At 39.6% G+C, this 447,306-nt stretch overlaps 2 protein-coding genes across 2 annotated transcripts; one reads left to right on the forward strand and one right to left on the reverse strand.

Moving 5' to 3' along the window:
- Window positions 1-111,875: 111,875 nt before the first annotated feature.
- On the reverse strand, window positions 111,876-130,476 carry LOC126644964 (nucleolar and coiled-body phosphoprotein 1-like). Its single transcript, XM_050324839.1, has 5 exons — window positions 130,447-130,476; window positions 129,816-130,154; window positions 120,925-121,620; window positions 115,496-115,601; window positions 111,876-112,151 (listed from the first exon to the last, which is right to left on the reverse strand). The coding sequence occupies exons 1-4, from the start codon at window positions 130,474-130,476 to the stop codon at window positions 115,557-115,559; spliced, it is 1,110 nt and encodes a 369-aa protein (XP_050180796.1). The 3' UTR covers window positions 111,876-112,151; window positions 115,496-115,556.
- On the forward strand, window positions 120,465-401,824 carry LARGE1 (LARGE xylosyl- and glucuronyltransferase 1). Its single transcript, XM_050323702.1, is given in 16 exon segments — window positions 120,465-120,984; window positions 204,204-204,390; window positions 255,789-256,090; window positions 262,285-262,367; window positions 272,467-272,590; window positions 291,152-291,323; window positions 333,786-333,890; window positions 349,826-349,938; window positions 351,456-351,581; window positions 361,333-361,488; window positions 373,034-373,197; window positions 377,627-377,905; window positions 384,918-385,005; window positions 385,007-385,065; window positions 390,170-390,365; window positions 394,780-401,824. Coding segments are annotated over 15 exon segments (2,271 nt in total). The 5' UTR covers window positions 120,465-120,984; window positions 204,204-204,284; the 3' UTR covers window positions 394,978-401,824.
- The last annotated feature ends 45,482 nt before the right edge of the window (window positions 401,825-447,306 follow it).

Here is a 447,306-nt window from a genome sequence, read left to right on the forward strand (position 1 = left end):
TGTCAGTGGGAGTCACAAGAGCTCATCAGGGGAAGAACAAACCCTTAAGGGAAAGAAACCTTTGACGAAATCCAGCCACCCCATGCTAGGACGCTGTATGAATTCTAAGAAGTTAGATCTAAAGGAAATGAGGGTATATTTGCCCAAGAACTTCTCTGAAGTACAAAAAGGTCTGTTTTACTCTGTTGTGGCTCTGAATGTGATGAAAACTTCAGATAAAGCTTGCTTTGACCAGTATGTAGCAAAATGGCAACCTTATCCAACTCTGATAAAAACTGAAGAGAATGTAAAATATACAATTGATTCCTTTCCCGAGGTTTTGTTTTATTAACAAATATAAATAATCCTTGAGCTTCTCATCTGAACCATCTCATAGTCTTACCTGTTCCTATGGTTGGTTACTCTAATAGGACCTCTGTGTTGTATACTCTATTTTCCTTCACCCAGCTAATGACTTTCCTCCACTATAACCAGAATAAGGTGTTCTAGTCCCACCCATCCAGCAAGTGATAGGAGGTGGCCTTTTCCTGCTTTGTCTCCATCATTGGAAAGAGGTCAGATCAGCGAAGACTATGAAACAAACCAGCATTGCAGTAATAAATCTGTATATACTTATACTCAAAGGACTAGTCATTGAAATTAGTAATTCATTTTGGAATGGGAAAAACCTGCTTGAAATTAATATAAACTCAGTAAGTTTAGCAATCATGCTAAGTTTAATGGGAGTGTTGATCTGCTGGAGGGTAGGAAGGCTCTGCAGGGCATTTGGACGGGCTGTATTGATGGGCAGAGGCCAATTGTACAACGTTCAACAAGGTCAAGTGCTGGGTCCTGCACTTCGATCACAACAACCCCACGCAGCGCCACAGGCTGGGGACAGAGAGGCTGGAAGGTGGCCTAGCGGAAACACACCTGGAGGTGTTGGTTGATAGCCAGTTGAACATGAGCCAGAGTGTGCCCAGGTGGACGAGAAGGGCAGTGGCATCCTGTGCTGTATCAGAAATAGTGTGGCCAGCAGGACCAGGGAAATGATTACCACCCTGTGCTCAGCACTGGTGAGACTGCACCACGAATCTTGTGTTTATTTCTGGGCCCCTCACTAAAAGAAGAACACTGAGGTGCTGAAGTGAGCCCAGAGAAGGGCAACAAAGCTGGTGAAGTGCATGAAGCAGAATTCCTATGAGGAGCGGCTGAGGGAGCTGGGATTGTTCAGCAGAAGGAGGCTTGGGGGGACCTTATCATTGTCTTCAACTACCTGAAAGGAGGTTGTAGTGGGGTAGGGGTTAGTCTCTTCTCCCATGTAATAAAGAATAGGACAAGAGAAAATTACCTCAAGTTGCATGAGAGGAGGTTTAGATTAGATATTAGGACAAATTTCTTTACCAAAAGGTTTGTCAAGCATTGAAACAAAATGCCCAGGAAAGTGGTATTCAAATAAACATGTAAATGTGGTGCTTAGGGATATGGTTTAGTGGTGGACTTGAGAGTTTAAGGCTTCTCCAACCTAAATGATAGTACAATTCTATGAATTAGCAAGCTGGTATAGGGACCCCAAGAAGCACCACTTTGTGTGCCCATTAATTACTTTGCATCACCAAAATGATGATGGAATTTGGAGTTGAGTCTTCAGAGCATGTTCTGAAGATAGGAGCTCACTCATGTCATCTGATAGTACCAAACAGGTGGCTGCAGCAGAATAGTCATACGTCAGGGGTGGTTTGAGGCAGGATAGAACTGTGTTTTTCCCCTTTCTTTCACTGAAGAAAAGGAAACAAGTTTTATAACTTCTTACACCTGCTTTATGTCTTATACCCGAAGTATTTTGTACTTAAAGAATGCTTATGTTAGCAAACATTTTGCTGAGAGGCTCCTACATGAGAAAAATGGGCCTTTCATTCTCAAAACAATGAGGAGAAATTATGCATGGAAGAAGCACTCAGACTGCAATTTTAAGAGACAGGAAAATTCTCTTTTCATTTCATTTGCCATTTCATAAAAGGAGAATTCCTGGGTTTTTTCCAAAGTCTGAGTTCTGCACTCTGATGAGCAGGTTAAACACAACAGATTTGTGTAGGCAGCAGCAGCCTAATTAATAGCCTAACTTATGTCTAACATTTACTTTTTTGATTTATCTATGTTACTAACAGAACACTGAAGTGATCCCATCTCCCTAATTACCTCTGGTTCCCAATTAACAGAAGAGTAACAACCTCTGTAAAGGTTTCTCACTCAACACCACATCAGAAAGGGGGCAATGATCCAAGCAAGGGAACCTCATTAGTTAAACCACACATTAGTCAGCATTCAGTCAGGTGTGGGGACCAAGGGGAACCAACCTCATAGCTTCTCTCCTTCCAAGAGAGAGATCAGACAGGACTTTTCCTTACTGCATCACATCTCTGCCGTCTTATGATGGAGATTGAGTAACTCCCTGGACTTCTTTGGAGTTCTTCCAGATTTACATCACACAACTTTGGATCTCAGCACTCATTTTCTGGATTAAATGGAACAACACTTCAGATATTTGTTAATTTCTCTCATTATAAGGATATCTTTGTTGTGTAATTTTCATGCCAGTAATTAGGGATTCCAAGATGATGTTCTAATTTCTCTCTCTCTCTCACACACACACACACTCTTTCAAAATGTTATCAGCAGTAATTGCATTAACGTCTTTTCTTTCCTTGTTCCCTTTGGGAGTTTATTAGACTTTCATTTAGTCTTTTTCTCATTTCACAAATATACACACATTTCCTTTGCTCCTCTGAAAATTTGTTTCAGACTTGTAAACTTAGAGCAAATTGACCTGCTCCCCATGCAAACACAGGGGAATCTTCGGTGCCATTCATTTTTTCAAACTGTTTTAGATGGAAGGTGAAAACTTTCAAGTTATACTCTTTTTTTTTTTTTTCCATGGATACTGATTCAGATAATTCTTGTGATAGCAGGATCATTCATGTAGATGTAACCAAGTCAACTGAAATGGAGTTGGATTTAGGAATGTGGACTACTATCATGAAAGTTTAAGAAAGTCTTAAAATCATGCTATGGACAGTTCATTGCTTACAGAACATTTCTTTTTTAGTGACCTCAGCTCAAGATGTAGAGGACTGTAAAATAGCCACATTTTTTTTCCAGTATAATGAAATGCATAAAACAGGATAAGTCAACAGACAGCAGAGCACGGTTCATCTTAGCTTTTATTCTTTTTCTATCTATCATTTCCTTGGACTTTTAAAATATTTTATTCTAAGATAAAAGTGTGAGCTCTATGGCTGAAAGTTACCATGCAGAGCTTAATCTGAGTTTCCAGTGAATTTAAAAACTGAAGCATAAGCCCTGGAGTTTTGTATTCGACCTTATGGCAGTAGTTCCCCAACCTTGGTGTCCGTGTAGCACCAATGCTTCAATGATTATAAGTCACGAGAAACATAGTCTTTTGCTTTCACTGTTGGTTTTAAATTTATCTTTTCCAGCTGTAACATATTCCTAGGACAATGATGTCAGGGATCCAGCTCTGGTAAATCCTTGATAGGCGTAGTTGGACACCCTCCTTTAAGAGTAGCCTCACTTTGTTTTTTGCAGTTTTAATATGTATTAACCACTTAAAAAACAGTCCTTGTTTCTAACTGAAATATTAATATTTAGTGTTGCCCTACTGCCCCTGCTTTCTGAGGGGTCAGCTGTGAAGAGTGAGGAAGAATCATGATCCAGACTTTGAATCATAAGCCTGACTCAGGTACTGACCTTGACCTGCAACTTCAGCTTGTCCCAAGTCAATTCCCCATACCTGCCTGAGCCTGAAAATAATAGCTACCCATTCATCACCACACTCTGACAGGAGTACTCATTCTTTTTTCCTATCCCTTCACTTTCTGCTGCATTTTATCTTTCATCTGCATTTATTAGCCTGTCTGTCTTTGTCTGGGGAAAACAAGTTTACTGAATTCTACGACTGTAGTGGTAAAATCAGTGTTTGGTTGCAAGCCAACTCGATGCTACTTAGATGATAAAAAGGACTGGGAAAGAAACAACTAGTTTTGTAACTCCCTTATGTGTAAAAGCTTAAAAAGGAGTAAATCTGCATTTTTTTTCCCTCTTCTGTGACTTTGAATTGAGCCTGAGAAGAAAAATGTGGTCCTTGCTTATGTTGCAGGCCAGAAAGAAGGCAGAGCTGCTGTCACTGCCAGAGCAAACCCAGGATTCTCTTTCTGGGAAATGAGATTTTGCTGTATGGCTGGAAGGACAAACTTGAGGCATCTGCAGCTTTAGATCTTTGCTGAGAATGCCTACCCTGTACAATGTGGATATAGACATATCCAAGCTATTTCAAGGATGGAAGTGGTTCAACTGTGGTAACAGAGAGCTCCAGGCAGGCTAATGTATTCTCCATGTTGTCTCTGTGCTTGAGGTAGGAAATAACTCATGCCATGGTAAACTTGTGTTACACAAATATTTATGCAAACTACTTCAAGTGCTTGGGCGGTAATAAATTGCTATAGTTTGGTCTGTTAGAGCCTGATGAACGGCCTGTTGTTTTGTCAGGCTAGATTAGCTGGTGCTGATGCAAACAAGAAAAATAAACCCAAAGCTCTCCTTGCCTGTGCTGCCCAACAGAGACAAATCCTTTCACTTCCACTGATAGGATGCAATGGGAACTACATGCTAAGCTGATATTTGATTGCTCCTTTTTCACATCTGAAGATTTCATCTTCAGGAGCTAACATTTCCTTGGGAGAGTGGAAGGACAGGACACAAAATATCAAAATATTGTCTTAACTGAGCCACACAAGGTACCTGTAACTAGAGGAGAATACCAACCATAGGTTAAGGGAAAACCCCAAAACTGATATAAAAAAGCTGGATACACCAAAGGAGCATGTAGTTTGTGGCATAGGATTAAGATATCAGTTCTGTAATTTATCTGTCATGAATTTAATGCTGGTTTTCCAGGAGTAAGGCTCTCTGTGGAGTCCAGTCAACTGAAATAAAGGCTGTATGTTGGATGGAGGTCTCCCTGCTGAAGCAAAGCTGGGGAGAGAGAGAGTCGATGATGGGAGGATATGGGATTTTCAGCCTGAATGGAAAAGGTAACCCATTGCCTTTGCAGAAGCCTTGTTTGGTTTACTTTTATGCAAATCACAATGTGCCCTCCGTTCTTCTGATTGGCATGGGAGATTTCCATGGAAACAGCAGTACTCCATTTCATTTAAACTCTGATGCCCAATTTCCCTGTCAAGCGGAAATCAATGTGTTGGTAACAGGAGAAGCGTTCAGAGTATCGCTTGGAGATGCTGCTTGTGCAAAGGTCTCTGGAGGAGTGCAGAGATCTGCCCTATCCCATCACTGTTCACCTGAGCATGATCTATCACTCCACTCTGCTTTCTTTCTTCTATTTAGTCAGCACTGTCCTCAGTTTCACTGTTCACTTTCTCTGCCTGACCTCACATGAAATTACTATCCTCCCTGTCTGGAGGGTTCTACACAGAGAGACAGAATTGGCAGTGCCTGGGTAAGTACACCAGTTCTCTACTTCCTACCAGAATCAGGAGCATTCATGTAACTGGGAAAAAAGGCTTATTTATAAACTGGAGAGGGAGGATGGGGTGGGGAGGGCACACTAAAAAGCTGAGAGGCAGCAAGAATTCTTCGAAGACACTTTTCCATGTCCAGCCAAGGTGGGGAGGAGGGGGAAGAAGTAAAAAGACCAGGAGTTCCTTGCAACAGGTCATAACCCAGATCTTTTCTTAGTTCATCTTCTCACATACCTTAAGCTAATGTGTTTTTTGTCCAACTAAAATTGGTCAAGATCTTCAGGGGTCTTTCTGTAGATCCCACTAGGTAAAGGTATCCATGGTTCCTGAGTGCTCCATCCCAGGGAATGGGCAGACTGAGAGAACATTGCTCCCACACTTCTCAGCTGTCCACCTGCCACTGAGGCACTAAAAAATGACCAGCCCTCTCCACTATTTCTACCTAACTCCAAATGTTAAGGTCAGACCCCACCCACGTTGCTCTGTCTCCTTAAGCTCCAAAACTAGAAAGGGCCAGGGAAGGAACAGAGTATGCACTATGTTGGTGTAAGAATGGGAAGGAGATGTGAGACAACTCTGGTGAACGCATTGATATTCTACAGGGTGAAAAGATTCCTTTAGAATGCTCTTTGTAAAAAGAGGTAATGTGCAGGGCATCATTGTGGGGTTGCAGGAAGACCACCACTCCAAAGTTTCTTTCCTAGAAGCATTCCCTCTGATGGTAAAAGCTAGGGACACGGACTTTTGGTGATGGTTCTTCCTCCAAGACTTTAGGTCATGTGGGTCACATGAGGGCAGAGCAGCCCCACTGGGAACTCACCTCAGTAACTCCTGCACTTGGTGTTCTCCCTGCAGCTAAATATTCCCCTGCTATCACCTCTATTCAGGCATGAACCTGACTCCTCTCCCCTTGCCTTCATAGATGCTCTTTGCCTACACACATGTAGTTGCAGAAGTAACTTAGATCTCACTGATGTGTTTTAGGGGGGCCCCTGGACTCTGCAAAGGTGCTGCCATACAAAACAGCCTCTTTTGGCCTTTAAAACCAGAGAGACCAAGACTAATCACTTAGAAGGACTTCAGGAATGATACAGGGGTTTGATATTCAGAGTATGAGCTCCTTCAGTAATGCAGTTTATCCAGACCTTGCCATCAGGGTTTTTTTTCCCCTTTTTCTGGGCACTTTCCAGGCTTTAATATATTTTTAAGTGTAGCCTTCAGAGGACGGCATAAGTAATTCAGATAATAGTGATAGAAAGAGAACTGTTTTAATGGGAAAGGGGACACAGAAGGGGGGAGATGTATTGGGAGGCTAAAGGATACACCCTAAATTAATGTAATTCAGTATAAATTAGTATAGGACCCTGGAGTCCTGGAGCCCTGGCCTTTAATCACTGCATATCCTCTTTTGTCTTAAACTTGAAGCAAATCTTAGGCTGTAGATAAAGGTTTCAAATTAATCATAAATTACTGTCGGTCCTTCCTCGTGGCTGGGATAATGGTTCAAATACACAAACACTAATCTTTCTAAAGGCTCTTTTAAAAAGATTCTTACTATTTAAAACCTTGTTCATCCTCTCTGCATGTGTATCTTGTGTTTTTCTTTGGCTGCTGGCTAGTGGAACCTCCTTTTACCTGTTTGGACTGCATACTGTGGGAAAACACAGAAGTCCTTCCTCTTGCACAGCTAAAACAATGGAGAAGCCAGATCAGTTTATCTCACAGTAGCAAAGCAAAAAAATCAGACTGTGAGTTTATTCCTGTCAACCTCACTTCAACATTACAAATTACACTTTCTGCCCAGCCTGTCAATCAGGAGCTGTAATGCATATAGGAAGGTGCTTTCTCTTGATGAAGAAATATTTCCAGGGTGGGAGGAAGCAGGAGGAACCTGACCAGCCTCACAATCAGGCTGTGAAGATTTCACCTGACAAGAAAGTCATCACCTTAAAACCCTTCAGTGCCAAGGGCAGCCAGGAACAGAATGAACTGGAGATAATGCTGAAGAAAGCTCCACAGAGACCACTGCTAGAGTCCAGCTGAGCTTTGTATTCCAGAAGGACACCATTTTTTGGTTACTGTGACCACCTGCAGCACTGCCATGGAAAGCTTAGGTGATCTTTGCATGTCCTCTGCCATCCCTCTTGCCCCATCACTGCTGTATGCAGCTCTCCCAGTCTGTTCCCAGCAGCGACATATTTTTGTGCTGGGAAATGTGCCTCTGAACATTTTTCTGCCTCCTGAGATATGTCAGTTGTATCAAGTTGTACAGAGGGGACCACCGTAGCTTTTCAGATTAATCAACTGACCCCTGTTCTGTCATGAGTCAGGTTTATCTTCTGGGGGGGAAGGAGAGGGAGATCTCTATGTCTCTTTGTAATGCAGTAGGATCCAGTGGGTTCTTGATATCACTAATGGGAACAGTAGAATATTTTTTTATTTGGAGAAGTTTTTGCCAGTAGAATCACAGAATCATTTACCCCAGGCAGCCTGTTCAGTGCAGGATCAGGAAAAGGAAAATGTAGCAGTACTTGCTTAGAAAGGCAGAAGTGGACTAGGATAGACAAATGAGATTGTGACAATGAAGCGTGAAGGCTTGGAACACTCCTTTTCCCCAGCCTGGGATTGGAATTTGGAAATCTCAGTCTTACCATTTCACAGTGCCTGCAAGTATCTGTGAAACTCAGGCAGGTCTTACTCCCCCCTAGCCCTGCAGGGCTTTCCAGGCACATAGAGAAATATTAATAATAGCAACAACAAAATTAATAACACCACCACCACCACTAAGAATTACAAGACTTCAAATTCAAACAGTCTGTCTTAGAAAGTGCCAGAAGTCACCATCATATAAAACTTAACTCCTCCCCCATTCACACATTTACTTTTTCCAGCATCTTGTGTCTTATATTAGGACATATTGCCCCTTTACCACAAACTCTGAGCTATTAATGAATTTATTATCATTGTTAAGTCTTAATACACATTTTAATCCAGTTACAGTAAGGGAACACAACTGTGTTCAGGCCTGTCTGTTCTGGAGGCTGTGCTGAGACTCAAAAACAGGTCTGTGCCTTGGGAATTTTGATTAAAAATAAAAGTTTGTACAGGGAAACTCCCATATATTAGTGGTGACAAAAGGCAATATGTGCTTTAAATTTGCTTGGATCAAAATGTAGCTGGAAACAAGCACTGAAGTGTCAAGAAGCAGTTCTGTGGGTCTCTTGAGATTACCAATTGCTGTGTGGAGTTGACAGAATTACTATCTTCAGCATCAGCATTTTGGCAGCTTTGTACTCCCAAGTAATTTTTGAACTGGGGCTTTTGTAGGTTGGAATAAGTGGCATCTCTCCATTGAGCCATAATCTGAAATATCGAAAGATCCATAACTTCTCTGTCTGATGGGATGAATTTTTGTTTCCCCTGTGATCATATGGGATTGTCTTCTACAGGGCAAGGCAAGATATACCAAGTGATGCTGGTGAATTTAGAAGCATCTAGTTTCAATTTGCCAAGAAACTGGTGAGCAGAAGTTACGAGGAAGTGGGATAAGCCAAATCATCCTTTCTGAAAAATCAACAATCTACGTTTGTTCCCTAGCCATTGAAATTGGTTCTGCCTGCTGCTCCCGTCACATAACCACCGCCCCTAAAACAGTTTGTGTTCCCTCTACCTTCCCAGGACAGATCCCAGGATTTGTGCACAAAAAGTGGAAAGATATGCCGTGATACACAGGATCATCAGACCTGGCACCTGGTTAATCTGGTCAAGAAAAGTTATCAGTGTTAAACAGGTAGTTCAAGGAAACTGCTAAGTAATTTTCTGAACAATGTGCTAGTTTTCTGAAACTCTGAGAGGAAAGTCATGGAAAATATATTGCCTAAACAAAAAAACCAAACAAACAAAAAAACCCCAAACAAACAAAAAACCAAAACCTTAGAGGGGTTGCTTTTTTGTGGGCCTTTTAGAAGGCTAACTCTAGCATCAAGAAAAGAGGACTTCTGACACTCGATGATGCATGCTCTGCGTGTGTGCCCATGTGCATGTTTGCAGATAATGCAGGGATTTTCCTATTAATGAAATCTGCATATCTAAGGCATCCCTAAGTTAAATGGTCACTTTATAGAATCATGAGTGCATAAAATTTTAGATTGGGAATGTTATGTGATTAATCCTGAAAGCATTTCTCAGTACATTTCCATCTGAATTTTGAATGTAACAAGCTGCGTCATTTTGACACGCACCAGGATGTTTTTCTTCGACCTCTCTTGGCAAAGCAGAGATACTGGCTACTGTCTGACCATCTGTAATTCGAACAGACTACCTTAATGAACACCACTATCACCTTTGATCTGGGAGTGACTGGCACCTTGCTATGTCTGGCATTCAGATGGAATAAGATGTCCCAGCTGGTGCTGATAATGCTGTGTTGTACTTATGGCTGGCAACTAACTGCTGTCCTCCAGTGTGTTAGATAAAGCTCATAAGGTTGTTGATTTATTAGGAATGGTTTAATTAAGCTGATAATTAGATTGTTTTTGTTTATATCAAAGTAAATTAAAATAAATTGGGTTAATATTTCTCTTATGTTATGCCTCCACTTAATTATTTGATTTAGCAATTAAAGTGCATAAAATTGGAAAAATGGAGGACTGGAAGATGAGTTTTTTCTCCCTCTCTGGAATTCCAGACCGGGTCTCTAAGGAGTTCTGGAGGCGGTAAGATCAAGCAATTGTGTGTCCTGATGATTACGTATACAGTGAATCATTGGTTACTCCAACACTTGTGATATCCACCTACAGAGGAAATACAGGCCAGGTTTGTAAAGATGCTTTGGTCCATAACAGTGCATAATGAAATTTAGTTTTATTTTTTAGAACTATGTACACTTGTCTGTGCCTTTAGGCACATTTGAGGTGCAACACCTTTAAAACTCCAGATCAAATAGATGCTAAGAGTACCAGACAGCCTGTGACAGAAATGGTTAGGAGAGAACAGTGTTTCCCAGTTAGAGGAGGTAAAGTTTATCACCTTTTCAATTACATTTTTAGCTTTGAAAGGAGGAAAAAAATCCTTAAACTTTCTCCAACTGAAATATTTGGCAACTCTCATGTTTTCTTTTTATTTTGTATCAGTTGCCAAATAGGCTGAATTTTCAAAGTGTTGATACTCGGGGAAAAAGCCTGTTTATATTCCCAGCCGGCTTTGATGCATCCCACTGGCACAAACATGCATGTCTGATATATTTCAGATTTGTAACTCCCCCCCTCATACTGGTAATGATTTTCTGTGTGGTGCTATATATAGATGCATATATGAATATACAGAGACTCATTTTGATATATAGGTGTGTAGGTGTAAATGTCTAAAAATACATAGGGATGCGTTCCACAACCTGCACAAGAGAGATCAAAGAAACCCCTCAGAAGTGAAGGAGGAACACTCGTTCAGCAACTCCACCATAACATCTGATAATCCTCATCCACCAATGTGTTCCCGCTCATCACCTCTCAGCTGTCAGAAATGCCTCTGTTCTCCAGGACCAGCATGACCTGAGGCACTGGAAGAGCTGATGGGATGCTACAGACAGAGTTCATGGCAGTGCTGAGGGTGGTGCTGGTTTTCTTGGCTCTGGGTTTGTCTCCTGGCATGGCTATTGCACCTTCTCAAAGCTGCAAAAATGATATTCCACAGCAAAATGAAAGAACTCTGCAAGTGGTAAATAAATGTTGTATGACCCTGCAGGTATATGCTCTGCTTGCCTTCCAGATCTGTACTGGTGATTTAGTTAGCAGAAATGTTCTGCCAGACAGCTGCAAGGGAATATCACATAATGGTTATGAAAAGTGATTTTTGAGCTCTCTGGAGACCTTTATTCCACATTTATACCTGCCCAGCAGAGGAACAGAAATACCCTCCCAACACTGAGTCGATACTTTTGTAAATCCCTCCACCATCACACATGCACAGTCAGTTCTGCAGCAGCAGCAGAAATGGCTTTGGAGAGAAACAACCTGATATTTCATCACCAGCTCTCTCCTATCCTCTTGTTTGCCTCTGAGGTGAATTAGTAACTGGTGGTATCTGGTCCTTAGGTTGCTTTTAGACAAATGAGAAGGTGAAGGAGAGGATTTGCCTGTGTGCCTGGCCAGTGATGGGGCTGCAGCTGGGAAGGAGCTGGAGCACATCAGGTGGAAGCCTGGGCATGAGTGTAGCCACGCCGAGAGCTCCAGACCAGCCAAAGGGCCCCAACCTGCATAGCCAGCAGCAGATAGACACGAGGGAGCCAGAGGATTTGGGTCTCCTGGGAGGCACCAAAGTCCTGTCTTGCAGTCTGGACTCCACGCAGCAGACACAGCACGCATCTGTCACGCGGCTTTGATTTTGAATGCTCTCGAGAGGACTGTCCAAGGATAAGTTACACATGGAATGTCACTCACTGAAAATATTCAGGGAGTAATGTATGGCTATGAGGATTGGTTCTCAAGACAGCCTGAGAACAGGGAGGAGAGGAGAAATTTTGGCAAGTGAGTTATTCATCATAAAACATATTCTCCCATCCCCCAACCACACACCAGTTTATCCTGAAGATGGCTATCGCACGTGCAAGAGAGATGGAGACTCTAAGGCCTTTCATCAATGCAGGACTGCCTTATTGAGTCATCCTGATGATGAATGCTTGAAACCTGCGCAAAAGTGCAGTGCAATTACTGCTGAGTAATGGCAGCCGGTGGAGCTTTCAGCTCCAGCTGGGATGTGAGACGCAATGGTGAAATCAATCAGTGTGGAAGAGACCTTGGTTTGGGAGGGAGGGGGACGGGGAGAATTTTTCCTTGAGTAGCCCCTGAATTTAGGGAAGAGGGAGCTTAAATTGGTTAAGAGTGCTATGGGTGACTGAAGTCAAATTTATTGTTCACTAAAGCTGCACCTGAAAGGAAATATATCTGAGCTCTGTGGAGCAAAGTGGTAACTATACCTGATTAAACAAGGAGGAGATAAAAGGTCTGACAAGGCAAAGGGAAGGCATGAGAGTTGAGCATACATGCTAGAACAACCCCAAATAATTACAGCAAGTCCAGTTTACTGATGTTTCCTAGGTCTCTGGGACTATTGGGAAGGCTGCTTTGGGTGCCATGAACTCTGTCAAGACAAGATGCCAAAGAAAGTGGAAAACTGGGCCTTCGCTTACTTTCAGTCAGGATGTAATTTGATGTTGTGAGTTGTTTTCTGCTTCTTTTATGGACAACATGCCTTTGCTGCCTAGTCTCTGAAAACACACCACTACCTACAGTAAAACAGGCTTGGGTTTCAAGGCTTGGCTGGTACTTTCATGATGAAGAATTGCCCAACTGTGGTTCACACAGATGTACCAGGGGAGAAAAGGCATAAAACCACTGTAGTTTATTGCACAAGAAGGGATCCTTACTGTATGTTTGAGCTAACCAGGAAGTTCAGCCAAGGTTGCAAGCAGCCAGAGGGGCATCTGGAGCCCACCCTGCAGAGGTCAGTGTGTTGAGACTATCCACGCTCCCTTCCCACAGTAAAGCCCCTCCTACAGAGCAGAGCAGAGCAGAGGAGGCTAGGACTAGTGGGTTGGATGACTCCTGAGATGCCCCGCTCTTCACATGCCCCACTGGAAGAAAGGCATATCTATGCTTTGCTGGTAGTTGACGTACCATGTTGGACAGGCTGGTCTGGAGACTGACAGAAAGCTTGTCAAAGTCAGATACTGGGGTAAAGAATAAAAACAAATTTTAGGAGAGAAAAGGAAAGGAGAGAGACTGTGGAAAAAGTTGATGCTGGGCATTATCAATCTTCTGCTTGAAAATGACAGGTGGTGCCTATGAAACCTGCTTAAAGTTCCTGTGTGTCATAGGGAATATTTTTTTCCAGAATCTTGAAAGAAATTGGACAATTATATATTAAAACAGATTCTATTTCTGGTCACCTGTGTTTTAGATGTCTGAGCTGTGCATGTTAGATGACATGTCAGACAGAAACAGCAGATGGATTATTTATTTTCCTGCAGGGAAAAGGCTTGACCAAAAGCAGAGACTCTTCACTGCTACAGTGCTGACTGGAAATGAGAAATAAAGTCCCACTTGTCACTTTGCTCGGTAGTGGGCTGTTTTAAGGAGTGTGGCCCTGTGCTCAAAGCACCAGTTTTGGAGCCTAGAGACCTGTGCCTTGGTCCTGAGTTATGCCACAGGCTATGAACAACTTTGGGAAAGTTGCTTCAATGCTCTGCAACACTGCTTTTCTGTATGTAAAAGAGTAGAACTCTTAACTAACTGATTCAGAAGGTTATTCCAAGGTTAGACCAGTGCTAGTGAATCATTTCAGTACCTTAAGATAGAAGTTACTATAGAAATGCTTATTATCATAACCTCAGTCTTCCTCAAAGGTTAATACTGGCAGAACATAAGGAACTTGCCATCAAGAGTCAGGATGTCCATATTTAAGCAGAGACTATTTAAAGATCAGGCTTGCATCTTGCATTAATTTTTCATGAATTTCCCTTTCTTTTTTTCTTTTATCAATAGGAAAAAGAAAATAGGAGATGAAGGAATAAAAAAAGACTCTTCTTTCTCTACAGTTCACTGTCCTCTTCACTTGGTCCCCTCTTCATTGCTGGTCTGCTATCTAAGAAAAGGTGTGCGCAGTGACCTATTTTAGAACATATATTCTTACTCTGGGGAAGATGCATAAGACAGCAAGAATACAGGAGTTCTCTAAGGTCGTTTCAAGCAAGGCCTGAAGATACTTAAACTTGTGCAACTAGTGCATGAGGAGGGAACAAGTTATTAATCACTAGTGCTTCCCCTTGTTTCTAGCATGTAGATAAGCCAGATATTCATTAACAAAGAGGTAGATGAGAGAACAAGCCAGATGGACAAACAGGAATTGGAATGGCTCACAGACACCTGGCTCTGGCTGACCAGAAAGATTCCTTAGTATTCACCCTGACTCTGAGTGAATGCAAAGGAGATTTCTTCCTAAACAAAGTGCTATAAGAAACCCTGAAGATTCATGGTAGTGACAAAATTTGAATTGAATGACTTCTCTTAAAGGAAACATAGACCTTAAATCACTGCCCTTTACCTCCAACCTCGCTGGAAGAAGAAAGTCTCATTCTGCCTGGTTGTGGTTACAGCTCTAGGCCAAGAGGTCTGCAACTGAAGAGGGAACTTGAGAGAATCGTATTCCAGAATTCATGTGACATTCCCCCTTGACTACTACTTTCCTGGGAAAAATGAGACCAAAGGCTCTGATCTTCAGTGCTCTCCTTGATGAGCAGTGAAAGGAAAAAAGAACAACAACAAAAAAGTCCTCTGCAAGTTTGTGTGTGTTTTGTTCCTATATTAATACCCATTGTGGGAATGGATACAAGAGGATTAACAGTGGCTATCCTCTCTTCAATCTAATCTCCTATTGACTAAGAAACATCACATAGGGACGTCTTGAAGGAATTAACACAAATCCTTTTAAAACTCTTCAGTGCCTTTTCCCTTTCCTTCCCACCTCCCCTCTGCCCCCACACCCCCGCCTCAGCCCCTTCTCCCTGTGCCCCCTTATGCTGAATTTGTGGCAGAGAATGTGGCCAAGGAGGACCATGGGTAATCAATTAAGATGCAGACTTTTACCATTTGAGATGCATTACCATGGTCCCACTGACATATCCTGAAACACAAACTCGATCTATCACATTGCAAATGAATTCAAAGAGGAAGATTAAAGAGGCAGAGAGGCACACAGTCTCACCATAGAATTCAATTAAAAAAAAAAAAGATGAAGAAAAAAGCATGAAAGCAGGAACAGCAGAGAGAAACCTGGCTCATCTGTAGCCAAATTTACCCTCCATCCTGTAATTCTTTCAATGGAATCAGATGGCAAGGATAGTTCGGGATAGTCTGAACCATGACTTGGGTGTAAATAAAGGGGGTTTTGTCAACTTGAGATACGATGAAAGCACTTACACACAGAGACACTTCTGTGTTTTCTCTTTAGCCTTCCCAAAAGAACTTCTCAGGACCAAATGCCTTGAAATGGATTGAATGCAGGTGTATTTGTTTGTTACCTGTGGTCATTCCAGGCCAGCAAAGCACCTCATCATCACTCAGTCTTGGGTGAGCACTAGGGATCTAACAGTAATCAGTGTACGTCACCTTCATGGTCACAGGTTTCTGAAGTATAAAATGTCTATTCTTCTCCAGGGGGCTTGGTGCTTGTCAGGACTCACTGCCCTGACTTCAGAGAAGGTAAATCCATTGCAGGCTGAAAGCAAAGCTGTAGCTCTTCTAATTCAGTTAGTTTCTCAGAATTAGAGTAGATGCTTTTTCTGCCTTACTGCTTTCATTTTCATTTCCTCCTTACCCTCTTACAAAGTTTGAGATGTAGATATTTCCCACACTGTCCAGCACACCTGAAAAAGTGCTGGCATAAAGAAGAGAAAAAATTAGAAGAAATTTTGAAATATGTAAGGCCTTTCCTTCTCCTCTCTCAATGTTTACTGCAATTTTTCTGAAGTATTTCTATTTATTATATTAATACCATAAAGGCATAAAACTTTGACATGAAAATAGAATTAATACAACTTAGAACTGCCCATCAGTATGTTCAATATGCAGCCAATCCACGAATAAGAGTCCACTGATCACATTCCCCATTTATATCCTTGTCCCTGAGCTTGCTTTTAGGGCACATCCAACTTTTGTGTGTGGGAATCAAAGTTCACATAAGATTAAAGGCAGAAAATGAAGCTAAATTCTTATTTTGGATGAGCTTTTACCTACTCCAGCAAGGTCTTTGACTTCTGCCCTGGAAAACCACTGTCTGCTAAAACCTGCCTGTCATTTCTAAGTTTCTCTATAAGAAGCATAAGGAACGGTGGTGGGTCTGCTGAGGAACTACACTAATTGCACAACTGCCAGAAACATACATGTCCTCTTTCTTTCAAATTAAATTGTTATGTAAATCCCACCATTGGCAGGCTCCATGTGTCACAGCCTAGAGTGGCTGAGGTACCAGAGGGAAAGAAGACTGCTAGATTAGCTTGCTTCCCATCTGTTTGCTCACAGAGAGCTGGTTAAGGAGCCCTTCTAGCAGAGACAGGAGACAGACGTGCATACAAGGTAACAGGACGTGCTGTGTATTCTCTATCAGCCATGGCTCGATTTGAGATTTATTTTAGTGCTTGAATTAATTTGATGTTCATGAGAGGAAAGGCTGTCAGCACTGACAAAAGGCTGCCTGACAGCCAGGTCTAGCTGCTCTGGTTTCTACCTCTCTGCTGTGCAGCCAACCCCAATCCTGATCACCACCCAGAGCAACAGGCACATCAATGCAGCACTCCTTCCCACTTCCATGCAGTGCTCTTACCCACCTCACAGTGCCAACACAGCCTATGAGCTGGGATCAGGTATAGTAGGTGCATCCTAGAGAGAGGAAGTAATTTGGAAAAGTCAAAAGCTGATCTACATTATTAACTTTTTTTCATTTCCTAACATTTCAGTAAGGGACTCGTTTAACCTTTATTGATGGGGAGGGTAGAGGAGGGAGAAAAGAAAAAAAAAAGGGAAAAGTTACGCAACCTGGAAATAGAAGGAAACAATTTTTCTAAGCTGCCAAGGAAGTTCAGCAGTCCCAGTGCCTTCATCTGGAGTCCCTGGTTTAGTGGCTGGTTGAGCCATCAGTCATTGTTGGCAGTGTAACACTGTAACCAGAAATACTCTTTTTTTTTCTGGGAATCTCACTTAAAAAGCAATGCCGACTTCTTGGGGTGATTTCTCCTGAAAGAAGGTGCTGAGAGAAAGCATCTGCATAAATGCTGTCTGAACTATGAACTGTTTTTGTTTCCTGCTTCTGCAGTAAGTAAGTATTTAGACTCTGTGCAGGGCAAAACATTTTTGTTTTGACTTTTTGTAAAAGCAAGTTCTCATGTAATTCTACTTCAGAAAGCCTAAAATGCTTTGTCAGACAGATCTAGTTTAACCATTTTAGAGTGGATTTAAAGAGCTTCCAAAGTAAACATAGTGCTCAAAATTAGCCTGAAATACTGTACTTCATGTAATCTACTTTGGAAAGCTCACTCATTACTCCAAGTAATGTCAAATTCTTGCAGCCTCTGGAGGCATATACAAAATATTAAACAATGCACATCATGTAATGACAAGCTGCCATTTACAGAGATTTCAATCCAAACATCAATCCTTATTCCTCACTAGCATCCCCTCAAGGACTGATGCCTGATTTTACAATCTTTACTTGTGGAGAAGGCAGAAAAGACTCTCCCAGTAATTACCTCCATCAGTGTGGATTGTAAGGAAAGAACAAGTGTTCTCCATTTCCAATACTCTTCTTGTCCTTCTGGTTCAGCCCCGGTAGGTTAAAAAAATGAATATATAGTGGATTTTCACTTTTTTTTTCTGAATTTCCACAAATATTTCAGAAACATGGAGGATTGTTATGCACTGTTTTTATTTAAAAACTATTGTCAAGCAAGACGTGTGTTGTTTAATAATCTCTTTGGTCAACAGAACTCATTAACAGTTAAAACACTAACTGCTTCTGTTAAGTACCTACTTACTCTGAGATCTGGGGCAGGGTGGGAAGAGAAAAAAGGGGATAATATTTCTACTCTGTCTCCACAAAGGAGCAGAGAGGAAATCCTACTGCAGAAATCCAGACATAATCCAGCTTTTCACATCTGCAGTGATGTATCTGAAAAATGAAACAAATTATTTTCTTTAAAATATGAGCAATTCACAAACTGGGCCAGATGTAGCCCAAATATGGAGGTTTCGGCTGCATAACAGTGTAATACCTCTCTTGTCTTGTGATCAGGAGCACATGTATTTCATCAGGCAGCACTAGTAGGGAAAGAGGGAGCTACATCCCTTTTTTATTCTACCCCTGTGAATTCATTCTCAGCAACACCCATGACCCTCCACAGCCCTGAAAGAACCATCATCTGCCTAACGGAGTGCAAAACATATAGGAATTAAAAAAACAAAACCCAAAACCAAACACAAACCCAAAACAAACAAACAAACAAAATTAAAACAAAAATTCTGATCTTGAAATACATCAGACTTCTACTATGCTAGCACACCTGAATCCAGAACTTTGTTTTCCTGTGTTGGAAACTGCAGAGTAAAGGAATTTGGGTTTCTGCCTGCTGTTGAGTGTGTTTCCATTTCAAAAGCTATACCCTGGTATTTTGTTTTGTTTTCTCAAGGAGGCCTTCACACACCTGAAATTCTTCAATCATCTCAGAAGTAGAAAGGGAAGAAAAAGAGTTGCAAGATAGATATTTCTGTCAGTCCATATTTCCGTGCATGCAGATTGATATTTAAATAGACACAGAACCACACAATACCTAAAGCTGAAAAGCACGTACAGAGAAGATAGTGATGTATTCCCTTACTTTCCTCCCCCTTCCTTACACATGTGTCTCCTGCTAGTCCTATATCACATTCTGATGAAAGACGTGTAGGAAGGATGTTACCCTTGTCAAAGCTTGTTGTATTATTTGGAAATTCAAAACACTGCAGTGAATCGAGGTGGGATTTTAAAGGGAAAAAATACCCAGAAGTGGGCCACTGGTTTCAGGAAGGCTGGGAATAATGCCAGCTTGCATGCTGAAAACACATGCATGTGTGTGGCAACATCATATTGAGATGTTCAGTAGTTCAGCTGTTTTGAAAAGCATGCTTCTAATTTAATTTTGAACAGAAAATACTTCAAACTAACTGATTTCTATAAAAAGTTGGAGCCACTGAGATGGGATAGTTACTTTTACTTCATAGATTTTAAACATCATGTGTCCTGCAGAGGTGACTGGAAGATTTGCTGTGAGAGGTAGGTAAATAACTGTGGTGAGATGTCCTCATTTTAATTGGTCATGGATCCTTCTGCTCTTTCTTCTGTCCCTTGGCTTCTGCCCCCTTGCCCTTTACTGTCTGACCAAAGAAGATCCTTCCTTCAGAGTCTGCTTGACCCTCACCTTGCTGGTTGGAAAAGTCAAGGTAGCCACAGTAAATTAAAAATAGCTACTAACACCCCATTTTAGATAGAAGAAAACAGTCACTTAAAAAAATAATCTAGAAGACCATCTAAAACCACAGTAGTGCCAGGCAACTTTAACACTTTTAAAGACATTTGAGTGGTTGCTTCTCAATCCCAGGATCCCTGAGATTCCTTGCTATCACGTTTTAGAAAATTTTTTTTTTTTTTGCTGACTTAGGAGTGATGGAGGGAATCTTACAAAGTCAGATGTCTCCCACTAAGCAGAGAATTTATCCATCCTATTTACATCTGGCATCGAGGATTTCTTTTTTAGGAAAAAGGATCTACCCTTTCTGATTTCCTCCTGCAAAGTTATCACCTCCCCCCACCACGTTTTTTAATGCTCCCATTACAAAATCCCGTTCCTTCCCAGCCTCAGCAGCCAGTCCAAAACATCGGAGTCTGGGGGGTTCTTGCTGTCAGGAAATGAAACATTTGGATGACTGAGGCCTTTGGACACACACGAGTTACTGCAGTGGGATGCATCCCCGTCCTGCTGCTTTAGAGGCAGAAGGAAGCCAACAGCCAGAGTTTATCTGCTGGCTGCTCCCTGGCCATTGGGCCATGAGCCAGCTCACAAGGCACTCCCTTCTCTCTTCCCTTACACTTTTTCTGGAGCCACTTTTTCCTAGTCTTCATACACATTTTTTATACAAAGGGGTCACTTCCCTTGAGTTTTCCTTAATTCCCTCTTCCTGAGCTGTTCCTTCTAACTACACAGGAGTACCCGTCCTCTCAGCACAGCCTGCCTAACAAAAAAACCTTTCAAAGTTCCTCAGCTGCTTTGCATTTTCCCGCACACTGGATGACAACGTGTGCTGGCATTTCCGGTTTGGAGATTGCAGCATTACCAAAGCTCCCTGCTTTCATGAGAAGATTTAGGGATCCTGTCAAGCAAATAATTAACTGGTTAGACAAAAATTTGGTAGATTTAACACTCAAACGGTGATAATATTTTCCGTTTTAAATGTCCAAAGGATTTAGTCAGACTAAATAGGTTTCTAATCCCTGTCTCTTTCACGATCCTAAGTTGGGTACAATGTATATTTGTAGGTGGAATTAATGACACGAAAGAACCAGCAATAGTATTCTCCTTGAAGCATAAAAGGAATAATACCCATTTAATGGGACTTATAAAGTTTCTAACAGGCATATTTTAGAAATAAAAAGAAAAGAAACAAAACACTGTTATTGAAGATCTCTACAGCAAAAAAAAAAGCCAATAATCAAAATTAAGATCAAATATATTTATAAAGAAGTAGATATTTTATTGCAAGAAAGTTATCTCCCCTTTATCCTTCTGAAAAACTATAAAAATTTCAATCTTATTATGATGCTATTATTATTGTTGTTGTTGTTATTATTTAAAAATCCTTGTTTGGGTCCAAAACCACTTTTCATTGGAAAAAGCTTCACAATGAAACTCCCCAATCCCACTTACATTTTAAAACAAGTAATGTGAACATAAATGCATTATTAGTTACAGCAGATTTCTCAGGACAAACCAGTTTTTAGGGACAAATTTAACTCTATTATGAACCATGGAATTTAATGAAGTGAACTAAAAAAAAAATGTGGATAGAGATGCAGAAAGACTGGGCGTGTTGAATTTTATCTTTACCTGTATTTTGTACTGAGGGGGCAAACACTCTATTTTTAATCATAGTTTCTCCCACACTGCTTCCTTTTTTTCCTATTTTAGAAAGGACTGACGTTTTTCAGTGCAGCCCCTCTGTCCAGGTATCTGCAGGACACTTCAGACCAAGAGTTCAAACATGCTGCAGGCTGTGCAGTGACCAGCTGAATGAACACACGCCTCCCACAGAGCCAGCACCTTTAAAAGTACACATGAATTTCTGACAGTTTAGTGCTTCAGACTGTGCAGTTTCTTCAGCATTTGCGAGGCTGAGACTGTAAAAGCTTTTTTTTCAGAGCTGACCTTTTCCTGACTATTTTCCCAGCTTCCCTGACACCGTGTGAAATAAAACATTTCCTTGTAGATTCCTGCAACTCCTGGCTCAGAGGGGGATTATTCAGCACATAGTTCCTCCCCAGACATGGACCTGCATGGGGCTGATGTGCCAACACAAGCTGTGATAACTAGTGGTTTTAGGGGCAGTGATTCCCTGGTTCAATTTGCAGTGTGCCAGCTGAGATGGCAGTTGTCATGAGAGACAGGACTTCCCCTGGTGAACCACTGATTTCAGGCAACAACAGGGACCCAGGGGCAGAGCTTTGTGATTCAGTTCCATAATGAACACAGAATAAATAGCTTTTCTGAGCAGGGATTCGGCTTCGTTCTAGCTTCACCAGAGACAGGCTCTGCACTGCCGTCTGCCTTCCCCTACCAGTGGCTGCCCACTGGTTCCTATGATTAGGTACCACTGGACCTTTGAACCTGTCAGCACAGGAGAGCAGTGTTGAAAACATAGGGTGCCTCTGTTGAATGGCAATGACTAGATACTTGCCAGCTGCAGTGCTTCCTTACAAAGTCTACTTTTTCTCATAATGTGTATCAAACAAACTAATTTTGCTTTGCTTTCCCCCTCTCATAGGAAAATGGGCCACATGAGTTATGTACCACAGAATTTTCACTGTCTTCAGAATAGGTCTTTCAAAGTGTTTAAATCAAGGACTTGGGTCCCAAGAAGAAACTTCTGTCATTGAATTGTTGACAAAACAGTTGCTTTTTCCAGGGAACATCTGCTTAATAGGGATTTGTCTCACAAATAGTAAAATAAATGATCATTTTCTAGACAGCAGGAGGATATTGGAGACCAAGATTCGTGGGTCTATCCTGGGCATGGGAGGGAAGTATGGTGTAAGACTTACAGACAAGACTGAGAACATGACACTTGATTTGGAATGCAGCAACCAACATCAGCTAAAGCAATTTTCAAGATGAAGGATCTATACTGAACCCCCAATGTAACCTGAACCGTCTTCATTTATAAAACTATTTTGCAAGAGAAAAAATCTAATAATGCCTGGCTGCTGGTTAATTTTGGAAATATAAGATTTTTTATCAACACAAAAGTCTGCAAAGGGCATGGAAATAAAAGGAGCAATCAGTGCAGGTGTTATGCCAAACACAAACCCAACACAAAACACGCTCATTACAGCATTCTGGATAGGAACTCTCCCTCTGCTGTAATTGTAAAGCACTGCCAGCCTTACTGACAAGTTCATTAGTCAGTCTGTGGTCCCCTGGGCAAAACTCAGACATATGTGAGGGGCTTTGTCATCCAGACACTTTCCTAGCAGTTACGGAGACTTATAAGATCATTTGTGCAGCTGATGTATTTCTGTGTCTGCGTAATGTGAATTCACACACGCTATGCTCACACGATTGCACTTGATTTTGATAAGTCACTTGAAGTCCAGAGTAATGGGGTGATGTCCCTTCAACTAGTCTCTTCTGCCTCCCCATCAGCTTTATTATATTTTCCATTCAAAAGCCAACAGTCTATGGCTGTACACACGTACAGCCAGGCCTCAAGCTGTTGTCCTCTGCTAACAAACATGGGCATTTGACTCCCACTGTGCCCAAGAGGATCATTTTGTGCTTTTTGAGGGAAAGAAACAATACCAATGCTCAATTCACTCCCCAGAGAAAAGCAGTAATCTCTGGAAAAGCACTGAGATATGTGGCAGGCTGGTGCTGTCTGGGCAGCGAGCCCCATCCACAGGCCATGAGGAAGCCCACTCCCATGAAGTGGATTCTTTAATTGAAAGAAAGATCCCACGACACAGTTTAGAAGTGATTTGGCAGCTCTCAATGAACAGCCACTCCCCATACTACTGTGCAAAGCCTTAGAAAAAGCGATCACAGAGAACTGAGTGCCACTTCTGGGCAATAGTCATAGGACTTTTGGGACCAGCTTCTGCCTCAAAGAGATGGTTCAGATTTATTACCTTTTTTTTTTCCCCTCCCTGGAACAATAACTTAACCAGCTTAGTTTGTTAAACTTTTCATCCTTTCAAATTACGCAGTGCTTTCAATAATACTCTTACAAAAAATATTTTAGTTACAACTTCTAAACTGTGTTCAGAACTCAATAAGCTGAATCTAGCAAAAATAACATGCATCAAAAAAACCAGGAATTTTTCTTATTCTTATTTTCTTATTTTTCTTATTTTTGAACTATTTCTATCTTTCAGGGAAAGGTAAGCTTATAGGAAAGGAAGGTCCTTTTTTATCCAAATCAATTAACATAAAGATACAGGATGACTGGACACTGATTTAGTTGAGGAATTCTAAAGAATCTGTATGTTTACTGTCAGTACTAAAGTCCTGGTTTTTCAGGCATGCAATTCTTACTCCCATTGCCATTTAGCCATGGGCTAAATTTTACTTCCAATTAGTTTTACCCATTAAGCACCACAGGCCTAAAACATATCCTTAACTATTCAACTGACAGGCAGTTTGGACTGGAAATGCACACAACCTTTCCCTTGTCTTAAGAGAATGGTTTTAAATAATCTGAAAATAATTTAATTGTTCATGGTATCCTCAGCTGAGCTCCCTACTCACAGACCATTGATCAGCAGAAAACCCCATCAGACTCTCAAAGATTTGTAATATCGAAACACAGAGAACAGAGGCACACAGTTTAGCTGGTGATAAAAGGGCAGCAAGTGAAAAGAAGGCTGCTTCAGAGATGAAGACTGAAAGCATCAGTTGTGTTTCTTCAGTATCACTGGTTTTGAGCCCTGTATAAAGGTATCTTTAGCCCCTTTCTCAAATTTTCTACTAGTAAATAATGTGTGTAACTTGTAGTCATGGGTTTTTTTCTATATGACTTTAGGAATCATCAGCCTCCTATGTTTCCCCTCTGCAAGCTGCGTCCTACACTGGTGAAAGAAACAAGCTATGTCTGGTCATAGGGTTCTTATTTGAATAGCCACACTTACCTTCTCCAGGATTTCATCCTGAGCAGCTGTGGCACCAATCACAGTCTGTCTTTCATCTGCCAACAAACAGATTTTAGGCTGCTTTCTGAAGTGAAAAAACAACCACGCTTATGCAATCACACTCTGCGTGTCAACTTGTTTATTCTCTCTATGCATCTAGCATCCCTAACTTTTGAACTCTGTGTCTGATTTCAGCTAAATTACCAGAGGAACACTCATCTGAAATATTTTGAGCTCATTTAAACTGCTGTTGATAGTCTTGAAGAGAAAGATAGTGTTAGTATCCAGAGAGGAGAGAAACACAAAGGGTATAATTTCTAGAGAGGAAAAGTCAATTGACCTTCACATCTTAGAAACCAATCCAGAAATTTTTTTCATGGGTAACCAGATTGCCTTTGATCTGCCACTCATGGCAAGACTTGCTGAAGGCAGACTCAGCTTTGCTTACCCACTGAGGTATGAGAAAGAGCCCATGAACAATTCGGTTTTTCCAGTCCCTCTCTTTGCCCCCTACATTTTCATCCTGAGTCTATTGTGTGCATACGCACAGCAGCACTTCCAAATTGCTGATTCACACAGCCAGGCTGAAGATGGGTTTCCCCATGGCAACTGCCTCACCTTCTACCTTTTCTGTCCTTGCAGGCTTTCAGGTGATGATTTCAAACTACCTGTGCATGTCTTACTGCTTTACCTTTCCTCCAAGGCTACAGGCTTGCAGAAAACCTCTCTCTTTTCTAGTTAATTTGGGCTTTTTTGAGCAGCTGTAGGCAGGAACTCTGTCTCTCTCTGAAGTTGCCGAAGGCCCTTGGCCATACTTTTCCTCTGTTTTTCCTCAGATCTAAATGTTATCAGTGTAGAACAGATTTTATTGCAGAGTTTGTTTCCCAGGGAAATGCCCTGAGTTCCCAACACATGCCAACTGTCAGTTTGCCAAAACTATACCCTAAGGGAAGAATTAAATGTAGGCAAATGAAAAGTGCCCTGAGAAATTCAGGCCAGAAACAGAGAGGACACAGCAAGTAGACAAGAAAATATTTGATGTCAGCAAGAAAACAGATCTCTAAGTGATGGAAAGTGTTTCCATTTTAATGGTAATTTGCTTTATGTGCAGATATAAATCCCAAAGAAGAGACTTACTCCTCCCTTGGTTGACATGAATATAGCCTTTCTCTCAGCAGTTCTGCCCACCTGAGTTTAAAACCCTTCCAGGATAGTTTGGTTTTACAGGAGGAAAGAAAGCAGTCTCAAGACCAATAATGATGGGGCATTTGGGATTCTTCAAGTCTAACCTATACTCAGAGCTTCTCTGTGCCCTAAAGACATCCTCACGTGTAACCATTCTGGCCTCCTGCCATTGTCAGTATGATTGTTCATACATTTATCCCTGTTATTAGATAATCACCAGCTGGAATCTCTTAACAGGAACACCACTATTTCCCAGAAACTGCAAAAAGTAGCTCTCTGACCCTGGATCCTCTTGAGATGTTTTACTTGTTTTGGTTTTTTTTTTTTTTTTTGTATTTTTAGGTGAAAACTATAGATATTCATTTTAATTTTAATATCAGAAAATGGTCACCTCTTCAGTTAAAATTTTAGAAGCATTTAATGTTTGACAACAGACTATTGTCAAAAATACAGCTACGATAAATTTTTTATCAGCTTTTGCCCATCATTTCTTGTAAAGTGGGGCAGAATTCAAATTTGTTGCAGATTTTCTGTATGACCTGAATGTTTTATCTCTGTAGTGGCTTTACCTGCTACACTTCACAAAGAAGGGTACATCTCTATTTTGTTTCATATGTGGTATTTGGAAATCCCTTGGCACCGAGACTTCGGAAAGTTCTGTCACTGTTCTGGGAAAGCTCCACGACCTGCACACCTGTTTTTGAAGCTTAATAGATCAGCGTGTCGAAACTTAAGCTTCATCTTAAACTCAAATGCATTTTTTCCTGTTAAAGTCCTTTTAAAGGCACAGTGCCCCCACCAGGGTCATCTTTTCTCCTGCTCTTGCAAGATCTATGAAGCATCCCCCATCAGTGGTGCCTTTCAGCCTTTCTCCTTTCTAGATAAAAGTCCTGGAAACAGTCATCGACTGACTTTATTCAGTTCTTCAGCTAGATCAGTGGTGTTTAAACCTTGTATCTCAGCATTTCCAGTTCCCTGAATTAAGGGCTTTCATGCTATCTTCCAAAGCAAAAAGGAGGGAAACCTAAGGTATGAGTCAGCTCTGGAGTCTAAGTAAAGGATGTTGTCTAGAGCAACTGAAGCACTTTTAGTCATGCATTTTTCTGTCCTGCTGGACTACTTCTACCTTTTTCTTTGGTCAAGTATTTATCCACAGTCTTCTTGAATCCTTTCTGGCAGTGCTAACAAATAACATATCAGGGAGTTTTTTCTTCCCCAGACTCTCATATATCCTCTCCTCAAAGCTTCTCTAGCACTCTTCACAGTTCCTGTCTTGATGTTCTTTTCTCCACGATTTCCATTCCCTAACCAACCCCACAGCCAGTAGCCAACAGGGCTGTCTCCCAAGCATAGTTTTCATTTTCCTCAGCCCATCATCACCTACTACCATCCTGTTTGTGTTCAAAGACAGGGATTTCTCTCAAAGTACGTATCTCTGGTAATTCTCTTTGTTCCCTTCACTGGACTGGATACCTAACTAAGGTAGGAATTCCCTGTAGGTGCAGCCAGGTTATGCCATTAGCTTCTGACAAGTCTTTCACTTACCACTCAGCTCCACAATTCATCTTGCTATAAGCCAGCAAGTCCTGCTCCTTTTTTCATCACTCCAAAAGTTCAAAAACACTCAATAGAGCAGGTGGATCACTGTGTTGACACCAGCGAGATGATCCTTGACCACGCTGCTACCAAAGCAACCATTCTGCCCTTATTAGCATTGAGCAGGGAGGAGGCAACCCTGGTTAAGCACTGAAAAACTAATATTGGGCTTTCAGAAACCACTCCTTAATGATCTTTCAGAACTCTCCAGAAGAATCTCATTAGCAGCAGCAGAAACCCTGGAGGTGTGCAGAATGCATCCAGCATGTGTCGAAGGAGACCATTAGTTTGTCTCCTGATGAAAGAGGCCCATGAGTCACAGTGTAGGAGTCACCTGGGGGCCAGCAGAGATTTTGAGAATAGTGAGAAAGGACATCTAAGCAATCTAAGTGGAAACCCAGCAGCAACAGGGAAGTCACAAAAGGGGTAGCTGTAGACATTCTGAACTGAGAACAAATAAACAGAGTGTCAGGTTTAATGTTTTCCAGCTTTTGAGGCAGAATGCTGGTTTAAGTTAATTTGGAGGAAATATCAGCATGCAGTACAAAATGATCTCTGCTATACGAGATCTCTTTACAGAGAAGAGTTCAGCACCTTTGGTATGAACTTGGTCAGAACATGCTAAAAGTTGTTCTCTTTCTCTTTTGCAAAAAAAGGGATTTTACTTTTCTAGTGAGCAAAGTTCAAGCAGGAATTATTCTGCCCTCATCCCCTCAGTGCAAAACTAAAACATCCAAATGAACAGATGTCAAAATGTCTTCTGGATGTTGTAAATACTTTTCAAATTCTTCTGGTTTGGACTATATCCAACTAACGTAGCTAGAGATGCTGCACCAAAATCACACTTGAAGTTTTGACCTAGGTGTCTTTTACATTAACATTCCTCGGTCACCCTTATTTTTAATGATGCTCAGAAACATTTAACAGATTCAGCTGCTTGTATCTCTCCATTCTCACCCTCTACTTCTCTGTCAGAGTCAGCCTTCATCTTTTTCAGGGAACCAATTCTTGCAAAGTGCCAGGTATGCTCAGTTGACATTTAACTGAACAGAAATAGGGGCTGCTCAGGCTCCTGAAATATCTGCTCAGATCTTTTTAGGACTTTCCAGATATACTGATCTATGATGTGGACTAATTGGAATTGAGACAAATCCTCACATTGATTTTGCTTGAGCTAAGCTGGAACAAGAACCAAATTCTTTAGAGATGATGGCTATCCTGGGGCCTCTTGCTTCTAATTCTCCTATCAGACACATTTCTCCTGGACTCTGATTATTTTATTTATTTATTTATTTTTACATAAAAGCTGCCTTGTCCTCAGTCAAAAGAGTGACATTAAGGCTGAATTTTGCACTGCCCAGTTTCAAGATTTTATGTTTCACAATTTGGTTTCTTATCATTGTAGCTAGCTTTCAAACAAGAGAAAAAACCCCAATGCTTATGAAATCTAAATGCCCAAAATGCTCCCAAAATTTGGCTGCAAGATATTTAAAGAGTGTCTAGGACTGGTGATATCAGCTGGCCTTACCTAGCTGCTTCCTTTTGGAGTCTGTCCTGTAAATTAGGAACATTCCCACGGATTCACAGAAGTCATCCTTGGTCATTTGTAAAATGGTGTTCACTTCCCAAACTTGCCTGTTTACAGATGCAGAAAGTGAAAGGAGAAGATATGCATAACAGCAGCAGAATGTTAAATAAATCACAGGTGTGTATCTCAGATAGCCCATGCCCTCTTCATCCAAAGAAGAGAGCATATGATACAAACCTGATGCACACCTTCTCCTGTTTTCATTCTGAGGAGCTTTCTGAAAGTCCAAAGAAGGGGCTTAAACCTGTCAGTGGTAATTAAATATTTTCTGATTCCATACACACTTCTGTTTATGCCTGATGAGAAATATTCCTTATTTTAGTATGACCTTTCTAGTTAAAAGGTTGTTGCAAACATTAGCAGAGCCCTCCATTTCATGGACATCGGGGCCTTGCCCTCTTTTGTTCTTCACTGTGTCAGAGAATCGTTGAAGTGCTAAGGTTGGAAAAGACCTCCAGTATCATCAGATCCCACCATTAGCCTATCACTGCTTTCTTCACCACTAAATCATGTACCCAAGTGTCGTAACTAGACATTATTTGAATGCTTCCAAGGATGGTGATTCCACCACGTCCCTGGGCAGGCTATTCTGAAGCTGGACCACTCTTTCAGTGAGGAAATTTTTCCTAGTATCCAATCTAAAACTCCTCTGGCACAACTGGAGGTCATTTCATTTTCCATGTGCTGGCAGGGGCTGCTGGGTGTAAAAATGGCACTTTGTATCAACTCTGGAAGACACTTCTGCCACACAGAATGAGTCTGTTCTTGAAATCTCCATGATCCCTGGTGCTTCCTGCATGAACTCTTTATCTCCTTGTCACCCAGCCTAGGTTTACAGGGGAAAACTGCTAGTAGGATCATTCTACTTGAATTACCACCTTGATCTGTTAAAATCCCAAATAGGGATGGAGGCAGGCTAAGGGAGAGAAAGAAAATAGCCAGCATCAGACTATGAGTCTTCATTTTTCCCTCCCACACAGCATGGGCCCGAGGGAAGGCAGAGAATAATGAGCATTGCAGCCTTATTTCAAGAGTTTGTTGCTTCACTAAACAGAAATTAGAAATTAGAAGGCAAAAGAAATCCTTGTTAAATGTTGAATGTTGTGCATCCCTCTGCATTTATGTTTCAGAACATCTGGAATGTCCTGTGAGAGCTTCTGTGGCTCCCTTGTAAGTGGGACAGAAAGGAAAAGCAAAAGAAAGCCACAGAAAAGACAATGCTCCAGGAATTAGGTGTCAACTACTCATAGAAGAACCACAGCAGCAAGACTGAGAAAAACAGGACACATTTCTTTTTCTAGATCACCTGGAAGGTACCCATCTAATCAAGCATCTCTGTCTCACCAAGTTCTGGAATTTTTCCATGCTCCATTCTCTCCTCCATGAAGTACCACAAAATCAGGTGTTTCTCTCTACACATGATATTTTGAATCAAGGACACTTTCCCAGGGGTGGTACCACTGAACTGTGAATGGAAAAGTTACAAGACCTCTTCAAAACAGAGCTTCCCATGTTGCTGCTCCTTGCCCTCTGTTCCTTGGGACACTGAGTCAGTGAAAGTATACAAACTCTGACAAACTTACTCCGTGTGGCTTCTTGGTAAATACTTGCTCTGTGCAGACAATGGACGATACATAAATGCTGACCATTTGCATAAGACCGAGGGAGAATGCAGTGAAAATACAAATGTGAGCATCTGAGCTGATGACTTCTGTGCAGTTACAGACGGTTGCCACAGGGGAGAAAAAAGCCTGGGTAGGACCAAATAACAACAATGAGGGTACTGCCGGCACAACATAATGAGACAGTTTGACACTGAGAAGAGGCGTGTTAACACAGAAGTGAAAGATAGAAAGCAAACAATTCTGCCACAAAAGGGAGAGGGTGTTCAGAGACAGAACACTACATGGCACTGCAGAGGTTTGTAGAGTCTGAGACCATCCCTGGAAGTGTTCAAAAACATGTGGATGTGGCACTTAGGGGCATGGTTTAGTGGTAGACTTGGCAGTGCTCGGTTAACAGTTGGACTAAATGACCAACTTAAACAATTCCATGACACTATGATTCTATGATTCTGTGAAGTGACAGTACCATTAAGGGAATGTCCTGTTTGTTGAAAGAAGTGGAGTCTGGGTTCATTTGCCTGACATGACATCTTCTGCTGCCTTGTAGAGTTTAGGATAGCTGCCTCCAACGCAAAACTTCAGAGTACAGAATGTTTTTTTCTTTAAATGAAAGAAGAGACTGAAAAGAAAAATAGAAAAATTGAAATTCATAGAAGTAGCATGAGGCCACCTTAGAAATATTTCATTAGATGTACATTATGTCTGTGGCACACATTTAAGCAGAAATGGGAAAAAAACAGTGTACACTAATAGCAAGGTATATGAATATATATGCAAACATCTTCCAAAAACTAGACCAGATAGGGCTGGCAGAATTAATGAACGGAAATTACAGTCAGCACCAGGGAAAAGTATTATGATCTAGGTATTACTTACATGCTGTTCTGAAAACAGCCATACCTAAATATATGCTTAAATGTTTCAGCAAAACAAGATTAAAACACTGCCATTGTCCAAAGAGACTCTGTAATTAGAACTGGACTCCCAGGATAGCACATAAGCATGAAAAATTCTCTACCTTTTCTTTTTGATCACATTTCCTAAAAGAAAAAATTGCTCAGAAGAGTTTCATTTACATGTCACAAACAACTTGATCTATATTCAGAAAGAACATTTTGTCCTCCTCGGATGTCAAAATAATTTTATCTCTTAACCTCAGTTTGGAGTCAGACATCAAGGATGCAATGCATGTGGCTCCCATTAAAGTGTTAATCTGTAACACCTGCAGTTCACAGAAGTTGCTATACTTTAAATAAACTGAAAGTTTTCTTTTCTATTCCCCTGCTATGCAGTGCTTAGTTGCAAATTGTTTTTCTAACTTGACTTCCAACTTTGAAAAAAAGAAAAAAATTGTTTAGACTTGCTACCTGAGAAGCTTAATTCAGTTTCCTGCTCCATCACAGATTTCCTGTGTGTCTTTCAGGAAGCCACAAAGGCTGGGATTTAAGAGATAGATTGGAGATTTGCTTCCCTTTGAAATATTTTGTGGTTCTGCCTTAGTCTCTATTACTATCTATAATACATATACAGTCATATAGCCATACAATACCCTTGGAAGTAGCTTGTAGTGGATTAAGATTTTTCTGCCTACTGGCTCTTCATTATAGGTCTTCTCTTGTTTTTGTAGCCAACCTGCATTATGAGGTTGTATCAGTATTTATAGTCTGCTTCAGTATAAAATCAGCTAGTTTAGCCTGAATTGTTACCAGAGGTTGTCTGGGCTATTGGCACAGCTTAGGGATCTGAGGAAGAAATAATGCCTGGAAGATGATAAATTCAATAATAAACAGTAGAAAAAAGGATGGGGCAAATAACAGCTACACATCTACTTATATACAGAGATTGCCCCTGTTTTAGACATAGTCATGATCCCCAGTACTGGGAAGGCAGAGGCAGGATGAGGGTAGACAGGTTAGGATTATGGTACACCAGAACAAAGTACAAGCAAGTTGATATTTGGTCTGGAGAAGACAAAGAAGCACTTAGACAGCGGTACCAAGAAGAGACACAGCCAGATGTTCATGTGTGTGTCAGGGAGAGGGACGGAGGAATACGGGGGCTGGCCAAGCCAAAGTACATAACAAGAAGATAGTCAAAAGCTGGAGAGATATGAGGAACAAGCATTTGCAATGATGAGAGGGCACCACAAGGACACAAAACTAACAGTACAGGCTGGGCAAACAGGTGCCGGTTAAATGGGTTCATCCAACAGGTCAGAACTTTTCCTTTGGCGAGGTTTTAGTCCCAGGCACTGGCTGCCCAACTTAATTGCTTCTGCAGGGTCCTGCAGAAGGGCAGCTCAGCATTATGGCAATCAAACCTACAAGAGCATCATGCTGGAGGAGCACTTCCTTTCACAAGAATAAAACAAATTACTAGAGAAAAAAAAATCACTTCTACCAAGACTCTGAAAAACAAGGATTATGTCTGAGAGATCCTCCTTGCATTATAAGCAGCTGACTCTCTTCCCAGGCTGCTCAGAAACATTTGGTAGGTATATTCTACAATATATCTACTGTAGAATAAAAGAATAAAGATCCCACACGTCCTTTGTGGGATTTTGTATCAACATATTAATTTTCAGTCAAAAGCAGCAACAAGTCCTCCAGAAGTGGGGTCCATGTTAGTAAAGAAAATAATAGATACTTATTCTAATGCATTCTGCCCTAAATATTTTGGATGTCAGGAATTCAATTTTGGGTGTATCTGAAATGCCTCTTACACATCACTGGCATTTTAATTTGTCCTTTCCCTCATCTCCAAAAGGTAAGGTGTGTTTGGGTCACAGATTACAAGTAAATGGCCTGTTCCTACTGACAAATCTGGTAGCAATGAACCCTCATACTAGTAAGCTGTGTTTTCTTTAATAAGGTCCTTACACTAAGCATAGAGACTGCTTATTAAAAGTGCTTTTAACGAGGTCAGTATTACCACTCAGCATTCAGTTGACCTGTGGGAAGGTAAGAAGAGTTCTAATGCTACAATATTAGCAGATTTCTTGGTACTTATCAAAAGCGCTATGAAACCTGGTGTCTTACTTTATTCTGCAGCTCCCAGAGGTTTGTGACTATCTGGAATTCTAATCTGTGTTAAAAAGAAAGCAGTTATGGTAACAGCAGAACTAATAATGACTGGTTTTCTACTTACTTACAACCTACATTAGTTCATCTTTCTGCCTGCCCCTACCACAATTATCTCAGCTACTCCTTTGCCCACCCCAAACTCCCTCCCATGTGACCTAAATTCAGGTCTATAACTGTATATTCTTCAGCTACTCTGGTTAGTTCAGCCCATGATGAAGGCTCTTGTGCTTGTGCAAAAGCTTTTGCCTCAGTGACAATATTAATTTGATGCTTGTTTTTTTTTAACAGCTGCCAAATATTGTGAAACTTGTCAGACCTTTGTAACTTCAAGATACTTGGCCCTTTTGCTGACTCTGGTAGGATCAGCAGCTTGTTCAAGACAGTGAGGCAAGCAAAGAGACTAATGGACACAGGTTTCAGTCACACTTTCTTAAAAACCCAACCCTCTAATGAGTCATTATGGCCATCAAAGAATGCTCACATGATCCCTAAAGCTTAAAAATTAAGTTGCCATAAAAGGCATCTCAAAACTGTTTCATAATATCTAATGATTCTGTGGACGTGATTCATTACATATTTCATCTGCAAATCTATATAAGCTATAAGTCTTTGTGACCTATTCTAGCCTTTGAGATAGCTAGCTTTCTGCTGGCACACATCTGTTTTGGAGAGATGTGATTGATGGCAGGAAGTCTCATTCTTGTTAATTTGTTTCAAAATTATTTTCTGAAACCTCAGGAAAGAGAAAGCACCTTTTCCTCTCCAATCCTGTAAGCTGTACAGTGCATAAAGGCTACTAGTCCCTAACTGTGCAATGAAAACTGCAATGCAATTTTACTCCTCTCAGCAGAAGGTAAAATAAAATAGGTTTTCCACTGTGAAAGTATCCTTATTCTAAGGGTTTTAATCTCCTGGGTTTAGAGATGTTCTCCATGGCTCCCTCTGTTATATTCAGCAGTGTGCATTGATGTTTAGTTTTGCTCTCCCTGTCACTTCCATTTATGCATTAGTGCTTGCATTTGAAATGAAGAAATCCCTGGGAAACTCCCCCTAGAAAGGCAGCTGACTTTTCCCACAGATACAGCTAGTGCCATGTTACTCATTGCCCTGACTGCCTCTCAACATGCTGTTGTGCATCTAAGAAGGGGGGCACAGCAGCTCATCCTGCCCCGGAGGGTATTCGAGTCGATGCCAGGGGCTATCTGAACAAGAAACAAAGAATGCAAGTGCTTTATAACCACCCCTCTGGGACAGCAAGAATGTGAGCCAAAGCACTTTGCTACCACTGGAAGAAAAATGTCCCTTAGTGCTGCATTCACGACTGCCAGCACTTCAAACCAGCTGATGGCTGTGTGAGATCAGCCCCAGGAAAACAGCAAGTCTTAGTCAGGGCTCCTCACCTGCCCAAAGAAAACAGTGAATCTGTCAGTGCAGTCTTGCCAGGTACATAACAGCCAAAACCCAGGAACACTGGATTCTCCTGTGTCTGTGAAATCAGTCAGTCTGAGTCTCATATGCAAACCCTGTCTAAATCCATCTGCCAGTCCTGGAAATCAAAATGATACGCACTAAAATGACATGATTACCTTATAAATCCTGCTTTGCTCCTTACACCTTTGGAGTTGACGTAGGTTTTGGAGTCTTTGGGGTACAATGACCTTATCTTTTCCAGCTTTTCTCCACAAAACAAAATGATGAGAAACTCTGTGTTTGCCAGTAACACTGGAGGGGCTGCCAAGGTTTCTGGTCTGGATTGGAAGAGGGGACAGCTGAGCTTCTCCTGCCATTTATAGGCACAGACCTGTTGACTAAAAGAAGAACATCAGAAGTCAGAAACAGGAAGAAGAGTCTGTGACTTTGCCAAAGTATTACTGCAAAAAGAAAAGAAAATTAAGAAGAACAATTTTGCTGAAAAGCTGATAATGGGCACATTACTCTTTGATTTACATGTTCTGCCCATATGGCTCAGCCATGGGGTTTCACAGCTAAAAACCAGAGATCGTAGAGCTGGGCTTGAGGCTTTTTAAACATAACAGATTCTTGTACAAGTCAAGTATAGTGAAGATTTAGCATCTTTCCTAGAGTTTAAAGGTCCATTAAGATTTACACATACTGAAAATGGCTTCACAGGGTATTCTGAGTTGGAAGGAACCCACACGGATCATCGAGTCCAGCTCTTAAATGAATGGCCTATGAGGGGATCAAACCCACAACCTTGGCATCATTAACACCATGCTCTAAACAATAGAGCTAATCTCAGGGCTTCTACTAAGCAGTGCCTGGCATCAGCTTTTTAACAAATGCAGTATGACCTGGTGATCTATAACAAGGTAACTTTCTGATATCTGAGGACAGAAAGATGGGAAGATGCTGCAGGAGGTTTCCACTGCCCCTTTCATGTGAGTTCTGTCTCTTTTCTACATTCAACAAAGACCTATGTGATATAGTTTCTTGTCAAGCTCACAGTTGCAGAGGTAACTAGGAAAATACTGTGCTTTTTTTTTTGCTGCCTATAAGTTTTATTTTTATTACACTACTCTGTATCATCACTTGATAGTGACACCACATCTGTCTCTGTCTTCTTTACTTCATATGCTAAGGCCAGGTCTGACAGCAACTTAACTGGAGTTAAGCAAGTACTTAACTGGTCCCTCAGGAATTATTTCTTTTAATGTTAAAGAATAATAAAAAAAAGATGAATAATAAGGATTTGAAGTTCCTCTGTTTCTCAGTGCCCTTCTGGAAATATTTAAGATAGGCTTGATTTTTTTTTTTTTTTTTTTTTTTAACTGAGAAACTTCAAACCACCAGGCATAAATTAGCACAGAAGTAAATCCTCGCAGAACTAGAATCTAAGTAGATTGCACTGTGAAGAAATATTTTGTAGTAATTTAGACATGCTTCATAGAAAGTAATTAGTGATTATCTAATATTCCAGTGTGGCTTTTCTGCAATTGTTATTAGAACCTTTTGAACACAACAGAACATGAGATAACCAGCAAAAAAATAATTCTGATTCAAAGGGCCATGAAACCTGAGCAGGCAAATGCAATCCACGTGAGACAGCAAGGCCAGATTTCTTGCTGATAATAATTCCACTTAGGAAAAACTATATGTGAAGGAAATGCAGCACTATTAGCAGAGCTATTAGCAGAAGTGCAGCTGTCTTGTGTTCAAAGCAGTCATTGGGGTGATAGCTTCCAGTAACTATCTAGGCATACTCAAAGGAAATAGAGAATGTAGACCCAAGATCAAGACTCAGCAAAGAGAGTTTCCCTGATGAAGGTCAAAAGCTGCATTACCATTACCCAGTATTTTACAGAAGAACATTTTATGTTGCAGATGATAAAAGGAATGACTGCTGCTATTGTTGTCAGAGATACTGTTGTGTACTGTGGAAATAGTCTCCTCATCCCTTGAAGTCAAGAGGAGTTTTATACTTCCTTCATTCATTCTAACAGACTCTGGGCCGGATGTTAAAGCATGCCAGAGCATGCTTGCATTCTTGTTCAGCAGATCTAGGTAGAACACACAAAAAAAATACTTTCAAACAAATAAATGGAGAATATTATTATCATCATTGTCATCATCAATGTCGTCATCAGCATGTCTGTGCCACAAATTCAAGAGTAAATTTCCAACATGCAGAATCATTTTGTATGACCAATTTAAGATGCTTCAAAAGGCCCAGTTTTCCAGATAACCAGTGCTCAACTCTTCCTCAGAAATGCTTTAGAATGTCTTACTTCTGAAAATACAATCCCAGATTCCAAGAGTTAGGCTTGTTTAGTTAGGGATTAGAAACTATTTTAAAAGCATTCCCATTTCCCAAGTCTCCATACAGAAAGTTAAAGGCCGTTTTTACATTAATATATCAACATCTTCTCAAGTTGCCTAGACTACAAATTGGCTAGTTCACAAAGTCTTCAAGTAAATGTGGGATGCTTTTTCCCCAAAATGAACCCAAGAGATCATCCTAGAAACAAGAACTTTCAGTTTCTCTGTTTGATTCACATATGACTTCAAGTGGATTTCATGGATGCAAATGAAAAGAGAGATGTTTTTTCCACTCTATAAACCTCAATGCATATATTTGTTTTGTCTCCCTTCCTCATTTCTCCTTCACTCTACTCATCTCTCCTTTCTTCCTTCCTTCCTCCCTCCCCTCCCTTTCCCTCCCTGCTCTTCCCAAGCCTTCCCAAACCTTCTTTTGCCAAACCTTCCCAAACCTTCCCTTCCTCTCTCTATCTCATTTTTCAGGATCTACTCTCAGTTGAAAAGTTGCTCTGGACTCTCTGCAATACTGATAATCTAATTTTTTTAAATGCAAAATACCAAGACCCTGAGGAATCTCTTAATGAATGAGACTTGAAACAGTATTTTGTCAGCTAATTGCATGCTGTAAAAGATTTCAGGTTAAATCTGAAAATATACGTGGCTTGAGGTTGCAGTGTTATGGATGAAACACTAAGAATGTCCTTCTTCATTATTACCTGGCTAATTTCTTTGAGCAAATCATAATAGTCTAATCATTGCCCTTGGATATGTGCTTGCAAGTCACTCTGAAGACAACAGGACTTTTGCCTGCATGTCCCAGGGCAAGGTTTTGCCCTGTATTTCCAGTGATAATGAGTATTTTAAGCCCATTTGTAATTAATAGTTCACCAAGAGTTCTTTTTTTTTTTCCTTCTTGTGGATAAACTGGTAAAAATGTCTAAGGTAATAGTGGAATATGTCACTCTGGCTGGCAGTAAGGCCAGTGTACCAAAAGTGGCAGGCTCTTGTTCCATTTCTCATTCACTACAAACATGACCCTGTATGCTGTCCATACAGCCTTAACTGTATGGCATGGGCACGGTATGGTGATATCCTGTTGGGATGTAGTTTGTACCTTGAGTGTGTAACAAAACAGAAAGATTTAAATTGCATGTAATGAATCTGTGCAACATTTTCTTGCTGGGCAGTGCAAGCTATAATTTCATAGTAATAACAGACTGGAAGTCCCTCATATCCACTGTATTACCTAGCTATGCTTGGAGTCTTTCCCATAGTGCATGTGCTGAGGTTTTTATCAGCCTAATTTTAAAATATCCCAAGTAATAGGACATTAAGACTTCCCCTCTTCCATAACTGCTGTGTAAGCAATCTCAGTGTCAGGAACTTTCTCTGGTATAAAATAATGTTGTGGGTTTTTTTAGTTTCCATCATTTAATAATGTACAGTCCTATTGCCTGTGTGGGTACTCTTCAAGTGCTTATAGGCAATAACTGTACCACAACCTACCCCCAAACACAGCTTTGTATCCCATTTGAGTTTCCACCCTTGCCCGTGGCCCACCCCCCATCCCTGGCTTATGCCCAGTGCCTGGGGCTGCCACCAGTATCCTGCTCCCTGGTTGGAGCTGTGGGATGGGTCCTGGCTCCCAGGAATTGTCCTGCCTTATGGCTGCCATCCACCAGTACTCATGTGTTCAATCCATCTCTGGATGTTCTTGTCCTGTTATTAATGCTCAGTGTAAGAGAAGGTATAATTATTATCTTGGGGATGAAGCTCTTGAAGGGTTAATTGGCTTGTTTTGATCTTCACGGGAGGAAATGAGAAGACAATATCTGTTGGACAGAGTCCTGCTGGAGGTCAGAAACGGCAGGAGAAGATCAGAAACCCTGGACTGTCAACACTATCAGAGAATGATGAAACACAGAGACAACAGGACTGTTGGGCAGAGCAGAGCTGTTCCAGGGCAGGGCTGCTCTGGGTTTCATGCAGATAATGCAGGAGCAGCTCAATTAAGAGAAGAAATCAATTAGAGAATCGCCCTGTAATTACAATTCCTGAGACAGCTGCACTCTCTTTGCATGGCTACCGACATTCCTTCAATCTCTAGGGAGACAGAAAAGACGGGTTTACTCCTCACACCATCTCCAAGGTCTTTATATCAGGTATTGAATCTATCCCACTGTGTTAATATTAAATAATAGGAAGATAGGATGACAAAGGCAAGCTGCAGTATTGCCTAGAGGAATAAAACTTTTCACTGGAAATGAGGGCAGAAATTCTGAGAAGACCTACCAAACTAGAGAAATTTGCAACACAAAACCAGATTAGATTTACTTTAGACAGGTGCAAACAACACTGGAAGGAACAATTTAAGATACTGGTATATACTGATGGATTCAGAATTAGCTGTTATTTCTTAGGGAAATAGATCGAGGCATCATTATGGATCATTCAATGAAGACATCTGCTCTGCATAAAGCAGCAGCAAATAATATGCCTGTCTGCATGAGAAAGGAGATGGTGAATAGCAAAACCAAAACTGTACAAAATGCCATTTTATACAACCTGCTCTACCAAATGTCCTTACTTTGAATACTACATTTACTTTTGGTCACTTCATCTCTAAGAGGCCATGAAAGAAAGTGAAAGGGATTTCGAGAAAGCCAAGTGAAACTTATTAGAATCACAGGAGAATATTTCAAAAAGGGACAAAACAGAAAAGAACTAGATTCATGAATTTGATTAGGAGAAAAGTGAGGTGTGGTAATGTCATGGTTTAACTCCAGCTAGTAACTGAGCCTCACACAGTCACTTGTTCACTCTTCCCCAGTGGGTGGGGGAGAGAATCAGCAGAGTAAAAGTCAGAAAACTTTTGGTCAAGATAAAGAGCTTAGTAGGTAAAGCAAAAGGTGTGCATACACACAAGGAAGGCAAAACAAGGAATTCATTCACCACTTCCCATGGGCAGGCAGATGTTCAGCTATCCCCAGGAAAGCAGGGCTCCAGCATGTGTAATGGTTACTTGGGAAGGCAAATACCATCAGCTCTGAATGTTCCCCCTTCCTTCTTCTTCCCTCAGCTTTATATGCAAAGTATGATGTCATATGGTACCAAAAATCCCTTGGGTCAGTGGGGATCAACTCTCCCAGCTCTGTCCCCTCCCAGCTTCTTGTGTACCAACAGCTTCCTGGTGGGGTGGAGAGAGAGATAGAAAAGACCACAACTCTGTGTAAGCACTGCTGAGCAGTAACTGAAACATCCCTGCACTATCACCTCTGTTTCCAGCACAAATCTAAAACAGAGCCCCATACCAGCTACTGTGAAGAAAACTAACTCTATTCCAGCCAACACCATCACAGATAGGAGAGAGCTGTCCAAAATACTATACAGTGCAGAAAGAAAGCTAAGTATGTAATAATGTCTCCATTTTTCTATAATGTATGCTCCAAATATGTTCTAAAGGAACACAATAAAGTATCATTAGATTGGGTACTAGGAAAAATTTCTTCACTGAAGAGAGGATCAAGCATTGGAACAGGCTGCCCAATGAAGTGGTGGAATCACCATCCTTGGAAGTGTTCAAAAGATGTGTAGACATGGTGCTTATGATCATGGTTTAATGGTGGACTTGGTAGTACTGGGTTAATCTTTAAAATGATCTTAAAGGTCTTTTCTGGCATTCATGATTCTATGATACTATGATCATTCATAACATAGCCTGCAATGCCCTGGGATGCAGGATGAAATTGCAGCAAGAGTATTTAGATCCTGATTATCCATTAATGACAGTGACTGTCATTTACAGGAGGGTCCCACAACCACTGTAGGAGTGCTCTGAAAGTGTCTTACTATAAATAAGTCCCTTATAAGAATAGGTGAAGAGGGAGATTGAGATAAAATTTTCTAAGTTCAGATAAAATATCAAGTTCTATAATATCTGCATGCCTCAGGGCACTTGCACTGACCCATCGCTGCTGCTAAAATGGAGAGGATGACACTATGGCACAGGATCTTAGAGTTTTGTTAATGTAAAATTTTAGTCTGCAGCACTCAGCATCAGCCCTCCCTGCTAGATCAACTCCTGGATCACAGATATCCCCCAAAAGCCCATAGCACCTCAATTCCTCTCCATGAACAGTGCTCACTAATCTCTGTGGGACATTCTTCCACTGATAATCAGCTGCATGCTCTGTACTTTAATTCACAACTGAATTTAGAAAGATCTTCCTCCTTTGCAAAAACTGGCAGTGAGGCGGAGGACAGAGGTAAATGAATGTCTGGGACTTCACAGAAACATGGAAGAAGAAATAAAGGAAGAGACACGTGCATGGAAGAGGGCCAATTTAAAGTAAAAATTCTCAAATGAATGATGGAGGGAGAAAAAGGTGAAGCATTTGAGAGACAGGAGGGTACAATGAAACAATAGAAAGGATGAAGACAAAATGGAATAGAAGGAGTCTGAAAGGAAAAAGGGGTGGAAGGAAAAAATATAGCACAGATTATTCAGAGGCCACAAAGAGAAGAGAATATGAAGGCATATAAATTTGAGGGGAAAAGAAGGTAGGCAAGTACAGAAGGAGCAGAGAAAAGAGCTAAAAGAAAAGAGATCTAAAATTAAAGAAAAAAAAACCTAAAAATATGTGAAAAGACAACTTGAAATGTGCCATGGAATAAGTAAGAAAGACTGTTTCCATAGAAATAGAAATATTAGCAATGGACGGTGAAAGTGGAGAGGCTGAAGTGAGGATGCATGTAAGATGGAATTTGAGAGAGAAGACCATGCACTACCAGTGTACTACCAATGCCTTCCAGTGCAGGACAGAGAATGAACTCTGTCCACCAGTTACCTCCAATTTAGAGTTTCTTCTGTGCAGGGTCAAAGTGTAAGATATATGAAAATACAAAACAATGAATACCTCTTAGTGGTATAGCTGTTGGACAGTTCATAATACAGTGGATCTAAGAGCAAATTCTGCTGACCCTGTTAGAAGAAATCAAATATTTTCTATATACTGTTGCTAATCCCAGAGGAAAATGTACATTCTGTACATTTTCTGTACATTCTGTACATACTTCTAGAAGTACTAGAAAGAATGGACCAGTCCATGATTTGTGTCCTTCCACAAAAATGGAAAGCTAATGACCTTGTTAAAGTAAGTCTCTGCCACCTCGGAAGTAAAATTATCAAAAATTATTTGTAGATGACTCTCAAAATTCTTTAAAAAAGCTTTTCTGTACCTAAGAATTTTTTGATTTTAGTATGTGACTGTTACTCAGAACATGGGAACAGGTTCTATAATCTCATTGGATTTCCATTCCTTCCTGATGTGATTTTACAACGCAGCTCCAAAAGTTTGTCTCATCCACCCTGGCTATTTCATACCCATAAGGGTGTGAGATCCAAGAACAAGTGAGCCTGATATCTGTTCTCCTATCCCTTGCTTCCATAGGCAAGCAGGATGGCAGGGAAACAGGTCTAAAAGTGTAGATCTTGGAATTTTAACCACATTCTTAAGAAATGTCACCAGCTTTTGTGACCATTTACACTTATCATTATCAATATTTCCTCCCTTGCCTTTTGCTTGCCCATGTAGATAGGCAACAGTTTCATGCTGGGTATTCTACAGCATACAGTACATAACACTTCAGGTCATGCTATAGGGATAATAATCTATTAAGGATAATAATCTATTGAAGGTAGTTACTGCCCTACCCTTGGCCATTCTTTGCAGTCTGCTTAGGTACTCATTGCTCTCACTGCACATCCCTGTCCTGGTCCAACAGAAGCACAAACATGAGATGTTTGTTATTTTTCTATGCATTTAATCAGAAAGAAAAAGCTTTTCTTTTCCCCCTGCCCAACCTCCTAGTAAGCATATGATGGAGATTTATACTGTAATTAAGATATAGTTAACAACTTCACATGAGTCTGCCAGCTTTTTCATTTCTTGCAAGTTCAATCACTGTCAAAACCTCACTTTCTAGAGATTATTTTTTGGTTCCTGAAGAGAATTTAGTCATCTTTATAATCTTTTTTATTTTGTTTCATTTGAATTTTGAGACTAATTTTCAGACTGGAACAATAAATAAACTTAGGCCTGAATGGGGGTGGTAAGGATTAACAGACTTCTTTATTTCTATCTGATCTCCTTTGTATCCTGATTCATTTTCAGAAGTAGCAACCCCTCTTTGAGTTTCTAGTGCAGATGAAAAGGAGAAAAAATAAAAGGCTGTAAGGGACAAAAAGATGGAAAGGAGAGTTGGTTTAAAATGCACATTAGGAATGAAGTACCATCTATAGCCTAATATTACATAGTCTTTCTGCTTACAAATTTGGAAGAGTTATCTCTTACAGGTCTTTGCCTATGATGTCAGAGTCAGGATTTTACTGATGCTTATCCATTTCTTCTGCCTTTTACTTCCCTCCTTTTTATATCCTGGACAGTAGCTCTGCTTCTCCCATTCTATCCCCACACCTTGGCAAAGCAACATTTAATGCAAATAAATGTGATAATGGGATTTACCTTCTCTACAATATTTACTTATCCATGACACCTACAGCCAGACTCATTTCCTTGGACTTACCTTCAGTCATACTTGACCATCTGGGTTAAACTCTCGTATTCCCATCCTAACAGCTCTGCACACTGTACTCAGCTTATAAAGGGGTGGATTTCTGCTTTTGCTCTCAGCAGTGCGGTATCTGATGCCCTGTGAGTCTTGAATCATCCTTACCAGTGGGATGTAAGGCCCAGATCAAAGCAAATCCTCACTGACAATAAATTCATAGCCACTGAATTTAGCAGAGCTGCATTAGTGCTTATAACTTCCTATCCTTTATCTGCACTCCACTCGCAGCATTATAACAACTGTTTTTGTGGCTCATTTCATATGTGCTTGTTTATCATTCCCAGGAACAATTTGATTTTATTCTTTGAAGACCATTTTCCTGTGGCATTTTCCCGTTCGGATTATCCATTTAGCACTTACGGCTTCGGTTCAGCAAAGCACTTAAGCTCATGCTAAAGCAAATGCATTCTAAACATGCAGAGACATATGCTGCTGATATATCATTAGGGCTTAATATTTATATGGACACAGTGCCTAGCAACACAGCCCTGTTCCAGGAGTTCTGCTGCTGCTGTGTGTTGTACTGCCACACAACAGAAAGACAAACACTGTTCTCAGAAGCTTCCAGACCTGAGCTTTTTACACTGTACGTCCCTTGAATGTATAATGAATATTAACCTGTGTAAGCATTATGCTGAGGGTTAGATGAGCTAAGGTAGCTCTCTTTTGTTGACAGGGAAAATAAAGCAGCAAAACAGCTGCCAGTGTCAGCCTTTCTGCACCAGCACTGGCAGATGTGCCTATTACCCCTCGTGGGCTTTATTAATTTTTCTGGATTTAGGTTTGGCAATTATACCGAAGCATTGCTTCCAGGCCTAGACATGGAAATCGAACATTTTGCTGATCAAGAAAAAAACACATCGATATGCTATATTGATTATATAAGCATAGAGGATTTGCAAGCTCTAAATGCGTGGAGCAACAGATAATGAAACAGTGTTACAAAGAAGACAAACCATTATATTGAAATATCAATTTGTGTAACAGCAGAATTTTGTTCTTGCATGGTTTGGTCTGTTATGGACTTCTAGTACTTTTTTTGTCAGTTAATCAGTCTCTTCTGGGTTTGACAGTCGCTCTGGAAAGTTTTGTTTTAATTCTGTCACAGATTGGGTTGAAAAGGTCATATTTCTGTTTTGTAAATCCTCACAAACTGGGCTTTAGAGATACAAAACTACCATCAGTGTGTTTTATATATGTTTCATCTTGTGCTCTACTGACCCTAAAAAGGCATAATAGAAAAAGAAATAATCTTTTAGAAAGAAATAAATTTAGATGCGAGATGTAGAGTGAGTTACTCATACTGCTCTCTTTCCCACCTTATAACTGTTAAATGGGAATGGTTCTGCATGGCCATTATTCTGGGACAATTCAGCTCCCAATTCACTATGCCCAAACTGGCTTTTACACTCCAGCATTAGATTTGTCTGCAGTTGTTTGAGTGTAGTCTAATACCAAGATATTCTGCCCACTCTGGAGACCTCCACACAACTCTCTGAAGTCGTTGTTAGAAGCAGATCAGCACATTAAAAGGCTTTGGGATTTAATCCACCATGTAAGCCCCCTTAACAAATTATGAGGATTTAATTGTGCCTAATCTCATGTGATAATCACCCCTGGTCCATCTATTGAACATCCACTAGTTGTTGCTACAGAGAAGTACTTGGACTAGCAAGGCCTTTAGTTAGTTATGGTAGGAACCCTTCTCTGGTCCAGAGACCAAGACAAATCTCCTAGACCTCCAGATGTTTTTCAACAGATCTACTGGAAACACTGCCTATATCCTTGTGTACACTGTGACACGTGTAAAGAAAACACTCATTAGGATGTGATACTGAAGAGGAAGACATGCTCCTGTGCCTAAGAGAAGGATAGTGTAGGCTCTCGGCTCCCATTTTGCTTCAGGTGGACTTTAACCCTGCCAAGACGGTGAGTGCTCCCAAATCTCTGCTGCAGAACACTCAGCACTGTTTGCAGACACCACAGCCCTTCTACACCAGTACTGCCCACAGAGTAAATCAGAAGGCTGGTTCTCATAGGCTTGCTCACATGTGACTGGCAGGCAATTAGTCCTCTGTCACCTTCCAGGGATTTCCCAGCTTCAGCTGCACCAAGCACCATGGATGGAAGCTATTGATTTTGCATTCTGCTCCTCAATCCTATCTGCTTTTGTGGATTCAGACGTTTTTTTAATCAAATGCCTAAACTTATAAGCAATCATTGGGTCTTCACAAATGTGTGACTCTGTGGTTAAAGTCAGAAGTTAAAGCAAGACAACCACTAAGTGCAAGCAGCATTTAAACTGAATATTTCTGTCATTCTAACACTGTTTTTCCATTATACTTCAGGGTATTGTTTCCTTTAAAAAAAGGCACCAAACACTTTTACATTTTTTAATACTAAGACAAATAAAAGAAACTGATGAGCTATGAAAACAGAAGCAGCAAGGAGCACTAAAAACAGAGTCTGGCCTTCAAAACAAAAGGAAATTTTGCTATAAGATGTGCAACAAGAGCATCCAATTTGCTAAAAGACTTATTCTTCCGTTTCCTTTTCACCCAGAAGCAGCCAGTAAAGGCAAAATAGTACAGAAGGTCCAGAGTAGTACACTGACCACAGCAGCCAAGAATGCCAAGGAAAGATTATTGTCATAAATAAAGATGAATTTGGTGTCTCTTATTTAGCCTTTCTTTCCAAAGCCTGAGACACAGGCATTTTTCAAATGGGTAATTATTTGTTAAACAAAAATGAAGTTTGAAAGTTAGTCAAGCTATTTGCAAATCCAGGTTGGCTTTGCAGACTGCTTAAGCCAAAATGAATAAAAGAAATATGTAAGGAAGAGGGTGGGTAAAGCTGAATTGGTTAATTCAACATGTAAAAAAAAAAAAAGAAGTTTGGTTGGGTTTTGTTTGTTTTAATCTTGAACACTGCTTTGAGATCAAATGGAACAAAATTTATATTATCTCCTTTTTTTCATTTTCACTCTTATACAAAATGATAGTCATAGAATGTTTTACCTGGGTGCAGAGGAAAACTAAGAATTCGTTTGGGCAAGAATATTTTCCTTGTTAGTTTCAAGCTATCATCTGTCATAGTTTCCTTCTTTCTTTCATTTACAGTATCAAAAATTTAGAGCACTAGAATAAATCAGAGAATGGTTTTGTGCAATCAGCAACTTTGCTTGACAGAGTCAGAGGACTAAAACAGCAAGGGGGCAGATATGTACTGACAGAGGTCTCTGGAGTACAGTTATGTCTGGCACTTGAACTTCAGGAGCTTCAGAAACAGTGAGAAACACAGGAGAGACAAAAGACTGACACGGCATAAGCAACTTAATATCAGATAGGGAACAGTATATTAAATCAGAGGCCAGCATAACAAAAGACATTCTGGCAATCAGAATTAAGGTGAACTGGCAAAGCTGAACCAGATCAGCTGGTATAAAACCCAGAGAAAATCAAAGGTAATTTCTGTGATTACAAAAATTAACAAGTAAAACCTGGAAGTACTTCTTTCAGACTTTAGCAAGAACTCTGCAGTCTTCACGTGATGCCTCTGTGTGCCACTGCCATCACCTCCTTGTTTCTCCAGCACCTTAGCAAGATTACTTACTCCCTGAAACCCATTGAGGTGTTAGTTGTTTGCCCCACAGCAACAGCCTTGCTTGTTGGCACTAAATAACCAGCTCCCATGCCATCAGCATTAGCTGTCAGTGTTATCAAACAGCAATTGAGGTCTGAGAGTTGTTTTGCAACAAGTGCTTGTGGCCTGAGAGGGAAGGTTTTGAACTCCACACTCTTTCTAATGCATCTTATGTTTTGAGTCTTGCTCTTCACCACCTTTCAGGACATGTTTCCAAAGTCTTTGTGCCCTTTTCCAGGACTTGAGGAGGAGGTGGAAATGACAGAAGTTAGAAAAGAGGAAGAGAAAGTCTGTGATACAGGAGAGATGATTGAGGCCTATATTTCCACAGTTTCCAGCCACTGGCCAGCACAGCTAGGAAAAGACTCCTTCTGTGAACACAGCCAGTAGATCATGAGTAGTACTAAGATTTCACACAGTATTGGTAATTTCAGCAGATAAATCCTTTAGTGTCACTTCATGTTCAGTGCACTTCTGGGATAACTCTAGAGATGACACATCACACACAATCTCTCTCTGTTCAGAATGCAACTGCCTGTCCCCAGTCCTGTGCCCAGATCAGCATCTCCAGGGACAGTTCTCCAGGGATAGGTGGGAAGAGCATCCTGTGAGTGAATGCACTGCATGACCCTGCTCAGGAGCCTCAAGTCCTTGTAGGTTTCCCCCATCCCCAGGGATTACTTTTCCAGATTAGGCAAAAAGAAACCTCTTACAATTAAATATTCATATGACTTGAGTGGAAAAATGTTGCTGCTCTTCACATACATTAGGCTCATCTTTTCAATTGACAATGTTCAATGTTCAAAATCTGTAAATGACTTGCCTTAATACCTTTATTCCTTAACACATGTGGAACAAAAAATTCAAAGATTCACTGGGCCTTTTTCAAAATATGTAGAGGTTGTTTCTGAATTTCTGTAAGAAGGACCACTCCAGGGAAAGTGTATAATAATGCTGGTGGGAAGTCTGTATACTTTAGAAAAAAGAAGTAAGGAAGAATCCTCACATCTTCAACTTAGCAGATTCACTTGCTTACCTCTGTGGTTGCATTTAACACTTTGATATAAAGCTTGTAATAGAACAAGTACATGTAGAAGCCCTACAGATCCTGTGTACTGTACATCCAGAGCTCACTGACTGTGGTTTTACTTTGGATTCTTGTTGTGACACTGAAGATGAAAGAGCGGGCTTTGCCTGAGAAAAAAAGAAGAGGAAAAAAGTAGAGTACAGAAAGGGAAAGAAAGGATAGAAAAACAGTAGGAATGAAAATGTTTGATGCTGCATTTGCCATATTTAATTGAAAAAAAAAAACGTAGAAAAGCTGTGCAAAATCACTTTCTGTCCTTATCCTGAGGAATAAGGGAACTGTAGATGTGATTGTAGCTGGGTAGGAGGAATACGACTTCAGCACTCTACAGGGTTCAAGGAAAAAGAAGACGTGTGCTCCACACAATCCAAACAGCTTCATATGCTGCTCAAACTACCTCTGGCAGCAGCTTCCATATGCAGTTAAGATGCTGCTGGATCCAGCATAACCTGGTGTACCATCTACATCTTTTAACGTCAGCTGCTGAGCTGGCGCTATGCTGGTCCCAGGGCCTTCTGATCCGTCCAGGGACACGACACTAAAAGCACACTAGCACACCACACTGGAACCTTTACATCCAGCTTGTGGGTTTCTCTGATTAGAAATAGAAGAAAAGGAATACCATGAGAGGGAGACAGAGTGCCATATGAAATCTGTGTAGTTCCATGGGGTTTTTACTTTTAATATGACCCCAAATCTGCCCCTGCATGTTTGCTTACTGTTATTGTTTTGACTGCCCATTGACATTAGATTGCCATAATTCTATTTCAAATTTAGCAGTGGATGTTTCCTTTGTGTTTACCTTTTGTCCTGACAAAAGCAGGTCCAAATAAACTTGTCATTGAGAAAATGGGCTCTAGTATTTCATATCTTCTGCAATTGTTTGCCTTCCTTCCCCTTATATCTCTGTCTTTCTTAGGCATCTCCAGTCTTTTTCTTTTGCTTTTTTGTTTTCCCTTATGACATATCCAGGAAGAATATAGTAGCATAAAGGCATTAAATTAATACATGATTATGGGCATGTCTGTATCTGATGTTGATCATGAGATATAGAGAAAATCATCTACATACAGCAAATCTGACAGCATTATAAGTCAGGTAAGCTTCCCCCAAATCATCCAGATCCACATTTTGCCTATCAGCATTTCCTTTCTGCAAAGGCAGTGCATCTTTTTATTTAAGGAATCACAGAATATGCCAACTTTGAGGGCACCAACAAGGATCTTCAAGTTCAACCCTTAGCCCTGCACAGGACCATCCCCAAGAGTCACACCATGTGCCTGAGAGTATCATCCAAATACTTGAACTCTGTCAGGCTTGGTGATGTGACCACTTCCCTGGGGAGCCTGTTCCAGCACCCAAACACTCTCTGGATAAAGAACCTTTTTCTAACATCCAAGCTAAACCTCCCCTGACTCAACTTTAGGCCATTCTCACAGGTCCTGTCACTGGTCGCCACAAAGAAAAGATCAGTGCCTGTCCCTCCTCTTCCCCTCATGAGGAAGTAGTAGACTGTGATGAGGTCTCCCCTCTTCTCAAAGCTGCACAGACCAAGTGATTAAGCAGGTTGAAGACTGGAATATGAGTGGCGTTTATCTACACCACTGATGTAAGTCAGTCTCAATGCTGCTTCATTCATGATGGTGAAGTGCAATTTGCACAATGTTCCCATCTGGCACGACATCTAAGGACCTCTCTGTAGTATGAGGAAGTGATTTCTATGGAGCAGTGTTCAAATAGTCACTTAGGAGACTACTTGTGGGGCAAATATAAATTCATAAGCCCAGGGAGACATGGAAGTGTTATTGCTCCCACAGGAGACAGCTGGCGCCTGCTGGATGAGTGTAGGAACAGTTTCACAGTTCAAACTAGTGTCATCCAGACCTGAGCTCTGCTTTGACTTTTTTCCTTCCCACGTGTGGTTTCCAACAGCTCACTGCCAGGCTGACATTTCTTCTCACTGCTGCTGGTGGATGATTTCCTTGCTGTTTGGAAACTCCAACAGGCGTTACGACTGAGCCATGTCAGGTGATTGACAGGTTTGTACACACAGCAGTCTGGGGCAGCCAAGAAACACTGATGACATCTCACAGACATATGAAGGCAAGGGAGAGAGTGGATTTCTGTAGGCTGAGGAGCAAGCAAAACAGGCTTCAGTCCATAAGCCTTGGGAAGGCAATGGGGCCAATCAAGAGTTTGAATTTGCTGAATGGGATTACTGAGACGCATAAAAGGGAGGCAAAGAAGGATGAACAGATGAGCAGCCATGGGAAAAGAGAGACATAAGTGGGACAATTCAAGGAAAATGAAGAAAGAAAAACCACAAAGAAATATCTTAGTCACCAAAGATTGCTATAAGCCTTGCTCTTCCTTCTTAGCCCACTCCAACTCAGGAAAGAAATTATTTTTTTCTCTCATGCTGTTAACACCAGTCTCCCCATGAGTAAGAACAGCCTTTTAAGTTCTCACATTCTTGGCTCCATCAGGAGACTCTTATCACTTTTTAGCCTTCCAAATGGAATAGCTCCTATATAGGTCTTTTATTTACTGCAGGTCTTCCTTAAAAGTACAAACATGAGGTCCTGTCCAGCGTTACAAGTGTCCACTGTCCTAACATTACCCCACCAAGTAAGTGGATAACATGATTGACCCTGGTGCTGGTAATTCAGGAGGATAGGCCAAGTCTGCCAAAAGCTGTGGACTTTCCTTTTGTTTCCATTTGCCCTCTGTAAGATGGAAAATAAGAAAACTTCTTTCTTCCTTTTTTCAATGGGACCATGTACATTAGTAGGCCCAAGAGATGCAATCACTCCTCTTCCAGCTCTGAACATATGGAACAGAAACAAGAAATTGCAAAATACCTGTCCAAGGATATCCACGAAACTAGCCCAGACAAATGCCTCCTCTCAGCGGGAGGAAATGCTGAAAGGGAAGCCCAGGAGAAAGAATTTTGGTCCATTTTATCTAGTTAGATTGTAACTGCTGGAGGAAGGGATTGGCTACCAGTATGCGTTTTAGGGAACTATGATCTCAGTTTTCTCTCTCCTTCCTCTTAACCTTTCCTCCCACTTTGTGCCCCAAGAGCTATCATTATGTATTTCAAAATATTTTCTTGACAGCTTCTTTGGTTATTTTTTTTGTTTGTTTTGGTTTTTTGTCAAGAACATCCAAAGACTCTCCAGAACTGCATATGCACCATGAAATTTCTCACAGTTTGTGCTGCCTTATGTCTGTGTTTTTAGCAAGGTCAAACTTGAGGAAGGATTGTGATTTGTCTTCTCTTGTATGCAAGCTTTGTCATCTTGCCATTTGTCTGTGCTGTTCACTGAGTTTGACTGAGAAAGTCAAGCTCTCTTCCTCTCCTTAGCAAGGAGAATGAATATGGCAAATGTACTTTCTTTTCATTGAGTTGTTTATACCTGGTTTATTTCTTTGTGTAGACCTGCTTTGCCATCAGATTCAAAAAAGCCCTTGCAAATGCAGGCATGGGTAGCATTAAATTGACTTCGAGTCAGCCCAGATAAGAACTCCCAAGATGAACCATCAAACTTTCTGTACTAACTTCTAGAGAACCTTCCATGTCAGCATGTGAGAAAATGCTGTGTTGGATCAAGTGGTCAGAGAGGGTGTCCATGGCTAGGCTGAGAATGAAGACATCACCACAATGTGATTTATGTTGGCCTGTAGTGACATGGGATTGTAAATCAGGGCAGCAGCCACAGCACTGCATTGTGCATGCATGAAATACATGTGTACCTGTGGGGAAGGAAAGTAGAAGCCACCCCTTTTTGGTTTGATCTAGCCCTGTTCTACTTTGGACACTAGCTCTTCTTCTATGATTCTTGAGCAGGGTCTTGGATCAGGCAACATCCAAGAGTATCTTCTGACCTAGGCTGTTCCCTGTCTCAGTGAGACAGGTTGTAATATGCAGAATACCATGTAGCTCTCATTTGCTCTATCACACTTTTTCACAGGGAAAATCTAGACATTTCAAAAGTCAGTGATCAAAGTTTGTCTCTCACATTCCAGTCACTATAACTAAACAAATAGATCACATAGGAGAGAACATGTGTCACTGAAGAAGTGAATCAAGGCCACTTATTTATACATTTCACTTTAAGCAACCAGTTTAAAAATCTCAGCATACTTGAATACAAGTGTTATCTGTTGACACAGCTGCTAATCTCTTGCTGTTGTCTCTCAACCTTCTTGCCACCCAATACAACACCACAACAGAGGTGAAGGTGTCACTGGCAGTAGTGTATGAGGGTTCTCAGTTCCATTCTTTCTTTCCATGCAGTCAGGACCCAGGAAACCACTGTGCACAGATTGATGATGCTGCCTGCTAAAAAACTGTGGCTTGAGAAAGAAAGGTGGGTAGATTCCCAAGGAGTATAACTTCTGTTTTGGGCTTCTTATTTAAATATATGCATGGACTGGAGGTAATTTTGATCCACACACCTGGAAGATTTACTTGCGTCCTTGGATCTCCTTTTTAAGCCATTTGGATCAAAATTCCTCCAAGTTTCACAACTGTCTAGATTTATGCAGTAAATAGTGATGGAGCAGGTGTAAGAATCTAAGACACTATGAAACGTGGAGGCAGGTTTATAGTTCCAAATAGGATGTCCTTCATGGTTTAGTATGGGATCCTTTCAGGGCTGATGAAGTTCAGATTTCTGTGCTCAAGGAGAGTCAGATACTGCCAGCAATACCCTCTGATACTGCCAGCAATACCCCTCTCCTTGCTTCCATACCCTGTGCAGCAAACCTCCATGGCAAGACAGTGTGTTGCCCAATCTGAAAACTACTGACAGATCTTTTACATTAAGAAGAGAGCACTGAGTTTGACACAGAAGGTGAGGGAAAGAGAAAGAGAAGGTGATTTCAATTTTGCAATAAAAGTAGAAACAATTATGCTTAAAAAACCAACTTTTTTTTTTAAAATTGTTTAAAAAGCATTGGAAGAAGTTTTTCTATCTACTTCTTGACATTTCCCTGCTCCTCCAGGAATTTCTATTTAGCCTAATTAGGCTCTGTTTCTCCTTCATTTGGGTTCCATAACCCATTAGCTTCCAGCTGGGCAACTCATGATTCCAGGATGTTTAATTACCTTCTTCTAGCAGATATCCTGATTGCCTCTGGTCAAAAAATGCTGATCCAGTACCCTCAGCTGATCTGAACTGATCTCAAAATGAGTCATGTCATTAGCCCCTTCTAATTTCATCCATTCTTTCTACTTAGTCCCCTTGGCCAAGATCAACATCACATGTGACCTGATGTGGCAAAGAACCAAGAATACAATACACTTGGTATCTTTAAAGGGGAATGCTCAGTAACTCTATTGGTCTACATTATTTTGATAATATCAAGAAGTTTAGTTTGAAGTTACTGAGGCACATAGATGGATAAGTATCTTCATCTATTTCAGCTAACCACAGAGGCTAGCTCTTTTCCTCTTCTTTTCAAGGGTGACATTAAATCCATTTTAATCAGGTATGAGACCCTAATTCAATTTTGACTCTTTTCTAGGACTGTCTCCAAAGTTAATTTATCACAGTCACACTCAAGTTTAGTTCAGTCAGATTCAAAGTAAAGTTATAATATTCTTTTAAATTTGGCTAAATACATTAATGTATATCCAGACTTTAGTAAGAGGTTCATTCCATTCTTTTTATGATTCAGTTTACTCAGATTTAATTGACTGATTTTCTTTAAGGACAAAATGTCTTCAATTGTAAGGACTAACTCTGATTTAACAGTCTACACAGATTGTATTTTTTGTGTATAATAAATGCCCCAGTCACAAGACATCCGCTGTAGCAGGGAAGAATTGCACAGTTCAGTTTGTTAAAACAGATCAGGATTGAAGTGTTTTGTTCATCTATTAATGACAGGTACTTAAATGCCAGTCAGCAAAATACACATTCAGCATATAATGTCAGTAATACAACAGAAAAACCATAAGACCAAACTCTTGCAAAATATTGTTGCATATCTACAAATTTCTAAACATCCTTTTACAGTTAGCCCAAACCTTCTGATCCCATAGATATACACATAGAGAGTTAATTTTCCAAGGGTGGGCTGTGTGGGTACCTCTACACTCAACTATCTGAGAGCTAGATGCTTTCAGTAGCTGGGAATACAGGGGTGAGATATCTACAAGGTGACCTCTGATATTTGTTATAAATGACATTAAATTGTGTTCTTCCTTTCCACTAGCCCCTTCCTGTCTCTCTTTCCCAAGCTTTACATAACAGTTTCACTTGGGCTGCAAAGAATTTTGAAGACACTCCATAGAATCATTTCCTTATTTCTCCTTGCTGTAGACTATTTTTCCCAGACTAAAGTCTTCAGCTAAAGTGTCCTTTTGTGAAAAAAAAAAGAGATTTAGCCTCTCCCTAGAACAAAAGTGTCTGCCTATTGTCTGTCATGAATAAAGGCTGCATTATTCTATTATATACTCACTAATTACTAATTACAAAAAAAGTTCTGTGCTGACATTCTGCCACTCACCACCAGTATGCAACACATTCTGTTACTTCAGACACCTGGAAGTGATGGACTTCGTGCTTCAGCTGTAATCAAGACAGTTCTTCTAAATCAGTGCTGAGTAGTTGGTCACTCTGAGTACTGAGCTGATATCACCACCTGTTCTAATTCAGGTACTTATGGATACAAGGGGTCAAGAAAGTGGGTTGGGTTTGCCATTACCAGGTTAGCTTTAGTATTTTAGGCAGAGCTCTGTGTTTATGTTGCACTGATATCTTCAGCATGCCAGGGACACAGCAGAGAATTCATGTCTGTAGTGTCACATGAAATACGTTTTTCAGGTGTGGGAGTTGATACCTAGAGAGGTGAGTTACTCAAGACCACACAAACTAGGTCGAATAAGAGATTAGACTCTGGAAAATATATTTAACCCAAGAGACTATGCTTTTTTTCCTGTCAGGATTCTGAGTTTCTGAACTGTGATACATTCAACAGATGAAGTTCAAATTAAAGCAGTACGACTGATGTTAATTTTTAAGAATTTCCACACTGAGGACTGTTTATTGACTTCATTTTCTCATTACTTCAACAAATATTTTGATATCCAATTGTGAAATTGAATTTCCCTTGATTTCTTAGCTTTCCCTATGAAGCGACACCTTTCAGGTCATTAAAAAGTGTGTCATAAAGACCCTGGCCATGGCATAGAAGGGAGACAGCACTGTGAGGATAAAATATTTTGCTTTTGCAGCAGCCATGTTGTCAAAAATGAGGGGTTTTTCCCTTCATAGCATTTTTGATGGAACATAATTTCTCTTTTACCTACTTACTATAATCTATTCCTTGAAGTTTTTTGTTATTAATGGAGATAGTTAACTCTCTGGCTTAGACATGTTGACCGTTTTATTGAAGTTCACATCAGTTTACCAGCTGTGCAATTTACAGTCTTTTTTGCTGACATAGATGCAATATGTTGCATCCTTCCTTAAATGAAATGAGAGATTCTGCTGTTAAAAGGATCAACTGATGCAACACATTTTATTATTTAAAAAGAATAGCAACTTCAGAAGAATAAATAACACCTCTCCAAAAAGTTACCGCTGCCTCTTTAGGTGCATGTGAATGTGCTCCCTCCCACTCCAAAACTGGGTTAGCTGATATCTTGCCCTGACGTGCCAACAATAGGATAATATGATAGATTAATCCAAGGCAGTCACAATTAATTCTTAACCAGTTTTAATTTAATTTTCCTTTTTACATAAACCCAATTTACCTCTGTGGAGGTGTGACACGTCTGATTACACACAGAGATGCTGGGAGCAGCCATGCTTGGAGAGGGAGAGGGAGGAAGAGAGAGATAGGAGTGAGCTCTGTGCACGATGTGATAAGAGATCAAAGCTAACAGAGCTCCTCAATATTTCTATTAGCAATAATTCAAAAGAACCTTCATTTCAAATGTACCTCTGTAACTGCTTTAATTGCAGAGATAATGACTGAATCCTGGTAAAGAAAAATAGTCAGGGGTCAGTTCTCTAAGCAGCAGAAATTATGAAAATTAGAAAGTCTAGTAAAGGTAAATAATCCTTGTAGCCTCCTGCTTCCTCCTGGTTTTAGAGTATTTGGTTTTCAGCTCATGTCAGAGTAGCTGAGTAGTGGATGGTGATGTACACTGGGCATCTTGCAGGAATCAGAGGCAGGTTTAAAAATGTACTTTGAGCTCTACCATGGGCTTTCTGTTTTGCCTCCCTTCCATGACCTGCTGTACCAGTTCCAAGAACAAACTTTCAAAGCTTTTTCAAATTTTCCTTTCCCTTAGTAGCACAGGCTTCGTTGAGCATGTGTATGAGTTGATGTGCATGTGTGTGTGTGCACCCCGCAAGAGCCCATTGCTTTGTAAGTGATTTCTAACTCTTTAAAAGTGTATGGGCCAGATTCCCAAAGCACAGTCTGTTTAAATCACTTCACTCAACTGGAATTAAATATTCCAGAAAATTGGGAAATTTAGCAGCAATGGTGGCTTTAAATATTTTAATATATTTGAAGACAAAACCTTTCATTGTGACGAGGTTTACCCCCTGTGAATTCTAAGCAGGTGGTACAGCTTAAAGCACGATCTGTTCCTTGGTTGCTGCGACACTCCAGAGCAAAAGTTAGAAGACAGGAGACTGACAGTGGCTTTAGCTGTCCAACACACACAGGCAGCCCAAGGGCCTGCCACGGTGGGAGACTTGTTGCCAAAAGGAGAAAAGGCTTGCACAGGAAAATAACCACAGCAGTGATACTCTGAAGGGATATGTAGTTCTACACTCAGGGCCACTGGTAAGGCTTTGAATTTGGTAACTTCCTAGCCTAAAAGCTCCACGTGATACTGGAGCTGAACTGGAACAGGTTGCCTAGAGAGGCAGATACCTCATCCCTGGAAACAATAAAGGTCAGACTGGATGGGGCTTTGGGCAACCTGATCTAGTTGAATGTGTCCCTGCTGACTGCAGAGGTTTGGAGTAGGTGCTATGATTCTGTGATTTAATTATTGTATTTCTCCTGTGTTTTTTGGCTTTAAGCAGTAACCAGGACTATATTAAGTCAGGAGCAGACCTTTGGGTCTGTTTGGCAAAGACTGATTGGAAGTTAAAGTTATTTCTCATTTCTTCTCTTTCCAGTTACCCCATCAAGATCTCTAGCCATTTTAGAGATGATTGCACTGATCCTCAACTCTTTCCATCCAGACGCTTACGAATGCAGAGTTCACACTGGCTGGAGAAATCTTTATCTCGTTGATTGGATTTCTTCTACTTGTGATCTAGCTTAGATCAATTTTAATAGAACAACTAAATTTTTTTACAGTGCTATCCAGGTGGGCTGTGGAGGAGTGTTAATTTTCCTGTTTTCTCACATATTTCACATTTTTACACACTAAGAAAAACCTACCGTAAATGCTTCTGTGCCAAGCACTTTGTGTTTTGACCGTGTGTTCATTCAGTTCCATCCTTTAAATGTGTTCTGAAAAGCTGAAGGTTGTGACATATTTAATGTAACTTTTCCTTCAAGTGGGGTATATGCACACTTTTTGAAGTCCACATGCAAGAAGAATGTCAGATTTTGCTTCACATTTGCTATTTCTACTGGTGTCTCTCTGTTCAGGGACTAGGTTACTCTGTACTGTTTCTGTGTCTACCCATTGTGTTTGACTGGCATTTATCACTCTTCTCTCTTAGCACTTTGCAGTCTTCATTTACTACTCTAATTTATGCATCTTTTCAGCAAAGGAAAAGTGGATTATCCTGAGAAAAACAGTGACAAAAACAGAGAAATTAAAATGAAACATAGAGATCTCTACCCCATCCTACCTTCTTTAGGGCCATTTTCTGGAGCCTTGCAGAGGTAGAAAAGAATCCTTCTAGTGGATGATTATGATCTGTAATCAAATAGGTATTTACCTGGCTTAGGTACCTGAATTTGCAGTGTGTACCAAGCGCTTTGGTCCCCAAAAGTCTTCTTCATGTCATCTTTCAGAATCTTTACTGACTTCATTAAAGGTTTAGAAATCAATTTGGACAGTGGAAACTGTCACCAGAAAGCAGACAACAGGCTTTGTTCAATGTTGCATTTTTATGACATGCTACCCTTCTCCTTTCATTTAGAAGGCCAGGTTTCTCTTGGATATCTTTCTAATGCACATTTAACCAATGTCAGCTTTCCAAAATTCTCCCAGTAATCCCTCCACCATAAACATATCCAGGCAAAAAATGGACTCTTAACTCATTAATCTAATGTTTGGCTTTAATTAATTCTGTGACAAAATTCTGCAATTGCATTCATGAGGAAATCCCAAGGGCTTGTTTGGTTCTGTTTAAGACCAGTTGTTATATTTATGGCTCCAACCAATAGCATATGGCATTTAGTAGAAATAAGATAAATGTAAAGTATATATACAGCATTTGCATCTAGAGTTCTGAATGGAAAATAAGAAATTTTAAGGTAATTATTTGTAGGGTTCTACACATCCTACACTTTACCAGGTTTGACTTTGTGCTCCTTTAAAGAATTTTTTGGAAAGTTTTTAGAAACAGTATTTGTGTTTGTCTCTTGCCACATAATGGGTAGAAGTTTTAGTCATCAGTCCTCACAAGGAGAGCAAAGGGGACAGTTTTTTACTGAGTACATGAGTTTACTAATAGCAAGACCATCGTGAATCTCAGACTCAGAGGCTGACCTCTAGTGAAGGTAACCAAGCTAGTGATTGGATGTTTTTAATTATAATAATTATTTCCCCATTAGGCATCAGGACCCTGCTGCCTTCAGCACTACACAGTAAGGCAGCAAGGTGACCCTTGGCTCAAAGAGCTGTCTAAGATGTGGAAAAAATGCCTGTAACACACACAATAGGGATCACAAGATCAAATCCAGGCTGTTGTGGCTGCATGACCAGGCATAAGCACAGGACCTCCACTTAGTTTGCTGGTATTGTCCAGTGCTGCATTAGCAGGCTGCCTCTGTCCCCAGCTACTGAGCATCTAGCAAGCGTGTGGAGATGGAGACTCCACTTCAGCACTGCTCAGCTCATTTATTATTGCTGATATGCACGGAGTTCCCGAGGAACACCAGAGAGAACCTGATGCGCGGTGCTGCACATTTCAAAACGCTCAGTCATCGTCTTTCCCAATCTCCATGTATTTTTGCTCCACAGCAGCTGTCACATAAGATTTTTTCCACTGGTATTGCAGCACTGCTTCCATTTCATGTTACTACAACAGACCTAAGATGGGACGTAGCAGCTGACTCTAATTTTCTAAAGCCAACAACCTTAAGGGTTTAGACAGTCCTATGGAAGGAGCAGGAAGTTCGTAGGTGAGACAAGAGCAAGACAAACATCTCTTCGAGAGTAAAAAGCAAAACATTTCCCTTAAACAGATGATACTTAATGAGTAAAAGCCTAAATGCTGCTTCTAAACACAATGTTTTTTGCTCCCTCTGCTGGCTCTGACATGGCAGCTCAGCAGCACACGCCTCTGCCAAAACAGGCTGCTGATGGGACTGGGCACAGGGCTCAGTGCAGCTGGTGTCACAGGGGATAGCTTTAGGATTGGGTGCTGATATCACTGACATTGTACCCACCCTCTCCGTCAGGGAGAAATTTTTAAAAAACCCCACAAATCAAAACAAAACAAAAAAACCCTGAAAGTACATATCTGCTAACAAAGTCAAAAAAAAATAACCAAATACAGCATTTTCCAGTGTGTATCTGGCTTGTGACTCTAATGATTTCTCACTTCAAGGCAAAATTAGTTTAAAAAAAGAAAATTAAGCTTGCTCTCAGTTCACACAGAAAATATTGTTTTGTGACATAAAAACAGACCTAAGAATCTCACATAAATAAATATTACTGCTAAAATAATTTCTTAGTTTAGGGATTAAATCTATTCAGATCTCACCATGGCCATTTCTTCACTGAGCAGTTATATCCCTGATCCAAAATAAAGATTGAGCTAATTACATTCACAGGTGAAAGAAAATCAGGAGGTGTTGCAAATCCCAATGAGAACAGAAAAGTAATGTAGATTGCATTTAATTCCATGTAGCTTCTTGTACTTGCCCCGTTACTGTCAAAGCTGAGAAAGAAATAGAGTTTGAAAATAAAACAAAATTAGATTCAGCCTGGGAAAATGCACACAGGGGAAAACTCATCTGAAACTAAATTTTTTTGAGGAAAGGGAAATACTTGAAGAGCTGACTGGTGAGAGATGGATGGTGCGAATGAATAAATGAGTTACGAGTCTGCAGTGCAATGTGCTGAAGGTAAAAGCCAATGTGATTACAAGTTCCTTCCACTTGAGGTTATGCAATCATGCAGGAAAGATTAAAAGATCTAATTTGGCCAAAATCAGGCTGTTGGTTTTGATGGAGTTCGTTTTGGCCCAAACGCGTGCCCCAGCATACAGATTTTGGTTAAGTTATGGGGAAAGCAGCATCCACCAAGCATGGCTAATTTTCCTGATCCTCTGTATCACATAACTCAAAGCTTCAGGTGGTCACAGTCAGCAGCACAGGTTCCTTGTACCTTGCAAAGGACACAGTGGGGACGCACTGAGAATGGACCACAGAGAGTGGGTGACAGGGTTGTCTCAGGGATCCTGTTGTGGCACTGAAAGACAGAAGATGAGCATGGACCAGGCTCCCAGATCAGGAATGAGAGGTAAATTTGAATTGCATGAGAGGTGCAGCTTAGCTACCCATAGCTGGTGTATCTCTAACCAAAAAATAAACAACAAAAAGAGAGGGAGAGTTGGATCTATAGGGTGTATAACTTCAAAGAAATGACAGGTAGGTGAACAAAGGATTTGAAGGACAATTCACCAAAAAAATCAAAAATGTCCTAGTAATGCTAGTAATGAGCTTTAATAGACTGCTGAATAATCCCAAGGGAAACAGTAGAAACAGTTCATATATATATAAAACTTCAGGTCAAAGTACTAACAACACAAAATAAAGGACAATCCTACAATGGCTGCAGAGAGATGACAGGACAAGCTGATATAATCTCTAACTCACATTATTCTGTATCAAAACATCACTGAGCACTCAGGAACAGGAGTGAGGCCAAATTTAGCCCTGGTAAAAGAAGATTAATCTGTTTAAAAGACAGGAGATGGTAGATTATGGTGATATGCACTAAGCTCCTGACAAACATTATCACCCAGTAATTCTTGAACCATACATACGCATTTTAGCTGCTTTTGGGTATTGACAGAGAAATTCAGAATGCAAGATGCCACTCAGTAGGTGGAAAATGTGTTATATCTCTTGATAAGCTAATTCAGCAGTTAATTATCCTGATTCTTTAAAACATGCACTTTGCTTCCAGTTTGATTTTTTTTCTCCTGTCTTCTGACTATTGGGCTTTGTCATGCCTTTGCTAAAGAGCCTTCAAACGCTTTCCTCCCTGCATAGGCAATGCAGCCTGCAAACTAATCTCCATGAAGTCAAATTAAGGCATTCAATCCCCAAGAGAGACGTGATTTAAAACTCATCCCTCCTGTTGTTTTCTCCTATTGGCTAATTTAAGTAGCTCTCTTCTCAGCATGCTGGCTCTAGTGAATTCTGTTCCTTAGCACCCAACCCTCCGAAGTGTCGTTAAATCAGGAACGAAGGGTTTGAAAGGCAGGCACTGCAATGTTCAGTGTTTGCAGTGGAAATTCTTTCATGGATCTGTGCCTCAGGCTTCGCAGCTCTAAACAGAGAAAACCCTAACTGTACATACTGATCCTGCAGTATGGATCTTGTCGTGTCCACGCCGATATTTCAGGAGTGTCATACTACCTCCGCTACTCCTCTCCTTTAAATCTGAGACCTTGCTCTATGGAACATCCCACTGCAAGTTATACAGTGACGGTATTAATGACACTATTAACAGCTGTTCTAATACAGTACTAGATAGTGAGCCGTGGACAGGAACTAATGAGTTGTGAAGAGAAGATGGTGAAGTAAATTCTGGCATCTTATGAGCGGATGCAGTGACATCAGGTTCATAGAAAGTCATTTTAAAATCAGCGACAGGTTGGGCTTTTGCATATTTTGTGGGTCTCAGTAAAGAAGTGCTGTTTTGGGAATCACCACAATGTATAGAAAGTTACCAAAAATTGAGAGGGCCTGCCATGAATCTACCAAGTGCTTCACAGGCAGACCAGCCTGTCTCCAATTCAGGCTTTGGGTTACAGACATAAAGGAGAAATGCAGGATTTTATGGATGAAGTTTTGACTAACTGTGGGACTAACCAAGCTCAAAAAGCTAGTCTGGATAAAGTTCAGAGGCACCACAGCTGGGAGACTTAGCCAACTGGCCAGATTGATAAACAGCTCCAGGGAGTGATTCAGCCCAGCTAAGGTCTGATTCACTCTCTAGAAGTGCCAAGCTTTTGATTTAGATCTTGGGAAAGACTGACTCACTCCCTGAAGGTGCCTTTGCCCAAAAGCTGTAGAGGACCCAGAGCACAGAAGGGCCTAAAGGACAAATTGAGTCTGGCCCCAACTGATTTTCATTGCAACCTGTCACAAACAGTTGAGCCTGAAGACAAGTTGTTTGCGTGATGAGAGTCTTGGAAAGGATGTGTGCAACTGCTGAGTGAGAGAATGTGGTGCTTCCCTGTAAGACAGTCATGACAAGGGAAGCTCTAGAGAAGTTATATCCCAATAGAGGGAAGAACATGATGCCAGTTAGCAGGTATCTGAACATTCCCGATAGGACCAAGATTCCAATTAGGAATGTATGAATGCCAAAATTCCTCTGTACCTTTGGCAATTTTATAGCTAATACTAAGAATATGTATTTCGGTTGACTCTGAGGAACCAACCTAGAATAGGTAATAACTTGCTAAGTCCAAAACCAATTCTTTATTTAAGGAAGAAGTATTTGGTTGATTTGAACTATTTAGGAGATGAGCATTTTTGCCTTTACATATCTTTCTCTCTTGATGCTATGTTTTTTGAAAAGCTATTAGGTTAAACATAACACTACAGTATGTGGGAAGGGGTCTTCCTACTTTGTGTTGTCCTTACTATAGTGGTGACTAGTTATTTCTCAATACTGTTGTAAAACTGGTTTTGTTACTGCTTATGAGGTGCCACAAGGCTCTTGGATGGACAACACAATGACCTTGTAAAAGTTATAGTTTTGATGATATATAAACTGTACAGATGACAGTCAAGTCCAGCGATTAAATACTGGCTTTTACCTGCTCCACGAAGAGAAGTACTACACAAAAAATATTTCCTAATTATTTCTGCAGATAAAACTCATTATGACTTTCTCGATTCTTAATCAATACTTTAGAGGCCTTCTGTTTTATAGAACAGCTCATCAATATTTTATTTATTTTAATAATTTATCCTTTATTACAGAACCAGATGGAGCCTGCGGCACACTTGTCCTCAAGAAACCAGAACAAGGAGGAGAAGGTGCCCAGAATCTTCATCACCTGGGACTGAAGACTTGCATTTTCCTCTCTCCTGTCCATATGTCTGCTAAGTCTTGGCTTCAGTCACAGGGACTAACCATAACTAGTGGCCCTGCAGTCACACTGTAACCTTGGAATGGCAGACTTGTGGAGGGAGATTGTTCTGCTCCCCCTAATACTGATTCTTAACTGTGGGATATGCCATCTGTCCCTGCTGAATGGCTCACAACTCTCAGGAGACGTTAACATCATTTGCCAGATTTCCCTGGGTGCTTTTTGGACTTGGGGGAAAGGAATAAAATGTTGTGATGAAAAGGTCCATCACATTCTTTTCTCTGGAGCTGGGAAGCATAGTGACAGTCATCTCAGCTGAAGGATCTTGTGTGTACGGTTATGTAAAATTGCCCCTCTCCCTCTTTCTGCACGTATTTGTAAATACGCATGATCCCAATCACGAAAAGAGAAATGTTTCTTTGCCTGAGATGTAGGTCTGAACTGTGGACCAGGTAAAACTGGTGAAGAATTGTGTTTTTACTGAGGAACCACCAGGGTGAAACTGAGGTAGGATTTCATGCCATAAAGGTCACTTTACTAATGCCAGTAGATGGAATACGGTTCCAGTGAGTAGCTCGAGGAAAACATTTTTCAGGATCAACATCAATCATCTTTGTTCACATCTTTTGTACCGTTCTGGGAAAATTTGAGAGTGCTTATGGATTTATGATTATTACTAGAAATCCAACTAGCAGTGGTGGGAAATCTACAGAAGCTCATTCTTTGACCCTGTGTCTGGCTAAGAAATGTAGCCTTTCCTTCTGGAAGCAGTCTTTACTTTGACAGTCTGCTCTCACTTGCTTTCCAGACCATCAGGTGATGCACTACATGCTGGGCAGCTTGTGGCATTACTTCAGCCACTTCAGTCACGCATTACACTGTTCTCCCACACATACACGTGTCTGAGGTCAACACTTAGTGGTCCTGTTTTGTAGTTGTTAGCTTCCTTTTCACCTCCAATTGCAGTTAAAGTCTTTGACTTTGTTTACAGAAGTTTTTGCATCTTGGTTTTGGCTACTTGAGGGACAATCTTGCATCCTGGCATGTACCATGGTAGATGGTGTTAGCTGATGTTATCAGTGAAAACCCCCAGATTATACAGTTCTTTACCCAAGTTTCACTTCACAGAGCATGCATTGGCCTTGAATATGGATGAAAAAGCCTATCTGTCTCCTTACTACCCTGGAAAACCATACTGATGGGAGAGGATTGCTTGACATAACTTCTGCCATTAATGAAAAGTGAATTAATCTGTAAAGGGAATGGAAATAAATACTGCTGATAATTGATACAATAATCTAGGACAACATGATGGTGAAAATGAGTACTGATTTCAGTCTTGTTGACTGAAAATCTTGTTGACCTGTTTTTCTTTTAGTTCAAGAGTAAGCCGAAGAAAAGGTATCTGGACCCCTTGGGATGTGAACATGCATGCAGGCAGGCAGTTGGGTAGGAGAAAAGATGAATGTGTAAGGAAGTAAAGGAGAGCAAGAGAGCAAAAAGAGATGATATAAGAGTGAGAAGAGGGTCTGAAGACGACTTTCCATGTTAAAAGAAACTAACCAACCAAACAAACAAACAAAAAAACCAACCAAACAAAAAAAACTCCACTGAAGGTAGAAGAGGAGGAAACAAAGATAATAGAGCCGCAAAAGAGAGCTGGAAATAGAAAATGCAGAAGATAACAAAAAACCAGCCCAAGCAGACAAGTTGCTAGAGGTAAGATGTTGAGAGAAATATGTTCAAACAATTTTGTATCACAGGGAAGTCAGATTAAATACAAAAACAGTAGAGTACAGAAGAAATAGTACAATGTATAATGGGAACAGACAAAAAGAAGGAAAAAAAGTAAGGGTAAGGAAAAGAAAGACCTAAAGCAACTGAGACAGAATAAGCACATCACTTTTGATTGTTTTACAGTGCAGAACAACTAATGCCAGTTCCTCGTAAAACAGGCAAATATGCAGACAAAAGGGTAATATTGGACCGATGATTTTCTTCCCTTCCAGGCTCAGATTCATCCCACTGGTAGTTAGGTGACTGACTGTGCTCCCTAAAACCTGGAATATTATTGCCTTAAAGTCACTCTGTAATCAATGGCTAGTACCTCCAGGAGGCAATTCAGACTATCTGTCTCTTGCTTTTGACTGAAAGGATCCAGGGTGATGAGAAGCCAGGTCTCATTCATGTGCCTACCTCTCAAGTAATCTTCCTTACTACCAGACAAGCCTTAACCTCCATGTCCCTCAGATTATTTATGTATTATGCAGCCCTAGTCTGCACAGTCACAGCCATTTCTCATCCTCAGAGCAAAGGCTGCTGAAGAGTCCTTTGCCAGGGCACAGTGGAGGTGCTCATGCTGCTATTTCCTCTGTTGAACTTTTTTTATGAAGAAAAATAACATCTCAGTAGGTGGATCTGCTGATAGATCTCAGCACAACCTATGGTGGTGCATCCTCCCTTGCCCCCCTTGGGACACACAAAGATCTCAGAAATGCTCTTTAGGCTTCAGCCTTGACCAACACTATCTGAGCTGAGCTCCTCTCGGGCTTATCAGAAGCACTGTCTGCTCCCAGGAACTTATGCTAATCTAATGAGCTCCTGTTTTTTAACTAACAGCCTTGGAAACTTATTTTTCTTGCCTGACTAACAACCCAAGTGGAACAATACTTTTGTTATTGAAATTTCAAAAATACTTACTGACCCGAATTGTAACCAGGATGGAAAATTACTATGACTAAAGCCAGGGACAGACATAAACCTATAAACAGAGGTCTTAAGTAAGACTCTTTGAGCTCTCCAGGACCACAGATTGCTGGACCACTGCAACCAGCAATCTCCATCCTAGTGGCATGGCTCTTAGAGCTAGAAAAGTCTCAAATTTACTGTACTTGGAAGGTCACTGCCAAACACTGATGACAGAGCCTGAGTTGATACCCCAACTCCTCAAGGCTCAACCCTTTGCTTTTTGAGATTTTGAGAAGATTCAAAAGCATCCAATGTGAGTACTTCACTGAATTTGAGGGGAATTTTTCACAGGTATATATATACCTTGTACATACTCCTGTGAGTCTGTGTGCATGTGAGTGTGAATATGCTACAGCAAATGTACTGTGGATGTTGCTTTCTTGGGTTCTTAAGTACATTAGATTTCTAAGTAAGTTACTCCCATAAGGGAGTTGCTGTTGGGTTTATATTAAATTCTACAGAATCTGTTATTAAATTGTTTAAATTAAGCTATTGATTAAATGTTGTTACGTTTAAGTGCTGTTAAAACCTTTTGGCCTAAAGTTTTGGTCAAGTCTAGGGCTAAGTTTGGCAAGGAGGTCCACTGTGAACCTTGTGACTCTACGAGAGGGTTTCCCTTATTCCTTTGTATCCTTACCCTCTCCCATTCTCACCTTTTTTTCCATCCCCAGCCTTCACATGAACCGGTTTTGGTTGATTTTAGTTTTAGATTGATTGATTTTAAATTTTGGTCTGATTTTTCTCTTTGTGCTTAACCATCTAGTAAATAGTAGAGGGAATCTAGCCAACAAACTTTTTCATACTTTAACTTTCATATTAAACCTGCTTTTGCCAATACCTTTGCCAGTGATTCTGTGAGCAATCTAAAACACTAATTCACCACACAACCTAAGAGACTCTCCAGTTAGACGAACTCAAGGCTTCTCTAGAGCCAGAGAAGCACACGTACACCCAACTCTGCTGTGGCAGAATTTGGACTAGGAGAAACTAAGGCTTCTGAACTTAATCAGGATTTAAGCATTTTCCAGCTGTGAAAAAAATGTAGCTGCCACCAATCCCACTAAGTTCGGGTATTGCACATCTTACATGTTTCCCCCTGAACAGCTCTATTCCTTTCAACAAAATGCTTCATTAGAGTTACTGAGCTTAGCAGAGCAGCAGAGTTATTCTTTCACTTGTCCTTTCCCTATCCACTGCCCAAGCCTCATAGCATTTTAAGTCACAACACATGAGACCAGTCAGATACTGACATGGTGTGACAAGCTCTGCTTCTGTGGCATCTCCTTTGTTTAAAACACTGTCGATTACGTTTTCTTCTAAAACACAGGATGATTTCCAACTTTACGCCCACAGAATGATTCATTTGACTTCTGAATCGTCTGAAAGCTTATGAAGATACCCTTCCAGCATCCCCTCAAAGCGAGGAGGGTGAAAAGGGGGTGAACATAGTTATTCCTTTTGGTTCCAGAAGTTAAGGACAAACTCAAGCTTGATAAAGGCTCTCCTTGTGCTTAGTGGAGGGTTTATTAAGATGGAGCAATTGAAGTCAATATACAATTTAGTCTTAATAACACAGATGTCTTTCGGTTCCCTTGAGATCTGCCATACTAGAGGCAGATGATAGCAGTGGTTTTCACAGCACCAAGGGTAAATGTATGCAAATCCCTACATCATTCAGATTAGTCCAGTGCTGAGTGGAAGCAAAATGGGTTCTTCTGGATCTTATTCTCACAAAAGCAAAGAAAAGATCCATGCAGACAAAAGCTTATTTCTTCTAATAAGAAAAGGGCCTGATGCAAAAGTGAAGATGTACAGCTAACCACCTGTTTACTCATGGGTTTACCCATTACACATAGAAAGGATTAACTTACCTTAAAGAAGAAGAAGCTCAGAGGATGGAAAAGATTCCTAGCCATGGAAAAGCTTGTAAAACAGATCTACCTATAGAATAACTGTTGTTTACAATATGTCTGGTTAAGGACAATACACAGACAGAAAGGAATTCCCTGCCCCAAAGAACCTACAGTCTAATATTGGTACTTTCATGGCTAAATATTTTTAAAAAAATCTCTATGGTAACAGAATTTCACAGCTTTAAAGAACACAGAGGAAGTGTAGTGACTAAATCTATTTATAGATGTGTGTAGGAAACACGGTTAAGGAGAGAGACAGTATATTAATGGGAATGGCTTGGCTATTGAATTTCTGGAATTCAGCACCAAAGTGAAAGAGCCTCGAGGGAGAAAATGATCAGTAATTCAATAAGGACTGAAGAGTTCAGAGGGGCATGCAAATAGTACCTTTTACTCAAAGACAGATTTCATCTGTACTGAGACTCATCCATCTGAGACATTTCCACTCCAAAATTTCCTTCCCTAACCTTACAGTTCAAAGAGCTTCTGGGCAATATCAGTCAAGTGTGGTGAATCGGTTGACCTTGAGCAATGTGCTGGTTACAAGTAGTTCAAATGGGTCTTTGGCAGGGCTGTGTGACGTGACTTACAGGGAGAGGCAGAAGGGAGAACTGTTGACTCTCTGGCTGGTGGATTTTCTGAGTGGAGCATAGAGAAGTAAAGCCAGTATCACTGGTCCGCCTGGGATCTAGCTCTCTACCCACAAAGAGATGGAGAGATGCCCTGTGAACCACCCACCTGTGAGCTGCTTTTGATGTACCCTTCTACTCCCCTCGGCCCTCTGTGAGCTGTAATGTGTGTCAGGACTTAACAAAATTCTGCAGTGCCGCTTGCAAGATCAGTGAATCTGACCCATCTCTTGTGGTCTGCTTCACAGAACAGCCTCAGACACTACCCCCTCCTGTTCCCCTGGACATAATGCTCTTTCAGATGGCAAAAGGAATGAAAACTAAGAGGATTCAAAGAGAAGGGTGAGCTGCACCAAGTAGACACCACTTCAGGAAAAAAAAAATGGGAAAAACCTGAAAAGTTAAGATAAAACAAGGATTGTGAGACTCTAAGAGAAAGAAATGGGTATCTGTGTGGTGGAAATGGAAGAATCTGCTATTGCCTGGAACTCACCCCAAACCCTCCTTGAAGTCCAGCTGTCTGGGCTTGGGGTCAACTTTGCTAAAGCCCTTCTCTGGCCTTAAAGTTATTTAAAGACTGTTTGAGCTTTTGTGGGGGCCTTCCACAACCCAGCATCATCTTCTTTGTAGCCAGAAACTTACTCACAAAGTTAGAAAAGATATTTTGCCCCTTCTTCAGTACAATGAGATATATAGTTTTATAGATTTAATGATGCAATGGCATTTTCCATTCTTATGAAAAAAATGGCCTCTAAGTCCTAGGTATGTATAGAGAAGGGTAAATTTGTCAGTGAAAAGTTTTGATGCAAAGTGCTGTTTTCACTACAGTCGAAATGTTTACCTGAAGAATCACTGTTAATCAAATTCTCTTAACAAGAAATGCAATTAAACAAGCTAATTTTTTTATATAAATTATCTTTTCCATAGAAAATTACATTTCTTTTTTTGTGAAAAACCTTTCATTTTGTGTTGCTATTAATGCATTGTTTCCAACTGATAAACTCCCCTCTGAAGCAGAAGTTCTTATGAGTCCCCAAGCACATGATGGTTTAGTTTAAGGCAGTGACTGTCATCCTGATTGTCATTCTGTTCCTGTTTCAGTCCATTTCAGTCCTCAAGGTTAGGCACTTCTCCCTGTAGCATTGCTTTCTTTTCCTGGATATTGACAATATTTCCCAACTTAGTATCATTGAGAAATTTCTCCTCTGAAGTAGAAATTCATCACTTGGGAACAATGGAGAACTACAAAGACCTGTGTGATAAATCAGTCACAAGGTAACCATGCCTAAGAAATGTGATCCTGTGATACAGCAGTTGCAGGAGAGGTTTCCAGTAAGGAGATAGAAATACTTCTGCCATTGTATGCAAATGTGGTGAGATTCCATTTATCACTTTCACTGTTTTGCAGTGAGCTGCTGAAAGAGCTTAAGAGAAAGCAGAAGAGCTCCACCATTAAATGATATAGTACTGAGTTTTCAGTACCAAAAACACCAGCACAGTAGGAAGGAGGGTCAGAATAAACAAAGGTAGCAGATAGTGAAAAGGGGTAGATAAAGAAAACAGTAAGACCTATGACAGTTTAGTATTGCATCTATTCTAGCATTTTGCCCCAAGTAAGAGTTATTTGAGAGTAGCAGGGAAGAGGCAAAATGATGCCTTAGGAGTAAAACACTTGGGGTGAGCTGGGCCTGTCAGGGAGGCTGCTGTCTGCCCCCCAAGGTAAGAAGTTTATAACTAGAAAATACCTTGTTATACTGGGAGAAGAGCAGAGATATTTTTCATTTGTACCTTCTTTTATTTTTCCCTGTTGATTCAGTTGCACTTCACTGTCTCACAAAATAACTTGAGAAAATAAACATAGAAGTAGAAAGTTGAAGCAGCGTATCGGCATTTTGCGAACCAAACCTTTTATCTCTTTTATTCAAAAATACTCTTGTTTGGAAAACTCCTTACTTGTTTTTCTAAAAAGGCGACAGGTTTAACTCCCAAACATAACATTCTGCTTGATCTGAGATAAAACTTTCATTCTTAAAAAAAAAATGTTTGCAGGTGGTTTTGGCAGCAGAGGTGAGCCAGTAATCTGCTGCTCACACCATCACAGATTCACATGCTGTGTGGATAGCAACGTGGCACCGAGCACTTGCAGGGCTGCATGTTTCCTCAGAAGCACATCTAGTGAAGAGGCACAGCAGCAGCAGGCAAGCCATCTCCTCTGTGCCAGGAATATGGTCCCTCTACATGAAAGGACAGGACAGAATCCTTAATAAACCACCCTCACCATCTAGTCCCAGTTTCCTTATTTATAACCTCTTTCCATCTCAGTGTTGTCTCAAGAGACTTGGATACTTGTCTTCCTGGAATGTTTTCTTCATGCCATCCAATTTGACAGTGTAATTTTCTGTACTTCCCTCACAAATATCCCTCTTCCGAGCCTGAAAAACTGTAGATAACTGATAAACAAGGAAATATTTTGGGTGAAGTGCTCAGAGGGGGTGAGAGGCTTGAAACCCTTTTCAGTGTTCCTTAGAAAAATTTAAGGTTGAGGGGCTGCTGGCAGGAGGAGGGGTTGTGTATTTCTCTCCCTGGTGCTTTCCTTTCCCTTGGGGTGGCAGATGCTCATTCTAGCAGACAGGTAAATTAAAAAGCTGTCAGGACACATCTAGGCAGGTTAAACAGGCTCTGAAATCCAAAGTGGCTACAAATGCAGACGTCAGGTACATCTAGGTAGAAAAAAATTTCTCCCAGGTTCCTACATTGTCTCCTATCACGTGACATTCAGAGGGCCATTGTGTCTCCCACTGAATATGCCAAGCATGCCTTCCTTCCTGGGAGGGAGGTAGGTTAAGGTATGTTGCTCTGCCACTCCAGGAATTCAGCTGTAAGGATAAGACTACATCCCATGGGGCTTTTCCGTCTTCTCCTAATCCCTGCTAGTATTACTTTCACCCCAGGCACTGAATTCCAAAGAGGGGAGACAAAATTGCATTTTATTTTCAGCCCGTGGATGATGTGATCTGTGCCAAAACCAGACTCTTCCTGCAAAGGGAATGAGCCTGAGGCAGAGGATAATGAGATGAGACAGAAAGCCATGGAAAAAGATGTTTGGTTTTTCTCTCTGGAAGGAGTTAGGAACAACGGTTTATTGCCACTAGATTAGGTTGCTTCTTCTTACTACACAAACCCTTAGACTTTTCTTTATGGCAACAGAAATGGCCAGATCAAATTTGCAGATCTCCAGACCTGCTAAAACAGAGAAACAGGCAATAGCCATTGTTTTCCGTGGCAGGAAATCACTCTGCCTTGACTCTGCCCACACCACACTCGAACAAAGATCCCTCCTATCCTCGGCCTCTTCTGTGGACTTTCCTGAGGGTCAGATATAGTGCAGTTCTGACAATAAAGGAAGACATCTGTTTTCTTCTGATCCCACTCCTGACAAGTGAGACAGTTTAATTTTTTAGGGTAGAAGAAGGAAGACAGTGTGAGGACACCCGAGAGCTCCACAGTTCTTTGCAGTATCCTGGTGCAGGTTTTGCTAGGAAGGCACAGTTTCCAATAGATTTATGAACACATTACAAAATGGGAGGCAAAACGACAAATGAACAAGAACAGCATGGGAGGGAGGAAACTACATGGAAGTGAACAGCCATGTGTGGAGTATGAGTGAATACAGAACAGAGAACTCCAACAGCTCTGTAGGAAAGGAGGTGGGAGTTATAGCAGATCACGAACTGAACATGAATCCACAGTGTCCTGCTGTGGTGGAGAAGGCAAATATCCTGCTGAGCTGTATAAACAAAAGAATAGCTTGCCAAGTCCATAAAATAATCCTTCCACTTTGCTCAGAGGTGTCTGTGAGCCAACCTCAAGAGCCACAGTTATGTGTACCACGTTAGGTGACAAATTCCAACAGTGCTTTTATAAAATCTCCAGGACCATAGATTTTGTTTAGATTTGATAACCTTCACTTAATGGCAGCTTAGAAGCAGTAATTATGTTCCTAATGCAAACAGCCTCCCCACTGACAATAAATATATTTTTGCATTATAACACTTTACACAAGCATTATGTATTTATTAGCCAAAATGAGAGTTTAATACAAGGCATCTAACAAATTTTGTTCCCTGTTCAAAAGTATCATAATCACATAACATAATATTTTCTCTTGGTTAAAGCATCTACATGCTTTAAAAACTTTGAATCTATATTTCAAGCTATATATTAGTTCTCATCTTCATACTCCACAACTTTCCTTAAATGATGATGAATATTTTTCTTTTCTTCATTAGTTATTTGACTAGAACAGGTTTAAATCTAACACATCTCTCAAACATTGTATGCAAGTATACTTCCCTAGTTATCAGACTAAAACACATTTCCTGAGCTCCAGAATTACTGGGTTTGTTGGTGACCAAGTAATGCAAACTACATTAATATCAGCTGTTCACCCCTGTCTTGACACATTGAGCATGAGTTCCCAGTGCAGAGTTCCTCACCAAAACGCTCCCCCGAGGTTTGCACACAGCTCATACTGCATTTGTCTTGTATGGAAAGAGCTGATTTGAGTCAGTTCCATTCCTTTTGACACAAGAAGTCTGATAATGATACTCATGTAACCAGACACTTCAGTCTTTAAGTCATCAAGGGTCCTCAACACTTGTGAAGAAACACTAATGAAGGGCACAAGATCCCACACTTCTGGAATCTCAGCAAAAAAAAATTAAATCCATTTTTTACCTTTTTTCCCTTTACATAAATATTAAGTCTTACAAGTTTACCCTACTTGCAAGAGTACCAAAAGTGTTGCTACCTGGTTGGGCATGCAGACCAACCAGGGGACAGAGTCTCTGAGTCTGAAGGATTGATGCTGCTTTACCTCTGCCATTGAGTCCCACTCCAGTCTGCATTTCAGTTTTCTGCAACTTTTTTTGATGGACACTGCTTTTAACCCAAGTCAGTGTAGAGGGTACCTATCCTCAACACCCATTTTAACTGATTTGTATCCATCATCTGAGGCACAGATGAGACAAAAAGTTAAATTTTTTGAAAGATATATTGAAACAATTGCTGTATTGTAAAGAAGAGAGAAATTAGTAAAAACATAGCTGTCTCCATAAATATATACATAACTGCTGCAAAGAAAGTAATCAAGTTTGTCCACGTCCATGGTGGATAAGGTCAGAAATAATGGGGAAAAACTGAAAGCAAGTTAGCATCAGATTAAGCATTAGAGAAATTTCTAGCGGTAAGGATAGCAAAGCATTGCAATAGATTTCCTCCTTCACTGCAAGTTTTCATAGAATTATTCTGTTTTCCAACAGATTTGGAGAGAACTCTACCGTAACTTAACTGAAGGGCTAAGAAAATTCATAGTTAAAATTTTTCCTTAACACCAGACTGAAGTTGGAAGATGTATCTGGTTGTATCTGATTTGGAAGTCTCTCTCTCCTTTGTGAAAGCAAGTGTCGTACTGATACATTTTATTTGAAAAGTCACGTCCTAACCCATATCAGAAAACACTCTGTGCCTTTGAAAATTTATTCCTTGGACAGATGGTCCTGAGGTCCTCAGCAGAATGAAGTGCTTAACTTGGTTCAGTATCAATGAATGTGGCCTTGAGTTTCATTCAGTGTCAAGAGACATTCATCTCTCAGTGTTCAGATTTGTTAAAGTCATTTAGGTTTTCCAACACAATTTTACACAGTCAAAATGACTGAGGCATTAAAACTTAATTACAAAACTAGTGTAGACCTAAAGTCTTAAAACTAAATAACTATGAAAGGTCACAAGACCTTTTTAGACCCACATCCTCCAAGAGGAGAGGTATTTAATCTCCAGTGTTTTCACCAGAATGAGATACTAAATGCTGACAATATTCTGTACCTAGATGTCTCTCAAAATAAGACTTTTCTTTCTAAATCACGTGTGCGCTTTCACAAAATTATCCATTGACCTTTATTTCAGTGCCTTCAAAAAAATCCTTGAAGTGCTTTATTTTTATCAGTAAGCTCTGTTAAAAACCCCAAAGCTCACTATAGCATGTGTAGTAACTCAGAACAAAACACAAGATGTTAATGTTAGCTACAGGGTTGGTTTTCTTTTTTTTTTTCTTAAGCTCTGTTTGTTCTGCAGGTTTTATGGAAATTATCAGAATTTATGTTTTTCTATGTGTAAATAAACACCCTGCTGCTATGGCAGAAGATGGTCTATAAATCAGGGGAATAAATAAACAGATTGGGCCTGATTCACCACGATGAAGGCAGCATATGAAGCTCCTGAGTGTTTTCTCTTGTTTTAGCATATCTTTAGGGAACATCACTTGAAACAGCATACTCGGTCCTTCACAGTGAGTAGAAAGGGTTATAGCTTTTTTTTTTTTTTTTTTTTTTTTTTTTCTTTTTTTTTTTTTTCCCTTGGTGTTCTGGTCTTCTCATATCTTTGGAACACACTGTTGGGATCAGTTGGAAGCACTAACATTTAGAGTGGCTTCCAAGTATCAGCCAGGACATTCCACTGTCAGCTGCTTCTCCATCTTAGTGAGTATCCCTCACCAGGGGCACGGTTGCAGGAGCAGAAGAGCAAAGGATCTCATAAGTCTGCAGTGGCCAGCACAGGGTGTCCAGTGGCATCTCCATGGAGGATGATATAAGTTACCATAGTTTCAACTTCAAAAAGGTCAGAATTGGTTTTATCCATTGCATAATTATTTTGCTGTTCATTCCTCATATTCTGTTGATTTGAGGCTTGCTGCTGTCTTTCAGCAGCCATTTGTTCCAATCTCCTGGTTGAACATCAGCATCCTTTCCAAATCAGCAAAAGTATCAGTGGATTGCACTAAAGCAGCTATGAAGTAAAAAACTTGCAGCATTCGTTTTATTTGGTTGGTTTTGTTTGTTTGTTTGTTTGTTCTTTTGTTTGGTTGGTTTTTTTGTTGTGGGTTGTGGGGTTTTTAACAAAACTGATTATTAACTCTTGTGAAGAGCAGATCTCATAACTTGAGTGTGGGAAGTGATTTACAGTTTTCATCTACTCATTACCGTGAAACGCTGACCTGCAAATTTTGCAGGCGTTCCCACAACCTCCGAAGTACTATTCCACCAGGATATAAATACAGGCATTCTTTCTGCTGTCTGCAGCATTGGACTAGCTTCTCAGCTGATCAGCAAGGGAAGCAGTGTACATGTTGGGGCACTGGGAGCCCAGAGATCTCATATCTTCAAAATTATACACACTTGCATGAAAATTACCTAGACCGAGGCTACAATTGAAGGCCTGCTTCCTTGTTGCACTTCATCTGCGTAATCCAAGGGTTTAACTGGGATTTTGCTGAGCCTGTGCTGACTCTATGCTGTAGAGAAACTTTCAGCTACTGCTGCTAGCAATGATTGTGACCCCTAGATATTGAGACTTATGCTATCCATACTGGCTCAGATAACCTGTCAGGTTCATAATGTGCTGATGTTGCATTCTCATGATGTCTCTTGAAATAATTACAGCATGCCTGAGCTAATTTGAGGAATATTTCCTTCAGCAGTAGCAGAGTTAAAGTAAAAAGAGTGGTACAGCAACTGCCTCTGATATTTCGGTTACACTAGGTTTTTTCTGCCTATATTACCATTTCTGATAAACATCTTTGCACTTTTCCCTGCATGGCACCAATAGTTTCTCATTAAAATCCACAGTTACCTTTACATTATTTTTTCTCCAAAATCGTATTAAGGCCATGAGTGCTGTGACACCCTCCAAAATCCTTGACTCCGGAACAGCAGCTGCTGTGTGTGCTCTGGACTTTGCTACTGAGCTCCTCATCGCTGTCTCACAACTCTGCATGCTCAGGGAAATAACCAGGGTTTTCTTTTGTGTTTGTACAACACAGCACAGCAGAGTGCTGGTTCAGAATGAGGTAGGATGGATAGATCCTCCCACACTACAAAAGAAACAAATAATAATGGCATTGAAAAGAAAGCAAATGTACAGCAGAAATAGCTGCATTGCCAATCGATGCAAGTCAGAAGGATGTTATTAAATTTAACCTCCTACAACATTCCAGAGTTAATTTGGGGTCTATGGGAAATTTTAAGAAGACACATGGTCTACTTTTCTGAATAATTAGACAAAAGGATTCTTACATGCATAAAGAACAAAAAAAAAATTAAAGATTAAAATTTCCCAAAATTAAAATCTTGAATAAGCATTCTGGGGAAAGGGAGAGAATCTCTGCTCCTCCTGAATTTGCATAAAACCTTGTAATTAAGGTTTTTATTTAAAGCCCCAAGGTAACTCCAAACATTTTCTTTGGGAGAATGTAAGAAGATAAATGCTGAATTTTGGCTCTGTGACCATCTTTACTGAAAATAATTCTGATTTTTATTACACAAGACAGCACACACATGCATGTGGTTGAGCACAAGGAAATCTGAAAGAGCTGGGAAAGTTTGGGACTGCCATCTCTAAGGACACTGCATCAATATACCCACCCTGCACTGGACAACAAGGCAGCCCTTTCACTCATCCTCTGTGTCTGGGCAGGCTTTTCCTGCTGCAAAGAGAAACAGTTGGGTTTACCCTGTGTCCGTTCTTTAGTTCTCTTTCCCTTTTCCCAGTGCAGGTCTGGGACAGAGAGCTTCATCTGTGAAGTCCTTGAGAGTGAAGATCCCTGACCTGGCTTTTTGGGAGCCACCCTAACTGAAACTGGTGAGTGAGACTGAAGTGAGAAGGAACTCCTCCATCTTGATGACTGGGCCCTGCTCAGTCATCAGGCACCAGTGAGCACAAAGGGGATACCAAGAGGATGCTGCTCAGACAAGACAGTACTTGCCCAAGGAGAGCTCCAAGCTTTTGCCTCTGCCTGAATGAGGTTTAGCAGAGAGGTGAGGAAGAGTAAACAATGTCACATGAGCTTATACTGTATGGCATGGGACTGATGCAATGACTCCTAAGAGGTTGTTACTTATTGTTCCTATATGTAAGTTGTTTTCATGCTTTTCAGGCTTATACTGTGTTTCGTTTTTTCTCTTTCTCACCCAAGCCTTGTGTAAAAGCTCCCTGAATCAGAAATTTATACTCCATTGCTCCTGGCTTCCACAACAGAGGGTTATCCTTTCCTGGTGAATATTTAAGTGTGTGTCCTTATTAAGAAAGGAGAGCCAGAAAAGGTTGTGAGGGAGGGTAATTCCTGAGTATCCTGTAGTCCGAGGGTAAGGGCTGGGCTGAACATCCTGAACCGAGGAGCGGGTGGAGAAGGTTCCTGAAATTAATTTCTTTTAGAAATTCCCTTCTTTTCTGAAGCACAATGGTCAGTATCACTCCATGAACCCTATTAGATCTATTCTGTTTTGTAAGAAATGTTGTCAGTAAATGGAGAGGCAGAGAGTACATTCAGTCCTAGTGGAAGGAAGACATAGCCTAGACTTATAGCTGAAATGACCTAAGATTGCATGTCTAGCTTGATAGCCAATCAAATCCGTATCACCAAAGCTTGGAACTATAGGCAGGATAAACAACGGCCTTGGGTAGCACTCCTGATAAGTCTTTGAGAGAAATACATGCTGTCATAAAGAGGTAGTTATGCAATTCCCTGTGTTTGAGGGCACAGAGCCCTGGTATCTGCCAGGTGAAGTTCTGAGATCTCTGCTACAAGAAACAGGGGTAAATAAGTGTGCTCTAGGCTCTGTTTTCTGTGGCTAGACTTTTCTGACTTACAAACTAGTTTCCCTAGTAATGGTCACTGGTACCTCTACCCAGCATCACCAGCATAGCAGCATCAGCAGTGTTATACCTTCTGTATCAATGTATCTGCAGAACTACACACTATACAAATAAAAAATTCATCTTGCTTGAAGTAGGGTTCTATGACACCCTATCTTCATTCTGCCCAAATTGCTCCCTTCTCTCACAGAGACACATGAGAGCCGTGTTCACACCAGCTCAAGCCCCTGCCACAGCATAGCCAGATGCATCCAGTACCACTCCTAAACTAAGTGGTCGGTTTCTCAGCTGTCCCCAGCTCTCTTTTGCCACTTCCAAATCTGGCACTGGCTTGGAAAATGCTTGTCCTGTGCTCCACTGATTGTGTACACAGCTATGAAAGATAAGAGAAAAAGAAGGATCTGAGCATGCAGGAAAAGAAGTTGTTTCTCAAATAAAGCTTTCACTATAGCAGAGACATCAGTAACAGCTCTCTCCTGTAGATTTGTTAACAGCTAATAAGAGAGGATGGAAGAGCCAGCACTGCTGCCTTTGTGTGGTTAAAAGAACAATCAACCTCTGAGGGGGTAACAGAGACTGGAAGCCAGGCTGTGGCTGTCTACTGCTCATAAAGCCTTTGACTTGCAGGAGAACTGCACCACACTCCAGTAGCAAAGCATCATTAAAAATGCAAGTGCTGAAACATAGCTACCATGGCTGTAAGTACATATCCAGGGCTTTAAGAGGCTCCACACCTCCAGGGATATGTTCCCTAGGTTAATCCAGGGCAGGGGTTCTTGGTTTGTCCACCAAACAACGTGGGGAAATTCCTTATAATGCTTTGCCCTGAGGTCCCAGCTGTGAGGTGGACCACTACAGGAGGCTGGATGGAGGTGGGTGAGGCAGTGCCATGGTTTTTGCCTGCAGAGCACTAAATTACTGCAGCAGCATCATCTGACAGAAATTATAGAGATGCTCTTCTGCTACAGCAGAGAGGGAGTGGATAATTGCACCATAGGGACACCTCTGGGATACAGCCATTTGTAGTTAATCAGAATTATTCATCTGTTTGGTAAACTTTTATCTCTTTTATAACAAGTGGAAAAATTGACTAAGGATGCAGCCAGGAGATACAGTAAACATACCAGCCTGGGAGGCCTGCAGATGCAAGGTAAGGAGCACGCAAAGGAATCACTTAGCATGCTTGTTTTCAGGTGGAAATGCTGAGCACAGGAAGTCTACTGCTGCTCTTAATGTTGAGACTGGTCAATGCATCCCTGAGATGGACTGTATTTTAATAGGCTTGGCTTCCATAGTGAGCAGTTTAATGCTCCACCTGACGGATGATGCTTTGCTGGAAGGCTGGCAGCTCCTGCCAGGGCAGCATCTTGCTGAGGTAGAAGTGTGGTGTCAGCAGCAGGGAAGAGTCCAGCTCAAGGTGTCCATCTCTCTTGTACACACATACATGCACACACACACAGAGCCCATCTTCTGAAAGCGTTAGCAGAAGGGAGGATGAAAGCAGCAAAGACCTACTTAACGGGCACAGGAGGCTGGAACTTTAGCCCTTCTCATCCTATTTGCTACAGCTGGAGTTTCAACTTTAATGAGTATCACAGTGGACACTGACCTCTGTCCCCACAGGCATTTTCACGGGTGGCTGAAATCAGGTCAAAGCTAAAAGCAGAAGGGGCCAAAAGCAGAGTTGCCATCTGCTCAGCAAGACATCAGAGTTGGTTCCCCAAACGAGCCCCTTCTCACTTGTAGTACTTTCTCTAATCTGATGGTGGAGTTCCCTCAGCTGCTGTATCATGCCAGGAATAGTATTTTCTCATTACCAGCCGAGAGGGCCTAACGGACCTAAGGGAATAAGCCTCTGCTGAGAAAGAAGGATTGTTGATCCAGAATGTGGCATTCATGATCTGCAGTGTGAATCACAGGTGTGAAAGATCACTGGTCACTGATCTCTCCTGCCTGCTGAGTGCACATATCCTGTTTATTTCGCCTCTCCAGAACTAAACTTCCTTGCTACAGGAGGAGGGAAATAGCATGGAAATAGCAAACAGAAGTCGAAGAGTTGCCAGGTTAACGACCTTTTGTATTCTTATGATAGACAGATTTATGAAATACTTTTAGCCATCTAAGAAGCCCAAAGCAGGCTCTTACAATGAGTGCTACTATGGGAGAAAAAATAAACTAATCTTGCTCATATAATCACAGCGACCTGCAGCCTGACTCTTGATTATTTATTTATTATCTTCATTTCTTGAGGAAACAAGCCTTATGAAATTGTTCTTCTGCCTGCTGCTTTCCCATCCCCTGAAGTCATTGTCTAATTTCAGTGAACCTTTAAGGAGGTTTCAGAGATTTGAAACACCTGTCTGTGCCTTGTAAGAATTCGATCTGGATAGAGGAAAGAGGCCCAAATCAGTGTCTCCATAGAAGGAAAGGTTTCGGAGTGAGCTTTGCAGTTATCTGCTTTGCTCAGCCTGCCCATTCAGATCTGCTGCAGAACAATCTTCCCTCCTGAATCAGGGGCATTGGAGGATGATGCCAGTCCCATGATGCAGGCAAGGCAGTGGGCAGGCTGCCTTTATGGAAAGCCCTGTAAGCAATGACATTGTATAGCTTATCACCCATTAAACTCATTTGAAGAAAACCACTGGCTTCCCCTGGGCTGTTAACCAAATCAGGCACAAGGCTGTGTATCTTGCTGTATCAAAGACCGGTAGAGTGAAGTGAGCAGTGAGGTGGCATTGTGGTAATTACCCCACACAGGCCTAAGTGGCCCTTGATCCTGTTTGCATGCCTTGAGCAGCAAAGCAAGCCCGTGCAGTTAAGTAGCATGTTGAAAGTTCCAGTAAAAATTTAGGAATGTACAGGGCAATATTATGGATAATGAGGCAATCTTATCTACTTGTCAAAAGTAACACCTGAAAATTTAAAGGACCCTATCCTATTTTGCCTGAAAGAAAAAAGGGGCTAAGAGAGATTTGATTGAGGTATTCATAATTATATGAGAAATAGTGAAAACTAATCAGTCTGTCCTTTTTATATTGTCTCATAATGCAGGAACAACGGGACTCTTAAAATGTAAATTAATAAGCAGTACATTTAGTGTTCAAATGTATTTAGTGAATCGTGTTACAATTATAGTATATATAAATAATCCACCAATTTCCATAAAACTATCTGATAAAATTCACCCATAACAATAGTTCATTTCCCAATTCACTTTTCATTATTCAAAATCCTTTAGAAGCCCAAGGGAAGCTGTTGTCTGGGGACTGTAAAAGGCTGTATATTTAGAACAAATCCTAGGAGTGGACTGACTTGTGCGGCATGTACTCCTCTTCAGAAATTCACAGTTCTAGGAAGTTAAGGACAGTAATGCAGAGGCTGGCTAAAAGGAGGAGAAAAAAGAGCCCACACTGGATAATTTTATGACCATTAGTAACATTTGTATCTATACAGGCTCAGATAATTACAATGGTAATCATATCTCATGCTTCAGAGCCTAAAGTGAGTGCCTACAGAGGCCAGGGAAGCCTTGGAGAGTTTCCATTGAAAGGAAGATTAGAAATGCTTAAGATTATTTAATTTGGTCATATTGGACATAGTAGAAAGAAGATACTTATTTGTGTCTGGTTTGCTACCCCTTGCCTCTGTGAATCACGTATTTAAGAATTATCATTAAAATCCACATTCATCACAACCTTCACTTACATCAAGAAAGATAACCAACCAAAACAAAACATAACAAAAATTCCCCACACAAAAATCAAAATAACATCACCACCACACCAAATGAAAATGGACAATTTACACAAAATCCACCCCTTGACCCTTCACCAAAATTACAACAAAAAAAATTTCCATATGATCATTTCATTGTTCAACATTATTTAGTAGTGGGTTTGCCCATTATTTCTCCTAATTAGTATCCTTATCTCAAAATCCTCATGATTCCAGATTTTGGCACCAAAAAGACTGTAGTCAGTTGACCCTGGCTGGACAACAGGGACCTGCTAACGCCTCTCTCTCACTTCCCTCTGCAACTGTACAGAGGAGAGAAAATATAACAAAGGGCTCATGAGTTAAGTACCGGGAGAGATCACTCACTGATCACTATCACAGGCAAAACAGACTCAGAGTGGGGATATTAATTAAATTTATTGCTAACAGAATCAGAGCAGGAGGAGAAGAAGTTAAAATAAATCTTAAAAACACCTTCCCTCCACCCCTCCCTCCTTCCAAGTTCTACCTCTTCACCCCACCCAGCAGCGCAGGGAGATAGGGAATGGGGGTTACACTCTGTTGTTTCTGCTTCTACTCAGGGAGAGGAGTCCTTCCCTTGCTCCCATTGGGGTCCCTTCCATGAGAGACAGCCTTTCACAAACTTCTCCAGCATGAGTCCATCCCACAGGCAACAAGTCTTCACAAACTGCTGCAACATGCGTCTCTTTTCCATGGAATGCAGTCCTTCAGGCACAGGCTGCTCCAGTGTGGGACTCCCACAGGGCCACAGGTCCTACCAGGAAAACCTCCTCTAGTGTGGCCTCCTCTCTTCATGGATCAGCAGGTCCCTGCCAGAACCCCGCTCCAACATGGGCCTCCCACGGGGTCACAGCTTCCTTTGGGCATCCACGTGCTCCGGTGTGGGTCCCCTCCACAGGCTGCAGGTGGATCTCTGCACCCTGATGGTCGTCCGTGGGCACAGCTCCTGCACCATGGGCTGCACCACGGGCTGCAGGACAACCTCAGCTCCAGCCCCTGGAGCACCTCCTCCCCCTCCTTCTTCACTGACCTTGGTGTTTTCAGAGTTGTTTATATGTTCTCACTCCACTTTTCTCTGTCTGCAATTTTCATTTGCACAACTTTTTTTCCTTCTTAAATATGTTATCCCAGAGGCATTAATGTAATCCCTGAGGGGCTCAGCCTTGGCCCGCAGCAGGTCCATCCTGGAGGTGGCTGGCATTGGCTCTGCCAGACATGGGGGAAGCTTCTGGCAGCTTCTTACAGGAGCAGCCACTGTAGCCCCCTGCACTACAGAACCTGGCCATGCAAACCCTATAAATTTCCCTTTTAAATGTTTTTCCTTTCTCCTTTCTGAATCAGCTTCTTCCCTGTTGATATGACCTGTGACTGGGTATCCCCACTGACATCTGCGCTTTTCCTTTCCCATTTGTTTTGTGCCTGGATCTTGCTGTTTTCTCCCAGACCTGTTACCCAGTGTCTCAAACCCATTTCTCTCATGTCATGTTCACTAGATACCACCCCTCCAGTGTGAAGAGGCAAGTCTTGCATCCAATGTCCTTGACCAGTCTTCATTAGCAATCCCTGCTCTGACTTTGCTGCTCCTCAAGTGGCACCAACCTGTCTCTTCTCTTTGCCTGTAAGCAGCTCCCTCCATCACAGGAACCTTTTCCAACCAAGTTCTCCAGACTGTTGGTATTTCTGTATCCCAGTCTTTCCACTAAGACCCACAGGTATCATGATACTAGCAGCAAGCAGAACAGTCTTATTTTACAGGTTATCTACTGTTTTCAAAACTGAAGAAAGTGAGTAAAGAATTGGAAATGCCTCATGTAAATTAGCCATTACAAAAGTTGCTGTGGAATTTGATCACCTGATCTTCTCCTTTCCTACCCTTCTGCCTTTTTACACCTTCATTGCAAGATGAACCCCTACAGGGCCATATGCAGAAATCTTCTCACAGAGAATTTTAGATGTCTCCACAAAATGAGGTCTCCACTGACTTCAGGAAACCTACATGTGTAGTAACATATGACAGAATGTCAAAAATCAGTCTTAGGTGAAGAAAACGTGGTTATTTTCCACATTTACAAAGAAAATATATAGGAAAGAAAGAAATGGAAACACCATTTCTTATTACTCTGTGTCATCTGCTCACAGCAACACAGTGAAGAATTATTGCCAACAAAGGGTTGCTATTTCTCTCTCCATGCAAGCAAGATGGAAGTACAGATGGATACTCTGTGGCAGGAAGTAATAAAATCTCAAAGCTTTCTGAGCCTCATGCAGAAGACACTACTGTGAGGCAATGCCTCCTTCTGGTTACTCCCTTGCTAGAAGCATCAACCAGGCTGTCAGTTTCTGAGGTTGTATCTATACAGCAAGACAAAGGAGGAGCCAAGAATGAACTGATCCCTTTGAGCCATTTGCTTTCTGCCTATGATAATAGATTTTAGCTAAGGTTTCATAGGAGCTCAAAGGATCAACTCTGTATTGATGGGCCTGGATCATACTTCATGCACATAAATCTCCCGAAGAAAAGCCTGGGCACACAGCAAGGGCTGAGCACAGTTAAGGCTTCTCCTCTGCAAACTGCGGTGTCAGCCTCTTTGTGCAGGTCTGTAGGCGTGGATGATCAGCAGTGCTGGCCTGGAAAAAGGGCAGTGGTGACAGATTAGCTGACAGCATATACGTACCCTGGGATGTTGCCAAGCTCTTGGTCTGCACCTGCATGCATCGCTCCTAAGCTGGAGTTTATGCCAAAGCTGTGACTGTGATGTAATTCAGCCTAGGACACTTCAGAAAAAGGAAGATAATAATTTGAGAAGTAAAAGCAGATACAATAAAGGTATAGATAACAAATGACAAAAGGAAGGCCAAGAATGCACTACTAGTCTGCCTTTTTGGTAATAAAAATAAATTGGTGGTCACCGAATGAAATTACAAAGCAACACATTATGAGTGGATGAAAAGTGATGTTGTTTGTAAAATGTATAATTAAACCATGATATTCACTGGTCTAGATATTGAGAAGGATCTCTCCCCATGTTCCAGTGAATCAGCATTTATATAAATAAAAAGAACATCTGCAAGGACACTAGCTAAATACAATTACAAGGGCTATCAATCCTCATGCTTCAGGGCATGGTTACCTGCTGAGGTCAGGAAGAAATTTCTTCATGGTATAGCACTAAAAAATAAAATGCATTATTGGTCATTGATGGGTATTGGATACCTTGTTAGACGGTCCTTTAATCTGCTCCACTATGCAATTCTTTTGTTCTTCCATATCATAAATCAGTGAAGGATTTAGGTGTGTGCTTAAATTCCATTTTGAAATCAATAGGACTTAAATATGCAAAAATGTAAGTGCCCCATTAAGTACTTTCCAGAATAGATATATTAAGAAATTACTTAAATTTTTAGAAGTCTTGAAGCAGTTTTTGGGTTCTGGACTGATGTTTTGGTGTCCAAATCACTGATGCAAAACCAGAAGAACTTATTGGATCTCATGTATTACCAAATGACTTTGCAGAAACTTCTTATAACAACGTGCTGTCAGTTCTAAAAAATTTCAACCTTTCAGCTCAAAAACTCACGAATTTGTGACTTTAGCTCTACAATTCATTTGTACAGATAATCCATTATGTATACAAACATAATCACAGTGGTCTAAAATTGTCTGTGTCTTCATCTTTGGGTTTTCTTCGGTGGGAATAAAACGAACTTTGTTGTCTGCTTTAGTCTCCTCCCTCCTGTTTGTGTCCTACCAGTTTGTCTTGCAGTTCTAGGTAAGATGTTAGCCAGGCATGGAAGATCTCACTGAAGATTTACATTTCCCTCTGAACTTTGAAGCCCATCCTTTTTTACCCTTCTTTCTTCTTAGAGGAGATATCATTCAATCCTGACAGTCTTTCAGGATCAGTGACAGGGCCCTGAATACAGAGGAAACACAGTTCTGATCTGATCCCTCTAAAGAGTCAGGACATATCAGATACTCCCAATGTGGAAAGGGGTTTAATCTGGAGAAAGTCATATGGAAGTATGAACAGAAGTTTGAGTGTGATTTGCAGTCCTTCTCAAATGTTGTTGACAGGTGGTCAAAGGGTTCAACAGATAAAGGAGACTGGGGCAACTGATGTGGCTGAAAGACAGATGTTACCAAACACCCAGGTTCTTGCAGCCTGTAGGTTTACTCAGCGAAAAGGCTACTTAAAATATGGCCATAACAGTGGGAGAGGTTCCTAGCCTGTGGGTCTGTCTCCAGTGTTCTCCTCAATGGACCAATTGCTCCTTTCGGGGAGGCTGTAGCAGCTCACCGGGGGTGGCTGAGGGAGCATCAGCAATGCACAGCAGGCAGTAATTCTTCCTTCCAGGGGCTGAATGTTCAGCCTGAACAGCACTCATAGGGACCTACACGCTGAGATCAAGGGAACATTTCCAATGACTTATGGAGGAGCTGGAACTAGGCCTTTATGGAATACTAAATAATTAAATCAGACCTCACGTAGAGACAAAATAGACCTCTAACACTTAAGAATCAGCACTTAATAGCACACAGAAAGGCATAATTTTCAGATCTGTGCTAATAAGGAAAACTGTAAATTGAGGGATTTTTCTTAAACAGCTCTTTTCTTACCCTGATTGTTAAACATAAAAGTAAATATGTTGTCTGCTGTAGTGAGGCATACATCTTCAATTGCTGTTTGCTTCCAGCTTCATTTAAGATAAAATTTAAACTGCTTAATTTAAATTCACAATCTTAGATACCTATAAAAGACTGACTTGCAGGAAGTGTTAAGCAGATGCTTTCTGCAAATCTTAGGTCCTACTTAGGTCCTTTCTAGTTCAGTGTTCAGTAGGTTTCCAACCTGGTGCCTGACCAACCTGACGAACTTCTATGATGGAAAAATTGGCTTGATAGATGCAGGAAGAGCTGTGGGTATTGTCTACGTGGACTTCATTACGGCTTCCAAGGCTGACTCCCATAAGATCCTCATAGACAAGCTGATGAAGTAGGAGCTGGATGAGCAGACAGTGAGGTGGACTGAAAACTGTCTGAACAGCTGAGCCCAAAGGGTGGTGATCAGTGGCACAAAGTCTACCCTGAGGTCAGTAACTAGTAATGTACCTCAGGGATCAGTACTGGGTCTGATTCTGATTATTATCTTCATTAATGATCTGGATGATGAGGCCAAGTGTACTCTCAGCAATTTTGCCAATGACACAAAACTGCAAGTTTGTGTCACAACCAGAAGGTCGTGCTCCTATCCAGAGGGACCTTGACAGGCTGGAGAAATGGGCCAGCAGAAACCTCATAAAATTCTACAAGGGAAACCAGGCACCATGACAATGCTGACAATGACCTTGCTGGAAAGCAGCATGACAGAAAAGGACCTGGCACTCCTGGTAAACATCAAGTTTAACATAAGGCAGCAGTGTGCCCTGGCAGCAAAGAGGGCTACTGATATTCTGGACTGCATTAGGAGCAATGTTGCCTGCAGGTCCAGGGGGTTGATCCTTTCCCTCTACAGCACTGGGGAAACAACATTTGGAGTTCTGGGTCCAGTTATGGGCTCCTCAATACAAGAGAGGCATGGACATGCTGGAGAGAGTCCAGTGAAGTCCACAAAGATGATGAAGGGACTGGAGCACATCACATATAAGGAAAGGCTGAGAGAGCTGGGGCAGTTTAGCGCAGAGAAGAGAAGGTTTGGAGTGGAATTTTAACAATATACATAAATAAGTGAAGGGAGGGTAAAAAGATAATGCAGATAGGCACTTTTCAGTGGTGTCCAGTGACAGAACAAGGGACATTGGGCACAAACTGAATCACAGGAGGTACCCTCTAAACATCAGAAAACACATTTTTGCTGTGAGGGTGACCGAGCACTGGAACAGGTTGCCCAAGGAGATTGTGGAGTCTCTGTCATTGGAGATATTCAATTATCGTCTGGGTATGGTCCTGAGGAAACTGCTGTAGGTGTCCCTGCTTGAACCAGGACATTGGACAAGATGACCTCCAGAGGCCACTTCTAATCTCACAAATTCTGTGATTCTGTGCTAACCAAAAGTCACAGGACCAATTGCATGTCTCAGCCTAGACTCTTCTGTTTAAGCTGACAAAGATGGGGTTAAAAGCCTTCTAAAAAAAATCCCATGTACTTGCAGATTCCCTTTATACTTTTTAAAGCTCTAGTAATAGTATGTTGGGAACTCCTTTGCACATGCAATGTTCCCTGTAATCCTAGTAATGTGTTCTGGCTCAGCATTTCCTGATACTCTAAACCATTGGCATTTCCTATAGAATAGTATGTACACTTATGATTTCCTTTTAACATGGAATTTAAAAGGACATTATCAAAACATGTACTCAGCACTTTCTACAGAGTTCATGTTTCTGCATCTCCACTCTGCTGCCATCAGACAGAGCTCTACACCCCTTCCCTCCTTAGCTCTCATTTTGTAGGAGGGCTGCAGAAGTTCAGCACTCTCTGGGCTGCCACTCAACACAAGTGAAAATCTTTATCTCACAATGTGTGGGACAAACTGGATTTGAAACAGCCACAGACTGTCATCAATTCTTTGAATGGACATAGTGTGAGTATCCCATAAACAAAAACATAGCCAGTGCGGCACAGATTGATATGGAGAAGTTATTATTAGGGAACTGAGGGTGCTTGCAAATGTATGGGTGTCATTTATCATGACTAGTCTTGTTAGCAAGGAATTTAGACAGTTTCTGATATTGCACCCTAATAAGTCATTTTATCAGCATATTTATTTCCTTGGCTGCTGATACTTTGGCAACATTCATACCTTCTTAGTGTCACATAGCAGGTAAACAACTGACAAATAAAGAGAAATCATTGGTTGTGAACTCACTGAAATTGCATATATGATCTGGGAAACTTGGATAATGCAGTTCAGTAATAAAGTAGAGTCCATTGAAGGTATACAGGTGTTTTGCTCTCTCTCTGTGTCTCATACTGTATATAGAAGGAAGAATCTGTAACTATGGGAATATGTCATTAAATCCTACCCAGCTGCCTAGCCACAGTGGAAGCTGGCAGCAGTGTTTCTGGATCCAGAACAGGCAAGGGTCCTAAGAGGGTAAATGACATCAGAGCTGGGCCTCCCTGCTATACTCCCTCTCCAGATGCTGGAAGACTTACACGGATATCTATCTTACCCTAGTTAGACCTCTTGACCTCTGCATAACCTAGGGTCTCAAACAGGTGCTTGCTCCCCTTAGAAAAATCATCTCCAAATAGGTCTTGCAGGATCAATTTTTCCTGGTGTAGCTCATCTCTGCTATTGCTGAATAATTAACCACTTATTTGGCAAGTACTTTGCATGTTTTCCTGTCCCTGCATCCCCAACCATACACACAAGAAGGGCAATTAAAAGTTCATTTACCTGTGACCCTCAGGGATTGTCACATGCTGTGAGAGTCAATATATTTTTCTTCTATCAGAGTAGTAGAGAAGCAATTTCCAAGGTTTAAGACCATCAAGGAAAAGTAACATGCAGCCAGGAAAACCAGATCTTCAATCTGGAAATTATATGGAGAAAAGTCCCAGCTTTTTTTCGATTACTGTAATGACAAAAACAGTCTTAGGAAAGGAAACCACAGCCCACAGCTGGAAGGGCTTTGTAAATCAGAGACAACTTCTCAGAATGTTTCTAATAGCTATACAAAACTGCACAAGCACAGAAAGGATTTTCCATTTCCTCTGACAACCACAACAGTTAGCAGGCAGCCACCATCAGTGGGACAGGGTCTAGTTGGGGACCTGTCACTAGTGGTGCCCTCCAGGGTTCAATAGTGGGCCCAGTATTGTTTAATTTACTCATCAATGACCTGGATGAAGGGGTAGATGCCTCCTCAGCAAGTCTGCTGATGACCCAAAGCTGGAAGGAGTGGCCGATAGCCCAGAGTGCTGTGCAGGCTTCAGAAGGACCTGGACAGGTTGGAGAGATGCGAAGACAAGAACTATCTGAAATTCAGCAAAGGCAAATGAAGGATCCTGCTCCTGGAGAGGAATAACCCCAGGCACCAGTACAGACTGGGGCCTGACCTGCTGGAAAACAGCTCTGTGGAAAAGGACTTGGGAGTCCTGGTGGACAACAATCTGTCCATGACCCAGCAGTGTGCCCTTTTGGCCAAGATGGCCAATGGTACCCAGGGATGCCTGAGGATGAGAATTGCCAGCAGGCTGAGGGAGGTGATCTTGCCCTTCTACTCCAGTGCTGGCGAGGCCACATCTGGAGTGCTGTGTCCAGTTCTGGGCTCCTCACTAAAAGAGAGACATGGAGCTCCTTGAGCGGGTCCAGTGAAGGACAACAAAGGTGATTAAGGGACAGGTACATCTCTCTGACAAGGAAAGGCTGAAGAAGCTGGGTCTGTTCTGCCTTGAGGAGAGAAAAATGAGAGGGAATCTCATCAATGTCTATCAGTATCTGAAGGGAGGGTGTCAAGAGAATGGATTTCAATGATTTCAGTAACTCTGAAGTTACTGCTGGTTTTACACCAGCAAAAGCAGAGTTGAAGGCAGTGTAAAAGAAATCAGCAATGAGAAGTGACTGCTCAATCTGCCGTTCTGTGAGCTTCTACCCACTGATGACAGTTGTGTGCAAAAGAATGCTCTAATGTAGTTAACAAAACCATTCACTACTACTCATACTGTAATGGTTATACTGTAATATTTAAGTATTCATAAATAAGCAACTAGTTCTTGCCGTACTTTGCAAAAGGCTTCTTGCTTTTCCTTCCAGGTTGAAAGTTTCTGGTCAGTTCTGGAAAGCTGACTGGTCAGAAATCCTCACTTCTCATCATTCAGCTCTACCTGATACCCTTGGTGTCATTTCAGTTTTAAGCAAAGCACCTGTGCTGAGCTACACTGCTGGAGCTACAGCATAGTCAGAGAGAAGAACAGAAAACAGCTGGACTGTATAGGTTATATCCCCCTGCCAATGTAAAAACTAACCCTGAGCCAACCTTATTTGTCTTTTCAAACCACTTCATGTCAGAGAGAAGGAGTTGTGTCAGAGCACAGGACCCCTGCGATGCACAAACAGGGGAATTAATGTTCTCTGTGAGGCAGGGATGGGAACGGGTGATATGGCATTTGTGACAGCTTCCCTCATCCCTGGGAATTCACAGCACAGTTTTAAATCAGTTCAAAGTGAAAACTAAGAACAGTAGGAGAGACAGAGCTAGAAAGAAGCCTTGGCTTTGGGTGCCCATATCTGAAGCCAGGATATTGTCGTTGCAGAATATTTACCATGTACATAATTAAACCCCTAAGTGCCAGCTGAACTGGGAATCATGCTGTGTGGTGCCTCTCCTACCATCTGAATGACTGTTAGACAGTTGGCTCTGTTTTGACACAAAAATGCAGTCCATCATAGGCCCATTCATCTGTCATCTGTTGCCTGCTTGTCTCTTTTCCCATTTAGTTGTGTACAAGATGAAATGTTTTCCTCCTGCTGCTTGTCTGTTTTTTTTACACTTCATTTTCTTTGGAGTTTTTTTTTATGTACCCGCAACAAAATAGCCACATGGAGTCACATTGCCAGTCACAGTCATGGATTAAAGTCACATTGGCTTAAGAAATAAGCAACCATCTTCATATTTTTCCTTTCTCTTTCTCTTTACAAAGCTGAAATGAACAAATTATTAGTTAGACATCAGTCTCTGCCTCCCCTCCCTCCACTTCAAATAACTTGTAGAAGAGCAGGGGGAAAGTTAGCAGGCATTGTTATACATTCATTACTGTAACATATTAAGGAGAGAGCCAAAATAATGATAGAGTAATGCAGCCAAAGAAAATTACCTATATTATATTGTCAGAGGCGATTGAGACACAGTCAGTTATATGTACACAAACGTCAGGAATTGTTTAAAAAGAAAATAGTTATGGGGCCAAGGGACAATGAGCTTAAGATAAATACTCTCATGAATTATTTACTGAAAAACTGTGGAAGATTTTTTTCCCAGAAAATAATTGCAGAAAGTAGAAACAAATCATGCTATTTGCTGAGCTGGTCTAAAGTAAGACATAAGTATGTATATGTTTCTGTGCTGAACTGTGCCAGAGCTGTCTGACCCACTCTGTCATTGGCAGAAGCTCTTGCTTTGTCTATTTTCACTCCTCAGTGATGAAATAAAAAAAATAAATGTTTTTCCAGGGATTTAACCTCTATGTGACCCTCTTGATTTACAAGGACAAATACTCCCAAACCTTGTAATATTGCCTCCTGCCCTCCTGGTGTGTTTCTACATACCACATGACAACTCCTGAAGCCCATTTCTTCCTACAAAGCTTTCTCCTTTTCAGTCAGTGAAAAAGATGAAGAAACTTTTGAGATCTAGTGTACTCATGATTCATCATGAGTCATGGTGCCTCAATTTTGGAATATCCTAAACATATAAGTTAAATTAATCTTTCATTTCATTAGTGAAATAGCTGTGAATGAATTTGCAAATATTTCTGGTCATCGGACGATTCAAGAAAATGCTTATCAGCACCTTGATGGGCACATTTTCCTCCCAGTATTCTCTGGTGGACATCATTTTGTGCCATGCTCATCATGACACGTACTCTCTTCCCTCACTTCTCTATGTGCCGGTGAAATCATACTTCTGCAAAATATCCAGAGTATCCTCTGGAAAAAAATTAAATAACTCAGTAAAAAAGAAATAATTCGGACTGGGCACAAGTAACTCCTGCATGCTCATTGTGCTATGGGCACTGATTTTCCAGAGGAAATCTGTGTATAAAGATGAAGATGCTATCTCTTAGAGATACTCTGACACAAGGTTCATCAAAGCTTGAAAAGCCACTATATTGCTAGCAAAATTTATCAGACTGCATGCCAGACTCCCACTGGCTCTCACCCAGATTCCAAGCTACCCGAGGAATTATTAGCTTAAAAGCTTCTTTAGATCTTGTCAGCTGCATCTAGCTCACCATGGATGTAGATAAGATTCACAGTTCCTGACAAAGGAGGTGGGATCTGACTCCAGGGCTCCCTGTCCTATTTCAAGAATGCAAAATCTTAATGGCTGTAATGAGGGGTGGGGGCTGTTACTATTAAATAGATTGAATTGATCATTATCTGATTTTTTTATCCTTTTTATAACAAAAGGTGCAAGTTTAAAAGAAATTTAAGAAATTTTTAGTGAATGAAAAGGGTCACATTACTAGGGCTACATAAGAGATAGGCAGTCAAAATCAAAATATTTTAAAATTATTAAAGTGAAATATTTCTCTCTTACTTGAGCTAATTTTTTTGTGTCTGGGGAGGGTTTTTTGCTATGAACATTTTCTAGAGATTAATTTCTCTATTTTGCCTAGGTTACAAATAAATCTGATATTTAAAAAAAAAATTATGGGACTTGAAGCATCTCCCACTCAACATCGTTGAAGACAAAAAAGTAGAACTGATTTACTCATTTGAGTATTTTGAGCAATATAAACTTCAGATACCTCTGCCTGCCCCAAACAGACTAACAACACGGTGATTCTATCTATTCTATTTATTATCATACAGTTAAATTTACCCAAACTGGTATTTAACACTCTGCATGGGACCTTGCTAATGGTCTTGATTAACTGTCCTCTGAGAAATGCTTGCATTCACATTGGAACTACCAGTGATTTCAGGCAGTCAAAATATGCCTTTATGAAACAGTAAGAAGATAAATCTGTGATTGGGCAAAAGAACAGCAAGCTTTTAACTTTCACAGATTATGAAAACGGGAAAAAAATAAAGAGCTCTCTAGGGTTTGTCTAACAAGCCTAATTCAACAGCTAAAACAAGTGCTCTGCAAAGGGAGCTGTGTTCATTACCGTGTTAGTTCATTAGAGGTGAGGTGGCAATGCTTCTGCCACACAGAGCTGAATCACGCCCCACAACCTCCACAGATATCAGGCAATTACTCACTCGTCTGCCTCTCCACTGATGAAGCAGACATGCTGGTATTTCACAGAATCACAGAACAGCCTGAGCTGGAAGGGACCCACAAGGGTCATCAAGCCCAACTCTTATGTGAACAACCTATATAGGATCGAATCCATGACCCTGGCATTATTAGCACCGTGCTCTATTTGAGACTCAGCATCTATTAACACAATCAGGGCAGGTCTGCTCCACTCCGGGTTGCTGCACCTCCCTGCAGGTTGTCTCCTTCTGCCATCCCACTTCTCCCCTACACAGCCCACATGCCATGTTGGGTTATCAGACTCCCATGTTTCTCTTCCCACTGTCCACATCCTCCTTGGCCCACCCATGGTACCTTGGAAGGACTGCCTGCACGATTGCACAGTTGTTGTTCTGGAACAACCTGGTGTTGTGCCGCTTCTCCTGCTCCTGACTGCTAACCTGTCACAGAGGATCTGAGCTGCTTAAGCACTATAATCCATCACAGAAGCTGGAAGCGCAGGCTCACATTCCTGTTTCTTTCCCAGTTACTGATATTTTGCAAGCAGCTATAGAAATATCACTTACCAGGGTTTCCTGATGCTTCCCTTTATAAGTTTTTATTTTCAACTTTTACTCACTTCAACTGCATTGATGTTTCCCACGTGGGATTTTTAACTCAGAATAAGTATATGCATTTTTTAAGTTTTAACAAAAATGCTTAAAAAGCTCCCTGGAATGAGACTAAGGGGAGAGACAGCACTATTTTGCCATGACAGCAAGTAGGTAAAACTTTATTTCAGAAACTGTAGTGGCCCCCTTCTTTGGAGGATGGACACAGTGCCTGGTAGAGATGGTATTTTCCCCCTTCTACTGTTGCTATGGAAAATTGCTTTTACTCGGCAAGGCTGAGCATTTGAAACATTTAATTTGGGCTCATTACAGCCTTGTTATTGCTTGACTGCTAAATGCTTGAGATGGTTATGTGGCCAGCTCTGTTCTGCAAGCATTGCCCTTGAGGAGGACCTGGGTGCACTTCCTCCAGGGCAGGAGAGGCTGAGCAGTACTCAAGCCAGATGAGCAGGAAAGCAGAGGGATGGAAACCTTGTTTTCCTGCCTTTCCCAGTATGGAAATTCCTCCAGCAAGGAGAAGGAGAGAGCAGTACTGCACAGTTTACTGGCGGAGAGGAGTTTATAGGGCTCTTAGGGGAATAAATGCACAGACAGAGCAGTCTGAAAGCCAAAATGAGAGGAGAAAGAACTGGAGAAAGAGAAAAGGAAAGGAGAAATCTCTCTGTCCCTGTTTTAGCTGCTGAGAATGCTGCTGTCCCTTCAAATTCGCTTCTCTTTAGGTTGTGGAGGAAAAGTTCCAAAATAGCATAAGGTAAGGTCAAATACTTGCTCCAGAACAACAGTAATATCAAAAAACATATGCTGTGCTGTGTTATCTAGCCAATTAGCAATTGCTTGCACTGTTACAAATGGTCTTTCAATCACCATATTTTCAGGGTAAGGAACACACAGAGAGCAATTGTGAGTTGTGTACCTCTGAAGTGTTTATTTAAATGCTTATTGTTAATAATAACAACAACAATAAGGACAATAGAAAATTCCCTAGTTTGTATGATTGTGGCTGCTCAGAACAGCTGTTTTAATGAGACATCTGCCAGTGAAACAATTTGGCCTGAGGATAATGAATAACTGTTACTTAACTGAGGCAGTATTAGCATAAACTCTGCTTAATGGGGACACATTTGGCCAGTGAATAGTGATTTCTTGGTACTTATCTAGGTGTTTAATAGTGAAAATTACAAGCTTGTGGCAAAAATAAATGAATTAATGAATAGTCATATAGTATATACTGTGATTTTTCTGGTTGCTTTAGTCTGAAATACCTTAAAGGGATCTTGTCAGAGAGTGAATTATTCAAAACTTAGAGAACCTTTGTGGTGGGTGCTTGGAAATGGTGGAACATTGACGATCGCTGACAATCTTGGTCTTCATCTTCTACTACAGAAATTATTAAATTATGAAGACATAATCATTTGCATCCCTATTTTATGGCATTATTTTCTCTCATCTAAATATTTCCATATATCCATTATGCATACACACACACACTCATATATATATATATATATATGTGCACTTATGCATGTTTCACCCACCTGACTGGATTGTTTCAAAGTTGGGTAAACCAAGCATCCAGAATGGCATATCAGGTAAGGAATTCTGTTCTGGTAGAATTCTGCTGGGCAGAAATCACAAATTTTTCTCGTTCCTATATAGATGTGCTTCAAAGTGCAGGGATAATGGGCATAAAAAGTTGATGGGCAAGAACAGGAGTATGTTGTGAACAATGTCATAGACCTGATTTTTTTAAACTACTGATTGTCCATGTAAGAAGTAAAAACCTGCTTGTAAGTGAAAATGTTATTTTTCTTTCAAGGTAGATGGACTCTGCATGCAGTGTGTGTTGACTCTTATCCTCTGGGTTTAAAAAATGCTAGCAAAGACTGTGTTCTTTATGAAATAACCTAGAAGAATGAGGTATAATGAGAGACCAGTGTGGTGTGATTCAATTTATTTGGCCAGACCTATGACTGACATGAATATGAACCATGGGACCTTTGAACACTGTGAAAAGCAATCTGCTATTTCTCTTGAGGAAACTAAACAAATCCTTTCTCTCATAAGAAAGAGAGGCTGTTGCCATATTAGTGAAAGAATTTGCCAGATTTAGAAGAATGTCAGGTAGTCCTTCCTCTCATATTTATAGCTGTCCTTTTCTGGATATAAAAAATGCATCTATTTCCATGGTGAATCTAAAGGGAAGACTTTGGTGACCTGTAAGCGACTGATGTTTGGATCTCTCCAGACAAATGCTCACCATTTGGGGGCTAATCCTAACATCTACTTTCATACCAGAAACCAGAAATCATGAAATTTCCATTTGGGTAATGTTCAGAAAAAAAAATTAGAATTATTTTAAATGCATTGAAATATCTAAGTTCATTATATTGTTTACTTAATATGTTGATATAGCAACATATATGTACTATTCCTATCATGGGTCAAGAGTTAGAACTGCCTGTGAGAACAATTTGTAATAGAGATGTATGCTTCAGCAAGGCAAGTAGACTCTCTTTTAAACAGAAATTTTAGGCTCTGATTCATTTGACCTATTTTAGACACCTACACTAAGACAAGATGAATCTGGAGAAGTGAATCATACCCATCGTGTCTATACTGCTCTGGACTCTCATTGAAACTGAAGCAGAGTTTCTGGAAGCTGCTCTAATTGCCTCAAGCTGGAACACCTCCAGGAAGGTTCTCCAACAAGTAAGAAGAATCGTAGCCACTTTTGGAGTTTCTAGCATAGCTATGTTACTTAGAAATGAGAGTCTTGCTGCTGCTGACTGTTCTGAAAACGGTCCTAAAGCTCAGTTATAAAGGTGGTTTGGTGGGACAGCGATACTGATTTTGGAAAGTAAGACAAGCCCTACAGTCAAAAGACTTCTCTCACAAGGACAAACTTTTCTTCTGCACACTTAGGGTCCATCACGATCAGTGATCTACTACTCCTTTTAGCACCTGAGGCAGGACTGAGGAAGCTTTGAAATCTACAGGATGGAGATGCTTTTGTCTGGCTGAATATGGGTGACTGCTGTTTGCTCAAGAGCTGAGATCAGCACTGCAGAGAATAGTAGCCTCACTCCATAGCACCTCACCTCTCACCATTTGTATGAGTGAGCTGAAATAACAGTTGTTGGTGACCTTGTCACCTGTACCTAAGCTCTAATGAATCAAGGCAGTCTGCTTTTAATTGCACTTTGCATCATGCTCATTGTCACGCCTGGTTTGGGAGAAAACACAGAACAGTTTAGATTGGAAAGGATCCCAGCAAGTCATCTGGTCCAACTCTCCTGCTCTAAACTGACTTAAAATTTCCATCCGGTTCCTTAAAGCCTTGTCTAGTCAAGTTTTCACTATATCTGTGGATGGAGAAGCTACAGTTCTATTCACCAGAGAGACTGCAAACCTTGCTTACTTCTGTGCAGCCACAGGCTGATTTTCGAATAAAGGTCTGCATTGTGGCCTGGTGTAAAATTACAGGTGAAATATGTCAACATACATTTATCACATTACAAAGCACTAGGAAAATGATATCCAGCTAAAAGGTCCGAGGTCAAATGGAGAGAAGGTATTGCCCTGTACACAGAAAGCACTGGGGGAACTTGTACAATACAGCAATTTGGGAAACTGGCACTGATTTGACCTCTTCCTCACTCCATCTTTACAGACTTACTCTTGGCCAGATATCTAAGCCATTTGGCTCAAAAACATTCCAGAAACAGTGACATTTTCAAAGTGAGGCAACAGGGAAATAAATTACCCTTATTATATGACAAGCAATCGGTGTGCAGCCTCTGAGAAAAAGGAATTTTGGGAGCAAGAGGCTGAATTTGTCTTGGAAAACTCAGACTCCAATAAATACATGTGATTGTGCATGACTAATTATATACACAGGCTTGCACACAAAGCTATATCCAGACCACATGAGCATTTTATTATGGCTTGAGGACTTGAACAGCTTTGAATTTCTTGCTGGAATTTAAAAACTAATGCTGTGGCTGTCTATCTCAAAGGGTAGCAAGTCAAATTTAAATTGTCAGGGTTGGTATGAAATATTTCAGCCTTAGTTATTTTAAGAACTAACTAAAAAACTTCATTTTATTGTTTCCTCTTTTGTCCAAAACACCCCCCCCCCACCCTGCCAGTCCTCTGCACCTTTCAGAAACACTGAAGAGAACTAATTTCATCCAGGATGTGTTTGTTCCTCTGTCATGGTCTAAGGTACTTGAATCAGAGGGTTCATACTAACAGCTTACACAATCCTTGCTCTTGGAAGAACATCCAACTTTTGTGTACAGCTGTGTACATGAAGACTCTGTAAGGGAAGGCTGTGTTCTCAGAACCAAGCTCCCACCCATAAACCTTTTGCTCCAGTCACAGAAAGATCACAGAGCTGGAAAAATTGCTTTAGCCCTCCCAACCTCTGGCTGATACAAGGTTCACGTACTTTGACCATGAACACTTCTGAAGTCCATTAATGGCCTGCTTTTATTACATTTTTCCCATCCACAGAAGTAGTTACTAGAGACCTGTGCTTTCTCTATGACTCTTTCCTCTTGAGGACAGTGCATATTCGTATTGAGGAATTAAGATCAATTCTTCATCCTCACACAGCATTTTCACAAGCAGTTTTAGAGATAACAGGGAGGGGCCTTCTTCATAAATTTAAGAACCCACCAAAAACCTACAACAAAAAAAAACTCCAAACACACACAAAAAACCCCAAACCACAAACAAACAAAAAACCCCAAACCAACCAACCAACCAACCAACCAAAAAAAAAAAAAAAACACAAGGAAAAACCACCCCCCCCCAAAACAAATCCTTAGGTGAGGTGTTTCTAGTTTCTTATTCTGTGTCCAGTAAAGGGATATGTTTATTTAGTGATCTTCTCTGTAAACTCAAAACAATTCTTTTTGGCCTAATAATTACTCTGTGTACTCTCCTGAAGAGCTGTAAGATCTCCTACTAGGGGGCAGTGTGGGATTATTTGTACAACTGCTAAGAAAATGGGGTTTTGATTAAGGAGTGGGGTTCTCAAGTCTGCTCATGTTAATGCAAAAAAACAAAAAGAAAAGCTATCATCTGGAAGGATTGCTGCAGGTGCCTTAAAGGAGCTCTTGTCTGACATATCTATTTATGAGTAGAGGAGCTTCCTTTTTCAGATGTATACACACAATTTGGGGAGCATTTCCTCTTGTTTTTCGGTTTGTTTTTCCTCTGATTCAAGTAACCTTTCCACCATGTGCGTAGAAGTCAACAATCATTCCTCTAATACAGGAGCTCAATTCATTGCTTAAGGAAAGAATTAAAAAGCAACACATTCTGGATCAAAAAGAACTGCAGGACTGAGCAAGACTTGCCCTTGGCATTTCCTCTTGCCCTGCTCCCACAGGCAAGCAAGGCTATAGGGGCCCTCTGTCAGTCTTATGGAAATGCATTTCATCTGAAGTAAATGTTACCCTAGTCCACAGACACCATAAAGAAAAATGTTGATCTAAAGTTTAAAGGAGTGATCTCAGTTGTGGAAAGGGCAGTGGCAAATTTGGGGAGGCTTTGCTTTGACCTCTCTTGATCTGGACTTTGCTGATAAATGCACACAAAGTGGTCCAACAAAGAATCCAATTATAAAGTGATTAAGAATGCTGAACCCAACAATCCCCATGACTGGCCAAATGTGTGTGCCCTGACTGTGTGAAACAGGAGGGCTGCTGCTCACGCTGTGTTGTGGGTGAATGCAATACAAGATTTTGGGGACTTCTGTTTCTCTTTTGGCAAACAAAAGGATTTTGTGGTCGCCATACTGCTAGTTCATAACTCAAAGGAATCCCTTTCAGGGATGAGTTTTAAACCTGTCAACAAATTACAGCAGCAATATGAATTTTTTTAACATTGCTCATTAGTTTTTCACATGCTATACGTTGTCACTACCAAGTGTTTTATGATAATAGCAAATCAGAATTGAGTGCACAGCACTCTTTCTCCAGCAAGTCAGACTCCTACTCTCTGAGCTAAAGGAAAACCTGTGTAAACTACCTGTGAAAGAGAACTTTAACATACACATGATCTGCCAACTATCCAGGAAACTTAATGAAAGTTACCTGGTTTAGCCCATTAACTCTTTATTTGCAAAAGCAAATTGCTGACAATAGTCCTCATGTTTAGGTTTACAGTTTTTTAATCCAAACCACTTTTTTTTTTTTTTTTTTTTTCATCAAAGCCATGTGCTCTGGCAAACAAGCAAATAAAATTCTCTCCTGAACCTTCTTGAGCACCTTAATCTGGACATTAGTGACACAAAATTCCTCAGGCCTGGCGTGCTGACACCTTGCAGATCTTTCTGAAAGGAGAAGAGACACATGGAGAATAAGGAGAGCTCTCCTGGCTATCTTTCCACAACTGAAACAGTGAAAAGAAAAACTTCCCAGCAAATATCTGTTGTCTTTCTTCCATTCTCCCTCCCACCAATCATCACAGTATGGGAAAGCCCTCCTATTCCATAAGCAAGTATCCCCAGAAGGCAAAATACTGCAGAAATTTCAGATTTTAGTGAACAAGACTCCAGATTACCCTGCTTTAGTCAGCAACAGTTCTGAAAACGCATAAAAGGTCACAGGGTATCTCCAAAGCTCTATGTCAGAGCAGCCAGGACACCAGTTAGGTACCAAGTACCCCAACTGCTCTGTATGGGCTAATCCTTCCCGTGCCCTCGAGCACGTGGGCTCACAGAACACTTGCCATGGATGCTTGGCGGGGGTGACTGTTGCATTCAGGTTATGAAAGGAACAGGCTTAAACTGAGCCTGGGAAAGTATATTCTGTTGATGTCCAAATCCTCAGTTATGAAACAAAAGATGCAATAAGCAAGAGATACACCCCCGGGCTTCCACTGCACAGGAAGAGAAGAGGTAGCTCTGCTTGCCTGAGATGCTTACAGAGCAATAGAGGCTTGCAGGCTTCCAAGGAGACATTTAATGTAGTATCATCATCAATATCCTGGGGCAGGAGCACAGCAGGAACTGTCAGCAAGATCTCTCCATAGGTAGAGGGATCAGTGCATAAAAACAAACTGTAGTGCTCAAGCATGTCAGATTTCATTTGAAAAGCAATTTTATTTTTTTTCCAAGATGTTATTACTATTCCAGAAAAAGGAAATAATACTCTGAATTGATAGCATCCCATGTATTAATTGATTGAGAGGAGTATCTGCCAGTGCAGAAACAACAAGCTTTTAGAGTAAAAATGAAATTACCTGCCCCTATTTCACTTTTGATGGGTAGATTTCAAAACACTTCACAAGTGGAAGCCAACTTACACAGTTAATATTTCACTCTCTTTTGATGCCTTCATACACTAGGAAAGGATTTCATAACTGAACAAAGTCTTTTGTAATGGGTAAATCACTAGTATTTAATTAAGCTAACAACAGGTGATGCTCATCAGCAGTTTTAAAACATCCCTGACTCCACACCTTTGGGAATATCACTTTTATAGTCAAATAAGAAAATTCACAAAACATAAGATTTGCTTGGGAGCTTTATTATCTCTTTTATTTCCATAATTACCACTAAAGCCATTCCTCCTGGACAAGGAAGAATAAATATCTTCAATGCAGAAAGTTCAGTGAAGTGGCAGAATTATCTAATGGCTAATTTAGGGATGCACATAACCAGAGCAAAGAGGTGATAGTTCTTTATACCAGCTGAACTTGCATTTCCTGAATTCCTCTTCAGAAGCATGATGTGTGTCTTTGATCACAGCACTTCTCTGAATCTCTGACTCTGTTGGGGCAATGATCTGTTAAAAGTCTGACATTTTCAAGAACAGAAGAAAAGCACCTTTTTGCTAGTATTCCAACTATTAGCCACACTTCAGAACATAGGCTCAGTATTTTAGGTGTCCTTGATGCTGTATAGTATGCATGTGCACTCAGAGAATTTACTGATTCTGAGGTGCAATTTCTTGTTTTTCAGAGAGTACATTTAAAAGGAATATCTGGTATCTTGAATAGGTATCTCTATTGTTGTAGGATGGCAGCAGCTTTCTCTTTCAGTTCATGCCATTCAACATTAAAAACAAACTAAACAAACCACACTGAAACTCCAAACAAATATCTACAGAAATCATCCCTGCTTTATTGTGAAATGCTCTCCTTTGACATTGCTAACGTGTAAATCTTGTAATTAAGAAACCTCCTGACATACATTTTTAAGTAAACTGTAGGTAAAAGCATGCTGAAGGTGATCCCACAAGCAGTCACGGTGTCATTCACTGTTTTGCTGAGCAGCCTTCCCAGCATAGGATCCTGTGTTTTTTTCCCTAATTCCCAGGATTAATTCAATATAATAGAGAAAAACTGGAAAAGTTTCCTTAGTTTATAGTGTTATTAAATAAAGCATTTTAAGCAATTAAAATTTAGTTTTCTCCTCTTTTGAGTGCACTATTTTGTCCACTTAGTGAGTCTGAGAGCATGATTTGTTCCACTGGATTGGTAGGATTTAATATAGACATACCCATTCTGGTTTGCACTCCACCTCTTAAGTATCAGTGACAGTACAGAACTCAGGACAGAATAAATATCTGAGCATGTGTTATCTCAGACCAGTTTCACTTTCTGCTCTAAACTTTGTGCTACTATTGTTATGCTGATACAAATTTCAGTGGCTATATATGAGCTGTAATTAGAGCTATGACAATGGTTTTGTGAACCCTCTTTTTTTTTTCCCCCTCAAAACTCATTTTCATCCAGACATTTATTTTTTATTGATCAGGTTTTTAATATTCTTTTTTTCTTGAAATTTGGAGGCAGGATCAGAGCACAAGTACACTACAAACCCATATGATGCATTTTCTATAAGACTGTGTTCTGTAATTGCTGGTGCTATCAGATCTTGGTGATTTCCTACCCAGGTAACTTAGTCATCATTGACGCTGGGGAAGAAGCTTCAGAAGAGGGTGGCAGAGTAGTAATCAGGGAGAATAGAGCAAGTGGGGCTGTTTGGGCAGTGGGGTAACTCACTCATTCCTCTACCATATCTGCTAAGCTAATGCCAGGAAATTAATTCCTTTGTCATAGGCAGTAACCTCCCACATCCCAAAAGAGCACACAGAAGCTGTTCCACAACGCCCTGTGCCTGCCAGCCCAGAGGAATGTGTGATGGGGTATGGGATCATGAGTCCAGGGTGAGAAACTGCAAGGATGTATCATTCATTTAACACCACCCACAGCCTGCCTGCAGATGTGGGACCTGAGAACAGTGCTCATGTGGAGAATGTCAGGGTGCAGAAGCGTTGGTAGGCTGTCTGTGTTGGCAAGCTCAAGATTACCTAACCCTTGGTTAGCATGCAGTGTAGGCAGGTTCTATTAGCAAAGTTCAGACCACGATGTGCTAATTAAAGAAGAGGGTGTCCTAGTTGCTAAGGAAATGAATGCTTTCTGTCTTGCTGCTTCTACCTCAACAGAGCATGTTCTCAGCTGTCCCTCTGGTTGTGTTTGTCAGATAGAGGGGTCAGGAGTTGCTGTTGTTGCTTCTGTGATTACAGTGCTCCTGGGAGCTGATTTACAGGTCAAGAGTAATAGGTGAAAAGGATGCCAGGGAAAGGTCGTTTAAAATGCTCCGTTACTGGGTACCTGTCTAGGGACAAGTTCCTCTGAAAACTATGGGTTTAGGTTACACTGTTTTGTTGTTTAAGCACAGCTCTGCTTCTTTTGGGAAGACGCAGACAAGAAGAGGAGATTTGTATGCTTTAAAATCGGTCTAACTGTCAGCTCTTCTTTAAGGCAGAGGCTGACTGAGTGTTGGAGCCAGTCCTAGAGTGAAGGAGATGTAATGGTTTGAATTTTTTATTAGTAAAGAAGCTGACTACCACCAGAAAGGCATCTTGCTTAACTTAGTCTCACGAGAAAGCATTCTCTGATTCATTATTCCTCTACCATAATACATACTGTGCATAGGCAGCTGCTGGAAACATCAACAGGACTGAAAACTGCATAATGTGAAGTTTATGCATAAGTGAAAAACTGTCTTCATGGGGTGGTCCATTGCTGGCTGCTAGTCCCACTGCAACTCTGTCATCCTTCTTTCTTCACGTAAGATTTACGTCAGTTCCAGCTTAAAACTTACATGATTGTGTACAATATCTTCAAAGCATTTTTTTTCTTTCCACTCTGCATCCTCCACAGAAACCCTGTCACCAGCACTACAAATAGTTCTCCTCTGTCACTATATGGGAAAACGGTTGTTTGGCTGTAACTTTATGAGATCCAGAGCCATGATCCTCCTGCGTCTTGGAGATGGGCACTGACAATAAAATTCTCATTAAAATTGTGCCTGTCTTTGGGAGACAATAGAGATCTACATTCATCTCTAGCTTCCAGTATGCTGGATCACTGGATTTTTTTTCTTATGCTTTTACCTCTTTAAGTAATATTCCTCCAGCTGCCTATTAGACTGGAGCACATTCCCTTCAACCTCATCTGTTCCCCTCCTACCTCAATGCAGACGTTGCAGCATTTGGCATCACCCCTCCCTACCAGCTGGTTCATTGCTGCATCCTCCAAGGAATAAGCTGCCATTTTCAAAAGTCCCTTGAAGCCATAGAATTCCACTTCCAACTTTCTGTGGACTCTACCCCCAATGAGACATTTACTTATCTTTCACTCAAAAATGCTCCCTCTGCAATTTTATCTGGTCTAATTTTTCATTGCAAACTCTGCATTGTCCTTTTGCCAATTCAAATGTTTTGCCTGCACTGCATTCTTCAAAAAGGGGCTGTGAAACCCTCAAAACACAAAAATCCTAGCTGAACCTCAAATTGTGCTTGACAAATGAGCAGAAATTTCTTGCTGCCCCAGACTCACAGCATAACGGGATCTGCCAAAATCTGAGAGAAGGAGTTCCAGCCAGCAACAGCTGAGCCTAAGTTCTTACCCTTAGTTACTTTGTTTTGGTGTTTTAGCTGTTGACGTGGTTAGGGTTTTTTTTCAAACAATCTTTCTTTTAAAGCTGGAAGCAGAAAGGATGAGATCTTGGTGCTATGATTAAAGCAGCTTTTTTTTTTTTTTTTTTTTTTGCATTTTGGTGGGGGCTTCATCACTCTACAGGGAGAGACAAAAACAGCTGTGAATATTCTCATAGTCTGCTGTGAGAAGAATTGTGAGTGCCCACATAGGAGAAATATTTGCCATAATTAGGTGTTATTAGTCTCAGTGGTCAATGTTCATCAGAAGTTTACCCTGCCTCACACAGTCTTGGGTCTGTGATGAAGCCTAGTGTATCAGTCCTTGGCAAATTAACAGGAAACCAAGATAAACAGACATCACTAAAGATTTTTGCTGCATATAAAATGTACCAACCATTGTAACATCTCTTGGAACAATCTATTTAGATAAGATGCATTTATTGGATTTAGTGACATTTAACAGGATTTTACTTTGAACATGATCCATATTGGATACTAAAAGGAACAGGAGTCCTTGAAAGATGCAAAGAACTCCTAAAAAATCAGGGATTGTTCTCCATAATATATTTATAAATCAAATACATCAGTCCTTGCTTACATTCTGAGCTCATTTTTACTCAGAGTGGATATTCACAAAATGTCCTCTCCTTTTTATAAGAGATCAGATCAGGCTCAGTCCTGGTATGTAATATTTGGAGATGGACTGACTATACTTCTTTACTGCACAAGCTCAGAGTGGGCAAGAGCCAACATGGCTGTTTTGCCATTCCCATTTAACCTCTATAGAATTATCACTATTTCAATCACTAATGTTCCACTGTTATCACATTCACTTGTCTTGCTATTCAAGTTGGTTACTGATGGGAGAGTGTAGCTCAATAGTTATTAACTTGTCAAATTAATCACTACTTCCACTTGTGAGACACATCTTTAGTGGTATAAAAAGTGTACTGCATTTCCAGGGAGGAGGTTACAAAGTTAACTAAGGGTATTTTGAATACTTCTCAGATTGGATGCGATTGTTGAGCTAGTCATTCAGCACGCTGGGAAACCTGTGAGCTGCAATTCAGAAAATGTCTTTAGTTTTCTGTACTTATTCTTTAAGATTTTCCCCCAGATTTCATATTAATTACTTCCTTCATTTCTCTGAAACATCAAAGGGTTTTTCCCTCATTTTTGCATTTATTTTTGCATAGGTCTTTGGCTCCATTGTTCACCTCTACCTTTTCTTTTACCATGATGCCATTTCTTCTTCCTGCCATACTCCTCTCTCCACTCCCTCCATTTTTCTTCCCTCATGTGTTTTTAATGCTTATTTTCATTTACTCGGTTTTGGAGATTTGCATTTGAAGACCATCTTCCCGTTCAGACATGCTCAGCCTCCTCTGAAGGCCAGGTATCTGTCACCATTCGTTAATCCTCCACCAACCTGTCCCTGCTTATGGCTGGAGCGTTGGCTTCTTGTCCTAGCTGTAGAGGAAAGAGCAATAGTGACTTTTACTATTGGCAGCCATCCTTCTTTCCCTCTCATGTGTTCCTTCTCATTTAACAATTGCCATCAGTTCTGGACAACCCATGAAAAAGTCACCAGGTTGGCAATTTTACGTTTTCCAGCATTACATTATTACCAGCGTGTTAGGAACTGAGTTTCTGAGTAAGATACCAAAGATACCAAATGTGTATTAACAGTATGTAATGTTCTCATCAGGTTGCGTCTTTTCGCTAAAGGAAAAGATCCTCTTATGGGCATTCCCTATGCTTTTTATAGAAGAGCAGTGTTAAAAAAAGGGTTGCTAAATTTCAGTGCCTACAACCGCATGAGCATTTAAATGTGTCTATTCCCAGATGAGAACCAGCATTAACAACGAGTTAGCTTTTAGACTGTAAATTCCACCAACGCAAGCCATAAAAGAAAGAAATCAAGAAATAAGCAGCAAAGTTCTCCAGTGCCTTGTCTGTGCTCCACACAATCGTTCTTTGTTCTGGCTACCTTTTACTCCCTCCCACTGCCCAGATGTTTGCACTCGCAGCCATGAGTAACTGCTTTAAAAAATGCAGGGAATCTGGAAACATGTAAAGTGCATGGATCAGAAATTTACAAAAGAGGTTCTTATAACTACAGAAGTACAGCAGTCAGGTTGATTTTTCCCCCCCCCGAAAAAAATGTGTCGAACTGGAAAATTACCTCTGTATCATATACAGATTACTACTTAAGAACTGATTTCCCAAATGTAGATTCTACCTAAGTAGTTCTTTTTTACTACTGCACCTTTTGATTCTCTCTGAAACAATTTCTTATGTGAGAATTTTTTCAGATTGTTTAATTATTTTCATCCTGACTGTTCTCTCAGTGGTGATAGCTGCAATCACAGCAGCCAACCTGGTTTTTCATGGCTCTGGAATAGACAAACCAGCCTGCTGGACCACAGCTTACTTGCTCCACACACGGTGCTGCTCTGCTGCAAAAGTTTACATAATATTGTAAATCTCTTCTTGATTTCTCAGTGAAAACTGACAATGTGCAGTGTTCAGTATGTCTGTATATGTATTCCTGAATTGTGGTCTCAGCACTCATAGCCTTTGGTGACTCACTGAGCCTAGAAATGGGATTTTCAGTCAGGTCCCAAAGAGCCTTAGACCTCCACTGAGACACAGCATTTGCAACAAACTTTGGAAAACTTCTGAGGTCCTGCAGCTTGACATCACAAAGCCATGCAAATATAAAGAATCCATTTGAGATAATTTGCAGTGACTGCTAAAATTCACTTGTAAGTTCCTCTCCGAGTTCTGTTCATTTGGACTTGTGTTACACAGCATGTTCAGAATCCTATCTAATTTCCATTTGTTCAGGGCATAGTCTTTTACCATGCATGCCAATTAAAAGCTATGTAATTTCTCTCATTAACAGCCTTAACCAGTCAAAAAGACCTTTGTGCCGACATTTCCACCAACTACATTTCACTCTGGTGTACTGTTGTGTTCATTTTACCTTAACTTTTTAAGTGCATGATGCAGCTCTTTGATTCCTTCCTCTCTCACCGCCCATTCCAAGTTCCACACTGCAGTGTTATTTCTGGTGCCTGGTTTGCTTGGAAACTGTCAAGCCACAGTCTTAAACAGCCAGTGCACTATCGTAGTTCATTAGGATGTAGTTCATTAGGAAATAATACCTAGGTCACAGGAAAGCAGTAAGTTTGAGCAGCAGTACTAGAGGTAGAGCTGGTAATAGTAATCGTAGCTACAAGAAGACGCTAAGGAATGGACTGGACATTCTACCCATCTGCAAAATGGCTTGCCCTACTACCCAGCTTAGCCTTGTCAGGCTGTCAATACTGTGCAAGGACCCCAGGCAATTGTTGTGGTTGTTTGCCCTCAAGTACTGCTGAGAGTCATTTGGCATTTTGACACTGAAGTTGTCAGTTGGGTGTTGAAGAATGGATCCTTCAGAAACATGGTAAGGTTTCATCACTGCCAGCTGACATCTGCCAGCTGAAGACCTGGTGCTCAGTACTCAGGAGACAGATAAAGTTTCAAAAGCTGAAGCTGGAAATTTTTCTTTTCTCTTACCTACTTGGAGGAGTAGGTGAGAATTTAAACTGGTGGGGACAGGATATTTTTAGTATTGTATTTTAGTAACTTCTATTGACTACTTGTCCTCCTGCATTTACTCTTCCCACTTCACCCATATCTTTCTGTCCCTAGTGAAATGACACACACCTAATGGAAGCCTGCATCCTGCTTTTAGACTCCCAGAGCCAACAGCCTGCTAAGTTTTGAGATGAGCATCTTCAGTCTCAAGAGGAAGGCTGATGACTCAGGGCCTGCAAACATTCTCTTCTGAGTTTTGAACTTTTTTTCAAAATTAAGCAAAGAAGAAGATATCAAAAAGAGAAAACTATCTACATGTTTGCATCAAAATTAACTGGCAAGTACAGAGTTGTGGAGCTACTGACTTTGTTGTGCAATCCTGTCATTCCAGGAATGTTAATCAGTCCGATATATGTTAAGATTCCAGGACAGAAAGTCTCACTTTCTCAGTAGACTTGGTGTGGATCTGTACAACTACCCTTTGGACAGGCTGGAGATTGGGTCCACTGAAATTTGCTTCAAAGGATGCCTTTGAAGTAGCATGTTAAGCATCAGTTTTATCAGAGATGTACACTATGTTGAAACTCCACTGCAGTGCACATTTGAGGCATATTTGTGAAGTCTCAAGCTCTCTGGTCAAGCCAAACATTTTGTGACAAATGGCTTCAAGCATGTCCTTCTTCTGAGGCTATTTTTTGCAGAAGAGAAAACTCAAAATTAGTTTTTTCCCAAAGGCTACCTCCTTTCCTAGCAGAAGGAAAATAGGTCTAGAAAATCAACTGGAACATAATACTAATTCAGCTGGTGTAATTCCTCCTTCAAATTAACCTTCTGATGTCTTAAGATAGTAAGCTCTGTTTGTACCTTCGCCGGATTTCATATTTTGTCACCTGAAATTAGTTATATAGAGGTTTTTCCAACCTAAGTGATTCTGTGGCTTGTGTGATATGGACATTCTGATATCAGTTACTGCAGGAAAGGTAGACCACGACTTTATTTGTTCTTAGTCTAAACCTGTTCAAGAGTAGAGAGAGAGATTATTAAATTAATCATTGTATGTACCTGATTACTAGTATATAATACAATTGATCTACTGAGGTAATGGGGCAGATGGATGATAATCAAGCAATGACAGCTATATCTTCTAGCATCCAATCTTTCATGCAGGTGTCATTTGCATCTAAGCCTTTACCACGTGAACACTGGTGAATAGGATTTTTTCCTGTTCACGCCCTGTTACATTGATGCTGTCAAAACATTATTTAAAAAAGTGTCATTTATTAGTGCCCTGGTTTCTTAAAAATGCTTAGAAGGGAGAATACCTGTTGTATTACTCCACAGAGCAAACCCCAAATCTGATGGCAAAATTCTATTCTAACTGTAGCCTAAAACAAATACAAACAGTTTGGGCTGTCATAACATTCTGAGACCTCCACTGAGACAATCCTTAAGACATCTAGGCATCTGACTCTTATTTGTGCCAATCAGTAGATTGGTTTCTCTATTTCTATGAATGCCATCACTAGAAAGAAACTATGAAAAAAAGCTTCCTGTTCATACAGGCACTTGTGAGCAATGCAGTCAGTACAAGCTTGAAGCAATAAAACTTTATTAAGACTCCATCTTCTCTATTCCTTTTGTGTAATATCCAGCCTTACACACCCAAACTAAATTAATAGGACATTGCTGGGGTTGAAAACTCAAGTATACAAAATTAGGAAATGAAAACTACTCATATGCAAACAGAATTTGTTATCTCTTTTTTTCAGGTTATAATCAAATTATTAATCACATGATCACAGAGTGATTTCTACCAGACCCTTATTTTATTTGATGTCCAAAAAGGACAGGTGCAGAATTCACAGCACTCTTTAGTATTCTCACCATCTTAGGAACATCTGATTTCTTCATCCAGATGATCCTGGTTTTCATCTTGTATCCCAACGCCCCAGCAAATCTCTTTTGTTCTTTTTCTGTCTCCTATTGAAGAAATAAACTCACCATTGTTAATTCCAGTATCCATTCCTACCTGGGTTCGATTAGAGAAGAATAATCAGTTTAGAAAAGCTCCGTTTTGTTCCTGCAGTAGTGAATAGAAGAAGAAAATATAAAAAAAAAAAAAATTCATTTGCTGTCAGGGATGAGCAGATGCCAAGTCTGGTAATGATTCCAAGGAGAGTGAGCCTTCTTAGCTGCTTGTTAGTCAAGGAAGAAGCAGAGGTCTGAGCTTACTTTATGGGTATAGATTCTTTAAGGATGCAGCTGTTCCTTTTTATCTAACCCTTTTACTAAGCACATATGGATTTTTGAAGGCTCACTTAAGTAAAATCCTTTTTATGCTCCCACAAAATGTCCCACTCCGTCAATGTTCTGTAGCAGAATTCTGAAGAGATTTATAAACCATCACTAGTTTTGAGGCTCCAATTGCTGATCACCCAGTAGTAAGTGTCCCATCACCTCTCAAACTTATCACAGATTACACTGCAGAAAGAGGACTTGCAATTAGTCCTTCCTTCCAATGAGCTAATTGATAAAAACGGGGTAAGACTCCTGAATTAAAGCTGAGTGAGTGTCATAACAAAACTCCCAGTGTATTTGGCATAAAGCCCACTCTCAAGGAGTCGTACCTTTTTCACCTTGATCTGGGAGAAAGTAAGAAAATGCAGTACCTCCTGCTGATGATCACTTGTCTTGGCTGCATCTATTTTGCATTTGGGTATGCTGAGTGGAAGAAGGTGGGAAAAAGTTTCAAAAAGCCATTGGCATCAAGTCTGGTACTGGAAAAATTTCTCAAGTTATACCCCCTCACTGGAACTGTTGTAATATCATGCTGATATAGAAACAGTGAAGTAGAACACTTGGAAATGTTTTCAAAATGGGCAAAGGGCACCACGCCAGCATAATTTCTTATTCCAGCACTGAGATCTTGTGTGTTGGTTAGAGAAGTATTTAAAATTATTTTCCCTCTGTGTAGATGGAACTCTTGCTTTAATTGGCTTAAACACAAGCTGATTTCATTATAATCTGGCCATTTTTTTTAGGTGATGCAGGAACTGTGAAGTCTGACACCATCCATGGTAGCAAAAGTTTATTTCTTTCCTCAGTACACAATATGATATAGACTGCAATTTTAGAAAAAGTAGCAATGCTAGCACCTGTGTGGCTGCCAAGCTCAGAAATACAAGTACACACACAGAGTGTAAAATATCTATTGAATTTGTTGGGCATTTTTTGTGTCTGATGCTGGATTCCTTCAATGTCACCTTCAGACTTTGAAGGTCTGTCCTTTTTCTGGCCTTGCCTGCTTGGCCTCTAGTGTGTCTGACAGCTTTAGTTTCACCTAAATAAATGGAAAACCCCCCACCATGTCAGGATACAGTCTGAATCACAGAATAGTGGAGCGTTAAAATACTACTCTGAAAAAGAGGTGTTTAATGTTGACAGGTTCATTGGCACTAGTACTGGTCTTGCCTTGTTGCTTGACCTTAGCGTCAACTTCCCTGTAACTGCTGTTGAGACTGAGGAGGATTATCCTTTTGTTACTGACAGTTTCACTGCTGAGATGGGGTGACCTTTCCTATTCTTTTGCCAGTGTAGCAAGTCCAGATCATAGCTCACAACTTCTGAAATGTCAGCAAGAACACAGAAACTTTCTTTAGCATTGACAGTCTTGGACAGAGAGCTGGATGCAGCTCATGGTCACATCTCATCCCAGTGAAAGAACATTTTAGTTTGTTCACAGTACACTTCTAAGATACGCAACCACTTGTGGCCACTAAATGAGTTCAGGTTTATATGCTCAGCTGTTCAGACTATGCTCCCTGTTTATATTCAGAAGCATCTACATATATTTCCATTGTGCTTTTGTCTGACACAGACAGGTCAATTTTGTTAAACTGCCAGAAAAGATTCATGCTGGGCATTCTTACTGTTGCAATGGCCAAAAAGCAAATAAGCCTGAGTCATTAGACAGGATCTGGAGTTTATTTTACCCTCCATTTGACAGTAGCAGCTAGAATGTATTTCTGCTTTCTAGAGAAATCCGCCTATAAAATATTTTAAAAAACAGCCCTCATTGGTAAAAATACAGAAGTTCTAGGAACTGAACAATAATTACTGTCTTTTATTTCTGGCCAAAAATTTTTCTCTTTGACTCATTAGGTAGTGGTTCTTATTTATAAGTTTGGGGTAATTTCCTTTGCCATGGTATCTATTTTTAATCCAGGAACTTTTTTATACAAATTCTAAAGGCCTGACCATTGACACAAAACTTCAAGTGTCAATATCATGCATTAACTTGCAATAGAATCTATGTTTTTATTATTCATCTATACATTTTTGTTTACATTTTATATTTACACTTTAGTCCTGTATTGGGTTTTGTTTTTGTTGTTGGGTTTTGTTTGTTTGTTTGTTTGTTTTGTTCGTTTTTGTTTTGGTTTTTTATGAGACAAGAGCTTTAATATAAAATCAGCATAAATGTGACAAAGGCCAGATGCGTTACTACTGACAATCTGGGTACCTAAGGAAGCAATCCAAGCATTCATGTGGCACCCTCCAAACACGCCTAACCCACTGAGTCAGGGACATTAGAGCTGACATACAGTACTGGTCATAAAGGACATTGCTTGAACTGCATGGAACTTGACGGACGTTTACAGAATCATTAGGCTTACTGTTGCTGATTGTCTGAAGAGGCTGTTTCACTGTGGGAATAACTCATCTGTCACAGGTATTTTCTGAGTTCATATAACTGGCAGTTATTCCTACTTTCTGGCACAAACACTCTGTCAATGATTGAATAATCCTTCCTGCTCTCTTAAAAAAAGACACCATTCCTCAAACTACTGTAAGGCCAGGTTTCTTTCTAATTAGCATCCTGGCTCTGGGGAGCACTGTATTGGTAATACTTTCAGAAGTTAATGAAGCTATTCTGGAAACAATTAAACCTTCCATGTATAAAACAGGTGCTTCTGATGGGAAAAAAAGGTCTTGTTTTGATCAGGTAGAGTTATCCATGTTTTCACCAGATAGTGAAAGGTGTCCTTGGATGAATTAAAATCTAAATGTGTAAGGCTAAGACTGGAGGAGTAATACATTGTCTGCTTTAATACTTCTAGAAAGGCTGGCAGATATTAATTATACAGGTAAGATTTCTCATATTCTCAGCATTCATACTACAGGGCAATAAATGGAGAAGTGTAACAAAAGAAACATAGTAACAAGAGAGACACTATATCCACTGTTTGCTTGGGAGAGAGACAGAGAAGTTAAATAGGAACAATTATTAAGAAGGAACATCATAAAAGTCTGAGTATATAAATGCGCATATTTGTTTTCCCAGAACACTGACTGGGACATAAAGGATAGTTCATCTTGGATACCACTGAAATCAATGCAGCTGCTCCACTGACTACGACATACCTTGATTTAGGCTTAGGAGTACTTGGGTCAGTTTCACCTTCCTTGACAGTGAAGTTTAAAATTATTTTAAAGTTTGTCCAGTGCTGTATTTCTTTCCCAGAAGATTCTGTAAAGGGAATGAAACATGTTAACACAGAATAGTTATGCCACTGTAAATTACCTAGAATTTGACTGCAAACAGCATAGGCGTGAAGATTCCTTTGTTCAACCAACCAACCAACCAACACAAACAAACAAACCAACCAAAACCGCATTTGCTACTTTCAAAAATCAATAAGTAGAAACACTAGATTGACTTGACCATGGTAGGCCCAAACTTAAAGAAGTACCATCAACCTGAAATCAGATTAACTTCATAAAATAAAGTTGCATCATATTTATTCTGCATATCTTCAATAGGTGTTATTGTCCAAACAAAAAACCAAAAAACCAAAAAAACCCCTCCCCAACTATTCTCTAAATGACTGAATCACAACAAATGAGAAGTAGTAAATGACAGCAATGAAAAAAAATACACAGAGAGTTCTGTCAGATATACAAAGTAAACAAAGAGGAAAATACCTCTTTCCTTAGTTTTCTTTGTTATAGGGCATAATACTATCTAAGACTTTAGTATGGATGTTTACCTTTTTACAGCTAGAAGTACAACTGAACTCTAGGAGAAACCAACATGACAATGAAAAAAATCAACATAGGAAATCAGTCTATTACCTGAAATCTATTTTGGTATAAAAAAGAAATAATTTCTATAATATTAACTAGCTGTCCTTGCATTCGTAAAGTTTTAGGTTTTCGTAATGTTTTCTACTTATTTAATGGCATTCAGTTTACCATCTTTATTTTGTTTCCACTTCCTATAACCCCAGGGAATCTGAATCTTGCTCTCACTTTCTTGGGTTTTGTTGATTTTTCTTTTTTCTGATACATGCACAAGAAAATCTTCATTAAATTTTAATTTACTGCCCATTGTGGACAGTATATATAACAGAGCTTCGACTTTATGCTCAAGAACTGGGAATTTATTTTTCCAGAGTAGATTAAATTTCACTTATTTCTTGTTTGAAAGCCTTTTCCTACTACAAAATATGTCAGGTGGCCTGTTCTGCAGTAGTCCTGTATTTATTGCTGAAGCAGATGATAACAAGAATCTCAAGGATTAGGACTTGCTTCAGACTTTTGGTCTTGCTCCCCATGCTATTAACAGTTGTGCAATTTAGCATCTAGAAGAGCAGCAATTCATAAACAAAGAGTCACAACTTTCTGTGGATCAGTTAACACAATCCAGCCAGCCTGCTAAATCAGATTTAAATTTCTGTTCCCCTGTTCCCCCCGTGAGAACACCGTGAATGGTTGATTTTATGAAAAGTGGCTATTTCATCAACTCCACATGAAAGAAGGCAATGGAGAACTTAGCTTTGTCCATGCATATCCCGTATCTTGAGTGTGACATGGCAGCATCTGCCTCTCAAGGTATTCAAAATGCCGATTAACCACAGGAATGTGTGTGTAGGAATGGGGACCAACCACCTTCCTCTTTTTCAGGAATGTTCTAGCTTCTATTTCAGCTGGCACATAACACACTACTAGAGAAGTGATGCACTTTTCGGTCACTCCTTAACAAAGCACTGTCTTTTTTTCTTGAAAGACCTCATAGTGGTTGAATTTAGCTAGAAAAATGAAAGAACTGTAAGAACGTAAAAAGGACTTCACTGGTGTTAAATGGGAGATGAACTTCATGCGCTTCTATAAATTTAAATACTTGTGGGCCTTACACCTCCCTTTCACATAAAATGGTTATATTAGAAGTAATTTTGTTCTTTTTATCAAAATCCAGATAAATCTGCAAGTGTTTGGGATCTTGTAAACAGACTTAATACTATTTTACTTACTGATGCTCTGGTGTAATGAAAATACCATAACCTGTTTGAAGTTGTGTACTGTTATGTCTTTATCTCTTGTTCCAGTAAGGAAAAAATGAGACCAAATATTTATGGGATAATTTTACATCAGTATAAATCTATCATTTAACAATATCTCAACACTGACATGTTTCTATTAAAAAATCAAGGGTCTGGTTTACAAAATTTTTAAATCAGACTGTTAAAACTTCAAGTTTCTTGACCTTACGAAATGATCCTTTTAAAAAAAAAACAAACCTACATGCTTCACATTACTATAGGTTTTGCTTTTTTTCTTTTCTTTAAAATGCAAATAGACACCTCACTCCAGAACCTGTGTAGTTTTCAGAGAACCTTCCTCCTGGCTGAATGAAATCCGAAGTGCAAATATTTGCATCTAATTTCTTCTACCTGTCCTTGGCATAAGTATCCTTCTGCATTTCTTGTTTATGTCCAAAGCAATTGCCACTTCAGGATTTTCAAGGACTGATAGAGCAATTTTTATTATGGATATGAAAAAGATTACTTGCTTATAAACACAATTTCTGAAAAACTCTATCTTCATAGGTAGTCACTCCTCCTGTCCTTGTTAAGTTTTATAATCTGGTGGTAATCATTCTCAGCTAGAGCCTCTGACAAACATTGCTCTGGGTTTGGACAACTGTTGTCCCTTTGAGAGCAGGTCACCAACCTGAAGGATGCAGAGCAATTTTAAGCAAGACATTTTATTTCCATATGAAGTTCCATCATTTGTCATTCATGGTGGCACATCAGGTAATCCTAATAATCCATGCTGCTCTTAAAACCTAAGACTTTTTGTGGGTGCTGAGCGTTCCCTGCTCTAACATAAGATAAGAACATTATGAACCTGAAGAAATTGTTCAATATTTTGTAGGATCAGACTCTGACAACTTATTAGTTTTCAAGATATAGCATGAGACTAAAAAATGTGGAACTGCAGAGAATTCCAGTAACAGGCAGTAGATAATCTAGTTTTATTAATAATGAAGCTATATACGCAATCCTATTTCCTCCTCCACACTTCCCCAGCAATTCGTTCATTGACTGTCACCAAAGCAGTTGCAATCCTTCAACAGTGCAAGAAAACATTATTACTTGAAGGCTGAACCTATAGCTTCACTTAGGAGAAAGGAGAGAATTAGTTTAGTATAGCTCATTTCTGACTTAGATTTGCTCATGAAAATAACAAGCACAATAGAGACCAATCTGTATGTTACTGCAGCTTCTCCAGAAAATTCTTCATATCAGAACTAAATTATGTTTACAGATATGCAGAGTTGGTTTTTTTTCTGCAAAATGCTCTCCTACTTGTCACAATATGTCAAAATTTGCAGTTAGTAACACTTACGTTATACCACTCGCATGTTCAACTTTGTGATTTACTTCAGTTCATCTGATACCACTCTTGATTAAAGCATCAGGAAGCGGATGCTGCTGGCAGCAGAATACTAAGCTTGATGGTCCAATACCTTAATCAAGTCTAGCAAATGTTACCTTGCTATGAACAATCTGTTCAAGAGTTCACAATATTTTAGTACAGTATATAAAAAAGCATAATTTCTGCCCATATTACAGCAACTTCTCCATGAGCTATAGCATTTAAGCAGCTGATGTAATGAGAGAAATTAGCATCTGTGGTATCTTCTAAAGAGCAACTCTTAAACTATTCCCTTAGCCTCCTAGAAGAAAACAGAAAATACCGATTACTACTCCTATTATTCATACTTCTGATTATTTACATTGTTACTCAAAGCACGTGTATACTTTGCTTCCTCTTCTATTCTAAGAATGGATCAGTGCCATTCTAGAGTCGGACTGTATGCACATTAGCTCATTTCTGTTCTCCTTGCACACTCCTCTTGGAATTTCACACACCCTCTCCAGCCTTACACACAGGTATCATACGGTCCTCTTAGTACGCTACGATATTGCAACAATCCGTTTTTAAACCGCTAATGAAGTGAAAGAAAAATGATTAGTAAAAATAACGAAAAAAAAAAAAGCGCGTTGATGGTTGCTTTATGCATTAAAAAAAAAAAAAAAAAGGTGCGCCTGTCACTTCACTGTCAGCAGCTGCCAGCACGCAGGGACACATCGCAGGGATACGCTCCGCCACACTTAAGCCAAAAGCCGTGATATTTACTCATATACGCGGTTTCGCCGACCGCAGTCGGGTCTTCCCCACCGGGCGCTCACGCTGAAGGCCGGGCGCCGCCTCGCCCCCTCGACGGGCACCAGCGCCCGAGGCGGGGGCCGCGCCGCGCCCGCACCGCACTTCCCCGCTCCGGGCCGGCGCTCGGGCGGGCAGGCGGGCAGCGGCGGGCGCGGCCCCCCGTGCGGGGCCGGCTGTGCCCCCGCGGCCCCCCCGCAGGACAGCGTTCTGTAAGGGCGGCAGGTCGCGGGCAGCCCGTCCCGACCCCCTCCGCCCTGCCCAGGTGTAGCGGCCCGGGGCGCCCCGCGGCGCGGGCGGGCGGTGCGCGCCGGCGGCCGCCGCTGGTTGGGCGCTCGGCGCCTGTCGCTGGGCGGCGTGTGAGCGGGATGGCCCCGCCTCGGCCCCGCGCCTCCGCCCGCACAGGCACAGACATGACACAGACACACAGCCGCTGCAGCCGCCGCTGAGCTATCCCGGGGCAGCGCGGCGGCGGCGGGCACACGGCTCCCGGCATCCGCGGAGCGGCAGCGGCGGCTGCCCCCGCGCCCGGCTCCTCCTCGGCCCCGCCGGGCGAGCAGCCGCGGCCCCGAGACCCGCAGGGGGCAGCCTGGCACCGGGCGCCGGAGGGAGCCGGCGGGAGAAGGCTGGCAGCGGGGAAGGGGCGGGAGGCAAGGAAGGAAGGAAGGGGAAGGGGGCAGCCTGGCACTCAGAGTCGGAGGCGGCCGGCAGGCACGGGCACGGAGCGAGCCCGGGCGGAGCGCGGCACCCAGCGGTCGCTGACGCCGAGCCGGCAGCAGTAGCAGCGACCGCGGCGGTGCCGGAGGGAGCCTCCGTGCTCGGCTCCACGGTGCCGGTGACCTTCCCGGAGCTGCTCGCCAGGCCGGGGCAGGGCCTCCTCTCCCCGCGGAGAGTGTGCACCAGGCCCCGGGGAGAGGACAGGAGGCTGGGCCAGAATCCCCCGTCGCTCCCGGGTCCTCCTGGCCGCCGGCGGGGCCTGTGCGCCGCGCGGTTCGCCGCCGGGGAGAGGGGCGGGGGAAGGCGAGCGGGACGGACGGACGGACAGACGGACGGGGCCGGGCTGCATCTCGGGACAGCGCGGAGCGGGAAGGCCCCGGAGAAAGCTGAGCTGGGCGGCGGAGGAGGCGGCGGCCACCTCGGCGGCGCATCCCGGGAAGAGTCGGGACCTCCCCGCCGCCCTCCTCCTCCTCCCACGATCTGCAGCTCCTCGTCCCGCGGAGAGCGGAGCCGCCAGTGCCGCCCCGGCTGGGACCCGCTGGCTGACACCTCCGGAGCGCGGGGCTGGGGGCACGGAGCTGGAGCTGCGCGCCTGGAGCGGAGGAGGGGGAAGGACCACTTGCCTGCGCGGAGCAGCGGGCGCTGAGCGCCCGTCCCGGCGGCCCGGCAGCCACCCGGGGAAGGTAAGAGCCTTCTCGTCGAGCCTGTGCTGCTTTTAGAGGCGAGGGGCGGGGGAGGGCAAGAAACAATTCAGTGAGTGTCTCCCTTCCAGCAGCCCGGGAAGGGGAGGGGCACCCAAGTCCAGAGGGCCGGGCTGGCGGCTTTATCTCCTGGTTTTTAATCCCCATCAGATCCGGAGTTGAAGAGATGCTCGGGCGGAGGCGCGCGTGTCGCTTCCCGGCACAAAGGGGCACGTCTCCCTGCCGACGGAGGTTCCCCCACCCGGCTCGGACCCCGCTCCTCTCTCCAGTCCGCTCGCTGGCCCCGCTCAGCACGCCGCTCTCCTCGGCCGGGATGTGCTCCCGCTCCGTGGGAGCCGTGGGGCGGCGGGTCCTGGCAAGGACCGCGGGCTGCGCTCTGGCGTCCGGGAGAGCCCGGGGCTGGTGTCCGCTGCCGGGCGGCTGGGAGGGATTCGCGACGTGGGGTGTGAGCGCTCTGCCCGCGGCGAGCCTACTCCGGGAGCCGGCACGGCGGAACGGGACCCGCGGGGCAGAGCCGGAGTTTGGCTGGGACGCCGAGGCGAGCAGAGTGGCTTCCCCATCCCCCGCCAGCCTCCCCAGCAAACCTTCTGCCCAGGAAGCTTCCCTTTGGGAAGGCTTCTGTCATCATCGCCTGTACAAGAACTGTGTCGTTTAGATCATTAATCCCTGCGCATCGGGGGATGGGGGGAAAATAGCAACTTGCGGCCCTGTGGAGGTGACGTGAAGTTTGACAATGCCTTATGTAACACTTTTTGGAGAGATTCCTAGCTTTTCTGCTGTGCCCAGTTTTAGTTTTAGAAAGCAAGTGATTTTTGTTCTTTGCAGAGCGTCAGACAAGCGATATTTATTTGTGTTTTCACCTGAGTACAGTGTCTTCTGCTTTGTTCAACTTGGAACAGGGGTACTGCTACACAGCAACACGCGTTTTTTTAAACTGAAAATTAGCCAGTGGAGGCATCTGAACAGTTGTTATAAGCTCTTACATTTTTCTGTGTGTATTGTACATGTTTTTTATAGGAGTCTCAAAATTACTACAGGAAATGTTTTCACAGCACTGACTGTTGTTTATGTGTTCTGGAAGGTATGGATGCCAGGATGGAAATGACAATAAAGCAAATGTCTCTTAAACATTGTTAGCTTTTTTTTACACAATATCAGTACTGGAAGGAACAGAAGGCACCAGGTTAAACAAAGTACTATGTTAACACCAGACTTGTCAATTGCCAACAGGTCAGCATATTTTATTTAATGATATCTTCTGGATATTGATTAATTTTGTTTGTACAAAGTCATTTTTTTAGCTTGTTCAGAAATAGAAACAGCGGGAAATGTGATAAATGGATTGAAAGGTTGCCTAGTTTCCCTGCAATTTTCTTAAAGTGTTATGCCTTCTACTGTGGAAAAAAAACCCCAAAATGTAGCCTCACAAAAAAAGACAGGGTAGTGATTTGCTACTTACTCTTCAGACTCCCAGCTGCGAAGGCACACTAGAAGCACTAGTGTGGGTGGGATTTTCCCCCTCATTCAGTGGTGAAAATGCACAGAGTATTCTGATAAGACCTATGAGATGAATTTTCTCCTAACCTCCTAGATCTCCATCATTATAGTATAAGCTTGGAGGAGAAATCGTATCTATAAACTCAGGTGATGAGTTAAGGGCAGGGAGACCTTCTAACAAAGTCATTCTTCTCCCTGCTGCAAATGGAGATAGGTTATCAAAGTTAGTTTACTTACAAGAATAAGACAACTTAACAAAAAACCCTTACCCCAAACGTCTGCACTGTGTGTCAGTTTTTTAAAATGGAGAAATGTGGAACAGGTATCCCTAATCTTCTTGAAAACTGCAAATTGCTGATAAGTATTCCAAGTTTGAAATGTGAAATTCTTACTGCTTAGGTGTCCTGTGACGGCCCTTGATCAGAAAGGCTGCAAGTCATGTAAAAGCCGCAGTAACTGCAGAGTCTCTGATGGATAATTGGATTGGTAGGTTTGGTTTGATTTTTTTTTTTTTTTGCTTTTAATTGCCTGCTGTGGTAGCTGGTTCCTTTTCTCTGTCCTGTTGATGTTTAATTCTCACAATTTTTGATTTATGTTGTGTGCAGCATCTTTCCTGTTCAAAGTACATCCCCCCTTGTCAGTTGCTGGTGAGGAAAGCATAGCTTGGAGGTATTTGAATGGCAGTATGTAGCAAGATACTTTTTTTTCCTTTAGTATCCAAAATATGCATGACAACTTTTTTCTTCGTTGTTTAGATGACATAAAAAGATTGTAAGTTTTCTCAGGTCTGAAGCAATATGTACTGGTTTTCTTTGAAGGAGCACTGAAAATAGTGTAACTTAGATGTTGAATTCTCTGTGCCAGCTATCCGGTCTACAGGAATTCCAAAGTACAGTCCTCAGAAAGACAAAGTGCAGAGCTGTGATGAATGACTGCATGTCTGTTGGCAACATTAAGATCTGTCAGATGTTTGATCTGAAATTTCAATGTGTAGGACTTCAGTATTAGTAAAAGTAGTATTCCTTCTGAATGAATTATTTTAGAAAACTGGTAAAACTAGGCATCTCCCATGTGCACTTAACTTGCTGAACTGAAGCAGTCTTAAAAATAATGATTTTGCAGGAACAATTCTCCAAACTCTTGTGAGACTATTTCTTGCTCAAGTATGTGGTTTTTGTTTTTACCTGGGATAAACAATCAGTTGTCAATAGACCCTTACTAGAATACTCCCATTTTATTTTCTGTCTCATTTCGTTTTTGTTTTTTATTTTGTATACATGCCCTTATAAGAGCAATCTAAAAAAACCCAAACACAAGTAAACAAAAACCATCAAAACCCAAGCCCTTTTTGTTTTTCTTTTTCCCCCTGATGTTTATAAGGGCAAATAATGGGTAAAACTCATAATCTGACTACAAAGTCTTTGCACTCTATCTACATGCAAACTCCTAACGATTTTGATGGGAGTGCTTGTCTAGATCCAGAAGAGCAAATTAATTTTTTTTTTTAATATCTGTGTCTTTATTTCCTGTCTTTTATGAAAGCCCATGTTAATGAGCTCTTGTCAGCTTTGAAGACCTTTCATCATCTGCATTACAATAAATCAACAAAATATCTGTTTTAAAGATATGAGATTTCTGGTGTATCTCTTTTTCCTGTAACCTGTCTGTGCTGATAACATTATGATTTGTGTGAGAAGAGAACATAGTGGCCAATGCAAGCTTGTCTTCATTCTCTTCAGAGTTGGCTCTATTGGTTATTCTCCTAATGCTGTGGCTAAAGAACCTTCTGAAAAGTGGTTTTGTGTAAGGAAACATACACACATGTCCATGTGCGCTATTTTTGGTCTGTTGTCTGGGTTTGGCTCATCTTCCTCTTTGTAGAAAAAAGCAACCCTTGTTCATTAATTCTGGCTTTAAAAAACAGTCATTGTACATTATCCCACACTTGGCATAATTTAAGAGCTGCAGAGTCAGAAGTACCTCAAGGAAGGTATTTTTACTTTTCCTTTTTTTTTCTTTTTCACTGGATCACTAATTTTTCTTTTCCTTTTGATATACTCACCTGAAGATAAGGGTTCAGAAATGAGCTTTGTGCCTTGTAGGGATTCATGACTCTTTTGGTGTCACTTGGCTCAGTATTTGAAGGTCTACCTTGTGTCCTGTCAAAGCTTCTTCACTGCATGGCTGTAGAAGGAGAGCAGCAGATAACAAATTCTATTTTTTACAGAAGTTGGTGGCTCAAAAATCAAGGAGAAAATTGCTAGAAAGGATTATCCTGGCCTTGGCACTGACTTTGAAGAAATCTGCCAAGGCTGGAATCCTTGTTTAAGTGCCATCTGTGTCAGAATTAGAAGCAAACTGTGTAAAATAGTTCTATTACCTGTTTTAATTTGCAGATCAGACCAGGTCTGATAATGTTTACTGTAGTGATCCACTTCACTTTCTTTCTTGGATATAGCTACTATTTCCACAACAATGGAGTTAACCAGGTAGAAGCTACACTTAAAATTGGCAAGAAGAACCCCAGCACTGTCCATCTGATACTGTAGCAGAAATCCATACGTAATCATGTAACCCTTATAGTGGAGAAAGCTGGAAGTCTCTGACCATGCAGGCAGAATGCAGTCTTCCTCACTAAGATAGCTCCACATAAGATAGCTATGCTTGAAAATAATAAAAATAGGTTGTTTTTCAAGGCTGCAGTTCCCTGTCCTTATGCCTCTGAGCTCTTCACCAGTGAGTTCTATGAGGAGATAGGTGTCATCACCACTCTACTCTTCTCCCATGCATTTTTGAGTATTGATGAGTCATTTCTATTACTCCATATCTATACCAATTTTTTATCCTCAGGGAATAGTTACACATGATGACCCGGACTATCCATGGTGCCTGAGGGGCAGCTTGTCAAGGGTCACTTCAACTAACAATGGCTTGCTTTACAGTTTTTGCAGGAATCTATGAAAATTATAGAAATCATAAAAATTACTGATCTGCTGTTGTTTGGCAAAACCACAATATCAGCTGTAACACCAGAACCACAGCTTTCTAAAATCAGAAGGATGACACCCATATCAGCTTAAACCTATTTTCTCGTTCTGGCATTGAGTTTTACAAAATACCCTATCTTCAGTCCAAAAAAAAAAAAAAGTCAAAAGTCTTTTTAAGCAGCCTCCTGATTCCTTCACAAGAAATTTTCTGCTCCTTAGAACTTCCAGGGAAGTTGTCACTTTCATTTGCACCTCTCAATATTTCCTCTAAAGTTTATCCCAGAACATAATGTTTACATGCAGAGGGACGACATTTTGGTAGTACCATTAGCTTTTAGATTTCTGTCACCTGGTAGGCATTTGACAGCTAAGACTTAGGACTAGGAGAAAACTGGAAATTATTGTTACTGGGAAATCTTCATTTAAATACAGAGAAGAATGAAGGGTTTTGTTTTAGGAGGAAACAAAGAAGAGGAAGAGGAGAAGAAGGGCTGAGAAATGAAGGGAAGGAATTGTGGTATTTTATTTATTTTATTTTTTAAACTATGAAGCACTTTGCTCGTGATTTCTAGATGGACTTGGAAATGAATTTGTCTCTTTGGAGAAAAGAATATTTCTCATTGTGGAATATAAAGTGTTACTGAGTGGTGAAATGGGACAAGCAAGAAGAATTGTGAACTATTCAAATAAGATGAAATTTTCAGTTGATATTTAGGCTTCTTAACCCAGCTGCTTTTGGCTAGGTTTCACTTTCCTCCTCTCTATGACTCCCCTACTGTGCCCCTGAACCTCAGTACTAAATTCCCTTGGTGATTGTTTTCCCTTCTGTCTTCAATTATTGCTGCTGCTAATCGATACTTCAAATGGAACTTTATGTTTAAAAATTACTGGACTTCAATATATGAATCTGCTTAATTCAATATTTTTCAGGCCGAAGGTACTAGAAGGGTGTATGCCACTGCATAGAAATAAGAAATAAAACCCAATCATTCTAGCATTATTAAATATTCAAATATATGTTCTTTAGATCATGTTGTTCTTAGGAATATTAGCTTTCATCGTTTAACAGAAAGGAGTACTAGACTTCCTGATATTATTATATAAAGTGAACTGACATTAACCCTGAGGCTTTTGAAGCAGAATTTAAGTTCTATATTTCTGTAGTCTCATCTTTTTTTCAATTCCAAGACTGTTTTTAGAGTGTGACTCAGATTTAAGCACGGAGGTTCTCATTCATGTAAGACAAATCTTCAAAGATAAAATATTGGCTGGCATGCTTGGGAATTTTTAAATAAGATAAAGATGGTTCCTACCCCTTTAAAAGGGTGCAGTTGTCTGTCTTTTTGGATTCTTCGGTGTTAAGTATACTGTACAATTAGATGCTGTTTTACTGAAGTAGAGAATTGGAACATTGAAGAATGAGGTCCCTGTACGGGTGGACATTTTCAGTTGCTATTATTGGAATACGCTATAACGTACATCCTTGATCTTGATCTTGCAGAACTCTTTAATATCAACTACATTTATGAGAAATCTGTTCCTCTTGGTGACTCTTCCAAGTAGTGGAAAATCAGTTGAAATCAGTAGGTGATGATATTGTAAACAATTTTTAGTACTAGGAGAGTTGCCTGTTGACACTTACTTCCACAAAGCAAAAATGATCAGTTTAAAGGAAGATAGAATCGTTTAGTTTGGGATGTCTTCTTTCTTCCTCATTGAGATTTATGTTGTCAAAATGGAGGATGTAAAAATGGAGAAAGAAGGGGAAAAAAACAATACTGATATTGAGTCTATTGGAACAGAGGATCTACTAGTGGCTAAGCCAAACCATCTGATGATGAGCAGGTAAGAGGGAAAGTTTTGTACTTGATGTTGTTAAATTTCAGACTACTTTCCAAAATGCAACCAAAGCAATAATTTGGTCTGTACTATTACCTCAGAAAGCAACCATAAAATGTACAAGCTGAGAAATTTGAGATGCAGCTGCCTTCAGCTCATTGTCCAGCAATCACCTTGCAGTTTTGATTACTTTGAGAAAGAAGCAATGTGTATGAGAATAAATTCACATCCTTCCATGGTTGCTCTCAGCCCTCAGGTGTGAAGAAGAGAGTACAGGCACAGTGGCCTAAGTTACTGCATTTGCTTCCAAACACTAGAGTCTGCCTCCCTTTTCTCTTGTTCTCACTACAATGCTAGTGCAGCCTAAAGTCTGCTAGATTAAAACAGCTGCTTCTAGCAAACGTCTGGGGTCATTCAGACTTGCAGCGTTCTGATTAGCAATGCAGGTCCTTCATCACTGGAACACCTCCTTTCCATATGAAGTCATTCCTCCGTGGACAAAGTCAGGGCTCTTTCAGGCTGGTTTGGACAGTGGAGAACCATGCATGTACTGCCTTGCAATATGGTTATGAATTTTGGAAGTCTCATCTCTACCGTTGCTATCCAGACTTTTGCCCCTTGCTTTTGTGTGCTCTGCTGGGGAAGTTGGACATAAAGTTTCACCCTGTTCATGCAACCAGTTGCCACTACTCTCACACCAGTGCTCGTGCCTGGCACCTGAGGGATACAGAAGTGCATGATATACTGGAAACATTTTAGTAAGCTTAGATATTGATTTATGTTACAGTTGCAATATGAGTAACTGTGCACAGTTGGTGAATGGGTTGAGAAGAAAGATGTTCCTTACATTTTTTCTGCATTAAGATGAACAAAAATAGTGATACTGTTCCACTAGTATGTAAGGAACTGAAACTGATGACAGTATTTTTCATATGCAGAATAACTTTGCTAATTTTCTAGTCTAAGGCATGTTGTGGAGATAAATTCATAGGTTCCTGAAAGCTTTACAGAGTCTCTTAGGGTGAGGAAAATAACACTGTAGAAAGATAAAACCATTCTGTGATAAGAAACCCATGGACTGCAGGTGAAGGGGTCTGAGTCAAAAAGCAAGGAGCAGAACCCTGGTTTTCTGAAAGAGTCACTATTCTGAGCCTTAAACAAATGGAAACACCACTGTCTTTAGCAAGAACTATTGCTTAATATAGTTGTGCCTTAGATGGTAAATCCAAGTCCCTGACGATACTCAGCATATAACAATTATCTTTATGTAAATATTATGTATACAGAATATATGTGCATCTAAAACCAAACAAACAAAAGTTAATTGACAGATGGATAAATGACAAAATAAACTAATTATAGTGGAATTTACAGACACTCTTTGTTGATTTAGAGGCAGTGTTGTGATCAAGGGAAGAAAGGAGTGTGTTTTACTTCTCAAAAATAGAAAATAGCACAACATTTCAAGAAGAAAATAGGAAAATACTTGAAGGAGTAAATTAATATATCTTGATATTTAAAGGTTTTAGGTTATTGTTCTTTAAATATGTGGAGTTTGTCTATGGTCAGGTGGTGCTAACAACCTGGATGGGGTAACTGGAAAAGGCCATGGCCATTTAGAAGTCACCATAAATGAACAGTAAGGAAACCGGAGTTTCCACTGAATTATTGACATGTGCTCACTGGGTTAAAAATATAGCACATTTATTGATTGCATCATTTTATATCAGTTTTGACTTATGATAAGCAGGGGCAGAGATAGCATTTTTCTGAATAGAAGGCTATTGCCATGTTACTGGGCAAATTTGTTAAGAGGTTTTTGAAGAGGTGGAGAGAATGAGCGAAACAGCACTGAGGTAAATCCCTATTCAACAGGTGTCTGAAGGTGATGCAGTGTGATACAGTACAAATTTTTCAGATGTCCTTCTTTATGTCCTAAAGCTCTTAAAATTTTTCATAGGTGAGTTTCTTCCCTTTCTGTTCCCAGTCTAAAAAATACTGTACTACACATCAGCAATAAAGATTTTTGGACCTGAAGTTAGTATCAAGAATTCTTTTAAATAATTTAGTTTTGCAGTGTATTTTATTTTATGTGTTTGGGTTTTGTTCCTCAGTTTCACCTGTCATGCAGTTGGTATATTAAGAAATGCCCGAGTTTGTTTTTTATTTCAAGTTGCCTAGGACCACATCCAGATGGCTTTTGAGTATCTCCAAGGATAAAGACTCCACAACCTCCCTAGGTGATGTGTGCCAGGGCTCAGTCATCCTTACAGTAAAAAAGTGTTGCCTGATGTTCAGAGGGAACTTCCTGTGTTTCAGTTTGTGCCCATTGCCTGTCACTGAACCCCACTGAAAAGGATCTGGCTTCACCATCTTTATACCCTCCCTTCAGATACTTATTCTTGACTTTCTTAGCTCCAGGTGGTCTCTGGCTTTCCTGACTGCATTTTTGCATGCTCAGACACTGTCTCTGTATTCCTTCCAGTCTACCTGTTCCTGCTTCTTCTTGTATGTATTCCTTTTGTATACTTTCTGTGTTTGAGTTTTGCCAGGATCTCCTTTTTCATCTCTACTGGCCTCCTGGCCTTTTTGCCTGACTCCCTGCTCTTTGGAATGGAAGGTTCTTGAGCTTGGAGGAGGTGATCCTTGAATATCATCCAGCTTTCTCTGCATGGGACTGTTTTCAAGCAGGTCCTCAGGAAGACCCAAGTCTTCTATCGTGAATGGCAGGACTGTGATCTTGTTTTCTTCCCTTCTCCCTCCTCTGGGGATCCTGAATGCCACCCTGGTCACTGCAGCTTTGAGCTTCAAATCCCCAGGAAGCCCTTTCTGGTTAATAAGTCCAGCAAAGAACGTCTCATTGTTGGTTCCTCTATCATTTGGATCAGGAATTTGTTATCATGCTCTCCAGAAATGGCTCTGGATGTTTATCCCTGGGTCTGTTGTCCTTCCTGCAGATAACCAGAGTGGTTGAAGTCCCCCAGCAGGACCAGGACCTGTGAATGTGAGGTTGCTGCTACCTGTCTGTAGAGGGCCTCATAAACTTGTTTTTGCTGGCCAGGTGGCCTACAGCAGATGCTCATGGCAGTGTCACCCATACTGGTCTCTCTTCAGTCCTTACCCATAAGCTCTCACTTAGCTCATCATCCATGCCCAGGCAAGGCTCTGTGCATTCCAACGTCCACACTCATAAAGTGTGTCTCCAGCTCCTTTGCTTGCCAGCATGTCCTTCCCAAAGAGCTTGTATCCCTTTGTTGCAGCACTCTAGTCATGCAAGCCATTGCACTGTGTCCCTGTTCATCCCAACAAGAGTATAGCCACAAAACTTCACAGGTCTCTAGTTCCTTGTGTTTATAATATTTATGTTTGTTCATGCAAAAGTGAATTCCACAAATGATGGAAGCAATTCGGATAAAAGCACTGTTTTTGCTAATATAACTGTGAGTACTGTGGCAGCTTTTGCTAGCCAAGTTACATCAATCAATAATCATTCTTCGTACTGTCAACCAGCATAGCTGGGATGTCAGAAATTCCCAATGCAAGAAACCATTACTGCCCAAATGAGCTTACAAAATACAGAAGTAAGAGTGTGCTGAAATTTTGAAAACTGATAGTTTGTACTTTCCCCCTTTTAAAATTTCTTTTTAGACCGTACTTTTATTCACAATAATTTTTTGTTTGAGTAATACATGCTTATTTATTGGTGGCTTTGTTAAAATAACTTTTGGAAAAAATAAAATCTCTATTCCTGTGTTGTGGTCTACTGGAAGGAGCAACATGGGACAGTTCTGAAAAAAATCACTGAAGTTCTGGGACACAACTGGTTTTCTCTGTTAAGTTGCCTTTTTTTTTTTTTTTTTAATTGGTGTGGTGTTTTAAGCATATTTTTATATTTGATTTGAAAGTGTAAAATAAAATCTTACAACAGTATTTAGCACCATTTTTTTGGTACTATCTAAACAAAAACCTTTAGCAGGATTGAGACAGATCCCATTGCACCTGCCATGTGATGGTAATTGATAAAGATGAAATGCATCTAACATGACAGAACCTGAGTCATTCATCACAGATAGCAAGAAATATAAGTTTCCTTGGGGTTTTGTGTCTTTTTCTTTACCTGTATTCACCGTGCATCTCTGAGTTTGTGATAAAACTTTTTTGATCATCAAGAACTTGTTCGATGTGGTCTGTTTTGAGTCAGGTACAGATACCATCTTTAGGATATAGTGTCTTTGATTAATCACAACAGACTGGAATTTCTGGTGAAGTTTTAGTGGATTGAGCACTGGTTTTCAGCAGGTCAGAGATAACACTATTAATAGTGAGAAGCATATTCAGGATCTGTTTGTAATGTTGACTTTGGTCTTTTTAGAGAGAAATAGCTCTAATTGTTCAGGTTGTCTCAACTCCATTTTTGAATCCTTATTGCTTTTAGCCAAAGAGATTGTTATATGATACCCTTGGATGTTTTCAGTTAGGTATTCCTCTCAAAAGTTGACTTGGAAGCCAAGTTCCATGCTTTTTCTGCTGGAACTTTTCTCTGAGTTGACTGAGGTAACCCTGTGCAAATCCCACTAGTAATCAAGTTTGTTAAACTAGGCTTAACAGCGGGAGGACATGAGACCTGTGCCCTTTGCTCTTAACTAACTTCTGTTCCTTTCTCAATATCAAGTTCAAGTCCCTAATTTTTCAAAGCCCTACTCAAAACTCGAGTGGGAATGTTTCTGCCAGGTTCACAGGGCTTCAAGCTGGGCCCTTAATGAGCTGAACATTAAATACCAAAGTGAAAAACTTTGCCGTTCTTGCTTTACTTTTCCTATGAAGTGTCTTGCTGAAATCAGTGCTGCTAATAGTGGAGTGAGGTGCTAACCAATACAGATGGAAATCTGCCACTCCTGCGCTTGGAGATAAGCTCACCACCCATCAGCTATCAGTGTTTTCTGTGGGGGAGTACTGGCAGGCATCTAGTGATGTTTCTGGATGGCGTGGAGTTCTGAGAAGACATCCCAACATTGAACTATGATAGTATGAATACGAATGTAGCAAAAAATGCTTTGTGGTGAATCTTTTTGCATGTCTTTCCTGTTAGCTGTGGCTAAAGAGCCTCAAATCACCCTAAAAAAAAAAAAAGATAAAGGAATTCAGAGAGCATGCAGTGGGCAAACTTAAAAAAATTACGCCATTGTATCTAGCTTCTTGACTCTGCTGGGCATATGTGCCTTTGTAAAGGCAGTAATGGGAGCTGCAAAGGAAAAACACTTTATTCTCAATAAGAATATAAAAGCTTTTCTTATGGTGGTATAGAATAAAAAAAAAAAAGATGTTGCAGTTTTAATTTAAGAAAAGCAACAGGAATTTCAGTTGGAAAAGTGTTGGTGTTGAAAGTAAAACGGTTCTACCAGGATGTCTCAATACACAGTAATGTAGTATTGCTGTTCTAGTACTGCAGAACCTGTTTTGATGCGTCACTAAGATGAAAATGAAACCACAGTGTACAAAACTGAAATATCAACCAGCCACCTGTCCATTTTACTACCAAATTCTGCTTCCTCTCGTTTCCTTTCACTGAAACAATGGTTCTTTTATATCTTGGCACGTTAATATTTGCAAAGTGTTTCTGAAAGCTGAAATACATGAGAAAGGTGCTAAGTATTCTTGCTTTCATTTAGAACTAATTTTCATTCAAGATGTTCTTGTCATGGCTTATACTTGGTGTGAAAACTGGAGGGGATACAGTGATTTTAAGAATTTTGAGCTTACAGATATAGATAGGAGAGCTTTTGCTCTAATTCTGTGGCTCAGGAGTATCTTTTTGATGCAGGCGAGGATCTGTATTCTAGAAGCTGCTTTCCTAAGGGCTGGCATAGGAGTGTATCTGAGATTGTTATATCAGAATGCGGATTGGGATGGGATAAGTGCATTTAATTCATCTCTCCAAGCACCACTGAATGTCCAAGGTGCTGTCATACTTAGTAGGGCTTTTTCTTTTCTCTCTCTGCGTGTCTGTAGCTAACGGGTAGACTGAAGTCTTGGACCCATAGATACTTGTTTCTTTAAAACCACAAAATATTCAGATAAAGGAGAGCTTCTCTAACCAGACTTGGCACAGTTAATGCAAAATTTGTTGCTGTTGTGAAACTACAGATGGGAGGAAGAAGTTCTACAAGAACCGAATTAGAACACTGACATGTCTAACTGTCTGTCCCACGTTTATATGTATATTGACCTGAAAATTGGTGAATGCTCTGGATCTATTAGGAATATCTTCCTTTGAGGTGAAGATAAGTATGGAATGTCACAATGTCAAAATTCTCATCATTAAGGTCATTAACTCCTATGAAATTATTTAGAATGAATGATGATCTGTAGACAGTTTTTAAGATTCTTCTTGATTGACTAGGCAATGCAGACTCATACATGTTATTTTTATCTGCATGTGCATCTGTAAAACATTCAGGGGTTCACAGACAGGAACCATTGATTTTAAATAAACTGATACAGGTCTGCTTTCTGTAAATACAGCTTAGGAAATTGTATTAGGCATATTGCATAGACATTGAGGCTTGCTCTGACTATGGAGGAATATCACGACATGATGGCTGTTGATTTGAATTTTGGAATGGGACTTGAATATATGATCCCTAAAAGTTCCAAGAACTATTTTCTTTGGCTCTGAGTAGTATTCATTATCTTTTAAGTTTTGACTTCAGTAGTTCTCTTTATTCGAGTGGTTTCATGGTTTGGGAATGGTATTCCCCAATTTAGTCTTTCCACTGAAAGATTCCAAACCACATGCCACTCACTCACTTCCCCCTTTCCCCTCCCCCCTGTGGCAGGATGGAGAGAAGAACTGGAGGCAGAGAAGGTAAAGATCATGGGTTGAGATAAGAACATTTTACTAGAAACAACAATGAAATAAGAAAACTGAACAATAGCAGCAACAATGGTAATGAGAGTGTACAAGAAAGAGGCGAACGATTCACCCATGATTTCTCACTATGCAGAAAACCCCTGACAATACCCCACTGCTCCATGCCCTGGAAGGGACCCTTTCCCCCATCCCTGCAAAATGAGGTGAGGTGATATAGAATAACCCCTGGGTCCTACCCATGCCCTCACGTGGCTACTGCAAAAATCAACCCCATCCTGGCCGGAACCAGGAAAAAGCATGTATTTAGTTACCATAGGAAGCAATGGTTTACTTCACAGGACAAATGAAAGGCTTAGATGGTGTTATATCTCCATGTCTTTTATGGGAAATTTCATGTCGTAAGAAGCACATTTCCCCCTGTACAAAAGTGAAATTGTGTTGTAAATGAGATCTCTTAATTACTGCTCAGCTTTACTAAGCTTTTTACTATAGTCAGCAACTGCCTTGCTGAAAAGTACCATAATTTTGAAGCAGAAATTCAGGACTGAAGATTTCAAACCAATTTCTTTCTTCCTCATCATTAAAAGAATAGTGGCTTAGCAGTCAGGAAGAAGAGCGTTCTGGTTTATAAACAGTATTCAAGTTTTCTTATATTAGTAGATTAGTACAGCATGTTCATACTTCTCCTCCACCCCCTCACTGGCTCTCTCCTGGTTTTGCTTCTAGTTTTTGGGCTCCACTTTTCACTTTAGTGCTTCATGTTTTTACTAGTCAAGTTTTGGTCCACATTTTGGATCAAATGTGTGTATACGTCTCTAGGAAGGAGGGGTTGAAAGAAAGGTTGATGGTAGGATAGGGTTTTGGGGATGTTTCTATTTATATATTCTGGGAAGAGTAGTTAGAAATTGAGAAGTGTATGTGATACCTTGGAGTTTTGATGTTTTAATTTTTTTTGTTTTTGTAGACCTTAGAAGTAGTTATGTAGTAAATGTAGATTTTAGAGTAGCAGCATATTATCCCTTTACCCTTAACACACCAGCTCAAACCCCTGTTACCCATTCCCATATCAATTCCCTAAATTCCATAGCCTGTTTAGTCTCTTTTTCAAGGTAGAATTGTAGAAGAACACCCTAACCCTACGGAACAAGATATAGCCATAGACCCAACAACCTTCAGGCCTAGAATTCTGGAAGGCCTCCAAGGACATTACGTACTCTGAGGAAGATGAAGATGAAGAAGAGGGGGTCCCAAAACGCCCCCAGACCCAATTCCCAAGAGGCATGGCGGGGGCAGAACCTGGGTGGTAACAGGACGGGGATTGGGCAAAAATCATTATAAAAACTGTGGACATCTGTATTTCGGGAGCGCGCGCTGGGGGTATTCCAGAAAGCCTGGGTGCTCATTAAAACTTTTGTATCCTTATCTTATCTCCTACCTAATTTGGCTTGGAGTCTTTTTTCCCCACAGCCATTTAGGCAACAATGTGTCTAGTGAGGTATGTAATTGCAACAGGGGTGGGGTGGCATGATGACTGGTATAACATTTGTGGACTACTTGGTGAAATCTTTTAATTGTCTGCTTAGAGTTGCACAGAGCAATGATTTATCATTGTATCTGGAGTTCAGGGTAAAATCTGAATTTGTACCCTGTATAATTTGAGCAATTTTCCTTAACTCTAGTCTTCCTTTTGATGTAGACTGTGAGAAGTTTACACACTGTAGTCTGTAATGATTATTCTGAATATTGTCAGTGAAAGTGGTGGTCTTATTTGAGAGTGATTACTCCCTTGTTGCATCCCCAAATATTTGGTGACTGCTGACTACGGTATTTGCCCCATTTACTCTTCAGCTATATTTCCCTGTTTTAGCCACTCGTTTTCCTTAATTGTACCTTTGGATTGTGTGAGCACCTTTAACAAGCATAATTTCTTCATTAAAAATTTGCACAATGCCTAGAACAACAAGAAACGTGGGTCTTTGGTGGTGCCTGGCAACCATAGTCCATAATGCTGAGCATAGTGCTCCATAATTAAAGCATTACACAGTTGGACAAGACTGGCAGGACTCATTAAAACCACATTTTTATATTAAGGTTACTGAATGTATCTTTAAAGCTTACCCTAGATTCTCTCTTAATGAGTGAGAGGGTTTTCTTGTTTGCCATTCATGACTACGGGGGACTCTAGTCTTCAGATAGCACTGGTAATAATAGCTACAATATCAAAACAAAAAAGGAGGTACTAAAAGCAAAGAGGGAAGATGCAAAAACCATTCTGTAATCCTCTGGAATAATGGTCTTAAGCCAGGTATTCTTGTGTTTTATGCACTTGCTTTTATTTGTCCTCTTGGAAAGAAAGCTTTGTCACTGAAGAGATTTGATAATAGCCTGCTCAGTATGATTGTAATCTCTTGTATTCATGTAATAAACCAAATAATTTTGGACCATCAGTGAGTTTAGTCATCCTTGCCATATGCATTTCACCTCTGATTTCACCTTAAATAGCTTAGATGGAGCTAGATAAGGAGTTTCTGCTCACTTAGTTCTGTCCCATGGTGATACTATATAGAAATGTCTTCTGTTTTTGTGCTTTGATATATCTAGTAAGATACACATGTACTGTACCTGCAGTGTGTATATCTGTAGTTGGTTTATGTGGATACTGGTTGATAAAACTTTGTGTACTTCGGACAAATATTGCAACCAGTAAAGACCTATATTGTAATCTAAAGCAGAGGAAAAAACTGAAAATGTTCCTTTAACTTTCACACTTTACTGCAGCCTCAGTTTTACAGTAGTAAATGTTGCTGTAATAGAATCTATAAAAGATGGAAGTGAGTTTCAGATCTTAGACAGCTAGCTTATTCCAACAGATGTGCACTTGAGTAGCTGAAGAGAGGGTATGTGGAAGACAGGTAACATGCTGGAGCTGGAAAGTAAGAGATTAGGCTGTTGCTGATGTGTTTTGCTGTTTCTGAGGTGGAAAATCTTACCTAAGAGGAGTTTTTCTGGACAGGAATTTATTCTGGAAAGAAATACAAATAGTGCTTTTAACTTGCTTCTTCTGTGACTGTGCATCTTCTCACCACATTAAAACGTTGCCTTTGTTTTTTATCCGTAACCTTGTAATGAAAAAGGTTGTCCTAGTGCTAGTCTTTTGTGTCTTCTAAACTGAGTTGGCTTCCCTGCTGTGACTTCAGTAATGCATCATTTCTTAAGTTCAGAGGATTTGATGTGTTTAGGGTGAATTTGTGACTTGCTGTTAGATGGTTAAAAGGAAAATAGCTATAATGGATTGGATGCAAAGCTGCTTCCCCAGCTTCTTTCCCATGCCGCCCACCAACATGCAGAAGCATCTGTCTCTCATCTCCTCTTTGCCTCGTGATATGTGCAAGTGCACTTTGACAAACATTTTATGAACAGAGATCTTTGAAAAACCTAGGAGACAAAATAACAGTGGTGAGATTGCAAGTAGTTCTGTCTTACTAGATAGATATTTGTGCAACAGAGAGTGATGCTATTGCAAATAAAAATATTTCTGTAGTAAATGCTACTACAGCAAATGAACCTGTCTTCTTTAGCTCTACTGAAATACAGCATCTCTTAATTTATAACTGTTACTTATAACTTAAAAAACAATGCAGGATATTTTGACCTATATTCTTCATAGAAGTTAGAAGATGGTTTTCTTTTCATGAAGTTTCATGAATGTCTTTTGAGTTACCTGAACGCCTTGTAGAGGAGGACGTTTCCAGTTGAAGGTTATGACCGTGTTGTGCAAATGGCTTTTTTTTTAAAATGTCACACTTTTTATCTTTGCGGGTAGAAATGATTTTCCATATCTGGAGGAAAGATAGATGGTAGGCAGAAATTCATAGTAGCTTAAGAGTAGTTTTCTAAGTGTTCAGGACACATGTATTGCTTTACTATTTGGAATACGTGTGTATGTGGTGCTTTCAACTTGGGAGGATAAGAGGTGTGTAAACCGCTACTTTATATTTTTTTATGTGAACTTGCTGCAGTGATTTTACTTGTTACTTACTCTGCTGGTGTAAGGAGTTTTTTAGGTAATATGTGGAAAGAATGAAATAGCATGTTCTGAGAACACCCCCAAATCTTCTGCAAGTAATGCTACAATTTATAGCATAGATGAGAAAAAAAGTAAGAAAACGGCAGCTGTTTAAAACCAGATACTTTTTTTTTGTTCTTCAGTGAGCGTCCCTTAGCATCAATATGCCAGAAGTATGTTAATACTCTGTATTTTGAATCAACTCTTTGCTTGCTTGTACTGTTGCACCTTGAGGTTGAGAAGAGGTGCTCTGTAAATTCAATCACACTTAAAACCAACTACACAAAAGAAGCTGATGGCAATAAAACTCATCCTTTGTCAGGTGCCTGGCAGATCTATTTATTGTGGGTACTTTGTTAACCTCTTGGAGAGGTTCTCTCTGCACCAGAACACCCCATTCAGTGTGTGTCAATCGCTACAGGCAGTAGAGCTTCCAACCACACAACTCCAACCAAAAGTGCTCCAAATAGACAGCTCATCTACTCAAAGCCCAAGAATTCGTGTGACTGGCTAGGAGATGTCACTTTCAAATTTAAAGGGATTGATTTACAAATCTGCCCAAACCCTGTAAATTAATAAAATGCCTATTCCTTGCTTCACTGACAGGCTTACAAGGTTCTTAAGGGCACAGGTGATTACTGATAAGAAACATTGTCATCCTACTGAAGCCTGAGGAGAACATTTTGTGGACTTCTCTAAAATACTGTAGTAGTGGTTTGGTTTAATTGACTTCATACTTCTATCTTAAAAAAAAAAAATTGTTTGAAGGTTTGAAGACATTAATGTGATTATTTGAGGGGAAGAGGTAGGTAGGCTTTCTCAATAATTTAGGATTGTTATTCTTTGCGAATGCACTTTACTGTTGCATTCCTGTAAGATGATTTTATTAATTTATTTTGATACAGTTTTTTTATTCAGTGTTATTTCAAACTGGTCCCTTTTTGGTTTTCTGCTTCTACAATTGTAATACTGAAATTAACTGTTGTCCAGGATCTATTTCCCTTTGTATTGTCCATCCTTCAAAAAGACAGCCTGACAGTAAATTGTGTAGTGTTTTGTCTTCCCCCTAGGGGTAGTTGCAGAGATTAGCAGGACAATGAAATAGTAGGGGAAAGCATCTGGAAGGAAAGACTTTCCAGATGGATATCCTGTTGAGATATAATAGGGGACATGCTTGGTATTTTTGTTTTGTTTTGTTTTTCAGGAGCATGGGGTATAAAAATTTTGCTCTGCGTTTTTTAGTCTTTTCATTTTTACTTTTTTCTTTCATAATGAGATGTTTGCTAATGTCAGAGGAATCAATCTGATTATCTAGCCTCGTGATTCAGACGGTAGAATTCCAACAGCTATTCCTTACTACAGGAACTAAGAGTCCATAAATAATGGTTAAGCTATATCTAATGCTGAGATTTTAATCTTTATTTTTTAGATTTTTAGTCAAAAAAAGTGAGGACATTTCATGGTTTGACCTACTGACGGTTTTATCTTGTGTTATCAGTTGTGTTTCCTGATTTCTTCCCCGGGTATTTTTGTAGGAAGCCAATTGATCGGTATGGACTAAAAGCACAGACCATTCAGAAAATCCAGTGCACAAGTGCCCAACTGACCTTGAGAAAATATTTAAAGAGCAAGAATCAAATGAAAAACTGAGGAAACTTAAAAGACTGGATGGTAGCTATACCTACACTGTGGTTAGCAGTAGCAAATATTAAATGGCACAAATGATCAGTTTTTCAAAGAAGCTTAAGAATATGGTGGCAGATTTTGTTAGTAGCTCTTTGAATAAAGTAGGTCAGTTGGAATAAGAAAAGACTTCACATTTCTCAGCAAAACAAGAGATAACTATATCCAACAGATGTCCAGAGAATAGGAACCAGCTAAAAGGTTCAGATTAACTTCTCTAACAAGATTAAACTCTATATGCTACTTGGAATTTGTCTTCCCCCCTGCACTTCTAAATTCCTTTTTGCTTTTTGTAAAGTAAGTCCCAAGACTTACTGTTTTCCCATATGATGAATTACAATTGAAGGAAGAGCACAGGTGAAGTTTCAGTAAGAGTTCTTAAAATCTTTTTATTGAGATTTTAAACTAACCTGTCCTATCTCTGGAAATAAGCAAATTCATTTTCCCTGTAAGGTTAAGCCCTTTCTTTTCTAACTGAGAAAATAGCCTGATATTCTCTGAACAAAGTAAAAATCAATAACTGCACATTAAGTTGCAACACAGGTCCTTTTCTGATTATAATAGAAGATCCTTTATCATTTCACATGAGTTTTTGGGGAGATTTTATGATAATTGGTCACTTCATCCATATGGTTGCCTGAGTGATCTTCTTTATAGGGGCATAAGATAAATGAGGGGAGGAGGAGAAAGAAGGAAGCCTGTAAGACTGGCTAAATCCCAAAGCATCTCAGACTTAAATGTTCTGTTTTTGGGGTAGGCATCTGACTAGAGCCACCCCCATTTGACATCTGGGGAGTGTGTGATCAGCTTTCAGCTATCCCTGAAATTCACTACTGAAGCACGGATCACAGTCAGCATCAATTTCAGAAGATCAGTACTACTCATCTGTCACTCTCAAGAGATTTATTAGTAGGTAAAACTGCACTGAGGCACATTTCTGTGAAATTCTCTTTAGATCCACCGATGCCATTAACTACTTCCTAGCACTGTTAAAAACTTTAAACCGTAGTGGATTAAAGACCATGCAAGTTCCTCCTTGAGATTTTCATGGAGTGGTTTGTTATGAAAGTCTTTTCCCTGTCCATCTTCTAAGTACAAGCATGTCTTTTGCTATTATTTGGAAGTCTTTTATTTTTTTTCTAGGAATGGCAATGGGTGAGACCCTCTAATGGAGACTTTTTTTTTCAAAACTGCTCTTATTCTGATCTAAATAATTGCAGTGTTCATGTTATAAAAATTTATATTTACTTTCATCTGCATGTGAATGAAAAACATTGAGCTAGTTTATGTTCTGTGTTCAAAACTTCAGAGGGCCAATGAAGGAATAAGTTCATTTCATAAATGGAATACCTCCTGGACCAAGCCAAAATTAGTCTTTGATATGTATTTTGTCTTCATATGTTGTGTGCTAGAGATATTCCATGTATCACTTGTTATGAGAGATGGTTCACTAACTTACAGAACGAGGATGGGTTTGCATCCTTCTATTAAATTTGCAGACACAAACAAGGAGGGAGATAGATTAGTTGCTTCATCCTAAAACCTTAATTTTAAAAGAAGTTTAGATCTTCAGTGGCTGTAAATATTCTATTTTTCCTTTTTTCCCCCTTCTTCTTTTCACTTGATACAGGCTTACCAAATAATTACTTAGTCCAGACTTATGAATTCAAGAACAGACTGCTACATTAGCATGTTTGGCCATGTTTTGCTTTCTCTTGCCAAGAATTGTTTTTCTATCTGTTAATTGGAGCTGTTGCTGTCCATGTTGAAGTAATAGTGATTTTTACATGCAGAACCAGCATCCCAAGCAGTAATTAGCCACAAGTTCAAAATTCTGTTCCCTAGTGTATTGGTAAAGGTTCATGACTAAAGTACTGCCTTCATCTCATGGATTCTATTTTAAGTTGATATTAGGAGTGGAGGATAATTCATGACTGTAGATTCCCTTGCAAGTGGATATTAGACCCAAGTTAATAAGCACCATAGCTTAAAGGAAGGCAGTCTGCTGGTGTGGACAGCTGGCCTGAACATTGAGTGTGTAAATATTCCTTGTGTTCCTGAGTGGGAACTTCATTCATAAAGGATTCTTGTAAAACACAAAAGGAAGGATACATTCAGTTAATTGTGAATTTTTCAACTATTGATAGTATAAATTTCATAAAGTTGATACCTGGTGCTGTCAAATTGTAGACTGAGTAAATTTTATGATCCTGCTTAGATAAGTGAAGTTTTGTCCTCTTGGATAAACTATCCTTACTAATTTACTCAAAATACCAGGACTGCTGCAGGGGAAAAGCAACAGTTGGCACATGTGTTTATGCCCAGGGGCAATTAGAGGGCAAAGTGAAGTGGTTACTGCCGTCTTACACTTAAAATTTTATCATTTTAAAATCATGACCAGATTGCCTTGATGATGATTTCAGGATTGTTAAAACCTGAGATGCCTCTGTCAAGACTGGTATCAGTGCATGTCAAGAAAGTGATAAATAACAGCATCCTTAAACATGCTTGACCACCGATGGTGTAGAAACAGAGATTTGTAAAAGAAATACCAAGATTTTATAAATGGGGTATGAGTGGTAATGCCTGTGTGTGTAAGCACCAGATGAAACAGCTGGACAAAGCAAAGCAGTTAAAAGCATGACTGCTGTATCAACAAAAACCCACCATTCCCAGTGGTAAAATTGAGAGATGCAATTTGCAAGATCAAAATACCTGTGCTTTGATAAAGCCACCGCACAGGTGGCTTGTCAGCAGAAGACCCCTAACCTAGATAAAGGAAGGTGGAAAAAGGTTTTGTATACCATTCCTCTTCTTGTTAAGTCTCAAGGAAAGCAACATATATTCCAAGTGAGGGAAAAAACCAGGGTGGGTAGCAAGTGGCCTAAGATTTTTGGAAATCGAATTTAGCAAGACTTTGAGACCAAGAACAGCCTCTTAACAGTTGATGATGCCTAAGTGGTGTAAAAGAAACTGTCTGAAAGCTGGCTTGTAAGTGAAGGGGAACCCCAGAGGCACAGTACAGAATTGACAGCTACGACCTCCTGTCCTCTCTGTGCAGACTACCTGGGCACAATATCTTGGTACTTGTGAGAACACAGGCTTGAGCATGTGAGTGGAATCTATGAGAGAATGAGTGTTAGTGGGTAAACCAAATTTATTTAGACTAAGTTTTATATAAATACCACCTTACCTTTCCATGATTTCTTGTACTTTACAGTACTTTTTCTATATAGAATATATGACTTACCATTTCTCAAAATTTCCATCGCTGTAGTGGTTGGTTTTTACTAGTTTGTTAGCTAAAAGATGTTTTGATATTTTCCCAGAAGGCAGCCTGTGCCAACAACAGAAAAAAATCTAGGGAACTTAATATTTTGTAAAATGAGTGCTACATTTGATAAGACTGACTTGTTGTTTTTCAGACACTGAAACAATCTACTTCTGTGGATACTATTATTTTCTTGAAATATGCTTTGGAAGCTGTTGCTGATTTCATTAGAAAAATAAAGAAAACCTTAATTACTTTTCCTTTTAGAGAAATTTACATTTTTCTTTGTTTCCTTGTTCCTGATCTTTGTAATCAGTCCAACTGTTTGTGAACTCTTGACCATCCATAGTAAGCAAGCCAGAAAATCTGGCAGACAAGGCCTTGCTCCATTGAATTTTTTTGTAAATTTTCACAGAATCACAGAATAGGCTGAGTTGGAAGGGCCCCACATGGATCATTGAATCTAACCCTTAGCCCTGCACAGGACCATTCCCAAGAGTCACATCATGTACCTGAGAGTATCATCCAAACACTTCTTGAACTCTCTCAGGCTTGGTGCTATGACCACTGCCCTGGGGAGCCTGTTCCAGTGCCCAACTACCCTCTGAGTGAAGAATGTTTTTCTAACATCCAACCTAAACCTCCGCTGACACAACTTCAGGCCATTCCCACAGGTCCTGTCATTGGTCCCCACAGAGAAGAGTATCAGTGTCTGCCCCTCCTCTTCCACTCCTGAGGAAGTTGTATCTGCAATGAGGTCTCCCCTCAGTCTCCTCTTCTCCAGGCTGAACAGACCAAGTGCCCTCAACCGCTCCTCACACGGCTTCCCCTCAAGGCCCTTCACCATCTTCATTGCCCTCCTTTGAGTGCTCTCTAAGAGCTTAATGTCTTTTTTATATTGTGGTGCCCAAAACTGCTGTAATATTCAAGGTGAGGCCACCCCAGTGCAGAGCAGAGCAGAGCAGGACAATCCTCTCCCTTGACCAGCTGGCGATGCTTTGCCTGATGCCTCCCAGGACACAGCTGGCCCTCCTGGCTGCCAGGGCACTGCTGACTCATATTCAACCTGCCACTGACCAGGACCCCAGGTCCCTTTCCATGGCACTGCTTTCCAGCATCTCATTCCCCAGTCTATACATAAATCCAGGGTTTCCCCTTTCCAGGTGCAGAATCCAGCACTTTCCCTTGTTGAATTTCATGTGGTTGGTGATTGCCCAGTCCTCTAATTTGTTGAGGTCTCTCAGCAGGGCCTCCCTGCCTTTGAGGGAGTCAGCACCTCGTCCCAGTATTGTATCATCAGCAAACGTGCTTAGTATCCCTTCCAGTGCTGCGTCCAAGTCATTTATGAAGATGTTGAAAGCACAGGACCCAAGATGGAGCCCTGTGGAACCCCACTAGTGACAGGTCACCAGTCTGATGTCACCCCATTCACTATTACCCTCTGTGTTCGCCCTGTGAGCCAGTTGCTCACCCACCACATGATGTGTTTATCCAGCTGTGCGCTGGACACTTTGTCCAGAAGGATCCTGCGAGAGACAGTATCAAAAGCATGACTGAAATCCAAAAAAATTACATCAACTGACTTCCCTTGATCAACTAGGTGGATTACCTTGTCATAAAAGAAAATCATGTTTAATAAGCAGGACTTTCCTGTCATGAAGCTAGAGGCTATGACTGATGTCAGCGTTGTCTTTCATGTGTTTTTAATACTTCCCAGAATAATCTTCTCCGTAACTTTACCATGCACTGAAGTGAGACTGATGAGCCTGTAGTTTCTGGGGTCCTCCTTCTTGCCCTTCTTGAAAGTCAGGACAACATTCACCAGCTTCCAGTCAGCTGGGACCTCTCTGGATTCCCAAGACTGCTCAAAAATCATCGAGAGGTTTTGCAATGACATCAGCAGCTCTTTGAGGATTCTGGGATGAATCCCATCAGGCTCCATAGAATTTGTAGGGATCCAGCTGGAACATCATACTCCTCACAATTTCAGGGTCGACTGGGACTTGATCATTCATGGTCTTCCAGCTCAGGCCACTGAGACTCCCATGGTCCATCATCTGTGTTGAAGACAGAGGCAAAGAAAGTGTTAAACACCTCTGCCTTGTCTCTGTCCCTGTGTGTGGGGTGACCATCCTCATCCTGTAAGGGGCCAGTGATATTTCTATACTGCCTGTTACCATTCATGTATTTGAAAAAACTCTTTTTATTGTCCTCCACATTTGGGGCCAACTTGAACTCCAGCTGAGCTTTAGCTGCACGGATTTTCTCCCTACAGTGGCAAGCAGCACCTCTGAATTCTTCCCATGCCACTTGACTTTGCTTCCACTGGGCATACACCTTCCTTTCTTTGCCTCATTTCCAGGAGAAGATCCCTGCTCAGCCAAGCCAGCTTTCTGCCTCGCCTACTTGACTTCTGACATTTGGGAATTTCTCCTTCTGGGCCCTTAGGATGTGATGTCATGGTCACATGCACCTTTGAAAGGTGACCAGCACTGAGGGACCCCAGCACCTGCAAAAACATTTTCCTAGGGGACCTTACTAATTCCCTGAGCAGCCTGAAGTCTGCTCTCCTCATATCCAGAGTTGAAGTTTTGCTGACACTTTTCCTTCTCTCAACAGAGATTTTAAACTCAATCAGCTCATGATCGATGTGGCCAAGAGGCCACCAATCTTCACTTTGCTCACAAGATCCACTTTGTTGACAGCAGGTCAAGGTCAACATCTTCCTGAGTTGGCTCCCTTAGGACTTGTTCCATAAAATTTTCATCCAGTCTTTTTAGGAATCTTCTGCCAGGGTTATACCAGCTGTGTCATGCTCTCAGTTAATTTCTGGCAAGTTGAAGTCCCCCATAATGGCAAGGGCAGTTGGCTTGGAAGTGTCCCTTAGTTCAGTTCCTCAAAGAATAATTCAACAGCATCATTGTCCTGGCTGGGAGGTCTGTAGTAGACTCCTGCAGTGACATCCTCATTATTTGTTTGTCCCTTGATTGTCACCCAGAGGCTCTCAACTGAGCAATTGCCAACTTTGTGTCACTCAATGTTTTTATCTAATCTTTGGGTTTTTTGTACTGCCAGTCACTGTCATATGTAAACATTCTTGAGGGTGACACATCTGTGTAATGAAGTCCTTGAGAATCTTTCTGGAATTTTGTGCCTTGATCCGTCCTTGTTTGGGGGAAGAGTTTTTGTTGGGATTATTTTGGCTCTCGGGTGTGTGACTGTACACGTACAGTCCCTTTCTTGGGGCATCTTGGGAAGTGTTCTAAATGTTGTGGTTCCTAAAGATGAGGAATACAGGAAAAATCAGTGCAATCTCCTTTGGATGTCAAGTACACGGCTGGTCACCATGAACATATGTTTTATTCCTGCCTGTTGTTGTCTGCAGTGAATTTTTCTGAAATTTCCAGTGGCTGGGGGAATTTTTTTTTTTTTTTTTTTTTTTTAACAGGTAGACAATGACAACCTCAAGGATGATGAAACAATCACTGGTGGAACTGTGTTTATCCAACTGATAGTGCTGCTGGGACCTCAAGGCAGCAGCAGAGGTGGATTTGGGGGACTCTATGAGACACTCCCTTGCATCTGGGCTGTGAAGTGACAGTCTTTTGCAGGCAGGAAGGCTCCTGTTTTTTGACAAGCTGGAATAGAGATTTTGAAGAAATTGCTTCAATTTTCTGACCTAATTGCAGTTAATTACAATAATTTTGCCTGAATGTGACTGATGCAGGGATCAATATGATGTGGTCATATTCTCATCTGGGAGAAAAAGCTGTTTCCTAGTAGGCTGGAGATTGTATAAAAGGTTTCTGGCTGCGTGTGTGTTTGACTGATATGTTCTTTAGAATTCTTACCCTTTCAGGACATGAGACCTGCTGCTCTAGATAGTAAGATTTTTTTGACTAAATCTCTTTACACTTTACGGTAGTTCCAGCATGTACTTTCTCAGAGTTTTCTTAGTTTATTCCTTCAGAAATGTAGACAGAAATGGTGGAGAAATATACATATAGCAATTGTTCTTTACTTTAGGCATTGCAAGAAAGGACTCTGGTTGAGCCATGGGGCTAAATGCAGCTCCAGGGTCTCTATTCCCTCACATTTCATGTTATGTGACAATTACCCATGCCCAAGTTGCAGGAGAAAATGTGTGCTTCCCAGATTTGTATAGCAACTTGGATTCTCTCCAGATTTGTGCATGGAGGGATACAGCTTCAGAGATAATGTGGGTCTATGTTATGGACCTCTGAGATCCCAGGTTCTCTGGCTGGCAATCTGAGGCAGAATTGTACTCTACTGGTAAAAATTGCTGTTGAAAAAACAATGTCAAGCTAAGAGAGAGAAAAAATCATTTAAGTCAAAGAGGGTAATCAGTGTTGAAATGTCTTGGATATTTTTCTTTTTTTATTTGTTTGTTTGTTTTGTTTGTTTGTTTTTTGCCTTTGTTTTTGTGTTTTGTTTTGTTTGGGTTTTTTGTTTGGTTTTTTTTTTTGTTAATATGTACTAAAATTTATACAAAATAGAGAGTAAAACTGGAAATCTCCTTTGCTCTGGAGTGTTTATGATGAGTTTAGCTTGGGGAAGTTCTCATCTTTTTTTTTTTTTTTTTTTTTGAATACTTTGATACCACTAAAAGAAAATTAATGAATCACCAACCATACCTATTAAGGAATCCAGTAGCAATAGAGGTACTGCATCCTAACTGTTCAGCTGTCAAGTTGCTCAAAGATGTTTCACACAGAAAACATGCAAGACAATAAAATTAAAAACAAAGCACTTTAAGAAATATCAGAATTAAGGTTGACTATGGGGCTGCTACTTTAACCTGTTGTGTAGGCATTTTCTGTAGGAGATAGTAAGCAGATTTATGTTACAATATTGACTTGACAGCTTGGAATTTTGATGGAACATACTGTTCTAAAGAACATTTTGACACAGAATCAATTTCTATGGTACTTCTTGGTCTGAAACACGATCTTCTCTTTTACAGGCTGAAATGTTTCATTTGGGGTATTTGGGTGGCTGTGACCCTACTCCATGTCTTTTCTTAAAACATCTTGAGAAACCTGAAAGATTGGCATGTTGATTGACCTTATTGGTTAGACTGCATGTTATGTGGTGCCAAGTGGTCATACAAACACTTGTTGCTCAGTGATTCATGACAGGAAATGTATAAATCTCAACCAGTAGCGGTGAAATTATACAAGTGATCTCCTTAAGCCAGATCTAAAATTGCAAATCATGATGTAACAACGTGAACAAACTCAGTGCGCAGGGAAACAGCTAGCACAGAAAACCTCTCAGATGTGGGGTTTTGGCAGAGGCATAACATGAGTGGAAACAGGACCTTTTGCTAAAGGTTGTGTATTACTTTACAACCTGAGTCACCACGTGTGCTTTCCATAATTAGGTCTTTTGCAAAAAAAATCACTGTATTTATCATGCTTTCTCCTCATTATTACTGTTTTAAAAGCTGTTTAAATACAGATTTCAGCTCCTGGCTGGCCCTGACTGATCACTCCGAGCCAAGCCTCTTCATGGGCCTGGCATCTTAGGAGAGTTTCTCCTTCTGCTAATTATACTGAGCCATTTAAATGAACTGTAACAGTGTGCAGTATATATTAGTAACACTGGGAAAGGGCTAAGTACCCATCATGGTGATTCCTACATCAAAAATGTTTTCTTCTGTAAGAGGTGTATAAACCTTGTTCACAACTAGATTCAAATGATTTTTTGTTTGGTGCTAGTGATGATAGGGTGAATGGGAAGAGGAGTAATGGAAGTGGCAAAAACACAAGGTAGCTGTTTGAGAAGGGCTAAAGTTTGTTATCATCTTGATCTACAGGGCTGCACTTGAGAGCTGAGCTGTTTTGTAGTATTAAATGCACTGTAACATTTTGAATTGTCCTGGAGGAGGCATGTTTATGAGTGGGAATGCATTTAGAGAGAAAAAGTGGAGTCCACTCGCTCCCTCTGTTCATGCATTACAGAAGTTGGAATGTAAATGCTTTAAAGTCCCACCTTCAAAATTAATTTTTCCATGTAAAGTATTTGCTTGACTTTCTTTTCAAGAAGTCTGGGATGATATCTATTACTCTAGAGATATTTGTGAAGGTTTGTTTGTAGTTAAAGACTGTAAAACTTTAGCGGACAGCTGGAAAAAATGGGCTCAAGTACATCTACAACAACTGAACTTCTCGGGGCCTGTATACCAGGGCTTTCTGTCAGCCATGGCAGTGTCTGAAATGCAGGATAGCAAAAAGTGAACTTTGCCAGTATTTGTACTTTTCCTATTCATAAGAATCAGTAGGCTTCACACCATCTTTTTTTCCTGGGCAGTCTTAACTGGAATTATTTGCAGCTCTTTACAGTGTTTCTCGTAATAAGAGACAACACAAAATGTTTTAGCTTTACTTCCTGGAGTAGACAGAAATGCTGCTTTCATCTCCAGCAGACTGTTAAGGAATTAGTGTCATCATTCTTGCCAGTTTGCCCATTTTCTGGTGGGTGATAACTGTGTTTAGTGAATAATGAACACTATAAGTTGTGGGGTTTTTTTACTGCCCTTAGTTCTCCCAGTGGACAGCTGCCAACTTAATCTATCCTTAAAGTCAGCTAAGAGAATATGTAAGCTTTAAAATAAGCCTCTATGTAAGTGCTGTAAAAAAAGCCATTTCCCTTAAAACAAGAAGTACAAAAGCCCATAGAATTGTAAAAAAAATTGTGCTAGTGATAAACTTATTTTAGAGGACAACAAAATTGTTGTTGTATGAAGCCCAAATACTGTCACACTGACAATATGAAAATTAATCTGACTTGATGAGTTTCATTATCTGTCCACCTTCAGAGAGGAGCAAAAAGCAAGAAATGGATTTCTGAGATACCTAAAAAAAGTCTTATTAATTGGCTCAATATTAATAAATTTTTTTGTAACGGATAAGTAAGTCAACCTCATCATTTTAATTAGTAGAAGGCAAAAAGTATTTTTAGAGTAGCGAGTTGTCTGCAAGCTTATTTATTGTTCCTAAGCATCATATCTAAGTAGATACAACTTTATCTACCAAGCTGTATGTATGTATGTATGTCAATCTAGTGAGACTGCTGGAAGAGCTTCCCCAAAACTATCTGGTCTTTCCTTCCTCCTCCAAAGCCATTTTGAAATCACTGTAGAAATGTTGAATGTCTTGTACTCCCAGGTCTCTAGATGTCCAGTAGCAAATATATTACTCCCTTAATGTTCATCATGGATTAGTCCAATAACTTGGATTGGAAGGAACCTCAGGAACTCATCTATTCCCACCTCTTGCTCATGGTGTAACTTACATGAAGCCAGTGGGAAAAGAAACTATTTTGCTAATTAACTGTTAAGTCAAGACTGTATTAGACTTTAGGAATATTTTTACAGCAAAATCTCTGTAAATTTTTAAAACACATCTTAAAAATGTTTCCCTCTTCCTCAACTGTACTTTATGATCCTTGTTCTCTTAATCTTTCTTAATTTTATCCCCTTTCAAGCAGTTCTTTCTTGAGTGTTCAGTTTCTGTGATGGATTGTTCTGTTTGCAGCAATGGAAAGACATGCTTTTGCCTAATGACTTTTATTAAGTTGCAGGCAGCTGAAACCATGGCTTCCTTTCTCTGCCAATGCTGGTAAACAGGGTGGCAAGGTGAGAGCCTCCGTGTGGGAAATGAAACAGAGAAGGGAGACAGGAGATGCTCCTGCTCTCTTTGCACTGCAGTGTGTTGGGTGCCTTTTCAAAATGTATTTGGGAGAATTGCACTCACTAGTGTTTGCTGGCAGAGTGTGTAACGAGCCTATTAAGATTAGAGACTCAGACTTTCAGTACCATAGGTTGAAGAAGGTAACTTCAGCAATGAGGGAAGGGGAAGTGCTGGCAGCTCTATAAGAAGGTGGATTTTTTTGTTTGTTGAGAAGTGAGAGTTATCTATAATTTTTTAAAGTGTCTGTGAGGAAGTTGGCCTAATCTCTTAGTGTACTTGTTTTTTTCAGCTCTGCTGCCTCTTCTATGAGCACTAAAACTTGGTTGTGCTTTAGAGGAAACCAAACAAGATGTTTTAGTATTTCAATTACTAGACTAAGCAAAGTTGCCAGTTTTCATAGACAAGAAACTGCTTCCACAGAAGCTTAAAAGTAAAAATAAGGAAGTTGGCTGATCATGTGTGCCATTGAAGTGATGTTTGTCGGTAAAATAGTTTTAAAGCGTTTCAGAATTTGATCAGCTAAGGTGAAGGGAAAAGCATTAACTGTGTATATGTAGCATTCTATGAGGCTTTATTCTGTGAAGCAAACAGAACAGAAACAATTGCTAGTCTTGGAGCAATACATGACTCCTAAAGGGATGATTTAACTCGTACTGTATGATTCATAGCAGTGGCAAAAGATGGGAAACTAAGGCAGTAATTCTGGGAAGCTTCCTGATATATATGGATTCTTCAAGTAGTATTCCATTTGTTTAAACAAAAAAGAAAAAAAAAGTGTTTTTTCCTCTTTTGGGGATGCTATGCAACCTCCCTTCTCTCTGGGGCCAGGAGACATGAAATATTGATGCAGTGGGAGATACTTCTGTGGCATCTTTGACAGAGTACTGTGGGGTAGGTCCTTTCATCCCTTTTATGTATGATGTGAGTTCTAAAGTTTTGTTCTTCAGCCAGCCAAGTTGAGTTCCCTTAGGAAGTGAAAACTTCATCAAGTACTGGTGGCCATTCTGTTGAATACTCTAATTCAGGAGATAAAAAGGGGAGCTGAAGCTTTGTGAAAATTGTAGGCTTGTATCTGATTTTGAAAAGGCAAAGCCACAGGCTGCTCCAAAAAAACCAAAAATAATTCCTCACACCTCTTTCTGTTGTCTCAGGCTGCCTTTCTAGCGTGAGGGAGTGACAGTCTTACAGCAGGGCTTTAAGTATCTGTGCAACCTTGTGATGTATGAAGATATGTATGCAAATGAAAATTTAAGATTTGCAGAAGGCAATAAATCTTGTGTCCATTTGCCTTGCAGAGTTTCTTATCCACAGTTGGTGAGTGGGAGAGTGTATTTGTTACTGGCAGAGCCTGTCAAATCTATAATACACAATTGTTTTAAAGAAAGTGATATTGTAATCCAACTTTCTAGAATGTTTCCCAGTACTAAAAGTTTTAAAAGAAATGCACTTAGCTTAGACTGGAGATTTTGCCAAAATCGGTTTCCCTGTCTGGGAGTTGGCACAGTTATAGCTGTTATTAGATATTCATTATACTGATGGTGCAATACATTGTTCTTTCAGTCACTGAAGCTATTTATCCTGATCTCTTTATGTGCAAAATTTTGATTTGCCTTTCTGTCTTGCCTGTCTTAGCAGTGCATGATGTAACCTTTTTATTCAGATCAAAGACAATGTTCTGGATCTTTTCTTTTTAGATATTTTTGTGTATATGTATTTATTATTATTTTTCTATTCAGTGTCAAATTAATTTTGGGAATGTGCAGTGATCCTTGTTTTTCAGGATGAGTTGTTATTCTTCCCTCCTACCTCACACCTCCAGTATGTATGACTTGTGAGTAAGCTTCCATTTCTGCCCTCTCTTCTTTGAAGCTGGCAACCTTATCTTTGCTTTGTCCTGTGCATATGTAGGTAGCTACAGTGTGCATGTGCTGTAGAAGCTGTTTACCACAACTTCTTTCATGGGAAATTATTTACACAGGTGGTTTATAATACCAAGGAATTGTCTCATAAAACAGAATATCCTGTATTTTATACCTATCAAATACGATTGTCTGCAGATGATCAGACACTCACATATTGCAATTCCTTTCCATTAACGTGAAGATTTTGTGTTTATTCCCTGCTGCAGGAGAGCATCAGAGTATCTGCAACGAAAAAACTTAACTCTCCCTGGTACAGACAGAAACGGTTAGGAATTATTTTGGTATGCCATTTTACTATGCCATAGGCATCAAAAGCAAAGGAGCATTTGATCTTCTGATCTGTGACAGCTTTGTTACATCTTGGTGAGTTTTATTATTTAGTCATATGAGTAGACATAGTAGTCAGCCTGCCTTCCATACATGGAATATCTGCATTTAAACCGAGGAGATACATTTGCTTCTCTCACTGATTGCTTAAGCCATGATCTGAAAGCACTGGATAGTGACTGCCTGAACCCTAAATCCTTTCTTCAGGGGAGGTGCTGTGGCAGTAATGACAACTAAGTCACCAAGTGCAGTCAGTGATCGAGATACGACCCTTAGTGCCTCGACTAATGCTGTCTGAACTTGAGTAGTGCTCAGACTAGTGTTGTCCTAAGTTCTTGCTTAAACATCTTCACCAAAGATACAGGCCCTAGACAGTACACTTATTTCCAGTGACTTTCAGTGGGAATTTAAGTCCTGATTTATGTCTGTGCATTTGAAAATTCCTCCTCTTCAAGCTTAAAAGCGCCGTGTTTCATGGATTAAGTTTTTTTTTAACTACTAAATTTAATTAAAAAACCAGGAAAAATCACAAAAATAGAAGTTCTTTAAGATAATGAAAGAGGATAATTAATAATTAAATAGACAACTGTCAATCTGGTAGTTGGAAATAAAGTACATTTGAAAGATATTCCTTGTCCTTTGTATTACCATAGAGGAAGAAACATCAAAGTTGTTGGAAGGCAAATTTGATTAAATCGACTTTCTTACCCTGTGCTCCAATTCTTGGCTTTGTATATGAGTCTTAAAACCATAGTTATATTTGAGAGAAATACAGGGTTCATTTGTCGCCTGGGTTCCATATTGTGAAGCTTGAAATCTCCCTGGGTGAAAAAAAGATACAACTGAAGATGCCACTGTGATGCTATGGCTTTAATTACGTGCATATGCTTAGAAGCTTACATACACATATAAATAGAGAAAACTGAACTCTGTACATGTTTTCCAGTCTTTCACATCCAAGCCAACATGTGAGAACATAATTTGTGTCTGCTGACTGCATATGGAAATTGCGGGGCAGAGCCTTAAGAGAATCTGAAACTCATATAAGTAATTGCATGAGTGAAAATATGTAAAGCTATGGCAGATAAAAGCTACAGTTAGGAGGTGTGATCGCAGCTTCTGTGAATAAACAAACCCCAGATTTAGCGAGTGTAGGAACTAGCAGAGTGTAGTCTGTGGGTTTCAGCAATGATGGCACTGACTATTCCAGGGTGCCTGATTGCTTGTGTACTTGGCCACTAAAACCTGAACGTGCACATACCCAGTGCATGTCAGTCACTTTCTACAAGCATGTTGCACGTGTTCACAGGACAGTTAAGGCCTGTTGCAGCCCTCATGGAGACTTTTTCATGCCTTTTTTTTTTTTTTTTTTTTTTTAAATTCTGGAGCTACAAGTCTTGCTGGTATATTCCAGCTAAGCACAGTGGCTGGATGCCACTTGTATGAGCAGGTGACCCACCTAGTGGATGAGGGAAAGGCTGTGGATTTTAACTACCTGAAGTTTGATACTGCCTCCCACAACATTCTCCTGGAGAAGCTGCCAGCCCATGGCTTGGACAGGTCCACTCTTCATTGGGTTGAAAACTAGATGACCAGGCCTCAAGAGTGGTGGTGAATGGTGCCACATCCAGTTGGTGCCTGGTCACTAGTGGGATATGAATTTTGCTCCCATTCCATGATTTCCAATTCCATGTCCTAAAGCAGAGAACAGTGATAGATAGGTAATCCTTGAGCCAAGGCTTCTATAAAAATTTAATGTGTGAAGTCAAGGATTACATACATAGAGACACTGGAAAACTGAGCTGTATTACTAAATATGTCCATATGAATAAAGTTAGTTTAACTTGATTAAATCTATTCTGTGGGATACTTTCTTTGGCCAGTTGAATTGCATCAAACCAAGCAGAGATCTCATGATTCTGAGTAAGTGTGTTCACACAGCCTCTAGTTAATATACTTGAATTCCACATGTGTAGTTAATATGGATTAATTTTTCTGAATGTCCCCAGGTAGACAAACCAGCCTCACTGACTGTCATTTGTTTACTTCTCACACTGATTCTTGAATGCCTGGCCAACATGTAGTGAGGAAAATTAGCATTTCTTCTGTTCTCTGTACCAGCTCTTGTCCAGAGAAGTTAACCAAGTGAAAATGAGTTACCCTTTATCTTCTTACAGCTGTCAATTTTGTCTTTATTGTGGTGCTCAGCTGAGAAACCAAATTTACTCCCATGCTCAGTGACCTTTCCTCATCAGCTTACCAGGATAAAAATGGGTGGTGAAAGGCTAGATGGAAGATGCAAAGTAAAAATAACTCCAAAGTAACTGTACTTATCATGTACCTATCTTCTTAATGAACTTTGTTTAAGTGAGGCACATGCTTTAAAAAACAAACATTCTTGGAAACAGAAAGAGAAATAAGATCATGTTCCATATATTTATGGTAGTATGATCTGCAGCCCACTCAATACCTGATTGCTCTGGGACTGAAGACATCCCATATGGAAGAAGAGGGGAAAAACAGCCTAGACTTTTTTTTGCAAATGCTTTATTTTTGGTTTTTTATTAAGTTATGCTTTTTTTTATTCCCAGGATAGCCTTTTTCTTCTGCAGTAATCCAAACTTCATGCTTCCTTCTATGCTTCATCAAGGCATCTTTGCCGTTGTGTTCTTAATCGGGCAGATGGTCTTATTTTTAAATAAAAAAAAAAATTGAGAATATTATTTCTCTTCATACAATGGGGTCAAAATAGAAAGAATCAGAATTGCATGAAATTATAGAATGTGCACCCATTTATACGAAGTTTTCTAAAATAACAGTGATGAGATGCTGAAAGTCAGAACTTTACAGAAATGAATGTTGATTGTGTAGAATTGACAAGAGAACCATGAACAGTGGCAGTAACATGTAATTGAAACTGTCCTTACTGAGCTTCATCTGTAATGTCTTTTCAATAGTGTAAAATTTCCCACATTTTTTTTCAGTTCGTTTGTGTCTTTTCCCCATTCATTTTACTGTCTTTCTGTCCCCTAGAGGTTTTATCAGGAATAGAACTTAATGTGGCATACAATGTGTTGATGTTTGTTTCTTTTATTTGCATGTGATAATCACCAACTATCTCAGCAAAGATCTGGGAATAGTTTCCTTAGTTGCAGCTGCAGAGGAAGTAAAAAAATAAACGTATTTGCGTGTGTCCTATGTAAACAGCCTTCTGAAAAAAATCCATTTCTCAGCATCTGTTATAATGTAAGAGAATTATTTTATCTTAAAAGGAGTTTTCTCAAATATGGAAAATTTTTCCTACTTCCACTTCTTTACAGCTATGATTTGTGTCCTTTAAAATGTGCTCTTTCAACCAGTGTTTGCTGTATTAATTGTAAAAGGAAAACTTTATCAATGACCGCCATAACAAGCAGTGTTGTTAGATAAATGCACCTGAGCAAGTTCCCAGTGCTGCAAATTTGGAGCAGAATGAGTTATAGACTTGCTGTGATTGAAGCATTGGGCATGCTTTAATGGTCATCTTGGTTAGATTAGTGATGGAAATATAATTATCTTGTTACTTTAAGAAAATGCATGCTGATTTTACAGTGGTTTGCTGTAGCAGATACTGTTCTTTTGGCTATTTCATGGTGTGAACTCTAGGCTAGGTTAGTAGAGGGTGCTACAGCAAGGCAACTGGATGCATTGATAAAAGTCCTATCCTCTATATACTGCTAATTGAACTTAGAGTCTCTGTGATTTGCATTCCTTAAAGGACTGCATTCCCTTTATCCAGCTGATATAGTAGTATTGGAATTGCCTTGCTATGGAGTTTATTTCATCACAGGTAGATGTTGATATCTGGCTTTATTGGAAGAATTTGAAATATCCTTTGGAAGGTTAGAACTACTCTTGAAAGTGTAATAAAACACATCAACTTTTAGGTCTTCTAAAATAAGTGCTTAGTTGAATCAGAAACAGTAATATATATAGTAATATAATATATAGTATAAAACCCTGGCAATCTCAAGTCAGCTTGTGAAAACCGAAGTCAGCTTGTGGAAACCGTAATAAGGACTTTCTCTGCACCTTTTTATTGAGGCAAGGGCTCTCTAAACAAAATCCTCTTTAAGTAGTGCCGTGCTATGTGCCGATCACCTTATTTTTAGACTCAACTCTTCTGAAAATAGAACAGGAAGGAGGGGGTGAACAAAAAAAGAAAAGGTAATAGCACAGGTTGCTTCTCAGCTCCCCTGATAATGAGCAGTTTGTGGGCACGTGGTCACTGTGTTCTCCGTAACACAGGAAACTTACCAGTCAGAAGCAATTGTGACTATATCTGTTGTCACTTTTTTCTCTCAGTTCTGCTTCTAAATAGTATTTAGATTACTGCAGTCACAGACTATTTTGGCCCATTAGGGCCAGTAAATGCTGAAGTTCACTACTGGTCTCTTAACTGCAATAAACATTTTGAGACCTGCTGATGATAACAGTTAGAAATCCCAGCCAAAAATCTGTGCACTCTCCCTCTACAACCATGTTGTAAAAACCGTTCTTGCCTGGAAGAGTTCATGACCTAATAAAAAGGAAAGTTGGACAGAGGATTAGGGGAAAGCTAGCATTATCTCATTATGTAGATGGGAAGTGGAAACAACTGTGATATGACCAAATTGTGTAGGTCTTGACCCAGAGTTGTAGATAGAACTTATCTCTTGACTCACAGCCCATTACTTTTTTCTAGAAAACTATCATTGTTTTTAATCTTAATCTGTCAGTTAAGGACATTGACAAGGAGTTTCTGTGCCACTGAAGTATAGTTGTAAACACTATGGAAGATCAAACCAGAGGAGAAAGTGCTATTTTACGGCTCTTTTATTTAAATTCATTGTTTGATCATCATAGAAATTTCTATACTTCAGTGCCCAAAGCTGTGCTTGTTAAATCAACTGGTCAAGCAAGCATTTCCTATAATCATCATTGTCCTGTCTGAGTAGCAGGTCAAACAGTACCACTTTAAACCTTTTAATGTTATATTTGAAAAAAGACAAGATGAATTTCATTAGTAATCCCTCCTGATTGATTACACATTTCTGACTGTTTTAAAGCCATGTACTAACTTGTCTGTATAAATACTTCCCATTAGAAATGGCTTTAAAAGTTCTGAATTATGTTTGTTGCCATAGCAATACTCAGTTAAAGATTCATAGAATGGTTTTTTATTTTTTTCCTACTGTAGGGGAATTCACAAAGGAGATTCTAAATCTATCTCAAATACAGGGGATTCAGCATGACTGTGTGCTTGGGAGATTGTGGGGAGAAAGGAAATGGAAAAAAAGAGTCCAAAGTTTAAATCGTTTTCTGGAGCACTGACAGGATCTACAGTGATGGGAATACTTATGGCTTTTGGTTGTATCCTGTGTTTGCTTTTCGAGGGACCTTGTCTTAAAGCTAAAACTGATATGGAAAAGAAGTGCCTTTAGAAGAAATCAGTGTTCTTTGTCTGTTCTTGTTTTCCCACCCAAACTATGATGTGCATTTGTATTTCTTCCTTTGAACTCCAAGAACTTGAAATGGTGCCATTCTTCTGTGGATTGTGAATGTAGTCTGGGGTATAACTAGGCTCTGAAATTGTCATTCATTCCTAATATCTCATCAGCTGTCTTCAAAAATCTGTTTTGAGTAGTCCCTTGTCAATATTTAAATTTTTGTTGGAGCATCAGCAATTGCAACCTTATTAAACAACTGAAATCCCACATAATGCTAAATTTTGAATAGCTCTGATTAAGTTTAATCTGAGTTTTCTTTCCAGTTTCAAAACTAGTAGGAGGCCTTGGAAAAGTTTGTCTTGAGTGTGTTCACACTCTTGCTGACTCGGCTGGTCGTAGAACACTGAGCAAAAAACCTCTTGATTAACTGTGTGTGATACTTCATATTTTGTTACTTAATAAATTATTTAACAAGTGTGGTAATTTACAGTGAGATCTCAGTGTTTTTATTTCTTCTGTGGAGGGTTCCACCTCTGGGAGTCTAAAAGAGCTTACTGGAATTTCATGTGGTCTCAAGAGCAGCTGTTATTTCTACATGCCCAAAGAGCTGCAGGAGTGCAAAAAAGTGGGGACAGTGTTGGATTTAGGGAGAAACAGCAAAGTCAAGTTCAATATTTCGTCTATATCAGTTAATTACAGAAGTGTAAAATAGTGTAATATGTATGTTTTCTTTTTTCTTTTTTTTTCTTTTGATTGGAAGACAAGAAGTTTAAACAAATACTACTGTAAACCATACTTGCTTTGCTCCTGTTCCAGCACTGTATCTATTTTCCTTTTTATAATCGGAATAAAACCCACAACTTCCCATTGTGCTAGAAAATTCTATTTAAGGTTTTGTAATGTTTTGTTTATTTAAAGGGTTAATGGGAATTGGGGGAAAATATCAAATGCTACAGTTCATGGAAGTTCCCCAGCTGCTATCAGAATCCAGTGCAAACTGAAAAATTAGAGCAGTCCTTGCAGCACACTCATGTAATTTTTAAAATCAGAAGGTTGCTAAAAAAAAAAAATAGAATTTTTAAATAGATTCTTCTTATTTACATCTGGGTTTTTGAGCTGTTATGGTTCAATTCTTCAAGCACTTAAAGCTCTTGTGATTTGGAAGAAGAAAAACAAATACTAGGCAACTTGTAGTAATTGCAAGAGCTGCAACACTGAGATAACAAAATATTGAGAATGCAGTTCCTCTTCACTTAGACCGTAGTTCTGCAAATTCCTAAACCATGCATTCAGTTCATTAAAGCAAGCAATCTTGTAGAGAGTGGACAACTCTTGATGATAACTAAGCATTTGAAAATGTGTTGCCATGATCAAAGCTGTAGCTATCTACCATTGGATTCAAGGGCTTGTGGATATTCCTTTAAGATACTGACAATTTAATGTACTCTGAACAGATAGAAGACTTATTGTAACATAGGAAATGTGGAAAGTCTGATATTTGGGTTGTTTCCAGGAGAAGTTTTAAACAATAATCTCATTAAAGAATATGTGAATCTAGAGCAAGAAATGTGAAGGATAAATGTTGCAAAGTGCAGAAAAGTCCAGAAAATTGACTTAGACTTTTTCCCTGATGAGTTCTAGAAAAAGGATCAGCTGTGTCCTAGGTTGCATCAAGCAAAGCATCGCCAGCAGACGAGGGATGTGATTTTCCCACTCTGCGCTGCACTGGTGTGGCCTCACCTTCAATATTGTGTCCATTTTTGGGCACCACAATATAAGAAGGATCTAAACCTGTTAGAGAGTATCCAAAGGAGGGCAGCGAAGATGGTGAAGGGTCCAGAGGGGAAGCTGTATGAGGAGCAGCTGAGATCACTGGATTTGCTCAGCCTAAATAAGAGGAGATTGAGGGGAGACCTCATAGTGGTCTGTAGGTTCCTCGTACCAGGAAGCAGAGAGGCAACCCTGATCTCTTTTTTCTGGTGACCAGTGACAGGACCTGAGGGAACTGCACAAAGCTCTGTCAGGGTAGGTTTAGATTAGGCATTAGGAAAAGGTTCTCCACCCAGAGGGTGGTTGGGCACTGGAACAGGCTCCCCAGGGAAGTGGTCACAGCACCAAACCTGCCAGAGTTCAAGAAGCATTTGGACAACGCTCTCTGGCACATGGTCTCTCTGGCACATGGTGTGATTCTTGGGGCTGTCCTAGGCAGGGCCAGGAGTTGGACTTGGGGATCCTTGTGGATCCAGCTCAGAATATTCTATGTTTCTAAGTTTGTTGAGCTTGGAAGTTAGCCAGTGTAAAATACAGAAAATCTCCAGGTGGGATCTCAAAGCTCAGGCTGTATTATTTCTGGTTCATATAAAACCAGGAATTCTTTTCAGATTCCTAAAGTCATCAGTTGGAAATGAAGCTCCCATCCTACTGTAAACTCTGTGTGGGCAACTTCACATTGCAGGAATGGAATTCAATTTACCTGTTTCTCTCTTCCTTGAATTCAACAAGATTTCAGTTTGCTACAGAATAATTTTCCCCATCACCTAAGTCTACAGATGTAATTCTTACTGCAATAATCTTGATGATTGTTTCTTCTTACAGTGTTACTGTCAATTCCAGAATTGCAGATCAGAATCACATCCCTGCTTTGTCTCCAAAAAACAAATACGGGATTCAAACCCATGGAAATAAGTACTGGGCCTTCATTATTTGCCTTCTTAATCTTTAAATATCTTTTTTTTCTTTGCTGTAATTGAAACTATAAGTTACTTCTAAATAAAAGTATAGATCTTCATTCAGCGGTTTTGTGCAATGTTCATATGATTGCTAAACTGAATGTCAGGGTGAAAAATCACCCCCACCTAGGAGACTTTGGGATAATAGAATGCTTCTTGAAGTGCAACACTGGTGATGTCAAGTAACAGTGTGATCTTTGAAGTGTAGGTACTTCCTTGTTTCTGTTGTAGATCATCCTTATGATACCAGGAAGTAGGCTTCTGATTCAGGGCCCATGTTTGAACTCAAGAGAGGTTAAGATGGGGAGGGAGGAAGGGAATAAAGACTCATCTGGATTCTGGATGTTTCTGAGCTGGTTAAAACCCCAGAAATAAGTGAAGTTTTGACACTTCTCAGGAATAAGAAAGCACTGATGCTTATTAAACACTTCTAGCAGACTTGTGGATGTGGTTTTGGAAGTACTGGGGTAGATCACAGGTAAAAAAAATTAGATTGAAGGGGGAAAGAAGTGGATGAAACAAGTGACTAGATTGGGCAGCAAATGAAAACAGGAAGGGAGAAGGATAGAGAAAGGCAAAGATAAGGCACTTTCAAGTTAGAAAATCACCATGCCTCTTTCTGCCATCTATAAATTATTTTTGAGAAAAATGTGTGATCTGAAGACCTCTCTTGTTCTTTTTTCCTTTGGCACTTGGTGCAGCTCTCATACATTTTTCCTTCCTTTAGCTAGGATAGAGGGAAATCTTAGATTTTGCTAGGCTACGTGAATTTCTCATCAGCTGTTCTTTATGCAGGATCCTACATAACTGAATTGTAAGGGTGGAATTGGTGAAGAACATGGTGAGTTTAAGACTGGCATATTCAAATTGTTTTAAGAAAATTTCTCCACTAACACAACTTGTGAGTTTCTGCTGTTGTTTTAAGGAGGTAAATAAGACATAATACTGGAATTGAATATGTTTTGTGAATCTCCTTGTTCTGAGCAATAAAGAGTTGTGCAGTCATAGGGTGCTTGATAGTGTATAAATGCTAATCATAATAAAAATTACATAGAAATTGAGTTGCATTAATATAAATAAAGTAACCATTTGTATCTTAAAAAATGGCTGAATTCAAACAGCATCATTTAATACAATGAAATGTGACATGGAATGTCATGGAATCTATTTTGAAAGTATAAGCAGAATGAGAAATATTTGTCAATTTTTAAAAAGTTTTAAGAGGCTGTTAAGTATTGTCAGTAGCTATACTAACCAACTATTGTAAACTGAAGCTGCATGTTCTTTGGATTCCATATAGTATGTTCAGGTGCATGTTTGTGTGCACGTGTATGTATATATACATAATTTGTGTATGTTTTTATTACAGATCAGTTGTTGAAAAATATTCTTATTGAATTACAGAAACTAAAGATTGCTGTAGTATCCACACAAAGTTTATGCTTTTTCTGCTGGCATATTTAATAAATGTGAATTTTAGAGCAGTATCATTCATGGAAAGAGGTAGAAATTTATTGTTCTGTGTTTGATAGGATGATTTTGGTAAAACATGGATGAGGAATGATATAAAATGGAGCTGTGTTAATTTGAGTTTTTATTACAGCTACTAGGGAGAAAAATAACTTTGTCAAAAATAAAAGAATAAAAGAGGTAAGAGAAATAACCACTTCTGTTTGAGCCTTTAAAACTGATACATGAATAGTATTTCTGAAAATCTAGACTCTTCTATTTTTTGCCATAGTATCCTAGTAGATGATGGGTAAGTATGGAAAGGAGTTTTTATGTATTTCCCTTCATACTCAGTTGACTGAGGGTCAGCTTGCACAGTTGGTGACTGAGGCAGCAGTGTGTTGGCAGTTGGTGGCAGCAACTTTGGGTGCAACTTTGTCAATCAAATAGTGCTATTTTTCTCCATCATGTTGTCACTTTCTTTTGAGGTGCACTGTGCCAAAGAAACTCCCAGCTACAAGAGTTAACTCCCATCTTGGAGATCCAAGTGCCCTCACAGATAGCAATAAGAGTTTCCAGTAAAAGAGGCCAGGCCACAAGATAAACCAGTTGTCAGCCATCCTGTGTACAAAACTGGGAGAATTATCAGCAATCCCAGAGGGAAATGCAAGTCAGCAAGTAAGTAACAGTGCACTTTATTCTGTAGGACAGGAGGTGGAAAACTTTCTCTAGGGTAGCACTGAAGAGCCCAAGGGAACATACAAAGAAGTTAAACAGGAACATAAGGAATGTTAAAAGTATCAGTTTGGTTACCCCAACATTAGTCATGAATACTTGTGTCTTGTTCCTTAGATTTAAAATTTTCATTCTAGTCCCGAATTGTAGCCCTGGTGTTGTGGTCTTTCTGTCTGATACACCTTGAAATGGCAGGTGCAGTAAGGGATGGTATTGAATTCAGTGATTCCTAGCACACAAGTGCCACTGACAAAACTATTAGGCCTGCTGGACCTTGCAGGCTATACTAGAGCCACTTGCTCTTACTTAAAAAAAAACCCCAAGAAATCCTTGAAAGTTTCTCTTGGCTGCAGCTGTTCACTTTTGACTGTAGGGAAACAATACTGAATGGCAGTGTATTAGTGTATGTCAATTATAGGTGTCTGTGATTGAATATACTCAAAAATTTGGGGCAGCTGGAGGTGTGACAAGTAGTCCAGCTCATGGAGTGTCCAAGCACTAATAATCTTTATCAGAAATGTGTTTCGTCTTCCATATTTTAACCCTGTATGATTCGTGACGCTAGGAAGGAGCCAACAGCAGTGCTGGATCAAAGGTTGGACTTGATGATCTCAGAGGTCTTTTCCAACCTGGTTGATTCTATGATTCCATGATTCAGAACTTCAAAATCTGCATAAGCATTGTGAAAATGCAACTTAGGGGGATTATTTAATTAGCTAAAACTGTCCCTGTATTCCAACACAAAGGAACTTCCGGAGTTACAATTTTATAGTTGTGATAGAAAACAGATGCATCTCTCTGTGTTGGTCCTTGCAGGACAAAACTGCCTGGAAGTTATGTCCTTACTTCACTGACATGACCTGTTCATTCTTATTTTATGCAGCGATCACATTCTCTTATTGCCTGTCATTCTCAAGGGAAAGTTTCTGGTTGACTAATTATGCCCAGGAGCGTATGGTAGCAGGGTAGCTTCATGCAAGCTTCTAGTGTCCTTCCCTTTGAAGAAGTTCAGCAGCAACATTCCCATCTCCTCCTGAGGAATGCATATTATTTCTTTCTGTGTTGCTGGCATGAGAATGTTTTGTGTGCTTGGGAGTACCCTTGGTCAGTCAGGTGACAGTCTGATTCTCCCATGGTAGCTATGCCTTATTTTTGTGTTTTTTTGATGGGGAGAAAAAAGGAAGAGAATATTTCAACTTGTTCATTGTTTACAAACACAAGAAAAATGTAATGTTGAGAGTGAGAGAGATGGAAAACAAAATGAATATTTGTTCACCAAAGGCTTTCTGGAGACGCTGGACAAATGGGCAAAAATCTGAATTTTATCTTGTGCCTGGATGACTTTCCATTCGCTAAGTTATATTTCAAGATAGAGGTTAATTCTGAGAAACCACATGATTCTGGATAGCAAGGTGGGAAGATAATGTGATGAGCTCCGTAAGGTCTTCATTACTTAACTTGATATTTGGGCATAATACAGCTTGGCACATTCAGTCCATCCAGGATTCCTGGGGAAATTTGTCATTTCTCCTAATGCAGGTATTGTTTTTATTTTAACCTTGGGAGAAGTAGCAATCTCTAGAAAGTCCTGCTGGTTGAATAGCTGCAAAACTAAATAGTACAGGGCTATTGAAAGATACTGTTATGCACAACAGCAGCAAGGAGCTCAGCTCTGTCTTGGAGTGAGAAGCAGAATTATTCTGGAAATAAAATTGTGGACAAGCAAAGGACTTGTCTCTGCTCATAAAATAGTAATCAACATAGTCAGTGAAGTGCAATGTAAAGCACTGTGGGACATGCCCGCAGTACTTTGCTTTGCATTTGATAATTTGCAAAACAGAGCTTACTTATTTATCGCCAATTCTGTCATACTATATTTACCAGGAGAACACAATTTGACATTCTCTTGTGGATTGAGTTTCCCTGCCAGATTCTGGATCTAGGAGTCCTACTTTCAGGGGGATTTTCTGATATGCTCTTAATTTGTTTGAAGCCATCCAGCCAATTACTGCTGTTGCTGTTTTTTAGATCTGCTGTTTGTGTTTTTAATGAGGATAGTCAGTATAGCACATTATCCACATTTAGCATATTATCCAAATTCTTTTATAATGGGGATTGATTTTTAACCAAAAAGCTTGTCACAGGGATTTCTTGTTACTGCCTATTTATCTAGTAATACATTGAGATATTTAAGTTTATGTTGTACTAGTTTATAAAGTCTCTAATAATTTTGTTTGCAAGTACTATTGAATCCATTATAGCACTATCAGTATTACATAAGATAACAAGGGTAATTAACTCATACATTTTCAGGAAAACTTGTTTTGTTCTTTATTGCTTTTATTGGGTTCTTAAAATGTTACAGTTATATGACTGTTTTAGTTAATGGGACTGCACAGGATGGTAGATAATCTCATCTTTTTTGTGTGAGTAACAAAGAGATGGAAGACATAGGCATGAAATTAGTCCTTGTTGGAGGTCTGTGTATATAACCAAATTTGGAAAAATGAAGTATAATGAAAAAAAAGATTAAAAAAGTTTTTACATGTTTGTAGGCTTTAGTTTCTGTTTCTGTAGTTTGAAGGACTTCATTTCTATGCCTCCTAGTAAGTAAAACTTCATTACCTGGACAGTTTGCATGAAAAATGGAATTAATTTTTAAATAAAAAATAAATACATAATATTTCAGAAGTTGGGGTTAAATGTCTTTTGTGGGTTTTTTTTCCTTTTAATTCCATGAAGCATAAGTACCAGCCATCCAAATCAATTTAGTAGCTTCCTCCAGCTCAAAATTGTCAAGATATTGGGTTTAAGAGCCCAATTTAGCTCAAAAAGTGTCTGCTCTTTGGGTTGTACATCAAGAATTTTAGAACAAAAGCAAGCTTTCCAGCAAATGTTGAACCATGAGATCTGGGAAAACAGGAAAGAAAATACCAAAGGATGAGGAAGAAATCCCTTTAGTGTGAACATTCTGCATATGCAACCTGTTATGTGTGTTTAAGTACTCTTTAGAATAAGGAGAGTTTTAGTTGTCTAGAGCTGTTTTCCATCATCAGCAGGCACGAGAAATATGTCAAATATGCTCGGTGAAATTTCCATCTCATCTATGAGTCTGTTCTGTGTGATTTATGGCAGCTTGATCCAAATGGCAGCTCACAGGCCAGGCTGGCCTGTATCATGATTCCATTTCTTCTCCCACCTTTTCCTCAGAGAAGACGGACAGTGACTCTTTTTGACTTGAAAGTCAAATGACTCTCTTTATGTGTGGGCAGCTACTTGGAGCAAGACCTGCTACTACAGCAATACTGTATAAAAAGCAATTGGAATTAAACAGTGGCATGCCTCTCATTATCCATATCCATATGTGTGTTGCAGTAACAGTTTACCCACTGGCACAGGTGACAACTAGGGCACAGGAGTCTCATAGTTGTGATCTGGAAGTATAGGTACAGAAATGGAGTCAGGCAGATTTAAGTTATGATTCTGTAAAGCGTGACTTGTCCTCTAATCTGAAAGCAATTGTGGTATAGATAAGGGAAGGAAGGTCTTTACCTGAATAAAGAATAGCCATCTGGCTTTATACTGGAGACAGTTTGTGCAGGACTTTTGGCAGCTTCCTGCTTTGTCTTTGGGTGGGCACCAACTGAAGAATTAGTTGCGATGCCTTCTGATTGGTTTCCACCTCATTCATAAATAATTTATTTTATGCTTAACTCTTATGCCCATGAATAGTCCCTCTGAGAGAGAACAACTATTGTGTGCTGAAGTACCTTGACTATTGAACTCATTTTTCATCCATGCTCAGAGCTGCCCAACAGTTATTAAGACATTTGACAGCAGTATGCCAGGATGCTGGCAAGTCTCTGCCTGTACCATTATTCTACTGTCTTCTCTCTCTACCTGCATTACAGCCTTACTGTAGGTTCTTCTTGCTCATTATCATCTTTTCTCATGCTGACCCTTATGCTTAGAATTTCTCTCTGATTGCATCAGAAAGCTGTTCTTACTTTATATGTGTTTGCAAACAGTAACCTGTTTTTCTTGACTGAATTCCTCTTTAAAACACACATCCTGTGTGTTTTATGCACACATCACTCTGTGCATAAAATAATAGTGTTATGTACATTAAACTAACATCTATCCATTTCACTACCTGTTCTGTACTGAATAACTAATTGAGGTTCTCTCTTTTTATTGCATATTTTAAGTTTGCTTGGACAGAGGTCCCCTCTTTCAATGGTTTGGCAAGTGCCATGTAAGTTAATTGTGGTTAATAAATAGCAACAGGATCATGTAAAATTTTAGCTTTTGGCTTTGATGCTGTAACTGTCTTTGGGATCAATACAGCAAAATTCAACTCCAAGAGAAAGAGTTAGTTGTTCTTGTCCTGTTGGATATCGTTTCTCAACTCCAGTCTGTTGTGCTGTCTGGCATAACTGAGGACCCCTTTTCAAGAGAGATCTGTAACTAAAATGGAGAGTTACTGCAGATCAGGACAGAGGTGGCTTGGCAAAGCTGGGTGAGATTAGCATACTGCAGGCTTTTTTCTTCAACCAATGCTGCAGTTTCCTCATTTTGCGTCACTTGCAAATCAATTTAAGGATAAATAAATAAAATCTTTAAGTCTTGGCAATTACAGCATTGTTCTTAAAATAATTTTGATGAGTATTTACTGGGGATTTTGTACTGTTTTCAACCTGCTTTACTAAATTTGTGTTATATTAGCACTGCTGTGTTCCTCACTGACAGTACTTTTCCTTCCCAAACAAGTAATCTGAAACAAGCAAACTTAAGCCTGTAGACAGTGCATCCATTCTTACCAGCTACCTTCTTTGAACTGCCTCAAATTAGTCCACATGTTCCAGGGGTGTCTGCCACAGTGTTTTGGGATGACAGTGTGAAAGACACGAGAATTTTGCCTAATGGTACTTTCTAGACTCTGAAAGATATTTAGGCAATGGGGAAAAACGTTGTGTTATACTGATTTTATATAGGTTTTCTCTTGTGTTGTGGGATCCCCTGAGTAATTATCCTGATAAATAGGGCACCTTTTTTTTTTTTTTTTTATTTGCCAACTGTAGAGGTCCGAAGACTATACGATTAGTGTATAAAGCTATTATGTAAATCCTCTTTGCCCCAGTTTAAGTTAATGCTCTACATATGGCATGCCTGGTAGGGTGAAAATTCATGTTCTCTCTTTGCCCAGCCAATGCATAGCAGTGCTGCTCTTGGTGTGTTGCTAGACTAGGAGAGCTGGTCAAGGGGTTTGTAAGTACTAAAGCAATTACTTTAGTTTTTCATGTACAGGATACAGATGACTCACTCCTTCTGTGTTTTAGCACTGACATGAGACTGTTCTGTAAATAGCACATGTTGAGAAATAGGACATCTCCCACCCCCATTAGCTATGAAATCAAGGTAATGTAGCTATTTGATTTTAAAACAAAAAGCAGGAGCAAATTTCAGCACTAGTGGCAATCTAGAATTGCAATCTGAGATAAGGGAAAAATTTACTTCTACATTCTGAAAATAGGCCAGATTACTAGTTATCATCAAGCTATTATCTATTAGATAAAGAGAAAATAAATGAGGGTGGCTAAGACACAGTGCCAAGAAGATTGATAGGAGATGGACAGAGGGTTATCTGTTTTTTCTTTCTGTCTCTCAGAACAGTATTTCAAGATCTTGCAATAAAGTCTGAGAGTTTCTGAAGGGGAAAAGTAAGATTGGTAAAAATAGTTTGTAGGGCAGTGTGCTGATAGCTGAAGAGTTTGAAAGAAGTTGTGTTATGATGTATGCATTTTTTTTTATAGAATAGTCATGTTGTGACTAAGAATTCCTTGATTACAAAGCTGAGGAAGGAGAATGTCACACCTTGATCTCTCTCCTGCAAATTCTGGATTCTGATCATATTTACCTGTGTAAATCACAAGTAAATATGTACCATCACAACCTGGACACAGAGGGGCAATAAGAAAGAACCCAAACCAAGAAAGAAATCAAGAAGGGAATGGAAGGCAAGTATGAAGTCCTTCACCTGGGATGGAATTTGCCCATGCAGTAACAACCGGATAGGGGCAGACTGGGTAGTTTCAAAGCTCTGCAGAAAAGGGCCTGGGGACCCTGCTTGATGACAAATTGAACATCAGAAAATGGTTTGTCCTTGAAGTAAAGAAGGCCAATTACATACTGGGTTGAATTAGCAAAAGTGTAGCCAGTAGGGTGAGGTAGATGATTATTCCCTCTAATCAGTGTTTGTGAGACCAGGTTTATAATACTGTACTACACAACACAAAAAAAGCACAAAAAATCTATGCTTGCATATGTGTAGTGATGGACTACCAATAACCTTCTTGTAGGTTTAGAGGACTCTGGTACTTAGGCTCAGCTGCCTGTGTTGATTGTCCACACACTTGCCCTGACTCCACAATGTCTATGTGACAGTTTATTTCTTTTTCAGCTGAGAACTGAAGTAACTCACACATACTCTGTTTTAGCATAGGGTACAAAGGTGCATACTGGTTGTTTCTCAGCAGTTGGTACAAGTTAACTACCTGCCTCATGATAACCTGTGCATACATCACAGTTGTATGTACCTTTATTTGTACCTTACAGCAGCACAGCTGCTTTCTGAATCATTCAACTTCACGTTAGTGTTTTCCTTATATACTCACTGCCATGAAAGAATGACGAAAATCCCTTAAAAGCCAGTGATGTGAAGATATGGTCTTATGTATGAAAATATGCAGTATATTTAAAAGCTTCACAGCTGCTGCATGGACATCCCCTGTTACTTCTTTACATGTATTTTTGCTAGGTCTCCATAGCCCAGTTTTCAAGTTGAAGGGTGTGCCAGTTTCACAAGTTCTTAAACTTTCTTCTCTTTTTGGGATTAATTCAGTGATTCCCACTGGTGAACGAGATTGTTCCTATTTATAGAATAGCCTTCAACACACATTCAGTGCTGAGGTTTGTCACCAATGCAGAAAAGTAGATCTTTCTTTAAAGAAAGTCAAAACAGATAGTAAACAACTCTGTAACTCTAAATGTAATGAGAGGATGAGAAAGGAAACATGAAAAAACATACAGAAATGATTGGGTTGTGGATAAAGGTAATCTGTATCTGGCCTGAAACCTAAATGAATGCTCTGCTGTTGTTTTCAGTCAAGATGATAATGTGGGGTGTGTAGGGAGGGCAGGCTAGCTCTTGGGAAGGGGTATATATAGAAAGGGAAATTACCATTTCTGAGGTGAAAGCAGACTGCAAAGAATTTAATGTATTGAACCTAAACAGACCAGATAATCCCTACCTCAGAATATTGAAGTAACCAGCCCATGAAATTGTAAATCTACTGGTTAGGATTTTTTTAGGATTTATAGATAGGAGGTTGTTTTATATGGCTGGAAAAGGCTAGCTGTGGTGTTTGTCTTTAAAAACAGAGCAGAGTCATCTGCCTGACTGCAGACTTATTAGTTTGATCTCAGTGCATTAGCTTAGAACATACTTTGAGGAAGGGAATGCTTACAGGCATGGAGGTGAACAGCAAACGAGATGAAATGTGCCTGAAGTTTACCAAGACAGGTGGTATTACTACACTAATCTGTTATCTAACATTGTAACTAATTTTTAAAAAGAGATTGGAGTCCTTATTTATCTGAATTTCAGCAAAATATATGATGCATTGTTACATGGGAAAATACTAGTTAAGATAAAACAAAATTAAGTTTAGAATAAGGAGTGAAAGGGTGGGCAAGATAATCGATGCAGTTGGAATGAATCAGTAAGTAAAGCTGAAGAGTGCTAGATAGGAGGGAAAATAATGCTGGAGTACCTCAAAAATGAGATTTCAAAATATTTTAATGTTTCCTTTTTAAGGAAGTTGGCATGAAAAACACAAAAGCTGAAAGTTGCTGATGCTATGGTGGACAGAAGTGCTGGACAGAAAAAGATGCATAATATGGATAGCATGCAATTGTAACACTTTTTTTGATGTGTTGGAAATGCAGTTGTTTGAAAATTACTAAAAGAGCTAAGAATGGAATATGGTTATCAGCTGCAAGGTGGTTTTGAACCGTGTCTGTGAGGCAATCCTAAAGGAGAGCAAATGTGATCATAAAAAGGTTCAAGCAGGAAAGGTGTTTTTGCAAAACTGGCAAATACCAAAACCATTATACTTCTGTAGTGCAGTACTTACCTGCAATGCTACACATCCAGAACACTAAATGACCTCTTTAGAACGGGTGATTGTAATTCAGAAAATAAGCAGAGGGGAGGAATTTCTTTGGCTTGTCAGGTTATTGAAGTAGCAGCAGAGGAGTGGAATGCTGCTTACATGAATGCATTGTGGAGAGAACAGAACGGCACTGGGAAGAGCTAGGTAGGCTGAAAGGAAGTACAGTGCAATTCTGGAGGTCTATAAAATGTTGCCCAAAACGCTTTTCTGGATTATGAGACATCTAAATATTTGATCCTTTTCAAAAAAATTAATAAATTTATCTGTAAACAGATTCAAGATCTTGTATTTCATGTCTGTTACAAAGACTCTTGCGTTAGGGAATGCCCTGGTAAGTTTACATATTTTCCTAGAACGGATGAGCCTTGCTGCTCTTGAACAATAGGATGTTTCTACTCTTTCCCATTTGACCTGTTAGCGGGAAAAATTACAGTTACAAAGCTAGGATGTTACTTGGCTAGAGATGTGCAAAGCAGATGTTTAGGGCATGACCTGGTTAGTTGGGTTATTTAATTGAGGGAGTCTCTTTTAAACTCTGAACTATAAACAGTACTTGGAGAGTTCTTGAATCCCTTCTTCCTGACATTCTAGTTTGGCATTCCTTCAGGATGGCGAGGAAGCTCAGATCTCCAATTTCATAATGACAACCCTTGTTGCTTTTCAGACTCCTGTCTGATATCTTTTTACAGATCTTCTGGGTTTTGATCAGTAAAGAGTTGTCATAACTCTGACTAAATTTCTCCTGCCTTTTTCAACGGTTAAGTTTTCAATCTCTTCTAAAGTGAAAACACTATTTGTTCTGCTAACCACAGTGCTCAATAGCACACGGAGTATGGAATTTAAATGTAAAACAGGTTGCTTCATAAACAGCTGAACTAATGAGGACTGATTGTCTATTGAAATGTATCCTGTTACCCTAATTCACCTCTCTACAAAACATTCACAGATACTTCTCATATCACCTACTTAGTGGGAGAATTAACAAATGACCGAGTGGCGAGTGCAACCCCAGCTAAAGTGTTGAGTAAAGACTGAGGTGTAATTACCTTCCTCCAATGGGAACACTCACTTTGTCCTTCTTCCTATGCTTCCTTAGTTGCTGATTTTCACAAAACTAGCAAGAGTTTCATCTGTTGCAACTGCTGACACTGTCAAATTTAGATGAAATTAGCCAGAAGTCATGAATGGGAAACACCTAAAGAGACAAACACTCCTTTTCACAATAAATGAAGTTAAGGACCTTCAGATGAAACAAATCTGCAATCACTTAGTATCTCAATCATACCTAATAGAAAAGGTGAAAGCCTCTGTGTGTCTTCAATCACAAATAATTTAAAAAATACAGCTCTGAAAAGTCTCATGAGGAAAGAAGGTGGTGCAGAAGAGACAAGTTCTCATGTCTCTCCGTCTGTCCTCGGTGCTAGATACTTACAGGCAACAAAAGCATTTCTTTGGAGATATTCAGGTATCCATCTTATTTCAGACAATAGGAGTAAATGACTGATAGGTTTGTAAGTATTCCTAGACAACTTGAAAAAAATTGATAAAAACTATGGGGATTTATAAAGGATTTTGTTTTTTTTTTCCCAGAGTTTGAATTAAATAGCCAGGATCTGGATCTTTGCTTACTTACATTGTAGCTGTATAACACTGAATTGGCTGATTCCACGGGATCTAATCTGTATTGGGTGAAAATTAATATAAGAATCAGGTACTGTTTTACCATTCTAGTCAACAGACTCTCAACCAACTGATCCATCTTTCCTTAAGCTAGTTGAATGATAACATTGAATGAAAGAGGACACATTTTGAGATAATTGGCCTCAGGAGACTTGCTTCCTCTTTTTTTCCTCCAAAAGTGGACAAGCTGTTGATGTTCTCTTAAAAGCGCTTATGATACATGAAATATCTCATGTCTTTTGGAATTACATTTCTTCCTCCTAAAAATACTATGTGTATAGTGTGTATATTTTAAAATGTCAAGCCATTTATTGACACAAGTTTGAACACAGTAGACTTAAACAGGTTGTGTTTTATTTAATATGAATGAAAACAGAATATACAGAATATGAAGTGTGTATGTTTCTCTGTATCATCTCTCTGCATAGTTCTGTGATTCCATAGGTGGCATGGATGGCTTTGGAGGTACTGATACACAGAATTTTAATTTGTTTTATACTTCCAAATAAAGAGATACTGATTAAAATGTTCCTATTTTTTGAAATTCTGGATTATGTGAAAATCAAAATATTTAAGATAAATTTTGGTTACTTGATTTTTGCAGATTGGATATATTTCCTGTGTTAGTAAGAAACCAGTTATAACTGCAACTAAATCCTTCTTTTCCTACTTGTTTTGAACTTACTGAAATTACCAAGTGACTTGTTCTGACTTAGAAAGTTTGGGTGGGTTTTTTTCCTGAAATGTTTTTTGCAGCAAAAATCAGGAAGGCAGGAAGTGGGACAAGGAGAATGTGAATCCTTTCATCCTTCTGACTTGGTGGGAGCTGGATGTGAAACAGTTGAACAAGCAGGAGAATTCCTAGTAGTCTTCCTACATTTTTCTGTAGAGTTCATGAAACTAATGTTGCTGGTATTGACCATCTTTTTGGCTGTAAAGAGAATAGGTGTGGTTTAGTACACTATTTGTAGGATATAATTGATATAATTCTTTTTCTCCTCCTAAATTCTCATTCCACCTCCTCTATGGATGATACCAGTGATCCTAAATGATCTCTCCTCGGGTTTCCCTTCTGTATGGTGGATGACACTGCTTTAAAAATGCAATGAGCAGCAGTCAGGGGAGGGTAAACGAGATGGATTTGGGGGTAAGCATGGGAATTGAAGCTTAATTTTTGAAACAATGTGTATGTTGCAAGGGGAAGGAATACATGTTCTATGGTCTTAGGCAATACAGAACAGCTCTTGCAGAAAATTAGTCTTCAAAAATTCACTTGCTTTTAAGGAGCAGACAAGACTGTCAGTCTTGAATGTGGGCAGCTCTAAAACAGAACCGTTGTGTAAAATTTAGATTTTTCTTCTGTTGACTTTGCTGATACATGGAGAAAGGAGTAAACATAGACTTTGACTCAGGCCACTTTTTCTTTGGAAGGCTTCATTTTCATGAAGGGCTTAAATTAAACTACATAAGTATAAAGACTGTATACACACACATTGCATTGTGGGTCTTACAAGATTTTTCATACTTTCCCTTTTCTCTGATTTCATAGACAGCCCTGTATGAATGATTCTAGGAGGAAGGACAGTGAAATGGTAAAGGTGCTTTTCTCCATAGGAATGCTTAAAATAGTAATTGAACTATGATTCTACTTCATGCTTCTAATGGAAAACTTGAAAATTAAGATTGGAATTCAAATAGCACTTAGAATAAAACTGAGAGCAAAACGCTGTTTTCAGAACAATAATTTTTGAGGCTGCTCATTGTTGCTGTGTTTTCCTTTAGACCAGTAGCAAAACTGTTATCCTTTTGAGTGAGAGGAAAACTGGGCTTGTACTGGGCATTTCTGGAGATCTCACTTTAATATGTTATCTGCAGAAATATTAGGGTGGAAATGGAAGATTTTTACAGAAGGACAAAACAAACAAACCCTCTCTTCATATGTTTGGGAAACTGGCCAAATACAATGAAGGTTGCTTGGATAACCTTTACTCTGTCAGTGCAATGCTGCCAGCTTCTCACGTCTCTCTTAGCTGATCCTGCAGACCTTGTTTTGGATAGCAGTTCTTCAAGGAATGGGTTTACAAAGCCTCACATGAATTTTTGTCAGATTGCAGATGTCAAAAATCGGAAAAGTTGCTGTATATTTTGTGCACTGTAGGCGAGGGTTTGTATGAAGTGCGTATTGGCCATATCCGTGTTTTGTTTTCAGTGTCCTCCACTACCTGCTTTTATTTAACCTCTGCTCCTATTTAATCTGTGTACCCTGAGAAATGCATGCAAATCACAGAGGTACAACACAAAACCTTTCCATGTATAATCTTTTTAAAATCATAGAGTAGATGGTGCAAAAATTGAAAAAGAAATGGCCAATAGAACCCTTTCAACAGACGGTTTCAGAAGCAGCTAAGACCTCTGCTGTAGGGAAATGCATAAGATGTTCCTCCCTCTTGATAGTTCTTGCTTTCAAATGATACAAGAATGAATTAAAGATTTCAATTTGGTAAAAGCTGCCCAACAGATACAGAAGTTATTAGGGACAACAAAGAGTAATTGCACAAGACTTGTTTCTTTAGGAAACTTAATTAAAAACAAAGGTGAAATTCAGTTTTAACAAGGTAGTAGTGTGTATTTTGCTCATGGCATGCTTTTTTCTGAGAAGAATGAGAACATTGTAATAATTCTGTAACAGTGCTATTCTAGTTCTGTTTTGTGTTCCAGAAGTATTTTTTGTCTGTTTGTTTATTGAACCTTACTCCACCAAAAAAAACAACCAATTTTTTTCCTGAGAATTCCTTTAAATTCTTTACTGTTTTTATAAATAGCTAAAATTGACTACATTAGTGCTAGTTCGTCTTTTACATTCCTTGTGGACTGGAATGTGTGTTGAGCTTGTAAACCCTTTGGATTACACAGAGACCTAATTGTTTATGCAATCAGACTTTTTAATCATGACACTCAGTTGGAGTGCATATTTAAAATACACACCATATATAGTCTGATGCCAGAGGCAAGCTTACGCTCACATTGTAATGTGAGAGGTGATAAATACAAAAATTATATATGTGTAATTATATATACAAAGGATTTTTTATATACTTAATATTGATGCTTATTCATTTATGCTCTTAAATTGGTTAAAATTTTTATCCGCTGATAGACTAGAAGCATAAAGAAGAAATCCAGTGGATATGAAATTACTTTGTCGTCAGAAATTGTCAACAGAGACCTATTCTCTCACTAGACTGTGTATATCAATTTTCTTGCAATACAGTATGATTTTTTTTTAGTTTTCTGATTGTTTTTCAAAATCTTGAGTACTGTTGCTGTGAAATATGAGATTTTAATTTGGCATTGATTGTTTCACTTTGATGAGATGTAAATAGTATTATTGGATTTCCCATCAACTTCAGACTTTGTAGGCACGTGTACATTATTCAGTAATGATCAGATAAATGTAAATAGCCTACTTCTTTCCCTCTTTTTTTTTTTTTTTTTAAGAAAGGTAATAAGAATATAGATTGCATTCTCTGAGCTTCTACAGTGGGAATTATTATACTATTGAATTTAGGTGATTTTACCCCATCTATTTGTTTGAAATACCTGCAAAGAAGGTTTGGGAGTTAAGTATGCAGCCCTTTCATTCTCCTCATAGGCCTTAATATTTGAGTCACAAGGGCAGAGGACTTGGCTGAGAAGAGAGTAACTGCACAGACTGTCTTTTAAACCTTTCAATATGTCATCTTTCAAGTACAGCAGCATCTCAAAGGAATCCTGGTGCTCTTTATGCATGCATTAATTTGGCTGAACCTTACTTTATTAGGGCTTTTTGAGTTACCAGTATTCAAACTACTGTGGTAGCAACTGATAAGTGCTGTAATGAGCAATTTGTAGGAGGCATAGTAATACTGACAGGTTTGAAACCAGGTGACTGAAAGGGCAGTTGGATGATCATTTATCTGGTCTCCACATATGGTAAACAATCTCTGTTAGCCCCCAAAATAACTCTTGGGCAGCTGCTGCTCTTTCAGCTGTTCATTTAGCTGCTCCAAGAGAAGCCCCAGGACTTTCAGGGAATGTTTCTCTGATCTGCAGCACCAGGTACCTCCTGCTTAGGCCAAAGCCACTCTATGTTGATTCTGTCTTTGTATTTTCATGTCCCAAATCTGACTGCAGTGTAGAACGTGTGAAAATTAAAGCTCTCTGTAATTAGAACAAGGTGCAAAAGGGATAAGCACAGGAGTGAGCTGAAGATGGCTGTTTTACACCTCTTCTTCTGTTAGCAGTCGAATATCATTTCAGTCAGGAAAGTTGGTATTTTTTCCTCCCCTGTCCTAGATGTTACCCTTTTGAAGGAGGTTGCTCCCCACCTCCCCGTATTGTCCTGGCATTCGGATGTAAGCAATAACTATTCTATTATGAACAAAAATACATGTATTAGATTAGTAAATTTCCATGTATACATTATACATATTTATTTTTAAAAAGTTTTGTAAAAATAACTTTCATCAGGTAAATCACAATCCTGAGTGATTTTTTTTTTTTTTTTTTTTTTGGTCATGCAAAGGATTTTATTAATATGAATCCATGTTTTCTGACTGGAAAAAAGAATTCATGAAAAGTAACCCTGAAAAATAATCTTGTTGTCAGGGTGGGCTTCCATTTTCCCACCTCTGGCAGTTGTGCCTTACTAACATCATGGTTTTGGGACCTTATGAAAACCAGTGCCGAGCAAGCTGTGGTTTTCAGTCTCTCCAGACTGAATTCCCATATAAGTATTTTTACAAAATAATTGTCAATACCTTTTATCCTGTTTGATATGCTCCTTAGACAGGCAGACGACTGCAGCATTTATTCATGTGAATAGACTCTTGGCCAGTCTTGTCATAGTTAAGACACATGCTTTCTATTCAGTAAATCAGTTTGGTCTTGGAGAGTGCATGAAACTTGTTTCTACTTTCTTGAAGACTGAAACATCATCAACTCTAGGTGAATTATATAAATGCTGATAATCTGATCAAGGCATTAGCAGTTTCCCTCTTTAGTTTCAGTGGATCAAAACTGGAATTTGAATTGTAGTTTTATTCTAAATGAACTTGTTTCTTAGTATCAGAACCGATAAGACACTGTAGAAAATGAAGAAAATAAAATTCTGGGCCTGCTGCAAATCAAGATTCTGAAGGAAGGACCCAGCTCATTATCTCTACCTAATGCTTAGAGATACAGGGTTGAATGTACCTGCTTCTAACTGCTGTTCTAGAATTGACAACTGTGTTAGCAAGGCTGAGGTTGAGGTTTGCAATCCATAAGAAAAAAAAATGCAAATTTCAAACTCTACTATAACATGGTTGTAAAAAAATATGTATAATGTCGAAGTGGTTTGGGGGTAAACCATGATGTGATTTGTGTCTTCTTCCCCAAGCAGTTCTCACACTCTCCTTCCCTGCACCTCATTTTTTTTTCCTCACCCTCTTTAACTTGGCATTACTACAGGAGTGGAATTTTCTCAGTGGTAAAAAAGCATTTTCTCAAGGACTGGTCTCGATCTGTAGTTGCATTGTTGGAAAGTACAGCTGTATAAAGCCAGATCTAGTGTATTTACAGGCTTGTTTTGCTGATCCTTGGGAAGTTCTACTCTCATTTCAGAGATACGTAAAGGACTTCACTGACAATAGGAAATACTGAGCCTTTTATTTAAGTAGGAGATGGAGAAAACCCATACACAGTTTTATTTACAGGTTCAAGGCCAAAACTCTGAACTGTGTTGACAAGCTCTGTGAGGTAGTTGCTTTTCCCACTGAAAGGTAGAAATGGCCATAGCAGACAAACTGCATCAATTTGAAAATGCAAGGTTATGGACCTCACATGGAAAATGCACTGTTTAGTAAAATGGTTTGGTATTTCTCCAGGGCATAGACTCCAAGTACAAATGTTACAGTGCCTGTGTTCTTGCATGTTGTAAGATCATCCCCATTCAGCACACACCAGTGATGTGACAATATGCCCCACAGTATGCACTTCATGGTTCATACTCCTTGTCTCATTGTGGAATACAGAAACAGGGTTTTCCAGTTTGTTTCAGGTGCAGATCTATTCCCTTGACAAAGAAGGACAGACAGCTCCATCCATGCCTGAAGTACTTTGTTTAATATATCGTCTCTCCAAGACACATTTTGAAAGGGTGCAGCCTTAAATACGGTGCTGTCAAGGAGAGTTATGGCTACAACTTTTATTACTGCTACTTGCAAGAGCAAAGAGATAAAGCACAGGAAACATGCAATAATGATGGACATATTCTTCTGACACACACTACTGCAGCTGCAGTTGCTGATTTTTTGTTAGTGGAAGATGCTGCCCAGAATGTATAGGCATATCATAGTCAAAGGGCTCATGTAAGGAATAATGCCATTGGAAAGTTTTGTTTAAAAGAAAGGGGGGAAAAAAAAGTCTTAGCAGCTGTTGGAATGATGTCTTTGCAGCAATTACTGAACTGGGCTGGAAATGAGCCAAAAAACTGAGCTAAAAATATTTGTATGCAGTTACCAGCCTTTTTTTAATCACAGTGATCTGACTTCAGTAGCCAAGGAAGTGTCAGCAATGCTTTGGTATCTCCACGATGGTTGCACTGTTTCTGCCATCTCACTCAAAACACCAGACAACATCTCCCTGAAGCTACCAGTGGCAAAATGCACCATCTTCTCAGCACATAGAGCTTGTGTGGAGAAGAGAGATGTCAGGTCTTTTCTGCTCAATGCAGGCAGCTGCCTGGTGATCCCACTGCACTTGGCATAATGGGAGACATGGTACTGCAAGTGTAAACAACTGCCTGTAGTACACATTTCTCTTCCCATCACTTAAAAAATAGTTTGGAATGAATTAAAAATAACTGTCTGGAATTCTGTGGTACTAGCTGGGGCTATTTTAATGTCCATGGTAAACATGATGCAGCCAGCTTTCAGAAAATACAGATCTTGCAAGTTATCCTTATAATGTATAACTGTAGAGACTATTAGATGTGAAGTTCCAAAACTTAATGTTGACTCTTGTCACCATCATAACACAGTTTTAAGTCCACTCTTTGAGATTGTTACCATACAACCGTCTTGCATAAACGTTATACAGAAGCTGAACATAACTACGAGCACTGTGAAAGAGTATGATATTCCTTCCTTTGCTTAGGCTAGAAAGAACTGAAGTTTGAATAAGGAATGCAGGAGCTACATGTGGATGGCAGAACACAGGGAGATATTGTTATACAATTTCTATAACATTAAAAGAGTCTTCTATGCGCCACTGTTGCCAAAGATTTCACCACTGATATGAGGAATAGTTAATCCTTTAACTCTGTGTAAGAATAACAAATTCACTGGTCTATTCCAGTGTATTCTTCCACTATGCAGTGCAACTATGTCTATCGCAGTGAAGGCAACTAGAATGGGATCATTATGGCTCTGGTCTGTCAGTTCTTCTCCGTTCCCAGAGAGCTGAGCTGCCTTTGATAACGATTTCTTATTTGCTGGGAGATCACAGAAGACTGACTGCTTGAAAAGTCCTTCTGTCACTGCTCTATCTAGCTGCAGTGCTTGTGTGTCATGCCTAGGCTGTCCTTGCCCCTCAGTCTCTGTACCTAAGTGGAAGTCCTGGCAAAGGGCTCGAGTATTTGTCGAGCCTCTTTCAGTATCATACTCCTCTTCAGTTCCTTCTCCATTTTCCCTTATTGCTCTCTCACCTGTCTTTCCTTGCACCACAGGAGTTAGGAGACTCCAAGAATGTTTTATTATGTTGAAAAAGGAGAAGGAAAAAGGAAAAAAAAAAGGTTGAGTATAAAGTTGTTCTCAAGCTTTTTCAGTAATTTTCTAACCTTTAAATTACGTAACTGCTTGCTAAGGTACCCAATTTTCCTTTGAGTTTTCATGCTGATTTCTCAGTGATGCTTTGTAAATGAACTATGTTACGTTTTAATACTTACATGTATGATTCTCTCCAATAAATTTAATTTTGATTCAAAAGAAAGTATGCGGAGGTCAAAGAAGTACAAACTCAAAGTGATCATGGATAGGGCTTAGGCTCGACATTTCATGACCACAGTTCAGGTTTGGTGGCTTAGCATGTTATTACAGGTGCTAGTTTTCTTCTGTCATCAGTGATGCAGGAGTTTTCCTTTGCAGAAAGTGCTGATTTTCTCGCACTTGTTTTTTGCCTGTCAGGCATGTGAGTTTAACTAAAAGGGGCTTGATTTTCATGGAATATTGAATTCTACTTTATGAAAGCGGGGCCTCTCACTAGGATGTCTCAAATTAGATGCTCACAAGCAATGATTCAAAAAGCTTTGTCACCTTAGGAACTGTTTATCACTCTATTATGGAACGAAGTAGCAGAGAATATTGAAAGTTAAACAGAGGTATGCTAGTTTAGGTATAACACTTGAAGAAACACATACAGTTCCTGCTTACAGAGAGTCTGTGCCATGCCATTCATCATTACACAGCCATTTTCATGGATGTTAAAAGTCTAACCATTTTTTGAGATGAAGACAAAATAAACAGGCTTAAAACCACAAGTAGCATGAATAGGTAGAAGTTTTAAAAAATGAAGAGTATTTGAAATGGCTCAGTAAGTGCTATCAGGAGAACTCTGGAATAATCACAGCATAAGAAGCAAAAAGAAATTACTTATATTCATAGGCACTGTTGCTGTGTAATTATCAAAAGGCTGAGTCAAAACTGAGCAAGTGTGTAAAAAATTCAGCATGTGTCAGGAAATATTTCCTAGCTAATAAATAACATGGCAAAAATCTTCCCCTGAAGAAATTAACAGCTCCTTTGCATATCTGAATGGTACGTAATGGGAATAAGTGAATACAGAGTCAGCAATTGTGTGAGGAAAGAAACCACATTACTCCTTTTATTTTTGGCTGTGCCTGAGGTCAGAAGTTCTTTTGTTCTTTCTTTACCTCCCATCAGAGCAAACATAGTCTGCTTCTTTTCTCTTAAGACTCTTTTTTTTCCCCGTCCAACTTTTTTTTTTTTTTTTTTTTAACCAAAATAAAAACGTCTGCCTGTATTGCAAACTGACTGTGTTGGCTCGTTATTATTATTTTCAACACTTGCATGTTAATGAAATGTTGCCTTATCCTCCATCGTAATACTTTTCAAAGGAAAAAACCTTCTTTAAAGAGGCAGAGTAGTGAGGCTGTAATTTATTGAGTTAAAACTTCAAACAGTAATGCTTAATGTGCATGTTGTTAAAGCACTAACCATGCATCAAGAGTTTACAGCATATAAGTCTACTTATGTAGTAACATGCTTTATTTATCAGTGCTCCCACGACTTTGCATCCTAGAGCTGTGTGGAAAATTGACTCCTTTTGTTTTGCCCTTCAGCTTTCAAGCTCTTTGGGGCCAGTGTTATTGTTTGCTTAAAAGTCGTTACTGCTCCATCAAATGCAATGGAGAATTCATCCAATCGCTGTAGGTGCTTACAGAAAGAAAAAGTTAAATAATATCACTGAGTGCATATGTGATGCCATGTTTGTAAGCGTGGTCCCTTCTGTGCAGTGTATGAACTGGAAGGGTGAGCAAAAATGTTTCTTGGATCACTGTTAACCGGTGTCTGAACTGTAACAAGTGAGTGGCTGCTTCACGGTTGTCACTCTGTTGTTTACCATGACCGTATGGAATTTCACAGTGACAGCAGGGGTAGGGCTTGGATCTCATGCATCCCAAATTTCAGCCTGTTGCCACTGGAGAAAGGACTCTACCTGTTTTTCGTATTCATGTGTGGGGCTCCACTAGAGGAAACTACCACGTGTGAGAAAAGGGAATTGATTACTGCATTACTACCGATAATAACAATACCTTTTATTGGCCTTTGTTGACTGTACAACATTTAGTTGCTGTATCCTTTCCCAGTCATTCATTTTATAAAAGACATCAAGAAAAGGCTCACATGACAAGGGTGTTGGTACTCGAGTGACACGTAGTTAATTTTTCCTGTTTATCTACAGATTTCTGTAATTATTAAAATCCCAGCATGTAAGATGCTTAGGGATAGTTATTTGATTGTGTGGCATATGTTTTCACATGAGACTGTGCAGTGAGCGTGCATCTGTGAATGGGATCATAGCATTCAGCATTCCCAAGCATGTTGGCTTGTGCAGCAAGGGACAGTACTAAGCTTATTGCTGTGAACTAAGCATCGTATGACTTTTTTTAGTGACCTGTCCTGGGAGCACAAGTGACCACAGGTTAGCAACTAGTGTAACAAAATGTAATGTGGAAGGTCTGTGAAGAGAAAGGTGATTTTACTTTAACAAAACACATTTTTCTTTCTCACACCTACTCTTTCACTGATTTCACTTTCTTACATATCCAGAAGCGCCAAGACGTGTGGCCAAGTGATGGTGCTAGGATTACTTACGGTGACAGGAACTGTAAAAGATGCTGGCAATTAAGTCCTCATCATATCTACTGGGTTTTTTTCTTGATTGGTGATCATATGGGGGTTTTTTGACTGTATCTTTTATACTCTTAGGAGTTGGTAGTGATTGCAATCTTAGCCTTTTCATTCTGTACCATCACTGTAAGTCAACAGGCAACATTACTGATTCCTCTCTCCACTTCTGCCACCTCGACTGGCTGGTTTATAGCTCTAATCCTGTTCTTTATCTCCCTGTCACCTTCTCTTAATTATTTAATTTTGCTCTTTATTTTACAGAACGAGACCTCTAGAGAAACCACATACAGAAGTGCAGTTGATAACTGGTGTATTTGGGGGTGCCCATCAACATGTGGTATCTCTTAACTGGTTCTTTGACTGCTGCATTTGGTCCTTTCAAAATGCATACATTTCCATTCATACTGCATTCAAACTATTCTTCATAGTCCTGTTACAGATCTCTACACATTAAGTTGATTGATGGGATGAAAAAACATCCTTTGCGAAAGTACAAGCGAGCTGTATAATCCCTGTAATCTCTCTAGTCTTGAGAAGAAGAGATATATTGTAAAAGCTGAAGGTATACACTCTGTTTTGTTCTATCACAGCCTAAGAAATCACTGGTCTTCCCCATCTTCCCCTTCTCCACTGTCTTTCCTCTGGTTAGAAAATGCTACTTTAATAGCGTGGAGCATCCAATGGTCTGACAAGTCCATGTTGCCTTATAATAAGCACTGCACTTGAAGAAATTCTTGTATTATGCTTTCTGAGTTTATCTTAGAATTGGAGAATGGCCTGGTTTGGAGGGGACCTTAAAGATGATCTGTTTTGAACCCCCCTGCCATGGGCAGGGACACCTTTCACTAAACCAGATTGCTCAAAGCCCCATCCAACCTGGCCTCGAACACTTCCAGAGATGGAGCATCCACAACTTCTCTGGGCAACATTTTCCAGTACCTCACCACCCTCACAGTAAAAAAACCCTTCCTAATATTTAATCTAAACCTACTCTCTCTCAGTTTGAAGCCATTCCCCCGTGTCCTGTCACTCCAAGCCTTTGTAAACAGTCTCACTCCATTTTCCTTGTAGGCTCCCTTCAGGTACTGGAAGGCTGCAATTAGGTGACCCTAAAGCCTTCTCTTTTCCAGGCTGAACAAACCCAGTTCTCTCAGCCTCTCCTCACTGGAGAGGTGCTCCACTCCTCTAATCATCTTGGTGACCCTCCTCTGGACTCACTCCAACACATCAATGTCCTTCCCATGCTGGGAACCCCAGAACTGGATGCAGAGCCCCAGGTGGGGTCTCACCAGAGCAGAGCAGAGGTGCAGAATCACCTTCCTCACCCTGCAGCCCACACTGCTTTTGATACAGCCCAGGATGCAATTGGCTTTCTGGCCTTTTTCTGGTCATTTATTAGTTTTATTATTAAATCTTTGCCTGAAAAATGGGACTTCTGTGCTCCTTATGAAAGCATCCTGAACTAAGAAAAAAAATCAGAAGATACTGACTTCATTGGCTTACATTGTAAATAAGTGGTCTAGGAGACAGAGTGTGTGTATATTACATAATAAGCAGAATAGATAATGTTTTCTATGGGAAAAAATACTTTTTCTTGTGAAGAGGTTGGAGAATGTTTAATTTTCCTAAGAGGCATTATCAGAGCTAGAAATGTGAGTTGGAATACCTATTCTGCAATAACAGCTAATATTTTATAGAGGATTTTTTTTTCTTGGTAATATATGGGAGTGATAGCAAATTATGTTTCTTTTCTGTTTTCAGAATCTTGTATATTATGATTAGCTTTTGCTTTTCCAGGGCTAAGATCACAGCTAGTGAGTGATGAAGCAACCTTTCTTTTGTTTGAGCTCAGGTGGGGAAAAGGTCTTTCATTTCCTTTCCCAAAATCTTGGTATTTGCCAAACAATATGGAGATGATTCAAAGTGATGTGTAAAAAAGCCACTAAAATTAAAATAAAATGGTAAAAGATATTTTTAATGCTTCTACAAGCCCTGTCTTCTTTTTACTGAGAGAAGGGGTGACTTGACCTTTCCCTTCTGGGGCCTATTTTTGCATTATAATGTAGGTCATAACTTCTTAAAACCTACATATTTGAAGCTAGTTGCTAATTCTATCTATATTAATTTTAATTCTGAATTTGAGACATTGTAAGACCTTGTTTTACAGAAGTCTTGAGTACATATAACTTCTGTGAAAGTCTAAATCTAGAACTTGTGACCTTTAATACAAAATGGGCATTTTTATTCGTAAAATCAGAGAATAGCCTGGGTCAGAAGGGGCTTAAAAGGTCATTTGGCCCAATCTTTTGTGGAAAAGGTAGCCTAGATGAGATTATCTAGTACTGTGTCCAGTTGTGCCTTGTGAAATCTTCACAAAAGTGGGTTTATTAAAAGGTAGACATCCCAGAATGTTGCCTCAGATTTTTAAAAAGAGATATTTGATTTTGGACTTCAGACAGTATTTGCCTCTAGATTGCAATCTAGAAGCAAAAAAAACCACCTTTGTAAAAATAGTTCAATTTGCACCTAAGCTATAATTATCACCTCCTGTTTCTGCAAAGCCGAAGAATGACAAAAAAATGAATAGGCCTTTTTTAAGGTATTGTATTTTAGGTATTTGATAAAGGATAATGAGAACACTGTCTTCAATAAATAACTAACAGTCTGTCTTACATAATTTGAATCTAGGTTTCTGTCTTCTATTTCTTTATTTTACATTTTGTTTTTCCTGCTGCCTTCCTGGAAAGCAATAGGGTATGCCTCAGCCATTGCTTTGTATCTGTGGAGGATTTGGAAGTGAATGATGCTCCCATAGGTTCAGATGATAATTTCATGCTGCCTAAATGTGAGAATTATGAGGATCTAAACTAATAATTGTAGTGTCAGACTTAAGTCTGTGAAAAGTATGAACTAAGTTAGTGTGTAAAGATGTCTCTTTGATTTGCAGTCACCAGGTAACAAGGAAAGCAATGATTTTTAACAATGTGAGGCCATTACAGAAACTATTTTTTGACTTGGCAGCAGCTCGGAAGGTCATTCATATCAGCTTTGTTAGAGTGCTTGTTCCTTTTGCCATCAGCCTATTTGGGTATTGAAAGATAGTGCTGACTGTTTTCTAGTGTTTTATTTGCAAAACACCATTCAGGCTATGATCTCCCTTTTTCTGATTTTCTGCAGAGCAAAGTCAAATGCTGTCTCAGGAAGAGTGATGTTAGCTTGAGTGTTCACGACTGAACACGGCACTGCTTTTTCCCTTTGTGACCACAGTCTGATGTCACAGCTCCATTGCTGTGTCCTAAAAACATGAGTCTTTTAACTAAGTAAGATAATCTAGGTGTGTATTTTTCTAAGACCTAGATTGTGAAAATCAGCTCCATAACTCATAAAAAGGATCATCTGCTTCCATGTCTGTAAAGCAAAAATGTAAATCCAAATTGTTTTGGGTTAGTTCTCTAAATTCTTCATGCGCATAAACATGAAACACCTGCTTGTGTTCCTATTCATTCACAGGTGACCAGTGTTTGATGCAGCCACATCAAACTGGAAGGAAAGAGCAAGATTATTATTGTAATATCAGTTTTAAAATACTGCAAGAATGCACATTGTCAGTGGAAAGGATATGAGTAGGGTAGGCAGGCAAAATCAAGGTCTGCATTGGCATCTATGTAACACTGAGTTGGGATGGACAAGAAGAGGTCAGATCTGCATGTTCCTTAGGGTAGAGGCTGCCTAGCCAGTAGCTCTGAGCTGTCTGTCCCCCAACACAGGAAGAACTTATCTCTTTCGCTTTGTGAATAGTGTCTTTTTTTTTTTTTTTTTTAAGGTTAGTGTTTTTGTGTGGGATGGATTCTGACCAGTTCATTAAAAATTAAGTTTATCCCTCAATACATCTGTAAACCATCGTGAAAATTGTCATTTCTTTTGGAAATGATGTTTTATTTATTTGCCAGAGCTGTAATTCAGCACTAAATAATGGGCACGTGCCAGATTACAGGGCTGTAAAATAGACTTCTGAAAAGAGCCTTAGACCCTCCTATGTTTTAAAATGCTCGAGAAGGAAAAAAGCTGTAGTACCTCTTTCTGTGTGACACTGAGAACTTCCTAAAAAATTATCCTAAAATAATAATCTCTTCAAAATAGTGACATGCAAAAAACCCCGAAGAATTGTCTCCTGATTTGTTAATTTTTCAGTCTATGTGGTGTCCAGTTGTGCTGCTGAAGAATGTGTTGGTAGGTGAGAGAGCCTGAGCCTGTAGGTTCTCTTAGGTGTTGAACTGGGAGAGAGCATCATGGCATGAAGGGTTCTGTGGTAATAATGCTTTTAAAGAGGAATAGCTTGCCATTAAGGTGGTGGACTTGGTCTTCAGAATCCGTTTTTAAGGTCACCTTTCAGACTTAGATTATAGACAAGGCACATCAGTCTGCCTTGTTACTCTGTGCTATGGAAATACAGGGTTTTTGCTTTCTGGATACTTTTAGATCGAAGGTCCATAGGCGCAAGAACTTCCTCTGTTTGCACACCGCTTATCAGATATGACCTTCCCATGCCAAAGCCCATAGGCATAGTCGCACAAGGAGAAGTTCCTGCACTGTGAAGAGGAAAAAAGTAGAAATCTGGCCATTTTGACAGCGAGTAAGTTTTTGTTTGCGTAGCATTACTGTTATTTGCTCTACGTGCAAATAATACTCATTCCTAGGATTCGGTAGGACATTTTTTTTTCCACTGCCTGGCTACTGTATGTTTTTTTCTGCAACTGGCAAAGTGTTTGTCGTTACATTTTATTGCCTGCCGTCGTCAGGGATTAATTCGTGTTCTGTCGCCTCGCTTTCCTCTCGGGGCCGTGGTGCCAAAGGGATGCGACACCTGCTGTCCCACCGCGGCATTGCGGCTGACGAATGCCGGCACTTCATGGAATTACGCCGCTGACTTTCGAATGGAGCACCCTTTTAGTTGAAACTCATTTATTTTCTTGCAAGCGTTTAGGGCTGCACCATCAGGATGCGTAATTTCAGTCTGTCTGAGTTAAAAAAAATTTCTCTGAAGCGCTGAAAGTTGGAATACATCTAATTCATTGCTACCTTTGAGGAATTAACTGCTTAGAATTTTAGATTTGAAGGAAAAAAGTGTTGATGTTAAATAAGTAATTTATCTTTACCTCCTTTGCCTACTGTAAATGCAAACGCAGGAAAATGCCCCAAATAAGCTACCTTTATCAGGTACCTAATTAGCTGAGCTGTTATGCTTCAACATATGACAGGTTATGAATGGGATGATGAAAAAGGGAAATCTTTTATAGCCTAATTTTTAGATGAAGAAAAAACTTGCATTTGATCACAGCTGTTGATTTTCCTGACAGCACCACAGCCTGTTCTCAGCCTTGTTCCTCATTAATACAGCCATATGAAACTGGTTGGTTTCTTTTTTTTTTTCACTTCACCTCATAATTTTTGTGGCTTCAGCTTTTTCTGCAGCTTGATGTGGTACAGCTTTGTCCATGCTAACAAATACTGAGGCCCAGCAGGAGTGGATTTTTAGAGTGAAATAGGCAGTGCAGAGGACCAGATACACAGGCTGCATTCATTCAAGGTTTTTACAGTAGTGTAGTTACAGTCTTGTCCCAGCAGCTGAGCATCCGTAGCATCCTTTGGCATACACTCTGAAATGCATCTTCTGGTTTTGTTTCATCCTAAGGGTATCCAGTTTGTCCCCTCTCAGACTCCTCAATCATGTAGCTCACTCTAGAATAAGAAGGAATGCTTGGGGAGGTTGTGTCAAAATTCCTCTTCTGAATTAAAATGCTGATGTAAACTCACTCATTGAATTCTTTGTCAGTTGTAGCTGAAACTGCCTGTTTCCATGCTTTTTTCTACATTGATTCACCGAAAGGAATAGAGATTGAGTTTCTGAGACATATGTCATGGTAGCTGTAGGGTTTCAGTTGATAATGTTACTGCTATTAGCATGCTGATTGAACTTTTTTCCCCACAAACTTTAGAATTTTTATATCTCCAAGTTGCTCATATTACTCACACAGCAAAACAATTTTAGATGTTCTTATCCAAAATCTCTTAACCTCACAGATGGCAATAAAACCTAAACAGAAAATCCAGCACGTCATTATGAAAACAAACAAACAAACAACCTGAAAGAATATACACAAAATGTGTAGATCTGATTCATTAATCTTTGTTAGTGACACTTAGACAATATTATTGAGCTACTGTGGTAAAATATTAATGAGGATTGAGGTATTGCTTAGATGAGATTTTTACTGCAGTTAGGCTTTTTGGCTGCTTCTCGTAACTTTACCACTGACCTGCTGTGCAACCAATTTTCCTTAAATTCCTAAATTTTTTAACTTGACCAGGACTCCCAAAGATATGTAAATATTATGATATTTAATCAGTGTTTGATCATATCACTGAATATAGCTCTGAAGATGACAAAAAATACCTAGAGATGTATTGCACATTCAGCATTATGTCTTCTGAACCGTTTTTAGACACTAAGAAAATGTGATTCAACCCTTAAAGTTTTTCTTTCGTTTCTACTACTGGCTTATAATATTCATCTGAGAAGGTCTTAACGTGGATTCTTACTTCTAGGTGAATACTTGGTAAGGTCTTCTCAACAGTTAAAATATTGAAGGATTCTCTATCTTGATCAGTTACAAACTACTTCAGGCATCTGTTTATTAAAATTTATAAACAGTTTGTCACCACAGTGTGTGTTTAGAATAGACAGTGTGATACAGCAGGCAGGCTGCCTGAATCTCAGGCTGAAACTCAGAAATTCCAAAAGTTGTGTGATAACAGCCTGAAGTGTGATGAGTATCCAGTAATGGTTTGCCTTCTCTTCCAACAGATAGGTGCATTTCCAACAACGCCTACAAACAGTAGTGTTAACCCTTGCGATATCCTCAGAAGCCATGAGGAGGTGACACTTTATATCAAGTCCAGTTCCTCAAGTTCTAATAAAATTTCAGCTTTCATTTTAAAAGAGGAAAACTTCTAGATTTTCACAGTTGCAAGTGTAATTTGAGATATGAACTTTCAAAGGCTTTCCAACCTGAAGGTGCTATTTAAGAAAATGAGAAGAGCAGCCTCTTCTTACCCTGCTCTGATGGTGGGACCTCTCTTTTCGATTCTGAGACACCGGAGGTTGTCAGGCTGCTAATGCATGTTGTTAAAATGGCCACTTAGGCAGAAATAAGACATATTATCCTAGTTTAAGGGACAATTTACAGGAACACCGTTTTCTCTAGCAGATTTTTCACGGTACTATACTTTTTAATAGTCTTTAGCCCTGCTATCCAATTATCCAAAGCTTCAATTTCTGATTTAAAATGGTACTTTTTGTCGCTTTTAGTATTCAGTCTTTACCTGTAGAGATGACATAATTTTAAGGTCAGCTGTAACAATATTAACGGATTTCTTTAACCTATTGAAATCTGTTAAAATGTAAAATATTCTTCCAACTGCTGTATGTGACTAGAAACTAATACATTTCACAAATTTTCGAATGTGAAACATTACTCCATATTCTTACACAATGCTAAAAGAGTACATTAACTTTACAAAATACAAACAATTAACATCCATATTAGCATTTAATCAAGTTGAAACCTTTCAGGAATAAATTTACTTTTTTTTAAAAGGATATCTTAGTTTAGAGAAATTGAATCCAATGAAAATGATTTTGCATGATGCCACTGAAATACAAAGTCAGCGGTATGCATTTTAGAGGTAATGCATATTACTGACAGAAGCCCCTTCATATTTTTTTTCTGCTTTCAAAGGATATTTTTTATGTTGGATAATAGAAACTATCATGGTCAAAGAATCAGCCACTTAGGTACTAATTTACCCCATAACTACAGAATTATGTTTAAATATCAGCAAATGTAAGATCATGCTATTCTTGAGTACAGCACATTGTTGGCATATTATAGAAATAGCCATACATCACACTATAAGTCTGTTCCTCATCTCCAGCTTTGTCATTCTTGACACGCTCAAAACATGCATTTGAACTGTCTTCACCTGATGTACCAGAGCACCTTCTAATAACAGAACACCTTTTAAGTTTCTTTTAATAGCACAGTATAAAAAATATTGTCACTACAAGACATTTCCATAAAACAAGGCAGACAAAATAGGTCTTACAATTTTGAAACTTCAGTGACAAATAAGGAAAAGTAATTGAAACTTTAACTTCGGAACTTTCTAAGTTGCCTGTAAAATGCATGCAACATATATTTTACCAGCAATTAGTGGTGAAAAAGTGCTCTGATTTTCTGTTAACTTGTGTATCCCAAAGCTGACGTTAGTACTGTGTCCTGCAAATGACGACATATTATCAAAGTTCAAACCATTTGATTTGTCTGTGTTCTCTAAATTTTCAAAAATTTTTAAAGGAGTTTCTTAATTATATTGGAAATAAGGATTTAACTTTTCTTTCAGCTGTGCAGTAATATATAATCACTGCATTTATTTTATATATCCAGTAGTTCTAATCCACATCAGCCAAAAACCCACAAAGACACCCAAACCCTTTACAGTCTTGTTTTTAAAAAAATCTTTTTTATCAATTGAAAGAGTAGTTAACATAAGCTTGGCAATATGTTGTCCTACCAAGCTGTATCCTCATAACTCTGGGTGAATCTTGGAAAAACAATATTATGTAATTTGTTGTCAAAATCAACCTGTCTGTATGAATCACTATGGCTAATAATAATAATAATGTGGTGCATTTTTGATAATACTATGGACTACTTTTGTTGCCCTTCAAATAACTGCATTGTTATGTCCTATATTTTTGCATCTCCTAGCAACAACAAAAAGTTTCAAAAAGTTTTATTTTTAGAAGTGTGCTAGAGTTGTTTTTACAATCCTTATATTATCATGCTGTCTCACTGACAGTTCCCCATGAGCAACTGAGAAAACTCTTCTGCATAAAAGGCAGTGATCTTTAGTGATTATTGCTACCTCTTACAATATGTATTGAGGTATATCTCATCTTGTTGGTGAAACATTGGCCTTGGGGTCAGTATCATGATCCCAGTCTCTGTACAGTTATAACTGAATTGACCTCATTTAGCTTATGATCATTATATCTGCTGTGTAATCTGCAGTTTACATGGCCCATGGATTCTAAATATTGTGTCCCATAGGGCTCATGATACAAGAACAGGGTAGACCATTTGTAGATAACAAAACAGACATTATAACAATGACATTTATACTGCCAAAGGCATTGCCTCCAGGGAACACATCCTGATCCGCAGGCCAAAAGGTGGAGAATGGCTGTCACTGACAGCGCTTGGCCCCTGTGGAGCAGACTGGCTGCATCTGTGTTGCATAATATGCTCTGCTTATATCCCAAGTCATTGATATTTTGCTTTCTTTATATGAATCCACAAAACTGCCACAGTTCACCCAAGTCATACCATGATGCAGAGAGGTATATGTTGTATTTCTCGAGGCATTGCATGATGGCAGTGCCTGAAGGCAACAAACCTGCTGAGGCAGTACTGGGGGATTGTTACAGTGCGCAGGGAGCAATCTCATCCGTGCTGTCTGTAGGGAATGGTCCCTACAGGAAATCTTCTTCAAAACTTCCCCTGGTTCTGTGTCAGAAGGACCTACCTGTCTCACCCTGAAAGACAGCCCAGGAGCTAAGAGATGCATGGAGAACCATAGCAAATCACAGATCTGGAACGAGTAAGGGAGCAAAGTTATTAAAGTATCAGTACACATGGGGTTATTTTAATTTCAATTCTCTTGCTTAGACAACCTTTTTAAAAAAATATGGTTCAAATGTATTATTTTGATTTTGGTATCAGTTGAAGTTACGTTTATATATGTGTGTGTGTATGTAAATTTTTTGTATAAAGACATATTTAAGGATTTTTTGTTTTTAAGCTGTTTAAATCTAGTATGCAGAAAGATTAAAAAATTGGTCTTCAGTATTGAAAGCTCAGGTACCTTTCAGAATTTCCACTGAAGGTATGAATATTCATAATAAAACTTTCAGTCATTCCTTCTTGATTGTCTCACTCTGTCAAAATACTTTCATCCAGTAAACAACCATCTCAAAACTTGAGACTGAGGATCTCCTTCACCTTAATTCTTCTCTGAGACTCTTACCCAGTGTTTGTTCTGCTCTCATAAGACTCCTTGTTGAAGTTATTAGAGGGTAGCTTTACTTCTGCTCTAGATTTTTATTAATGATTGCCAGACACAAGAAGAGTCAAACTGTCTTAAAAGATACTAGAATATAGAAGCAGTTAGAGATGTTCATCCTCTTTCTTTCTCTCCCCTCATCTCTACCAGCCAGTGCAAAAGCATGGTCTTGTCTTATGTAACATGACCATGACTGCACGATCCTCTACATCCTTTGATGATCCTCAGCATCATCATTATTCTCTTTTCCTTTTGCTAGAAAAGATCTGGCAGCCTCCCCTCTGCCCTGAAAATTATGAATTATAATCAAATTTAAAGTGGAAGTGTTAATTATGTACATTTGAATAAGGTCATTCTTTTCAGTATATTCATTTTCTTTACAAGAGACCTACTAAATATTTTATATTTGTTATTTCTGCACCTTCATCTAATTGTGGAATTATAGGAACTTCCGAGAACAATGATGAGATGATAATGAGATCAGTAAGAGATTACAAAGACTAAAGTTCTCATGCAGAGATACAATGAAATACTCAGTGAAAATCACTGCAATTTGAGGAAATGGAGAGAACATCAGAACACATAGCCCTCTTGCCCTTTTTCTCCAGGCAAACCACCCTCCCTCAGATGATAGTTTTTAAATTAAGAGTAAAGAGCTATCCAAGTTGTAGATTGGTTTGAAAGAGCAGTATTCAACCTGCATTGAGCAGAGGGTTGGACTAGATGACCTCCAGAGGTCCCTTCCAACCTGAATTAGTCTATGATTCTGTTGAAATGCTAACTCCACACATGGAAAAGTCAGATTCTTTAACAAGTGTTTTTTGCCAGTGTCTCCTCTTGAGGCTAGTTTGTACAGCTTTGTTGATCTTTGATAACACCTTTCATACTGCTTTTGTAATTGTCTTAAAACTATGTGCCATTCTTGTCAAATACCCACACTAATCTGTGTAGTATAAGAAACCATAAGAAACCTGTGTTTATAAATTCCAGTTTATCAAGCCCTTTTTCAGTGTTCCAGTGTTCAAGAATATGTCCTATGGGAAATGACTTAAATTGACAGCTGCCTTTCCTACTTAAAAAAGTGTCTGGCACCAAATTATTCTGCAAAAGCTTTGCTTCTGCGTCAGGTAAAATGGAATGTGGGGTGTAAGCACCTTTCCCATCAATTTGTATAGAACCCACTCAGCTTTGGGAAAGCCTACAAAAGTGATTAGTCCTTGTAGCCTGCTTGGATGGTATAATATTTAAGAACAGGTAAATACTGAACCTTGAAACACAGGGATTTCAGCAGGACACTTACTAAAAAAAAAAGTTGCTCACAACTATTTGATGTTTGCTGTTTGATGTTCTGCAGTAGCATCAAGGAACTATTGAGATTGTATAGTATGCTTAGTAAAGTGGCACTCTAACCACAGTGACAGATTTGTCTTCTGCTTTTGATCATGACCACATATATAGCATTACACTTTATTTGCGGACTCCTTGATTATTCAAATAGGAAATTACCTCTCATTCTGGGACTTTTCATTGCAACATTTGTTTTATTTTTATATAAATCTCATAAAAATATTTGTAGCTTTAGTAATATTTAGGCAGTATGTACTAAGGAGGTGAGAACTTCAGTGCTTATATAAAAAATTCAACTTCTTTTCATTGAGTATGAGAGATTTTGTGTTTTTTGTGAATTGAGGCATGTTGAATTGATCTTAGTGAAGCTATATTGATTTATACTAGCTAAAAAGTTTAACCTGGGGTTCTCTGTGTGTTTCATAATCATTCATGCATAACGGAATAAATGTTAGTTTTGAACTTTTGAGGATTTAAGTTGAATAACCACTGTATATTTTATGACTGGGTGCAAAATTGTAGAATCATGAATCATGGAATTGCATTTGGAAGGGACCTTTGGAGATTGTCTAGTACAACACCTTGCTCAAAGCAAGGTCAACTAAAGCAGGTTGCTCAAGGCCATGTCCAGTTGGGTTTTGAATGTCTCCAAGGATAAAGGCTCTGCAGTCTCTCTGGCTGTGTCCTTTCACTGGGGAGCACAGACCTGGACACAGCACTCCAGGCGTTTCTCGCCACTGATGAATAGAGGGGAAGGATCCTAAGGGGAGCCCAGTGTGTTTCTGCTGCTCTCACATACAGGTCAATTCCTCTTCCTTTTCTTCTTGCCTAGTCCTTCCTAAAAAACCTGTATCCCTCCATTACCTGACTGCAGCAAGCAGGTATCTTCTGTCCACATCACTCAAATGTAATTTACTTGCCTGCCCATTCCAGTACTGTCTCATTTGCTGGTGGGTTTTCTTCTCCCTCCTCATTGCTCACAATTTAGTTCCTCAACAGTTTGGCCTCAGTCTATTAAAAAAGAAACTTTTGCCCCATGTGGTTAGATAGATCCTTTCTCTTGGTGGCAGACCTCCATTCTCAGAGAGGGTTCCATGATTATGAAATCAAAATATCTATTGCCAGTACCAACTGTGCAACTGATTTTTGACCAACAGGATCTATGCACTCCTCAGCCTCTTCCTTCTTACTTTTAGAGTTAATGAGAGACCTACCTTGGCCCATTTATGTCTCTTTTTATTTATTTATTTATATTTATTTAATTTAATAAAAAATATTTGTTAATGGACAATTTGTAGGTACAATGCAAACTTCTGTTTCCATCTGACAAGCTGCTGGAAATGTGTTAAAAATCCCCATGTAAAACTAATTTGTAATTTGAGATCTATGTAGTAAAATTAAAAATGAGGGTTTTTTTTTGTTGTGCCTTTTTTATTTCTTATAATAGGACTTTGCTTCATAGAGAGACTTGAATTCTTTTGTTAGGGAGGAACATTTCAAGCAATAATTGTTTTCTCCTGAGCGAAACTTTCTAATGAATCTTTAATCAATTTCCTCGTTAGAGCAGCTTTATACATAGAGGATTCTAATGAAGGTAAACACTGCTTTTGAGTAATCATCCAAGAACTTTAGCTGAGAAGCGAAGTATTAGCATCAAAATTCTGGAGAGGGGTTATGTGTGTTGCAAATAGTGCCCTACTTCTGATTTAAAGACCATTTTGTTTTCTGTGTGGTTGTGTGCACACAAAACTTAAGAAAGAAAATAAGGCGGGGAGAGCAGTGATGCACCAACATACTGATGTTTTCTTCCAGCTGAGAACGGATAGCATGGTACTTTTTCTTTTTCCTCCTACCACAAGTTCAGGTGAAGAGGCCTGGGCTTGGAAAGATGTGGAGGTTTGTCATTTTTATAAGTCTGAAATTCATGTATGTAATAAGTCTGAATTTCATATACGTAATAGTGTGGTGTGAGTGTAAACTGTGATTCTGAAGGAGAGCTGCTTTTCTATTGAAAGATTCTGTATCACAGGTATCAGGATACTGATGATTGGCCATGATCTTCAGTATGTTCATAATTCAATGACACTGGGATCTCAAATTCTAAAGTATTCTTAATATGTATATAGTGTCTTGTTAGACTTCTGCCATATACAATCCAAGTCAGGGTCTGTTTCTCTATCTTCAAACTGTGCAGAGTCCTTAGATGAGTTGGGGAGTCAGGAAATACTGATGCTGAGAAAGCAGAGTGAAAGTAGAGTTTGGAGAACTCCTAAAGAAAGCAGGTCAGTAGCTGCTTTGAAATAAGTACCATTTTTTTGGTTGCAAATGAAGTGTGACTAACAGGCAAGACTGATCTTTCTGTCGTGATTTTGCTGCTGCTCTCTCTTCTCAACTAATGGATTTCCCCCCCTCATATTAATAGTGACATTTTAGTGGAGGCTTAGGAAAATATTCTTGTCCTGTTATCTTAAATTGTCTTATTCCTTAACAATAATTTTTGAAGTTGCAGGCCTTCATTCTTTTGAATAACCTAGGCTTGAAAGGGAAAAGGAATGCCTTTAGAGGTGTATATATAAATATATATAAAGGAATATATGGAAATAAAAAAGAAAAAATGTGAAAGCATATTATTTATTTACTTCTTTTCATCTGTGACTTCTCTCCATCATGATAGATTCTTTTCCTGTGGTGGTGGTGGTGCTTACAACTGGAACCTTCTAGAAAAATTGATTAACAGGAGGATCCTAATAGAATTTTCCTTGAGCCACAGCACGTACTGAGTGAAGATATAAAAGAATGTGTCAGTCCTGTGTGCCCTCAGAGCAGTTAGCACAGTTCCAAGGCAGAACTCATTTGTGCTGTCAACGTACTGGCTATTTTCTCTCTTTCAGATAGGACTATTTTCTTGTAACTGGTTGAGAAAGAGTGAATTTGGTAGCATTTAAAAACTCTGCTGTCATCTTTTCCTTTAAAGTGGCTTCACAGAACTTCTAAAGTGGATGCTGGGTTTGAGTTTACTCCAAATCTTTCTTTAAAGTCATGATGTTATAGGATTAAGAACTTTGGGGGGACATTCTCCAGTGGTAAGAAAATTCAGAGTTTGGGAGCAAAAGGAGCATTACAATTGTTTCTGTAGCATGTTCTTCCATCTGGGAGAAGAAAAAGAGGTTGATGAGAGAAGAGGTGGCATTTTCCTTCAAAATGCTATTTCTGTTCTAAGAATTTGTGAAAGGGAATATATTAACTATCCTGGTTTTGACCGGAATAGATTTAATTTTCTTTCTAGTATCTGGAACGGTATTGTGGTTTGGATTTAGCATGAGAATAATGTTGATAACACCAACTGATTTTTGGTTGTTGCTAAGTTGTGCTTACTCAGAATCAAGACCTTTTAAGTTTCATGCTCTGCCAATGAGGAGCTGCATGAGGAGCTGGGAGGGAGCGTGGCAGCTGACCCAAAGGCCAAGGAGATATTCCATACCATATGGCATCGTGCCCAGTATATAAACTAGGGGAGTTACCTGGAAAGGGCTGACTGCTACCTGGGAATGGGCTGGGCATTGGTCAGCAGGTGGTGAGCAGCTGTATTGTGCATCATTGTTTTTTCTTGGGTTTTAATCCCCTCTCTGTCTCCTTTCCATGCAGTTACTGTTGTTGTTGTAATGATGATAATAATAACATTTTACCCAATTTCAATTATCAAATTAATTATTTATATAATTATTCGAATATTGTTTAACTCACAATTAATTAATTAAACTATTAAATTATTTACTGTTTCTCTCTCAGCCCATGAGTTTTACCTTTTTCCAATTCCCCTCCCCATCCCACTGGAAGGAGGTAGGGGGAGGGATCAAATGACTGTGTTGTACTTAATTGCTGACTGGGGTTAAACCATGAAAATTGACAGCGAGATGTTTATTTAAATAAAGATTTACCATTTAATAGTTTCATATTGTATTTCATAATCTTAGGGTTATTCTACACCCTTCCTTTATGGTACCAAACTTTTCTTTAATATGACAAAAAGCAGTCTGTCACATGACAACCAACTTCCATAATGGGAAGACTGCAAAGCTGCAAGATAAAATCTTACTGTCAAGGAGTAAACTCATTATAACCCCTCATTAGCAACATCTAAAGAAAACCAGAAAAATACAGATACTGCTTTTTACTTTATATTATTTATATTCTGAGTCTGGCAAAAACCTGTGAAAAATCTCTCATAAGGGACAAATGTTACAGTGACACAGAGCCAAGGGAAAAGCTTTACAGTAGAAATTGTTCATTGACTCTGTGACTGCAAGTGTGGAAGAGCAGAAAGAATTAAATAACATTAATTTAAGAAACAACAACAACAAAGCCAAGGCACAGAATTGGTGTATAAACAGCTTTAACTGTATATATTCATTTCCAGTGGCTCTGAAAACAAATGGAAGATTACTAGGATCAGATTAACTGTAACAAATGCAAGGAAATGTATGAAGCTGTTAGAAAAGCTTTTTATAGTAGAGCAGTTAAATCTAGTTAATTGTGTTTGATTTTTGTTTTCATAATTACTTCCATTGTTTTACTGAACTCCTGCTGAATGTCTGACATAGTTTAGCTGTTGTGCCGTAATTAAAAAAATAAACATATAGAAACTGAATACTAATGTGATTAGTGTTGTGTTACATGCTTTAATATATGTGCTGCTCATACTGGTTGAGAGCTGCTTCACGCTTAGCTGAGGAGATAATACGTGATTTAAAACAAAGAAGCAGCTCTGCTAAGTTAGTGTAGTTAATGGAAGCATTTGACTCTATGTGAAGGTAACAAAGGTCATTCTGTTCATATAAGGAGGTCCTGAGCAAGGTCACATGTCATAAGAAGATCAAGAGTAAGTCTTTGCAATGAGAAACCCAAATTATTTTAATTCCCACTGTAAATCTCACATAGGTATTGTCCAAGCTAGTAGCCTTTTGTAGCACTGTGGGCAGTAGTCAGGGGTGAGCTGGCTTGAGGTTGCAGCATAAATGTCTGTTGAACTGCTCCTGTGCAGTAGGTTTTATAGATCTTGAACTGGTGTATTGTAGAAGCGTAGAGCATTTGACATACTGACAGCAAAACATAACATGCATGATGTTCATACAGGTAGCTTTTGTGGGTCTTGCTTACTGAATCAGATTTCTAAACTGTAATTATATGATGCACTTGGAGCACAATTGAAGGCAAGGTAGAGCAGTGCCTTGGAATGCATGCACATTCCTGTATCTGTCACACAGGCAGAAAATCTGATTGTATCCGGAGGAGTGTAACTGAGACCATGTTTTAAACTGCAAACAAAACCATTCCCTTTCACTCTGGGACTAATTTTGATCTCCCTTGCTTTGAGATAAACCCAATAAAGATGGTTAAAGATGCAGATGCTCATTGTGGCTCAGTGAGATGTATCTGAAAATGCTAACACTGGCCAACAGATAAAGAAGCAGCATGGGCTATTTTTTGATCAGAGTATCACACCTAAGTCCTGTACTTAAATGGGCCAGTTATTCCTTCATACTTTTTTTTTTTCTGATGTATTTCATACTTTGTATTTCTGAGTACAGGTACTCATTTAGCACAGTTGTTGAGACTGAAAATTATCAGGAGGAACACCACATGGGTTTGTGTAAATGAAGTGAACCATTTTACAGTGTTTGCTATTACTGAAAAGATGAATATACCTAGCAATGTCACACCCAAAGTAGCTTAATTTTTACCCTGTACCATGAAACTGCATTCTAATACCTTTTAGGCAGGTGACAGTCTGGTTTAGTAGGGTTGTGCTTGAAAAGCAGTGGATACTGTAGGAGCAGCCTGAAAGGCAGTGGCAACCTCTTATGTCAGAAATGTGCTATCCTATTTTGTGCTCGGCCCTGGCTCCAGCCAGTGGTTGTCAATTATTTTCTTTTCATGCCAGATGTCAGTCTGGCACCTGTTGAATTGAAAGGAAAACCAAGTCAAAGAACTGCAATGCCTTCTTTCAATTTATTTTACCATGGCATATTAGGTAAAATTCTTTCTGAATAAAAACCAATAGTGAATACATGATTGAGTCCACAGCTCTTCCTTTAAGCTAAGCATCTTCATTACCATTCATGGACCTTTTATATAATTGCTTGTGTAGGGGCTGCACATGATGCATCATCTAATTTGGAAAAGAGTACTCAGCAGGTGTGGTGATTTTATACACTAAAAATGAATATTTAAGACCCAAGGGAAGCTATTCACAACTTTGGGGAGGTGGGGAGATGGTAGAAGCTTCATTTAAAATAGTTTATGGCTCTTTTAAAGCACTAATAAAAGAAGTATCTCAACATTTCCTAGGGTGATTCATCACAGGCTGACTTGTCTGTTTAGGATTTTCCCAAATGTCTTTCTAGTTAGATAAAAGATGCACATGAATGTGCAAAATGATTTGTCTGTTTTGTCTGAATGATGACAGTTTGCAGAAAACTGAATTTGCCACATTCCTAGTTTTCCTTCATAGCTGAATTGGGTGTTAAATGTTGCTCCTTATACCTTTTTGATTTGTCAGAGTACTTTGCATTCATAGGGCAGAAAAGCTGGATTCCATCCTCCACATCAACCTGTTGGGGAACTTAACTTGTATGGATATTTAAAAGAATATATAGGAAAAACCAAATTATTTCCTAAAAAGGCCACCCCAGGATGAAGTAATCCACTACCAGCGCTATAACCCCAGGCCTCAGAGTCTGGTTACGGTTACATCAGAAACTTGTATCAGTGTACTTGTAACAGCATGATTTCAGAAACATGCAGTGTTGACTCTTACTTTGTTACCTGTGGGTTTTACAGTGTCATTGATAGGAGCAGTATGCAGCCAGTGCACGTTGAGTTACAAGATGTGGCTATTGGCAAATGACCGTGCTTGGGAGTTCGTCTTTTCAAAGGTTTATTTTTCCATGCACGGACTGATGTCAGTGGTGCGTACCATGACACTAAAGGAAAAATAAATAAATAAATTAAAGATTTCCTACCTAACATAAGTGATTCTGTGCACTTTATACTAGATATGCATATAAACACAGAAGCCAGGGAAATTATCAGTGGTTTTCAAGCAGGCATGTAAGGGACTCTCTTTAGAGTAGTTGTACAAGATATGTGATATAAGGAAAAGAAATGGAATGTAATCATTATCCAAATACAGTGAATAAAGATAAGAGTTCTCCACAATTTATCTACCAAATGTGTGTCTCTGTCTAACACTGAGTGACTCTAATACCACAGTTGTTAATATTAAGTCTGTCCACATATTTTGTGCAAAATCTCTGTGGTGAGGCATTCATTGCGTTGAAAAGCTGACACAATGGAATGCTTTTTGTGCTGGCTCTGGACAAATTATAGTCCATTTTATCAGTTCCAAGGTCAGAGTACTATCATGCCTCTTTAACTGTAGAGTAGTAAAGTGGGCTCTATTGAATGTTCAAGCAACAGCTGTAAGTGTGCCTGATTACTGCAGTCAGGTATCTCCAGTATCAAAGGTTTTTGTCTGAACCCATTTCTCTTGTCTCCAATTCTCATTTTTGCTGTAATTTAATCTCAGAATTGACTTTCACTGCAATGTATTTGGAGCTGTAGAGATCAGACATACTTTCAAGACACACGGCAGCCATTGTTAATATGTCACTGTAGAAATGCTTTCTTTGCTTGTTTTGACTCTAGTGCTAGTTTAAGCATAAGTCAAAGGGCACTGTTATTAAACACCTTGTACTGCCAGAATCTGTGGTTTTTTCCCTATAATTTTTGTGGACCAGTTCTATTTTTAGAATTGAAAAACTTAAGCCCTTTCACACAAAACCTGAACTAGATTTTCATGGACTTAATATCTCTGTTTCCCTCTCCAACTTGTTTTTCCTTCCCTTTCAAACAAAACTGCAATCAATATGAAACATTATTTTTATACCCTGCATGCCTGCACTGGTGTGGGAATATTCATTTTCCTGTGAATAAAAATCATCATATTGTTTTGTCATTTTGGCCTCTCTGAAATGCAGAACAATTATTTCAAATTAAGATCAGAATTATTTTTTCCCTAATAAAAAAAGTGTTACTCACCAGAATCTGCTCCTTTTTTCGTGGCATACAGCCTAAAGCTCCTGATATCCCCTTTGTGATTAACCATGTTTCCTTGCCCATTTTGCACTTTCTCTTTTCCCCTTTAATATAGCAGTTCATCAGCCTTGGTTTTTGATGTGCAAAGTGGGTCATTTTAATAACATCCCTCTACCCTCAAACTTTGCCTTTCCTTTTCTGGTTCACTCTCTTGAATTCATGACCAACTGTACAGCCAGCTTATTGATTCAGTAGTGTGACTTTTGCTCTTTGGGAGCAGGGGAAGAAATATGGGTGCCTTTCTCTTATCTGCCCTGGAACCCCAGCACACATGGGCGTCAAAGAGCCCAGAGTTCCTGTAGAGTAAAATGAGGGCAAAACCACAAATAAAGGTGATGTCTCTTGGTAAGGTGGAGCTTAGTGTGTATTTAGGTGATATGATGTGTTTCATTGGCTTACTGTCTTAGTCTGACTTCTGAAACTTGCGTTATTATTAAGTAGCTTGTGGATAATTTTGAGAATTGCCATTGCAGTTGCAGTAACGCTATTTTTAGCCTTGTTCTTTTAACTCTTTAGGAATGCTGGCATAGTCTATAACTTTCTGTAGAGGGATAAGCTGTTGAAATATTTTTTTCCTTTCCTTTTCAGGGAGTAATATGTGGGAGGCTGTGGACTATTTGCTTCCGACATAGGAACAACTTTGGGTTTGGAATCTGCACTCCTGAGAGAATGCTGGGAATCTGCAGAGGGCGACGGAAATTCTTGGCTGCCTCTCTGACCGTCCTTTTTGTCCCAGCTATTACATGGATTTATCTGTTTGCTGGGAGTTTTGAAGGTAGGAGAGGAATAATGGCTGAGGAGGGGTGGTGGGCTGTTGAATGATTTGTATCTGGGCAGACAAATGCAGATCAGTCATCAGTGATTTTATTTAAATAAATCTCATTTGACTTGTGTATGAAATAGTTCCCAAGGTGCAGATTTCAACAAAGGGCCTTCCTTACCATGTTCTCACTGCTGAGGTTGAGTTAATTACTGGCAATGGTTATTTAATTTTCTACTCATCTCTGAACTTTGAAAAAGTGCAACAACCCCTCCACCCCACCACTTTACTCATTTCTTCTCTGTATTTTCTAATTTTTAAAAGTTGATCTATCCTATGCCTTGTAAGTTTTTACTTTTAATTAAAATTAACATCTCATTTCAGATGTGCCCAACACAGAAAATCAATGAATACCTATATGAAATTTCTTTATATAAAATTAGTTTGAATCCACATCCATGTAAGTGGCAGTGGGTTTCTATAGGAGGAATATATTTCTGTCCCCTTCTTTCTTGAGGTGGAAATCCTCCAGTTTATAGGTACATTGACTTGCAGCCGTATAATGAGCACTTTTTATAATGAGACTTGCCATAATCACTACTTTGCCTTTTAAATTTCCTGTCTGATGAAGTTTTTTTAGTGGCCTTACTGAATTTCAGCAGTAATATTTCAGTTAGGTGAGGTTTGAAGATTCTGGCTCTCCTGGTTTTTGTTACTTTGTAGCTTTGTTTGGTTGGTTGGTTTGTTTGTTGTGGAGATGGAACATTTTATGTTTGGCAATAGTAATTGTGTTATTTTGGCAAGAGTAAAAAAAACCCGTTCAGCCCTTTTATTTATCTTAGCACGAGGAAAGGTGTTTCAACCTTTTAAAAACTGTTCAGACACTATTTAACAACCAGATAATTTTAAAAAGGCATTGTTTAAAATGTCAAGCTTCTTTCATGTAACCTTGGCTGACAACTTTGTGCTTTGTTTTGAAACAAAATGGGTTTCCAAGTTAAATTACAAGAACATATAAAGATTTTCAGTGTATATTACATACACTTCTGAATTAGTTACATGCCAGGTACAAATGTTTGCTTATGCAAATTTATTTGATTATTAAAATTCTACCTTAATGCTCAGTAATGCTGTGAGCTCATTCTAGAATGAAACACTTGTGGAATTCATGTTAAATTGGAAATATGAGGGGTCCTGGCTGCATACTTGAAAACTAATGATCTGTCAGGCAGAACAGTACTGACTTTGTTTGATTTTTGAAAGCTGAGCAAATGCAGGCCTCACCTTTTTGCTTTTAGAAGAATATTATCCTGCCTTGAGGTAATGACTATTTTAATTGTGTCCACAGTTGATAATGCCATAGTGTTTTAAATTCCTCTGTGTGTAGAATCCTTTGTTTTTACAGAGAACTCAATACAAATCTTGAAATTTGCTGCTACGTGGTATTTGAAGTGACTTAAAGCTCTCAGTGTGAATTAATCTTAAATGCAAACCAGGGAGCAAAACCCATTACCTATTACAAAGCCTTGCACTGGAAAAGGGCTGGAAATGATTTAGTTAGTAACTCTTTCAGTTACTTTTCTGTATCTGTTTTCTTTTTCTTTTTGGATGGGGCATTATTTAATCTTCATTGGTTGAGAACTAAGGTCACTTAGATATTTATTTAACCTCATTTTCCTTAACTTGTAGATATTATGTGCAATGAGTTAAAGCCGTTTTGTTATTTTATATAACTTCTTGTTTTGTTCTCCACAATGGTTCACACAATTTGCTCATATTTTGAGCTCTCCATGGAGGTTATAGTGAGGTGGGGGTGGCTTTATTCTCCCAGGTGACAAGCAATAGAACAAGAGGAAATGGTTTCAAGTTGCACCAGAGGAGGTTTAGTTTGGATATTAGGAAAAATTACTTCGTGGAAAGGGTTGACAAGCACTGGAACACTCTGCCCAGGGAAGTGGTTGAGTCCCTGTCTCTGGAGGTATTTAAAAGAGGTGTAGATGTGGCACTTAGGGACGTGGTTTAGTGGTGGACATGGCAGTGCTGGGTGAACGGTTGGACTCAATGATCTTAGAGGTCTTCTCTAATTGTGTCATCCTGTCATTCTATATAGTTGAGAAAAAAATTGTCTTGCAACATCGTTATACCTTGATTTGAAACCGACAGAAGTGAAGAGTTCTCTCTGTCTTCTGGCATTAGTTTCTTTGATTAATCACAGCACTAGAATTTTTCTTTTCCATTCATCCAGTTTTAGATTTGAGTAAATGGTTCTTTTTAGACTTTTCTCCACTAAATTAAAAGATATTGTCAATACCTGGCGTCTTCATAGACTCACTTATTTATTCAGTGTGTAAGAGGCCTCAGGAGTCCTCTCGTTAAAGTCCTGCTCAAATCAGTGTGGGTTTTGGGATCAGACAAGATATCTTAGGCCTTTATTCAGTAGTGTCTTGAAAACCTACAAGGACAGAGACTTCATGGCCTTCCTGAGCAACTTGGGCCAGTGCTTGATTGCCCTTAGGTGAAAGAGTTTCTCCTCCTTGCTTCAATTTGTGTCTGATGTCACCCCTCCTCTCCCCATGTATCAATGCGGAGAGTTGAGTTCTGTATTCTTGCAGCTTGCTTGTAGGTACTAAGGGGCTGCTGATAAGTCCCACAGAGCCTTCTCTTTTTCAAGCTGAACAAGCCCAGGGCAAGAACTTCAACCCCTGTACAACTTCATAGCCCTATTCTGAACTTCATCAATGTTTTCTGTTTGGGACCCCAGACTGGACTCAGTGTTCCAGATGTGGTCTAATGAGTATCAAGTAATGGGAAATGGTCACTTTCCTCAGCCTATTTGCTATGTTCCTGTTGATGATTTTTAATGTTCTCTATACCAGGACTGCAGATTTTTCCCAGGAGGGCTAGTCCACAGCCTGTGCTGTTATGAGAGGGTTAGTCTTTCCTAGGCATCGTTCACTCCTTCTAGGTCCCCTGGGTGGCACCCTTGCCTGTGAGTTTATTGACTGCAACTCCCAGACTTGGTGCCATTTGCAGTCTTGATATGGGTGAATTCTGCATGTCACTGATGAAAAGACTGGAAAGGTCTAGTCACAGAATAGACACGGAGGAGCTCCATGTGGAACTAACTTCCAAACAGAGCACGAATGAGTAACCATCACCCTTTGACCCTAGCATTCCAGATACTTTTTCACCCATCTGGTCCACCCATGTAGACCATAAAATCCCAAATTTGATACAGGGATGCTGTATGCTTTGTTGAAGGGAGATTGCATCAATTAGTTGTCTCCTCTTCATAGTCATTCCATCACAGAAGGCGGTCGGGTTGATTTACCTTTGGTGAATCCATGCTAATTATTGGCCTGCCAGGCCTGGCTATGTTTCTATTTGAAGATACTTAACATATAGTAGTCAAATCACCTCTCTGTATAAGGAAAAAGACTGACCTAGCTGAGCTGTCATAGCAAAAACTTTAGTGTGGTTTTTTTTTTCATTCCTTTGCAAGTTTTTTCTTTATTTGTATGTTTCAGGGCTCTAGACTCAAATGTCTCTCTTTGGTATGGTATCTGCAGTGCTGTGTCTGCCAATTATATGTTCTTGATGTAATTAGGGATTACATTGCTCATACATGTGTTTGTATCTAAGAACTTCAGTTATTCATTTGCCATAGCATGGTAGTGGGATCACATTTAGAAACCCTTTAAAAGCTTTGTTAGTGAACCTGTAATATAAAATATGCCTTAGTGCAGTCAGTTTCCATGTTCTGCTTTTGAAATAGTTTGCAATTCCTTAAGACAGAATTTTGTTTTATTTTGTGTTTTGTTCTCTGTCAGGAAGTACATGTCAGCCTGCTACTTCACAGTTGTCACTCAGGCACTGCCAGTAAGACCATTCCCTTAGAATATTCATTGGAGGTGGTATTACCCAAGCTGTGACAGCAATAGCTACTAAAAGCCTCATTAATCATGTATAAATGTCTATTAAGGTTATGAACTAGAATATTAAACATGGTATTGAATATTGTATAGCCTTTGAACATACCTGGTTACTGTTATTGTTTTTAATAACGCACAAGGACAGCATAATTTCAGTTATCAGTTACATTGAATGAAAAAGCTAATTGTTCCAACACTCTTAGATTACATTCAAAAGACAAAGTAATAGAGTAGGAAGGGTGAAGCGCATTTAAAACAGGGAAAAAGAAATAATCAAATAGTACATGATGAATTTTGATTAGAAAGAAAATAGCAATTTCACTAACCAGCAGTAGCTTCATAAATAGCTTCATTTTCCAAGCTATATATGCAGCACTTTCCTATCCCCTTTATCATGAATGTCATGTGTAAATGGAGATTTGGAACTGTAATTTGACCACGCTTTCTAGATTCCTGATTCCTAAAAAAAAAAAAAAAGTCCACTGTGGCTTTGTGCCCTCAGCAGATTTCCAGTCAACTCCATTTTGACAGGTTGAAAATACACTTGAGTTACCAGTCTCTGCGTGGTGGATCCACTTGAGGTTGTAAGTCCTAGAGTATGTGTGTAGGGCTCCTGTGCAGAACATAATTCACGGGAAAGGAAGAGCCAGTAATGTAGCTTTAAGATGAAAAATTGAAAAGTTGTGTGAGATCATGCAGGGAGTCTGTGAGAGAGCAGTTGACTCTTTTTTTTTTTTTTTAACTGCTCAGGGTAACATTTTAAAAAATAGAGCCTGACTTCTTTCCTGGGACTTGCTTTCCTTGATTGTCCTCTTTTAACTCCAGTCTTGGGTGACTGTGATTGTCTGACAATTCATTTTAGTCAAAGTCATCTGTAGAGATACAATTGAAGCCAGAGTTGGGCAAACACCTCATCAAATACAATGAAATAAATTGAAGGAAGGCTGCAAATACTCATCTTAGTATTTAAATGGATTCACTTTGATGCTGTTCACACTCTTTTTGAGTATGTTTCCATAAATATTCTAGTGAATATGTTAATTGGGAAGACTGTCTACAGAAACAATGAATATCCAATTTAATATTCATAGGAAGTAGATTTTGAAATCATATTTGTGAATACTTGAATCAGAAAACTGATTCTGGGACTTCAGCTTTATCCAGTTAAGTGCCAAAAGTTTATCACATGGTCTGTGTGCATGATGAAAACTGCCTGAATTTTTAATGCTTGCAATAAGTTAGTCATAGGAAGAGGCAAACAAATAATTAATTACTAAAATGTCTATCAGACACTTGCAACTGATGAACAAACATCAGAAAATAATCCCTTTACAGGCAATGTAATCAGAAAGGAGCAAATACTGGAACTGCTTTTTTATTACACTTCCTTCAGTGGGCCTGAATTTATCTGGTATGTGTCTCAACAGGATTAAACAAGAAAACTTAATCCAGTGTCCATTTAAAATAGAAGCTTCAGCTTCTGTATTGATCCTGTCTATTTAATAAAATTCTGAGAAAAAAGTCCTGAAAAGAATGCCTCTGTATGTAGGAAGGTTGTTACTGTGATGGGTGCCTAAGCAGGTTTACAGGAGGTGTATTTTAGTTAAGACTGGCTATCTTTAGTTAAGATAGCAACCCCTTCATATCCATTCTGGAGTAAATGATAGTGGTCTGCTCCTGTCTTGTTTTTTTTAGGACATAGAAAATTGTCATGGAAGCACCTCTATGTCTACTGCAATCACTATACCTTCTTTAATATAGTCGGAGATCCTACAAGGATAAAATAAATCATGATAGTGAAGACCTCAGGCTTATGTGGAGTTTTGTTTGCTTTATCTTGGAAAACTTGTCCTACAAAACCCTTGTGATTTGGTTATACAGAATACTGCTGAAGTTTGGTTGAAGGACGCTGTTGACCAGAAGGTCCATGCTATAAAAGCTCAATCTTGTCCTCAGCTCATCATCTTTAATTTACAATTCAGTGTTCCTGCATTTATTTTGTTTTACAGACTTGAGAAGCCTTATCTGTCCATCATCTAAGAAAATAAAATTAATAAGTGAATATGAAAAATACTTTTTCTCCCCATTATATAAATAGTCTGCCTGTGAGCAATGACAGGAAATTTTAAGTAGTTTCTGTAGCAAAACAAGAATGGCCTTAAGCCAAGAATCTCAGCCAAAATACAACTTGTTCATGAGGAGCTTTTGGAGGTCAAATTGTAGAGTTAGTGAGGAGTGTGGATTTTTTTTTTTTTCTTCTCAACCACTCTTTAATTAAACTAAATACTTACAGTGCTGCAATACCATTTTGTCTTTAACTAATAAGGTCCACTATAGCTCAATGCCTGAATGCTGAAGTCAGTGCTGTTTCTTCTTTAGCTTGCCAGGAGTTTAAATCCTTAAACCAAGATACTATCATCTCAGAAAAAGCCATGAATCTTGCAATGAGCACTTCTTTTGTCAGTGTACTGTGCCAAATGAAAGCAAGTCTGCATTGCTTTTTTTACATTCCAGTATACAGGGGACACACATTTTCTTTTCACACTCATCTCTTTAAGTACATACTTATCCTTTCATAAAAGTAAAGGGAGCTGTAAGGTTACCTGCTTGTGTCTCTGTACAATCTCTTGATTGGATGGAATGTTTCTTTGTTTCTAAACACCAGTTTTCTCTTGGCTTTCTTTTTCTAGTCATCTTTTAATTTTTCATTTCTGGCAGAAACATAAAGGTCAGAATGAAAAGAAATTCTTTGAGCACGAATAAGGGGCCTGCTTCTTTGGAACAGCAGCTTACTCTGAATATATTCTGTGGGATTTCTCAAGATTTTTGTTTCATCGTTGTCTTCCTCAGTCTTTGAACAAACTTTTGGGAAAAATACTGTCTATAAAAGTTGCTTTACACAGAGGTGAGCAAATTTCTCCCAAGAAGAAGGGACATCTGGATGCCCAAATTGCGTTGGGTCTTTGTGGAAGACTAACAGTAGGAGAGCTGTTTCCTGATTATTCCTCCTTTTTTGTTTCAAAGATAAGTACTTACTAACTTCTTAGTCAAAACATGTTTTTCTGTAGAAAAACAGAAAAGCAAGATGAGCTTAAATGTCTTTTTTCAAAGAACTCAAGAAGTACTGCTTGGCTTTTTGAAACAAAATGTGCAGTATAAGTAGACCAGAACTCCTTTGAGTGCTGGAACTAATGTAGCCTGACTTGATGTGATTGATGTCATGCAGCTGATTGATGTTGAAGTTGCTTTTCCTACAATTAGGGCATTTATAAAATCTAGCTCCCATATGGATCTCCTGGTACCTAAATAAATCTTGAGCTCGTGCTGCAGTATATTTCTCAATGGTGGAATGTATAGCATTTCTCATCTCTCTGTCTGTGTTCCTGGCAACTGTGGAAGCTTCATTACCTCTGACTTCTTTCCCTCTAACAAAGTAATTTGAAATTAATCAATGAGCTTTGGGGGCAAACAGGCAAGCAGGTCATCAAATATATATGCATAGGATGAAAAAATACCTAAAACAGAGATATTTTAAAAGACGGAAATGAAAATTTAGGTTTTGATTCTCAGAACAATTAACTAAGGCTGTTTGATTTTTGTGGAGTTTTTGGGTTTTTTAAATTTGCAGGGGTTTTTCAGGTTAGGAAAAAGTTTGAAATCAAAATCTTTCTTGTTAGACAGTAAATTAAATCTCTAATGCCTTTCAGTACTTTTGAAACTTATATTTGGGACATTTATTTAAATGTGTATAATACCAGCAGGAGGAGGAGTCAAGTTAAAAATAAGTTCAAAGAAGTCATTCAAATTTGTCTCATGTGGTCATTCTTACGTCCTGCAGGTAATGCTCTGGCATGGATTAGGAAAAGCTACTGATTGGGAAGGTTAATATCCTGTTATTGGGTGGATGTGGTTTAGATAGGCTTGACTTAAGACTGCCAGTATCTTCAACATATCTCTTTTATTCCCTCCTTACCCTTTTCAAACATTTTTTCAGACATGATAGCCATTAAATTGTTCAGCTGAGTAATTATTTCCTCCCCTTGAGGTTTTACCTCTCTTGTGTTGCTTTGTAATTCTTGTTTTCAGACTTGAAAGAGGGTGTTTTTTTTAAGTATCTAGGTATCCTTGGACAACTGAGTGAAATGCACAGCTAACTTCAAAAACGTGGGCTGACAGCAGTCATCCTGGTTCACTCAACTTTGTAGATACCAACGATAAGTGGAAAACTTGATGACCTGGAGGCTGATATGTTTTTTTGCCTGAGATTCTCTTCAAGTTTAACCATGTTCAAGCCGTTTGAGCTATCCTGCTGTAATGATTTTTTCCTAACCTGTGGCATGACTGTCCTTCTCTATTGTTCTGTGAAACTGGCAAAGTTCAGGATGTAAAAAGCAAGGTTTTAAATCTCCTTTTTTTTTTTCTTTATAATTCTGTTTACCTTTGAAATTGCTGAATGCCAGAGTTTGCAGAGATCAGTAATTAGGAGGGGAGAACTGAAAGTAGTGAAGTGAAAATTACCAAAAAAATTAGAGAATCATCACATTTTCCTAGGTTAAATTCACGGTCCGAAGGAGAATTTGCTTCTGTTTGGTATATTTACTTTTAAAAAATTATAGGCCTAGTTAAAATATTTTACTGTCCCAATGAAGTGTTTCTTAATGAGATACTTTTTCCAGTAAACTTGTAATAATGGGTCTATACCTATCCAAAAGAAGAGGTGTGTGACCTGCTCTGTGCATACTGCTTCCTGAATTCTGTAGATGCCCAGTGAAATCACCATCACCAATGGATGCTTTCAAACACCTGGAGTAGCTTACCAGCTTGGATTTATTAATCCTGAATTGAAAACCAAAAATGTGTATCTACAAAGTGAACTGAAGATGTGATTGTAGTACAGTCAGACCTGCATGTGTTGGCTCTAATTGAGCAAGCACAGGTACTATTCGGGGTAGAAGAAACATGGGCAGCTTGTGGGCTGTTATCTAGCCAGTGAAACCTGGGCCCCTACATCTTCAAAGTGATTATTGTTCTTCCTGAGCAGATTAAACCCAGTGCAGTTATGGGTGGTGGTGCTACAATAGCATCCTCATTTGGCTCTCTAAACACAGGATTGAGGCTGTCAGAGTGTAGTTTAATATCAAAGGATGCTGCATACAATTCATGTAATGTATAGAGGATTATTTCTGGAGCTGAAATAAAGCCATAGCTAATAAGATAGAATTATTCTTATATGCTGGAAAACTCTTGGAGAAATTACTGGAATAAAAAATATGAAAGAGATATCTGTTTATTATGTGATTAAGTAGTTGTGTTTCTCCCCACTATTTTCTTCCTTTCCAGTTTTTTCTATTTATTCATCTTTCAGTGTTTACATGTCAGTGCTTCTCTCCTAGAGTAGTTGCAGCAGTCTTTTGTTTAATTTGTGTTTCAAAATGGACCTTGCAGACAAATTTGTAGATTTGTCTCAAAATCACTGAGAACAGTTTCTGGTTTTTTTTATTGGCTTCTGCAGATCTGTGGATTTTTACCATCAGAGTGAATGTTAACAATCAATGTCTCTAACATCTTGCATAGTGTGGGCTGTATTTTATTGTAGAGCTGATAAAATAATGCAGGCTGGTAATTCTTGCATCTGACCCATGCATTCTAGATACACCAAAGCTTTTCTTCCTGCCTTAAAGGTGGTGGAATATTGTAGCACAACTCTGAATAAATTATTCCACCTTGTTTAAAAATACATGCTTTAAGCCTTGTTCGGATAGTTATAGCTTCAAGGTAGGAAGTTAAAGGTGAAAAGTAGATGAGGAAAAAAATAATATAAAAGGATCATTTTAACAGTTTCAGTTTCATGTAAAATAAGCGGCCATGATGATGAGATATTGCAGTACATAAAGTGCACTGCAAGAAATATCACGTTGAGAACTGTAGATGAGAGTGCTACAGTGCTACAGTTACGAGGATATATACCTGTTTAAAAAAAAGAGATAAATTTATAGGATGATTTCTAACCTTCCCATAGCTAATAGAAGCTAGTTATCAGAATGATCGGTTGCCACCCTAGTCCAGAAAAACTAATTTCCCAAGCAAAATATTTGTTTTGGGCTCCAGGTTACTGTACCTTTTCAGTTGTGAAAAATAACCCTTCAGAAAGGATCAAATCACAGTTTCAGCTCCGGGTAAAGAGTGTTCATTAAATTTAAGAAAAAAGATTTATTTGAGCACTAATTTGGCAGCCAATTATTCATGAGATCAAGACTTATAAATTTATATTTTATCAATATTGTTATCTTATTTCTGCAAATAAAACATAAAATCAGTGTACAGTGTTTACAAGTTACCTTTAGAGCATTAACAAATGGAAGATTTCTCATCCATTTTTTTGCTTGCATTAAGGCATTTCAGCATTCTAGAATTGTATTGAACTCATACCACCATGTTACGACCTGCCCCTGAAGGTGAGGGTAACTCAGATTCTTGTTAATAGATCCTTTGGGGTGGATTAGAGTAAAACAACACTGACTGATTGGTGTTTGTAAATATAAATATGTAGGGCTTATTTTAGTACAGTTTGGTTGCAATGGAAAGGAGATATGTAGCCATTTTTGTTATTATTATCCATAGTAATATAACAATATAAAGGTATGGAGGTACCACTTAAGAAAATAAATAAGGAAAAGAAAGAAGAAGAAAGAAAGGAAAAGAGTAGACAGAGGAGAAGAAAGATATCACCACCTATGGATCCAGTGATGAGACTTGATTGTTGCAATTTGGGTGCCCATTGGTTGAAGTGATGGTCACAGTCTCGATCCGTTGGGGTTGGGGAAGCCCAAGAAACACAAAGTCCAGTGGGTCAATATACCCTTAGGTTGAGGTGGAATGCCCAGGCACCTCCCCTGCGGGGGAAGTTTTACACTGTGGGGCACAACACTGTGGATCTCTTGCAACACTGGATTATGTGCAGTCCTCTGGTGGAAGGCCCCAGAAATGAGTCTGGGTGCACTTTGGGGGTCTTTGATGGTTTATGACACCTTCTGAGATGTGGCAGCTGCCTCTCCCCCGGGTCTGCTTCTCGCTGGCCTTCTCCCTTATTGAGCTCAAAACCCAGCTTGTAGCCTCTGGTGGCGAGTGTGCACCCTCTATGCCTTATGTGGATCAGAAGTTTCACCACCACAGACAAAAACCTCTCCTTTTCCCTTCTGTTGGGGGCAGGGAGTGCAAACCTGGCCTCAGCCAAGCACCCTACCACTTTTGCAAATGGTCCATTAACCATTAACATTTCAGTCTCTCACACACTGTTTTAATATTCACAAACAGTAAATTCTCTACCTGTCATTGGATTTAATTTAACCTAACTCTCTGATTTTGGTTGTTAACTTTAGCAGGAATAATATTTTTGGATGAATGGGTGCCATAAAAGTATGCTTTTCATTCTCTTCTAATCAAACTATTATAATGTGTATCTCAAGGGATCTACACTGACTTTAACAGAGAATTCTTTTGGTCTGAGAATGTAATACACACAGAGTGTTTTCTAGGAGTATTAGCTATAGGGGATTTAGCTATTTCACCTCTTACTTCATTGCATTACAACCCAAGGGTTGAAGGTAAAAGTCTCAACAGAGAGGTTTCATTTTGTAGAATATTCTTATAGAAACCAAGTTTAAAAATCCATCTGCACAGCTATACATAATTATTGGTTTCCAAGGAACTCCAGCTAACTCTCTTCAAAGCTTTGCCAATATACACAGAGGTAAGTAAGTCTGAAAATAACAATTATCTAACTTATTTGAGTTGGGTGAAGGTATTAGTTGCTTGCTCATGTACACTTGAATGGAGATGTGATGAATTAAGTGGTCTTTCCTGTAGAATGCAAATGCCTTTAACCAAGCAACTGAAACCTACTATTTATCTCCTTTAAATTGTACAACTTTGTTTGCCCAAGAACTGCCTCATAGTAACCTGACTCCAGAGTTGCTGATGGTGATTCTCAGCTTCATTCTCAGTTTTTTGCTTTAGGAGATTTAAGAGCAAAACATACCTCAGTTATTTTTGTCCCTTCTCCCTCCCACAAATTTTAAACATTCACATATGCCCCCTTTCTCTTCAGCTACCGTACTTGCACCTCTGTGATTTGATATTAATAGCAAAGATTAAGCAGTTTCAGCTCATCAGAAAAGAGATATTAATCATCATCAGGCCCAATGAGAAGTTTAATTTATCGCTTCTCTTTTTTCACTAAGCTCTGGTGGCTGTCAGTCGCACTGATGTCTGCGGGACATTTAATACTCTTGCTTCCAAAGATGCATTTCAGTGGCTTCTCTCCTTTTATTTCCTCTGTCAGTCTCAGTGAGTTTCATCACTGCAGGCTTTAATTGAAGACCACTGTCAGGAGATGGAGAGAAGAACATTATTTCTTCAACAAAGCTGCTTCAGGGGCTCATGGTTTTTATTGTATTCAGGAGGAAGATGGGTTAAATCAAGATACTGTAAACTATGGGAATTGTTCTTTTGGTATGTGACTCACTACATGTTCCTGTGAAAAATTCCATATCCTCCCTGTCTCCAGCTCCTGTATGTACGCATTTATTTATTTTGCTCAGAAGTGTGGTTAGATTTGCGGTGCAATATGGATGTGGAGCACACTGGAGCAGGGGATGACAGGAAAGAACCCACACAGAAAACTCCATAAATTACACCCGTGCAGTTATACAGGTCATTGTCATAGGTAACATCATTGCAGAAGCACAGGAATGGCTTTTGCCAGCTCAGTTAAAGCAGCTTCCAAAATGACATATGTACCAATAAAAGCAGTCGTATGAGATATTGTACCAGTTGACATAGCAATAGCTGTTTAAAATAACATGTATCTTAGAGTGGCACAAACCTACCTTACAAAGAAGCCCTAAACTTCATTTTTGAGATTATGCTGCTGCTGTCACCTGTTGGCTGCAGTCAGACAGTGAAGAACTGTCTGTATAGGTGTTAATGTGCAATCTGCATATCCCACCTGTTTCAGGAGGTTTTCTGGCTTCTAAGTGGTTCTAAAAGCAGAACTCTCCATTAGGAGCAGCAGGAAGTTACAGTTTCTAAGAGAAGAACAGATCAGAATAAGACAAAGCAACAAATGGAGCTCAAAAGAAAAATGGCTAGTCCTTTTGTGTGTCAGATAGACTTCATGTATTAGATAGTGGATATGTTGGCTGAACAGTGAGGTTGCTGATTAATTTGAACAGCATATGCTGTGAAAGCATTTAAGAGGTTCATGATTGTGAATGCTGCCATTCTTGCATTACTGGCTCTGAGTTCCTGGGTTTCAGTCAGCATTTCTCCCATTGAAAAAACAGACCCCTTCAAATTTGAAGAGGATCCAGTTAAATACCCGAGAACTTTACTCCAGAATCTCTCATTACTTTTTAAAATCTCTGTAGAAAAGATGGCTGCTCAGCCTGTTACTTCTTTGTACTGGGGTATTGATTTATTCCATCTTGCCAGGAAGACTCATGTATAACTGCATTTTCTTTAGCTTCCAAAAAGGTCTTTATCTATATTCCTCACTTGGGATGAGTCTTGGAACTGCAGTAGTCCTCTAAGTTTTCTAGGCACAGAAACTTCCTGAGCTGTATTAGAAATGGCCCTTTAAAAATAACTATTGTTTTATATTAGTAGCCATTTTTCTGTCTTGGCATCTAAAGGTAAAATAGGCCATTAGAAATAATGGGACATTAGAAAAAGTTCAAAAGTGCAATTGCTACTGCTCAAGAAAGGGCAGAACCTTTTCCGGCATCAAATCTACAGCGAATAGCACTGGTTTTCTTCATTTGGCATAATAACTTATTTTGGAGGTTGATTCAGGGGACCCAAATCTAGAATAATACTGTCAGCTTGAAGCAAAGCATATTGGTAATATTTGTTTAAAAAAAAATGTTTACACCATACTACAATCTGTGAATGTATCTGATGTGCAGAGAAGGATGAGACATGTAATTTCCTGTGATTTTTTTATTAAGGGTAAGGTATTGCCCATGGAAACAAATTGTTTGGGAAAACATTTACATATTTAAACAGACTTATATTTCTAATAACTAAATGGTTGTTTACCTTACATATCCAGCAGTACATTACAAGAATTAGGAAGATCTTATATTATTTGAATATTGTTTAGAAGTATTCCACTAAGGTCCTGGCACATGTCATACTTTGACTGCACGTAAATAATGGAAAAATCTGAGCCATTTCCAAACAGGGGTTGTTGTTGTACTAATTATCATTTAAATGCACAAAAGTAACATACTTGATTTAGCAGCTATGGTGGAATTGAGACTCTGCTTAGAGGTATACAGGTAATAGAAAGCTTCAGCTGATTTAAGGATTACTCATGGTAATTTTATGTGATGCTTGTTCGAAGAACCAGATTTTCAGCATTTGAGAGCAAGAATTGCAAAGAGAATTGGTGAGGGTTGGAAACTGTTTTTAGTGCGTCTCACAGAAGAGATGTTCTCATGGTGTGGTGAAAACTGAGAATGTGAGAATTTAATTAGGGATGGAGAAGCTAATGAATGAGAGTGAGGAAAGAACAGTTCTCAGGTGTCATTGCCACTTGTCATAAACAATTTCTTGGTAGGAAGCTGAATGGAATACTTGTGAGTTGGCTTTTTTGTAATAATCCAGGCAGGGAGAGAAGACAAAGGAAAAGATATGCATGCACTGCAGGTTGTGGGATGGAGTAAAAAAAACAGGGATTCATATGGAAAAGAGAGGGTATTATCTTGAGGAGTCAGGAAGACACTGAGTTCTGTTATGAAAGCATCATTTGCAATATTACTAAAAGCAGCCTCCCTGTGGTGTACACTAACCATGTTGTATTTGAGCATCAAGAATGTGTGAAAGGATTCAGCATCATGAAAATGTGCATGTTGTTATCCTTTCCAAATTATTCTTCTGGATTTCAATCTTTTGCAATTACAGGGAATTTTTCTGTGTGAAATTTATTCTAGAAATGAAAGCTACGAGTCAAACTTGCAAATTGATGATTGATATTTGGTAGTCATCAAGCGTTTGTGGATTTAACTCAATCAGAGTTTTAAAGTTGTAGAAAAACCTACTTATTTGGTCCTCTCAAGAGTAAATATAACATAAAATGAGCAATATATTGAACAGAAAGGGGAAAGTGACCGTGTAAGTGAGGCATTTTTGGTGATGGCTGATGGTGCAAGGATTATTTATGGCTAATTTTAGCCTCCCTAGACCTCCTAGCACTTTTTATTATCAATCTAGCTGAAGAGCAGAGGCTTTACATCATCAACCCTCCAGTAAGACAGCTGGTGGTTATGTGGTTAAAAATAATATGAAGAATAACTGAAAGACAATGACTACAACTAATTAACAGTCCCAGTGTACCACAAAAAATGTAAGAAGTAAATACAACACTTATGTTTTGGTTAATTGTTTTCTATGCAAATATAAAAGGACAAGCACACTTCTGGATACTGAAACAGAAGAAAAGGAAGAAAAGTTATGAGACTGAACTGAAAGAGTCAATATTGTTTCAAGATGGCTGGTTGAAAAAGAACATGAGATAATGGCTGTGAGATTCCAGAATATGGACAAAAACACATTCCTACTTAATACTATTGATTACTTGTCTCCAAAGAAAACAGCAGAATGTTGATACCAAGTTGATGTTGATGTCAGCTAAGGATAATTAGAAAAAAGTAAACAAAAGGTCTTTGCTTCTTAAGGTAGCAAAAATAGGGTAAAACAGATCAGAACTTCACATAAGCAGTAATGCAAGATGTTTGAACTATTATTTCTGAAGAGGTTTGTTGAGAAAAACGTGTATCTCAGCAGTGTTCTAAAGCATATGGAGGAAGGTCAAACCTCTTCCCTAGATGTTTAAAGAGGGAAAGGTTGATAAATAGTGAAATTCTCAGGAAGACAAGGACTTCACATTTGTATTCAGTACTTCAAGCTGACCAGACTTTTCATTGCATACAGAAGTGGATTTGATCAGAACATAACAAATTACAGGCTGAAATTGCAGCAGTGGGAGATTTAGGTAGAGTTTGACTGGAGGAAAAGCAGAAGGCGTGTGAAGTGTTCTGATAGATTGTGAACAGGAGTTGTGAAATCTCCACCATAGTCCAATGGCAGATTAGCTCAGTGTTGGTAAGTGTAAAGTAAGGCACCTTGGGAAAGAATAATCTCAGTTCATTGTAGTGGACTCCTTGGTGGTCATCGCTGCTCTGGAACTAAATCTTGAAGTTTCAATACATGTTTTTAGGAAAGCTGGATTTGATACTGGAGGATACTAGGTAATGTCAATAGCCATGGGCAAAACTTGATAGACCTTGCTAATTAGTAGAATGGAAGACTTACTTGTATTTTTCATTTCCTTTACCAAATTGAGAGCTTTCTAAATACACAAGAGAGGGCAGAGCTTTCCACATGAACAGATACTGTTAATAGCAGGACAAATGGTTTTTATCAGATCAACAGTACATTTAGGATGGAAACGAGAGGAAAATATCTGTTCATCAGATCCATATACTTCTGGCACTGTCTCTCAGTGGGATTAATGAAATGCAAAAAGCTCTCACTAGTTCTAATGCAAAACTCAAGATCTTTAAGAAAGGGCTTATATGATATTTCAGCCTGGGACAACTGGGCCTTAGCTCAATAACTGAAAAGGTCCCTTCTAATCCTGTGTGGTATCTTGGCAAATATATTCCCTATTTGCTTCATGGAGCTTTCTTAAGTTCCACTGAACAGTCAATAAATAATCTTCTTTGCTAGAGAAGGTGTATTATTTGGAGATTATGATTTGGATTCTTCGTGGTTTTAAAACACCATTTTTAAGGCTTAAAGCAGCAGCAGAGCTGATTATTTAGTAGTTATTACTTGATGAGGTAATGACACTTGCCTTATTTCCTAAGTACTTTTTGATCTACTGATGAAAAACACTCCATAGGCTAGGTGATATTATTGTTAACAATAATGCAGTGTTGGGAACTAATTAGTCACACCAGCCTTCTTTGGCAAAGGAAAAGAAGTGTTGTTGGAGAAAAAGGAATGCTGTTAAGCTTTAGGAATGCTTATTTTGAGTGACAGTCTCACTGTGTAATATGAACTACTCAAAGCACTTGTGTGCACTTGTGTGGGAAAGTGGATTTCTTTCAAAGTGGTTCAGGGTTTATTTGGTGTGTGTGGTCAGGTTTTGGTAGCAGGGGGCTACAGGGGTGGCTTCTGTGAGAAGCTACTGGAAGCTTCCCTTGGAGCCAATGCCAGACAGCTCCAAGATGAACCTGTTGCTGGCCAAGGCCAAGTCCATCAGGGACAGTGGTAGCACCTCTGTGATAATAGAAGGGGAAAAATGTAATAGAAACAGCAGCTGGAGAGATGACAGAAAATATGTGAGAGGAACAACTCTGCAGATACAGGTCAGTGGAGAAGAAGGGGGTGGAGGTGCTCCAGGTACCAGAGCAGAGATTCCCCTGCAGGCTGTCCCCCTGCAACCCATGGAGTTCCTACATTCCAGCAGATCAGCAGTCCCTCCCAGCTTGGTTCTATCTGCAAATGAGCTGAAGGTGCCCTTGATCCCCTCATCCAGGGAGTCGATGAAAATATTAAACAGGACTGGGCCCAATTCTGAGCCCTGGGGAACACCACTCATAATCAGCTACCAGGTGGATGTAATTGGTCACCACTCTCACCACTCTCACTCACCACTGTTCACCACTCTCTAGGCCCAGCATCCAGATGATCTGCTCCATGTCCTTCGCCAGCACCAAGGTCAAGTTGACAGTCCTGTAGTTCCCTGGATCCTCCTTCTGTCCCTTCTTGTGGATGAGTGTCACATTTACTAACCTCCAGTCCTCTGGGACCTTGCTGGTGAGCCAGGATGGCTGTTCAGTGATAGAAAGTGTCTTGGCAAGCCCTTTGGCCAGCTCCCTCAGTACCCTTGTGTGAGTCCCATTCATCAAGATGACAACAAAAGATGTTACTACAAATACATCTGCAACAAAGGAGGGCTAAGGAGTATCTCCATCCTTTATTGAATACAGAAGGAAACATGGTGACAAAGGATGAGGAAAAGCCAGAGGTACAGAGGAAAGAAAGAAAGAGGTGAGCCATCAAGGCTTTTACTAGGAAAAGCAGAGTAATTTGAGCACCGTAACTATTATTATGCAGAGAATTGTTTGAATACTTCTGTTTCTTTCAAGTTTCTTTTATTTGAATGGGGAAATATTTCCTGGTTTTGTATTTTTGTGCAACTGCAGCTTCATGGTTGTGGTGGGTTGACCTTGACTGAATGCCAAGTGCGCACCAAAGTCACTCTCTCACTCCTCTCCTCAGCTAAAAATGGGAGAGAAAATATAACAAAGGCTCATGGGTAGAGATAAGGACAAGGAGATATCACTCAGCAGTTACCATCACAGGCAAAACAGACTTGGCTTGCAAATCAGAGTAGAATAATGAGAAATATAACCCAATCTTAAGAACAGCTTCCCCCACCCCTTCCTTCTTCTGGGGCTTAACTTTATTCCTGATTCTCTACCTGCTCCTGCTGAGCAGTACAGGGAATGAGAGCTGTCGTCAGTTCATTACACATTGTTTCTCCCTCCCATGGAGAGCGTCATCCATGAATTTCTCTAGTGTGGGTCCCTTCCACAGGGTGCAGTCCTTCAGGAACAGACTGCTCATCCATGGGCCTCCATGGGGGACATTCTGCCTCACCATGGTCTTAACCACAGGCTGTGGTGGAACCTCTGCTCTGGCACTGGAGTACCTCCCCCTTCACTGACCTGGATGTCCGCAGAGCTGCTTCTCTCACATATTGTCACCCTTTTCTCTGGCTGCAGTTTCTTCTGTGCAGTAACTTATTTTCTGTTCTTAACTCTGTTATCCCAGAGGTGCTACCAGCAGCAGGTCCGTCTTGGAGCCATCTGACATTGGCTCTCTAGGATATGGGGGAAGTTTCCAGCAGCTTCTCAGAGAAGCCACCCCTGTAGGTCCCTGCTACCAAATCATGCAAACCCCATACAGGGGTATAACATTTCTGCAAGAGTCTCTTACAGATAGTTGTGCCTAATGTCTGTAGTCCCTAATTTCTCTACCCCTAATTCCTTACTTTTTATTGTTATACTCATGTTTGACTTCACAGTAGACTGTGACAAGAACAGTTCATCACAGAAGGGAGAACATTTAAGTACTTTGTTGCACTTTTGAAGTTACTGGTTCCCCTTTCTTCCACTTTGCTGTTTTCCAAAGAACACGCTGCATGGTCATTCTGACCACCTCAGCCTGGGGGACAAAATTGAAGGCAATTTCCCAATGTCCTGGATTATTGAGAATTCTTAGTGGTTACTATGGCTTTTGTGTCTTTCTTACATTGTTTGCTGGTCTGGTTTCGTGTAACACTTTCTCTTCTGATCAATGATGAAGGTAAAAGCAACAGCAATAAAAAAGAAATTCCCCACTGAAACTCTTTTCTCTCTGACTTTCCTGCTTTTACCATTTCTTACTGCACCACAACCTGTCACTACCATGCTCGATTGTTCACTTGCATGTTCATCCATACCCCTGTTTTTTCTTTCACATTTATGCTTGCTTACCTTCTATCATCTTCAGCCTCACTCACTCAAAATCCTGTAACTGTTTTCCTCTTGTACTTGCAGTGGTTCACACATCCCTCTTTCCTCAGTGTTTTCACACCTTGAACCCTTTTAAGCCTTTTGTGTTGCACTTCTTTTTCGTGCTTCATTTCACTCTGTCTCTCTGTCACACATGTTCAATTTTCTCTGTTTTATTACTGAATTCCCAGGGACATATTTGCAATACTGCCTAGTGGGAATAAGGGCTGCCATTCTAGTATTTCTCTAATAGTGTTTATGTTCCTTGTTCAGCACCAATGATGATGTGATCAGAAAATTTTAACCACTGCTTGTTTCCCTGCACATGTACATAATTAATTTTCTTTCTCTTTAAAAACATGCTTCCATTTGCTTCCTTTTTTTAAAATTGATTTTCACTAGGAAAAAAACCCAGGCTTCTTTAGGAGATATAAGACCTAGAAACATTGTTCAGCAAAGTTATGGTGTGTTCTGTGTGAAGGAGCCTAGAAATGGAGCTAAAAGAGAAGAGTGTTGCATCCTCCCAGGTATATTAGATAAGATCCAATATGGCTTGGATGTTCCTTTCTATGCAAAAATTACATTTAAGAATTGAGGTCATGCAGGTCAGCTGGGCACAGTTCATCTGTCTCTTGCTTTCCTATGCTTTGTATTCTGCTCTCTAAATATTTGCTTAGCTATACTTAACAAAAAAACCCAACCACCAACTGCAGTTTATGTTACTGTGTTAGGAGTCCTCTTAATATGATAATAAATTATCCCCTTTATGAGTAAACTTCTCCTAACCAACATGGCTTTCTGTTCTTTTTTTTTTTTTCTAACATACTCTTCAGCTGTATGGGGTGTTTTGATCTACTGTATTTGCAAAAAGTTATATGCTGGTTAGGAGCATTTATGTTTAGGGCTTCCACTGAAGAAAGTGTGATGAGAAGTCATACGGCCGACCAAGATAAACTAGGAAACAAGATTTTCAGATAGTTGAAAATTTCTTCCCAAATCCATGCACTGCTTCTCTCTGGCTTAATGTTGGTCATTTTTTAGTATGTTTACAATGAGGCTGGTGAGATACTGGAACAGGTTGCCCAGAGAAGTTGTGTATACCACATTATCAGAAGTGTTCAAGTTTAAACAGGGCTTTGAAGCAACCTGATCTGGTGCAGGAGGTCTCATTTCAGGGGTATTGGACTAGATGACCTTTAAAGGTCTTTTCGAACTCAAATAATTCTAGAATTCTGTAATTCTATCTTGAACTAATGGTGGTGTTATGGAGGGTATTTGTACCTAGAGTTAGCTAGTTGCTAGATGTTTTTAGTGTTACTTCACTGCAACTAAGAATAAATAAGAGGTAGAACATTATTTTCCTTTACAAAGAGAAGAAGCTTTGTCTCTTCTTCAGTAATTTATGATGAAAGGGCTGGTGGGGAAGAGGTGCTAGGAAAGAGATGTTCAGATGTTCTATAGAAATAAGCAAAGCAATTCATACAGGATAGTAAAACTCCAAGTACCTACTATGTTGCATTTAAAAATACAGTTGAAGCACTGCTGTTGCGTATCTAGTATCTCTGCTTCTATTGGTAAGGTGGAACGTGGATATTTTGGGATTCTATGTGCTGCCTGAGCTGATCCAGCCTTACTGGTGTCTGTGTCTGAACTGGTTAATGAAAACATCTCTGGTGTGTCTGCAGTTCAAAGCTTTCAAAGCTGCCATGACCTGTGACCAAAGTTACAAAGATAATGGTTAGTCTGATGGGAGTAGCAGCAAGAAGGGAACCTGAGAGTAGAGGGACTGGAAAACCAGTAGAGATGACCAGAGGCCTTTCCAAGTAATCTGAGCTACTGATCCATCCAGTTATGTCCTACCTCTCAGCCAGCAGCTGCTTTGCTTCCTGGGAAAGTTTGGATCTGTTACTGGTAAGCACAGAGAGGGCAATTTGTCTCCTACCTCCTAGTTCCTACTGTCAGAAATTTTCAAAGCCTTGGGTCAAAAGAATCAACAGAACTCCCAATTTATTAATTAGTTATTACTGGGCTAATTACTGTTAGTAATTATGGGGCGTTATTTTGATATGTATTTGTAGTCCAAGTAAAACTTTCACTGTCTGAAAGGCAATTTGATTTAGCTTAAAATCAGCTTCAAACCTACAGGTATGTCCATTTTTCTACAGTGACAACAGGACATATCTTTTGAATGATGGAGGTTTAAATAGATCATTAAAGTTTGAAGTGCATTTTACTTTGGGAGCATGGGTTGAAACGGGAAGAAATGTTATTCCCTGTCTCTAGTGCTTTCCCTTGACTCTTGGGTTGTTTCAATTGCCAATGAGACCTGTGTGACAAAAGTATATTTAGAGCACAAGTGCATGGTACCTGAAGAGTAAAGAGCAATTTGGGCTTGATAAATGTCAAGCTAAACTGTGCTCATGTTAAGCCACAACTGCAAATGGGGGGATACTACATGCAGGTAGAAAATGACCCTAAGTGTAATTGTCATGGTTGTAGACAGGGATGACCAATATCTGTATTTACAACTAAGCTTTTCATGAGTCAGTGTCTGTAAAAATGTAGCTTTGTTTGTTGTTTATTTCCAAGTCTCTACCATCAAATGGGTGTAAAACTTAAAGAAGAGTTGCCAGCTCAATGGGGGCAAGGAAGGGAGAACACTAAGACACATCTTAGCACATAAATCAAAGTGGACCTCTTCATTTTCTTGAAATTTATCAGAAAAGAAAATTCAGGGTTTTTTTTTAAGCAGTTCCATTCATTTCTTTAATGAGTATTTGAAAATCTTTAACTTTCAAGGGTAATTATTCTCTAAGTCTTATCCATTCTTTCCATTTTGTAGATATTTTTCTTCCTTTTAAAAAAAGAAAAAACGGATTAATTATAAGAAGATGGATACTTAACTAAGCTTCAGGCTTCTTGGTGAGTCCTAGCCTGAAGATGATAAATGTTATATCTGGCAATTTAAAGGGTTTTTTCTTTTAATTGAGTTTTTTTAAAAATGAGGATATATTAAAAAAATTGCAAGATGACATGGTGTATAACTGTCAGGAATGAACTAAACTCACCCACAGGAAAGCATTGCATACTTATTTTCAATATCAGAATACTAAAGAAAAGATTGTATATGGCTAGCTCTGTGGGAACAGAAAATCCTTCTCTTTTCTTAGTCTGTAAAATAAGAAACTGTCATAGTAAACTCACAAAAATAGACGGACAGAGAAAAGAATGGATGTAAGTCCTCAAACTTTAAAATATTGTAAACATTCCAAACTTCTAAAGATTTAATAGAATTTAATTGTACTGATGATATCTCCTTGGCTAGAAGAAATGCCAGTTACAGTGTTGTCAATCCCAAATGTCCTAATATCCTGAGTTCTGGATCATGAAAATCGTGACATTCAGTTTTTAGTTTTGTTTCTAAAGCAGCTCTGCATCTGTTCTCCTAAAAATAAAAGTCCTCATTAGTTACCATTTGGGTTATGAATTATTAGATCAGAATTTATAACTAGATAACAGTTTCAAGTTTTGCTTTGGCCTTACAAAGAACAAAAAACTACTTACGATAGAAAAGAAAACCAAGACTCTGAGTAACAGTTCACATGTACATACACATTAATTGAGACTGCAAAATCTAAGCTGTACATGTAGGGCAGGTACATGGGATTGTAATCTAAATTAATACTGATTTTTTTTTCTTTTGTCTGTCTTAACGTTCTAAGGAAGATTTGTTGAAGAATTATGACATCCTATGCAGTACTAGTGAAGTGCATCTTATTTTCTTGTTCTCTATCTTTACTACTTGCATCGTGAGAGTGCCAAATGCTGCATTTCTCTCTCTCTCTCTCTCTCTCTCAAACTTCAGAATCGACATAGGAATCATTAGCTTTCAAATGAATGGTCCAGGAAATGGCAGCTTTTGGGAAATTCTGTGATAATCCACAGCAATTAGCACTGCAATGTGCAGCCACCAATGGTCACACTGACATCTGGCAGCTCAGTAGGCTTTATGGGACTTGGCCACAGATGCTTGTGACAATTGCTTGCATGTTTACTTAGGAAAGGGTTGAGAAATATCTGCTTCCTCTTTGATAGGATGCCTTCCAACTAAGAAGTGGCAAGAGAAAAACTTGGGGACGAACAGCAGGGAATATATTAGTTTAGTCCTTATATGCAGTGGTGGAGTAGGTAGTGTAGGGCCTGATCTTGTCAGCATCATTAAATGTTGAATAGGAACCACCAGAGTACTGAATCCTTTGAGTTCCTTGTGGATGTTCCTGTTTCAGTAAGTGGCACTTGTTCCTTGCAATGTGATTAACTGGCTAGTTTTTAGTTCTTAAAATAGAATGTCCTGGTATTGTATCTTTTCAACGTGAAAATTTGTTACTAAATCAGAAACCTTGCAATGCCTTAATATGTTACATCTATGCATAACCTCTAGTTACCAACTTTAAGTTGGATGAAAAGATAAAATCAGTCTTATCAGATTGATAGTAAAAAAACCCACCACTATTCCTATCAATTCCAATCAATAAAAAAAATTATATTCCTATCAATTAATTTTCTATCTATCTACTGACTTCTGGATTAACTTTCTCATTACTTTAAGTGCACTTAGTGCACTTGGCATCAGTGCAACAGACCCAAGAGTCATCATCATCATTCTCTTTCCCCTTTTTGAGTACTAACACAGAATAGATGCTCAAGTCAATAAAACAGCCTGTCCTTTCTAATAGGTATTATGTAGTGTTCTTGACAGTTCCCTGCACAAATTCCCTCCTTTGTTCTTGAGCACACTGTCTTCCCCTGTTAAGTAGTATGGACCACTGGATAGAAGGTTTATGTCCCTGTTAACAAAAGTCAAATGTTAATGCAAGTCTGCAGTGCAACTATTTATATTATGTAAAATCACAATGCTTATTGTGTTCCAAAATTACAGATTCTCTAAAATTTCTAAAAAAGGAAAAAGTCACATTCAGTTTGTCTTCAAGTACATTTAGTTTGCCAAATATGCACTGCTTTCCAAGACTTTGATGTGTGATGAGCAGACATATTTCTCATCTTTTCCCATCAGCATATTAGCTTCCTTCATTTTTTTAACAGTTAAGTATCAAAAGCTTTTCTTGAGGGACTATCCTTCTAGCTTGAATCATCTGACTCCAAGACACCTTTTGAAATTTTTCCTAAGCCCCATTTTAAGCCTGTGTTAGAGAGCATCATGGGCTGAGTTTACACAAAGGTGCATTGCAGTACAAAGAACTGAATGGATATATCCTTGCACAATAATTCTAGCTTAGTATTGTACTACACTTCAACTGTGTACCACAATGAGGCATCACAAGGGAAAAATTATGAACTCTTTTAATCTCTCTTTCTTTCTAGTTCTCTATTTGTCTGTTTTGTTAATGTGTACTTTTGCAGCTATCATTGAGAACTCAATGGCTGATTTGTAATTTTCATAGCTCTTAAATAAACCTCACAAATACAGAAAGGAAAACTGAAAAACCCTCAAGCTACCTTGCACAAACTGTTCTTCCTTCTACAACATTGGAATATATACACCTGACTCCTCTTTAAAAATGAAATGGAATACCTTTATAAGCAATAGCTGCTACTTATGGCAGTCAAGTCGCTCTTTCAACACCTCCAATAACAGGCCTTAGTTTTCCTTGGACTTTTTCCCTGGAATTTAACTTGTAAAGCCTCTTGTTCTTTTCCCCACAGACAAACGCCATATGGACATTGTTATGTTGTAATTATGAAGAGCCTAATATTTTTGTTTGTTAGGATTATGGGATTAGTTTGGCTTTTAAATAAAGTGAAACAGACATCTTCTCATTACCATTTATATTGCTTCTTTCTTACTTTGTTTGCAGCCAATAATATTAAAGTGTGAGGTTTGTGTGATTTTGTAGATTTTGGTGCCATGAGATATGGCAGCAGAGTAACGCAGAGTTTGGCTTTGGCTGGCTTCATAATGTAAGTGTGGTAGAACTTCATTAGTTCACATACCCTAAATTGGAGAATTGGATTCTTACATTTCAAAATTCCTCTTTGAAGTTTCAGAAATGTGGTTCTCCAGGCAGAGGCTAAAGTGCAGTGGAGATCACCGAGTCTGGAGTGCACACTCTTTAGCTCCAGTAGTGCTCTCAGTCCTCCATCAAAATCACTGACAAAGGGAATTTCTTGTATACCAAGCAAAAAGGCACACTTGGAAAGACAGAAAATGATTAGTGATTATTACCAGTTATTTCAATGCTTAATTACTTTTTCTGCTCAAATTTTTACCTTGTTTCTGTCTTTCGTTTTTTAAAATTCATTTATCAATCACTGGTTCCTGTACCATTCTCTTAAAATTGGAAGAGTCTTCTTTAAAAAAATTGTAGGATTTCTCACAGGTACTGAAGGATATGAGCAAATTGCCTGTTAGCCATACTTTTGTTTATCTGAATAGATTTTGTGTCCTTCAGCAGTTCATTCTGAAATAGGTTTTCCAGCACTTGGGCCATTCTGTAGGTCTTTGCATATTTCATTTTATTGAGTTGCTTGTTTAATAAGGATCACCAGAACACAACAGGATTCCATATTCTTAATTTATTTTTGTTGTACAAATACACATAGCAAAATATTGAAGTGCCTTTATAAAGAATTGAAATTGACAAAATATTTCCATTCCACATGTCCTTTGTAAGAGACTTACAGTTTTTTAGACTATGACTGCTGAGGATAAAATTTTACTTTTTTGATACAGACCCTATGCAAGATTTTTTTAAAGTATTTGAGAAAATTGCTTATTTTCCAGGAAAAATAATTTACCTTGCAAATATGATTCAATCACTGTTTTACTGTAGCAGAAAATATTTTCATTCTTTGTATCCATTTTTGCCAGTTTAGTAAAGTTACCCATTGAATGAGGTTTCTAGTTCTTCTTTGCTTAGAAGTTTATTTCATGGTGAGGAGGGAAGAGTTACAAAGGCGTTGACTTAAATGCTGTGCAGATTGACAAAGGATAGGGAATAAAACAATATGTCATCAGTCTTGTTCTTATCATATTTTTTTTTCTGTGAGTGGGTAATTTCAAAAAGACTTAGCTTGAAAACATCACATGTGCCATGAACAGGACCTTTCACAAGGGCAGGTGACCATGCCATTAAAAAAAAAACCCTGTGCATTTGAGAACATATTAGGTATGAAGATTAGATGCTGTGCAGGAGCAGCAGTAAGTGACCTGCTACTGTTATTCTAGAATATTCTGAGAAGGAGAGCTATTTTAGCAGGAGATCAGTATGAGAGTTTTGGTTATATACTGTAAAAAAATTACCTAGAATTGAATTTCAATGCAAGAAAAGGCTTTGGTGTATTGTTGTGACTGTTAATTTAAATGCACGTAAGCCAAGAACTTTAAGAGTTACAGCAGCTGTGGGGAACATAAGTTGGTAATGTTTTACACACACTTCAGGGCATAAATTTCTTAGCATAAACAGCTATGCAAAACACTACATATGTGCCAGTGGAGAGAGTAATGGATGCTGTGGGAACCATGTATGACTTTGAATTTCTGGGCTTTAAATACAGAACCCCAAGACTGCACTCACAGCTGTTTTCCCACTGAATATGTAAAGTACAGAATGAGTTATGTCCTGCTCTAAAATATAGGACTCTGTTTCTGCATAAACTTAAATGCTTACATAAATTGGGCCATCTAAGTAACCACACTGCCTGCTATAACTTCTTCCTTACACATGGTTAACATGCATGTAAGTTTTTCCTGGGCTTAGTTACTGGCATCCTAGAAACAAGGTAAACCAAGAAATGAACACATTGTGCAAAGTGCATTTTCTGATTCAGGGCAGCTAGATTAAGATTCTTGCTAGTTTGTCAGTTTGGCTTCAGCTTCCTGAACATCCCAACTTGAGGAACAGAGGAGATCAAGGATTCTCTTTGATTGGATATCTTTGCTTTTAGGTAGTAGTTAATACTGGCTAAGAATGAGCTTAATTCTCTTAATGCTGTCTAAGAGTTTTTATGGCCTGTAAATCATCTAGTACTGGTGTCTCTACTAGTAAGTGGTTATTGGCTGTAGTCATAGTAGTTTGTAATAAAATGTAATAGGCTTTGTGCTTTTTACTCTCTCCTTAACTCACCATTCATCCCTTTGTTGCTCAGTGTGTGTATTATAAAATAATGTTTCCACTTGATTGATTTGTTCTCTGTTAAATGGCTGATCTACATATTGTCATGTTCATTTCTGACATGTTTAGTGTGCCAGTTTATAAATACACTGACTTCCATTTTCTTCTAATCCATCAAATCAGCCTAACGAGTAAGAAGTAATTTCTCTTTTTTTAAAACAACTTCATTCTGACAACATATCAGTATTTCATTATGTATTTTATGACCTTTCTTCTTGATGTGAAACCTCTAAAAGCAGCAAAATTTAGGGAACTTAGTCTGGCCTTTTTGTCTACATTTGTTAAACATGGTGATTTAAGAAACATCTGTGACTGCATATTGCGTTTTGGGTTTTTAGTATCTATTTTTGTGATTTAGCAAAGACCAAGAGGGAGCTTATCAGAAAACTGAAAGTTTTACCATTGGTATCAGTGGATTAGGACTTCTTTCAGAAAATCTTGGTGGGTGGTGAGGTGGAAGGTTTATTTACTCTTTCATTTTCAAAATTTTAGGGAACTACTTTTCGATTTTTCTCTATCATTAACAGGGCTAAGTGTATTTTTGCTCTCATTTAGAAACTGAGATCCTAAATAACTCCACTCTGGCAGTGGTGAGAGACTAGAGAGCATCACTAAGTATTTTAAAACTCATGATGCGAGTTTCATGTCGGTGTTTAAGATGTCTGGATGCTTCACCATTTTTTCCTGTTACAACAGTTAATTAGTATTTGGTTCTCCTGAATGATTGGCAGTGGTTGACACAAGGGCTGAGTATGTGTTTTTGTGCTCTCGACTGCACTGCAAATTAAAATTTCATGGATTTGTTCTTGAAGAAGCTTTCAAGGTTCTTCTCAGCATGCTTCAAAAGATGTGATAAAAATCCTCCTTAAAAACATGAGCTAAGTTCACATGAGCTGCTTAGATGCCTCATTTGCCACCTCTAAGTTAGAGTCTGAACAACTCAGATCGTGTTCTGTCTGGTCAGCCTGACCTCAGTTCTTATATAGCTCCTAGAAGGAGGAGGACACGCTACCTAAATTCAGCGTACTGTCATTGGCAATCTGAAATAGCCCACGATTACCAGCAGCCTTTTTAGCACATCACAAATGGTTAAGTACCAGAAGGGAGGCTGTATCTACTGGACATACCCACACGGTTTTTTCTCTGCCTTCACAGTGGCCAAGAGGGGTGGACAAAGCCAGGAGAGAGATGCTGCACTCTCGCCAGTGTAGCCAGAATTCTGGATGAGGTCTCCTGCCTTTGACATGCTGGTGGTGCTTTGGCCATGATCTAGCCTTCAGGAATTTGGGAGGAAGAAGCAATGGAGAGGAGTGATGAAGCTTGCTGTTTTATAGCAACTGTAACAGATGCATGGCAATGTGCTCTTCTTTGGCAGCAGCCAGCAGCAATGCTATTAGTTGCCAAGACAATTGGCAGCAGATGGCTTTGTCCAATTCTGCCATGAAATTCATTTCAACTAAAAAGATGGAGTATTGTACTTGTAGCTGATTCATTACATGAAAATGAGATTCCTTGTACTCTGATTTTGTAAGGAGCGAATTTCACAAGTACTGGTGAAAATCCAGTACTTGTGAAATGTATCCCCCTCTTCCACAGCCCACCACCATGGCCATGCAAAAGTGAGAAAAGGCCAGTGATGTTTTTCACTGATACCAAAGGAAGATTTTATATATTTACTATAGCTGCTAAGATAACTTTTTAAAGTGGATTACAGCTGAGGAAGTTTTGGACCCACATTTCTTGATCTGTTTTTTTCCATACAATTGCTTGTCCAAATCTTTATTTCGGCAGCTGACCCATAATCAAAACAATATTACATTGCAGTAGTATATGCCATCTGAGATAACTTTTAAAATATATTTTTGCTGCAAAATAGCAAGTGCTTAATGTGGTCCATCTTCCAGCTTTTTTTCTATACCAATAACCAGTATTTTTGTATCAGTTTGAACTGCTGGTCTTCACAGAATTTCTTGAGAAAAAACAATAAAAGAAGGACTGTATAGGAGATGTCCAATTTATACTCTTTTATGCTAATCTGAGACATACAGAATCTGATATCTCTATAGAGTTTGTAGTTTTGTTTATTAAAATAGGTCTATTCAAGTAATAACAATAAACTCCAGAAAGCCATGCTATTTTTCTGGCAAAAGTGAACTTTGTCCCTACCATTCATGCCACTGCCTAAAGCCAGACAGACTCTCAGTTTATACCCATTTCTTTCTGATATTTGCTCTTTTTTTTTTTTTTTAGAAAAAAGAAATAAACACACCTTCACAAATTAATATGATTGTTGGCCAAATACTTTTTAACATAGGTAAAAAATAGTCCTTATGCTTCCAAAAGCTTGAAAAAAAATTCTAGAAACTCAACAGAATATTTTGAAACATTTATACATTGAAGATGAAAAAGCAAATCATGATTTTGAGTATCCACTAATTTTTGTAAGTTCTTAGGCTAAGTCTGTTAATACCAAAAGTAAATTTACTGGGTTTTTTAATGTTTAGAAAAGCTAGACCAGCTGATCAATTTGGAATATCTTTTTAATTTGTGACAGAATTTTAAGTATTAAGTAAAAAGCAAAAAATGGCCATGCCATTTTGAAAGTCTTGGAGATAATGTATTTTGACTAGGAATATGCTTTTCAATTGTACCTAAGTGATTCAGGAGCTAGGGAAATAGACCTACATGACAGGCTCAAAAGTATCTGAGAGATTTAGAAAGATGAGCACACCCTATTTGTTCTTGTAACTAATGAATGCCATTCTAAAATCCCACTCCATCTTCCCAACTTTATTCATATGTTGAATTGCTGATGATTAAAAATGCTATTTATAGAAATCTAAAGGAAGGAAAGTGCAAAATACAGCATTGGCCTAACCAGTGTGTTTTCTCAGAGCACCTCACCAGTACACAATCATTTGTAGATTTTACTGGTAAAGCATTTCTAGCATGGAGGCAACTGTACCAGTTAAAAAATCCCCTCTGTATTGAAATAGTAAGCTGCTTCCCCACAATGAAATGTACTGCTGGTGAACATGAATTTTTTTCTGGTGTAATTGTATGTATTCACAGTGCTTCCACAAGGATAGCAGTTCAGTCAGGGATTAAACATTTTCATACCCCATTTCATGGCTCAAGAATTTCCTTCGGAAGCTTAAGTGTAGTGCCTGAAAAATCCTCTGAACTAGGATTTCGTTGTTAGCTTGTTACCAAAGTAAGAGGGCTTTTAATATAATAATGTAAAATGATTACAGATTGTTGTTTTGTTTTGTTTTTAAATTTCCTGATCTCTGGTGGGAAAAAAAGGTACTCTAAGGACCTCCTATTGTATTTGGAGCTAGCGAAGCAAACAGGGAATATTTTCATTTTAATTAATAGTCTTCCTTAAGAAGAAATTAATAAGCTGTTCTTCCCAAAATCTCTCTGTTAGTATTTCATATCCACAGTAGACCAACACATAAAGATGTTTTATTAAAGCTGCTTCTTATTATTCTCTCAAATATGACTTAAATGCTGCATGGTGGTTTTGAATCAGTAGCACAAGAAATTCTGTTCTGATTCTGAAATTTCTGAGCACAAACAACCTAGGAGTCACTGTGATGAAGGGAGCAGCTTAAAACTAGGCTACATTTATCAAAACTCATATTTAAGAGTTGACTGAAATTCTTTAGTCTGTTACCCACACAAAGAAAATCATCATGATGTAGGTCAGGACCCTCTCTCATTTATTTAGACAGGAAAAAGTGTTCAAATTTCAATTTTGGCAGCATTTTCATTACCAATATAACAGATATAAAGCAAAAGTTAACATCTTCCAAGCCAAATTGTTGCAATACGCATCGAAATAAAAACTGGATATGGTCAAACCCTTCAGCAGCAGCCATGGACACAAAGAGCATGTTTCAGGTTTGTGGGTTTTCTCTCCTTCCCTTAAACAGCCCTTGCATTTCCAGAGGCTCGTCTGCGTACAGAGCATTGGCAGGTTCCTGCCTGTCAGAATGGATTTATAATAAGTCTTGGGATAGCATCTTCAAAAGAATATTAAATCTCACTTTCAAAAGCAAACTGAGTCAGTTAGGACTTTCCTTTTAAAGCCACTTAAGCAATTTGAATAAGGATAGATGCCTAAAGGTGCACCTTCCTACCTTGTAGACTCCTGCTTTTCTTTGAAAATCTGCTCCTCCCAAGCTCCTCAGTGACTATTTCTTTTAATGGAATGTGCTTCTGAACCATCTAAGTAATCTTTAAGACCTTATTTCTTTACAAAATGGTAGAAAGACATAAAAAAAAAATCTAGATAATAGAATTTCATTGTAAAGTACCACTGTAGGGAATTTTAAAATTAAATAATGCTCATCTTCTCCATCACCTAAATGAAAACAATAATTATGGATGATTTTCTATCTCATTATTTTTCATCCCCCAGTCTACACTGGAATTAAGAACGAGAAACAAGAAAAAAAGAAAATAAAAAAGTTTTTGATTGCTAGACTTTTCTTGACAGCTGGGGAATAAATTAATTGCAAATTAAGATAAAAATATAGGTTTGGCAGAGCAAGCTGTTCTGGAAAAGAGTTCTCAATCACTGTCTTAATAATTTTGGCCTACTAGATGCGTGGTAGGATTCCCCCTCATCTGAATTATAAAGGGAATCACCACTGCTTCTTTCACTGAAGTTAGTAATTTTCTTTTTCTTTCAAAGAGAGTGCTGACAGATGTGTCACTGCTTATGGAGACTTGCTTTCTATAGATACATCCATTGGTTTAGATTTATTCCGCATACCTGTGAGCAAGTCAACATTACAAAAACCTCAGGTACTAGGAGGTAGTTTACTAGTTCTCTAGTATTTCATTGTCCCCTGAAACTAGGGTAGGTGAGTTTAGTAATGTATGTGCTCTTTAGATTTCCATAAAATTGAGAAGTCTGAAGAGTATATGTGAATCTTGTTCTTTTATCAACAAATTAACCAGAAGTCTACCAGATATTTTTCCTCAGTAACATTTAAAGTAAGGTCAGCATCTGCTATGCTTGTCTTAAACTTAATAGGTGTTTATGACATCTTTGTCTTAACAGCTCCATTTATGGGGTTTCATTATGCTTTTTTTTTTTTTTCTGGTTCGTGTATTCTCTATTCTAAATTAGCTTCATGGCTCTCTCTTTTTTGCTATTTCCGTTTTGCAAAGCAAGATATGAAATGTGACCTCAAGTTACCGATTTTCCTGTTTCTTGGAGCAGCGCTTCACTGCTCTCTGCATACTCCATTGCACTAATAGTTTAAGCTCTTTTTCCTGAAGGCATATATAAGCCCAGAATTGTACTGTGCCCTGGGTTCAAAATTTTCCAAGCACTGAAATTCAATCAGCAACATACACTCACTGTGGTTTATTGGTAGCTTTAATTGATATGTTAGAAGTGGTCAAAAAGGGAACAATTTGCAGTCTGCCCTTTATGCTACCATCTGACATAGCATGAAAGTGTTCATACACCGCTTGAAAGTGCAGTTGCCTCAGCTGTCCTAACCTGCAATGGCCATGAAAATATCGTAGGTTGTTACTGTATTTTAGAAACGTTGTGACTAAACCAGTAGCAATTCCAGATGGGACTTCCTCCCCCTCCAGAAGCCTTTAATAGACATGCATATAAGTACATGCTCCAGTCTCATATGCACCCTAGCATCCCATATGTGATTGTAGTGGATTAATTCCTCAGAGATATGTAAGTCTTCAGTAGGGAATTTTTCTCCATTTTCTCATGATCCATTTTTTTGTGGTTCCCAGTGGCATATTTTTTTAAGACTTCTGAGTGGTGTCTCTGCTGTGACTGTACTCCACTAAAAACCCCTGCCTCTTTTTTCTTGAGCTGCAGAAATTTGAGTTTTTGAATATATCTGCTTTTGGTCCCAGCATAGCCTTTGAGACCAGCCCTGCTCAGGAAAGGTGTTTGCCACTGATGTTGAAAGGATGTAACTGAAGGCAGATTTCTCTTCTCTGGGGCCCTGGCCCATCTGGTTGAGGAAGTTCATACTCACTGCCTGTGTTTCTACTCTTTCTTCTAAGCAGCTACTGCATTCCCTTCCTGCATAAGTTTGAAACCTTTGTGAGGGTGTACTAAAACCAAAATTTAAGTGGTTGGCATTAAAACTAGTCCTTTCCTTAGGGAGGTGAGGCAAAGAGCTTGGGATTTTCTTAAGCACACGTATCATGACACTGTAGTTTGTCAGGGCATCGCCCCTGCAAACTGGAACTATTGCTAGTGTTTGCATCTCACGTGTTAGTATTTGCAGGAGTGCTTTGTTCTTTGTTTTGTCCTGTACACACGTGAGGCAAACAAAGGCAGAAGTACTTCTGGTACTTGAAAGTACTTCTATACTTGAAAATCTTGTATTCTTTCCACACTGTACTTTTAGGTATGGTATGGCATGGTATGGTATTGGTGTGTTATGTTATGTGGGGGTGCAAGAGATGCATGTATTATTAGGATTCTATTTGTTCCTTTTCTGGCCAAAGATTTTGCACAAGCTACATCCCTGTTCTATAAAGTGGTATGTACGTCTTTTCTTTCAGCCATCCAGCACCAATTCTGAGCATTTCAGAACATATTAGTATTTTCCTTACCATCCTTCACCTATGCATACCTTGAGAATTTGGGTATATATCTTTCTGTTAAAGAGAAAGTGAGTAAACAGCCTGCAGAGTGCTAACAAGTTATCCCGATTAGTATTATCAGTAAACATGATTCTTGTGAGTAGAAGCTATGCAGAAATTAGTGTTGATAAGCAAAAGAGATTTGGTTTCGCTAGGTTTTCTTACATATTTCTCCTATAAGTAGACTGACATTAGTAGATTAAAAAGTAATTCTTGGCTGCTTCACCTTAAAACCTGTAGCTGTAGTTCTTGGCTGTACCTGCAGCTCAGTGCCAACTTGTTTAAATTTACTTCACCAAAGGAAAAGCAAATAGAGAAAGAAAAAAGAAATTTAAAACAAAGTAAATGTAAACAGCACCTATGTGGTGTGTACTTTACAGGTTTTATAGTAAGAAGTATTTACTGTAATTGGTTTTTGCTGTGGTGAGTACAAAACAGCCACGATTAAGAAAGGAAACAAGCATTCCTGAGGTGACACAACAGCCTAAAAAGCCATCTTACAATAGACACAGGAACAGTCTGAGCAATAACTGTCTCAGAGTGTGTTTGGTGATGGCTAGTAATAGAATCTGCAGAACAAAAAAATTACTCCCTCCTTCTACAGACCTGACGTGTCACTGGGAGTTGTGCACACTCGAGCAAGTAATGAATTTTGCACAATGACTTAGAATATTTGAAAGTAAAGGCTCAAGCCATTCTAGGCTGCATTTGTAGCTGAATTTCTATCTAATTTAGAGAGTCCTCACCTATATTAGGTCCTTTATATCTTGAATACTTCTGTCACTTCATCCCCTACTTAATTACTTTCATTCTTCTCTAATTGAGTTTAGGGTAATAACTTTGATAACTCAGACACCATCTGGCATGGGAATATAGATTTCGCAAGAAGAAAGCAGCAAAATTGCACTTGAAGTTCAGCAATATTTCTTCCCTCTCTCTCTCTTTTTAACAGAAATAATCAAAAACAGGCATGAAAATATTGATATTTCACAATTTTCAAAGAAACTTGCACCATACCAAATACAGTGATGTATAACTACAGAGTGTACCTTAGAATTCCTCACATATGCTCCTTCTGTTAAATACAATAAATAATAACATGGTTGTAGCTATGTGATTGAAGCTTGAAATGAAGCTTATTTTCACATCTCTTGTGTGCAGCTGATAAAAGCCAGTTGGTTAGATTAGATATACCTGGGCTGCTCGGGGCTGAGTTTGGAAGGTATGAAATCCTTACATAGGCATTTTACACTGGTTAATCCATAGAGCAGGATCAGCATCAGCCTATTATAAGGGATTACAGTCTGCACAGCCACACAGAGGATGAAGATTGAATTTACAGAAATTTCAAAATGAAGAAGGGAATTGGGGAATGCTGGGCTCTGAAATTAAGGCATTAAGGATCATCAGGACCTGATTATGAACCAGATCCAAATAGCTTGAACAAGAGAAGCAGAAAAAGATGGTGGTAGTGAATCAAAAAGGGAATAGGCACAGCTGTGAAATTAAATACATAATAATTGATGTCTAACAGATTTAGAGGTTTATATGCTTGGCAGAGTAAAACTTCTGCTTTCTAAGCACTGTACTGTAACAGTAGAAATGATACCATTTTACCTTTATTTGGGCATTTTTTCCTAGGATCTGGATGCCTTTGGAGTGCCCAGTATGGAGAAGGAGAGAACCCCATTATGTATACTGGGGAGATTTCTGTGAAAATAATGTGTTTTTCAGTGCAAAACTTCGCTTTCAGAGCTCTCTCAAGCATAATTCCAACAAAAGCAAACAAAACCTTAATAATTTAAATGATTGATGATAAATACTTGTTAATTTTATGTATTTATTTATCTGGTGTAATTATGTTGTTTTGAAAGTTCTGCTGAAGATTTAGCACAGGATATTTAGGTTTCTTTAACTGCCTGACCATTTTGGCTTGTCCTTAGGCTGAATTGGTGGCTGCACCATAGCTGTCACAAGCTTGTCACAGGTGCTGGTCCTTCCATTTGCCCACCCTAGGTGACATGTCTGCTGTTACAGAATGTACCCATCATACTAAAGCACGAGTCATTTGAACAGTTCTAATAAAAAAATTTGCGTTACTTGTTCAAAGTCTTCAAAAGGCATAATTTACTATGTCTAAAATTATAAGGTTTTAAGAACTTTGTCTTCTGGTTCTTTCATTGTGACCAGTGATGGATTTTTTTTCAGCTTTCTCCTACAGGGATGAAAATGAGATCTTACCACAGAGGAAATGAGTAAAGAACACTGATATTTTCTCATGTAATCCAGGATTTGACTTTGCAATAAATCTAAATTATTGCAAGACGTTAAATGCAATTTTAAGAACTGGAAATATTGAACACAGACAGCAATTTTTTCCCTCACTCTTACATCCCATGTTCTTCTTAATGTCCCAAAATTTTAATGACTGTTACATAATAGTAGAATATAATAGATCTATGTGGTCTTTAGGCAAATCTGGAATTTTACTGTTCCTGTTTATTGGATTCAGTCAGATTATTCAGGAAAGGAAAGAAAAGCATTGTCTGTGATGGAATTCACAATAAATGTTTGTGCTCATCAAATAAGAAATTAAATTGTTTCCGTAGAATTTGCTAGTATAAGGTGGTAGTATTAAATTTAAATATGATCCTGAAGTCACAGTTGTTCAAAAGGGGACAGAGTGTCCCTCAAAAACATGAAAAATCACATTCAAATATCCTGTCAATCAGAATTTTACCCTAGCGAAGAGATACATACACTGTTAGAAACACAGAATTTTCTTCAGAGGAGCACATGAAGTCAGAGCTGGTATAACTCAATATATGTACTATTTTAATCACAGTTAAGACCAGAAGAAGGCGTAATTTAAAAAGTAAACATGATATGTAATAATATGATAAAATGTTCTTATTCTGCTGGCTGCCTCAGTTTTTCCTGGTTAGAAGGTCATAATTTGAAAGGGAGAAGTCCATGATTGCTTATTTTCTGTAAGGCTATGTATTGCAGTAGCCTGTTCTCAGAGGGAAAAGAAGGGTGATATTAGCAATGTCCTTTAGCATTCACTCTTCAACTTTATACTATGTTAGTTCTTAACAGCTGATTCCTGTGTCTAGATTAGTTCAAATTAATATGGAATATGTAACTAAAAAGTAATCATTGAGATCCTTCCTTCTTCCTAGAGCAAGGTGGGAGCAGGTGAGAAGGGAAATCACTCTTTTCTCTCTTCTTCTTCTCTCACCCCCAATTGTTGTTTCTTCTTTGCTTGACATTTTAAAGGACTTCTACAGTTACAGCATTTTTTTAATGTAGTTGATCTATTGCTTTTTCCATGTCTGGTGGTTCTTTAGGCATAAGGTATGTTGATTTGGATTTTTTTACTGTGAAACAATTTTGGTCAAGTCTCCATCTATTCTGCTTAGATAAGATAACAAAAGATATTTCAAATGGTAGAAATGAAAATCTGTCAACAGAAATACAGGACAATTGTAAGATTGGCATTGATCTCTACACACAACACAATTCAGTAGTTTTTGTAGGTGCCTCCATCTTCCTTTTACTCCAACACAAAAACTTGTCACAGGCACGGAGTAGTTCATAATTCACATCACTGTAGAAAGCTACGGCCATAGGCCCTGCACCCAATCTACCTAACAAAAGCATCGTTAAAAACCTCACATTGCCTGTATTTATTAAAGAGGTCTCACACAGTATGCTCCACTTTTGATAGAAATTCCTGGAGATATGGAGAATTTAGAAAAGAAGAGATTTGAGGAAAGAAAAAGAGAAAGTCTTTTTTTTAAGAAATGCAGATCCTGTGAATATTGAGCACTGCTGCTCTAATTGAGTAAAGCAACTTTATTTTACAATAGTAAGTGAGGATGTCAGGGGGACTTAGCCTCAGTTTTGTCCTACACAAGAGTAAGCACATTCTTTAGAATTCATACTTAGGATCCTACACATACTTAAGATCTTTCTGTGTGCCACATCAGAAACGTCAATTAGTCTCAAAGATACCCCTCATCTGTTACAAGACAAAACCTTAGTAAGCAGGACATCTAAATCTTGCTCCTAGTTAGTGATTTTTAACCTTAATAAACTTAGCTGCTTGAAAATGAAAACTTTCATTTGCGTGCTTCACAGGAAGCTCAGCAGGTTTGTGATGGGGCACAGGGGACATGGCCCACATTCTGACCTAAAACAGTACAGCACTGTGTACATTTAAGGAACAACCTCAAAATTAATAACACCACTATGCTGTTTGCATGCACATATGAAATATTAGACCTATGCTTGTTTTCATCAGTTACTGAGTTTTGCCTTTGGCTTACTTGAAACAGGATTATATTTCTGATGTGCTGTCTTCACTTTTGTAACAAAGCAAGAGAATCATAAAGAAGAGTAATGTCCTCATGTTCTGCATAAGCGTATTCTATCTTTGTAGAAGGAGCATCTCTAATAAAGTAAAGCTAAATTTTTTTTTTTAAGTAAATGTTGAGTAACTTAATGTAAAAAAGAGGTTCCATATTACATATCATTGGAGTCTAGTCACCAAAAATAGATTAGCCCTGGGGTAGATATCTGGCAACATGGAAGCTAATTCTGAAACCACTGATGATTTCCATGGGATTTCAAGAGAATTAAGCATGCATTTTATGGTTTGTTTGTTTGTTTTAATTTTGTTACTCCCTCTTGTGTATACAATGGAGTTTGGAGATTTTAAGTAGACAAGTATTATTTTATCAAACACAATATGTTGGCCAGCTGTGGCTTTCTATTTGGAAAATATGGGGAAATGCGAATTTAGAATTCCACTCAACTGTATGAGCATCTCATGTTTAATATAATTACAACTTTTGTAAATAGTCTAACTAATTGCCTTTAGCTAATTCATGCACTGGTTTAGGGATATTTTTTATATCATGACTTATTTTTACATGTCCTACTTTAAAATGATGTGTGTTTCATTTCTGATGTCATAGCCATGACATGTAACCTACCATCTGTATCACTGCTGAGATTTCTTTTCCTCTGCAAAGTGTGTTAGAAATTTTGCTGTATATAGTACATGACGATCTGGTATGACATTTTTCTTCATGAGGAGGACAGGAAACTAACTTCTGAGTTATTTTATCTCTTGTCATAAGTGAAGATAAATGTCATAACACTGATCAGCCATCATGTGTTCCGAATATGCAGTTATTTGCATTTTCCCTTCACTTTTCTTTGGGACTGAAGTGGCTGAAATGACAGGTGCAGCAAATGAAAAGTGCTGAGAATGTGTGGGGAGAAAAGAAGACTCAATACTGAAAGATATTAATAACTTTTGCACTGCCATGTCATCAGAGGAATAACACTGATGTTATTTCGTAACGTTAAACTGGAAATTAAAACTTGTAATATTTCTGTCTGCCTGTATAATCTTCAGATACATTTAGAAATAAGAAAAATAATTTATTTGAAAATTTGTTCTTTGCCAACTGCCTTTATATATGTGTGCTCATATCTGTTGTTGTTGGCTCGAGCTCTGTTAAGATTTGAATGTTTTTGCAGATCTGGTTCCTCCTAAGGAAGAAATGGTGTGGTGCAGAATTTTGAGGTTTTTTACTGACTTATTTATCCTTGAACAATCCATGATGCTCAGTCAGTATTCAGACAACCTCCTTTTCCAGCAGCCTCAATCAAAATATCAGTGCGTGGTACTCTGATGGCACCGCTGTGCCAAGGGAGATTAAAGGATATAACAAGCTTTCAAACAGGTTTCAGGATCAGCAACCAGCCTGAACTAATACTGCAGCATTTCTGTAGATGTGTTGAAAATCAACTTTTGAGATTCCGTGTAACAGTGCTACCAGGTGACTTCTGGCAATACACGTAAATTTTGCTGCAGCTAAATTTTAAACTCTCCTTTAAGACCCTTTCATGGAGGCTGACCACCTGCATTCCCTTAGACCTTCCTCTTTTAACCTGTCTCCCATGTTTAACTAAAGCTAAACTTTTGCTTTATTTTTTGCTTTATTTTTTTAAAGATTGAATGAATAGATCTGTCACTTTACTATTCATTGTTGTCTGATTAAAAAAAAACATTCAGGTCCATTAATAGTAAGCCTATGATGGACTCTTACATCAAAGTGATATGATAGCTACAAGGAGGCAGGTAGCTGTGTTAGGGGTTACATAAAGATCTTCCCAATTCTTTCTCATGTTTCCTTATCCCTAAAGCGACTGTGCCTCTGAACTCCTTGGGTATGAAGCAGATCTGAATATGCCTTGTCTGTCCTGTAATTATGAAAACATGGAGAACTTAACAGGTAAATGTAGTCTACACATTGTGTGTGTTTACCTGTGTTCTTGACCCTACAGTTAACCAGGGAGGCTTGGCTTTTACTGATGACCAAGAATAACATTCAGGAAATGAAAATCTGATCTGGAGAAAGTGAGATGAGAAAAAACTAAAAAGAGAATCACATAATGATACTCAATTTTCCTCCACATCTGGAGGTCATTAGAAACTAATGAACTGAATCTGTCCACTAGAATTTCTGCAGTTTTTTTAAGCTGACCAGGCTGCCTTGTCACAGACCGGTTTTTAGGTTGTAAGGAACCTTAGGTAAATAACTAGAGGAATATGCAAAAGTGTGTCTTATATTATTCTTATTAGAGATATTCTGGTTAAAATGAATGGTTGCATTTTTCCTCTTATGCAGAGTTAGGAACGTTTTCTGCTGCAGCTTGTAGATGTCAGTATGTGCAAGTGCATTTCTTCTGAATGGTTGGTCTGATGAGGCTAAGGAAGGATATGCAAAGCAGACTCTCTTGCCCAGGTTCCCCAAATCCAAGAGCTGTACAATCAGGAAATGCATTATAGCATCCATTGTTGCTTCAGCAGGGAAAGCGTGCTTTACATATGCAAATACTGCTCAGAAGTTTAACTTAATAATTATCAGCTGGAGTCTCTATTGATGAGCAGCTGAGGCTAATCATCAGCAACAGACTGAATTAACTACTACTAGGCTGCGACTGAGCATGCTTGTCTTTTGCTTGTGGTTACTGTGGCAGTTGTAGAAACCTGTAAGTATTTTTAAAATCTTTTCTAAGCTTATATATATTTACTTCCTGTACTTTCTGTACTTTTAAAAAATTACTGTAAAATGCTGTGTTTTAGACTTTTTCCCTTTCTATCTCTTCCACATTTTTATTACTGAGCATGAGCCAACACAGAGTAGTTCTAGTCTTTTACATCCCACAGACATGAATGATAGCCACAGTACTGTGTACAGCTACAGGGACACGTTTGGGCACGTGCTTTACCTTAGAGAGCTGTAATGGCTGCCTAGTGCTGATTATGTATTCAGCTGTATCAGGGCCTCAGAAGTTATCTTAACACAAAACTCACACCTAAGCAGAGAGAAATATCTGGGTGTATGATACCCAAATGGTTAATGAAAAAAAAAAGAAAAAAAAGAGGTGCTGCTTCTCCATAGGAAATGTTTAGATTAACAAATCCCATTGTTTTCCCTCCCACTCATACTGTACATCAGGGAAATTCAGCTGGCTACAAATACTTACCCTGCAGATATCATTCATATGCCTTTTTATAAGTGTGCTTTATTATTCACATCACACTCCTACAGGCCCTCCACAGCTTCCCTTCTAATTATTCCCTGCTTGCCCATTCCTATGAATAACCAGTGGCGTTCACCCACATTCTGCCATTTAAGGCAGTTAGTAGTCCATCCTACTATGAATTGGATTTCTCATTTTCCAGGAGGTGCCACAATTTATTTAAATTCATCCAGATTGAAACTGTGAAGATTTATAATTGAGTTGCAGGTTTCAGCTTCAGGGCACAGGCACCCACTAGACAGTGATTTGTCTCTACCCCCACAGTGGAGGTGGTAGAGGGTAATGTTTCAGGGCAGAGGCAATGGATGCTTTGCATTGCAGGAGGTAAGAAGCATTGTGTGACCCTTTGGGTCAGCTTAAGCTGCGGGAATGGTAACCTCTAACTGAATGGTGATTATGTCTGCGGCTGAAAAGGGGTCATTTATTTGTGCCCCAAGTGAACACTGCTAATTGTGATGAGGTTGTTAGTGACAGAAAGTCATTGCTAAGTGATGGCTAGTCATAGCTTCTGTAGAGAAATGTTTTTGCCAAAAATCCTATAGGCAACACCTCAGAGCCTGTGTAGTGTGGTCAAAGGACAGAAGGGACAGTGACCCTCTTCTCCTGTTCCAGTATTCTCTGCAGTGTACTTGCTGAGCATTGTAGGAGTTTTCCCTGCAACACCCATGCAGTATCTGAACATGTGAGTCTTCCAAGCTGTCACATTGGCAGTCTTCACCTGCATGCTAAGCTTTTGAAAAGAAAGAGAATATCCCTCTAGCTTTGTGGAGAAGGAGCTTCCTTTTCTCCTAGTTCTCCCCCGCTTTCCAACTGCTAAAGAAGTGGTTTGCCAAAAAAATCAACATCTTTACAGGAGTGGGACTTGGAGAAAATAACAATTCGTCAAGAGCACAGATGGCTTATTTAGGATCTAATAGGTATTAAGACATTATTTTCCCCAAGCTTTACTCCTGATATTGATAACGTGTTATCTTTGCCAAATTCCCCTCTTGATAACATGTTATCTTCGTCAAGCCAAGTCCCTGATAAAATCTTATTTTCCCTCAGTGCTTACCGATAAGATATTATTTTCTTACATCTCCACTCCCAGTGGAAAGGAGGGAAATGTTATTTTTAGTCCTTTTCTTGGAGAGGCATATATTTTGCCAAGGCAATGCAAAACAGGGAAAAGAAGAGTGAAAAAAAAAAAAAAGAACAAAAAAAAGTCATTGTATTCGAGACAAGGAAATGAGGAAATAATTTAAGACTTATGGGCTCTTGTTTTAAGTATGCTAATAAGATAACATTCATAACTGGCTAATGAGATAATATTTCTTTTTGAAAAGCAAACTGTTAAGAACAGCCTCATCCAAATTCAAGAAGGATGTATATGTTTAGATTTTCTTTCCCTATTTCTTCCTGCGTTGTGTTGCTACATGCTTTCGCTTTACCTAGAGTCTTTCACTGCTTACCATGCTTATTATCCCTATTAGAAGTATTGTATTCACTCAACCAACACATAAACAGCTCTCTGCAGATATGCAGTGTGATGACCCTTTCTGAGACAAACCCTTCCTTATTTTCTTGTAGTTTATCAAGTCGAATTTGGCCTGAAAATTTTTTTCTGTCTCTACCACTGAGTTCATTACATGATGTTCATAAAACAAAGGTATTGCAAGTGACTGCTGACTACTTTTCCTCACATTTTCTGGGTTTCCAACTTGCAGGCTCTTGCATTATTGTTGCATATGCAGATAGTGAGGTCTGTCCTCTGAACAAAGGTAGTGGAAGAAAAGGTGATTATTTGTTGAAAAACTGTATCAGAACCATCTCAATTGTGCATCTGAAACTGGTGTATTCTGTGACTGTTAATGACTCCAAAACTTTGTCTGACTGTAAAGAGGGACTGATAGTACCACCTTTCCCTTAAATAACTTCAAAAAAGAAGTCACTGATCCCTGTTCTGCATTGAAGTATTACCGTAATGAACATCAAAGGCCAGTGAGGGAATAAATAAGTCTTTTTTCATTACAGGGTATGTATGTGTGGTCACAAGCAGAATGATGAGCTGAAACAATCTGCTGAATAGCTGTGAGCACCATCCATTCTGTGCACAGAGTGATGCCAGTATTCTTTGGAAATAAAGTGGTGATCATGCAATTAATGATCCTGTCATCAGGCACAAGGGAACGACAGCAAGGATTGAACAGGAGATCATCATTCTCTCATTTCTAAACTTTTAAGTGTTAGACTTCAGTGGCCAGTTGACCCTGGCTGGACACCAAGTGCCCGCTAAAGCTGCTCTATCATTTTCCCTCCTCCGGGGCTCAGGGGAGAGAAAATATAATGAAAAGCTCATGGGTCAAGACAAGAACAGAAAGAGGTCACTCACCAATTACTGTCAGAGGCAAAGCAGACTCAGGGAAATTAATTTAATTTATTACAAATCAAATCACAGAGTAGGCTAATGGGAAATAAAAACCAAATCCAGAAAAAACACTGTATTTCCCACCCCTCCCTTCTTCACAGCTTAATTTCACTCCCAGTTTTCTCTCCCTTCTCCCTCATAATTGTGCAGGGCAATGAGGAATGGGGGCTGTGGTCAATTTATCAGATGTTGTCTCTGTGGCTCCTTCTTCCTCTCACTCTTCCCCTGCTCCAGCATGGTGTCCCTCCCACAGGAGACAGTCCTCCATGAACTTCTCCATGACTACAATTCTTCAGAAATTGCTCCAGCATATGCCCCTCCTATGGGGTGCAGTCCTTCAGGAAGAGACTACTCCAGTGTGGGACCCCTACACAGGGATCACAAATCCTGCCAGGAAACCTGCTCCAGTGTGGGCTTCCTCACCAGGGCACAGCCTCCCTTGGGCTATCTTTACACCTGCTGTGGTGTAAAGTTCTCCAGGGGCTAGAGGAGCAGCTCTGCTCCACCATGGTTCCCCATGGGCTTCAGGGATACAGCTACCTCACCATGTCTTCACCATAGGCTGTAGGGGAACCTCAGCTCTGGCACCTGGAGCACCTCTTCTCTTCCTTCTCCACTGGCCTTGGTGCCTGTAAAATTGTTCCTCTCGTGTATTCTCACGCCTCTCCTCTCTGGCTGCAATGGCTCCTGTAGTAACTTCTTTCCTCTTCTTTATTCTGTTCTCCCGTAAGTGACCACCATTACTGATGGGCTCAGCCTTGGCCAGAATCCATCTTGAGCCATCTGGCATTGGCTCTCTAGGACATGGGGAAAGCTTACAGCAGCCTCACACAGAAGACACCCCTGGAACTCCTCTGCTGCCAAAACCTGGCCATACAAACCCAATGCATTTTGGAATCCTGGTGTTCTGTGGTTGTAGGTTTTTTATGTGTGATTGGTTTAATTTCTGAATCCACTGATTGTAGAGGGCTATTTTGTTCAAGGAAAGGACAGTGAGAAGGTTATCTCTGCATATGAGCAGCAGGCAATAATGTGATTCTTTAAGTAAGGCTGTCCTACAGTGGAATTGAATGGTTCGGGTTTGGGTTCAATAAAACATGTTAATGTGTTCTTAAGCACCATTAACAGCAGTGGAAGTGAAGGCAAATTTAGTACTTAAAGGACATGCTGAAGTTCCTAAGTGCAATTACTATTGCCTAAGTCCAAGGCTAATAGTTGATTGGCATGTCCTGTGAAAACAGTCTCTCCTTACCAAATAACATGTAATTTAACACATCTGTTGTCCAAATCTGAGGAAGGTTTGTGCTTGATACTGATGGGAGCAGCTTTTCTGTCAGAGCTGATGAAACATTTTTGGGCTGCATGGAAAGGCTTGGCTTTTATTTCTTATGCTGCCTCTGTCTAGTGAACATCAGTCTTTAAGGTTCTTTCAGTGTTACAACTTTCTACCTCCGACACTTGAAAAGAATAAGCTCACAAGTAGCTCATGCCGTGTGAGAATGGAAAAGTTCCATGTTCACAGATCTGAAGTAAATTTTTTGGACTGTATTCCACTGTTAAGATGGTTGTTTGGGAAAGGTTTTCTACTTCTGGCTGAGATTACACTGCAGCATTTAACAAAAAGTTGCTGGAGAAAATAATGTCTTGGTGAGTGGGAGAATAGGCACTTTGGGATGCCTTAGCAACTACTCGTGGAGCCATATGTGTAAAAGTACCAAACTGTTAGCACAAGACTTCATTCATAGCTACCAGTATAGCCAGTACCTGCCAGAGTATCCAGCTGAGCAGAAGTGCAAGGTGTTAGATAATTAAAGCTGAGCTAGATCTCCAAAATAAAAGGGATAGTTTATCTGCTTACACCAGGCCTTTATGTCTCCTTAGTCCTGACAGCAGCCTTCTTATTTTTCTTTTCCCTTACGGTCCATGGAGTTCTCTACAATGGTCTTCATGGAGAAAAATAATTGTAGAATAAACTTGAAAGTGTTTTACTCACAACCTTAACGGGACAAAATCATGAGAGTGGTTGCCTGCTACCCCACTTCTTTCTGTAAAATACTGACTTTTGGCTAAAATTGTTACACTGCTAGTTCTTATATTGTGCACAGATAATGTGAGTTCTTGAATGTGAACAAATGTGAAAAGAAGGAATGGCATTTTATTGAATGTCTAGTCAGACAGACTGAAACACCGTCTGTGGGCAGCATAACTTCCTCTTGTCTAAGAGGCAGCCTAGAGTTCACTGCCATGACTTAATTCATTATAAAGGCATTACACACTATTAGGCAGAGGATGAATAATAGCTAAAACACATAGAAACCTCTAGAACTTGTAAAGATGGCAAAAAACAAGTAGTTTGGCTTGATAGCAAAAGAAATGTAAAAAATTTTAAAAAACCCTCCCAAATTAGGCTACATAAATTTACATGCTTCAAATATTTCCTAACACAGTTGTAAGCATTTTAGTTCAGATTCATGTGAGAAACTCAGGATTCCTTCTTCTGCACTGTGCTTCTCCTCTGAATCAGAGCAAATTTTTCTTTCCTACTCTCTACTTCTTTTCTCCTTATCCAGTTAACCTTTGGATAAACTCTGTTTTCTCTGTGGCTTTTTGCCCAGCAAGCTTCCAATGTCACTGGGTCCTTTTTAGGACTATCACCTCTCCAAGTCTGATAACTAGAAAACAAGGAACTTGGTTATAATGCTTATCCTTTAGGGTTTGTATGCAAGAAAGAAAACTCCACTGCTTCAGACCCTCTTATTTCAAATAAACTGTGCTGGATTCCTTTCTGCAGGCTTTAAATTATCCAGTGTTCTAAGATGCTCTACTTAAGTAAGTGTTAATGCAATCTGTTACCTTAAAGCCAGATGACTCCTGATATACAGAAGCATTCAATAATCCGTAGAATTGATAATTTACATATTGTCAAGTTTTCTGAATTGTTGGACCTAGTGTGATGGTAAGTTACTGACTGCTGTCAACCATGAAATAGTTATTCAGGTTTGTGTTTGGGTTTTGTTCTGTGGACAGTAGGATTTTGTAGGTCTTTTTAGGTACAGTTGGGTTAGCACAAAAAGTCTAAAGTAAAAGGCTTGACACAGAAAAAAAAATCTGAAACTGCCAAGGTCCAAAATAGAGCAGTAACCCAAATAAAGAATGAAAAATAATAGTTTTATTATTATTTATTACACCATTCAAAAGTGTACTGCTTGCTTCAGAGCAGAGCAATGTTCCTTGTAGTGTTCCATGGGAAATACTGAGTCCCAAAGTCACACAGACCTCATTAAGTGTTATTTTATTTTATTTTGATTTAACTGAGATAAAAAGTGCCTAGACTTCAGCTCAGAACAGTCTACCAGTTACTATAAACTATAAAATTCAAGTACAGTGCAATCATTTTAACTCTTCTACCAAGCAACACACAGAGTCCATCAAATATGAGTGGTCCCTAACATTAGCCCACTTACTTCTTCTTCAGAGATGGGGTGAAGCACACAGTCCTTGCATTGCCTTGGAAACTGGTAGGAAGAAAACCAGGATAGCATGTGTTGCTGTTTACCTATTAGACAATAGCTCCCAAGAGACATTTTGCCCTGTCTGTGTATTCACTGAAATAAAAATATCCTCACATGTCCAGTATGGTAAGAGATCTAAATCAAATAGTACCTTGCCACCAGCCTTGCCAGCCTCAGATGTGCAAAAATTTTGAGTTACACAGTCTCAGAATTGCTGGGAAAAACAAAAAATTGTATTTCTGAGTCTTAAGATCAAACTCTGTTTACCTTTGATTTTATACTGTTCTTTCAGATGGGTCCTGGAACTGTCACATTATTATTTGTAGCACGGAGTTGAGATGTACGAAAATACCAAATACATCAAGAAACACCTGAGAATAGTGAACAATATTACTAACAAAATATTACTTGTCCAACTGTATAAAGGCTGAAGAGATCGTTCCAGAAAATATCTTGGATTTAGCACCTTGTAACATGGATAATTTCTATACATTTCAACTAGTTGTATATTTCAGATGAAGAAGTTAGCTAGATGTTCAATTCCTGACAGGATTTCCTTACTGTCTTTTACATACTGGTAGAAATATTTACTACTGAGAAAACAGTGCTGGAGTTTACTGACATTTAAAGCTAAGACTGCATAAACACTGAGCTGGTCTCATTAATTGCTGCAACTTCCAGTCTGAGGCAGTGAGGTGATACTTTCTTTCTGTTTGTGTCTCAGACTATGCTATGTCTTATAAATATTGTGTAGAAACAGTTCCACTTTCCTGATGAATATACCGACAGTTGGTCAGATGTACAAAATGGTATGTCTTTTAAAAGATAAAAAACTTAAAAAGTTTTAGTTTTGGCAAAGTAACATTTATGACCTATTGATTTATGTTCATAGAATAGCTAAAGAGACATTTAAATTTTTTCCATGCTTTGAAAACTTGATCAGTGTGGTCCTGAGATTTGCTTCCATACCTTGCTGCCTTCTCTGGTAATTGTTCGAGAAGGAAGCAGAATTCAGTGGCAAGGATAGGAAGCAATAAGGAAGATCTGTGTCATTCTGGATATTCACTGAGGGGGAGTTATGATTGCCAGTGAAGTCTTTGGCTACATTTGCATTATAATAGTGTAAATGATGATAACACAGGTTGGTTGTTGTGTGGGTGAGTAGAGGTGCTGTTTTTATCTGAGAGTGTCTACACAATACACTCTTGCTGTCCATTAAGAGGAATGCAATATAATCACACCCAAATGAATCTTCCAACTGCAATTCCATGCCTTCCAAGCTGGATAGAGAAAGATAACTCAGTATTGTATTGCATATCTAATTGTAGCATTGTCCTTTATGTTGACGTTTCTGTATTGTTGCACCCATTATTTTCAGGCTTTTGAAATCTCTCATTTAATTTTTATTAATTATTTGCTGGATCATTCAAGTTGCAATAACAGTGGTCAAACTTAAGAATCTGTCTTGAGACACTTTTCAAGCTCAGATTTATCCATAAACTTTGCTAATGGTAAAAATAATAAATTAGAAAAATTTTGCAGGAGACTGTCTGCTAGAAAAGGCAAGATATTCTATCCAAATTATGTATAAAAACCAGGATAGTGATTTATATACATAACATGAAGTGTGTATACCTGTATAACTCTGCAATGTAAATTAGAATTGAGTTTTTTTTCATGAACTCAGTTTAGAGGACTGCTCACCATTCATGTAAATGTGAAATAATACAAGAGAACAAGCAATGAGAGGGTCTTTACAGGAGAGGTAGTTTTGAGTTGGCAGGTTGGAAATGCACTTGTTAGGGAGAACTTCTAAACAATAACTGCATGATTTCCATCTTGTAAACCACTCAGGCTGGTGTTCACTTGATAAAACTAAAGAGACTCTGCATTGGAAAAATTGTTAAATAGCAAACACTCCTCTGTACTCAGCCCTAGTGAGGCCACACCTTGAATCCTGTGTTCATTTCTGGGCACTGAGATGCTGGAGCAAGTCCAGAGAGGGGCAACAGAGCTGGTGAAGGGTCTGGAGCACAAGTCCTGTGAGGAGCAGCTGAGGGAACTGGTGTTGTTTAGCCTGGAGAAATGGAGGCTTAGGGGGGACCTTATCATTCTCTACAGCAACCTAAAAGGAGTTTGTAGCCAGGTGGGGGTCTCTTTTCTCTCAGGGAACAAGTGACAGGATGAGATGAAATGGCTTCAAGTTGTGCCATGGGAGATTTAGATTGGATACTTGGAAAAATGACTTAGTGGAAAAGGTGGTGAGGCGTTGGAATTGACTGTCCAGGGAAGTGGTGAAATCACAATCCCTGGAAGCATTTCAAAAACCTGTGGATGTGGCACATGGTACTGGGTTGACAGTTGGACTCAATATTTTTAGAGGGCTTTTCCAACCTTAACAGTTCCATGATTCTTTTATTTAATATGTGCAAGTACAAAGTTATATCTTACACCTTAGTATAAGATACTCACATTATCTTCACTGAAAAGGAACATCTTGCTAATTATGACACTGTCGATAACTCTCATTGTCTTTTGATTCAATTTGATTTCAATCAAACAATTCTGAACCTTGGTTTAGCGTGAGGGTTTTCTACCCACTTGCAAGCATTTGTACTCTGTGTGTATATAGTTATAGCTTTATTAAAGTTATGTGAAAATATGTCTCCTTTGAAAACACATCAGCTGTATCCCTATTTGCTCCTTTGAAATTTAGTAGCAATAATGTACTGAGAAGTGATGGTAGAATGTGTTCCTTTGTTTATGGACCCTGGTTTCAGGTAACTTCTCTTTTTTATACTTTAACTCATTTTTAATGCTTATTTCATCAAAGAAACACCAGTTTAATATTTCTGGATTACAACTTTGTAGTTGAAGGTTTTGAATTGAACCATTTTACTTTTTTTTCAAAATTCCCTTGTGTCTTTTTCAGCCAAAATTCTTTCCAGAATTTGACCCACGTGTGTATTCAACGTTTCTGTCCTTCTGAACCTCTTATTTCTCAACAAGCACATAATACCATGTTGCTGAATAAAACCCATCTGCTCCTCACATATGAATCAGCTGGGGCTGCTGTTTGGCACAAAATGGTTGCCAAAATGCTGTCGTTTGACTGTGGAGGAAATGGGGAATAGGAAAATTATTTCATCTTGCATACATTTCTAAAATATATTTAACTGTATATTAATTGTCTTTGAATTAAATCCTCATGTTCTTGACTGTCTTCCCAGACTAGAAACTGGCAGGCAGCCCTATGCAGAACAAATGAAACACATGCTTATCTTTTACTGTGGTTTTAAAATTAGTAGGACCTGTAGCTCATAGAACTTTAGCATTTGTCCAAGTTTACCACTCACTTAAGCACTGCCTTGAGGTGGCAAGTGACATCCCTGCCTCACAATGCCAGCATTAAAGGACAATGCAACTTCAAGTATATTCTGACAGAAGGGGTATGTTTCCTTCTCTTGCAGATGGGAAGCCAGTGTCGCTGTCTCCACTTGAATCCCAGCCCCACAGTCCTCGGTACACGGCTTCGAGCCAGCGGGAGCGCGAGAGCTTGGAAGTCCGCATGCGGGAGGTGGAGGAGGAGAACCGCGTGCTGCGCAAGCAGCTCAGCCTGGCACAGAGTCGCAGCCCCTCTCATCACCATGGCAATCACTCCAAAACCTACTCCATGGAAGAGGGGACAGGTGACAGCGAGAGCCTGCGGGCTGGCATTGTGGCAGGGAACAGCTCCGAGTGTGGGCAGCAACCAGCAGTGGAAAAATGTGAGGTAAATAAACAAAAGGAACTTGCCAGAAACAAAGCTTGGTAGATATAATACTTTAAGGACACTGCAGATCCCCATCTCCTTCACCCTGAAACTTTGTTTTCAGAAACCAGCCTCTTAAAGGTCTGCTGGCTGCAACGTTTTAGATAATTTTTAATTAATCTTTTTCTTATAAACTTTAAAACATCTAATCATCGTAATATCTTCTGAGTTATTATTTCATCACAGTTTTTTCTCTTTTTCGTTCTTATGTCCTCAAACCTGGTATAAAAATCAAAGCCTTGTTCCAATCTGTACCGCTGTGCTGATAAAGACCTCTGGCAAATCGACCCCATGTGTTTTTTAAGTTAAATGAAAGCTCCACGGTGCTTGGAAAAGCCTTATTCCTTTGTTTGTGTCTCTGTACTGGAACAGTTCAGGGTTTACGATTAATTAAGTTGTGGCTTATGGAGCCAACCTGTGCTTTTGACTCACTTTCAGGAGTGTACCTGGGTGTCACTGTGGGACCACCTGCTTTGCACGAGCTGTGCACAGTGTGATTGGCTACAGGGAAAAGGAGATCTCCTTCTAAGAAGGTTTTGGAGTGGGTTTTTTTGGTTTGGTTTTCCCCATTCTGTGCCAGTAGTTTTGTGGATGTCATCCAGATATTTAGTTATCAGATGTATGAATGCTGACAGGTCCAAATATGGATAGATCCCAAACAGAAAATCTTGCTTAAAGGCCTTTTGCCAGTCTCAGCTGATGAAGGTATCAAAAGTAGCTTTCTCCATTTATTTCTATAAAGAAGGTAAAACCTTATCACCTTTTATCTTGCTTTTTGCCACTCAAAGATAAAAGTTGAAAGAAAATTAGTGGGAGAGGAAGAAGAAGTCCTAATTATCTTTTGAGATAAATTCTATTCAATGTGAAAATATCAAATACGGTTAACGAGTGAGTTACTGCTTCCCAGTTGGTTATCTTTGACTGTCAGTGTGAAAAAAAGGAAGCAACATTATTGTAAGGAGTGGGAAAGAGAGGGGTTTGTTTTTCATTTTCCCTCCTCCAGATAATGAGGGTCTGATTTTCCTCACTGAGAGCATTTTGGCAATTCTTTTAATCAGGGAAGGTTCAGGCCATCAATAAGCAAACCTCACTTCTCCCCTATTATTATGCCAAGGAGTGATGAGCTGAATCTCAGTTCTCAGTTGTTCAATGTACCAACCAATTTGGAACACAAAAATAGCAGCTTAAAGTAGGAATAGTTTAAATGGCCTTCCAGTTATAATGTGTTTTGCCAATAAGTTTACTTGCTCAGTGGGGTTTAGCATTGTGCTGGAGGCAGTGGTTATATAAAATACAAAATCTGACATTATTTGCCATCCCCCTATCTCACTGCACACTATTTTGATAGCAAAATAGCTTTCTACTCTTTTTCCTAGGGAATTCACTCAGTAATTCAGTAACAGCAATGGAAGTTGAAATTAAACTTCCTTATTATCAGATTTGCCAAGGGTCTCATCATTTATCCTATTATTGTAGATTCTGGTTCTGTGTTTGTGTGAGGGGTATCTTGACTCCATTCACTCTCTGTTTTCAGCATTTCAGATGTGCAAACTAAATCTTTTTTAGCTCCTGACCCTGGAATTTATCACAGCGAGAGTCAGCAAGTTGGGTAGTAAAGAACCAGAGTTCTTGAGAAGACTGGAGCTCTGTGGGAGACTAAGAAAGCTAGGAATAGGTTGTTCATTTCATTGAGTCTGTTCTTAGAGATTTACTAAAGATAACATTTCAGAATCTAATTTGAGATGGTCTTTAATGATGATTAAAACATTTGAAAATGCAGTTACAATGAATGAACATTAAATCTCTGATAAAGCATAATCTGTGTGATAATAGTTGTGATCTATATCAAATAGCTGTGGGTTTGTTGCATTCCAGCCACAGCTTCCTACTCTGTTGCATCACAGGAGAGCTCTTCTGATATTGTAAAACAGACCATCATTACACTGCAAGGAAAAATCAGAGTCCCAGCCTGTCATACCTTCCCAGTAGTAGACAATTTAAAGAGAAACCTTGAAAATAAAAGTACAAGTAGTCCTTACACAGATGTCAGCACACACAACAGGCTTCAGAAGGAGAGCATAATGCCAATGGAAGCTAACACAGTTATATGCCTCTTTCTTACTATGTTATTACCATATCTTTCCAGCTTGTGCCCCATAAACTGAGCATACACTTGGAATTAAGTGGGCAATTATAAATATTTTCAAAAGTGATTTTACATTAGGAAATTGGTAATTATTAGTATAGCATTTAATGGGTTAGCAAAATACTTCACATTTGAAGCAGTTTTACAGGCAAATTTTTATTACTGTTCTCAGCAGTGTTGTTCAATAGGGTTAAGTGTGTAGTACTCCACAGCCACCAAAACCAGACCCTCACCAACCTAAACAGTGTAACATACCTGCTTCTGTAAACTATTTGTAGTGTATTTACAAATATGCTATGAATACAAACATTTTGTAACATACTTCTAATATCTCTTAATCACATTCAACAATTACTTATGAAGGATTAAATATCTACAATGGAAGGCCTAGCTATCACTGCTGGAAAATTACTGAAGTATGAAATGTTTTACCAAAGATTATTTTTAGCTATAGGAACTAATTAGAATTTGCAAAACTCACTATTTCATAATTCAAAAAGTAGCCCAAGAAGGAAAAAAAATAGCATCTATTTATGTAGGCACCATATACTCCTCATCAATATGGGATCTAAGGCCCAGTGGTTTTGGGTTCCCAAAACCTTCTTCTTTCCATTAATATTATCCCAGAATAGCCTTACATGAAATAATGCATTCAGAAACAGTTTTTCTGTCCTGTACTGGCTGAAGAGTTTCTGAACTATGTTAGCGTGTACCTTGGTATGACTTAAAACTCTCTTTCCTAAAAGAGCTTAACTTCTTTAAGTACTTCTTTAATTACTTCCTGTAAGTACTTGGACCAAGAGCTCCCTAAACTATTTACAATTAAAAATAGTTCTGTTTATGTCCCTGATCCTCAGCCTTTGGGAAGAATTATGTGATGAACTTCCACAGTGTTTTGCTTACCTATTCATATCTACATGTATAAACAGAGAAAGAATTCATTGAGTCTTTAAAGTAAGATGTATCATCATTTCATCTGTTGCTGCAATGAGTTACATTATCCAAAAGCATCTCCAATGAATGGCCAAATCCAGATTTGCAACAAGTCATGAACTTGTCTATCATTCACTTTAAAGAGAGCATTGGAGGAGGATAAACATTTCAAAGAAGCTCAGTTTAGACTCACAGTGACTTCTGAATATCCAGGCTAGAATGTGCCTAGAATTATCTAGAATGATCATGGAATGTCATCATCAGTAAGAAACATGCAGAGCCTTGGTGTGAGAGGTTTGATGGGCCATGTTGAGCCAGGCAGGCAGGCTGATGCACTTTGTGGTAGTTGGAGCGTTCTTTGCTTTTGTGGTTTCACTCCTGGGTGCTGGCTGCAGTGTTCAGTCCAGAGGTTGTGTGAATCACAGCAGTCAGTTCTGGTGGGATGGGGGATACAGTCTTCTAGTCATCTGCAGATGGAAAAGAAGACGTTGAGAGAGGGGACTATTTTCAAAATCTGGGAGCTGATGTTTACAGTAGTATGATGAGGAGGATGCAAATTCTTTGAGGTGCTTTCTTCTTCCAGCTACAATTGTCGTATTGTGCTAGAATTTGGCTGCAGCCAGCTGCTCGCTATCCAAACGTGCATTTGGAACAAACGTGGAGAAAACTGGAAATAATTTTTTTTTCCCTTAGGATACAAACATCTGCAGATAGTTCAGGTTGATGACTTCATTTTGGCTTATCAGTGTTTTCCCACTGATTTTGTTTAAGAGTGAGACAATGAAAGAGAGGAAAGTGAATCAGGAAAAGGAGAGGAACAGACTGAGTCTTGCAGCATGCTGCAGGCAGAAACTTGGGAAAAAAGGTCTAGATTTCTGTTCTCTTTGAGGATTATGGCTTTTTTGTATAACTGATTGTAGGCAGGAGTAGAAGTGATATGTAATATCAAACACCACAGAGAGGCTGAGCAGAAGGTACATGGATGCCTGTGTCTCTGAACTGGAAAAGAACATTCAGAAGAGTAACATGTGCTGCTCTCATTGTGCCCTGGCTAAAACAGCATCCAAGGCAACAGCAACTACTAGAAGACAGCGAGGAAAGCCTGCTTATAATTCTGAAACAAACTGATTTAGTAAAAGGAGTACAGATGTGGGAAAGTCCTTGACAGAATAAACTGATTTTTAGGGGAGTTGTAAGGTGGAGAGAGACTGTAAAGAGAGTGTTTCTTGCAAGTAGAGGTAGTATAAAATTATGTTGATAGTGATAGGACAGTGCTGTTCTGTCAAAACCCCTAAAATGTTTGTGTTGGTCCAGTGTCTTTGGGTGAAATGTTTAAAGCAGGCATGAAACTGTTCTCAGATAATTTGATTTTAACTGGCATTGAAGGGAAGGACCTTAGGTCTTCGAAATGCCTGAGAAGGACCAGCTGGCAGTCAGAGAGGAGGCACTGTGTGCAGTATCAGGAATGAGTACACTCATGCTCATGAGTACAGTACAAACTCCTGCTGCAATAAAAGTCGTTAATAAGCAGCCTCTGTTCTCCCCTCTTATCACAAGAGAGAAACACAGTCAATTTTTGCTAAGTGTTGAGCATGCTCCACTCCCATTGACTTTAATGTAGATTTAAAGCATTGGCAACAGAGCTGTTGCCAAAATATACTGCAATATCTTTTCTTTCTTACACCTTTCTGGACAGACAGTTGTCTTATTAATTCAATTCCTCTTAAAACCTCAGATCTTAAATGCCACAGCTTGTGAAACACACTCTAGGGCTGGAGGCAGCTGCAATGTTCATATGGATGTTCCACAGTGGCACAGCCTCTTGGCAGTTTTATGATTCAAATTGTGCCCTGTACGAGGTGATGGTAATGGATGGGGCTGTGGACTCTTTAGATGTGCCCAACACATGCCACCTCTTGTGTAAATCTGCTTCTGTTACAAGCCAGGCTTTGGGAATCTGTGACTGTGTGAAGAGACAGAATTCCTCATTTGTTCTCAGCATAGTGAGCATTCTGTGGAAAATGAGAGATGTGTGCGTGAGAAACCAGCTAACCAAGCTTCAAATGGAAGCCAAATGAGGCTTCCCTGCAGTTTCACAGCTGTGTCCCCAATGGCAGCTTTGTGCTGCCAGCATGGTGAACTCTCCTTCATTTCTGTGACCACTAAGAAACCGAGTATTACAGAACCTGGAGTCAGAACTTGCTAGGATTAATTTTTTTTGTCCCTAGGGAATAAAAATGACTAATTTTAAAACCAGAGCAGAGTAATGTAACACATTTTTCAGATTAGTACTTACTGCATAAATAATAATGACTCGTAGAGCCTTTTCAGTTTTCCCTTTCCTCCTGAAGAGATGAGGAAACCTCTGCCTCATGCTAAATGGGAGGTACGAATGCACAGAATAAGTGATAATTTACCAGCATTGTGAGGTGGAGAGAATGTGTTTGGGGGGGTTGTATTTAACTTCATATTAACACTACCAGTGCAGCCCATACTGGTAGTCACATTCAAGGAGGTGGCTACCTGCCTTCACAGCTTGTGTCCCATCATATCACTGGGATGCATCCAGCCCTGGCAAACCAATTGTCCCAGTCATGCTCATCCACGAGAGCTTGCTCACCCTTTCCTTAGTGGCTGTGCATAATGAAGAAATTGTACAAAATTTCTAAGAGCATATCTGCTTATAATTATCTGTCATAATTTTAAACTTTAGTTGAGAAGATTAAAAATGTCTGCATGTTTCCATACTCAGAACTGTGTGTGCTGCTTATTTGGGGAGGGCGTGTACATGACATACACACGTATGCTCTTAGCTAATAAATTCAATTCTGTTCAAACATCTGATGTAATTTAGGGGTAGTAACGACTTTGGAATGACGATGGTCTTATAAATCAATTAAGATGTTTTTAACGAACTGCCTCAAGTGGGCTGCAAACAGCTGCAAAACACCCACTCAAATCTTTAACAGTCGCCACACTAAATAATAGCGCTGTCGTGTGTGTGCTCTCCTTGGTGAGTGACAGAACACAGGAGCAGGCTTTCATTTTTGTTCTTTTTGTTTCTTTTCTCCCACAGACTATCCACGTTGCCATTGTTTGTGCAGGGTACAATGCCAGTCGGGATGTTGTCACACTTGTCAAGTCTGTCTTATTTCACAGGTAAAGGTAGTTTTTTTTTCTTGTATGTTGTATATCTGATTATGGTTAAATAAACTCTTATTGCATTTAGTCCCTGCCTTCAAAAGAAATTTGGATTACCTTCCCTGATTGCTTTTTTCTTTGGAAGGAATGAAGCATGAAATTTGTGATCACCACAAATAGATTCACCTGTGTGAAGATTTCTACAGTGAATTAGAGTGATCACAGATCCACTTGCTACCCCTGTTGCATTGTGTGTTTAGGGACAGTATCCATCTTTACTGTAAAGCATCTGCACAGTCCTGAATGCTGTAACATAAAAATAATAATAATAATAGTAATAACAGTATTGTATTCATTTAGACTATTTCTGGCATCGATTTGTGGCGCAGGTGTAGATGATAAATTCACACTGGTTACTTGACTATCCCAGCGTCCAATTTAGACATTTGTTTTTGAAGTAAACCTGTTATTACAGTCAGTATATACTATTTCATTAAAGTCAGATTGGTTATTCTGGCTTTGGAACAGCTACTTGCAACCACTCAGAAGGTTTTGCAACCTGCTTTTAGCACATGGAGCACAGTTAGATCCCAAAATTGAGGGGCATAAATGCACAATGAAGACAAAATAACCAATTCCCTTAATAGACAGCAGCTCCAGAAAAAGAGATATCCCTTGTCCAGTTTAGAAATGTCTCTCAGAGATTTTTTCCAATAATGTTGCATAAAGGGAATTAAAATAGGGAAGTGATCAGACTGTTTGACTCAGGACAAATAGACTGATAAAATACGCTTGCAGTATAAACAGGAGGTAGTTTCAACATGCTGCTTTATTTGAAAGATAATTTTATGCTTGGGGGGTGACTCTTGTTCATGTCATGTGCTGATATCTTACAGGTAGTATGAGTGGGGCATTCCAGCCCCACATTTTGCTCCTTATGTTTGCCTCCAGTCTTCTGCTGGAAGTCCTAGTAATCACTCCTTTACAATGGTTTTATTACACCTTTTTATATTATTTTTGCTAAGTTTTGTAAAATAATATAAATTCTCACCTTGTCCAATATAGAATAAGACTCAGTAAATATTGTTTAATCTCCAAAATATGAAAACAATTTCCACTATCAACACATAGCCTTTCCCAAGTCTTTTCAGAAGTAGCATATTCATGCTGGATGAGGGCTAGGAGCAAAAAATTAGTACTAAAATAGACATAACAAAAGCAAAACAACAGTAAAAATTTGTGTAGTTTTCAGTGCAGAATTTTTCTGAGTGTTAAAATTCTGTTGAATTTTAAAAGTGTGTCTATTTCCAATTAGAGGTTTGAATTATTCAGTGTAAACTGGCTTTATATTGCAGGGATGTGAGGAGGTTTTGTCTATTTTGATTGTTGTTTCTAAGCAATTTCATGGAAAATCATATTTTTGTGGTGACATGAGTTATCCCTGTGGTTAATTTCTCCATGTTTTTCTCTGCTAGTATTTGCATCCATTTTGAGAAGACTTTAATCAGTATGTTTCCAAATGTTTTGTAAACAATAGGAATCTCGCAGCTCAAAGGTTTAAACAGCTTCTCTCTGTGTTACTTAAAGGAAATGTCCCTGTTTTACATAAACCACTCATCTGAGCAATTAGCAAATTTATAAAAAAAATCTGCTTTGTAATTAAATTATTAAATAAGAATTAATTAAAATATTAAACCAAAACAAAGGGAATTAGCATTGGTATTTCTAAGTCTGGATTCTGCCCTTATCAAGAGCATATTTGTTGTCTGGCTAGCACTACTGCTCATCGCAAAGGGTTTGTCTAGCTCAGCAGAGGTGATCAAGATAAAGTCCAGTATAGCTAATGAAATTTTAGTACAGTTAGTTACATTCAAGATAACCTATCTCCCTTGTTTGCTCAAGACAAATCTAAGTCCATTCCTGCCTAGAACTAGCTTTTCTCACCAGGCATTAAATTGTTTGCTAGAAAAAGAATACCTTCTCAAAAAGGACAGAGCTTCTTACAGGCAATTCTTCCTTATCTTCTAGAAAACACAGGCTTTTTAAGCATCCGTTGATGCTATGGCTACATGGCCACGCTTCAGCAGCAGTCCTTTCTTGAATCTTTATCTTTGAAGTGGCAATTGTGAGGAAGAATGGAGAATAAACAACAAAGAAGCAACAAGCTCAGCTGAAAATTGATTTAGAACCAAGTCTCCTTGCATTGGTTGCCACATGCAAACAGTGTTATCTTGGAGACTAGTATGCACGTCAGAAATGATAATTGGAAAGAAGGCTTCTTTTAATTGCTAGGATCTATTTAATTGTAGGAATGAAGGATGGACACAGGTCATGATACTGCATTAGGAGAATTGAGTTAGGAGAGTTGGAAGTAGTTGGTGCGGATAGTGAATGCTTCATGACATCAGCAGCAAGTTTACCATCTGACTTAGGGTCATCAGTGAAAACAGGCATGGAGATGTCTCTAATTCTAATCTCTAAATGTGCACCAGGGAGCACATCCTAGCTGGCACTGTCCAATAAGCCAAGCAAAGCAGAATTTGAAAGGACTGTGTTTCCAATGGAGATGTTTGCTTAACAGGAAGTTTGCTATCCTAATCTCTAAATTTAGGCTACTGGCCCTTCCTCTGTAGGATCACCACATTCAATCTCAAATATAGTTTTGCAATAACAGAACAAATAACCTGAATACAATGTATTGGTTAAACAACTGACCTTTCAGAGCAACTAGGCTTAATATCCTCACCTGTCCTCCTGCACCTCAATTGGTGTTTGTTGTAAGAGCACCGATTTCAGTGAATCTATCTGGAATTCGTGATGTCATGTGATGTTTTTAGCATTTCTGTCTTGTTTAGTAATTAAAGCATGTTTTAGCTGTGCATTTTGGTACAAAATGAGATACCTAAAGACCCTACTCCTGTAGGAAATTCCTACTTTGCTATCAGGAAAGCTCTGAGAAAAGGAGGCCATGTCATTCTACTCCCAGGGTGCATTAACATATTTGTTATACCCCCAACTTTGAGCTAGAGTGCTAGATAGAGACACAAAACAGCAGGAGTACTGGGTCATTAAGGATAAAAGCCACAGGAGTTTCTATAGATGGAGTGTGCTGTCTCTTCTCTCTTGCATGAATGTACAGCAAATTCTGCATATTGAACATTTCAGCTCTCCACAGGTCTAAAAAAGCAAGTTTCTGATTGTAGTCATACCAGATACATATCACGAGAGTCAGGCAAGCTACGTGTTCAGACCATTTGAGAAACTATATCTGTCTTCAGGTTCCAGAGAGTGGGAAGAGGAGAGGAAAGGGGTAGTGTGGTTGATTCCACATAAGGGCACCATAGTTCAGAAATGCGTTTCATTCCCAGTGGTAAAGGAGCTTGATTCCAGTTTTGTCTTTGGAAAGCGTATGCTCCAGCCACAAAATCCCAGCAGCTTTTAACACCCAGTTTGACATAACTGACAGTTTGTTCTCAGGAGGAGACTCAGCAGAGCTGGAATAGTGCAGGGTTTGCAGTCTGATAAATATGCATTGGCAGCGCTGCACAGAGGGAGGCTTGTAGAATGAGCACTCAGTCCTAGCCTGCAACTTTCCTGCTTTCCTCTCTTGCACATCTAGTTCCCAATTATGACAGATTTTATAAATCTATTTCAGGCTAAAAGAAATTATCTCTGAGTCAGTTTAACACAAGCCAAGCTTGTATCCCTGTGTGCTAAGTGCAACATAACTTTACTTTTCCCAAACCGAAAGTCTAAACATCAAAACCTAAATATATTGGGTCGAAAGGGCACAATTAAATGCAAGTAGTTTTGTAAATGCAAATGTAGTATGCAAAAAGCACTGCATTGCGTTTTAAAACTGAAGCAGTTTCCTGTGGCTGATAACTCTTCTTGAATCTTTTGCAACTATTGATCCAAGTTAATTGGTGATTTTCAGTGTTTTACTCCATTTCTGAAAATTCTAAAGCTTAGAGGGCCACAGAAACAGCCCACAATTATGTTTCATATTACAAAGATCATTTCTCTCTCTGCTCAGGTAAGTCTTGAGTAAGAGCTAAAATGGTTTTTAATGTATCTTTTATTTTCCAAAGACATGCTAAACACTATGTTTCATTTGGGAACAAAGACCAAAATTACACAGTTACAACATGTTGGGTCAACCTGACAATCTGTGAAAAATTAACTTCTCTTTTATGCCAGCTAATACTGGCTTGGTTTTTTGTGCCTTTTTGGTTTTGGGTTTTTTTTCCCCTGCTATCTTAGTCCCTCTTCCTCAGAGAATCATTGCACTTCCTTCTTTAGCAGTGCCTCCATCGATGCTACAGCATTGGTGACATAGTAATGGGGGGTGAGGGGTGGTTTTGTAAGGTATGTAAACACAAACAGTCAATTAGACAAAAGCTTTTTAATATGAAGTAGTCTCTTTCCTTTAAGAAGGCTGTTTATAATCTCAAAGTTAAGCAAATGTCTAAACATTTTTAAGATCAGAATATAAAACTGTGCTACAGATTGCTGTATGAATAATGAACTTTTTTTTTTCTTAGAATAAGTAGAATAAGGCAAACCAAATGAAAATCTAAATTAAATAAAATGGATAACATGTAATTTCCAAGTAAGAGTCACAAGTCAACTCTGGCTGGTAATTAAAGCTTATGTAATCTAATGGCTATATTCCATGGAGACCACTTTGCCTTGATGGAATTAATTTGAGAATTTAAAATCTCTGTCATTGTTTTCAACTTTTCTAACATGTCAGTTTTTGTGGGAGATTCTTCTTGCAAAAACTATAAAGCATGACCTGGTTTCTCTGATCCATATAAATGCATCAAAATGCACACTTCTTTTTGTGTCTTCTATCAGTCCTAACAATAGAGGCATAATGGAGAAAGCAATGTTTAAAAAAATCTGCCTGTGAAATCTCTTTTTATTTCCCAGAGAACGTCTTTAAACAAGAAGATCCATAAGTGATGTAGCAAGTGCATATTTAAGATCTCTCCAATAGTTTGGGGACCATTTTAATCAATACTGGATGTGAAGGGGTATGAAAAATCTTAAAGATTTTCACATTAAAATTCTCCATGTATGAGAGAGGGATTGTCATGTGGGCATTAGGAAAAAAAATTTCCCAAGCTGCCTTTTATAATTTCTGTTTGAAGTTTCTTGTAACCATTTGTTACAGATATAAAAGGTATTACCTTGTTGTGCTTCCCTTAATAAAGTATAGGTTTTGGAAATAAACCCCCTGGGCTACTGACCTTTTTATATTCTTAGAAAATAAAATTCCTCTGTTGCAGAGAGAACTGTGCTACCAAGCAGCCAAGCAGCTGCTTTTCAAATTACTAACAACTGAGCTATGGAATCATACAGAAGGGAAGAGTGAGTCTTGGTTCCCTGCTCCCTTTTTCAATTGTAGATTTTTGTATTTAACTCAGTGACTGTGGCTATTTGAAAAGAAAGGGCCACAAATGCTTGAGCAAGCAGATCATAACTCTGATTAGGGACAAGTTTTCAAATGCAAAACTAAGATATCGTGATTAAAAAAAAAAAAAGAAATAGAAGGGAATGGATCCTAAATTCATGACCTGACTTCTAAAATTACTGGCATCTTTTCATTTTACTAACTTTACAGGACCTCAGCAATTCTGAAAATGAGAGCATTCATTCAAGCTCCTATATTTGAGTCTAAGAGCCTGTATTTAAGCATCCATGCTTGAAAATCTTGGCCAGAATCTCTATTCATTCACTTTTGAGGAAAGTAATTTAGGAAAATAAATGTGTGCTCTTTACATATGGTTTACTTAGTCAAATAGTGTTCTGATCTTAAGACAAGTGGAAATAATTTAATGTATGAAGATTTGCAGTTTTCTAAATAGAGAGCTTAAAACCTAGAGATTCCACTTGATGGGAAATACCCATATTTTGAAATTACATTTAACCACATTAAGACATTAGTGCATCAGCATTTTCCATGTAGCAGAAACTGTGAAAAGTTGTAGTTGGTAAAAGTTCATATGTTCAAAATCTTTGAGGTAAATGAGATTAAGTATTTATGGACCTTGTGAAAAATTCTGTGGCCATTTCAATACCTGCTTCTGTAGTGAGGAAATTGGAAAACCTGGGGCTCGGAGTTCAAGGGCTGCCTGTTCTGAAACACGGGACACTAGAAATCTTGATTTCCAAACATACTACTTTGCATGAATACTGGGAATTTTCAAAAACCTATTAGTTTTGTAGAAGTTTATCACAATTGCCATATATTGACCCATATTACTCCGTAGTTGCATGTATTGTAACCATATACAGTGTAGTGATTTCTAGCTGTACAAGATATAACTAGCCTCTACCATGTGGGCTGTTTTAGCTCTCTTGATGTGGAAAGTCAGGTATATGTGTTAAAAATAAGCAAACCAAACGTGTACTTTGAGTTAGCTGGAGAAGTTGAAGAAGGACCACCTTCCATTTGGAGTGAGAGAAGAGGTTTATGCTGGTCATCCCTTTCTCCCAAGACTTGATTCCAGGTTCCCTTCAACCCAACAACTGAGTTGCACTGGAGTCTTTAGGCTCAGGGAATTGGAAAGAACCTGTTGGGCCATCTCGTTAACCATAGATTTGTTACGGCTGTTGCAGGAAACCAAAGAATTAAAATCCTTTTCATTACTTGATCTGCCTTCCCAGCAGAAGAGAGTTGGGTTTTTCTTTAACCACAGCATCATATTTTTTCAGTTTCATGCCACTTAATTTCCAGTAGCAAACTTCTGTGTCTTCAGCTGCTCACTGAACTTCAAAGGCCCTGTATGTCACTGTTCCTTGTTTTGCAGGTGAGGTATGCTCAAGTCTACCTCAGAAGACTTGAGTATCTGCCCCCTGCTATACCCAATCTTTTCTAACTGTAGCTGCAAAGTGCCCGTGAAGGATAGCTGTCTACATGCCTATCCCTTAACTTATCGTAGGAGCAATACAGTTTAATTTCAGTTTTATAAAGCTCATATCCCAAAAAATGTCTCTGTCCTGGAAGAAGACCAGTCTGAAGAAAGGAATAGCTTTCACTGATATCAAATACAGCAAAATGTCCACGTCTGATGAAGTACAGCTTTCAGTGGAATCCTTCACAATATCCTGATTGTCACTCAGGATTCTTAGAGCTAGTAATTCAATCAAGTTGGCAAATAATTATGGCATCCCTTTCACCTATCTCTTGAGAAAGATTTTTTTTTTTTACAGAATCTTCTGTATCTTTTACAATGGACGTTGGTTGATCTTTAAGCTTCTAAACCTGTTTCATAAATCCTTTGAAGCAATCCATATCTTTAAGCTTTTGCATATTGCAGGCACCAGAAGAGGTAAAAGATGTCATCTGTGTGTATGCTAGTACTGTTATCTTCAGCAGGTCTTCCAGCTTTCAGTCTGTGCTCTATTGGCTTCTAGCACCATGCTAAACCTCACATTTCACAGAACTAAAAGATCATCTGGAGTAAAATTTTCTGTGGCTGATGCACATTTAGTTGTAGAAGTCAGCAGGTCACTATACTGTTTTGGGGATATATTTTTGTAAGTGATAATCTTCTACTTTGCCTCTGACATACACTTTCCTTCCAGCTGAATCTTTACCACGAGGCTAACAACTTGAAAGAGATTTCTGTGTGGGAGTACAGCTACTCCTTTTTTCTTTTTCCCAGTAGGAGACGAACTAAAGAAAATGTCACCCACTTGTTCCCATTTAAGTTTCATACACTCTGGGTCATTCAGATAAGTATAAACTGCTACTGAACATCTGAGTGTCTTTGTGTCAGATTTTTTTCTTTTCAACTAGTGTGTTTCATCTTGAAATATTTTATATCAATTCCATTTAACTAAATGATGGTTTGAAGGAAGACAGAGCTTTCTTGTTTTTAACTGATTTTTTACTCTTCTTATTCCACTTTGCAATATATAGATAAATAACCCTGGAGAAAAAAAAGGCAAAGAAATTACTGAAGAACACCAGCTGGGAAATAGTCCTACCAGAATCCATACTCAGCCCCTGCTAAGCAGAGGAACCTATGTGTATGTTGACATTCAACATCTATTTGTCTTGAGATACTGCTTTGCCAGTATGCAAGGCCACTGGTGTTGTACTCTGTTTCTCTTGGCCTTGTCTCTGCTAATGAGATGTATTTCCTGATCACTGCTATTTCCTGATTTTTTTCTTGGCAAGGTGCCTGGTTACTGCGGAATCTGCATGAGCCAGGATGGCCTCTTCTACTCTCCTGCTGGGCTAGTGAAGCAGATGTAATTGCTGTGATCCCTTCAGCTTGGTAATGGGACACTCAGCAGCTGGCAACTTACTCCCTTCCCTCTCCCCTCCTCCCTCCAGGGCAAGCTGGAGATTGAAAGACCTTTGTCTTTCTGGAAAGCATGTCGTGGCTTAGTGTTTTGGATATTGTTAAATGCAGATCAGCTGTGGGTTTATTCTGCCATCATGATTATCTCATATATAAGGCTTCCAGCCCTTTTCTGCTTTTTCTGTAAGCTCATAATGTGATCCACAGTGCCCTTGAAGCCAATACAGCAGCTTCACTGGCAACCCTGGGTGTTGGGTTGGATCTTAGGTGCAGCATTTCTAACACTGCAAAATCCAACCATACATTGCTTATCACAACAATCTGCTGTTTCTGCTGAGAGGTCTGTTATGATACTGTGAACCATTATATGTATTTTTACATTTTCTTGTGGACTTTGTTCAGTGGGAAGCAGTATTACTCATCAAAGAAAGAAGAGAAACATTAAAGAGGAAGGCACATATTGTTCATTAATGTAGGAAATGGAGAGAAAATAACCATCATCTTTTGGGTTAAGCCCAAACATGTAATGGAAGTACATTGGCTTGAACTAACATAGGTTTCCTCACTTCTTGTTCTTACTGAAGAATATAGTAGCATCAGTCATCTTTCACTTTAATCAACATCTAAAACATCTTTTTAGATGAAACGTATCAGTTAACAAGTACATTTAGCTTTATAAATTTCAGAGAAATGAGAGACCACTCTTCCACCCTTGAGGTGAAAGAAAGGTTGGGCCAATGCTAAAGTCTAAACAAACCATCTGTTCTGTCTTCTTAGTGGCTTTTTCAAACTCTGTGCTTCTCTGCTAACAGGAAAAGTTGCTAAGCTAGGGATAAATGTAGAAGACTACAGATTCTTGACTAAATTCCACTGACAGGTTTTTGTATTCCTACCACAGAAGTTAAGATCAAATTTTACTGTTTACTGTCCCTCAAAGAGGGAGCGAAGTTAAGGGCTTTAAACAAGGTATTTGTAATGTCCCAAGTTGACATTACTATAGAAAAATCCATATACTTTGTCAAAAGGTGCCAATCTTGCTGATACTGGCTTCACTCATCTTGTTTTGAAACTTTTCAATTAGCTCAAGTCCTGTAACTACCAAGGTGAACTCAATTGTGGTGTTTTGAACAAAATGTTTTCTTTCTTCCTGCCTTTAACCATCCCTCCCTCTTAGGAAAAGGATGTGGGAAGATGTGCAGTCTCCATTCTATTCACTACACCAGTGAATAGCTGGAAGGCACTCACCTGAAACATCTAACATTGGGTTTCTGTAGGATAGCTGTTGATTCCCCAAGTTTGCTTTTTAGAAAAGATCTGTGTAAACTCAGTGGTCCTGGAATATCACCTGATTCAAATTATTATTTTTTAACCTTCTCTTGCACCTCCACTTCTCCACGGACTTCTTACCACAAAGATAAGTTGCCAGATTGATGTAGACACTGACAGCAACAACTTTCACAGCTCAAGTCCCCAAAGGGAGAAAAACTGAGCCTTCTTTTAAGGAGCCAATAGAAGGAACAAGATCCTTAGCTGTTATAAATCATCACGTTCCACTGAAGTCAAAGGATCTGTATTTGTTTACAACCATCCAGAAACTGATTATTTCTGTTATTGTCATACGCGTTCAAATTGCGTCTCAGCATCTTGGCCACAGAGCAGGACTCCCCTGAAAATACTGTGCGCTTTAAACTTGACATCTTAAACACAGATAAAGTTTTGTACATTCTGATGTTGTCCTTTAACAACAGGAATTAGGAACCTTTGAACTAATGCTTTTCTCTCCCTTCTCATATTAGGCGAAACCCACTCCACTTTCACCTCATCGCAGATGCAATTGCCAAACAGATCCTGGCAACTCTGTTCCAGACATGGATGGTCCCTGCTGTGCGCATCGACTTCTATGATGCAGATGAGCTCAAGGTAAAGACAGACGTACACAGGTGTTAGTCATATAGTTCTGATTTCATGTCATCCCTTTTTTATTCATCTCTTTTTGGCTGGTGACTTGCAGGGGAGCAATTGGCTAAAAAACTCTCCCTGACTGCGACTAATTCCAACTCACATGACTGTAACCTCAGTTACGCTTAACTAGAAGATACTAAGTGGCTAAAATCAGTGCAGTTTCTCTGCTAATGGAACATGTTGTTTAGCAACTTAGAATTTTACCTGCTGTCAAGAGGATTCTTGCTGTCTAATCGCATTCTGTTTTGCTAAGGAGACTTCTTACCAGTAGTAATGGTGGAATCTTAAGTATCTTATTCAATAAGCCCAAATCTTTACTGAAAACACTCAACTGCCTTGCATTCCTTAAGCGTGGATGTGTAACACCGTAAGTGCATATACTCGTATGTACAATCTATACAAGGTATTAATACTACAGTTTGAAATAGCTACCTTTTTTTGTCCGGATGCCCTTTCAAAAGGAATAGGAAAAGAGTTCCAAGGGGGGCCAAAAATCACTTACTCAAAACATAAAGTAATTATCGTTTAATAGTTACAAAGTTTAAATTAGAACACGGAGGCACAGCATTGATTTTGAGCTGCGTGGTTTTTAGCTGTGGAGGTAGAATGAAAAATTCAGATTTTAGCATTTCGAGTTGGTGGCAATAATTTGTACGACTTACCAGACTGTTCTGAACAGCACCCTGAAAGGAGGAAAAAACAAGAATTAGCAAATTGCTGTACTAATTAAGGGGTAAACTCCATATTGTAGAATCTTGAATACAAAAGGGTTTTGAAAGAGATGGAAAAGGGGAAAAATGATCCTTGAGAAAAATACTTTATTTCTAACTGGTTTTATTTTTTTATTGGTTCTTCTACATGAAGCCATAAGCTGATATTAACCTAATTAGCCAGAGCTCTCCCTTCTGTTCTTCATAGCTTCATAGCAAGGAGGAGGTTTGTTCTTATAAATCTTGTACATGTCTATGTTACGTGTGCTTTTCTGCAAATTGTAGGGCTTTTAATTAGCCTCTCAGCTGGGGAAGACAGACCTCTCAGTGTTTTCCTTCTGGTCATTTGGGTACGGTCCAATCTAGTTCAGTAAATAATAACCAAGAGAGCTTACTTCAGTTATCCCCAACTTGCTGATTTACAGGCGAAGCACCGTGCAGATAGGAGGCTACAGAGCAAACTCTTGTTTTATCCTTCTGTCTTCACTCAACCTTAATTTTTATATAAATGGTGACCTAAATCAACACTTGGCTGTCTTGCATGTAACCTTGCATGAGGACCACTTTCACACTGGATAGAGGTATTGATGCATATACACATCTTTCCAGGTTTGCCACTCTTGTTCAGAGCTCATGCTGTACACCAGGCAATTTCCCTTATTTCAGTAGCCAAAAAGCACAGTATGCAGTGATCAGCATAGGTGAATGTGACAGATATTGCCAAAGGAGAGCAAAGAGTTGTAAATATAAATGGAGTTTTAAAAAGCCAGGTATGATGCTGGCTCATATCCAGATCATTCTGCAAGTTTTAGCAAAGAAGACGGAGGAGCTGTTTACAGACAGCTGTAGGAGCTCGTCTCATTTGTTTCCTACATAGCCTCTAGAGAGGATTTAATGATTGGTTTGGGTTCATGTATTTCACCTGCACTCTTGGGAGCTATATTATGCTGCCTGGTGTTAAGAAAACATAGAACTGATGCTTGAATGTTTACTAGAAAGTCTGTCTTTCTCTAAAGTTATCTATGAATCCACTGTTACGGTATATGTTTCAGTTTGAATGACTCTCCATAGTTCTTTTTTAAACATGTAATCAATACCATTTCCTGACTTTTAAAAGGATTTAGACTGAACAACAGCATGAGAATTTTCTGCTTAGCTTTCTTTCACCAATGTTCAGTTGTTTTGGAACACATTGTAGTTGCTACAGAAAACATTTTATTTCATGTTTGTTTTTTTTCCCATTGGATATGTATGAGCTTCCAGCCTCTTCCTTCTAGTGCACCAGGAGCTGGCATGTTAGCTTAAGCCCTTGAGTCCTGGGAAAAATCCTGCTTCTACTCCTGTTCCCACTCAAACAGTGGAAGGGAACACCTAATATTAGATCCTCCATAAATAGTATGGATGCTTTTTTGGTTTCAAGTAGCTATTTAGATTTCGGGCAACAGTTTCCACTAGTGTATTAGTTTTTTAAAAGGCAGAATTTGGAGACTAAAATATTTGGCAATGTTTCTTAAAATATCCTGCAGTTTTTAAAAATGCATGCTGTTTAGCTTAGAGCAACCAGTGTCCTGAAGGAAGGTGTAGAAAATTAGACTCGGCTGTGGCTGCTGTTTTCTCTCAGGTTTTGGAGGAAAACAGGGCGCTTCATTGCAAGAAAGGGAAGAAAAGGTACCACTGATTATATCAGAATTTCTAGGGCCAGCAAACCAAGATATCTACTTTGCTGCTGTGATTTAAGCATGTCAGATGTTCCTTTTAAAATTTAGTGAAGTCTTATTTTTCCTTTTGCAAGGTGACACAGCTGTTTGCGTTCATGTTGCACCACAAAGAGCCTGTGTTCATTCTCTCTCTAAAAGCGGGTGCTGCTGAACTAACCACAGCCTGCTTGGAAGAGGGATGGAGCACGGGAAAGAATAGCTGGGGAAAGGTGTATCTTCATTTGAGGCACGTGATAAGGGATAGGCCAGAAGGGGGAGACACTTAACTGTGGAGCTGAGCCAAGATAACAACATCTCCAGGAAAAGGGTCAGACACAATTGAGATGGGAGCTTGCTGGATATATTTCTTTAAACCAGTTAGTTCGAGAATTTTAACAGCCAGTTCTGCTAAGATGATCATTAACCTCCACCAACATAACTTGGCCTGTCTCCTTGCCTATAACCACAAGGGAGATAGATAGGCGTTTAAAAACTCTCCCTCAACTTACAAGCTGTTCAGATTGTGAACTCTCTCCCATTAACTAAACTTGCTACATGCAGTTAGTAGTCAGCATTAAGCATCCTTGAAGTGTGGGCAGCTGATAATGGTGCCAGTAATTGAGCTATTCCATAGCTACAGACTTCATTCTTGTTCTACTCAGTATGGCCCACACATAACTCTTCCAAATTTATGTGGTCACATATGGCTGTGACTATAAACTAAAAGGTTACTTGGCAAGGTAGATTCACTTTATGTGATCACTTCAGTCATGTTATTCACCCTGGATCCTAATGCAGTAGATGTATGTATTACAGCAATGAATCCCAAAAAATAACTGGAAACTGAAAAGTGTCTTCTTTGAACATTAAAACAAAAAACCATACCTGTGAAACATTGATCTAGAAGACACATTATAGCTGTGACTTGCTCATATCAGGCTGCAGGATACTGTGATTTTTTCAGTTAAGTCTTACCTAAAGGAACTCTAGAACAAACTGTTGAAGATGTGCAGCATGAGCACTAGCTTCTACACTTCATTATTTCATATGGAATCTCATGCCATTTCACTCTCAAGGAGGTATAAGCATTAAACCCGTTCGTGATCCGCACTGTCCCAGAGCAGAAGCAACAGCTGGTAAAGCAGTACTGTATGTGTGATGGGTGGAATACAGATGAGGTGAGTTTGCTTTCCCAGATGTTGCCTGACAGACTGATGACAACATGACATGGGCTGAAGAAAGCAGAAGGGAGAATGAGCAGTTGCCTGCTCTGCTGTGAGTAAATCTTGATGGCCTAGATAAACATAGTCTCTTCATCACTGATAAAGCAGAAAAGCCATCTCCTTTAAATAGTTTAGCCCACAAATGTGCCACATTTGTTTATTTATGAACTTAAAAGGGATGGTGAATGGGTTTTTGTAGTGGATGAGCATTTGACCTGAAAATGAAGTGTGAAAAGCTCCATACTTTGCTGCATATGTGGACAATATTCCAGCTTTTACTGTTTCTGGAAACAGTAGTCCACAAATCTGACTCCCAGTGCTGCATTAGGTGATTTCATATCAGAAATGTTGTCTGCACAGTCAGTCAAAAACAGTGCTCATATCCAGAGAGCAAAACCAAGCTGGGACAATGCATGGTGTAAAGATCACCTAACTTTAAGCCTTTATTTAGTTATGAGATGAGTAATTTCTTAGCCACTTCATCTGAACTGTGAAAGCAGTTCACTAGGTCAGTGGTTGACATCATTTGGACAGATAGATGGGCAAGGGCTGTGAGATCTAAGCAGAAGAATGAAGTTTAATTCTTTATTTATAATTATAGTGTAGCTGGGTCTCAGAGCTGTGCTTGTGTGCACTCCCAGGGTGCTTAAATTCCCAGAGCAGTCCAGGAACTCCCAGGCTTGTCGTCTGCATAGGTGAGATAAAGGGCTGGTTTGAGACAGCAGACCAAGTTGAAACTAGGTGATTGATTGAACTGCTGACCATCTACATAAGAAATATTTGACAGCTTTTTACAGGAGCTATCCTAGAGGGAATTTCAGACAGTTCTTGAGATCTCCCAGGCAGACCCTGCTGTACCTAGAGCAATTTGTATGCTTAAGCATGTCGATTAACATCCTGGGTGAAGAATCTGGTTGTCCCAGATATTCACAGACAGTTCCTGCAGCAAAGTTAATCAACTGTATAAGGGTAAGACAATCAATAGAAACAGTACCTACATGTGTAGAAATGATCACGTAGGACATGCTTGAAATAGTTAGAAAATGTTTTGTATATAGGTTAAGGTAATCTATATCAATGCATTATGCATGTCTTGCAGCGGTCATGTAGGACCACAGGCCAGTTGGATTACAAAACTTAGACAGAAAACATGTTTTAGGGAGTCTCACCCAATCCAACTAAGATGACCCTGCAAGGACCCTTACAACAGAGACTCTCTTTACCATCCAGACAGCAATCAAGTGTCCTTTCTGGCACATCATATTGTCCATACAAGAATTATTCTAAGTCAGTATACTGTTAGCTGTTTTAAAATATTCTGTGTAAATGTCTTCACAGCAAATTACACTAAAAGCATCTCAAATGCCATGAAATCTTTGGCTACCAGTAGAAGCTTTTCCAATGAATGATAGCATAGATGGGGCTGTATGTATTGTGCACTGCCATATACCAAGTTTGGAACTATGGTCAAGCAAATACTTCCAACAGAATGGCAGATACCACCTGCTGAACATGGGAGAGAGGGACCTGATTGGATGTTGGGAAGATGTGAGAGTGTATTTGATGAACAGATTATTAGCTTAGTGTTTTTCACACCAACTGCAGAGGGTGACAACGATAGCAGTGTTGATAAAGCCTTGAATAATAAAACTGACCAGTATTCTCCTGCATTCCACCATCTTCCTGGGCAAGCAGTTGCACAGAATATTGCAGTAGCAGCCATCCATAACAATTTATTTCAGGGTAATAGTGACTAACCCCTTACTATCACAGATTGTAATAGTTAGACTGTATTTGTGTTGCCCTGCATGCAGATTATATATTGCTTAAGGGCAGTGCGTGTTTATTTGTCTGTTAAGTAGTTCACTGTATGCCTCAAAGGCAAACACACAAAGTTATAAAGCAGAAGTACATTACTTTCCTTCCTTTCTTTTCCACTTCATATGCAAGATCTAATTGCTATTAATGCAATACAGAATGAGAAACACAGCATCTGTTTATGTTTACATTCATTTACACAGTGGTAAGTATTCAGTAAAGTGTTTCTACAGGACTGAGGTTTTGATCAAACACTGTTACAAGTTATGATGGGTTTGCAATGCTCCTGTATTTCATTGGTCTTCCTGCAAGCTGACCTACTGCACATCAGTGAAATAACAGGCATAGATTGCTGTTTCTTCCTGCCCTTTTACCTTCTCTTTAATTTTTTTTTTTTAAAGGAGAAATTTAAGATTTTGAAAACCATAGTCTATAATCAAAACATTGTACAAATTTTCATAAATTGCATGACTTAGTTTTAGATTTGAATTTCCACATTATAAGTGAGATTTTGTGTATTTGATAATGAACATACTGAATACCAGAGACATGAAGTTTCAGGTGATAAAATATGCTTGTGGTTGTGACCCAATGATACCATGTTAAGAACGGGGTCTTTTATCCATAGTTTTTAGTACAGATGACTGGACATTAACAGACCAGGTTTTGTAAGCCAAGATATTTTCCTTCAGACTGTTTGGGAGGAAATGAGTATCTACCAAGAAACAGATAGCAATTCAAACTCCCCAGCACAGTGGAACCTTTGTGAACTGGTCAGAATCTATCCATGCAGACTGAGTAGCCTAAGCCGTACTTCCTCTGCCCTCCCAGTCCCTCTTCTGCACAAAAAAAAAAAAAAGAAAAGCCATGCAACATTAACAGAATATTATTTAAATGTGTTTTCTGTTATTATTCAGGCCTAGAATATGAAGACAGTAATTTTACATAAAATCAAACTGGGTCTTAGAATTCTGCCTGTTCTAAACAAGTAGTCATGAAAGAATGCTGTGAAAATCAGTGGGGCTGGTGAGAAATTGGTCATAGTGCCATTTCTGACTTCCAGCAGTTGTCATCTGCTTGGTGGCATCTAGCTCTCTAACTTTATTTGTGGAGGGAGGCAAGATACCAAATGTGGAATAGCTTTTTGCAGAATTTTATGTAATTTCTCCTTGGATTAACAAATGCTGTCAGTTAATTTGAAATTTGGAACTGTAAGAGTTTGGTATAGTGGGATGAAACCTGATGTAATGCAAGAAGGAACAGTACTTCCTGGGCCTTTTTCAAGGGTCTCAGTCTGCCTGCTGTGTTGTGCAGTGCTTCTGCCATGCCAAAAGAAAGCCTCATGCCTGCCTTTGTAAACCCCTTATACTTTCCTGCTGTTGCTGGTGCTTTGAAAAAACACTGGAATTCTTGGTTAGTTTTATAACTTATTTCCAATTGTTGCAGGCTTCTCTGTAGCTCCACCTTTTTCTTGCTTCTAGGGAAAAGCAGTAGAGTTGTTCTGTACCACCTCCACCAGGAAGCCAGCGTAGATGCTCTTTGTAACATATGTGAAGTGACAAATAAGGAGCCAACTCGCTTCCACTTACATCACCCACATTTGTATCATAGTAGCTGACTGTGACATTTCGATAGCAAGGATTTCTGTTTGGCATTCAGCTTCTTAAACATTGCTCATTGCAGCAACATGTGCTGCACCTCCAGGGAAGGCAATTTTAGCAGAGAATGAGAAAAGGATGAATAACTGCACATGAGATTTTGCAAAAATTATTCAGTTTGACAAAAATTAAAAAAGGTGCTCTGGAAAAAAAAGCAAAAAAGATGTTTCAAACCAACTGCTGCAACTGTTGTTTGTGCTATGCATCCCCGTTACGTGAATATAGCCATTTTTTTAGAACGTTATCATCCATCCATGAGAAGCGAAAACACTTCGCTGTCCTAATCTTGGACATACAGAAATTGTTTTAACACTTCGATCTGCATGAGGGGTGTGGGTTGTATATCCCTTGTACTTGCTGAATAGTGTTTATGGTCATCCTGTGCTCCAGCACTATTTGTTTTCTTGGGACTAGCAGATAAAAAGGTGGGAAGACATATAATGACTAGATCTTAGATGGTCTTAGATCTTAATGGTTTTTCACTTGCTCCCAAGGACACCTCCCAGTCAAAGGGCATTCGATTGCTGATAGAAGAATAGCAGTGACTGTTCGGGGCACTCCTAGTCAGGCTCAGTATTGATGTGAGAATCTTAGCAGAACATTTAGTGATTCTTGCTTTTAGATTTACAAAGAACTGACCTATATGTATTTCTATGTCTGATTGATAAGCTGAGAAAAGATAGCAGGCTGAAAGGACTCCAAGAATATTCTTAATTCACCACCGGGGAGCTGAAATAATTAGAATTCATAATTTGTAAAGTACTTGGTGGTGGCTTGTTTCTGAGAAATAACTGAGATTCGGGGAAGTGTTACACTGCAGTTCAGATGTGAGCTACTTCCCATGGAGCAGTTCAGCAGGCAGGGTAGGCGCAAAGTATTCTGAAGAACTAGGGCTGAAATAGTCAATCTCGTGGTGAAAAATGATGTTCGTCTTATCTGGGCCCGCCTTCTTGTATGACACTTTTTCTTAGCACTGGGAGGAAACGACAAGCCACGCTGTGTGCCTGACATAGCACAAGAACACACTGAAGTCACTTTTCCCTGAGATCTTCTGAAACCATCTCAGTCTGGGTAAGGGTGTTCAGGCTGATTCAGACTTTGAGTACTTGCTTCAAAGGGGAGATACATGATAACATTATTAATGGCATGCCACTGGTGGTACCTCTTTTTGAGGTCAATTTGATGTGAGAACATTGAAATTTCTAAATTGTGAAATTTCATTTCTCTTAGTGGAGATACCACTTTGCAGATCAAACGGACTTAATCCTGCAAAAGTTTCATTCTTTGAGCTTAAGTTGATGGTGTCTAGGTCTCACCCTTTCAGAAACAAAGATGAACACTGAGTAGTGTTTTGATCACTGATAATTTTTCCAAATACTCCTCCATTATTTCAGGTTTGACTGCTTTCACAGCTGAGTGGATTCCACAGTTTTTAGCTGACACAGATGAAAGCCTATAAATTAGCTCCATCTGTATTGTTTTAGTCAGGCATTTAGGATCTGTGTTCACCTGGAATTAGGGTGACACTGATGGTCTTAGCCCTTACATCAGATGTTTCAAGAAGTGTAAGAGATACATGCCTGATACATGGACACTTCCTTTAAACACTGCTCATGCAAATTCACTGTTTTTTGAAGTATTTGACAATATTTAACCAGAAACCAGGCAATAAGATAGAGAGGTGTCATAATCTTAAATTTCAGTATTTCTTTCTTTGAAGGAGCCCTGCTTACCAAATAATGTCTTTATTTTATTCCATTTGTTTCTCTAGTTAGTGCTGCATTGTTTGAGAGACATCTTAGCTCTTTCTAGTAACAAAGAACACTTTCCCCCCCCTCCAGTCACATTTACTGCTTCTTATACTAGTTTATTGTTAGTTTTGCTTGTTCATAATTGTAATACATTTTATCCTTTATTATCCTTTTTATTCCAGATGTATTCCTGGGTCTTTTTAGTCCCCAGGAGTTTTGATCTATTGTAATACTTACCATCAGAGAAAAAAACACTGCTTCATGTAATTTTTGTTCTCTTGAAGAAATAATTGCGATATAAGAAATTTCATTCACCTGGCCTCCAACCCTGCAGGATGGAGGATGATTTGTTTTTCTGCAAATTCTTTGCTTTTTGGAAAATAAGAGAACTAATAGTTCTTTATGGGATATAGCATTTATACCACTAGCTGGATGTGTATTCCACCCACTAATGGCCTCTTTTTGGTGCAGCATTTTCAGCTGTTGAAGTTTTACCATTCTTACTTTTAAAACAGAAAAAGTAAAAGCTTAGGCTCTGGAGAGAGTTAATTTTACCAGTGAGATGCTGGATTGTGGGTAGAGATTTTCTTTGGATTAGAAGAATTAATCCTTTTTCTCGTATGTATTTGCTATGTTTTGACTTCCTATTAGGATGTCAGAGATGTGATAGCTGCGTTCCCCACATAGTTTCCACAAATCATCCTAGGACATCAGGAAAAGGTTCTTCACTGGCAGGGTAGTTGGTCACTGAAGCAGGCTCCCCAGGGTCACAGCACCAAGCTCTTGAACTCAGGTCATGAGACCAAGCCTTACAGAATTCAAGAAACATCTGGATGACCCTCTTAGTCATATGGTTTAGTTTTAGGTTGTCCTCTACGGAGCAGGGAGTTGGACTCGATGATCCTAATGGGTTCTTCCAACTTGAGATATTCTGTGGTTCTTTCTTGTGCAACTCTGGCTGTTGCACTGAAATACATATGGTTTTGTATGGATACAAACAGGACAAGATCTTTCAGTCTTAAACAGGTGAGAAGTTATTCCCTCAATACTTTTGGGATTTGGTTGGGCATTTTTTTGCATATGATAACTGATATTTTAGACCTTCAGTCTCCTGTCAGGCATTATTCGGTTGGCAATAGTCAACATAACTGTTCTGCAACCTTCTTTCATCACCCTTAAAAAAAGGATTCTTGCACAAATTTTCCTGTAGGGAAAAAAAGTCCCACTTCAGATAAATTGTTGTCACTGAGCTGAGGCTGTTTTCTGTACACCGTAATGTGTTCATGCAGGATATGGTGTTTCTTTTTATTCTGAACAGTGTGTCTTGATGACACCTGTTTAATATCCTGACACCATGCAAAATACAGATTGGATGCCTCTGGACTTTGATCCCAAGAGCTGCATGGAAATTTGCTAGAACATATAATGGCTGCAGCTAACGTGCATGTATTTGCATAGTTAATAAAGTTAAAAAGCTGACAATGATAGTAATTTCATGGATTTGTATCTTCCCTGATGGATTAGTACAAAGAGCTTGTTGATTGAGTTCACTAGCAATTAAAGCAGGCAATTGATCTTTCTTATCTTTCCAAACAGATGAAGTGAGAAGGACAGCCACGAGTTACTTTTCAACACTGGGCAAATTCTAGTCGGATCTACCTGTCAGTCATCGTTTAGCAGAAAGCTCTGGCTTCCTGCCATTTTATCTAGTCCAGCCAGTGTGTGCCTCTTTTCACTCATTCACTGACAGGAAGGAAAAAAAAAAAAAAAAAAAAAAAAAGGCTTTATCTTATCTTTTTGGGAAGGCTTGAGGTTTTGCCTCTTCTAGAGAGGTAGGACTGGGAGGCTGATGTCTGACTGGTTCTCACTGAGCTCTCTCAGGATGGTCTGACTCTTGTAGGTCCTCCACCCTTGACCGCCACACTGCAAACAGCTGTAAGTGAGGCCAAAGACCCCAAAGGAACAAGAAACAGCACTGAGACTGGCCACACTCTTCTGTTCTGCAGTCTCATCTTGCAAAAATGAATAGAGAAAAATAAAGAGGGCATTCAGCATTTTGGAGATAGCAAGAAACAGTGGAGGAAATTTAGAATGTCTCAAATGACAATAAGGAATAGCCTCAAATAGAAACTGACTGTTTGAGTTTGAAGGGGCTAAGCAAGGTGGGAGGAAAGCCAGCGAAATACATAAAGGGCGAGAGATAATCTTCAAAGATCCCAGTAAGTGAATTATCTTTTGGCCATTTCTTTTCTGAAAAAGAGGTTTGGCTGAATGTCTTGTTACTTAAATGGCAGAAATAAAAAAATCCCCATCAATTTTAGTTTATATAACAGTCTGCAGTTTCATCCATATAAAGCACGTTGGTTCCAAACATGAAGCATGGATTAGCTCTTGTCACCCTCAGTTAATTTTGTTATTAAGAAAGTTGTTTTGAAAAAGCATCCTTAAGTCGGGTTTTTACCACTTGTCTGCCCTTTTTGTGCATGTGTGTATTGGTGAGAGATTTGGAAAGAAAGAAAAAAAGCACAATCCGACTGTGTTATGGACTTTGCTATGGAGAGGAGAATTAATTTGCAGTTATTCTCCTTTGCTGTATGCTGATGCTGATTTGGGAGGTTTTGTTTGTTCTGCCTTTTTAATATCTAATCTTCCTTTCCAATGGTGGCTTACTCCGTGGTTTCTGCATTTGTTCTACATTATCAAGGAACCAGAGGTTCAGATAATCATCCATTTCTATCTCAACCTTTTTGCTCACTGGTATTTGTATCAAAACTTGTTGCATGTATGTGTGGAAGATACCATCTGTTTCTTAAAGTGAAAGATGAGGCAGAATTCTATTAAAGTCACCAGTGCTTCTGTGATGAGTAAGAACAACAGCAGCAAAGACCAGCAGAAATAGAAAAATAATTTTAGCAGAAATGTATAAATTCCTGTCTCCTTACAGTTGTTTCTTAGTGTGAGTTATTATTATTTCTTAAAATACTCAGGCACCAGAAATTTTTGAGTCTAGAAAACTTACCAAGCTTTGCTGGATTTCTGGTTTCCTTGACAACCATTCATATAAATAGTACAGACTTGTTATGGGGGGAATATCAGTATAATTGAAACCTGTGAATCACCCAGGAAAAAGCTAAATTCAATGTTGAAGTTATAAGTTATCCAGCAAACATTAACAGAAGAGACTGTTTTCCTTTAAATAAGGCTCTTCTGTTAATGTTTGCTGGTTACCTTATAGGATGGAGCAAAGGCAGTGATTTTCTGAAGGTGGAGATGCTTTTGGCTTTCCTTCTGAGGAAACTATTACAGGTGACAGTTGTCTTCTTCTTCTCTTTAGTGACTTGGAATTTCTCTTTCTCTCACTTCAGATTTTTCTTTTATTATTATTATCTCCAAAAATGGCATACAGTATGCTAGAGAGGAGCATGAATGTTATACCCATATTTAAATGTTAACCTGCTATTCCCCTCCTTCCTCAGTGATTCAGTTAACCCAAGACAGTGAGAAAGGGGATCAGACACATGTCCCTGCCAAGAGTTTAGACATTGGGAGGTAAAGTCAATGTGAAAAAGAGAGGACTATCCTAGAACTAGTCCTGATCAGTGCTGCTGGAATTGTGACTGAAGTTTCAGGAATGCAGGAAAAGGTGTGGCAAATATTTACAGTAGACGAAAATTCATGCAGATGAAAATTCACACAGGTGAATCTGTGAAAACCGGTAATAAGAAAAACTGTCTGTCAAGAAAACTACCCTGTGCCAGCAAATTGTTATTGTTTGTTTACCCCCTCTTTTTGGGCTTTGTGTTGCAAAAAAAAATCTTAGTTATATGATCGTCATTAAAATGGTGACAGTATTTTCCTCCAGATTAGAAACAAAATGAAAGGCTAAAATAAAGGTCATATGATTTAAAAAACCAATATCCTGCTACTTCTGCTGTTTTTAGTAGCAGCAAAGCACTAAACAAATAATGAAAAAACTGTGAAAACAAGTTATCAACTGTGTCTAAAAAGTTATTTATCCAATCTGAGGAAATAACAATCTTTATTGTTATCTAATTCACATATCAGAATTTCCAGGGTTGTTTCCCGTGCCTGGGGACATGAATTTGGCTGGTTTTCCTTCACAGAGGTCCCTCCTGCTCTAAGTTCTTTCATCATGTAGATTGCATTGGTTTTCAGATCAGGGTCAGACACAATTCAGAATAATTCAACTATGATTTATGCAGATTTACAACACTCTTCATGATTTTACTGTGGCCTGGAAGTTTTGCTTTGTTTGCTTTTTTAAGATTTTGAAGTTAATTTATCACCTGACTAATACAATCTTCAGGAAGTTAGTGCCTGTGTTGAAGTAAATAGATTATGAATACTTTTGGATACTCACATTTCCGTCAAGTCATTCATTACAAAGAAGTCATTCATTACAAAATTCACATTTTTGTCTATTTTAATCAGTATATTCTAAATGCCAGATACTTTTAATGGCAAAACCTGGCATGTCAGCTCTGGGGAGGTAAAATCTACAGACTACCTTTTCAACTTCCTCCATGCTCTTCTGTTTTCTGACTTCTATTTGCTGCTGGCTGTTTCCTTCCCCAGCACAGGAAATCTGCAGTCTGGGTGGTGGTGGGTTTGGTTCTATTTGATCCCATTTATTATATTAGCCCATCTCTGAGAGGGGTGAGGGTGCATGCAAATAGCACCTTCTGCCTCCAGGCTTGCTGTTTCTCAGCCTGGTTCCTCAACCCAACCATCTGACCCTACAGGCTGTTGCAAGACACTGGCCTTAGTGGTGCTTTTGTAAAGTCAGCTGAGCAACAAGGCTGTCTTTTATTTGGAGTGGGGATGAAGATAGTATGTGCTAGCTGTGGATTATTTTGATTGAAGTGTTTTGTTTGTTTTGTTGGTTTTTTTTTTACCAAGCATATCTAGGAAGATGCAGTGAATGTAGTGACAAAATTAATATATTATTGAAGGTTGCATATTTCCAGAGTTAAAGTGTTTAAGGACATTGCTACCAGGCAAAATGTTTCACCAACCAAAATTCCGTCTTACCACACTGAACAAATGTGACCCAAATTAAACTGGTAGATAGCTGGGTCCAAAGAAACAGGAGTTGTAAAGAAGCTATGATTCTTTGCAACAAGATGTTGCTAAAAGTTTACAGGGCTTCAAAAACCAACCTAATTCACAAACAAAAAATCCACCAAAAGTAATTAATAAAAAAAATACCATCTATCACTCCAAAATCTGGTGCAAATTGCTGCAGGGTGGGAGTATATATGGGGGCAGTATTGCTGTAGGTTTTATATTCTTTAGTAAGCACCTACCACCAGCCACTATCAGATGCCAGCTACTGGGCTCAATGGACTCTTGATCTGACAGGATACAGGCACTCTAAGTTGTTTGTCATTCCCTCTTGGTCACTGTCATTCCGTTCATGTTGGTACCAAATTTACTTTCTGCCAAGTCTACAAGACCAAGTCTCTGTCCCTTTCAAAGAGGCTCAAGTGACCTGCCCTTGTACAGTTATTTAACTTACAACTATGGAGGAGACAGCACTCACCTGGGAAGCCTGGGCAAGTTTCCTTATCATTTTTTTGGGGGGGAAAAATAGCATAATAAAATAAAATAATAAAAAAAAAGAATCTCACAATTCCCTAAAGTACAGTATAACACTCAAAGTCTGGCTGAATGTATTTGTGATGACTTAGTATAAGAGTTGTGCTTTGTGATCATAATGTGTTATTAAAAATACAAATACCTAAATACTTGGGAACATAATCACTATACAGTTTGTTCACAAACAGGGAAAGAGCCACCGTTTTCCCCTCTCTCAGTCACAGAAACAGGGAAACTTGATTTAAAGCTGTATGTCTATATCAGACTTCTCTCTTAAAAATGACACTTCTGCTAACTCTAATGAAAATGTATACAGTGGTAGCAGCTGTGAGAAAGCTGAGTTAGGTTGTGTACAACAAGTGTGTTTTAGTCAGCTTTTCCCAGTGATGGAATCCAGTTAGGGAAGACAACTTGCTGGTAAAGTATCCCTGGACATGGAGGCTGTTGCTCCCACTTCTCTGGCATTTACCAGAGTGATCAGTTATGTACTGCATGCAGACTCACGGGCATGTAATTTTTATATTAAAATAATTTGGATAATTTAGTGTATTTTCAGGCTTCAATTAGAGAAAGAATAAAGATCGTTCTGATGAAAGACCTTTAGTGAGTAGATGTTATTTTGCTTAATTTACTTAAAAGAATCGCTGTCAGTACCAGCTAAATGCCATTCTTTACTCTCCTCTCATGAACAAAAATCCAGATCTTGAGAGCTAGAGATCCAAGGTGTGCTGTTTCTGCTGAACTGGGAATTACACAAATGGCAAAGTATGTCACACTATTTTGTTTCTCTTTCTTCTTTTACTAACTCTATTTTTTTCTGTTCCTTATGTATCTTCTAGGACTATTTGTTCTCTGAAGGCAACTCTGATCTAGCTTGTAAAGCAGATTATTCACAAACATGGCATATATGGGCCATTTTAACTATGCTAGAGAAAAAAATATGCATTAAGACTTACAGAAAGAATTTAGACAATAATGAGAAAAAGTGACTAAATGTTACCAGTTATATCAAAGTGAACAGCTTAAAGGTTGCAGAATTTTCCAAGAGTTTTGCAATTATTTTTTTATGACTTAGACCACCATAATTATCTTAAACTGGCACTTCTTAACAATTGTCGTGGTTTAGGAACGGTGCTCCCCAATTTAGTGTCCCCACCGAGACTCTACCAAACCACCCATCACTTGCTCACTCCCTTCTTCCCCTCTCTCTTTCCACTCTGGAGGGATGGAGTTGAGAATTGGAGGTGTAAAAGGTAAAGATCATGGGCTGAGATAAGAACAGTTTACTGGAAACAGCAATGAGATAAGAAAATTTATAGTAACAGTAACACTACTAATAACAAAGGTATACAAAAGAGAGAATAATTCGTGTGCAAAAACCCCAGATCCCGAGACAATGAACAGTGGCCAACAATGCCTCCATGTTTTTTGACTGGAAACCACGCCCTTCTTCTCTGAAGTGGGAGAGTCCCTTTCCCCCACCCGTGGCAATGACATGAAGTGGTATAGAATAAACTCCAGGTCCTGACCTAAACAGGGACAATGACCTATTCAAACACTGTGCCCTTGTGTTTCTTTTCTACTGTATGTACAGAAGACTGTATGTAGTACCCAGAGAGAGTGAGCCTTCAGAGTGCTGTTGTGTAGTGTAAGGAGTTTTCCTTAGCATGAATTTGGAACGGTTGCATTATTCATGAATAGCAATACCATGAAGAAATTATACTGGGGACTAATTAGGATCTCTGTTTGTGTCATAGTGAACTCTGCATCACAGGAGAGAAAACTTTAGATAAATTGAACTAATTGACAATCCACGCTTCAATGTATGCTCAAATCAAGCACATGCTATCCAACTGCGATAGACCATGTGGAATAGGGATTGCTTTTTTCATTTTAAAAAGTGATCCTTTCAGACATCAGGCTTCAGAATGGCAGGCTTTTGGTTTCTGTCTACCAGATCAGAAGGAACTGCCTGGCAAGGATCTCTTCCATTCAGTGATATGTGGCAGTGGTATTGGGAATCCTGAGAGCAAAGAAGGTAACTGCACCTTGAAGGCGACTTACTTTTCCAGCCACCTTTTACCTTCCCTTGTCTCAGGCTATTCATGCAACATCTGAACCTCTGCCTTATTAGGCTTATTTGCATAAGCATATTAAGTGTTGTTTTAGAGAAATATTGCATTTGGAGTAATAAAATGAAGGACATGCCACCCAAAATTAGTAACATGGGGATGGGTAAAAGCAAACATAAGTCTGTAAAATAATTAGCTCTTTTAACATGTGCGGTACGACTGGTCTATCACAAGGATGTCAAGTGTCAGATTCAAAGCAATATAGTCTGTGAAAGCAAAGTAGACACTGCTTTCTGACACCTTGATATGATGGTCCATTCCTGAAGCCCCCCTGTGGGACCACAAATAACTGGAGTTTTGAGGGTGTGGATTTGAAATTATCTCTGTTACACACATAGAAAACATTTCTGGGTAGCACTGAGGTTTCAAAAATCCAAACAAAACCTCACACTTCAGTTTGCTCTTTCTGGTTTTGCTTTGTTTTATGATAACCTGCTTTTTCTGCCTTTCCCCTTAAAATTTTGTCTTTCTCCTTGAAGGTTTGCTCTACTTCCCTCAGACTTTTTAATGAACTTAATATTGGAGAAAAGCTCTGCCCTGGTACAGGAATCCTGAGAATACAGAGGAAAGTTGTGTGTTATCATAAAGGGAGTAGCACAGGTCAGCTTACATCATCAGAGGCCTTGTTACTTTATATTCAAAAAGAAGTGTGCTCTAAGCACCTATTATTAGTCTTTCTTCAACCATGCTTCCAACTTCAAATAAATTTTAGGAACTCATTCTCTCACGGGAAGGATTTCTTTAAGGATTTTGGAGTCAATGAGTTCTGTACAAATGCTGTTTCATGTAATAAACTTTACAATGCCATTGAATAGATATGAGCTAGTTAAATAACAGAATAAATCTCCTCAGTTTTATGAATGCACTTAGTTTCTGCCTACTTTCCCCAAAGTATTACATGCTAGGACAAATTTTGAAATCTGTCTCACTCAGATCATCTCTAGACAAACTACTAATTGAAACTAAGGAGAACATGACTCAAGGAAAAACTTAAAATCTGGGAATTGTAATGCATTCCCTTTAAAACATTAAACAATAGGAGTTTCAGACAGGGAAATGGGAAATTTCAAAAACCTCTATATGACACTTTCAGAAGTGACTTTTGGTACTTGAGAACTTGAGTCTTACAGAAAGAAAATTAAACATAGCTCATGGAACATCCTAGTGCCAACTATGGAGTTTAGTCTCCCAACTTATTTTAGAAGCTGTAGAAATGTTTTGTTTAGCCTGTTCTGAAGAAATGAAAATGTTTGAGTTTACCACTTCAATATGTGACAAACAAAAAATGTGGCTAAAAATGTTCTGTCACTTTCTCTACTTTTGAAGATGTCTGTGTGATTTCAGTAGTTTTAAGTTAAAAGATGTAAGGCTTTAGGTACATTTGAGTGTGTAAGAAACAATTTTTCTTGCAATTTTCTGACCCATTGTACCAAACAACGGGCCTTTTGAAATTTTGACCTCCAAATCTATAAAAAAATATAAGGAATGAAATTATGTTTGTTACTTCTACCTCAAGAGTCAGAATATTCTGGGAATGGCAAACATAAAAATTTTTGGTTTGGTTGAAAATGAACGTAAGGTACAATATACCAGCAGTTTTAGATTAAAAATATACTTCAATTGTATCAGGATACAGGAATGTCTCAGAAGGAGTTGTACCGGATCAGAAAGGCTCAACTAATTTTAATTTCATTGTGTAAAGCGGTTGCCTCAGAGAACTTTTCATTTCCCAAGGTTTCCGAAACTTTTGCGTATTTTGGAGCTTCTGAAGTAAGTTTGAAAGCAGGATTTTAGATGACTTTTCACCTCAGAGATCTTCCACTATTACAAGAAACTAGTGTCAGGAAAAGTTTCTCTCTCTAATGAAGATTATTTTTTCTTCTTCTTTCCCACTTCCCATTTCCTGTCAAGTCGGAAGTGTCTTGGATCCCCAACAAACACTACTCTGGGATTTACGGGCTGATGAAGTTGGTTCTGACTAAGACTCTACCTTCTAATCTTGAGCGAGTCATTGTCCTCGACACAGACATTACATTTGCCACTGACATTGCTGAGCTATGGGCCGTCTTTCACAAGTTCAAAGGTATTTTAATGATTTTTTTTTTACTGTCACTGTTTGAGGGGGGAAGGGAGAATGTTAAAGCAAACAATACAGTGGGGATGAAAGAGCTACCCGAGATTTGTTAAATGTTTTCACTCTTTTAGTTTTTGGTGTTTCAGTATAATTGTTCTCTGTGTGAGCTCTTTTCTCAGTGATATTCTGTATAGAATGATTGATGACACTGATTATCTATGTAGTTGGTTTTATTGGTCTGATTATTTGGGACAGGTGAGAGCTTGACAGTATAGTAAGTGATAAAGAATTATGAGCATGCTCTAGTGATGTAGCATTCAAGCACCCCTTGGTACTCTATACTTGGAAGAACTTGGGTTTTATTATTCTTTCTATTAATAAAAAAAATTTATTACTTTCAGTAGAACTTTTCCATATCACCTCTGAAAATGAGTGAAGTTTGGATCATTCTTGAACTAGGGAGGAGGATGAAGGGAGCAGAGTTACACATGTGAATTAGAAATGGGTTCCATTCCCGCCTGCTCCTCTTAATGAGTTGATAAAGGGTTCTGGATTCTGTCTCCACCTAAAATAGTTTTCTTCACCTATCTCCATTTCCCACAACTCCTTGGAAATTCACTTCATAGTTTTACCTAGAAAGGAGACTTTCAGAGTAACTTTGTAAGGAGATGGTCACAAAAAAGTTCCCCACTATCCTGTCACAAACCAAAGCACTTTCCTAGTAGCACACTACTAAAACCATGTAATTTGTATTGCAAGCTGTTCAGAATCAGAGAGATACCCTATTGTTTTTTCTTATCCTCAAAATGTGTACTGCATGGTAAGCACAGAGGCATTACAGCATGCTGGTGTGAAGGTTTACAACCCTGTAAAATTTTAACCTTGATGCATTTCATCAGCTCTCTCAAAATCATCTCAAGCAAAGTCAGCCTAAGCAAATAGGAGTATTTGTTTACAGAAGCCAAAATACACCACTCCATTAGGAGGATAATAGAAAAGAGAGCATATTTACTGTACTTATCCCCTGCTAAAATCCACAAGGCCTCTTTACCTTTCCCAGTACCCAACTAAGGGGCAGGACCTATTGTCTTCAGCTCTACTGTCAAGGACAGGGTTCTAGTGCTTACTCCTCTATGCATTTGTTTCCTTTTCTTTCTGTGGATACACTGATGTCCTTTCAGCAGGCCTGAAACAATCACCTTCTTACTTAACTGAATTATTCACAATCTTTCTTCATTAAGGAATATCAGATTTTTCCTCCTCTTTGGGTACTGTTCAGGCCTCTTCACCAAACATTTCCCTCCACTGAACCTTGAGTCTCATGTAAACATAAACCTTAACAAGCATAAGTAACATGAATTTATGCTTAAGGAGTAATGCTGTGCTATTGTACTGTCTCACTGTGTGCTGCTGTCCCTTTAATAGCAATATTTTACTGAATGTATAGTGTATAAGCATGATGCACCATGTAAAGAAATGTATATAAACTAAACTTGGGCATAGAGGACTGCATGGTCAAAGAGAGCAAAATCTGAATTGAGACAGTGAGGGAATCATCTCTGCCATAATTTCAGTTAATATCCCTTGCTTTTTTACTGGGGGAACGAAACCAAGCATAAAGTCCACTTGTAGGGAGAGAAACACAGACCAGAAGCAGACAGAAGATTGAAAGAAAATACAGACAGAAAATATGGAAACATGGAGAAGAATAGTTAATAGAAGTAAAAAAGTGGTTGTGTTAGTCTCCATAGAGCTAGGCAAGAATGGTCATCTGATTATAGCTGTGAAAAGCTCTAACTTGCACACAGAGACAGAATTTCTGTGCTACTGCCAGCCCTCATAACACACATAGCACAACTCCCAAATGTATGATTTTGTAAGTTGTCCAGTGTACCTTTTAATTCCAGCTGACTACCTACTTCTCCACAGTTTTCTAATCCTGCTAATAAATTGGTCAGTGTCTGCATCTGCTCATCTCCCGGGCAGTCAAGCACAAAGAAAGAATTGATGGGACAATCCCATAGCACTAGGTATTGAGCCAGGGTGGGAGGACTTTGGATCCTAAATGTTGGAGAGGAGAGAGAAATTAAAGTGTCCAAGCAGAGGCTTGTTCTCTGCTCTGTGTCTGAGGCTGCAGTTCTATTACCAAAGGTGACCTCCATGATGGTGACATTAGAGTTGAGTGTTTCTAGGTAAGAATCAGAGGGAAAGCCAACAAGGCAGATATCATGGTGGGAGTCTGTTATAGACCACCCAACCAGGATGAAGAGGCAGAAGAAATATTGTATAAGCAGCTGGGAGAAGTCTCACAGTCACTCGCCCTTGTTCTCATGGGGGACTTGAACTTAGCAGATGTCTGCTGGAAATACAACACAGGGGATAGGAAACAGTCCAGGAAGTTCCTGGAGTGTGTGGAAGATAATTTCTTGACACAGATGGTGAGGGAGACAACCAGGGGAGATTGAATCAGCCAGCAGTCCTGGCTAACCAGGGAGGTCCCAGTGGACTGGAGGTTAACAAATGTAATACCCATCTACAAGAAGGGCCAGATGGAGGATCCAGGGAATTACAGACCTCGGTGCCAGGGAAGGTCATGGAGCAGCTTGCCTTGAGTGCAGTCATGTGACGTGTGCAGGACAACCAGAGGATTAGCCTCATCAGCATGAGTTTGTGAAAAGCAGGTCCTACTTGACCAACCTGATTTCCTTCTATGACAAGGTGACCTACTTAGTGGATGAGTGGTTGTTGTCTACCTAAACTTTAGTAAAGTCTTTGACACTGTCTCCCACAGCAGTCTCCTGGAGAAACTGGCTGCTCCTGGCTTGGATAGGGTAAAAAACAGGCTGGATGGCCAGGCCCAGTGAGTGGTGGGGAGTGGAGCTAAATACGTCTGGCAACCAGTGACTGGTGGTGTCTCTCAGGGCTCAGTATTGGGGCCAATTTGGTTTAATATCTTTATCAATTGTCAGTCGATGAAAGGATCAAGTGTGCACTCGGTCGGTTTGCAGAGGACACCAAGATGAGTGAGAGTGTTGATCTGCTGGAGAGCAGGAGAGCTCTGCAGAAGGATCTGGAAAGGCTGTGTCGATGAGCAGAGACCAGTTCTGTGAGTTTCAACAAGGCAAAGTGCCAGGTCCTTCACTTGGCTCACAACAACCCGTTGCGGTGCTACCAACTTGGGGCAGAGTGGTTGGAAAACTGCCAAGTGTAGAAGGACCTGGGGGTGCTGGTTGACAGCAGATGAACATGTGCCAGCAGTGTGCCCAGGTGGCCAAGAAGGCCAATGACATCCTGACTTGTGTCAGAAATAGTGTGGCCAGCAAGACTAGGGAAGTGATTCTCCCACTGTACTTGGCACTAGTGAGGCTGCAACTCAAGTGCTTTGTTCAGTTCTGGGCCCCTCACTATGAGAAGGACACTGAGGTGCTGGAGTGTGTCCACAGAAGGGCAACAGAGCTGATGAAGGGTCTACAGCCCAAGTCCTGTGAGGAGCAGCTGAGGAAGCTGGGGTTGTTTAACCTGGAGAAAAGGAGACTCAGGGGAGTCCTTATCCCTGTCCACAACTCCCTGAAAGGAGGCTGTAGGCAGGTAGAGGTCAGTCTCTTCTCTCAAGTAACAAAAGACAGGATAAGAGTGGTCTCGACTTGCACCAGGGGAGGTTTAGATTGAGTATTAGGAAAAATGTCTTCATGGAAAGGGTTGTCAGGCATTGGAAGAGGCTGCCCAGGAAGTGATGATGTAACATCCCTGGGGGTATTTGAAAGTTGTGTACCTGGGTATAGTGGTGTACTAGTGGTACTAGTTTAACAGTTGGATATAAAGGTCCTTTTCAGTCTAAATGATTGTGTCATTATAAGAGTCAGTGGAAATGTAAGGAAGAGCAAGTAAATTGGAGAGATATTGAGATCCTTTTACTGCTTTGTTAAAGTTTGGTGTAAATTATGTGGTGATTCTCAGTTTCTCCTAGGGTCTTTTTATTTCTGCTTCCAACATTACAAAAGATACAAAAATATATCTCATGTCATTAGCTCCAGTTATTCCTCTAAAGGATTTTGTTCCTAAACTGATGTTTTAATCCCTTCCGTGTTTCTCTCTCAGAAGTCCCAGGTAAGTTTATGCAAATTTCTTTGGGATAATCTAGTGTGTTTGTTGAAATACTGCAGAAACAGAAGAGTAATAAGACTCCTATGAAGGGAAAGGCTACTCTCCAAAGGAACCTGACACTGTGCCCAACCCCAGCGTGGAGGGCAGCTTTAGACTCACTGGGTCTCCTTCTAGAAATGTTCAAAAACCCAGCTGATGGCTAGAAGCTGCCATCATAAACCTGCTTACACCAGGATGCTTTTTGAGCAAACAGAAGAATTTTTCACATCAGTGCAGAAAAGGCAAGAGCTTTTATCTGCGGGTTGCTGCAGGATAACTGATGAGGCAGTCCAGCACAGCCTTTTCCAAATTGCAGCCACACATATAGAAAAGGTCCCAGTCTGTGATTCTTTCTGTCCCCAGGAAGAACTTTTCTTCCCAACAAAAGTAGTGAAAAAGGGAGGCCAGGAGCTCAGATTCCTTTTTTTCTAGACACCATGCTTGGAATAAACTCAGATTCAGGACTGTCTTGCAATTTAACCAGGTCCAGTTTGCTGTGAATAAAGCCATACAATATGTTTTAAACAGCATCAGCGATGCCCGGAATCCTTGTTCTGCAAAGGTTCTTCTTCCAGTCATCTTAAGAGTTGCTGAAAAGATCAGACCCTTACATAGTAACTTAATATTTTTGGTGGTGAAGTTACTACCACCTTTGCTCTGTAAATGGAAAAAAGGGAGTAGGATTTCTGTGTAAATTGTTGCTCTTCTGCCCTTTTCTGATAAGCTCTTTGCATATGTCCTTACAATATATGATCCAACTGTTCTGTAGCTGAGTGCAGAAATTTTAAAATCTCTCTTTGAAGTGGCAACCTTAGGCTTTGGGAGAAAATCACGTCTCTTTGGTAGCCTGAAATAGTGTCTCAAACAATATAACATTTAACAATTTTCCTTAGCAGTCAACGGTTGTGTTATAATTATTATTCCTTTTATATGCAAGCTTCCATCTCTATGCATAAATATGTCTTTGGGAACCAGTAACTTCAATTTCAAGAGTCATATCCAGCTTTTCAGCTGGGATTTGGACATTTCTGCTTTAGACTCAATCTCTTTTGCACTAAGATAGGTACTCTGTTTCTCTAGGACTGATATATATCTCAAAAATACTGACTTCAAAGTTTGAGTGTGCAGCCAGTCTGGTGGAGATAACCTGTTATGCATGTTTTCTCTGACTTAGTTGACACTGATTATGTTTTCTATTCATCTTTCACTGGATTTTGACAGTTCTAAACTTGAGAAACCACCTAGCCTAAGGGCAAAAGAGCGGGACTGTAGATCATAGTACATTCTTGAATGAAGTGCTGCAAAGGGTTTCAGACAGCAAGGATTAGTGTAACCAACATGCTTTTATTGCAGAAATTGGGTAAATTCTTCTGAGAAAACAATAGGTCCAAAGCTTTGTTCTGTACTATCAATCTTAAAATTCTTTTAAAGGCCTCATCTGCTAAAGTGTTTTATTATTCTTGCTCACCCAGACTTATGGTACTGAAATGTGTGTTCTTTTTTCTAAACATCTGATTTTTAATCTTAACTCTATGTTAGATATGGATACTCAAGAGTATTCATTGTAGATGGTATTGCAAATTTATTTGGGACCTGACTATAACATTCATCATAATTATTTGTGTTACAGGTCGCAGTTTCAGTCAGGATCACAACCTCTTTGTGCTGGGTGCTGTGCATATAGATAGAAAGGGACTGCCTTTGTGCTTTATCTAGTGTCAGGTGACAATTCTTGTGTCTGCTTGGTCCCTTTAGGCCATTGCTATGTATGAGTCATAGCTGAGACTCACAAATGAGACCTGAATAATCCCTGTAGAGATCAGTGTTGAGGAGCTCTGTGTTAAATTGAATGTTACATCAAAGGGCATTATGGTATTTCTAAGTACATGTCAAAACTCAGAGGCTATACGGAACAGTGATGTCTTACTACTACTACATGTTAGTCTCACAATCCAGCTAGATGATATGATGAATATTTTAAGTGCTTTTAAACAATAGAGACTGGATAGTACATAATTAATTCATTTAAAATAACTCTACTTGTACACTAAGTCACCTAGAGAATATAAGCTACAATTAGCATCCAAGTAAGTCTTGTCTGGAAAGCTGATGAAGGTAATAAGGAAGAGTCACCTACCTCCATTAACAGAGCATGCAAGAAGCTTGAGAGAAAGAAATGGCAAGCTTGAGAGGAAGAACGATATTCACAGCTTCATACTTTGCATGAATAAAAACATGTTATAGAAGCTGTTTGCTTTGTGTCAGGAGCTCAAACAATGATAAAAATCCATACTGACATCATAAATGCCAGAAAAGGTCAACAGAGATTTTGGTGCAGGATCAAGTGCCCACAGCTGAAGAGGTACTGGCACATAGTCAATCCCAAACTTAAAATTTGCAAACACTCAGTATGTGGGTGCTTTGGCATATTGCTCTGCAGAATGCCTGAGGTATCAATCTAGGTTCATACTATTTTTTCAGCTTCTTCAGGAAAAAGAGAAAAAAAAATTGGGGGGCGAGGGAAATCACAACCATCATAAAATTAAGCATCTTGTTTAGGGGGTTTAGTGATTATATTCCTACAAGAACTATTATGCATAAGGTTGTAATGTCAAATGCATGCATAACTTTTCATTTGCCTGTGAATTTAGTGTGCCAGAAAGTGATATGCTGATGGCACTGGTGAGAGTCAGGCAGAGTCAGCAGGTGCTGTATAAATTTCCCTGAATTTGGCTCTATCAGTGAAGCCCCATTTTAATAAACTATACCTGTCATAGCCCTTGACTCTCCTTCTGCAAAGGCTGTGCTTTTTATAGGTGTCTCTTCTTGTGATGATGTAAAATATTCAGTTGTGGCCAAGATTAAAATTTAAAATTCATTGTCACCTGTGGCTCAAGCCAGGATTTGATCCACAGAATTGATTCTGGGCAGGTTCTGTAGTTCAGTCTGTCAGTTTACACTGAGTAAATCATTAAAGCTGCCAGATGATTTTGAGGCAGGATCTGTGCAGGCTGACACGCTGTTTGTGATAAATCCTGCAAAAATCCTTCTGGTTCTTCTGGTCAGTACTATAGGCTTTCTTTTCTTACTAATCAAGAGAAGGTATTAGTAACATGTACCTTAGTGTGTATAAAAATCCATGGTATATGTCTTTTTGTGAAGGAAACAGGATCACATTATAGCAGAGTGCATTAATAGAATTGTCAGGCAGCTATTAAAATAGTTTAAAATTATCTGAATTTTTGTAAGTGTCTAAAAAGGCCGAATGGCACTTGTCTTTCCTCATAAAAGAAACATCTGTTAGTTTCTGAAAGATTTGTGTAAGTGTTTAATGGTTAGACTACAGTATATAGCTCATCCTAGGGTTATTACACAAATGAAATACATTTTCCCTTTGAAAAGGTCCCTGTGGAGACTCTATCTGCTTAAGATTTTCTATTCCTGATTGTTATATCATGATGTTTTCTTCTTCTCTGCTACGGAATCTTTGAAGCTTCATTGATAAAGAATCCTATTTGTTATCTGTAGCTGATGGACATGTTGGGGGGGTGTCATGCTCCTTGTCTCATGATGCTGTTGTTGTGTGTGAAACTACAGGAGAACACTGATGTAAAACCAAAGAAAGTAAGGGTTTAGGATATTTGTGGTAAAAGCAGACAAGTTTCTAACTGTGATTGGGGGTTAATTTTGCTGACTTTAATTAGGAGGGGATCAAACAAAGAGGTGGGACCTGCTGATTCTCTGGGTCTAGGGAAAAAACATTTCTGTTTCTCCATGCTTGTCGGATAAGCTGACTGGCTAGAAGTTCTTTTCTTTTTTTTTATTTCTTTTTTTTTTTCCCCTAATTGCAGTTTGCTTTGCTGTGATATTCCTTTATTGAGAAGGCAGTATGTGAGAAGGTTGACCTCAGTAAATGAGCTCCAAGGGAGAGAGTTTATTATATGGATCAGCATGTGCACATTCTAGTTTATGGATTTTAATGTGACAAGGGACATAATCAGAAAATTCTGATTATGAATTGCTGCCAAAATAGAATGGCTGCAGTTTCTGAAACATCTGTAGTTCTATTTTAGCTGAATGGCCCTTTGTCTGTTTCTGCTATCAGGCAGAAATATTTAGAGGTGAAAGGCCAAGACTGCATAGAAATTGGGTGTAACTCATAGTGGGGTAAATTCTAAAATAAAATAAAAGATTTGGGCTCTTTATTTTTCTGATTTGATTTCCAAGGGATACCCTTTGGTCATGTTTTCAAGCTTCTTTCTGTTGGGGTCTAGGGATGTTTTAATTATAAATGAAAGCTGATACTCTTTTGTTATCTTTTGATAATACAACTGGAGTTTTTATAATAAAAACCCACCACATACTACAAGATTTGTAATAAAATCTTGTTGGCAACACTGAAATTTTGAGGACTTTTTTCTACCTTCTCAACGTCAATCTAGTGTTTTTCCTACGTTATTGTTCTCCAGTCTTTGTTAAACTGCCACTCATTCTGCAGCTGCCTTTTTGGCTTAGATGCTACGATGTATCCAACACCCAAACTAAACATTGTATGACTCACGCAGTGTTAGAGCAAAAAAACCAGTTTCTCTCTCCTCTGAGCTCTTACTGCAGAATTTAAAGATACTTTAATTCTATTAATCTTTGGTACTCCAGACGTGGAGAATGGACCTAGAGCTTTTTGAACTGCCTTGCAAATATTTAGTGAGAGAAATCTGGGCAGAGCACGGCATCAAAGGACCAAAGTGCATATCCCTATCTCCCTTGACTAGCAAAAACTGTGCCTTTTCAGAAGCTAGAAAATCCAGCTCTCACGGGGTGCACACTAGGAGAAGAAGCATTTCTGCTTTGCATCTTTGTTATTGGCAGAGGAAAAATATATTTCTGGGAATGAAATGCCAGTAGGCTGTGCTAAAATGAAAGCATGTGAGAACCGGGTGGGAAGAAACCAAGGAGAAAAATAATAAGAACACCTGCCCATCCAAACAAAATAGGGGAAATCAGGCAGGAGTTGCTGTCCACCAATAATGTTTTAGGTTGATAATTTTCTCCTACATTCACCTTCTTATGGCTACTTGCTCTCAGATACATTCATTACCCTTGCCCGGTCAACTTACAACTTATTTAATTACGTCTTGTTTAGAGGGCTATTAAAAAACCCCAAACCCAAATTTCTGCCAGTCTTTTTGGGTGGAACACACAAATTAAGCCCATGTACTAATCCCTCTGGCCAGTCACTCTGCATTTCCTAGGTGACAGTAAAGTAGAGCAACTGCATGAGCAGACAGTGAATACGGAGGGAGTGGCAACCTGTTCACCAATTAATAATGTGTAATGATAAGTAACTTCTGCATGTGTGAAAAAGCCAAGCAAAAGAGACACATGGGTCATTCACCTAACAAATGAAGTTTACTCTAAGGTTTGATAGTTATATTAATAGGACCAAAGAAATAATGATATTTAATAGCTAGGTTTGCATGCCTAAGGCCCTCATTGTAATCGCATGCAATCTATCAAGCACATACACTTCTCACAGTTCTCTGTGACATGCATTGTAATAACCTGATATTCTGTTTTCTCCTTCTCTGAACCAGATTTATTCTCTGAACCTACCTTGTTGTGCATTAACAATCCATATTTTTAAGGACCTAAGGCCCCATTTCCAATTACAAAGCTCTCATTCGAGGTTTCACCTTTTTGGTTTTATGCTGCAAATTATGTCTGTAATATTGTCCTTGGCAGCACATGGATTTGCATAGGGTAAAGTGGCGTAGGGAATATCTGTCTCACAGGTTCAAGCTGTAAGGTAGAACATACTGTCCAGAGGTCAATGGTATGATTATCCCATCAGCAGGGTGAGTGCATGGTATTGCTCCCTGTACAACCATGCAAGAGGGAAATGTGTTTACAAAATTAAACCAATTTATTACATAACAGCACTGAGACTGTGTTCAAATGCACCATGAGCAAAACCTGGGGACAGTTACATGAACTAAAAGTTAGACACTTAAGTGAAATCAGTAATTAGTCCAATTTTGTGGAAATAGTCGAACCCTCACAGGTTTCCTTTTCCAGTTAACCTAGAGATTCAGGGATGTTTGAACCCCTCATTTTAACCCTAACAAGGTGAAAGAAAGAATTAGCTATGTCTGTAATGGGCCACTTCTATCTGCATCTCCCAAGTGATTTTATTTTACTTTATTTGACTTAAATTTCAAGCTGACTCCACTGCATGTTCCTTGCAGTAATATCTAGCTACATTCAGCATGGGCCAAGCAGTTCAATTAAACAAAGAATTTCTTCCTCTGATTCCTCAAGTATTTTTTTCCCTTTTAGACACTGCTAACAACAAAAAGAATATTGCCCTAGTCTTTCTAGATACGTACCAAAAGGTGATTGATTGTTAGTAGAAAGGTGCACATTAGATATTTTCTGGTGAAAAGGCAGGCCTATTTATGTTTCCTTTGCACTGCCTAAATACTTAAAAGGGTCTCAAGATCTAAGCTGGTTGTGTTCTTGCTTTGGTGTAACACAAACCGTGTGTCAGCTGCTTCTGGTCTGTGTGGTTCTGGGATTTATTTTGGAGCTGGGACCGAACATGTCAGTAGAACAGATTCTTGAAAGCCATTAACTAATGGCACAACTAGGGGAAATCCTGAAGATATGTACGACTGCGTTTGGGGATGTGGTGCTTTTTTTCCTTTCTGCTTAGGGACTGGGGGAGCTCTTAAGTAAGTGCTATTTTGACACAAGAGAATTTGCCTGGTGGGAGCAAAAGTGGAGGTGTATAGCGAAGAAGGTGTTATAGCATTCAGTGGTGCTTTTGACAAATAGGCCAGACCATGAACCATCTGAGGACTTAGCACATGCTTACTGGTTCTGTCCTTCTGAGATACGTGACTGGGCAGGGCCAAAGCCCTACAGCGAAGTAAGGCCTCATACTTTTTCTTATCTAAAATTGTCCTTGGCTGACTCAATGCTACCACTCTTCTGTCATCAGCACTAAATGTCTGCCAGTTTATGCTCACAGCAACTTACTGAAATGCACATCACCTCTGAAATTGGCACAGGAGCTCCTGAACTTCATTAATTCATTGCATTGCCATGTCTTCCTGCACGTGTTATGCTTAATAGACAGTAATAATATTTCATTTCTGTATGCTTCAGGATATCATTATTGCAGGTGCGAAGTGACATTCTGTAGGGCTTTGCCAACCTGCTTCAGAGTCATACTGGCACCCATTTTTAACAGTATTTCGAGATTCATACACATTCCAATACTAAGAAATGACGATTTGAATGTTGTTACACTGGTTTCCTAAAATCCTGAAAGAGTACATCTCTGCTGATATAAACTATCTCTATAAAGCATTGGAGTGAACAGGATGGTGCTGACTTACATCAGGAAAGAAGTCTAGCTCCTGTACTCCTTTATTTACATAAACATTCTTGCTTTGAACTTACATCTTCTCTTTTAGGCTAACTAAAAAAAGATGTGAATAGTTGGAGGAGCAATCTTTAAATATGCTTGCTCTCTTTTCAACTCTAGACCCCTGTTATGGGTCATGAGTAAAAAGAGTTGGGTGACCTCAAGCCAGGTCTGACGTGCACAAAGGCTGGAGTGCGTAAGCAGGGCAGCAAAGGGATGCACTTCTGGAGTATGAGTTTTGAGGCAGAAGAGAATGTTCACACACTGCCAGTTGCACTCTTGTGGTCATGTAATTCTTTCAAATACAATAATAGGAAGTGGACATAACTGTTAGATAAATGAAAAAAACAATGTGGAGATGAAAGGTGTGAGCAAATAGACGAGATAGCGAGCAGGAAAGAAATAAAAGAAAAAGGGAGAAGTGACAACATATCCCCAGGCAGTTGAGATGGTTTATCTTGAAATCTGAAATTATCTTAAAACGCCATATATCGTGGTAAATTTCTGTAAAGCTATAGAGGTGAGTGCATGTATCTAGAAATTTTCTGCATTTTCTTGGCAGTGATATCTGGCTACAAGAAAAAACTTGTTAAGGAAGTAATGAAGTACAAGTAGAATTAAGGAGATAACCCAACATTTAATTTAATGGAATTTTGACCTGTCCCTCCTACGAGGTTGGTAGTGCAGATACTGTCCCCACTTAGCTGCAGTCAGCAATTAGTCTGTTGTCGCTGTTATCACCACCTTGTTTGTTTTGCTCTATGGTGCAAGAGCTCTGCTTATGGCCAAGCACTTCTAGTGATTGTTTCTAAGAGAGTGGTAAGAGGCTCTACACACCCATTGCCATAAAGCCAGGTGGTTTTCTTTCTCTTCCTGAAGAGTTTTGATTACTGTAACACCCAATCTAATCTTTGTGTGGGCTAGGAGGACTGAGAATTATTTATAAAATTGAGAAGAGCAGTGATGAAGCTCCATTTTTGTGCTTTTTTTTTTTTGCTTTGGTTTTATGCTATTGCTTTTAAAGGTTTAGTTGCCATAACAACCCAAAGCAGTCCTGTATTACCATAGAAACGTGCTGTTGTGGGTGACAGTTTTTATGAGGATCCTTTTTTATTTGTTCCTCTTCACATAGTGTCTTTAACACTGGCCTTTTTGCAGGTATATCACAATACACTACGGAGGTTCCATAAAGTGTCAGAATGACATAATAAGCAACAAAAATGAAGCATATACTTAAATCCAGGAAGAAAATCTGGTGTCATGGTTGACTGAGAACAGAAGAGAGTAAAAATAAATTCCTGTTGCTTAATGTGGAGGTCAGAAGTATTGCGCTTAAAGCAGGGCTGGCTAAACAGTCCACGTGAGCAAATGCTCAACAAAGCCACAGCAAAACAGGAGTTAGGGCTTAGATTATATACCAGGGAGTTAGTATAAAAACAACTTGTCATGATAGTTATAGTTATCAAAAGACAGGACTACTTTCAAGTTCTCTCCCTGGGGCTGCTCCTTGAGACTGTTCCCAGACTGAAGTGGGAATTGTGGAATAAGGCAGCCCTCTCACAAAGCTGAGAGGGCTTCATGCTGAGAGCTGGTTCCAGCTGCATATTGATAGCCTGCAAGCTTTAGGGTGTTGGTCACGACCTGGCGAACCCTAAATTGTTTGTGATCTGTCTATACTGAGGACTTTCCCTCCTCCTGTGTGATATCTTTAAAAGCTGTGCTCCGCAAAGCCTTTTGGCTGCATGAAGAATAGTAATAGAACTTTTCCTTCCACAAATCTGCATCTCGATCTACTCATTACATAACTGTCCTGGAGCAGTGGACCACTGGAGCATATCAGCTCTCCTAACGCCTGATAGATTACTGTGCATCTTCACTATCAAACTTCAAATTGAAGTTATGACCTGTCACAGACCATTTACTCTGTCCCAGCAAGCTATTGTAGTACAGAGTACACTGTTACAGGTTCATAATTATATGACAAGTCACACAACTTATTTGGAAAGAGGATAGACAAGCATAGCCAGACAGCTGTGGAGATTGTTATTGATCGGCATTTTTGTGGAGAGGCACAGGTCTATCAGTTTCCTGTAATCAGTTGCAGCAATGATGAAAAAACTTTGCATTCCTGAAATACATGTTTTAAAAAACATAAAAGCTTCCAGCTAGGATATTGCAAGATTTTCCCTTGCCAAGGTCAAGCAGGCAGTAGGAAATGCCTTGTTATTATGCTTTATGGTTACTGACCCCTTTGCAAGCCTAGACAAGTCTGCTATTACTTCCTCTCATTTGACCCTCAGTTCTCCAGGTTCCATTCTGAATTTCTCAGCCCTACCTGGGAGTCATAATTAGTGGGAAACAGGATGTTCTTCCTGCTTTCTGAATGTGTCCCTCTAACCTGTTCAGAGAAGTGACATCCTAGAGTGTTCTTTATCCTTCATTATCATGGTATTGGGAATTCCCTTCATGATTTTGAAGTTTCCAGGTGAGACCTGTTTCATCTAATCTAATCAGGATTTACTGGACAGGATTTCCTCCTTGCTTATCTTCAACTTCTTTCTCCAGTGAAGAAGTTTCAAATTAATAAGTCAAATATTAAAGTTAAATGTTGTAAATGCTTCCTTCTCCTTTACCTTCTGATAACATTGATGTTGACTTCTACTCCATGGAAAAAAAATTTAGCCAAACTTCAGAGGGACTGTTATATCATGTTGGAATCAGTACTTGTTTCAATTAAATTACTGAAGACTGACCACCATGCAATATGATTTCTACTCATTAATCTTACTAACTAGCTACATTCTCTGAACAGTCTTCCATCTCCAGTACAGAACAGGCTGCCATATCCTCTTCTTTTTGCCAGTCGTAGTGTAAGATCTGTGGTTCATAGTTTGGGTTTATGGCTGGATTGGAACCAAATATTAGACATACCCTAAGCTTTTTAAAACTACTTCCACTTTGCCCACTGCTAATGCTAAGGCAGCTGTTACCCCTTGTATGAACTTAACTTTTAATGGAGCTCTTTATATCAGCAAAAAATCCTTCCTTCAGTTTCATGGCTGATTTTTTTTTCCTATCTCACTTGACTGAGATTGCTATATGAGATAAGCTCAAGTAAAGAAGCAAGATTTTAGTGCCAGGGACCATGTCAGGGGAGGATCTAGATCTGGAATATGTACCTATGCAGAGTAAGAATTTTTGAAGAGTTCCTTTTAAAGTGAAGCAAAGGTAAGAGAGAGCTACAGGTTTCAATACACATTTTGAGAATCCTGTAACAAAAAAGAAATTACCCTGACCCGCTATATTCCCCTAGGACTGTCAGGATGTTGGCAATACAAAACATATAATCAGCATTACCATGACCTAGACAGTGCAGACAATACCATGTTAGTGTGGGTGGCAGAAATGACACTTGAATATCAGTGTGTTTCAGTGACAATAGTTCTTCATGTGCTTCAGAGCTCTTTTGTCATTGAAGATGCGACACCAATGCTTGAGCTGCCTTGTTTTTCACCTTTCTCGTGGTGAAACAGCAACCCTTTGGTGATCTTCCCATCACCATGTGTTTTCAATGGAGCACTGAAAACATTACTTCAACCTACATCTGAGGTCCATGTGCAGTTTCTTGCTGGAACACATTCACTCTGAAATGGCAAGTCACATGTCAGTAGATAGCCAGTCCTGTACTTAATCTTCCCCTAAAAGGCACAAAACTATGAGGTGAAGGTTTATTGATGAAGGCCACTGTTTAGTGATACAGTAAATAAAAAACTACAGATAGAAATGTCATAGCCACCTAGCACTAAGTGGTAATATGGTATAAATTCACTGATTCATTTCTGTTCTAAAGTATTAACAGATTAACTATTCTGAGAAACCTCACCCTGGATCAGATACCATCTGTCTTTCCATAGTAAGCTTAAAGTCGGCACAAACTCCAAATCATGTGTTCTGGTTAATGCAATAGAAATGCCATTCTGTGCCCACATTTGACTATGTATCAGATTTTTCTTTGCTGGGTGATTCAGTCATGAACAGCTCCTGTGTACTAATGAACACAGAGCCGTTGCTGAAGTGAGGCTTGGACTAACTTGGTTGAAATATATTACTCTAGGGTACCTTGCTATGTAACTCTGACTTTCACATTGAAGGCAGATGGGAATGCTAATTTCTTAGGATGAAGTTTGGAAGGCAGAATCTAAAGTAGAAGGAATTTGATTTCCATGATCCCAAGCTGTGATTAGTCTTAATTTATCCCTTGGTAGAAGAGGAAGACATTTAATCATTTCTCTAACAATATGTAAGTTCTCCAGGTTGTCAAAATTAAGAACTAAAGATTAGGTTAGTAATCTCTGGAAAGTGTGTTGAGACCTAGAGAGCACCTTTCATTATATTTGTCCCCTTGTGACCAGTGCTTGAAAAAGCAATGATAAACTCTGAAGGAAGTTGCAACTAGAGTTGAAAGCAGAGGCAGGAGAGCTGTAATTTAAGGCTGAGGGCTTTGGGAGGGGGAAAAATGTCGTGCTTACATGTCCACCACTGCAAAAATGCACTGAGGATATGCTTCTTAAGAAATCCAAAACAGCTAGTACTTTTTGTTCTCTCCAAAGGCTGCCCCTGCCTGGCCTAGCTGTCAGGCAAAACATAAGCTTGTTCCTAGGAACTTTGTAGCTCTGATGTCTTGTTCAGTGGGTCCATTGTCAAAGGGCAGAAAGGAGGCAAACTATTCCAGATGAATCAAGATAAAGTGTTACAAGAACTGTTTTGTTAGCCTGAAAGCTTGAAGAACCTTTACCAATTCCAATATCCATTTCTTGCCTTGCAAGTGGGATTAGTATCTCTTAGCAATATATTGAAAGCAATCAAATACATCCAGTTAATGCCATGAGTAAAATTGTGAGCAATTAGTACTAATGATACTAAAGAAGGAAAACAGGTGTGGTTGAATCATGGTTTTCCCTTATAGGCTTAGAATATATACAAACTGAAACTAGTTATTTAATTATATGTTATGGCTGTTACAGAGTTTCTTTATGTATTTCTAGTGCTGTTGGTGAAGAGGTATATTGAGATAGCAGGGTGTTGTAACCATTTCCCCTCAGATCTCACCAAAATTTTACAGCATCTGTGTACAATTAATGTACTCAAAAATACCATTTTCCCCACCATGAAATTTTGCAAGAATGTGGTTCATTTTTCTCTGCAAAACACAGTGTTACTAATGGAGATCTCAAGGGGGACATTCATGACGTTAGGCCAAGATCCTTGTCTCATTTACCATAGACTGAATCCAGAGCAATTTCATTACTTTCATTTAAACTGTCCTTTATATTGGTGAAAATTAGGTGAGAATCCAGCTTTTACTTAGAAAACAGTGCGTATGTGAGATGTTGATCCAGTTGATCCAAACAGTTGATCCAGATTATTTTTTCTGAAAAAATAAAAATGTTTGGAACTGTTAAAATTCAAGAGAAAAATTAAGGAACCAAAATTTTGGAAACTGTGAAATGTGGATAAATTTGGTCATCACGAAAGATAAATTGCAGTAGCTTTCACTTAGCTTGGAATAGCTTAGGATTTGTCTGCTCATGACAGAGTTGTAGTTTAAGGGTCTCCTTTATTTATTCCATATATTATAGCCCATGTTATGATGGCACAGTTCTGTTCTTAAAATACCATTGTATTATCAGTGGCAGGTTGATAATTACTCACTTGCCAAACTGATGTGTTTTCTGGTGAAGAATCACACGAAGATTTAGCAATGGGATGCAAGAGAAACAGCTAAATTTTTCTGACAGTACAGTGCTCTTACAAGGGCATTTTAGAAATCTGGTGCTACACAGATGCTGTGCTGTGCCTGTCTACTGTCAGCAAGAACCAGCACTTTTTATTTCCACATTGCTTAAAGTTCAGACAAGACTCAGCATTAGAGGCAGGAGGATCTAACTCAAGCCAGGGCTGAGTGCCAGGGAACCTCACAAGTGAGACAAGAAACAAGCAGTTCCCGTCTTTCAGTTCCTGTGAAAAGCACAACAGATCATAGCTCTCCCTCTTTATTGTCTAATATACTGCTTTTCACCAATTTGCACCCCATTCACCGTTTCTCTCTGCTTGGATTTCTCTTTCTCAGGCTTATCAACTTGTATCTTTTTGATGATGATTTTTTTTCTTATTTCCTCATCTGCACCGTTATCCCTCTAGATTTCTCTGTAACATTTCTGGTCTGGTGGTGTCTGCCATAGCTCTCCATTTAATGACATACTGGTAGTCAGAGTGATTTTTACCCTACTTTCAGTACTGTTAACATTTAATTGGGCAATCTCAGCTGAAGAGAGTAGAGGCATTTTAACAGCCTAGTGTATCACAGGTCAGGTTTTATGGACCTGGCCAGAGGTCAAAATGAGGAGTGTGTATGGCATCAGCACACAGTTTTTGTAGGCGTGAGATAACTACAGGATTCTCTTTTTATTTAATATACCATTCTCCCCTTTCCTCTCTTATTATTTTTGGGTTTAATCCTCTCTTTAAAATTTTCCTAAGTCATGGTTTATTATTTTCGTAGCCAGTTCATCCATTCCATTATGAATGCTTCTCCTTTTATGCTGAGTGTCAGTGGAAAGGATGCATCTGACCCACCTCCACTGCTCACTAAGTCAGCTGCCTTTGAAGTATATGTAATAAACTTTCTATGATGGTAAAAAGAAAAGCCTCATTAGTTCCAGCCCATATTTGGGATGCACCTCTAATCCACACTTGTTTGGCTTCATTCTTTTTAGTGTTTAATTATTGATACACCTTACATGACTCATGCAGTCATAGACTGGTAAGATATTTTCCTGCATTTTCCCACCTCCTTTAACATTTTCACTCCCTCACTCAAAACCTGGATCACATTTACCTGAGGATCTATGAAATGTCTGGTGAAAGACCGTAGTGAAAGAAACCCATGTGCAGTAGGTTGTGATGGCTGAACAGGGCAGTAATCTCTCCTTTTCTCTAGTAGATTCTGCAAACAGAGAAAGGTGGCAGAGCTTCAAAGAAGGGCAGCTTCTTGCGAGGAGATGTTGTGTCCATGTAACACTGGCAGGTCTCCTGAAGAGGTCGTAGTGCAGCAAAACCCAAATAGAGACACGATGTCCAGGAGACGGCAGTTCTGCTGCTCTCACCTGTTTTCCCTTTGGATACTCTCCCATCTAAAATGTTTTGCACGGTTTGGGAACCCTTTGTATACCAGCCTCACTTATTCTGATCTGTGCATGTGAGTAACAGGGAAGTTAAGTAAAAGTCTGGTCATCAATACTTGATAATTGTCTGTAGTCTAAATATGGTGAACTGCAATTTGCATTTGCATGAAGCCAGAGAGCTGTTTCAAATGATGCCAGGCTACCTTTGTGTAGCAGAGCATTTCATACTGGTACAGCTACATTGGTGGCTGGAATTTGGGAGAATCCTTAGACCAAGCAAGTACTTTTAATGGAGAAAACAAAAATGGTGTTTACAGGTAGTTATCCTATACTCTTGCAGCATTTGATACTTCCACTTTTTATTAGACAGAAGGTAATAGGAATTGGTTCAAGTCGTGTGGTACTGGGGTTTTTTATGTATCAGGTTGCAGTGGGACTGGCTGGAATAATTTTCTTCATAGCAGCTCATGTGGTGTGGGGGTTCATATTTTGTGACCAAAACAGCACTGATATCACACTCATTTTCTGGCTTTTGCTGGGCAGTGGTTGCACAGCATCAAGGCCTTCTCTTTTTCTCACTCTGCCCCCCAGGGAATAGGTCAGTGGGTGCACAATAGGCTGGGAAGGGATACAAGTAGGCAGATGGCCTGCACTAACAAAAGAGTTATTCCATGCCATATAGAATCATGCTCAGCAGTAAAAGGCAAAAGTGGGAGCTTTAGGTGACTATACATCTTTTGATTGTGAACTGGCTGGACATCACTTTCCACAGGAGAGGCCTTGACATCACTTGTTTGATTTTGTTGTCTTCCCTTCCCTCTTCTTCTACTTCACTTATTAAACAATTGTTTGGTTGTTTTTTGTTTTTTTTTAATCTGGATCCCCAGGTTTTCTTGCTTTTATTTTTCCTTTCCTCTTCCTCAGTCCCACTGAGGGAGAGGAGATGTGAGTGACAGATTGTGTGGTGCTTATTTGCCCAGTGGAGTTAACACACAACACAGGTATAAGTGCTGACTGTTAACAGTCTGTAAGGGACCAGTATCTCTTCATCTCTATTGTATCCTGGTTGGCTGCATGAGTGTTTGATGGCTACCAAGGTAATATCACTTCTGTCGCAAAACTCTGGCGTTGAAAACTATACATACAGCTGTGTCAGAGAAACTAAAGATGTCATCATAGCCTTCTGCACACAGGAGGAAAAAATCCTGTATAAGAAAGAATACATGGGCCCAAATTACTGACTTTGAGAGTTTAGTTCCTGAGACCTGCCTTAAAGCAGATAGCTGACCATAGTAAAATCCTCAAAGATCAGGAGACCTACTTAAAGATGATGATGTCAAGAAAAAAGAAAACATATCATTCTTGTTTGTTGTCTATCTCATTAATGTTACATTTCCTTGCTTTTCATAGCAATCATAAAAACAAAAAGCTTGCTCTTTAAAAAGAGTAGAAAAAAAGCATCTTTTTCCTTCTAAAATATGCAATACTAATAAAAACCTCCAGGATATTTCTGGGGCTCCTGCTGCCTAGCCCCATAGAGGAAGGAAAATACTGGACTATAGAAACATAATTAATTGTCAGGAATTTAATTCTTCAAATGCTTAGGAGTGTTTCCAACCCCTACCATAAAGCACAGTGTGTTCAAGAAATTTCACAGTAGCATCACAATTCTTTGGCATATATTACAGGTGCAAAGAAGGCAAGTACTTTTTTACAGTATTTCCTTTAAAATTTACCTGCTATTATTTTGTACTGGTAGAATCAGCACTGATATGGTCTCCTAAGAAGAAAAATCCTCTTTTCTGATATGTTGTGAAATCTCTAAATAAAGATCCCTTGCCAGGGAGAGGGAGCCAGTTTAGCCAGTTTTTCTGAAGCACTGTTACTAAAATTTGTGTGAGTTGTGGGTGTTTTGGCTCCTTTGAGAATCCAAGCTCTCTGAACAGCATTCGAGCTCTTTCTTCTTAGCAGGTCTCTTTATCCTCTCGTTCTTATCCCAGCAACCTAACCCTCACAGGCCATGTGCACCAGAGGAAGAGGAGGAAGGGCAGAAGGTTTAAGGCAACCAGCTCAGGAGCCATTCTCCCTTTCCCAGTCTCTAGAAATGGGTAGAAAGAAGCCTTCCATTACTGACCTGCCAAATCTGTAGCTCCTGGTTCAAGACTAGATTGTGCTATGATTAATGAAACATGTTTAGTAGTCTCATTTGAGCTTTTAATGGTCTGTTATCTGCATTATGGCTTTAGCATACACTTCATCATGATTGATAGCCTGTTTGGGAGTAAGAAGCAGGGTAGAGGTAGGGCTACTTTGAAGTGTGCACACTGAACAGAGAGAATTGAAAATAACTTGATAGTACGAGTCTGGAAGTGCTGTGTTAATCCTTTAGGAATCCTTTAGGATATGTCTCTATGAGGGCCAACGTATGCACATGTACCTGAACTAGCTAACTGCACTGGCAAAGTACTTTGTTGTGCTGATTATTCCTGCTGAGAAATGGCAAAAATACATACTGGCAAAATGGTGCAATTACACAGTCATAAGGGTTCTGCTACTTGAACATCTTTGCCAGACACTGCAGTATACCAGGTTCATTCACCTTTCCTTTTCTGTGTCTCATCCTTTTCTGAAAGCGGTAACATGCTACTGTTCTTCCCTACATCAGCAGTAGGGTAAACACAGCTCCCTCCTGAATTAATCAATTTCCCATGTCTTAAGTTTAGTGGGAGGATTGCTGACATGCAGATTTGAATGTTATTTAGCCACTTGTTTTGCCAGCCATGATCCTGAAGGGATTATGTTGCAGGTGAGAGAACAACCTTCAGGAGTACCTAGCAAGCATCTACAATTTAAATTTAATGACCTTATTTAGTGAAGTACTTAATCATAGGCTGAAGTGTAAAAGCTCATGAGTATCTCATTGACTTCAGCAAGATTGAAAATGATGATGCACTGAGATACAGCACTGAGTTAGGGCTGATAACATCAGAACCTGTCCTGGTTAATAGATTCAGGGCCAAATGTTGCTCTCCACCACCATCCTCTATTATCCCCCTCATTGAACAGTATCTACCTAATGTGGTCTTTCCAAGTGCAGAGGATATGTAATGTACTAACTTCCTGTTAGGCCTCTGATGCTGAAATTTAAGCTGAAGTTTAAGATCATTGAGTTTAGCATTGGGAAAAAGATGGAGCAGTCAGCAAAATGTCACAGTTGACCATGATGAACTGCTCCTGCTCCCCACTGGCACGTGCTATGGCAGACGATGCATGCCTGAGGCTACAGAGCTCAATGATCCCTAGAAATAAAAGCTCTTGCCCACAACTCATAAATTCCTAACACTAAAACAGTTTTGTAGCTAAACTTCAGCAGGTTAAAAGTGTTTGTAGCAAGTGAGGGAAGCTAACTGGAAATCTCCAGCTTCTGTAGAAAATGAGTTTTAATCTGGCCTCTTTTGCTCCAGTTTCTGAACTCTCACATGTCACTGTTGGTATAATCATTTTGATCAATTTTTTATGAATGTCAGGAATATGTGGTTCTGTGAATATGTCACCTCTGTGTCCATCTGAACATGCACCTATCAGTTTGCTTGTCACTGGCCTTGCTGTTGTATCACATAGAAGATGTGAGTTTTGTCATCCATTTCTTCATCTTCCTGGGAATATTCATGAATTATTCTGGTCATTTAATGCATCCTAGCTCTGCATTTTCTGGGTATCCGTTCTTGGTAGCAGCAAATCTGTAAATTTAATTGCTTTCTCTTTAGCCTCAAACTTTTTCTCATTAAGTTGGTGAGTAATCATCTTGTGTTATTGAGGATACTAGGGTGGAAAAGTTGTTACTGGTTCTCTTTGAATTCTTTTACTTAATAAAATGAGCTATCTCAATAAAAATCCCTTCCCACTGTTTCCTAAATGCTATTACTTCCTGTTAGGCACATGGGAGCTTCAGCCTGCTTGCTTTTTAATTAAAAGTAAGTTTTCAGCTGCATCTTTCATCATCAGAATTTTCTGTCACCTTGAAATGAAGGCTCTGGCATTGTCTTTTAAATTATTGAGCACTGGCCGACTAGGGGAGTTCAGTTTAGAGTATAATTAATCTTCTTAACTACTCTCATCAACTTGACTGTCCAGTCTGCTATGGTTTCAGCACTCCTGTTTGCTGTTCCTCCTTTGTTTTTCTACCCACCAATACATGTAAAACACGAATATAATTTCTCTGCATACTTGCTAATTACTGAATTCTTTTTCCTTTGTGTTCTGAGGTGTTACAAAACATTTCCCAAGGTCGTGTCTGACATGAATAAGTTGATGTAGAGAGCTTTTCCTTTGTCTTTTTTTAGCAGAACTTGGAGTTGAAAGCAGCTTTGCTGGGGGAGTAACTTTAGACCCTCTGGGAAAACGTTATGTATCTTTTTTTTTTTCTTTCAATTTCACTGATTTGCAAAAGATCTAAAAAATTAATCCTTTAAGCAGAGTTGAACTAATTTGAAATCCTAACAACTATTTAGACTCTTCTGTTGAAATGGGAAAAAAGGTTAGTGATTTATACAAATTAATGTTGTCACAGTGTATTGGCAAACTTTGTTGCTCATGAAATAAGTTGTTAAAAAATCCATAATGGGATTGAGAAGGAAAAGAGCAGTTCCACCAAGTGGAACAGCAGGGATCTGAGCTCTGCTGCTATCTCTGCTGCAGACATACACCAGCACTTTACTGCCTCTGCAGTCCTGGGTCCTGTTTGTGGTTTCCTTTCTCTTTCCCATTTTATCTTGCCTAGTCATTACAAGTCGTGTGTTTGTGCAGCCCCTAACACTGGGTAAGCTCCCCCTGTACAAATAAATTGTCCACATAAATAAATATTTTCTTCACTGAACCCTTTTTACGCTGGGAATTCACAGTTCCCTCTGATTTATCTCAGGTTTAGTCTCAGTGGAATAATTGTGCAAGATTTACTGTGAATACGTGAAGTTGTAGCTGGCTATTTTCATTGTGGCATCTCAGATGCTATTGTCTGTACCCCTGAATCATAGCTGTCAGACACTTTAGAGGGCAAGTACCATCTTCTGTGAATTTTAACATCTAGGGCCTCACATGGTTCTGGTACTTTCTACTTTCAGAGTTTCTCCTCTTGAAAACATCAGATTAGATACTCTCACAGCGATCAAGCAGCAATTTACACATCCTGCTATGCCATTCTGGTATAATTTCAAAAATAGTGGTTGGATTCCTTTTCACTTGGGAAAGTTGTTAGTTTTAATTTAGTTAGCTCTTCTAAGGAACAAAACTTTGCCTGTTATGGATTACAATTCATGAAGCCCAGTTTCCCAAATAGCGAATCCTCTCCTACACAGCCCTGTGCTCCATGGCCAGAGGATGGCTTGCCAGCAATCCTGTCCTTGGTCTGACAACTTTCCTCACCAACTTGCCCAGAATGGGAAAGTGGAAGGCTGATAATCAGCAGCAAAGCCAACAGTCAGTGTTTTTATGAGTAAATGTATGAAAAACAGAAAATATATGAAAAGTGCTTCATTCTTCTGTAGTATAAATTTACTGAGCCAAATTCTAACCTGCTACAAGTTGTAATGGCTCCATTTGATATAAGTCATACCTGCTTGCTGTATCTTGACTCCTTCAAGTCAATGTGTGTAAATGGAGGGTCTTCATTCCCTGTTATGTGGCCTCCCATCGCTGAATCCACTTTATCAGCCATCACAGCAGCTGCTATTGCTGACATCTAAGACCACCACGTTAAGTATTTTATTCAGCTGCCCTTCAAAGCCAGAAGTGCTGGCAAGTTTCAAGGACTTGACGGTGGTGGTGTTCACTGGAGCACCCTTGACAGGTATTCATCCAAGGACACACATGCCCATGCAGCAGAACACACGAAATTTTAATCCAGACTCAAGTTTCGTTGCTCAAATATGGTCCAGAGTACAAATCGAAGTCGATAAATGGAAATAAATATGAGAAGAGATCAAATTCCTTGTGCAAAGGGACAGGTACCAGGGATTTTGTAGTGTCAAATCTAGACTGAACTTAATGTTCAAAGCTGCTGCAACATGGCTATAAAGTGACATATTGTACAGAACAGTCCACTAAAAAAAACATAAAAAAGCACCTTGAACTAAGTGATGCACTGAACTCAGTCCTAAGTTATGCATCAAATTCATTAGTCTTCAAAAAGGTGATTGACATATTCTGAAAATCTCTATTACCTACAATAATGTTTAAATTTTTTTTACAAGCCTCTATGGCTGTCAGCTCCCCAGCAAATTCACTATACCACACTTTGTCTTCCTGTGGCTACTGATTAGACTAATCAAAGCAGGCCAATATAAAGGAGGGTTGGATTTTTTTCTCCCCTTTCCAGTCAAATATGACCCACTTACCACTCTTATTCAGGAATGTGTCTCAATCTGTCACCATGGAAATCATTTGATGTCACAAATGTGAGATTGTTGAATCAGTTAATATGTCAGGCAGGTAGACCAGGACTAATTAGAAAGGAGAAAAATTAAATTTAACACACATGCATTTATTGCCAGTAAGTAATGATGGGAAAGGAAATTAAGCAGCAGCTCATGATTGTTAAGTGGTCCAGAAGAAGTATATAGAACTTCTTATGAAAGCTGCTATAAGTGTTTAAATGACTTTTGGATTATACTGTGGAAACATTTTAGTATGTACAATATCATACACCTTATAGCTTACTATGGACCTCCACTCTATAATTCTTATATACAATTCATTTCCATTAGCAGTTCCATATGCCTGTTTCAGGTTTTTTCCCCTCACTGGTACATTTTACAGTTACAGGCATATTTACAGTGTTAGTTTCTCTCTCATTCACAGTGACTTACTTATAGAGTATATCCAGAAATTATTAGAATTATTGAAAGAAACTCTTTTCTTTATTATATTATTCAGCAGTGTTAACCTATTTTCTGCTACATAGACATCTGTGCAAGGGAATAGTTGTGTGAACAAAAACTCACCAAAATTACTGAATGTCATGTCTTGCACATATGTTCACATAGACTCTTCATTTAATGACTGTTCGCACAGCACATTTGTTACCTGCTTTTACTCTTTTTGAGGAGAAAGAATACATGTGCTGTTTCTCAAACAGTAGAGTTGGAAAGAAATTACGATAAAAAATTATAATATTTGTTTTATCTAACTTTCCTTCTTTTCCCCTTCTGAAAATTATTTACTTTACCTTCCATATAGCAGAGGGAATAATAAATTTTAACTAGACGTAGATTTTTCATCTTAGTTGTCATTTAAAGGGATTCTGACAAGGTTTGTTAGACCTAAAAATCAATTCACAGTACTTTGTTCTTTGATGCATCTGTAATGGTTTTGTACAAATGATTATTTTTTCTTTTTTGTTATGGCTTGCAATTAATAGAAGAAACAAAAAACCCCAAAAGGATTGATTTGCTTTCAGCAATAAGAAGTAGACATCCACTATGAAACATGGCAACATCCTTATCTTCTGAAGGGAGATAGTAAGGATTTGCATTAATAAGCAACACAGTTCTTCCCCACTGGGCTTTCTTCCAGCCAAGATACTAGTCCAAATAAAAAGAAATAGCTTGAAGTCATTCCATCCTAGCTGACAGTGGTTAGAGAATTAAGCCCAAATCCTTGTATTTTATCCACCAGTAGATTATTTCATTCCATTTTGCAGCCAAATGGAGTCAAACCAAGCTCAGATGTTCTTTTCTCAGTACAGTTTGCTAAATGTGACTTTAAGAAACATTTTTATGGAAGCAACAAAATTTCACTCTGCTGCAGCTCATCCACAGCTTCAGATGTTCTTCAGTGCAGTCCTTAAAAACTCTGGGTACATGTCTCTCAGCTCTCCTTTCCTAGGTTAACTCTGTCTCATAGTTGCTGATGTGGGCAGTGAGAGGCAGAGAATGTTTTGGACCTACTGACCTTAACTCAGCAAATCTCTGCAACGTTGGTTCTCCCTTCTGGTACTGCAGAAAATAAATCTCAGGTGGAAGAGCTGTGTCTTAAATGTGGGTTTTGCCCTTGGTGTTCTCAGGGGTCAAATAATCCCTTGTTCTACACACACTATTATTTTCTTAAGTAGCAAGGTTTTCCTTACTTCCACCATTGTTTTTGTAAAACAAAAATGTGACAATCCCTTTTCTCCCTCTTGAGTCCTCCAGCTAACTGCTAATGCTTAGTAAGAATTCACTGAAGTGACTGTCAGCTTTACATTAAGAAGAATCCCTTTATGTAAACCACTCAGATCATGGAGGGACAGTACCTTTCCATCCTGGAAGCTGTCCTTCTTCTGGTAATGCATTTGCATAATATTACAGTCATCTTGGTTGGAGGAGAAAAGTATGCAAGGAGATAACTTTCAAGGTACTTCGATTTTTCCTAATGCTCTTGCCAGTGAGTCACTGCTGTTTTGATCATTTTGTTTTTTGAACTACAGACTCAATAGATTGTAAGAAGCAAATGAGAGGAAGCGTTCTTCTCTCTTGCAGCAATTTAGAAAATGATTTTCATGTTTCATCTACACAAAGATGATTTAATTAAACACTTTAATCCTGACCACAAATAATTTATATAGGGGTTCAGTGAGAGAAGCCCAGCATTGTCTCGTCATAGAGCATTTACTTAATCCTGTCGTACCTGCTTGATAATTATTCCCTCAGATCTGTCCTTGCATTAGCTGCAAAATTAGCTTAGAGGACTTGGAGGAAAAGAGGAGGGGGAAAGTCCTTCGAATTAGTTAATAATTTATGATTGCTCTTGAATAAGCCCTCATTCAGTCTTTCTGAGGGGTGAACCTTCCCATCTGTTGTGGAATGAAATAACATTAGTACTTTTCAGTTTCTAGAGCTGCTCAGAATCTGATAATGATATATAGAAGGTCTTTTCTCCACCTCCAAAACAGATAATGATCTCTTTTTAATGCCTTTGTGTCTTAAGTCACAATCTCACATAAATCTTCCTTTCCTTCAGTGCAGGCATACTCACACATTTCTCTTCTTGCAGGATTGATCTCATAAGCTTAAATGGGAAATTGTTTATTTTCCTTTCATGGAAAGACAGGAGCTGAGTTCCTCTTCATGTGGTGATAACAAATGGAAGGCTGTCCCAGAATTTGATCTGTGCCTTGGAGTTTGTTTCCTCATGCAATTAGTGTGATGAGCCTAAGTGACAGAATAAGAGCTTTAAATTCAGTCAGAAGGTCACATCTTATTCTAGAAGGAATAAAATGGGCATCTCACATGTTGTAAAGGGGGGTCTTGTGTTCTTTAACTCTTTTTTGTTGTTTCGAGTATGTAAGTACCATTGAAAACGTTCCCTACATTTCTTTTGCCAGTTTACAATCCACTATTGACAGTCCATATCTTACAGCATTGAACACAGAGAGAAAATCATACAAACTAGAGAGAAGATAGTGTTGTGAAGTTCATTTCTGAAAACCCTTAGGGCATGATAGGGAACAAGTGTAGAACCAAACTGAAAGTAGTGCTAATAAAGTGAGGAATTAAGAAATTACCCAAGGGGGGATGCTTATGTCACTGTAATAGAAGGAGGCTGAAACTGGGTGGATTAAAATAAGAGTTAATTAGGATACATTTGAAAAAAGATATGTGCACAGATGATTTTGCAGGAGTTATTCCAAGCCACCTACATTACCTTTGTCTAGTGAAGAGTAAATTCTAGGAAGGTCTGTCTGGGACTACACAGTTGGATTTTATGAGTACAATGTCTGTGCACCTCCAGGAAAGAATCATGGAGAAAGAAGATCAGTTTTGCCTTTTAAAAGGGCAGAGGTGGAACCTAAAGTGAGGTACTGAAGGGAGACTTTCACGAATCTGTCAGGTTATTGTATCTGTCCTCACTGCTAACAAAGGATTTACTTTTTCTAGAGATTAGAACAGATTAACTGTAAATGTCCCATTTACTGGATGCTTTTGGAGCCATAAACTGATGTCCTCACAATTTTGCTTGGAGTGATTTAAGAAATTATTGCCATCATCTCTTCAGTACTTTTCCATGAGCTGTATTAATAGATTTTATGGGGACTCATTGTGCCTCTCACTCTCCATACAGCCATTTTAGAGGGCCAGTGAAGAGGGCTGCAGCTAACCCTGATGGCTGTACATGGGAGATGAACTAGGTAGGCAGTAACTCCTGCCATGGGGTGGTAATTTCTCAAATTAAGTGTGCTTGCTTCTGCAGCACTTATAGGACTGAGGTCTGAATTAATTCTCACAGTGTTAAATCAAAGATTTCATCACTACATTTAACTGAGTCTTACTGATCTTCCAATATACAGCCAAAATTGTCATCTACATCACCCTTTTTTTGACTTACTGCCTTTCTGATCTGCACATACATACTAATTTGTTGCTATTTTTCAGTACTTGAAAGGCAATCCATTTTTAATTTGCTAAAGTATTAAATGTGTTTCTGTTATAATTTATATTTATTACGGTGCTTAATGGATCTGCAGCATGACTGACAAAAAGGCAACATCATTTTCCACCACATGGAACTACCAACCAGTGAAGGGTCTGGTCTGTCGTGATTATCTGGTGGATGAGGGATTTCTTTTTTTCTTCCCCAAGTAAGACAGAGAGGGAAGCCCTTTGTTTTGGTTTGGGGTTTTTGGGGGTTTTTTGGGGGTTTTTTCTTAATGCAGAAGAGGCTTATGGTACAGATAAGTTGTGGATAATTATCTTACTAGTACATTTTTCCCTTTTTAAAAGCAAGCACAGTATGTCATCTAACATTTGTGATTATAAGGGAGTGAGTTACCCAAGCCCATTTTACAGATTTCAATTTTTATATTGTTTTCCATCTTGTCCTTAAACAGATGAAGAAGAAAATAACTAAAGAGAAATTTACTCATATTTGACTTCCTGTTCTTACCCTTTTGATTACAGAATTCACTGAGATGCAAGATATTCATAACAGCATTTTACTATTTCATAAAAGAAATGTTGCTTACACTCCGTGCATTAGTAGGGATTAAGGGGGGATTAACAGATACCGTAACTTCCTGCCCTTTGCATGCTTTCCTGCAGTGGTTGCACAGCTGGTTTCCTGCTTCTTGATGTCCTCAGAATTCTTAATACTTTCATGCCTCTCTCTCATTTTATTGTGGAAATACGGTTTATCATATCTAGATATTTTCAGTATTTGAGCTGATTATTCCAATTCTTTAGTATTTTTGAATGAAAGCTTGTATGCTAAACCTTTCTATAAAAATCACTTTTAAAAAGCAGTTAAATTAGGCTCAGATTAACAAAGGCACACTGTTGTTTAAATTTAAATCTAGGTGGAATTCATACATGCAATTAATAAAGCAGTTCACAGAAGTTTTTCCACGCTGCTGATAGACACCTTGTTTTTAACCACAGCACACGGGCATTTTAAGTTCTGCTGCTGTGCCTGCCTGCAGACGCTATTGTTTTGGTGAAGCCAGACAAACACTAGCTATTTTCAGCCTAAAGTCATTTTACATCTTGCCTCTCCTGCACATAACCTTTTAGAAGGTCCAAACAAGTTGACCTCATTACAGGGGAAGAGTTTTTGGGGTGTTAGTGTGACATTTTACGTACTAATGCAGGGGAAGGAACACGTATCAGAAAAGGGGAGGGCCTGTGTGAGAAGTTTTGAGCGATGCTTTTTCACAGTTGCAGATGACATGTGAGGCAGTCTGACCAGATATAAAGCCCTTCAGCTTCCAGTAAGAGAACCCAAAAGACTTTTCTAAACATTAGGACTGGTAGACTTCTGCACTCTTTTTGCTTTTTATCTATATAATGTCAACTTTATCCACCGAGCGAACTCCCAGTAATGAACTCTGGGTCTCTCCCCATCTGTCTCACTAAATGCCACTTGGAACAAGCACCTTTTCATTTGACAATAAAATCAATGAATGAAATATTAGAGGCTTGAACGATATGATGTGCAGAATACATTATGGGAGTTGTTGTGTTTCAGTAGACAGCAAGTCTTGCCCTTTCTTCTCGTTATCATCAACAGATCTACTTAATGAAACTGGCACCTTCTGCAAATCTCTCACCTTTTCACTTTTGGACTTTAACTCTTTTGTTACACTTCAAAGACTCTCTGACTCAGAGCTGTGAGATAAAATTCTGTACTTTCTGTGTACTATTTGGCTTATATTTTTCAGCTGTTTGTCTCAATTAAAGCCAGCACTGCACTAACTAAATAATTGAACAACAGAGAGGGAGAGGGAGCTTAAGCTGATTTTCATAACACTTGTTTTTATCCCTTTACTTATATGAGACAGGCTTCTTCCTCTTTGCTTAGAGATTCTTCAGAACAGCAGGAATCAGTCAGTACTAAGCCAATAAGCAGTGAAAAAAGGGAAATGTCAGTGCTGAGGTGGACTTATGTTAAACATTCCAAAACCTCTGGAACTATCCATAAAGACTGACCTGCAAAAGAATAAAAATAGGGGGTTTTAATTGCTTTTTCTAAGCCTTCCTGGATTCTCTGTCAGGAATATAAACTGCTTCATTGTCATGCTAGCAAAATGTGTCATACATGTAGTAAACAGCCATAAACTAAGAAAGTTAATGAACTAATGCTTGCTAGCAATCCATAAGACATACTGTACTATTTAATTGTGGAGCTTGTGGTACTGAGCTCAACTTGATCTCAGGGTGGCTTCATAATTTTATCTTTGTGCCAGTCTTGACTCTGTAGTATTGGACAGGGTTATTACATGATGACAAAACTAAATCAATGCTATATATGATTTCAAGTTGAGTTCACAAGTAGACACAAGTATTCAGCAAGAGAACATCTCATCCACTTTACCCTGTAAATCTAGATGTCTCCAGGGTACAGGTTAAAAGACAGAGAAGGACATAGAGAAAGAGTGGTTGTGTTCAAATTTAAGAGCAATTCTCTGCACCTTTATTAGGTATTTGCAGTGCTTTGACAAAACAATTTGCAACACTGTCAGGATAAAATTTTCCATTTTGTTCTCCAGGTTATTCTTTTCTTATATGCACATCCACTGTCTAGCCTGACTACAGAACTGTGCCCTACTTCAAGAGTCTCCTGCTCAACAAAGAGGTGACCCATCTGTCATTTCAGGGAACAAGGAACAGATTCCAAGGCTCTCGAGCTTGTCACTAAATCATGAGGCTTCTGGTACAGCCACCGTTTTGTAGTATCAGGCAGAAGTATCTCTTATTCTGTAGGCTCAAAATGCAAAACAGCAGATTGTTGTTTGGCATCAGAGCTCTATCATATTTCCTGATACAGGTTTAATTGTGCTTAATCATTAGGTGTGAACAAATGTTTGCTGTGCCATCTCACCATCTGATACTGCTGATGCATAAATAATTCTTAGTTGTAGTGTTTGTGAGCTCTAACCTGTCTGGAAGCCCATAATTAAAAGGATAAAGTGAGCTGTTTACACAAGCCAATTGTCAGTATAGTATGTGCCATTAATAGCATTAGCAACAAGTGCTGGGTAGCAGCATCTTACTGCAATCTTTGTCTACTGAAGAGACAACTCCTGAATTTTCATCTGGAAAAATTTGCAGAGGCTGGTAAAGCCACATAGCCAAAGGGAAATGCAGAGCTTGTTTATTTTTTTAACAGAACTGAACCCAACAAAGGGGAAAAATAATGTCAACATAGTTGGATTTCAACACCACATAGAATAACTTGGCAACCTTTTTCACATTAAGTGGGTGACTTCAGCCCTTTTCTACTAAATATGGCCCTGTTTTTTTCTGATTTGGGTTGAGTTTTTTAAACTTGTCAGTAGAAAACCAATCTTTTTCATTTTGTTCTTCTTGGAGTTTTTTTCTACCACTGTTTCTACATTCTGGGATTTCTCTTAGTACTTTCTCATGGAAGTACTTATGATGCATACCTACTGATTTCTTGCTTACAAACATTCCTGGTGTTTCCATCAATTTAGAAGATGTGTTCCTTTTAAATGAAAAGAAAGGGGTGCTAATATCTTGCTGTTTACATATGATAACTGCCCAGAAGGATGAACAGTCTTCGAAATATTAGAATTAATCTAGTTCATTGCTAGTAAACAAGTTTACAATTCCAACAACCTCAGACAAAAATCCCTGAAACCTGATGAAGTGTGTTGATGCAGTGGTGTTGTCCTCCTTTTACAGAGCAAAAATGAGGGATGAACAGCCAGCTTCTAACCTCTGCTACCTGGTCTGAATCTGAGTTGAGATTGTTCAGTTAACAGAGGCAGCTTAAGGTTTACATTGCTACGGCTGAAATGTGCAGCTGTCTGAACATAAAGAGGAAAGTGATGAGACATGCCTGGAATCCCAAGGGATGTACCCAAAGTAAATTTATGGCAGGGCAGAATATAGCATTCAGAGATGTGGCAAGGAAAAACTAAGCCATCAGTGGTCCCAGTAAGCTGACAGCTGCTCAGAAGGCTAGCTGAGTGGGAATTTCAAAATAATGACTTGCAGTGACAGTTTAGGCACTAGGCTATCGTAAAGGACAATGTCTCTCGGTATCTAAAATCAGTGCTTTGGGTCTCACAAGTCCTGACACCTGTTCTTGGATCACCAGTCACCTTCCCGGTGACCTTGAAAATGTCACTGCATCACCATGTGCCTCAGTTTCTCCTGCCGTAAGGAAGTGTCTCCTTAACAAAGGGCTACTACTGAAAGGCGTAAGAGATTTATTGATTACACATTGCAGCCTGCTGCTCGGCTCCCCATTACTGAGATGTGTTTCACAGATGGGTTTGTGCCAGTAAAAATGTGCGTATCACGACCTTACCGTCTTTATAAAATTTATCCACTTAGGAAGGGCAGAGTCATGGTGCATGGATAGCTACTTTCATGGTCTTCTCATGCTCCTCCAAGACAGTTTTGTTGCATTATCTTTGGCAGCAAAAAAGAAAGCATTTTTTGTTCAGTAATGACTTATTTCTTCATAGCCCAAATTCAAGCAGTGCTTTTAATAGCTTGTGTGTTCCTGAAACTCTGGGCCCTTTCTCTCAGACTAGTGCTTGAAAATTAGAAGCAGTGGATTTGAATAGACTTTGTTCACAAGGATGTTTTACTGCCTTCAAAGAAAGAAGTTTTTGATTTATATTTATAAGATTGTAGGGTTTTATACTGGATAGATTAAAAATTTAAAAAGACACCACAGTAAGGGAAAAGGACTGTTGTTGCATGTGAGCTTTACACTGCTATTGGTGTGAATAAAAAAGTTAGGTGTGTAGTCAAAGCAGTGAGTATATCTCACTGACCTCCTGCAACCTCTTTAGAAAGAATATTTACCAGCTAGGAAGGGTTCACGTTAAGTCTCCTATTGCTGTTAGTTAGATGTCAGTTCTTCTGCTGGGACAATTTGTACTATAAACAGTGACATAAAAACTGAGGTGGGTACAGACTGGCTCAGCAACACATGGAGCTGGTGAAGCCTCTCTTCTGGTCTAGCTTACAGTTCCACAACCATTTCAGTGGTCAGGCACATTCTTCCCCAGACTCCATGCCAGAGCACATTTCACAGCAATTTGTTGGGCATATCACAGAACCACAGAATGAGTCAGGTTGGGAGGGACCACAGCGGGTCATCTGGTCCAACCTCTTTGCTAAAGCAGGGTCGTCTTAGAGCACATTGCAGAGAATTGCATCCAGACAGTCCTTGAAATATCTCCAGTGAGGAAGACTCCACAACCTCTCTGGGCAACCTGTTCCAGTGTGCAGTCACCCACATTCTGAAGAAGTTCTTCCTCATCTTATATAAAGTGATAAGATCCCCTCTCAGTTGTCTCTTCTTGAGGCTGAAAAGGCCCATCTCCCTCAGCCTGTCCTCACAGACTACCAGGTAGAAAACAAACAGAAACTTCTCTGTGTGTCCAAACTGTAAGATCTCTGAATTCTTCTTAAGTTGCTGGCAACACAGGAGTCCTGTCATCACGGGTCCACAGAGCCTTGCCATTGTCACAGAAAATCTCAAAAAGTTTTGTTCCAAAATAAAAGGTTTTTTCTGCACTTACTCTTGTGCTCAGCTGCTAAGAGTCCATGTCCCTGAAATTCTGCAGATGAAAGTGCTGCAAATATTAATGATAGATTTACAGCTTTGCTGTGGTTTGCTGGACTTCTCACTGTCCTCTTAATTTTTCTAACAAGCTCCTTGGAGAACACTGGAAGATGAACAGAAACCCAATATATTTTCTTCTCTTGATTGATTTAATTCTTTCATCTTTCCTTACAAAGATGAATCAGATTTAGGTCTTTACCCCAACCTTTCTCAATCCATTTCTGTGTCCTTCATCTTTGTGATCACCTTTTATGTATGCCTTTTGAATCCTCCCTCCTACCACATACAAAACACTTGTCACGTTTCTCTCTGTACAGACTCTTGATGAGTTGCTCTTCTTGTCTGGTCCATTGCTGTAACTTCTTTTGCCCTTGTCACACCCCCATCTCTGAGTACATCCAGAAGTGAGCTGATACCATTGCTTTACATCCTTGTTTCAGCATTGCCAGAGTCTTCCTTTATTCCTTTCACTAGCTCCTTTCTCTATCACTGAGTCAACCTGGCTCATCTTGACTATCTCTACTTGATATACTATATTTACCTCTGCTTTATTTATCTACCATCCTTCGTATGAGGTATTCACTAAAGGTATCTTTTCTGTTTCTCCTGGCACCAATGTGTTATCCAACACGATGCTCCTGTGGAGCCATCCTCTCCTCTTCCAAGACAATCCTGCAGTACCTTCAGCGAGCTGCTCTTTGGCCTCCTTATCCAAGCTGCTGCTTAATAACTGTCCACGTAGCTTCTCTCTGTGAGTATTTAGTCCACTAAGAAGAAACAGTGGTTACTGGGAAACAGCAATGTACTTAATGCAAATGAGATAGCAAACAAAAAAATTTAACTTGTGTGGGACACATTTTTTCCCCGAAACTTTACATTTCCACATGTAAAAGAGAAGTCTTTCACTTCAGAGACTGCTTTTTCCTATACTTACCTATGTATATTTACACACACAGATCTGTATATATTTATGCACATATATCTGTACATGCATGTGAATGTGTGCATAGAAATCTAATGCATATATCTGGCACATGTATGCAAACCTGTGAAATAAAGGCACAGTAGAGGTTAAAGTATTCAATTCTGTTGAACGCAGTGTATCCTATACTGTACAGGCATGTGAGAAGATGTCATAATGTGTTTCTGGGTCCTGGTGCACTTGTGTTACAGTGCACACACAAGATTTCATGTAGGAATTTTACATTGGATTCATGGTAAAATTTCTAGAAAGTTTATAGAGGAAATAAACTGCTGAGGAGTTTTGTGCTTGAAACACATTTTCAGGGTATTTGTTGCATGGGAAGACAGTCTCTTTTAGGAATGAGAGAGGACATGGCAGTAGAAGAGAGGAATAAGCTTGGGAGAAGGAAGAAACGTGAATTTATATAGACAGTGCAAGAATTGCAATGGGCAACAATAGTGAGGATGAAAAGCTTGAACTTGACGGTGATCTGTAGAGGTGGACGAGAGATGTGGCAGGAGAAGTGAAAGATTTTAGATGCCACATGTTTATGAAGCAATATACAGTCAGGGATTGGAAGGCCATTGAGAAAGGGTCAGTCACTCAGGGAAGACTTAACATGAAGTGCAACACATTCAGCTGGTATCAGTCAGCTCAAGTACACTGGTTTCACTGAAGATACGCAGATTTATACCAGTTAAGGATGTGGCCTCACACATTTCAGAAAGGATGTCTTTTACAGGTGTTTAAAGGCTAAACAAAAAAGAAATCATGAGAAACAGAAAAGAGGGGAAGGGCAAAAATCAAAGATTTTAATTCTGACCAAAGTTCAAGAAGTGTTTGTATGATGCTCTCAGGCACATGGTATGAATCTTAGGGGTGGTCCTGTGCAGGACTAAGAGTTGGACTCAATGATCCTTGTGGGTCCCTTCCAACTCAGCATATTCTGTGATTCTGTGGAAATAACCCTGTTCCATTGCACCAGTGTAGGTTCAAGTTGTACTGACTGTGTTCATCAAACTTGATACTGGCCAATTTAGAACTTTTCCAGCATTCAGAATATTTATCTTTTCCCCTGTTTCCTCCTGTGACCTTTTTATTTTCTATTTCTGTGTCTATGTCTGTATTTCTGTTTTGGCAGCAAAACACTGCAGTTCTGAATCCTGCCAAGTTTGAGTCTTAAATTCTTGTTGAGTCCTTCTTCACTCTTTCAGCTTACACTGAAAGCATGCACATTGCTCTGGCAGTACTTGGCTGCAGCTCCAGCATTTGTGTCTGTATTAAATTCCTAATAGTTAGAATGAGTAGGACAGAGTTCTTTTCTGTTCTTCTTTAATAACCTTTGCTTACTTACTATGTTTTTAAAGGCTGAAAACTACTTTGCACTTGCTTTTCACTATGAAGGCCTCCACCAAATGCAACTAAACGTTGCAAATCCAACAAGCACGAGAACTCTGTTGAAATGGATCTTTCCAGTGATACCAGCTCACCCTTTAGCCATGGGTGATCAAAAGGTGGCACCCCAGCCCTTCCTACCCCTTTAATATGCCTTTTTATTTTCCCCTTTCTGGAAACAGTCAGATGTCCTGAAAAAATGCACAAACTACTTGTAGTGGGTCCATTGCTACTACTGTGGTTGCACTGGAGTCAGTAAAAGCCACTATAGGTTTAAAAACAAAAACCAAACCAACCAATCAACCAAACAAAAACCCCAAAACCCAACCGAACAGACAAAACTAAAACCAACAAAAACCCCAAACCAACCAACCAACCAACCAACCAAAAAAAAGGCTTCCACCTAAGAAGAAGTTGAAAGTAGTTGTAATAATTATAATTTTTTACTCCTATTTTTATTGTTTGTAGTAGCAAAGTATATCAAGGCAAGAGCTGAGGTTAAGGACCTTAAGGTTAAGGAAGATAAAATACTCTAAAACTGGGGAAAAAAATCAGGTCAGAATAGAAAAACATTGTTCACAGGTGACAGGATTGGCACCAGATGAAACTAGCATATTCCAGACTCAACATAAATAAAACCTGATACTTCTTCAGATGTGCCATGTGTCACTGGAAGCCAGAGGACCACTATTAAGAATTGCCCCCATACAGCTGCTCTGCTGTCCTCCACCTTGTGCAGCTGCTACTCCCTGTGCTCGATGGAGCTTCAGCCTGGCCACATTCTGCTGCTCTTGTGCTCTCAGTAGAAACTAGCCCACACTTACTAACTCAGAGGACTTAATTTGCAGTATGTGAGACAGGGGTAAAATTTTATTAAGGGAGAATTGAGCAAGAGGCTGTTCTGTGACCTGTTCAATGTCACCCAAGAAATCAGTATTGCAGCTGGGAGCTGGAGTCCCCTTCAATGCCTGAATTACAGGATAATGCTTTCCTCCCCATTAGCCACCAAAAGTCTGTGAAGTAAAAAGAGAATTGAAGGCATTGAGCTACCAGGTTCAGAAGTATTTGTTTTTCCATGGAAACCTCCTCACAGCAACAGCCAAGCTTTTGCAAGGAGAGAATCACCTCTCATCGTGCAAGAGCTGGCAGGGAGCTGTTCTGTGCAAAATGCTGTAGCTGCAGCTGCCTTCTGAAGAAGTCTCATCCCACAGCCAGCCAGCATACAGCCCCGTTCCCGGCAATCCAGCTGCAATTCTGCCTGGTCAATAATTTTTCAACACGGTCATGCCAGAATCATAGCCTTGTTTTCTGTTGTCTGGCTGTTAGTGGTGATGTATGAAGAAGTAAGAAAGACAGCTTAATTTTCATAAGCTAACTTGTGCCTGAAGTAACAGAGAATGAGAGGAGTGCACTTAATCATAACTGCAGGGCCAGAACAGAAAATGATAGAGCTCTTGCTGTTAGTTATGGTATTTTATTATAATAATTCTTAGGAAGAAGAAACCGGCAGCTCAAAATGCTGAACAGTTCAAATTCGTTATGGTAGCCACCGTATTCTTATCTTCTGGAAGAATAACTCACGGAACTCTTTTATGCCTGCCTTTTCCAAAGTACATGGTGGGAAGAAACTCTAGTCTTTTTCCCCAGAAAATCTGAACTCAGACTGTGGTATGATCAGAGGTGATGAACCTGGTGATAGTGTCCACAGAACTGCAGGCTCCTTGCAGGGAAGGCATGAAAGGTGGCAGAGGGACAGGTTGGGGCTGGTGGACGGTCAGAAAGCTGTGGGCAAGGTGAGCATTCCCTGTGCCTGCTCAACACCATGCGTCACTTTAGCCGTGTTTCTGTAACTTCATAATGCATTTGAAAAAGTAAATAACTAAATGAATTAACAGGTAGTGGTCAGATACACTGGATAGATATTCTCACAATGATTCATCAATATTGAAAATATTAATTTAAGCTTTGAGTGAAGCATTTTTAGTTGGTCACAAATGAAAGGGTAAATCTTATGATTTTACTTTGTTTCAACATTTAGATACATAAAATAATGTTCTATATGATATATATTATGCATCTGCACTATGTGTCACATTGTTTTATGTGATTTAAAGTGATAAGGGTTGTGCATTTTTTATTTTGGTATCTTCAGATCAAAATATTTGGGGAAATTTGTCCAGAAAATATTTCTGATTTTCTTTTTTCTATACTGATTCAGAATGAAAACATTTTTTGTAAACATTAATATTTGCTATGCAGCTGAAGTTCTGCTTTCCCAATTACTTCTGATTTAAGTCTGGATCACAGAGACAATGTAAAGGGGAACAAAAATATGTTCTTCTTTGGCAGAGACAGCAACACTATTCCAGCCTAGAGAAAACAGAAATATAACCAGAGAAGATGCAAAGCATATCTCCATAATTTACTCCAAGGTGGCTTGGGAGACAAGTCATCACATCTGCCTTAGTAGGCTTTTATGCACCAGTAAGAGTTACAACAACCTGACAAGTTGCATAATGCCGTACCCTAGGACGGTACGTGAATTACGTGAACATGTTCACATTCCCAGGCCATTGCAAAGGCAAACTAAAGCATGTTAGCTGACACGTTTTACTTCGTATTTGTGACAAGCTAAAAGGACATGTACAGGCAGTTATTCCAGCTCAGTTGATACAGAGTAAGGCACGTTATCTGATCCATGTATCTAAGCCCTAAAGCTTACATGATATTAATTTCTGCCTTCATATCAAACCTCAAGGAATACTAGTGAAAGCATGATTTGTTCTGGTGTCTTCAAAATATAGGGAAAAAGGAGAAGAAAATTATACAGCTACAGTAAATACATGCAAACATAATTTCCTGAGCCTTTTCAGTTTATCTTGGCATGAGAAATAATAACTGAGAAATAAGTATTTCGGAGGTACATTATTAGAACTGAGATTTTGTACTGATAGGTGGGAAAGGAAAACCATTAGCAAGTAGCAAGGTTTGTTCTTTTTTTATTATTCATCAGTTTAAAGGCTGAACTCTGTGGCATGATGGGCAATTCATGGGGCTAAAATAATGAAAGCAGATTGATGCTCCATGGTAAGGAAGTTCAGTATCTGCTTCTTGCAAATGGAATTCTAACATTTCTTTTGATGTTAGCAGTGCTATCCTGAGAAGGGTCTGTGGACTGCTGAGTTGTGAAATGTGCTGTTAGATTATGGGCAGGGACACTCACTTCCTACCAGCTGTGCCAATCCATTCCAGCCCAGCTGCACCTGCATTTTTTATTGTTGGGGTTTTTTTTTAATTATTTTTAATTCTAATTCTAATTTCTAATCCTTTACTAACCATGGTAGTTTCTTATTTTGATTTATTCTACCTCAGCTTTAAGGGAGTGGTTATAAAGAACAGGCAGACTTCCAGGACAGGGTCAACAAGTGTTGGTTTAAATTGTGTCCTTCAGCATCTTTTTGCCTAAGACTTCTTTCAACCAGTTGAGATCCCTTTCATATTTCCTCACAATATACTTTGTGGTGTCTCATGCTCTCTAGTGTGTTCCATGTGTCTCACAGGTTGAGAGATGCTATAGTTTGTTTGTATGAACAAAGCATCAGTTGCTTAGGATACATTTGTCTCTATCTTGTAATTTTCTTCATTCACTTGTGCATTGCACTCTGTTAATATTATCAGTTTTCGGTAGCACTCATGGGAAGATAAATCTGTGGTGGTCTTTTATATGATCTTTTTGTTCTCCCCCAGATTTTCCACCTTCTTAAAAAATGACTTATGGAGTATAATGTGAAAAATTAAATATATATAAACATATAATATATAGTAGCAAAGAAGACACAACATTAGAAAATTAGATCTGATGAGCAGTGTCATGTTGTCATTAAGATAGAGTAGGATGATCCTGAAGTAGCGTGGAGCGGACTTGGTAATCTCTCAAGGTTATTTTTAGATTGATTTCCATTCACTCCTTGAATGCTTTCATAGTGTTTTGATTTGTTTGTTAAATGCATTGGCCAATCACTGCTGCTCACCCTCTTTAAAACAGTATTTGAGACACATGTGGGGGTTGCTGACGTTCCCCTGAATTCCAAATACCACAGGGGAGTATCACAATCACTTTTCAAGCCAATTATAAAATTGAAATAATTCTGTCTTTATGTCTTGCTTCTCAGCCCAGTCTTGTCGTGGGCCATACTGAAATTTTAGTAATACAGCTGTGGTCTTATGTGAGCAGCATATAATGATAATTTAATGCTTTCAATGCCCTGCTGTGACCATACACCCAATTTTATGAGCATAGCTGGGATTTTAAAATGGCCTTCAAAGCACGCTTTCTCAAAAGCTTGCAAAATAATTTCCAACACCAGTCTCAGTGCCCTCACTGAGCATGTCCCTCTGTCAAAATACCATACCCTTTCCTTTCTCTGACTAGATCCAAATGCAGTTTTCCCTCCATTCTCTGTCACCACAGCATCATTTCAATCACTTCTGTTATTTATGTATTATACAGCACATTTCAGGATAGATAATTAAGTCCTTATCTATACAAACATTCACTTTTCAGTTGATTTTTAAGCAGTGCAAACCTTCTAGACACATTTGATTTAAGACACATTTTACTCTAGCTGAAGCCAGCTGCTAATCAATGTAAGATAAACTGAAATAAAACTGAAATCATAATTTCCATGAAGCATTCTATGCAGGCTTACCTAAATGACTTTTAAATTGCTCTCTTAAAACAGTGCAACATTCTTATGTAGGTAAACTCATAGAATCAAATCTTTTTCTGAGCAAAAGGGATTTCCTTTGTGACTGAGAAAAAAATCCCTGAAACAAGTGGCAGGGAGCATGGGAAGAGAATAATTTGTTATACTGAGCCTTATTCTTTAATTATATTATCTCCATCAGAGTATGAACAGATCTTCATATTAGATGATCATTTTACCAACACTTACTTTTCACTAGGAGGATTCTCCATCATTGTATTCCAAAATCAAGCAGCATTCAGATTTGTCTGAATTTGTCTGTGATACATTTCTGTCAGCGTGACAAGGGTTCCCACAGTGTTTAATTACCCAGACTAGCCGGGGAGAAGGAAGAAATGAGCTGTGCTGGGCTTGCTGTCTGTTACATAAGCAGGCTCCTTCTGAGTGCATGGAAGGAGGCAGCACCCAACCTGTCTTCTCTTTCCACTGGTTGTCCCTCTCCAGATTTCTCTTTTTGTTTTACATTGACTGACTGTCTTCTGTCTCATGATCTGCTTCCAATCTGCTTATTTCCAGGGCAGCAAGTTCTTGGCTTAGTAGAGAACCAGAGTGATTGGTATTTGGGCAACCTTTGGAAGAATCACCGACCTTGGCCAGCGCTTGGGAGGGGCTACAACACAGGTAGGACCTGAGGGTTTTTTTTCAAATTAACGTTTGCATTGAGCATGCAATCCATTTCCTGGTATAGAGAGTATGAGATGTGTTAATTTACACCTCCCTTCCTAAGCTATGGCTAAATCTGTCTTTTAAAACAGCAAAAATTACGCAGTGTCATGCATTTTAGAGTTTCCTATCTTCTTAAAATGGTGTTAGAAAAGATTGTGTAGCATCCTTTGGGGAAGAGCAGAGCTTTTCATCAATCTGACACATCCTCAGCACATCTCCTTCGAGATTTCTGTCCGTGATGACACGTATGTAGGCCCAGCAAGTGGAAGTGAATAGGAATTGAGGCTCATTTTCTGTAGAGAGGTAAATGGTATCACAAAATGTCAGCCCAATAAAGATATAACTCTTGCAGGACAGCAACAGGGTCATAATTGTCCTAATAAAATGCAAGCTACTGGCGATCAATTTTTGCTGCCATGAGAAAGGCATAAAGGCACTAGATCAGAGAATTTATTAGGTTACAAAAGACAGGTCTTCCCACTGATTTGTGTTTGGTATGTGAGAAAACATACCAGGTGCATCAAAAATACACACATACATCTAAATCATTTCGGTGGTAGGCTTTACATGCTGATGCAGTGAGTTAAGTTCCCTCCCTATTTGCAATAAAAGGACAGAACAGATGGTGAAGCCTCCATTTGGAACAGATGAGTCCATTTAAATATCCCTGCACTATCAGAAAATTATTCACCATAATAGTGGTTTTGCTTCACAGAAATATATTGGATTGAATTAAACAGACTAACTAGAAAAAGAATTGCACAAGTTGTGGTTGGGTCATCTGTATTTCTATATTCCTTTGTATATTTGTGGGAATCCCACTAATTTTTGTGAATTTGCATTTCAGTCCCTACAAAGCATCTCTATTCTGTGAAAAGGTTCAAAAGAATAGCCTAACAGAACGTGGATATGGATACAAGATTTTGGCAGAATAGGTTTGTTTGATGGTTCTCCACTTGCCAGAATTGCAAATAGAAAGGCTAGGTCTGCTCACTGCTCTTCCCAGCCCCACAAAAACATGAGACAGAGATAAATTTCATGGATTTGTCCTGAAATCTGAAAGCTTATGTTAGACACAACTGAATTATTTGATATCAATTCTGTTCACTGTTATGCCACAAAATATTATCTTTTGTTCTGCTGAGAGATGACTACCTCATATAGTTACCTTCTTTCTGCTACATTTTTGCTTTCTCATTTCTGCCATTTTAATGCTGATAGATAGAAACATGGCACAACCACATAACATTAGAATAACCCAGAAATATATGGTGGGTCATATCTAAAATGCAATTATGTTTAAAAAAGTGCCATAAGGCTTTAATTTATATCTTCCTAACTTACTGTTCCAAATGGTTTATAGGGATACCACATGCCAGTATATCACATAAATCTTCCACTGGAAAAAAAAAACAAACCTGAGTATCTGCAGTCCTTCACATAGATTACATGTGTTAATTCTTGTATTAATACATACCTACCAGGCCATGCATAATCCAATAATCCTGCCCATGATTTTAGTCTCCTCACAATTGCTTTCTTCACACAGCTCACCTGTAGTTATAAAAACTTTTTTTTATAAAGAAAACCAGAAGGTAGGTAAAGTATGGGAGATTGACAAGTGATCATAAGAAGTGGAATGTTGTTTTTTCAAGTACATAGAACAAGAGGTCACCCAGTGAAACAGTGCAACCTCTGAGAAGTAGGAAATGATGTTATTGACAGAATCAGCAGCCTTTACTAAAATTTCTTGATTGAATTCACTGTTTGCCTCAATAATCTAGGAGAGATTGGAGCTACAAATTTCTCAGGGAAGATGAAACTGGAACTTGTTTGATGAGTTCACTAAATTGAAATAATTGACACTGAACACAACACTGTGGCCAAGGAGGATTCAGAAAACTAAAAGGCAGGGGCAACAGAGGGCACAGAAAAGGGAGGCAATATCTCTGAGCAAAACACTCATGAAACAGTGGGCCAGGAATGGGAAGACATAGAAATTCAGGTGCCTGGAGCTGTACTTAAGAAGAGTAAAAGGGCCCCCAAACCCCTGAAACTTTAATGAGCTAAACAGAGCTGGATCAGGGCGAAGCTCTCAGACAGACTTTGCATTTGCTCTTGGGAGAGTGTTTACTACAGACCTAGGATACAATCCTAAGAAAAGAGATTTTTATGTGAGCCTCTTCAGCCAGACCTAACCCTGGCAGATTTGATGTAGAAGCACCCCTCCAAGTCAAAATTCTTCCACTGCTTCCGCCAAGTTTCTGAAGGAGATAATTTCTGTTTCACTCTTATCTCTCTGTGTCTGAGCCACTCTGGACAACATATATGTTGGGGGAGTCTCAGAAGGCAGATATATTAAAGGCAAAGGTGTGTTTATTCCTTCTCTGCTAGTTCTTTAAACCCAGTAAGCATGTGTATTCTCCTGTTCCTGTGTGCCCAAGCCAGATTTCCTGACACCCAGTACAGATTTTCAAGGAAAGATTTTGTTTCTTTTTTTATTCTTCTTCCTCATTTGCACAGGCAAATAATCCAAGTAATACTTTAGTCCATAATAATGTAATTGTAGGAAAACCAGACCAAACTCAAAGTCAGTTAAGTGACAATTTAATTAGTGTTTAAAATGTTCTTAGTTAGATCCATTCTTTATTTGCGATAACACTCTCTTCCTCAAACCATTTTAATCACAGTTCCTTCCGTACCACAAAAGTAACCACATTTTTTCTGTACTTCACTGGCCAATACTGAGTGAGCTGCTTAATCAAATACTCTTTTTATGTATCATCTACTCCATGTTGCTTGTCTGCACTGAGTTTAACTCTTACAGATTTCTTATACTTTAATTAAAGCACACTTTTCTTGCTATACAACCTATATTATCTTTCACTGACTAAACTGTGCTTTTGAAAGTATTGCCTGAGCCTCATTATGGTTTTTCTCTTTAAAAGTGTTAAACTGACAAGTCCAGAATTGCACTGTATGGTTTGATGTTCATTTCTGGAGTAGCAGTAATCTTACTCCTCAGAAAAGTACATTGTCAAGGAAGTTCTAAACATAGAAGCTTTTAGTACTTTGTCTGCCTTATGGTTTCCATCACGGTGAGGAACAGCTTTTAAAAGCAGTTTCTGGTGACTGTTAGGACTTCAGGCCACTTCTTCAGCTGCTGTGAATCACCCCTGCCTTCTCTGGCTTTAGTGCAGGAGACCCAGCTTCCAGGGGCTGAGAACAGACTCCATACCTGGCAAATGGAGCTTTAGGATGAATACGTGGCTGCAGTTTGGGTGCCAGGGGAACATTTCCAAAAGCTTTGACCCCAGGGATTTCAGAATCCTAGACTACAGAAGCCCATCCTAAGGATTTGAGGCTCATCTGAAATGCACCGGCTCAGTGCAACTACCAGATACCGTAAGGAGGTGTTTCAACAGCTTGAGCTGAGGATTCATACTCCCACACTGAGAAATGTGACATTACCAGACTTGTGGATTGAGAACAGAAGGGAATGGCTAGCACCTAACAATTACTAGGCTACATGTATACCATGGCTTATTACTCCCATGTTTGTAATGACTGGAACAATGCTAGAATGAACTTCCTTCCTTTATTGTTTCCCTGAAAGAAAAGTACACGTGGAAGTTGAATTGGAAGTTGGAAGCGTATGTTATGTCATTTTTGCATAACAATTTTGAATTATAAAAGACAAGCATAGAGCAGACTTTATATGAAGCAAGTCTGGATCAAATCTTGTGCTTCTTCATGATGGTACTGTGCTTCTTCAGTGCAGAAAATAAATTACTAGTGAAGCAGTGCAAAATGGGGTGATGGTAGACATGGAACTGCCTGTGGTCCAGCTCCAGAAGCCTGATAACAGCTTTCAGCTGAGCTCTGCAGGCTTCTGCTCGTGACATTATGATAAATGTTCTCAGGTGAATTGGTTGCTTGAGAGTGGAGATTTTTTTTGCATTGTATCAGTGAATGAAGAAGTTAGAAAACTCATGGTTTATAGAGCCTTGAAATACCCACCACAGGGGCCTGACCAAGCTTAGCCATACCCTTTCTAAAAGCCATTGCAATATTCCTGTCTCCCATTATATAAAACATTAGTCATATTTGGTACAGGAAGTAGTATCATTAAGTTTGGTTGAAAGTACAGAAGCCACTGCAAACAGATGAAAAATGCATTTTAATTATTAAAAAAACATATCCAATGCCAATGTCAAGCCAAAAAGTAGCACTTTCTTCATCTGCTCAGGTTCACACTGTACCAGTTTTTTTCTTAGCTTTTTGTTAGAGTTTTAGAGTTTAGCTTATTCAGTAAATCTTGTTCTTAGTGCAAAGCATCCTGATACATATATGCTTTACAAAATGCAAAGATGTATTTGAAGTACAGGTATCATGCACACAGTACCAGTAGCAGTTTAGGAAGTGCCAGCGTATGGTTGCTTTTAGGCTCAACAGGAAATGTTAGTCTGTTTGTGTCAAAGGTGGTTAGCTAAACTGATAACTCTCCTTTTGATAACTATGTCCCTACCTTTGTTGACTATAATCTGTTGCTTGCACTTAAAAATAAGCTATCTTAAAGCTGACTACCCTTCTACTACTGACTACTGGAAAGAATAGCTTTCTTTCCAGTCTTTCTTATGCACTTTCTAAAGCATGTGATGTAATGAGAACTTGTTTACAGCATGCTTTATATTTCTGCAATGAGTGTCAATATGTATCAGCTTGTGAAAATGGTGCCTCTAGTTTGAGAGGCCTATCCATGTAGTAATGGCATTGCTGTGGCTGGATTAAGTCTGCTGTTCATTGCATTCTCTGAGGTACATCCTTTACTCCTCAGCAATTGAATCTATCAGCCCTTGTAATAGCTGTCTTTTTTCAAAATACACCACCTGACTCTTTGAAACAGTGAAAACATTCATCTCTTAAGAAACCTGTGATTAAAAAAAAAAAAAAAGGCATTCAGACAGTCTGTAGCAGGTTCTAGTTTCCAGAGTATTGGAGTAAATAAAAGGAATCTCTTTTAGCTGATTAAATTGTCCCAGTTTTGGGGGTTTTACTGGTCTGACCTGAGTTCAGAACGTAAAGTTCTCCATCTAATGTACATAAATCAGGCATATAGATGTAACATTCCAATGTAATGATTTTAAAAATCATTCTGAAATGTGTTATTTTTAGCTTGATCAAGACAGTTCTTTGTGTGAACATACATACCTTGATCAGTAATTAAGTTGTCCAGCACTCTCAAATGCCCTCTCTTTGTTGTAGAGGGACAGTCATTAGCAGGTTAAATTTAGATGAAAGACTTTCACATAAAAGCTTAATAGAGGCATCCAGGTGCTTAAACTGAGAACAAAACCTTCTGTTATGTGACAGGAGAACCCCAGACAAATGCATAGTAATAGTAAAACCAGTACTTTTTCTTTTGAAGTGCAAGTTCACTTTCCAGTTTCTCATTGTGCTCATAAAAGTGATTGTGTAAAGATAGTTCCTTTTTGTAGAGACAGAGGCTGAGGTTTTAGCCATAGTCCCAAAGCAAAAAAAGAGGCATCACAGTTGGACTCCATCTTTAGACTTTTAATAAGTGGCTTGGTGTCTGTCACAGAAGGTAGCAGAGTAGCTAAGATGTCTTTCCACACCCATGTGTAAAAGCCATTCACACTAAGGGAATGCCAACAAAACCAGTTGAATTTCAAAACACTCAGGTACTATTTTCTACAGAAATCAACTTCTCCTGGAAAACTCCTTTCTATCCACTTGTCCTCCAGCCTGTACTCTCCATTCAGGAATAGACCCATTCAGGACTTTTCATTGAACTTAAGGAGCTTTCTTTACCCACTTGTCTGGCCTGTTGAGGTCCCTCTGAATAGCAGCCCATCCCAAGGGTACTTGGCCGTAGACTTCATTTTATTGTCATGTGTGACATTACTGAGGGCACATTCTAACTCATTTCCAGCTCATTAATCAGAATGCTAAACACTATCAGCCCCAGTATCAACTCCTGTGGGACACCCCTTGTAACTGACCACTATCTGACTGTTTCATTGCTGAACAAAACCCTTTGAGCTTGGCAGTGCAACTTTGCAGACACTTTGTAGTCCGCTTATCCAAACTGTATCTCAGTTTGGTTACATGAGCACGATAAACAACTCCTTACACAAACCCTGTGTTTCTGTTGTGAACCTAATCCTTAGAAAAGGATTTACTAGAAAAGAAATGATTGTGGAGGAAGGATTGTGTCTCCTGTTTTTTTGAAAATGTTATTTCCAGGCTTGTCCATTCTATGCTGCTGCTTTCGTTCCCCTAATCCATTTCTCAGAATGTTCTATTCCTCCTGAATCTCATGCAGTAAATAAACTGCCAATTAAGGGAGGGGAGTGGGGGGTAAGTTTTCTGGTTGTTTCTGAATACAAAACACCAAACCTTTTTGTCATCCAAACAGAAAGAAATACCTGAGAGGCTCTTCAGCCCATGAGCCACATTTCCTTCTTTGTTGCCAGGGCATTGAGTGAACACCAAACCCAGAAAAGCTATGGCAGGTTCTTACTTACTGTGCCCACGATTAGTCTTGTGAGCTACTGTTAATATTAGAAACTGCTTCTAAAAAACTGTTCTCCACCGTGATGGAAAGTATAAGGCAGACACTGTTAATATTAGAAGCCAGCCAAAATAATTAGCACCTGTGCAGGGTGCATTTTCCTCTTCACATAGTCCAAAGTGGAAACCTTGTAAAATTTTTCACATTTTAACCCCTATTAAATATGATGCCTTTGAGAGGATTAAAACAAACAACAAAAAAAACCCCACATAATTTAAAGCACTGGTCTCTACTACCTTTCACTTTTTGCTCCTTTTTGAGGAAGAAAAAAAAATAGATACACATCATGGATGAGGTCCAGATCTGATATAAATACCTGACCTTGCATCAAATAGACTTAAGCTGATTTACAAGAGCTGAGAATCATGAAACAGGTGTTTTTTTTTTCTTTTAAAGGTGGGTGGTTCTTTGGTGGGGAGTCCAAGATAGATTAGTTTTGGAACACGTCCTTGGGAGGGCAAATAATTGGCAAATTCCAGCAGACCTCCTCAGTTTTTATCCATAAAAACAAGCTTTGTGCGAGCCCTTTTTCCAAACATTCCTGCACAGAGAGATTCAATGGCTGGACCTCCTACATAGCAACCCTGTACAGTCTGTATTATTCTGTGATTCCTCTTCAGGACAGCTCACCCAAAGTCCGATTCCTCTGGCTTTATGTAGAGTTGTGAAACTCACTCCCAATTATGTGTTTTGAGGCACTGACATGTACATTCGGGAAGAATTAAGAGGTGCATGACAATCCATCCAGGATGGATAATCAGATGAACATGAACTCTAGGTTTAATATGAATGACAAAGTACTTTTTGTGATCACTGGACTTGTAAACAGGGTAATTTCAAGTATGAGTACAGGAGATGCATTTGTTTTGTATTGGGTGTAGACCTTTGACTCCTGTCCGCACTGCCAGATCACTTAGCTCCCCAGTTCATTCTTCTCTCTTGGTTTCTTGATTATCCACAGGGCACAGAAGTGAGTTGGTACCCTGTCTTTCTCAGGGACCAAACTCTGCTTTTAAATAGATAGATAGATAGATAAATAAATAAAAAAAATTAATGTAATTTGTTGGTAGTTCACTCCAGGAAGTATTTCTGGAAAGTAGTATGGGTAAGACTACGTTCTGTTTGGCACCTCTTTCTAGTCCTTAAATGTGTCATCAGAAGACTGGTGTTCCCACATGCCCTGTTGACATTCTCCAGTGCACACAACATAGACTCTCATTTCCTTGCTCAAAACTCCCCAGTGGAAGAAACTGTGACATGGATCTCTCACAATGTCGCAGATACTGAGAAATGCAAACAAAGTGATTTTTATGTCTAAAAATTGAGTGAATGTAAACGAGACAAGTGCTGTGTAGTATGAGACAGGTATCACCTATTATGAATGTGGCCAGCCTGCTCAGTAAAGAGCTAGATCCTGAGCAGTGTGAGTAGAACCACTCTGTAGCTGTACACATACGACTGTGTGTATGGTGATCTGGGTGCTAGGGATCACTTCTTGGAGTGGATATATTTTAAAATGTAGGTTTAGCTACTTTTCCAAGTCTAGTCTCCACAGGTCAAAAAGAGTACTTATAAATTGGCAAAGTTCTGAGAAAATAATGGAAAATTTCCCACAAAGTTGGGAAAAAGGCCTCCAGGAGCTTATCTGGGAGCAAGTCAAAGGATAGCTTTATCTTAGCTTATTAGTATCTGCAGGAGAAAATAACATTTCTTAATAGAGGACTTGCCAATTTAGCAAAGGTTCAGCAAGATCAAGTGACTGGAAGTTCAAAGAGACGTTCAAATTAAATAAGGGTAGTATCCTTCATCAGGGTTCCAATTATGCATTGGAATAACTTATCAAAGTTCGTGATAGATTATCCATTATTGTAAATTTTTAAATCAAGACTGAATGTTTCTCTAAAAGTTATGCTCTAGTAGAGCACAATTTGATTTTGCAAAATCCTATGGCCTCTCTTATGCAAGAGCTAAAAATTATCCTTTCTGACTTTATCACTTTAATAAGTATTTAACTAGGACTTCGTTTTCCTCTCAACTGAAGCCACCTAAGCTCCCAGGCAAATGAAATCACAATAATCTGCATGTAACAACTCACTGCAATTTCAATATTGAAGAGAGGAAAAGTTCTTTGGAACTTTGGAGAAGTTTTCCACATTCCCTCCCACATCACTTTTCTTTCTAAATCTCACATTTCAAAATGCTTTATAATAAGATATATACCTGACTGTCTTTTTGCTAGTGTCAGTTTTTGGCACTTCCGTCTTGACTTTCAGACACGTGCAGAGATGCGCACTGAGTGGCTGTTGGGTGATACTTTTGCATGTCGGTGATGTGAGATGTCTTTGAGACAGCTCTCTTCTGCTTTATTTAGATTAGTCATTGCCATTGTGCCACCACGTGTAGAAGCTGAGACCTCCCTCCTCTCTGCCTTTGCTGGTTTGAAGTTAGAATGTTTTGTCTGAGGTTTAAAAGTTCTCAGCGAAAACTTTCCCAGTCTTTTGAATTTCAAGAGATTTTAATGATATGCCTCTTGAGGGGTTTTTTCCCTTCTTGCAAACCATCTCTGTAGTTTACCAGCTGAGAAGTCCCTGGATTATTTCCTTTTTGCCTCTAAAATGTAATCTCAGTGCCTTATGTGCTCACAAGGGTCATGGAGTGCAAATGCTGTAAGAAAACTGAGGAGCTTTTTAAAAACCATATAAGGAGATTCTTCACAGCTGTTTTTCATCTCCAGCAACTCTTTGCACGGGGTTCAGGAAATGCAGAGTGTTTCGAGAAAGGTTATTATCCTTACTGGATTTCTTGGTACCCAAAGCAAGTACGGCAGCTGGGAAAAACCCCAGCTTCCCTTTCTGATTTTTTTTTTATATTTGTCTTTTTGCCAGGCACATTATTTTCCATTATAGGATTTAGGCAAACACTTTCAGCAACTTGGGCTGGAAAGTGTGTGACTTTATACTTCTTGGGATCTATGTAAGAAAAGGCCAATTTCTTCAGGTCTAGAGATGGTTTTTCTTTGCTGACCTCTGAAAGACCTGTGGAGTTGTTACTTCACAAGACTCTGGAAAATAGAAGTGGAGAGCATTACTTAGCAGGATGGCCTTTAAGTAGCAGAGGTTTTCCTTCATAGACTTGCTAAAAGCCTTATAGCTCATCATTCTTCTCCTGTAGACTTTATAGACTCCGGAATCAAAGAAAATTTTCTGTAGCAGCTTTGGGGCTTTAAGAAATTCCCCCAGAAATGAAAGTTATTAAAGAGAAGATACAAAGCTTGTGTATCTTTTTCCAAATTGCTCAGGAAGAAAAACATCTTAACGGTAAAGAAACAGCTAGAAACTAGGAGATTCTGAGCTACAGTCAGCAGCTCTGTAATAAGAAGTTAGAATCATGCTTGAGTGTAACATTTTAATTTTGCCTAAGGAGAAAGAGCATACTTCAGAAGAGGAGAATAAAGAAAATAAAAGTATTGCATTTCATTAAATGGTCATCAGGAAGTGTAAAGAAAATGTTTATAATGCTTCAGGAGGAATCAGTCTCCCAACAGGGTGACTGCACTACATTTCAAAATGCAGTCCATGACAGCTTCACTTTTAATACATGTGCAGAGAAAGCGAGGGTTATTGCATTCTGTCACCGTGCCTGGAGGGACACAGACTTTCTGTTTCAAAACAGCTTCTCAGCCATGTCCAATTTTGGTAGAGAAAAGTTCAAATGCGGAATCATCATTTATTCTCAATTAATACATTGTACATCCCTACAGGTTTTTGTTAGTTTGTGGTTTTTTACATTGCGAAAAGGTTTTTTAGAGATAAAGGCTGGTGCATGTAAGTTCACAGTTAAATAATGTTTCAGGATACTCCAAGAATGTGCTAGAATGACAGTCCTTTGGTCATATCACATTAAAAACTGTAGACGTAAGTTATGGTTTTATTAAACTAATGATATGGCTAGTCAAATTATGAGCAACAGTCAGATAGGTGGTTTATAAATCAAGTGAAATAAGTGCAGTGAATTTCATCCACACAGAGACTTAAAATGAAGATTTTAAATTGTGTGCAGTGGCTTGTTGTGGAATTATAGCTTTAATTTAATTTTTTAATCCCCAACAACCATATACTTGTGTTTTTCTATATGCTGTTGGAACTACAGGCGTAGAGCAGTCAGTGGTGTGGAGATGTGGCTCAGTGGATTCTAAATGCAGTCCTTAGCAAAACTGGTCACTAGGGCCCTGATCCAACAAAGGCTTAGTCACATTCCTAGCATTACACATTGTGATCATTTCCATTGATTTCAGATGCAATAAATCAGAATTCAAAGAAGATGTGTAAGTATTTGCTAGAGTACTAAGCAGTCAATACTATCATGGAGCTTCTCATGGGACAGCAGAGCTACAAACCCCTTCCATAGTGCCTAAAACTGAACTCAGATTTTTGATGCCAAATCTATTTCACAAAGCATGGTAGCTTACTGCCTTAGATCTCTGGGTCAGTTATTTATGGTAGCAAATCTCCATAATGTCAGCCACGCTTAACATTATTTCTTACCTCATCCAAGACTCAGTGTTTTGGTGTATGGTCTTTGGTATGCTGCTTAGCTATTGCAAAATCCCAGTCATTTTTTTAAAACTCACTATTGCTTTATGATATATTTTGAAGTGTGTCTTGCCTATCGTTTTTAGATACTGTAGTGGTATCTACTTGCTATTTGTCTAGATGGTTCACTGTTGCAGGCTTAATTCCAGGAAGAATTTTTAAAAACCTGACAAGTGCAGGCTTTGAAGTACTGCTCACATAAACCAGCATTGCCTCAACAGCTCACAAAAGCATCCTGTTCCACCCAAAAGGAACAGGCAAGATAGTGCTGGCAGAAAATGATCTCTTAGTAGTTACGTTTTCTTCCCCCACAGCACTGAGTGTTTTTTCAGCCACCCTAAGAGGCCCATTGTAATAAATTGATTGAGTTTGAAAGCTTGTCCAATTTCGCTATAAATTCTCTAAGTGATTCTATTCTGTCTTAAAATGTTGTTTATTACTTCTAGCTCTACTATATGTTCCTCTGAATTTCAGGAAAAGCCATAGTCTGTGTTCCTGAAGCAAGAGGTCGAGATGCTTGGTAGCATTCCAAGGGAAATTGCTGGTGTTTCTGCAAACTTTCAATTTACTATTCAGAAAAATCAAATGAAATATTTTGTTTTGGAGCAGATTAAAAAAAATAAAACCCAAAACCAACCAAACAAACAAAGAAACAAATCCCTCCAGATTATTTCCCTGTGGTGACTCAAAGCATCAACTGAAACCATTGCTTAGTGAAAACATTGAAAAGACAAAAGAATTGGTTTAGATTAAATAAAAAAATGGGAAAAGGACAAAAATATCAAGTGACTCCCAGATTTGGTTAGACCCAGAATGAAACATCAATTTTTCTTTTCAGGTCTTGTAACTATTTTCAATAAGATTTTTGGTTTGCGTCAATTTTGAGGTGAAAATTATTTTAGAGTAAGTTGGGTTTTAAAACGTACCAAAAAAAAATTCCAGTGTTTCCTAACTGTAATATTTTAGTCCAAATATGTTAATTCATATTTTTTGCCCAGCTTTATCCAATCTATTCACCAATCTATTACTTTTTGGGGGGTTTTTTGGAGGGAATTTTTTTGTTTTGCTTTTGGAGCTGGGTTTTTTGTGTATGTCCTCAAATCACATTTTTGAGAAACTACTCTGTTTGTTTGTTTACTTTCTTGTTTGTTTGCCTGTTTGAGCAATTCATAATCTGTCAGATTTTGGTAGTTCAAGCAAAATCTCATCAAACTGGAGGAGAAAAATGCCATTCAAGTAAAAACTGTACTAGGATGTGTTCCACAGATTTAGTAATAAAGCATTCTTTTTCTAAGAGGTCTTTGAGATATTTGCATCTCTGGATATGCCGCAACTATTTCCTCAGGATAAGAAAAAGAGGGTGTTTTGTGGCTGATCATAATTTGTTTAATACTCATGAGACGTTTAGGTTGCAATTTTTCTCTTTTTGTTTATTTGCTGCCAAGCTTTTCCTTTGTTTTTCTCAGGTAGGTCAGGGCAGGAAGATGCTGCACTTCTCAAAAGATCAGAAGTCCCACTGCCTGGGGCCAGCTGTTAATAAAATATTCCTTTGATTTCTTTTTTTTCCTCCAGTCTCTTCCTCCCCCAGCACAGCAGATGAGTGTAAGTCCCTTTTCCCCTTACATTCAGCTATATGTCATCTTGAATTTAGTCTGAGATTTCAGTCAATTTGACTCTGAGGGAAGGGCTCCTGAGGCAGATATTTCCCTTTCCTTATTTCAAACCCTTGCCTGCAAATTAATTGTGCAGATTGAAGTTAGTTCATTTCTTTTGTTTGCATTGGCAACCCAACAATATGGAAGTAAACCTGAAGTTCACTGCTCTGAAAAAAACTTAATTTTTTCCTCTGCATGAACTGTTTAAAAGTTCCCAAAACACATGCTTTTGCTTTGCTTTTGCACTAAATAACACTAACTAGGTGAATAGCACTAAATTCTCCTCTTACTAGAAATCTCTTATTCTGATTAATAATAGTGAGTAAATATTTAAACTCGCTATAAATATTCTCCAGTAGTTATTTTTATGGCACCAGTAAATTAGAACCCTAAATGGAGACTGTACAAAGGTGTTAAACCCAAGCCTGTAGGTGAGCTAAGATAGAAATCATGTTGAAATTAATTTTGATGGTGGAACATTAAAAGCTTTTGAAAATTTTCAATAGCCCTGATGGCATCATAATTTAGTACATGCTTTCTCACATATATTCCAGTTTTTCCACCCCATCTGCCTCTTTTATTCTCAGCTGCTACCATGATAGGCCCTAAGGACAGCATAATCTTGTTAGCTGCAATGCCATAATCTGCTGCTAGCATAAGAGTGCAAGGCAAAAAAAAAAGACTCTGTGTATACAGCGCATATTAAAACATTCCCCTTCTCCTCCTCAGACTGGAGGCTTAGAGAAATTAAGAAAAATTGTTTTATTGTCTATAAATTATAAAAACTATTCTATTACAGTTAAGTGAATCTTACCATTATTCTTCATTTTTCTTAATAAAGAACCTTCTCCATTGCATTTCCCTACAGTTCTTGCCAGCTGGAAAAATCCTCTGTCAGAGAGGAGATTTTCCACCCAGTTTATTGCTGCAGCACAAGGAACCTGCTTCACATTGATCTAGAATTTCAGACAATGCATAATGGCTCTCTTAGAAGCTAATGCACGCACTCTACATGCTCCAAATAGGCTTCTGTTATGCTGGAGAGGAGACAAACACACTGGCATAAATAAATTGTAGCATGTTGTGACAATACTTCCCTTTCCAATCCAACAGCTGGAAGCAGAAAGGTTGACTGAAGATGAGAGGGGATCCCTCCAGTACAGGTTCCAGCATCCTTGGGAACCAGATGGACTGAAATGGAAAACAGAACTAAAACAGGCCACAAAATTCACTGCCAGAAGAGGTTTTCTTTTTATTCATGACAGTGCCAGGTTTTACTAGAAAGAAGTTTGCCATGTCATAGAAACTAAAGATAGGAATGAACTGGAATCACCTTTGTTCTCTCCCAACCAGTTCAGGATTGTTCCAGGTATATTTTCTAATTTTTGTGTAGTCTGATTTGTAAAGGCTCACAAAGTAAAGCTTTTTATCTGCCAATTTTAGGTTATTTCACCCCAACAGTTTTAGGAGAATTTTTCTTAAGCTTTCAGACTACATTTCCTTTCTTTTTCTCATTACTTTTAGTTTTATCATCTTGGACTCCCTGAGGCAGCTTTTCCCAGTGCCTGCTTTTTGTCATTTCATATTCTTCTGTGTATCTGCTATGTTTCTCTACAGTTGCCATGATATTTTTTGTAAGACCTCTTGTTAAATGTCATTTGCAGATGTCATTGCTGTTCTGTTTACTTCCCTCTTCCACTAATGAAGATGTGAAATAACACAGAACCGATCATTGCCCTTACTAGGTAGTTTCTGTCAGCCTCAGAGGCTGCTGTTTGTCTGTACTCTTCCTTTGTGGTCCTTCAGTTTGCATTCATTCCCCACGACAGTGCTCTTATCTAAGTCTTTCTGAATTAATTTTTCAAGCAGATTTTTCTGAGACACTGTAGGAAAGGTTTTGCTGATGTTTCAATCCAGCTTCATTGCTTCTGCTGTTTGCCCTTGTATAGTAGGGATTTTGGCCAGACAGAAAGCAACTGAGGAATAACAATGCATGCTGAGGTACCTCTTTTCCCACTTACAGTGTAACTTTCTGATCTGAGGGTTCTGCTCTGTAAACACTTGCTGCATTAATCACAGGCCCTCTCAAAAGCTAGGTTGTAACCAGCATTGATCATTCCTCAGAAAAGTTTCAAGGATTGCAATCAGATGTGTCAGGTGATTAACTTCTTACTAGGTGGAGTAAAATCTGCACTTTTACCTTTGCTATATATATATATATGCAGTAAGTATTAAGGGCCGGATTTCATCTCACACACATTGAGTAAAATGTTTTATAGTGGTGACAAAATTTTCTTTGTCTCAGCATAATCTTGATTTCAGGTCAGATAGAAATTAATTTAAACAGTGGGATTTTGGAATAAGCAGATCTCGATTCTATGTGAAGATGGCAGAAATTGAGTTATACTAGATAAATAGGGATTGTCTCTACCCTTTCCCTAGTAGACAGTGACTGGACAGATTATCCTCTTGGAGGCTGTAGCTTTTCCAAATAAGGAGTGGGAAAGGTCATTTCTGAGTGTTAAGAGGTTCCTTCTTTCTTTCTTTTTTGTAGGATATTTCTAATTCTCTTCTGAATTCTAATGACCTTTGGATGGAGCTAACCTCCATCATATGAATCACCTGTGTTGGTACATTTTGTAAGGAATAATCCTAATGCTAATCATGTCATAATGAAGTCAGACTTTATCAGTTAAGGAGACTACTAAAATACAAGATCCTTCTCTTGATCTTTTCTTTCCAGTTTCACTCCTCTTTGGCTACTTTAGCCTTCTTGCAAACCTGTATGACCTAGCAATTGTCTGTATGTCATCTCTGCATTTCTTCTTTGCAGCCTCAGGGGCTCAGGAAAATTTTACTTGGTGGCATCTTGAAACCTGAAGCTTCTTTTTAGTCAAATTCGTGTGTTAGCACAGGGTAAGGACTGTGCTTTCCACTGATAGATCTCAGCTCAGTTGTTTTAACTGCGGAATCAGCACATAGACAGGATGAGCACTGACTGGTATGTGACATGGGTTCTCTTGTTCTCTGCTCTGTGTTTTCCTTCAGGGGTTATCTTGCTGCTTCTCGATAAGTTACGGAAGATGAAATGGGAGCAGATGTGGAGACTCACAGCAGAGCGGGAGTTAATGAGCATGTTATCCACCTCACTGGCTGACCAGGTGAGTAGGACATTGCAGGAATGTTGTGTAACCACTAGTCCATGGATTGAGGAAGGAAAGAAAGGGAGAGGGGATGAGATGGGGGAAAAGGCAGGGGAAAGATATTGTGCCTGTAGTCACCATTTGTTGAATCATTCTGGGGAAAAAGTGAAAGAGAGGAATGGAGATTTACTGACGAGGTTTCTCTTACTCCACTGATATTTTTACCATCTCTGCTCAGATGATTCATAAGAGAGACAAAATAAGGTTTTCATGCATTAATTTTCTGTTCTTTGTTCTTTACCATAGAACTCTCCAGACACTTGAAGTCCAAATATACTGTCTTTTTCCAGTGGTTATTGTCTAATCAGCCTTTAGTTTTAAAAGTCTCCAGACATTTCATTACTGTTTCTAGCATATGAGTCCCAGATGTCTTTGAGTGTACTTCTTACCACAACACCCCTGTAAAGACAAAAGCGCTGATGTCTCCCTGCCACAGATGGGAAACTGAGGCCAGGAGAAGAAATAGTGTGCCTATACACAGAAATGTGTAGTTAATCAATCTGTGCTTCCTGACAGCTCTCAGTTTAAACCCAGAAACCCTGTTAATGTAATACTACACCTGAACCAGTAATTCTTGCTCAACAGCTTGAGCAAGTGTTAATGCAATACAGTATCTTATTTAGATGTGTCTTCTGCTTCTGAGCTACATCTGGTATATGACCAGTCACCACAAAGGAAGCGTGCTGCTTACTGTGCCCGTAGAGATGTGCACTGTGTACAGCATCTTTGCAGGTTGATCCAAAAGCTACTGAAGTTCATTAAAATTATTCTTGCAACTTCACTGTGTTTTCAGTAAGGTCCTGAGTCCTAATACCTGCACAGGGCAGAATTTTACAGAGTGGAGAAAGGTTGCTTATGTCTTACTATAATACCTTAACCACAGACTGTTCTTGTAACTTAGTTCTCCAACTGAATGGCTGCTTAGAGACAGAACACTTTCAGTCCCTCATGCTGTAGGCTGTTCTGAAGATCTGTTCTACGTGCCTTTTCCATGAAATACCTCGAGTGCTTGGTTGCAACAATAAAGTGCTAGCTAGAATCCCACCTAGTAATTCACCTTGAAACAGCGTATCTTCCAGAATCACATTCATCCCCTTCATTGAAAAGTGATGTGGTACTTACTAACAGCAGGTATTTTGTCATTTACTGACTGTTACTCTCTCTGGTGACTAGAAGAGGAACCACACCTCATGCCAGCAGTACAAGATAAATGTTTGAACACTTTACTGGAGTCCCTTAGCTCTGTATGTCAAGAGAGACTGTTCCTCCTGTCCAGAGCAACATATTGTCCCTTAGAGTAATAGCACCCTCCGTGGAAACAAAATTACAAAGCAGGGTTTGCAAAGTTCACCTGGCATCACCATCTGAATTTCTACCTGTGAGAGGGAGAAGGACAGTCAGCTTGGGGAGGTGTTGAGACCACCTCACTGTAGAAACAACATACCCAACTGTTTCTCTGGGTTTTTTTCTGCTAGGATATCTTCAATGCAGTCATCAAACAAAATCCCTTCCTTGTCTACCAGCTCCCATGTTTCTGGAATGTGCAGCTTTCTGATCACACACGTTCCGAGCAGTGCTACAGAGATGTGTCTGACCTGAAGGTAGGTTTCACAGGAGGCTGGGTGGGTGGTATCATTTGGGACAGAGAATGCGAGACTCCACTGTCTGAGAAGGATGAAGTGCCTCAAGTAGGGGGGAAATGAACACATAAAGTTCTTAGGGACACCCAAGCAGGGGAAAGAAATGTGACTTTGACTTTGTGCATTTTGACTACTAGAAAAATCAAAGATGGATCCTGCTTTGGGGTTTGGCAAGGTGTTAAAGTGCTTCACCTTCTTACATTCTGTATCTGTCCCCTATGCCACTGCACCTTACTGCTGAGCTCCTATTGCTGTCCAAGTTCTTAGCTCTTCCTAGATAAAGAATACAAACCCTTTTCTTTTGTACTGGAAGTTTGAAACTCTTTAGTCAGCATCATTTATTAGAGTGAAATTCACAGAGAGCATTGGGTGGACCCTAGCTAGAAATACATTAGCAGAAATGTAAAGACCTTGCACACTTCATATTTAGCCTTTGCATACACTTAACCCAGTCACGTTGACACTCATTTTCCAGGATTTGCCCTGAAAAAAAAGGATGAGCAGAAACCTAGTAATTTAATAAAATGAAGCTATAGTGTCAGTTTAATAGCACGTTTTTCCTTATTAACAAGTAAAATATAAAAGCAGGATGGATTTCAACAGATAGGGGTAAATTAACATCAGTTGTGCTGTGGTCCAAAAGACCAGATTCAAATGTAGCATGCAGAGAGTTCAGAATTGAAGCTTAATTGAGCTTTTTCCACATGTAGAATAAGACTATGCAGCAATAGATTTCACCACAGCAGACATTAGTGGCATCAGAATGTTAGTAAATAATAATAGGTATGTTTTGGTGATTCATTTTAAAATTTAGTTAAACTTTGAATACTTAATTTATATTTTGAGAATGCTTTAGTAAATGAGGTTTAAAAAAAAGAAAAAGAAAAACACAGAACTATGAAAGAGGTTGCAAGGGATGTCTGAGACCTTCCAAACCCCACTCAGAGCAAGACCAACTTAATTGAGGTTGCTCAGTGCCTTTTGCACTGAGTGTCAACTCTCCAAACACTGAGATTCCACAAGCTACCTGGCGCCATGTTCCAGAGTTTAGCCACCCTCATGGTACAATATATTTCCTAAATCTAACCAAGTTCTCCCTTGGAGCAATTTGTAGAGTAACAGCAGGAATGTTCAATATGAATACCAGATACTGGATGAAAATAGAAAATCAGTCACTCTCAACACACTGATTTCAAAAGCTGCGCTTCCGAGAGAGAAGTTCTGCTACATGGGTTAACTGACCTGTCAGAATTGGCCAGCATTGCTTGAATTTCATACATAAAGTATTCACAACTGACTGTTCAGGTGTGATCCACAGACTACAGCTTTTAAAGTAGACTTGTCAGTATACTAATCACTAAATGGTTTATGATCTGTGTTTAGGACAGGATCAGCAAGGCACTTAAAAGCATCACAGTTTTATGCCTTGTAACAAAGTGCTTAGTGGAGACTTTGGTTCTTTGTTCATGCTGAGAATCATGTGTGACAGCAATTGCAGGGCCTGAAGTGAACAGAAAGGTGTGGTAGCAGGGAAAATATTTCCTAAAAGATGAACTTCAGAAAAATATACTTCTGCCCGTGAGATATCACAGTATTTTTCTGTGAATTAGAGGCTGAGATTAATTCATATACTCCATTGAGTCAGTCAGATTGTGCTCAGCACAAGGTTAAGACACACATTTACATGAGGAGAAGATATTGAAGCTAATAACTGAGGATCTAGGGATTGGTTCTGTTGCCTGAACACAGTCTGAGTTACTGTAGGTGCTCTCCGATACCCACATAGGACTGGCAGATGAAACACAGATCTACAGGAGAGGATACCCTCTTGGCAAGGCAGCTGATGGGCAGGCAGGATAACCATAAGGTGCTTTCAGTGTTGCTGTACATCTATATTTAGACAGCTAAACTGGGATTCCCATGAGTGGGTTTGGAGACTGGTGAAGCTCACCTCAAAATAGTCATCAGATGACTAATCAGGAAAATCACTCTTCAGACTCCAGTGACTGCATTAACTAATCTGCTTCAGGTGTGGGACATCTAGCTCATATGTAACACCCACGAGTAAGCATTTGATAGAAGTATCTTCAAGATAAATTATATCCCTTCCTCATTGTCGATTAACAAATTTATGTTTACAACTATAATTTAGGTTTGGGTGTTTATTACTGTATACTGTATCACACTGTCAGTTCCATTAGAGCATAAGCAGTGAAGTCTAAGATGTGTAATATTCTCCATTGATTTTCTGGTCTGAGGTATTTAACTCAGTAAGGGATGCAGACACATAAGCAATTTCTTCAACTGAACTGGACTTATTCACATTGCTAAAATCATCCCCTAAATACTTCATCAGGACTGAAATTCTTTGCTTTGAAAGAGAGGCCAGAGCCTTATCTAATGCACATTAGCCCCATGGTTTCAATAAAGCTCTTCCCATATTGAGCAGTTAAAGAACTTGCCCTCAGGCAGCAGTGTTTAAAATTCTTCATACAATTTAAAAAATGAAAAAGCACAGACCAGTTAAAGTTGTGAATTTGCATGATGAAAATTATCAAAATTCTAGTTCTGTAAAGAAACTGGCTGTTTTGGTATATGAGCCTCCCAAAAAAACTTCAACAAATGTCATTAGCCAAAGTTAGAAAATATACTCTTAAAATCCCCAAAGTTAGTCAGTTCCATGACATTTAATATAAATGGTATGACACAATATATTTGGCACATTCCACCTTTCATGGTAAGACTGGAATAGAAAATGAAGGAAAAGAAACCTCAAGGGTAAGAGTGAGAGAAAGACAGATTGTGAAATTTGTGCTGGAGGATCGAGAAGGATAGCATAGGAAAGAAGGAAATGCATGGAGAGATTTAAATTCCAAGGTAAAGCTGGCCCAGTCAAGTATTCCTCAGCCAAATAAGAGTCCATTCCTACTATCAGACTGAAAGAGCATTGATTTAATTACATCTGGTTTAAAGTTGATGGGAGATGAGGATTTGTCGTCTCTTACACAAAAACTTGTGTCAAGTGAACTTGGATGCCCAGGACTGACTGATGTTCATAGATGGGGGGGAGGTGATATAAACACTTCTTTGCTGCTTTGTTCACACTCATGCACAGCTTTTACAGGCTTGGGGAGCAGTTGAATATTTTATATTGCCTGAAGAGGATTCTAATTCTTTTTTTTCTCTTTTTAGTTCTCATTAAGTTTCGTCTCTATCCTTTTTATTGATTTGGGTTTTTTTGGTACTGTCTAATGTTAGAGAAGGTCAAATGTTTGACTGCTGCTGAACTCTACTTCCTTGCTGCAGCTGAGCAGCATCTGCAAATTTGAAAGGACTTGTATATGGGATTCTTTTGGAAGAGGTATAAGAATAGAAATATTGATAACCAAGTTCTGCATTGTTAGTTACCATTAATTTTATAGCTATCTAAAATAACATCATAATAAGACTAATTTATTAATTTTATTCATCTAAATAGTTACTTAACTCCTGTGTCATACTCTACAGTGCTAGAGGCCACACTGCACAACTAGACTGAAGTCTGTGGGCTTTGTTATGTCAACAGTCATACTTACAGAAATTTTCCTTTTCCCAAAGGCACCTGTATTCAGCATGCTTAGATCAGTCAAGAATATCTTAAAATGAACAATTTTAATAGAAAACAAAGAGTGGACTAAGAGAAAGCAGATGCTCTTTAATTCTTTTTGCCAAATGAGTCAGCTGCAGTCTCTAAAGGCCAGAGATGTTTCTTTCTGCATGGCATTTTTTTACACCTTGGAAAAACACTCAGGAGTTGCTATTGAAGACTGGCCAAAAGATGTGGAAGTGCTAATCGTCATTCTATGTAGACATCCAATGTCTATCTTGCTCATCTCATCTCCTCACACAGTCCCCACATTGTCAGTAGACAAGTATGTGTGCTGTGGACCATGCCTTGCTGAGCTTTAGAGCCTTTGGGGAATCCGCCTGGAACTGAACTTCATTTATTTTTGTTGTGCTTTTGCTGGATTAGGCCCTGTGTTTGCTTAATTTTGCTTAATAGTTTGTTCCTGTATGTGAGGAAATCTCAGTTACTATGATTTGGCACAAACCAAATGGCAGAAAAAACCCTATGAAAGAAGGTAATGAATTGTGATGCCTCTGACAATGAATCATGACCTCATTGAATGGGTCAGTCATGAAGTCTGGTTGTCAAGGATACAGATGCTATTTACACACAGCGAATCTGTTCATTCACAATCACAAAAATCAGATGCTGAACTCTTTAATGGGAATGTATCAAATTACTAGAATTTTCCCCACAGTCTCCAATATAGAGAAATGCTTTAGAACCTACTGATGGCTTTTCAAACTGATTCTAATACTAAACTAGCTAGTAGTAAACCAGCAGATAGATAAATAATGAACCTCATAAATTGCCCATTGGGAAATTGTGTTCTGTGATTCACTGTGTCCTCCCTGAGAATGTCCTCCACGTTGGGATGACTCTGCAATACTGCTTACAAAACTTTGAACAGCTTCTTGTCCATAACTGTAATAAATCATTTCAAATCTGCCCCAAACATGACCTATTGCACCGCTTTCTGTTCCAGTCCCTGAGCCACCCCATGCTGTTCAAACACCTCAGCAGTGATCTGCAGCAAATCTGGCATTTTGCAGCCTTGCACCTTTTAATACCAACAAAGGAAGAGCTACACTGAGGGGAGTAAGGGCTCAAGAGAGTTAAACATACCCCTCCTTTAAATGAGCAGTGGAGTCAGTAAGGTGCTTCCACCTTGCCAAACAGGGAGCATCATGGTTTTATTAGTGGTGTTTTTGCAGGCAAGAGGCCTCATTAAACACTGGTACAGGAGTTGAAGGAAGAGAAGTTGAAGAATCCTTTTGAGAGCAAAGTGAGAACTTTGAAAAGTGCAAGTCAGGGACAGTCTGTCAGCTTACTGCCATACAGCAGTGGCAGGAAGCTGGGGAGTAAAGTAATCCCTGGGACCATGGGCACTAAATCAGGCAGGGCAGGGATTTGAATCCCTCATCCAAAAAGCAGTGTCTGGACTTCTGGGTTGCCGGCTACTCCAACCTGAGTCTCTTCCACTCATGTAGTTCAGAAGTGTCACTCTGAAACCTCCCTGATAACTTTTTTATGAAGAATACAAACCTTTCTGAGGAAATTGGTTCTTTTATTAAACCATTCATTTCTGATAAAACACAGTTTAAAGTTTCCAGACAAGTATAATTGAGGCATAAGTTACACATGTGGTGCATGTTTGCAGTGTGATTTGGGGCATATTTAAACTTTTCAATAATGTGTGCCTGTAAAAAAGCTGATTGAGATGGCATTAAAGTGACATATATAGATGGCTTTGCTGTGCATATTTGCTGAACGTTTAACTCCTGTTGATTTCAATGGGAAGTGTCTGGTTGCCTAAGCAAGGAGTCTAAGTTTTCAAGCAGGAAAGCTCCCTGTTTACAAAATACCACTTATTTACCTAAATTGTGAAGTGCTCATGGGCTTAATTAAGCATATCTATTCAGTGCTTTGCAAAATTAAAATTCTTTAGGCTGAAATTTAGGCTTAATTTATTCTTATTTCTTGCTCTTCAGTCTGGGAAGAAGGTATATAGTTATACAGGATATCCTGTGCTCTCTAATTTTGTAAGGGCTGAAGCAAAGTGAGAAATTACCAAGATGTGTCTTTGGGTAAAAAAATGACTAAGGAAACATTTGGCTAAATACTTCTTTTTGAGAGAGAAAATACTTCAGGGGAAAAAAATGGTTAAAGGTATCTATAGAAATAATGTTGTATTCAAGTGTATGTAATGTTGTATTCACTTACGGTTTAGTGATTTGTACATCAGGTTTGAAATATTTAATCTCCTCAGAGAGGACAATGCAGATGGTAGTGTAAGGAGGTTTAGGATTTTTGTTTGCAGTGTATTTCTGTTCAGATAACTGACCTTAGAGCCCTCCTACACCCCACCAGCATGTAACATCCTCTCTTACCTTCCATCTCAGACCCCGTTGCCAGTCCACGAGGCTCCAGCTGTTTCAATGTTTACGTGCTTTGGTTCAGAACCTGGTGAATAAATGGGAGCTATTGGCGCAGTTAGCTTGTTTCACCAGGCCACAAGCGTATGGAAGTGTTCCAGGAGGATGGCTGTGTGTAATCAGTGAGTGGTAACGGTTGCTGATTAACTAGGATGGTATTAACGGAAATGTAGATAGTGCCAAGTTGTTTAATGACAACTAACCAAGTGTTAAATAGATGTGGAATTTTAAGTTCTGATCTCTCAGTACTTAAATTGCTAAATGAAGATTAAGGAAGTGTATTTTTTATTAGTTCTCAGGAGGCTGTGATCAAGAGTGGGAAGGATCCGTAGGTCAACCTGAAGGCTAGCATTTTTCCTGAGGTGTCTATCCAGCTAATGGCACTGGAATTTTATATTTCTAGCTGTAGTTTTCTCTGTAAGCCAACAGAGCTTTGGAATAGCTTAGAAACTAGGAGGGAAAACATAAGGAGAAGTAAATGCAGTATTATGGTGCTATTCAGCCTTGGAAAAGGGATATTGTAGTAATGAGATTTTTTAGTTTCTAGATTCACTTTCTCTTTTTAATGTGGAGATAACATTTTCTCAGTCTGCTAATAAAGTGACTTTTTTTTATTTCTGATTTCCCTATAGTCCCTATTGCCAACTGTTCTTTTTTTCTCCAATCAATTTACTGTTGTGCATGATAAACTTTTAAATGCAGTGGCCATAGCTTTACCTGTGCAGCCCATTGCCTTTTTCATGTACCTCACTCATACCTGTGACAGGCTATACAAGAATGTCTTGGCCTGCACAATTTCTGCTGTAGCTGGTGGTGCAACAGACCATATCAGACAGTCAGAACTGGAGGTGAGTTTGTGGGCTGACTGCATAAAAAGAACATGGTCTTTGGATGTAGTGTTGTATATCAATGCTTTAGGGTCTTGTTGCTTTTTGTAACCTGCTGTTCTTTTTTATGCTTTCATATCTCACGTAGTATTTCTCTAATTGCGTTACATTTGAAAAGCAACCTGGTTTTTTGCCTGACTTGTTTTGTGGTTTTCCTACGTCAGGTCATCCAGATGGTTGCATAGTTCCTTGATGTTCTTTAACACATCATCTTTAACATATATTGGCATGTGCTGTCTTTCTTGATTAAAAAATCAGCTTTTTTGGATAGTCATCAGCTCCATTCAGAGCTACAGTTCACTTCAGGTTCCCCTGACATCAGTATACATGCAGCATCCTGACACGCTTCAAATCTGATCAGATGTGAACCCCCAGCTAAACCCTGGACACTTACCAGCTTCTACACACAACAGATTTTGAAACACGGCAGCAAAGAGCCTCTGCACTGACAACTGCAGTTGTCTGGGTTTGAAATCATCTCCCACACAACTGGGTAGGGACATCAACAAATGCCTAGCTCTGATGTGACACAGTGTATGTTGACAGGAAATTCCTGCAGCATCGGGGAGCCTGTCCTGTAAGAGTTACTGAGGTTATCATCATTAGCCATATCTTTACTCACTGTCTCCAGGTCTCAGGGTGGTCAGAGTGCTCAGCAGGGTGAAGATGTTCAAAAGGAAACTCACATGATGTGTAGGAGCAATATGGAGAGCACACAAGAGATTTTTCTTAACAAGTATTTTTTTCCCATTTGACAACTTCTTAGCTTCCTTTGATCTACTCTTAAATAAGTACAAGTTACCAGCAGACAATTTCCATTCTATGCCTGTGTGTAAATATGCATATTGGTACCCTGTAAAACTGCTTACCAACCCTTTAGGATCCTTCAGCCCTGTACTTCTCTTATGTGTGCCCATTTCCCTGAGGCAAGATTCAGTTGTTGAGGGGTTTTTCCAAGCATTAATGCCTTTTAGTGCAGTTAAATACAATGGATGAAAAAGGAGATTTTGAAGATCCATTTTTCAAAGGAGAAAATCTGTCATTTTAAGTTTACGCCCTTACCTAAGTAAAGCTCCTTTCATTTCTGTGGTCTTCTGTATTTTCACCACACATTGCAGCAACATGTTACCTCACAGTTATACTACACCTCTGAACATATGGACAAATGTAAAACCAGCAAAGAATGTGGTATTGCTGGGAACAAATACCTACAGCAAGTATTTTTGTCCCAATAATTTCCCAAATTTATGCAGCATGTAGATATATCATAATCTTTGTTTAAAGTGTTCCTGTAACTGGAAAAAACAAATTGCCAATTTCAGAAATTATCTTTTTTTCTCTACAGTTACTTTACTTTAACTGCCTGTATGTTTTCTGACATCCTAGTAACCTCAGCAGTGAAATCCCAGGAAAGAATGAAGTTTTTCTTATCAAGAGATGTTTTCGTTGGTGTTGGGTATGAAGAGAAGAGTGCCATAGCTTTTATGGCACTGTAAATACTCAGTGGAGCGACTTTGTTGTTTGCTGAAGTCAGTATAGGAAAGTTCAGGCTGCATCCTGCTCTTTCCTCCTCCAGTCCGCTCACTGGGCAACAAATGCCATGACTTTAGAGAGCTCTCTGTTCCTGAGGAGTTGTGTTGCTGACACCAAGGGCATTCATCTTCCTTGGGCTGCTTCTGTTCTACGTGCTGTGCTTCTGCTCTGTGTATTCCCTCCCACAAATGTGATGTTCAGAGCAAAGCTGGCCAGCTTGGCAGCTGGCACTGCAGCTCTGTGGCTCTGTGTGACACAGTGCCTTCACACAATTAACTTAATGCATTCAGAGAACCTCCAGAACTCCTAACTTGGAAATACTCCCAAGGGAGACTTTTTTTTCTAATCTCTTTAGAAGTCACAGGAATAGAAGTGAATACAAAGTATTTGGTGATTTTTTTTCTTATGTCTAAAATATAGCCTCTATAAAATGAAATCGTTCCTTCAAGCCCCTTCTGGCTCCCTCTTAGTTTTTCTTTAGGGCCCCATTCTCGTTCACATTGGCACCAATGCAAAGTTGCCTCAATGTAAATGAGGATCAGACCCTTTATGTCAGCATTACAGTTTAAATCTAGACCAGTGTGAGCATCTTCCATTAGGAGAGTATAAATACCTGCTAGAAATTGGAATTCAAAGGGTGAAGCATTGTACTGCATCGCTATGTTGTGTTAACGCAACAGAGATCAGTCTTGTTTAAACGAAGCAGTGGCAAAAAGGAAGTCAGATTAGATTCAGTCCTTTTTGAACTATTTAAATTGGTATAGGAATTAGTTTCAAGCTTTTTCTTCTCAATAACTAACCAGAGAGGAGTCTGCCTGGCCTCAAACAGTGAATCAATTTCATTAGCAGAAACAGTCATGTGGAAATGTGAGATTAATGTTTAATACCTACATCCCTATGTCCCTTGTCCTTCCGTCTTGTTCAGCAGAATCCATAACCCAGCAGCTCCGTGATTAGAGTTGTGGAAGCATTTATGAGATGTTGCTTCACAAACTATAGCAGTACCCTCACTCACATGTGCAGGTGATTCCATGGAGGAGTTTCAAAAGCATATCACCTCTGGAGTATGCAGTTACTTGTGAAAGACATGGCAAAGCTTTCCTTGTAAAAAGGCAGAAGGAAGTCTGTAGTTTGTGGGTTGTTTTTCTTCTGTTTTTAGGAGGGCAGCAAACTGAACACACATAAAAAGAGCATGTAAAGCAAATCTGTATTCTAACAGCAGAATGTCTTTTCTCTTTTCTCCCTCTGAGGTGATTCACTGGAACTCACCAAAGAAGCTCCGAGTGAAAAACAAGCATGTGGAGTTTTTCCGCAACCTCTACCTGACATTCCTGGAATACGATGGGAATTTGCTGAGACGGGAACTCTTTGGCTGCCCCAGTGAGGCAGACATTAACAGTGAAAATGTAAGTAGTCTGTCTAGGGCTTTACTATATAAAGGGTGGTTCAAGCAAGGCACAAGCTGTGTGAAGGCTTGGAGTTGGTGGTGCACGTAGTGCAGAATGGAGGAACTCAGGAGAACTGAAGGCAATGCTCAGATTCCAGGAGTGACACTGTGCAAATCATTTAATCTTTCTGTGCCTCAGTTCCTCACCTGTAAAACTGTTGTACTAATCTCGTCTTTACCCTGAGTTTTGCTGCTTCCTTTAGACTACTTTGCCTTTTAAAAACCTCCAACAAAGGTAACATCACAAGCTGAAAATGAGTATTTGGGCTCTTATTACATTAGGCAATTCTGCAAATCTTAACCTTAGACCTGGTTCTGGTTTCAACTGGGGTAGAGTTCATTTTTTATCTTAGTAGCTGGTACAGTGATTCAGTATGACAGACCTAAAACTTTCTGGGAGAAGGTCTTCTTGCTGTGTGTTTGTTCAGTATACAGTGATGTCAGTTTTGGGTAGTAGATACTAATGCACAAATAATGAAGAAGAAATGAACGTACCAAGACTGCTGGATTTAGGTCTATGAGTCCTTGCCATGCTGCAGACTACAGAATGAGTGAGTACTTCAAGGTACACGTAGGCTCTGAGACTGCAGGTTTTTTCTGTACTTCCCTTGACTAGACAAAGTGGTATTTATGTGTATCTGCATAAAATTTGCAATCAGAACCTTTCAGATGAAGCAAATCCTTTGAAAATGGTTGAAATCAAGGATGTTTAGACACAGATGTTGTGTGTGTATGCCTTAGTACATATAATTCTAAAGTAAAAACTTCATGGAAATGTTTATACACAGATGTATATGAACTCCTTGTGTATAATGTGGTCTCTGGAGATTTCTAGACCAAGTACCAATTTTGACTACATAGTCTGAAAGGGAATAAAAAGGAATATGTAACATTTTATTCAGGAAAGAATATTTCTAAAATATACAATGTTGTCTATATAGAAATCAATTAAGCAAAGCCAGGATCACATACATGTTAGCAGTTAAGAGGTAATTGGCAATCAATATCATCATTGGGGCTGGTAGTGTTTCCATTTAGCCTGTGAATCAAATTTACCACAGGAGATACCATTCCCATAGTTTTAAATAAAGCACTCAAAGATTGGGTAGATATATTTTAGCCCAAGGCACAGCTTCCCAGATACATATTTTACCATACCACTGTCTTCTGAAAGAAGTGGGGATTAAGTGGGAGAGACGAGAAGTGGGGGAAAAATGAGAGAAAGGGAAAGCAAGTACACCACAAGAGCAAAAGCACATGGAAGAAGAAAATCCTCTGCAAGAGTGAGAGGCTTTTAGACAATCAATTAACTGATTGCAATAAAAGACCATCAGAGACATCAAGATAAAAGAAACAGAGTAAGGGGTAAAATAAGAGGAGAAAAGGTGAGTGGGACATTAAAAAAAGACAACAGAACAAAACACACCTTCATCACACTTAAGAATGCAGGTTAAAATTATATTGATTTCACAATATGTTGTGTGGGTTCGAAGAGCATGAACGCAGTCACAGATTTCTTGCTATATTTTCCAGAGCTCTGTAAATCCTTAATAAACAGATTTATTCCAGATGACAAGTTGCTGGGGAGCAGTGCACAGCAAATGCAAGTTCTTGCTGTAAGTGGCAGTCCTTAAAGTTTTAAATGTCTCATTTAACTGAACTTGTATCTAGTTGACAGACACTGGAAATGACTAACTGTTTCTTATTCAAGACAAGTAGAACGCAATATGGTATATGGTATGGCTTGCATCTGAAAAAGAAACATAATTCATTCCTCCATTTATAAATTATTAAAAAAAAAAAGGAAAAGAATGAGCTACACATATAAAAATACATGAGTCCCAACTTACCAAGAGACACCAAAAAGTTAACAGTTTTCTATCAAAACAATCAGATATAGAAAAAAATCCAACTTCAGAAAGGTTAAGAGTAGTCACTTAGGAGAAGGCATTGGTTTTTTTAGTTCCCCTTGATGTAAGCTCCTGTTTCAACTTGATTATGTCCTTTTTATTGTAAAATACAGACAGCAAGTTTCAAGTTTGAAGTTATAGAACCTGAAGAATAGGATTATCATGAAAACCACTCTTTCTCTCACTCTGCCTGCTGTAGCATATACAGTGCCACAGGTGTCCTATTAAATACAGCACATTCCCGTGATCTATTGCAGCATGATCTTCAGAAGCAGAGCATCTTGTAAGGTGAGCAGGGAACCACTGTCATTCCTCCCAGTACAAGAAATAGGGGACATGAAGTGGAAATAGCAAGTAGCAGGTTCAGAACAAAGATAGACATTTCACTCACGATGTGATGAAGCTTTGAGCAGGAGGTAATGTTTCTAAAAGTATACGTATGCTCAAAAATGACTCTTTTTGGAAAGAAAATCAATCAGGAGCTGTTAAGCTTTGGTGCAGAAAGTCCTTGAACCACAAGTTCAGGTCTAGGGGAGTGTTTTGAGAAAGCCTTGCTGTACACTTGCCATGCTTTTACACTCCTCTCTAGGCAGCCAGCTCACAGCTGGAGACAGGGTGCTTGGGTAGATGAACATTTAGTCTGACAAGGTGTAGCCATACCTTTCTGTTAGGATTCATAAGCAAGTAAGTTACATAAAAGGCTATAATTTCTATTAAGTATATATGAGGTAGGAATTACTATTTGCATTATCTTTTTTTTTTCCCTGTTAGTTTTCTTTTCTTCTCTGAATTGAGACTTGAGACTGGCATCCCCAAAACACAGCTCTACTTTACTACATTAGGCAATGAACACAGGTAAAAGATGGCTCCTTCAGCTGCCTGTGCTTCTCTGCCAGTGCCTGTGCTTCTTCTGACCAGTGGACAAAATGTTAGAACAGCTCTGTTGGTTTTATACTTGGAGATAATTATTTTAGCACTAAATGCACTGAGCCCTGTTATGGAAGAAGAGGTGGCTTGGTGTGAGCCTCACTCACAGTCTGGGTGTATCAGAAGCTACCTTTAAGGTCTTGTTCCAATATACCACCTGTTGCTTCTCTACAGTTTAATATTTGCAGTGATGTTTTATTTACAATTCAACCTGTAATTAAGGCATCTCATTTGTAGTGCAAATATTTGTAAAACGTGAAAAGGAAGTGTGGCAGTGGGTACTGCTGGGCTGGTTCTGTTTCTCTAAGGCCCCTTTATGCTTCTCATCAGTACTGAGATGGCCTTAAAATGAATGTAAATTATGTATCTTCCCTTGTTAAGGACTCTTTACAGTGCTAGAGAGATGTAAAGGGGCAGTAGTTTAAAAGGTAATTGGACCTCACTTTAATCTCTCTCACTCTTCCTCTGTGTATGCATGTGAATGCATGTATGCTTAAATATATACTTTGTCTATATGTATGTGGAAGGATTAGTACTTTTTTTTTTTCTAATATTTGCTAAAAAGTCTAATACCACAGAGTGGATTTCAAGAGGTCTGAAGGCAGTCTTTGGGTATTGTACTGCACAGTCCTGGTCTAGTCAGATGTTGATCTTCAGCTGCACCAAACAGGGCTGTTACTAGGTTCCAAAGCATTGCAAAGGAGAATGAATAGAACAGATAGGGCTCTGAAACTGAAATACTGGAGGCAAAATAATACAGACTGATGTAGTTTTTCTGTTTATGTAAAAATGTTTATATGTATGTCTATATGTCCATGCATGCTTCGTCCTCTCCTTGAAATATTCAAGCTAAAAGACCCTATGGGTTGCTGTGAGCAGGAGCCTGCCATGTGCTCCTTGCCACAATCAGTAGTGTAAGTCCACCTTATTCAGTATGTGCTAAAATGGGATTACCCAGAGCAGACTCTTCTGTGCAAGTTGGTATTACAATCATCCCTTTGTCTTTTGTGCAGATTCTGGGTGGAAAATTCAGAATATGAACCAAATCCTCCTGTAAACAGAATCATTGACTCAAGTGGCCCTTGGATCATGTCCTTAGTCACTCCATCCTACTTATTCCATGCTGTTTCCCCCTTCTCACTCCTACTTTCTTATTTTGATGCAATGCAGAAGATTTTTGCGAAATCCACAAAGTTTACAATAATCTCAAATTTGAACATTTTCTATTGGCTTTTAGTGCTTATATCCAGCATTTTATTCTAAAGGACCTACTGTAAAGCCTAAAATATTTCAGCTGGATCTTCCAACCTATCTCTATAGTTTTACCCTGAGATAGATATCGTAAGCCTGATTTTAGCACAGAGGCACACACTCAACCTTTTAGCATTCTCATAAAACTTCTTTCCTGCAGACAGCTTCTCACCAGGTACTTCTGCCAAAGCACTAAATCTGAAGGTTGAATGGGGTGTCCCCTATTAGTGAAGCCTGTGTCCTGATCCAAAGCCCAGAGCAAGATAAGTGGGAAGTGTATCACTGATTTTACTCAGTTTAAGAAAAGGACAGTAAATTCTCATTAGTGAAGACTTTGACAAAACACACGAGAAAAAAGTGTCCACAGGTTTTTCTTTTCAAATTTTCAAATCAACAATACAAAGAAACAGTGTAAAAAAATGAAGTTGTCCCTGAACACGCTTGCTTACATGTGTACTTACATACTAAATATGTTTCTACTTAGTCTTTTTGTTTTCTGCAAAGCCAGAGATTCTTAATATTAGCAAAAGGCTGTGCATGCCAACTTACAGTGTCCACCAGAACATCAGGAGATTCTAGCAATGTACCAGACAGTATAAACTCTACTAACAAATTTAGCGATTTTTCAATGACTAAAAATAGTGTGCAAAGGGAGCTTCCAAGTCAGTTACACAGCTCTGAACTTGCAGTCAGACTGATGCTTTGAGTACCCTTTGCTCCTGCTGAATTTCAGAATACTGCCTCATTTGTAGAACTGGGTTTTAAAGTTGCTATTTTGTGATGTCATAGCCTTTCTCTAGTAAAACAGATGGTATATGACAGTTTTGAGGCGAAATCTTTACTTCCCCAGGTGTGTTGTTTCTATTATTATAACTGTTATTGTTATTAAATGCTGAGCTGGTAGACCATCCTGTTACTTTCCTGAAAATTGCCATTATACTGCTTTCAACTCTTTATAGTATTGCTAAATCGGGGATCATATGGCTGGGGTTTTTTCTGTCCTGCTGTTACACCTTTATTTCCTTTTCTCACATTAAAAAACACTTCAAAAAAATATTAAAGTGAAACATAGGGAACAGCTTGGAGGTTTGCCCACACCATAAGTTCTGATGACCTCTTCATGGTTTACACATTGCCAGTAGTGTTTCCTTTAAAGAGGCTCAAACTCTGGAGACTCTTAGAAGTGTACTTGGATACATCAGACCAGATTCCATATATCCCAGTGACACAGCAGGGTTGAGCATGCTGCAGGGAGGGCACCTGGACAAGGACTGATGTCTTCTGTGACTGTTTCTTCTGAATGCTCCAGGACAGGTTCTGACTGGATAGTAGAGATGACAGCAGGAACCTGTATTTGGTCTCTGTTCTGAGGGACATCCACTGCCCTCAGTGATGTCCAGACAGTAGGGAGGAGAAAAAAATCCAGATTCACATATAAAAGAGATGAAAAGTAGATCAAAGGAAAAAAATTAAAGAGTTGAGACAAGTTCTGGAGAGAGTGTTTGGACCAGGAAGAGGAAAGGACTGATGGGTGCCTGTAGATCTCCTAGCAAGGAGACCTACCTGTCAAGACACTGTGCTGCAAGGGGGGTCTGGGAACAGCTCAGCTAAGAAGGTTTGTCAGGGACTTGGGGAAAGGAGATGCAGAGGACTGCCAAGATCTGACATCTGCAGGTAAGATCAAAGAAAGTTGTACTTCATATGTACAGAACTGTCTAAGATGTTACACATGCCTAAAAATTGGGTTCTCAGTTGTGTCGAGTATTTGCAGTCAGGATAAGCCATCACTTCCATTTAGAAAGAGTATTAGCAGTATTTACATGCTGCAGCAAAAAATTCCTCTTGCCAGGTAGGCTTGCTCAGCCACTATCCTCTTTGTCCTTAGCACAGCTTTGTTTCACAGAAGGTTCAATTTGACCCATAGCAAATGTACAAAATTTTATGGTGTGAGAGGAATAAAAGTTTAATTGACATGGGATTAGTCTGGCTTTTATTGCTAATCATTGGAGAAGCCAGAAGTACTTTATGTAGGTCATCCAAAACAAGACTCAATGAATGCTTTTTCCTCTCTTCATCATCATCTGCTTTGTTTATGCCATGCTAAAGGCAACTGTTAATTCACACACTATGAAAGTGCTAAATGTTGCAATCCAGATTGCCTGCTGGTGGGAACTGGGACAGCTACACAGGAGAAATGAAACTGCTGCAGTTCATAACCAGATTATAGTTACATCCTGGGCTGGTGTTAGTTTTCATTTCAGTGGCTAAGCTGAGTTGATTTTGTGCAATGAAACTTTACTGTGCATACCTGGGAAAAGGAAAGATGATCTGAAAGGTCAAAGTTTTCATCTAAGCTGCTCGGTTCCCGTTGTTAGTGTGATATTGAGTGAGTGACTTAAGCCTAGTGTCACCTCACCTCACCTTAAACACTTGAGGAGAGCGAGATGCCTAGGGGTTTTATCCCTTTACCCAAGATCTAAATAGCCTTGAGACACATAACATTGTTGACGGGCTTTGATCTTTTTTTAGTATGTAATCCTTACAAAAATACTTCTGATCCTGTGTTTTTAATCGATCTCATCTGAGATGAAGTCCTGCAGATTTTGGTGGGAAGTTTATTGTTTTTGTGACACAGCAGTTTAGAAAAAAAATTAAGCCAATCACAAATTTTCTTACACTAGGAACAGCCTTAGGAAGGAATTTTTATGAGCAGACTAACCAGTTTGTCAGTGAAAAGTACATGTTGTGTTGCCAAGTATCATATGGGGCTACCATCTGTCCTATGGATAGAAAACACCTTATCTCATGGAAATGTATTAGACAAGTAGACCTGGAATATCATGGCAGTCTGTGGTAGAGTTGAATGCCTTCTGGCCTGCCACACCTCTCTGGCCAACCTAGCTTCAAAGACTGCTTTTCCTGAGACAAAGCCTGCTCCACTGCCACACCTCCTTGCCCAGAGAAGTAATTTAGCCTGTATTTCTTTATGTATTTGTCTCTTTGTTTTGGCACTATGTATGCAATGGCTGCTGTTTTTATTTCTGAAACAAGTAGCATCATGATGCTAATGAAAGCATGTGTTGTTTCCTACTGCAGTATTTCCTAAGAGGACATCTACTTTACACAGTATGAAAATAATACATTTTTTCAACCTGGAGAGTGTTTCCTAGAGGTAACATTTCTCACATGCTCAGTGGCAAGTAGCCTTAGCAGTGAAACTCTTGTAGAAACAGAGAATCTTATGCTAAACAGGTACTTGCTAATGAGAGTATGTGCTGTCTCTCTAGGGTTGAGAAGTCTTTGCTGTATTAGGCATATCATTATAAATATAATGGAGGGGTCCATAATGGGGATGCCATCTTTTTATCAAATCCAGCTGATACTAAGGTCTTTATTTTGGTGGTACACTATGTTTAAGTTAGCATCTGTCTGCATTGCCATTCTAAACACATCTTTTCTAGAAAACATAATTTGGGAGCAAACTTTAAACCAAGCCACAAGTTCTTTGACTTTAAATAATGGATCCACTTAATATGCACACTAGAGAAAAGATTATGTCATTAGAGAAATCTTATGTGATGATGTAACAAAAAAAATATGAAGCAACTCAGAGATAAATGTGCAGGTATATGTGTGTCTGTCTTGGAAGATGTCCCTGTCTTTTGAATGTTTTGCATCTTTAACATTCTTCATTTCAAATCTGTGTGTAAAAAGTGGAATGTGATAGTGTGCAATATATAATTATAGGTGGCATGTGTCCCATCACAGTAGAGAGGAAGCAGCCTTTATATATGTATGTGATACTGGTGCATGATTACCTGAATGAATATATGAATGTGTGAGAGAGGGAAAAGGGCTCTGAAACCACATAAAACTGTGGAGCACTGAGCTGTTGGTCCTGATAATTTCTCCATGTCCTACTGTTAGCTTCAGTGAGATAGCTTCTGATCTTAGGGGTTTTGCTGGACCAAATACAGAGTGGCTAATATTTCCATCATTGCTTCCAGTAGAAAAGGAATTTTCATATGGGTAATCACATGCTATTGTATTCCACTGCTCTTGCCTCACCATTGCAGGATAGGCATATCCATCCTTAAGGCACACTGCATGTATGCAGTGACAGTGCTACAGGGCAAATCACAGCCCATCCTGTGCTGATTGTCCTACCTACAGGGGCACACCCTACTGCATTTGACCAGCCTGCAGAGCCTGGCTCCTGCTGCTACCTAGCAGTGTAGGCTCATGGTATGAGCCAGCAAGGATTGCACAAGCATTCCTGCAAAGTGGTGATGGAGCTCTGTGTCTGACCCTGCCAAGTGGTGCCCGCGTATTATCCAGGGCTCTCAGACAGCTTGTGCTGGGGCTTCCCCCTGGCAGCCTGCCTGCACTCAAGGGAAGGGTGCTGGGGACAGAGGCTGGGGAGAGGAGAGCACATCATGCCCACAGTCCTTCTGGGAACTGCTCTCTCACATCTTCTCTTGGTGAAGATAAAAACAGTACATACAGTACTGAGCATGTGTCGTGGGAAGTGACAGGGAAAACCTCTCAGACTATGAGCATAGCTTCAGTCTTGGAAGAAGTCTGACAGGACAGAATCACAGAATATTCAAGATTGGAAGAGACCTTCAAGATCATGTAGTTTGACTGTCAACCCAGCATCAGTATAATCACCCCTAAACCATACCTCCAGGTGCCACATCCAGACTCCTCTTGAACACTTGCAGAGATGCTGGCTCCACTGCCTCCCTGGCCGACTTATTCCAATGTCTAACCACTCTTTCATGATAAAAACTTATTCCAATATCCAATTTGAACCTCCCCTGGCACAACTCAAGGCCATTTCCTCTCATCCTTTCACCTGAGACATGGCAGAAGAGACCACCCCCCACCGCACTACAATGAGGTCGTGAGAAGTTGTGAGGTCCCCCCAGAGTGTCCTCCAGACTAAACAACTCCAGTTCCCTCAACCACTCCTCATAAGACATGTTTTCTAGACCCTTCACCAGCTTTGTTGCCCTTCTTTGGACATAAAGGAGGACAAAAACAAAACCCTGACCCTACAAACTGCAGTGGAAAGATCAAGATTTCTTCTTCTCTGTAGCAGAAGGGATCTTCTGCAGTTTGCTGCTCTCCATCACCATCACCAACTTGGTGACTTGATGAGTTTCAACGTCAAAATGGTGTGGCCTCTAAAAAGTTGTCTCTCCTTCCCCAAACCAGGGCTCAGTTGTGCACAAAGCCATAATTTAGCTCCAAATGTTATTCTTGAACTCATAATTAAGTATTTATAGCCTCTTAAATTTCAACCCAGATGCAATCTGATAATTACTCAGTGACTACCTGGTTAATAACTGCTGTGCAATTAAGATCTTGTAGCCTGGTCATTTGTACATACAGCAGGATAATAAGGTACCCCTAAAATGTGGATTGCTGTTGTTTTAGCCATTTAAATTTCATTCTTGATAATTCTGTTAGGGGCATACTAATGTCCCTTTTCAAGAAAGAAACAGAAAGATATGATATACTTTCTAGTAATTATTGTAAATATTGAATTTAATTCAAATATTGTTTGAATGTGATTTAGAAAATAAAATGCAGGCTCAGCTGAATGATGGTTTGTAAAGCAGAAAGAATGAAACTCCAAGGACAAGTAAAAGAACTCTTAATTTCTTTTCCAGCTAAAGAGATCTTGATTTCAATAGAAGTTTTGCATGAGTAAAGATTTGTCAAGATTAGGACTCTCATCTTTCTGAAAGCAGTCCCTCTTGAGGGATGTTTTAGGATCTGTGCAGAACAATAGCACAGAAGAATGACAGTCTGATCCAAAACTCATTGAAATCAAAGTTGATATTTCCATTATTCAGAAGAAGATTATATAGTGATGTACAGGAAAATGTCAGGAATTATTCCGTCAGCCTTCACAGGAAAACATTCAGTTGTAAACATAATGGCAACCATTATGTTTATAGTTTGAAGAACAACAGCTCTTTGTTTTAACACATTATTAGAACAAAAGTATATACATTTTCCTTTTTTTTTCTTGAGGATGGTGAAACAATTACTTTAAATCATTCTGAGTGGAACAAAAAGATTTCTATAATTCAATAATCTTTTGCATGAAACAGTTTTGAGGTACACTGTGATTTTTATCAAAACTTGTAAAATTCCTATATGAGTATTTTTCACATTTACTGATGAATATTTTACTCATTTACTCTTCTTCTTATAGGATACTTTTAAGAAATTAATTATAAAAATTATATCTTTATTAGTAATCTATATTCTAGAGCAACAGAAATAGAACTCAATTTCACATGTTAAGACCATATAAAATTTTGATCTTCATTACATTTTAGAGTAGGTATGACTGTTTTTTCCTTTTAAGTGAATGCTTTTTAAATAGCTTAGCTAGATGTTTGGCTTTAAATCATTGAATCTTAGAATCATAGGATAGTTTGAGTTGGAAGGGACCTTTTAAGGATCATGTAGTCCAACCCCCAAAATAATTACTGCAGGAATGGAATTGGCCAGCTGCATAAAAGGTCTGTTTTTCACTTTCAGCTTTCCCCAGAGCTAGCCTTTTATTCTCTTAAAGCTATGTGTCTAAGAGACTTGGGATTAGATTGCTTTGAGATGCCCATTTTGACTTTGAAGAGGCTTGGGTTTTCAAGGGGGCCAAAAAGTTACCTGTTCTCTGCCAATCCACCATCCACCAGATTTCTCAGACGAAGTATCCAGAAGCATAAATCCCATTAAAGGTATAGGCTGAATTCTGGCACTTCTGCAGCTGAAAGAATATTTTCATTGCAAAATTGAACTACTGCAGATACATAAATCTCAAGAGATGGGGTAATGATCATTTAAAGATGTTACTTTTCCAGCTGTCTGTCCATGCTGCTAGCAGCAGTTACCATTCTCCAACAGAGGCAACAGAATGGGAATTGCTCAGTGCAGCACACGCAGTCTTAATCTGCTGTGGAGTGTTGTCTAGTGGAGTATGAACTTTGTTTTGAACTACTGTGAGTAGTTCAAAACACTAGTAAGGATGAAATTATGCATCACATTGGAGCATTAACTCTGAAACTTTGCAATTATTCAACTTGTTCACTGTCTCATTGCTAGTCTGGATGTTGAAAGTATATAATATATATATATATACACACCATATATATATATATATACACACCATATATAGACTGGAATACAAAGGTCTGTCTGTATTATGAATTTACTTGCAAGTCCTTTCTTCTAATCTCTTGCCCACTGACTTGCAAGGCTTGGGAAAACCCTTCTACTTTATTTGTTCAGCTTCCATTCCCCATTGCATCAGGCTGCAAGTTCCCAACCCCCTCGTTCTCTCTGATTTGCTAAAATAATTACAAAGAACTTATCTTTATGCCCACTCTTTCCTTACAGCTCCAGAAACAGCTGTCTGAGCTGGACGAGGATGACTTGTGCTATGAGTTTCGTCGAGAACGTTTCACCGTCCATCGCACTCATCTGTATTTTCTACATTACGAATACGAGCCTGCTTCAGACAACACCGATGTAACGCTGGTGGCGCAACTTTCGATGGACAGGTAGGGAAAAACCTCTTGTTCATCAGGAAATGTGAGACAGTTAATGTTTTCTTACAGAGAAATCTTACTGTGTAATGCTTTGGTGCAAGAAAAAATGAGTTTTTGTAGAAAGTTGTATGTTGTATTGTAAAGACCTTTCTTGCATTAGGAGTAGTGCAGGTAGATACGTATCCAGACATGTATCCACACATGTATCCAGACTTCAGTTCTGCAGTGCACACATGAGTCTGAGTAGAGTTCATGCAGGGGTTGCTACTTGTCAGGATTGTCAGGTGTTACTGGTGTATGGAGTTTTGCAGCAACATATTAAAAATAGGAGATGTTTATAATAGAATTTGGCAAACAGTTTTAACTGCCCAAGTTTTTACACATGGTATTTCCTTGTTTTGATTTCGCTGGCATTTTCCTTGCAGAAAATTTCAATTAGTGATTTTTCTTATAGTGAAAATCAGAACTAAACATTTTAGTTTCAAATTAGGAAGTCAAAAATTATACTTTTTTTTTTAAAGTGATAGTGTGAAATGAAAAATCTCCATTTGAGCAAATTCATTGCCTCTTTATACAAATGTTGATTTTCAGAAGTGCATTTCAGCTTTTAATTCTGTTGTAAAGTGGAATTTAATTGGTATTTCATTTGGGGGGAAAAATTCCATTTCATGACGAGTTCCACCTGCACCTTTCTGATTTCCATCATTGCAATTAGTTGTCATTTTTCAGAAACTCTGAAACTGAGGTCTGGATCAGCTAGCTTTGTGAAACTTTGGAACTGTCAGTCTCAGGTTTTTTCTCCTCCAGCTTCTCAGTTCGAATTTAGTCCAAACTTTGTAGTTACTGCTGTCGGAATGTGTTACAAAACAAATCAGAGCTCCTTGAATATTAGCCAGAAACTGGTTATTTCCTTTAGTGTAGCACATACAGAATACAATGTGACCTGTGAATAACACCGCTGCTACACTGGTAGAAGGTCAGCAGTATTCCAGGAGGATTATGAGAATTGAAATCAACAAAACATTTACAGCCTGTTTTAAAAATAAACAGAAATGAATGAGGAGTATTCTGTTCCACAGGTGCCTCAGCACTGCATCCTGCACATTGTGTTATGATTTGCTATGTGCATCAGTGTCTGTTCTATTGATTTTTAATGGAGGAAACATTTCTTAAGTGTTCACAAACCTTTGAGTAAAAAACTGAAATAAATTAAACCAGACCCTGAGCGAGTGCCACAGTAAATTAGTAAAGCTGGTGTGTGCACATGGTGTATTTTCCCCCCAGAATTTAATTCAAAAGAATGAGCTGGGGCTTAGTGCTGATTCACTGGCACTGATGCAAAGTCTGAGCATCTGTTTCCCTTTCTGGATCCTCAATGGGGCACATGTTTTTATTGATAGACAGAACCACACATTTTTATGCAGGAAGAACAGCCATCCTGATACTGTGCAGGAAAAATCTTCCCTACTTCGCTGGTGTGTTGCTATAAATTATTGATTTGAGTTGGAAATAATTTCTTTCAGCTAAAATCAATAAATAATATCCAACCAAAGAGCTGTTTAGCTGCTTTGTTTTCTTCCACATCTTTCAGTTACTGCCTTACTTTTTTTTTTGTCTTCTTTAAAACACTTTTATTAAACTCCTCCAGCGCAGCTGTTAGACATTTAAGAATAGTGTCTCAGATGTAAGATGACATGTACATAAACAATGTGCTGTACACTACATTCCTGCACTGTTCTTTGAAATTATTATCTGAGATGAGGAAAAGCAAAAAAAGAACTCCCAGCATCTCCAATTAGAGTCCTCCTGGATGAGGCTGACATGACTATCATGACAGACTTACTTTTGCCTGTCCTATAGGCTTGGGGAATGGAAGAGAGGGATGCAGCTTAGGAACTAACATTGTCTTTAGATGGAAGCTTTGAGACAGACTTCATTCAGTGTTGTTCATTACTGGTTAGTTGTCATCTTTTATACTGATGTGGCATTCCCTTGAGTAATGGCCGAGTAGCATCACTATGGTTTTCCTGTTTTGGCTAGGCAGCCTTTTTAGAGGCTTGGTATGTACCTGGGGTTCAGAAATCAGAGTAGGAATTACCAAAATGTCAGGTCAGGAAGGGGAAAAGACATGATTAGCAATACACTGCTTGGAACCTGTGTGAGAATGAGCTGGAAATCAGTTGAGTATTCTTCAGAAGAAAAATAAAAGCCATGTCACAAAACAATTGAATTCCAGCAAAATTAGCTGAAACAGACCTTTAAAAAAATTACCAACTAAATCATGGTCTCATTATTATGCAGTATATCAGTACATTTATTTTATCTTGAGTCCTTAAGGGAACACATGCCTCAAGACTGCTAAAAAAACCCAAAGTAAGTTGGTCATGTTGTGCTTAGAAGCTCATAATTCTAAGTTTTATGTTCAAATGAGACTGCTATAACAAGCTACAGAGAGCAGATTGTGGACCATCACCTAGCATATAGTCCCTGTATCAAACTCATGGAAGTGGAGCCTGTCAATCAGAACAACACAGCAAAATGGAATGTTCTGAAGGGTACTAAGCTGTCCAGCCGGAAATTTATACCCAGTTTCACTTAGCTATCACGAAAAGCTTTGCAGGCATTATCAGGTGTGCTGTTTAAATAAGTTATGTGTGCCATTTGTCCACTGCGTGGAGTCCTTAAAAGGCAGTTTGCTGCATTTTTTACTAGGCAAGTATTCCATTTTTAAAAGGATGCCCTAAATCTGAGTGCTGGTGGATTGGAGTCTCCTGTTTAATAGGTTTTCACTATGTTGGAAAAAGGTAAAAAAGAGAGAAAGTATTTTTATGTATTTATTATATGTGTAATTAAAAATCTAAAGCCTTCACATACTTTTTCAATTTTTTTTTTTGTTGATTTGTGTTTCGAATTTGTCTGTATGTTTCAGGTTGATAATAGCCTTTGTTTCAATAATAGTTAAGAAGAAAGTAATGTACCAGCTGTAGACTAGTAGAGGCAGTATCTCATATCTAAGAAAAAATTATTTTATCACCTTAGATGTCTTCATGATAATTCAGAAATGCAGGGAAAAGCTATTAATGTTAAGTCAGACTGTGTGTTTACTGGTATGAATATATCATTCCTTTCTTTTGTAAAGCTTAGGGAGATAATAGGAAGGGGAAATTATTTTCTCTGATTATGATGATGCAGAAAACTTTTCTTGTGTTTTATATAAATATTAATAGGAACAATCGAGTAATGTGGATTTGGAACGGAGAGAAGATAATCATTTTGCATAGTCTACTCTTCCTAATTTTTAATAGAATATCTGGCTAGGCTGCATAGGTTCATTTCCCTTTGTATTAACTCAAGAGGCTTTGTAATCAGTCCTTGCTGTATTTTTGGGTGGCACATCTCAGTCTCTAGGCAGTTGTCTATAAATTACCCAAAGTGCTTAAACGATTTGGACCAGGCTGGGTTTGATTTATGTTTACATATGAAATCTTTTGTTGTCATTTTCATCAATAGTGTTGTAAGTCCTGGAATTTTTTTAAAATATACATCAATACAACCTGTTCTAAAAATAATTTAATGAAATTTGAGATACTGCTAAAACATATACAAGTTAGTAGTTTTAATTATGGTTTTGTCTGAAATGTTCTTTTGATATGCCACAGCAATGCCATGTCTGTCCTTCCTTCCCTCCTTACTCCCTATTAAAAGTAAATCCCATTCCTATCAATGTGTCATCCTTTTGCCCTCTCCCTGATAGTGAGTCTTCTTCTAGTTGATGTAAATGTTCACGTAAGTCAGTATTCCCTTGGCTTGTGACTTTTAACAGCTTTTGAGATCTGACTAACTGCCTTACAAAAATTTGGAGAAGGTTTTCCTAAACAGGAGGTAAAATGATCTGTGGGTCTGTACGCCTCTATTCTCCACAATTATATATATGTTTTTATAGAACAATGTAGTATGTTACTGTGTGAGAATAGGTTGACCTGAAATGTGAATTGGGCACTAGGCACTGTTGAAGATTATGAGACCCCTATTCTGTGAGTAGATCCACGTGGACAGATCCCTGCAACTGCTCGAAGCTCCCATCAGATACCTGGGTATATCATCATCCATGTGGGTTTTCCTGCAGCATCAAATCTTTAGGCAGAAAACAGTGGTGCTGATTTCACCAAGCTTTGGGTATCTGAGCTGTGGATGTGTTTGTCTGAGCCAGGGCCATCTTAGGTTCCCTTGGATTCAGTGAAATAGGCATATCTGTCCAGGAGGCATCAACTTGCCATCTTAGATGAGATGATTTGTGCTATGGAAATATTTATTGTTTTGCACAGCATATAAAGTTGTCCCTACTCTGTCTCAGAGGATATCTACGTTTGATCAGGTGAACCCAGGGAAAGAGTCCCTCACAGGGTGATAGTTTTTCTTATTCTTACCCTTCCTCTTTCAGGCTCCAGATGCTTGAGGCCATCTGCAAACACTGGGAAGGTCCAATCAGCCTGGCACTCTATCTTTCTGATGCAGAAGCCCAGCAATTTCTGCGCTACGCTCAGGGCTCGGAAGTACTGATGAGCCGCCACAACGTTGGCTACCATATCGTGTACAAGGAGGGCCAGTTCTATCCTGTGAACCTGCTAAGGAATGTGGCCATGAAACATATCAGCACACCATACATGTTTCTGTCCGACATTGACTTCTTGCCCATGTATGGACTCTACGAGTACCTCAGGTAAATGGACTATGGAGCAATTCCCACTGTCACCTGCAATTTCAGCCTTTCCACACCCCACCCTTCTCACATACTCTCAAAACAAAGCAATTTGAGCAGATCTGAAAGAGGCAGCTTGTAGGGGTTTGAGGTGTGAGAATGCCCAGCAAGGCACAAGAATTTTTAGAGCAAAGGAAAAGGGCTGTCACAGGAAGTCAAGCAATATGTTTATGAAAGAAAAAACTTGGGTCTAAATGTGATCCCTGTTAGCCATTAGAATAATTCCCTCAGAGCTGCAGAAGAATCAATTTGAAAATTGAACTGAACTAAGTATTATTAAATGTCCAAGAGCATCATGCATTAGCGGAGATGTGAACCAGGCGATTTCTCTAAACACCCCTCGTTCTGAATGTCAGTGACAGAAAAAACATGCAAAGAATAACTGAACTGTTGTCTATGTGACACACTCTTAATCCAGTTCCTTATCTTGAAAAGAGATTGTGAGTCTAACCAGCTCAAAAATATGACTGCAGTGCCAGCACCTGTCACGGCAAAATAGTGGGCATGAGGGAACTGGGAGGAGTAACATCAGTGTACACTGTATGATAATGCATGTGAGCAGGTTGGGCTGAGCAAACTACAGACCTCTGATCCCTTAACTGAGCTTTTTTTTAATAAAGACCTTTTTCCCTCTGCAGAGGCTGGTCATCTGAGGCCAAAGCATAGAGCAAGGAGGACACCCTGTGGCCAGACAGGAGGATGTCAGTTCCTTAGTCCTGACCAGTTTTGCTTTTTGTCTCTGTTCTAATTCAGTAAAAGTTGATCAAAGTGTTCCAGTGAGGGCCTGCTTGTAGGTGTTCCCTTTCAATTCATAAGCCCGGGGTTTTGGAGTGTAAAGGAAAATACGCCTTTTGGTATCATAAATTTATGGAGGAATTTCTTTGTTTCAGGCTTAACAACAAGGCATGTAAGGGACCAAATTCACTATATAGAGGAATGGAGCACCTCTTCTGTGAGGAAAGGATGAGAGAGTTGAGGCTGTTCAGCCTGGAGAAATGAAGACTCTGGGGAGACCTTATTACAACCTTCCAGTACATAAAGGGAGCTTATAGGAAAGATGGGGACGAACATTTTAGCAGGCCCTGTTGAGAAAGGACGAGGGGGAATGGTTTTAAACTAAAAGAGGGTAGATTTAGACAAAATTTAAGGAAGAAGTTTTTTGCAATAAGGATGGCAAAACACTGAAAGAGAGAGGTGGTAGATGCCCCATCCCTGGAAACTTTCAAGGTCATTGATGGGGTTTGAGCAACCTGATCTAGTTGAAGATGTTCCTGCTCACTGCAGGGAGGTTGGACTCCATGAGTTTTAAAGGTGTCTTCCAACCCAAACCATTCTATGTCTCTTAAGGCTCTGGATATCAATTGTATTGTTGAAGTATTACACTGTGTTAGCTTGTTTCCTTCTTAGTTTAGGGACATTTCAATTCAACTTGTGCTATGAGGACTCCAAAATAATTATTTGCCTTCCACACATTATTTATCTCTAGATACGTGTATGGAGAGCTGTTGTTAGTTTCTCTGTCTGTTGTATACTGTTGTATCTCTTCAGATGAATGCTGGACACAGTAAGGGTAGCAGCTGTTGATACTGACATTTAGTGATAAAAAAGGAACTTGCTCTTCCATGCTGCTTCACAGTGTACTGATGGGAGCCAGCAATGAAAGGAAGAAGAGAGAAGACAGAATGATGTACCACAGAATACTCGAGTTACTGCAACCATAGAAGTAATTCTTGTACGGTGATAATTGTATTACAGAACTAAATGCACAGTGATGCCACCCATGGGTGATGTTTCAGAAAAAAAAAAAAAACAAAAAACAAAAACAGATTCTCTCTGAGAGCTGTTGCATCTGAGACTCTGTGTTACTCTGACAGCCTTTTGTGAGGCCCATATCACCTTAACTCTGACAGTGACTCTCTGTTGCCTGGGAATATTGGAATTGCTAATCTGCTACTACCATCTCTTTAAAAAGGAAGTGGAATTTTTCTGCATTTGGACTAGAGACTTTTGTTGCTCTTTCAATAATGATTTTTCTAAACAAAGTAGCAGGGAGGTGCAGTGAGATTATTTTAAATATGGATACCCTGTGTCTTTCTGCATCGACTGTTCCCACTGCCTCTGCAAGTAGCTGATTAGTGCTATCTATCTGAATGGCAGCAATTGTTTTTTAGAGAGATGTACAAACATTTTCATCTTCATTTCCTCAGATAGAACAACCATAAACAACTAGAAATAGTGTGGTATTTCAGGCATCTCTTTGTACACCATGAGCCAGACAAGTCCCTCTCCCTGCGAGTTTGCTGATTTACATATACTGCATATTGTATCTCTGCAAGTAGTGTATTCTCAGAAAGAAAGGAATTTTGAAAAACATTTTCAGCATACTTTGAATGTGTCCTATGGGAAAGGTTACGGCCAGTTTTGAAGGAGAAGCTGATGGAGCTGATCGTTACCTGTCCCTTTGTGTATCTCTTGCTAGCACTTAGATTTGTGCTATTTGAGCTTTTTCACAGCTGCTAAGTAAGACCATTTCAATGTTTTTTATCTCCATCAAACAGCCTTTTAGTCCTGCCTTACTCTTCAGTGAAGTACAAAAGGAAATAAATGTATCATTTAAAGGTTTCCTGTTTATGGAACTCAGACACTTTCATGGTCTGTGCTGAGTCAACGTCTTTTGTTGCCTTCCCTCATTAGTTACTGAGGTCATCTTGTCATTGCCCCAGAGGTAAAGGCTCCTTCTAGTTGCTACAAGTAAGGTGTTAGGGTCACACTACAGTGACTTCTAACATAAAATAACTAGACAGGCTGCTTATCTACAGTTGTCACAGCTAACATTAAAGTCCTTTCCTGACACATTTGTGTAAAATATGCCCTTTGCTTCCAGTGACACAGTTTGCATGAATTGGGACCTGGCGTCCAATCTCTATGCTCAGGTTTTGTACCTGTCCCCTGCAACGTGAATTGTGAAATATTTCTGATTGCTCTTCAGCATCTCAGCAAGAGACATAGTTCAGGTTGTGCCTATTGGTTTTTATTTGCTGGTAGCCTTTGTAGGCTATGCATTCATTGCTTTTGCAGAGAGTAAAAGCATTCTAATGCATTTAACAGTGGATGGACAACTCTTTACCACAAGCTCTGTGACTGCCGTGGTTGTTATCTCCAACCAACCACTTACTGAGTCCTGATCATGGAAGCTAATTTGAATTAATGGACTCTTTTTTTTCCCTTTTTTTTTTTTTTATGGGTTCAGTGCTTTAGGATTAGGTTGCTACTTTTCCTGTGTCTGAGCTTCTCTGTCCTCCAGAAATAGGAATGATATTATGATCTGTCTCCATGAGGATAAGAATTCTGTATTAATTTTTGAAAATAAGTACAAAGACGAGAAGATTGATATCAACATGCTGCAGTTCACTCAACCTGTGAGGAGACTCTTGTGATTTAAGATTAATTTCTTCACTGTTTTGCGAAAAAGATAGTTGACTCGTATATGTAAAATTTAACTCAACCTTCACTGTGTCAGAATGACAGTCATCAGGTCTGAACATAAAGGTAATTGGGAAATTGTTTCTTGGACAACACTAGCAAGAGAGAGCTCTTCATAAAATCAAAGATCTTTATTTTGGGATTTAGGGGGAAAAGGACAGATAAAGGAAAATGAGTACTGAGTCAATATTACTAAATCCAAAAAACAGCCCTCCTAAGGATAGTGCAGGAATTACATGGTTTACCCAGTACTGGTTTGCAAAACAACCAAATCTGTTCCTTGCATTATATTCCACGTATCTGGCAACACCAACAGTGAAAATTTTCCTATTTCCTAAGTTTTCCTGGTATCACAAAACCAGTCAACCAATAAATGGCACCCCCACTCAAAACAGGAAAAAAAGTCACCCCACAGAAAATGAAAAGTTAGATTTGGTTCCAGTAGGAAGAGAGTTTGAGCTGGTTGTCTAAGAAGCAAACCATTAGCCAAGTTATCAGAAGAAAATTGAAGACGTTTTTTTCTCTACCAAGTCCTCCCCCATTTAAATCACAGTTTAAATGTCCTCTGTCATCCTTTGTCACTGAGATTCAACACCTGCATGTCAGCACTGATTCCTTCTTCCCTTTATGTTAGTCTTCTATAGTGCACATCAAAGGTGGGTGATACTACTCATAGGTCAGTGCTGCTGGACTTCCTATCTGAGCATGTCTCAAATCCCAGCTCAGTTTTGGAGAGCCCCTTCACTTTGACATTACCACCTGTACTGGGTCTTGCTGAGATGGAGTTCATTTCCCCACAGTGGCCCTCACAGTGCTGTGTTTGTCTTTGGTAGCTAGAAGGGTGTTGATAACACACCAGTGTTTCGGCTACTATGGTGCTGGCACAACAGCATCAGTGATGTCTCTCCAACACTCTACCTGCCATCAGGGATGGGCAGGATCTTGGGAGGGGGCATAATTAGGACAGATGAGCCAAACTGACCAAAGATATGTTCTCTACTGTATGACATCAGCTCAGACACAAAAGCTCAGAAAAGGAGCAGGGAGGTGGAGCATTCATTATTTACAAGGTTTGCCTTCTGGAGAAACTGCCACACATGCTGGAGCCCTGCTTTCTGGGAAATGGCTGAACATCACTTGCTGATGGCAAGTAGAGAATTAAATGTATTTTCTCTTTGTTTGTGCACACACAACCTTTCACTTTTGCTTTAGTAATCTGCCTTACCTCAACTTCTGAGTTGTTTTCCATCTTATTTTGTCTCTCCTGTCTGGGGGATTTTCTCCATGAAGGTACTGTCATCTCTTCTTTTGAACAGTTTGACCATTTACACATGTATGAAATTTGCAGGTGACAAGAGCAGGGGAGTGTGCAGAGAAGGTGGTTGATATCCACAAAATTTCTGTGGTTGAATCCCATACCTTAGAGAATAAGTCACATTCAGTACTAGTTTCAACACAGCTTCCTTTGACAGTTTCTGCTGTTATCAGTGCTTGATACCTGTGCCTGCTTCAGCTTTGGTCACCTTCAGACTGCAGACTTTTGTGGGCAGGGTTGTATGCTGCTCTTTGACAGTGTCAAGCACAGCAAGGCCTTGAATTTTGTATGAGACTTCTGAGCTCTCCATAAAACAAAGGTATAGTAACAGCCATAAATGGAAGCTGCTGTTTCCTTACAGAGCCCAAAGGGTTCTGCAAATGTTACCTGCTCGTTCCCAGAACTGAATCCCCAAAACTGTACTGCTCAAGGCTAATAGATTGCACAGAGACCAGAAAGCCTCAGATTTTGCGAAGAGAAACTGTATTACTATCCCCTGATCTCAGAGAAGGTGTGAAGGGGAAGAAGCATTTAAAAGCATCATAAAGGCTCTATACTGGCACTGTTCAACAATTCTGGAAGGTCACAAAGGCTGATTATGAAGGACTCATCTATTTAAATGCAGATATTGTGGTCATTAGTGATAGTGAAGTTAGTGAAGAAAGTACAAAACCAGTTACAATAAGATGCTGTTAACATCCTTCAGTTGTGAAAAGTTAACTGGAATGTGTCAGAGGCTCTTTTTAAACAATGCAAACTTTGCAGTAAGAAGCTGAGAACAGATTGCTTTTTATAGAACAGGCCTATAGGGTGGTATGAATTCTCTAAAATTCAGATTTTATTAAATAGTCATGCTCTTCTTTTTCTCTGACAGCAGTATAAATGAATTCTAGGTATTCTGGGCCTAGAAAAATGGTTTGTTTGGTCCTTCTGTTATTAGGACAGTGATCCCAATTCCTTCAAATTATAGGGCGGTAGAGAGAGTTTGCTGCTTGTCAACATTGTCCTTGATTGCCTGTTGCAGTAACATAAAAGTCAGGACAGTGAATCTTGTTAAGGGGAACTGACTTTGACAGGGAGAGAGAGGCATATTTCTTGTATCAACTATGAAAATAATGAAAGGAAAATTGAAACAGAGTTATTTCTAATGACAAGCCTAGTAAGATTCAGTTGGGGGATGGAAAAGTAACTTTTTCTTCTTTTAGTTTGTTAGGAAAGAATAGACTGAACAGCTCTGGCAGGCAGGGTGAGAGGTTGCTAAGCTGCTCCTCTCCCGTGCCAGTCGTCCTAAGGCCCCTGTCTGGAAAAGAGCCCTGCTATGCAAAATGCATATGTGCACACACATACTCACACACCAAAACAGTCTCTGCAGTGAACAGCTTTCAGCAAAAGAAAGGAAAAACCAAGGTATCCCGGTCTATCCAGTGTACAGCTGTACTCTGCTGGCAACAGTCTCTTTGCCCTGTTCACAGAGCCAAGCACAAGTGAGCTCTGGTCTCCAGGCACTACCATGTGCACCTTTGCTAATACTCAACAAAATACTGCTGAAAAACAGTTTTGCTGATTGGTGTCATTTCCTGTTGCAGGAAATGTGCTTTGAACAATGACAGACCATCATGGCAACAGTGTTCTCAAGAGCAGGTATCTGGTCCGTAGTGGTGTTAGGGTAACACTCACTTTGTAGGACATACAGAGGTAAAAATCAAGGATGATGGCACAGGGTAGCACAGAGAATAGCTAGGTTGAAGTGCAACCGAGCTTTCCAGCTTCTAATTTTGTAAAGGCCCACTGAGTCCTGGATAAATCCCAGTTTTTAGCACTGCCGTTGGCTGGGCAGCTCTTTCCCATATCTGTAGTAACATTCAAGTTTATTTCTCGTAACGGGGTGATCAGTTGTCCATGCTTAGAGTGCTATTTCCAATCTATGCACCCATGGACATGCAGGGCAGCAGTGATCAGTCAAACACACAAGCCCGTTTGGAACTGTGTTCTTCACCCTGCTTTTAGAGCAGCAGACCAGAAGCAGAAGAAATATGAAGTACCCCTAGGGAAAATACGGGCCACAGTTACATTTACAATATCAAACTACCCATTGTCTGCACTTTATTTTGAAAGGCCAAGTGATTTGCTCAATTTAACATTTTCCTGCTTTTATTTGTTGTTTCTCTTTGCCAGGAAGTCTGTCATCCAGCTAGACCTAGCTAACACCAAGAAAGCTCTGATTGTACCTGCTTTTGAGACCCTGCGCTACCGCCTCTCCTTCCCCGAAATCAAAAGCAGAGTTGCTGTCTATGTTGGACATGGGGACCCTCTTCACGTTCAGGTAATGGAAATTACTTTTGAACCTGTAGTCATTATCTCTATTTTTTCTGTTCTTGTGTATATTTGATTCTTTTCTCTCACTGTCACCTCCATTAAGAAACCTATTGGAATTTTTTCCCTTCTCGTAGAGAGGCAGTGAACAGAATCATATGTGGATATATATTCCATCTGTAAGGTCAGCATTTTATCTAGTATTATAGTCCTCTACTGGAGGACTTCAGTTGTTAAATTGAATTTGGTTTATTTTCATATTTTATTGCGCTACAAAATCAAGCATGACCATTACACTCAAGTGCGTGTAATTTACTTTTTGGCTGCCAAATACCGTCTGAATAGCTGTGTCTTCTCATGTGACCAGAAGTTCTGTATCTCTGCTCATTGGTTCTCTTCCTTACTGACCTACTGGAAATACAAATGCAAGCTTGTCTTATGCTCTTCTAAAGTGTGAAACAGCTGCTTAAATACCTAGAGTTTCTCTATGCAGAGGTAAAAGAGTACTCTGACTAGAAGTTAAGAAGGGTAGAACACCTAAATTTGGAGCTCTTCTCTGTAGCAGACTCCTTTTGTGGCTGTGAACAAGTCAATTCTATTATCTGCCAGACTCTTCAGTTTCAAAATGCAACTACCAGGGGTTAACCGTCTCTTGGGTGTGTGTGGTAAGGTCTGATTAGCAGAGATTTGTAAAGCATCTCAGTGATGGGAAGAGTACAATATGGCCTTATGATGTTGCACAGAGAGGGGGCTTAGGAGACCTGTGTTCTCTTCTCAGTTCCACTACTGCCCTGCTGGGAGGTGGTACACGAATCACTTTGCTTTCTTACATCTCTGTTCTCCATCTCTGAAATGCAGGTAACAATGTTCACCTCTCCTTTTTACAGTATTTTGAGATCTAGAGATAAAAGCTGTGAAAAAGCTAGGTATTATCCATGGCTGGTGGAGCTCTATATCACCTCTCCCATCCTTCTCTTACTTTAGAGCTCTCCTCACACTTTTTCCACTCCCTATATTACACACCTTTCTTGTTGCAGCAGCCACCCTTCCGTCATGTGGTGGCATGCATGTCATAGCAGACAGCCTGTGTGGGTCTGGAAAACATAATTCTGACTCTACCTCTACCAGTGACTGCCTTGAAACAGAAACTTGAGGTGACTGAGAGAGACATGCTTCTGGAAAATTACTTAAGGATACTGACAGAGCAAGTAGTTTCACTCTGCCATCAATCTTTACAGTCAAAAGACATAAAAATTAACGAGATCTGTTGATAGAAAATAATTGTCTCTCCCATAGTTGAAAGAAAAAATACTTCCAGTGGAAAATAACAACCTCAGGATTTTCAGATGTTACATTCCACCAACAGTCAAATTTTCAGTTTGCAGCACAGCAGTGGCCTTCCACTGCAGATTTCATCGTCAAGCTATACAGCATGCTGGTGTGTTACGTACACAGCCGGATTTCCAAATCCTTTCTCAAGTCTCACTCGGGCAAAAATGTCTTTAACATCAGTGGGAGTTTTGCCAGAGCAAGGTTGGTTAAATAAGAATTGAAGGACATGCAGTCTGTAGCTGGTGTACATATTAAAGTAGGACATATTTTACAAATGCTTCGCCAGTTTGTTTTGGCTCATTTCATTGCTCAAATCTATCAACAGCCACAAAGCAACTGTGATCTGGCTGAGAATTTCCACCTCCACCTTCAAGGTGCTTTAATAATGCTGCAATTCGTCGCTGAGCGGGTGGGAGTGAACTGGGGAGGACTGCTGTGACAGTGATTGCTGAGAGTGCCTGCAGCATCCCAGTCCCTCACACCACACGGTAGATTACAATCTTTCCCTTACTGAAATTGCTTTTGTCACCTCTTTTCCAAATGGTGACCTTTTCTACCTCTGGGCAGCTAAGAAGTACAAAACAGCTCTCAATTACATCCCTCAGTCACCACCAGAAGAGAAGACGTGAGCATCTGCAGCAGGCAAGGAAACCCTGTGTGGAAACCCTCTGTGACAGCAGGATGCTTTGTGCCAGCTTGCTGGCTTAGCTTGCAGGTGCTGGCTGGGAATGTGCCTCACAAGGATGTGCCTGATCAGTGCCTGGGTAATAGCGGATGAACCACAAACGTACCATCGACACACTTCCAGGCACAAGGGAAACCACAGCTGGCAGAATACACATCATCGTATTGAGAAGACATAAAAAGCAACAATTGATTAACTAATTAACTGATTGCATCCACAATCCAGCAAAATGTTTAAGCATCTGAGTACAGGACTCAGGAAGTTTTTCTTTCACCAAGTCATCTTTCTCACTATAACAGGAAGCTTAGAGGGACAATGCAGGGAGGAAGAACACTCTGAGAAGAATAATTACTTCATTTTGCTAACTTCAGCAAATTTTGCAATAGTTTTCACATTTTATTTTAAATAATGCAATCAATAATGCAAGGAAAATGAAACATTTGGCGCAAAGTGGAGAAGGAAGAGGTGTGGTGTTTTCCAGTTGTTTTCTATGAACTGTGGGAAAGAAACTCATAATCACTTCACAGAGATCGAATTATTTGGTTTGGATTTGTCAAAATATCCAGCATAGCAAAAAATATGTTGTTCACAATTTCACAAGGTTCCTTAGGGACTCGGTGAGTTTGAGTGTGGCCTTAAAATTCAGTGTGTATTTAAATCTTCAGTGGGAAGGGCCTAAGCAGGAAAATTGCATTTATTCATTTGTCCTGTGAAATGGAAGACCAGTATAGACAGGGAACCATTTCTCACAACTGCTTCACCGATAGTAAAGTCTGTTGAAACAACTCATCCTTTAATGATAGCTTCCTTTATATGGACATCCAGGTAATGGTGTCTGCTTATCTTACTTTGCAGTACCTTTCATGCAGTGATCAGCTATCAGCTGAGTCCTAGTTCCATCTGTGTCTATGTGTGTGTATATATGTACAAGCCCAGGTATATTGTATGTACAGATATGTATGTAATCCAAATTCCCAAATTCTTGTTTTCAGTCTAATTACTCCTTTATAACTAGTGTATGCACACCTCATTTGAGCATCCTGTACTCATTTTCCTTAAGGTCCTGACCTTAACCATCCTTTTGCCTTCCTCTTTCCCTCCACTCATATCAGTCACTCTGCAGAGGCAAGTAAATAATCTCTGTTGTTGTTCTCTACAATCAGGTCTGTTCCTTCCTTTCTGCTTTGTTTTCTCTGTGCAATCCCAATTCCATATTTTTCCTTCATCGTCTCTTCACAATTACTTGTTTTTCCCTGCTGCTTAGCTCTCTTGACTCACAGAGGTTGTACTTGAGCTGCTGTAAGTGCTTACACTGATATCTCCAAAAAAGGTGGGAAGAAATTGAAGGTTCTTTTGTGGTTAGTGTACTGTTACCCCCTGTTTAAATCAGTGGGAGAGTGTTACTAGAAAAACAACAGCATTTGGCTGCTTCTCTGCAGGAATCTCTCAATTAACCAAAGTTTGTATAGGACTTTGAAGATACAAATCACTTCATAAGTGTTTAGTAGTCATTATTATTATTATTATTATCATAATTAATTTCAAAATGCCGGAGGTAGGATTTTAGAAGATAGAGCACCCTCCACAGTGCTGTATCATTTTAAGCCCCTCATTGTGATTGTATTTTTTTCCCACATAGATAGCTGCACATTAGTGACTGGGTAGGTTACCCACTCATTTCCAAAAGAGGCCAAGAGAAGGGTTGGGTTTTTTGGAGATGATTCCAAAGGACATTAAGGACTGTGAGCATCTTTGTGAATCTGGCACTGCTTTCTAACAGTATCTGGAGAATTAATTCTCTATCTTTTTTTTTTTTTTTTTTAAATACAGAAGGGTTTTGTTTTTCCAGGTCCCCAAGGCAGATACCTAAAAGAGATGAAACCTGTTTACAGTTTAGAAATGAAGCCTTCAAAGAACCATATTGTACTTGGGACCCCAGTGCTATTCTAATAATTCTGTCTTCCTACACTGCCCTGAAGATGAACAGTGAGCAAAGCTCAACCACCTCTCTGTTTATCCTGTTACAAGCCATATGAACAGTTCAAGTGTAAACTCCTAGGTGGTGATTTTACGTCCCTGGTTTTAGCAATGGCTCACAATGTTACAAGAATTTCCGGGATTGAAACATTACCTCAGGTCATAATCTTGCAATATTTAATGCTCAAATACCTTCACTTTTAGCATGTGAGTCATCCCTGTGAATTCAACAAACTGGCAGGATATTTGTTTTGTCCCTTCTGTTGCATATCTCTCAGTGTTGTAAGGCAGATAACTGCTATGCCTTTGTTTCATTATTTAATCTATGAATCTGCAGAAAGAGCTTGTCTCGTTGATTTCTGGAAAGTGTTAGAATAAGTGGGCGAGAGTCATTGACCCTGGCACTAATGGGGTGGATTCAAGCCGTGCTAGGAAGAGACCTGCTGTGACCTGAACAAGATTAACGAAGTATAAAAGGATCTTTTTCTGTAAATCAAATTGATTACCTTACTCAGGTTCACATGAGTACTCCCCACAATGTAGAATGTACAGCAAAAAGCCTTTATGTCATATTTTACTTATTAATTTAATTATGCATCTTGATTCCTGCCATAATAATGGCAGTAATTAATAAATCGGAACATCTACCCAGAGCTGCAGGTGTCTCTCATGCAAATTATAAAATGTCATATAAAACAGATCATGAATGTCACTGTGGTGTAGAAATAGCTAATTTTAGGGACCTTATCTGAGCTACAGATTTTCACACTGATTTTAGAGCACCGACCGGTACAGCCGCTTGGTTGCCAGGAACGAGACACGGCACTTTGTAGTGCAGATGAATGTCAGTGTACTTTGTAATTGTTTCTCACATTAGCATGAGGTAGTGTTTTCACACCATCCTTCACTGACTAGAGGTGTTTGAGCGCTGAGCTCTGGGAAGCGTGCTGGAAATAGTCCTAGAAATTGCCTCCGATATGTCCTGAAAATGATGATGTGAACTGGAAGCTAATGTCCTTATTTTTGAGCATTTCATCTAACGAGTAACATTTTGTTACCTTGCCAAGATGCGTTCTATCTAATTGCCTCCCCACGTCCCTGCCATTTATGTCTGTTTAAGGTACCACGTCTGGACGAAAGGGCACGCGCCAACCAATTTTGCCAAGTGGCGAACAGCCACCACCCCCTACCGCGTTGAGTGGGAAGCAGACTTTGAGCCATACGTCGTCGTGAGGAAGGACTGCCCGGAGTATGACAGGAGGTTTGTTGGATTTGGCTGGAACAAAGTAGCTCACATCATGGAGCTGGATGCACAGGTGAGGAGATGACACCTGCATATCTCACCTAGGGCTGTGCAGCAGGGTTGTTAAAATGAAATCTGTGCCCTGTAGGAAGACTTCAGGCTTTGCATCACCAAAGTGCTCTCCTGGCCTTACTGAGCTCCTTAATGAGTGCTTGTTGAGTAGGGAACACTCAGTTTAATCCTTGTCAAGTATTAAATGGAGAACTGAGTCTGAGTTAATTTATTTGTCAGGGCTGAGAAAATCATTGTTTTTCAGTGACACAACCCCTGCAGTGCCCTCCTCCTGACTGAAGCATTGCAGCACTTGTTGCCAGTCCCATCAATTGCTAGGGAATCTGCAGACATAGCTGGATCTTTTTCAGTTAAACAGAGGTTGGTGAGTCCCAAATGCTAATTTAGAATTCAAAAAGTAATCCTCAATTGAATCCAAGGCAAGCATCTTCAGTCTCTGGCTGGGATTTACAGCATGTACCTGCAAAGCCAAAGTCTTTACATTTCCGAAGTCTGGGGCTGTGGAGCAGACTCTAAAGGATCCAGGTACTTGAACCTTGGGCTACCTACCTCTTGGATCTGTGACTTGGAATGAAGCTGCGGGGCAGAATTTATAAGAATACAGATGGAGAGAAAGCTCAGGAGTCCCAGACTGGCACCAGAGCTCTCAGAGCTGCCAAGATCCATGCCACCAACCTAGATCTTGGAGGCTGGCAGTGACTACGGTTCCATGGGATCCCAGTGCTGCCGCTCACTGAAATAGCAGGGTTTGCATCGGCTTGCTGTTCTTGTATTGGAAGCTAACCACTGTGCTAATCAGCAAGGTCTGGGTCATGGCATTTCTTTTTAGTTTGGGTTTGTGGTAGGTTTTTTCAGTTTGGTTTCAATCCCAGTGTTTGAACTAGTAGAATTTCATGCTAATCAAAAAAATAGTTTTTGGCCATCTGTATCCTCCTGTGATAGCTTCTGCTATGAATCTGGAATATAGCTGATCCTTCTCTGCTCAAGTCTTACCAGTTTATGTGAAGCAGAACAGCACAAGGCATGCAGCAACATCAGTGGGAGATTGTGTCTCTGGGGTGTGGGCTACAGTGTTATTTGTGTGCAGGCACCTATGTGGGAAGGATATTTTCTACTTTACAAAACTACATGGTAACCTTGGGCTGGCAGCCACTCACCCTCTGTTTGCAGAAGGGTATTCCCAACAAATTTGTTCCTACTTATGTTGAGAAAAAAATTGTCCCTTATATTAATGTTAATAATAATTTGCTATAGCACTGTAATTTTCCAGTGCACTTTCCAAACACTAATCAATTAACCATCAGTTGTGGAGAGTGCCAAGGTAATGTTTATTATTTGTTAATCTGTGTAACAAGGCTTATGTTCCCACTGGCAGCTCTCATGTAGCACTCAGGATTTAACTCTTCTGTGCAGAGACATCTGCCTAGCTGAGATTCACACGTGGGATATGGAAACATTTTTCAAAGTTGATCATAGCACAGATACTTTAAATGGTCATTGGGTTGGAACTAACTCTGGGAAATTGTTTTTCTCACTCTTCCAGCTTTGAACACATTATAACATTAGAAAAAAGTTTCACTTTCCTCTGTAGCAACAGGGGTATCTGCCTATTCTCCCACAAAATCACCCTAGAGGAGATATGGGATAGCATAGCTACCTTCTCCTGTGGTATTTTCCTCTGATTTAGGGTGTCCACAGACACAGGTGCCAGCTGCTTGGCTGGCTTCATTACCAGTGGGCAGAGCAGCTTCTAGATTAAGTTATTTCACTGCTCCTCACTACTGGAGTATCTGTCAAAAGGCCTGTTCCAGACCCCTTACCAAGGGCCTGTGCCACTGCTGTCCCTCAGAGGAGCACACCACGTGGAGACGGTCGTCATTGTAATTCTGGGAGCGTGCAGGTGCCCACTGAGCTGGATGCTGTACAAACACAGCATCCAAATACAAATACATGAGGCTCCATCTAAAGAATTTATAACCTGTGAGCTAGGTTATAGCACTGCCTTCTCAACAGAGGTTTTCCATATAGGAGGGATGGGTCATTAGGAAACCTTTCCCCTCTCTCCCAGTAACTGTGGAATCAGACTGAGCGTCCCATTTTCCAGAACCCCAGCCCAGCATATTTCAAAAGGGGATTATTAGCGGCAAACTCATCATTTCTTGAAGGCTTTGTGTGCCTGAAGACCTTTCAGAGGGATGGGAACATCGCTGTGCTGAACTGTGCTTGCACTGCAGAGCATAGACACTCCCTGACCTGCAGTATTACAGACTTGAGATGCAAGCAGAGAACAAAGAAAAGGTTGAATGAGGGGGATGCATCATCCTCTGCAGCTTTGGCTCTTAGTTTTAAGGTCCCTTAGAGGCATAGTTTGTAGTTTATCAGCTCTCCTCACTCCATGGTGCCAGCCTTTGTTGTTGAGTTTGAGTCCCCATTAGTTCTAAGCATCTTCCAACTAATAAATTCTGCCTGTGAGCATGAAATTATTTTGCTCTTGCTATACATTTGTCACCCCAAACAGAAGCTCAGAGTGCCCCATTCCCATTTATGACAACACTGTAAAATGGCACAAACATTTACCTCTTTAGCACTGTCTTGTCAGGTAACAGGCATTCTCATAATGAGAAAGGAGCACCCCTACGGCTGTCCAGCACATGCTGCTGCTTCCCATCTTCCCATGCCTCTGGGAAGGCACTGCAGCCTTAGCTATACTTTGGGCTCACCAATACCACTGCCTGAGTTGGGAAATGGATCCACACTGTGTTCTGTTCACATTTTTCCCACCTTAATTTGTCTTCATTTTTTGGCTGTATTGCTCAAACACTTGGTTTCTGGTTGCACTGTAGTGCAGCAGCTTTCAGTCTTCTCTGGCTTGATCACAGTTTGTTGGGTGAAGAAAGACTGACAGGTGAAACACTAACGTTTATTAGCACAAGTTGTTGTCTCCCAACAATCTCTTTCCCTATGGAAACATTTTGGAGTACTCTGCCTCTGTGCTGTAGATACTCTGTGTCTCTAAAGCTGGGCATTGCAAACCGGGGGAAGTTGTGCACCACTTATTTTAAAGCCAGCATGCTCTATGGCTCTTCTTTCCCTGACCAGTGCCTTATGTAGAGATGGTTAATGAGTCAATCAAGCAACAGCTGTACATAGAAACTGTGTGAAAACAATAGTAAATATATCTGTGGAGAATTCAAAGTTTCTTTGGTATTTGCCTCCCATACAACTCAGACTTCTTGAAATTCCATATGAAAAAAGAGGCAGCATCCTGGTGGTTAGAGTACTTTACTTGGCTACAGTGTAATGAGGTTCACATTCCTTTTCTACCCAGTTTCTTGCAGGAGATACCTGCCTGTTGCACATCATAGGATGTGAACTAGTAAACTTTCAACTTGCCTAAGGATCAGCCTTTTTCTAGCTTTGTTCTAATGATCATATATATAACCGTAAAAATAGAAAGATTCTGACAGGAGTAGCTGAGACTTTGTTTTCTAACAAAAAAAATTGTCAAAGAACTTGGTCAAATATAAATAAAGAGAATTAGTAAAGTAGTTTTACAGGAGAAGGAGAAGTAGCACAGTATCTCAGACTTTGTGAAAAACTTAATTTGAATAAAAACGTCTCAAAGCATATGGAATTAGCAGGTTCATTTTCACACATCGCCTATAAATGATACCATCTTCTCCCCTTATTTCAGGTTTATAAATAGTTTTGGACAGTTTTGTCTCTGTAAGTATCTTAGTATATAGGCAAAGCAACATATGTCGTGCAGTTTTGCCTTTGTAAATATAGCTTATTCCAGCATCCCAAGCAAGATAATTTGTAGGGACAAAGCCACGTTTTTCCATGGACAGTTGAGACTCATGCCATGTAGTCACAGCTGTGTTGGTTGCAAGCACACTACTGCAAAATCTGTGCTGCAGACATGGCTTCAGGTGTGCCTTTCACACTGTTTCCCCATTATTTGGCTTATATGAAGTAAAAGGTTTTAAAACAGGTGTTTGGGTTTTTTTTTTTCGAGGGTAGTAAAACACTGGGAGAGGTTACCCAGAGAGGTGTTTCCGTCTCTGGAAACATTCAAGGTGAGGTTGGACAGGGCTTTAGGCAACCTGATCTAGTTCAAGGTGTCCCTGCTCATTTCAGGGGAGTTGGACTAGATGACCCTTAAAGGTGCCTTTCAACCCAAACCATCGTAAGATTTTACAAAAAGAGAAAGTAGATCTTTTATCAAAAAAAGAAACAGCTACTTGGGGGGGAAAAAGAACCCAACTTATTTGAGATACCTGCATGGGTTTGTTTTCTCTGAGACCCACGCTGCACTGTTACTTAATGGAGCATGTTTGACTGTGGAGGTGCAGGAGGGATGCATTGCAAGAGGGCTGGGGAATACCCTCACAGTCAGTGTCTTTCTCCCCCAGGAGTACGAGTTCACGGTGCTGCCCAACGCCTACATGATCCACATGCCGCACGCCCCCAGCTTCGACATCACCAAGTTTCGCTCCAACAAGCAATACCGCATCTGTCTCAAGACCCTGAAGGAGGAGTTCCAGCAGGACATGTCGCGCCACTACGGCTTTGCAGCCCTGAAATATCTCACGGCAGAGAACAACAGCTAGCACCACAGAGCCCGTGTACGGGAAACAGGGACACCGGAGGGAAGAGCCACTCAGCGCGTGGGGCCCAGTCATCAAATTCTGAACTGAGAAATACTTTCTGTTTTTATATCATTCTTGGCAGTTCTAACAGTAGAAATTTGAAGTGACATGTCTTCAGACTGTGCTCATTCGTCCCTTCCCCGACTACCCCAGGCCTTTTGGGCTTTAGCATTCATGAGGTGTCTGCGAGTGGAGCCAGCCAGGCGCCCTCCATGCCATTGAAGGTGGGGACTGGGCAGGGACTGGGAATGCACTCTGCTCTCTTAACTGCAGAGCAAAGACAGACCTTCAGAATATAGGATTTCATGTTGCTATTTAATAATTTGACATGCTTTTTATCTGTAAAGGAAGATCTTCGGGTCGCTGTCCTGTGAATTTCAAATCTGCACTACTCTAAAAGGGAACTTTCACCTGTGAACTTTCACAGGGGCCCTGTTAACATGGATGACCTTGCTAATGCAGGATGAGCCAAAGGTCTGAATTAGCCTTGAAAACACAGGGGACGCTTATACAATACTGCATTCCCGAGAAGGTGTGTTACTGGTTTAGGTGTATAAATGATATTGGTTGGTCTTTTATTCTCAAATTAGTTGTTTTATCAGGAAAATCCCCTATACCCCACCCTGCCTTTGTCCCAGTCCTAAATGCTGCTCCTTTCCTTGCCAAGGAAATGTCTCCCTTGTGTTTCTTTCCCATCTTCAATTTCGGTCGTCCAGTAAAGAAGATCAGTAGCTCTCCTAGAAAGTGAACAAAACTCGTCACTGTAAGGTCTGTTTTCACCTGAGCAACTTGTTCATGTGTGTCTACTAAGATAAAGGGTCTGGCTCTAACTCTTTATCTTTTTTAGGCAAGAATTGGATTTTACCTTTAAGGCACATTGTACCAGGGGAATATTGATTTGTAGGCTCATTTCAGTGCTACCCATCCGTGAAGGCTCTGGGCCTTAGGCTTTAAGTGGACTTCTTTGCTGAACAGGGAATATAAACTATTAAAAAGGCAACTAGTAGCCTTGGTGCTCTCCTGCTGCCTGCTGCAAGGTCTCAGAACTACTTCGTTAAAGGAGTTTATAATTAAAAGGAGCAGAACTGTTAGGAATAAACTCCCCATTCGAGGGGGAGAAAAGAATCTGTTGGGAATCTGAGTGAGTGTTTGCTTGAACGTGAACTGGTCAAGTTCACACCATCAGTACACACAGGAGTATGCTGGAGGGCGAACAGGAAACCTAACAAGCAAAATGCAGAAAACAAGACACTGGACTTTTTGCCATTTTCTTTATCTTCAGTATTAATGTTGTGTTTACATGGGATGAAGAGATGAGGTTTAATGCACTACCCCTTGCAGGGCTATTTGTAATTTTTGTTGCAATGTTAATAGAGAAAGCAGAAACAACTCAGTGAGAAATGTGTCTTGTCTCCCTACCCCAGATTCCCATACAGCCACACATACCAATACTACTGCCTGAGTTGGAAAATGAATCCACATTGCGTTCTGCTCATGTATTTTCCATTTTGTTTTTCAGCCACTGGACCTTCTACCTTCCTCCCCACCTCATCCCTCTAGAGCTTGGTTTTATTTCTAACCTGACATTTTGTGAGAGCTTTCTGTTACGGTGGAAGCCACGCAGTTTAAACCAGACATTTAAACTACAAATACCAGTTCATCATTCTGTGTATATATAAGAAAATCCAAAAAGGCAACATCTTTGAGAAGAAATAAAAAGGGGCGGGAGGCTACGTGTAGTTTTCACTTTTTCTCCTGGGAGTGTTGGCTGCGTAAGAATATATCACTGCATAATTTTCCAAAGAGCTTTTTTTTTTCTCTTCTTAATAGCTTCATGTAAAGATTTACATAAAAAGCTAGAAAGAGCGGGGAAGAAGTGAGTGCTCAGTTCTGGCTAAGATATATTCTTTTTAAAAAAACTGAAATCTTAGCTCCCCAGATCCCTTATTACTCACCATTAAGGGCCCATGTCACTGTGCTTATTGAGAATGAGAAGAACCCTGCAGCACAGAGTCCTTTTGATAAGCTAATGTGCAGAAAGATACCAAAAGCTGACCTAAGAGAGTCTAACACTGGTTGTACCTGCATAAAATCTCCAATCAGAGCTTCAGTGTGGCCGCCATTATGTTTCATGTGTATTAAAAACTTTCATTGCCAGATGTACGTTTCTCCTTGCCTAAGGATGGACTGGATTGCCCTGCAGCAGCACAGCCTGTAGCATGGACCTGTATATTATTTGGATGTACCATTATCAGCATTCTTCTCATTGTTCTCTTCTCACTGGTCATGTGATGAGGATGGGGAGAACAGGGAGGTAATAATTTGCTACTTGTCTGACTTTACAGTGAGTTGTGGGACCTCCGGGGTAGGCTTAGGTGTCCTGGCTGGTGTAACCAGCTCTAAGATTGGTAGTAGGTACAAAGAGTCCCTTTTTTTTCCTTACAGACACTGTACTGATTTGTATCTGTCACTGTCATGTTTGTGCTCATAATTTGAGAGGTGTAGGGATTAGGGTTTTTTTAGCACATTTCATCCAATTTACCTAATAGCAAGTTAGGATTACATGTCTGACTCTAACTGCTAGGGCTCCTCCAACACCATGAAAGAAAACAATACTGACAACAACAAAAATACCCAACTCAGTTATAACTGAGTGTCTTCCAGTCCTCTGCTGTAGTATTTGTTAGCAACTTTGTGACTTAATTATCAGTTTTCTCCTGAAATCTTCAAGAAATAGCAGAAAAACCTGGTGACTCAATACCTTTGTTTTATTGCTTTGTTCCACCAACTTCTCTCTTGTCTTCAGTCTATGACTTCTCCCCTATCTCTGATATTTGGAAAGTGTGAGTCTCTCATTTAGATATCACTCCAGCACCCTCTCAGTGAAGACTGATGCAAATAAATCATTTAGATTCTTGGCATTGTCCTTATTGTCTTTAATTGTTTCTTCTACTTATTGTTTGGGGTGGCCTACTGGATATCTCCACTTCTCTGCTTTTGTGTACTGAGCAAATGTGCATTTCAGCTTTAACTTCCTACTGTTTGCTCTTCAGACTCCCTCTTAGCTTCCTCAAACTCTGTCTTAACTATTACATATCTTCCTTTCAGCTTTAGAATGTTTTATTTCCATTCTCTGAAGGTTTTCTATTTGGCCCAAATAACTTCTAAAATTTCCAATTGAGTTATATCATTGTCTTCCAATCCTTGTCTTCCATTCATCTAAGGGATATAATACTACATGGTTATTTATAAGGCCCTTTCCGCTTTTAACGTGAGGATTTCAGTTTTTCTGTTCTTTTTAATTAGGGTCACCGATTCTTCCTTTAAAAAGGTAAAGAGGGCTTTGTTCTTAAATTTATATTGAATTTCACCATACTAGGTTTTGAGAGTTTGTATTTTCCTCTTTAACCTTTCTAAATGCTAACCTTTTCCCAATCAAGGAGTCAGAAATAAAATCTTACAAAAGTCTTTTGTTCCTCTAATTTGGGCTCTTATCTTGACATGTTTTGTTCCGTGTCTCCCTTTTCCCTCTCCAATACAAAACAGTGGCACACAGGAGTCACTGGAAACTTTTCAAGTCCCAAAACCTGAACTGTGTATTTTCCAGCATCTTTTGACATCCCACCACATTTCAGGCTTCATTGTTATTCCAAATAATAGTCTGCTGCCTCGCACGCAGTCCTCCTGTTTTTGTTTTCATGCTTCTCCCTTTGATATAACAGGCTTTACAAGTTTAAGTCTTGGGCAAAGCACTTATTTAATACCTTATTGTAAGGCTCTAATGTGTTTCCATGATTTTTCTCTGTTGTCACAGTGTATATATATATATATATATATATATATATATACACACCTTCAAAAGTTTGGCTGTAGTTTCCATCCTATCAATTTCTACCTAAGGTTCATCTACCTGGCAGACCTAGAAAATATCATTGTTTATCCTGGGTAGTCCTTAATACCTGTCTGATTTTTATTTCCAAATCTTTACTTTTAGTAATTCCTTCCAGGCTTGCTAGTTTCCTATGCAAGCAATCTGGTTCCACTTCACAATTTTCATTTTTTTTTCCCATTTGTAATCATCGTCTTGGACTCTGTGACAGAAAGGATTTAGCAGCTGTACCTGCAGTTCCATCACTTTTGTTAGACTGAATATGACATATGCTCACTAAAGTACTGGTAGGCTTCATGTTGTTTATTGGTAAATCATAAACTGCATTTTTCTTTTACTGCAACAAGCAGAGACACTTCACAGGGTTATTTGCAGTAGCTGTTGCAGTAGAGTAAGCTCTGTGTTAGAGGGAGAAGCACAAAAACCTTGTCAGGATTGTAGCTCCTGTTTCTCTCCGCAGGGGAAAATAAGGCCCTAGCACAGCTGAACAGTTTTATAAATGCCCTGCACAAAGCACATTGCACATCATTTTCTGGTAGGTGTAATCGTACATCGTCCAATTAAATATGAAAAATACATTTTTAATGTTCTCATTTTTATGTGCAATTCTATCCAGAAGATAATGCATTTCCTTCTCTATCTTGCCAGTTTCTCCCATTACTCCAGCCTGCCTAATAGCCCCATCTGTTTTCAGCTGAGAAAGATTAATGACCAGAAGCACTGGGAGTCCTGGCAAATCAGCAGAGATATTACTCTTAGACATTGCTCAGGATGTTCCTTCCTACTCTGCCAGATACTGTATGGGTGTTCCTCAGGTTTCAGGGCAGCAACAGCAGAACACAGCAAGCTCAGCAAGTGGGGTGAGTGTCATTCTTTATGAACTTCAGCCAGGTCTAATACATTTGATGGTGGGAGTGTTAAAAAGAGAATGTATCACTGTTAGCTCAAAAAATATTTCAATTTTATTTTAAAAAAAGCATCTAAGTTTCTGCAACCACAGTGAGTGAGACTGGAACAAATGAGTCGCTGGTAGACAATGCCAGCCAATAATCTAGTATTTCCACTGCAGAATTGAAAAGGCAGAAGCATTGATAGCTAAATGAAGTAATTTCTACACTAGTAATTCATAACGTATATTTAGATGGTGTGTTTACATCCAAACACTTCAGGGAATTGGGGATTATTTGAAGGTTGCTACTTTGTTTCACAATATAAAACTGCTTAGAAAAACTTCTGGCTGTGAACAGCAAATTATGGCTCTGGAAATGCTTGCAAATCTGGGTTTAGAAATACCTTGCTTCTGTAGGAATTTGTTTTCATCAGTACATTCCCAAAACAAAACAAAAAGTCCTTGAGAATTTCAAAAGGAGCTATGTATGCATCAGGTGGCTGGAACGTTTTTCTCTTACCACTACTTGGGATTTGGGGTTTGATTACTCTACCGAGCAGAATTATTATGATGAGTTGAAAAAATAATCTGGGAATTAGAAAGCCAGGTAAATACTTATTTGTGTTGTCAATCATATGAACGTATTTGTTCAGACACCTTAGTGGATACTCTAGTGGAAGTGTTAGCTCATTGAGGGTGTCAGGATGCAAAAGATCTTAAGCCCAGGGTAAGAGTTTAGTATCCATTCAATCATTCTGTATAGTTTCCTCTCATGTAGTGAGAACAGCTTCCTTGCTCCCAGCAAATTACTGTTTTTTTAGGGTTAAAATGTCCTAAAATTCTGCAGTATGGATCTGTGGAAGTCACTGTGCTGGTAGCAAAGGCTGCATTTGAGAGCTCCATGGTCCATTGCCATGAGACACAAGATTTCGTTTCAAAAGAAATAGTTCTGATCTGGGGGTAATTCTCTGACAAGGGATTTAGACACCCTACCCCCACCACATATATTCAAGAAGTCCCCAAACACATAAGACCAAGTCAAACTAAGCCTGTTTCTCAGTATTACAGCAACATAATTCTCAGCCAACTGGATGTGTGAATTTTCAACATTAGCCATTGTATCACAAGACTCATGCAAAGGCTGCAGAGTCAATCATGTGGAAGTTGCCGGATCTGAAATTTCAAGTTGCTGGTGGACCTAGTGACTTGCTCATACAACTTCTTTCTGTCCCCTGGCACATATGTAGTAGGACATGGTCTGCACAATTATTTTCTCAAGGTTTTTTTAGAGGACTTCTCTTTCATTCTGTGCTCAGAGAGGATGATATTCAGATGAATGAAGCAGCTAGGTGATACTTCTTTTTACTTTTGCTTTCACTGAGCTTTTCATAATACGATAGCAGCCTTGATTCTGAGCAAAGCGAGACTTTTTGTTTCAGAGGATAGGTATAAACTGTGGTTTAGGAAAATCAGTTATCCCCCATGCTCTCAGACTTTCTAAGCAGAACACCTGCAGTTCTGTTCTACAAGCTTTTCTTATTTGGAGGGATCCTGTGGAGCTGATGGAAATTATATATTCAGAGGCCTTGTAGCACTCACCCCCATCTTATGAATGATAACATCTGAACTTGCAAAGGTGATGAATCCCAGCTCTGTCCAAGCATGTCTGGGAGCACTCTAAAGGTTATCAGCAGTCTTGTCAGGTAAGCACTGAAAAATGGAGTGAATAATTGGGAGTATGAGGGGTTTGTTTTAAGTAGCCATATTTCCAGAGGGATGAGGAAGACATAAGCATTCTGAAGTCCCTCAGAAGATCTGTTCATAGGATCTGTGGGTTGGACTAAGCTCATTCTGGATTTGAGGCATTTCTTATCCAACACTGGCCAGTGTGGCCCACCTGCAGTAAATTCTGTGGATTGTAAAATTTGTGAAAGTCAGCACTGAGATTAAACCATTCTCAGCTCAAAGGTGTTGAATTTGTTTCATTTCTTTGGATTCCCATACTTGTCTTTTGGTGCTCATAGGAAAAAGATAGTAGCAAAGGTAACAGTAGAGGTCTGACTACCCAAACTTTCTTAAATTGTCAACACTGAGGTCAGTGGTTGAGGCAAAAGCTAGAGTTAGTGAGGCTCTTGAATTTCTCCTTTTGATCTGCCTGTGGAACTGTTGTTCCAGCAGTGCTCTCCAGTGATGCTATAAGGAAAGGAAAAGCTTTCCAATGTGGATTGATCCACGAGCTCTTCATCCAGTCAGAGCTAACCACCAGCAGCAGGAAAGAAGCAGCACCACTGTCTGCTTCTGAGGTTTTTTTCAGAAGGCAATAGTGAGTTCAGTCTGAGATCTATTATTCTGATGATAAACTTTGCTGAACTTTTCTGCATTTTAGATGTATACTTGCTGTGAGTGACAGAGGCTCCTTGGGGTTAGGAAAAGATGGGACTCAGCAGTTTGCTGGTTCAGAATGAGAACAAGAGATGTGTGTATTCTCCCTTGACACCTTGCACAGTGCTCACTAATTATATTGGCACCAATTAATCCAGCTGACCCGAGACTCAGTGTTTGGGCTGGGCTGTAAGCTTCTGCTGTCTGTGTTGATAAGAGAGCAGGCAGATAAGCAAAATTATGTTTTCAGTCCATTACATCAGTGAATATTTCTATATGGGTTCAAATGGCTCATGGAAAGTTTACATCTTATGTTTTTCACCGTTAAGGTTTATTCAAAGAACAGCAAAGTCAATTAAAAAAATAAAAACAATCAAAAAACCAATCAAACAAAAAAACCCTATGAGTTCTGTGAGGACCCACAAGGATTAGCATTCACAGAGGGTCACCACTACAAAATATATTCCAAGTTCACCTGTCAGCTTTTGTCATGAATGCAGAAAATAGAGGCACCATCATCTTCTTTCTGCTTATTCTTCATAGAGCAAAACAAATGCATGTACTACAAACAACTCTCTGAATTAGATCACCCAAGACACAAATAGTTTCTGTTTTGTTGCTTTCATTTCCATTTTCATATGCGAAATTAAAAGTTTGCAAAAACTTTTTTATTCATATATTGTTCAATTTAAATATTTATATTCACTGTTGAATATGAGTCAGCAGTGCCCTGGCAGCCAGGAGGCACAGCTTTGTCCAGGGGGGCTTCAAGCAAAGCGTCACCAGCCGGTCGAGGGAGGGAATCGTCCCACTCTGCTCTGCACTGGGGCGGCCTCACCTTGAATGTTCTGTAAAGTTTTGGGTGCAACAATATAAGAAGGACCTAAAGCCGTTAGACGGTGTCCACAAAGATTCTGAAGGGTCTGCAGGGGAAGCCATACAAGTGGTGGCTGTATGGCTGGAGAAGAAAAAGCTTGAGGGGAGACCTCACAGCAGCCCACAGCTTCCTAACAAGGGGAAGCAGAGGAGCAGGCACCAATCTCTTATCTCTGGTGACCAGTGACGGAACCCAAGAGAATGGCATGAAGCTGGCTTAGGTTGGTTATTAGGAAAAGGTTCTTCAGCCAGAAGGTGGTTAGGCACTGGAACAGGCTCCTCAGAGAGCACCGAACCTGACAGAGTTCAGGAAATGTTTGGACAACGCTCTCAGGCTCATGGTGTCATTCTTGGGGCTGCTCTGGGCAGGGCCAGGAGTTGGACTTTGGGATCCTTATGAGTCCCTTCTAAGTCAAGATATTCTATTATTCTATTTATTTTCTTACTATGTTACAGCTTTCTTCTGCATCTCTCAAGCTTGAAAACTTTACAGCATTGTCTGTGGTGAAGATAGAATTGAGGGATTGCTGAGATGTCCTCAGCACCATGTTAGTGCAGAAACAGCATTTCCTGTAGCCTGGGGGATTTTTCTTTCTTTGTGCTATCACAGATTTTATTTTTGTCTTAGCAGTGTCTCTTCCAGTAAGTATGAAATTCTACTGGCTTATTCTAGACCACTGCATGAGTTCATTACTAGAGCAGTGTTTCTGGCATCACACCTGGGCCTCCACACAAATTTATTCTGCAGGAGTTTTTTCAATTTTAATCTTCAAGCCTACACCTGAGAGAAAATTAACCACTTTGAAGCTCTAAGAATGGGTTCACTATGTTTTGTTTTATTTTTGACATATTTTGGTCAGACTGTTGTCCACTACACCAATAGGTCTTTGAAGAAAATATCATTTTGAGAGGAAGAGAGTCATTCTGAACAGTCCAGTGGGGCTTAAATCAGCAGCATTTATGAGGGTAAGTAACCTTCTCAAGCCAGAAATTTTAGCAGAGGTTTCTACTATGTAATGATTTCCTGCTGTTTCTGTAAGGCTCCATTCCATGATCCTTCTTCAGCCAACCCATTCTTGGGTTTTCCACTTTTTCTCCACATTCCTGCCTACTACACCCCTAAATCCATGTTTATATCAGCCTTAGGTAGGTGTTGACACGTATTTTAAAGACAATATAGACAGCTTTCACAGTGCTGAGATCTGATTATAAGTGTTACATAGAAAACAGACTCTCTTAAACCAACAAGAACATGTTTAAAAAATAAGACAAAAATCAAACAAACAAAAAACCAACCAACAAACCAAACAAACAAAACACTTAGGCTTCTGGGAGAGAGAGATGAGAGACTTAGGCCCTTAATACTATTAATGCCAAAGCAAGATCAGGGTTGCTTAGGTCCTGACACATTACTGAGAGTTGGTAGCCATGCACAACATGACAGTGGTTATTACTTGTGGCTCCAGAAGAAAGACTTCAGAAGACTTGGCAGAGATCATTTAGTCTGAACCATTGGTTTCACTTTTCCTGTCCAAAAAGCATTTAGATAGTCCAATGCAGAAAGCATTTGGATTGCCTTTCACAAAGCTGTCTCCCAGTAGAATGGTTCCAAAGCATGGACAGGCACTAACCAAATCTATAAACACTCCTTTTCTTTCCAAACACTCTACAGGTCATGTTGGCATCACTTACTCCATTTCTCCTCCCTACTGCAGAGTACCTGAAGAAAGGTAGCACCAAAGTGATTTAAGTACCAAGTGTACCTTGCAATGCTAGAATCCTTAGGTTTTTAGGTGCACAACTGGAACCATTCATGCCCAGATTAAGCCCATACAACGTGGCAGATATCTGAGACCCGCGGTGTGGGAGTTTTTCTTAGAGTCATAGAATCATTTAGGTTGGAAGAGACCTCTAAGATCATCAAGTCCAACCATAAACCTGACACTGCCAAGTCTGCCACTAAGCCATGTCCCTAAATGCCACATCTACACATCTTTTAAGTGCCTCCAGGGATGGTGACTCCACCACTTCCCTGGGGAGCCTGTTCCAGTGCCTGACAACCCTTTCAGACCCCTTCATTTCCTTTAATAGTCAGTGTAGTGAGAAGGACTTCTGAAGAGGGCATTTCAGTTCACTTGAGCCCCACATCACCCTTTGCTCTGTGACTATCAAAAAAGTTACAATGCTGATGGTCCCCATGCAAGGTGCCTCAGATGTGCACCTGCCCAAAGTAACACGGGATAAATCTGGGCCAGTTTGCAGGTGTCAAAATCCCCTGGAAAATAAGCAGTAAGTGCTACAAGCCTTATACTCAATATTAGCTGACAAAGTTGAGAACAACAATCTCTATGATGGAAAATGTGTGGGTGGATCAGCCATGGGAGGGGAGTGATTTGTGGACTCCAGAGACTGTGCTACACATTGTGACAGACAGCTTGTGCTAACATCCAGGTAAGCACTCATTTTCAGCACAAAGTTGTGAGCTTCATTATTGTAGTTAGAATATTACCCCTGTCATTGCTGTCCTGGTTGAGCAAAGTTTTGCACTGTATTATGCAGAGAGCAAGGACACCATTTTCAGTGTGTCAGCCAACAGATTTCCAAAAAGGCAGGTAAGAAAGCTGTGAGAATGAAGGGGTAAAATAACTCAACAATGGCTTTTCATGTGTTTTTGTTCTCAAGACTCAAACCTCGTTCCTTTTCTGTCATGACCAAGGTGATTCTACACTCTCCAGGGGAAAACTGGAATGTCATGACCTTTAGGGTGAACCAGGCATGAAACAAGATTAGTTATTTTCTCACAAGGTTTGTAGCACTGAAGGGTTTTGAATCTTCAACTCACCACCCTGTCAGTATATTACCTGGCTGGCTGCCCTTCTGCTTCAACTGATACAAAACTGTTTTGTTTCTCTCCCCAGCTTGAGGAAATATTTCAGGAAAGAAAAAAAAATAAAGTGTGTCTTCTTTCCTTCTGCTGCCCCATCTCCCAAGCACCTCCCCCTCCAGGGTCAGACTGAGGCAACTTGCATTTAACACAAAATACTTAATTTACAGATATGCTTCAGTCCGTGTGTAAGTTTTCTAGGTGAAAATTCTATCGGGGAAAATGCTGTTTAGATTGTGTGTGCAAAGTAAAAGGCTTGTAAATATTTGGAGAAAAAAAAAAAAAGGTTAATTTTGAATTGTGCAATAAAATTGTGAAATAATCCTCTCAATTCCTTTCCAGTGTCTGACTTGACACGTGCTGGTTTCAGGAGCATACCAGCTGTTGTTTCTTCAGACAGGATCAAAAAGAGAGAAGTCATGGGCTGTTTGGCTTTCATCTTTAAGCTTTTTATTGCTTTTAATTTTACCTTGTCATTCCCTTTAAACTGGTTTATTCCTCCAACCCTGGTTCAATCAGACACATGAGTACAAGGCTGTTCCCACTGAAGACAGGTGAGTCATCATCTCCTCAGAGTTAATCACATGTTTATCTGCTTTACTTGACCTTGACCTTCTTCCTGCTGTTGTCTTTCTGTAATCAAAGACAAGACCTTGGCAGATGGGGGCAGTTTATTCAGTTCATACATAAGTATGACAACAAGCAAATAAATAGTCTACAATGAATGACAGCTCACCACCACCATGGCAGCAAATCCATCCAACAGGTTAGTATTGTGAAAGCTTTGTCTGCTATGTGGCAGCATGGATTTTCCACTATATAGGAGTCCTTCTCATGATAATAGAAAAAAACTATGCAACACACAGAAACCTTCACTCTTCTATTACTTAACCCTTGCTGATAGGTTTTTCAGGTGCTCAGAGCTGCAACTGCATCTCCCCTAATCTAACTTACAGCTGGTACATCCTTTAGCACTAATAAGCAGAACCATGGGACTACAGCTCTCTCCTTTCCTGCTTCCTTTCTACTTGGTGGTCCAAGGCTTCTGTGCAGAACTTCATTATCAAGAAAAGAGATGGGGGCGAGAATGGAAGACAGGTCAGCTGCATAATCTTTTGTGGTTTGTTTTGGTCTTTTTAAACAAAATTCAAAGTAGATTCTACTACAAAAGTGTGTTTGCTGAGAATGACAACACAGAATTTACATTCATAGAGTCCTCATAAAGAATAAGATGTTCCTGAATGTAGGATATGGAGCCTTTTTTACAAAGATTGAATAGAATATGAACAAAAGCTAATGTAAGTTGGGAAGCTAGCTGAATTTCTTGGGTGTTTTTAGGCAATTAGAGAATCAAATAGACTTTTTTTGTGGTGCAGGAACAGGCTGGAAGTCCAACAGGAGCTGGAAAGAGAGGGCTTTAGATACATTTTCAGAAACATAAATACTTGGAAAAGTATATATACATATAAATAGGTAGAAAAAGAATTCACAGAAAAGGAAGATGAAGGGCTGGAAATGTGCAAGTGGGAGTTTTATAAGCTGAACTCCTCAATCATTGCAGAGAAAGAGAGAATCTGCAGGTGTAACTCCCTTAAATTCCCTGGCTTTGCAGCAAGGCAAAGCTGGCTTGCGCTGGGAAATGAATGATTGAGCAGGTGCAAGAATTGAATGACATTAACTGTGTAAATAGCAGCCGCTTTTCAATAATCAGGCTCCCAGAAGGGATCCTCTGCCTGTGCCATTTCCATATTACCCATAACCCTTCCTATCCATCCACCTCTGACAAATCAGTAATAAAGAGCAGCACTTCCTTTAGGATTTATGTTAAATATTAATACTCCAGGACAGCTGCAGTAGGGCAGATTACAGTGTGTTTAGCCTGGGGTCAGAAGTTATGTTTAATCAAAAGGGGTTATATTGAGCTCCCAAGACTGAAGTAGTAAAGGGGCATTAACCCATTTCTGTACCAACTCTTCCCAAGGCTCTCTCTCTGTGATTCCTGGTGTAACTACATTAATCTTCAAGCTACTTTAAAAGAGGAGATAGCTAGTGACTGGATCAGGTGAACAGATGTGGGATGTGTGAGTGTTTGCTGCCATGGGGTATTTTGCAGCTGCACAAAAGCCAGGTTTAGGCTGGAGATGTTGATGAGAATTCTGCCACACATTTAGCCATTTAAATGGCATGAAAGAGGTTTAGGTACCATCTCCCTAGTCTGCCACTTGAGTTTCCATCTCAGGTTTTCACAGGCCAAATCTGGCTACCATTTCTTCATTTTCATATCACACAACAGCACAGCCTATGATCTCCCTCCCTTCTTCCCTTGCCCAAATTATACCTCAAAAATAACTCTTGCATGATGGAAGTATGAATCACAGGCTGAACCTTGATGTGTATGGTCAAGATAGCTGTAAGGTACCCAGTGTCTGTGTGGAAAAGAAAAATCAAAACCTAATTCGCATGTCAAAATTTGGATTTCTTAAGCCAAATGCTGGGATATCCTGAAAGCTTAAATCTCGGTAATTTTGTGCTTGAACAGAAACAAAAGCATACCTCACTTATAGCAAAGCCAAAAAGGGGGTGTCAGTTGTACTAACCCAAATATTGCCTGTGGTAAAACCTGTAGCATCAGCTGTTCACTGAATAGCCTTTGTATACCAGGAGAGAAATGGGATTTTGCTGACATTCACACCACTGGCTCCAGAGCTGGCAATTTCAGATGGTAAATGGTAACAACCTCTCGGAGCATTTGTTTCTTCAGGTTTTTGCTGATACAGCATCTTCAGTTATGTTGGGTTCTGATTTTGAAGGTTAATTTTTGCAATTATCAGTACAGTACACATTTTCTTAAACAAAAGCCACAGTTTTGAAGTGGCCACCAGAGAGAAGATTGAACAACTCTAATGGGTTCAATTCATCCTCTGCTTCAGGGCATAACAACAGTTCTTAAAAGCAATTGTTCCTCTCTCCTGAACTGCATAGGCAAGTGTGAGAATCCATATACAGTTACCTTTCCTTTATCATGCCCTTGGATTGTTCTTGCAGTTGAGGATTCCCATGTATTTCTTGCTGAGAAGAGCTCTTTCATGTTGTTTTCAGGGAGTAGCCCACCTCTTACCACCCTTAGTCTCAGCAGCAGAGAGACCCAAATCCTTGTTATTTCTTCAGCTGATTACTCTTTCTCATTTCTAGGGAGCACATGTGCACACCCACACATCTGCTCCTTACCTGCTCAACTTGAGCAGTATTTGCAGCAAGTGGGAGAACTTTACTTAGATTTGTGGTAAAAAAAATTGGGAGATCTGTACTGCTACTATATCCTAGTGATGTGTTGTTTTGTAGTAATCAAGGGGAAGTTTGTCAAGTCAGGCTTGCCTGTCAGGGTTACCTGGACAAACTATTAGGGAAGCTTTAAGGAACAAAGCAATATCCAGAGACTCACAGGCAAACCACCAATTCAGATTGCAGGCTCATCATAGGTGTCTGTTAATTACCCAGAACGTTTTTTGTCTTACATATTTGATAATAGCACCTCAGCCAGTTTAATATCCTCAACTGATTCTTTGGTTAATGCCATATTTTGCTAAATAGGGAACTGGCCTCCTGGTATACACGAAGCATTAGCTGCAAAGGAATACAGGAGTTGTCCATGTTAAGGCAGTTACAGCTTTTTAGCAGCACTTGTCAGGCTGCTCAGGGTGGCTGCATCTTGGGGATGTGTGGTGGTCTTCTGTGAGAGCACATAGGCCACAGCCACATGCTGTATGTCAGCTGGGTCACAGGGCACCCAGCCTTTACGTTTGTTTACCTGTGGCAGAAGTCTGCGGGCTTCCTTCTGGATGGCAATCTTTTGCTGAGAATTCCTTTGTGGCTCAAGAAGTTTCATTCATTTTCTCTCATTGGGAATGGTATTACATGGCATCTTCACAGGCTTCTGCAAAGAAACTCAGTCCCAAAAGGAAACAAACATGAGATGTTCCCCTAATACATATCAGTCAGCTCAGTTCCAAAATTACTTTAATAGGGGAATAAGCATCACAACTCAGAAGGCTGCCATGCTGCTCCATCAAACAGCAGAGACAGCTCCCAGGACTAGAAATGTCACTTTATAATGACATCATTAATTTATTCATCTATTAATTTATTTTTTTTTAAACCTAACACTGCCTGTTTTCATGCCTTAAGTAATGTTTCCCCTTGGAGCTCAGTTCTTGTTTTAGAGAAACTGCCTTCAGCCTTTCTTCACTTCTCTTTTTATTTTTCCATTATGCAGTGGTTCTTCATGTAGTGAGGCTGTGTGTTTTTCTGTGGGTAAGCTGGAAGCCTACAAACCACAGGACATTTCAAGAGTGGGGAGACGAACTGCCATGGCAAATTTCTCCTTTCTCTCTATGTGCTACTGCACTCACTGAGATGATTTTTGCACAATGTCCCTCTGAGGTGCTGCAGGTTGGCAGAGAGTGTGGGAAATCTCGAGTTATTTCAGTGAGGCTCCATAGTTTCCTTAGGATTACTCAGACGGGAGAAAGCAGAGGCACAAATCTGTGTCACTGTGTCCCCATGCAGTGAACCCATTAACACAGCACCATCATGCTTTTGCTTTCCAGCATAGCAGGGAGGTCGGTACCATACATTGAAGCAATTCATGGATCACAGCTTTCTTCTCTGCCTGGGAATTGCCTTGCTATAGGAACGTCTGCCTATGCATGGTCTGGCTTAATTTTATTGTATTTCCCCTGCCAGGAGGGTAAGTTCATTCTGAGCAACAGAAACAGTTTACCAGTTCTGTTCATTCCAGTTAAACGTGAGGCATAGGACCTTAACTTCCAATATCCTTTAAAATAACAGCAGGATGTTTAATTTTCAGCTGGAGCCTATAAAAGTCCTTCTGCTGCAGTGCTACAGCTGCTCCTGTCAGCTACAACAAAATGCAACAGAGGCCCAACAGTTTATTTTCCCTTCCCCAACACACTGAAGAGCAGTCACAGCCCTGACCCTGAGCTGGATGACTGTTCCCTTCAAGTCTCTGACTGTCAGAAAAGGCAGGAACCAGGAGCTGGGGGCCCCTTTCGGCTTGGTGTCTCAAGTTTGGTAGTTACTTATCACACCTGAATCTTTGTGAAATGTCTGTTTCATGAGAAACAGATTTAAATTGGATGGTTCATTGATTTGATTAAGAGAAGTGATTAGTATGGCAGTGAAAACTTGTTAGTCAAAGATTTTTAATCCAGCTGTTTCTGTGGAAAAAAAAATCAGCTGGGATTCTCCTACTGATTCTAGCACTCAGTGCAGTTTTCTTTACGAGCTGTTGAAAAGCTAAGGGCACAAGAGCTGGAGCATTTGGTTATTGACAAGGAAAATATTTCAACCCGTGTCACATCTCTGCTTGACTTTGACTAGAAGAGAGAGGCACAGAACTGTGTATGTACATGTGTTGTGACAAGGTGAGAAATGTGTGACTGGATCCCTCCTTTTGGGGCAGAGATGCCATGCCATATTTTCCAGGAAGGAGCTGTTTGCTGACTACTAGGATGGCAGTACTGTGGCATGGTCTTTGCAGTTACTTTCATTCTTGTACCTGTCCCAGCTGCAGAGTTCAGAGGATAGGATAAAGATGAGATGCAAATATTGAAACCCTCTGCTAAAGGCTGTAATATTTAGTGTCCCCTGAATGTACATACTCTGTGTACATGCAATCCTGTAATGTAGGAAAGAGGGCTTAGCCCATGTTAGAATTGAGTTACCTGAAGCAGGTTGAGGTTAAGTGACTTTCAAATGCATCAGTAGTAGAAAAGTGAAAATATAACTAGCTGAAGTGCCTCAGTTATACTAAAAATCCATATTTGGCATGAGTGAAGTGTTACTAAATGTTATCTCCATTCTAAAATGTTCTACATTTAAAAAAACCAGGTTTTGACAATGGGTTATTAAGTTTCTTCAATGTGATTTCTTTCTCTTTACTCTGGAGGGGGAAGGAAATGAGAAGAAGGAAACTGGTAAGCATCCTTGTCCAGCATCCTCATCAGACACCTGAGGGTAGGAAGTCCCCGTTCTTGTGCACCAGCCCCTGCTAAGAGGTTGGTGCAATGAACTGGTTAATAGATCATAATTCACCTGGCAGCCAGAAACAACTGGAGTAAAGCAGGGATCTTCCCTGGCACTGTCCCTTTTAACAGCTTTACCAGTGACTTGGAGGAGGTGACAAGGCATGTATTCATCATGTTCACAGGTGACACAAAGCTGGTGATGGCAGCTGGGCAGGTCAATACAGTGGTGGGCTGGATGGTTGTCCAGCAGGACCTAGACAGACTGAAGGCATGGGCTTACAGAAATCTTAGGAAATTCAATATGAGCAAGTGCCACAACTGCTGAAAAGACCCTGGGGGTCCTGGTGGGCAGGAACCAGCAGCAACCCTGGCAGTAGGGATGGCTACCAGCCTCCTGGGCTGTATCAACAGCAGCACAGCCAACAAGGTCAAGGGAAAGGATTATCTCATTTGTTAAGCCACGTCTGAAATTGCACCCAGTTTTGGACCCATACATTGATAAACGGGACTGAGTTCAGGGGAGGGTCTACAAACTGATTAGAGACTGGAGCTCTCACTCTGCGAGGAGCAAATGAGAAAGCTGGGATTGCTCAGTCTGGAAAGGCTTAACCACAGCCCCCTTGTGTCTAGGAGAAGGTTATAAAGAAGAAGGAGCCAAGCTTTTCACAGTAGAGCATAACCTCTATCAAGGTTATGCAAACTGTGAGTGTGGTGAGACACTGGAACAGGCTGCACAGTGTATTGGTGGATGCCTCATCACTGGAAGTGCTTAAAGCCAGGCTGGACAGAGCTTTGAGCAACCCAGTCTAGCAGAAGGTGTCCTTGCTCATTGCAGGGGCATTGGAAATAGATACTCTTTAAGATCCCTCTCAACTCAAATGATTCTTTGATTGACTGAAACTCATCCAACCTGCAGAGAAATTCCTGCAGCTCTCACCCATCACAGCCCTGCTCTCCCCAGGCACCTGGCTGAATTGTTTCTGTGTTGGCACCCCAGTCCCAGCTCTTTCTGGGAGTCCAGCTAGCCCAGGCATTCTCCTGCTCTTTCAGGTGTTTTCCCACCACACCAAGCACTCATTCCCTTGTATCTCTAAGCTGTGCTCTGTTGCTGTCACTCTGTAAAGCAGTCTGTAATGCCATGACCTGAAGTTTATAGTCACAGACAGACAATATTTTATTATCATGTTATGCATGAAAACTTTTGCAACTGTTCAACACTTGACTGCTTTACTTTTGGGGACAACTGATGGGAGAGGCAATAGGCTGAGAGAATGACCCAGGGCTGTAGCTTCTAGGTGGGTATGTTCACATCCTATTCACATCTATTCTGTGCCCTTTTAGTTGAGACTGCAGTTCTGCTTGACACCTTTCTGAAGGCATTAAGGATGTCAAGCTGCAGAGCCCGGTGTTAAAGACTCAACCAGGCATACTCTTAAAGTACAGACAAACCATGCAGCACAAAACTGCTTATCGTTTACCTGCCTCATAGCTGAAAGACAGCACATAATAACTCAGAGCATTGTGTTTATAGCATTGTGTTATAGCAAGTGATTCAGAAAAGCCAATTGCACCGGCTGTGAGACTGATTAAAAATAGAAAGTGTTTGTATTGAATAGGCCAAACAGGTGGTTTTAGGTCCCTGTTTCCCTGTGTCATGGCACACAGAGATGTTCAGGATGGTATCAGTGAAAAAGCAAGCACAGTCAGGGCTAGAGTGTCACAGGTCTGCAAAGGGGAAATATCCTACTTCATTCACCGTTTTCAGGCAATGTGGGAACACTGGCTGGTAAACAGGGCCACTCTGTTTGGTTTTGCAAGTGGAGTGGTGTGTTCGTGGGCTGGCATTGCCCTCTGCTGGCTGCTGCTCCAAGTGGGTGATGATGGGCCCATGGGGGGGACTTTGCCAGCTTTCTTGTCCTGCTCCTCACAGTTTCTCCTTTCCTCATGGTACATTACCCAACAGTGGTTCTGCTTTCCTGCTCCTCTGGTGGCAGCTGGGCAGGGTCCGATTTCACCCTTCTGTATACGACACCTTGTCTCACATATTTTTCTCCTGTGAGTGTAGTTGTGGTCTCGTCTTCATCTTCTCTCGGTACAAAAGTTATTACCTGTCTGCATAAGGGACATCTTTGCCTACTATGCTAGCAACTGTGTGGAAATGCTAGCTAGTGTTTTTAATAAGTCAGCTAGCAAATTTTAACTGTTGCAGTGTAAAATGCTGGATAAACAGAGCAGGATCCCTTCAGAGGAAGGGAATCAGGAAGCTAAAAGAGTTTTTTCTCAGTTTTATTTACTTTCATTGTACTGGTTAATGACTTTTTCTGCTATTGCTGAAGTTTTGGGGACACTATTCCCTGATGGACACAGGCCCATTGCATTCAGTGGCATTGTATTAAAAAAGAACAAAGCTCGCAGCCCCAACAACTGTAAGAAGAGTCTTTAGTGCTCTTCCTATATTGCATAACAGACATTGCATTTTGTAGTTTAGGCCTTGGAGAGCTGGTACCATCCCAGGAGAATATGAATCTCTCAAACAAACAAAAAAATAAAAAAAAGGAAGTGTAAGCCAAATTTCAGGGGTGCAGAATAGAAATGGACTTGCTTTTTTATGAGTTGTTCCCATCTAAGAGAGCATTAGCAGTCAAACTAGTCCCAGGGACTTTTTCTTCTGCCCATGCCCAGCACCATGTCCTTCCACTAGAAGGGCTTTCTGCTTTCTGATGAGTTGCACAAGATTTTTTGCTAGACCTATGAAGTTAAGAAAGAGCAGAGAGAAAAAGCTTTTTGGAAATCATTTCCTGACGTATTAACAGCTCACCCTCAGAGCCAGATAAAACTACTGGCTGCTGCATTCCTTATTCAATGTGACTTCCAAAGTTTCCGCAGTGAAACATTGTAGACACCTCTGGCTGGCCGAGCAACCAAACACTGGGAGAAGGCAAGAGTAGCCATGAAAACAGAGCAGGCATCACTCGTCAAATGCAATCAGAAGACAGTGCTCTTCACACAGTGGTGCAGGAGCCACTGCAACTGCTATAGCAATTATCACCAAAATAAACACCCTTGCTGGTGTCAGCCTGCAAAACTGGACCAAGAAGCAAAAACCTAGCAGAAGAACAGGGGATGAAAAGAGAATGAAAAATGTCTCAAGACATTCCTGGCAAAAGATTGTGAAAGATGTTCAACAGGGAAAGAACCACTGTAGGTGAAGGTCCTTACTATCTGGGCTGAGGACCCAGTGTTAATCCAAATAGAGCCTACTGACAGGCAACCAGTGGCACCACATCCAGGGATAATGGAGTTCAACAGACACGGAGACAAAGTCACTGTTAAGTATCTCATGTTCAGAGAGCTATCATGAAGCCCTGAAGTGAGACACAGGTCAGTAACCTTAAATGAGTTGGGAGGAGGTGCCCCCTGCAGCTTAGAATTGTGAGGAAAATCATGGAAAAGGAGGCAGCATATCCTAAGGTGGGCCTGAAACCACATGAATTCCATATCTGGCACTGCAGTAGCCTCAAATAATCTATGATACCCCTCAGTGTCTGTGCTTAGCTACAGAAAATCAAGACACTCTTGCAATTGCTTTGCAACCTGATAACAAGTTGACTGTTACAGAGATACGTTCTTTTTGTGATTGATGGTGGTGTTCCTGTGGTGGATCAAACTTCCAAACTAGTCTCATGAAGTAGAGGCTACCCTGGGGCTTTATTTTATACAGTAATGTTGCTTGATAATGGTTTGGATCCTGCTCCTGCCAGTAGAGCAGAAGAGACAGGATCAGCTGATCTCTCTCCCTGAGTATTATCCTCTATGGGATGTAAGTTGATGGTTCTTGGAGACGTAACAGTGACAGAGAATCGTGGCCTGTACTCCCAAATTCCCCAAGTTAAGATGCACTGCTCTCAGCTTAGCATCTCTCTTTGATGGTTATGTGACATGGGTGCCTGGAGAATCAGATGGGAGATCTTTCTCATGCTGAGCAGGAATCTGTGGTTTGCTCAGTGTTATTTTGCACTCAAGATGATTGGCAACAACAACAAAAATATAGATGGTAAATCATGTACAACCTGAGAAGCTGCTGCCCTGAAACTTTACTCGTAAGGGTCAGGCAGCAGAGTGATGCTAATCTAGTGTGAAAACAGCTGTTCCTTGGGGAACAGAAAATAATGCTGTTGGGGAAATCATGAGTGTAGCAATTTTTTCTTTTTATCTGAAACTTTATCTGTCTCTTTCCTGTTGTATTTTGGGCTGGTTTTTGTTTTTGTTTTCAGCAAAGACAACATCTTCATCTGGAGTAACACTTCAGTGCACACTTATATGTGCATTGTTGCATGTACTCTGAGAGTGAGAGCAAGGGGGAGAAGGAGGAAAAACAGGTTATAGTTAATTATAGCCACTGTTTTGCCACTAGAGACTCCTGGAAAGTATCAGTCACCTTCCTGAGTACTTCACAGCAGTTACAGCAGGTTTAACAACATAAACAAGATGAAAACATACCAGGTAGCGAAATCTCTGAGGACGAATTGCAAACACTTGAAAGAGTAATGTCTCAGACTGAAATTATGGTCAGGGATAAGGTTAACCAAGAGACATTCTTAACAAAAGACCCAAGGACTGAACAGCTTTTCCTCTGGGAGCGTGGGCCTGCTTTCTCTCAAATAACTTGGAAACCCAGCCTGGAGCATGTTGGGGATGAAATGAACTTCAGAAACTTGTATGCTTATGCATGACAGTACATAGAGTATAATGCTTCATTCACTTCCCATATAGTCAGGCCAGAAGATAAAAGTTCTGATGTTAAGGCCTCTGAGATTTGTACCCACCAGGGGCTGGCAGTCCCATATCTCTAACCTTTGGAGAGTTCTGTGCCAGGATGAGGAGGATGTTTCTGGGATGAGGTATCCAGGTGAATTTGTGCTGCTGCTCTTGTGCTGGAAGCAGAGTGAGAAGACTGAGTTTTGTCAACCAAGTCCTTTAAGAACAACTAGACTGGAGCATTTTCTTGTGGGAATAAATGACGGTTTAGAACAGGGTTCAGGATGTGCTGACCTGGGAATTCTTTGCAAAGCCTTGTCTCAGTTTCCTCTCTCTGAAAAAGGGAAACAGGTCCAGTCCCTCTGCCTGTCAGTCTCTATTACATGCACCAGCAGCACAGGGACAGAAAACCTCTTTAGGTCAGGGTGTCCCAAGCTCTTTATATCATTTACACCTCAGGTGATTGGATTATCTACAGACAACATAAAGTCACAAGTACTTTAAGCAGTGGTTGCAACATGTTTTACACAGGTTAATGTGGTAATATTCTGAAATAATTGAAACTGAACTAATCAGGAATTAGTTCATTTGACTCATTGAAAATTCCAATCTCCACAGCCAGCCCAAAGAAAACTATAACACAGTTGGGTTAGCTGGTACAGTTCGCAGAATTTTTGCTCATGTTTGAAAAAAAGTGAAGAGTTCTACAATGGGCTTGGCTGAAGGGCATATAAGCCTGGAAGTGTAAATACGCTTTGTGATGCTTTCTAGTGGCTTGCATGCCTAGAGTAAGCTAAGACAGACTGTGAATCTAAATTGCATTTGTTCCTGGATAATTCTCTGGGTGACCCGAAGTAATCAGTGTGTTACCTCAGACCCAGTATGATTTCTTTGCCTGCACAAAAGCCAGTACTCTTCCAAAAAAAAGAGAAGTGTTTAATTCTATGTGAAACAACCTGATGCTTTTAACTAAGGTTTCCACTTTATTTATCCCAGTGGGCTCTATCCCTGGGAATGCCCATCATTTTTGGCAGTCAAAGAAAAAGTTGTCTTAGGAAAGCGTGTCCTTTTGCTCCAAATGCTATAGTTAGCTAAATGTCACCTTCGGAAACATTGTAATTCAAGTTAGTGGGCTATATGGGAATATTTGTGAGAATTTGATTTGCTTAAATCTGTCTTTGTGCCCATAATCTCAGATCCTAGCATTGCCCTTTCAAAATGCCAAATGCAACAGCTTGGATCATTAGCACACTTTGAATCCTGTTACTTGGGTCGTGCATATGTGACTCTTGTCCTTTAGACAGACACTTTCACACTGCAGGAAGAGCAAGATGGGGAAGGAGGGATAATATTTAAAATACCATAGGATAATTCTGATGTCGTGTACAGTGTTGTAACTCCAGTGATACCTATTAGACCTACTCCAAGCTTAATTGACATGAAAAATTTGCTCAGGTAAGAGAGGTTTATCACTAACCCATTTCTCTCTTTGAAATTTCATTTCCCCTGCAATATTTCTTATCAAGCTTGCTCACTACACACTCGACTTTGAATTGTATTTCCTCTCTAAGAGCCTAACTTTCCTGCGGGTAATTCCATACAGAAATCTTATTGAGGAGGAAGAAGAGGCAGAGCTCTGGACACCCTCCTTCCAGTTTGCACAGGCTGCCACACAGACATTCAGGCTACACAACTACCAGGGCTTCAGGGAAATGCTTCTTTGAGCTCTGTGGTATTTGCAAACCCCTTGGCCTCTTCTATCTGTTGTTTTTCTCTCTTAGTTTGGATCTCTTCTCAGTTCCACAGTGCAGTTTGTAATCAAACTTATGCTAATCTGTTGCTGCAGTTCATGCCAGATAAATTGGTTTCTAACTGAAAGCATTGGGCTGGGGAAGTGGAAAGGCATTAATGAGGTTCTTGCAGAGGTGGCAGTAAGGTAATGCAGTAAGATTAAATGCAAGTGAGGAAAAGAGAGGAGAAATACTGATTTTGAGACAGAACTGGAAGTGTGTGTGAGTAAAAAGCAAAGAGGTAAAGGAGGAAGGGACAATCAGAAGGGATGAAGGGAGAGGAATAAAAGAAGAAATACAGAAACTGAAAAACAGCACTATAGGATGCCACAAATATGACAAAAGAAGTGATAAATAGAAGGAAAAACAACACCAGAATGAGTTAGTAAGAGCCAAATTCTAACAAAAAGTTGAATGCCAAAGTGCTACCAGTCACTGTATATGACATTACTGTATGTTATGTTGTTTTCCACTGGTGTAACATATACACAACAAGATGGATACTTCCAGCATCCTGTTTTATCACACACCATTAAATACTTAATTCTTTGTCAATAGAAAACTCTTGGGTTTGTGGCTATTTTGGCTTTTGGCCAGTTTCGCTAACACCCCCCAAGAGAGCCTGTCACCTTTGTATGTACATGATGCCTTCTAGGTATATGTTGATAGAGGGAGAGCATTTGCTCTGCTGCTGCCATATACTCTCCTGAGATGACACGTCATGTTTACAATATACCCTGTAACTCACTGGTCAAACCCAGAGAGTTGTGAGTGGATGTAAGTCCGGCTGGCAGCCAGTCACAAGTGGTGTTCCCCAGGGCTCAGTTTTGGGGCCAATCCTGTTTAATATCTTCATCAATGATCTGGACAAGGGGATTAAGTGTACCCACAGTCAGTTTGAAGATGACACTAGGCTGGGAGGGAGTGTTGATCTGGTGGAGTACAGGAGGGCTCTGCAGAGACATCTGGACAAGCTGGATCGATGAACTCAGGCCAGTTGTATGAGGTTCAATGAGGTGAAGTGCCAGGTCCTGCACTTGGGTCACAGCAACCCCATACAGAGCTACAGACAGGGGGAAGAGTGACTGGAAACCTGCCCAGTGGTAAAGGACTTGGGAGTGCTGGTTGACAGGAGCTGAACAGAGCCAGCAGTGTGCCCAGGTGGCCAGGAGGATCAACGGCATTCTGGCCTGTATCAGAAATAGTGGGACCAGCAGAACCAGGGCAATGATTGCCCCCTGTAGTCAGCACTGGTGAGGCCACACCTCAAATCCTGTGTTCAGTTTTGGGCCATTCAGTGAAACCAAGGACATTGAGATGCTGGAGCAGCTCCAGAGAAGGGAAACTGAGCAGGTGAAGAGTCTGGAGCATAAGTCCCATGAGAAACATCTGAGGGAGCTGTGGTTGTTTAGCTTGGAGAAAAGGAGATTCAGGGAAGACCTTACTCCACAAATACCTGAAAGGAGGTTGTAGCCAGGTGGGGATTGGCCTCTTCTCTCAGTCAGGTAGAGACATGACAAAGGGAAATGGGTTAAAGTTGTGCTGGGGAGATTCAAGTTGGATATCAAGAAAAAATTCTGCACTGAAAGTGGTTTAACATTTGAACAGGCCCCCAAGGAAAGTGGTAGGGTCACCATCCCCAGAAGTGTTCAAAAAACCATTAGACGTGTCAATGTGGTTTAGTTGGCATAGTTGGCATGACCTTGGAGGTTTTTACAACCATAAGGATTCTATGACTGTACATGCAAAAAGAGAAGCTAAACTAAGATTTTAATTATATCCTTCATTTTGGAATTTTCCAGCTTTCAAATGCTTGAGTTTGTGACCTTGATATTTTTAACATAGTTTACTTTCTCTGTGATTGCAAACAATACTTTGCATTTCTTGGATGTATTCTGCCCAGGAATTTGCTAGTGTTCTATAAACATTTTTTTGATTAGTCATGACAGTGACCTTTTGAATTAAGTAACTATTACAATTATTTCTGCTTTTGAAATGAATACATGCAGAGATCATACTTTACTGAGTATCAGATAAGATGTTGGTAGATCAGAACTGACAGTCTCTTAACTTCTACATCCTGACCTGCGTTTTGACCTTCCTCCACAGTTCATTTTCATCTGAAAAAGTCCTTTTTAAGATCACAGAATTGCTTTTGTGACTCTGCCTGAGGCCACCTCTCATCCACAGTAAGTCTGAACAGGATGTTCATTAACCAATAGCATCCCCAGTCAGGCTGTGGTTCACTGCAAAGGGCCAGATGAATACTTTATGAATAACAAAATGGATTGGAAAAGTTTGGATAATGCAAACGATGTCTTTTGTAAGACCTATCTGAATTACTAATGACAGACCATCATTAAATTCTTGTTAGATGAGTTTAAATTTGATCTCCTTGAAATAGTTTCTAATGTGTCCATCAGTAAAGGTCTTCCGTGCATCATGTTGCCTTTTGATTGAGCAGCCTCTGTCTGTTGGCAAGCTAATTACTTATGTTTTCATCCTGCCTGGTAAACAGATCTCCCCTTGTTCTTACTGCAGTTCACGCCTCGCTTGTTTTCTGGTAGACTGCTTTATTTCTTCTGTCAAGCTATAAAGGCCTCTTCTTCCAAGGCAAGAAATAATAAGCGTTAAAAACAAGTGCAGACTGAAACTTTATAGTCCTTTGGCTCTGTACAGGCAAAATACTTCATTAATTCAGAGTAGACAAATCTTCACTCTGCCTGTGCTCCCTCACCTTTTCACTCTGCTTCTCTCCCTATGGCCTCACGTCTTACTTTTACTGGTTCCAGTTTCCTAAGAGGTATCTGTAGTGTTTCCATCTCCAAATGCTTTCACACAGCTTTTTTTTTGAACCACCTTCCTTTAACTACCTCCCAGAACAGATCTTTCTCCTCTCTAGACCCAGCTAGGTATTGGTTGAATACCATCCCTGGAACACAGGGCAGCATTTGAAGCCACTCTGAGGAGCCAGTGGTGGTAGTAGCAGCAGCAGCAAAAGGAATTGGGCTCCATGTCCTATGCTTTAGGTTGGTATGAGTAATTGGAGTGTGTGTCACCTTAGTCCCCAGCTGACAGCAGCCCTGCACCGCAGTTCCAAACCACTCTGTGAAAACTACTCCTCCTTCACACCTCTTCAGAAACAAACCTTTCTTGACATCCCATCTCCTCCCTCCTCTTTGCACCCTCTATCATGTGAATTGGACTGATGCATAGGCTGATATTGTAAAGCAGCCTTTGCTGAAATAAGGGGTAGATGGAAGTGTAAAACCAGGTGTCAGGATCATATTTCTACCTCTGAGCTTTGGAGCCTCTGACTTTTCTTTGCTTGGTGATGAATGGCAGGAGGAGGGACGAGGAGATGTGGGAAAACCCTCTGCTTTCATTAGGGAAGAATGCTTAGTGTGCAGTAAATTTCTCATATTTCCAACTCATTCTGGAGCACGTTTGCCAAGATTTAAGAATTATAGGCCCATAAGTCAAATACTTTGTGAAATAGGTGTCATTATTCTCGCATTTTTCATATGAGCTTGTAAGTATGCCCCTATATATCTTTGGGTCACTCTGCAGCACAGATTTCTTCCATGTTCTGTTCCTTATGTCAATTAAACTCCAGCAGGGAGGTGATGTATGAATGTTATTTATCAAAATAACGACAACCAGAGCCTGGAGATGGTGCTCCAACAAAAGCTATGTTACAGATACAGCATGCCAGGAGGTGCCACCAGAACTCATTCTGGCTGTACCCAGCGGTCCCACAGGCAGCACCACAGCTGCTTTGTCACAGCATCTATCACGATAGACACATGGCCCACACTCTGCCACTGCTCCAGTGCCTGGGTGCTTCACAGCATGCCTCCTCCCTTTCAGCCCCACTCAGAAGAAGAAAAACATTCCCACCCCTGTTTTGTGGTGGGAGAACTGGTCCAGGCCAATTCATTTACCTAGTGGAATCTTTTTGAGGATTATGGATGACTTTGAAGAAAAGGGATCCACCTGACAGTGATGAAGAAAAATCAGAGGCATTCAGTGCACACTATTTCGCCCCACCCCTCAGTCTTTAGTAATACTAATAGAGTTTGGACTGCCCATTCCTCTGAGTTGGAGGACTGTGACTGTAGGAACAATGACATTAACAAACATTTATTTTTCAAGATGGCTGTAAAACATTGAAACAGCCCTCCTAGAAAGATGATCAGTGCCCAAGGCCTGTCAGTGTTTAAGACACATTTGGACAATGCTTTAATTTTATCAGCCCTGAATTGGTCAGATAGTTGGACTAGGTGATTGTTGTCATTTCTCGGTTCCAAATGAATCCCTGCTCTACTCTTTCATTTTGAGGGTGGTTGACCACTAGAACAGATTGCACAGAGAGGTTGGTTGAATTCTCTCTTTCAAGTCTACACTACCCTGAGTGAGTGCTAAAAGAAGAAGAAAGAAGAAAGAGCCTGATGACTGCTGTCTTGGGGCTTGGGGCAGGGTGGGGCACTTTTCTCCCAACCTGGTTGCCACCCATACACATCCCATCTCAGGATCAGCCCTGTCACCATCTAGAGCATCCATGTAGGAGTGCTGCAGGGGCAGGTGGGGAGCTAGGGTCATCCCATGACTGGTGGAGGTGCCATAGGCACTTTCATAGGGACAGTACTCAGTAGCTACCAAAGAGGTCAATGCAGTTACTTACTTACACACCTGTAACTTCTCAGCATTGATGCATGGAAGATGTTGATCATTGGTTGGAAATGTCCCCAAGAAAGGGCTGACAGCACAGTGTCAGCACTACAAGCTAGTAATTAACAATATTTCACATCCTTCACCCAAAATAACCCTGGAAAAGAGAAACTAATATTACCAAAAAAAATTTACTGAAGGGAGCACAATTGCAAATACATTAAGCATTTTATGTAAGGAGAATAAGGAATTTTTATTAACACATACAGAAAGTTCATTAAAATAAGGCAGCAGAAAATAACAGGCCAGTGTTTCAGGCCTTTCTAACTCTTTCATTCCCCATTCAACTAAAACCTGTAGTAGACACTCAAAGAAGTTGTTTGTTGTGTTTTTTTTTTTTCCTTCAAAGGAGTATGCATTCCTTCAAAATATTTTTCCATTCCATGATACTTCTCAAGTACCTGGATTAAGTTCCCCATGTAGGTTAGCTTTGTGCAGTAGTTAGAGAAATTAAGTAATTTGTTATATATGTGTGTTGCTGGTAGGGAATTTTTAATAGTTATCTGAAGGTTTTGGGTTAATATTTCCAGAAACTGAAGACATCTAAAGAAACAACAGAACTTTTGCTAGGGAGGCTGACAGTGAGAAGAAAAGGTAGCTCACGGCTTTGCCTCTTGACCATTATCTGCTAAGTGTAGCTGGAGCTAACAAACTCATCTTTTGTCAGAGCCTTGAATGACAGATTAAATCCATCCCTGGTTTGTTTGATAGTGTAAAGCCAGTACTTTACCACACACAAGCAAATTCAAGGAGGGTAGGTTAGTGCCCTCTCACCAGCCATAGCAGGAGACACAAGCTTGCACTGCAATTAAAGGGGTTTTGGTCATGGTAACAAAACCAAATCTAATGCTGGAGCTGGACAGAAGTTTCCATTTGGGAATGGCATTATGACCCTTTACCCCAACCTGCATTAAATAATTCATAGGAGTGGATTTGTCCCAAAGCCCACCTTACCACCACAGCTCTCCTTCTGCTGTCCCAAGCGGTTGTTTGTGAATCTTGGTGCCATTTTACTCTTGCTAACCCTGTAATATGTCACTTCTTGTATGGACTACCCAAGGTACTTTCAGGCCAGCGCCCCAGCTGGTCAGGGACAAGCATGTTTCAGCCAGCTTCTTCCTTTGCCCTTATGCCCTGTAAGCGCAGTCCCAAGGCAAGTGTGGGTGTGCACCGGATCTGCCTTTGCCAACACACAACTTCTGGGTCTTCTCTGTTGAGGGGTTAAAAATCAGGACTGAAAACGTGTCCTGAAACAGTGGCTGTGTTTCTTGACATCCAAAAAAAGCCATAGTCATGACTCAGACATAAGAGTCTGAGGATTTCTTTGCTAGGGCTGTGTTATCCAAAAATGGCTGCCTAAAGTCAAGCTTCTCGGAGTGTGCTTAGGCATCTAGAAAAGAGGTTTTTTTAAAAAAAGCAAATGTAGAATACTCAACTTGGTGATTTTCCAAGTCAGGCACCAGAATGAAAAATAAGTGTTGAAATGACACCACAGTTTGTAAAGCTCTCTTACAGGCTGAGGTGAAAAAATAAATTGAGGTTAACAAGAGAAGTCAGCAAAGTGGGAAGGCAGGAAATTAAACCTTACTGTTCTCAGCACTTATTTGGAGAAAAAAATTAATAGCATTTTGTTTTTGAAGCAAACATTTTTCACAATGGTTCCTATCAACTATCAGCCACGTATATTGCTTTGTCAGGAAGCTGGCAAGCAACAACACAAAGAGCGCAGAAGGGAATGCAGAGATTGGGAAAATAAGCAAAATGTATTCTGGCTTGTATCTTAAAATATGTATAAGGTAGTACCTTGGTATCTAATTATAGGCTTTGCAGGAAGTAACAGCTGTAGTTAAGGTTTCTTGACATTCTTATCTGCATGTCTTCTGTTGCTTTCAGCATCAATAGATTGTTTAAGCTGCTGTTTTGCATGGTGGGACCCTGCCTCTGGGTGAACATAGTCCAGTCAGAATCAGCCCAACTATTTCAACTCTTTTGCAGGAACACATTTGGGGATACAATCCTGGACCTTTATTTTAGCCATGCCAAAGAAACATTTTCAGCTCCCCCCCTGCCCTAATAGGAATTTAAACATACAACCCAGTATATCTTTTCAACACCCACAGTTCCTAAAGCTTTTGACCACCGTTTAATACTAAAAGGGGGCTCCCAACATAACCATGGTCCAGACACATGATCCCTGTTAGAAACAAAAGCCATATTATTGCCTGTCAAGAAGCCAAGGATACAGTCATAAGCTCCCACTCCATCCTCTGTCTTCCTCCTGTGTTAAGTTTGGACCCAGTCACTGGACTTAGCTCTCACGCTGGCACCACCCAGCATCTCTGTGCTCCTCCTGCTCCGACTGTGCTGTGATCCTCCACTTGCTGACCACAACAGCTGTCACTGAGGGGCTTTTTACAGGCCAGAGTGGAGGGGTCAGTCTGACTCAAAGCAGGCCAAAGTGTTGCTGTAGTATTAGTTTTATAGTTGATTTTGGAAGGTTTCTGGACAAAAACTGGATTAACCTGAGAGAGTGCTTCTAGTGCAGTATCTGCAGAGGACACTGGAGAGGAAAAAGTTATATTCATAGTTACAGTTGAGAGAATGCTGATTATTTTTATATTCCTTAAAAAAATATCTACAGGATGAAAACTGGTTTTGGAGAGACAGTATAAATAAAAAAAGAGCTGTTCTTTTCTTTGTATGGAGAATAAGGAAAACAGCCTGATGGAGCTGGTTTTAGGCTTATTAAAAGCAGAGTTCTGCAAAAAGTGATTGGGCTACAGATGATCTTGCCTCCAGACAATTCTCAGCCTCCCCCTCTCCACAGAGCTCTCAAGAGACATTAAAAAAAACACATCAACAGCCATCTCTCAGTATCCCCTAGGGTCTGGATCAGCTTACCCTTTGAAAACTGGAAAACTGGAGGAGATGCCAAGAGATACTTTGCCCCTGATATTTATCTGACTGAGCACAGACAGATCACTCATGAGTGGCTCTTCAGTTCTGAACAATGTTTTACTCATGCAAAACTGGCTGTGGTGACATAGAAATGGATATCTTCTGACCAAAGCACCGGAGACTTTATCCAGCACCACCTGGTACCCACCAAGTCTTGCAAGGTGAAAAGGTGGCATCATCCCGGCTCATCTATGGGGAACTGAGGCACAGGCAACTTCAGGTCAAAAACATCTGTTTGTTTGGGTGCTGCATTGTCATCAGTGAGGATGCAGTGTTCAGGTTTCAGTTGGTTTTGGGGTGGGTTTTTTTCTGAATATGGAGCTTACAGCTGCATTGCAGAGGTTCAAAAGGCAGATATCACTGTCTGGAACATGTAGAAAAAAAGGCAGATTGTCTTTTGCCCAAAATCACCATGAATACAGACTTTTGATAGGATAAAATTTCACCTGGACTCCACTGTCAACACAGAGGACTTAATAATCTGTTCTTACCTTTGAGGGCCAATTTTTTCTGGCCAGAGCTGATTTATGCTAATATATAAATTCAAAGCTATTTTCGATTACCCATCTCACAGTACTAGACACAGAGAGATCCTACTACATGTCATGACTTCATCTGGGTGTGTGCAGAGTTAAGCCTCCTGTACCACTTATTTTCAGGGTCGATATGCCTCTCTGACTATTCTTACAGTGGTGAGATTCTGATGATAACAAAAGTTTGCTCCAGATTTACAGCAAGAAGGGGGAGCCACAGCTAGATCTAAGAGTTCTTAGACAGGTGCTGTGTCTTCTCTCCACTGCCCTTGCACACTGCAGGAGCCCCATGGGCACTGGGGAGTAGGAGAGTCCTTTTCTAATCAGTGCTTCTTACCAAGCTGACTACAACAATCCTACCTTTCCCTGGACCCACTGCCTTTCTATAGCAACAAACTATTTTACCATATCCAAACAACCCAAAATGCCTTTGTTTCTCTCCACTGCTTGCCCTGCCTCTCAAGGATAAAAACGTGGTTTATCTGATAATGGCTACAACAAAAATCTTGCTGTAATTACTATATGTGGGTACTAGGCCAAATGCAGCCCTGGCCAACTTGTATGGAGATTAATGTAGTTGTGCTAAGGATGTATGTGTTCATTTTCCTTCATTGCCCTGCCAGCAACCATGGTACAATAAAATAAGCTTTGGTATGTGGAAGGTATCTGGAAAAAAACAATGGTTTCAACAGCTGGGGAACAGGTTATTGCTTGGGAATGTAAAGACCTATGTCTATCTGATCATTTTATTTCTATGTGTAGTCCTGCTAGACCTCTTAGGTTTCTTCCCAAAAAAAAAACACACTAAAAAAAACAAAAACAAAAACAAAAAAAATTAAACAAAAACAACAAAAAAACCCCCAACACACACACACAGAGAAATTAAATACAAGAAAAAGAGTTTATGAACCCTTATTGTATCACTTTGCACTGAGGTCCTTTGTGTTGTTTGCCTTTTAAGAATAATAAGTTATTCCATCTATGTCATAACCAGACCACAGACAAAGCACCAATTCATAATGTTACCACTACTACTATCACAGATTTTTCATAGTCTTTTTTTCAGATATAGTTCTTAATGATGTTTGGATAGAGAGTCAGTACAAGTACATGAAAGACAATAGCAAAGTTAAAAAGCTGTTCCTGCTCTGGAGACTACCCACAGTTTCATGATCCCTTTGACTGATGTGTTGGCAGCAACAGGTCTGATTTCAGTTAGGGTTTGGTAATGCACCTTTCAAATACTTTGTTTCTAACAGCTGAGGGCTTTCTACTCCTTTAAGAAGCCCAGGGAGTGCTTGGGTAGGTGCTGCCTCCTGTGTCACAGGTTCTCAATTGGCTAGCCATCTTCCTTAAGTTGGGTGAGAAATAATTTGGACAGGAAAGTGCTTGCAGGATATAAAACTGTGAGAGATCTAGTAGAAGGATGTGTGATTAGGAGCCTGTGATAAAAGAATTAACCTCATCCATGTGCAAACTCTGGGGTACTGATTCTTTTGCTTTTAAATATGCCTCAAGAGAGCAGGACCTCAGTGTTGTCCCGCAATGGGATTTGCCCAATTTAAAACCCAGTTGCTGCCCAGCGTAGTTGATGGCCACTGAGCACAGCCTGGACTGTGTTGTATCACCTGGGCAATCCATCAGCTGACGCTGATGTGTGGTGGATGTCTCTAAAAGCATAGGAGGGACCTGTCCCTGTTGGTTTGGAGGGTGCATTGGTTTAGCAAAAGTATTGAAGGAGCTTACAATGTTGTGAGCATTTATGAAACTTTTTGGGAAGCGCTGACTTGGTGATTGGAAAGGTATGTCAAAAACTAAGCAAATGCCTACTGAGGGGTTTTGACCTACAGCGAGTTTGCAGGGAAGCTGCCTTGTTGAATATCCCCTTGGAGATGGGAGAAATGAAGTGAACATAAAGGATAGACATGATAAAATGCTTCTAGAAGGTAAGAAAGGTTGAAAACTTCTACAGTGCCATGTAACTGTAGCAAATGAGGTGCATGGTCTGCTAGCCAAAAGCTCGTGAAGGTAGCTTATTACTCTCTTTCTGAACATTAAAAATTCCTATGTTTGCCATGGAAAAAGAACCTATATGTGTTATCACAGAATAACTGAAAGTCATTAAGTTTACAGTATACTTATCTCCTAGTAACTTGTTTGAGTGCCTATGACTAAAGCAAAACAGCAAATACTAATTATTAGGGGAGCTTTGGTTTCTAGGTTTGTATCAGCATCTGCTTTGCTGTTTCTCTTGAAGAGGGATAAGATGAGGAATACAAGTAGCTGTCAAAGGGCAAAGTTGAGGTTTTAAAAAGAATGGGAGTCATATTGTCTTCATACTGAGTTCTGCATGAAATGGGCACATTATCTAAATGAAGCTGCTCCTTTTGGCAAAGCTACCTGGTTTTTAGTGTCAGGATTTGGTATGAGTATCCCATTTTTTGACGAGGGAGATCTTGAGTCTGGGAGCACCATTTGTGGCTCTGGAAGCCAGGGTAGCGGTTTGGAGTAACAGCCCTGTGCTCTTCTCCTCCAGCTGAACACCTATTTCATTCTTTTTATGCAGCTTAGTTTAGTCTAGAGCATATCCATGACTCTGGTGAGTAACTGCTCATCATACCTCTTTCTACAGGTCTGTCCCGTCTACCCTGTGTTAGGTTTGATTCCCTGTCTGGAAGGAGGTGGAGGTTGTACACTTGGCATACGACACAAATTGTTTCAGTAGGTCTCAGAACCTGTAACTTAATGAAAAACTGGGTTTTCTAGGCACCACTAGATGGTGCCTCTGGATTGCTATTGCTGGGGAAACAGCGATGTTAATCCAGGAAAACAAACAGCTCTGTGGCAAGCAGGTCAGGGAAGGGAATTCTGCCCCTCTGTTCCACTCTCGTGAGATCCCATCTGGAGTGCTGCGTCCAGCTCTGAGGCCACCAACATAAGAAGGACACAATCCTGTTGTAGTGGGTCCAGAGGAGAGTGATATGAAGATAATCAGAGGGCTGGAGCACCTCTCCTATGAGGAAAGGCTGAGAGTTTGGATTGTTCGGACTGGAAAAGAGGAGGATCCAGGGAGATCTTATAGCAACCTTTCATTACTCACAGGGGACATGTGAAAAAGATGGGGACAAACGTTTTAGGAAAGCCTGTTGCAATAAGACAAGAGACAATAATTATAACCTTAAATAGGGTAGATTTATACAAGATGTAAGGAATATTTTATTTTTTTACAATGAAGTTGCTAAAACACTGGAACAGGTTGCTCAAAGAGGTGGATGGATGCCCCATCCCTGGAAAATTTCAAGGTCGGGTTGGATGGGGCTTGGAGCAACCTGATGTAGTCGAAGATGTCCCTGTTCATTGCAGGAGAGAGTTGAACTTGATTACTTTTAAAAGTGCCTTCCAATCCAAACTATTCTATGATTTCTATGAAGGTGAGCTGGGTGGATTGCACAGTCTTTGCCTCTCCTCAGATTAGGTTGCATGGGCAGGCAGTGAGTGCACACTGGGCAGGCAGAGCTGTACAGCAGAAATGCCAGTGGAAATTAGTATGTTTTCTTCTTTAAAAGACACTGAACTATGGAATCATTAACCTCTGTTAAGGGAGATCTCCCCAGTAAGAAAAGATGCTTTAGAGAGAAAAGAGAACTTTTGATTCTTGTAAACTATGGTTTCTTTTCTTTCAGCAAAGATGGAAATTCAGTAGCTTGCAAGAAGGCTGTGCAATTAGGTGAATCACAGGTGCAGAAGTGATCCCTGATCCTGTGGTCTGTTAATGATCTGAAGGGCTTATGTTATTCCATTAATCAGCCAAGTGTAGGGGGAAGCATACACAAAGGAGTTGGGATTCAGATGTATTGCAATATTAGCTAAAACAAAGCAAGCAAAAAAACTAGGAGCATCACCTCCATCAGGGAAAAAAATAAAATTACTTCTGAGCATCTTGAATATCACCATACATGTTTTTACATTTAAAAAAAATATTTTTATTTCCTGCACCCGTAATATTCTGTCATAGCATTGATTTTGTTCTTAAAAAATTAGAGGCCTAGAAATTTTCTTTGTTAACATAAATAATAAAACTGAGGTCAGGATAGCCCAGGCTTGTGGCTTTGGATGCCTATTGCAAGTCTGAGTTTCTGGCTGTGGGGCCATAATGAGTTTACTTTTCTACTGTGGCCATCCCCTGGTCCTCTGTGGCAACAATGCCAGCTCACATTGTCTTCGGTTACGGAGGAACCAGAGAGTGCATGAGGGCACAGGAGGGGAAGAGCTGCATTGCCCTCTGCTTTGTTTTTCACATCCGGTCTGTGTCTGCCTGAGGACTGGTGTATTGTCAGAAATACCTCTCAAATGCTCGAGGACAATTCTGGCTTGTGTTAGTCTGGGGTTACCTATATCAATGAGTGTATTCCAAAACTACGAATAAAGCCACACTGGTGTCTATCAGTTGTCTAAATGACAAGTACATCTGCAAAACAGATATGTATTTGACCATATTTTCATTGTACCAGGGTTCAGCTCTGTTCTAGATCTTATTTTTTCCTTCCATTTTTCCTCTTTCCCCAGTGCTTACTCTTCTGCTATTGTAATCATGCTGCTAAAACAAGTGTACTTTCTGCCAGTGGGTGAAAGCCTTGGTGCCAAGACATGTCATGCTCTGCCACTGTGTTCCAGTGCTGTGGTTTATGCCAAGGCTGGGGGGAGGAGAAGCCAGATCTAGAAGCCCTCGAGGGAAGGGTGTGCGCTTTCCTGTGGTACGCATGCAAAGACAGGATGTTGCTATGTTTAGCTTGGGTTCCTCTTGGCAGTAAAACATTTTCCATAAAATATCTTCCATAAACTTCAGGTGGAACTTTGAAAACTCATCCAAGAATACTGCGATTCCAATAAAAAAGAGAGTGAAAAAACAAGCTACTGTGTAGCATGTTGGGAACGTATGACGTGAAAATACATAAAGTTCTGAGAATCAGTTGGTTTTGGTTGTGAGAGGCAACCCTGAAATTAACAAGTCAGTAAATCTGTAAAACAGTAATGCTGTCACCTCTTATTAAGTCCTTGAATGCTTTTATTTCATCAGTTTACGGTGCCTACATTTCAAAAAGGGTAATTGGTGGTGGAAGAGGTCTGGAAAGGCTTAGAAAATGTTTATGAGGTTAATTCAGGAAAATGTATGTAACCAAGTCCATGCTTAGTTTACTTATATGTAAAAAGATTAATGTGCTATCAGAGTCTACAAAGTGATGAGTCCACTGCTAGATGGCTCTCTAACCCAAGAGAAAACTCTGAGGCACAGTGGTTGGCCCCTGAAGTGAGACAAAGTCTGGCTAAAAATTGAGTTCCAGCTCCCAGCAGTGAGGATAATTCGTTAATGGGGTGACTAATTGCAGGGAGAGCATGAGGTCTGTGACTTAAATCTTGATTAAAAACCTGGCTCTCATTCTCAAAATGCTTTGCATCCCAAAGATGGGGTTTGGCCTGGATGCAGAAATTTCCACAGAAGTTTTAGGTCTGCTCTGCAGAGGGCGAACTTCAGCCTCTGAAATAAAGTGATTCTAGAACAGCTTTGGAGTCAGTAAGAAGTACGGTTATGTAGACACTTTAGTAGGAATAAGGGATTTTGTTACGTGACATGGATGAGGTTGAGATGGGATTAATGAACTCTGCACAGTGACACCAGTCACTCAAAAGCTTGTGCACAGTGGTGTTCACTGGATGTGAGTAATGCAGAGGAAGCAGTGCAAGACTTATTGGTTTTACACTGTCATACACTGGCTGCAAGAGGTCTGCTTAAGAACCCCCATGTGGATTACAGGGCTGCACTATCTCTGGCTCTGGTCTTTCATGAAATATGAAGTACTAAAAAGAGTTGTTGTCATCTGTTGTCTTAACTTACAGGTTGGTACTATTCTCTCTCCGTTGCAGTGGCAACTATTATCTTGTGAGTTCACTGATTCGGATTTCTATCTATAGTAGGACACTTAGATTTCTCCATTACACCTTGAGGTGTAGTCAGCAGTCTGTTTTCTCCCCATTTGCTTCCTGTTTGGAATTCAGAGCTCCTTGCTTGCCTCGGATACATATCTGTAGCTGAGTTTGCACATTGGTGGTTATAAATAAATGTAATGGCATAGCCCAGTGAGGCTGTATTGGCTTGCGTATAACGGTGGGATTTACTGGTCAGACTTTGTTGTATAGCTGCTTTCCTCAGACCAGAAATGGAGGCAGGGTTTCTCATGCAGAGTTGTGGTGGTGTTCATAAAGATCAGCTGGAATGGAAGGAAACAGTCTCGGTCTACGCCACTTTGAGGGCCATCTGAGGTTCCCTGAAAAACTGTCTTCTCAGCTGTGCTAACAGCGCTTCAGAGCATATCTGCCTGCAGAATGCAGGGCTCAGTCTGATCTGACTTGCTTGGAGTCCTACTGTGCTTCTCCAGCCCATTCTCTGTTACTCCCTGTGGATAAAACAGTCATCTTTTGGAGGGAACTTTGGGGTCTAATGAATGCATCCATGAAGGATGTTGCTCTGAAGAACACCAGGTTCAGAGAGGAATGGAAGGGATGACTGATAAGTGCAGGTCCTACTTTCAGTCAACTTATGATGGCACGGTGCTTCCATGGAACAGGACTATGGTTATTGCAGGAGAGCCCTGCTCTGCAGTCATAAGCAAGTGACACGATGGCAAAGCATGCTTCCAGACTTCTTTAAAAGTCATACTCACAAAATAGCCTCTGAAATATTTCTTTTGCAGGTGTACAGCTGTTGATGGCTCAGCTGTTAGAGTTCCTTGATAGACATAGCAAAGATATGCAGCTGTCTGCTGAAACTGGTCTGAAGACTAGCTGGGGGTCTTTGGAGAAACTGAGATTCCCTGGCCCTTCAGTTGAGCATAAATGAGCACAAAAGGCCTGTTGTGATGCAATAACCATTACATTAAATGGATTTGCTTGTTAAATGGATTTTACTCTGCTGTGTCCTACAGAATAACAGATACAATGACCAAACACCTGAGATGTAAAGTTCACTGCTTCCTCCTATTGATACCTGGGCTGCATCCAAAGAACCGCAGCCAGCAGGGTGAGGGAGGTGTTTATACCTCTCTACTTTGCTCTGGTGAGACCCTCACCTGGAGTGCTGCATCCAGCTCTGAGGCAGTAACTTAAGAAGGACATGAACCTGCTCAAGCAAGTCCAGAGAAGGGCCATGAGGAAGACCAGAGGGCTGGAGCACCTCTCCTATGAGGAAAGGCTGAGAGAATTGGGGTTGTTCAACGTGGAAAAGAGAAGGTTCCAGGGAGGCTCTATAGTACCTTCCAGTACCTGAAGGGGGCTACAAAACAGCTGAAGAGGGACTTTTTACTAAGTGATAGGACAAGGGGAAATGCCTCTGAACTGAGAGGGTAGGTTTAGAATAGATATTATGAAGAAAATCTTTACTGTGAGGGTACATAAACGCACAGGAGCAATTTGTGCAGAGAAGTTGTGGATGCCCCATCCCTGGAAGTGTTCAAGGCCTGATTGGATGGGACTCTAGCAGCCCAGTCTAGTGGAAGGTGTTCCTGCTCATAGCAGGGGGCTTGAATCTAGATGATCACTATGGTCCCTTCCAACCCAAACCATTCAAAGATTCTCTGATGATTGAAAATTTACCTCAGTAGTGTTTCTAAGCCTCTATAGCTTCCAGATGATGTAAGCCTTATCTATTTGCTCATGGAATACTCAATGGATTTTTTTATATTTAGATCTCAAACACACACACACACTCTCCATTGAGTTTATGAACAAGCCCAGCTTCTGAACCACTTGTAGGCTTCATCGATCTGCAAAAACACCTCATTGCAGAGACTCTGATGACTCTCCATGATATGAATAATGCAGAAGAATTGCTCTGTTGAAGCTGGCTTCATTGTCAGTTTAAGCTGAACATGAATAATTGAACACATTTTCTTTTCAGGGACAAGAACAGCTGCCATCTAAGCTGTTTAACCCTATTTGCCTTCTCACGTTTCTCCTTAAGCTTGCTAAACCCCCTGTGCCTAGCCATGCCATATAGGAATGCATCAAATTCACTTGGGATTTTTCCTTGCTTGAGGTTGTGTCACAAATAATCTGCTATGCTCGTTAAGCAGGCCTAAATGAGGGCTAGTTACAATTACCATGTGTGTACACCACTTGTCTCCAGCTTTAACTCTTTGGTTGCTGGGTTCCCACAAGACTCTACTTGGACTTCAACAGCAGGGTGCTGGGCAGCTAGTAAGTGCCTTCAGAAAGCTAAACCTTCCACAGTGAGGAATATCATTAAGTGTCAAGAGATTAAATATTTAAGCAGCCAGCATGGAAAGTATGGAATTAATAGCCTGTCAGGGAAGCCTTCAAAGCTACAGTGGACTTCCCCAGGGAGCTTGGGCATCATGGTCCCATTAAGTGAAGGAAGGAAACCTCTGATGTCTCTTTCCAGTGTATTTTTTTTTGAAATGGAACATGTCCCTTTGAAATCATGGGATCTGGCCTGTCAAACTGAACTCCTCTGTTCACTGAGAAATTCAGTATTTGTAATTACCTATTCTTAAACTTTTTTTTTTTTTTTATGTAGGGAGAGGATGATATTTTAATTAGATGTGAGATCCATGATTGGGAAACCTGAGGGGAGGAGGGATTTCTTTCTGAAGCCCGATATGGGAGTATTAGGAAGTCATAAAAAGGACCTGTAAAATGTTCATTCTAAGAACAGTGCAAGAGCATTCAGAGTAACAACGTTATAGAAATTCACTCCTTCAAAATGGTGTTACTTGTGATTGCCCAATTATATTACTTTTGATATAGTAATTTGATCTTACTTGCAAATGTCATGTATTTCAATTCTCTATAACCTTGGGAGTGTACTGTGCATTTTAATAAGCATATATTAAGACATATTCATATTTCTTAACTTTTTCTCAGAAATCATTTTCCCTCCTGGGTAGTAAATCTCTCTTTACATGCCGTTTCTGAAGCATGTGAGTATAAATTCCTTTTTATTTTTTCTAAAAAGCCAGCACTGACTTCTTTTTTTCTACTTCCATCATATTTCATTCCATTGTAGAGGCTTTGTCTAGCAAGAAATGCATTACATTATGAGTGGGTAAGTAAATCCATTTAAAAAATGCCATATGCATAATAAAAATTTTACCTAGTGTTAATGATGGAGCTGTTCTGCATGTTATATGACTTAATTATACCCTATTTTTCACATACTTAAAGCAGTACAGCTTGATAAGCAAGTAGTTATTACAGATACTTAAGCTGTCTCTGAAAATAGTTTTCTTGAAGGGAGCAAGGGGAGCGTGGCGTGGGAGGGTCTTCATCCTTAGAGAAATGTACTTCTAGAAATAAAATGTTTTTCATTTTAGATACCATAGAGTGTATGAATTCTGTGGAGCTGCTGGCTTATGTCATGTCAGGAGGCAGATTGTTGAGTGATGTTACAGGGAGCAACTGTGCAACTGACTGTGCAGTGCTTGCTGGAGGAAAGCTGTAGTGATTCACAACCTGCTTGTTCCTCGTGTCTTATGGTACTCTTCAAAATTGCTGAGTCTTTTGGCAAAATTGCCTTCCCCTGCAGCTGTGAAGTTGGCTCTCACCTTCCAACTTCCAGATTGAATGTATTTTGCTGGTGTCATGGTTTTGACCCTGTGAAATTATTAATACAGCATGAGATTTCTGCTTAAAACAAACAAACAAAAAAAACACAACCAGCTTGAATTGCTGAACAGATGTGCTTCAGAATAAGAATTAGGAGAAAGGAGCAGGGAACCTGGGATGATCTGGGACCCAGTCCCTGTTACTGCACCAAAATAGCTGGGGGTTCAACCTTCTGCATTTGACCTCTGCCTTGCTGGTGGCCTGACTGTTGTACATGGGGGTACTGCTGACTTACCCCGAGTCACTGAGGCTGGAAAAACCATGCAGGAAAGACCTTGCATGTTATGTTCCTTTATGCTGAACAGGGCTCTGGTGAGAAGAGCCAAGCTCACAACTTCCTTCCTAAGAGGCTCCAAAGGACTGTGACCCCTACCAGTAACATTTTTGAGAGCAATATGAAAAAGGCTCACTTTCCCACAGAAATATGGGGCTTTTCTTCCTTTTTCCCCTATGAGGAATCATCAAAAAAACCTTGAAAACTGATTGAACCATTAACTGAACATATTGGTTTAAAGCTTTTCAGAAAAGTTATCTGCTCAAAGCCTTTCCTGTGAAGGTGCCTTAGACTTACTCTGACTTAAAAATTTCAGCTGGTTTCAAATAGCCCATTTACTGAAAGCAGCAAACTAGCTGAGTAAAAGCACTTAGGAATTTCGTGAGAAAGATAAAACTTAAATATGAGCACTTTAGTTCTAACTTCTGAATAGTAAACTGTAGATACCAAGGCAATTTGCTTCTTCAGCACTGTGCCACTGAGGTGGAGAGATAAGTGTAATTCAGCTGGGCACGTTGCAGGTCTGACAGTTATTTGCAGCCCACACAGGCTGAGCTGTCTCCCCAGGTCTTGCTGAAAGGTCTCTCTTACTTATTTTCTTTACCTTTTTTTTTTTTTAATATCGTAGTAGGTTATACAAAAATGTATTTTTCCTGGACTTCAGAAAGTGCTTGATGTTGTTTCTTTCTAGTCAGTACTTTGGTGGGAAGTGAATGAAACGGCAGAATTAATCTCTCTCTCTATATATGAAATCTCTATACATAATATAAAAAAATGGGCTCCCAAAGCACTAGAGGTGCAGTAATTGCCACATGGCAAAATCCTTCCCGTGGCTTTCTTTGCTTTCTCTTTAATATGATGTTATGTTTTTTGATATATCATGTCTCTTTCTACTCTTCAGCTTTCATTTGTGTTTAACAGACTCAGTTCAGTTCAGCTTGGGGGAAGACACCTGAAGGCATTGCTGTTGCTGAGGGTTGGATAATGTAGGATGCCCTTCACAGTGCATCTCTTTTCCACTAGATGGTAAAAATGTCAGAAGGTCTGATCTGATAAAAGGTCCAGAGGTAACAGCTGTGCTGTTCAGTGAGAGAAATTCTGGAGTTTTGAGTGTGGTCTTTTCAAACAAAGTAGTAGTAAAAACAGCACATTCATTTTTCACAGCCTGCATGTGGTTTAGTGTTTGTTTGCCTGTCCTTGGCTGTACAGCAGTTCTGGAGGCGTGACCAGCACTGACATGTGGCAGCTACAATTGTTAGAAGGAGATGTCACAACTTGCAAGGATAAATCTCCAGTGATATTCTGAAGGTGTTCAAGTCCTCTCTAAAATTTCTGGTTGGATGAGAACAATGTTTAACAGAAAGAAAAGGTTAGTATTTCTTACGACAAGCCTTTGTTCTTTTCTTTTACATCCATCTGGTTGAGCTCTGCTCTAGCAAGGAGGCAGCAGTATGCAGTGAAACACATTAATGCAATGTTTGTAGGCCAAGTGAAATCGTCTGTTTGCAGCTGAGTTTATGCCTTTATTTTAAAGTCCTATTGAGACTCATGAGTGCAGTACAGAGTATCTCACTTCACAGGTCTCTCAGGTATGTAGAGTGGGCTCTCAGTGGCAATGTAGAAAGCAAACTGGCCACTAACACAGGTTATGGCATGAACAGGCTTTCCATCTTCATAGCTGCCTTTTAAAGGTCTCTGCAGTATCCTTTGGTATGCTTGGAAGGGAACACAAAGTGAGCAGCAGGGAGGGCCCCCAAATCTGCTGCACTAAGAGCTGCACCAAACTGCTTGTTTTCAACTGCAGAACTGTCACATACTGATCTGACACAATCTCAGCAGTGGATAATGATGCTTATCAGCCCCTCCACCCTCATGTGCTGCCTTTACTACCATTTTAAGCATGGACATTTGTCCAGAAAGAGTTTGATTAAAGCTCATCTTAAACTCCTAAGGCCAGTAATAATCCCTGCATCACTTAGTCTGAGATCCTCTTCCTTACAGGCTGTCCAGCTACACCACTCTAAGCTCAGGCTACCCATTGAATGGCGAGTAGTGAAAACAGGTTTTGTCTTCTACTTTGAACTACTCAGCCTCATAAACAATAGATTTTACACTTGAATTTGGAAACAAGGTTACTGGGAAACTGCTTTGCCTTATCCTTGCTGTCAGTAACTGTTCATGAGGCTGTTTTCCTTTGGTTTGGAAAGACTGGCTTGCAAAGATGAGCATCTTTTTAAAAGCTACAAAATTGGTGGAATACAGTCTGCAGATGTATTTAAATATATGCCTTAATGCAAAATGCGTGAGTACTCTGGCAAGAGGCAGGCTTCGCTAATGAAGTTTTTTACACTGACCCCAGTCTGATTCAAAGAGTTTTCCACGTGCCCAATTTTTCTCAAAGTTGATGGAAGTTATCTGGAATCAGCAGAAGCAAGCCAGGCTGCTGAAACCAAAATGAGAACACTATCTCTTTCTTATTCATAAGGAGAGGGAGTCAGAGAAATTTGGTACTGAAATTATTGACCTGATTGCATGTCTTCTAATTACAGCCACCTCTAGCTGCAGCAAATGTCTGTGTTTCTGTGACATTCAGCAGCTCATTCCTCACATCAACAGCAAGCTCTGACTATCATGGTGTTAGAAAGGAAGCAGCTCTGTGAAGTTTGCTCAGTGCTAATTTAATGAGGTGCAGCTCAGTAGTGTGGTACAGGCCTTCAATCATAGTGAAAGGCGAGGAATTCCCTGCAGGCAAGCTGGAGGAGTTTGGTTCTGACAACAGTTTACTTCCAGCTAGGAGATTAATTTTCTCTAATGGGTTCCATGGAGACAAATGAACCAAAATGAGTAAATAGATTTGTGTTGGGCAACACATTTATCAATAGTTGTGATATCCACTGCAAATCCAATGAAAGAAAGACTAGAAACTGTCTTCCACCCTTCTCCCCTTTTCATGACAGTGGTGCCAAAGTACCTTGTCCAGGGTGGGAGAGAGAGAGAAATTATTAATTTCTTTCTTGCCATTCTTTTGAAAAGTCAGGTACAGACAGGTCTTGATAGTTGTACTCAGACAGTTGCTTTGGTTGAAGTAGGTAGCCCATTTTTAGCTGCTCTCTCTGAGTGAGTTCATCTGCAGAACAATAATCTCGTCTACTCTCTCTGGTCTAGGGGCATCCCTGGTTTTAGGTATGCTTTTATATTCCCCTGTCCTGCTGTCTTACTGTGCTGAGCAGGGTTCTCACTGCCTGAAGTTGTCTACTTCAGGTGAGCCTTCTTGTATTTGATTTCCCCTCCAGGAACTCAGTGCAGAACTGATGAAGGGGGAAAAGAAAGGACATTGTGCCCTGCAAATGAGGAGACAGACTCTTAGCAGCGTACAGTGACTAAGAAGCATCAGTAGAAAATAAGTCTAGCTAAAGTAAAGATGAACTTCAGCATTTTAGTTTCTATGTATAATTTATTTGAGATCCATGAAAATGTAGCTTAGCATCTGACACTTGGAGAGTGAGGTTTTTAAGCAACTTTTCAAAATCTGAGAAATATATATTTTTTTTGTTGTTGTTGTTGTTACCCATTCTGTTTATCTGATTTTCACACCTCTGTCAAGGAACTTGATCTGAAGCTTTATAATAGGTATCTAAAGCTCAGAGCAAAGGAGGTGCCTGGTATTGATATGCTCTGTAGCTCCCTCTGAAAAGAGAGTTTCTGAACAGCATCTTCTGGGGCAGCTTTAATTTAAGGAAAGAGTATTTTATATTAGTTTGATTTGTAGAAACAGCAGTAGGGAAAAAAGCTAATCATGGTGTCATGGTGAGGGCTAATAACTGCCCTCAAAAACTTTCTACTTCATTTTATTACAGTAAATTTTGCACTCACATTAAATAGTCTGGGTGTAGCTCACACCTAGCTGTTGTATCTTACACCAAGTTAATCTGATCTGTATTATCTAGTTGATGGTACTGACCTGGAGTTGCAGTAACTTGTTTGAAGATCACTTTGGTTCAATATTTTTTAGTCCTTACTCTAGATTTTTAAGTTTTGGTTAACATATCATTTCAGAGAGATCATGCTTTAGGTAATGTTTTCTCACCTAGCCCTGGGAATTAAGTATGGAGATCTCAATCTATTGGACAATTTTGCATACTCCCTCTAACAAAGGAGAGTAACTAAATTCCTCATAGTTATTGAAGTAGTCCAGGATTCAGCCTTCTAATCAAACTAGTACCCTACCCATTCCCACAGAGTCCATCAGAATGCACTAATGTAGTATTGTTCTTCAGTTTCTTCATCATTAATAACAATATCAAATGTATGCTGAACCATTTTGTCCTGTCATCTTTCAGAACAATAACAATCTTTCAGAACAAATAAGAAGTTTAGAAAATATTGCATGAAAATATAGAAAATATTCCAGCCTTCACCCTGTGGGAATAATTGTCTAGTCCGTGGAATTGATTTTTCTACTTAAAATTGAAATGTAGCCAATTTTCTACAGGCTCTTTGCAATTTAAATTTGTGTGTGTGTGTGTGCAGCCCCACATAAGCTCTATTTTTCTGTCTTCTGGGCAGCTTAATATTGAAGCCTCTGCAAAGATAGCATTAGTCTCTCTACGTACAACTCTGAAATAGAACACCAACACATACTGCTGTGACAGCAACTTTATTTCCCCTCTTAGGGAAGGTAAAAATGTATTTGCCTGAATTCAAAATTCAATGTGTATTTTATTAGATCTCCTTCTGACACAAAATTCCTTAGGGTTTTGTATGCAACTGTAGCTAATCTTCTGCAAAAGCCTTTCAAATAAACAGATATGGAATTTTTTTTTCAAACTCTCCCTGATTGAGGCATAGCACTGTTGGCAAGTGCTGCTCGAAGACAAGACAAAAAGAAAAAAAGGCAGTCTAAGCCTTCTTAAAAACATGCACATCAGCAGCATGAAATGATTTCCTGAATGACAAAAATGCCTTCACTGGTGGTGATCTCTGCAGTACATACAGCTCTCATCAAGTTTGGTGAAGTGCTTTTGGAAATGCCCTTACTAGCTGTGCTGATGAAACTCCAGCCTGCACTCTAGATATTAGCTAAGCTTTCCATATTTCTTGCCAAGTAAGCTACAGTAAACTGCCATGGGACTGAAGGCAATTGTCAGATTTCTGATCCCATTTGCTTAATTATGCTATTTGACCATATTGCTTTAGAGGTTAACAGAAAGGTATGTAGTCTGAAAGCAGTTCTTCAGAAAAGTTAGATCTTTTAGAAGTATTTTGAACTGAAGTTGTCTATTTCACTGGATGCCAGCTTATTGTGCTGTGTTACAATACATAATGAGGAGGCTATTCTTGTGGCTAGACTGGTGCAATCAGTTCAGCAGGCTCCCTTGGTGAATGTCTTTCTATATTAATAACTACCTTCATTATTCTGTTTAAGAGCTTAAAACCTTTGTGTGGTCTAATTTCAGACTGCACATCACTCATTCAATGCAATTTCTTAAGTATATAAATTGAAACTTATGCTGGAAGGTTAATTGTTCCTCTCCGGTGAATAAGCTGAGGTTTAAAATAAGGGCCAGACTGTCAAAACAACTGGGTCTTTGGTTTTCTTGAAGCATGCTATCAAAAAAAGAAAGAGATTGAGACACTTAGGAAATTCTAGAGCATTTCAATGTATTCTTTAACTGTTCTCCTGAGAATTCATTGAGCCTGAAGGCCTTTTATGGTTTAGATATCTTCCATCCACTGAGTTTATAATATTAGTTACTCCCTTTTTTTTTTTTTTTAAACTCACATTATCGCCATGTACTATTACGTTGTAGAACTCTATGACTACACATGCCTTAATTTTCTTTTCATTTTTTTTTCATATTGCTTATCCTCGAGTGGACTTAAAATGTTGCCAAGAGTTTACAGCTGTGGTGGTTAAGAAATATTCTTCACCTCACCACCTGTACATTGCAACTACTGAGGTGTCTTACTAAACCTGGCAATTATGTTCATATTTCATCCACTTTTGCTCTCCATACTCATTCCCTAATATCCTTCTTTCTTTTGGACTTTTGACAAGGATTTCTTGGAGTCTTCCTCACCAAGAAAACCTCACAGGCTGCTCTCTTTTGGGAAGAAGCACCACTCAGTTTCTATGTGTGTTCATATGTGGGAAGGCAGCTGCTTGCTGAGGGCCATTGATTGACTCACCTTTGTTTCCCTGCCCAAAGTCAGGAAACTGCTTTATAGATTGTTACCTAAAATCAAGTCAAATCCTCATTTTGTTTCGCTCAAATCTGGGAGTTCGCTGCCCTACCCTGCTTTATAATTATTCATGGATGTTTAATATATTGAAAGAAGGGTAGCAAAGGTCTCAATAAAATTCTGGTTTTCTTTAGTATGAGCTTCTCTCAGGGGTAAAACAGCTGAATTTAAGGTTCTATGCCATGGGTAACTTCTTCTAATGGTTTTCTAAACCTGTTGCTGAACAGTTTGCTCATTGGTAGGCTGAACAAGATAAGGTGGAGTGTCCCTTTAAGATAACTATATTTTTATGATCTTCCATATGGAGGAAGTCCTGCCATATGAAATAATCACCATGTAAGTTTTGAAGCTAGATTTAAAAATAGAGTAGGGGTTTTCAGAGACAACTTCAATAAAAATTATAGAAAGCTCCTTTAATGCTTTTTACTTGACATTTCATCATATCAACGCTCTTGTCCACTGAAATCTTAAACAGGAAAAACACTTATTTAACATCAAATTGATCCAAAAGAAAATGTTGAGGTTTTTTAATGGAAATCCTTTTCTTCAGGGCTTCTGAATTTATCTGAAATTCAGAGATGCCTTTTGGGAGCAGCAAAAGAGGTGTTTCTTGACTACATATCTCTTCAGTGAATTTAGTGTCTTGGCCAAATTTATCCAGTGAGGCACAGTAAAGAGGTCTTACCCTGAGAAAGTGTTGAAGTTGTTGCTTTTGACAGGTCGTATGTTGGGGCCAGATCCTGAATCAATGATCTTGTATTTCTTTATTGGCTACCCAGACTATACAGTTGGCAGAACTCTTAGCAGTAGTTGAGCAAAACTCTTTGATGTCTTGGAGGTGATTCTGATCCAGGAAAAGAAAGTACAATGTATGTACAATGTATTAAAACTGACTTCATGCAAATTTTGTAGATCTGTCACTTTTTATCTCAGCCTACACAATTAGCCAGGCATTTAGCATCAGTCAAAAGGAATTTGCTGTAGAATATATCTATATGTTTTAATGACAAATTAGGAAACATAGCCAAGCTATGATTTTCCTCTTCCTGAATATTGTGGTTAAAGGGGGTGGAGGCAATATCCTTTATTCTTCTAGCCAAACTGTTTTGATTTTACAGTTGAGACTGCATCACATATCTTGTGCCAACTTCATGCTGTGCTAATATAATTTACCAAGCACACAATGCTAAGAAAGAACAATACAATCCAGAAGAAAATCAGCTCATTCTAGTTTCTGCAAAAGAAGTTGCAAAGAACAGTTTATTTCAAAATAAAATTAAAAGTCATTTAGTTTTGTTCCTTCAAGCAACAAACTAATTACAGGAGAAGGAGGTAATTGCACAACAGGATTACCCTTTGCTTTTGTAGACAGAACAGCAGCAAATCAGGGTGACAGAAGTACTGTGAAGAAAATGTTAGGGGAGTCAGCAATTGACTGTTTTTCCTACTGATGTATTTGCATTAGAGTAATCTCATAATTCTCTATTGCTGTCTGGAATTATATCACACAGAGTGTTGACCTGGGGTATGCTCACTGCTCCTCTCTGTTAGAGAGGTGTGGAATTGCCTCAGACACATAACAGAGTAAGAGCTAACTTCCTACAGGAACTGCATAGCCTTTCTTACTTGGTTACAAGACCTGAACGTCTCAAAGGCAGGTGTGCAATTTACATAGTTTATTCAATGCACTATACTTCAAGCTAAGATATCTTAGCCTAGTTCTGGGTGGTGGGTCATTTTCTTAAGTAAAGAATGAAAAATAATAGCTGCTGGAATTTTATCCTTCCTAGTGTTACAGTGATTGCCTTGTCAGTGGTAGCACCCTGCAGTCTAGTTTTGCTAGAAGATCTTTAAGGTGTAGCAAGCAACCTATTCAACCTAATACTTTTCTCACAGTAGGGAAATATATGGGTTAATCATGGGTTTATATGGATTTATATTTTTTTAATTAGCTGTAAAACAATCTGGTCAATGAGGTCTTGTTTCAAGTCTATTAATTACCCACACATCCTATATTCACAGTACAAATGGCACACAACAACTGTTGAGGAATATTTCATCTACCTCATCTGTGGTGCCCAGCTAACACTGCATGTTGTCTTCTAGTACACTATGGACTGCTTTTCTGTTGCAGTACTTCAGAATTGATGTATCCAGATGGCTCAGAACAGTAGGGATCAACCTCATGAAGGCTTTCTGAGGGTAAGAGCAGAAGAGTTATCTGTACACATGCCCAAACAACCAACAGCCAAGACATTGCTTCCTGAGGGATGTTTTTTTCTCCATGAGAGAGGGATCCAGTGACCTACTAAGGGCAACACTGCTTTCATGAGGCAACAAGATGGTCAGGGAAGAGGTGATTGCTGTTTAGACAGGCTGCATCCTCTTCTAGCTCCAACCTGCTAACCAAGTGTTGGAGTGTACCAGAGCACTCCACTGACAGGGCTGAAATAAGCCTTCACTTCAGAAACAATGATGTGGCTTTGGTTCAACATTTAGGAGGCCCTAGCCAAAACTATAGACTTCTGTAAGGATAGTAACCCTTCCCAGTTTTGCCCTTTAGTGAGAAACCTTCTTCACTGTTTCCCCATCTGCAAAGGAGGAAAAGGGCAGAAAATTGCTGTACTCCTTTTTTATAACATTGCCTTTCTTTCTTCAAACATTAAAGTGTTAAATGTTTTAGACTAATTGAAGTATCCAAAGCACTTGCTGTCCAGCATAGGTATCTGAATGCTTACCTCACATCAGTGTATATATGAGACTAAATTTTGGCTGAATCTCAACATTTTCAGCTAATTGCTGGGCATATTTTATAATCTTTAAAGGACTGTTAGAAAAATCACCATGCTGCAGAAATACCAGCTTGTTATACGTCCACCTCCCAGTTCTTTCCTGAGCTGTGGATTAGACATTTGGTACGCAGCAACAGGGACTCTCCGAATAGCATGTCAGAATTGATGACTGCCTGGCAGCCTGCTGTAATCTCTCCTCTGGAAAAATTACCAACTGTTCCATTCTATTGACATGAAAAATACATCCTTTCAGCTTTAAGAGCTATAAAACTGGGGCTGTCCTTGTGTCAGGCAGGTTCAGACTCAAGAGCTGGTGACAGGACAGGGTTGATAGTGGTGGCAACCATCTTGCCATCTGTCACTTCTGATGCAAACCCTCTCAGTTTCGTGTCAGCCCTGTGTGATGCTAAACACCACAACCAAAGAGCAGAATTATGCTGCCTTTATTCTATGTATCTGAAAGGTGTTTTCAAAGCTCTTTCCTGGCATAAAGATCAAGTGGCACACAACATATTCAGTAGAACTGGTCCAGAAACACCTTTCATCCCTAGAAAGCTTAAACACTTACAAATTAGCTTCTCCTTTGGTCCAGAGAGGCAGAAATTTATGGAGAGAAAATGCTTTCTGAAAGCCTTCAAATTAGAGATGCTGAATTCTTTTGATCAGAAATTACACCTTTCATTCTGACAAAGGACAAGTAAAGGGTTGACACTTCAAATCTTTTCAAATACAAGACTGAAAAACTGCACTTTCAAACTCTTCTGAGAATTGGCTCTAGTTTTAATGCAAGACTGTTGCTTCAATCCAGACTTCAACATAAATTTCAGTTCTTAAAAATACCCAAGTTCCTAATGTTTTGACATATTACATGTTTCAGAAACAATTTAGGATCAAGATTAAGACTGTTGCCAGGAAGAAGTAGAAAGGCTTAAAGGGTCCCTTCCAACCCAAACTATTCTATGATTCTATGATTTTGCTATTATAGGCACTTTTTTTGCTCTGTGAAATGGATTAGGGGAACAAGGGGATTTTTTTTTAATATATGCTGTAATGATGGTTATGGTGAGACAACTAGAGATTCACTGTGGATTAAGTTCTGGGTTAACTGTGTCTTTTCATAATATCATTTCTAACTTAATTACTCCAGAATTGCCACTTATTTACTATAGCTAATAATATCAGATCGGGAAAAGTTGTTCGATAATTCCAGGGGTTAGCATTCTTTCTTTTTTTTAAGGGCTGAAGTATGATTTTCGAAAGTTTGTAGGAGCCCCTGAGCTAGAATACCAATAACAAGATGAAGATTATCTGATGTTCCTGAAAATGCCATCACTGTTTACAAATAGGGACAAAAATCTCTTCCTGGAGTGACATAGAAAACTGTCAGATCCTGTGCTGGATTACTTATCCAAGTAAGCTGTGGAAGATGCCAGGAAAGTAAAAGACGTATACAAAGGTGAAAATCTGATCCTTGCAGTCTGGACAGCCTGAGCTGGTCAGTGTGCTGCAGCCCAGTGTCATGGAAACAAACCTTGTCACTGTCTCAAGTCTTCACACCAGAAAAGT

The sequence above is a fragment of the Myiozetetes cayanensis genome, unplaced genomic scaffold (assembly GCF_022539395.1).
Source record: "Myiozetetes cayanensis isolate MyiCay16 unplaced genomic scaffold, myiCay2020 scf3, whole genome shotgun sequence".
NCBI classification, from domain to species: domain Eukaryota; kingdom Metazoa; phylum Chordata; class Aves; order Passeriformes; family Tyrannidae; genus Myiozetetes; species Myiozetetes cayanensis.

Bases quoted from the DNA above. Each gene is read 5' to 3' on its own strand.
- LOC126644964 (XM_050324839.1), bottom strand. From the start codon at position 130,476: ATGGATGATGAGCTAAGTGAGAGCTTATGG. The intron at 130,155-130,446 runs GTAAGGACTGAA...CTTATTAACCAG, and splicing joins AGCTAAGTGAGAGCTTATGG to AAAGGGCTTCCTGGGGATTT. The intron at 115,602-120,924 runs GCAAGTGGTCCT...TTCCCTTTACAG, and splicing joins GCGCCCGCTGCTCCGCGCAG to AATCTTCTGGGAAAGAAATA.